This window comes from Heterocephalus glaber, unplaced genomic scaffold (genome assembly GCF_053883595.1).
Source record: "Heterocephalus glaber isolate CG9 unplaced genomic scaffold, H.glaber_assembly_v1.0 deba00001543, whole genome shotgun sequence".
Lineage (NCBI taxonomy): Eukaryota > Metazoa > Chordata > Mammalia > Rodentia > Bathyergidae > Heterocephalus > Heterocephalus glaber.
The window spans coordinates 4,081,487-4,631,290 of record NW_028258336.1 but is presented as its reverse complement, the minus strand read 5'-3'; the positions used below and the strand labels follow the sequence as shown (position 1 = coordinate 4,631,290).

General features: G+C 35.4%; 3 protein-coding genes and 4 pseudogenes across 12 annotated transcripts; 2 read left to right on the top strand and 5 right to left on the bottom strand.

The window, feature by feature from the left end:
• Window positions 1-109,244: 109,244 nt before the first annotated feature.
• LOC101716217 (14-3-3 protein gamma pseudogene) lies at window positions 109,245-110,688 on the bottom strand (annotated as a pseudogene).
• Window positions 110,689-124,816: 14,128 nt separating this feature from the next.
• On the bottom strand, window positions 124,817-419,972 carry Adamts6 (ADAM metallopeptidase with thrombospondin type 1 motif 6). 6 transcript variants are annotated; one of them, XM_087189555.1, is made up of 26 exons: window positions 419,359-419,972; window positions 418,521-418,568; window positions 412,139-412,509; window positions 409,362-409,726; window positions 398,488-398,656; window positions 393,029-393,243; window positions 392,272-392,355; window positions 391,610-391,755; window positions 291,410-291,453; window positions 287,044-287,149; window positions 266,057-266,203; window positions 257,408-257,549; window positions 233,808-233,915; window positions 224,336-224,481; window positions 222,102-222,165; window positions 205,512-205,614; window positions 188,660-188,793; window positions 186,742-186,865; window positions 185,923-186,003; window positions 175,883-176,046; window positions 175,325-175,463; window positions 160,969-161,098; window positions 152,774-152,978; window positions 143,580-143,756; window positions 140,136-140,292; window positions 124,817-127,942 (listed from the first exon to the last, which is right to left on the bottom strand). In XM_087189555.1, exons 3-26 carry the CDS (start codon window positions 412,233-412,235, stop codon window positions 127,833-127,835), a joined length of 3,357 nt encoding a protein of 1,118 aa, XP_087045681.1. In that variant the 5' UTR covers window positions 412,236-412,509; window positions 418,521-418,568; window positions 419,359-419,972; the 3' UTR covers window positions 124,817-127,832. The 6 variants fall into 6 exon arrangements, 4 of the variants coding, with proteins under 4 accessions (XP_087045681.1, XP_087045682.1, XP_087045683.1 ...); XM_087189556.1 differs by lacking the exon at window positions 419,359-419,972 and adding an exon at window positions 418,708-419,332; XM_087189557.1 differs by lacking the exon at window positions 233,808-233,915.
• On the top strand, window positions 224,831-224,991 carry LOC147824433 (U2 spliceosomal RNA; annotated as a pseudogene).
• Window positions 305,891-343,526, bottom strand: LOC106010921 (cytochrome c oxidase subunit 6A1, mitochondrial pseudogene; annotated as a pseudogene). The gene is made up of 2 exons (XR_015442365.1): window positions 343,514-343,526; window positions 305,891-308,980 (listed from the first exon to the last, which is right to left on the bottom strand). The product of XR_015442365.1 is annotated as a cytochrome c oxidase subunit 6A1, mitochondrial pseudogene (transcript).
• On the bottom strand, window positions 337,652-345,185 carry LOC147824432 (ribosomal oxygenase 2 pseudogene; annotated as a pseudogene). Its single transcript, XR_015442348.1, has one exon. The product of XR_015442348.1 is annotated as a ribosomal oxygenase 2 pseudogene (transcript).
• A 52,713-nt stretch (window positions 419,973-472,685) lies between the features above and the next one.
• On the bottom strand, window positions 472,686-527,429 carry Cenpk (centromere protein K). Its single transcript, XM_004862874.3, has 10 exons — window positions 527,351-527,429; window positions 522,944-523,076; window positions 520,865-520,921; window positions 516,194-516,266; window positions 507,344-507,390; window positions 481,638-481,720; window positions 481,452-481,550; window positions 480,985-481,111; window positions 477,459-477,512; window positions 472,686-473,530 (listed from the first exon to the last, which is right to left on the bottom strand). Exons 2-10 carry the CDS (start codon window positions 523,052-523,054, stop codon window positions 473,372-473,374), a joined length of 810 nt encoding a protein of 269 aa, XP_004862931.1. The 5' UTR covers window positions 523,055-523,076; window positions 527,351-527,429; the 3' UTR covers window positions 472,686-473,371.
• Window positions 527,430-527,534: 105 nt separating this feature from the next.
• Window positions 527,535-548,626, top strand: Ppwd1 (peptidylprolyl isomerase domain and WD repeat containing 1). 3 transcript variants are annotated; one of them, XM_021243003.2, is made up of 12 exons: window positions 527,596-527,759; window positions 529,061-529,175; window positions 530,714-530,816; window positions 532,789-532,889; window positions 533,033-533,153; window positions 535,165-535,612; window positions 538,021-538,211; window positions 541,468-541,657; window positions 544,274-544,455; window positions 545,943-546,024; window positions 547,143-547,325; window positions 548,342-548,626. In XM_021243003.2, exons 2-12 carry the CDS (start codon window positions 529,112-529,114, stop codon window positions 548,483-548,485), a joined length of 1,809 nt encoding a protein of 602 aa, XP_021098662.1. In that variant the 5' UTR covers window positions 527,596-527,759; window positions 529,061-529,111; the 3' UTR covers window positions 548,486-548,626. The 3 variants fall into 3 exon arrangements, with proteins under 3 accessions (XP_004862930.2, XP_021098662.1, XP_087045674.1); XM_004862873.4 differs by lacking the exon at window positions 529,061-529,175 and having other exon boundaries at window positions 527,535-527,759; XM_087189548.1 differs by lacking the exon at window positions 529,061-529,175 and having other exon boundaries at window positions 527,677-527,812.
• Window positions 548,627-549,804: the final 1,178 nt, after the last annotated feature.

The following is a 549,804-nucleotide window of genomic DNA, read 5'->3' as shown; positions in this document are numbered from 1 at the left end:
AGAACAAAATTATCTATTAGATATTGTATGAAATTTGCTCTTAGTAAAGTCTTTAGAAATGTCACAGGAACATGTTTGGGCCAAATGAATTGTAAACAAAAAATAAGTAACATTCAAAAGCTATTTTAAAATTTTGTCTAAATTTCACTCCAATTTTATATTTAGGCTCATTTTTCTTTTATGCACCTACTCTAAGGATGTTATCCTGAGACAGTAAGTCTGTGACAGTACTGGAGGTCCTAGAGATCTAAGAGAAAAGCAACTTCTGATAATTTTTGTTCTCATTTTGTGACAAGACATTTCTTTCACTTTGATGAAGCTGTTGGCAAGGAGAACATTAAAGCTAATCCTCCACTTTTCCTTTCTCAGTAAGTAATTGAAGTAAATGCAAATCTCTAGAAGTTTTAATGGTGTAATATCAAAATGCACATTGTCATATGCCTTCAGCTCTCTGTATCCTTTGAGGCCACACAGTCAGTAATACATTCGCTGCATCTAAAAATGGGGACACCACAGAACAAGGTCATTCAAAAGTGTGAGGAGATGAGTGGTTTGCTGCTGTTGTTTTTAGAACACATTCAAGTAAGCTATAGTGGGTGTCCGTCTCAAACTGTCACTACCAAGTTTCTTGATAAGATCTGATGTGTGAGGTACATAAACCTGTTGTCTTGTGTCAGTGTGGCCAGTATGGAAAAGGTTAGATAAATGCAGAATATTGCCCAAACATGCCAGTTAATCTTGGTGATAACAAGAAAGAAAATGGAGGTGTGAAGTGAGTTACCATTGAGGGTGGTATCAGCATAAGCAATTTGTATGTTCAGGGTGTAGAGAGGTTAAGAGGGGTTACATTCTTCAACACTCATTCACAAAACAAGAGCAGGTCCACTCTCTCTAGGGCTGTGACTCTCTCCCAGTAACTCCGAACAGTTGATCAAATGGCACCGTCTCTGCTTACTAGAAAGCAGAATGTTTTTCTATCCCTTGTGCATTTTATCTCCTCTCCTCTTTTGGCTCTTAGTGAAGAGATATGAGAAAGGAACCATATTGTAGAGAAGTCCTTTCTAACGAGGGCATGATAGTATTGAATTCCAAGAGAAGTAGTAAAACATGAGATCTTACCAGGATAGGGGAGAGAAGTCTTGTTTGTAGAAAGAATATCCATTAATTCTCAAAAATTCCTCTTGGCAAAGCCATAGATGACTGTCTGTCACAGGTACCAAGGGTTTCATTGATCCCTATGGAGAGGTGTTTTCAGTGATAGGCTTGTAACCAGCTCCCCTCTCCCCAGTAAAAAGAAAGATAAGCCCTGATTTGCAGCACCCCATGGTGTAAGTACCCTCACCATGGCTGATTTCAAGGGTGCTCCCATATACAACTAGTTCTTTTTCCCATTGGTTTTATTGCTGGGTAAAGTGTTGTATTGTAACTTGCATCAGCACAAAAGAACTCACACAAAGGGTTTAACCGTTTGCCAAGATCCCAATCTTTGTGCATATGTTGTATGATTACTTCAAAATTTGGTCAAGTCCTCATTTCTAACAATATCTATACCCTATGTTTTTACAAGTAGTTTATATCTTTAAATCCTCTGTTAAAGAAGTTTTTCAAAACTACTTGCCTCACATTTATTTTTCCCCTGCATGTTTTAGTTTGGTTTTTTTTTGTTCCAATTAATCATATGTCCAATTCAAAAAGCAGCCAAACTTTACAGAAAAAAGTGTAAAAAATATGAGTTTCTTTGAATTATTTCCTATAAATGATAATATACAAATTATTATTTAACTTAAAAATATTATTTTGGATTAAGGATAGGAAATCCTACCTGGGGAGAAAAGACTATCTTCTAGTGAATGCAGATGGAAGTCTGGTCACTCTTCCACATCTGCTGGGGATTTTTCCCTCCAGATTAGGTCATGGTATTAATTCATGTTACTTGATCAGCAAAAACATGATCTGGAGGCTTTCTTCACAGCACCAGTCAAAAAGAAGGTGTTCTTGATCTTTTAGGAAATTATTATTTTCTCATCTTGTGATGCCAAAAGTGTAGTCATGCTAAACTTCTGGCACTTTTTAAATAATCAGCAGAGTTTTAAAATTAGGAAAATCTTAATTTTCTCACTTTTTAGTGAAAGATTTAGTATGCTATTGAAATACTTTAATAACAATGTATTTGAAATGAAGAATTCCATGTATAGAAAATAAATAACTCCTTTAAATTATGCTCTCTAATTAATGCTCAAGAATTATAATAAACTTACAATTTCTGGGTTCCCTTCTCTTTTTTATGTGATACAAACAAATTGCCTTTTAATTTGCAGTTTGGGGAAATATTTGCTAAGGGTAGGAGGAATATGAACATTTTATCTCTCTTCTAAACCTTGTAATAATACTGTGTTATTGCTGTAAATAATCTGATAAGAACAGGTACTCTAGATCAACCGAAGAATTCAACAAATGATTTTTTTTTTTTGGTACCGGGGATCGAACTCACAACCTTGCATTTTCAAGGCAGGCATGGTGCCACTGAGCTAAATCCCCACCCCCAAATGATTTTTTAATTGATTTAGGAAAGTGATACATGACATCATGTGAGTCTAATGTCCATTTCAAACCCAGCATGTCCAAAATTGAACCCATACCTATTCCTTCTGACCCTGGCTCTGCCAGACCTGCTTCACTGGCCCTTTTCCATCTGTTATTGGCAAAGACATCTTTCTAGTGGCTCAGGCCAAATAGCTTGGATTCTGTCTTTACCTTATACACCCAGTCTATTATATTCTGCTGGCCCTATCTGCAAAATGATCCAGAAATTCACTATTATTTACCCCTTCCTACTGCTACTGCCCTAGTCAAAGGGACCATCAACTTTCATGTGAACTACTAGAACAGTACTATAACTAGTCTCCCTACCTGCATCCTTGTTTCCCTATAAATTATTAAATTATTATCATCATAAGTATCAATGAAACTTTTTTCAAGGAAGGCAGCATTAGAGATTAAACCCAGGGATGCTCTACCATGGAGTTATGTGTACATCCCCAGGCCCTTTTATTTTGTTTTGAGATAGTCTTGCTAAATTGCCTAGGCTACCCCTCAAAATTTCAGCCCTGTTGCCTCAGCCTCCTGAGTAGCTGGGATTAAAGGTGGGTACCACCACACTCTATTTCAATGAAACCTTTTTTAAAAGTCACATAGTTATACTTCTCTGATTAAAATCCACAGAATTCAGAATGAAAGTCCAAGTCCTTATAGCAGTGTACAATTCACAAAGCAACCAAACCTTACAGAAAAAACTCCAACCCCAACCCCATCCTGTGCCCCTCCATTTCTGTCTTCCTCTCTTGGTACCCTTCCATCTCTTACGCTGCAACAACCACACTCTTTTCTCTGCTAATCAAATAAGCTGTGTGGAGTCCACCTCAGGGCCTTCGCACCTTCTCCTCTATCTGCAGGAGTCTTTCCCAAGACACACACAAGGTCATCTCCCTCAGCTCCTTCAATTCTTGCTCAAATGACACCTTCTCAGTGAGGCCCACAATGGTCACTCCCCTCCCCACACATTAAATCTCTCAATCTGTGTTCACTTGTATTCAATAGTGCTATTAACACCTAAGCATTTTATCTTACTATTTCTTAAGAAACATCCTATGAACTTGGTGCTGTTGTTATCCATTTACAGATGAAGAAACAGCCTTAGAAAAGTTATTTGTTGTGTATATCCATCTCTCACCCTAGAATGCACTCCATAAAACTGAGCATTTTTGTCAGTTTTGTTCACTATTTGCCAGTGCCCAGAACCATACTTAACAAATAGTAAACACTAAATATTCGTGAACTAATGAAGAAATCAGTACATTTCAAAAAGAAAAAACACCGTAGGGATTCAACGTGGTGTTATTACATATTTTATAATTTAATGTCACCTTTACTTCATAAAGATAGGATATGTTTACACTAAAGTGAAGAAAGAATACAACCTCAGTTCAAGGACACCTCTACCACCTGAGTAAATGTAGCCTTAGAAAACCCTCACTACATTGTCACCTCCTCATTTTAACATAAAACACTTTGTCACAGATGGGTTAAGATGTACAGAGCAGTCTAGAAGAACCACTAGCCTGCAAAAAAACGCATTTCCACCCATATTACTTCGTTGAGTACCTGCTCTATAGAAAGCAATATTTAATTTCTGAGGTTAGAAAGAATGGAGGGCAGCAGATAAAGTAAGAAAGGTCACATGGTAAGCACAGTTTTAAGGCTTCAAACTTGCAACTGATTGAACGACCAAATGGCAGAACCTCTGATTATGTTTCCTCCTCTTTCAGATGGAAGCAGTAACAGCTGCCTTACCTTCCTAGCAAGGTGCTGTTGCAATGAAAAGATCAGACATGAAAACCAAGCTTCCCTAGAGTAAAGCCCTATACCGTTAAGTGCTAGCTTTTAATGACACCTATTTCATGATAGGCACGCTTCAAAACACTTCCTTAACTCACTTAATCCTTATAAACAATGCTATAAAGTAGGCTGTATTTTTATCACTCTCTTACAAATGAAGAAAATTGAGGCTTACAGGAGTTAAATAATTTGTCCAGGTCACACAGTAAGTAGAGGAGCTGGAATATAACACAAGACTAACTCCAGGGCTTCCGCCCTTGATCACTAGGCTACAAAGACTTACACTACACGGACCAATATGGTAGATCTTCTATTTACCTAGAGGAGTGATGATTTAATAGTGTAGAGGACAAGGACAATGCCCAAAGTAAAAATACGAAATGATTTCTGATATTTTTAAGTATGTAAAAATTAAGTGAATACCAGAATGGACCAAGAAATGAGGTTCATGGGATTAATCTAGAACTGCTTCATGGCAGAGGGAATTTTGACCATAATTTGAAAAGAAAGGAGAACATGGCATTGAGACAAGACACATTCCAGGTGAAGAGAAGGTTGCACAGACAAGCTATTAAGACAAATGTAGGAGACAGCAATGTGTCTACATAATGCCAAAACATCTGGTCAGTTCAGCTTTTAAAAAAAAAAAAGAAGAAGAAGAAAACAACTTCCATCAATGTAGTGAATTTCTTCAGTCAATCCAGATGTTTGGCATCTTGTAGACAAAACATCCAGATGATTAACTGAAGATTTGACAGAGTTGACTGGATTAAGCAGATGTTATAGCATTGTATAGACATAGTGTCAGGACGTTTGCTTGGCTGGAGTGAGGTCCAGCTGTAAAGGAGATAGATGGTGTGGGCTGTGAGAGGAGACTTTGGAGCAGAGGACCTGGAGCTTGGATTAGATGAAATTGGGAGCTGCTGGAAGAGGGGTGTGATGGAAATGATGCTTCAGGAAGAGGATTCCATGTAAAGAGGGAGAAAAAAATAGTGAAAGGAAAAATTGTAGACAGGAAAGAGGATATTAGGAAAGTGCAGGTGTGTATGAGGTAATTAGAGCCAGACCAGGATCAGGCTTGGGAAGGCAACAGGAAGAAGTTGATCTGAAAAACATTACCAAAAGAGAACAGGAAGTCATGATGGGCTAGACAAGGGAGTAAAATTGCACACCACCCCAAAGTTGGAAACTTTGAGGCCTGGGAAAGCAGCTGTGGGCAGCCTCACCATAGTAGCAAACCAAGAAGGAATCCCCAAGGGACTCCCCCAAAGCCTCCTGTGCAGAGGCCATGGCCAGGCCTCCTGATAAGGGAAACATGGAGCCCACAAACATAACCCTCATCTTCCAATTCCATAATTATTTTAGCACTACCCAAATTGATTTCCTTTTAAATCAAATTTCATGAAAAGACTAAGAATGCTAGATTCAGATTATCATGTAGACACTACTTCAGTGAAAAATCTAAAAAGAATATTTTAATGCCATTTGATTTTGCACAGAATATAATATAAACTAATATGCATGGGGTAAAAGTAATTTAGATGAAGGGAGACTGAGAAATTGCACAGTACCTACACTATTTGTAGGAGTAGCATCAGAAAAGCCTATTTATAGGTAGAAATTAAAGGCTGAATCCAAGCATTTATGATGTTTTTTAAAGTACTAATTTATAAAATATTGGAATGTACAAGTCTTGGTTTAGATATTCACTTTTTGAAAATTTCAAATATTGCATTGATGAGAATCAAGTTTATCTTTAGAAATAGCCACAAATTTCAATTTATTAGGATTCAAACTATTATGGTTGTTTGGATCTTAAATGTCCTGAAAAGACAGCTGAATTAACCACCAGCCTGTGACACGATTGTGATGGAACCTTTAGGAGGTGGGGCCTAGTGAAAGAAAGTTAGATCATTGGGACCAGGCCCCTTGAAGGGGATATTGGGACCCCAGCCCCTTTCCTTCCTGGATGCTATGCGATGAGCAGCTTTCTGTGCCACATGTCATACTTTGCTGTCACAGGCCCAGAGCGCTGTGGCCAAGCGACCATAGCTTGAAATCTCTGAAACTATAAGCCAAAATAAACCTTTGCTCCCTTTAAGTTGATTTATCTCAGGTATTTGTCACAGTGAGGGAAAGCTGATTAACATAAAGAGTGTGTTCCATTAATTTTTTTATTCTAAAAAAATTCTAAATATTCATGCAATTTATGGTTTTACAAATTTGAAGTTTCAAATGTTTTTATTTAAAAATAACTATTATCAAACACACACACATACAGAAATTAAAACCATTCAAAGAAGAACAACGCAAGGGGGAAAAAACTGCAATAATATTCAAATACAGTAGAACTCAACCAAAACAAAACTGAAAAGCTCTTAAACATTTTTCCATATAACTTAAAAAAACATCTCAAGTACCAACAAGGCACCAGAGGATGTGATTTGTTTCAGAAAGATCCCCAAAACCAACATTGAACAAATAGTGATCTGGAAAAAAAACTCCAGTTAGCTAGCATACTCCACATAAGCCAAACTTCTCCCCAATTATTTCTTTACTCAACTACTCTCCAACTATTTCTTTACTCATTTCAACAGATTAAAAAACACTCCCATAGAGGTTAATCTCTCTGTTCATAGTTTGGTGTGGAATGAGAATCCCTCTTTTTCTCCCTCCCTCGCGCCCTCTCTTGCTCATTCTCCCCACCCCTTCTTTCCTCCCTCCCCACCACCACCTCCACTCACCAGAAGAACACAGAATGTGAGATTAGAAATATATTAATATGCTTCAGGATCACCCTAGAAGAGATAAAGGTCTCAGGAATAGTTTCAAAATCAGTTTCCCAGCCTGAAAAATGACAGGTCTACTGGTTGGGGGAAAACAGTCCAGAAATCTGTTGATTTTGTTTTTTAATTAATTCCTCCAATTAGTTCTGGTGCCTTTTTTTCTGAAGATCAGTACCAAAAAGACATAGTTCTAAACATAAAACTTAAAAAAATGAAAAAAATCTAAGGGACACAAGATTCTAAAATGGCAAAATAGACTTAATTTTTTTCTTACCCAAATGTCACATTCCCTTCAGTACTACTTTATGAAATAATCTCCTACATAAATTCACTGTGTTTTTTGATATGCAAAATTTTTCACAGAGATGGCAAAAAGTCAAAAACACCTATGCAATCAAACAAAAACCAAGAAGATAAGTGGGATAGTTTGTTCTCAAATCCCAGCACTGCCTCCTATATCCCTTCCTGAGCACAGTGATTACCTAATGGGCCAATATAATTAATGATGTTGTTAAGTCTTTCTAAAGCTCCAAGGCTAAGCAAAGTCACTCATTTATCAGATACAAAATATTAAGAAGCAGTTCATTAGGGCTGGGGATTTAGCTCAGTGGCACTGCATCGGCCTCACAAGCACAAGGTCCTGAGTTTGATCCCCGGTACCAAAAATTAAAAAAAGCAGTTCACTGAAACAATGTGTGATTTACCTGGGTGCTTGAATACACCTTTCTCATAGTCATTATTTTATAAGAAATAACTCAAAGTTAGTAGATACCAAAATAGTTATCTAAAAAGCCAATTAATGGAATGCCCTCAATTAAAACATCAAGATTACAGTGTTTGTGTACTACAAATGACCTCTTAGTTCTCTCCCCACCCCCCACAGCACAATCTATACATATGAGAAAGATTAGTGGATTTTTTTTCCTTTTTTTTTTCTGGTACTATGCTTTCATTTGCCTTAAACTCAACTCATTTTTATAAAGTTCTTTCATCCCAAGGACACAGGAAAGAAAATAAGAAATTAGGAGAATTTTTATCAGAAGCCATTTATTACCTAAAGTATCACACTTGAAAGTCAAATTTGTATTTAACTTGCTTTGAATGGTGCTTTTGAAACACATCAAAGATTTCATACCCCAGCCAAATTGTTTAGACTTGAGCAGTAATTCTTTCTCCTTTATCCATTCTCTAGCCACCTTCAAATCTCATACAGCAAATGATGTCATGCCCTAGTAGCAAAGAGTTAGGGCAAGATAAGATTGCAGAAGAAAACCCTGGGAATTTTCAGAACATAAAGTACCTGTGTTCAGATACAGGTTAAAACAGACAGAAAGATTCATTTCCATTGATCTCCCACATAAAAATATTAACTAACCTTCAACACTTCATCTGAACCACACTATTGATAAGAGTAAGAAAAAAATAGAATATTCTTTTCAGGGTACTTTACCAATTCTACTGCATCAAGGTGATTTATTGCATGAATGGCTTTTGATTACTGTACTTTTTCCCCTTGGGGCCATGGCTAGGTCATAGAAAAGGGTTTCCACCACACTCCACTTCCATGTGTCAGAAATTATGATAATATACTGATTCTGTTTGTGCAAGACCCTTTACTGAATCCACAGGAAAATTTATCAATACAAGTATCAGATCTATGTCACTGACGTTGTGAAGCACGTCCTCTTAGAGGGGGGTGCCCTTGTGCAATGCTCCACTGCAGAGCTCGTCCTTCCTTCCCCTTCACATCAGCCTTCAGCATCCCCTAGAGGCCTACTAGAACTCTGTGAACGCTGCTCTCTAAAAGATCACTCATGATCTTCCTACCAAATCCAAGTCTTCATTTTTAGAATTCTCTCCTCCCTCTCTTAATCCTGACTCCTTTCCCTACCAGCAATTTCTGCCCTGACCCTGTTTTCTGTGGCCTGTGTTGTCAGATTATATAGTTCTGGGGAACCTGGTTGGTCCTCCCTGAGGTAAAATGACCCTGGGAGCCAAGGTCTTTAACAGGTAGGAGCTGTAGATGCTGCCTACACCATGAGACTCAGTCTGTGCCACTTCACTGTGGGCCACCACAGACATTCCAAACACTTGTTTTCTTCTAAAACACACAGGCACAGACCTCCAGATTTAGCAGCAAGAATCTGTAATTTGGGCCATATGATGTCCAACTCACCTGCAGAGGCCTATAGTTTGTTCATGAAAAAAACCTTCAATGCAATCACTGCCCAAGACCACTACCTTCTGCCCCAACCTTCTAAAGCACTCTGGAGAAGACTTGTTCTTCACCATGCCTGAAACTCAATGGCCACTCAGTAAAATGAGGAAGAAAAACATTCCTCCCAGCACCGTGGGTTGTATCAGTAATAAATGTGTCTCATCCATAGAGGCGCCCCATGACCTTCCAGGCTGGGGAATCATCATGTTCCTGGATGACCTTCTGATATGGCCTGTCTCTAGGCCCTTGGGGAACCCTCTCTGGGTACATAATGTGGGAATGTACTTAGTGCCTCCTCTCCAGAGAAAATCTCCTCTACGTAACAAAGGTTAGTAATGACCTAGGATGGAACACTAAACTCTCACTCCTTAAACATTCAAAACATTCAATATATATATCCTGAGGCCTACTGCTTAATAACAGGGCTTTCTTTTTTATCTCTTGACAATCTTATCAAGAACCAGCTAAGAAGAGGCAGCTGTTTTAGAATCTGTGGTGGCCTGGTCTCTTTGCTTTTCATTCTGCATTTTCTTTACTGTTGATGAGTAAAAGCTTATCCCACTATAGGAGGAGAAATGCTTTGTTTTGCTTTATTACAAGTGGATTTTTCCAGTCTCCTTATGCACTAGAAATAAAGTAACTATTAACCTAAAAATGTTAAAGCACCTTCAAGAAACAAGCAATTTTCCCCTTGTGGGCCTATATAATTGGGGGTAGATTTGGCATTCACATAGTATCCTAAAATTACCTAGAGCTAGATAATAGCACTGGTGGTCACTGACCTGACTTGATTAAACCTTAAGGAAACTGCTTCTAAGGCAGGAATTAGATGCTCCAGAATTTGCTAGAACTTGATCGACAAAAAAATAAAATAAAATTTCAAATACTTTACTTGCTTGAAGGACTTCCATGAGTAGAAAGAATTTCATCTTTCAGAGTGAATATTCACTAGTTTGCTTTTCCAGCCAGGAGTCTGGAAGAGGCCAGCAAGCAGTGTAGTCATTTGGTAATGTCCTTCCCTCCGCCAAGATGGATTAATGCTGGGAGATCTTACAACTGGTGAGTAATGGGTACTGCTTGCAGATCCTCCAAGATCCCCAAGGTGTGATTATTTTCATACGTAGATTTCTGTCATCATCCTCCAAAGGGTGCTTTGTCATTTCCTTTACTCTTCCTTCACTGGACTCTCAAATCTGAATACATGGACAAAGTTTCCAAGTATTGCCAATCTCTTTAAACCAAATTAGTGAGCACTTTAGAGACACTGCTAAAATGGGAAGATTATATTAACAAAATTAGGCTGGTTTCTTTTAAATGATTCTGGAGAGATATGAATAGTTAGTTATTAAAATGTGATCTTAGTAAACGTCTTCTAAGTTTACTATCTTGGTTTATGATTTCCCTACCTAATCCTCAGAGTGATGTTAAGATGTCATAGACTTATTAAGATCTCAGACTACAAACTGCCAATTTGAAACAACAACCCCAAATATGTAAGCTGTGAGTTTTAAAACTGATTCCTCTTTGCATTTTTTCACAGTATTGTCATTCATTCCCTGAGCTGTTGTCACTCCCACCACACCAACTCTTCAGTTTGTATTTGGCTCCCTTTTGGGACTAAACAGGCCTGTGAAATGAGATGCCCAATACCAAAAGAGCTCACACTCCAGAGTCAAGCAGCTCAAAGTTCAAGTTCTGTCTCTGCCACCAACTAGCCAGAAATCCTTAGAGGATTTACCTGAACTCTTTAAGCTTTGGCTGCCTCACCTGTAAACCAGATGTTATGGCTTAGATCTAAAATATACCCCCAAAGCCTGTGTTTATAAGGTGATTGAATCATGGGAGCACTATACTCATCAGTAACTAAATGTAGTGTTAGGAGGTAGGGCCTGGTTGGAGGTGGGGCACTGGGAGTGTAACCTGAAAGGATTGTATTCTTGCCCCTGGTTCCTCCCTTGTCTCTCTGCTTCCTGGTTGTCATGTGTTGAGCACCTTTTCCTCTACCATATCCTTCTGTCATCTCGTTTCTGCCCTAGACCAAGATGACCATGAACTAAAACAATGAGACAAAATAAACCTCTTCTCCTTTAAGCTATGGGTGTTGAGTATTTTGTCCCAACAATAAGAAAAGTAACTAAGACACTGAACATATATAGTTTGCTTCAAAAAATGTTGTGAGGATTAAAGGAGCTAATACTTTTAAAGCATTTAGCATGGTACTCAATAAATGCTAACCATAATAGGATTTGTTTTAGTAACAATTATACTGATTGTTTCCCCCTTCCGTCAAAGCTTAGAATGCCTGTTTAATGCTGAGTCCTAGACTCCTCTAAAATTACCTTACTGTTCCTCACTGTGGGCCAAGCTGGGAACCAAGTAGGTAAATGCTCAGCAGCGTTGCACAATGGCACAGGATTCTCCTGTTACTATCCATCCCTAGTTCTCTGATCGGAGCCCAAAACCTTCCTGTGTGCTATCAGGTACCCACTAAGCCTTTTCCTCCTGATCTCTCAGGAGATTAGGAGCTTCTGTCCTCTATTCAAGTCCCTTCAGCTCTGAGTCCCAAATCTTAAGGTTACCTTCTACAGCAAACACAGAATTTTGGAAAGCTGGGCCAGATGTTTCTCTAGAACCTGGGGTGCTCTTATCAACAGCTCTACTGCTTGCCCCTGATGTGAATAGCCAAGGCCATAAACTGACTTGCTGCCTTGGCTGGTGTCAGAATCACCCAAAACACAGGTGTGTGCCCTACTCCCAACCCTTGCACTCAGTAGTTTTAAAAGCTTCCCAAGTGATTCTGCTATTGACTCCCAGTTGAAAAGCTCTGATTTGAGCAGCTACCAAATATCCCTATCTTTTTCTCCCATGTCTTAGAACTGGATTATCTTTCCTGAACTATATAAACCTGTTGCTATCTCTCCTAAACCTAGTTAGCTGCTACTGCTGCTAGTTACCATACACTCCCAACAGGTCATAGGGAATCAAGTTGCTGAGTATGGTTTAGGAACCCCTCAACCTACACATCTAGCCCCTGAGCCCAAGAGAGAGGAAGGACATCATGTTTGAGCCAAAGAAATACAATCAAGCAAGGACAGGGGTTTTAGAATAAGCAACAGCTAATTTGGAGCGATGGGTGAGTTCAAAAGATTTAAAGGCCTGAGGCTTGACAATGATCAAAAGGAAATAAAAGCCCCTGCTCCCTGCCAAGGCAATCTAACACGCTAGAGTACTAGTAACATAATGAGACCCTTGTTTTGTAAGAGAAAGGAAAAAGGAAAGAAAATAGTAAGAGTATGAGAAGACAGGATGTTGAGAAGACACGATGTGATTAAAACAAGCAAGAGGGCGGGTAAGAGGGACAAGTTCTGCCCACCTGCACTGAAATTCCCTCCCAGGCTCCAGGTACTTTCCTACCTCCTGCCCACTGTATCACCGACCTCTATGGTTCACTGTTAACTTCTGCCTAATCAACTAGGCAACCAGGCTGGAGGGTTGGGGGTGCACAGATCTGTAATCTCAGAACTCTGGGAGACTGAGACAGGAAGATTGCAAGTCTGAGGCCAGCCGGGGCAACTTGGCAACTTAGAAAGACCCTGTCTCAAGATAAAAAAGGACTGGGGATGTTGCTCCACATGAATCCCCAGGGCTGAAAAAGAAACAAACAAAAACCCACCAGGCAACCAACATGCAATTCATAGAGAATGAATTCCAATCTGACCAGGATGCCAAGTTAGTCAGAATCTGCCCTCACTCAGTCTGCTCTCTCCTGGCCTCTCCTCCTGAGCAAGACCCTGGGCTTTCCACTTCAAATGCTGCAAAACGTCTTCCTATTTACTTAGCCTAAAAAGAGTGCTTAGTCTCATCAAGAGCTCTTATTAGAAGGTTCTGCCAGGGCGCTCAGGAGCGCAACTCTGGGTATCTTTACATGTCTTAAAGCCCTGTCCACCCCACCCCCTTCATACAATAACTTTCTTTTCTCCTGAAGGACACAGTGTTTAGGCAAATTCCCTCTCAGGACTTTCTGCAAGGAAAGAGTGACCACATCAAACGCTCATAATCCCTTCCAGGGCCCTCCCGAGGATTAGCAACCCTGTTCCTCCACGCCTTCTGTCGTGGCGAGGGCCAGTGAGGACCTGGACCACCAGCTCGGCTATGGAAGCCCCATATCCTTCAGCAGCAGGCTAGGAAAGCCTCACGCTTGTTCCCCACAGCCACAGATTGCAGTGTTCTGACAAGGAGATGAAATCATTAAATCAGTGTCAATAAGGAATAAACTCAGGAGTAACACGTGACCGTGGTGCATCTCTCTTCACAACACGCGGCTGTAAAACCCTACACAGGTGTATAAACCCTGGCCGCTCCCTCGAAGTATCGTCCAACGAACTGTCCAGGATCTAATTTACCCATTTTGGCTCTGGTACTGGCAGAGTCCTGAGCCGAACAGCTGTCCCCCACCGCGGTGCTAGCCATCTTCCAGGATAGAGCCAGTTGGTGTGGTGCGACAAGGAGCCCCCTCGGGGAGGCGGGGAGGACGCGGCCCAACAGGCAGCACGGCCCACTGCACAGCGGTGCAGGCCGAGGGGCCCGAGGGCAGGCTCTTCTGGGGCTGTCTCACCCCACCCGGTTTTTCTTCGGGGGTTAGTCCAGACATCATAATTAATCAGTACTTTGTGGGATTCTTAATGTGTCGTCATCTCTGCTCAGAGATAAAACAGGCTCCTCTTGAGCGTTCCTGCCAGCCCGGCAGCCTGGGTCAGGGAAGCCTGCTCAGTACCTCGCCCCGCCCACCCGGGGTCCCTGAGTGGCCCCCTGCCCCCAAGCACCTCCATTTATTGCTATTGCCAACCAGGTAAATGCGAAAGCTCGCGGGTTCTGGCTTTTTTTCTTTTCATATTTATAAAAGTAGGACATGCCCTTTTAAAATGTGGAAGATTAGGGCTGGGGATGTAGCTCAGTGATAGAGTCCGTGCTTAGCATGTGCAGAGCCCTGGGTTCAATCATAGCATCACACATGTGCGTGCACACGCACACACACAGTATGAAATTATACACCCCAGACACATCCGCTAGTTTGGATGTATTTCTTTCCAGTCTTTCCTCCTCTTTCTTTAGAGCAGATTTTCAGGTTTTAATATTGCTTTATTAAATAATAAATTGTAATATTGTGATCATTTTGTAAGTTTTCTCACTTTCTTATTTTGTTTAGTAGAAACATTTTATGTATTTTTATCAAACATTGTTTTAAAGCTCATAATGTCTTAATGATATACTATCAATTACTTAAATCTTATTTCCTTTTATGGGCATCTCCCATGTTTCCAGTTTGTAATAGGACACAAGTAGTGGGGAAAACTATCCTCCTTCACCCTTTCCCACCTTGGCCAGATTGACTTGTTGTTTTAGTATTCAAGCCAGGCAAAGATTTTGATCCCATATATGTTAATTACCAAATTAAAAAATTCAGATGAGATTTCTGTGCCTGTGAGTTAAGGCTCCAGCCAAAGTGAAAATGAACAACTTTGCAGTGGGGACAGAGACTTGCTGCACAAAGGAGAAAGAGGGGTCCGGAGGGTCCTAAGTGGACAACGCCTCTGAAAGATAATTGGCCGGTGACTTCTGTAAGGTTGAGGACATTCAAGGTTAGGCCTGTTAGCTGGAAGCTCCACTGTATTATTTGGGAAAAGTGTCCTTGTCTCTCTTATTAAAAGATCAAAAAACATAAAATAGGCAAAAGAACTGGCCCTAAGTGAACAAAAAGTAGCATTACTCGGCCCAGTTTTGACCTTCTCTAGAGTCCCTATCCCTACTCCATAAAAGTGCTATACTGTTTCTGTAAGAGTCCAGATATCTAGGATAAGCCACGGCCAGGAGCCATGCAAATCTCCTCTGAACTCTTGCATAAGCTTCATTTTCTTTATCTCCTGCAAACCACCTTGACTGGAAATTATGGTATGGAAGGGGATGGTGGCCAAAAGGCCAGTGTTTGAAGAATCAATTCAGCCTGCCCTGGCTTGTGTCCAGAAGATCTAACACACTGTATTGTTGGTTAGTCTGGTTAGTAAAGAACACCCAACCCTCCTTCTTGTATTAATACCAAAGTTCTGCAGGTCCCTCCTGTGCTCAGAGTTGCATCTGTTTCCAAGCTAGTAGCAAGAGCCCAGTGTTGGCATCTACCTCTTTGGTCTGGGGTAAATTTTCCTTTATGAGAGAAAGTGTGAAACAAACTCTATCTCCAGCTGAGCCAGCTTTCTCAGTGCTGAATAGATCTGTAAGGAAAGCTAGTCTTACAATCTGGCCACACTCTCTGTCTTGATTTAAATTTATGTGATTGACAAAGCAGGGAATTTTCTGTAGGTGGCGTGTATTTGACAAAATAGCTGTTAATTCTTAAGCCATTTGAGAATTGGCAGTGAAATGGTGCTCTAATTTCAGAAGAGAAAGACAGGCCCTGGTGTTTCTTTTTTCTAAGTGCCTGCAGGCTTTCTTGTCCCTTTCTGGTAACCATGCCCTCTACTGTGCAGCTGTCCCACTCCTCCTAATCTACTTGACTCACCTCTGTGGCCTCCACCTAAAAGGTTGATCACTGTGTTCCCACGGGGGGAGGTTTGCTGTAAGATTAAAGGAGACCCAGCATTCTGGGTGGAGCACTTTAAACCTGGTTGCCAGAAACAAACCCACCAGCTCTCAGATCTCCAACTCCACTTAGTTTTCTTGGTCCTTAGGAATTCTCATTGCTCCCTTTTTCAAAGGATGCTTGGCTTCTTCCTGGCTACCCAGCTCATACAGGAGTAGGGGAAAGCAGCTCCACTCTCATCCTGTCCAGCAAGGTCCATCATGTCCAGGCCTGGCCTCTCAGCACCCCTGCACTGAGTCACAACATTCTCCAGGAACTTGTTGATCTTGCAGTGTTGTCCTGTTAAAAGATCAACCGCTTTTTGAATTCTTTCCACTCTCATCCCAGTTATTTGTGATAGCCTCTTAGAAGCTTAAAAATAACATTTACTTCCTCAGTGGTTTTGTATATTTCCATTTGGCAAACTTTATTTTGTTCCATGTGTTTCTAAGGGAACAGAGACAAAAATGGTTTAAGTGCTACTTCCTACACTGGTCTGACTGATGGTGTCAGAACTGGAATCATCCTTCAGTCCAAGTGGGTACACCCAACCGCAAGCTTAGCCTTAATGCAGAAACTATATAGACTACAAAGACAATGGACATTGTTTGGTTGTTGGAAAATCTACTGCATTGTACTTCCTTTAATCAAGCAACAATTTTTTTAATTGATTCAAGCCACTTTGCATGGAAATAAATAAAACAATGTAAAGTGGTTCACGTTATGAGTATGACCATGACACTGTGTTCCATTATTAAAATAAAAGTGAGGGCACTATAAGAAGTCAAGATAGTAGTTACTGGAAGGGATGCATGGGGTGGGGTGGAGTGTTTCTGGGATGCAAGAAATGTCCTATTTGAAGAACTGAGTGATAGTTATGTGAGTTTGCTCACTTTGTGAAGATTCACTGAGCTCTGTGTTTATAATTATATTTTTCTTATATATGTCTTACTTCAATAATAAATTTAAATAAGGGATAATGATAAATAATAATAAATTAATTAAGGGATTTTGTTAAGGTGGGCACCTAAGGCAGCAGATGTAATTATTCTTTCATGGAACAAACTGTTTTAGTGTCCATTTGGTTCTTAGTTGAAAGGGTAGACTTTGTACGTATTACAGAAGTAAATAAGTTAGGGCCCCACCACCTTTCTTCAAGGAGTTCATAATTTATAGGCAGCTACAATATAAGTGAAAAATGCCCAGAATTTATACCAATATCAGATTCATAGTTGTGGTGAATGCACCACAATAATGTAAGATGTAAACAATAGGGAAAACCAGCTAAAAGATATGTGGGAATTTTCTATGCAATCTTTGCAGCTCTTCTGTAAATCTAACTTTATTCTAAATTTTTTTTTTTTTCAAAAATACTCAATGTCATGAGAAGGACTATGTGGGAGAGATTATTTTTGGACCAAAGGAATCGGAAGTGACTTCATAGAAGAAAAGATGTCTGAATAGGGTCTTAAAGGAAAATGAGATCATAACAAAGGGAGTGGAAAGGAAGGTTTCTAGACAGGGGAAGCAAGCTGTGAGAAACTGTGGTGTGCCTAACAGTCCAGTGAGGAGATCTCTCAGGCTCAGGCTAGTGAATTCTGAATGTAGTGATGTGGACTACAACTGGAAAAGCAGAAACCCTAAAAGAAAATTGAGGAGACACAAATTTTATTTTATTTATTTTATTTTGTGGTTCCAGGGATCAAGCCCAGGGCTTTACCTTATACATCCTAGACAAATGTTTTACCACTGAGCTACACCCCCAGTCCAAATTCAAAAGCTAGCTAACATCCAAGTTAGTTTTGACTTGCTATTGAAATATAATATTTTACAATGAGAGATAAATATGTTGATTTGAAAACAGAAACTGATAGAGTTAAATCAACTCCTTACATTTGTGTATGTCTCCCACAGAGCTAAAAGAATTAAATCATAACATTTATGGGTACCCACTGTGTGCTTGGTATTTTGAGGCTATTCTCTTATTTAATCATCCTAAGATCCTTATGAAGCAACTGCTCTTATTTTATTTTACATATAGAAAATTGAGTACTTGTTTGTTTCCAACAAATACAAAAGTCATAAATATAAAAAATAGATACAGCCACCTGAGATCTTCTTTGTTTCCAACAAACACAAAGTCATAAATGTCAAAAATAAATATAGCACTTAATGCCAGAATGTGTTTCAGTGGTTGAAATGGAACTCTGAGTTGGAAATACATTTACATTTATATTTAATTTAAATTTATTTTTTAACTGAAAAGAAAATCATCTGGGACTAATTTAAGTTCTTCAAGTCATATTGGTCTTGATAAGCCCATTTATCAAGTGTGTTTTATGGAATAATTCAGACAAGCATGTTTGGCAATGTGTAATTATCACAAAGAGTACCAAAAACTGATAAAAGTTTGGCCTACACAGACTAGATGGAGTACAGGAGAACTCTTTCCCAGTTTGGTTTGTGGAGTCAAAGGCAACACAATTATATTACATGGATTATGGGCCAGACTTACCAGCTCTGAGGTGTGAATGTTTCCCAATCGATCCAAAGAAAATGAAAAGGATGTAACCTTCTTGTCTTGAAGTTTCTAGAAGAATTGTGATTTGTCTTCAAAGTCAAATTACTAAGTATTAGAGAGTAGATGGTTCAACAATTAATAATATCATTTTCTTTTCCCTACTAAACACTTGAATAAGACATGTGAGAAATTTAAAATAGGTTTTATTTTGACATTTAGTATCTTCCTAACCATGTAGAAGTGCAAGTTCATCAAAGATCCTCAGATTTCACTGAGAATTTTCTTTGCTTAGTTTTTTCTAAGATTTCCCTTCTCTACAATAAACCATAAAATAATCTCCCTCTCTTTATATTTGTTGAAAGAGAAGTAAATTCTTGAAAGAAAATTTTGTTTTCTTTTAATTTCCAACAAACTATGTCCTACACCTGACAGTCACAAGGTAGGAAGGCAGCTGAGTTAACAAAGAAGCATTTTGTTCTTGATCTTGCCATTCAGTAACACAGGGTGTGATGAAAACTGGAACAAATAAGGAAATCACAGAGGTGCCAGAACATTACATTTAAAAAATGGAATTATTTGAGTCAATCTGGAATGTCTGGTTCTTTTGGTTTAGGCCTCATGGGTAGCATTGTGCTTCAAAAACAACTTAAATTGGCTACTAGGATTCCAGAAGGGTAACATAATCTTGTACCTTTGTGGAGAGATGCTTATCTTCATCTACTGGTAGCAGAAAGAGACTGGATTCTTCCACCTTTTCATGTTTAAAAATGACAATTATTCAAATAAGTCCCAAACCTGAATGGAATTTGGAAATATGAGTGGGTGGAGATACTTCCTCCACTCTTTTTTGGATTGTGCTGGGTTTTATTTGAAATAAATGCCCTACCATGAGTCAGTATCCTCTAAAGCTACAGAAACATGGAGCCTGAGGAAGGTTTATCCTCCTTACTTCCCCTATGTGATTTGGCAGTTAGGAGAAAAAGTCCCAGAGGTTAGTAAGCCTGAATACAGCACTCAGATTCCCTGAGGAGCCTGAGACACTTTGAGTCCCAGGAGCTAGCAGAAGTTCATCAACTCTTCTGGAAGATGCAGCCTGGAACCCCGTGACCTCTGCCTCTTGAAGCTGTCCTGTTACCTCTGTAAAGGCCTTCACTAAGGGCCATGAACACTGGGTATGTCTCACCACCCTCTTGTCACCAACACACAAAATTGTAGGGGTGTGTCTGGCTGTGATAAAGGGTTGGGGAAAACCAAAGAGAATTACAGCATATGATGGAAGAAATTGTAAACTGTACCATCTAACAAGGTGAAAAAATCCCCACCAAGTTTAGGACACATCACTGAACTCCTAACCATGTTGACTTCTCCCATAGGTGAATGAATTCCTACACACCTTCCAAACTCAGTGACCTCATCCTTTGGGGATTGGTCTAATTCCAACATTAGTCTTCTTCTGGGCATAGTACATATCTTCATGCCTGGCCCGTTTGACCTAAAATGTTCTAATGGCTTTGGAAAGACAATCTATGGTGTCCCCCAGGAGTCTGGGGTCCAGCTCCTTTGGAGGCTTTACCTTCAGTACATGTTATGGACACACCTCCAAAGACTACTTGGAAGGTGCATGTTCTCTCTCTCTCTCTGTCTCTCTCTGTCTCTCTCTCTCTCTCTCTCTCTCTCTCTCTCTCTCTCTCTCTCTCTCTCTCTCTCTGTTTCTTTCTCCTGTGTTTCTTAGACTTCAACATGCGCACAGATCCCTGGAGAAAGGTCCAAACTCTGCACTTCAGACCAGCTCTCAGGTGATGCCACCATGCTGCTGGTCCACAGCCCACATTCTGAGGTGCAAGACCTCATCTACAATCCACATTCAACTTTATTCAATCATCCCAAAATATCTTTTATGGTTCTTATTCCTTCCCCACTCAGTATCCAGGTGGGAATCATCGTGCATTACATTTGGCTGTCACATGTCTTTAGGCAAAGGATGTGAACTTTTTATTGGCTGCTCTCTTAGTCACACAAAGATCCAGTGAAAGTGTTGAGATTCCCCCTTGCCAGACACAGTCTTCCCCCCCCCCATTAAATATTTGGACAAAAGCCACCCTCTTCACAGGCAAAGCAAGAGAGGGAGAGAGAGGAGAACAATGTCATGTCCAGTTCTGAAAGGAACCATCTGGAGATGATACTGTAAGGTGCTGAGAGGGTAACAAGGAAAGGCTGTACTATGGGTTTTTAAAATGCAAATCACATGCATTTACCACCAAGGATATAATGTCTATCTCACAATAGCAGCACAACATTCAAAAATAACTTCAGACAAGTTTTGCTACTCTTGTTCCCAGACTTAAAGAAATTATACCTTCTCTTCAGAGAAATTAGAAACCAACGCTACATAGAAGCATGCATGGTGCATATCTACTAAGTGTATACATTTCATTTCCTACTTTCTAGAGTTTAGAATTTAGATCATTTGAATCCCTTCTATAATAGCCTCCTAAGGATGGACAGGGACAGTAAATGTCCAAATCCCATTACTCTGTCCAGTGTGGGCTCTGCATTCCTCTTGCTTGCTTGATATACTTAAAATTCCTAAGCCTACTGCCTCTTCACAATGGCTTCCATTAAATACAGACATACTGGACTTCTAGGAAGATGGTGGAGCGGTGAACAGCAGAGAAATAGCCTCTCTGAGATTTGGTGTCCAGATGCTAGAATATGACAATGTGAAGAAATAAGAGGGAAGGAAATGGGTCCCCAGGCCCCAGAAAGGATCTAAAGGAAGAATTAAAACCCGTGGGGAGATCAAAGAGATCTCAATGCAGAAGGAGGTATCAAGCAGTGCTTTCTCCCTGAGCCCTGACTCACTGTGTGGGAGGGGCGGCTCAAACCTTTAGACACATGATGACTACTGGTGCCCCAGAGGCCTCCACAGAGAAACGCACCAGTGGAACAGAGCAGTGGATGCAGTGGACTGCACTGGCTGGTGAGTTATTTGGGTTTGGATGCCCCCCAAGAAGGCAGTTGTCTTGGAGTTAACCATCTTGGAGAGGAGCCAACTGAGATTCCTCCATCTAGCGGCTCCCAGTGTCAGGGTGAGGCAGAATCAAGTTCAATTCAGCAGGTCTAGGAGCTAAGTTCAAGCCTAAAGGGAGCCAAGTTCAAGCCAACACGAGGCACAAAAGGTACTGCAGGCTGAACAAATCAGGTTCCACTCTCACAGCCAGCAACCAGTCTGAGCTTCATTAGAACTAAAAGTGTAGGCTTGCGGCTATTATCCATTCCTCTTCCATAACTTTATGGCTGGTTTTCTGGGATTAATCAACACAGATCTGGGCTCTGTATGCCCACTCTGTCTCAGTGACAGTAGAGACACACCTTGAAGTGGACACTTTTTCTTCTTTTTTTTTTCGCTTTTTTTTCATGATAGTTCTTGTTTTTCTATGAATATGAGCATTGTTTCTAGTTTTGTTGTTGTTGTTGTTGTTCTGTTCTGTTTTTTTGTTTTATTTCTCCTTTTCTCTTTCCCTCTTGTCTTCTTCACTGGTTTCCCAAAGTTCTAGTAATCTTCCTCTGTCCTTCAGCCTTGCTTCTAATCTCTTCATCTTTTTCTATTTCTCTATTTGTTTCTCCCTAACCCTTTTAAATTTTCTACCTGGAGGGTAAAATTGCTATATCAAAGGCATATTTACTGTATAAAATTTTCTAGTTTGTTTTAGATTTTATAAAACAAACACAAATATAGTTCATAGAGTTAAAAGTAGAAAATTAATATCTACCACAATTTGTTATTTTCTAGGCTGTTTGATGCTATTGTTATTGCTGATTGTACTACTTTAGCCAAGGTACATAATTGTTCTAATCAGTTGTTCTTCCTGGTATACAAAGACTGATATTAGATAAGGGTCATAACCCTTATGATAGGCCAGTGCCAAAAAACCAGAGACTAGGCCAAATAGGCAACAACTTCTCATCACCAATAAATTGAACAGGTAAGCTCTTTCAGCAGACTCAAAACTCAAAAACCAGCTACAACTGGAAGACATCTCTGAGAAGTAGTCATTCCTTAATGGTTCTCAATAGTAACAATAAAGCTACCTGCCATAAGCAATTTACAAGCATAAACCCAAGAATTAAACTTGAAAAAAAAAGAAAATGAGAAGACACAGAAACAAGATGCAACCCCAGACTTTCAGCTCACCAAAGGAAAACCCGGGTCACAATGAAAGCAACCTACCTGGACTCTCTGAAGTGGTACCAGCGGAAATAACAAGGAGATGAATTGGGCTGTAGAAAAAAATCAAATGAGAAATAAGTTCTCAGATAACTACAGAGCTGGTGACTATAAAGAAAGACATGGTTAGTGACTCTAGAGCAGATAGAGAAGAAAAAATAGAGTAGCTAAGGAAAATGATGGAAACTATGAATGTCCAACATAGGGAAGAAATGGAATCCATGAAACATATTCAAACAGATATCCAGGAAATTAAAAAATCCATTGAAAATATACACAGCTGAATGAGCCAATATCAGAATGTCAGAATATCAGACACAATATCAGACATAGAAGACAGGATTGCAGTTAGCAATCATGAAAGATTTCTTAAAAGTAGCAAGGGACCACAAAAAAATCAATCCAACAGCTGCTAAATGATGCAAAGAAGAATAACATAAGATTGATTGGAGTCAATGAAAAATCAGGAAATAGTGCAAATGACATAAAAAAATATGTTCACAGAAGTATTGGCAGAAAACTTCCCACTCATGGAAAAAGAATTTGACATAGTGATAATTGAGGCATATGGAACCCCAAATGGCCATGAGCAAAAATAAATCTACACCAGGGCATATAGCAGTCAAGATTCCGGAAATTCAACACAAGAACAGAATAGTAAAAGCTGTTAGAGAAAAATAAACAAATCACCTATAAAGGAAAGCTCATCAGAATCACAGCAGATTTCTCAACACAAACCTTCAAGTCAAAGACAGCTTGGAGTGAACTATTTCAAGCCCAAAAAGAAAACTACCTCCAGCCCAGATTGATGTACCCCACAAAACTATCTTTCAAAATTGATGGAGAAATAAGACACTTCTATGACAAAGAACATCTGAAGAAATTTGTGACCACCAAACCACCATCCAAAATATTCTGAAGGACATTCTAGAAAGAGATAATGAGAACTACAACTCCGTGAACCCCAACAGAATAAATTCACCAGGCAAGACAAGTAATTAAACAGGGGATGTGGGGGAACCAACAACAGGAAAATCACATGACAAGGATAAGTCAATACATATCAGTTATAGCCATCAGTGTAAATGGTCACAATTCATCAGTCAAAAGAAACAGACTGGTGGAATGGATCAAGAAGCAAGACCAAACAATATGCTGCATACAATAAACACATTTCATTCAAAAAGAAATTCATAGACTGAAAGTAAAAGGATAAAAATCAATACTCCATGTGACAGGAACCTGGAAAAAAGCAAGGGTACCTATTCTATTTTGAGACAAAGTGGATTTCAAGACAAGACTGATTAAGAAAGACAAAGGAAAAAAAAAAAGAAAGACAAAGAAGATCACTACATCTTTGTAAAGGGAACAATCCAAGAGAGGGCTGAGAAATAAGAATCATAAATATATATGCAGCAAATACCAGCACACACAACTATATAAAACAAATATTAACAGACATGAAAAATAAATTAAGAACTAATACAATAGTGACACCCTACTGTCACAAACAGATAGATCAACTAGACCAAAAAAGCAACAAATAAATACCAGAACTGAACCAAACTTTTGAACAAATGGACTTAGAAGATGTCTACAGCGTGTTCCACTCCACAAAATCAGAGTACACATTTTTCTCAGCTGCACACAGAATGTTCTCCAAAATAGACCACCTACTAGCTCATAGAACATACTTAAGTAAATGAAAAGGAATTGAAATTATCCCATGCATATTATCAGACCATAATGCAATGAAATTGGAAATCAACGGCAAAAGAATCCACAAAAAACTTCATAACCACACAGAAATTAAATAACACCCTCCTAAACAAAAAATGGGTCACAGATGAAATTAAAGAAGAGATTAGACAATTTCTACAATTAAATAATAATGCCAATACATTATACTGGTTGGAATTTATGGGACACAATGAAAGCAGTCCTATGAGGGAAATTTATAGCAGTCAATTCCCATACCAGAAAGAATCCACTCAAAACAAAGTAATGTTAAACCTCAAACTTCTAGAAAAGGAAGGGCAAGTCAAACCCAAAGCTTGTATGAAGGAGACAATTGTAATGATCAGAGGAGAAATTAATGCAATTGAGACTAGGAAAACAATACAAAGAGATAGATTCAACCAAAAAAGAGAACTACAGGCTAATCTCCCTAATGAATATAGACTCAATAATCCTTAATAAGATATTGGCAAACAGAATGCAGCAAATTATCAAGAAGATTATACACCCTGACCAAGTAGGATTTATCCCAGGGATACCCAGATGGTTCAACATATATGCAAATCAACAAAGGTAATACACCATATTCACAGAGCCAAGGACAAAAACTATATAATCATCTCAATAGATGAAGAAAAGGTGTTTGGCAAATTCCAACACCCATTCATGATAAAAAAAAAAAAACCCCACAGAAAATTGGATACTCCTTATCTATATCTAATAAAAGCTATCTATGACAAACCAACAGCCAACATCATACTAAATGGACAAAAAAATGAAAGCTTTCACTCTAAAATCAGGAACAAGACAAGGATGTCCATTATCACCACTCTTGTTCGATATAGTTCTGGAAACATTAATTAAGCAATGAGAAAAGAGAAAGAAATAAAAGGAATAAGGATAGGACAGGAAGAAATTAAATTTATTTGCAGATGACATGATACTCTACAAAGAAGATCCCAAAAAGTCTACCAGAAGACTTCTAGATTTAATAACCAAATTCAGTAGTGTGGCTGGATACAAAGTCAACACTCAAAAATAAATAGCATTCCTGTACACAAATAACACTCACTGAGAGAGAAATTTGTGAAATAACGCCTTTCACAATAGCATCCCCAAAAATGAAATACATAGGAATCAATCTAACGAAGGAAGTAAAAGACCTCTACATTGATAAATGCAGTACTCTGAAAAAGGTGAGTGAAGAGGATATCAGAAAATGGAAAGATATCCCTTGTTCTTGGGTAAGAAGAACCAAATAGTGAAAATGGCTATACTTTCAAAATTATTATACAGATTTAATGCAATCCCAATCAAAATACCAATAGCTTATCTCACAGAATCAGAGAAAACAATCCTAAAATTCATATGGAACTGGAAGAGACCTAAAATAGCAAAAGCAATTCTGGGCAATAAAGGTAAGGCAGGGGACATTACAACCTCTGACTTGAAATTATAGTACAAAACTACTGTGATGAAAACAGCATGTTACTGGAAAAAAATAAAACAAAACAAAAGAGACCTGAGGATCAATGGAACAGATTAGAAGGTGCAGGAGCAATTCCAAACATACTCAGCCACCTCATCTTTGACAAAGGAGCCAAACACCTTTACTGGAAGAAAGAGCCTCTTTAATAAATGGAGCTAGAAAAACTGGCTTTCTACATGCAGAAGATTAAAACTAAACTCATATTTTTCACTATGCACTAAACTAAAACTGAAATGGATCAGAGATCTAAATATTAAAACAGAAACTCTAAATCTGCTGGAAGATAGAGTAGATAGAACTCTTGACACTGGTGTAGGCAAAGACTTTATGAAGAAAACCCCTACTGCACAGGAAATATCACAAAGAATCAACAACTGTGATCTCATCTTATTAAAAAGCTTTTTCACACCAAGAGAAACCACCAACAGAGTGAAGAGACAACTTACAATGTGAAAGAAAATTTTTGCCAGCTGGTCCTCAGGCAAAGGACTAATATATAAAGAACTCAAAAAAATCTGACACCCTAAATTTAAAAACTCAATTCAAAAATGGGCCTCTGAAATGAATAGATACTTCTCATATTAAGAAGAAGAACTAGCAAACAAATATATGAAAAAATGTTCAACATCCCTGGTAATTTGAGAGATGCAAATTAAAACAACATTGAGATTCCATCTACAATGCCTGTTATCATGAAATTAACCAAAACCAAATGCTGGCAGGGCTGTGGACAAAAAGGAACCCTTCTCCACTGTTGGTGAGAGTGTAGATTGGTGCAACCACTGTGGAAATCAGTGTGGAGATTCCTCAAAAAACTGAAACTAGACTTTCCATTTGATCCAGCTATTTCCCTACTTGGTAGCATCCCAAAAGAATTAAAAGCATCATAACACAATGATATATGCACACCCATCTTTATAGCAGCACAGTTTGTAATAGCTAAAACTTGGAAACAGCCCAAATGCCCATCAACTGATGAATGGATAAAGAAGATATGATTTTTCTGTACAATGGAGTACTACTCAGCCATAAAGAAGGATGATCTTGCCTGGGGATTTAGCTCAGCGGTGCTGCCACCTGCCTCGCAAGTGCAAGGTCCCGAGTTTGATCCTTGGTACCAAAAAAAAGAAAGAAAAAAAGATGATCTTGAGGCATTTCTAGCTAAATGATTGCATCATGAGCCCTTACTCAAGTGAAATAAATCAGAACACATGTTTAAATACCCCATTTTTCCTCTGGTGTGAGAACCAAAAGTATAAATAAATAAGGACCAGAATGTATAATAGATATTGGAAACTGAGAAGAAAATGTTCAGATGGGAAGGGGAACAAGGGAGGAGGGAGGGAGGAAGGAAGAGACAAGAAAAACAGAGAATAGAAGGAAAAATGGAAGCAAAGCTTCCATAAATAAGGAGGGGAAGAAGAGTTGAAGAGGGGAAGAGAATGGGAAAAACAGAAGAAGAAAGATCTATCATGTACAAGTACAAATTCCCTATGATGAATGTTATCATTATGAATATCTAAAATGTATCAATAAAAAAATTTTTAAAGACAGACATTACTTAGAAGAGAGGGTGTTAGACTGGGCCCCTGATCAGCAGTCTAGTGAACTCACCTGAAGAGTTGGGATATTATTACTTTTCAAGCTGATAGAAAAATATTTATGTGACCTAAGAATTTACCAGATGGCAGTGGAGAGGCAGAGAAACCCAGAGGACAGGAAGTACAGCAGGTCATTGGGCACCTAGAGGAACAATGAGCATCTCAAGGTAGGAGGCAGCATCAAAGGGCCTGAGACGCTCCCCATTCACCTGCCTTACATTTTGTTCTTTTTTTTTTCCCTTACATTTTGTTCTAAAGTAGATCACACAGGCAGCAGAAGAGCTACTTCATAAGATGCAAAAGAATCTAAAATTAGAAGATATTAGGTCTGGGGTCCCACGTCCAACCCCAATATGATAATCCACCTACAACATTTTCACAGGAGTATTTTAGTCTCTTATTAAGCATTTCCTACATGAGGTCCACAGCATGCCTACATTCTCATGGAACACATAATACTAACAGCAAGGGGTCATTGACTGCTTTCAACACATGTGCCATCCTAGGGCTTTACACACATTCAAACAGTTTATTTTCATAACACTCCTAAGGGGGCAGTTCTGTTACAATTCCCATTTTACAGTGGAAGACACTGAGGCAATGAAAGATTTAGTAATTTTCCCAAGAGTTACTTATGTCTGGTTTGAACCTAAGAAGTAGGGCTCCAACAACACTGAGCCTAACCATCTCTCTAAACTGCTTCCTAAGGAGACACAAAACAATCACTGCGTTATAGAAGTTTAAATTCTAAAATATGTAGCATACATTTACTATCTGCTCACTCTACATTTTTAAAAATTTATAATACATTGCAATGTATTCATCTTTTAAATTTCTTGTCTTGGTTTTCTGCTTTTCCTGTTTTCTTTGCTGTACTTATTGTGGGCTCAGCACAGACCTCCTGGGGAAAGATTTGTGCCAGAGAGGAAAGATAAAGATTCCATCCATAACTCACCCTGGACAGGGGGCTTCTCCAAGGCTGCAGGTGGGATTTAAGGGGGTAGGGTGTGGAAGGGAGGGAGACAGCTTTTTGGATGGGAGCTGACAAGTTTGTTGGGACATATAGGCAAACACAAAAAGTTAGGTTATCTACGCGATCTATGAACATATGAAGGTAGCACCCTTGAGGGTCACCTTGCCACCTTCTTTTTACCACTGACCCCCACCACCACCACCATGACCGTCGAATTTTGCCTTCTCTGGAGGCTGTAAGTTAAGATCTTCTTGCCTCTTGGTTGCACTGTTATCAGCCTCTCTTTTCATTCTCACCTCCTTTCTCCCATCTCAGAGGAAAAGTTGTCTCTCCCTTGGAGGTGAATCCTTCACCCCATACTTTAAATTCCATCCATCTTCTCCCTTTGCTTCTGTGTGTCCATTGGCTCCTTCCTCTCAGTATAGGTTTATACTGAAGTCTCTCTTCCTGAAAACTAAAAATTTCCCTCAGTAGTGCCTCACTGTAGCAATTTTCTCTCCAGTCTTCTCAAAGACATCTCTGAACCTATTCTTTCCATTCCTCACCTCCCATTTCTTCCTCAAGCCTGGCCTCCATGTTCACCACCACTGAAACTGCCTCACTGAGATCACCAAAAATCTCTCAACAGCCATCTCTGAGGTCCTTTTTATACAGCCTTCCTGCAACACTTGCCTGTTCTAGCACCTCTTCCTTACATCCTTTTCTCTTTTGGTTTCCAACCCATGGCTCTCTCCTGCTTCTTCTCCTACTTAGCTAATCTATCCTTTAATAAAATTATCTCTACTTCTTGGTATTGCCTCACTTCTGTCTTCCTCTTTCCTCGTGTTAATCTGCATGTTTTCTTTGAGAAATATCACTTATTCCCACAGAGCTATGAACTATACCCTTAGACACTGCTATCCACCTATTTCATTGTCCCTCATTGGAGAGGTGCACTCACTGACTCCACATTTTTGCTTTCAACTCATGCTTGAGCCTGCTCTGGTCAGTCTGTCAACCCTAACATCCCACTTAAATCATGCTTCTCAAGGTCTCACCGGTAACTTCGATGCTACCAAATCCAATGCTCAGTTCTTAGACCTTTCTTCACTCAAATTTTCAGCAGTTAAAATTATTGATTACTCCTTCCATCTTAAAACAACTCTTTCTTACTTGATGCTTGAGATATGACAGCCTCCTGATTTTCCTCTTACTGAATGATAGAAGCTCCTCATCTCTAAATTCTATTCATCGGCATGGCCAAAAGTCTCAATCCTAAATCCTCTTCTCTGCCATATTCACTCTTTGGTACCTCATCCAGTCCTGTGGCTCTAAATACTGTCTCTGAGAGGATCAAACCAGCCCAACCTTTTAATTTTCATTCTAATTCCTCCTCAGAGAGGAATTGCCTTGGAAACCTTTTCTAAAATAGCTATTCCAACCCCACCTCCTTCTATTACTCTTTATCTCTCTATTCTGCTCTATTTTCTTTATAATGCTTATTATTTGCAAGATCATATTTTATATTTACTTGTTTACTTATTTTTTATTTATTACACTATAAAGTTTATGAGAACAGAGATCTTATCTAATTCACAGTTATTTCCTCAGTGTCTGACACATTATAAATGCTCAATTAATATTACTTTAATAAATAAATATATTCTGACAAGTCCTAAATCTTATCAAGATTTATATTTCTTTCTTTGGCCAACGTGTCTATGGCCAACAAGAAAAATCAAACTCAGCATGTTGAAAACTGAACTCATTATTACTTCTGTTCTCTTCCCCTAGCTGCCCTTTCCCCATAACTCCCAAGTTTAATTTACAGCACTATTATTCATGAAGGTACCCAAGATAGAGAACTGGATGTAATTCTAAATTTTACTCTCTTCCTTACTCTCAATCTGTCATTAAATATTATCACTTCTACTTGTATCACCAGATTGTTCTTATTTGCAAACAGCAAAAGCCACTTTAACTACTTTAGGCAAAAAAAAAAAAAAGTATTAAATTATTGGATAACACACAGTAGCTTTTTCCCCTAGGAGATCCTGTGGGCCTGAGCTGGGTGGTTTTTACAAAGAAGCAAATCACCCTCTCAAGCTGTTCAGTGGCACCGTTGCTACCATAGACTGCCTGTCAACTCTGGGATGAAAATATCTGTGAGGACTGCTATTTCTCGAAGCTCAGTGTTCCACTACTGTCCTTTCCAGAATGGATTCACGTGATATCTCCTACTTCGTATCCCTCTCTTTCAAATCAAGGTCCTTGTAGCAGCAGATGGCCAGGCCCAGGGCAAATGCTTGAACCCATCTGCAAGGAAGGCTGAGAAAGGAGTTTCAGGCTTCTTCCTTGAGAAAAATGACCCATGAGTTGGGAAATTCCCCAATATTAGAAAGGTGTTCAAGAAATGCCTTGGCATTCACAAAGCATCCTGGATGTCAACTGACCGATCTTCTGCTTCCTGAGTCTACTTCCCCACCACTGACTCAGTACTAGTGTTCAGTTTGTGGTATTGACTAATGTGGAGACCACCTCTTAACTGGTTCTCCTTCCTTTTTGCTCCCTTCCACACTAAGGCTAGAGAAATATCTCTGAAATTTTACTATGTCGCTCTTATTTGCCCCATATTATTTAAAAACGAAAAGATCTGCATTGCCAGTACAGCAAGTATCTAGATTGTGAGCTCCTTGCAAACAGACACCATTGGCTTATTTATTTATTTATTTATTTATTTATTTTGGTACCGGAGATCAAACTCAGGGCCTTGTACTTGGGAGGCAGGTGGCAGAACCACTGAGCTAAATCCCTGGCCCTTATTTTTGTATCCTTAACATGGTGTCTACCTCATAACAGATGCAATACATTTTTGTTGGATGAACAGTAATGATGCTGCTGCTACAGGTGGAAGTTCCCACCATTTATGGAACCCTTACTACATGTTATGCATTTTTATACTATATATGTATATGTGGCTAAATATACACATATAAAAATGTGTGTTTATACAGTCATCTCTTGATACCTTCAAAGAATCAGTTCAGGAACTCCTTACAGATACCAAATTTCACAAATGCTCAAAGTTACTTAATGTATGTAATGATTGCAAAATAGGAATGATTATATTTCATTTATAGTTGGAGAAAATAAATGTTAATGGAGATATATAACTTAATAAAGATATATTAACTTTCCCAGTGTCACATGACTGGGTTGGTCACATGACCAACTGAGATGAGATTGAACCAGTAGATATCTGACTCCAAGCATATATCCTATAGCTCTTTGTAAACAAATGAACCAGTATGTGAAAGAAAAAAAACCCAAAATCTGAAGTTTCCCATTATACAGTGGTACCTTGGTTCACAAACTTAATTTGTTTTATGATTTTGGGGAAGATGGCCATATTTGTGTTTGTGTAGAGAAGATGGTTGTGGTTGTGTTTGTCACTCAATGTGGAGTTTGTGAATGGAAGCAAAATTTTTCTGAATGGTTTTTTTTTTTGAGAACTAAACTGTGAACAAAAGCATTTGTGAACTGAGGTATTACTGTATCCTACAGTTAGACATATTCGCTCTCTAGTCAATACTTCCTTTATTTTTTAAATCACTTTCTTATTTTGTTTTGTTTAAGATACTGCTATTTCTTTTCCTGCCTTAGAAGATAGTAAGCTCCTTGAGGGCAGGGAGTTGTTATTTTTTTCATTTTTGTGCTGCCCATTTGTATTCATTTCCTAGAGTTGCCAAAATAAAGAACTAAAAACTAGATGTCTTAAACAGAAAAACATTTTCTTACAGTTCTGGAGGCTGAAAGTCTGAGCTTAATGTGTGGGCAGGGGCATGTCACTTTGAAGGCACTGAGGAAACATCTGCTCCAGCCTCTTAGTTCTTGTGGATTGCTATAACAAAATACCATAGACTGGGTGGCTTATAAACAATAATTTATGTGTCACGGTTCTAGAGGCTGAAAAGTCCAAGACCAGGAAGTGGGCAGATTCAGTGTCTGGTGGCCCCCTTTCTGGTATACATATGGCCATCTTCTGGCTGTATCTACAGAATCTAGGGAGCTCATCGGGGTCTTTTATAAGGACATTAATCTCATTCACGATGGCTCTACTCTCATGAGCTGACCATACCCCAAAGTCTCACCTTCTTGTACCCTGTTATTGGGGGTCAGGATTTCATTATAGGAATTTTGGGAGGACACAGACATTCAGTCCATAGCAACATCTCTCCTATCTTCTGGAAGTTCTTCAACTTGTAGCAGCATAACTCTGGTCTTTAGCTGGCGTTCTTCCTGTGTGCATGTCTCTATGTGCAAAATTCCTTTTTTCAAAAGAACACCACTCATATTGGATTAGGGTCCATCTTAATGAACCCATCTTGACTGTTTGCAAAGATTCTATTGCAGAATAAGGTCACATCCTCATGGTTGAGGGGCTAAAACTTGAACAACTGTTGGCAGTGGGAACACAATTCAACCCATAGTACCATGTGTCTCATGAAGTGCCTTGCACTGACTAATCCGATGCTCCACTAAAGTTTATTCAAAGACCTTGAAGGCAACCAGTAAGACTTGGCCTTCAGCCAGTGTGTTGGAGATCCTTGGGCGGGAGTGAGGTGGATAAGCATTGTCTGCTAGTCACATCACTCCCTGATGAATCTTTGCAGGGCTGGTGGGTAGAGAGGCACCCACCTCTACCAACAAATAGGTCATCTTCTCTTGAACAGTCAGCATTGTAACTATGGGTACCTACCAAGGGTATGTTGTCCTGGGGCTCGTTGGTATGTAAGAAGAAAAGGGATTTGGGCTGACTACTTTTATGGCAGTGGTGTCAGGCCAACAGGCTATAAACATGCCATCCTCTGGAATGCATTTTCTTGCTACACTTGGCAGATTTCTGAAGGCCTGGGTGAGCTCCAGCCAAAGTCTAAGTCCCTGCATCCCTGTGAGGGTTCAGAAGAATATGAACCCCTCTCCACACACCCCCATGTGTCCTCCTGTCCCCTCAGTACCAGTCTCATGCAGGAGTTCTTTTTATTCTGTTTAGGATTTAGCTCATATCTTATTGAGATCATTTTAGATACCGGGTACTTTATGTGCTTTGTGTCATTCAATCTTTGCCACAACAACTTGAAACTGAGTTTTCATGTATTTGAGGATAATATCATATATAAAATTGAATAAAATTTATTTGTAGGGTCTCAGAAATAATAATGAAATGTGTGGCCACCACCCCAGTTAAAAAACTGAACGTTAGGTAGAGGCTTCTGTGTGCCTCTCTCCAATTATATCATGCTCTCCTCCCTGCAAGAGAAACAGCATGTGAAGCTAATATTAATCATCCCCTGCTCCTCTTTATAGTTTGCCAAGAATGTATGCAACTCCTAGAATGTAATACTGAGTTTGGCCAATTTTTGCTCTTTATATAAATAGAATCACAATATCTATAGTCTGAGTAGTTTATTTTAAAAAATCATTATTATGGTTTTTGAGATTCATACATATCATAGTGGTTCATTTTTTTCCCACTGTGTAATTATCCCTTTGTATAAATATTTGTATAAACAAATTTATAAAAATTTATTCTACTCTTTGTGAACATTTGAAATGTTACCAATCAGAGCTGTTGTTTTTTGTGACAGAGTCTTGCTATGTAGTACAGAGTAGTCTTGAATTCACTATGTAGCCCAAGCTGGCCTCAGATTCTTAGTGACCCTCCTACCTCAGCCTCCTGAGTGCTGCTGGGATTACAGGAGTGTGCCACCATGCCTGGCACACTCAATACAATCAGAGACTGTATGTACAATGCTGCTAGTGTCTTCTACATGTCTTACATACATCTACACTTAGAGGAATAATGGATGAATTTAAGATATGCCATAATAACTTTACTTGGTAATGCTAGTGTTTTTACAAATGCTTATATCAAATTACATTCCTGCTGAAAGTAGATTTAGGGTTTCATTGCTTCATATCCTTGTCAACATTTGGACTTATCAAAATTAAAATTTTTTCCTATCCAGTTTGAATGAAATTATAATTTTAGTACATATTCCCTAACTATTAAAAGAAATGAGCACTAATAAGGTTAAATTCATCTCTCATGATTTTTCCCTGATTTTTCCCATTTTGCTATTGAATGTGTACCTTTTTCTTACAGATTTGTAGGAATTTTTAATTTACTCTAGATGTTGGTTTTTTAATGTTTATGTGTTGAAGTTTTGTGTTTATCTTTATGACTTCTCTTTTCATTCTATATATAGTGTCTTTTGATGAATAGATACTCAACAGAAGTAAAGTTTTCGATTTTTCTTCTGTGATTTATATGTTTGTAGCTTGCTTAGCAAAATTCTTATTTTCCATTAGGGTACAATAAAAATATTCACCTGCACAGGTGTGGTAGTAGACACCTATAATCCCAGAACTCAGGAGGCTGAGAACAAAGGATCACAAGTCGAGATCTTTTCTTGAAAAAGAAAAATTTCTTCTAATTTATCCTCTAATAAAAGTTTTCATATCTTTATCTTCATGTTTAAGTCTTTATTCCACTTGGTCTTGATGTTTGTGTATCGTATAAAGAGGGATTTAACTTTAGGTTTTTCCATATGGATAACTAATTGTCCCAACATCATTTATTTTTTTCCATGTTGATCTATACTGGCTATTTTGACTTAATTAGTTTCAACACGTACTTTGGAAACACTGCTTAGGACCCTCTAGTCTTGGTCTGATTATCTGTTCTGACACCCATATCACAATAATTTAATCCTTGTAGTTCTATTATGTTTTGATATCTTGGAGGGTAAGTCTCCCAGCTTCTCTTCCACCAGAGAGCATTGGCTATTCTGGGCCCCTGCTCTTTCATAAAAACTTTATAATTAATTTGTCAAGTTCCAGGAAAAATCTCCAAAAGAATATTCACTAAAATTCTACTGAATCTTTATATGTATCTATATTTAGATAATTAAATCATCCTATTGAAAAACTGCTATATAGCCCCATTTACTGAGATCCACTTTAATCTCTTTCAATAAACTTTAATAATTTTCTCCACAAAGTACTTCCACATTTTATGGTTAGACTTGTCCCTAAATACATTTTGGTGTTTCCATAAATGGCTTTTTTTAAAATACTTTTTTTATTGAATACTAATAATACATTGAATATGATTGTTCATATACTGTGATTGCGTCCCATTTTGTGCAAAATTCACTCATTAATTCTCAATCTTTAGATTATTCATATTTTCAAAGCTTTTTGTCTTAATTTAAAATTTCAAGCCCTGAGTATACAAACTATGTTTTTTATTTTTCTTCCTAATGTTTGTTTCTAATCATGTCTTACTACATTGTCTAAGGTTTTCAGTAAAATGTTGAGTGGGTCTCCTTTTTCTTTTTCTGGCTCTTAAATAGAATGATTTCAATTTTTCCTTATAAATTATGCTTATAGGAGAATTTTTAGATACTATTTTTCCTATTAGGCAAGTGTCTTTCTGATCTTTTTTCATAAATAGATGTTAAATTTTATCAAATGCTTTTTCTTGGTCACTTGAGCTTACTAGCTCTGCTGGTTCTTGTTTTGTTTTATATTTTTATTTTTCACGTTCAGAGAAAGATTTTTTAAATATCAATCAGCTTTTGAAATTATTATAGAAATATTCAGACTTTCTACTTCTTGAGTCAGCTTTTGTAAATTATATTCTTCTGGGCTTCATTTCATCTACGTTTTCAAATTTATTGCTAAAAAGTTGTTCGTAGTGTCTTTTTTATCTGTTAAGTATTTCATAATTTTCGTTTTCATACATTGGAGTTATGCCACTACTGGTCCTCTGAAGGTAATCTGTCTTTTCTTTTTGATTGTTGTTTTTAATAACAGTTTTATTAAAGAGATATAATTAAGATACTATAGATTTCCTTTTTTAAGGTACAAAATTCAGTGTTTTTTAGTATATTCAGAGTTATACAACCATGACCACTATCTTTTAGAACATTTTATCTCCCCCTGATAACCTCTTACTTTCTGTGTCTGTGGGTTTGTCTGTTCTAGACATCTCATATTAATTGAATCACATGATATATATGGCCTTTTGTGACTAGCTTCTTTCCCTGAAACATGTTTTCAGGGTTCATCCATGTTGTAGCATCTCTTCTTATGGTTGAGTAATATTCTGCATTGTGTAGCTACAACATATTTGTTAATTCATTGATTGATGGACATTTATCTCATTCCTATTTCTTGTCTATTATGAATATTAATCTACAAGCTTTATTTTATTTATATTATTATTATTATTATGCAGTTTTACTACCATATATTTATATGTGGAATTTTTTCCTAATTTTTTATGGGTGCCAGTTCATTTCCTGGATCTTAAAATTATAAAATTCAGTTATTATTTCTTCAAATATGATTTCCTTTCTGCTCTCTTATTTTTCAGGCCTGGGTATTGAACTCAGGGCCTCAATGTGGCAGGCAAGCATTCTACTACTGAACTACATGTCCAGCCCTAATTATTCACTTCTCTTTTCATCTTCCTTCCCCTTTCCTTTCTGGGTCTTCCTCTCTCTGCTTCCAGGCCACCATGAGGTAAGCAGCTTTCTTCTGCCACATCCTTCATCCCCAAAACACTGGAGCCAGCTGAACATGGAATAAAACCTCTGAAACTGAGTTAAAATAAGCTCTTCCTTCTTTAAGTTGTATATTATGTAAGGTAGTCCCAGCAACAGAAAGGTGACCAATACACCTCACCTAGGCAAAAACCTCAGGACGAAAATCACCTTAGTGTTCAATTACCTTAGAGTCCCCTGTTTCACTTTGGGGATTTGAAGAGTCTAATTTGAAGACAGTTCGACAATGTGCTTAAAACAAAAAGCCACACTTTTTTTTTTTCCTCTTTCTTCATTTCAGGCACTTCGATTGAAAGAATCATTCTGTGTATCTAAATTTGTTTTACCACTAGAAACTGAAACCTAGATTGTCTTTCCTAGATAAATAAAATGAGGTTTATGTAGTAAAGTTACACCCAAGTACAAAAGCCAGCGAGTAACGTTGACAACCTGGAAGAAGCACAGGTACCTCACCTGTCACACAGCACTCTGGCCAGTGAACAGAGCTTTGATTTAAAGCTACAGACTCCCAAGCAAAAGGTCCCAAAAAGGATTCTGGATCTCTTGGAAAGTGGAAGTTAATCCTATAAACGGCTACTTCCCTTTGTGATTCCCCACCATGTCACCTGCCCTTTAAAATACTGTCTTTAACTCACAGATCTATCATTCTGTATGTTACATATGTTAGAAAAGGGAATTTCTTGGAGTCAGCCAAGGTCAGAATTTTTACCTAAAGCCAATTTTTACCCTCTATTATCTCATTTAACTTGTGTTTGTGAAATACTATGCTATTCCCTGGGGCATTCATTGAAAATGAGACCCAGTATTTGCCTCCACAGAGCTTACAGCTGGTGGATGAGACAGAGCAAAGCAGACTTTGGATAGGGAGAATAGTTGTCACAAAGGGATAATCACTAGTTTCAGTGGCAGCACGAAGGAGTCAAGAGGCCAGGGAGTGTGTCTTGATAGAGGTGACATCTGAAACTTGAGGACAAAGGGATTGGCCCAGCAGAGAGAGAAGGAGGCTGGAGTGTTCCATACACAGAAATCACCTGCTGAATGGCCCAGGATTTGAAGTGAGGAGTGGTGAGAGATCCAGCTGGAAGGTGGGCAAAGGCAGACAGGGAAGGGGCGTGTCAGTTGCCTTAAGAAGTTTAGACTCTGTCTGGAGGTTAATAGAGAGCTGTAGCTCCCTACAGAACACTCATTTAGAAAAATTGCTCCGACTACATTATAAGGTATGAATTACAGGAGGAAATGAGATAATGGTGGCCTGTGGGGACCAAGAAGAATTTATGAGGTAAAGCTTTGAAGCCACACTGCTTGGGTTCCAATCTTGCTCCATCGCTTTTCAGCTGTGTGACTTCAGGCAAATTAATGTCTTTGCCTCAATTTCCTCATTGGTATACCATGATAGACCTTACAGAGTTGCTGTGAAGTTCAAATCAGTTAGCATGAGTAGTACTTTTCACTTGTTTATATTAAGCCTAGCATATAAGTGCCCATCTTATTATTCAAATAGATAGGGTTTAGGAGATGATGGAATAAAGGTGGTAAGGATAAGCAGAGTTCAAGGTGGTTGATGGAGGTCGAATGAAGGAGCCCAGGTGGAGGCACAGGTTAATTCAGTCTAAGGCGCCTATGTAGAAATGCTTAGTCTACAGTCAGATGTCTTTCCTTTCTTTTCTTTTCTTTTTTTGGTACCGGGCATCAAACTTGGGACCCTGTGCTTGTGAGGCAGGTGGCAGAAGCACTGAGCTAAATCCCCAGCCATTCTTTTCTTGTTCACCATGTAGTTCTGAAGAATAGGACCTTAAGAGCTAGGGAACAATGATAGTACCACTCAGTCCAAGCCTTTGAGGAGTAAGCATTCGACAGAAGAATATGGAAGGCCCATGGAGGGCTCCTACCCAAACTCAGATGTGCAGGGAAAGGATGGCCTAGAGGGGAGAGAACTGAGCTGAGCTATGAAGGAAAGTGGGAGCTGCTCAAATGATAGGGAACAGCGGGAGGAATAAAGCTATTCAAACAGCAAGAGAACAGTAAGTTTGGAACAACCACTGAGGAGAAGCAGTGTAGATGAAACTAGGAACAGGCAATGGGCTGATCTTATCAATGGAATTCAAACTACTCTCTCTTCACACCTACAATCTGAAGTTTATTTTTCTTTCTTTCCTCATTTACGTTTTCTGGGAAAAGCTGACTATTTAAAATGTCTCTAATACACAAAATAGCCTTTCCCCATTGCTTGTATTTAGTGAAAATCATTCATGGTGGATCTGTTTCATCCATGTGGTAGATTGTTGTACATCTTCTGTGGGCCTAGACTCCTCTGTAATTCAGCATCAAAGAGTTTTGCTCCAGGGACTGGGGCTGAGGCCTGGCTACCTTTCTCCCGGTGGGCCACCCAGGGAAGATGACAGAGATTGACAGTAACAAAGAAGCTTCTCTGATGCTCTTCACATGTCAAGTCCATGGCACAGAGCCAGCAAGCACCCAGACCTAGCTCACTTGTCAAAGCACCTGTCTCTTTCAACATGATTCATTCTTTCTGCCTTTGAGGCTTCCTAAAGCCACCCAAAATTTGAGCCAGAAATGTAGCTGCAGGCCAGCACTGACAGAACATCCTCATGTCTTTTCCAACATGAGGAGAGCAGGTGTGCTAGTCCTGACTCTTCCGGCCCTCCCCAGCAATCCTCACAGCTCTCAGTCACTGTAAGCTCCTGCCATGCGCTCTCAGGCAGCCTTGCCAAATCCAGGATCTGCTGCTGAGTCCCAGTCCCCAGGGAAGTCGTGAACCCTTGCAGCTGGGGTGTGTGCATGGACTGGTCTTTCAGGGGTGAGGTCAGTGACTTTCACATGTGCAACTACCATCCCCTCAAGGGGGTGCTTCCAGATTGGTGAGGCACAGGTGGAGTGGGAGGCTCCATGAGAAGCTAGACTTGGATTCAAATTTTGGCCTAGACACGCACTAGTTGTGTGACCTCAAACAAAGTAAGCCTTCATTTCCTCACCCCTAAAATCCCTGGTAAAAACGAGGATGAGAACGGCTACTTTGAAGAATTGTTGAAAGGACTAGAAACAATTATATAAAGAGCCTAGCATGAGGTAAGCACTTAGAAATTGAGGGCCACAGTTAATAACAGCATTTTGCAGGATTTGAACCTTAGGGTAATGGACTGCATGATTTCAGAGCTTCCCACGGCAGTATATAGACATGCAGTTTCCTGCCATGCCAGGCAATGAGATAGTTTAGTGGAGGGAGATGATTATACCCTGGACTCCAGAGAATCAGACTCTCTGATTCTTGGCCTGTTCCCCATAGGACAATGAGGTTAAAGGTTATATCTCTTCAATGATTTACCCCTTCTCTGGGGAAGACACAGACTCCCTACTTCAGTGAACCCTTCTGTCTTCTTTATGAGCCTCTTGTACAATTTCCCCAAAGCTAATATATAATATATAATTTAGTATTTAATAGTCAATTTATATTTAATAGATAATATAAAGCTAAAATTTAATATATAATCAGCATTTCCCAGTTACTATCTCCAACAGCCTCTGGAACTTTGATGTGGAATCTGTAATACTCCCTCCCCTACTCAGAGTTGGATGTGAAGGGGTGGGGGCAGGGAGTGCTGTCCCCTTTTCCCCTCACTCCCAGTAGGTTCCAGGCATTTCCTCACACACTGCAAGTTGGTATCTCAAACCAGCTGTAATCTTTGTTCTGGAATCATTCCAGACAGGGAGGGCTAGATATATACACAACTTACCTTTTAGGCTTATGAGCTTAAAATTGCCTTTACAAATGTGGCTGAACTTTAGGAGAAAACACGACACTGCAAGGCTCCTCAAGGATAATCCTTTGGGATTTGAGCCGTCTTCCCAGCCAGACGTTACAATATGCTAACACCCTTGTGAGTCATGAACTAACTCATGGTCAATTCTGTTTGGAGAACAGGATGAATAATTGAAAGTAACTGGGTGTTTGCTTGAATCTGGGCCTAAGCCAGTATTTATTCTGTTTTCTTGTCTCTGTTTGCCTAAAACAAACATGTCTGTTTTCCTATCTTCTTCTGCATACGCTGCCTAATCCTTCACTGACTCTTAGAGGAAAATCCAAAGTCTAACCCCATGCAGGGTGGCCTTGCCTACTTCTCTAGAATCTCTGTCTGGAAGACTGGACATAAGGGTAGCCACATCCTTGGGAGTACATGCCTAAAAGCCATAAATTTAATTTTATTTAACTCTCATGGAATAATTTTAGACTTAAAGACAAGTTACAAAAATAAAACAGAATATTCCTCCATTTCTTTAAACAAGATTTTCTTAATGCTAATTATTTTAAATTATCACAGCACAATGATCAAAATCAGGAAAACAATATCTGTATAAGATTATTAACTAAACTATAGTTTATTTGAATTTTAACAGTTTTCCCACTAATATCTTTTTTCTGATCCAGGATTCAATTTGAGTTTCTAAACTGTATTTAGTTGTTATGTCTTTCTAGTATCCTTTAATCTGTGATAGTTTCTCAATCATTATCTGCCAGAGACCCCTGTAGTTAGGTTCCAGTCCCCACCTGCCCAGTATATGATACAGGTCTGAGGGAAAAAATACACTAAGAGACAGAACTAGAAGAGAAAGCAGGGTGCCAGGACGACCAATGCTGGTGCAACTGACAAAGGTACTGGCCAGTCCCAGGCACTAACTTTTATTGGGAATCAATTAGCTTAAAGGTGAGCTACAAGTGTATCTATGGAAATCAATGTAAACAAGGCTCATTAAGGACAAGACAAAGCATTCTTGAATTAGGAACAGAATAGACAAAATATGTGGTTGTAATTAGAACACTGTGCTTCTAGTTAGAAGGTTTTAGTTGTGGGGACAAAATTTAGGTGCGAGTTACCCTGATCTTGGCATATAGGCTTTGGTCAGACTCACTTCTCAAAAGAAGCAAATTGTGGGGTTAACTCTTCACAGCCTGCTTTGGGCATAATCAATATTACGGTCCTCTGAATCTCCCCCTTCCTTGTTTGGAAATGGCAGCTGTATCAGGTCTGGTGATCTTTGAAGGTCCCAGGCCTGTAGAGGGTAAGGGGAATCACTGAGATGCAGCCTTTGCAATTATCTTTTATAACACTGGCTCTTGAAGAGTACTAGTTAGTTATTTTGTAGAATGTCCCTCAGTTTGGATTTATCTGATATTTTTTCATGGTTAGATTGACATTAAGCATTTGAGGGGCAAAATACCACATAAATGATGTTGTACCCTTTTCAAGATGTCATATCACAGGGTAATTATTTTCATTATGTCTTATTCTTGGTGATGTTGACTTTGACTAAAATTTCTTTTATCTTAGCTTCTTCAACATTTATTCTCTTCTATAAGTATCCTCATTATGTTGATGAATTTATGCATTCCTATAGTTTTGAGTATCTTTTATCTATTTCTCAAATACATTTAAATTAATGTTTTTATTCTGGATTGTTCCTTTGAATTTTAGTTCATGTGTCCAACAGCCTACTCTATTGTTTTACTTGGAATATAATAAAGATCTCAAACCTAACATTCAAAATCAAGCTCCTGAACTTTGAAAAGTCATCTGCAACTCAGTAAATGGCAATTCATCTTACTAGTCACTTCAATCCAAAATCTTGGTGTCATCTTTTTTCCTTTCTCACAATATCCAGTCTATTAGAAATGCTGTCAATTCCATGTTAAAAATGCAAACAGAATCTAACAACTTCTCAACACCTTCAAACCCTACCTGAATTATTATTGTGTCACCCAACTGGTCTCCTTGATTTTGCTCTTGTCCCCCTATAATCTTTTCTGTGTTTAGCATCTATGGTAATCTTTCAAGATTGTATATTTCCTCTGCTTAAAATCTTCCAATAGTTTCCCACAGTGCTCAATCCAAAGCTAAAACCCCTTCCCAATGAACCTATATGATCTAATCTGCTTCCCTCTCCAATAATACTTCTGTAATTTTATCCTGTACTACTGGTTGAGTATCCCTTATCTGAAATGCTTAGGAACACAAATGATTTGAATTTCTTACTTTTTTTTTGGATTTGGGAATATATATATATATAAGAGAGAGAGAGAGAGAGAGAGAGAGAGAGAGAAAGAGAGAGAGTGAGAGAGAAATATCTTGGTGATGAGACTCAAATCTAAACACAGAATTCATTTATATTTCATATACAACTTATAAATATACGCCAAAGGTAATTTTATACAGTATTCTTATTTCATCTGGATTTGGGCTGAAAACCATCACATGAATCAGCTGCGAAATTTTCTACTTGTGCCATCATGTCTGTGTTCAAAAAAGCTTTGGATTGTAGAGCATTTTGGATTTCAGATTTTCAGATTAGAGATGCCTTGTATTCTTCCCATTCATCTATTCCTTGAAATAACTAAATATCCTCCAGTTTCAAGTCCTTTGCTCAGGATCTCTCCCCAAAAGTTACTCTTCCTTTTCTCTATTGCCCCATCCAGTAAATATACATACAATCCGTTGTAATCAGAACCTCTCCATAATTCTTGACAATTCCATCTCCTTTGTTCCTTATCTCCAATACACCCTCAAATTCTGTGGGTTTTCTCCCAGCTAAACAATGCTCAAACCTGTCCACTTCCTGATCTTCACTGCTAAAACTTGGACTTGCCATGATGTCTCCTACATCATCTCTTTGGCCACTGCCAACCAGTTTTCCCCACTGCTATCCAAATGGTCTTTTTAAAAATAAACATCTGATCAAATTGTAGTCCTGCTTAAAAATAGCTTCATGACCCACTTCTGGTGGTGGGATATGGATCATAATTATTAACATGGCCTACATAGCCCTCCCAGTATGGCCCTTGTTCTCTCTTCTCCATTCCTCAGATGGTGCCATATTTCTCCAGTGCCATATTTCTGCCAGAGCCTGCCATTTCTTCTGTTTGGAAAACACTCCACCCACCCCATCCTGTCCCTGCAGCCCACACCTCGTTTGTCTTGTTAAGACCTCCACTTTCTTCACATTGGAGCCCAAGGATCACTTCCTCTGTAAAGCCTCTCCTCATGTTTTCATCTCAGTGAAGTACCTTTGCTTTGTACTCCTAAACTCAGGCTTCTTGCCTACAGAATGCTTGAACTGACTTAAAATTGTATGTCTAGTGGTACTGTTATTTGGCAAATATCTGTCTCCCCTAACGATTATACATTTATTGTAGCAGGAAGTAAAATGCTTGACACATACTTGGCATTCAATAAATATTTGTTGAATGAATGGATAAATAGGATGATGAAAATAAAATCATGTTTTTGAAAGACAAATATGGCAAATTGATTAATGGAAGAGAAAGTGGGAAGGAAGAATATCTGAATAATTAGGAGACTGGTAGAGCAACACAGGACAGGAAAGAGGTAATGAAACCTGAAATTAGGGGGTTGAATGAGGGAGTGGAAAGTAACTGTCTTTTGGGGGGACTGTATTGTGCTACTGATATACCAGGTCAACCACAAACAGCCCGGTAATACCCAAGACTCTGTGCTCTGTGCCAATTTCTCATCCCAAATGTGAGTGGGGAAATCAACAAACTCTTGGCCTGGTTAGTAGTCTCAACACTGAAGGAAGTTCTGTGGCCAGAACAAAGGCACTTTCTAGGACATCTTGTCTCTTAGAAAGACAAAGTCATTTGAACAACAAAGAACAGCACTGTTTTGCCATCCTGTGGACCCCGGCTCTTTATAAATAAGCTGGTCTCTATGTTTTTAACAGGCTCTGATGTATTTGATTACATTTTCAATTCAGATTGTTCCATTACTACAAGAAGCAACTTCATTATGAGGAGGGCCCAGAGCCCAGACTGTACTCGCTCCCTGTCATATAATTTAGCCTCAGTCATACCTCAGACAATATTTATACAAGGTCACTTCTTCAGACCATGTCTAGCCTTCCCAAATGACAATATTATTTATGCCAAATGCTTCTCCTCAGGGATGGAAAACTGCCAACTCTGGTTTAATAGGCTATACGGACAGGCTAGAAAAACATCATTTGTAGCACACACAGTTTATGTATTTAGTATATAACTTGGAGACAGGATCATTGGAAACAGGGCCGAAAACTGGGCCCAGGAAAAAAAAAAGCCACAAAAGCACTAAGGTTTGGATCTTTCCTCCCTGGTATTGGTTTTGGAAGCTCTACATTTGGCCAGAATTATGAATGCACAAGAGAGAGCTGCCTCAGACTTTAGTGGCTACCTGAATAACCAGAATAGGGGGAAACCTGCAAAAGGAAATTTAACTTGAGTATGCATGCCCAGCAGCCATCCCCCTGTGGTTGCAAATTAATGTGACCAACCAATGGAACAGGCAGCCTGGGGGCCTTTAGTAACAAAGAACAGTCTAACTCATTGATGTTAATTTACCAAATTATTCACATCCTACAATCTGGAATAGAAATCAGTCGCCAAAAAAATGTCTCCTCTATACCCCAGTCAAAACACCTATAAAAATCTAGATACCAGGAGGCAAAGTCTGGAACATAAACTACTTCATCATGTTGCCAGTGAGTTATTAAAGCACAGAATGATGGAGCTGCCAGGGGCATCTGGGCTGCCCTTTCTTCCAAACTCCATTCTTGGTGGTATCTTTAATAAGGCATTTGGTTAAAATACATTGGTGACAACTCCTTTCTCTTAAAATCTAGTCAAGGATACAAATCATACATTCCACTTAATCCTTTATGGACCACTAGGACTTTAAAATATCTCTCCAATACAGAATTAACACACTTTAGAATGTTGAGCTTTCAAATACAGTATGACCTTGCATGACTGTTGGTAAATACCACTAATAACCTATCTGTTACTGTCCTTTAAATAGATTGTTTACAATTTCCACACAAGAATATTTCATCTAATACAAATTTTAGAAAACAAAAACATCAGATTGCAAAATGCTTTCAAACATTCAAAATTATTCCTTTGTGTTGATAGATCTAGACTGGTTCTTCTTAAAATGTATTTTTAGGGCCGGGGATTTAGCTCAGTGCCACCATGCCTGCCTCACAAATGCAAGGTCCTAAGTTTGAGCCCGAGTACTAGAAAAAAAAAAAGTATTTTTAAGGCTTTTCTACTCTATTGTTTTCAAGATCTCTCTCCAGAGGAATTGCTACTTATTGGCCTATGTTTAATGGTACTTAATATTATTATCATTATTTATTTATAATAATAACATTAACCCTTTATAGTGAACATAGTCTCTGGTCAGTTCTTATATCCAGAATTTAATTGAAATTTGTACAAAAACACCACAAAATTATTTATTATTGGAAATAATTTACACCAACAGATGACTGATTAAGCAAATTATCCATATGATGAAACTTATAACCACACAACCATGTTATAGAAAAATATCTAACCCATTGGAAAAGTTCACAGCACACTACAAGTGAAAAAGATGGCAAAACAATGTATACAGAATGTGTGTCTAGATGAAAAGACATCAAAATATTAACTTCTGCAGGACAGTCTTCCCAGAATGATGCAGACAGGCTTCAATATGTGGGTGAGGAATTGATACTGATGAAATTCATTTACATCTGCAGGTAGGTGTACTTAGGAATATTTTGACATTGAGAAATTTTGCACTTGTATTGTAGAAGTAATTTGCTTCCCAAATGAGGAAGGGGTAGCATGGGCATGTTTTGCTGCTTCTAATCCAATGTGGCTTGGATAAGACCTGTGTAAGACTCCATCTGAATCTCTTTCCTGAAGTCCAGGACCAAGAAACCTGACTTAACATCTCAGGCAGAAAGATCCCTCTGTTCTTAACAGCAAAACATTGCCATATGCTACCTAATCATTAGTATATTGTAAATAAAACTTGTATAAACAGGAAAATGAAATGGGAGCTCCCATAAGCAAAAAAAAAGTCAGAATAATAGACCTGCTTTATCAACTCTCTGGCAAGCAGATATACTCCAGTATTTATTAAAACAGGAGCATTTTCATGGCAGAATTATAGGAAAGAGAAAATGAATAAAGCTTTTTGCTGAAGACTGTCTCTGTGTGCACTGGAGGAAATGAGTCTGCTGGACTTTTTCACTTTGGGCATCCTATGGGTTTGCCAAGACTCGGTGTTTTTGATGCAGAAATCATTCTTTTCTTATTCTTACCATTGCTCTTTGGGTAGCACCTGAATGGAAGAGACAGGTAAAGCAATCAGGATAACTAAACTCTATAGTCAAGAGCACTGAGACCAAGGCTATACCACTGGGACAATCCCACATTTCAGGGAGAGGAAGAAAGAAGTCAACAAAAAGGAATCATCCAAGAAGTAAACATATGAATGAGGTGTTTTGTTTGTTTATTTATTTGTTTGTCTGTCTGTTTTTGTACCAAACTATATAACTATCACTGGCTTTAAGGTGAAGATCTTAGTAAAAAAATGTGGTTTGAAGACCACATGGTTTTGTTTTGTGTGATGCTAATGGATCTCTGCTTAGGGTGAAAATAATCCATATGTACTAGACAAAACAAAGCAAAATTATGCTTAAATATTTCCAAGAAGTCAACTATTTCCTTGTCTTTAAAAAATTCTTAAAAAGAAAAAGCTTTTCAAAGAGATAAGTAGATAATTACAGGCATAAAAAAGAGGTCTAACATGTTGAATATATAGAAAAATATGTACAAATGGGTCCACTATGAAAGGGTTCTACTGGCTTTATAGACCAAAGATCCTCAGGCTTAAAAGTCACACTGACATTGTTTGAACATGGTATTAAAAGATGGGAGTTAATGTGAGTTCTCTTTTGTTTCCTAGGCCTAAGTGCTCTCTGGCTCACTCTGCACTGAAATACCCGAAGGATCACTCACTCAGCAGCAATGCTGGAAACATCCTCTGGGACTGGAGGATTGAAAACTGTTACCTCAGTGACTCCTGAGGCTGGGTTAGGACTAGAGCAATTGTGCAGTCAATTTGGCCCATCTTGAGGACTTTGACTCTCAAATGTGAGAGAGTGTTCAGACTAAACTAGAGGTTATTTTACAAGGACCATCAAAATCCTCACTTGCATGTGTGAGATTCTTGTGGGAAGGCTGGTTTTTTGAATCAAGCTGGTTGAGTCAGATGACAAGTAGAGTCTGCTAGTGTGAATGTGAACAGCATCAGGCTAGCTCTCAGCCCTTCCCAGTCAGCATTTCCCTTCTCTGGCCCAAATCATTGGACAATTGTTTGGGTTTCAGCACAAATGATTCCAACCCATACCATTACCTAAGTAGAGGCAGGTGGCCTCCTAGCTGACAGGAAGATGGTGATGTCAAGTTTTCTTAGGACATATGATTAGCAGCAGCCATCACCATCATAGTGACACTCACTGAGCCTTTACATTGTGCTAAGTGCTATGTACATCATCTCCTTAGATCCTTACAATCACTCTATGAATTTCAGTATTACTATTATTTCTATTTTTTAAAGGAGAAAACTCAGTTTTGATGAATTCATCCTGTGTCACACAGATAGAAAATAATGCATTTGAAAGCAAATACTTCACATTTCCATATCTATGCTGTTTAGGGGGTTTTGGGGGGGGGGAGGGGGGCTAGCTTCAATCAGGTCCAAAACTAAAGGACTGTGTAAGTTGGATGAAATCATAAAGGTTTATTAGAAATCAGTTACCTGTGTTATTTTTTGTCTTAGACTGGAGTTGTGTGAGTCACTGGAAGCCCTACCACTTCTGAATGGTGCCATATTCTTACAAAATCTGGGCCTCATGGCAGAGGTCCTACCCCATCCATTTATTTCTCAGTAGCATCCTTTATTTGATTTCAGCTGCTCTGGAATTCAGACCTCTGGTCTCTGTTCTCTCTGTGTCTCTGTTTCTGTCTCTCTCTGTGTCTCTGTCTCTGTGTTTCTGTCTCTGTCTTTCTCTTTGTGCCCCACCCCCACCCCACCCCCGTCTCTATCCCTTCCCTTAGGGGAAAGGAAAGCAAACTATAAACAAACTCCTAACTTGGTGCTGTGGAGGCAAGTGCCAGGGTGTGGCTGCTACACATCCCACTCCCTAAACTTCTTTGCAGTTTAGGGAGAAAAATGGGCCAACTCTTCTTCAGCCCAGGAGATGCTTCTGAGTCAACAGAACACACTTGGTCTTAGAGGTGTGTGACATAGGTCCTGCTGTCCCTTCCAAGGAAGAATGAAACACAGTAGTTACAAATTTCCCAGCTCTCCATCCCTCCAGACTGTCTTGCACATATGGAGGGGGGAGTGTCCTGCACTCATCACCTGGACAGCAGTCTGGCAACCACTGGTTAAAGTGGTTTATAACATCTGGATAAAGGCCAGATGTGGCCTTTCCCTGAAATACTTGATTAAAAGTTTTACACTCTGCATCTTGTAATAACTGACATATGCAGAGAGTTTCTGTTGTCTAGACCCAGGGTGCAGCAGCAGGGTCATTCTAAAGACAATAGCAACAACGCTTTCTAGGCTGTCCACAGCATGGAACACTATGCAGCTGAGGCTGAGATCCTACTGGGCCTTGGAATCAGACAGCTCTGCTTTCAAGCTCTGACTCCATGGATTGCAAGCAGAGATTTCAATGACATTTATCCTCTTGACGCCTCAGACTTCCCCTCTGTAGGATAGGGTTGAATCTATAAACACAATTCACTATTATACTTATCACAAGACTGTTAGAAAAATACATAAGACTAGAAGTTCTATTTCACTCTTTAAGTAGAATAGAATAATAACATTTTTATAATGTGTCGCTTTCAGGAAGAGATCAATTTTCTATCAAGTAAAAAAAATGAATTTTCAGGCCAGGGATTTAGCTCAGTGGTGCCAGTGCCTGCTTGGCAAGTGCAAGGTCCTAAGTTCAATCCCAGGTACTGAAAAGAAAAGAAAATGAATTTTATCTTATAAATAAAGTCAGACCAATCCTAAGGACTCCCTAGACTAAAATCCTAAGGTCCCTCACATCTTCTGGACAGTGACATCTTGATGTCCCAGGGAAGAGGGAGGTCTGCCAGGCCTAATGCTGACTCTCCAAATCCACGAATGGGTCAGACAAAATGATTTTCACTTAATAGGTGCAGGGAGGTTCAGTGGCATTTTAAGTTAGTTCAAACAAGTAAACTAATTTTATTCTCTCTACAACATTTCCCCCCTTTATTTTGAAAAGCATTATTAATGTACTTTATGTATAATGTATGAAACATCTGCAATACTTCAGGGCAGGGATGACCACTTTACTTACACTATTCCCAGGTAATCTTTACAACCTGCCTGTGAAGCAAGCATTGTCATATCCCCATCTTTTAGGGTGAGGAAATTGTATCTCACAGTTAAATAGCTTACAACAAATCTCAAAGCCAACCAAAGACAAATCCAGAATTTGAACTCATCAATCTACTTCCAAAGGCATAACGAGTAGCTTTCAAGCTACAATTTCACCTTAGAATGCAGTATACAAAAAACAGGTGAAAATGAGTTTTCTGATCATCACCTGAAATCACTATGAAAGTTGCACCTGTGGCCCCCCCTTGTTTACTGTGACTGCAGTCAGGGCTCTGTCCATTGTACTTCACAGTCTCTAGCACACCTCGTCTTTTGCTCTTGATGCTGCACAGGTGTTCAGTACAATAGCCCTTTTCTCCCCATCTGCTTCCCCTTGCATGGTGGGGCCCCAGCCCGTCACGGGCGGCTGCTTCCCACATGTGCTTGCAGCCCCATTGATGAGAAATGGCAGAAGCAGGTATTAAAGGTGGAGGTTCTGGCTTATTGCTCTGGATGTATTAAAAACCATTCCCAGATTCCACATAAAGAGTTTTACACACACAGCACATATGATACAAGAGAGACAGAGAAGCAGACGTGAGGATAACCACAGTGAGACATGTAACCACAACAGAAGTCTGGGGAGACAGGCACAAGGAAAGCTACTTTCAGAGGCTGGTTGATGGATCATCTCTTCAGCAGACAGACAGACAGCTAGAGGTACTTATTTTTATTAAAAAATTTGACAGAAAGAACTCCAGACATCCAGCCCTGTTCTCTTCTAATTCTCGTATCCAGATCTGACTCAGCTCTGTCTGCTTTCCTTTGCAGGAGAGTGAGTTATTCCATGCGCTCTTGCTAATTATCCACAACCCGCTCCTTTCTTTTCTCACAGGTCGTTTAAACGTCTACTTGTCTGGGTTAGAACTTGGGTGGATGTTGAATTCCCTTCTGTATGTATTCCCAGTGATGGATTTCTCATACCTGGGGTATTGTTTGGGAAAATTCTTTCAATTTAAAGCTCCTTGAGATGGCAATCCAAAGAATTTTTTTACTAGGCTCTTGAAGAAGGTACTTGCCATTTATTGAGTATCTAGCAAATGCAAAATAATTTCCATAAGCTCTCTCCTTTAACCCTACAAATGAGCATATGAGCAGGTAAAATAGAATCCCCTTGTCGAAGGATGCCCAGTGGACCCCTGAAACTGCGGGCAACACAAGACCATATAAATAATGTTTTTCCTACACATGCAAAGCTATGATAAAGTTTAATTTACAAGTTAGGTACAGTAAGAGAGTAACAATAACATAAAACATAACAGTTGTAACAGTATGCTCTTATAAAAGTAATTGAAAACTTATGAGTTGTATATTTCTGGAATTTTCCATTTAATACTTTTTGACCACAGGTAACTAAAATTGAAAGCAAAACCTGGAATAAAGGGGGACAACAATATTTATTCCACTCCACAGATCACTAGCACAGAGGAAATACACAATAAATGGAAGAGAAGGTAAAACCAGATGGCAGTCTGGTTTCTTCAACCTCCACAAGCCACAGTGGTATGGTAAAAGGAGCTGCTCCAGATCTGGGGATGGAGATTCTTGTCCTGCCAGTGCTACTGAGGAGCTCTGGGATCTGGGCAAGACCATTTACCTCTGTGTACTTCTATTGATATAGATAGAAAGACGATAGACAGACAGACAGAGAGAACTAGTCCATGAAGTTATTTTGGGTTTCCTCATGACAGAGTAGTCTCAGGATTGTCTGATTTCTATATAAAGCCCCTTCTTCCTATAACTTTCTATGACTATTGCCTATTTTATACCTAGTTATCATTAATAGTAAGTTAGACTCTCCAGGAATAAATTCCTAGCACACAACTAGTCTGTCAGTATTGAATAGATGTCCATTACCGCCCAGCTCTGGAGAATAGCACATTCAAGCTACCTTGGGACAGCAGATTAAAGTGGCCACTTTACCCTTTCCAGAGTAGTTCAGCATGCTGTATCATTGAAAGATAGTTGAACCAGAAGTTCAAACCTCATTACATAATTACAGATGAGGGTGTTTTATTACTTTAGATCTGATAGATTTCCTTTCAGAAATGAAATATCTGATGTTTCAGTTATCTATTGCTACATAACATATCACATCTAAAATACAGTGATTTAAAAGTTAATATTGACTTTCATGGTTCTGGGAGATTAAGGGTTCAACTGGGTGGTTCTCTTTCAAGGAACTTCATATAATTGCAGTTCAATGGAGACAGAGGCAGGAGTTTTTTGTTTGTTTTTCAGTGCTGGAGATAAAACCCAAGGCTTCATACATGCTAGGCAAGCATTCTGTCACTATGCTATATCTTCAGCCCTGAGAACCTCAGAAGGTTCCTTTATTCACATGTCTGTCACATGGGCTGGGAAAACTTATTGGTCATACTTTGATCAATGTGGCTTCTTCATGTAGCTACCTTGGGCTTCCTCATTGTATGGTGGTCTCAGAACAGTCTGACTTTTTTGTATTATGGCTGGATTTCTCCAGAATGAACATTACAAGAGAGCCATGAAAAGGTTGTAAGCTTTCTTACTACCTAAATTCATTTCTGCTTTACTCTGTTGGTCATGGCATTCACAGGCCAGCCCAGACTCAGAGAAGTAGAGGCATATATTTTACTCTTCAATGGGAGAATGACTTGGATATACAAGAAGGGAAGGAAATAATAGTGGCCATCTTCAAGGCAAGTTACTCTATTTGGCCCATCTCAGAGCAAAGTGAACTATAGGCAAAGAACAGCTAGTCTGTCTCTGTCTCTGTCTCATCTCTCTCTCTCTCTCTCTCTCTCTCACACACACACACACACATTCACACACAAACAGGTCCAAATTGTGTTCACTACAGGTCCAAATGTTGACTACCTAAACATAAAGCAAGACTTACAGGTTGAATCTCATAAACAATAGTAGGTAACAGAAAGGACTTATTCATTTGTCTGTGAGATTAAGTCTTGTCATTGATAGGCAAAAAGAGAGCAAATTAATCGAGGGAAAAGCTCTTCAGAAGAAATTGCAAAGGTTTGTTAAAGACCTAATCGAGTCTATCAGAAGGTATTTGATATTCCAGTAATCTTAAAACAGATCAAGATGTCCATTTGTGATCATTCTGGAATAAAGGCAAAACCAATAGGAGGAAGTTTCTAGACTCCATTCCAGATGGCCAAGCAGATAAACACAGGCCTGATGCATGTCAGTTTTGATGGGCAAGCTTAAGAACGCTGAGAAACAAACTGAGGATCTGGACAGTATCACTATCAGGAAAGCATATCATAACCTCAGAATGTGACATAGTCCCAAGAAAAACAGCAAGTGAGAGGCCAGCTAAAAATCTGGAGATGCTGAAGGAGAAAACCAAAGTCTCAGTAACATGTTTGATCCCCATGAAGATGGCATGAGCACAGGAATTACAGATCCCTAGAGGGCTGAGATTATCTGTAAAAGAAAAAAGCTGTAGCTCTTTGGGGGGGAAAGTGACTTAGGGAACCATCAAGGAAGCAGCACGGTGACCCTTTGGGCTGTGGATGCCAGTGCAAAGCTAGAATTACTGTGGCTTGGAAGGTGAATCTAAAGCCCCTGAAAGAAGCATTTCTTTCTCTTCATGACTCAGAGAAAGTCAGGAATGAATTCTCAAGATGTGAAATTTAAGGAGCGTTCTGGCCTGTATCTGGAATATTTAGGAGTTGTCAGCCTTGCAATCTGATGGGCACTGCAAGAGTCTATGGGGCAGAGAGATGGAACAGAAAGTTATTTTCCTCTCTGGCTCAGCCTCCAGATTGGAATCCATGGTTTATTCTTTAAAATATAGAAATATTAAAGGCAAAAGACCCCAACAGGTTAATCATAATCCACTAGCGAACAGAGGACACTAAGTCAACTAGTTCTCCAGTTACAACATTCAGCCATATCCACCCCTTTGGCTCTTATACTACCCTCCTGAAATGCTAGTGAGCATAAAAATTTGCAAGTCCTTTGAACTCATAATCCCACTTCTGGATATTGAATACAACTAAACCATTTGGAAGTAGGGAAAATATATGTACATGAAGATGTTGGCAGCAGCATTATTTATAAATGGATTGATTTCAGTGCTTCTCAAACTTTGATATGTATAGAGAGCTTATTCAAAGGTAGATTTGGTGGATCTAAGGTAGGGCTTGTGACTGAGTTTGTGACAAAGTCGCAGATGATAGCCATGCTGCTGATCTAAAGGCCACACTTTAAGTAGCAAGAATTTACTTTATCTGCAGCTTAAAAATAAAACAAAAACAAACACTAGTAAAACATGACCAAATAAATGGTAGAAATAGCATCTCCTTGGAACAGTAGTGAGATATTAAAATGATTCTGAAGACTTGCAACATGAAAAAAGTGTATCTGACAACCCCTTTGCTACCAAAACTATCTCAATCATTTGATAAATTCTACAGTCATGTTAGATATAGGCCACATCATGAAACTTGGATTCTTCCGGTTACTCCAAACACTTGCAAGTCTGAGCCGAAATGCCTGGAGGGCCATGCAGGGGTGTGGAGAGCTGCTCTAGTACATACATTTTTTTTTTAAAGGTCATGTAGATTATGGTAGAAGGCCTCAACTGTGTATGCACAGAAAACACCTGACAAAATCATGAAGCTAGAAATACTTAAAAGGAAATCAGGTAAATCTTTGCTGTACTTTAAAAAACTCACTCTCTTTAGGTCGCTCTTTCTGACCTTTTTGTCCTTATTGTATACTCTTTATCAGTCAGCTTTGTGTTGCTGGGACAAAATGCCTGACACACACAACTTAAAAGAGGAAAGGCTTATTTTGGCTCATGGTTTCAGAATTTCTGTCCATGGTTGCTGGCTCCAAGGCAGAAATATCATGGCAGACGGGAAGAGCTGTTCACCTCACAGCAGGGGGTCATAAAGAGGAAGGAGCCAGAGAGGAAGGACCTAGTGACCAGATATAGTACCCAAGGTTATGACCCCATGACCCACCCAGATACACCAATCTAATCTAATCTAACCTAATCTAGGGATCTCTCAAGCCAATCAAGTTGACAATCAAGACTGTCACACATTCTATGAATATCCTGTCTTTAGATAATGCATTTTTCTCCTGCTGCTGCCAATTACTGTCTAAATCAGTTGGATGGATGGATGTATTTTCACAGTGCTGGCTACCAAACTCCAGACCTCACACACGCTAGGCAAACCATACGTGACTGAGTCACAACTTCACCTTCAGCCCTGAGAAATGAGTTTTTGTTTTGTTCTTGTTGTTGTTTTTTGGTACTGGGGATTGAACTCGGGACCTTGCACTTGTGAGGCAGGTGACGGAACCACTGAGCTAAATTCCCAGCCATCCTCCCTGAGAAATGAGTTTTAAGAGGAAAAAAACTATTATTTCAGAGAAAAACTTTAAAATAAAAATTAAATTAACCAAAAACAAACCAAATTTGTTTATAAGAATTCCTAGGCCACTATTCTAATTCCTTTATTGACTTAGAATTTTATTTATTAAAAATAGTTTGAAAATTGTGACCCATCAACAGCAACTTGTTTTATTTTATTAAAGTTGAATTGAACTTTCAGTATTTTTGTGTTTGTTTGTTGTTCTGTGACATAAATTATATATCTAGACAGATAGATGTTTATACACACACCATGGTATGAAACACGTCTTAATTCTGCCGTGTATATTGTACTAAGTCCACGTCTGCTGCTATTTAGGTAGAGGGGGACCCAGAGAATGAGGGAGTCTTTGTTTCTTTGTTACCCTCATGTATATTCCATTTCACCTGAACAGAGCTAAGCTTATACCCCAAAGAACAAATGATAATAAGTGGATGATAACAGGAGATTCTAATCTGAGAATAGCTGTTGAGTACAGATGTAAATTCTGATTAATTGTACTTTTAGAAACAAAATATAGAGGCCCTTGGGATGGATATTGGACTTCACTTTTTGGGTCACTTTAAATAATAGTGAAAGAAAGACAGGGAATAGAGACAGAGAAAGAGACAAAAGCAATAATTTGCCATTTCAATGAAACAAAAAAAGGAAAAGGCACTAGCCAGGCTGAAAAGCAACACCTTCTGAAAGAATACAAGATGAAAAACTAAGTGAAATGAATTGTGAATAAACTCAAGGAAAAGCTTTAAAAAAATGTTTAGTGGACAAAGTGTTACTGAAGAAAGGAAATCTTACCTTGTGAGACCTAATTTGAAACAAGAAGATAAAAATCCTTTATACAATCACCAAACAAAAGCAAGGAAATATAAATTTTCATATTCCACAGAGAGCCTGGAAGGGAAGTCAGTGAGACAATGCTAAGTGCACAGTTGAGAGAATAAATCATTTCTTTACCTCACTCTATACAAAAAGATAACAGACCAGGAATGAGATGCATTTTCCAACAAAAGGGTAGAGAATTGCTGGAATGCTTTTCCCTTAACCACAAAAAGCAATCAGAACACCCAATTCAAAAGGACAGGATTCTCACAGAGAGGTACCTGAAGAAAGAAACATGGGTGAGGTCCTTGAGGATAGAGGAGAAGGGAATGGTCCTCTCTGGCATCATACAGAATGTGGAATCGCTAATGAAGGAAGGGAAAGTGAGGGCATTAGAATTTGCTGGAGTAGCCACTCTTGAGGAAAGATTCTGGGGTTTTCTGGGAACATAATCCTTGGGCAAAGTTGGATCACTGGGGCAGAGACCATGAGTTTCTCTGTTGTGAGAAACCACAGTTGTGAGAAACTAGTTAAGATTGCTTAAAATAATCAAATTTACTTAGAAACATTTACCAACATGTCTCCATGTTACTTAAAACAATACACACACACACACATGCACACACACCACAAGTTGCTGGATTCCAAAAGTAGAGGTTCAGTCTGGCATGATATTGAAGCCAAACATTTTATCTTTACCAAAAAGCATATAATGCTCATTTTTCATGATAAAACACAAGACTAAGAAAGAGTATAGCACATTTATAGAGTATTTGTTTTTTAAATAGTTGGAAAAATAGGTAAACAAAGCATGAAACATCAATAACCATTATAGATTAATTTTCCAGGATCAGAGTTAGAGACAAGGCAAAAGCAATCACATGGGTGATGTAATTGGAAAGGGGCAGTTTCATAGTTGCATTTTAGAACCAGTGGTAATTCTTTCACCTGCAAAAATGAACTCTGATAATACTAGTTTTTCTCTGGATTTGTTTTTTTTTAAACGTCTGTTGAAATCTGTTTTCAAATACTCAGAAAGAAAGGCCTAAGCTTCTCTAAGAAGCAGTTTTGAAAACAACTAGAAGCTTGGAAATTAATTTTTTGTACAAAGTTGGGTTTCAAAAATATAAAGGAGGGAAGTTTTTCTTCTTGTTTCTTTAAATGAATATCTTTTCCTGACAAGTCATTTTCTGGCTAGAAAGAAACCAGAATGGAGTTTTTACAGGGCATGGGAAATCTTGCTGACATCTTGATCTCCATCCCCCTTTCTGATTTAGAAATTTCCAACTTGGAAAGAAAAGATGCAGAAATTGTAGGTACAGGCAAATAAAATTTACATCTTCCCTGGTGGAATACAGGTTTCTCTCATAGTTCGGAAGTAGTTTAGACCCTTTTATGTCATGAAAAGATCATCTCTCTGATAGGAGGCAAATAGATAGTTGGAGGCTTTGATATGTATGAGCAGCAGACATAAAGGAGATTATTGATAGTTTCCTGTTCTTTGAAGCGCTGTGTGCAAATAGACTTTCCCATAAATCAAAATAAGAAAAAAACAAGGTTGGTAAAATCTTGGTTAAAAAGGGACTGATGTTTAGGAAAGCAATTTGCACTAGGTGATTATATTTCTTTAAGAATTTTGTTAGATTGTGAGAACATTCATCTTATAAAAACTTTTTTTCTTTCTCTCTTTCTCTCTTTTGTCTTGATGGTATCATTATTGCCAAACGAATAGTCCTTAATTTTTCTTCATGGCCAACAGAAACCAAAGTTAATTATATAAATTCGTAATTATGTTATGAATGATGTTGCCCAATAAATAGTTCAGTTCTGTCTGGTCAGCTGTAAATTTCTTCAAGCAACATGTTTTGTCTTGTGTGTTTAGCCCTACACTCCAATATATTTAGCTATTTCATTAATCATTAAAACTTTTTGAAACAAGAATAAAAAATACCATACTATTGCAAGAATTTTGGTAAGAAAAGAGACATTTAAAGGGTAGTTTCCATGTTTTTGCTAATCAATAGTTATTTTGTCATGGAAAGTCTCTGTGAAACCAAGAAACCTTGTTACAACTCAGAAATTTGTTGGATTATCTGAGGTCACTATGCTTTCAGTTTGTAGTGAATTTCTTCATTGAAAGCTATTAGGAATGAAAAATCCATTCTAGAAAATAAACCAAATGGTTTGTATGTTTAAAAGAATTAATTTGAAGGTACTGATTTCTTCTGGAACAAATCACACTGACTTTTCAATTGCTAGGTTATTTTAGGTGAACCTGAGGGTCGTCCGTATCTAATAGCAGGGAAGAAGCTGCCCCTGGGCCAGGCTTCCATTCATTATTCCCCAAAGCATTCCAATCAATCAGAGCAGGATCTATGCTGGTCACACAAGGGTTAGCCAATTACCCCCTTTCTCTTCTTCATCTGGTTTGTTCTTCCTTTGTTCTTTTCTTACTTTTTTCAAAATGAGAAACAATGGCATATAAGTTGATAAGCAGGTATAAATAAAATTACCTTCCAGTTTTAATTAAAACTGCTTTCAAGGGTATAGGAAAACTTTAAATTGTAAAATGGTAAAAGGTCGTTAAGATAACTCCTTAGCAGTTAAATATATAAATATGCAAATTAAACCCTCTTAATTAGGATAATTAATTCAACCTGGTTGAAACTAAAGTTTATTATCTTATGATTTAGAAATTATTTTCTAGGGAAGTAAACCATTGCTGTCAAAACGATATTTTTACCCACTCAACAGGATACATCTAACAAGAAGCCTTAGCATCCAGGATGTATCTCAGTGGAGCTGTGCCTGTCTGGCAAGTGAAAGGTCCTGAGTTCAATTCCTGGTATCAAAAAAAAGAAGCCTTGGGCCGGGGGGATTTAGCTCAGTGGTTCTGCCGTGTGCCTCACAACTCAAGGTCTTGAGTTCGATCCCCGGTACCAAAAAAAAAGTAGCCTTGGCAATATTTTATTAGCAGCTAATTGAATCAGATTTTTTTTGTTGTTTTTTATTATGAATGTAAGATATACCTATAACTTTAAAACAGATTTATCTGTGTGTGTGGTGCCAGAGGCCACACCCACAGACTGCACATGCTCTCCCTCTCAACCAACACCCCCAGTCCCTAAACCAGATTCTGAAACATTAATTCAGAAGGTCTTAGCTTTTGAGACTGTTCCATTTTAATGAAGTTTTACTATAGGCTGTTCTATTGGGAACAGGGACTCTTAATAGGAGGCGACTAACATTTTGTATAGCAATATTATATCATCATGGAAGTCATTTTTCAGATCATCTTACCTTTAAAATATAATATTCAGGAACAAAAAATGAATAAAACATCTCTGGATAGTTAAAAACAAATGTTAAAAAGCATCAAACCAACAGTGCAAAGACACAACCAACAGAATGGGAAAGAGTTTTTGCCATCTACACTTTGGGCAGTGGACTAATATCTAGGATATATAAAGAACTCAAAAAATTAGACCTCCACCAATAAAAGACCCAAACAAAAAATAGGCAACTAAAATGAATAGACACTTCTCAGAAGAAATACAAATGACCCAAAATACATGAAAAAAATGTTCAACATCACTGGCCATTAGAGAAATGCAAATTAAAACAATACTGAGATTTCATCTTACTCCAGAAAGAATAGCCATCATCAAGAAATCAAATAATAACAGATTCTGGTGAGGCTATGATAAAAAAAGGAACCCTGCTACATTGTTGGTGGGAATGTAAACTAGTACAAGCATTATGGAAATCAGTATGGAGATTCCTCAAAAAACTAAGACTAGAAATTCCATTTGATCTAGCTATGCCTCTTCTAGGTATCTTCCTGAAAGAGTTAAAGACATATTATAGTGACACATGCATACAATGTTCATAAAAGCACAATTCATAATAGCCAAATCTTGGAAGCAGCTTAAATATCTATCAACAGATGAATGGATATAACATGTGGTATTTAGACACAATGGAATACTACTCTGCTATAAAGAAGGATGAGTTCCAATCCATTTGTAAGAAAATAGATGTACCTTGAAAGCAGAATGCTAAGTGAAATAAATCAGACACATAAGCTTAAATACTACCAGTTTTTCCATATAAGGAAATCAAACTATAAATAAAGAGCAAAATAAAGTAAAGGTGATATTCTTATAAAATGGAGTACTACTCTGCCACAAAGAAGATAAATTTGATTCATTTTTATGAAAATGGATATACCTTGAGACCAGAAGTTAAGTGAAATAAATCAGACACACAAGCCTAAATACTGCATGGTTTCTTTCATTTGAGAAGTGCAAAGAGCAATAAATTAAAGAACAAAATAAAAATGATAATAGAAAACAGGGAGACAGGTCTTTTACAAAAGGGAAAGGGACCAAGAAATGGAGGGAGGGGGACAGAGAGAGGCAGGGAAGGAAATTACAAAAAAAGAATTAAGATGTGTTATGTACATGTTTATGCATTGAAAACATGTACTAATAAAAAAAGAAATGAGAAAAAAGAATTGAATCTCATTTATTAACTCACAAGGAAATCTCTTAGATGCTTAACTCACAGTCTACTCATTTTAATTTTGTACATATTTATAACAAATTTGCATATGTTTTTCTGCCCTTCTGTACTGAATTAAACACAAGACGATGTTAAAAGCAGATTCACTGACAACTGCCAAAAGGAACAAGTGATAGTCTTTAGATTAAAAGGCATAGGAAAAGAAACTGTAAAAGCTGGATATTGTCTCAAAAAATCTAAGTCTGAGCCCATTTAATATAGGGACACATGGTTCAACATATGTCACCAATAACCGACAAAATGAAAAAATTTCAGCATGGTGCTGGGACTGACAGTTCTTACCACGGCCCCTGAATCATCAAGAGAAGATATAACCAATTAAGACAAAGAAGATGCATTATATTTCAGTATTATTCTATCTAAAGTTATTAACATAATCTTTAAAGCTGAAAAGAAAGGATCATAGTGCCTGGAAAATGTACTTATATTAAACATTGTGTTCCTAGGAGAGGCCAGAAAAATGAGGCCACTTTGCGACTGTCAAAATCAGAATAATTTAGAGACCAGCTGAGCAATGACCTCTTCACTGTAGAATAATTCCTCTGCTTTCAGTTTTCTGTTGGGAGCAGACAAGAAGCAGGGTAGATACCCAAGTGGAGCCAGTCAGACCATCAGCTATTTCACAGCATTCCCTGCCATGTGCTGGAAGAGGCCCTGGCTTCAAAGTAAAACCTGTTTGACCTTTGATTCTGCAGGCTACTAATTAGATACCATTGAATCAAGTACTCTGAGTGTCAATTGTCTGTCTGTAAATAGGGATAATGATACTCAACCCCAGTGAGCTGCTCAAGTATACAGTGCCAGATTTCTACACTGAGCTTAGTCACACACAGTTCCTGTCTGTCGTTTTGCTCTTAGTGAGCATCTCCAGAGGAGTTACACAGGAGTACAGTGGAGGAAGGACAGACGGAAGTTAGCTTTTGCTAGCTGGTATTAAGGAATAGATTCAAATACAGTTGAAAGATGAATGAATGCCTTTGCCTCCCTACCATCCTTGTAGCATTCCAGAATACATTTCTTTGTGTGCATGAGGTGGGGCTCCTTTTCCTTTCCAAGAAAGACTTCAAATGAAAATAATGTCAATGGGTGGAAAATCTAGGAGATCTTTGGCAGTGCAATCACCATATTCCCAAGATGTTTTGGGAATGATCGTGAGCCTTTCAATACCAAACATATTCCCCTAATAGCATATATTGATTGTTTTGTTTCCTGCATTCATTCATCAATTATTCAACCAATATTTGCTATGCGCCTCTCATGCTCTCAGCACTGTACCAAACACTGAGTATTCAAATGGGTAGTCTCAGGCCTATTACAGCCTTGTTGACCAACAATTTCCCCACAGCTGTGCTGTGCAGTGTAGCCTGGGGTTCAGCAGCATTAGCATCACATGGACACTGTCTAGAAATTCAGGCCCTCAGGCCTTGCTTAGGCCTAACAAACCAGAATCCCCATTTTGCTAAGAGCACTTGATTGTTGGTGTGTACTTTATTATCCAAAAAGCACTGCTTTGTTCTGTTTCAGCTGCTGGGCTATGAGATGTACTTGGCACATGTTGGGACACATTGAAAATCCTTAGCTTATTCATTTTGATATCATGTGAATTAAGAAAGGCTGTACAGTCAGAGTGACCTGTATTTATTTGCTAGGGCTGCCATAACAAAGTGCCACAAACAATAGGCATTTACTGCCTCACATTCTGGAGGATAAAAATCTGAAATGCAAGTGTTAACAGGGTTGCTTCCTTCTGAAGACTGTGAAGAAGAATCAGTTCCATGATTCTCTCCTAGATTCTGATTCAACCATTCAATCATTCCTTGGCTTGTGGATGGCTGTTTTCTCCATATATCTTCACTTTGTCTTCTCTCTATGTATATTTATCTGGGTCCAAATTTCTGGTTATGGCCCACCCTAATGATTTCATTTTTAATTTGATCACCTGCAAATACCCTATTTCCAAATAAAATTACATTCCCAAGTACTGTGAGCTAGGACTTCGATACCTTTGGGGAGATACAATTCAACATTTGGCCCCAAATTGGAAGATGACTAGCTCTTAGTGAAGCAAACTGAGGAAAAGGCAAACTGAAAGTACTTCAATTGATAGGACTGGCACCAGTAAGCACCTGGATGAAGCAATCTACATAAGGAACCTCACCCCTCTCAGTAACCACGGTTGAAGAGTAGGCACAAACTGGAGCTCAGGTAAGGAAGCACACAGATCTACTACAGAAGGTGACAGAACTCAAAATGGCAGTGTTGAGCTTTTATTCTGTAAACCATGGGGAGTCAAAAGCATAGTTCCACCCTTTGGTGACATGGCCAGGTTTCCAGCTCCTAGAGCATAGGCTAGACCACGTTTGATTTGGGAATGGAGTCATCACAATAAGCCCACTGCTCTGTTCCACTGGGACATAGTGAAGGCCTGAGCCAGGGCACCATCAAAGAGGATGAAGAAGCACTAGGGGAATGACAGTCAGAGGGAGATGGAGACAGAGACCAACACCAGAGCTTATTTGACTCCTAGGTTTTTACTTAGTCTGTGGATATGGGGGATGCCCAGCATCAGGGCTCAATGATTGCTCTCCCCACAGCATCCTTAAGACTTGTGTTCCTTTAAAAAGAGAATGTTAGGGCTGGGAATTTAGCTCAGTGGCACCACGCCACCGGCCTTGCAAATGCAAGGTCCTGAGTTTGATCCCCAGTACCGAAGAAAAAGACAGAGAGGGAGGGAGAGAGAGAGAATATGTTTGGCTAGTCTTGGTAGCACACACCTATAATCCCACCTCCTTGGGAGCCTGAGGCAGGAGGATCACAAATTCCAGGCCAGCCTGGGCAAGACCCTGTCTCAAAATAAAATTTTAAAAAGAGGAAGGGGCTGAGGATATAGCTCAGTGATTGAGTACTCCTGGGTTTAATCCCGAGAGAGAGAGAGAGAGAGAGAGAGAGAGAGAGAGAGAGTCAGCCCAAAGAGAAAACAAAGGATGCTCTCCTTTTTCATTATCCTCCCCAACATCTCCATAAAATCAGCCTAGGAACATTAGCAGATGGAAGATACTCATTCAGCAATGTTCAGACAAAGCTGTAGCCAGAGAAACATTCATGACTCTCCTGGGATTCAGATCAAAGAACAAAGAGGAAGAACCTGAATTGAATGGCAGTCTCTATCTAACTAGAAACTTTAGAAATTAATTTAGAATCTTATCTTCCCAAAACCTTGGAGGTGGGCCAGCTCTTACAGAAAGGTATTGGAAGAAAAACACTAAAGTATCAAATGGCTCAAAAGATCTGATAAACATGTGTGCTTGCTGAAAGGCAGGCTGTGTTCAAAGTCCTATGATAGACTAGCAAGTTAAAGGGAATCATTCTAATCCATGTTCAGTCTACATTTTTGTAATCCCTACTTCTCCACCCCATTACCTAATGAACACAATGGAGAAAATATCCTTGGATGTAAGAGGGCCTACCTGAAAGTGGTGCAGGAAACCCTAAAATTGCATATAGTTTTTATAGAGTTCCTTAAGTCAAACTCACCCCCTGGGTCCACTGACAATGGAAATGGACTTCGAGGTTGGTGTGGCAGCTAGAAAGGAGAAACTTCTCATCATTGCATCTTCAGAGCTTAAAATTTTTTCTGGAAAATGTCCTATGGTCATTTAGGTTTTATGAACCACATACAATCTCTGTCCCATATCCTTTGCTCTGAGATTTTTTAAAGCATCACTGTAACAACCCTTTAAAATTACTTTTAGTTTGTGTGCCATACAAAAAGAGGCCAAGGCCCAAGTTAGCAATCCTCTGGAGTGAAGCAGGCCATGATGCCATAGACAACAGAGAAGGAATCTGTTTTGCTTAATCATTCAAAGAGATTGAGGTTTTCTTCACACTTGCTCCCACTACAGAACCTGATTAATTGGACGTTTTCTGTTAGCTGACTTGTTTGAGAACTCTCCAAGAAATCAGGAGAGAGGCCTATGTGCCCTCCTCCCATGAACATACCCTGAGGTCTCAGCCATAAGTGATTGATGTGCAGGAAGCAAATGGCCTCTTGTCTTCCACTTACTGCAATAAAGCTATCAGCACTATTAAGAAACAGGATCCCCACTGAGAAGCAGAAGCGATGGGCCTGCCTCTAGGATGGTATGACTTTGCCTTCCCCAGACAGTGAAGGGTTGTACTTCCAATTAGCTCCAACCCTCACAGCATTCTGTATAGCAACTCTTCGGGGAGTTGTCTGGCCAGTTCACACATGTCAGGTGTTACATTAGAAACAAACATCATAGTATCAGTACAACAGGTCTGGTGTTTGCTTCTGACTCCTAGACACAGTTTCCATGGAATTGCAGCATGTACCCCAACAATGCCCAGTCTGCTCAAAGTACAGACTCTTTTAGGATTGTCTGATCTAAAGCAGGGTGGAAAAAAGGGACTAATCTAAGAAAGTAGAATTTTTTTAAACAAGAAACAAAAACCCCAATATTGGTAGATCTCAATTCCAAACTAAAGTCTTTATTCCAACACCATAAAATACAGATACAACTATACACTTGGCACAACGGATTAGACTGCAGCACATATGCAAAGACATGCATCTATGCAAAGATGTGTATCTGTGACCCCAGATGGTAGTAATATTTTATTTTTTAGAAGCATTACCAAAGCAGTTGATTGGCATGTGCATAAAGATAGCCATGTATTTGCCTAGTAACTTATAAAAGAAACAAACTCCCAGTTTGTACTCTGTGTACTCTTGGTGCTGGGAGAAAAGAGCAAAAAATGCTTGGGCCACTATATCACAATTTTCTCTTTCCTTCTCCCCTTCCAATTCTTATCACACAGGCTATTGTCAGTTTATAATAGGCATCCTCCCAAAACCCAGAAAGAAAAAGGTGTATTTTTACTTGCATATGAATTTTTTTGTCACGTGAGACTAGAAGAGCGCCATCCTCTTCATGGCAGATGAGGTTGTCCCTGGCTATATACATGGGTATTTTCCTGTGCACCTTGGACTCCCCACAAAGACAGCTCACATTGTCTTATCCAGAAGGGTATCAGGTGGAAAATGAAAGCTCAGTTTTCAGTTATTGTAGTGCTGGCTTGCTTTATGTCCAGAGTATTCTATTCAAATAGGGCATTAGTAGAACTTAATATAATTTGAACATTCCTCACTAGAATTTCTATATTATCAATGGTTACATCAATAATGCAACTTGAGACTTAAACATATTCATTTGCTACTATTGAACTGCCCAAGTTGAAAACTACCTACAAAGAAATGAAACTGACCAATATGTTAAGCATATACAATCATACAATTAAGTAAAAGTAAATTTCCCTTTAAATTATACTCACTTTAATAATTGAAAACATTGTATTGCACATACAGGATTTTACAAGTCATAATATTTTAACTTATGTTTCTTGGTGTATTCTTCTATCTGTACTATCTCCATCTAAAATGCCACAATCCAGTGTTTCACAATGCTAAGACAAGATAGACTGTGAGTTATAATGCTAGAGTCTGCCATGCACAGCTGCCTTCTTACAACTACAGCCCACTGTCAAAATAAATGAACAGCATCTTTTCGTGGGACTTTCTGTCAGAAACGCTCTTGTCTCATGTCTGCAAATTTGATTGGTAACAGAAGCAATCCAAGTAAAAATATGTGTTGCCTACATCCTGCTTAATGGCTGTCTGTGTCATTTTTATTTCAGAGCCAGCTTTTCATAGCAACCATTGAATATGCAAAATTAATTTAAAGATGTCAGAGTTAATTAACTCCAGCTCCATTTGATAGACAATCTTGGTAAATAATCAGGATTTTTAACTCCTCTAGATTTGAATTTGAGAGGCTGACAATTTTTATCCCATGGAGTTAGGAGTTTTGAATAAAATATAAATAGATGAGTGCAAGTCAGATTTACTTGCCAGAAGATAGAACACAGATTGACAAAGAGGCTTAAATACCAACAGGCTTCTGAGTTTAGAAGTATTTTCATTTTTAATGACCAGGAGTAATTTTTCATTTAAATTCAGAGATAACCAGGCTTTCCTTCTATAGGGAGGCAATAATAAAGCTTAGACCTTGAGCAGGGTTTTCAGACCTCCTAGCTTTTTTCTTGCTTTTTCTAAATTTTCTTCTATACATGTCTTTAAGAACTACCACTTTATTGTTCTCACAGTGATCATGCAGTTGGTTGGATATTTTAATTTTTTTCATGTTACACTCAGTGTCCTGAAGATTCTTCAGGGATGTATTAGTCAATTTTTTGTTGCTAGGACAAAATACCTGACACCCACAACTTAAAGGAGGAGAACTTTATTTTGGGTCACGGTTTCAGTGGGTTTAGTCCATGGTCAGCAGGCTCCATGTACAGGAAGTATAGAAGAAGGGCATGTTGGAAGGGCTAGGGCAGAAAAAAGCTGCTCACATCATGGCAGCCGGGAAGCAAAAAGAAAAAGATGAACTAGGAACAAAAGTAACCCTTCCAGGTCATGACTCCAGTGACCCACCTCTTCCAACAAGGCTCTATGTACCTCCAAATACATAAAACTTTTTGGGGGACATTCTATAACTAAACTATAAAATCCTGCCCCTGGCTGCTGAAAAGCTCATGTTCTTCTCAAAATGTAGAATGCATTTACTCCTTCTCTAGGAGTCACTAAAGTCTGAACAGTTACAGTATTGCTGAAAAGTCCAAACCCAAAGTCACTTCTGAGACTCAAAGCCAACTCTCAGCTGTGAGCCCCTGTGAAAATCCAAAAGAAAGCTAAACATTTCCAACATACAATGACACAGGGCAAACATTCCCATTCCAAAAGTGAGGAATAAGGGAAAAGATAGACATTGGATCAAAGCAGACCAAAATCCAGCAGAACAAACATTAAGCCCTATAGTTCCATATCCAGCACCTGGCACCTATTTTGGTGAAATTTGAGCTCCAAAGACAGCTCCAAAGTCAGCTTTACCCCTATAGCCTTGCTGGTTGTAGCCCACATGATCTCTCTCGGGCTAACTCAGCTCACTAACAACAGTTTTCCTCAGATGACTTTCCATATTTCTGGCACCTCCAACTTCCTGGGGTCTCCAGTGAACTTTTAGCTTAACTCTTGCAGCTTCACACACTGCTCACTCTTCCAGGCCTTCTTCTGAAATCTGGGTGGAAGCTTCCATGACCCTAAAACTCTTGCATCCTGCATGCCTGAAAAACCAGCACTACATGGATGATGCTAAGGCCTACTGCCAGCTTTAAAAGTATCTGGGCCCCCTTAGACCATGCCTGCAGTGAACTCTGAGTGCTTGGATGCCTGAGCATGATAAAATGAATCCCTGGCAACCAATTATCTAGCAGGGTGCTCTGAAACTTTTTTCAAAACAAAGTTTTTCAAAGGAATTTACCTTTAAACTTTTGCACCCTTGAGCTTGTGAAGGATAGGGTCTGGCCAGTTCCTAGATGCCTTAATGCTTCTTTTTTATTGTCCTTTTACAAAGTACTTGGCTTCTTTTTAATACTGATCTTTTCAGCAGCCACCCATTCCATGGTCCTGTCTTTGCAGGCACTTCCATTCTGGTGAAACTGTAAACTTTTCACATCTGCTTTTGGACCTAATTCTCACTGTACATCTGGCTAAAAGCAGCCAGCAGTACCCACACCCCATCTTGAACAGTGGGCTGCCTTGAAATTTCCTCCACCAGATTAATTTGTCCACCATCTTTAAGTTCAACTTCCCACAAAATCCAAGAACATCAACAAAATGTAGACAAGTTCATTGCCAGAATATATGGCTCTAGTCAAGTTTCCAGTAGAGTCCACATTTCCATCTGAAACATCTTGACCCTGGGCTTTGGCCTCATTCCTTTCAGCATCCTGGCTTTTTGAGCTCTGACCAGACTCTCTCATCAATCTATTTACAGCATTCTAAGGATTCTCTAGCCTGCATCTCCAAATCTCTCCAAATTCCTCCCCCAAACCAGTTTCAGACATCTAAGAGATATGATTAGGTACACTCACAACAACAATCTCATTCCTGGTACCAAAATCTGAATCAGTCACTTTCCTGTAGATATGATAAACTACCCAACATCTGCAACATAAAGGAGGAGAGGTTTATTTTGGTTCACAGTTTCAGTGAGTTTAAACCATGGTTGGTTGGCTCCTTGGCAAAAACAGTATGGCAAAAGGGCCTGGTGGAAGAAAGCTGTTAGAGTGGCCAGGAAAAAGAGAAAAAAAAGAGAAAAGCCAGAAACAAGAATATACTCTTCCAGGTCATGCTCCCAGTGATCCTCCTCTTTCAACCAAGCTCCAGCCCCAAACACATGAGACTCTTGGGGGATATTCTATATCTAAAAATTAACGGTGGTACGGCATTTTGCCAAAAACCAATTTTCTCCCTAGTCTTCCCTAAGCTACTGACTTCACAACTGCATATGAACCATTCCCCAAACAATACATCCTTGTTGTCACAAAAATATCCACCTCATATTTCACACCTGGCACTGGAGGCTCAACATTCAGAAGTTATAAAAACCAGGCAGACAGGTTCTAATCTCTGGGCCAATAATGGGTTCCAGTGGATTTTTATTTCTCTAGAGCTTAAATGTTCAAGTTGCCGTTCTTCCTCTGGCCACAGGCCACTTGGCACTTTGTTGTGCATTTGCACCTCCACAAAAGCCTGGGCAAGAAAAGTAGATGAAGTTAGAATCAGATCTGTGAATTTCGTTCCTTCTTAGATATTGCCTGGTGAAGGACTTGGCCATGAAGAATGCCAACATGTCAAAATCATTTTAAAATATAAATTATCTATAGATTACAGACATTGAGGTTGGTGACTAGGTAAAATTCCTTTATACTTTTTGGAAATGAGCAACTTAGTCTTACATCCTAGAAGGAATGTCAGAGAGTCAGCATCCAAAGAAAAGGACTCAAGAGCCAGAATATAAATGAAACTGAACATTGTGTTACTGAATCTGGAAAAGGAAAAACTCAATGCTGACATTTTCTTGATGTGTAATATGAAAGAGTCATATAGGATGATAGCTACAGTCCTTTTTAGCTTTCTACAGTTTTATAGATAAATGTAAGATTTGAGTATTATTATTATTTGGTATAGACTGATACAAGGAAAGACATTAAACATCAAAAGAAAGACTATTTTGCTTTTCTTCTTCCTCCAGGAAACTGTTTTTGTGATTGTCAAATATATTTTGTCACTGTGAATCAACCAACATCTCTCTCATGTGAGCACCTATTATGTACTAGGCATTGTTTTAAGAGCCCATGATACAAAGATAAATAAGACCCAGTCTCCACCATCTAGGAGCCTAGAATATGGTGAGAGTGACAAATGTGAAAAATATTCCAACACAGCATTATGGTCCCCTGCTAGAGATGATACATGAAGTGCTATGAAGTTGTTGCAGAAATAAAGATTGAAGTTTGCCTTATTCCTTAATCAACCTCACGTGGGCATCCACAATATTTTGGACATGAAAAAGGCTCTATACTAAAAGAATTGGGAATTATTGTTTCAAGTAATACCAATTAATTACTTTTCCCCCATTGTGGTACTAGGGCTTGAATTCAGGGCTTCAAATATACTAGGCAAGTACTCTACCACTGAGCTACACCCCTACCCCTAGGTATATGTTTTAAAATAAGGATGTAAGATGATCAGATTGGCATTTTAGGATGTTCACTCTTTTAGGATGTTGCTGGATAGATTTGAGGGTCATAAAAGGAAAAGCAAAGACATTAATGAGAAAGCTGATCAAGGTGAACACTGTTTGGGACATCTAATGGTGAAATGGAGAAAAAGGAGAGAATCAACTCAGAAGAAATGTAGAAAATAGAAATAAAAGGAATTATGGACAAATTTGATATGGAAAAGAGAGAAGGAGGCAGTAAGGGATCACTCTCAGGTTTCAATTCAGGATTCTAAATTCTGGGAAATTAGAATGGAAATAGGGGATATGGGAAATAGGATTGTTGGAGAAGATAAAGAATTTGATTTGAGATATATTCACTTGGGGATACCTGAGGGACAGACAAGTGGAGTTTTTGGTAGGAAAAGGGAAATGTGAGTTGGAATCCTAAGGAAAGAGGCAGAAGCCACAAATGAAGGTTGGAAACTACTAGAATAATTAGGAGGAAAAACTGAAAACTCAAGAGTGAATGGCATTACTCAAAGAAAGCTTTTGATTGTAAGAAAGGGGTTCAGAAATGAATGTTAAAAAGTTGAAACACCAAATTTTAGGAATGGGCAGAAGAGAACTGCCAAAGTTCACAGAGCCTCAAGAGTGTGGCAGACAATAATGGCATAAAAAACTCGGGAAAAAATGGAAAAAGGTTAAGTATTGCAGTGACAAAGAAATACAAAACAGGGCAATGGACTCTGGCCACCAAAAAGCCAGTGGTGATCCGGGGTAAGTACATTTTAGGAAAATAATGGACAGAGAACCTAGTGCACAACAGATGACTGAGGAATGAATTGAGAAGGGAAGAAATGGAGGCTAAGAGGGCAGGGAAAGAAAAGAGAAAAAGAGGACACCAACAGATTGAGGAATAGCCATACAAGGTGAATTAACTCAGGACTGGGGAGACTTGAGCTTAAAAGGTTGGGCCAAGGAGAAGCAGCCATGGGAAAAAGAGAAGGGTCAGATCAGGTTGTTCCTGGTCAAGTTACCCCTCAGCCCTGTCACCCAGACACGCTGCTGGTCCTTCTCCAGGCTGGCCAACAAGGTTCCCCATCTCTGCACCACCGTTCCTGTGACTCAATCAGCTAGAAATTACTTCACCTGCTTTCTTGTCTGAAGACATTCATTCTAAATCAAGAGACTCTCCTTGAGTAAAGGTTTTGGGGAGAGGCAGCCAAGAGCTTCTAAAAATAAATTATCACCTTATTAGTTCCTCAGCACATGTGAAATCATAAAAGTTTAGAGCTGAAATAGCTGTGCAAGCAATTTGCCTCAGAAGGTCTTCCAGAACTGCACACTTGCCTTGCTATGGTATCTTCGTTCTATTGCTCAGGCCATTCCCCCAGCTCTCACCTCAGCCCTGCATTGCTTTTGGAACATGCTCTTAATGGGCGTGTTTGGGGAGGACAGTCCTATCAGTGTATTTTCATGCAAAGACCACATGTCTTTGTACTCTTACGTGAGAGAGAAATAAATGTCTCTTTTATAAGTTGTACATTTTTCTCAATTTCATACATTAAATAAAATCCTAATTAATTCATTTAAAAAATGACCAGGGATAAAGCTCAGTGTGAATGCCCCGAGTTCAATCCCCAGTACCATAAAAATGAAGAAAGAAGAGGAAGAGGAAGAAGAGATTTATCACAGAACAAAAACTGTGCTGCTGTCTAATTTTCTGCTATTCTACTAATTGATATTTAAGAAATGTTTGTATGTTTATAGAATGATAAGGAGGAATTTCATTTTCAACTGAATTGTCATTTATGAATGACAGTAACAAAAGGACATTCTATGGTGTGCTGATAGGTTTGACACCTTTCACTCATTTATTTATTCTTATTTAGAAATAGCTATAGTTATACATTAAGATTGGCATTTGAAAATAATTGCCCAAAAGCATATATCAGCTGCCTGATATCACAAAATTGAGAACTTAAAAATGGGAGCTATTGTCATATTAAAGGGCCAAAACAACTGAGAACCAAAAGAACCAGGAACAACAAAATTAAGATTAAATGAGTTGGGCCAGGGATTTAGCTCAATGGTTTCGTCGCCTGCTGTGCAAGCACAAGGACCAAGTTTGAACTTGGTATCAAAAAAAAAAGATTAAATGAGTTGGGAAGATAATTATAAAACTATATCAAAGTAAAATTGAGAGCTTAAAAATTGAGGCTTGGAGTTTGTTTGTTCGTTCAGTTGTTTTGTTTTTTTTGAGACAGAATCTCACTATGTAGTTCCAGCTGGCCTTGAACTCACTATGTAGCCCAGGCTGAATGCTGGAATGATAGATGTGCACCACCACACCCAGCTTGAGTAATGATTTCTTAGACAAATGCAGACACCAAAATCAAGGGTGACAATATTAATTTCAGGTAGAGTTAAAATATAAAAATTCCAGCCCAGGGATTTAGCTCAGTGGTTCCACTGCCTGCTTCACAAGCACAAAGACCCGAGTTTGATCTCCAGTACCAATGAATAAATAAATAAATAATAAAAATTACAAAGAGCAAAAAGAATCATATTCCTTTTTATAAGTATCAACAATCATGAACTCTTATGTACTAAATTATACAACAATGAAATATGTAAGATAAAAACTATAAGGAGAAATCAATATGCATATAGCAGTAGTGCTTTTTAAAATAATTACTGGGGTTTGGGGATGTAGTTCAGTGGTACAGTGCTTTTCTAACATGTGTGAGGCCCCAGGTTTAAGCCCCAGCACCTAAATACATAGAAGGATTGTTAGATAGATAGATGGATAAAGTAAACATGAGGCAAATGATTACGGGATTAAATAATTGTACTTAAAATGAAATCGTTTTTTAAATCTAGGGGAAAATATAGATAAAATTTTAACTTATCCAGGGCAGGTACATCTAAAAATAATAGAAAAACAATAAATGGAAAGAATGATAATCCCAGCACTTAGGAAGCTGAGACATGAAGAATGCTGAGAGTTTGAGGTCAGCCTGCGCTACATAGTGAGTTCAAGGCCAGCCTGAACTACGTAGTGAGACCCTCTCAAAAAAAAACAACAACAACATATTTGCTTATATAACTTTAAAATATGAAATTGTAAAAAATAAAATTAAAAGGGAAACAATATATTTGAAAAAGTTACAACAACTAGGACAAATGACTAACCATATAAATTTCCCTTTTAAATAAATATCAGATAAATCACCACTCCCAGTGCAGAGGACAAGGCTTCTGGGCCGTCCTACCACAGCTCCCAGCACAGAGGAGGTGAGCCATGTGGGGTCCAACAACAACTCTCCCCCTCCCCCTTCCCACACCCCCCTCCCCCAGCAAAATGAGAAGACACATAAACAAGCCTCAAAACTAGACTACCAGATCACCTACAGCAACCTCAAAGGGAAATGAGATGGAACACTCTGATACTCAACCTCCTGGACTCCCTGAACTGGCAATGAAAGAGGATCTGGAAAAAATGAAATCAGAAATGATTTCTCAGACAACAGCAGAGATTGTGTGCATAGTAAAACACATGATTAATAAATCTACAGTAGACACAGATAAAAAAATAGAGGAGCTGAGGAACATGATGGAATCCCAACATAGAAAGCAAAAGGAATCCATAAAAAAGTTATAAACAGATTTCCAGGAGATCAAAAACTCCATTGACAGTTTACACAGCAGAATGAGCCAATGGGAGGACAGAATTTCAGATATAGAAGATAAGATTGCAATTAGTGACCAGAAAAAGAAAAATTGATTCAAAATAGTAAGGGACCGTGAGAAATCAAATCAGCAGCTGCTAGACAATGCAAAGAAGAATAACATAAGACTGATCAGAGTCAATGAAGAAACAGGACAGAGTGCAGATGACATAAAAAACTATTCATAGAAGTAATGGCAACAAACTTCCCAAGCAGGGGAAAAGAACTTGACATAAAGATAAGTGAGGCATATAGGACTCCAACTAACCTTGATCCCAAAAAAACTGTACATAGGCATATAATAGTTAAGATTCCAGAAATTGAACAGAAGAACAAAATTCTACAAGCAGTGAGAGAAAAGAAATAAATCACATACAAAAGAAAGCCTATTAGAATCACAGCAGACTTCTCAATGCAAACCTACAAGACAAGAAGAGCTTGGAGTGACATATTCCAAGCCCTAAAGGGGAAGAGGAAGTGGGAGGGTTAGGGGAAAGGAGAGGAGAGAATGGAATTAATATGAGAAAATGAAAAAAATCAAACAAAGTCTTTGTAAATAGGGAGGGGTGGAGTGGTTGAAGGGAGGGCAGAGGAAGTGGAAAAAAATAAGAACCAAAAGAGATTATGTAAAGGTGCAAATTTCCAATGATGAATGTCATTATATTGTATACCTAAAATATACCAATAAGATTAAGTTTTTACAACATAAATAAAAAAATAAATATCAGATATAGTAATATGTTGGTGCTTTCCAATTGAGCTTTCTGCTATGATGGCAATGTTCTGAATGTGCACTGTTAATATAGTAGCCGCTATTCACAAGGGCACTTAGAATGCTGTTGGTGCTAGGACTGAATGCTAATATTTTAGGTACATTGGTTAAATAAATTTTATTATGAAGGTTTTTATTACCAATATAAACATTTATTTCACCTGTTTCTTTTTATCTGTTTAATGTGGCCATGAGAAAATTTAAAATGACACATGCGGTTTTCATTGGGCCTCTATTGGACAGAGCTGTTCTAGAAGAATGGTCAAGAAAACAAAGGGAAAATTCACAGGAGAAGAAGTACAAATGGCCAATAAGCTACGACAAAAAAGGCTCTGCTTCACTTGTAATCCAAAAAATACAAATTAAAACAAGATACAATTTTTTCTATCAAATTTACAAAGTTTTTTTTAAAAAAAACCTTCATTATTGGCAAGGGTTCTTTAAAATGAGCACTTGCATGCACTGCTGGGGGGAGTATAAATTGATTCAACCTTTCTGGAAAGCTATTTGGCAATATGAATCAAGAGACTTAAAAACACTTATACTCTTGACTTGGTGTTTCTGTTTCTAGGAATTCAGCCTAAAGAAATAATTTTTTTAAATGCAGTTAAAGTTTTGTGTATAAGGGTATTCATCACAGTGCTATTTCTAATAGTGAAAGATTGGAAACAGTCTCAATAGCCAATAATAGAGAAATGGTTAAATATCAGCCTTAAATCTTGTTAAATAATTTCTACTGATGAAGAAAATGTTCACAATGAGTGAAAAAAGCAAAGCTTATTATACAGGATAACCATAAAGAATAAGTAACATATTATGAATGCATAAACACTATTTCATAAAGTTGGGGCCAAATTTCATGCTTTAGGACACTTGTCATAGTTAGAATCAAAATTGAGTAATGCAAGAAAGATTATAAGCAATTGTCTCTGGGTATTAGATTATTTTATTTTCATCTTTGTACTTTCATGGGGTTTTTTTTATTACTTTTAAAATCAGAAAGTGACTCTTATGAAAGTACGTAATACCATATCAATTCCCACCCTCTCAGTTAGGTTTTAAGGCCCTCTATAAACTTGGTCCCTTTACCCTTCCAAATGTATCCCCCATGACTGGCATTAGTCATGTCACAGCTCCCTCTGTGAGACGTCTGTGTTCAGCACATTCCCCCTAATGCGTCTGACTTCCCACCAAGAGCACCAGGCAGTATTCCGAGACCCTGCACAGATACTCATTTATCCAGCCCTACAGTCCTGAAAGGTGAGTATTGTAACCTGCACTTTAAATGGGAGGAAGCTGTTTTCCCTCTAAATTACAATTTTCTCCCCCTTCTCCAGTACAAATGTTTTTTGTCCCAGCTCTGCCACTGACTTGCAAGGTGACCTCGGCCAACTTACTATGCTTTTCTAAACCTGAGTTTCCTCATGTATGAAATAAGGGAAACAACATTACAGAGATCATAGAGCTGGTGGGAAGATAAAACAGAAATGATTTACTCATTCTGTTCAGCTCAGTGCTTCACCTACTTTTTATTATCACCATCAGCTCAAGTTTCTCCTAGCCTTCCAAGTCTCTCCACTTCCACCCAGGTGCCCTTGGTGACAGTTCTTTTGTTGTAATGTACTTGATTGTTTTGCATGTGTAAGCTTCAAGTCCTCAGCTGCATAAGAAGTTCCAACACACAGCCCTGTCCTCCTCCATCTCCCACCACATGGAACACCATGGAATGTCTCACAGTCTGGATGCAATAAATTATTTAATTGTTTGAATAGACAGTAACATTGTTTCTTATGCCAACTCCTGGGCACACTTTTTCATAAATTCTCTTGCAGAGGGACCAGCCCTCTGCACAAGCCCAGGTGGACTTGATGGGGCTTTCTCAAACATGTTCTTACTAAAGACTAAGGAGAGGCCCATTCACTTTATTCCAGCAAACCTGAACAGCCTGCATGTTGCCATGGATAAATAGCCACGCTGCATTCATTAGCAGGGCTCCTGAGAAGTACCAATTCTCTAGCTAAGTGCTTCCCTTGCCTTCTCATCCTGCCCTAAACACATACATCACACCAATGACATACAGTATCTCAGTAGGAAAACTCAGGCTACTTCTTCAAAAAAGCCAAACCACCCTTGGAGCGCTGTAGGGTCACATCTACCTCCCACAACATGCCACTCACAGGACTCACTCCCAGGCAGTCACAGTCTAAGACCAGAACAATGAGCCAGACATACTGTAAGGTTAACCATTCAAGAAAAAAAAAATCATCTTTTCTTGGTATACAACATTGCTAAAGCTGTAATGATAAGGGGAATTTGGTGAACTGAAAAGGAGTTACCTTAAGGATAATAAAAAAAATTAATCCCCCAGAATATGTTATCTTCAAATATTTTCTGAGCAGCTGCTTTTTGCCACCACAGTTTGAGATGCCAGGTACATAGTGCTTTACTGTTGCTAACTCCTGCAACAACCTTTTCCTGTTCTCACCATCTTGACCCTCATCCCTCCCCATCAGGTCTCAGAATCCCTTGACAGCTTGGCAAAGAGTTATGTGGACATAGCAGGTAATCAACAAATATCGAAGGGATAATTGGAAGGGAATCCAATACATTAGTTTCCTCAAAACTTAACTAAGCACATGAGACAGAGTGAAAAATAGTCACTGGCCCTGGGAAGCAGGATTCTCCAAAGCTACGGTCACCTAGACGTGGGGCAGAAATCCTCACCGGCAGAATAAGCAGCAGATCTGAGTAGATTGAAACTAGGCCTTCCTGAGGGTGTCCTCAGGTCCTGGAGATCTTCAGACCTCCCAGGAAAGCAACCTGTTTCCTCAGCACTTCTGGTTTCTAGTCACAGTGCTATGGGGAGATGTAAACTGTTTCCTAAGTCTTTCATGGGGGCGGCTGAAGGACCAGTGACCACCAGGAGACAGTGTGACATAAATCCACTGTCTGAGAGGCCTTCCACTCAGCCTGAATGAAAGGCCAGCTCCATGATGCCCACAGTAATCCCATCAGTAGGAAGGATTTACGTATAAGAAGAATGTGCAACAGTAATCCCCACACTTGCACTATTCCATGAGACTCTTCCTTACTAGGCAGTAGGCACCAGTCAGGCACCATAAGCCTAGCATTATCAAGAAATAATTCAGAAATGCAAACTGAAAGAATTCTACTACAAATGGTATTTATTACTTCAAAAGAGAGAATTGTTTTCCCTTTTATGGTATCTGAGATATCCATTTTTTGAAAATGTTTCCTCAGCACATTACAGATTACTTCAGAGCTGGGAAATGCTCCTTGCTAGGAAGAGGGCTGAGTGCTCCGAGGTTTGGTCCTGAGTCCTCTTCAAAATATTGTTTATTTGGGCAACTACATTCTTCTGTCAGTAAGGCTTGGGGAGTTTACTATTAATCCCAAATGTAAACCTCACTTAGAGTTGCTGTTTACAAAAAGCAATTACTATTTAACTCTTACATTCAAAGCCCATCTTGTAAATTCCTCAGATAAAGGAGACCACAGATCTTAGTAGTAATGCTGCCTCATGTTGGAAACTCCAATTGCTGGCTCAGGCGACCTTTAATTACTTCACCCTTGCTCTCTCCACCTAGGGAAACGACTCAGAAAATCCCTGAGGACTTGGCCTGCTGCTGAACATGTACGAATTTTGAGAGGGGACAAAGGGCAGGCAGGAAATTGTGCCTAGTGGTGCTGCCATGAAAGCCCTTTCCTTTTTAAGAGGGTTTCCTGTTTTAAACGTTTGCTGTCTGGACAGAAATTGGATTGAAAAACTCAGAAATACTGGATTAGTGTTGCTAGATTTAGCAAAACAAACAAAAAATACTGTGCAGACCGTGTGTGGTGGTGCACATCTGTAATCCCAGCATTGCAAAGCTGAGGCAGGAGGATCCTGAGTTCCAGCCCTACCTGGGGAATTTAAATAAAAACGCCTGGGCTTCAAAGGCCCTGGATTCAAGCCCCAGTTAAAAAAAGAAAAAAAGACAATAAAAAAAGAAAAACAAGCAAACAAACAAAACCCCACAATTGTATAGGATATGTTTATAATGAAAATCAGGTGTTGTTTATCTGATAGACAATTTAAACTGAGTGTGCTGTATTCCCTCTGGCAGCCCTATCCTGAAAGGATAGCCCGGATTTGGAAGAATCAGTGACTGCCCAAAACGGAGGCTCTCAAAATCCCAAAGATTAGCTCTCCAACTTCATTTCAGGGACAACCTCAGGTGCTCAGAGCAGCGGGGTCGCACCAGCCGGGCCTGCCCCCAAGGAGCCCTGCCACCTGCACTGAGAGAGCAGGTCCTGCTTCCTCTTCCTACAGCTCTCTCCTTTCCGCCTCCTTCCTCTCCTCCACCTCAAGAGACCAACACAAGACAAATCTCTTCGCGTCTGAGGGCGGATGTGAGGGGCTTGAAGAAGGACTGGGTGGGGCACTGGGTCCCGACCCCGCGGGGTACAGTGCCACTCCTCTCTGAGCTGTCCCTTGTCCAGCCGTCCACCCGCTCACAGAAAGAGCTTAGAATCAAAAGCACTTTCTGTCAGCAGCGGCGCAGGCCCCCGCCCTGGAAAGGCCTGGGTCGGCCGGCCGAGGTCCGCCCCGGCCCCAAGCTCGGTCGTGTCCTGTCCGGCTTTATGTTCGCGCGCCCAGACTTCCCTCTCCTCGCCGGGCGGGCAGTTTCCGCCGCAGACCAGGCCGGCCCTACCTGCCACCCCACTGACTGCTGCTCTTCCCCTGGCAACCGGGACATCCATCTCGGGTTTTATTTCCTCCCCAGACACCGAGGAAGCCTCAGGTGGGTTTCCATGTCAACCTTCAGTGAAATCCAAACATTTGGCTTTCTCAAAGGGAGTTTAACCTCTGCCACCACATCCTTAGAGTGGCAGGGATTTCTTCTTCAAAGCTTGAAAAAAAAAAAAAAAAAAAAGGATTGGCTCTTTCAAAAGACACAGGCTTCTGGGGGATTCTATTCAGAGGGTGATAGCACATTTTGAAAGAGGATATTTATAAATTGTTTGGTTTTGCGTTCATCCTCACAAAGCTGGATAGTAATGGTTGAGAGCTATGAAAACACTTGGGTAAGGAGAGGGACTAGAAGAGAGATAAAAAGAATAATTGGAAACAGAGAAGCAACCTCTGAGTTGCACCTTCTTTAACACTGTCAAGGCCAACAGGCCAGAGAGCTCAGGGCAGGCTGCCGTGTGCTCTGATTCTGGGCACTTGGCTGCCTCTTCCCTTCCAAGGCTGACTTCTGCAAACTTCGCTGCGATTTTCCACAGATTCTCGGCCTGGTCCTGGGCCACCTTTCCCAGTGAGAGACCTCCTGGGATGGGAGCTTGGGAGAGAACACATGGTGCACACAGATTCCAAGCTTTGGGAGAGGCCACCCGGAAACTGGGAGATAACCTGTTGAGATAAGGGATTTACTGAGGCCCGCCCGGATGCTCTGTGGGGAGGGGAGAGCAGTGGGGTGCAGCTCCACATGTCCAGCCGTGGGACGATGAAACTGGGAGGTAATATATGAGTCTAGTGAGCCCACAAGGGGAATACTATGTTCCTCATCGCCTCCCAAGAAAGATGCACATAATGAGCTGGCTGCCATTCAGAGAAGAGCAATTAAGATGATTAAGGGGCCAGAGGGAGTGACTTAGGGGGAGAGATTAAAAGAATTAAACATGTATACCTTGGCTGAGCTCAAAGCAGAGGGAATGTGGGAACTCTGTGAGCATCCTCAGAATATAAACATGAGAAGTGGAATCGTTTCACGTGGTCCCTGAGGGAGGTAACTGGAAGTAATAGGATGGAAGAAAAGAAAACAACTACCTGTTGGAGAAAGCTTCTGAACAATACCAGACACCAGAAGTGTTAGAGTCACACCTAATTTTTTTTAAACAAAGTCAACAAAGAGAGACAACATGATAGGAGAGAAGCTTGCCTAACAGAGTGGTCTCACAGGGATACTTCGAAGGAAAAAATAAATAACAGCACAATTTCTTTTGGGGAGCTGCAAAACTGATGAAGCCTCCCTAGTCACTGAAGTTTATTGTCAGTTGTCTTATTCTGACATTCAAGGATTCCATCTGTCCTGAGTTTACCCTCCAAAGATAATCTCTCACCAATTCCTAACATAAGCATATCTCCCAAAGATTCCTGGTATAATTCCTCCTTTGTGTACGAAATCCTCCAACCAGTAATTCCTTCCACCAACCCTACTATCCAACTATCCAATCTTACTCATTTTTAAGGATCTTTTAAATTTTACCAAATTCTTAAGGGTTTGTTTAAATCCTGTTTCCTCTGGCTACCACAATCTGTAAAGCTCCATCTCTCTTCTTCCCTCCTAGAACTCATTTTGATACCTATCATACATAGTGTTCTCATTGGTAGCTGGTGTGTTTTGTTCTGTTTCATTGAGATTGTGAGTTTCTTAGAGACTAGGAGGTATATCCCCCACCTTCCCCCTTTGCTACCAGCATTTTCATCTTCCTAAATCAGATCTCCCATCTATTGTGAAGAATTCACACAGCAATAGGATTGTCTCTTGCTTTACCTCTCCCCTGATTCTTAGGTTTCTCTCTCCCTTTTGATGCTAATGCTGCCTAGAGTTCCACCTCAGATACTCTTTTCATTTTTTTTTTTAATTTTTAAATTTTATTTTATTGGTACATTTTAGGTGTACAATGTAATGACATTCATCATTGGAAATTTGCACCTTTACATACTCTCTTGGTTCTTATTTTTTCCCCATTCCGCTGCCCTCCCTTCAACCTCTCCATCCCTCCCTATTTAAAAAGATTTTGTTTCCATTTTTTATTTTCTCATATTAATTCCATTCCCTTTTTTCCTTTCCACTACCCCTCTCACTTTCCTTCCGCTTTGCCCCTTTTCTTCCTAGTTCACATTATCTGTTAAACCATTTAGTCCTCATTTACACTTTCAGTCTCACACTAGAGAAGCTATTTTGTATTTACACATGTGTGTCCTGTTTATTTCACTTAAGAGTATGGCCTCAATGTGCATCCATTTTGCAATAAATGTCTCTAATTTCTCACTTTTGATGGTTGAGTAGTACTCCATTCTATAAAAAAACCACATTGTCTTTATTCAGTCTCCAGTTGATGAGCATTTGGGTTGTTTCCAAGTTTTAGCTATCATGAATTGTGCTGCTATGAACATGGGTGCACATATATCACTGTGGTATGATTCTTTTAATTCCTTTGGGAAGATACCCAGCAGGAGAACAGCTGGGTCAAATGGGACTTCCAGTCCTAGTTCTTTGAGGTATCTCCATGCTGATTTCCAAAGTGGTTGCACTAGTCTACACTCCCACCAGCAGTGGAACAGTGTTCCTCTTTCCCCACAGCCCTGCCAGCATTTGTTATTGGTTGATTTCATGATAACAGCCATTCTTTCTGGAGTGAGGTGGAAAATTGTTTTCATTTGCATCTCTTGAATGACCAGTGAGGTTGAACATTTTTTCATATGCTTATTTGCTATTTCTATTTCTTTGTCTGAGAAATGTCTGTTCATTTCAGATGCCCATTTTTGGATTGGGTCTCTAAATTTGGAAGGTCTGATTTTTTTAAGTTCTTTATAGATTTCAGATAGTAGGCCTTTGTCTGAGGGACCGTTGGTGAAAATTTTTCCCACATTGTGGGTTGTCTCTTCACACTGCTGGTGGTTTCTCTTGCTGTGCAGGAGCTTTTTAGTAAGAAGAGATCCCACTTGTTGATTGTTTGTGCTAGTTCATGGGCAACTGGAGTTTTGTTCATACAATCTTTTCCTACACCAATGTCTTCAAGAGTTCTACCTAACCTCTGTTCCAGGTGATTCAGCATTTCTATTTTAATATTTAGATCCTTAATCCATTTCAATTTTAGTTTAGTGCATGATGAGAGACATAGGTCTAGTTTTAATCTTTGGCAAGTTGAAACCTGATTTTTTCAGCACCATTTATTAAAGAGGCTATCTTTCCTCCAGGTTTTGAGGGTGTTTGGCTCCTTTGTCAAAGATGAGATGGCTGAGTGTGTCTGGCATTGTTTCTGCATCTTCTAATCTGTTCCACTGGTCCTCAAGTCTGTTTCTTTGCCAGTACCATGCTGTTTTGATCACAGTAGCTTTGTAGTATAGTTTCAAGTTGGGGATTGTGATACCCCCTGCCATGTCTCTGTTACCTAGAATTGCTTTTGCTATTCTGGGTCTCTTCTTGTTCCAAATGAATTTTTGGATTGTTTTCTCAAGGTCCATGAAGTATGCTGCTGGGATTTCAATTGGGATTAAATTGAATCTATATAGCAGTTTTGGAAGTATGGCCATTGTTGATCCTTCCTATGTTGATCCTTCCTACCCAGGAGCAGGGGATGTCTGTCCATTTTCTGATATCATCTTCAATCTCTCTTTTCAGAGTGCTATAGTTTTCAGAGAAGAAGTCTTTGGTTTCTTTTCTTATGTTGATTTCTGAGTATTTCAGTTTTTTGAATACTATTGTGAAAGGAATTGTTTGCCCTATTTCTCTCTCAGTGAGTCTGTCATTGGTGTAGAGGAAAGCTATTGATTTTTGTGTGTTGACCTTGTAACCAGGTACTTGACTGAATTTGGTTATTAAGTCTAGAAGACTTTTGGTGGAGTTCTTGGGGTCTTCTATATAGAATATAATGTCATCTGCAAATAATGACAATTTGACTTCTTCATTTCCTATCTTTATTCCTTTTATTTCTTTCTCTTGTCTAATTGCTGTGGCTAATGTTTCCAAAACTATATTGAATAGGAGTGGTGATAGTGGACATCCTTATCTTGTTCCTGATTTTAGTGTGAAGGATTTCAGTTTTTGACCATTTAGTATGATATTGGCTGTTGGTTTTTCATAGATAGCTTTTATCAGATTGAAGTAGAGATTGTCCATTCCAATTTTTTGTAGGGTTTTTATCATAAATGCATGTTGGATTTTGTCAAGTGCTTTTTCTGCATCTATTGAGATGATCATATGATATTTTTCCCCTGGCTCTATTGATATAGTGTATTACATTGATTGATTTGCATATGTTGAACCATCCCTGCATCCCTGGGATGAATCCCACTTGATCAGGGTGTATGATCTTCTTGACGATCTTCTGCATTTTATTTGCCAGTATCTTAGTAAGGATTTTTGCATCTATGTTCATGAGTGAGATTGACCTATAGTTCTGTTTTTCGGTTGGATCTTTCTCTGCTTTGGGGATCAAGGTGATGCTTCCTTCCAGGAATGATTTTGGGAATATTGCTTCCCTCTCAATTTCACTGAAAAGTTTAAACAGTAGTGAGAGTAGTTCTTCTCTAAATGTCTTGTAGAATTCAGCAGTGAAGCCATCAGGACCCAGGTTTTTCTTAGTTGGTAAGTTTTTAATTACATTTTCAATCTCATTGATTGATACTGGGTTTTTTACAATTTTTACATCATCTTCATTCAACTTTGGTAATTCACACTTATCTAGGAATCTGTCCATTTCTTCTGCATTTTCCATCTTATTGGCATATAGGTTCTTGAAGTAGGTATTGATGATGCTCTGGATTTCTGCTGGGCCTCTTGTAATTTCACCCTTTCATTCCTAATTGCATGTATTTGAGCCTTTTCTTTCCTCTTCCTGATAAAGTTGGCTAAGGGTTTGTAGATTTTGTTTATTTTTTATTTTTTTGGTACTGGGGATCAAACTCAGGTCCTTGCACTTGCAAAGCAGGTGGCAAAACCACTGAGCTAAATCCCCAGCCTGATTTTGTTTATTCTTTCAAAGAACCAACTCTTGGCTTCATTGATTTTTTTGTAGTGTTCTCTTAGTCTCCATTGCAATGATTTGTGCCCTGATCTTTATAATTTCCTCCCCTGTATGAGCTTTGTGTTTGTCCTGCTCTTCTTTTTCTAGAAGCCTGAGGTTTAGCATCACGTTGTTAATTGAGCTACTCTGTTTTCCTAATATGAGTGTTCACTGCTGTGAATTTCCCTGGTAAGACTGCTTTCATCATGTTCTATAGAGTCCAATATGTTGTATTAGCATTGTCATTTAATTGTAGGAACTGTTTGCTTTCTTCTTTAATTTCTTCTGTGACCCATTGGTCATTCATAAGTGTGTAGTTCAATTTCCATGTGTTTATGAAATTCTTGTGCTTTCTTTTGCTATTGATCTCCAATTTCATCACACTATGGTCTGATAATATACAGGGCATAACTTCAATTCCTTTGCATTTACTTAAACATGTTCTCTGAACGAGTATATGGTCTATTTTGATGATCGACCCATGTGCAGCTGAAAAGAATGTGCATTCTGATTTTGTGGGGTGGAACACTCTGTAAACATCTGTTAAGTTCATTTGTCCAGAGTTTGATTGTGTTCTAGTATTTCATTACTTATTTTTTGTCTAGTTGATCTATCTATTTGTGACACTGGGGTATTGAAGTCCCCCACTACTAGTGTATTAGTGCATATATGACTTCTCATGTCTGTTAGTATTTGTTTTATATAGTTGGGTGCACTAGTGTTTGGTGCATATATATTAATGATTGTCATCTCTTCCTGTTGGATTGTTCCCTTTACAAGGATGTAGTGTCCTTCTTTGTTTCTCTTAATTAGTGTTGGTTTGAAATCCACTTGATCTACAAAGAGGATAGCTACTCCTGCTTATTTTCAGGTTCCTGTTGCATGGAATATTGTTTTCCACCCTTTAACTTTCAATCTATGAGTTTCTTTTTGAATTAAGTGTGTTTCTTGTATGCAGCATATTGTAAAATTTTGCTTCTTGATCCATTCTGCTAGTCTATTTATTTTGATTGGTGAATTGAGGCCATTAACATTGATGGCTATAACTGATATGTATTGACTCATCCTTGTCGTGACATTTTGTTTTTGTTTTTTCCTCCCCCTTTGCTTTTAATTTCTTGCTGGGCCCAGTGGATTCATTCTGCTAGGCTTCCAGGGGTTGTGATCCTCATTGTCTTTTCCTAAGATATTGTTTAAAATTTTTTGGAGTGCTGATTTGGTATTCATGAACTTCCTAAGGTGCTCTTTGCCATTAAAGTATCTAATTTCTCCATCAATTTTGAAAGATAGTTTTGTAGAGTACGTCAATCTGGGTTGGAGGCTGTTTTCCTTTAGAGCTTGGAATATGTCACTCCAAGCTCTTCTTGCCTTGTAGGTTTGCACTGAGAAATCTGCTGTGATTCTAATAGGCTTTCTTTTGTATGTGATTTATTTCTTTTCTCTAACTGCTTGTAGAATTTTGTTCTTCTGTTCAATTTCTGGAATCTTAACTATTATATGCCTATGTGTAGATTATTTTTCATCAAGGCTATTTGGAGTCCTATATGCCTCACTTATCTGTATATTTATTTCTGTTCCCCTGCTTGGGAAGTTTTCTGCCACTACTGTGAACAGTTTTTTTATGCCATCTGCACTCTATCCTGTTTCTTCATTGACTCTGATCAGTCTTATGTTATTCTTCTTTGCATTGTCTAGCAGCTGCTAGATTGATTTCTCATGGTCCCTTACTATTTTGAAGCAATTTTTCTTTTTCTGGTCACTAATTGCAATCTTATCTTCTATATTTGAAATTCTGTCCTCATGTTGGCTCATTCTGCTGCATAGACTTTCAGTGGAGATTTTAATCTCCTGGAAATCTGTTTGCATCTGTTTTATGGATTCCATTTGTTTCCTATGTTGTGATTCCATCATGTTCCTCAGCTCCTCTATTTTTTAATCTGTGCCTACTGTAGATTTATTAATCATGTGTTGTACTGTGGGCATAATCTCTGCTGTTGTCTGAGAAATCATTTCTGATTTCATTTTTTCCAGATCCTCTTTCAATGCCAGTTCAGGGAGTCCAGGTTTTTGAGTATTAGATTGTTCCATCTTGTTCTCTTTGGAGTTGCCTTAGGTGATCTAGAAGTCTGGTTTTGAGTCTTATTTATGTGTCTTCTCATTTCATCACATGCAGCCTGCTGTGCCTTTGTTGAGGTGACTTTTTGCTTACCCAGCGGTCTTCAATTCTCAGCAAGCCACCAAGCAGCCTTTACTCTGCTCCTCATCAGTACACCAATTCCTGAGTTCAGAGAGGTGGCCTCCTGGATCCCTAAGCTGACCTGTTGTGTGGGCAGGCTTCTAGCTTGGGCCTTTGCACACTTGGGTTGGTATCTAGGTGTGCCTCTCACTGGGGTCCCTATGTAGTTGTTGTCTGGGAGGACATTTGGCTGGGGATTGTGCACCACAGTTCCTGTTGTCTGCACAGGCTTCTGGCTAGGATCTCCATGCACTTATCAATGGTATCTGGGCAGGCCTCTGGCTGAAGCTTGTGTGCCTATGCAGCTCTTTCTTGGGCAGGCCATTGGCTTGGACCTCCTTCCATGGTTCTGGACAAGAAAACTATTCATCTTATCAAGATTTACTTGTTTTTCTCATTAAGTATTCATTTGATTGCTGAAAACTTTTGATTCATTTCCAGAGTCCCAATAAAATTACTTCTGATAGCTTTTACTGGGCATTGGATCCAGAGTCTCACACATGTTAAGCAAGCTCTCTACCACTGAACTATATCTCCTGCCCTTTTTAAAAAATTTACTTTGAGAACTCAAAAAAATTAGACCTCCAAATTTAAAGACCTAGTCCAAAAATGGGCATCTGAAATGAATAAACACATCTCAGATGAAGAAGTAGAAATGGAAAATAAATGTATGAAAAAATGTTCATCATCACTGGTCATTTGAGAGAAGCAAATTAAAACAATGCTAAGATTCCATCTCATTCAATAAAGAATGGATATTATCAAGAAATCAGCCAATAACAAATGCTGGGCAGGCTGCAGGTAAAAGGAACCATTCTCCATTTTTGGTGGGAGTGTGGACTGGTGCAACCACTGTGGAAATCAATGTGGTCCTCAAAAAACTAAAACTAGAGTTTTCCATTTGACCCAGCTATTCCCCTTCTTGATATCTTTCCAAATGAATTAAAAGCATCACACCACACACATATATGTACACCTATGTTCATAGTGGCACAGTTCATAATAACTAAATCTTGGAAACAACCCAAATGCCCATCAACTGACCAATGGATAAAGAAGATGTGGTTTTTTCTTATGTAATGGAGTACTACTTTGCCATAAAGAAGGGTAAGCTTGAGACATTTTTAGCTCAGTGGATGCACCGTGAGACCATACTTTTAAGTGAAATAAATTGAACATACATGTTTAAATACCACATTGTTTCTGTGGTGTGAGAAATTGAACATGGAAACAAGGGCTAAAATGTATAATAGATATTGGGAAACAGAAAGACAATGTTCAAATGAGAAGGGGAATGTGAGAATGAACAGGAGAAAAGAAGAGACAAGAAACAAAAGCGAAAATAGAAGGAAAAATGGAAATAAAGCTTTTGTAAATAAGAAGGGGATAAGGGGTTGAAGGGAGAGGGAAATGGGAAAAAAAGAAGAAGCAAGATATACCATGTACATGTACAAATTTCCTACAACAAATATTATCATTACGTATATCCTAAATGTACTAATAAACATTTTACTTTAAAAAAAAAGTGACCTTTGCTTCAACTTGAATTTGAAGCCTGGAACAGCAGACAGTTAAGAGTGTCTCAAAGATAATCTGATCAAAATAATTCTGGCATCTGCCTAGAGCACAGGGACTCTCTTGGCTGGCATCTCTCCTCCACTCTAAGGGATATAGAAGCAACCTCAGCTGTGAGCTCTGACAATTTAAGAACTAGATATAGTCAGAAAAAAATTTGAAACTTATTTTCACTGTCTGAGATACAGGGTAGGAGACAAAAGGATTTAGAGACAGATTTTTCTTTAAATCTTTTCATCTATTTTATGATTCTGACTATGCAAGATAAACAAATGACTTTGCCAATGGTGTCAAGAAATAGTTCAGTTTCCTGGACTGTGAACCAGAAAACAAGCGACAAAATGATCCCATAAAAAGTCCTGCAAGGATGTATTTGGCAGAAGACTCACCAAAGAAATCAAGAGGAGGTTATAAATCAATTTTAAAAGCAAATCATTTAAATAACAGCTAATTCTTATGCTGAACAGTGCGCACTAACAACAGCATTTTAAATGTATTCACTTGTTTAATTCTTACAACAACCTTATGAAGTAGGTATTTCTATAATTCTCATTTTATAGATGAGGAAATGGAAGCATAGAAAGTACTTGTTCAAGAAAACAAGGCTCTTGAGTGGAAGAGTCTGGATGAAAAGTGAAGTTTTAAAAAACCAAATAAAAAAATTATAAAAGTATACCCAATGGGAAATCCTATGGTTCCCTATGAAGAAGCATACTGAAGAATGTACCCAAAAACTTTTGTTGAAAAGAAAATTTTAAAAGGCTGAGAAACAACATTTGGCTTTATATTAGTGTGCCAATGAACTGAGGGTGGAGACAAACATATCAAACCAATAAAATAATCAAAAAATTTAGAAACATAAGCTTACATAAGAATTACCTCAAAAGTGTGATAGACATATATAAAGAAACTGCATACTCTAATGAATTAAGATAATTTAATAGAGAAGCATCAAATAGCACTAGGGATTGGGGGAAAACATTTAAGTCAAGAAGGTATGGAAACTCATAAAATTGAAGGCAGAACCAAGGCAAAGAACATCTGGATCAAAAATAAAAAGAATTCCAAAATGTAAGTGACAATGTTACAGGAGCATATTGCAGACAGCCTGGCCAGACTGAGCATATGAGAAATATTTTATTTTTTAATAATATTTTCTTAATACAGATTATTAAACTGATGCAATAGCAATGAAATGTTTTAAGCTTGAAGACATATGTTAGAAGTGTTATTCAACTAAAAGCAGAATATTTGGTGAAACTTTGGCCTTTCTTTACTTACAATTTAATCTCTCAAAAGAATAAGTAAACAACAGGGAAGCTGCTATTCTGGACTTAATTTTGGTCAAGAAGGATTTGGTTGGTGATGGGGAAATAAATGACAAAAACCTTCAGAAAAAGTCATAAATCATCTGTGAAATCATAATGTGGGACATAGTTAAGTGTTTCTTTTAGACTTTAGGAAAACAGATTTTAGTTAATTACTGATTTCTAGTTTTATTGGAATGTGGTGAAAGGATGGAATAAGTATTATATCAATTATTTGGTGTTTGTTGAGATTTATTTTGGGGTTCAGTTTTAAATATTCTTTTTGTCCAGACAATGTACATTTCTATCGTTTGCATACAGAATTTAATATATATTCATTGAATTAGGTTAATGAATTGTATAGTTAAAATATTCTTTATCTAAATAGTTTTTAGTCTTTTTGATCTTACTAGTTTCTGAATAATGAGTTAATACCTTACCAATTTCTTGTATGTTTTGCATATATGGAATGCTATTAGATGTGTAGATTCAGGATTATTATATTCTCCTAGAAAATAATGAATAATACCATAAATAAAAATTTTATATTTCCACTGAGTAAATTATATTATCATTAAGTCAATAGTTTTTTAATATTTACTGAAGTTGAGCAAATTGTCCATATTACTATAGTTTATATTATGGTTTTATTCAGGTAATATATTTTTTCAGGTATAATTATTACTATATTACCTTTATTTCATGTTCAATTTGCCTGTTATATTTTTTTCCATTCCTTTACTTTCAAACTTTCTGTATACCTATGAGTTCCTCAATCACTTGAAAGATCAAATAGCTGGGATTTGTTTTTATAACCTAATCTGAGAATTGCTGTGTTTTAATGAGTAAATTTAATCTACTTAGTCTTACTGGGATTACCAATATATTTTAATTTATTCCAACCATCCAATTCTGTTTTATCTCTGCTGCCTCTTTTCCTTTGTGACCTCTCTTTTCCTTCTTATTTTTGGATTGATCCAGATTTGTTTTGTTGTAAATTTTCACATTCATTGGAAGTTTTAATCCTTTCACTATGCTTTTAGTGCTTGCCTTTAATTTTTTTTTTTTTTTGGTACTAGGGATCAAACTCAGGACCTTGTGCTTGTGAGGTAAGTGGTGGCACCACTAAGCTAATTCCCCAGCCCACCTTTAAATTTTTTAAAACAACATTATTGAGACTTGTCAGTTTCTACAAAAACATCTACTGGAATTTTGATTGAGATTTTGTAGAATTTAAAGATTAATTTTGAGGGAATTGACAACAACAATATTGAGTCTACAGATTTATGTACATAATATATCCCAATATATTTAGATATTTAATTTCTCTCAGCAGTGTTTTATGTTTTCATTAAGCAGGTTGTATACATATTGTGTTAAATTGGTCCCTAAGTATTCTATTTTTGATGTTATTATAAAAGCTATATTTTGCAATTCTAATTTCCAATTTTATTAAATATAGAAATACAATTTTTGTATATAGATCTTATAACAGGAAACTGTAATGAATGTATATATTTATTTTATTAATTATTTTGCTGATTTTCTAAGTAGGTAAGCATGTCATCTACAAATAGCTTTGCTTTTTCCTTTCCAAACCATATGATCTATTTTTCTTGCTTTATTACAGAGGTTTCTTCTCTTAGTCTATGAAGAGTAAGATCAGAAAAAATGGACATTGTTGTCTGACTGACATTAGGGAGAAAGCATTCTGGTTTTCACCACTAAATATAATATTAACTTTAAGGTTTTTTCTATTCAGGTTTTATCAGGTTTAGAAAGTTCCCGATTATTCTTTGTTTACCAAGAGTTTTTTTATATGGATGGATGTCAATTTTTGTCAGATGCTTTTTCTGTATGTAGCTATTGAAATGATCTTATCTTTGTTTTAGTTTAATACAATGAATTATATATTTTGATTTTCAAATATTAAACCAATCTTGCAATTTTGGGGTACATTTCACTTGGCCATGGTGTTTCCTCCATTTTATATATAGCTATCTTGTGTAAGTTCTATTGGCTACAGTTTTTTCTTTATTTTTTTTGGTTTCTGTGTTCAGGAGGGATACTGATCTTTAGTTTTCTTATCTACTAATGTGTTTGTGTGGTTTGGTATCATAAAATAAATTGAGAAATGTTATGTTAAATTCTTACATTTCTTAATTTACTGAAACAGCTCTTGAAATTTGAACATTATTTTGCATGATTAATATCCTTTGTTCCCATATGGTCATTAGAACCATGACCTTCACCTGAAAATCCACTGTGCTACACTCCACTGATTGCCCACATATGAACTTTTAATTACTGCTTTATATTATGCCAAATTATGGTTATTGTACTTTGTACCATATTTCTTTATCTAGTACGTGGAGTCTAGCCCATGAAAGTTCAGTCTTGTTTCCTAAAGTTACATCAGATTTCAGGAAGGTCAGAAAAAAATACTGTGTATAGCTTCAAAAGCCTGAAGGTATCTTAAAAATTTAATAGGTAATTACACAATCTGGATATTGACTCCTACGGAGGGTGACAAGGAAGAAATTGTCCTAGCTGTTGGGAGTGCTGTCAGTGGACAGGCTTCAGTTGTGAGGCTCTTCAAAGATACCCTCAACTGTAGAGAAGGTCTTACACTTCTTGAATGTCTACATCCAAGGATGATTGAGGAAGGCCATAAAGCCTGGCCATCCCTGCCCACCATTGGAGAATTATCATGGGTGATTTCAGTTCAGAGCTCCTTGTGGATGTGGCTACCGTCATGCCTGCATTATAGCTCATCTCCTTTTGCCAAATCTTGCTGGGACCATTCCCAATAGCATACTGTAGTAAATATCATGCTTGATAAACTGTCTTGGTTCTTTTCAATACAGACAAATTGAGAGGTCTGGAAACACAGATGATATGGGTTTTGGAGGTGGATCACTTATGGCCTAGCTGGTGGTGAGTGGAACAGAATAGCATAAGGCATAATAAGGTAGAAGCCCAATTGTTAAAATCTTTATTTGTGAATTGGGATATTATACCTGAGAAGAGAATATAGAGGCCAAAGCAGTCTTTGGAGGTGTGTATGGCAAATAGTAACTCCAAGGCCAATGAAATCATATGACTGCTGCTAAATTCCATAGGCACTAGGAAAAGATAATAAAAGTCTGAGAGCAAATAACATGCAACTGAAAGAGAAGTGTGAAACAAAGAGCCTCCCATGTGTTACCCAGTGGTTCTCAGCTTTAGCAGAGTGTTAGAGACAGCAGAGGGCCAAGGCTTAATCTGTGAAGTTGCCCAAATCCAAAGAAGGCTGAGCCTCCATCCGTGTGGCAAATACGTTATGCCGAAATGCAGACCCTAACTAGGAAAGAATGGGACCCTGATACAATGGCTAGGAACAATAGGATTGATGGCCCTGAAAAATCACGGAACCACAGATTCCTTGGAGCCATCTGAACTCTCCGAAATGGCCCATTCCTCTGTATCCCATTATGTAGCATCCTTTCCTTTCTTGAAAATAACAAAGAGGGCTTTTACTGACAAGATCACATGTTCTTCCTTCAGGAGCTCAATGCCTTTCCTTTCTACCTGGTATATAAAATAACAATAGGGAACCTGCTGGTCCTAACAGGGAGGAAAGGTCTATACCTCTAAGGAACTACAAGGCTGAGCCAGCACACACCAGCAGGAGCATGTAGGATGTACATGATCTGAATTATAAAGGTCTTTGATTGAGAAGACTAGAATATAAGATTAGGTAAAGAAGAGTTCATTGATTTGAATATGGGAGAGTTTACTGGTTGGATAAAAGTATTTATTGATTAAATACAGAGTTTAATGCCTTAGCAAGGACACTAGGAGAGGAAATAAATTCACTACTAGAATGGCTTGTGGAAGCATGGAAAGAGTGATGGTGATTTGAAGTGAGATTGTGGTGTCAGAATTGCTATATCAGATGGTAAAGGAGGGATTATTAGACTCTAGGAGATGGGCATGCTGAATGGAGTAGATATACTGTGTAAGGCTGGAAAACCTATCAAATTATTGTGTTTTGAGGGACGGTCCAGAAAATTCATCATTGTTATGGTCTGAATATATGTGTCCTCCAAAATTCGTATGTTGAAATCTTAACTCCTAAGATGATGGTATTAGTGGGGAGGGCCTTTTGGAGGTGATTAAGTCATAAAAGTGAAACTTTCATGAATGATATCAATGCTTTTATAAAAAAGGTGTGAGGAGTTTGTTCAGCCTCTTGTCCATATGAGGCTACAGTGAAAAGATTGCCACCTGGGAAGTAGGCCTTCACCAAACACAGAATCTGCCAGAGCTTTGATGTTGGACTTTACAGCCTCCAGAATTGTGAGAAATAAATTCTGTTGTTTATAAGCTACCCAGTTTATGGTATTTTATTAGAACTGCCCAAAAATTCTAAGGCAATGATACATTAAAGCCAATACTATCACTGTAATGAGAAGGGCTCCAGTATCACTGAGATTCAAAAGTGGTTAGTCTATGTCCCAGCCTGAGGGTAGAAGAGGTCAGTCAAGAACTAGATGAACTGATAGCATTGAGCATGTGATATCATTGAAACAATATAGTTGAGTTGGTGGCATGTAATTCTCAGAAGCCACAAAATAATTGTGGATGAAAGTAATGCAATGAGATAATATTGAATAGTAGTCAAGAGGGTCTTACTCTCAAAGAGTTATGGAGATAGCTATAGAACATGGATATATTAGTCAGGATCCCCAGAGAAGCAGAACCAGGAGGATGGGTGTAAATATATAGACAGAGTAAAAGAGATATTGTAAGGGATCTGTTCACATGTTTATGGAATCTTGGTAAGTCAAGAATCTGCAGGATAGGCCAGTGGGCTGGGGACCCAGTGAAGAGTTGCAATTTGAATCCAAAGACAGTCTTATAGTAGAATTCTTTCCTTGTCTGGAGAAGTCAGTTTTAAAACGCCTTTAATTGATGGAATGAGGCCCATCTACATTATGGAGGGCAATCTGCTTTACTAAATATCCTCTGATTTCAGTGTTAATCTCATCAAAATATAGCACACCTTCACAGAAACAACCATAATGTTTGACCAAATATCTGAGCACTGTGGCCCACCCAGGTTGGCACATAAAATTAATCTTCACAATAAGGCAAAATGGAGGTGGAATCAACAAGATAGTGCTCTGTTTATACTATTAGAACCAACAGTGGATGATAAGAAGCCTGAAAAAAGTTATCATCCCAATGAAAAGCTATGATGAGGTCCCATTTGACCCAGCTATTCCCCTGCTGGGCATCTCCCCAAAAGAATTAAAAGAATCATACCACAGTGATATATGCACTCCCATGTTTATAGCAGCACAGTTTGTAATAGCTAAAACTTGGAAACAGCCCAATTGCCCATCAACTGGAGACTGGATAAAGAAGATGTAGTTTTTTAATAAAATGGAGTACTACTCAGTCATAAAAATGAGTAATTAGAGATATTTATAGCTAAATGGATGCACATTGAGGCCATACTCTAAAGTGAAATAAATAGGACACACATGCATAAATACTGAATAATATCTCTAGTGTGAGAAACTGAAAGTGTAAATGAGGTTCAAAATGTATAATAGATAACATGAAATAGGAAGAAAAAGTCCAAAGGGGAAGAAGAGGGAGAAGTGGGAGGGGTAGAGGAAAGGAAAGAAGGGAAAATGGGCTGGGGATTTAGCTCAGTGGTTCCTCTGCCTGCCCTGAAAGCACAAGGTCCCGAGTTCAATCTCCGGTATTAAAAAAAGAAAAAAAAGGAAAGAAGGGAAATGTATAACTATGAGAAAAGGAAAAAATGGAAACGAAGTCTTTGTAAATAGGGAGGGGTGGGGGGGTTGATGGGAGGGCAGAGGAATGGGAAAAAAATAAGAACCAAGATATATTATGTAAAGGTATAGAGCCAGGGATTTAGCTCAATAGCACTGAGCCTGCCTCACAAGTACAAGGTCCTAAGTTTGATCCCCTGTACCAAATATAAAGATACAAATTCCCAATGATGAATGTCATCATACTGTATACCTAAAATATACCAATAAACTTAAAGAATTTTTTAAAAAAGAAAAGCTATGATGATCTCACCCAGTTTCCACATCTGAGCCAGTTTTCAGTTCTAGAATCTTTAAAATAAAGGAGGGTAGGAGGATCATGCAACACCTTGGCAAATGTACATGTAATGATTCTGCAAATATTTCCTCAAAGGGACCTACTAACATTCAATTGGGTGACTGCACACTAGGGAAAGGGCAATGCTTAAAATTTTGAGAACTGTTAGACACAAGGTCTGAGCTGACATTGCCAACAGGGTTTCAAAACATCACCATGGCCCTATATTAGTATAGGAGTACATAGGTGTCAATTTGTGCTGTTATAACAAAATATCATAACTGGGTAGTTTATAAACAACAGAAATTTATTTTTTACAGTTCTGGATGCTGAGAACTCCCAAGATTACAGATATGGTGTCTGGTGGGGACCCACGTTAATATTCATAATGTTTCCTCTTTGGTGGGTTCTCAGATGGCAGAGAAACAGAAAATGTTCCCCCAAACCTCTTTTATAAAGGTACTAATCCCATTTGTGACCTAATCACCTCCCAAAGCCCCCACTGGTCATATCACCTACTGAAGCACCTAACCAGGTTCCTTTTGGAATTCAGTTTCAACATGTGTATTTTGGGACCACACAATCATTCAGACCATAGCAGTAGAGGAAATAATAAATGGAATGTGGGCCAAGCTCCAGCTCACAGTGGGCCCACAGGGTCCAAGGACATTTGATCCATCCCTGAATGTATAATTAGGGAAGATATATTTAGTAGTTGGCACATAATCACATTAGTCTATGGGATAAGGGATATTATTACGGGGAAGGCAAAATAACAATCTTTGAAATTATCCTCTAAATAGTGAATCAAAGGCAATATTGAATCCTAAGAGAATACAAGAAATTGCCTTAGGTTTAAGGTTATAACCATCATACTTTCACTTGATTTTCCATTCTGGCTCTTGCAGAAATCAGACTCATTCTGGAAGAAACAGAAAGCTATTATAAACTCGGTGTAGTAGTAGGTCTCAATTACAGCCACCAAGAAAGATGTGGTAAGCTTGTCAGAGCAGATTAACATAGTATTGAGTATATAGTATTTAACTGATGATTTGAAAGATATATTATTTTATATCCCTATTTAAAAAGAAGATTGGAGGGGCCAGGGATTTAGCTTAGTGGCGCTGCACCTGCCACGAAAGTGCAAGGTCCCAAGTTCAATCTCCGATACCGCAAAAATTAATTCATTAATTAAAATTTTAAAATAAAAAAGAGGATTGGAAATAATTTACATTCACATAGAATAAATTATAGAATGAGGACCGGGGATGTAGCTCAGTGGCACCGCGCTTGCCTTGCAAGCACAAGGTCCTGAGTTTGATCCCTGGTACCGGGAAAAAAAAATAGCAGAATCACAGTGTTTCCCCAGGGCTGTATCATAATATAGTCTAAGAAATTAGTACTCTCTGGACATCCTGCCTAACATCATATGAATCTATGATATCATGATCATGTATATGCGAGATATTTATGAAGGCTGATCTTAATGCCACTGCTTCTGCTGAATGTCCAGCCTGCTAGCAACAGAGATCAATATTCAGTCATTGATATGGGTCCATCCCTCACAAGACCAGTGATTCACTTAGTAGACTACATTGAGTTTCTTTCACTTTAGAAGGGCTAATGAGGGGCTGGGGATTTAGCTCAGTGGTTCCACTGTCTGCTTTGCAAGAGCAAGGTCCCGAGTTTGATCCCCAGTACCAAAAAAAAAAAGTACACTAGAAGAGCTAATGATTCATTTTGAAAGGGATATACACATAGCCTGGCTATGGCTTTGCATTTTCTGTCCATGCAGCCTTCCTCAGTCCTATCTATGATCTTTTGGGGCTCTGTTGACATGAGATCTACATAACATCACATTAGACCAGCAGCCCTCACTATAGCAAAGAAGATACTACTGAAGCTCCTACGCTGATAAAACATTAGAACAGTCTACTGAATACAGAGTTGGAGCCCTGGCTGGACATCATCCTCCACTGGGCTACTCCAGGTTTCACCCCTTGACTTTAAGACCTTTGTATTTTTCCTCTTGGGGCAAAGATACATATAAAGGACTTTGATCAACGTGAATATGGACAATCTCCTCAATCCATGGACCTGAAGCTATCTCCAGGTAGTTAGCATCAGAACTGAACTGAATTAAAGAACACTCAGCTGGTGTCCACTGCTGCAGAATTGCTTGCTTAGTGGATGGGAGAAACATACAGACATTTGTTGTTGAAAATGTGTTGTAAGTAGATAGTAGAAGAAATTGACATTGAGTTTGTTTTCGCACAATATCTTCAAAGTTATCCACATTAGTTCTGTGTGATTCTTGAATGAGACAAATAGATCTTCTACATCTGTTTACCTAAACTGTGGATAATAATATTGAATAAGATATTGACAGTACAGAATCTTTCCAGCATGCCACTGGGAATCTCCTTCAATTGGACCCTCTCTGCGCCATAGAACACCTGGAATATTGTGCTCAGTTCCAGGGACCACATTTTAAAGACACTGAACCATTTGAGAGTCCATTTGGTGGTTGGGAGACATGAAAGACCTGGATACTATACCAGGTAGATAAAGCTTCAAGAAAAGGGACTAAAACATAGAGCATATAGGATTAAGGGGCAACATGGTGGCTATCCTCAAATATTTGAAGGGACTCAGATAAAAAATATAATGACCTGTATTTTTCTCCAAACAATAGAATAGGAACAGTATCACTTGATTATGGATTTTAATGGGGTATAGGAAATGCTGGCCCCAAATATTTCCCCATAGCATACTGAATTTTTTAAGCTGAAGGATATCGAGAAAACTGCAGAAGTAGAAAAGTCTGAACTTCCCCTGCCTCCTCTCTTAAGACTTATATGTGACAGGTGTCCTGCCCAATATATGGAGGGAAGAAAGGCTATACAGAAAAGCCAAGAAGAATCTGAACTAACATGCAGTGCTAAATCCCACCCCCAGCTTATTACCATTAGATGATACCCTTTTTGTTCAATCATACTGATGCATGACTGTTCATTCTTTATCAATCTCAGAATGAAAATACAATTTCCCTGGGTCTTTGGGTCTTCATTTCCTTAGGCTCCTATTTTTTTTTTGTATTAAATTATTTTATTGGTACATTGTAGGTATACAACACAATTACATTTCTCATTGGGAATTGTACCTTTATATAATGCATCTTGGTTCTTATTTTTTCCCCATTCCTAGCCCTCCCTTCATGCCCTCCACCCTTCCCTATTTACAAAGACTTTATTTCCATTTTTTCCATTTCTCATCAGTTTTTCCTCTCCCTTCTTTCCTTTCCCCTGCCCCTCCCACTACCCTTACCCCTTTGGACCTTGTCTTCCTATTTGACATTGTCGATTATTCATTCTAATCATTGGTACATTTTAGGAATACAATATAATGACATTCATGATTGGAAATTTGCACCTTTACATAGTCTCTCTTGGTTCTTATTTTTCACCCTTGCCCAGCCCTCCCTTCAAGGACCCTTGCCCAGTCCTCCCTATTTACAAAGATTTTGTTCCTATTTTTCCATTTTCTCATATTAATCCCATTCCCTTCTATCCTTTCCCTTAGCCTTCCCACTTCCTTCCCCTTTGCCCCTTTTCTTCCTATTTCACATTACCTATTATACATTTAGTCCTTATTTACACTTTCAGTTTCTCACACCAGAGAAACTATTTGGTATTTACACGTGTGTCCTATTTATTTCACTTGAGTATTTAGGCTCCTATTGATATAGGAAAATATAATCCCCGACTTGTTAGATGTCAAATGTGCAGAGTTCATGGTCCCAAAACATCAAGGTATGAAGTTGTAAACCAGAGAAAGAAGTTAGGAGAGTTTTATTGGAAATAAGGAGAGAAGAATAGCTCTTAGATTTCTAGGAGACCTGAGTGAGGGGCCACTGAGGCCCTATGTCAAGGGTAATTTAAACAGTCAAGCCACATGTGGGTACAATGTGAGTCAAATTACAATCAACCTATAGGTTTACAAGTATAGCTACTTAGCTAATATTGATCCAATAGAGAAAATGAGTCATGTAGCAGGGCTACATGGGAAAAACAAGGCCATTTTGGGGAAGGGATGGGTCCAGATACGCTGGCTGACTGATGTCTATTGGACTTATTGAATCTGGTGGTGCTAATTATAGTATAATTTTAAGTTACTGTTTATCCCAAGGGAGGCATGTAGGCCTGGTCATTGCATCTTCATCTTGAGGCCTGGCCTTCTTCCAATATGCCTCCAACCACAATTCTGAAGTCTATTTTTTCGTGCTGACTTCCTTGAGGGCCCAGTCCCTCTCTCACTGTATTATTAATTTCTACCTAATTTACCTGCCAATAATACTGTGTATTATAAAACTTTGGTTAAATAAATTTCTTATGCTTTTCTCTTGTTAATCTGTCTTTTGTTATTGAGGTATATCAATGTAAAATAATGACTGCTTTACAGGAAAGAAGAAAATGGTTTCTTCTGAGCCAGATATGAGTGTTCATGGCCTAGGAACATGGATTCAAGTTACTCTGAATATGTTCCATGGTGGAAGAGCTTATGTGATTTTCATAGTGATGGAACAAGAGAAAGTCATAAATCAAACACATACAGTTTACATTAGTGGGGAGCATCAGGAAGGTGGGTGACAGCAAAGCAGGGAAGTCTTTTCTGCAGGCTTCAGATGTTGTCTTAAAGCCTGCTTAGTTTTAGAGTGGATGGGGGGCCAGCAGTGTGCTAAGCTTAGTGGTACATCCCTAAAAGTTTATCTATTAGCCAGGAGAATGTTAGGTCAGATACAAAAGTTAAGGTAAATGGCTATTAAAGGACCTAAGATAACCCAATATAATTTTGGCTTTTGACTTACAACATTCTGCCTCTCCGTGATCACGATGTTGTACTCAGCCAAGGTCAAGCAATCTTTAATACAGATGTGCTTTTTCAGAGAACTTCAGTTCACCAGTGTCGGCCATGAAACTTGCAATGGCTAAGAAAAATACTACTTTTTCTTTCCTAAAACTTCCCCAAAAAACAACCCTGCCACAGACTCATCACGTTGAGTGACTGGTATTGTTGAAGGGCCTCCTAGGAAGGCATAATCTAAGACTGGTATGTTGGCTTTGACGCTCTCTACAGACTCTTTCAACTCATATTATACGGCCTCATTCTATCAAACTGTGCTCTTTAATCTTTCATTTCAGACTCAGACGTGAATGATGATGATAAATTTGTAGCCTCTCCATTTCTATCCTCCACTCCCCAAACAGGTAGCTACACTTAAATAGAATTAAGGACATGACAAAGAGGTAATACGCTAGTTCGTGGTGTGAAGCATTTTCAGCCATGGTTGTAGTGAAGGCAGGAAGGGCTGGGGGTCCGTTCTGCCGCCTGAATTCCTCTGGGCACTGCAGCTCTTCTCCCCTGTGAGGCTCAGCTCACTTTGCTCTCCTGGCACAAGGAAAATTCTGCAAGAATAATGTATTTGTTGTTAAATCCGCTCTTCCCGAAGGCCTGTCATTGCTTCCCAGGAAACATCTTTACATCACAAAAGCATCAGTCTCCTTTTAAAAGGAATGAATGAACCAAAATGTCAAAGCTTTCATTTCCTGGAATCAAAAGCCACTCTCACAGTCATAAAAGACACACCAGAGTAACCGAGTATACATGAAAGAGAGAGGAAGTACCTAGTAAAGCTTACATGATAAAAGCGACTTTGGCTGAAGGATAGGCCTGTCTGGATACAAAATTGGCATTTCAGAGCCATATAATTTATGTAAACGGTAGTCGGTTGGATATTTTACCTTGGTCATATGCATAGCTTAAAAAAATCCAAAATCCCTTGAGATCCTCCCTGAGGACAACTTCCTGAGGGATGATTTATCAAGGGACATGAAGTCGCCTGTTTAGATGGTGGACATTTTAGATCTAGTAATGATGACCATTCTCTGAGCACCCCTGAGTCTGGGCTGGGTAACCCTCCCTCGGGCTCCGCGGCTGCCGCCGGGTGAACCATTGCCGGGACTGCTGCCTGCGCAGGCGCAGTGGCGCGGCCTCCAGCTGGACTGGGAATGATTAGCGGTGGTGCAGAAGCTCTTCCCCCTTCCCGCCTCGCTGGCGCGGCGCTCCTTTGGAAACAGCCGGTGTGTGCTCCTGGCGCGGCGTGTGCTGTTGTCCTAGACGTCTGGGGAGTCTGGCGGGCAGTTAACAGCAGTGCTTCAGAACAAACGGGTGGTTTCTTGGGAAAGGGAGACAGAGGTAGGGGGTTGTCTGTACTTAGATTCAGGGGTGGGGGTGAAGTGAAAGGGTTGGGAAAGAATTAGGAAAAATAAAAATGGATTCTAAGCAACAAGAGAGCCCAGTGGGTGTCCAGGCCCTCTTTTTGGCTTGGAGTCACTGCAGGGAGGTTAAGGACCTCACAGGCCTTCAGCGGACCCATTCAGGGTCAGCTTCATTGTGGTCCACTGGGACCATCGTGATAGTCTAAAAACCAGTTGGAAAGTAAAGATTGCCATCAAGAAAAGGCCCTGGGTAGCATAAGGAGCAGTGTCATCCACAAAGCGCTCAACTGGAGGGCTTACCATGGGTTTCAAATGCACAGGTACACACACAGGTCAGACAGGAAAGAGACAGGAGCCGGTGTACTGAGCCTGGAAAGTACTTGCAAAATGATCATGGACATTTCTTTTTTCTTTCATTTTTATTAGAGGTGAGGAGTGCTGGGGATTGACCCCAGGCCTGCTTTTCCCTTCCTAAGCACATGCTCTAGTACTGAGCTGCACTCAGACCCCTCTCATAGATATTTCTATTTTGATATATTATTGTAGTTTTTGTTTTACTTAAATTTTAAGGTCTTTCTTGATAATTCCATGCTTTTACCACTAGTTACTCAAACCACTTTTCTGCTTGGAAATTAAGGGATTCTGTTTATCAGTGCTGAGTCTGTAGCTCAGTGGTAGAGCACTTTGCCTAGAATGAGTTGAGGCCCTAGGTTCCATCCTTAGCATCGAGAGAGAGAGAGAGAGAGAGAGAGAGAGAGAGAGAGAGAGAGAAATTCTGTTTATTAACTCCTTACTTCAGTTCAATGACTGTTTCTCACTACCAGAGGGCTTTAGCAGTGCAGTTTCCAGTTAGTATCTGAAAGAAAGAAATAAAGGAAAGAAAAAAGAAAAAGAAAACAGGAGAGAGAATAATTTGAGAGTAACCTGATCTTCTCAGAAATGGCTAAAATCTAAGAAACTTAAGTCCCTAAAGACATGCAGGGCAACTCATATTCACTTACTGACTTTACTGTTAGCAACTTACTTTTAAATGCCTTACTTTTAAGTGCCCGCTTTTAATTGATACACAGCAATCCCTTGCATTATGAAGGATGGCTCACTCCAGAACCCAGACATCCCCTGGGTATCTAATTCCCTCCACAAACACGAAGGTGTGACAGTCGATCAGAGGAGTCCATCATCCCAGTCATATTCCTTCTTCTGTGTTCAATGCAACATTGTTTTGTACTTATAAGGAATTGTTACACTAATCATCTTTTTGCCAAATTGGCCATAATATAATCCACCTACTCCTAACCAACTACAGAAGAAAAATTAAACAAACGTTTTGCTGTTGTCATCCTTTTTTTCTTAGAGGTTGAGCTTCTGAAGCCAGGAGGTCACTTGGATTATGTATACAACTTGGTAATTGCATTCCTAGATTCTACAAAATACCACGGAGCTTGCTGGAGTCCAAAATAGCTGTTGCAAACAATGACAATTACTGCCCAGACATTTTCAAACACAGCAGGTTACTGGCTGAGGCTGTGATGGAAACCCTAAAAAATATATAAATATTTTGAAATGCTCTATAAATCAAATTGATGCCCCAGACTCATAGTGGGTTGTCCTGGAGCAGCTGAAGTCATTTGGAGGCTGAGAGGCTTTGTGGAAGGGTGCTGGAAAACTTTTGAACTTGTTAATATTAAACCCAAATGTCCTAATTAAATTATTTTTAAATTTTCTCTCTCTTCAGGAATAGAGATCACAATTCTGTTTGATCACCCTTACCCTACAAAGGCCCTTACACTAAAGAAAAATAATATTACTAACCCTCAAATTCCCCTCTGCTTTCCCGTGTTCAACAATTCCAACATCAGACAAATGCTATTGGGTGGCAAGTGGGACAACTGTTTATGAAGGGAGATGTGAGGTGCTGCCTGTGGCCATCTGTCAGGCCTTGAGGATGACCAGTTGGGGTTAAGAAACAACAATATTGGCTGCAAAAGGGGCCAAAGCCACAAGAAATCTCACCGAATGCTTTCTCAGTGTCTGCTACCCTTGGCCAGCCTGTGGCGATCTGCCTTGCATTTCATCTTGTTTCCATATCTCTCCCTTTTATTATCTTATATTTTTATTATCTTATATTTGAGCTTTATTGAGTATATTCCTTTATTAATCACTTGTATGGAAAAAAGCATTCATGGAGAATTTTCTTCTATTCCCTGAATTTTGTTTTTCTCAGTCTTGATTGATTTTCCCCCTCTTCTAGGGATCAAATCCAAGGCTTCACGAATGCTAGGCAAGCACTCCACCCCTGAGCTACATCACCAGCCCTGGGTTCTTTTATCTGCCTTCTCATGCTATATTCTGCTTTATTTAGGCTTTCTCCTGTGGTGTGCATAATTTTCATGTTATTATTTTCATCTTGCTGATCCTTCAGCTGATATTCAGCTGTGTGTATCACAGTATACATGCATATATGTGAACTTGTTCTCATCTCATCAAAGACTTATCTTTTTGAAATTACAGATCCAGTAGGACTGGTGTTCTATTTTCTATAATAAAGTAAGGGTTGTAGCTGGGAAACTAGTTGTGTAAAGCCTTAGTTGAAGGACCTGGGCTGTGATATCCTTTGAAGATTTTTAAAAATGTTTGTATAAAGGTTTACTCCTGTAGCAGATGTCTTGGGGCTGTGGTTGTTGGTGCATTTGTCATGGAATTAGGAATTCTTCAGCTTCTGCTAAGATGAGTCTCCTGACTTGCTCCATCTAAGTGTCTCCACTAATATGACCATAATAGCTGATTCTAGAGATTCATCAAATGATCTTCTGTAGTAATGATTCTTTGGGGCAAGGTTGGGAGACATTCAAAGTCTTGCCAGAATCTTCAGTATATTTGCTTGAAGTAGAGTAAATATTGGAATCCAGAAAACATTCTCTGGGCATAGCAGCATACACTAGATTACTGATCTTGTCACTAGTTGGCAATCATCTGACACTAGCAATGATTCACCTACAGTAATATCCAAAGATGCAGCACATTTGTGAGGCTTCAGGAATGGAGTATGAGGTGGAAAGCCAGGGCCCTACATGTGACTAAAATGGTAGAAAGGACCAATTCGAGATCTACCACAAACCAGGGCAATGGCAGAGTAGCCCCAGGAGAGCTTACATTTGACACACAGGATGTCATTTGAGCCTCACATCAACATGGGAAGGTAAGTATGAACTCCATTTAATTGCTTCTCGGCCTTTGGCTAAGATCAAGTGTGAACTCCACTTAACCCCAAGGGAACTGATACTAGAGATACACAGACAGATGGCAGAGGCAGGGGTAGGAAACAGCTCTCTGTCTCCTCCTCCAGTGTTCTTTCCATGTGGTATCACCTTTTGCTCTCTGGTTGACCTGTGCTAAGAGAAGTCATCTCAAACTTTGGCTGCATGTGCTTCTGAGGGGACTGCAGCTAAGTTTCTGAAGTTTTTTTTTTTATTATTAAATATTTATTGGTACATTTGAGGTGTACAATACATTTACATTTATCATGGGGTGCTTGTACCTGAACATGATGTATCTTAGTTCTTATTTTTTGCCCCATTACCTGTGCGCCCTTCACCCCCTCCACCCTTTCCTATTTACATAGACTTTATTTCCATTTTTTTTCTTTCTCATAATTTTTCCTTTCCCTTCTTCCCTTTCCCCTTGCCCTCCCGCCACCCCTACACCTTTGGACCTTTTCTTATTTCCAAGTATCAATTATTCATTTTCATCATTTTCATCCTTATTTATACTTTCAGTTTCTCACACTATAGAAACTATTTGGTATTTACACATGTGTGTCCTATTTATTTCATTTAAGAGTATGGCCTCAATGTGCATCCATTTAGCTATAAATGTCTGTAGTTTCTCATTCTTTATGGCTAAGTAGTACTCCATTTTATTAAAAAAACCACATCTTCTTTATCCAGTTTCCAGTTGATGGGCACTTGGGCTGTTTCCAAGCTTTAGCTATTACAAACTGTGCCGCTACAAACATAGGTGCACATATATCGCTGTGGTATGATTCTTTTAATTCTTTGGGGAAGATACCCAGTAGGGGAATACCTGGGTCAAATGGGACCTGTAGTCCTAGTTCTTTAAGGTATCTCCATGCTGATTTCCACAGTGGTTGCACCAATCCGCATTCCCACCAACAATGGAGAAGGGTTCCTTTCTCTCAACATCCCCGCCAGCATTTGTTATTGGTTGATTTCTTGATAGCAGGCATTCTTTGTGGGGTGAGGTGGAATCTCAGTGTTGTTTTCATCTGCATCTCTCGAATGACCAGTGATGTTGAACATTTTTTCATATATTTATTTTTTGCTTTTGTTTCTTTGTCTGAGAAATATCTGTTCATTTCAGATGCCCATTTTTGAATTGGGTCTTTGAATTTAGGGTGTCTGATTTTTTTCAATTCTTTATATTCTCGATAGTAGACCTTTGTCTAAAGTACAGCTGCTAAAAATTTCTTCCCACATTGTAGGTTGTCTCTTAGCTCAGTTGGTAGTTTCTCTTGCAGTGTAGAAGCTTTTTAATATGATGAGATCCCAGTTGTTGATTCTTTGCGCTAGCTCCCGTGCTACTGAAGATTTGTTCATAAAGTCTTTTCCTATGCCAGTGTCATCAAGAGTTCTACCTAACTTATCTTCCAGCAAGTTTAGTGTTTCTGACTTAATATTTAGATATTTAATCCACTTCCATCTTAGTTTAGTGCATGGTGATAGGTATGGGTCTAGTTTTAATCTTTGGCAGGTTGAAATCCAGTTTTTCCAACACCATTTATTAAATAGGCTATCTTTCCTCCAATGAGGGTAGTTGGCTCCTTTGTCAAAGATGAGGTGGCTGAGTATGTCTGGAGCTGTTTCTGCATCTCCTAATCTATTCCACTGATCTTCAGGTCTGTTTCTTCGCCAGTACCATGCTGTTTTTAATCACAGTAGCTTTGTAGTATAGTTTCAAGTTGGGGATTGTGATACCCCCAGCCATGTCTCTGTTGCCTAGAATTGCTATTGCTATTCTAGGTTTCTTCTGCTTCCAAATGAATTTTTGGATTGTTTTCACTAGTTCTGTGAAATATATTGTTGGAATTTCAATTGGCATTGCATTAAATCTATATAGTAGTTTTGGAAGCATGGCCATTTTCACTATATTGGTTCTTCCTATCCAGGAACAAGGGATATCTTTCCATTTTCTTATATCCTCTTTGATCTCTTTCTTCAGAGTGGTGTAGTTTTCAGTGTAGAGGTCTTTTGCTTCCTTTGTTAGGTTGATTCCTAGATATTTCATTTTTTTTAGATGCTATTATAAAAGGAATTATTTCCTGAATTTCTCTCTCAATGGGTCTGCTATTTGCATATAAGAAGGCTATTGTTTTTTGAGTGTTGACCTTGTATCCAGTTACTCTACTGAATCTGTCAATTAGGTCTAGAAGATTTTTGACCAAGTTTTTTGAGTCTTCTATGTAAAGTATCATATCATTAGCAAATAATGACAGTTTAACTTCTTTTCTTATCTTTATTCCTTTTATTTCTTTCTCTTTTCTAATTGCTATGGCTAAGGTTTCCAGAACAATATTGAACAGGAGTGGTGATAGTGGGCATCCTTGTCTTGTTCCTGATTTTAGCATGAAAGTTTTCAGCTTTTGACCATTTAGTATGATGTTGGCTGTTGGTTTTTCATAGATAGCCTTAATCAGGTTGAGTTAAAGACCTTCTATTCCAATTTTCTGTAGCGTTTTTATCATGAATGGGTATTGGATTTTGTCAAATGCCTTTTCTGCATCTATTGAGATGATCATATGGTTTTTGTCCTTGACTCTGTTAATATAGTGTATTACATCTATTGATTTATGGATGTTGAACCATCCTTGCATCCCTGGGAGAAATCTGACTTGGTCAGGGTGTATAATCTTCTTGATGACATTCTTATTCTGCTACCAGTATCCTGTTGAGGATTTTTGCATCTACGTTCATTAGGGAGATTGGTCTGTAGTTCTCTTTTTGGGTTGGGTCTTTCCCTGGTTTTGGAATAAAAGTAACACTTGCTTCCAGGAATGAATTTGGAAGCCTTGCTTCCCTTTCAATTTCCTTGGTGAGTTTAAAGAGTAATGGCTATAGTTCTTCTTTAAATGTCTTGTAGAATTCCACAGTGAAACCATCAGAATCTGGGCTTTTCTTTGTTGGTAAATTTTTTATTACATTTTCAATTTCACTCATTGTTATTGGGGTGTTTAGAATTTCTATATCTTCTTCATTTAACTTTGGCAATTCATGTGTATCTAGGAATTTGACCATTTCTTTGGTGTTTTCCATTTTATTAGAGTACAGGTTCTCAAAGTAGGTATTGATGATCCTCTGGATTTCTGCTGGATCTGTTGTGGCTTCACCTTTTTCATTCTTAATTGCATGGATTTGAGCCTTTTCTTTCCTTTTTTTTGATAAGGTTGGCTAAAGGTAAAGAGCAAAACCCACCTGGATACAGCTGAGTAAGGATGGAAAGCCAAAATAACTAGCAAAGGAAAACTCACAATCAATGGCTTCATGTCACATATGGCTGTAATGTAGAAATACTGTAAACTGCAATTTAGTGTTAATACTGTCACTAATCAGACTTCAAAAAACTGGCCAGGCCTAAACCACAAGGGTGAATACACCTTATGCTTCATGTCTGCCTGTTGGGATTTAAACTATGCCGTGTCTGGTAGAGTACACCCTGAAAGAAATGCACAGCTAAAACAGTGGAGAGAGAAGAGGACCCAAAACTTAAAACAGGAGCATATGTACGTAAAAATCCTTACTGGAACCACAGAACTCACTGAATGAGAGCCATTCCATTTACGTCTTTTCATCTTAAATGCCTATCATCTAGCAATAAGTTAAATTAAAGACAAAGCTCCACTTGCATTAACCTATAGAAGAGTCCACATGCCCATGTGAGGCTGCTACTCCAATACTAGCACAGCTAGCCTGACTTTCCACTAGTGGTATTTTGGCAAAAATGTCAAAGAGGCGATCAACGACAGGACAGGTCGTGTGTTTCTCCTTGGGAAGGTCAGCCCTCCCTTTCCCTCCCCCACCCGACCCCAACTCATGGGAAAAAAATAAAGACTGCAGTAGTAGCATCAGCGTGCTCTGCCAGTCCACCTGGGGGCCTTAATTGTTGTCTTCTCCACCCTCGTCGTCTTGCTGATCACTTGTCCAGAGTGTTAGGTTGTCGCGGGGGAGCTGCATGATGAGAGTGGAGTCCTTGTAGGAGTCCTTGTTCAGAGTGTCGAGCTCGGCGATGGCATCATCGAGGGGGGTCTCGGCCAAGTGGCATGTTTGCTCCGGGTCATTCTGGATCTCAGAGTAGAAAACAGAGTAGTTAAGAGCCAGACCCAGTCGGATGGGGTGGGTAGGGTGCATGTGCTCCTTGCTGATCTCATGGGCTTCGCTATAGGCCTTTTCAGATGACTCCAAGACAGTAGCCCTCTTCTCTCCAGTGGCCACTTCGGCCAGGTAGCGGTAATAGTCCCCCTTCATCTTCAGGTAGAACACTTTGCTCTCATACTGGGTATCCCTCCAATTCCTGGTCAGTAGTTATCCAGCAGGCTCAGCACATCTTGACACACTGCCTCCAGCTACTTTTCGATTTTTTCACGGTAAGCACGAACCATCTCTATCTTTTCGTTGCCATCTGCCGACCTCTTCTGCTCAATGCTGCTGATGACCCTCCAGGAAGAACGGCGAGCCCCAACCACATTCCTATAGGCCACAGACAGGAGGTTTCTTTCTTCTTTGGAGAGTTGCTCATTCAGCTCTGTCACGTTCTTCATGGCCGCGGCCATGTCATCATAGCGCTCCGCCTGCTCGGCCAGCTGGGCTTTCTGCACCAGTTGCTCGCGGTCCACCATCTTCGCGGACTGGGTTGGGCCGGAGGAAGACCTGGATGGCCTGGTACGGCTTAAGGAGAGAGGCTACAGCGCAGCTCGGAGCCCGTGTGCAGGAGGGACAGACCCACTAAGCGAGGGCTGAGGAGGAGGTGGCACGAGCTGCGACCACGTTTTTGAAGTTTTGAGTTTGGAATACAATGCTGTTTAGTATTCCAAGGAACAAATGTAAACAACTGTGATCAGACCATGACAGCTCATCCCCCTGGAGACCTGTACCCATCAACAACAATCTTGTCATCTTGAACAGCTGGTCTACCACATTCAACATGCCATGTCTCTAAGGACTGGCAACTCCTCCTGGTTTTGGATTTTATCTTTTTTTAGTGACTTCTAGTGAAATTTTTAAAAAATGGAATATCTTACTTCTATGATTAAACTGGTGGATCTCTCTCTCTCTCTCCCACTACCCCTTTCTTTTTTTCTTTCTTTTTTTTTTTTTTTTTTTTTGGATGAACTCCTTGGCAGCCAGGGCTGTGAAGAAGCCATTTAATTTTCTGGTTATTTTAAGTCAGTCTAGGCATTTCAAGCTGTCCCACATTTGTTGAAAGGAGGCAATAGATGGCCGGTGGCATTTAAAGGGAGTTTTGACCCTTATGATAATTTTCAGAGATGGGGCTGAGCTGAGCCTGCTGAGTTGTTATTTGCCAACTGTGTTAGCCAATGCCTCAGAAAGCAAATGGGGCACTGAGAGGCAAGTCTTTCCCCCCTGGCCAGGCTCTGCCTGTGGGGGTGACACAGCAGGGACAGAAGAGATGTCTGGTGTCCATCTGCTTCCCTCCAGCAGAGGACACTGATGAGGAACAGCAGCATTCACCTCCTGTTCGGCTGCTTTCCTGCCCCTTTTTGGAAGGTCTCCATTTCATAGCTCCCATTGTTTGTTAACTTGAATTCAAAGCCAAAACTGCACTGGGCCTGAGAATTTTTTGGATGTTTGGTGGGTGACACTTGTATCAGAAGAGTGCTGTGAAAGAGGCAAGAGGTCTGAAAAATGCCTCCCTTAGCTGGGAGGCAGGAAACCCAATTCTGGGGCTATTTGCGCCATATGACCATGGAAAAGCTGACGCACATCTCTAACTCAACCTTTTCACCTCAGGAGTGGGGATGATCCTGTTAAAGCTTTGGAGGCTACAGGGCAGGTTCAGGAACTGTGTCCTAAAGCACCTGGACCAGTAGTACAAAAAGCTCCCTGCTCATCAACCAGCCTAATTATTTAGCATTTTTTTCAACTTCTCAACCAGGAGAGACATGAGGTACTGGCTGAAGTCCATTTCTTTCTTCTTTGACTGAGTGCCTGGATTATTTTGAGTCAGTTTGTCCTCTCCTCACAGCAGTCTGCAGGCTCATCAAATAATATTTATTGACCAGCCTGTGTACAGGGCAGACCACTGGCTGTGCACAAACTGTTCTGTGTTCAGTATGGTAACTAGAAATTATCAATCAAGAAAATAACTTGAAATCATCATTATTGCAGGCTATTATCTGTCTGACAAATGTGTGTGTCCAGGCCTGTGCCACAGGTCTCTCCGTAAATCTCTAGTTCATTCCCTCAGTCTGCTCCACAGCCCATGGAAGGAGCCTGTACTTTGTGAGCAGCAACAACTTGCATGACTGCACTTATTTTGGTCAGACACTGAGGGAACAGGGGAGAATTTCTGTAGAGTAACTCCACTAGAGAAGGCTCTGTCCCAGAATTAGAAACTTACATAACTCCAATGAGGAGAGTTGAAAACTTCTGAGTAGTGGAATAGGAAAGAAAACCAAAAACAAGGGAAGGTATATTTATATGGCGTAAAGACAAAAGTTTAAGGATCAGTGAAGGAATCTGGCGGCCACCCTCCTGATCAGAGACCCTTGTAAGCCTCCCCCTCCCAGCACAACTGCACCTGGGGGCTCCTTACACTATCAGCCCTGTTACTGATTGTAGTCACTTACTCCCTGCACTTTCCCAAGCCTCGTCCTTGGGCAACCATTACTGCCTGTGCTCTCTCAATCCTTGCTCCTGGCAGGCAGCCACACCTCCTTTCACCGAACCCTCTCTTCCCTGTGACCCTATAAAAAAAATCCTAGCCTGTAAGAGAGTTGCTGGTCTGATCTCTAGGGCCAGAGTGGTCCCTCTCAGATTTGTTCTGAAATAAAACTGTCCTGTTGAGCTCATACTGTTGTTTCTTCTTTTCTTTTTTTCCTAGTTATAGTGAAAAATGTTTCTTCCACTCCAGGTTTGGAGCCCCTAATCTTTTCCCCTTATTCTCCAGAAAGAGCTCCAGGGATTTCCTATAGCTCGTGAATGTGACTTCTTCATTTCTACTAATCAGTTTGGAAGATTTCCCAGCAGAATTCCAGAATAGTCATCCTCAACTAGGACCTGCTCACCAGATTGGAAAGCCAGGCAATGTGGTAAGAAAAAAACACTGTCCAGGGCAGTGCTTTCAAGGAAGAATTCCCTCTACTTCGGGAAGAGGGGAAGAGGATTACAGAGAGAAGAGAAGGCAGGAAAAGAGGATTACTTTGTTGCTAAGTGGAATAGAAGCATTTAAAGGACATAATGTTATCATTTTTGCTGTTGTCATTTTTGATGTAACTGTGCCTTCCAGTGCAACAAAATGAGCAACCAAAATGTAAATCTTTCAAACAGCACTTATTCAAGACAAGCTGATCTCATGAGGAGTGAGAAAAGGAAAGGCCCAACCACCAATGGCCAAGAGCTAGAGTATGTCATATATGCTCTCATTCCATTGGCTAAACACAGTAAGTCATAGGCCAGGCCCAAGGTTAATGGAGCAGAAAGTAGAGCTTCCTTAGTAAGGGCCAGTGCAAGTCACAGGGCAATGGATAAAGCCCATGAAGGGAGGAAGCAGCTGCAAGGACAGTATATTCCACCACTGCCCTGTAGCATGACCCTCTTATGTAGCTAGAAAGTCCCCTGCCTGCCTGTAGTCTGGAGATGTTCTCCCCAAATCTGCAGAATGCTTTAGAGAATGGCAAGACTTTAGCACCTTTCTCTCTCTCTTTCTCTACTCTTTCCTCCTTCCTTCCTTCTTTCCTTCCTTGGAGGTATTATATATATATATATATATATAAAATAATTTATCATTTTAACCATTTTAAAGCATACATTTCAGTAGCATTAAGTATATTGGCATCGTATAACCATCAACACCATCTATCTCAAAAACTTTTTTATCTCCTAAAACTGAAATGCTATACTCTTTAACCACTCACTCCCCTTTCCTCCTTCCCTTCTCCTCTGTTCCTGGCAACCACCATTCTTCTGTCTCTATTAATTCAACTGCTCTAAAGAGTTCATATAAGTGGAATCATGCACTGTGTGTCCTTTGTGTCTGGTTTATTTCACTTAGTATGATGTCTTAAATGTTTATCCATGTTGTAACATGTGTCAGAAGCTTTTTCCTTTTAATAGTTAAATAGTATTCACCACGTTCTGTTTATCCCCTCATCTGGTGATGGACGCTTAGGTTGATTCCACTTGTAGACTACAGTGAATATGAGAATACAAAAATCTCTTTGAGTTGCTTCTTGTAGATATAGACCCATATGTGAGATTACTGGAGCATATCATAATTCTGTTTATAGAATTCTATATTTAATTTTTTGAGGAAATGCTGTATTGTTTTCTGTAGATCATAGTCTTTCTTGTCTCTGAATTGTAGTAGGCAGGGACTTCTCTTGATGATTTTTCTTCATTTTAGTCAAGGCCACCTAATCAGTCCTTTGACTTGCTTCTTCCTGTGTTACAAAGATTGAGAAATTTTAGGATTTCTCAACACCATTATGTTGAGGGAAGAGAGTTTCTAACACTATTTATTTCATTCTGTCATCCTGGAAGACTCTTCAGTTTTTCCTTAAAGTAGTAATTTACCCTCTATACAATTTCAATCATGGCAGGTGTCATCACAGAGAAGATCCCTAGAGGCTAAAATTTTAAAAAATCATTTATGGGTTATGACATTGTCCATAGTTCTTCAAGATAGTAAAAAGTTCCCTGTAACAATAACAATTCTTACGAAGCAGGAAAAAAAATTCTTACTAAGAGACATTAGGATTTCCTTTATTTAGTGAAAAAGGGCCAATTCTATGGGTTTGAATACCTTTGCTTTCATGAATAATTAAAAAAGATAATTAATAAAGATGAGCAATTGCTAATATACAATTCAAGGTGAATGATGGTGATTAAGGGAAAAAAATGTAACTCCCAACCTGCTAGATGTTAGATGTGCTGAGTTCGTGTTCCCCAAAATCAAAGAATGAATTCTAAGGAACAATAGCCATTAAGAGTAGGATAAATTTATTGAGAGAGATAGATGACTCAAAAGTGAGCTTCTTAGAGAAAGTTTTATACAGCAAAATTTTGAGATGGATATAAAATCACCAGGTGGGTACAACGTGGGTCAAAACTATGATCAATAAGATTACAAGTATAACAACTTAAGTAATATTGATCCAGTGGGGAAGCAGGTCATGTAGCGAGTGTACATGGAAAGAGCAAAGATCCTTTTTAGGAAGGGATGCATCAGGAGGTCCTGGTCACCCACCTGGGCGACTGACGTCTCTTAGACTTTATTGGACTGGGTGATACCAATTATACTATAATCTCTAATTTACTGCTTATCCCTCAGGGAAGCATGTAGGCCCAGTCATCTTTATCTTGAGGCCTGGCCTGTAATAGAGGCATCTCCAGCCACAGTTGTAATGTGTTCTCATCCTCTGCACTGACTCCCTTGAGGGCCCAGCCCTGTCTGACTGCTTATAATATCTCTACCTAATTTAGCTGTCTATAATAATGAGAGATTATTCAAGCTTCTCTCAATAGAGACATGATATCTTTTGGCCAGATTTCTTCAAGCTCCCTTATATCACAAGGAGACTTTGATTGTTATTTACCCAAATCTCTACTCTAAACTTGGGTGGAACTACACAGCACATTTCATAGACTATGAAGTTATGCTCTGCAGCTACTTCAGGGCTCACATGGGAAGCTCCAATCAATTTGTTCCTGTATTCTGGGTTCCAGACTCAGCAACAGATGAGGCTTTCTGAGACTCATATGGTCTCTTAGTCCTTGCTAAGAGCCATTCGTAGTCCCTTGTAACAGAAGCAGCTTCCGGGTCAAAAGCACAAATATAGTGGATTGACTCAGCCTCCCTTGTGCTAGGACCCAGGTTACCATGCCCCAGCAGTAAATTTTCTGGCGGCTCCTGAAAATACTGTCTCCTTGGTAGAAAGTTACACTCCAGCAGAAACAGCCTCTCTTCTTTGCCAGCCACTATCTTTATGGCGTGTGTCTCTAGTGCTGCTGCTTCCAGATGAAGGGAGCTATGGACACGTGAAGACAGATGGAAGGGGAACACCTGGGGCCTGTGGAACCTCAGGCTTCTCTAGAAAACTACTGTTTAAATTATCTGTTCTCGTTTCTGTACTCCCACCTAAAAGCCTCCTTATTTTTAAAAAATCTCCGTATTTGAAAAAGGCATTGAATGGAAAAATAAAGGTAATGTAGTAACTTCTACTAAAGATAATTTAGTGTTGAAAAAAACTAAAAATAGAAATTCTATTCGATCCAGCTCTTCCCCTTCTGGGCACCTTCTCAAAAGAGTTAAAGACAGGACACTACAATGATACCTACATTCCCATGTTTATAGCAGCACAGCTCATAATAGCTAAATCTTGGAAGTTGCTTATATGTCTGACAGATGAGTGGGTGAAGAAAATGTGGTATTTATAAACAGAACAGTACTTACTACTCTGCCATAAAGAAGGATAAACTTGAATCATTTATAGGAAAAATGGATGCACCTTGAGACCATAATGTTAAGTGAAATAAATCATACACAAGCTTAAATATTGTATTGTTTCTCTTATATGAGAAATTCAAAGTATAAATAACTTGAAGAGGAAAATAAAGATAGATAATAGGAAACAAGGAGATAGATCTTTTGCACATAAGAGGGAACTAGGAGATGGAGGGAGAAGGAAGGGAGGGAGGGGAAGTAGAATTATGATGTGTTATGTACATGTACCAATATCCCCACAATGAATGTAATCACTATGTACTGCAAACAAGTACTAATCAAAAAAACTTTAAAAATTAAAAAAAAAAGTGTACTTTCTTGTGGGTGACTTTTATGGTAATGATAAGTAAAAGATCATTTTTAAAATGCCCTTATTGGCAAAGTACCTTGGCAACCAATCAGTCTCCCAAGTATTTTTGAAGTTTTACTGATCCATGAAATCTGAAAGTCTAGGAACCACTGCTCTAACTTGAGAAAAACTCACCCTTGCACTAGGGTTCAGAATTAGTTTGAGGTCAATCACTCACTTTTCTGGCCACCTTTTTAAAATTAGAGACTTTTACCCCTGACTCTTGTCCTTCATTTGGTTTCTCTCTCTGTAAGAAGAAAAAGAAAAGAATAATTCACTGTTCTTTAAACTTTGAAAAAGATAACAATACACCACTGTTCTCTTTGTCTCCCCCCCCCCTCCACTTTTCATGGGCATGAACTCTTTCTCCCCATGTACTTATCACTTATATTCCCCAATTACCCACACTTTCCTTATTCATTTTATTGCTCTGTCACTCTCTAACGGCCCTCACAACTCAACTACTTGAAAGCTGTTTGCAGATGTGATATTTATTTATTCTTTTATTTTTGTGGTTGTGGAGATCAAATTCAGGACCTTGTACATGCTAGACAAGCACTCCACCACTGAGCCATATCGCTAGCCCTCAGATATAACCTTTAATTACACATTTTATTCCACATTGAGCCTGGAAATAATAAATTATTAATGACCAAAGGTCACAGCTGAACATTTTGCCATGGGATTGGGGCTGAAGGGGAAGTTTGAGAGAAGTTTCAGTAACCAGGTTAGTGGCCCATGCTAACTGTAATGCAAAACAGGGCTGAAGTCATCTACATGAGCCAGGTGACTGCACCAAAGCACTGCTGCTATGTGCAGCTAAGGGGCAAAGCAGCCTTGATCCAGAAGGGGCAAAGAGGGATGATTTGTTTTCTCAACGAGTTACTTATTTTTGTAGCATTCTTCTGACCCCAACAAGCAGAAGATGTTGCTGGAGGTCTGGCTTCCTAAGCGTGATTTGCAACAAAGACGCATGACATGCTTGTAAATCATGATCCTCTGTGGTCCTGTGAGGCTCACACTTGCCAATGGCAAGGCTCTTCACTACTCAGTCTCAATTTTCTCTTCCGTAAAAATCAATAATAATGATGGTAAGATAATCAACAAAAGGCATCTACTAATCTGGCTGGAACAGAGAACATAACAGGTACTCATTAGGTGGTATGTACACTTGCCAATCCATTCTCCCTGTGGTGACAGTAGTCTCAAGAAGAGCAAAACTCAATTTTATAATGAAAATATGAATGTCTTGTTAATAGTAGTGGAGGTTTTTTGGAGCCTTGATCTTTCAGGGATACATTCCAAAGTACTGAATAATACATAATGTCTGCTTAAATTACCCAGCGTAGAGGAAAATGAATAGAAACAAGGTTGATCAATTGTTGATAATAGTGGGAACTGGGTACAGAAAGAGAAGTTATTGAACTATTCTCTACTTTTGCATATATTTGAAAATTTACAAAATAAATAAAAACAAAAGTAAACAAATAAAAGTTGGCCACTTCTTTCTAAAGGACACTAATTTAAATATTTTTAATACTTTAGAAACACTTTTTCTTTTCTTTTTTTTTTGTACCGGGGCTTGAACTCAGGACCTTGCACTTATGAGGCAGGCACAGCACCACTGAGCTAAATTCCTGACCCAACAGTTCATCTTTTAAAGCATCCTTCACCCTTATAGGGATATTACTTAAATAAAATACAAAATTTCTCACTTTTTTCATCATTAGAATTCTCTGAAGGGACCTCATCTGTTTGTCTTGTTAGGCCTTTTTATCTAATCACTTATCAGCAATTGAGTTATGGTAGATAGAAAAGATCAATCTGGCTAGAATATTCTGAGAGAAGAAAATTTAAATATTTAAAGTGAAATTTTCTTCTTTATGTAGACCAACAATTCCAACAGTGTCTACAGCTATAGCCTGCACTGCTAACTTTGGGAAAGAGGAATTCCTGGCCACCCACGGGGTCTTTATAAAGTCATTGAGAGAGATACTGTAAATTTAAAATGATGTGGTTATTTCAAGAGGAAAAAGATATTAAAATTGTGGATTTTAAGCTAAGTTATTGCAAAACTGTTGAGAAATAAAATAATGTGCATCTTGATGTATATCTGCTTTATTAAAAACCTGTAATGAAAATTCAAACTTCAAAGTTAGAAGTATAAGGGAGAACTTACGTTCTTCAAGAGATTTACTCTTGGAATTTCTTTCAATATTGGCATTCTACCTCATAGGTTTAAGTATTTGTTTATATATCATTAACAGCTTCCTGGAAAACTCCCTGGAGGAAATCAAGCCAAGGCAAGAGACACTCACTGTTAGAGAATTAGTGGGTATACTCTGCCTGTTAAGGATCAGTCAGCGGAAGGCTTATTTTGGAATTATTATGTAAGTAAATGGGACATCATTCAAGCTAGAGAAGTGGAACATATGCACGGTTGTGTGAATTGAAGTAGATATGGATGACACCATCTCCCTGACCCTGTGGTGAGCAAGCTGAGCTCTGAATCTTGAGCACTTAGCAGAGGCTTCATTAATGTTGGTGGCAGAACTTGTTTAGGGCCTCTGGAAGGCAAATGTTTCCTCTTGAGACTGGAGAAGATGAAGTTGAAATTAGCTGTTTGCCAAATTCCCAAGTGTGGGGAATTGATTTGGCTTTCTGAGTTTAAGGGTTACTCAATCCTCAGAGATGTCAGAAATCTTTCTTCACACCCACAGATAACATACCATTTAGGTGGTTCAGGTTCCTTCTAGTCTTAGAGTTAAAAATGGCAAATATTTAGGAAAATATTGCATTATATGCATTTTATGTCAAATTATGAAACAATGTCAATCACTTTTAGGCTAAAACATGGGCGTTTTTATATCCAAATGAGTGAAACCTTTCAAAGTAGGCACTCAAAGCATAGTTTCTACACTTGATCTTACCCAAAAGTCTGAGAAGCGATTACTCAAATCATAGTTGAGGGCCAGAGATTTAGCTCAGTGGTTCCACTGCCTGCCTCACAAGCACAAGGTCCTGAGTTTGATTCCTGCTATCAAAAAAAAAAAACAAAATAAGAAAACAAAACAAGCAAAGCATAGTTGAAACTCTTTTTTTTGGCATCAATTTATACAACCCATAGGCAATTTGGGGACTAAAATTATATGCAAATTACTCAACCAAATTTGGTTTTCAGTGAGTGGCTTTTTCAAAAAAATAAATCTATCCTACTTTGAGAGTCTAAAGAAGCAACTTTAAAACTGTTTTGTTTGTTTTTTTTGTACCAGGGATCGAACTCGGGTCTTGGCGCTTGCGTAGCAGGTCTGGAAACCACTGAGCTAAATCCCCGGCCCTAAAACTGTTTTGAATGATGATTTTAGTCTTAGAATGAGTACAGAGTGATCTCTTGGCTTCCATAGAAGGGGCCAACATTCATTTGTATAGTTAAATTCTAACATGTTGACTTTAAAAGCCAGGCATAGAGGATAGTTTGTACAAATAATTTCTGCCATAGAGATTAAATATGGGATTAAGACAATGGGTCCCACCACTTCCCTCCAGTGGGAGCTTCCCACATTCAGGGGACTGGATGCCAAGCACATCAGGTAATAACATTTTCCTGGCCCAGTCTGCATTAGTAAGGTCCTCAAATTCAAATGGAGCACTAGGTTATTATCTTCTTTCATAATTTCAACATATGGTTTCTTTATCTTCAAAATAAAATATTTAATATATCAACTTTATTTCTCTTGTAAAGTTTAAATTTGTGAAGCAAATTATTTATTGCTGTGAATTTGGCTGTGACACATTTTTTGTAACCATTTTCATTCAGCTTATATTATATTTTATCCACTTCTGGGGAGTTTTTTTCAGTATTTCCAATAATGTTCTTGTATGCCATTATTATCTGGGCACCCAAGATGGTCTCCAAGATAACACCTTTTTAAAGTTGGGATATCATTCTCTTTGCCTTCATATTAATTATAGATACATAGCAACAGAAAATGATTTTTATTCTAACAATAATACACATGTCACAAGGAATGAATATATTCATTGACATCAAATTAATTTGAATGATTTTTAAAAGTACCAAAATTGATATAGAAGAAAGGGGAAGAGCATAGTCTGCATTTTGATTTTCTTTGGGCCACACATTAGGTTTATGAGGGTATTTAATACCCTGAGTGTATTTACACTTGGCTTTCCTTCTCCTAAACCCTCTGAGTGACCTGGCTCAGAGAAAAGTTAGGACAGAGGAGCAGAGGCATGCATTTTGCCAGGCTAAGTCAGGCCAATGCAGCTGCTGGCTGGGCACTAGAGTGGGTGGCCACCTGTGGCTCTCAGAACAGCTGTTTGGTAGAGGGCCAGCGAAAGCCCCATTGTGGGGTGGAGGCAGGAGGCCAGTTGGGAGGCTAATACATTCTGGCATGGACTGAAAGAACACCTGGTTCCACTCTATGGACCCACCACAGAAGGTCAGAGAATGTGTTTGCTGGCAGCAACCTGATGGCCCCAGTTTTCAAGTCCCAGTGGTCCTGTTCTGACTGAAACAGAGAGAAACCCACCTTTCTTCCTCAAACTTACCCAGATGCTAACCTGGGAATCATTCTATTACAGCTATGCTGAAATACACTGCTAGGCCATTTGGAGTGTGTGTGTGTGTGTGTGCGTGTGTGTGTGTAAATGGTATGGGACTATAAGGCAGGGATGGGCTCTAGGATTTACAGTGAGGCAGTTCAGGGCCCAAAGTTGTAAGTGTTTGACTGCTGATCGCCATCACAGACATCTTTCACCCTAGACTGGCTCTGACTTCCTTTCTTCCTCTTCCCACGAACTCTAACTATATGCTTAAAAACCACTTTGGGTCTTCACTTGTAATTTTGTCATCAGACACTGGAATTTCCACACAGAACATCATTATTTCCCACCCTTCCCTGACCCCTGAGGTCCTTCTCAAGGCCTCAAGCCCATTGTTTCCCAGGAAAATGAACCTCATTTCTTTTGGCCTGGTGAGTTAGTTTTTCTCTGACAGAGGAACATCCTTCCCAACTGTTATCGCTTATCTCTATATATCCTCCAAAGCCTCCAGCTCTCATAGGTGAGGCCTTTGGGAGTGACTGGATCATGGATGTGTGATGCTGAATCAGTTCACTGTTGGCTGAGCATAGTTCTGGGTGTGGGTGATGGAATTACTTGAAAAGGAAGATCCACCCTGAGTGTGGGTGGCACCAACCAATAGGCTTGCAGCCTTGATGAAATAAAAAGGAAAAGAATAAAGTCTTGTTGCTTCCTGTCTGCCACACCATGAACTTTTTCTCCTCTGCCATGCCCATCCACCATGCTACTTTGCCTTGGAACATGCAGACTATGGACTGAAACCTCTACAAACTGTGAGCTAAAATAAACCTTTCATCCTTTAACTTGTGTGTGTTGGACATTTTGTCCCAACAATGAGAAAGTAACTAAGACACCAACTTCTTGACCCAGGTGCAGACCAGGCAGTTCTTCCTGTGTGCTAAAAAGGTGACACTCCTCTCACTGGTTCTATGACCCTTGGCAACTGACCAAATCACTGTGAACCCCAGTTTTGACATTCATAAATGAGAACTGATAATATTATTAGTTTTGTTGCAACTAATTTAATGTGAGCATATGTGAAGCACCTAGCACAGGATCCCAATGCTGTAGGCACACAACAAACATTAGTTTGTATGAAGGATTAATCATGGCTGAGTCTACTCTCCAGATACAGAGGCCCACAACTGGCCTGAAGGAGCTCTGGACTGCGACTCCTACTTGTCACCTTTGCTTGGAATTTCAGGGACCCTTTCTCTCAATTACTGTTCTGCCTGCAGGAATTCCAGAGTAAGTACAGCACTGTGAACTCATAAGGTCACCTGCTATGTACAACTGCCCTTTCTGGTGGCATAGACCAGGCCCCTCCCAGAATCACCTAGTGTTACCTGAGGAAGGCATGCTGACTTCTAGGAAGCCCAGAGTTGGTGGGATTACTTGTCCTCTTGCTGTGAAACCACTCCTATCAGTTAAAGTGTCTAAATCCAAAACATCTTGATTGATTTTCATAAGTTTTAAAGTCCCCGCAATGAAACCTGACTGGTCAAGTGTGATGTTCTGTGCCCTGAAGTGAATGAGAATATTCAGGCTCATTTGGGCTCATGTCCCTGGACCTAGGGACAATAGGTAGTATTGGGCCCTTGTGTAACTACAGTGTTATTCTGTTGAAGACAAGACTTGTCTTGGAAATTAGCCTCATTACCTATGTAGTTCCAGGCTTTCAGTAGGCTATAGAGAGCCATCAACCAAAAGACAATAGGCATAATGCTGCTTTCTTTAAAGCGGAGCCAGTTCTTAAGCCACAGTTCCATTTCTGGCCTCAGATACTGTGTATGGATGAAATATGGGACAAGAATGCTCAAAATAACCCTCTGAAAAAAATGGGATGAGAGAAAAGACCACCTTTCTTTCAAATTGGAGCTTGAGGCTTTGAAGTCTGAGGTAGAAAACTGTTGTCAACAGCTATTCTTTTAAAAACACATGTTAATTTATTCTACACATTCTGATGATATGAATGAGATAGAATTGCAAACACAGCTTATCCATCCCTTTTCATCCAGTGATTGATTTTTTTATCTTTCTTGTGATCATTTATTTAGAATTTTCCAATTCTTGTGGACTAAGACTTTTTTTTTTTTTTACAGTGAATTACACTTTTTCCTTCTTTTAAAAGTAACAATTTTTTCCCCATTCACATATTTTTCTTGTCAAGGTCCATTCATTTCCCCCTAATTTACTTGGAAAAACACTTGGCCTTTTGGAGCAAAAGGGCTTAAGAATGGACTATTGTTTCCAGAAGAACACCAGAATCGCCATGGAGAGCAGATTGTTCTTGGAATCAGTACCTTAAGTAGTAGTGTCCTTTAGATATTTCAAAGGGGGAAAAAAGCATTTAATTGGAAGCTTGAAAGAAACTGTAGATTATAAAACTCTAATTTGATAAATCTAAGCTAAAGCAAGCCTTGCCAGTATTCCTGCCTTTCCTACCTCTGGGAGATCTAACCTTTGCAAATGCAGTGGGAGATTAAAATGGGTGGCACTCATGATCTTCTCATTCACTAAGTATTCATAATATTTCAGCCTCTTCTGGTTCCTAGGATGATCTGGGGAAAATACTCTCCCTCAACTGTCTAATCATCTCATTTAGCCTAACCTGATTTATTTTAGAGAGAGAGAGAAACAGGGCATGTGGGTGATGTGAGTGGGTGGACTAGTGTCACCATGCTTCAATGTTCTATATCTTCCTGTGCACCCGATGAAGTTGTCATTATGAAAGTACTCAAATAGCTAAGCATGCAGGGGGATCACCTTCACATTGAAAGGTTTTTCTTATTGACCTTTGTATATTATGTTATTCAGCTCAGCCAAGCCTGAGTTATTTATTCTCTTCTGCCTAACAGGAAATATCAGAAGGTGGAAAAATTGGTCCATCATGTTTCTATGTTCTCCATTGAATCTGCTGAGAAAAATCCTTGGAATCATCATTCAGCACTTTTTCCTCAATTGAAATACCTTGTATGTTCTGTAATACTAAGAATTTACACAAATGGCAAAAGAAAGCCCAAAAGAGTTGTGTGTGCACCCAGTGACTGCAGTTGTATGGTAGTGGTCAATCTGGATATCCTTTCTAGCTTCAGAATGACTGATTAATGGGTGGCTGGCTGTTCTGATGTAGCCCACAAGAAACCCCGAGGCCCTTGCATTTAGATAGGACTAAAGTATGCTCATATATTTGGTGCAGTTCCTGAGAAGGGTAGTAAAGATATCCAAATCATTTCAATCCTGGATACTGTCTGGATAATTTAGATAATGTAGAAGTGGTATCCCAAAAAGTATTCCTTGTACTGCAAGTTTAACCAAGCTTTTCAGTAAATACACAACTTCCATCTGAATAATTCTTACAAGCTGAATTTTTATTTTTACTAAATTATGTTAAAAAGAAATCTGTGCCTGGTGTGGAATTTCACTCCATCAAGTGTTACAATGACTTTCATTTTCATCACAAGCAGGAGAATGAAAGGAGGACAAGTGTTAGGAAACATGGCAATAAATTAGAATATAATTTACAAAAGCAAAAGCAGTAACAGTGTACCACATTAATACTGAGTATAAAATAATAAGCAACAACTAATCACAATAATACAAAGGTAATTTTGTTCTGTATTATTAAGGATACCTACATGACATTCACTCAAATAAAAAATGTTCCTAATGAAATGAACGGTTAGAAAGCCCTATGTATCTCCAGGGGTTTGATCATTTGGGTGTATTTACCTTTTCTTTTTTGGTAGTTCTGACCTATATATCAGTGGCAGACCCTGTTCCCAGCTGCAAGATACCATTTTCCTTGGGGTTTCCTAAGTGTCAGATAGCTCACTACTTTTTCAGTGCCTGCCACAGTGGTCTAGACTCCACTGACAATTCTGTTGTTACTTAGGAACAAAGCTTCATGTAGCCATGTGAGTAGCTACATAGCAATAGCAGTATTGTAACATGCTGTGGAACATAGTTTTTAACCTGCTGAGGTTTAAATTCAGGATCTACCTGAAAATGTTTAATCCTGTTATATTCTGTGCTTCTTTCCCTCCTGAAAGGTGATCCAATGGCTTTCCAGGAAGCAAGCTGCCCTCAGTGCTGTTGCACGTCTCAGAGGCAAGCCTCTTCTAGCACCAGTTGAGGTACTGCAGTGCCCAGGGGTATGGTCATTGCAATGGTATTTTCCAGGTGAGGTAAAATAGAGCCTTTAGTCAGTAATGTAAGAGATCTTTTTGAAATAGAAACATGAATTGATATTTGTGCTGTTGAAAGATACAGGTAGCATAGAAACCACCCAGTTTTTGTTTATTTCACCAGGGCACAGTAGCACCAAGTTACCTTTTTAAAAAAAAAAAAAAAAAAGAACAAAGGAATTCCTTGTCAGGGCCATGCTGCTCATGGCTATTTTCCTTCAATGAAAAGCCAAAGTGGCACTTGATCATCTATGGGCAGAATAGGTGTGGACTTGGCAATATCTCTTGTGTCATCAATAGGACTCTCTAGCAAACTCAGGGATGAGAAAGGTGGGACTTAGAGAAGCTGGTAATGAATTAAGGATGGTCATGACTGAGTATGCAGAAAACCCTGTGCCAACTGTCCATAACAAACTCAGAAGTTTAGGTTCTCTCTTCCTTTCAGAAAAAAAAAATCAATAACCTAAGATCATGGTATTTGTGACATACAGATGTGTAGTTTCAGAGCACAGTGATGGATATAAGTGAAACATGCCCTTTAACTGCAAATATTATCTTTACAAAATAGCCATTTAGAGTTTTAGGTTCTGGTGTACCCATGGTGTACACACATGTACAATATAGGAGGAGTATTGGACACAAGGCATATTCATTGAGAACCTGCTACAAGCTATAAGTGTTCAAGTAAAAAATATTAATATTAATAAGTACTCTCTTGAAAAAAATCTAGCTGTTGAGTCTTCTGATGAACAGAGTGTGAGATTTGAAGATATAAGCTAGTCACTTTAATTTAGGTGGATGCTATTCTAGAGTTTGACTTGCCTCAGACATGGTTTCACATTTAATCTCCATTTAGAGTATCCATAAAAATACAAACTAATTGGTTAAGTGACTATTAAAATTATGTTTTATGATCTCTAGTCTTTGTGAGTTTTTCTTCTTTGGTTGTTATCCCTTGTCTACTTTAAAACTCATAGAAATAACACATTTATGTGCAAGCACACTCATCTATCCATATATTCAAAAGCATCAGTGTGCACACATACACACACATACACACACATACTTGCTGTCATATAAATAAGTGCCCTTCTACCATATCACAGAAGGGACATCTAGAACCCATTGTAATTGTCAGCAAATTGCAAAAGGGTCTGCCTTGTTGTTCCGAGCCAGTCTATCTTTTGCATGGCATCAACTCAGTAAGCTCAACATGCGTGCAACAATCTAACAGGGCAGAAACTGTTCTGTGGCTGGTGAGGATGTAAAACACAACTGAGTTAGTGTAACTCAAATAAGAAGAAGGCATTCTGTGTGATAGCAAAGAGCCTGGTACTTTAGTCTTTACCATATCCCAGGTCTGGCTTCTGCATGAAATTGAAATGTTTTTCTCTTAAAGTTTTAATGGAAATCTCAGCTTCACTTGCACAATGGCAAGTTGGCCACAGTCTTTCAGCATTGAATTTATAGTCTTGCACAGCTGCAGTAACTGATGCACTGCTTTAAACTAAGTCCCTCATTGTTCAGTTTAATATAGTTTTATATATGGCTCACAGCAGTGTTCAGAACAGGGGGATTATTCCTAAGGCAATTAAGTGGAATGAAGAAAAATAATACAAACTTTCATTACTTTTAATTTAAAATTGCTCTTAAATTACAGTTCAAAGCCCAGTTTATAATTTAAATTGTGGTGCTGTTTAGTGAGATAAAGTATAGTAAATATTTTTAAGCTATGACTTAAGAATTCTGAATCTTCTTTACTTCTATAGTTGACCAAGTCATAACAGCTACATTTTAAACAGTTTTAAATACAAATTGATTCAGTGTCATTGCTAAGTCCATAATAAAAATTATCTTAATGGTCCAAGGAGGTAAACAGGCTATTGGATTTACTCGAAAGAACACAAACGTTCCACAGTAAGCAAGTCTCCTTGTGTTGTTTGGATCTCTCCAATCTGGCATTCTCTCCTAATACCGTGTCCAGCACTTTGGATCAATTAATCCCACTTCACAGAAGTTAAAATAATATTGAAATCCTGTCAGCTAGGGCTGACCAGTGGTTACGTTTTCCACAGGGTAATGCTTTTGCAAGGACATCAATCCTCTTCCTCTGGGTGGCTCTCATTGATGGACGCATTTCCATGATGAAATGACAAGGTTCTCTCTCTGGCTTTCCATGGGTCAGTGTCCTTGGCAGGTTTTACAACACATCTGTCTGAAGTATGCTCGACTGCAGAACTTGAACTTCAGCACCAGTGGGCAATAAGCCACTTTGTTCACATCTTTGCACTCTAAAGGATGGGGCAGAAAATGGAAAATAATTAAATACACAAACAAGTACATAAACAATCCAATGCACCTGGATAGCTAGCAATCCCCTTCAGGCCAATCTACTTTGGCTTTCACATCCTTGTGGTTTTTGTTTTTGTGTTTAAGTATACTCTGTCCGGTACAGCCTACCAGAAACATTCTTTTGACATATTTTAACGTGATAATTTTCAAAAATGTTTGCAAGGCTTTTCTTCCAGACTTTTATAAGTATGGTGCATGCCTACTGTGTCTTGAAAGAATTACCATTTGTTGGGATAAGTGATCGCTTTAGACAGCTTGGAAACATGAGTCATTTTTCTTACAGTGCTTTTATTGCTTCTTTCTCAAGGGTTATTTTATTCAACAGTGCAAGGTTATCCAAAATCAAACATGAGTGGCATTATTTGATATCAAAGTACATACATCTCAAGAGAATCTGTACCTGGGAGATGTGAGGGTGGGCCTGGGTGAATTCAAAGCATTGTTGACAGTGGCCTGGATTCAGCAACTACACTAGACAAAGAGGAAAGCTTTAAAGGGTTGGCCTCAAATGGCAGCAGTCTGTGGGTTATGGAAACATGTAGAAATGTCTTTTTTTAATTTTGAAGTGAGACATGGCCTCCTTTTTTCCTATGTGTATTTTCTCTTCAGTCCTAGACTTGCCACAGTTGTAGTCTACAGTTCTTGCAGCCAGAAGGTGAATAAATTATTCTTTTCCCATCTCCCCTTGGAGGTCAGGTGCAGAGGTGGGATTGAGGGGCTGGTATAGAGAAAGGGACATAGGCCTTTGATTATTAGCAGCCCTCCATATCCATTGCCACCAATATAATCTCATTGTTTATAGTGATATTCTCTGGGATTCTGGTCCCTTTTATCTGGGAATTTTAAAATATCATGTTAATCTAGTAATTAAATTTTTATATGTCTTCTGGAATTAAATGTCCACCCTCATTTTTCCAGGTAGCTATAATGAAATATACTGAGTAAATTGTTTAAGTTAATTAGGAATCAGGCAAGGTACTGGGTAAAATACAGGGTGACAGAACAGTTTTTGTTGGTTTCCTTGTTTTTCCTGACTCCAGAAACCCACTAAAATTCAGAGAGATCTAATACCTGGTACACGAGCCATAGGATAAAGATGGAAAATTAAATGCAAAGAAATGGGGAAGTTTCTAGTTATTATCGAAAAGCATGGTAACAATCTTACTGATCTCATTTTTAAGATTCTTTCAGTGGAAATCCTCAAATTTGAAATGGAAACCCTCAAATCCCCTAAAAACATGAGCTCTACCAGGGTATGGTGGCACAAGCCTGTAATTCCAGCACTTGAGAGGCTGAGGCTAGAGGATCACCATGGCCAGCCTGGGCTACATAGTGAGTTCAAGGCCAGCCTGTACTAGATAGCGAGGCCCCCGTCTCAAAAAACCAAACCAAAAACAAACAAACGAAACAACATAAGTGCTGCCACCATCAAACTCCCTTACTCAAGATTTGATTTACAAAGAGAATAATAGTGCTCACTTCAGCAGCACATATACAAAGAGAATAATATTTAGAAATTTGAATGAAGTTTTCATACTATATTCTTAGTAAATTTAAGTTTTGGCTGAAAGAAGGTAGGAGGAACACAAAAAACTTATTTAAAATTGTACTTAAAAATAAATCAGATGATATTTGGTGGATCATGTGTAAATTTGCAGGGAAAAGATTTTCACAAATTTTAAATTGGAGATCACTGGGAATTGGGTTGTTTGTTTTCCTCTCTAAATAGTCATGACCAATAAAAGTAACCAAAAAAGTTTTGACTCACAAAATTTTTGTGGAAAAATATCTGTTACTATCACTGTTACCAAGAGGAATATATTGTCCAGGTAAAACATTTACTAAAATAATGAAGAAAGCTGAGTGCACCTCTACTGACATAATGTCACCCACTTAACAGGGTAACCACTCTCATACTCTGCAACAAGACATAGCACAACTACTTAAAATATAAAATAAACTTTAGCTTTGAATTTTTTTGACAAAATATAAAAGCAATTTAGTTGATAAACAGAGGAGAATTGTTATTTTAATAGCACAAGGATATACAATTAGGAGCCAGATATAATCCTAGTTTTACCATTTACTAAACTTTATGACTAAACAAATCATGTAATCTCTCCAAGCCTAGGTTTTTTCAACTTTGGAGTAATTGGACTACCCACTGTCACATGTAACATGTGTTAACTACATGAACATCCTTATGTACAACAACTAGAGCAGAGTCTGGTGCCTATAAAGTGTTGGGTAACTATAAGATACTGCATTGCTACTGTTAGTAGTTATTAGTGTCTCTTACTGCTTGACGATAGGAAGGAAGCAAGGAGTTGTATGGTAAACTTCTCAATAAGGATGCAAAATTCAGATTGCTACTGAGAAAACATTGCCTAAAGACAGGAGACAGTTTGAAAACAGCTCTAAAACAGTTTGTAGACAAAACAAAGATGAGTATTTCCAGGGTCGCAATTTTATTCCAAGAGTCCTTACTCCATTTTTAGAAGAGTTGATGGAATAGAAAATTCTGAGTTGAATGAAATATGAACAAATTCAGATTTTTCTTCTAGATTTTAGACTTTGGGATTTGATTAAATAATACATAACAAATAGAATATTTATAAATTTGTTCTTCCTCCACCTACCCATCTACCCATCTACTACAAATGTAAGCCATGGGGCATTTGCTCCTTAGCCAGGTGCTGGAAATAAAACTCTCCTCTGTGTGCAAAGGCCCACAGCACAGCCCTCTGTTCAGGAGCATTACTGTATCCAGCCTCAGGGTGAGCTCAGGGATAACCCAGAATGTCTCTCCCTGAGCTTGCCAGGGAAAAACTTAACCTTTGTTAAGTTAGCTACCAACTAATTGAGTTGGGAGTAGGAAGTCACTGGGTCCTGGGATCAAGTTCAGGGAGGTAGGGGTTCATGATGAGCACCTCTTAAATTGCTCTTGATAGCAGCACAACATAGTAGTTAATAGCCAGGAAGTCTGGAGTCAGGTGGGTGTGGAGTGAATTTTGGCCCTACCTCTATAACATTTTTCCTTTCCCAAGTTATAACACAACTCTAAATCTCAGATCCTTCATCTCTAAAATGAAGACTATGATAAGACCTGCTCATATAAGGATGTTGTGAGGCTTACATGAGCATAGTGTAAAGCACATGCCATGGCACCTGGCTCAGAGTAAGCATTCAGTTTGTTCTCTCATTATTGACACAAAAACATCTGTCTCTGAAAACAACCATATATTATTTCTCTGAGATCCCTATGGAAATGAATATAGGCTTTTGGAAGGGTTACACATTTGCACAGAAGCAAATGAACAGAATGCTATAAAACAGAGAGCAGGAGGAAGAAGTGAGGAAAGACCTGGGAAGATCCAGAGACTGCCAAAGCTCAGAAAGTAGGTCTCTATGAGACATTAATATGGAACTGTTTAAGCTGTACAAGGACATTTAGCTTTAAAGGAGTATGGGAACTCCTGAAAAGGAGGACTGTATGGAAAATTTAGTTCCTACTTCTTGGTTTTTGCCTTCTAGGAACTATGTTGACTAGAAGAATTGATTCATTGCAATATTGGGATTGATGAGAATCTATTCATCAAAGGTCAACTATGAGTTGTCTTTTATTCTTTCTGTCTTTTAAGTCCACAAGTGCTCAATTTGATAATAACAGCATTAAATATTATAATTTATCAAGCACTTCCTTTGTGTCAGGCTCAACTTTAGGTGGTTTTATATATTTTTATATTAATCATTTTAAGTATATAATATGTCAACTTTACACAGACAACAAAACTTAAACTAAAACATGGTTATGAAATTCATGCTGAGTCATACAGCCGCTAGTTGGTTTAAGGACTGGGATAGGACAGGGCCACTGCAGAGCCACTCTGATTTCAGCATTCTTGGCATCTAGATATAAAATGTTTCTGCCTGTGCCTGTGCATTCTTGGCTGGCACTACTGATAAGGCAATTTTTGGGACATCATAGTCAGCTCTTCTTTGTTTTTTTGAGAGTTTGCTTTGCCTCCATAGGGAAAGGGGAAAAGTGTTTTTAAAAAAGCAAAGAAGGGAAGGAATAAATATGAGAAAAGGAAAAAACGGAAACAAAGTCTTTGTAAATAGGGAGGGGTGGAGGGGTGGAGGAAGGTCAGGGGGATGGGGAAAAAATAAGAACCAAGATATATCATGTAAAGGTACAAGTTCCCAGTGATGAATATCATTATACTGTATACCTAAAATATACCAATAAAATTAATGAATAAAAAAAAGGAATATTCTAGGTCACAGACACTTAGAGTAGCCTGAATTATCTATTCCTACTTTTCTTCACTGTATCTTCCTGTTCAAATTTTGTAAAATTACATGAATGAGGGCTGGGGGTTTAGCTCAGTGGTTCTATCACCTGGCTCAAAAGCTCAAGGTCCCAAGTTCGATCCTGGTACCCCCCACCCCAGCCAAAAAAAAACCCATTACATAAGTGAAAAGGGATTTTAGATACACCAAGAAGTTTTAAAGACCCATTATTATAGAAAGTTAAATGCAATTCCCAAAATATAGTTACCACTTTTAAATTATATTGGTGCATTCAACTTACTGCCACTTTTACCTTAGCGAGGACTCATTTGTTGCATTGTTGGATTTAACTCATTGACAGGGCTGATGCAGTTGAGAAGCCAAAACTATAAAATTTATCCCTTCATTGGTTGGCCTCATCCTCAAAATTCATTAAGATTATGAAACTGTTGGGCCAGGGATTTAGCTTAATAGTGCTGTTCCCACCTGTCTGCCTTGCAAGCAAAAGGTCCTGAGTTTGATCCCTGGTACCAAAAAAACCCAATATAGCCTACTTTTTGATTTAAAAAATTCTGAAAAAGTTGTACATAAAACATTTTCCTATCAAAATCAGACAATAACAGAAATGTCCTGTTTTAATTTCTGAATGATCTTCAGTTGGCACTAATTTCTAGATAATATAGAGAAGACATTGATATTAAAAATTTCTCTATACTCAAGTAATACAAATAAATAATACTAGAAGATCTACTAAAAGAAATTCTTTAAGAAGTTTTTTGGTAGTATCTTCTGTAGTTGTAGTTTGAAGTTTTGGTCTTTACTATCATATTCTCTTCAGGCAGTTGCACTTATATCTACCCAGGGCTTGTGCATGCTAAGCACTCCCTCTACCACTGAGCTATGCCCCTTGCCCTTCTACTGCTTTTTACAAAGAAATTTATTTATTTATTTATTTATTTATTTATTTGTTACCTGGGATCAAACTCGGGTCCTTGCGCTTGCGAGGCAGGCAGCAGAACCACTGAGCTAAATCCCCGGCCCCTTTACTGCTTTTTAAATAGCGAATCTGAGCTAGCAAGACACAGATTTTGAGATGAAAGTGTCTGACTTTTCTCTTCTACTGTTGTCATATACTAGCTAAGTATTTTTCTGGAAAGAAAATGACAAGACATTTTTTTTCCTCATCAAGATTTTGGGGGGCCGGGGATTTAGCTCAGTAGTTCTGCTGCCTGCCTCGAAAGCGCAAAGTCCCGAGTTGATCCCCGCTACCAAAATAGATATTGGAAAGTTAAGAGTTCCACATTATATGGTTTTTAGGAAACATTTGGGATCTAACTAGTCTCTTCCCTTTTTAAATTTCACTCCATCTCTGAAAAAATCACACTTCACCCAAGGACACAGGCTTCTGGTAGGACTAATGATTTTTGGAGTATTCCCAAATTCTTATCAGGGAGACATGAGAACACATCAGGACTTAAAAATAATTCCTGCCAGGGATTTAGCTCAGTGGCACTGTGCCTGGCTTGCAAGCGCAAGGTCCTGAGTTCGATCTTCAGTACCAAAAAAAAAAAAAGTAGTTCCTATACCCTGTGATGTGAACTAAATCCATCATTAGAACCTTAAGTAACTTGCCACACCTGCTAAACTGGTTCTCATGGGTAATCTAGGTTTCAGCAGAGTTGAATGATAAAAATTAGACAACCTGTTTCATAGGCAACACATGAATCTACTTATCATTGCTGTTTCAATGAATCTTTCCCCAGGTGCTTTTCATTAATCTTTCAAAATGCTGACCTAAAAGACATGCTTTCAAAATACACTGAACAGAGAGGCTTATGAATTTAGGATGCAATTTGATTCAGAATCATTGTGACTTTGAAGGCTTGATTTGATCCAAAAAGTACAAGACTAACACTTCAAATGGAGTTTTCAATGTTTACTTCATCAAATGTTGCAAAGTTTGCCTACTTGTTTCATTAGTGTAAATTGGGATACTCAGGGACAGATCCTTCCATGACCAGGCTGGCCCCTTCTATATCCTTTTCTGTAAAACACATACCCTCTGTTTGTAGGCTTTTTGTGAGATACAGAAGAACATAGTAAGTGGGGTTATGAATTAAGCTCCCAAGTGTATCTTTTAGATTAAAAAAGTACAAACAGCTGTGCTTCTGACAAACTGCCCATGGAAATGGAGAGTCTGGTGAGAAATGTGAAGGCCAAGTCTGTGCATGTGCATGTGTGGTGCAGGAGCTGGGGTGGGGGATGTGTACTCCCTGTGTTCTTGATAGTATTGTACTTGAGCCCTTAACATTTTACATATTTAAGCTAGGGAAGGATGAAATTTTGGGGGACCTTATTCTTTACAATGCAAAGGACTTCTTTTTGTCTTTGAAACAAGGTGATATCAGATTCTGATTTATTTTACCATGGACTAAACCATCCCTTTCTCTCTTTGCTTTCTGTTTTTCTCCAGTATAATGATGTGTTATGCCACCCATGCTCGATCTCAAGGTGGTTTAATCCCAACCTAAATCCAGGTTCCCTCCAACCCAGACAGCCAGGAATGTGAACCTGAATCCTAAATGGATTATAAGCTCTTTGAAGTGCCAAAGGAAAAAAACCTAGCTTCACCTCCTTGAAATCAAAGTCTTCAAATTACCTTTATTATTCCTTTCACTAATTTTCATACATCAGATTCCACATTAAAACCTGAATTCAGTGGCTACTTTGTTTAAAGGATCTTGGTATGAGATTTTGGAGCTGCCTAGGCTTTCCCAGCCATTTGCTTGAGGGAGACTGAAACTCACCAAGGCCACCATTAGACATCCCAGGCTGGTAAACCAATGTACACTAATCACACCTTTCCTGAGTTGGTTACCACCTCATGGCACACTGTGAATTACTACCTGTCAGCAATAAATACCAGATGACAGAGTGCCTGTGCTATCGAGAAGCTGAAAGGACTTACAAGGAAACTTGAAACTGCACAAATGATGAATGAAATGGAATTTTGGACAGAATTTTGGGGAGCCTGAGCATGCTACTCCCAGCTGCCATATGTACTTTAAAAATTATTCTTAGTATTTGAAATACATTTATATCCAGTTTGTCTGTAATTTACTTTCAGCAGCAATGTAGTGTTACCCTCATCAGTGGAAGTCTGTCAAGTGCAGTCACATGAAATTTGAGGTAAAATAAAAAATAAATGGAGAAAGAGTGAAGAAATGAGAAGTTTAAATATCCAAGAATAGTATCAGAAAAAGATTCAGAAGTAGAACATCAAAAAATTCAAATAATGCCAAGCATGGTGACGCATGCCTGTAATCCCAGCATTCCAGAGGCTGAGGCAGGAGGATCACCTCGAGCTGGAGGCCAGCTGGGCTACATAGTAAGTTCAAAGCCAGCTTAGAATATACAAAGAGACCTTGTCTCAAAAGAAATTAAAATAGTGAGAGGGAAATAATGTCTATAATTTGTTAATCTTTCACTGAGGGTTTTCTGAAACAAATTAAAGCAGATATTGAACACAGTGAATTATATCTGCCTATTTCCTATTTTCTATTTCCTTCTCACTGGTTTTTTTTTTTTTTTTTTTTGAGACAGGTATCACTGTATATTCTAAGCTGGACTTGAACTTACTATGTAGTCCAAGATGGCCTCTGACTCCCAAGTGCTGGGATTACAGGTGTGTGGCACTATTTTTATTTTTTGATAACTGTATTTTTTTTTGGTACCAGAGACACTCTACTTTTTTTTTGATACTCTATTTCTAAATCCTTTTCTGTTACTATCCTTGGATATCTTAACTTTCCATTTCTTCACTCTCCATTTATTGTATTTTTATTTTAAATTTTACTCAAATTTCATTATGACTACACACATTTGCCCTATATTCTGCATCCCAGTGCCCCACATTCCAGTGCTCCCTTGGTAAACTGTAAGCCTTCCAGGGCCCAGCTCTGGTTCCTTGTTGATGGTGCTGTTATTTGCATTATGACCTGTATACTTTCTCATGGTAGCTTCTTGCTATCTCTGTTAAAATACTGCTCATGTTGTGAAAATTACTTGTTTACATGTTGCCACTTCTACTCAGTGGTGCTCCCTTTGAAGCCAGGGACATTGTTGTATTCCCTTCATAGTTTCAGTGCCTGACACATAGTAAATATGTTTGCTAAGTAAATGAATTAATGGTTGGATGCATGGAGCACGTTATTTAAAAGCCATCACTTTGAGGAATGGATATATCTGTAAAAAAAACAAGTTTAATAAACTGTTAATGGTAGAATCTAAATGGTGGATATTCACTGTAAAATTCTTTCAACTTTGCTGTATGTTTGAAACTTTTTTCATAACAAAATATTTAGTGTGTGTGTGGGAGGAGGAGACCAATTACCTAAATCTTGGTAATTAAAACACTGCTTAAGATTTTACCTTTGGCTCATTTCATCCATAGAGACCCAACAAAAAGTTGTATTTGAGATCCTGAGAGATCTTCCATAACTCTACCATGTCTTGAGGTAGAGCTAAACTGGCCTTTCAGCCGAATCCTAATGACAGTCAAAGGAGCCTGATTTTGTTGGGAAATTAGGGGTCCTCATCTGTTCTCTTTCATTAACCAGAAACTGCTCTTTCCTCAACTACTAGACTTTCCCTTACTAGGAGGCATTTCCTTCTCTCTCTGATATGATTCCTCACAAGCCTTATCAAACTACTCACATTATTTTTAAGCAAGAGCTTCTTCTCTTTTGAGATGGATGTTATCTGTCCATTCTATTTCTCTATGGATGATAGCTTATAGTATACTGAGTTTTTCCAACTATACATTATGGCTAGCTCACAGGCCACACAGTTTATGAGACCTGACTTGATCCAAAAGTTTAAATCATTGACGCTTCATTTGAGCCTTCCTTAGCAATTTTTTTTTTTGGTACCGGAGATCGAACTCAGGTCCTTGCACTTGCACAGCAGGTGATGAAACCACTGAGCTAAAGCCCCAGCTCCTCCTTAGCATTTTTGTAAACTGTTCCACATAATACTTCCTGTCTTCCTTTATAAAATTTTAAAAAATTAAACATTCATTTAAGTATTTACCTTGAAACACTATAAATTTATAAATGTATTTGAATTGTCCCTAAGAAATAGTAGAGGCTGGCCACAGAAAGTATTCAATAATTACCTGCTAATTAAAATGAACAAATAGTTTTTATGTATTTAAATAGAATCCACATATACTATTGGGAAGTTGAAGAAAACACAAAAAAGTTATGACAGAAACACTGTTGGTACTTAAATCTAACTTTATGAGAGAAAGAGATCCTCTTGCTTTAGGTAATAATGATGTAACATTAGTCATACTTCACAGGATTAATAATTTTCTAAAAATTTCTTCCTTTACTGAGAAGTTTGAAAATATTATCTTAACTGCTTACTTCAGATGAGTATTAATAAAAAATGATTAGTTGGGCAGATGAAATGGTCATTTGGTGTTCTCCAAATAATTCAAGAAATCTCAGGTCAATACTTACAATTTTAAGAGAATTTCTTTAAGGCAGAAACAAGTATTTTTTGTGAGTGATATTAGGCAAACTGAAAATAGTATTGTAAGTTCAACTGCAGAGCTTATATACAATAATTATTTACTACAGAGAAAAATTTTTTTTTTGGTACCAGGGATCGAACTCAGGACCTTGTGCTTGCAAGGCAGGCGCGGTGCCACTGAGCTAAATCCCCGGCTGAAACTTTTAAATAAATCACTAAAATTGCCTGAAACAAAGCTATAAACATAACTTCAAAATATATATAGTTGTGGGCATGCCAAAAGCCAGTTATGTCAGCGATGACTAAGGCTTAATCTATTGAAGTAGGCTGATGAGCATGCCAGAAGTATCTCCATTTAAAAACTAGAATATTTTCACATCAAAATATCCTCTTTACAACTTCTTATCCTTCCCTTCCTCCCTTCCTTTTTTGTGCTGGAGACCAAACTAAGAACCTTGTATATGTTAGGCAAGTGTTCTATCATTCAGTTATAGCCCAGGCCCAAAGTATCCTAAAGAGTGAATTAAGAATAGCATATAACAAAAAGAATAGCATGTGAACATAGTGGAAATTGACATGCCTTGGGCTCCACCAAATCTACGTTCAAATCTTGATTCTACTACTTCCTAGTCTAGTAATTTGAAGAAGTCACTATCCCTCTTAGTGTCTCATCTTCCTCGTCAGTAATAACAACTCTCAGAAGATTGTTATCAAGATTATATGTTACATACACACAGTAAATAAGATTTGTTTTCTACAGCCTCATGGAAGAGAGCTATTTTTATTTAGATCATTTAAAAGCTATATGGGCTGGGGATTTAGCTCAGTGGTTTCACTGCCTGCTGTGCAAGTGCAAGGACCCGAGTTCGATCCCCCCGGTACCAAAGAAAAAAAAGCTGTAACTTTTCTGAGAAAACTATTTCTGTCTGTCATGAATTCTGAGCCCTTCTCAAGAGAGGAAAAGCTGTATTTCTAGTGTGTCCCTTATCATAGGGACAAAAAAAAGATTTTGCAAATTAAAGTTGTGAATTTGAATTAATGTAGGATGAAGTGATACTGTTTAAAAGGGTAAATAACATGTACAAAAAGTGTATTATGTTGAGAGACTAGATACAAAAAAACAGAACTTTTGCAAAAATACAAAATCTTGCAACCTGTCATACAAGATGACTGCTTTTCCTAAAACAAAATTGCAGCGAAACTAAGATCGTGAATATAATTTTAAAAACATCCTTCAAACTGGATGGATCTGACCAAAAGGAACAGATCTCTTTTGATAAGGTTTATAAGCACATTGTTTTCAATTGGATTATATTAACAAATTATTTGACTATGTACTCATGACAGTTTTTTTTTAAAGCAGGGCCCTACAGCAGAGTTTTTTTTACATAATGTAAATTTATGACTTCAGATGTTGTGTATGTATTTGATTGTGACTCTCTCTCTCACTCTCTCTCATATATATATTGGTACTGGGGATTGAACTCAGGACCTTTTGTTTGCAAGGCAGGCAGCAGAACCACTAAGCTAAGTCCCCAGCCTATGGCTCTGAACTTCTTGACTGTACAATATTTGTTGACATAGTCCAGATAATTTCTTTCATAATGTTTTGAATGAATGGCTACTTGAATAAAATACTTTTATTTGAGCTCGATCTCCGGTACCAAAAACAAAACAAAAAAACCCTTTTATTTAAATAAAAGATAAAATATAGGATATTGACATCTGCCATTAGTAAAAGGATTTATTTCCATGAATATAAGAAGAATATTTCAGAGGGAAAATTCCTTTGTCCTTCTTTATAAACAGCTACATAATTATTTTTTCACTTTTCTACAATGAGAAAATCATCATTTAAAACAGTCTTAAAATTTATGATTTCATTATATGCATAACAAATATGAATTGAATCTTCATGATGGTAAGAGAATCACTGTCATATCCAAAAAGAAACAAAAGTTTTCACTTATAAGAATGGCCCATTTAGAAATCACCTGTAGTGTTCTAATATGTCAAACATGGAATAGTAAATGGGAATTGACCTTACAGATTATCCACTCTAACTCCTCATTTTATAGACAGGTAAATTTGGCTCTAGAGAAGTTAACTGACAAGGGCATACAGTTAGAGAAATAGGAAAAAACTTAGGTTTCCTGATTACCATCAGTATATAGACAGACTTTTACAAATGGGCTATACAAACCACACCCTTCCTATGGGCTTATGGCGCTTTTCAAACCCTGGGTAATAGTAGAGGTGATTCCTAGGAGACCACAGGGCAGTTTTCCATGGGAAACTCACCTTCGGTGTTGGAGATGGGGAAGCTGTCACATTTGCTTTCACACTGCTGCATTGACAGTGGCCGAACAGTTTCTGGACATTCACTGGATGTCTGTCCAGTATAGGAGAGACACTGTACAGTTCTCATTTGCTGGCCAAGGCCACACTGAGCAGAACACTAAATTCAAAGACAAAGAGAAACAAAGTACTGATCTTAGCAGTTCTCAGAGGTTAAAAAAAATTACTGTGTAATATTTCAAATACCATATATATCAACTTATTTGGGGCTAGTACTGGGGATTGAACGCAGGGTCTTTGCACTGAGCTACATTGGCAGCCCTTTACTTTTTATTTTGAGACAGGATCTCACTAAGTTGCCCTGGCTGGGACTGAATTTGTAATCCTCCTGCCTCAGGCTCTCAGAGTGCTGGAATTACAGATATTTATCACCAAGCCCAACCACATTCATTAGCTTTAAAGCCCATATGTGGTTCATCTTTGAGAGGTGTACGACTATGTCATTCTACTATAGAATTGGTTCCAAAACTCAAGGATCATATTATTACCCTAGAAAATAGAGGCAATATAGTTAGAAGACTGTAATAATCAGAGATTTCATGGGCTATTACTCCAACAATTCCAAGCAAGGCTGGTGAATTCTAATAGGTAGGCAATGAGAAAATGCCTGGGATGAAATAGAATAATCAGAGATCTGTGTTTATTGTAGATGTGCAGGTAAATAAACTGATGGATTATTGGAGTACTCTCTATCTCATCAAAATGTTAGTTTAGTATAATAACTGACTGTTTTGGGCTTGCTCTTGGTGTCAGTTTAAAATAAACCTGAACAAATAAAAAAAAAAAAAAGCTTAAATAAATATTGTAAGTAGTCTAAGGTACTGTCAGGAACTCAGTCCTGAGAAGTGGTCTGGTGTTAGCCAGTTAGCATGTTTCCCATTCCTTTTTCATCTACTTAGTCATTACTAGTCATTCAGGGCTGAATTTTTCTGAGTGGCTTAGTTTTAGCTAAGATTTAGCAGTGCAGACTGAAGAATGGAGCGGGGTCTGTTTTTTGGGGCCTGCCACCTAGAAAACCAGAAATCCTACGAGATTTGGAATGAGGAGCCTACTGGCGCAAAGATAAGAATGGTATGTTTACAAGGTAAACAAAGTGAAGCCCTGTTGGATTGTCTACAAAACTCTCAAAGTACCACAGGATTTGCAAAAATATTCATATAGACACTTTTAAAAATGAATGCACTATTAAAAGTATACTAAAACATCTTTGAAGATGTATTTTCATTGTTTCTTTTTTTTTAATTTTAGGAGACTGGATTGAAAAGGAAGATGGGAAAAAACAGATTTAACATTTAAAAGAATAATCTCAAACTGACAATAGATATTTGGTGAAATTACAAACATACAAAAACTTTCAACTGATCTTTATATAATAGTGCATTGCAACAAGGAATATATAAGGAAGGAAATATCTAGCTGGTTTAAAATAAAAATCATAAGCACATGACTGTACAGATTCTCCCCCCCCCCTTGATGCCAGGGATCGAACTCAGGACTTTGTGCTTGCGAGGCAGGCACAGCTCTGCTGAGCTAAATCTCTGGCCCTTGTACAGACTCTCCCTCCTTTCCTTTCTTTTTTTTTTGGGGGGGGGGGTGGATACCAGGGATTGAACACAGGACCTTGACAGATTCTTTAATAGTACAATATCAATTGTGTATTGTGAAGTTCTGACACTTCTATAGGAAAAAAATTTTGATACTTAATGGCATGTAATTCTTAGAGAGGTCTGAGATCAGAGGAATGAGGAGCCTTCCACTGCAAAGACAGGGATGGTGTATTTACAAGGTAAGCAAAGTGAAGATTTTTAGGTTTATAACATTTTACAGGATTATCAGGTATATTCCATTTGAACATTTTGTAAATCAGGCTAAATATCTATAGCACAGATACAAAATTTTAACTATTTTATAATCATACTTCTCCTCATAGAGCCCAGAGCACAAAAAAAAATCATACTGGCACAGTTATATGCTATTTTGATTTATCTGGGCCACAGATATTAGAAAATGACTAGCTACAAGGCCAATTATGAAACCACAGGATAAGAGCACTCACTGCCTATAAAGTTACTTTCTGCAGTATTAATTTTTAATGTAATTTAATAGTCTTCTTTTTTAACATTTAGAAGAACAATAAATTTTCCTCCTATCCAAGTATACTAACTTGGCTTTTTATTAAATACTCTTTAAAAATTGATGGATATTTACTGTGTACAACTTGACATTGTGAAGTATATCTATCTATCTATCTATTGAAATGACTAAATCTAGCTAATTAATGTAGGCATTACCTCACATAGTTAACATATTTTTGTGATGAGAACCAACTTGTTTTTATAGGGATCAAAGTAGCCTACAGCAAAATAACACAAAGTAAAAGTATGTGAGAAAGAAGAAAGAAAAAATAGGAATTGGAACCTAAAATGGAAATGAGTCTAATATAAAAATACATACCAAATGCCTTATACACTTGATTCTAAATTTACAGTAACCATTGGAGAAAAATCATGTTGATTAAGTGGATAAATAATGGATAAATCATATTAAGTAAGTATTAATAATATTTCTAAGACTGTCAATCACATTACCAAACTAATCAAATTCACAAAAACTTTTCTGTGAGATTATCACAGAGGATAGAATTGAGGATTATCTGTTTTGCAAATGGAAAAATTGAGACACTGATGTTAACTGATTTGTTCTTTAGTTGAGACAGCTAGAATTAGAATCTAAATTTTTGATGGCTTGTTGAAGTCTCCAGCCATCTCATTTTATCTCTCTTAATTTTAAATTAAAATAGTAGAGTCAATAAACCAGGTGTGGTGGTGCACACCTGTAATCCCAGCACTCAGGAGGCTGAGGCAAGAGGATTTCTGGGAGTTTAAGGCCAGCCATCGATACATAGTGAGTTCAAGGCCAGCCTGAACTACATAGCAATACCCTGTGTCAAAGACTCTTCCCCCCAAAAAAGTAGGTAAAAGAGGATTTTATATATATATATATATATATATATATATATATATATATATATATATGCATGGGAGAAATATGGCTAAATGTGTATGTGCCCACATATGGCTGCTGTGATTCTGTACTGTTTCTCAATCAATTCTCATACTTAGATTTCTTGAAAAATTTTTTATTAGTCTATGCTTGTAATACATCATAAAATACATTCACTGTGGAGAACTGGTACATATGCATACCACATCTTAATCCTTTTAACTTCTCTTCCTCTCTCCACAAAGTCTACCTCCCTCTTTCCTGTTAGATTTCTATGTGTTAATGGTTACTCATCTCTCACATCCTCACAATGACCAAATTAGGAACCTCAGATTTGTAACTGAAAGTGCAGCTTCAGGAAGAACCTACAGTCTAATGTCTCACCTGGCCCCAGTCTCCTGTCACCCAGCGAGGAGGTGGGCAGCGCCCCAAGCTGCAGCGGATGCGGACAGGAGGTTTGTTCTCCTCTGGACATTGTGCAGATGGAAATGTTTTAGAAAGGTCACTGCTCTTGCACAGAACAATCCGATGCTTGTATCCTGGACCACATTTTGGAGTACACTGGAAATAAAGCAAATACTAATAAATAACAACAGTTAAAGCCAGAAAAACTGGAGGAAAATCTTTCTTGAAGTAAATATGCATATGTATAGTATATACATGCACACTAAATTCTAGGAAAAATCTTTCAGACATGAAATGCCTTAAAAATTTTTAAGCAGAAGTAATTTTTAGTTTTATCTTTTCCCTAAGGTCTTTAAAAGCTAAATCCAATGTTTCTTTTTCTTGGCTAACTTATTTTCTTCTTTTATTAGGGATAGGTTTATACCTCTATTCATCCCAATCTTTGGCCTCATTCAGCTGTCATAAGATTCTGCTAAGTTCTGTAATGTGGAATCCTTGGTTTCCTACTTGTTGGGTGTACTCTTCTAAAAAAGAATTTTTATGTTATTAGTAGACCACAGGAACTTGTCTGTGTGATACAAGTTTTAAGTGGAGATCAACTATTGTTATTGTGCAGAAGTTAAAGATATATGGTCACAGGTGAAGGTTTATTGGATAGAAAATCACTAGACTTCTTTCTTTATCCTTCAGTTACAAATAATAAATCTGACTATTTTTTACAATTGGGTGTATCTGTTCTTCATACTTAGGAAAAGATGCTATGTCACAAATTCTATTATTTATCTCATCTCTAGGCATTTCTATAAGTCACCTATTTGACATGGTGCTGAAGTCCTCTAGCATTGTCCTCCACATGTCAGGACCCTTTCTTAAAATCTGTACTTTCTCTTAGTCAGGTGAGGGCCTTACCCACAACATTTAGAAGCACTGAATCTGAAACTTCCATTCAAAACACACTTCCTGATCTACTGATGACCACACCAGATTTGAGGGAAGTAGAAATGAATGAGATAATTTAACCCCATGGAGCTCAGAGTCTTATTTAGGAGACAGAAATACAGGTTAATGTTAAGTACCATAAGGGTGGATGTAGAACAGAAATTCTTGTGGGCCTAATCACCAACGACCAGTTTTATAGTTATTTATTTATACACCTTCTCATGTCTACCATACTATATGCTCCTGAAAAGTATTTGGCTTCTGATTCATCTTTACACATACACACACACACACACACACACACACACACACACCTTACCCCTGGGATACAGCTGTGCTAAGTACTATAACTTATAGAGTCCTTTAAAAACTCCTGTGAGATGCCAATTATTATTTTTTAAATGAGGAAAAAAACTTAGAATAATAAGTAGAAATTTGAACAGATACTAAATGGTGAAACTATTCTAATGCTAATTCTCACAAGTGTTTCTTGAATGTTAGGCCCTATACTATGTAGTTTGCGTATATTGTCTAATTTAATCTTCATAATCCTACTAATTTATACTTTCAAGAAACAAAGTCATGCAATAATTTCTTTATAATGAATAAAGAGCTCTGATCCAAGACTTTTGAGTTTGCCCAATGGGTGTCTAGTCCTCTTGACTTCACATCAAATCTACTACATCAGCTAAGCCTGATGTTAAGAGGATTTCTGCCACTCTCTTAATGCTAATATTATCAGAGTAAGAAGAACCGTGCCACCTTACCTTCCAACAGTTCACAAAATACCAAGAAATACCTCATTAAATATGGGTTTTTGGGAATTATTATAGATGAGGAAAGCTTAAGTGACTTTATGAAGGATAAACAGTAAATGTAAAGCCAGAACTAAATCTTAGGCCTTCTGACTCATTCTTTAGGACCTATTCATTATTTGTTCATCTCTTATTATTTTATTCACAGGCTGTTTTTCATTCCAGCAGGAACAAATTCATAACAATACATAATAAATCTTAATTAATTGATTATTATAAAATAAATGGAGATGAAATGTGAGAGGATAGAAGGCCCCTTTGTATTTTAAGGAGATAGGAAGAATTAGTTTTTATATTCTGAGGCTACAATTAATGTCTAACTTGGGAGTTTACCTTAAAAAATGCACTGGTGCCATTTCCTTGCCCTTGTCACATTTTTTAATTATGTGTAGTATATTAAAGGCTGAGGCACATTTATTTTGCCTATCATAATATCTTTTTCCAGTAGAAATAAGCTTTGACTATTATGTTAAGAATGTAGTAATATCTAGCAATCTTTTCAAAAAGCTTATGGCAAGTGCTGCTTACAATTAAGGGAGACAGACAATGCAGACAAACAATTCATCCATCTGTCTTAGGACACCCAGGAAACCAAAGCACAAACTAAACACACAAGATTGACAACGAGAAGAAATACACAGGTACTAATTAAGCCCTTTGATTGTAATAACATAATCTTCATTGAAACCCCATGAAGACTATTTTCATGCCTATTTCACCGGTGATGCAACTGAAGCACCCAGAAGCACAGATAGATCCAAATGGAAGATTCCTACCTGAGTAAAGCTTGTTCCTACAGAACAATATGCAGTCATAAGCAAAGGTAATTATACAATGACTTCTGCTTAGGCAAGAAATAATTTTATAAAATCACACTCAAACACTACTAAATAAGCCAAGGACAATCCTGTCCTATAGCAGTAGAAGTAGACAATCAACTGGATTCTCAAAATAGGGAAAGCCAGAAAACTACAGTAGCTCCTCCTTTATCTGTGCTTTTGCTCTCTGTGATTTTTGTGCTCTGAAAATATTAAATGGAAAATTCCAGAAGTAAACAATTCATGAGTTTTAAATTGCATGCCATTCTGTGTCATGTGATAAAATCCTGCATAGTCCCACCTGGGGCATGAATCATCCCTTTGTCCAGCATATCTACACTGTATACACTACACCCCTAACCCCAGTCACTTAGTAGCTATCTTGGTTATCAGATGTCTCCCTAACACAATGCTTGTGTTTAACTAACCTTTATTTTACTTCATACTGGCCCCAAAGTACAAAAGTAGTAATGCTGGCAATTCAAATATGCTAAAGAGAAGCTATAAAGCACTCCCTTTAATTGAAAAGGTGAAAGTTTTCAACTTAAGGACAGAAAAAAATCATATGCTGGGGCTATTAAGATCTATGGTAAGAATGAATCCTTTGACCAAATCTTCTACTTGTGAAACTGAAGAAGGAAAAAGAAATTTATGACAGTTTTGCTCTTGCAGCTCAAATGCAAAAATTATGGTCACAGTGTGTGTTAAGTGCTTAGTTAAGATGCAAAAGGCATTAAATTTATGGGTAAAAGACATGAGCAGAAAACAAGTTTCAACTGATTACAAAGGCACTGAGCCATATGAAGACTTCAGCAAGAGATCCTCTGAAATGAAGGACACCACATCATTTACTGCATGTAAAGGATGGTTACACAGATTTAGGAATAGGTTTGGACTGAAAAATATAAAATTTATTGGAGTGGCTGCATCTGCACTGAAGAAGCTGCTGCCACATATCTAGCAGAGTTGAAGAAGCTGATTAGGGAGAAAAGAAAGTCTTTCAAGCAAGTCTTCAATTGTGACAAAACTTGGCTCTCCTGGAAGAAGATGCCCAATAGAATTGATATTCCTAAAAGTGCAAAGGAGGCAGCAGGGCATAAACATAGGGAAGAACAAAATAACTCTGGTACCATGTAGCAATGCTGCAAGTCATATTATAAAGGCAGGATATATTCTGCATCCAGAACAAAGAACCCATGTGCTTGCAAGAACAAAAGCAAAAATAGTATTTTGAGAGAGAAGACAACATTCACAAACTTTATTTATTTATTTTTGCACTGCTGGGGATCAAACCCATGACTTGAATGCTAGGCAAACACTGTTCCACTGAGCTATATTCTGAGCCCACACATAATTTTAATTATGTATATTGTTATAATTGTTCAATTTTATTATTGTTGTTAATCTCTTCCCGTGCTTAATTTGTAAATTAAACTTTATCACTGGTATGAATGTGCAGGAAAAGACATAGTATATATAGGGTTCAATACTATCCATGGTTTCAGGCATTCAATGGGGGTTACAGTGGATAAGTAAGGGACTGCTGTACATTTCTGCCATATTCTTTTTACTCAATGATTATACCAGACTTGAGCCCTACAGATCTAGCTACAGATATTACACGTCTTTAGCTGTGCTCTCAACTCTGGTCTGTGCAAATATTATACTTCTTAAGAATGACTATAAAGCTACATGAAACTGCTTCTAAAAAATAGTAAAGGCACAAGACTGCCACTTCTAACAGATTAATTCTAAGTAGAACTCTATCCAGCAAATCCTTCTGACTTTACATCATAGATGTTCAGGCAGAGCATCCTTAGTTTGTTTTACTTTTACTTTTTCCTTCTGCTTTCTTTAGCCTATATTTATTGCCTCTTGTTAGACAGCTAATAAATGGGCTTGTTCATCTGAAAATTTCAGTTTTATTTAGCTATATAAAAAAATAAGAAACTCTAGAAAAGCAAGATATAGTCACGGCTATATATATATGATTAATAGGTATTCTCCAGAGATAATCCCTGGTCCATATACAAGTAAAGAGCATGTTTTTACACATTTTTAAAATAGGAAATAGAATCCATTAGTAATCAGTAGAAATTTAAATACTTAGCTCAGTAGTAAAAAGCTTTTTTGTTGAAGAATAATTATAAACATCAAAATCTATCACATTCTTTCTCATAAACCATTAAGTAGTGGGGTGGGAGATATTATTTCAGTAGACAATTCATTCTTTAATAAAAATTATTTCTATTTCTCCTTATTACTGGTAAATATCTATTCTTTACTCTTTTATTCATATAATGAGAATCTTACAATTATTTAAAATATGATCAGAGCATGTTTTTCTTTTCATCTCAGTGGGATATAGGAGTCCATTTTTATAAGACAGATTTATGTTTTAGCTTAATATTCTATGGTTAGGAAAACAAAAAAAAAACATATTTTGCAGAAAAACATTTTAAATCGCACCAGGGAAAACAATTTGGTGCTCACTTGTAAAGAATAGAAATACAGGTAGTAAGATTTGGGGGGCTGGGTGTAGTGGTGCCTCTCTTTAATCCCAGCACTCTGGGAAACTGACATAGGAGGATTGCAAGCTTCAGCCCAGCCTGTGAAATTTAGTGAAACCCTGCCTCAAAATAAAAAAGGGCTGGGCACTGTAACTCAGTGTGAAGGCTGTGGGTTCAATCTCCAGATCCACACAAAAGGAAAAGAAAGTTAGATCTAGTTCTCACTGCAGAAGTGGATTTAATTTACTTAGCCACAGGACCTAAATAGAATGTAAGAGTATGCAGGTGATGTAATAAATGTCTTCTCAAACAAGACACAGACCCTTATAGGGAAGTCCTTGCCTGCCCTTCCTACCTCCAGTCCTTCTTAAGTAATGATACCTAAATGTAAGTCTCATAGTCAGTTGAGTATGATGCTAATAATGCATTCATTTAAGAGAAATATAAGAAACAGACCTTTTTCAGTGGGTACTCTGTGGGAGTCAAAGAAACCATTCTAATACATCAAAAAAATAGGTTAGGACTCCTGGAACTCATCCACAGTATGCAACAATGCTTTCAAGACCTACTTGCCAGGTGAGGGGGAAAAAACCACCCTAAAGTCCAACATAGCATGGATGATCCCAAGATCAATGATAGATTATAGAAAATGGGAAAGCTGTGACTTCATGAATTTCATGGAAGGCTTCTGATGAATCACTTCCCACCACAGTAATTTGGCTTTTTCCCCTTCTGCCATAAGCATTGGGTGAGTTTAACTGACCGGGAAAATGGTTACTGGCTTTACAACAATGGAAATTAAGAGTAGCCCACAAAGAAAAGGAAAGGTCAAAAGGTAAATTCCTCCTTCTGCAGCATATTTTCACCAACTGAACCTCACCCTGTGATTAGCAGCTGAGTTGAGACAGCTGAGTTAGAAATGAGGCGAGAGCAGAAAAAGGAGGGAAATTTTCATGGGTGTGTCAAAAGAAAATTGTGTAAAATATTTGCAAAACGTTAAGTGAAAGGGATTGAGCACTACCTGCTCTTCTGCTGGGACCTGGTCTTTTCATCAGGGGAAGGTGTTCCAGTCCTCTGGGAAGAACAGGCTCTTTGTTTTCGCTTTGTTCTCCATAGTTACTCAGACATTTATTTCATTTAATACTACTTATTCTTATTTATTTTTAACCCATGCAGATGAGGTGGGCTGCCTGGTAAAGTAAGGAAGTAGAAGTCTGAGAATATAGCCTACCCTTTACAAAATAAATAGGAAAGACTATATTGGGCAAAATTCATTGCTTTGCTCTTGGCCAAAAATTGGTGGAGTAAAGATGGTGTTCAAGTAAACAGTAATGGCAGCACTTTTTAACCTATGCTTACCACCTGGCCTCCCAGTAGTTTTCCAGGGTCATCTGTGGAGAGATAATAGTAGCTACCAAAGCTATCTGAGATGTTAGTCCCAACATGTGTCTCCACCTTCCCAGCACCACTTCTTTCCCCTAAGCTTTCTTTCCCCTAACCTCAGAAAGGTGATTAAAAGTGCCCTCAGATTTTTTGTATTTCTTCAGGCAGCCTCCATGAGTGTCTACGAGCCTCTTATAGGTATTTGAATATGTTACCTTAAAGACTGGATACATAAGGACTTTAGATAAAAATTCTAGGGCCGGGAATTTAGCTCAGTGGTTTCGCCGCCTCCTACGCAAGCGCAAAGACCCGAGTTCAATCCCCCGTACCAAAAAGAAAAAAAAAAAATTCTGGAGCAGGGCAAATGCCTATAATCTCAGCTTCTCAGGAGTTTTGAGGCAGAAGGATCACAAGTTTGAGATCAGCTTGGGAAACTTAGTGAGACCTTGTTTTAAAAAAAAAAAAAGGCCCAGAGATACAGCTCAGTGGTTTCTGGGTTCAATCCCCAGTGAAAAAAATCTAAGAGCAGGTAAGTACAATCTATGTGATATTGAATTCCTAGAAAAAAAAAAAAAAACCACAACAACTTTAAAATGGCATTTGGAATGGTAGCATATCAGTAAGATATATAAGTTATTTCTCAAGATGATTATATTTTGTTGTCTATTTTAAGCAAAAATACAATGATACAGAAAAGTGTAGGTCAGGAGACCAATGTGAAATGAGTATGTATATAAGGAAGTTTTGGTATTTTAGTGGTTAACAAAAATTTCTTCTACTTTCTGCTTACAGAGGATGATATGGCATAGAGTTCTATAATCAAGCCTTCCTGTTATCTATTACTTTTACACAATCTCACTTCTACTTCTTCTCAAGCACTTTTCTCTCACCTTGCATATTCTTACAATCTTTGTGTTTCTGTTCAGTTCTTTCTCTTAGGAATACCTTCCCCAGCTTTACTATTCTCTTCAAATTCTGTTACTATACAACATTCAGTTCAACTCCCATTAACTAAAAAGATTTCTGATCTCATTTCAAGCTACCTTGACTTCTCAGCTCTGAATTTTTACATTAGTTATACATTTACACATCACAGTCCATTATTTATTAAACAATGTCATATTATTCTCTAGTTGTTTCGTGAGTATTTCTTGCTTTCTCAAGTCTGAAAATTCCTTTATATTCTCCATAGTGCCTATCCCAGTAAGCACTCAATATACTTACTGGCTTGACCTGAAATCATACAACTGTTACAGGCAATCATAAATGTGTCATTATAATCAAAATTTATGGATTTCTATAAGAGTCCTGGGCACTAATAAACATAATGCTGCAGAATGTCTATTTTTTTTCTCAGTGGATTTCATCTTTCAAATGAATTTAGAAGTTAAAGCCCTGATTGTTAGGAAATGAAATCTATACTGTTTTCTATAACCATGGCCTAGATAGTACCAATGTCTTTATATTTTATTGAAACTACAAATGAAAATTAGGTAGGCAGAATATAATTACTGAAGCTGGAGTATGGCCAGGAGAGTTGAGAGAACACGCCCAATTCCTGCCAAAGATTCTGTTGATAACCACAACCAGACAGAATCTCCACTTCCATGTAGCATCTTAAACATAGTCCCTCCTTTAGCCTTATTCCTTCAGCAAAATAAGGCCACTCTAGCAGTAAGATTTACAGGAGGAATACTTACCTCTAGATTTTCTTAAAGAACAATATTTAATTTTCTTTTTGTTTTGTGTTTGACCAACTTATGAGGTCTACAGGAAATACCCAAAGCAAGTACTACAGTGTTTCTAGCAGGATGTATTAGAATAGAGTCTGAAATGCATCCTATTTTGCTGACTTAAAATAATTATCTCTAGCCAGGTATATATTTTTAAATGCTAACCAACTTTATAGAAGGAGTCTGCTCTTCTTTGGGAAATGTGGAGAATGATATAGTGTGTGTATGTATATGTCTCATGCATACTGAGGAGTCAAAAATTACCTCTTACTCCGCTCTCCACAAGATTATTTCTCTGAGTCCCTTAGGATTATATTAGGCTACTTTGTACACATGTATGTCCCCAAAATCTACACATTAATCATGTAAGTCAGGATCATTGTAAATTCCGAATTTGACTTTTTGGTATGTTATATCCCTCAGCTCCATGTCTTTTCTTTAGGTGCAAAGAGAAACAATTAAAATAAATAAATAAAGATCTTCCACAAGTTATAATGAATTTATAAAAATTCATACTTAAAAGTTATGTATTAGGCTATTACTTGAAATAAAAGATGCAAAAAGATTGTGCCTTCCAATTAAGATCCTAAAAATGTCACTCTAGGTCTTCAATAGTTTCGGGGTAAGAAAAGTTCTTGACTCTCCTTTTGACCACATATCACTAATTCTGAGCTTGTGATGCTCAATAATAAGAAGATGAAAAATCTAATTGGAGTACCTGTTATAGTATTATTTCAAATTCACTTTAGACTATGTTTAATCAAATTGATGACTAGATTCTCACTCACTTTTCTGACTCAAAAACCCCTTACTTCCAAAGAGGTAGCAATAAAATACAACATAACCAAATTCACTATTATGCAGTTCTTACTTGTTAAGCGCTAAGATGCTCACATGCTCAGGTGTCCTTAATATTAAATGCTTTGGTATTGATAATTAAGACATCTCAAAACCTACAGCCTCAGATTTCCTTACTTCAGACCAGTCCAAAGCCACCCACTGAGGTGGACATGACTGGTTGTTGCAGGGCTCTTTTTCGATAGGTCGGTGTGTTAAACAACCATTGTAGTCCAGTGTTTCCTCCTCAGAAGGTCCAATTTTCCTGATGCAGAGCACTGCCCTTGTGCGCATCCCACCATCACAAGTCTTGCTGCACTCCAACCAATCCCCAATGAACCACCTGCAGTAGGAAATGGAAGATTCAGAAAAGCATTTCTTCAGTGCATCCAGAGATCTGCAGCTCAGTGAGAGCATTTACATGAATGGACTACATTCTTTTCCTAGAAAAGATGACAGTTCAATGTTGGTTGATAGAACCAATGGAAAATGGAAGAGCTGCTAAAGAAACAGTTCAGTTAGTATGTTGCCTTCTAAAGTTCAGTACATGGGCTTTGGAGAAGGCAGAACCTATTCTCAAATAGCAATGCACTCTTTTTTTTATTAATTTGTAAAGTAAGGATAACAGATATTTCATGGGATTGTCATGAGGATTAAATAATATATTTAAATTTTCCAGTGTGTGCTGGTACAAGTTTATCAACTGGCTCTCCAGTTGGGAGAAGGAAGTTCTGACTTGTGCATTTGCCAAGTTTTGTAGTGTGAATACCTCATTATGACCACTTTCAAGCTACAAATTTGACATACTGAATATGAACAAGAGAAGACATGCTAATCCTAGAATCCCACAAACAAGTACTGGCTGGCTTTCACACACCTCTGAATGTCACACATGGCAAACAAGAAACTATAAATATTATTATTATTTGAGGCTGATTTTGCCATAATTGAGAATTATACACTAAAATCATCCTAAAGGAGCTGAAGATTTGTTTTCTAATTTCCAGAAATGAACTATTTTGAGGGCAGTAGGCCTTTCTAGTCTTTACAGGGACACAGAAGGCCCAAGCATCTATAGTGAGAACATGTGAGTCTTAATACACCTTCAGCAAATGTAGAACCCTAACCCAGCTCTATGAAGACAGAAATTCCTTGTTTTGACCCCTTCCTCCTTAAATGAGCTTCTATACAGATGTGGGAAGAAACTCAAATGTCTTAAAATGAATACATTTCAAATTTATAGGCATACCACTCGTTTTCCTTGCAATCATCAATGAACTTTCATATACACATAATTTTGGGGGGGGTTGGTAATACTTCTGCAGGACTTACTTTCAATGGAAGCAGAAATTGGTGCAATGGGTGTGAAAATGATCCAACTCAGGCCGATGAGAATTCTACTTTAGAAATTTTATATCTTAACTGGAGCAAAGGGTGCTTTTCCTTTTTGGTCACAAAGCTGTACAAGGACATGAGTCTAGAGTTTTTGGTGGCCATGACTGCTCTCAAGTAGAATTAGCTGATGTGAACGAATGCAGAAAAGCTAGAGAGTTCTGAGAGTGTTTGAGTCACTGATTCTAACAATTCTTCACACTAGGTCTACCCTTACTTATACTTCCCTTGTCTTTGTTACATAAAGTTTATGTATAGAAGCTAGCTCAAGTTGAAATTTCATTATTTGCAACCACAGTCTTGGCTGATATATGACTGTATTTAGTTTAATAAATATTGCTGAGTCCCTGCTCTGTTTCAGGCATTGTGCTTTGTTTTATAGAAGAAAACAACATCATGAGAAAACATCCTCCAACATCATGAGAAAAGCAGGGATGGGACCATGATTCAATCCCCCATCAATTGTTATTTAAACCAAATTTCATTTTTAAACATTGCTGAATAAGAACTGTAAGTCACAAGATATTTTCTTCAATCCATGATTACAAGTCATGCAACAATAATCAATGAACATGTTTATGCTCTCAGGCAGGAGACTATCCAGAGAAAAGAACATGAAAAGCTTATGAACAAATTCCTCACTATCTCCATGAGCATAGCTTTACTATGCCAGTTTTGTATATGGAATGTAATAACTTAGTGAGGTCAGATTACTAGTTTCCTGAATTTGAGCCTGCGTTTAACTAACAAAGCCACAATGACCTTTATTTGTTATTTTTTTATATTACCATTATTTACAGAGGAAAATCACCATTTAGAAATATCATGGTCAGTTTTTAAAATTCAAAATATTTTTTGTCAAAATCTAAAGATGTTCAATCTAAAATTTATTTAAAGAATGATCATTTAATCCTGAATTTCAAAAATCTGACACAAACATTTTTTTTCTATTAAGGCATTTTCCAAAGGATATTTAAAATGATTTTCATATTGCTTCCTTTTTGTTTTCCCCTGATGAACATGATCCCAAGTTGTTAGTACCATTTTTGGTAAGGAGGAAAATGTGTACTGAGACTAATACTTGCATGCTGGCCATAGCGAAACTCTGATTCAATTTGCAACAGTGATTTCATCACCAAGATTAGAGAATAAAACAGAAATGTGTACAAGTCAGCCACAAAAAGCTCAGTCATTCCACCTCCGGTCATGATTTCATTAGGTCTCAGAATGTATGAGGGATGGAGGCCTTCAAATTAAACACAGGTGCTCGGAGTTAACAGCAGTGATTCAGAAGGTGTTGCTGTTATTTGGAGCACAGGGTCAGGCCACCTCTGTCTTTTTCTTCTTTGTCTCTTCTTTTATTGCCAATCATCTCTCCTCAGAAGCTTAGCCTAGATACATCACTGTACCCTTCACCTTGGAATATATGAAAGTAAGAATATTAATCATTTTCCTAATTTCCTTTCTGACTTTAATTTTAGGTTTCACCTTCAGCCCACCTTGTATCTTTCTTGTGTATCACATTATCCCTTCCCATGTCTCTCTGAAGTATTAAATTTCACCCCACTTTTACGATTTTATCATTACATCTGCTTGTCTCTGTCTTTGTATTATCCTGTATAGTTAAAACATACTGTTCCCTTCATCTTCCTTCTCCACTTATTTGACCCTGTGATGCAGTCTCCCTAGTAGTATGTCTTTTTGTTTTCTTCTCTTTTAAACACAATGGTAAACGTATAAGCACATTCTCTATGGGAATGTCAATGGCTAGATCTTTACAGCTTGAACAATCCTAGGACTGTATGTATGTATGTATGTATGTTTGTTTGTATTTTTCTGAGCTCTTTCCAACATTCAGTGATCAGACTGTCTTCATCCTCAAAAGTGCCTTCAAATCCATTAGATGCTAATAATTACATTCATGTATGTCAAAAATAAGACTGACTTGCCAAAGCCTGTAAAATCTCTGCATTCTCAGTCTCTTACGATACTAACAATAATAATACCTGGAGGAGGGAATATGAGAGACACTATACAAAATTTTTTCCAATGTTGATTATTACTGCTTTGCAATTTAAAGGAAATGGCAGAATATATAAAATTAAATTGATATTAAATATTCAGATTAAGAGAGAGGAGTGGAGAGGGAGAGAGAAATGGGAAAAGAAACAGAGAGGGAGGGGGAGAGAGGGGGGAGAGAGTGACAGAGAAAGAGAGAGAGAGAATATATATGAATGCTAGAGTGATAGAGTGCAAAGACAGATGGGGAGGGGACTGATTTCCCAGTCTTTGTTCTAGAGTTAAGGATCTAATCATCAACCCTTTTAATAAACACAACATAGCAAAAAAATTTTTAAATTTTAGAATTTGGCAATAACATCTTTAATCAATGAGAGATTCAATTATACAACCTATTGTCTACTTACAAATTTACTAAAATTTGCCTAGGTTTTTTTTTTTTTTTTTTGTACCAGGGGTCAAACTTGGGACCTTGCCCTTGTGAGGCACATGGCAGAACCACTGAGCTAAATCCCCAGACCTTGCCTAGGTTTTAAAATACTTTTTAGACAGATTTTCAAAACAAAAAGATGGTAAATAAGAAATTCTTTATTCCTCAGCAAACTGGAAAGTGAAACTAATATTGAGCAGAATTCTCTATGTCCTAAATATTCTACAGACAACATTTTCCTAAATTAAAAAAAAAAATCAATGGCCATATTGGTTTTACTGCTCTGACTTTCACAAATTTACAAACCTCAATATCATACAGGAATAATATTTAGTATTTTAAGATTCTTCACATTAAGCCATATGTAGAAATATTGTTGCTATTAAAACAGCATGGTAAAAACTCAACTGTTAGTCTTTGTCTTTGGATTCTAACTCAGCATTGCCTCCTTTTCTTATTGAGGTGACACAAGATACTATCAGTCATATCCTTTAATAGCAACTCCTCCCTTTCTTTTTTTCTAATCATTTTAATCCTGTGCCATGGCTTCCATTATTTTCACTCATAGTCAATTCACCACCTTCACTACTATACTCTTCCTTATTAAAAAAAATGCTGTGTGACACACTAATTTTTTCTAGTTAGACCTCTGTTGGCCCTTCAAAGTGTTCCAAATAAACACTGCTATTTTATTTCTGCCAATACTCCTTTTGTGTCATTTTCTTTATACAGTGACATAGCTAAGTGTGTTCTGTTTATCCATACTCTACTTACAACTGCTTTCAATATAACTAAAGACATTTGAAACATTTCATTATTTGAAAAGATACTTTCTGATTTAAAAAACTTTAAATTTTACTATTGATACTGGGAAAACAATACTTGAAAATATAAATTCCTTCCTCAAGTCAGGCAAATATATTTCAGATACATTAAAGTTTACATTAAAATAAAAGTAATTTTGAAAGCACAATCTCGGAGTGGGTGAAATCTTCTAAACACTATACCAATGAAAGAAACAGAAGTTTTATAGTTTTCCTAAATAATTTTTTAAAAATTTACCAGTAAAAATAAATCAAAACATCATAAATAATATGGAAGACATGACAAACTAGGAAAAGTATTTGGAACATAAATAAAGATATGATTAATACACATTGAGTTGATAAGAACAAATAATAAAATGAATACTTCCATAGAAAAATGGGACAGACCATGAAGAGGAAAAAGAAGTAGTATAAATGGCTACTGAACGTAATTTTTAAATGTTCAATCCCATCGACAATCTAAGAAACACAAAAACACAATCACATATCAGGTTTTTTAACCCATATAATAAATAAGACAAACTAGTAATATCAGTGTTGTTCAGTTCAAGGAAATGGCATTCTTATACACTGTTAGTGGGAATATATATCTTCATCCAATCTTTTTAGAGAACACTTTGACAATATGTCTTAATGAGTAATGTACATCCATTTGAGCCAGAAATTCTATTCCTATTTATTTAGCATAAGGACATAATTATGGAGACCAAAGTTTTAGTGGCAAAAGTTGGTGCTGTGTTATCACAGGAGCTCAAAAGTTAGTATATAGTCAAAATTGCACAACAGTGAAAAACCAGTTTAAATAAACAGTGACATACTACTAAATGCTGTCAAAGATATGTCCAAAATATATTGAGAAATGACTACATGACTAAATTATCTTAAGTGTTACACCATTTTGTTACATACAGATGCCTATGTATACATAGGAAAAAAGACCGAAAATACATGAAAATATTAACTAGCATTATAGGTGTTTTTTCTTCTTTTAGTTTATGTGCCTATCACATCATTATCTGAAAAAAAAACCTGCTACACAGTCAGTCTTACTGAATTATAGTAGTCTTTCTATGATTTTTAATCCATTTTATATAATGTGTACTGGGAATCTTATTACATATGACAATCATTCTAAAGAATTATGATTTCCTCTTTCATAGCATGAATTCAAATGAATAAAGAAGAAACTGAAAAGGAACTTTAAAATGAACTTTAACTTTAATGAGTAATAGTTTAAATATGTACCTTAGATATTTTCAAAAAAGAAAACTGTCAGACTAAATTTTTCTATTTTTGCATATCCTGTCTATCTTTCTCTTTTGAATTCCATTGTCCCACTTCTAAACTTAAATAAGTAATTTCAATTCAGACGTATAAGAGGTAACAAATGAGGAAACTTAATTTTAATCATGTATGTTAATATCTCGATTATTCTGAAATCATTAAACAACTCTAATATAATACTTAAACATACAATGTATGGGATAGAATGACCAATGAGTGAAATCTCTGAGAACACTGGACTTTTAAGTATGTAAACTTAAAAAACTTGGACCAAAATTAAACAGGTTTAACCAGTTCCATTCAGATACCTTACATGGCTGAGTAAATGCCAAACATGATACTTAAAATCTATAGTATAAAGGAATTAACTTGATAAGTTGAGACTCACAATTACATGAAACACACAGAAGTTATTGGAAAAAATGGAATGAACAAAATTAGCCTACAGATTTTGACCATCACTTTGTTTTACCCAGGTTTTAGTTTTATCTTGAGATAAATTTATAAACATAACTGGCAGAAAAAAAGAAAACAAAGAAAAAGAACTTGTTTCTTGATACATATGATAGGTCATATTTCCATATTTTCTTATGTTTGGATTTTAAGGAATTAGTTACATGGTGATCATATTTCAAAAAGAATAGGTATAAACATACAAAACCTTAAAATAAAAATGTTTTCCACTCTAGGTACTTCATATTCCTTACTTGGTAGCTACTACTCTAAATCTTTTCAAAAGACTAGTAGATTCAAATGTTCAGGCAGATACTGACTTCAGATAATATAAATTCATAAAACGTTACTGCTTTGGAACAAATATTAAGAAATATATCTTGTTTTAACCATATGAGGGACCTGGATATTATATCCAGTGTTAAGTCTCAGGTTTTTGTGACTCCAATATGATCATTTTCAGAAGGGGATTGCTTCATTATAAAGTTCTTTACAATTCTAAAGAGTTTAGGACATATAAATTCATTTGCTTACTTTTCTTTTCCTTATCAATTTCATGTTGGGAACATTAGGTGACCAAAGAGTTAATATTTAATCTGATTTCTCAAATAAGAATGACATTTAGAGATCAATGTTATCATGATCAAATTAGCCTCCTTGCCTATTTTCACACAATTATTGCCTTTTGTTCAATCACATAATTATTGGCTTTTGTTCAATCTTTCTATTCCCACAGATTATAAAGTGTGGCTCACTGACAGCATGTCTCATTTTATTTTATTTTTTTCTTAAATTCTTTTATTGGTACATTTTAGGTATATAATTCGTTTACATTTATCATTGGGTGCTTGTACCTGTACATGATGTATCTTGGTTCTTATTTTTTCCCCATTACCTGTGCACTCTTCACCCCTCCACCCTTCCCTATTTACATACTTTGTTTCCATTTTTTTTTTCTTTTCTCATAATTTTTCCTTTCCATTCTTTCCTTTCCCCATCTCCTCCCATCACCCTACCCCTTTGGACCTTTTCCTATTTCAAAGTATCTATCATTCGTTTTTAATCCTTTTAGTCCTTATTTACACTCTCAGTTTCTCACACTAGAGAAACTATTTGGTATTTACACGTGTGTCTTATTTATTTCACTTAAGAGTATGGCCTCAATATGCATCCATTTAGCTATAAATGACTCTAGTTTCTCATTCTTTATGGCTGAGTAGTACTCCATTTTATAAAAGAACCACATCTTCTTTATCCAGTTTCCAGTTGATGGGCACTTGGGCTGTTTAGGTCTCATTTTAAAGTCATCATAAAAGTGGCTTTCCTAGGCCAGGGATTTAGTGGTGCCATGACTACCTCGCAAGTGCAAGGTCCTAAATTCAATCCCCGGTACTGGGGGAAAATAAAAAGATGGCTCTCCTATGCCTTCCTTTACAGTGAGTTGTAATTGCTATATTAATCAACAGAGATTGAAGTAGCCCTGTATGTCTGTGCCCAAAACTCACAAGACCAGATGCCTTCTAACAGTGGAACTTAATTTAAAACACCATTATTTTATATATCATTAAGAAAGGGGGGAAATGCCAATTATTGTTGTAACACCATCAGTTACAAAATGAATCTATATTCAAAATGTTAAAATATTAAAAGATGAGTTTGCCTTACAGTTGATGAACTATAATTTCCAGCACTGTGCCAGGACCAAATTTATTGAAGTTCTTTCTTTAAAGAAGTCAATAACTGAAACCTATAGATGAATAGGAATCTTTGCTTAGTGAAAAACCATCAAAATTCTACCACCTATGATGGTTTCTCTTTTTCTTCAGTCTAATTCATTTGTATCACATGAATATGTTTCTAAATATGAATACATAATGGATTTTCTAGGTACATCAAGAAAATAATTCTCATTTCTCTCTCTTACTTACTCGGGGGGGCAGGGCTCAGTATTGCAGGCTCTTTGATTTTCAGGTGGTTTACTGTCAGGATCACAATAACTGTTCTTGACAATGGAGTTGTCATCCAACCTTTTACAGACCACCTCCTGTCTCTGGACACCTTGAAAAAAGGAAAACAACATTCAATGAAGAGTAGTTTACCTTCCAATAAATTAGGTGTGCATAGCTTTCCTCTGTGGGAATCAACCTCACTGGATCGCTGATGACTTATCTGTTCCAGAAACACTCGACTGCTTCTCTAAAAAGGAGAGAAGTCCTGGTCGTTATATTGAAATTTTAGTCAAAATTATTGTTCTCATATTTAGAAATATAACAGTTTTCAAGTCCAGAAAAGAAACCATGGATAGCATTAGTATTCTCATTTATATATTCATCTTTGTTCTTTCCTTAAAAATCAAAAATAAATCTTAAATTTCCTAAAACATCATCAGAAAATATTTATTAATATACATTTCAATGCAGAACAATGGCTGTATATTTATTTAAAAATAAAACACTAGGGACCAATTTGCTTTTTGATATTTTGTAGAACAAACCCCATTAAATTTAGTTTTTGTTAGGCTATATCACATCCATTTTGCATTTGTTTCTTCCTCTTACAGATGTGTATTTTCAAAAGCCCATGTAGTTTAAAATTTGAAGATTGTAGTGGACCCCTTTTGTACTGTAACCAACTAGTCTGTTTCTCTTAACAGTGTTGGATACCTACTGATACCATTATCAAAGAGACACACGGTTTGTTCAAAAATTGAGCTACAAAACAGTTATCTCATTCTTAAAAAATTAATCTAAGTGACCTGTTTACCACAACTAAAAATATTCTCATTAGAAAATTCTAAATGTTTGTAAACACTTTTATTTGTAAACATCATTTTCTCTTTCATGTGAAGGAATTAAAAGAAGCAAAAACAGGTATATCAAGATATTGAAGGGAAGCAAACCAAACTATAAGATAATGTTTAGTATTTCAAACTATATAGAGGTTTCTCCTGAAAAAGGAAAGAAAAGCATAAACCAAGCTGTCCCCACAATCACAAACCCCATTCCTATTAACAGGCAAGCTAAATTTCCCAGGAAGAGTTGTAAAAATAGCATTAACAGTATCCAGGAAATCACAGTTTCTCATTTAGCTAATCCCACACAATCTTTCAGGTTTTTTTTTTTCAGTTGTTTAAAGTAATAGTACACTTAAAAAAAAAGTTTGATCACAAATTAGAGAAATCCATGTTAAATAGGTTCATTGGTGAAAGAAACTGTCACCTAAAGAGCTAAACATCAAATGCTCCCTTCAAGGACCCTTACGAATCACAGGAAATTTCCCCCATGGGAGTACTTCCGTTGGCATGTTATACACCTTTAATTAAGCCCTTTGAATTTAAAGATTGTCAAGCTCATGAGACTTAGATCTGGTAGCCTCCATGACAGTGGCAACTCAAGTAGGCATTCTTATTGCTTGCACTGACTTAAGGCTTCCACTTTCAGCAACAAAATTTTAGGTTTTCCTAAATTATGGGTCTAAAACATAGCCAGTTTACTGGCAAGATATTTTAAACTATTGTATTATATTCATTCCCTCTCAGTCCCTAGAATAGGCCAAACAGCTCAGTTTATGCGATGACAACAATTTGGAATTTTTAAACTATTAAACTTTAGATTTTTGAGGGAAAAATGATTCACATCAGACATAGCTGTAATCTATCCACAGATGTTCCATGATATTCATTAGATTACCTCCCTGTTGTGTCATTCAGTGGGCAGATAACTCAATCCATGTGGTCCACCTAGACAAATACCTCTACCATTAGTCTTAGTATTCAACTACCGACTGCAACAGTGGCTCAGATTATCCATCCATTCTGGTTCAATATATTGCTTAAATCAGTCAATTCATTCAAATGTGACTATACTTAAAAAAGGAATGATGGAGTTTAATACAATATCTTGGCTGTTTTTCAGAAAAGAATATACATTTTCAACTCTACAAAATGGAACTGATGCTTTGTTTCATTGGCAGAATTAACTCAGTTTCTACAGTTAAGATAAATTCGACTTTCCTTAAATTAACTCTATAAATGTTGAGTTATTTTATATTTGTTCAAAAATAGCCTTCAATTTAAAGCAGAGTGTTTGTGATTTGAATCACGATGAGATATTAGTAGAGATAATTAGCAGAGATTTTCATTTCAACAAAATTCTAACCATGGATTTTTTTAAACAGGGTCTCACAATGTGTGTAGTTCAGGCTGGCCTTGAACTCACTATGTAGCCCAGGATGGCCTCGAACTTGTAGTGATCTTTAAGCCTCAACCTTCCGAATCCTGGGATTACAAGCATGAGCCAACATGCCCAGCTCCATGTATGTATTTTGAAAAAACTTTCTATATAACATTTATTCTTAAAAACTTCAAAAATATGCAAAACTATAAGGAACAAAATAAAATTATTCATAGTCCCATAGCTTAATTCTTTATATTAGTATATTGCTATTTGGTGAGATACAGTGGTTGGTTTAAAATTACATGCATATACAAATTGTCAGATTAATGTGGTTCACAGGTCATTCACTCATTCATTCATTCAACAGATAATAGTTACTAAATGCAAACACTTCTTATAAGATACTGGACTAAGTGCTAAGAATAAATTGATAAATTTTGGCTAGGGCTTCTTTAACTCTAGGAATTAACAATATTTCTGAGTATATATCAGCTTCATAATTTTTGAGTGATTTTCTTCTGAAGCAAAAATTAAAGTCCTTAAAGAGAGCTAAAGTTGTTCTATATTTTAGGGAGATGCAATTTTCCTTGTATTCATATTTTATTAATTTTCTTCAAAAATGTCATATTAGATAGTGTGGTATTTCACACTCAAGAATTGCTAAACCAGTAATCTATTCCAAATTTTCCTACAACATTCTACTATTTTCCTGTAATAGCATACAAATCTCCTTCCAACTTTTACTCCCACAAATGGCAGGTTTACAGATTTTTTCCTGCTTTGATTTTAAGTCAGTAACAACAGGATAACTCTGTAAACCAGTGCACCTAAATGGATAAATTTTTTTAAATATACTTTTGAATTAAGGCAAGCACCGTTTTTAATTTTTGAAAGTCAAAAATATAGATTAAATGAAAATATTTTATGTCAACAAGAGAAATGGAATTTGGAATCTTTTTATATTGATCAAGTCTCTTGTACATAGCTTCTTTTAAAATAGTCTGTAAAACATTGCTAAGTTGATTTTAAACTGTCAGGAATAATTACATTCGGTTACATAAAACCACTATGCTTCCAAATTTAAAGATTTAATAGTTTATAAGCTCCCCCCAATTCTCATGATCAGTTAGTATATATCTAATCAAAAACAAAATTCTAGTGGCTCAGTGTTCATATGTCCTGGAGATAGACAGATGTCTTGCAGAATTTAATTGGCCAAATTTAAAACTGCTTTACTTACATTTTATTCTGAAACACTTAAAGTTACTGACACACAAACTTTATACCTGCTGCTTTTAATTTAATCCTTCTCCTATGCTTTCAAAAAGTGATTTCACATTATGAAAATTAACACTCAAATATTGCTAATACTTTAAGTCCTCTAAAAGATGAATACTTGTTTATTCCTTTAATTTGTGTAATTTTACTTTTTGATATTAGAGAATCAAGTATGATGGTATGATAGTTCTTAACATAGAAATGTAATTCTTGGGCTAAGACTGTAGCTCAGTGGTAGTGTGCTTGCCTATTATATGGAAGACCCTAGGATTTGCCTTACCACAGCATCCAAAGTAGCTAGCAATGAAGACAACACTATATAACCACAGTATACACAGCATATGACCAACAGTATTAATTTAATCTAAATCTTAGTTCAGATAGCATCCAAAGAGCAATAAGTGCCAGGAAAAAAACATGTCTCTCTTCTCCGCCATACACTTCTGGAATCTGGCTGTTGTGCTGTGTAATTGTTGGCCAGACACAAGCATTGCAGGGCAGAGCAAAACCCATCTGTCTTGGATCTAGCAGCTGGCATCCAGGTACCAATCAACTCTATCCATATGGTTTACTTATTCTGAAAAGTCTGCTGGTAGTTTTTGTCTTTCTCTTATCTGTCTTTCCAGTGTCTTCCTTTCTGTCCTAAACAAAAGTAGATGTCTTGAGGAAACAGGATGATCAAAGGGCAAATTTTGATCTAAAAATCTTGTATTTTTCTAGAGCAACATACAATGGGTTTACTTGAAATCACACTATGTCTAGAAAGAATCCCTACTACTCATTAGGTATTAATAGTAATCTCTTCGTGAAAAGTATATCTATCTATCTATCTATCTATCTATCTATCTATCTATCTATCTCTTATATAAAAGAAACCATGAAATATTTAAGCTTGTGTGTCTGACTTACTCCACTTAAAATTATGTTCTCAAATTGCACCCATTTTCCCATGAATGCCTCAAGTTTATCTTTCTTTATGGCAGAGTAGCACTCCATTGTGTTTAAATGCCACATTTTCTTTATCCATTCATCTGTGGATGGACATATTATAGCTATTATAAATTGTGCTCTATAAACATGGGTATGCATGTATGTAAGAGTCTTTTTTATCTATACTGAGTAATATTTGGGCCATTTTTTTAGAGACCACAATACACAGTATACTATTATTATTCTCTAATTATTTTTTATGAAACTTTATTTTTTCATAAAAGTAAGAATAATGCTTTTCATATTTTCTTTATTAAGATCTACTTGTATTACATTAAAATAAAAAGTATCTAACTTCTAATTCATTGAGTTCCTACTATATGTAAGGCATGATTTTCATTACCATAAACAGGAAATAAGACAATCTTGATCTCAATGAGATTATATTAGTATAGGAGCAGGGAGCTAAGGAAAGTATAATTATATTATAATTTATTATAATTATATTACGTGAGGGAAGGTAGCTTATCTCATAAAATATTGCATTTTCAGTGTGATATTTTTAGTGTTACTGCCTTGCCATTTTGTTATATTGCTGATTTCTCTTTCCTTGATCCTCACTGATCTTAAGAACTCTTTTCATAGCCAGATCACCATGATGTCATTCTCCGTCACTTCACCTTGTTCTCATTTTTTCCTCACTCTAACTTCTACCATGGTTAGTTACTTCTTTTTGAGTTCTAGTCAGATAAATGATCTAAGGCAAATTTTCATTCTCCTTTGTAAAGTGATATAATCAAATTAGACAATTTCTAGTGTTTCTGATTCAAAATTCTATAAATGTTGTCTCTGGAGTTCAATTTTTTTTTTTTTTTTTTTTTTACCTTTTCTTTCTCTTCTGTGTCTGCTATCTCCCTTTACTCTATAGTCTAGAAAACAGGCATCTTTCTATTTGGTTTTGAAATCTTTTTCAGAGCCTTAGGTCTTATCAGTTCTTTTGACCTGTCATACGGGTTAGTCATGTCAAGAGGCCAAATACTAACTAGGAATAGGAATTTTTTGAATGGCAAGTTTCTTAATATAAAGAATTAATCCACCTTACTAAAAAAAAATCCACATGGTCATCAGTAAGAGTTTATTTGTTTCAAGCATATAGTTTATTTCTGGTATTCATTTAAAATATTAAAAGAATAATGTTGAGAATATAAGGCCTTGAACTTCTTCCCTACACTGTGTGATATATTTATTACCTATAGAGAACATTTTATTTTAATCATATGTGAAATCCCTTCAGGGAACCAAAGAATAAATATTTCAGATTTCAGTGAAAGGAAGGATAAATCATAAACAAGCTGTTTAACTTTTAAGCTCTCAAACTTTGGTTTTAGCTTTACCCATTTTTTTCAGTGGGTGAATATGCATCCAAACTCAGTGGAAGAATAATATCACTATAGCAAAAGAAATGATCAAAGAAGAAGAAAACCATTATTAGGGAGAATGTTTTGAGTTAGTAGAGATTTCTAGTCTCCAAATATAAATCTTTTTTTTTTTTTTGGTACCGGGGATCGAACTCTGAACCTTGTGCCTGCGAGGCAGGCGGTGGAACCACTGAGCTAAATCTCTGGCCCTCAAATATAAATCTTAACATTAGAGAAAACCCAAGCCACGATAAGCAGAGGTAAACCATAAAAATTGCAAACATTGCAAAACTAACATTTTACATGTAGGACTTTTTTTATACTGTATTGGAAATACTACACAAGAGAACTCAAAGAATTTTTTAAAAACATAGATTATGTAGGAATGGAAATAGCTATAATGGATAAATAAATGAATAAACATATAAGCTTCCAGAAATGTGATCCAGCCACAACCATGAATAAACGCCTAGAGGAGTTACTCCTCTCTCAAGGGACATGCTATATGAGAATTTATAAAAACCAGGTAAAGTTGACTACAAAAGACCCAAAGATTACAGAAGCTGTGATGTTCATAGGTACCTACTATGATGTCTGGGACAATTAGTCACACATGTTGAAGGACATTTTTCTTTCTCAATAGTGAAAATGAACTAAAAGAAGGGAATGGTGGGCAAGAGTGAATAGGGAAATGTCATGGCCAATGCAGTGATAGACCACTGACTAGTCTTCTAAATTTCTTATTTTTCAAAAAGTAAGGAGAAAATTAGGGCATAATGAACAAAGCTGTATGTAAATCTTTATTCTTTCTAACCTCAAGACACTTTTTTTCCCCAGGTTTCTAAAAAATTATTAAAAACATCCCAGTGATCTGTTTTATGTCTAAGTTTGGATATATAGAAATAAAACATAAAAGGACTCTCATAGTTTCAAACAATAGTATATTGTGCAGCCTCACACCAAAAATACCTTTCTTGGGCAATTTTTCTTAACTAATTCAGTAACTATATTATTTTGTTTCTTTTGTTTTTGTTTTTGTTTTTTTTTGAGTAACTGTATCTTTTAAAAAAGAAAATAAATGGCAGTGGGTAACATGCTGTTTTCTTTTTTTCAAACTAAAATTTCCATCTGAAACTTTTTGATAGTGACTTCTAAGTCAAAGATAAATTTAGTTTTAAAAAAATATTTTATAATTCAGTCTTTTTTATATCTTTCACAAAATTTTAATCAAATCTATTTGGAAATTCAAAAAATGTTTTTGATTTCATTTTCCTCTGTCTGCTCCAGATGGGGCTACTCTGCTTTGACTTCCTATGAAAGTGAACAGCGTATGTGTCCTTTATAAGCTGCTATACAAGTGCCAGTCATTATTTTTGTTATTATGTCTGTAAAAGTCAAGTCTCAAAACTCTTACTTGTTTCAAGTCTATTCTGTTGCCTCACCAAATAATGTGAATTGATCTGTTAATGATATTAAATATGTTAGGCAGACATTTTAGAATTGGCAAAGAAATTAAAGGGATATTTGTGAAATGTAAAGAATTTGCTTCTGCCTTATCTGGTTCTATAAGAGCTGTTTTCTTTATCAGGTGCTTAGTACTAGCTTAAAGATTGCACTATACTTTTTCTAACAATTACTTTAAAATTTTTAAAAATTTACTATTTTAGAATAGCCTTCCTATTCCTTTAAATATATATTATGCTTGTATAATTCTTGAAAACAATAAATATTTCCATAGGAACAATGTAGGAATAACCAACTTTTAAGAGGCTAATCTGCATGACAGATTTATGAAAATAATTTTAAATTATGTTTTTAATAAATAGAATAGTACAGACTATTCCATAAACCTGTTAGTCACATAGAAAATAAGTTTATCAGAAGCTCTTTAAATATGTCCTTCTTTCTCTCCTTCCTTCTTTACATTTTTGGCTTTCTCACCCATTGAACTTTTACTAAACTAACAGAGAAAGAGGAAGGAAACATATTGAGGAGGACTACATCAGAAGGAATACTTAATACGGATATGAAGGAGAAACTGACATATTACTCAAAACCTGTAGTTCTTTATCTGGAAGTACAAGTTTCCATTTTTAAATTCTGATTATCACCAGGGTCCTGAATAGTGAGATTACGTGCATTTTTCCCTCTAATGAAATGAAATTCAACATCTATTGTAAAGGCTTGATGTGACATTTTGCTAATCTTAAAGACATTAATGTTACACTAAGCTAGGGGTTCTCAAACTTTTTTGGTTCATGGCACCCTTAGTATTGCAGTAATATTTTTACAGAACCTCATAAACACAAAAAAGTCTAAGAGTTTTGTTTATTAAAACATTAGGTCCAAATAACTTGATTGTAAACATGTGTATAATGTACAGTTATTGTCATTGTGCTTTTCTTAAAAAGGTACAATATTCTGCAGCACCCCTGTGAGCCCATAGTAGTGCTACTGGGCATCTTGGTGCCTTTTGAAACTATGCCCCTAAACCAGGAAAATCCAAAATAGTAATTGGAAGCTACTTAAAAAACATCTTAAAAATCTCAAAGAGTAGAAACCAACTCCAATACATACAAGGATCCAGATGACTCAGGTAAAGATGTATACAGTAAAATAACACAGCTAGAAAGAAGAAATATATAGAATAACCTCAAAGTTTATGTGCTGTCCCCCCCCATCCCCCATCTCTCCCAAACACAGACACACAAATTAGGCACTTAAAATTACATTCAGGGAAGAAAATAAATAAAAGAAGCATTAAATACATTAGAAAAAGTTAAGAGACTACCTAAGTATACAAGAAAAAGTAATAGTAGCATTTTAAATCGTCAATGACAATTAATCACAAATACTTCTCAATGACCAAATAGTATACAAAAAATAAACTGAAAAGCCCAAAACTATGCTCTTGAATATTCAAATAAAATAGAAAGAGTCTTAAACAATACACTAGTCTCTTCTTCCTCTTTAAGCTTAGCTTTAACTTATCCTTTTGCCACTGAGCTGTAAAGCAAAGTTTAGCAGAAATACCTCTATTTATCAGAAATCTAACCAAATTCATTTTTGGTATATGGTTTTTTTTCTAGTTCTACACAAAGAAAGAGAAAGGAAACCCTAGAAAAACAAACTGTATAAAGTAGCACGAGTGTCTACTGAGAAAGGACAAAGGTCTATTTTCCTACCCCAGATACCCAGATCCTAAGTCTCATTAACCTCTGCATTCAACTAGTAGCTAATTTATAAGAGTGTGTTAGTGATGCCCCCAGAGATATCTGCATCTGAATATTAATTCTTTGAAGATTAAAACTTTCAATCTATTTCAAAGGCAATACTTTTCAACCATGGTAATCCCAGCACTACAGAACACTTAGACAAGAGTCTAAGTAATGAGTTTGAGGCCAGCCTAAGCTGGATAGTGAGTTCAAGGCCAGTTTAAACTACATAGTGAGACCCTGTCTCAAAACAATGAAATAAATAAATAAATATTACCAGGGATCTTTTCAAAATCTGATATCCAAACCATGCCCATAACCAATTAAATAAAATGGGGTAGGGGAGTTGGGGTATGTAATCCAAGTATCAGAACAGTTCAAAGTTCATCTGGTGTTTCCAATGTGCACCAAAGTTAAGAACCATTGCTCTCGGGACAGTATTTTTTAAAAAAATTTCAAACTAGTGGAGGAGATATTTTTGAATGGAAAATATAGCATGTTTCTCTACAGAAGTTGCTAACTGGTGAAATGATCATGGTAATAGACCATTTTTATTATTAGAGAAATTCCATATTAAAAATAGAGGTTCAATTACTAGGTCTTGATTTCAACAAATTACTTCACTTAAATTCCACATATAAAATAGGAATTATAAAAACAATGCCTATCTTATTTGGGTGTTGAAAATTATCAAAGAAAACAGGGCATCAGAAAATGTTTTATAAAATATGAAACTCTTAATTTGTTATTATATAGCTGTGTAGTACAATCACCTGTTATTAAAAAAGAGTAGTTTTAGTGGTAATGTGGATTACAACTTCAATGTAGGCTATCACCCAAAAAACTAGTTACTTCACTTTAATAACCATTTACTTGAGGATATCTAAGTGTCTGGCCTAGAGTCTTTGGAAGTATAGTTCTTGAATAAGCAGCACCAGCATTACCTGGAAACTTGTTCTGAAAATAATAAAGTTTTAATTCACTGGGCTTGAGTTTTCTCATGAAGGAAGTCACAGTTGTATCTTAAAAAATCACATTTCTCTTGAAGACAATACTCTATAGTATCTCAGTGTTCCCAATCAAGATAAGGAAGTGTTTCATCACTGACTCAGAGAAAAGACCATTATGTGGACTGAATCACACCGGATGTTTCCTGCATATTAAATTTGTCACTGGGTCTGCTAAGCAACAGAAAAATAGTCTCAAAACTTCTTATCTTAAAAGACCTCCTATGAGAAAGCATGCCCTCATCCCTCCATCCCACCCCCACCTTTTTTTTTTCACTTGGAAATAAAAGTTTCTCTCAGTTTACTTGGAGATAAAAGTTTCAGGCTGGCCTCAAACTTGTGAAATTCCTGTCTCAGCCTCCTAAGTATATGGGATTACAGGTGTGTGCCACCATACCTGGCTTTTTATTAAAAAATTATAATTATTAATCCAGGTGTAGTGGTGCATGCCCGAATCCCAGCACTCTGGGGTTAAGGTAGGAGGATCACAAGTTTCAGCTCAGCACAACTAAGAGAGCCCCTGTTCCCAATGATAAATGTAAATGTATTGTATACCTAAAATGTACCAATAAAACAATTTAAGAGAAAAAAAAAGAAAAGCCAAAAGCTAGAGATGTAGCTCAGTGAGAAGGTCATGATTTCAAGATACACATTTATTAATTGTACACAATAATGAGATTGAGATTCTTTGTTCATAGCCATCCTCCTTATTACCTTCTCTTTTTTCCCTCTTTTTTAAGATATTAGGGATTGAACCCTGGGCCTTTGCACCTAGACTTTCTTAGTTTTTATTTTAAGACAGGGTTTTCCTAAGTTATCCAGGCAGGACTCAAATTTGCTATCATCCTGCCTCAGTCTCCCACCATGCTGGAATCACAGGCATGTGCCACCACACCAGGTTCCTATTACCCTCTCTTATTTCTTCTCCCTCTTCTCCATGGTATCCTTCCCTAATAGTCCCCTTTCTCCTGAGAAAGTGAAGATTACTGACCCCCAACTCAAAGTTCAAAGGTCAGTAAAACATATGCAGGGATAATAATAGGTAAGAACACTTGCACGATCTTGTGAGACTGCAATGAAAGTTCTTTGAGATTTCTAACTTTCTTTTTTTCCATTTTAAGAATTTTTGAGAACCTCAAGATACCCAGACATCTCTGGGGAGACAAAAGTGGAGTATCACAATTAAGAATTGACCTCAGTGTTCATCCTTTGTTTCTGAGTGAAAAATAGATAGAAATAATTCTTTTGAAAGGTTTCTTAACTGTAGATGGAATTTATCTACTATTGCCAAGTAGATGATTCTGGCTATCTTTGATCAAGGTTCCTGATCCCTAAGGGGCTTTACTTATTTCCCTCCAATGTACGCTTCCTGTATTTAAAGAACTTAATATCAAAACTAAGGGTGTATACAGAAAGAATCACTTCAATAATTGATATCTGTATTTTATATCCTAGTACATTCTATACCCTGCCCTACTCCCAGAGTTTCTACTTATTCAAAGTATAGAAAACAAAAGTCAGAACTTGGTTTTACTTACTCATGCTAATTAAAATTACACTGTTTCTCCTTAGCAATTGCTCTGCCCTATCTCATAAAAATATTAGCAATTCTAAATTCTCATGTCCTATATTGGAAAGAACGGGTACACACATTACTCACTCATTCACTGTCTATATAAACACCTAATGAGCACCTACTATGTTCCAGATATTGTTCTAGGTGCAAAATGAGTCTATAAAGATGCACAGATTCCAGTAGTCAGGCTACAGACTCTGTCTAGAATACTAAATATTAGTTTCTCTGAAAGCCAAGACCAGTGGAACACAAACTTAAGAGAGAATCAGAAACATCTGTAGAGCTTGTTAAAACATAGTCTGCTTGGCCCCAATCTGAGAGCATTTCTAACAATTCCCTAACTGATATTTATGCCGCTGGTCCAGGGACCATACTTTGAGAACCACTTACCAAGGCAAATGACAGCTTTTCACATTATGCCTACCAACTTTCAAGCAAGGTACTTCCTTTCCCCCAAAAGGCAATAGCTTTGTGAATATTCATAATCACTCATAACCAAACAGATATGGGTTCCCAGAATCACTTCAAATATCTAAGATCAGTAGCTCCACAATCAAAGAAAGATGTATAATAAAGAAGAGAAAAATCTCTGTCTAGGGGCTTTTCTCCTGTCCTGCTTTTCCTTTGTTTTATTTCTATCACAGAAAATCATTTCTATTTCTTAATACAAGTGTAATGGAAAAGAGTAACTCATTTAAGCTTTTCATACTTTTGTGCTTCAATAAGTTCATAGTTTTTCTTCCAAATTAAGTTCTCATGGCCTACCCCTCTTTCATTTTTGTTGGACTACCTCCTCTCTGAACAAATAGAATCATAGGGTTGAAGGAATATTGAGAATTCATTTAATCCCTCCTTGGCCTCAGACAAGACTATGTCTAAACCATCCCCAAATATAGCAATTTCAGCAAAAGGAAAATAGGCACTAAGAATTTCCCATTCAACATGCTGTCACATACTTGAAGATACTAACATGTTTCCCCTCAGCCTTCTCTTCTGTAAGCTAATCAAGCTTAATTTTAGGCTTTCCTTATTAGATTTCCTAAATTTTACATTGCTTGGACTCTAATAAGTTTATCCCACTTTACCTCAAGGCCTGAATTATATATGTATTGTTCTAATTACAACTTTTTGTTGGTATGTGGAAAGGGAAAGGTTAACTTATAGTTTGACTAAAAGAAATTTAATTACAGTAAAGAAAGATGTATGTATAAATGCCATTAAAATATAATGCAGTGGCACTCATTTGAACAATGAATTAATTGAGGATAATCAATAATGACATTATTTACAAATATGTTTTTATTTATTAAAAGAAATGGTAATGGATTATAGTTTTTTAAAGTTTATATTATAAATCACTAGCTATTTTGCACATAAATTGATGGGTTTAGAGAACTTATTAAATATGCCACAAATCATACATAATCATGTTTCATGATATTTCACATAGGACAGAACATTAATATGTTAGTATTCATTTGCTTTTTAAATGTTATATAGTATTTACTATTGAAATGGGAGTTGTAGTTAATTGATTTAATATACATGAATCTAAAAATACTGAATCTGTTATATAATAATTATTTTTCAAAATGACTTCTCCAGTTCAAACCTCAAAAATCAGAGGTGTTTAGAGATTCATTGAATGTATGACAAGACTGGATACAGTCATGTGAAGTCATTATTTCTGCACCATTTATAAAGGGAATATAATTAATACACTAAATGTTTTAATTTCATCCATTTCAGATATCATTATTTCAAACTTTATCTTTGCTTCAGGAGTGGTGAGATGCTCTAGTTCAGCCTAAGCCTTAGGGATAACTTTGTTTCCTCACTTATTGGGATCAAGATGGAGGCGAGGCATTTAGTCTCCAGAGAGAAGGAAGATGCTGCTTGCACAGCACTTCTACTCACCAGTCCATGCAGCAGCAAGGGTGTTGGCTTTGAAGGAAGCCAACTGTCCTGCTCTCCCAGCCAGAGGTAAAGAATTGCATTGGTGGCCACTAGAGGGAGGAGGATTAGGAATAGAGTAAATTGTGGGGAAAAGGCACCCATGAAAAACGCACATGGGACAACCAACACATCACCAACCACTGCCTAGCAGCTACCTCTACCTCTCTGAGGGACTACAATGGGGTCAGTACACACCATTAGTCCAGAGACCAGGCACCAGTAGTTACTGTAGCATCCCAGTATATAGCCCCTTAACTGATGGCTGGAGAAGGGAGTCTGAATAGGATTGTGGGAAACACAAACATACAACCACAAACATACTATTACACAGACATACAGTCTCATCCCCCGTTACAAGAAGTTGCATCTGAGATGTCTGATTCTTGCTCGTTTTCTTATTTAAAACTATTTATTTATTTATTTATTTTTACCAAGAATGTGTTCATGAAAAGCAAATAGCCCACCTTCAAGAAAGTCTTGGGAGAAGCACCAGCAGACACTCATTGTGCCAAGATGTATTTTATCAACAAATCTGTATAAATTACATGAGGTTGAAAACAAATGGAATATAATATAATTAAAGCAAAGTTTCTTTTGCTAAATTACCGCTTGGAGCAAACCTGCAAAAAATGTTTCCAATTAGCTTCTTCAGCAAACACAAAGCATAGCTCAAAGTATGTTTTGCTCTCCATCCTGCCCGCTGGGTGGGCTGCCTAGTGGGTGTCTTACCTCCAGCACAAGTAGCTGAGCATTCTGACCAAGGGTGATGATTCCATGTAAAGCCCACTTCATTATCGCCACTGCCAGTCCGGGTGATAGGAACATTGAACTTATACCGAATTCCCAAATTCTGTTCCTGGAGGAGAACCTGCCATTGAAAACAAATGGTGAAGGTAATTAAAATACAATGAGCTTTCCTTCAGATATTTATTACTTCTTTAGAAGAAGAATATACCATAAAGCAAATCTTACAGGAAATTTAAGACAACTTTAAACATATATACATTTATATAAAATTTTCTTCCATTTTCATGATAGTTTGAGCAAATTCTTTCATTTATCTTGGTTGGGTATAAAAATATTATTCAAGAAAGCACTGAAAAGATAAAACAGTTATATAGAAAGAGTGTTATCACTTTTACTTCATATTCTTTGACGTTGGGCAAATAATTTTACTTTTATTTTCCTTCATTTCATCCCCAGTAAAACAGAGAAATTAATTAACCCTTCTTACCTCATAAGGCAGAATTACAAACAGTAGAAATAAAATGACAAAGATACATTTACCATTACAATGAGATTTTCTGAGGTGGGACCTAGAGCTTCCAAGGATTCTGGTTCATCCGTTGGTCTCTTGTAGTGAAAAGCTGTCCCAGCAACATCAAACTTTCTAGGCCAATCAATAGTCCAGGCACCATTAATATAGTAATCATCCCCTTCAGATTTTAAAGCTGGAAAACAATCAAAATCCACCTTAAAATGTGAAGCTTCATTTACTAAATTGTAACACATTAATTATTGCCCTGAAATATATAATGAATACCCATTCTCATTTAGAGAGATGATGCATGACTATTTTCTTATATACAAATTAAAACAGTAATTTTCACGTGAATGTTAAGATGATATTACTTAAGTATTGTTTTTCACTGATAGAAAAGAATGAAAAGTTTATCTGGAAAAATAAATGTAGCACTAGCAAGAAAAATCACAACAAACAGAATACCTGGGGGTGGGGGCAGAGATGGGGAGGAGACTTTCCTTTCCAAATACCAAACAGAAATTAAATAACTATGAGGCTGGGGACAGTCTATGATACTGGCACAAAGAATGACAGAATAACTGGGGATTTAGCTCAGTGGTTTCACAGCCTGCTGCGCAAGCGCAAGGGCCCAAGTTTGATCCCCAGCACCAAAAAAGAAAAGTGAAAATGAAAAGCACAGTTTGATGGAAAATGCAATACAGTGAACTATATTACAAACAAAAAGCACTTTGGCCGGGGATTTAGCCCAGTGGTGCTGCCGCCTGCCTTGCAAGCGCAAGGTCCCAAGTTTGATCCCCCATCCCCCCCCCCAAAAAGAATGACAGAACAATGAAACCAAATAGATTTAAAGAATAAACTCAAGTACATATGAGAATTTAGTATATGGCAAAGGTAGTACCTGAAGTTAGTAAAGGAAATATAATAAGAAATAAGGCTAAGACAAAAAGATTAGCCTTTGGTGGAATTGGTGGAAGACTGCATTCTTTATGTAAAAATAAATGCCACAATTCCACTCTTAGGTAGATGAACAAAAGAATAAAAATACAAGTACTCAAATACTTGCATATACATGTTTATATTAGTACTATTCCCAATAGTGAAAAAAAGGAAACAACCCAAATATCCATCAATAGATGAATGGATGAACAAATTATGGTATATACAAGCAATGGAATATTATTCAGTCTTAAAAGGAATGAAATATTGATACATGCTATAATGTGATGAGCCTCAAAAATATGCTAAGTAGAAGAGGCTAGAAAGAAAAGGCCACATATTGTATACTTCCATTTATATGAAGTAACCAGAATGTGTAAAAATCCAGAGACAGAAAGCAGATTGGTGATTTCCAGGGTAGGAGGGATAGGAGGAACAGGGAACACCTGCATGAACAATATGGGGTTTCCTTGGGGGCTAATAAAAATGTTTTGGAATGTACTAAAATGTTACTGAATTATTCAGTTTTAATGCTTCACTTTAAATTTTTTGTAATGTGAATTTCACATAAAAAAACAAAGATTTTTTAAAAAGATAAAGAATAAACACCAGATGGATAAATATTTAGGTAAAAAATAGTTAAATTATAATATGTCAGAATAAAATATGGTAGAATTTTTTTTCTCACAACATTAGGATATGAAAAGATTTTCTAAGTATGATAAGAAACTCAGAAACTAAAAAGGGGGGAATTGGGGATGTAGTTCAGTGACAGAGCACTTGCATAACATATACAAAACCCTGGTTTTAATTCCCAACACCCCCCAAAAATCCATAAAGTAAAAGATATGCATGTATAAATTTTGAAGACCTCTACTATATATATATATATGTATACATACTATATGTATATATCTATATATATATACTATATATGTTTTTTAAAGTTAACAATATGTGGCCAAAGAAGGATGTTTAGCACTACTATACAAAAATTTCTATAATAAAGACAGCAATAAACATGTTAATTTAATGTTTTGTTAGTATGCTAGCTTACTTTAAAAAATTTAATTTATCAGATCAGGTGAACAAGCTGCAGAAAAGAAAAGAAAGCATCATAGTTTGAAGAGTTTCTGACTCTCTCTTTACCTCTGGTCCTTAAGACCATTTTCATCCCCTTTATCTCATCTGCCTGGCAAATATATTTGCATTTTCTTACCTTCAGATATGTTGTAAAGATTCATTTATTTGCCAAAAAAAATCTGAGTAACCTTTTGAGATAGGAACATATCAACCAAACTTAAGGATTATTTGGTCTTGAATTTACAATTTTTTTCAACACTGTTCCAGTGGCTTCCTGTCTCATTTAAAACATCAAAATTACTTAGGTTTTATATGAAATAGTAAAAATTAAAATAACTATCAACTGCTTTGAGATCTTCAATTTGGTCTCTCACTTTTCTTTTCTCAACTACTAAATGAAGAGATCCTAACTTTTTTTTTTAATTAAATTCTTTTATTGGTACATTGTATGTATACAACACAATTACATTTCTCATTGGGAATTGTACCTTTACATAATGCATCTTGGTTCTTATTTTTTCCCCATTCCTAGCCCTCCCTTCACGCCCTCCACCCTTCCCTATTTACAAAGACTTTATTTCCATTTTTTCCATTTCTCATCATTTTTCCTTTCCCTTCTTTCCTTTCCCCTGCCCCTCCCACTACCCCTACCCCTTTGGACCTTTTCTTCCTATTTTACATTATTGATTGTTCATTCTAATCATTGGTACATTTTAGGTATACAATATAATGACATTCATCATTGGAAAAAGAGATCCTAACTTAATTAATGGTTTCATAATGTCATTTAGGAAAGCAGCAAGCATTTACAAAGCATTCAACTGACCAAAGGAGGAAGTGGCATCATGGACAGAAAATTATTAAAGGGAAAAAGCTGATCTTATTTTAGTTTGGAGTCTTGCTGAAGTAGAAAAACAACCTAAATTATGGAGTAAAAATAAAGGAGTCTTCTTAAATAGCTTGACCATACTGGAATTCTGTCTGAAGATGCATTATAAATATACTCCTTATTTTTTTAAAAAAAAAGCTTTAAGGGATAGGTAATAATGTTTTAAAGGAAATGAGAACTCATTTGTGTCTCACTAGGACTTTCTGGAGAGATGAAAACGGTCTCAAAGGATCAAACTTCAAATTAATAAAATTTTCACTTATTTTCATTTTGAAATAACTGGTCCTGGATTTGCCCTTCCACTATAAACAAGTATAAAATATAAAATATAAAATCTATGCATCTGCTCTTAGACACTGGGCAGGACTGTGCACTATGATCTCAGCTTTGTGCCTACAGCCACTTTCTGTCAGTGTAGGGCCAGAGAACCCAAGCAGAACATAACAGTCTCACTAAATTGTGAAGGCAGAAATCAGAAATTGGCAAGGCAAAAAAAGAGAAAAAAGAAAGAGAGAGAGAGAGAGAGAGGGAGAAAGAAAGAAGGAAAGAGAAAGAAAGAAAGAAAGAAAGAAAGAAAGAAAGAAAGAAAGAAAGAAAGAAAGAAAGAAAGAAAGAAAGAAAGAGAAGGAAGGAACGAATGAAGGAAGGAAGGAAGGGAGAAAGAAAGAAATTGGCAAGGCTGAGATAGCTGGAATTTGTAAGATCAAAGAACCAGAGTGGAGAAGGATTCTATTGCTAATCAGTAAGTGCATGTAATAAAATTCCATGCAGCCAAGCAAAACCCCAAAACAAACCAAAACAGAAATGAACAAACAAACAGAATGTACTGGGAAACTGTAAGCAGAACCATTGCATTTTAATCACCAAGGCGTTCTAGACACCTAAGAAAAATCATGCCTTTGTAGTAGGACTAAGCAAGCTACAGAATAAAAGCCATTCTGGACCAAATAAAACTCAAAAGAGAGCATCAAAACAATCAAATTGATCAATAAGTTAATTAAAACTCTTTAAAGGTAGAAAACAAAATCCAGACTCAACACAGAAATACAATCTATAACATTCAATGCAAAAGAAAAACAAAAGAGGAAAATGTGACTCAAACCAGAAAGATGACTAAACAAAAGAAACGCTTGGAAATTACAAATATTAAATTAGCAAGAATAACTTTTAAACAACTATTAAAGTCCATCAAAGAACTTTAGATACATACATTTACATTAAATGGAAACATTCTATACAAAGAAAAGAAAAATACTAGATAATGGTAAATATAAAATAATTTTTCTTATGTAAAAAGAAATTTTAAGAGATAATTGACCTTTTGTTATTATTGTTGTGGATCAAACCCAGAACCTCTTAGCTACAGCTCCAGCCCAATAAACAAGTCTTTGAAACAAAAACAATGAAAATGTATTATAGGGTTATAACATATGGATAAGTAGTATAAGGTACTCAAGTATAACCCAAAGGAAGGAAAGGAGCAATGGAATTAAACTGTTCCAAGAATCTTAACATTACAAACAAGGAGTTAGCAAACTATTTCTGTACATAAAGTTTTACTGAAATGCAGTCACACCCATTCATGTCTGTGTTATCTACAGCTGCTTTCACACTACAGTAGCAGGACTGAATAGTTGTGCCAGAGAATATATGCAAACTTGAATCATTTGTCTGGTCCTTTATAGAATAAGTTTGCCAGCACCACCTTCACACACCCCACTAGAGATTGAAGTTAAAAAAAAAAGCAAAGATTGTTAGATGCAGTAAGAAATCAAGATCATACTATATGTTGGCTACAGGAAACATTTAAATACAGAAGTATCTACATGTGAGAAGTAAATGGATGAAAAAAGATTTACCATACAAACACTTAGAGGAGAGTTGTGGTGGCTAGATTAGTATTAGACAAAATAGTTGGGTCAAAGAATATTATCAGCAATAAAAGGGGACATTTGATAATGATAAAATGCCCAATATAGCAAGATGTTATAATCTTAAATGTGCATACACTTAACAAAGTTTCAAAATAAATGAAGCAAAATTATAAACTAACAGAGAAACAAATTCACAATTCTAATTAAAGACTTTGACATGATTCTTTCAGTAACTGTTTAAACAAGAAGACAGAAAATAGGTGCAGGTATAGTCAACTCAGGCAAAACTATTTAACCAATGCAATATAACTGACTAAATTCATAGAATAACAAATTCAGTATCTCAAGTACATGCGAGACCATAAAGCAAAACTTAACAAACAACAAAATCTAAAATCATACAAAGTATGTTTTCTGAGTATAATAGAATCAAAATAGAAGTCAATGACAGAAAAATATGTGAGTAACCATTATATTTTTGGAAATTAAATAATATGGTAAGATACACAGAAAATATTTTAAACAGTGATAATGAAAACAACATATCAAAATATGTACGAAATTAAAGCAGGGTTTAGAGGTAAATTTATAATGAAAACTTCCTCTTTACAGTAGAAAAATATTTCAATATCAATAACCTCAGTTTCTGACTTGAGAAGCTAGAAACATAAGAACAAATTAAACATCAAGTGAACAAAAATAGAAACCAACTGAGGAATGAAAATCAGTGTAATGGAAAATGAACAAACAATAAAGAAAATCATTTAAACCATAAGCTTGTTCTTTGAAAAGATCAATATAATTAATAAACCCCTCAATAGAATGATAAAAAAGAAGATTCCTTATTGATATGAGTAATGAGAAAAAGAAAATTGCAATAAATTCTATAGACATTAAATAATACAAATTTTACCCAGATTCTTTCAGAAAATAGAGGAAGAATGATAATACATCATAAAACATTGTTTTTGCATTCCAAGAATACTAGATGGACGTAACAAACAAAACCAATCAATGCATTTACAATACATTAACAGGGAATAGGAGAAAGAAAAAAACCCACATATCAGATCAATAAATTCAGAAAACTTCAACACCCACTCATAAGTAAAACTTTCAGAAAATTAGAAATAGAAAAAAACTTGATAAAGTGTCATTTGCCTAAATCATCTAGCTAACACCATTACATTTAGTGGTTAAAGAAAAAAGGAATCCTTTTCCCTTAAGATCAGTAACAATAAAGGATGTTTAGTCTCCTCCCTTCTATTTGACATTACAATGAAGGTCCTGAACACTATTACACAACAACAAATAAAAGTGATAAAGATTGGAAATATGGAAGTAAAATTATCTTTTCTCAAGGTTGACATGATAATCTATGCAGAAAATCCATGAATTTACAAAATAACTCTAAGAAGTAGTTGGTGTAATGAGATTTTAGAACATGAGGACAGTGTAAAAAGAAATCAATTGAACTATTATGTAATAAGAATAAAAATTGGAAAATGAAATTAAAATACCAGTGTTGTTTACAATAGTATCAAAAAGTAGTAAATAGTGATAGACTGAATAAAACATATATGTAAGACCTATACACTGAAAAGGGAACAATCATGAAAAAAAATCTAAAGAAAATAAAAATAAACACATAAGTAAGTATTTTTTTCCTAGTACTGGAAATTGAACCCAAAGGCTTCCCACTGAGCTATGCTCCCAGCCTTTTACATTTTTAAAAATTTTTTGAAGCATGGGTTCCCTAAGATCCTGAATTGCCCAGGCTAGGGCTGCAATCCTCTTTCCTTAGTCTCAGAGTGCTGGGATAACAAGCATGCACCAACCTGCCTAGCATAATTTTTTATAAACTGGAAACCTCAATACTTTAAAACTGTTATTTCTCTATAACAAATGTTACTTCTCTGCCTGATTGTTATGGCTTGTATCTAGATGTTCCCCTAAAGCTTCATGGGCTCATCAGTGGAGCTTTTCAATGGTGGCCAGATCATAATACTGGGATTAATGGGATAAATAGTGGACTAATTGGTTTAGCATAGTTCTGGATGTGGCCCTGTGTGTGAGTGGCAACAACCAATAGGCTTGTAGCCTGGATGGCATATAAAGGGACAGAAAGAAGGTAGGGTCACTGCTTCCTGTTTACCATAGACTGTTTCTCCTTTGTGATGGCCCTCTGCCATGTCTCCTTGCCTTGGAGTCAGCCAACTATCAACTGAAATCTCTACAAACTGTGAGTTAAAATAAACCCTTCCTCCTTTAACTTTGGGCATTGGGTATTTTGTCTTAGAAATGAGAAAAGTAAACAGGACACTGATCTATACATTCTATAAAGTCTCTTTTTGTAGAAATTTATAAGTGGATTCTAAAATGTATATGTAAATGTAAATGACCTAGAAAAGCAAAAAATAATTTTAAAAAGAAAAATTTGAGGGTCTTGTAAATGTTTGTGAATTTCAAAACCCACTTAAAAGCTGCATTACTCAACACAGTATAATTCTGGTTTAAGGACAGAAACAGATTAATAGGTGAGAACACAAATAGATCCATATAAATGTATCCAGTTGATCTCTAACAAAGGAGTTGAGGTAACTTAAAGGGAGAAATGGCAGTCTTTTCAATGAATGATGCTCTAACAATTGAATATCCATATGGAAATAAAAAGGAAGCTCAACCTTTACTTCATATGCTACATACAAATTAACTCAAACTGGGCCACATATTTTATGTAAAGCTAAAACTATTACTTATTTATTTTTGGTGCCGGGGATTGAACTTAGGGCCTTGTACATGCTAAGCATGTATACTACCACTAAGCCTCACTGACCCTCACATCCCTGTCCCTTAAAATTATAATCTCTTGAAGGAACTTTGAAGACAATGTTTGCAAGCTTGGAATAGGCAAAATTTCCAAGTTAGAACATGAAAGCACAAATTGTAAATGTTTAATAAACTGAATTTCTTCAAAATTAAGAAAGACATCACCTAAAAACAAATAAGCAAACAACAAACTAGGAGAAAATACATATGAAACATATATGGGACAAAGACTTGTATACAGACTATATAAAGGACTAACTCAAAAATTTAAAAATAGAGAAAATATTTTATATTCTTCATGAAAAAAGATACTGAAATGGGTATAATTAAAGAGTTATAATATTAAGTATTGATAAGGATGTAAAACAACTGAAATTTTTCTACATTACTGGTAGGAATATAAAATGATTTACCCACTTTGGAAAAAAATCAAAAATAAGTTACATAATCCCAAGGTACAATGGCACAGGGTAAACAGTCCCATTTCAAAAGTGGGAAATAGGTGGAGAGAAAAGAATTGGACCAAAGGAAGACTAAAACCCAGGACGGTAAACATTAAGTCCTGTAGTTTCATATCTGGCACTCAAGGTTTATGGTGGTGAAATGTGAGTTCCAAAAGCCTTCAGTGGCTCCACGACTATGGCCTTATAGGTTGCAACCTACAAGTGCTCTCTCATAGGGTGACAGCTTGCATCTTTCCTCAGCAGACATTCCACATTCCTGACATCTCCAACTTCCTGGGGTCTCCACTGCATCTACAGCTTCATTCCCACAGCTCCACAAAGTACCCTCTCAGGGGTTCTTTACCTGGCCTCTTGGGCCTTTCTTTGAAATTGGGGTGAAAAATCTTTCTAACTCTACAACTCTTATTTTCTGCATGCCAGTAAAACCATCACAATGTGAATGATACCAAGGTTGGCTTCCATACCAAGGTATCTGGGCCCCCTTAGACCATGGATGCAGTGGCTTCTGAGTGCCCAGGTGGCTCAATACAGTGAAATGAATCCCAAGGAATCAACTCCCTAGGAGTCCACTGAAGATCAGGCATCCCAGACACTCTCTTTTCAAATAAAAGGTCTATATTTTGCAATCTTGAGCTTGACATGGGTGGTGTCTTGTTGATTCTGAGATTCCCTTAATGCATCTTTCTTCTTCTCTCTGTAAAAAGTACTTTGTTTCTTTCCAATGGTATCAATTTCTTTAGCAATCAAACCTATTTGGCTCTAATTTTACACAAGGCTTCTTTGGAATTAAAATTTAAGTTTTTCAAAAAAAATTTTTGAGACAAGATCTTGCTTTGTAATCCAGGCTGGTCTTAAACTGACTAAGTAGCCCAGGCTTGGCTCAAACTTGCAATCATCTTCCTGCCTCTGCCTCTCAAGTGCTGGGTTTAGAGGAGTGCAGCACTATGCCTGGCAAGCTTTTTGAATTTTTATGCTTCACTTTGTGCCACTAATTCTCACTATAAATCTAGCTAAAAGCAGCCAGCAGTACTCATGCCACAGCCTGTATGTTGGGCTGCTTTGAAATTACATCTGCCAAATCAATTAATCTCAGTCTCTTGCAAAGTCTCAGGACACTGGCAACATGTAGATATATTTCCACCAGAGCATAAAACTCATGGCCTCCAGTCCAACTGCCAATGGAATCTTTGTTCCCACCTGAAGTCTCCTAAGCTTGGCCTTTAAAATGTCCACATTCCTATCAGCATTGTGGATATATATATATATATATATATATATGTAGAATTGTGGAGAAAATTGAATTTGTGAACCAATATCTATCTATCTATCTATCTATCTGAGAGTGTGTCCACCAAAAAATGTATACATACTTCAGGAAAAGAAAAACTTATATAAATATTTTAATACTAAATTTATTGAGACATCATGAAATTAATACAAGTTACCTTTGGCCTCTACAATTACAAGAGGTTCTCAAAGTGGTGGCCATTAGCTTCTAGACATTTATTACTACAGTGAACTGTTGCTTGGATAACTTTGGTCCACTGAGGTTGTCCCACAAGCATTTTCAATTTCTTCTCTAAGGGCTGGCAATGTTGTGGGTTTTCTGCAATGTATGCAACATCTTTTAGGGTCCCCCACCTGAGGGTAACACCATCTTTGAAAAAGTATCATATATTTTTCTTTTCCTGGAGTGTGTATATATTTTTTGGCTTGCTCTATCTATCTATCTATCTATCTATCTATCTATCTATCTATCTATGGTTGTTATACCTTGTAAATTAAACACTTGTAATGGATGCATTTTATTATATGTAATTTATAACTAAATAAATGATTTATTGAACAGTAAGCTATAAACTAATAACTTTCCTGCTTAGCAATTTGCATGTAGTCCTATAAAACTTGGAAAATTTTTTATTTTACCATGGAAGTATTCTGTCTCAAAACAGTATGTACTTTACTCCATAACTAGTAATACAACTTACCAATATAGTTCTTTGACATGGCAACTTCTCTGACTTCAATGTGAACAGAGCCTCTTGGTATCTGTACCACTTCCATGTATCCTGGAACACAAGTCAGTCAGTAATAAATAGCCTCACCCAGAAAATGTTTGGAAAACATTTTTTAAATAACAGTTTCTTTAACTTTTCCATTCCTTCTTTGACTTTGTACTTTATAAATTATAAAATTGGGGTAAAATACCCTTTGGGTTCATGAATACATTTTAGAGAAAAAGTATTTATTTTTCTCTAAAGTTATCTCAAGATATTTTTAAAGCTTCAACATACATATTATTGGTTTTCTTCTACTTTTCAACACATGACCCTCACATCAATGCTCTGAGGGTATTCACAATTTAAAGAAACATGGAAAGCTGGGTGGTATATGACTATACAATCCCAATACTCAGGAGGCTGAGGCAGGATCACTTTTGCCAGAAGTTCCAGGTCAGCCTGGGCAACACTGTGAGACCCTATTAGACAGACAGACGAACCAAATAAAGTCTAAAATAAAAAAATGTAGAGCTGGAGTACAGCTCAGTGGTAAGGACTTGTCCAAGATAAGCAAAACCCTGGGTTGGATCTTCAGGACTGGGAGGAAAAGAAATACGGCTAAAGTCAAATTGACAGAGAATAAAAATTTTTTAAATATCTTAATGAAGACATACAAAATACTTAAATGACTGAAAACAACTTGGAAAAAATATTGTCTACCCAAATAAACATTTTTAAGACTAAGAAAGGAAGAAAAAATCATGTGTTTTGGCTCTTCTGGAGGAAGAATTCTTTCTACACACTCACCTCCTCTTGGCAATGAATCATTGAAGAATCCCTCAATAGCATCACATGTGCTTCCATCTCCTCCACAGACTCTACATCTATCTTCCCTTGCATCAGATCCCAAAATGTTATCACAACCTACATGCTGAAATAGAGAATATTCAGGGTGTCAAAAGAGAAACTCTTGGACTATAACTAATCAAAAACACATAATTTACTTATTTCCTTGTTTTTCCAGTAAAGGAAATAAAAATGGGAAATACTGGCCCATTTACCTTCACTCTCTAGTAAGTCCAAGCTGACATTTCTCAACGCCTATATCTAAACAATTTTGATTCCCTAAGAACATACATGTATGTATATATTTCTAACCTAGCCCTCTCCTTAACTTGTATATCATGCTCTAATTCTTAAAATATTATAATTTGTTAGCAACAGGTTCTTACTTATATCCTCAATGAAGAAATTCAAGAACTAAAAAAATAACTATTGTCTTCTACAAGATATAACAAGAATTTTGACTGAGCATTATGATTTGCCCTTTGTCTCTTTTTGAATATTCAATTGTTAGTGTTAAAGATTAAGTGTGAAATCCACACCTGTGTAAGTCATTAAAAATAAATACTGGCTTCCACTAGCTGAAAAAAATTGCTATAAACAAAAAAGAGATGCAGACACGCAATTAAGTTAAAATTTTACATTTTAATTTTGCTCTTAATTATAAAATAATAGTTCTTTTAGTATATATATACTAATATAGTATATTATATATATAATTATAGTATATATATGTACTTATTTTGGTGCCTCAATTTGTACATTTGATCTTTTTTTTTTCCACTTTTCTTTTTTGGTAGCAAGAATCAAACTTAGGGCCTCACACTTGCCAGGCAGGTGCTGCGCCACTGAGCTACATCCCACCAGCCCTGTACATGTGATCTTTAGCCATTGATAGCCACATAATGTGGCTACTGATGGCCACATAATTCAGTGGCACTGTGCCTGCCTGGCAAGTGCAAGGTCCTGAGTTCGATCCCCGGTACTGGGGAAAAAAATCCAACAACCCTATATTTAGATCTTTGCTACCTGAAAAATAAAATACTGTCAAAAGATAACTTTTTCTTCAAGGAAATAAAATATTCTTGTACACACACACACACACACACACACACACACACACACACCTGAACTAGATTATCAGGTATTTTGCAGCCAAGTAAGCAGGAAAGGAACTTTTCCAAGAAATGATGAGACTACGCAAATAAACAGTGCTTGTATCTTTTCTTTTTCAGTTTGTACCACTTAATTATATGCTTCTTTCTAAAGCATAACAAAAACCAAAAAAGTTATGAGAACAGTGGTTTTTGTGGCTTTCCTCATAATATTCACATAGGTTTAAGAAAATAGTATGTATTTGCTCCTATAATGTCTAAATAATCTGACTAATTCTCTAAAGTAAATGCTTTAATAAGATAAAGAGTAACTCCATAAAGAAAACCATTATAAATACTTCAAAAAGACATAAAATAGGAAGAGCATAGCTATTTCAAGAAAAATTATGCTATGAAATATATAAATTATTCCAATGAGAACGTATAGTTGTCATGTGAATAAGACCTGAATCCTTGTTCCTCTCTTTTTTATGATTTTGTTTGTAAACAGAAGAAAGTAATAGGAATGGAAGTCCAGAATATTTTCAGAACTGGCAATGGCTATAAAACAGAAATCAAATTCTGGGACAAATCACATTTGCATGGTGAATGAGTAGAATGGGTCATTTAACTACACATAAAGTCATTCTTTACTGGAAATTGAATTTTTTCTAAAATGTGGTCCTCTTTTTAAAAAACTAAACATAGAATTGAATAGGAGCTACTATCGGAGAAAAAGACCAAGGTCTCAAAAAAATCCCATCAAAGAGAACTATAATGTGTGCAACCTTGCATTCTCCATTGATACAGATATCCAGTGAATCAGCATTGCACTGGGTCCCATCAATCACAGCAGGGGCACGTTCAGTGTAGAAATTGTAACCTTCAGCCAAGCAGTTTAATGCACAAGGTTTTACTCCACCTGAAAAAATAAAGTAGAAGAGAAAAAAATGTAGTGGTTCTCCTAATGAACAGTGGATTCTTTATGATACAAAGCCAATTTATAATTAATATAGATACCATTCTCTGATTATACACCCAGACCTGTGGTTTCCTTCTTTTTTTTTTCAAAAATTTCATATTTATTTTCACTGTTCATTTAAGTTAAAGGAAGACTGTCCTGCAATTTTAGGCTTAAAATTTTCAAGTGCTTCTCTTTATATGTGTAATATACTTTAGGTCAAAAGGAATCATGCTAGATAGAAGAAAATCATTTTTAAAAGTTAACTAAGAAAATAAAGTTTAAGGAGGCTTGACACAATAACTTCTATAGCAAGAATTTTGTTACATATTCTACTGAAGATAATATAAAAACATTAAGCTGGGACTGGATAGTTGTAAAATAAATCTAAAGGTCTATCTGTTTAAAACATATATTCCATTATCTTGGCATTACATGCAGATAAATTCTTAGGAGATTAGCACATTGAAGATAAAATTAATTATAGTAATAAATTTCAAAAATTCTTGTGAAATAAATAAAAGTTGAAACGTATTAATAATTAGATAATATCTAGTGTTATTTTGTGGATAAATGTATATAATAACTAGAGCATTTTTATTTTATCATAGAAATTTGAATTTATTAAGTTTGAAATGAAAAACAGGTAACAATAATAACAATTTAAAAACCAGAGTACAGACTATGATTTAATAGTATATTGGGAAAGTAGAAATAAATGTGGATTTATTTTAATGAAATAAGTACATTAAAAAGCTATCATATATAAATATGTAATTATTTATTAAAATTATAACAAGTATTTTCTTTAAAACTTTTCTTTCATGAAGTTTAAAACACTTCAGGCTTATTCTTGTTAGGTTGACAAAATTTCTCTTGAAATAAACAGGACTACCTCTAATAAAGTAAAACAGATAAATGAAATCACATGCTATGTCTCTGTGAAGTTCTTAAAACTAGGTTTAAAACCAGGTTTCTGCAAGATGAAGAATGTAAAAGAAAGCAGCCTGAGAGGTGCAGTCAAGGATAAATTAGCAAGAACACATCCCACTAAAGGACATCACTGCTATAGTTAAATTGACATGCAAAAAGATGTCCCAGTGTTACTACACATTGGTTTTTTTTCAAGAGAAGATGAGAGCCTAGATTCTTTTCAATGTAAATTCTTCTGGTTTTTAAATGCTAGCAAAACTGATCCCTATCCTCAGTTTACAACCTCTGGCTTGAGTCCATGTTTTCTTCTATTTTCAATCAGTTTCTATATAAATGATGATGCTAATTTTAAGATTAGGTTAATGATACATTTTCCTATACTGAACACAAAAATAATGATTTTTTATGACTATTCAATATAGTTCTTTTCTTATTTTTATTATAATACTTTGGAATTTAATGTAGCATTTTATGTGTTAGGCTTTGAAAAGAGAACCTGACTTTTGCTTACTCAATTTTAACATTAATTATGTAAGGTAATATTTCATAGGAAGGACATAAAAATCCTCTAGTTGTATTCCTTAGCTCACTATGCTATGTCATGAAAATAGGAATAAACTTTGTTTACTGGTGAAGATATAGTATGTTCAGCTTTTCTTGCTATAATGAGCTTTCAGAAGAAGTACTACTGGAGTGACATTTGGCATTCATTCTGCAGAAGCATTGATTCTAAAAACTACCCACAAATAAGAGTACCTTTGTGGGAGTCTGAGAACCCAGTGTAGAAGTTCCAGTACACCACTGGAACAAAAAATCTGAGAAAACATGCATTGAAGAGGTTTAAGAACATCTTCAATTACCTGCACCACATCTCCCTCAAAGCAGCATAGCTCAGTGAGAAGAGGGACCCTCTTCAGCCCACAATTTATCCTACAGCAAAGATTGAGGTAATAGAGAAGAGAGTGAACAGAAGGCTCTCCTAGTTATTTGGGACACTGTCCAAGAGGCCTGTTTCTTTCTTATCCCACTCAGAATACTGAGGTGTCAGGCATGGCTTAAGTGTTTAGGAAAGGCTGGGAGCAGACACAATAGGCCACAAACCCAATTAACCACTCTGTTAACTAATTCAGGAAGCCTATCCATGAGCCACTTGGGATGTTTTGCCTGTGGAATCTCTCATAAGTGGCCCATAGGCACCCCCAAAACTCTGCATGTCTACTTCTCATTCCTCAAGACCAGCAGCCTAAGCATGATCCCATGGCCAAGAAATATAAGCTTAACACCATCTGGGTCAATTTTCCAGGACTGGAAGAAAGCACACAACTTAAGCATTTTAGGACATCACCCTAAGGGAAACAAAAAGGAAACTCCCAGCATCTGTGGTGGCTTTGTGGGGTCTACAGAGGACATACAATATTAATACTTTATTCAAGAAGAAAAAAATTGTGGAGTAGGTACCCCTACAGTCAAGCTATGACAGAGCTCAGAATCCTTAGCTGAGCTATTTGGTGAAGATGTATTTCTCCAGGTGAAGCTATTTGGTGAAGATGTTATTTCTTCAAGCAAGTACTAGTGGTGGTGAACCTTTTAGAAAATGAGTGCCCAAACTGCAACCTTAAACCCACCTATTTATCTCAAACTGCCCAAACTTCAATTAAACCTGAGTACTGAGGTTTCAGTTTAGAAAAAACAACTGTTATCCGGTGCTTGGCTGCTGGAGGGACTTGGGCTCGCATGCCCGCAGAGAGGCCTCTTTGTGCTTGCTGCACCATTCATATCATATGTTTACCACCACTGTTACACACTATCTTCAAATATGATTACAGCAACATAAGACTTCAAATAACAAGAAAACATGATAACAAGCAAAGTAATAAAATAGTACTTTGGTAACCAGCACAAAAAAGATGGAGATCTACAAATGGCCTAACAAAAGAATTAAAAATAATTTGACTCAGTCATAAAGCATTAATTTAGTGTGTATGAGGCTCTGAGTTCAATCCATAGCAGCCAAAACAAACAAACAAGCAAACAAACAAACAGAATGTTTAAGAGATCTACAAGAGATCACAAATGGATAGCTCATTGAAGTCAGAAAAAGAATACATGATGAAAATAAAAAATTTAATTAAGACATAGATATAATTAGTACACACAGACAAAACATAAATTGTGGATATGAAGAATTCAATAAATAAAATGAAAAGTGCAACAGCAAGTATCAACCTAAGACTCAGTCAAGTAGAAGAAAGAATCTGTGAACTCAAAAAGAGGTCATTTGGAAGAAAAGAAAAAGAATGACAAGAAATGAAGAAAGGCTACACTTTCTTATTTCACATCATAAAAAAAAACTATGCCATTCATACTGTGAGAATATTGAAAGGAGAACAGAGAAAAAAAGAGGGAAAAATTTATTCAAAGAAATAATGGCTGAAAACTTAAAAATCTGAGAAAGATGGATATGCATATATATGAAGCTCAAAGTTCTCTAGTAAGGTTCAATCCAAAGAAGACTTCACAAAACTATATAATAATCAAACTATCAAAAATCAAAGAAAGAATTTTGCAAGCAGCAAGAAAACAAAGGTTGATTACATACAAGGGAATCCCGTGGTATACCCACAGATTTCTTTATAGAAACCTTGCAGGCCAAGAAAGCTAGATGATAGATTCAAAGCACTGACAGAAAAAAAAAAACTGCCAACCAAGGATACTTTACCTGACAAAGCTGTCCTTCAGAAATGAAGGAGAGATTAAGACTTTCCCAGACAATAAAAGCTGAGGGAGTTCATCACCACTAGACCTGCCATACAAGAAATGCTAAAGGGAGTTCTTCAAGCTGAAATGAAAGGATGCTAATTAGTAATGTAAAAATATATGAAAGTATAAAATTTGATGGTAAAGTTACATATATACTAAAAATCAGATTAGTTTTAATGCCATGGCACTATTTAAATCATGTATAATTCTGGCTAAAAGACAAAAATATTAAAATACTATTACAAAAGTTGTGATTTTTGTTAGTGAAGACACAATAAACAGTTACAAAAAGGGACATAAAACATAAGAGTAAGAGTGTAGAATTTTTGTATGTGATCGCTTTTAAGTTATTGTGAGCTTAAAATAACTGCTGTAACTAAGATATCTCACGTAAGCCTCATGGTAACTACAAGACAAAAACCTTAATAGACACACAAAAGATAAACAGAAAGAAATCAAAGCATATGAGTGCAGAAAATCATTAAGCCACAAAAAATATCAAGAGAGGGAAAAAAAGAACAAAAGAATCTACAAAACAGTAAAAAACAAATGACAAAATAGCAATAGTAAGTCCTTACCTAGCAATATTTACTAAACACATTACACTGTGCAATCAAAACAGCCAAATGGATTAAATAATGCCCAATTCTCTAATGTCATCTTATAGGTGACCCATTTCAGATTTAAGAACACAGAAAAATTGAAAGTGAAGGGATCAAAAAAGTTACTCCATGTAAAAGAAAACTAAGAGAGCAGCAGGAGCTACATTTTTATTAAACAAAACAGACTTTAAGTTAAAGACCAAAAATAAATACAGAAGGTAATTATTAAATGATAGTAATGAAAATTTATTGCAATTTAAAATTGTAAATATATGTGCACTCAATATTGGAGCAAATTATTAACAGATCTGATGGGAGAAATAGACAGCACTGTAATAGTAGGGGACTTCAATATTCCAGTTTCAACAATGGCTAGATCATGCAGACAAAAAAATCAATAAGGAAACACTGGAGTTTAACTATACTGTAGGCCAAATGGACCTAATACACATAAAGAACATTCCATCTAACAGCATCAAAAAGCATCAATTTTCTTAAGCACATCCACAACATTCTCCAGCCTACATAACACGTTAGGTCACAAAACAAGTCTTAACAAATTAAGAATATGCAGCAACTTTGCTGACCACCATAATAAGTAGGATTTACCCAGAGTTGAAAGGATAGTCCAACATATACAAATCAATATATTCACTGCACCATATTAACAAAACAAAGGACAGAACCCAAATAATTATCTTAATATATGCAGAAAAAAGTTTCTGACAAAATTTAACAACCTTTCATTATAAAAATTCTCAACAAATTAGGTATAGAAGATATGTACTTCAATACAATAAAGGGCATATATAATAATTCCAGAGCAAACATAATACACAATGGGGTAAACTGAAATACTTTTTTTCTAAGATCAAGAACAGGACAAGGATGCCTATTCTTACCACTTCTATTCAACATAGTATTGGAAGGCCTAGCCAGAGCAATTAGGCAAGTAAAAAAAATAAAAACATCCAAATTTCAAAAGTAGAAGTAAAATTGTTTGTGGTTTTCCAATCATACATATATAGAAAATCCTGAAGACTCCACCAAAAAAATGAGTACAATCATTAGACAAATTCAGTAAATACAGAATATAAAATTAACACAAAAAATTAGTAGCGTTTCTATATACTAACAATGAATTATTCAAAAAAGAAATTAATAAAATAATTCCATTTATAATAGCATAATAGTTGAGAATGAATTTAAAGAGGTGAAAAATTTTTATATTGAAAACTATAAAACATAGGTTAAAGAAATTATAGGAAACACAAATAAATGGAAAGATATAGTGTGCATTAAGATCAAGAGTCACTGTTGTCAAAATGCCTATATTCCCCCAATCTACAAATTTAAGTCAATCTCTAGCAAAAATGCAATAGAATTTTCCACAGATATTAAAGCAACAATCCTAAACTTTGCATAGAATCACAAAAGATCTTGAATAGCCACACTAATATTGAACAAGAATAAAGCTGGAGGTATCACATTTCCTGATTTTACATATACTACAAAACTGTAGTTATCAGAATGGTAATTTATGAAAATTGCCACATAGAGCATAGAACAGAGTAGAAAGCCCTGAAATAACCTCACATATATAAAATAATTAATTTTCAACAAATATGCCAAGAATATACAATGAAGAAAGGATAGTCTCTTCAATACGTAGTGTTGAGAAAATTACATATGCACATGCAAAAAAAAAATGAAAGAAAGGAAGACAAAGAAAGAAATTGGATATTTATCATACACCATGTACAAAAACAGACTCAAAATGATCTAAAAACAAACTTAAAAGCTGAAAATGAAGTGAGATCTTGGTGGCACAGAGGAAACAGCATTCCCAAACAGCTCTGAGATACAAAGTTCAATCAGTGTGGAATTACATGAGGTGGTAGAGACACTAACCACTTGAATACAACTTAAATGAGATAGCAAACAGCTGAAATACAGAAAAAGGGAAAGCTAGACTAATAAGTGAAGCCTCAACCCTAGGTTCTACTCCCAGAACAGGTCTGCAGACTGTGCCATTCTGTGAAACACATAAAATGTTTGAGGGAAGAAATTAAGGAGCAGCTGCCAATGGGCACTCACCGTGGATGCCACTGTCCATATTGCCAGTCAAGCCACATGGTTTCCCCAACAGGACATGATTCAGCCTGAGATAATAATAAGAAATTGTTTCCTTGTTTATGAGCTCTGTTCCTAGTATAGACCAAGAGGCCCAGCTATTCTGTGAAATGCACATATCCCTTTAGGGAAAGTAGATAGGGGAACAAGCCCCACATAGCTCTCATCCCAGTCACCACTGCCCTCAGTGCTAGGCCATCATAGTGAATCACCAACAAAGACTTGGTCCAGAGTCTAAGATAATAATAGGAGTCAGCCTCCTTTTTACAGTCACCATAGGAGCTTCAAAGTATACTGAAACTTTGTGGGTCATGGTGGTGCCAGAAATGGTGACTATGGACAGCAGAGTGAGATGAACCAGATGGTCCAGACTCAGCCTTTCATCTCCCTGGCACTGGGCCCTAAAGGAACAACCAGCCAGAGAGACTCTCAGTGGATTGAGTTGAGGTTAGAAGTGGTGAGTGACAGACAGGACAACCTTGGCTTGGGCTTCTGCCTACTGGCTCTGAGCCCAGGGGGAAGCAAGTACCAAAAATAGATTCAGAAACCTGAGACCCACAGGCACCAAGGATGGTGTGATGGTTAAAATTAATTTTCAACTTGATTGGCTAGGGAGCTACCTATAGGATTAGTAAAGCACAATTCTGGGTATGTCAGGTTAAGTCATTGAGACATGACTTTGGGTACTATATATGGTTCCTGGACCTCTCCTTTCTGGTGCTGTTCCCCTACTCTGCTTTCCAGCCACCATAAACTAAGTATTTTTGTTCCATTACACCCTTCTACTATGATATTTCTGCCTTGGTGACAGCTGATCTTGGACTGAATCCAATCATGCACCAAGTTAAATGTCTCCTTTAAGCTGCAGGTGTTGGGCATTGTGTCTTAGTGACAGGAAAGCTGACTAATAAAGAATATTGGTACTAATAAAGAATATTGGAAGTGGGGACATTGCTGTGATTATACCTTACCCTGTGGTTTAGAAGCCTTTGGAACTGGCTTGCAGAAGGTATTTGCAAAGTTTAGGGAATTAGGCCAGAGAAGTCCCAGAACGCTGTAAGTAGAGCAAACATGTATTCTGGCTGTAGCTCAGGGACCCAGAATGCTGATAGGAATATGGACAGTAAAAGACTCCACTTGGAGCTTCACACTATACTCTAGCAAAAATGTGTTCATATTTTGCCCATGTCCTGAGATTTTGAGGGAGACTAAGATTAAAGGCAGTGAACTAATTGATCTGGTGGAGGAAATTTCAAGGCAGCCCAGTGTTCAAGCTGTAGCATGGTTTCTGCTGACTGCTTTCAGCCAGATTTACAATAAGAATTAGAGGCAAAAAGCAGAGCATAAATATTTTTAAAACTTAAATTTTGGCAGAAGAGTAAAGTTGAAGCCAAAGCAGTATGGTTGCTAAAGATATTGGTTCCATTCAAAAGAAAGCAAGTACTTTGTACAGGGAAAAGAAAAAAGGCACCTTCAAGGTATCTTAAATCAGCAAAACCCCATCCATCACAAGCTCCAAGGGGGCAAAAATGTAAATCTTTCATTTGACAAGAGAGTTGCTGGCATCTCTGCTCAAGGAAAGCCTGCTAGGGAATTGGTTCATTTCATTTAGGTCAGCCATCAGGAACTCAGAAGCCATGACAGTCATGGTCCAAAGGGGGCCTAGCTACCATCCCCACTGGCAATAGATGTTGGCATCATCCACATGATGGGATAAAACTAAAAATCAATAACAAGAGTTACTTATGGAAACTAAACAATATTCATTTAAATACCAATGAGTCAATGAGGAAATCAAAAGAGAAATTTTAAAAAAACATCTTGACATAATGAATATGGAAACACAACACACCAAAACCTATGAAATGTGGTAAAAGCAGTACTAAGAGGGAAGTTTATAGCAATAAGCCCCTACATGACAGAAGTTGGGGGGGGGGTAGACAGAGACAAAGAGACAGAGAGACAGAGAGACAGAGATTCCAAATAACCTAACAATATGATTCAAGGAATCAGAAAAGGAAGAATAAACAAAATTAGTAGAAGGTCAGAATAGAAATAAATGAAATAAATACTAAAAAATTAAAAATTAGTTAAAGGAAGAGCCTTTTCAAAAAAAGAAACAAAATTGATAAATTTTCAGCCAGCCTAATCAAGAAAAAGAGAAGACTCAAGTTAATAATTTCAGAGACAAAAAAGGAGAATTACAAAGACTATTTACAAATTATTATGAACAACTATATACAGACAAATTTGAAAACCCAGAAGAAATGGATAGATATCTGGACATATATAACCTACCAAATATAAACTATGATGGCACAGAAAAATTGTATAGACCAATAATGAATAAAAAGATTGAACCAAAAATAAAATTATCCTAACAAAGAAAAGCCCAGGGCCAGATGATTTTACTGCTAAATTCTATAAAACATCTAAATAAGAACTAATACTAATTATCTCAAGCTATTCCAAACTAGAAAAGGAGAAAACTATCAAATTCATGCTATGAGGATAGCATTGTTCTGAAACAAAACACACACACAAACATTATTGAACAAAAAGAAAACTAAAGTCAACAAATGGAATCACATCAAATTAAAAATCTTCTGCACAGCAAAAGAAAGAGTCAACAGAATGAAAAGAAAATCCAAGAATGAAAAAAAATTTTGCTAGCTAGTCCTTAGACATGGAACTAATATTTAGAATATACAAAGAATTCAAAAACATTAGACCCCCAAAAAAGATCAATCAATAAAATGGGCAACTGAAATGAAGACACTTCTCAGAAGGAGTACAAATGCCCAATAAATACATGGGAAAATGTTCAACATCTGGCCATTAGAGAAATGCAAATTAAAACAACACTGAGATTTCATATTACTCCAGAAAGAAGGAGTATTATCAAAAAAATTAAATAATAACAAATGCTATTGAGGCTGCAGGGAAAAAGAAGCCCTTCTTCATTGTTGGTGGGAGTGCAGACTGGTGCAACCACTGTGGAAATCAATATGGAGACACCTCAAAGAACTAGGATTGGAAGTCCCATTTGACCCAGCTATCCCTCTGCTGGGTATCTTCCCAAAAGAATTAAAAGAATCATACCACAGGGATATATATTTATATGCTCACCCATGTTTATAGGCGCACAGTTTATAATAGCTAAAACTTGGAAAGAGCCCCATTCCCCATCAACTGGAGACTGGATAAAGAAGATATGGTTTTTGGTTTTTTTTAATATAAAATGAAGTACTACTCAGCCATAAAGAACGAGAAACTAGAGACATTTATAGCTAGGTGGATGCACACTGAGGCCATACTCTGGTATGAAAAGCTAAAAGTGTAAATAGGGATCAAAATGTATAATTCATATTGTGAAATAGGAAGAAAAGGTCTAAAGGAGTAGGTGAAGTGGGAGGGGTAGGGGAAAGAAAAGAAAGGAAAAGAAAAAATATGAGAAAAGGAAAAAATGGAAACAAAGTCTTTGTAAATAGGAAAGGGTGGAGGGGGTGAAGGGAGGGCAGAGGAATGGGGAAATAAATAAGAACCAAGATACATCATGTAAAGGTACAAGATCCCAATGATGAATGTAACTGTACTGTATACCTAAAATGTACCAATAAAGTTAATGGAAAAAAATAAATGAAGAGCAAAATAAAAGACAGGTAATAGAAAGTAAAGAGATCTTTAACAATGGGAAGAGGATCAATAGATGGAGGCAGAGGTGAAGGAGGGGCAGGAATGGGGATAAAAAAATAATTGAGATCTGTTAGTACATGGATATGCATATAGCAATGCCCCACAATGAATATAATCATTTTGTAATTCAAACATGTACTAATAAACGAAATGAAAACTGAAGAGAAAAAAAAATCTAATGAAGAGATAGAATAATTTTCAACTACATACTAGGAAACAAAATCTCACAACATATAAAAAGATTATACACCATGATTGAGTGGGACTTATCTCAGGGAAGCCAGAATATATATATATATAATATATATATATTATACATATTTTTATATATGTTATACATATGTATATAATATATATTTTATATATTATATATATTATACATATGTATATAATATATATATCCAGTACAATACATAAGCAGACCAAAGAACACAGATCAAAGGACAAAGATTATATGATCATTTCAATAGATACAGCAAACATTCAATAAAATTTAAAGCCCTAAAGAAAAGAGTTGAGATGTATTATGGACAAGTAGCAATAACTGCACAATAACTATAGTCATTTATGTACTGCAAACATGTACTCATAAATTTTTTTAAAATAAAAAAAATAAAATTCAAAACGTTTTCATAGGTGGGCATGGGTGGCACACACCTGTAATCCCTCAAGAGGCTGAGGCAGCAGGATTGCTGTGAATTCAGCCTGGGGTACATAATGAGTTCAAAAGCCAACCCGGATGTCATAGCAAGACTTTGCCTCAAAATAAATAAATAAATAAATAAATAAATAAATAAATAAAACCTTTCATGATTGTTAAGAGCCATTCTACATAATGTTTGAATAACAATCATTTCATAATTAAAATATGACTATAGCTGTCTAAGGCCCAATGTCACCTTGCTCGAGAGACAGCTATGTCATGCAGGAACATAACTCTGTTTTGCCTTGGGTCACAAGTTGAGGCCTTAATGGTTCCATGATAAGTGATGCTCAAGGGCAAAAGTATATCAGCTGAAGACATTCTTGTTCTTTGAGAACTGAGAATGGAGTAGTAATTAAAAAAAGAGAAAGGTTTCACCTGGAGGGAGGACACTTCTTTATTAGCCTGCTCTATCTATCTTGTCCCACCTACTACTGTAAGAATGCTCTCCTTACCACCCTCATCATCGTAAAATCCTCATCAGCATAGGATTACCCCTGCCCCCTAAGTCACCTGATACTCTCTCCAATTGTTGTATGTACCAAATGAATAATGGCTAGCTTAGGAGTCTTTGTTTTTGCCTAGTCTGAAACACTAACCTTCAGGCCCCCCATGTATTTTGAAATTGAGCAAACCTGTATTATATTTCTTTCTTTAGCCCTCGCAGTCCCCCTTTCTATGCAGTCAGAGGATTGATTGCCCTCCAATAATGACAGAAACTTTCAACAAATTAGGTATAGAAGAAATATACCTGAATACAATAAAGATTATATGTGACAAACCCACACCCATTTCCACCATAATAAACAGAGAAAAGTTAAAAGAAGTTTTTCCAGGATCTTAAAACACTTTCATCAGTCTTCCAGTCTTATTGAACATAGCATTAGAAGTGTTAGAGCAAGTAGGCAAAAGGAAGAAACAAAAGATGTTTGAAGTAGAAAGGAGAAAGAGGAAAGCTAAGTAATCCCTGTTCACAGAACACACACATAAATATATGACTCCACCAACAAAAACAGTTAAAATTGATATTTTTAAAAAATCAGTAAAATTTCAGAACACAAAATCAACACATAAAAAATAGAATTTTTATATATCAATAACATATTTGAGGAAATAAATTAAAAATGCTATCATACAAAGCCCAGAAAAATAAAATATCAAGAAATGGAGTTAACCAAGGAAGTGAAAGATCTGTACCTTGAAAAATATAAAACACTTATGAAAGAAATCGAAGAGCACACATACAAAAAAACGTGAAGACATCCTATGTTCATAGAATGAATATTGTTAAAATGTTAATATTTTCCAAAGTAATTTAGAAAGTCAGTGTAATCCCCATCAAAATACCAAGGATATTATTCTTTATAATCACAAAAATTGATATAGAACTACACAAGATCTAGAATAAACAAAGCAATCCTGAGGAAAAAGAGCAAGGAAGGAAGCATTACAATACCTGACTTCAAAACAGCCTACATAGATACAATAAGCAAAACAGTGTGATACTGCCATAAAAACAGACACATATACCCATGGAACAGAGTAGAGAATCAAGAAATATGACTATGTACTTACAGTCAACTCATTCTCAACAAAGGTGCCAAAAACACACATCAGAGAAGGGACAATCTCTTTAGTAAATGGTGCTGGGAAAACAAGATGTACATATGCAGAGGAAAGAAATTAGACCCTACCTCTCACCATATGCAAGAATCAACTTAAAAGGAGCTTTAAAAAGGACCTGAATGTGAAACCTGAAATTGAAACAGCTAAAAAAAAAAAATAGGAAAAACACTTCAGAACCCTATTAGAGGCAAAGATTTTTTTTTTATGTCTCCAAAAGCACAGGCAACAAGAACAAAATTAGACAAATGGTATTATATCAAACCAAGAAGTTTCTACACAGCAAAGGTAACAATATAAAGGAAGAGACAAACTACAGAGTGGGAGGAAATATTTGCAAGCTATCCATCTGGCAAAGGATTAATATTCAGAATATATAAGGAAACCAAAACAACAGCCAAAAGAAAAAAAAATCAGGTTAAAAAGTGTGTAAAAGACTTGCATAGACATTTCCCAAGAGAAGATATACAAATGACCAACAAGTTTATGAAAAAATGTTCTAGTGTGCTAATTACCAGGAAAATGTAAGTCAAAACCACAAGGGGACTGGGGATTTAGCTCAGTGGTTCTGCCACCTGCCTCGTAAGCGCAAGATCTCGAGTTCAATCCCCAGTACAAAAAAAAAAAAAAAAAAAAAATCCACCCTGAGATACTATCTTACTTACAGTTAGGATGGCTATTATTAAAACACAAAAAATAACAAACTCTGGTGATGACACGGAGAAAAGAAAACTCTCACACATTGTTAGTTGGAATGTAAATTAGTATAGCCACTATAGGAAAGAGCATGGAGGTTCCTCAAACAACAAGAAATAGAACTACCACACAAGCCAACAATCCTATTACTGGGTATGTACACAAAAGCAATGAAAACACTGTATCAAAAGAGACACTTGTACAACTATGTGTATTGCAACACTATTCACAAATAGTCAAGGTAGGAAATCAGTTGAGATTTCCATCAATGGGGGAATGGGTTTTTAAAATGTGATACATATACACAATAGAATATTACTTAGTCATAAAAGGATGAAATCCTGTCATTTGTGCCAACATGGATGCAACTAGAGGACACTATGCAAGTGAAATAAGCCAGGCACAGAAAGACAAATGCCACATGTTCTCATTCATTTGTGGAAAAAAAAAAAATGTGATCATCTTAAGGAAAAGTGGTCACTAGAGGCTAGGAAGAGCGGGAGGGAAGAGAGATAAAAAGAGGTTGTGTAACATACCAAAATACAGCCTGATAAGTGAAATTAATTCTAATGTTCTATAGCACATCAAGGTAACTAAAGTCTAAAACAATGTATTATAAATTTTTAAATAATTAGAGAAGGTTCTCAACACATGGAAATGGCAATATTTGAGAAGATGAAAATACTAATTACTCTGATTTGATTATTATATTTGTATACATTTATCAAATTTTTACACTGTAACCCATATAAATGTACACATTTTATGTCAATTAAACATAAAAATTAAATGAAAACTTTGTCTATAAAAAGCAAAAGATTTGAACACAGAGTATAAAAGAAATTATATAAATGATCACTACGTAAGTAAAAATATGCTCCACATAATAGCTAGACAATAAAAATTAAATCTTCCCTCTTGGAGGAAGAATAAAAACATCAAATATTGATAGGGGTGTGGAGTAAATAGAATACTCATATGCTGTTGGTGGGAGCATATACAATCATTGTGGAAAAACATCTGACAATTTCTTTTAAAACTAAAGTAACATTACTCTACTGCCTAGCAGTTTTACCCTTATTATCTACAAAAAAGAAATGAAAATAAAAGCTCACAAAAAGACCTGTTCACAGATATTTATTTATAACAGTTTATTCATGACAGCTAGTACAACTGAAAAATTGGTTACTATAATGGAATGCTACTCAGTAATAAAAAAGGAAGGAACAATTTCTACATACAACACTGTGGAGAGATCTCAAAAATACTGAGTGTAAAGAAGCCTTAGATAGGGGCCGGGGATTTAGCTCAGTGGTTCCGGCGCCTGCCTCGAAAGTGCAAGGACCCGAGTTCGATCCCCGGTACCAAAAAAAAAAGAAAAGAAGAGGAAGAAGCCTTAGATAAAAAGAATCAATATAGAGGCTGGGGATTTAGCTCAGTGGTTCCAGAGCCTGCTTTGCAAGAGCAAGGTCCCAAGTTAGATCCCCGGTACCAAAAAAAAAAAGAACCAATATAGCATGAAGTCCTGGAACACACATAACTAAACTATGATGAGGGGAAAAAAAGTCAGAATAATGGTTGCCTCTTCAAAGGAGTTGGCAGGGACAGGGTTTTTTTTTTTGTTTTTTGTTACCCGGGATCAAACTCTGAACCTTCCGCTTGCAAGGCTGGCAAAGGCACCACTGAGCTAAATCCCCGGCCCGGCAGGGACAGTTATTGACTGTAAAGAACTACTAAGAGGACTGTTAATGGACTAAATGTTGTGTCCCCTCAAAATTCACATGTTGAAATCTTAACCCTCAATGTGATGTTATAAGAAGGTGAGACCTTTCAGAATTAATTAGGCCATGACAGTGTGGTCCTTATGAATGGGATTTGTGCCCTCATATCAGGAACCTTCTATGTTTAGATTTTAAAAATGTCCCCTTAAAGTCTCACGTGTTCAGAAGTTATGCATTTGGAAGGTAATTGGATCGTGGGGCTAGGCTAATCAGTGCATTAATCCATTCAGGAGTTTGTGTATTGTTAGGAGGTGGGGCATGGTTGAAGGGGTGGCTCACTAAAAGTGTGACCTACAAGGGTGTATTCTTGTTTCTGGCTCCTCCTTTATCTCTCTGCTTCCTGGTCACCATGTGTTGAACAGCTTTCCTCTGCCATGCTCTTTCATCATGCCATTTCTGCCTTGGAGCCAGTCAACCATGGTGTGATCCTTCTGAAATGAACTGAATTCTCTGAGATCATAAGCCAAAATAAACTTCTCTTAGTTTAACTTTTGGTGCTGGGTCTTTTGTCCCACCTACTAGAAACTGACTAATACAGTGCCCAAACAGGTCTTTCCTCTCTTCCTGCCAAATGAGAATACAATGAGAAAAGGTTAATTCTACAGTCCAGGAAAGGGCCCTCATCAGAAGTCTCTGTATTTGCCAGCCACACTTGCACCCTGATCTCAAATTGCTACCCTCTAGAACTATGAGAAATAAGTTTCTGTTGTTTAAAACCCACAATTTATAATAATTGTTTATAGCAGGTTAAGCTGACAAGGACTATGATAATTTTGGAGGTGATGGTAATGTTCTTTATTTCAATAGGGCTTTACTGGTGTATGCATTTGTCAAAATTCAGGGAAAATGCACTTAAGGTTTGTGCATTTCTTTGTATGTGCTCTTACCTCAAAAGAAAAAAGTAAACAAGGTTAATAGGATGCAAACTGATATATTTAGAAGAAAGTATTAATAACTGCAATTTACTTTTAAATTATTAAAAATATGGATTAATAAATCTATAGAGAAGAACAGACATGTATAAAGTATAATAAAATGCTAATTGTAGAATATTGGTAGCAGACACACAGTTGTCATTTATATTTTTTTAAACATTGCTCTGTGTTAGATAATTTTTAAAGTAAGAGATTAGAAAAACAAAAATCAATAAATGCTTTGTACAAGCACATTTAGTTAAAAAAAATTTCAACAAAATTTAGTTTTCATTTTGGGAGTGAAAAAATCACTTACAGAACAATTAGTATTCAATACATGCTCAAATTAAAGACCAAGAATGTTTCTTAAATCAAAGAAAGAATAATCATCTGTGGCGAGATCTCTGGCCTTTGACTAAGAAAGAATTCAAAATTCTCTTTTCTCTTTTGAGTTGATTTATATCAGTATACTTTGATTTAGGGTGTTAACTGCACATATTCAATGATTATAATGTAATTTACATTTCTCCCAAGGAAGTCTCAAGCAGAACTCTCAAATATTATATGGTTTTGATGTGGATATAGCCCTTCTAGGAATTTTGTACCTTGTTAAATAGAATTGGGTTTTTAAATAATCTGATAATTTGTAATGTATAAGCTTTATCACAAGGAAACTAAAATATGAGAACTTTATAATATACAAGCACTTTCTTGCTTTAATTTGCAGACTCTAATTTTATTATGTGCAGAAATATATGTTTGTGTTTGTATGTATTTATTTATCCTCTTATATTTACAAAGCTCTCAAGGATAAATGCTCTGCCAGGTTATACATTACCTCCAGTATAGGGTTTCCAGTTATAATATTTTCCTCGGAAAGGCATATTGTCAAAATCTGCACACTGTTTCTCTCGAAAATCTCGGGCACCCAAAGGACATGGCTAAAATAAAATGAAATAAAATAAATGGTACCATTGCTGTAAAATACCAAAACTAAGAGACAAATGTCCCTAAAATTAAAATTGCCTGAACTCCATCATATCAGTTCACTGTCTCACTCTGTCTATATTTCTGGCATTTGCTTTACTGTTTTATAATTGGTATTCACATTAAAATGTTTGAATTATAATCTTAGAAAAAATAACTACACTCCCTTGTTGCTTTACTATTTTGTGCGTGCCATGTTGTTTCTCCTCTGCAATGCCTGTTTGTCATCCCTGCCTTGGAGCCAGCCAATTATGGACTGAAACCTCTAGGAACTGTAAGCTAAATAAACCCCTTCCCCTCTAACTTTGGGTGTCAGGTAAGAGTAACTAACATAGAAATTCGGTACCAGAGAAGTGAGCTCATTACTGTTACATTACCTGGACATGTGGCTCAATAGCCTTTGGAACTGACTTGTGGGAAGGGAAAGAGAAAAGATTCAGAGATTTCACCTACAGAAGCAGAGCTGAATGACTTAGACTGTTCTGTAGGGGAGATTCTGGTCAGAGCTCAGAAGTGGCTTGGGAGGTTTCTGCTGGGAAGAACTGCACTGGCTGCTGGACTGCAGATGATTTGTGTTATGGCTTGGCAGAAAGTTTGTCTGCATTTTGTTCATGTCCAGAGACTTTGCCTGAGACTGAGATTAGGGGTGGTAAACTAATTAATTTTGCAGAAGAAATTTCAAGGCAGTTGAATATTGAGGCAGTGGCATGGCTACTGTTGGGGGCTTTTAGCCAGATCTATGTTGAGAATCAAGAGCAAAGAGCCCAGTAGAATGATTTAAAATGTCTTGAGTTTGGCCAGAAAGGAAGCTCCATTAAAGCTGTGGACTGAAAAGATAGAGCAGAGGAGATCTTGACTGCTGAGAAGGAACAGAAGCATAGAAAAGATGTCCTGAGGGCATCACAAGAAGCAGCAGGACTCCATCCTTTGCACTCTCAGAGTTGTAAAGGTGAAAGATTTTGCTTTGAGAATAAAGCCCCAGAGCACCATGTTCCAGAATGGTGGCAGCCTAGGGAAGCTGTTCCTAGGGATTTAGTTCATAGGCACTGGACCCCTACAACCAAGAGAGAAGGAAGCCTGGCTACAGCTCCAGCTGACAGCAGACATTGGTATCATCCACATGGTGCTGGTTTTAGGCACATGCAGAATCCAAGAGTTGTGGGGTCAGAAGGCTTCCACCCAAATTTCAGAAAAAGGCCTGGGAGGCCAGGCTGTGTGCCCCTAAGAGGGCACTCTGTGAAGCTGTGAGTGTGAAGCCAAAGGTGCACTGGAGACCCCAGAAGTTTGGAGAAGCCAGGAGCATCAGTCATCTGAGGAAAACTGCAAGGAGGAAGCAGAGCCAGCCCAAGAGAGAAATCATGGGAGCTACAACCACCTGTAGTGCCTTAGGGGCAGATCCACCCAAGCCCTTTGGCAGTTATGGCTTGCCACAAGACTGCCTCAGATGCTGGAAGTGAAATTGTGGGATTTTATGTTTGCCCTGCTGGATTTTGGACTTGCTTTGGTCCCATTCCTTTGTATCTTCCTGTTTGTAACTTTTGGAATGGAAATGTTTATCTTGTGCTATTGAATGTTGGAACTGTTTAAATTTATTTTCTTTTGTACAGGGACTTGCAGCTAAGAGTTTGCCTTAAGTCTCAGAGGAGACTTTGGATTTGAACTTTTCAGCAATGCTTAAACTGTTAGGATTTTGGCAACTCTTAGAGATGGACTAAATGTCTTTTATATAAGGGAATGTAAATGAGTGTTTGGGTTGGGGACCAGAGGCAGAATGTTGTGGTTTGGGTCTAAATGCCCCCCGCCCCACCCCCCAAGCCTCATTCAGAGGTAGCTGAATCTGGAATGTGTCATGCTGGGATTAAGGGCATGTGATTGCTAAACCATTACACATGAGAGAGTGGTTTAGCCCCACCCTAATCCCAGTAGTCTGGATGGGATAAAAGAGGCAGAAAGATGCAGTGAAGCTGTCCCTTGTTGCTTTGCTATTTTGTGTGTTCTGTGTTGCTTCTCCTCTGCGATACCTGTTTGTCCTCCCTGCCTTGGAGCTTGTTATGGACTGAAACCTCTAGGAACTGTAAGCTAAATAAACCCCTTCCCCTCTAAAAGAAAGAAAGAAAGAAGGAAAGAAAGAAAGAAAGAAAGAAAGAAAGAAAGAAAGAAAGAAAGAAAGAAAGAGAGAGAGAGAGAAGAACTACAGTCATTTAAATAAAGCTAAGTGTTAGGCAGTTTTCATATAACTTTGCACTTGGATACATGTCACAGTCCACTTTGTAATCAGTCCATCAGGTTCTCCTTATGAACACATACAGAAACTAGACAAAGAGACCAAAACACAAAATCCTTTTTGTTAACAATATTTGAGGTTGAGGATCCATAGGTACTCCCAGATCTTTATTTTAAGGATCCAGTGGCATGTTTTTAACACAACATTCAGCACTATAAATTGTGTCTTAGACCCCTACTATCATAGCTTTTTATTGCCAAAAACTATAAATGTGGAATGAACTGGATAGAATGTTAGGCTGCAAGTATAAGCGCCTTCAAATTCAAGGAATACAGACTTTTGAAATTTACATTTTATGAAACAACATACTAAATTGGTACAAAATATTTACATATGTTGCTGGTGTGTCTGATCTTGTGGCTTGCCTGAGCCACACTGAGTGAAGAAGAATTTCTGGAGCCACATATGAAATATGCAATATAGTTAATATATGTAAGTAATAATTTTTAATATTTTTTATTATAACAGTAAAAAAATAGAGCAAGTAGTCTATGGGCCATGAGTTGGACACACCTAAGTAGAAGACAGGAAGCATGTTGACAGGGTGAAGAAATCATTATTGGCTTATAAAAATTTGGAATGCTTCTTCTAACTGAAATTTTCAAAAAGAAAAATCTTATCAATCTAGCTAGGTATAAATTCCAAATACCACAGGGTCACCTCTAAGTATTCAAAGAAATAAAAGTATAACATCTCATAGTATTTGAGCAATATGACTTAATTTGACTTATGCTTCAGAGTTCTGCCACTGTAGCACTTAAAAAACAAAATTACTGATTTTAAAAAACTGAGAGAAAACATTCCCCTTTTATATGGAGCAAAATATGTTCTTAGATAAAATTCTTAAATGTGAATAACAAGTTTGTTATAAGCATCCTCATAAATCATCTTGAGGACTCTTTCCCTATCTTCCCTTGGATCTTTACACTTGCTCTGTGGTTTTCTGAAATCAGTACAATTGTAAATGGTTACTGTCAAACATGTGCAGTAACAACAGACTACAATGTGCAAATATTTCCATGGCCATCATTACTTTCCATATACTATGGTTCAAAATTTTACTTTGTTAAGTCCAAAGCTGCCGATTTTGAAAATAGTAGCAGCAGGCCTATACTCTCTTAAGGGCCCTGAATTTTAAAGTATTTTCAGATCATTAAAAGTTATTCCCAATGCCAAACTTAATGATTCTTCTCAAATTACTCTTTTTGTTGCCTTTAATAGAAGTAAAAATAACTATTTACCATAAACTTTATGGTAGATCATGATGGAAGAATATACTTTCAAGGTCTTTTGATTCATGTTCTGTTAATCTTTGAAAGGTTGTAGATTAAAGAAATGTTTTTCTTTTCTAGATGTTTTCAGGAAATTCTACATAAGAACTAAAACTTTCAGTGGCTTTGCCATGCAGAATGATTACTTGTAAAGCAAAATCAACTTTTAAAAATACAAGCAATTTAAACTCTAAGTACAAGTTTTTACCTAATCCTTAAGCATTTGTAAAGCACCACCCACCTAAGAGTTTATCCAAGCACACCTTTCAATCTAGTTGGAGAAACAAGATGCAAGTATAAAAACTACAGAACTATTTCAGACAATATGTAGAGAGAATATGATAACATTTTACAGGTTGTCTATAGGTGTTGCATATAGGTAAAAAAAAATCAATGTGTCATGTAACTAACTCGGGAAATACTGATTGAGAAAGAAAATCTTGAGAATGTTCCAGAGTTTTCCAGGAATTGAGCTAGTTAAGAAAAGAAAAGGATTTGGGAAGAGTGGAGCATGAAGTAAAGCTAATGGAGACAGAAAGGAAAAGAGCATATGCTAAGGTTGGAAAAGGATCATCTTATTTGGAAGAGAGGTACTGTATAGAAGATAAGAAATTATATTTCACATATAAACACTCATGTAAGAAAATTCTGAGTTAACAAATTAATGCAATATGAGGGCCATTCACTAAAAGCAAACAAAAATGCTATTTTTATTATCTCCTAGTGATTCTCCTAAGTAGAAGTAAAAATTTGAATAAGAGGATATTATTAGGAAAGAAGGGAATGGAATTAATATGAGAAAATGAAACAATGGAAACAAAGTCTTTGTAATAAGGAGGGATGGAGGGGTTGATGTGAGGGACAGGGGAATGGGGAAAAAATAAGATCCAAGAGAGATTATGTAAAGGTGCAAATTTCCAATGATGAATGTCATTATATTGTATACCTAAAATGTACAAATAAAATTAATTTTAAAAAGAGGATATTATTGCTTAATGAAATTTTTGATCTACTCATTTCTTGTGATAATCGCTCCAAGGGTCAGTATGATAAAAAATTAACAATAACAACAACTATCTAATATTTACTACTTACCTACTCTGAGGCACATTGTTCAAAGGTCTATAGATGTATTATCAATTTAATTCCTCTAGACACTCTAATGAGATAGTTATAATTAATAACCTTGATTTATAATAAACTAGAATACAGAAAGGTAGCTTAATGATAATTTCAAAGTGTTAGAACACCTCCTTCATCTGAACAGAAACATTTTCTGAACACTCTCTTATACCATAATGAGAGCATAAGGTTTACTATGTAAATGAATGGTCATGTCTGTGTTCTAATAAAAATATTTTCAAAAATAGGTGACAGGACAAATTTGTCCTAGGTGGTAACAATCCCTGGTTTAGGGTATTAACATAATATCTATTATGGAGTGGTTATCATAAGAAAAGAGTAGATCAAAATTTTATAAAATATTATGTAAGTAATTCATACATTTGTCTAGTGTTTTATAGAAGAGCTGAACTCAGTTGTTAACTTTTGAGCCAATATAGAATTATACTAGTCAAGAACTATTGTTACATAATCTAATTTGCACAAGATGCCTTATAAACTTCCTCTACAACTATCCTCAAAGTAGTCAAATAATCTGTATAAACATCTACAGAAAAATATATCAAATACTTTTCAGAATACTGCAATTATTAGATCTTTCCTTATTTTCAGCCAAAACATGTCTTCTTATAACCCAATGGTTTTCCTTCTTTTTTCTGGATCCATACTGAACAGATCTAATTCCTAAACTAAAGGTATAATTCAGTTTTCTCTTAAAGGAAGGCAACAAAAAGTGACATTAAGCATCTTTCTTTCATTCAGTAAGTGTTTATAAATTGCTTAATATACATTAGATATAATCTAGGCCCTGGGGTTATTACAGTAAAAAATGAAACACAGTAGGTTCTCATAGAGCTTAGTCTACTTTGAGATGAAGAAGAATAAGCACAGTAAAGAGAATGGGAGGGAAGTTGTTTAAAATAGTATGGTCAGAGAAATTCTCCCTAAAATGACAAATAGTTTTTAAAAAATTATGGAATGACTTATGTAAACATCTGTGAAAAGTATTTTAGCAAACAGTAAATGCAAAGACCCACAAGCCATAAGTGTGTTTAGGGTGTTTTTAGAATAGTACACAGAATGAAATGGCTTAAAAGAATTATGGTAGACTTGGGGACTTTTCCCCATGTCTTTCTACTTGTAGAATACATCAATTAGTATTCTGTTCCTCCTGATTTCAATATTCTCATGAGTGAATGGCCTGATTAAGTCCTGTTGATTAAAAATTGGTGCAGGAGGAGTAATATATGCTAGTTTACAAGATTGAAAGTGATCAAAAGCAAGATAATTTCTGAAGAAAAAGTACATAAAATCAAATTTTGTTTTGTTTAGGAATAATAGAAAGTTTAAAGAACAATGCTTTTTTTATTTCAAAAAAATCTTTTAAATGTTCAGAGTAGCACAAAACATTACACTGTGGTAATGTTGAGCCACAGAGGTTACTCTTAAATAGATGAATGGGTGGTACTGTTCTTAGAAACAAGAAAAATCAAAGGCAATGTATTTTAAATAACTTAAGGATAATAAATGCTGACACCATCCAGAAACTGTAATAAAAAAAACTGTGGACTTATGAAACAGAATTTTTATGTAAAGCATGACAGGTTTTCAGTCTTATGCTACCACGAATCAAGCATCTTCCTAAAAGCACACTAGCTGGGCCCCACATAAAATCCAGAGAGAAAATCATCTTTTGGTCTCCTGAGCATTTTCAAAGAAATTTAAAACATTAATATTAACATCTTTATCATTACTCTTTTTTAGAGATCTGTGTAACACAATCCATAAACTATCTTATGGTTCCAGATATTCTGGTAGCTGAGAAGCATCTCCCTTTGACAACACTTAATATTTCTTATTGGTAGATAATTGTTAAAAAATAGAATGATTTATGAGGCAAAAAGTTGCTTATAAACTTTGCTAAAAAAAAGTTTATAAAAGTTGCTATAAAATGAAATCTCAGTTTCTGCTGACAAGCATTCCAGTGGAATTTCTGCTACTGGGGTTCTAATCCTGGTTTTGTCCCAAAGAATAGGATAACCTGGGAAGTCTTTTTAAATCCCTTTGTGCCTTTCTTTTACTTGAAAAATGCACCTCAAATGTCCTTAAAGACGAATGCATTCCCAAATGTCCTACAAATGAAGAAAATTCTATATCATGTCTTGCAGGTAAAGTGAAAAGTGGGCTGAGAAGGAAAATGCCTTTTCCCTCTTTCCTTTTTCTTCTCCAGTTCCTAAAGGAAATTGACAGACTGAGAAGATTTCCATAGCCTCAGGGAAAATTACAAAATGAGTAAAACTTCTATTTCTTTTCTCTACTTTCTTTCCACATTCTGCTTCATCTTCCTGTGTTCACATAACTTGCACTTTTGCTCCACTGTTATAGACCTTCAAAACTCCATAATTTCTTCCTCTCCAGGAAAGCAATATATTCTTCATAGGTTGTATCCCATTCGTTGAAGGCTTTTGAAACCCACCCTGTCTTTGCTTAGCAAGTCATGCATTTAAGAAGGAGGGGATGTAAAGTCACGTACTTGACAAAGAACACATTTGTTTGATCACCTAAATGAATATGCTATCAAGTTTGATACTCTAATTTTCTATGTAAGTTTTTACAATTAGTCACTTCTATAGACTGTAAATAGCCTGAATCTAAAATGTCATCTATCCATAGCATAACTGTTTCCCATACGCCTATGAAAATATTAAAAACAAATTTATACTTTGCAATTTTAAGTCTCTTTTAAGAACAAAATAAAACAAAAAGTTCTATTCTGTGCTTTAAAAGCTAGCCCTTATTTCTCAAAACATAACACACATCATAAAATTCATATTAGTCTAAGAAAGAGTACTACTACTGACCCTGCTACTTTTATCTTATAATAAGTATATTTATAAGAACTAAGTAGTTGACATATATGTGTTCTAATTATTTGGGACATGGCTTTGACACTGTTAATTAATGGATCAACTCTGTACCTTGTCATTACTTACCCTGAACCTCTCCCTGGGGGCAAGATCTGTAGCTTCAGAATGTTCTCAGCTATCTGGTTCTGCTACAGGGTAAGGTTAGACTGGAAGTAAGACAATCTCAAAGGTAACCAAACTCTTTCAGGGATGCTTACTTTGCCACACCCACCTCCCAAGGGCTCTACCTATTATAAGAGTACCAGATCAATAATCAAGCATTCTGTGCCTTTCCAGATCCCTTCCATGGTACTAAGCCCATTGCTGAGCTTTAGTTTCCTCATTTAAAGAATACTTAAAAAAATTTGTCCCTCCTCTTCATAAAAGTGATTTGAAGATGTAATGAGGTTAAATATATACATATATATATATGTTCTACTCTAGTATTATTATCAATCTGTGTATTTTTCTTACTCCATATTATTTGTGTCTTGACTTGTGTGTCACAAATAATACACACATAAGAACACAAGTCACAAATAATACAGGATAAGAAAAACAAAGACTTATTTGCTTTTAGAAAATAGCACCATGAAATTCTTTTTAGAAATGTAGGAAAGTTCTTTTAATACTCCCTAATATTTCTTATTTAGGCTTTGATATAAAATTTGGTTCATGACCTTAATACTGCCATAGTGTTACTCTGCAAAGATCAAATTTTCTAGTAAGGTATTCATTTGCATCACTAACCTTTCAATTCTGCTATCTGAAATAATTATATGTGTACACTAATTTTTACCTTAAAACATTCTGCATGATAATTTTAAGTCATTGGAATAAAAAGCCATTCAGGAAAACAAAAATGTCTAACTAGTAGTCAGTATTATTATATGTTAGTAAAGAGGTGATTCCATACAGATAATAATCAAAAGCCTATTTATGAGGAGCTTCTGACCAAACTCTTTTTTTCATAAGACTGAATACAGAATCAGAGCCTTTACTTCTCATAATGGCCCTACTAGACAATCACAGAATATTTATAAATAAAATTGTCAGAACCTAATCAACTATTTATCTCAATGTCCATACAGGAGAACTATTTCTTGAATCAGTGAATCCTCAGCATTGTAACTTCCATAAAGTTCTGTCCTCCAATTCAAGTTCCAGAATCTCATAGATTATCTCCTGGTGCCAAAATATACACTTACTGTATAGTCCCTGGTGTAATGATGAGATCAAACTTTATCCAGTTCTCTTATATGCTTTTAATATGTGCTCTTGGTTTCTCAGTAGTTTCAAGTTCAAAAAAATACTCATTTTTTTCCTGTGTATAGCTATTGTTTTTACCTTCTACATTGGTACTTTGGTTCACAAACAGAAGCAGTTGGCAAAATTTTTTGTTTGAAAACTCTGCATTGGTGACAAACATGACTGCGGCCATCTTTTGTGCACAAACACGAATGTGGTTATCTTTTCCAAAATCATGAACAAATTAAATTTGTGAACCAAAGTACCACTGTATTCTGGTCTTGAAACCATCATGTGCATGTCAAGAAAGGGTTTTTATCTCCAGTAGCTTTTGAAGATGTTCTAGTGTGACAAGGAACAAACTGCCCTTCCAATACAACTTGATACAAGCAATCAGCCTCAGTATCTAGTATCTGAATAGGTTGATTATGATGCCATTAAGAGAGACAGGCCAATTTTATAGGTGGACACCCTTTTATGACCTATTTTTAAATCTTTAATGATTAAAGATTTTGCCTTTATATTTGCCTTTAAATCTCTATAGATTTTTCTTTGAAACTAGGGTAGAAGGAATAGAAGTTAATGAGAAAACTGTCTTCTTTCTACTGGGGATCTCTGCCTACTACTCCTATACCTGTCAGGTGTCTCTGATAGCAATTAAATCAACATTAGAAAGAAAATGTAGATATCCTGTTTTTATGCTCACACCTTTTTAAGATTATTTGGCTTATGTTGGTTATAAATTTTATTTTTTATTTTACTTATTAAAAATTCTATTTCTATTTTAAGCAAAAGTTCTATTAGCCTTGTATGTTTCAATTTGATCCACCAGTATAAGGTTCCACATAGCAGGAATATCCAAGCTTCAAAATAGAAAAGTGTTCCATTATGGATATATGGTATTTCTTTTTGTTGCATCTATAAGACATTATGAATCTTAGAACTGACAGCGTTTGCTTCTTGTGTCATTTCACTAGGAAACTCAGAGGTAAATTTGTGACTCACCTTTAATAAGTAAAAGGGCCTTGTGGTACAAATTTAAGGTACTGATTCTATCACAGTTTTATATTGTTTTTCTTTTCCTCTGATTTTCTAATTTATTCCTTTTTCAGTTATGATTTAAATGACTAATATTTACTATAGTATGTAAAAATACAAGAACTAACCAATGATCCATTACTATGGCCACACAATAACAGAAATGACCAATCTATATTGCTATATTATCTGGGAAACCAACAGGCTATATGTAATATGGTTGAAATGTCCTAAAAGGAATTCAAGTAGGATCTACCAAATATATATGAATTGGGATAAAATCTAGATGCATGCAATGTGCATGCTGGGCCAAGTTAGAAAGTACAAAGCAAGCCTCAAAGATTCATGGCACTAAATTACGCCAGTTCTCTTCTTGTTTCACTGCTTAGCACTATCTCATTCTGGATACTAATTTGAAAGTTTTTTCAGGATCATATGAATTTATCCTTTGTATTATCTTTAGTTAAGTCTCAACAAATCTCTTGGATCACAAATGATCAAGTGAAGAATGCTTATAAATTGTTTTCTAGTTCTTTAACTGTCAAATTGATTCTACTTTAATAGTTATTTTAAAGTTACTTTCAGATTTTTATTGATAGGGTCATTAAGTATGATGTGTACAGTATTAAGTAATGTGAAATATGCACTAAGGAGAAGGCTGGCCTAATAAATGAAAAGTGCATTTTTCTGAATCCTTTAAAGTACAGTAACTCATATGTAACATTCTGTTATAGAAAAAGAGAACATTTAAACCATGCACGTCCAATCTTTTGGCTTGTTGGGCCACAATGGGGGTGCTGACAAACTGTCTTGGACTGCATATAAAATATATAATATAATATAAGGAACAAAATTCCCCTTTTTAATATTTTAACTTATTAAATTACTTAGTGAAATAAAAAATTCCTTTTAAAAATTCAATAAGAAAACTTACATGTCTCCTTAATAATAATAAATCCCTGTCTTCACAGACATACACACATGTGGGTGAGTTAAAATACTGTTATTAGTAATTGCTGATTTTTACACTTCAATTTGCACAAAGGCATGTGACATCTGATAAAATTCAACTACTTCCCAAAAGAATTAAAAGAATCATACCACAGCAATATATGTGCACCCATGTTTATAGCAATAGGCACAGTTAGTAATAGCTAAAGCTTAGAAACAGCTCCAGTGTCCATCAACTGGAGACTAGATAAAGAAGATGTGTTTTGTTTATAAAATGGAGTACTACTCAGCCATAAAGAACGAGAAACTAGAGTCACTTATAGCTAAATGGATGCATATTGAGGCCATATTCTAAAGTGAAATAAATAGGACACACTTGTAAATACCGAGTAGTTTCTCTAGTGTGAGAAACTGAAAGTATCAATAAGGGTTAAAATGATTAAAATGAATAATTGATAAAGTGAAATAGGAAGAAAAGGTCCAGAGGGGTAGGGGAAGTGGGAGGGAAGGGGGAAAGGAAAGAAGGGAAAGGAAAAATTATGAGAAAAGAAAAAAATGGAAACAAAGTCTATGTAAATAGGGAAGGGTAGAGGGGATGCACAGCTAATGGGGAAAAAAATAAGAACAAAGATACATCATGTACAGGTGCAAGCACCCAAAGATAAATGTAAATATATTCTATACCTAAAATGTACCAATAAAAGAATTGAAGCAAAAAAAAAAATTCAACTACTTGTGGCAGGGACAAGAGGCAGAGTTAGCACTGCATTCACCTACTCCTACACAACATTCTGTTGTTGCCTATGTAGTTTATGCTCAAGCACTGTGTAATCAAGTTATGAAAAATATCAAAAATACTGTTAAAAATAATGTTAAAAGTTTATAATATTGTGGGGCTGCATTACTAGCTGTCCAGGGCTGTATATAGCCTGCAGAGCACATCCAATTTAGACCATTATACATTTAGAAAGTCCCAAAGTTAATTTAAAGAACACAGACAGAATAGTCCTGTAATGATCCTATAGTAATTCTTTGCTAACTGGAAAATGCAGAACTCTTGCTTCTATTACTCGATCTTACCTTCAATCGACTCATACTTCATGATTTATCATTAAATTTCCTATCCTATAATATAGTCTATACATTAGATGCTCTTGGGATAGATCTGTGTGTGTGTGTGTGTGTGTGTGTGTGTGTGTGTGTGTGTGTGGTACCGGAGATCAAACTCGGGTCCTTGCACTTGCAAGGCAGGCAGTGGAACCACTGAGCTAAATCCCCAGCCTGGGATAGATTTTTTTAAAAATACAAGTTTTTGCTCTAATATGACACATACATTCCCACAGGCATATGGGAAAAATTGAGTTGGCAGACAACTCAAAGACAGAACCTTAAAAAATAGTTACAACTCTAATAAAATACTACCATAATTAAAAAATATATGGCACATTGTGTACAAAGAAATACTAGAGTAAATGGATTTTTTTTTTAAACTTGAGATAAATTAATGAAAGATTGAGGCTGCTGAGCTACAGAGACAAGAGGCCAATGTATGAGGAACAGGTAGAAACATACAATATGACAGCATGTGGTTAAACTGAGCAAAGAATGTTTGGTGAATGGTCATCACATATAGTATAATTTTTCTGTGCTGTTCAGTTGTGCTGACATAGTTTGACCTCAGCTGCTGTAGTACATAGTGGCACAAAATAATACAATCAATTATGAGCTAGCTTGTATTGCAGAAACAAGGCAACTCACTACTCAAGAGAAAGAGGAGAACTCTCCATGTAGGAAAGGAAGGTGTTTACCTTGATAGGTCTGGTACATAGTTAAGCACCAAATAAATTTCAGTGGTGGCTACCTTTACTAGTGCTACTTCTAATGATGGTAATTAAGATCTCTGAGGCAGATAATTATGGCTTACCTAGTTTCTATCCCAGGCACCCTCCCCCTACACCCCCCCTTTTGTATTGCTAAAAGAATTCTGAATATTTTGCTCAGTCATCTACTTCTCAGGAAAAGTGGTCTTAACCCCATTTTAGGGGCAAACCAATTACAATAATTCTGTTCCTTTTACTAACGATGGTTTAAGGCTGGGCAGGTGGCCTTCTGGCCAAAAAACAAAACAAAAAGCAAAAACCAAGGAAGAGAAGGAAGGGAAGGAAAGAAGGAAGGAAGCAAAGGAAGGAAGGAAGGAAGGAGGGAGGGAGGGAAGAAGGAAGGAAGGAAGGAAGGAAGGAAGGAAGGAAGGAAGGAAGGGGAAGGGGAAGGGAAGGAAAGGAAGGGAAAAAGAAAAATATGAAATAAGTCCAGTAAGAAGGATGGGAAGAGACCTGGAACAACTTTCCTTATACCTAAGAAATAGATACTGGAACAGTTTCTCTTCTCTTCCTCTGAATATTGACATGGCAGAAATATTTTGGTGTTCTAATGATCAACTCATCTTTTTGTGATTCCACACTGCAGATAACAATATATGTGGATATTTGAGTCCCTTATATAAAATAGCATAGTATTTCCATGTAACTTATGTAGATTCTCCCATACACTTTAAATCTTATTTCTAGATTACTTATAAAGTCTAATACAAGGTAAATAATTATTACATTGTATTGTTTAGGGAATATTGATGAGAAAAAATTGAATATATTCAATACAGATGCAATTTTTAAAAAATATTTTCAATACAAGTTTGGTGGGATCTGCTAGAATGAAACCCACAGAAATGGAAGGCCAACTATATTTTTTAAGTGAATTAAGATTGATTTGTTTTGATAATTTCATATGTAATATTACAATCTTCTTTATAATGATTACTTTCTATAGCATAGGTAGACTATCCTTACACCATATAATATGGTTGCCATTAGCCATATATGATATTCAAATTTAAATTAATGAAACTTTAAAATTCTGTTTTTCAGTTACACTAACTACATTTCAAGTTCTCAACAGCTAATTGAGCTAGTGGCTATGAGGCTGGACAATGCACATATGGCATATTTCCATCATAAAGAAAGTTCTATTGAAGAGTATGGCCTAGATTAGGTAGCCTGTAGAATTAAAAATTTTATATATCAGATTATATTAAAGCAGGCCCAGCTTATACAAATAATGCCCAGACAAAACCTAAGCAGCATAGAAAACAAATTTTCATATGGTAACTCAATTCCAAATTTTGAATAACTAAAGTCAAAATTTGTAAAGAAAACATCATCAATTATTTTAAAAGACAAGATAGAAATGCTAACCCAAAAATAAGTTCTACCATTTGATATTGTAATGCAGCATATGTGTAAAATGCAACATGTCTAAAATGTTTGGCTCTTTTTTCTTTTTTGGCTATTATACATTATTTGTATTATATCATACCTATATCATTAGGGCCTAAACGTGAGTCTACTCTTAAAATTATTATAACAATGGAAATATGAATTGAGAGGTGCATTTGAGTTCCTCTTACCCATCCAATACAGTAAGTATTCACTTCTGCTATTGTTGTATAAAACCTCTGTTCCTGAGACTCATGCCATCCATCCAAATCACTATCTGACTTAATAAATGAGGGCCATTCTCCCTCATTTATTAAGGAGTTTGATACTTAATTCACACTTTCAAGTTATAATATCATCCAAAATAACTCCACTATCCACTTGGAAGACTCCTAGATCTCACTAGCTATAAAGGTCTTTGAATTCCTTCAACTCCATGCACAGGCATGCATTTCTATGGCCATAATCCAGATTCATCATCATTGAGAATATTCTTATTGTCTTATCTCAAATTCAATCAGATTTCATTCTCTGATCTCAACTTCTATCTTCCTCACCCTGATTTTCCTATTATACTGTTTCTTTTATTTTTATGGCATTTTGAAGTTAAGTTCTTAATTTTCTTCATGTTATCCCTCTTTGGACTCCACTCTTCCCTAGTATAGAGGCTATGGCTCTGCACTTTATTCTCATCTGTAACCTGAAATACCTCTTGAATTGTTTAATATTCTGCTGTACTCTTGTTTTTCTCCAATCTTCTCATCTAAAACACAAATCTAAGGCTCTTTAAGTGATTTCTTAATGCCTCAAAATAAAGATCATACTTTTAAACAGATAGTCCTTACATTTAATTTTCCTTCTGTGTAAAATCTCGTCACTTTCTCCTTTTCGGCTCAATTCCCATTTGTCTTTCAGGATTCTAGCTTTCAATGGAAAAAAAATCCACAAATCCCTAATTAAGCCTCAGTGTCAATTCTATGTGCTTTTATAGTATCTCATACTTATTTCATCATATCATTTATCATACAGTGTTATGATTTTCTGCATTTAAGTGATTTTTCAGGACATTATAAGGTCCTTGAGGGCAAAAATGATCTTTCTCACTCTACAACACTCTAATATTCAATAGGCATTTAATAATTTTTTGAGTGAATTAATAATGTTGGTAACTTAAAAAAATCATTATAATTGAAGCCACATTTAATTGCTCTGAGAGATTCAAATTTAATAGACTGAAATATGAGAAATTAGAGTATATTAGAAGGCAGAAGAAAATAGAGCAGGGTAAGAAAGATTAGGACCTCCAGAGTAGTAAGGGTTGTCTATTAAAAGTCTAATCAAGTAGTAAGATATGGCCCTCAAATCCATGGAAGAAGTCTGGGCTCAAGCTTTGCGGGTCAAATGGCATACAAATGACATCAAAAGCACTGATTGGATTAAGTATAGAGAAGTCTTTTGAGAAATTCATTTCAAAAGAGAGCAAAGAAATGGAAAAATAACTGGCATGCTTTGGATTCTTATTGAAAAATACAGAAAGGAACATGTCAGAACAATCATCTATGTATTTATGAAATCACTAAGACCTAAGACTGGTAAGATTGGAAAGTATGAGAATGAGTGATAGCAGGTTAATAGTCTATCATGAAATTAAAGGAGGGAGGGAGGGTAGAAGAATGACCTGAAAGAAGTTATGGGGTACAAAGATATCTACTTCCAGGCCCAGCCTTCTTGAGCTAAGGGAAAAACAGAGCCCCCAGTTTGGAACCTACAGAAGAAACGGTAGATTCAAAGGAAAGCCAGTTTCCATTATAGCAAGAAAGTGACTAGAAGTAAAATTCAGATAAATCAGGGTATAAAATATTGCTGATGATGGATCATGAACTCCTGTGGGCACAGAAGAGCTTTAGTTGGACAAGCAAAAGAAACAGAACAGAAGAAGTGATAAAAAGTCTCACGGGACTGGATGGCAAGAGATAAGGTATGATGTGAATATGGGGGCTTCTTTCAATGTCAAACATGAAATAAAGAGTTAATAAGATCAATCCTGGTGGACTCAAGAAAGACAGTGATCATTATGAGTGTTGAGGGACTTGGCAGTTGAGGGTGTATGTGGCTCTCTTTTGATACCTGTTGGGGAAGAATATGCTTGCTCCTAGTGCTGGAGTTCCCCTCCACCCATGGAAGTGTCGATGGAGTTGAGGACAGCTCAATTTATTGTCAACCATTCAGGAAATTCATATGACCCTCATCCACATAGATGTCTGATCAAATGGTTTACAATTTTAAAAATTTCCCTGCTCTAGGGAAGAAGTAAGCTAATTTTTCATAGCAAAGTTCTGTTTTACTTACGTCTGTGTTACAGGAGCGATAGCGTTTCCTTTCCCCAAGGCAGTATTTTCCACCACCTGAAGGTCTGAAAAAACATTTTGTTTAACACCTGAATATATCTATCCACATAAAAAGTACATATATTGTTTAATGAAGGCAAATAAAATTTACTTTAATAAAATATAAAATGTGACTTTTTTATTAATTATTAAAATAATGCTGGCAATTGCTATAATTATGATTGTTGAATAAAAATACTAAGACAATTTACTATGAGTAGTCTTTAAGACTTAATTGTCATGATTCACATTCTTAAGAAACTTTCTGCGTATTTTTTAATTACCATAGCACATATTGAATTTAACACAATGAGATTTAAAAAACACTTATTTATAATGAAAAGCCATTTAAAAGCTATAACTTGACACTAGATGTTTACCAAGAAGGAATGAAATGTTTGCTTTTCATCCAGAAGTGAAGCAAAGAGAGAACACTAAATATTTTTCTAGAAATAGCTCCAGTTCAATGTAAATAATATAGAAATGAATTTCCATCTCATCTCGAATATTAATAAATTTTAAAAATTAAATCCAAAACTCAGATGGCTTTGCATTATATAAATCTTTATATTGCATCCAAATTAATGAAAAAAGCAAGATGTCAAATATTTGAGTGACATAAGTTAATCTTTAAAGTATTTAACATTGGGGAAAGGGATATGCTATTACTTGGGCATGGAATTATCAAATGGAAAAGAACTAACTTCTTTTTAAAAGAGGTTCAGGTTATTTCCTTACATATGTGAATATATTATTTATCATAGAGTTTTATACTTTGGTTTTTTTGGTTTTGGTGGGGGGTTTTTTTTTTGTACCAGGGATCGAACACAGGACCTTGTGCTTTTGAGGCAGGCACAGTGCCACTGAGCTAAATCCCCGGCTCCCTACTTTGGGTTATTAAGTTACAACAGGCTGAAGTTGAATTTAGATTAATTATTCTGCACTTGCTTAAAAAGGATCAAGTTGACTGGTATCAATGAATAATTAAAGCTATATTTTAAATATATTTCGAATGCCAGTGAATGGTGACTCTAACAAAGGAAAGGAAATTGCTCAGTTTGAACAAGATAGAGAGAAATGTGTTGATAGTACAAAAACAAATGTATTGGTCATAGTGGGGATAGCAGTAACAAAGTTTAAGAATGGGTAATAGGAACCTCTGTTTAGCAGGAAGGTAATAATTGATAGAAAGTGGGAGAATGGAAACAACTAATTTAAAGGGGAACAGTTTTGAGCTAAAGGGAAGAAAAGAGAAGAAACAAGATATCTGGAGAGAGAAACCAAAGAGGAAAGTCCTAAGTTAAAATGGGAACAAATAAAAAATAAAAATAGGTATCTTTTCTCCCAGAGTGGGAGGAAGTAGACTTGTCATAACATTATTCTGCACCAAATACAAGCTGAGAAAGAAGGCCTTCAAGTTCAGTTCTAGACAAAAATGGGCACCTGACATGCAGCAGTATAGTCTCAGGGAAGACGAGAAGAAAATACAGCTAAAGGAACAGTCCACCTGTAATTGGCATTGGAGGAAGGCTAAAGCAATAGAGCTAGCAAAGAATACTGATGGGCTGGCCTTTTGCCTGGGGGACTCTGGCTAGAGAAAAGAGTAGTGAGAGAGCCCCAATCTGACCTGCATAAAACAATCTTGGGGAGAAAAGTGGTGGCAACTTTGGAAGATGATTAATGGGGGCATGTGAATGGAAACTATTTTAACACATGGGCGATATTCTTTTCATTGTGATTTGTGATCAGAATCAAGGCATTTCAACCCTTGAAGTGCTCTCCTTGGTCCTTTTAATACTAATGTAGCAGTAATAATTTTATGTGACATGTGAAAAGACCTTAGGTTTCCTGGGAATAATGATAATGTAGCATAAACCAGACCTGCATTCATCCATAATTCAGTAGTTTTTGGAGAAGGAAATCTATCTGATTATTACTAGATTAAAAGTCTGGCTTACCAAGGGCAGATACACAATGCTTTTCTATTTTTTATTTTTATTTTTAGTAACACAGTAAGGGGAAAGGAAGAAAGCCTGTCTAACAAAGCTCTTCCACTTTCTTGTTCCTATTGCTTGCTCTGAAGACAAGCATTTGGCTCACTAGAGAAACGTTTTTACAGATAACATGTGAAACCGCAGCTTTGAATCATTTCCAACTGTGTCTTTTTGTTGGCGCTGGCTTACTTTAGCTACTTACGCTGGACTGTCACAGTGTCTTAGGGATGAGGAGACGCCTCCCCCGCAGGTCCTGCTGCACTCTCCCCATAGTGACCAGGGACCCCAGCCCCCATCTATGCTCTGGGGCCAAGTGCCAAATGGAACACAATCTCCCTGATAACACCACTGCAAGATTTCACAGAAAACACAGAATTAGCTTTTAGGCAGATAAAGCCAACAGGATAGAAATACAAAAGGGTCAGATAATGACTAATTTTAGGCATTAGCATTCTCAAAATAGATAACATGGTTCTTCAACTGTGTTTAGACATTGGTGAAGGTGCATGTGATTTGCAAATTATCTTTAGCTAGACCATAATTTATAGATCTCTAACATCTACCATGAGTTCTAAAAAACCTGATTTTGCCTTCTTTTTCTCTGTTTCTTCTCCATACTTTAATGTTTCTCATTATAGAGCAAGCTACAGGCTTCAAAGTCTCTTTAGATACTTCAGCATTTAAAAAATTTTCTTTTATCGCTTCTCGGCCTTTTGGCTAAGATCAAGTGTAAAAAATTTTCTTTATATTCATCCCACTATTATGAGATTCATGGAATGATAACGCAATATGGAAAGTTCCTCAGTAAGGAATTTTTATGATGGTAATTGCTCTTTCTGTAATAAAAAAAAACTGGTTGAGGCTACAATAGTAAAAGAATGTGTTGTGGCATTTCATCTATATGAGCACTGCAGACACAATAAAAGTAATGCCAAGACTCTAGGGACTGGGTACATACACAGACTAGCCATGTGTATGGCCTCTGCATGAGCATGTGTACTGGAATTCTGCTCAGCTTTACTCTTGGCAATAAACCACACATACTGCACCTAAGTAGAAAGCCAGGAATAATTTACTGAAACGCATAACATCGCATAATCAGCTCATAACTCTAGCATGATAAATCTTATTTGCAGAATATGGCAAAACAAAGTCTTTTTAAAAACCAAGCATTTGTAGGCTTTTTATCAAACATTGACAAGCTCAACTGATGTTATAAAAGTCTTATTTTATGAATAATTATAGGAACTATTATTAGAGTTGAGGGTCAGCAATGTTAGATATTAAATAAAAATTCAAACTTACATGAAAATACGAGATTATGACATGTGATGCTAAAATTACTGATTCATTACATTAATTCTATCACCAAGTCTGTTGATTTTTTCCTCCAAGATATATGTGGAATTCTTTCACTTTTCACTTTCTTCACTGCTACCACCCTAGAAAAACTGGCAAATGGAATAGCTTCTTACCTGGTCACTCTGCCTCTATTTTTTTCTATAATTTATTTTACATAAAACATTCAAATATAACTTTTTAAAATGTATTATCACATCTTGTCACTTTTTTTTTCATAAAAGACCTCGGTGGTTTCCTACTTTTCTAAACTCTGGCCAATAGCAGACATAGTGATGTAGCCTCTGCATCCTTCTTCAGCTTCAATCTTCTTTGCACATTGGCTTACTTTCTTTTTTTTTTTTTTTTTTGATACACAAAGTTTTTCCCTCCTTAGCACAACTGCATCTGGTGATTTAGTCCTCTAGACTGTTTTGGGTGCTCTCTTATCATTTAATACTATTTTAAGTTACTCTGTTTATCTTTTAAATTCTTTGCTTCTGCTTCTTAGAATGTAATTGCTTTGAGGCCCACATATGGCTATTTAAATTAATTAAAAGAAAAGATTCAAGTATTCAGGCCCATGAGCCACAATTCAAGGGGGCCACAGCTACATGTGGATAGTGGCTACTATGTTGGACAAAGAAGATACAGAGCATTTCCATTATCAGTGTTTTACTTGGCATGTAGTAAGCATGCAACAAACGTTTATTAAATAAATAAATACTTAGGTAAATTATGGAATTCTGCATCATGTTTTGGTTACTACATATCAGGAAAAGACTAGAGTATTAGAGGGTTAAGAAATTCAAATTCATATTTGGTTCCCTGACTATGGGTAAATAATTGGATCTCAGTGATTTGTTTTAGTAGGTGTAACAACATAAAACTTTTTTAAAAAATTTTTTTCTGGTACTGGAGATTGAACTCAGGACCTTGCACTTGCCAGGCAGGTGCGGTGCCACTGAGCTACATCCCTGGCCGGCCCCCAATTTTTTTTAATATGGGTACTGAGTAGTGATCATCTGCCTGTAAAAAGTTAAGTAAGAGGAAGTCAAAATTTGGTTGGCTGTTAAGAACACTCTGACCCCAACACTGACTGATAAATATTAAAATCAGAGGCACATGCCTATAATCCAAACACTCTGAGAGGCTGAGACAGGAGGATTATAAATTCTGGCCCAGACTATACAATTTAGGGAATTAGCAAGACCTTGACTCAAAAAAAAAGGGGGGTATGAAGAAAGACTAAATGATTGAATTTTGGACAATGAAAATTACCATGAAGAAAAAACAATCACATACCCAGAATGATGAAGAGTCAGTCAGCTAAAGCAATAATATAGTAGCCACTCTGGGAGTAGGGCTGCTGAGAGTGTATACTTGAAAGGAAAAGAATGTTCCTCCTGCCACTTTTATGACTTACCCGGTCGCTGTAGAACATCAAATATTTTTATAATGATATATCAATTACGTTAGATCTTTACCCATACAAAAGTCAGAATACTGGGCCAAATAATTTCCAGTTTTGCATTTTTGTTACTACAAGTAGCTGTGTGGAAGAATATTTATGTTTGCACCTATTTTTAAGGCAAATAACTGAGCAGTGTAGTTCTGGCCAGGAATTACTGATTTGCAATGAATGGAAACTGACACTAGAACCAGCTCAAATCATAAAATGTGCCTAGTTTTTCAAGTTGGAGACTTAGCATTACTGGCTTTGAGTAACATAAAAGCTTGATTTTACATTTATTTTATATAAACATGAGTTAGATCTAAAGCTTAAGTGGACTTCAGGATTCATGTGGCCTAAACATTTCATTTTTTCAGATGAGGAAACAAGAATCTGAAAGAGATGACTTGCCCAACATCACTTATTGGCAGAAAGGGATTATCTGTCCAAAAATACACTAAATCAGTGGGAAAAAGATCAACTGGAGACATAGGATGCCTGAAGACATTTAAGAATAATATACTGAATTATTTTTACTCCATAAAATATAAACAAAAACCACTAGAAAGATTAAAAAAACCACTCAGCTACACACCATGTGTTATTTCAGACTACCTTGAGTATACTAATAATTTGTAGAGAAATTTTTCACATTTTTCATCTTCAGGGGAAAAACGAATTATAAGCCCACAGGACATGGAACAAAATAATATTGCTCTACATGTTTCTAGGATGCTCACAAAATGTAGGGCAGTGAGAGAAATCACAGAAATAGCCATGTTTTCCTTTTACAACTTATTTTTGAGATGGGGAGTGTAGCTTAATGGTAGAGCAGGTGCCTAGGACACAGAAGGCCTTGATTCAACCCCCACACTGAAAAAAATTTAAAAATAAATAAACTTTACTCTTAAGGTAAAAGATAAATATACTGCTTAGTTTTTTTTTTAAATGTTACTCAGTTCTTGTCATTAACATCTACACAGTCATAGTATTTCATAAATGGTTTTCAAGAAGAGCTTTTACTGCATACATCCATGCTTTCATTATATCTATTCCTTAAAGTTATAACAAAATAGACAATTTTAGCAAAAAGTCAAACAACAAAGATGAAAAGATAAAATGTGCATTGTAGTACTATAAATATCAGTTATCTACAGTTCACAAGAGATTAGTTTCCAATAATGAGTTAACAGCTTAGTTAACTAGTTTACAAGATAACAACTGTTCCATGTAGGTGACTTTTATCATAAATTCTAGTTCTTATTCTAGTAATGTTTTAGGATCCAAGACAAGGCGCTTTCTTTTCTTGTATTTACCTCACTATAAAATGGGAACAAATTTTAGCTCTTGATTCCATATTGGTTTAGATTAGGACAACTTCAAAAATTAGTTACGTGCAGACATACCTTCAAAGAAGTTAAAATCTATCAAACAACGTGTTTGATTGTGATCCCTGGTAGAAGTGTATGTGTTTGTGTGTGCATGTGCGTATGTGTTTCTGATTTCTCCTTTGTATTTATACAAAAGCATCTCTTTGGAATTCCTGCTACTTTTCTCTTTTGTTAGTAAATATCTTGAACTAGTGTTATGACTTTAAAAAGAAAGTTATTTAACTTTATAAAGGACAGTATTGTATCATTTGTTTTTATCCTTTTTAACATGAGGTTGCCAAAACTGCAAAAGTTCTATATCTAGAGGGAGAGAATCTTACTTCATTTTTTAAAACTAGGAATATTAAATAGGCAAATGTAAACCAGGTTCTAATCTTTACTCGCAAAAGTTATAACAAATTAGTAATTTTTGACTGTTCCAAACTACACTTTTGTTAGTTTAGTGTAAATTAAACATAAATTTGGCCTTTCTTCGCTAATTCAGGTGTGTTTAGCCAGATTCACAAAGGTGAAAGAAATGAAACCATCACATTACAAGAATAAAATATCATATTTTTATTCTTGCTTTTCCACATTCCTTCTGAATTCAATGTTTTAAACAGTATCTAGAAAGATAGCATATGCCAATGAAACTTTAAAAGGCTTCTTAAAAAAGTGACACTATGAAATGCTAAACATTTCTTGCTACTGGATTACTAGATTTCATGATCTACATCAGGGACTGTCTTTAATCAGGGCATATTATAAATCAAACAATCTAGCTTTTGAGAGTTTGTCAGAATTCCATGTAGGAAAATTTCAAGATGAATATATACATTTTAAAATAATTTTCTTTCTTTTTAATTAGAACAATTTTAGGATGTGGTGATACATCTTGTAATAGTCAAACCTGGGTCCAATCAGCATTTGGAATGAGAGACCTCAAAGGAAATTCTAGAATTTTTAAAGAAAGTCATATAGGTGATTCAATATAGAACATTCTCACAAGTCAGAAGTGCTGAGGGTTGAAGCATAGTACTATTAAAAGTGTTATCTTTCTACTATGCGGGTGCAGGGATGCTCTAACTACCTTTAAGCCCAAATTCTAAATCAGAAATTGTCATTTCATACTACAGTATTTAAATTTTTAGAGCAATCAGAAGAGCTACTCTTTCTTCACTTCCTGTATTTACAATTAATGGTCTGATCAATACATATATTCTACCCTAAATAAGGTAAGATCTAAGGCTGAAAATGTCCTATTATATATCCTATGCTTTAGCGAGGCATATAACAATCTTATTCTAATCCAACAGTATGTTTTCCATGCAAAGATATTAGGAATCAATGTAACTTATTTGTAATCCCAAATTCTGGGCTATATCTCTAAATGAATCCTGTAGAGTCATTAAATCAATCTTTTGGCAATAAACCAAGTATTTGAAACCACCTTTGTGGTCACCAACAAGGATTATAAGGATTGGGTTTTGATTATCTTAATATCCTCCTCAGTAACAATGCCAACGCAACTACTGAAGTTTTTATAATTTAAATCTTTATTTACTATTTCATCAAATATGACATCCCTCCGATTCCTGTCCAAAGGGCTATTGCCAATGCTATATCCAAGGAAAGTTCTCTGGCTGAAAGTCATATTGATTGATTTGTAGGAGACTGACCCATGGACATAGAGTACCAGCACACTGTCTGGGCTCATCAAATTTTCTCTGGTGAATGCTACTGTCCCTGAGCACATCCATTCAGACCATATGGTTCTTATTCAGTCCTTGAATGGTTTATTCAGGCAAAAATCCAATGGCTGTAATAGCGATGTCAGACCCCCCAGGACTCACGCACAGATCAGTTTTTAATTTTTTGGCCATATTTCTTACTCCATCTGCTAAATGTGCATGGAGCAGTTCCCATACTTACATGGAACATTTGTGGAACTGCACCCTGGGCAGGGATCCCATATCTTTTGCAGCCAGAATTTGACGAGATCATCATGGATCCAATCCTCTGGATATGTCTATGCTATCACTCAAGCAATATTTCTACCCCCTCCCTTTTAAAAAAAGATTTATTCAGAAAACTCTGAGCAGCTTTGGTTTTATTCTGCTGGCTAGACAGGGTGTATGTTTTTTCTTGTTTCTTTTGATGAGAGTAGTTTTGAAATTCAAGAGTTAAGATCAGAGGTTGTGAATATTCCATTCATGTCTCTGAGATACACAAACTCTTATACTCTCTGATGCTAATTGACGCCACTTAAGACAGTCTGGCAATGAATTATCTGCCCATCATCATCTAATATCAATACTGGAAAAAATAATAATGAAAAGTAATGATGACACTCTAGTAACATACAGTAGCTTTCCTCAAAGGAAGCCCACAAAAAGCTCATGAAAATATTGTCTCATTCTATCCTCACTATATTTCTGAGAAATATGTAGAAATGTTTTCTCTTATTTTATAAATTCCATTATCTTACCAATTGTCACACTTTTACTTTAAATATACTTTTACCTCAGTGTTCTGCCCATGTTGCTTTTTTATTGTGATTCCTGAGCTAAGAAATGTTACAAGTACATAAATGAAAAATCCATTTGGCATTAAAATACATTTTTGGCACCTATCTCAGACTTAGTAACCTACTTATTTATTGTGACTATGAGAAATTGCTTTTTCCTATGCAAAATTTCTCATTGTAAGATAAAGTAAATCGGAGTCAGTATTAAGGGGCAAAGATTTCATTTTTGGAACAAGGCAGACCTAGGATGAAATAGTAGCTCTACTATTAAATTGCTCAGTAATCTTTGGCTCCTAAATCATACTTTTCTCATCTGTAAAACAGAGTTTAAACAGTACCCAACTCAGAGGATTTTTGTTAACATTAAACAGAAGAATGATTGTAAAGTACCTAGCAATATATGCCTAGCATAGTATCAGTACTTTTAAAATATTCATTAAAATTACCATCACTGTAACTGGGAATGTCAACTATTTTTAAATGGCAAATTTACAGACTAACAAAAGTTGATAAAATTAATTGGAAATTCCCCTTTAATTTTGTTGGTAGAACTTTGCATGGATATTTTGCTTCAAGTCAATATTCTAAGCTCTGATTTAATTTCCAAAAAGATATACCTCTAAATGTAAAGTCTACATTTAGCAATAGTAAACATGCTTCTCTCTTAAGGAAAAAATAACAGAAACCACCAATAATAAAAATTAATACAGTAAATAATACAGTAAATACATTTAATAAAAAATAAATTGATAAGTGTTCATCTTATGTATCTAGATTTTTTCTGTTGTTTTTCTTAAAAATGTAGATTGATTTAGTTCTCTGAGTCTTCATAAATTCAGTTTTGAGGATGCTTTGAGGGTCTTCTATATTTTTTCTTTTTTCTCTTCCATTCCAGTAATCTGCATTTATGGGGGGTTTTTTCTTATGTTCATTCATTTTAAGACTTATTAGTGCCATTCCTAAAATTAACTCCCATGTTTCTAGAAGTATGACCAAGATTTGTTTTATGGATTAAATTAGATGGTAATAGCCAATATATTGAACTTATGCTGGTATACTCTAATATTGTGAACAAAAACGACCATTTGACACAAATCTTTGCTACACTTACAAGGTCGTTAAGTAGTTTTTCATGCAGTCCAGGTTGTTCTTTGGAGGTATGTCAGGAACTAGCAATGGTCCAAAGTCAGGGTAAAGGGCAAGCAAGGAGCTCTATAAGCCACTATTACTATTTTTTTTAATGAATAGATTTAAATTCTGTAGATTTCATTTGAAGAAAGGATTTAGGGATCCAAAAGTTGACAATCATTAACCTAGATTAACAATGTGAGTCTTTAGAAATCAAATACATTTTGTGCCCATATTAATTGCTTTCTTATGTGTGTTTATTTCTAATTATGCTTAGGAATAATTATATTTCTCCTCTTTTTGCTTATCTAAATTTAAGTTTAATACCTTTAGTTTTAACATGATTTGAGAGTGTTTTCTGAGTATCCCTTAAAATTATAATTTCTAAGAAATATGTCACTTCTATCCTTTGTGCATATAGCTATAAAATATGACATTTGGGGGCCCTTCTATTTAGCAGAAATGATAAGAATTTAAATATGTTTTTACAATTTAAATGGTGAGGTTGAGCCATGTGTTCATGATTATATCTTATAAAATGCTTCTAGGAGAGCTCTGAGGTGTTTAAAAGGAATTTGTTATGCTTTTGTTTAAAAAATAAAGTAAAATAAAAAGCCATTAGGCCTAGTGAGAGTTTTATTCTAGAGAAAGAGAAACTGGGGCCCAAACACTAGATCAAAGTGTAACAGTCAATGGCAAATAAAGAAGTAGATTCTCACTGTGACTCTGCCTCCTTACAGCTGTGGTATTTCTTCTAAGTACAGACTGATACAAATTGCTATTTATTGTTGACACAAATTGTTGGTTCCAAAATAAACCTAGACTGTCCTTTCAAGAATGTGGTTCCTAATATTTGCTAATAGCTCAGTGAAAAAAGAAGGAATTTTTGGTAGTGCACGAAGATCTCTGTATTTTTATTGGCTATGTACAAAATCTAAAAAAAAAAAAATTCTTAATCCTTTTTAAATGACCCTAGCAATTCATATATTTAGCCCAATTTACCAGCATTCCCAAGCCCAGCATGGAAAAGCTATCAACATGGCACTAGGTCATAGGTCCTGAATGAAGCCATCAGCAAGGATTAATAAACTATGACAGCTGCCTAAAAGCTTTCATTCTTTTTATGTAAACATCCCTCTGCAAACTGAGATTCATTATAATCTTTGTTGAAAGTAGCACAGCTAACATGAAAGAAGTCAGAACTGAGAACAGATGACAAGTAGTAGTACTTTAAATCTAGTGCATGACAGTAAGTCCTAGAATTTACAAATGTAACAATTCCTAGAGAATTTCAGAAGTAGCATACATCTATGTTTATCTGATTGAACAATTGTTATTAATATTTTTTTTAAATATTTTTGAAAACTAGACCAAAGAAACTAAAATTATTTAGTTCTAATTTCTATGTTCAATAAACTGTATTATTATTCATCTACTATTAGTGCTTTCTTATACTGTAATTTAAAAGTGACTTTAGTTAGACTACAGTCCATTTTTGGGTCACATAATCTTTTCTAGGAATCATTCACCAGAAAAAAAACTAGGTTATATTATATGACTTAATAGGCTATATCATATGACTATAAAATTATTGGTGAGGGGTTTTTTTGGTACAAATATAGATATACGTACCAACAGAAAGGAGAAACTGACCTGGAAAATAGTTACTCAATGTAATTTACTAATAGATGCATATTTGCAGATATCAAGATATGACAATAAACCATCAGGGTAGGAATTATTATTTTATAGTACATTTTAAATTAATACACAAGATTTCCTAGTGGTTGAATATCAGCATTGGAAATTTATCAGTTTAGCCTACATGTCAAACAGCTAGTAAATCACTTGAGCTTACCCCCTTTTCAATATTCCCAGTTTGACATAGTGTCCCCTCAGCTGCTGGAATACTGTTGGTGACACAGCGGTTGCTTTTGCTGAGGCACCACAGCTCTCTACACACTTCCTAGGAAAGAAGGCAAAAGCAAGTTGATCAGGAATAAAATACACTTACAGTCATTCAGCATTACTTATAAAGAGACCCCAGGCCTCTTGTTGCTGTTGTAGCATCAGAGATAAGGATTTTGAAGGAGGTTCTTATAGAATTAAGGTTACTTATTTTACAGAATCATTTAAACATCCAGTAGACAAAGTATGTCTTAGCTTTTAATATTGATTAGGATCTTTTTACAATGATGTACAACAATTTCATTAATATAAAAGAGTAGGGAAAAGAATAACTTGGAGGATGGAAATAAATGTTTATTATACTCTAAAATACACAATAGTACAAACACCAATTTTTAATAGTGTTGCTAAATAAACTAGGCAACTAGAACTTCCTAGACCCACTACAGTATTCAAAGAAAGATAATTTTAATATAGAAGATCGGTCTATCAATCTATCTATCTACCCATTTACCTAGAGAAGGACAGAGAAAGGGGGAGAGAGATCATGGAAATGAGTAGAAAATTAATATATGAATTTGAATAAATATAAAGTATATGTTTATAATTAAAATATGATAATCTGGAGTGTAGAGATAAATTAATATATATTTACTTAATTTGCTTTTTTTTTTTTTTTGGTACCAGGGATCGAACTCAGGACGTTGCACTTACGAGGCAGGCACTAGGCCACTGAGCTACATCCCCAGCCCATACTTCCATTTGCTTTTATTCCCCAACTGTTCTTTTAGCTCTCAAAACACAATTATAAGAACTCAGACACATAAATACAACTCAGAAATAGAGCAGTAAAATATTAAAGTCACTTAAGTAAACTGATCCTACAAGTAGTAATGCCCTGCATGACACTATTGAAAATTTGAAGATATTTCTTTGGGTCCCTTTTAGGGTGCTTCTTATTGGGAGACATAATACCTATTAAGCTTTAAAATACTTTTTAAAATTTTTAAACTCCATTTGGACACCTAATAAGCAAGAAAAAAGCAAGACAGAAAAAGACCATGTACTGTGAATCATAATATAAACAAAATTTTCCTTTTATAATACAATTTATTACAAAATCTACTTTTCTTTCCAAGATTTTTTTTTTGGGGGGGGTACTGAGGATCAAACTTGGGACCTTGCACTTGTGAGGCAGGGAGCAGAACCACTGAGCTAAATCCCTGGCCCTCTAAGATTTTTAATATACTACTTCAGCTTTCTTTTTCTATGGTATATGATTTTTATTTTATTCTAAATATATTCTTTTAGTTTAATATTTTTAAAGCACTGGGAGTAGCATTTAAGGGCTTCAAACTACCATCGCATAAGTAAAGTCTACTCAACTTCAAAGAACAATGAGTTCACAAAACAGAAGCATTAGGGCCAGGAGATTCCTCAGCGCCACAGCACCTTCCTGGCAAGTGCAAGGTCCCAAGTTGGATCCCCGGTACCAAACAAAAAAAACAGACAAGCATTAATAGAATAGTATATATGAAGATTATTAATTTTTTAAATCCCTGAATAATACTTTCAATCTCTTATGTTTTTGTTTTTTTGTACCGGGGTCTAACTCAGGACCTTGTGCTTGGGAGGCAGGCATGGTGCCACTGAGCTAAATCCCCAGCCCTCTTACATCTTTATTAGGCTTAAATCTTCCTTCAGACAAATTTAAAAGGAGACAAATGTTTACTTCAGATGAAACAATGCAATGATAATTCTATTATTTAAGAGGAAAAACTCATAACTTCAATCAGGAAAACATACAATTTAGATAACTTACAAAAACTATTTCTCAAAGATCCTTGAAAAATATCTACTCACACTTAACTTTTTTCAAACCTTAATTCAAGATTCACAGTACACCCTTTTAATGTTCAGAGAATGATGTATTTTGAAAGATAAATTTCCTTATCTAACAAGAATTTGTTACCTTAGTGAGCTCCTAGGAGTTCAAATTTTGGTAGGGCATTAACTTCTCACAGGTCATTATATAAAATATGGAACTGGAAATCTATGTTGGGAAACACTCCCAAGTTGTTAACTAGTCAAGGAAAAGCCTCTGAAGAGTTTTCAAATAGCTCTTACAATTGAAATCTCAACTTGAGTAAGAAAGATTTTGATACCCAATTTAGGAAGATTTTAAAAAGATACTCCCTAGAAAGATAAAAAGCAAGAAAAAAATTCATTCATTTCATACCAAATAAGCAAGAAGTATGCATCCTGAGATTACTTAAGAACAATTTCATACTTTCAAAATACCCATCTTTCTCTAAAACTGTTGGAATCTAGAACACGAATGATATATTACATAGATGGATTAGTCTCACTCACACATAAATATTAGTTATTGAATAAACACTATGACGCAGGTCTCAAAATCTAATAAAGTTAAATGCATGCCAAAATATTTTGCCTCTTGGGAAATTTGTATAATTTCCACCATAGCAGGCAGAAGAATGGCTACCATCAAGAAATCAACCAATAACAAATGCTAGTGAGGCTGTGGCAAGAAAGGAACCCCTCTCCATTGTTGATAGGAATGTAAACTAGTACAACCACTATGGAAATCAGTATGAAGATTCCTCAAAAAGCTAAAAGTAGAAATTCCCACTTGACCAAGCTATTCCTCTTCTAGGCATCTTCCTAAAGGAGTTAAAGACATCATACCACAATGGTGTATCATACCAATGTTTATAGCAGCACAATACATAATAGCTAAATCTTGGAAACAGCCTATATGTCCATCAACAGATGAATGAATAAAAAACTGTGGTATACACAAAGGAGTAGTACTTTGCCATAAAAAGATGCACCTTGAGACCATAACGTTAAGTGAAGTAACTCAGATGCACAAGCTTGAATATGAAAAATTATATATATAGATATACATTATATATACAGATAATGAGAAAAAAAAGTATTCTAATCCAGTGCAGACAATGAATATAAAAGTGTAGCTTGACTTACTAAAATTGTCTTACATTTTTTATACGTTCTTTGGCCTATTGGTCTTGTTTTCAATTTTTATACAGTATATGAAAATTTTATAATCTCATATAAGATAAATAAATGAATCTGATGCTGGAAAAATAAAAGGGGGTGGGCCAGGGATTTAGCTCAATGGTTCCAGTGAATGCCTTGCATACACAAGGTCCAGAGTTCAATCCCTGATACCAAAAACTAAATAAATAAATAAATTAAATAAAAAGGGTGGAGGGAGGAGGGGAAAAGAAGGGAATTGAAATGTGTTATTTACAGGTACCAATCCTCTATAGTGCACATAATCATTATGTACTGAAAACATGTACTAATAAAAGTTAAAAAGAAATTTAAAAGCACACACACACATGAAGTGATGGGGTATAGTTAGTGACAGGAGATGATGACTTTTTTGATTAACCAGCAGTTTAGCTTAGAAAAGCAGTTTCTTTCACATATTTGTGACTCCTGATATAGGAAGATTTGTTAAGATTAGTACCATGACTTCTATGAATTAATACATCATTATCTGTGTGTTATTAGGCTTCCCTCTGTAATACTAACTTTCATTTTGGGAAAATTCTCTAGGGGAAATTAGAATTTAAGAAATGAGAGAGAAGTTATCAACAACCCCAATGAGGGACATTTCTGTTACAAAACAGTGAAAATTTGAAATGGAATCTTTAATTTTCATGGGATCAACTTCTTAAATAGGTGGATTGCCTGGCAATGCAAAAGTGATAGTAATTTTCACCTTCATTTAAGTATAGTTATTGAGAATCTACTCTGCACTAGCATTATGTTAATGTTATGAAAAAATAATACCATCACTTACAATTCATGAAAACTAGAAAGAAGGTAGGAAATAGTCACACATGCAGCAATGGATTGGTATTACTCTATGATAAAGTTTTTCATTTCTATGACAAAATTAGAACAATGATGTCAATATGTCAGGATTTTTTATGAAAGTAATTTTTAAAATTTTAATGAACTATAATTATTTTTGTTGTTGTTTCTTTGAGACAGGGTCTTGCTTTGTCGTTCAGGCTGGCCTTGAACTCACTATGTATCCCAGGCTCACCTTGAACTCCTGGTGCTCCTCCCTCAGCCTCCAGAGTGCTGGGATTACAGGCCTGCGCCACCATGCCCAGCGATAATTATTTTTTAAGTTTCATTCTCTCTTGATGTTACAATAGACTGAAGATTCCTAAAGTCATGGTCTGTGTGTTTATAACAGCCTTTACAGTATGTTGCTTTTTGGCAAAATTAAAAGTTAGCATTCTTACCTGGTCTGCAAATTTTTGAAGATAAGTTTTCTATGCCTACAAAAATCTAAAAGATTATAACCAATCCACTGCCCAAGACTTGTTAACAAATGTTTATTTAAATGCATCTGTGTTTACTGTGTCTTTAATGAAAACTGCTTCTTGACTACCTCACTAGTATCTTCTGAATTTCAATTTTTTCTTTTTAATATGTATCCAGGGATTATTCCGTCATCTTTCTGGAAACATTTATTTACTCTTTTTTTGAAAAATACTTTAACTTTGCTAGTCTAACCGCTGGCAACTGTAATAGTCTTTTTAGTTGCTTGCAAGAGTTTCAAGAATTTCGTCAGTGCTGTTTAATTGCTGTATCTAAGTGTTCTTTTCTTTATCTTCTTGAAACTCATGGTCTGAAGATTTGTTTTATTTTGTTTTGTTTTGTTGCTTTCTTTGATGCAGATTCATTCATCATGCCTTTTGCCTATTCTTCTTTCCTGGAACTCCTCATCAGTCTGTACTGGACCTTCTTTCACACATTATTTCTCTTATCTTGCCTTTCATATTTTTTTCTCTTGAGACATAAATTTTCAACCTCATTGTGAGTTACTTCTTTATATTGTTTATTATTTTGTGTGCAAGCTTTTCTTCAGCAAACATATTTTTTTCTTTCAATGTCCTGCACTTTCTGAGTTATAAAAGTATAGTCCACTGTATTTGCTTATATCATACATCCCAGGGTTATCACTGAACCAGTTTTCATGTTCATTTATTTGGTTAGCAGCAGGTAGACTGTATAAAATTTTGTTTTTCTCTGTGTGAAGCATAAGCCTAGAGCTCCAATTTCTTATGGGAGCCATTTTCCCCCATTAAAACATTTGCAGTTAAATCTCTCCTGGCATTTGTTCCCAGCATTTACAATCGGCTAACTTTTTTCAACCTTAAACTCTGTGGTTTATTATGGTTTCTTCTTAGCAATAAGGTCTTTGAGGGCATTTTCCTCCATTAGAGACCACTTTCATAGAAACTGAGGATTCGAGGCAGGATTCAGCTTATCAATCCAATTTTTAAAAATAGCACAGGGTATCTTCACAGCTTCTTCACCAGCCCTTATAACTTAAGCAGAAAATTCAGTGTTTTGGAAATAAAGCCATTAAGTCATGTCGTATGTCCAATAAATGATGCCCTTCTAAAGGATTTTCAATTTTTTTCTGAGAGTCTTTATATATTGCCATGGTCTTTCTCTTTCATTGTGAGGAAGCTTGCCTGATTGCTTCAAATCATTGATGTACTAGGAAAAATCATACCAAAAAACAAGACTTCTGCCTTATATTAGCATCATCCCTCGTTTGTCAATTGTTCCTATGTCTCCTCTCATTACAGAAATATGTGTTGCAGTTACATGGATTAAATGCAATTATTTTTGTTAGTGTTATTTTTATCTAGCATATTTGTTTTCATGCCTGAAAGAGTGATTGATTGTTTCTCATGTTTTTGAAACTGCAACTCTTTTTATTTCAGACTTGAGAAAGTCAAGGATTGGAAAAAAATATGCATGTCAACTTAGAATTGAAGTCAGTTTAACCAATGGGTAAAAACGAGGGGGAGAAGATGTCAGTTCAATATACAGAATATTCAAAACCTCAGAGCTGAACAATGATGATTACACTGTATCCCCACCACTCATTTCATGGCCACTTGGCAGGAATGTTGTAGGAAGGAATAAAAAAACTAATACTTTTCAGGGTGTGCTGTTAACTAATATAAAAATTATATTCAAAGTTATGTCTCACTTAATCATGGAAGTCTTCTTGAAAAGTGTGAGAAATTTCACGTTCAGAAAATTTAGTATTTGCTTCAGTTTTAATGCTATATTTGAATTAGCCCTGTCCTGGTATCAACTCTGCCTAAGATTCTGCACACAACCAAACTACTTTCTCATTTTTCTTAAGGCTTTATTTGTTGGACATGGTACAGGATTGAGTAATATCACTGACAAATTGAGGCTGATTAGTCAAGGCTTATTTGTATTCTAGTGTAATAAAATATCTCAAACATTCATAATCCTACCATTTTCTTTTATTTTAAATTATGATAATTATATACAATTGTTAACATTCATTTAATACATGAGGGTAGGCATTAACTATTATTTGAACATCTGAATGCAACATCACCACTTATATTTGGATTTTTTAAAGGCACTGTTAACACAGTGCACAAAAGTACTTCATTGTCTTTCAAGAATTAAGACATTTTTAAATATTCCTACTTATTCAAAATTTTATCAATGTCCAGGTTTCCAGTTTGTTCAATTTTGTAGATAAATGACACTATTTGCAAATTATGCTATTAATAATATAAAAATAATTCATTTATGGGATGGATTTTTATAGTAACTAATATAATTTACATGATATGAAAAAATAACTCCTCTGAACTAGAGCTCCTTTGATCACAAAAAAATTTTTGATTATTTTACAAAGACCCTTTCAATACAATAAAAGAAATCAGGTATCTTTTCTAATATTTCCATGTGTTAAAACAAACTTTCAAAACGGAAAGAGAATGCCTTTGATTTACCTAGGCAATAGTACAATTAGCAGATTATACATAGAGTGGGGTCATCATGAAAGTATGAAATCATTGTCCAATTATTATGTCATTAATTTAAGGAATATATAAAGAGAAAATAGTGTCTTTATCACTAGATGGCTTTAATTTTTTTTAACTGTAAAGACTATAAAAGAGATGTACAAATTTCCTATCTTTGGGAAACTTTAAGCCCTCTGCCTTGATTGAGTCCTTGATTGTGAATATAAAGCATTTTTTTTGTCTTTAACACCCCATCCAGTAACATCTTTCAACAGCTGTTTGCAGTAGAAGATCCTGATGGTCAAGGAAGAGAACAGAGCCTTGAGCAGGTCAGAAAGGAACATTAATGATTAGAAAAGTTACTTATCATTTGATCACACAAAGGAAAATTGAAAATCAACATACGGTGACCCTCTGGCCTGGTTCCACATGTTTTAATAGCCATCTAAAGAAAGAAGATAATGTACCCTTATTTCTGCTGTAGTTTAATCCTGTTATGTCGGTAATTTATTTGCAAGAGAAATTCAAATTAACAACAACATCAAATCTGATTTAGATATTCAGTTTAAATAATCACAATATGGAAGGGATTAAAAAATAATTAAATGTTTTTAAAAGCTGAGAAGCAAACCCAGTATAAAAACTGATCTTTAAGCATACAAATGATTCTGGACCTATGATCTTGGCACAGAATTTAGAAAAACTAAAAGTCAAATAAACTTCTTTTCACATACATGCCTAATAAATACATACTTTTGAATTTCAAAAGAAAATTGAGGTGCTAAAGTCTTTCATATCTTTTATTTTCTAAGCCCATATCAAACCACACTATAGAATATTTATACTACCTTAAAATCTTTAAGGAAAATGATTCTATAATCTCTCTCAGTACAATACTCCAATATTTAATAACCTGAAATTCTTCCTAAACAACCAATCTACAACCTTCCAGCTGTAAAAATTAAATATTCTTGTGGGTTTTTTAATATCTTAGTAGGGAAGGAGAACAATTTCTAATCAAAAAACCAAACTGTAACACATTTTCCAAAACCTGAAGATGATTTTGAAGCTGATACTTACTCTGTTTTTTAGGTTATTGAAACTCAATTTCTCTTTTTTTTTTTTTTGGTACCCCGGATCGAACTCAGGACCTTGTGCTTGTGAAGCAGGCACCAGAACCACTGAGCTAAGTCCCCAGCCATGAAACTCATTTTCTTTAAACTACCCTTGTATATACTTCTCAGCATTTCACTAACATCATCCTCTAACTCACCTTTATCTCTTTAAAAGCTGTGCAGGTAGCTATCAATATCCTAAAAAGACTAAGACTAATAAAGTCAACATACAATTATATGAATGATTCTTAAGGATAAGGCAAGAATGGCTTTTATTTTAGTTAATAGGTGATAATATAACAAAAGGCAGTAAGCACAAAAACATTAAAAACAAGAGTCCAGAGAGAGAATATCATGATCAGAGAACTTTGATATCAGGTCTTTCATCATTACCCTTGCTGTATAAAGCTGTATATGAGGGAGGCATAGTTTCATGGCATTATTATTAATGTTATTAATTAATATGGTAATAATACAATCTATATTATCTGTCACAGTTTGGATCTGAAATATCCCCCAAAGGTTCCCATATTGAAGATTGGGTTCTCAATGCAGCAATGTTCAGAGGTAGAGTTTGTAGGATATGATTGGATAATGAAGATGCACACCTCCTCAATGAATTACTCTACTGATGGGTTCTTAATTTGATGGACTATTGAGAGGAATTAGCAATTTAGAAGGTGTGACATAGTTGAAGAGAATGGGACCTTGGTAATAAGCCCTTGGGAATTATATCTTGTCTGTGGTACTGTGCCCCCATCTGCCTTCAAGTTAACAGCTTTCATCAGCCCTGCCCTTCCACCATGATGTTCTGTCTTACTACAAGCCTACAGGGATAGGGACAAGTAAACATGGACTCATATCTCTGAAAGTGTGAGCCAAAAATCTTTCCTTCTTTAAGGGTTTTTTGGATATTTTGTTTCTACGGAATGGAAAGCTAAGAAATTCATATTTTCATTTTATGCTTACCAATGTTTTGATAATAAATTGGCCTACTGAGATTTCTTAAAGTGAAAAATATGCAGATTTGACCAACTATATACCATATAGCCAATTTCTTGCTTAAAATTGATAAAACTCATTATATTTCTTGACCTCTCATTTCAAAGATTATATACTTAAAAATCTCTTATTACTTAAAGTATGGAACAAATATGGTGCCCAAACTGTCATAGATTATTCTATCATTAATGTTTAATTAAGATATGTAGGAGAAAAAAACTTTCAAATTTGATGATCTGTAAGTAAATATTGACTTTACCACAAGTACATTTCTTCTGGAAAGGTTCAAACTTAATAAGAAATAAAAGTTTTCAAAAGTAAGGCATATTTTCTTTTTATATATTCCCTTATGTGAAACACAAAACACTGGAAATTTGTAATCATAAAGTCAAAATTATGGTACCCACACACCTTTACAAATAAATTCATTTATTTCACTTCAGAGTTCTAGTTTAGAACACTTAGGTTTAAAAAGAAAGAATTTACATTTATCTACAAAAGTAAAGACATTGTTATAACATAGTACCATCATTGGTAGAGGTGCTTGAGTACTTCATGTAAGATGCATTTATGGGGAAGAGAAAAGAGAAGACAGGAAGTGAGAGGCATAGCTTAGTGGTAGAGCACTTGCCTGCAATATACCAGTCCCTTGGTTTTATTCCCAGCAGTTTCAAAAAAGGGGGTGAATGTGGAAGAGAACAAAAAATTACAAAAGCCTTTTATTTTATAATATGATTAATTCCAGATTGTAGAATTATATTGTTTCCTAACATTAAATACACCTTAGAAATTTTGCAATTTTCTGTGCATTAATAAGCTCTCCTGGTCGTGTTTGTTAAAAACATTTCAATAGTTTCTAATTGATTTTAAGGTAAAAAGTTAGAATTTTAATTAATTAATTAACATTTATTTTTTTTGGAGTTGAGATCCAACCCAAAGCCTTACACAACCTAGGAAAACACTTTACCACTAAGGTACATCCTCAATCTTAGAAACTTAAAATTTTTTTTTTTTGGTACTGGGGATTGAACTTGGGTCCTTGTGCTTGCAAGGCAGGCAGCGGAACCACTGGATTAAATCTCTGGCTACAATTCTTAATATAGACTATAAACTGAAGGCTGATTTGGCTTCTATCTGCTTCTATATCATTTAAGTGGTGTTGTTTAAAACCAAATGCCTCACTGGACTTCTCTTGGCTCTTTATACACAGCCTAAGAGTCTTCACAAAGGTTCTCGCCCCACTATCTCTTCACCAGGTAACTCTTCTTACTTATTTATTCAACAAATATTTTTAATTAATTAAGTTTATTGATTCATTGTAGGTATACACAATGATCACATTCATCATAGGAAATTTGTACCTGTACATGATACATCTTGGTTCTAATTTTTTCCCATTCCCCTTTCCTTCCTTCAACCCCTCCACCCTTTCTTATTTACAAAAGCTTTGTTTCCATTTTTTCCTTCTTTTCTCATTTTTTCTTTCCCTTTTTTCCTTTCCACCACCCCCATCCCTAGTTCCCCTTCTGCCTTGAAAATTTCCTTCCTATTTCACAATATCGATTATACATTTTGGTCATCATTTACACTTTCAGGTCCTTACACCAGAAAAGCAATATGATATTTATTCTTTTTTTTTTTTCTGGTACTTGGGATCACAATCAGCACCTTGTGCATGCCAGGTAGGTGCAGTGCCACTGAGCTACAGTATCCCTGGCCCTCACAATGTGATATTTAAACATGGGTGTCCAATTTATTTCACGTAAGAGTCTGGTCTCAAGGTGCATCCATTTAGATATAAATGTCTCACATTTATCTTTCTTTATGGCTGGCTAGTACTCCATTCTATTAAAAAAAAACATATCTTCTTTATCCATTCATCAGTTGATGGGCAGTTGGGTTGTTTCCAAGATTTAGCTATTACAAAATGTGCCTCTATAAATATGGGTGTGCATATATCACTGTGGTATGATGCTTGTAATTCAGGAAGATAGTAAGAAAGGTAATAGCTGTGTCAAATGGAACCTCTAGTTTTAGTTTTTGAGGAATGTCCACACTGATTTCCACAGTGGTTGCACCAGTCAAAATGCTACCAAAAGTGGGGAAGCATTCCTTTTTCCCCACAGCCCCTTCAGCATTTGTTATTGGTTGATTTCTTGATGGCAGCCATTCTTTCTGGAGTGAGATGAAATCTCAGTGTTGTTTTCATTTGCATCTTACAAATGAAGGTGATGTTGAACATTTTTTCATATACTTATTTGCCATTTCTACTTCTTCATCTGAAAAGTGTCTGTTAATTTTAGATGCCCATTTTGGATTGGGTCTTTAAATTTGGAGGTCTGATTTTTTTTGAGTTCTTTATATATTCTAGATAGTAGTCCTTTCTCTCAGAAACAGCTGGCAAAATTTTTTCCCACATTGTGGATTTCTTTTCACTCTGTTGGTGGTTTTTCTTGATGTGCAAAAGCTTTTTAATAAGATGAGATCCCAGTTGTTGATTCTTTGTGATAGTTCCTGTGCAAGCAAGGTTTTGTTTATAAAGTCTTTTCCTATAGCAATGTCTTCAAGAGTTTTACCTAACTTATTTTCCAGCAGATTTATTGTTTCTGTTTTAATATTTAGAACTTTGATCCATTTCAATTTTAGTTTAGTGCATGGTGAAAGATATGGGTCTAGTTTTTCTTTGGTAAGTAGAAAGCCAGTTTTACCAGCACCATTTATTAAAGAGGCTATCTTTCCTTGCATGAAGGTGTTTGCCCCCTTTGTAAAAGATAAGGTGGTTGAGTATGTCTGGAGTTGTTTCTGCATCTTCTAATCTGTTCCATTGATCCTTGTGTCTGCTTTCTTTCTTTCTCTTTCCTTCTTTCCTTCTTTCCTTCCTGCCTTTCTCTCTCTCTTTTTCTTTCACCAGTGCCATGCTGTGTTTTTTGTTTTTTGGTTTTTTTTAATCACAGTAGCTTTGTAGAATAGTTTCAAGCTGGGGACTGTGATGTCCCCTGCCTTGCCTTTGTTATCTAAAATTGCTTTCCTATTCCAGGTCTCTTCAGATTCCAAATGAATTTTAGGATTGCTTTCTCTAATTCTGTGAGATATGCTGTTGGAATTTTGATTGAGATTGCATTAAATCTGTATAACAGTTTTGGAAGAATGGCCATTTTCATTATAATTGGTTCTTCCTCCCCAAGAACAAGGAATATCTTTCCATTTTCTGAAATCTGTTTTGATCTCCTTTTTCAGAGTACTGTAGTTTTCCATGTAAAGGTCTTTTACTTTCTTTGTTAGATTCGTTCCTAGGGATTTCTTTTCTTTTTTTTTTTTTTTTTTTTTTTTTGGATGCTATTGTGAAAGATGTTATTTCCCTAATTTCACTCTCAGTGAGTTTGTTTTTTATTACAGGAATGCTATTAGTTTTTGAGGGTTGTCTTTGTATCTTGCTATGCTACTGAATTTGGTTATTAAATCTAGAAGTCTTTTGGTAAAGTTTTTGGGGTCTTCTATGTAGAGTATCATTTGATCTGCAAATAATGACAATTAAATTTCTTCATTTTCTGTCCTTATTCCTTTTAATTCTTTCTCTTGTCTAATTGCTCTGGCTAATGTTTTCAGAAGTATATTGAACAAGAGTGGTGATAGTGGTCATCCTTGTCTTGTTTTTGATTTTGGAGTGAAAGTTTTCAGCTTTTGCCCTTTTAGTATGATGTTGGCTATTGGGTTGTCACAGATGGCTTTTATCAGGTTGAGATAAAGACTATCCATTCCAATTTTCTGTAGGGCTTTTATCAGGAATGGGTGTTGCACTTTGTCAAATGCTTTTTTCTGCATCTATTGAGATGATCATATGGTTTCTGTCCTTGACTCTGTTAATATAGTGTGTTACATTTATTGATTTGCTAAATCCCACTTGATCAGTGTGTATAATCTTCTTGATGATCTGCTGCATTCTGTTTGCCAATATCTTATTGAGGAATTTTGCATCCATGTGCATTAGGGAGATAAGCCTGTAGTTTTGCTTTTGGATCTTTCTCTGGTTTTGGAATCAAGGTAATGCTTGATTCCAGGAATGAATTTGGGAGTATTGCTTCCTTTTCAATTTTATTAAAGAGTTTGAGAAGTAGTGACATTAAGTCTTCTCTAAATTTCTTGTTGAATTCAACAATGAAGTCATCAGGATCTGGGCTTTTCTTTGTTGGTAAGTTTTTTATTACATTTTCAATTTCATTGACTGATATTGGGTTGTTTAGAATCTTTGTATCTTCTTGGTTCAGCATTGGTAATTCATATGTATCCAGGAATCTGTTCATTTCTTCTGTTTTCCATCTTATTAGAATACAGGTTCTCAAATTAGGTATTGACGATCCTCTTGATTTTTGCAGGATCTAATGTGATTTTACCGTTTTTATTCCTAATTATGTGAATTTGAGCCTTTCCTCTTTTTTTGATAATGTTGGCTAAGGATTTTTCAATTTTATTTAATCTTTTAAACAACCAACTCTTTGATTCATTGATTCTTTGTGTCATTCTTTTAGTTCTATTGTATTAATTTCTGCTCTGATCTTTATAATTTCCTCTTTTGTATGAGCTTTGATTTTGACTTGCTCTTCTTTTTTTAGAAGCTTGAGGTTCAGCATCAGGTTGTTTATTTGAGCTCCCTCTGTTGTCCTAATATGGGCATTCCCTGCTATGAATTTCTCTCACAGGACTGCTTTCATAGTGTCCTACAAATTCCGGTATGCTGTATTGGCATTATCATTTAATTGTAGAAAATAATTTATTCTTTAATTTCCTCTGTGACTTACTAGTTGTTCAAGAGGGTGTTATTTAATTTCTATGTGTTTATGAAGTTCTTGTGGTTTCTTTTGCCATTGATATCTATTTTCACTGCACTATCATCTGATAATACACATCCAATAATTTTAATTCCTTTGCATTTACTTAAGCATGTTCTATGAGCTAGCATGTGGTCTATTTTGAGAACGTTCCATGTGCAGCTGAGAAGAATGTGTATTCTGATGTTGTAGGGTGGAACACTCCGTAGATATCTCTCAAGTCCATTTATTCAAAAGTTTGGTTCTTTTCTAATATTTCATTGTTGATTTTTTGTGTAGTTGATCTACTTTTAACAGTGGGGTATTGAAGTCCCCCTACTACAACTGTATTAGTGCTTAATTGATTTTTCATGTCCAGTAATATTTGTTTTATATAGTTGGATGCACCAGTATTTGGAGCATATATATTTATGATTGTCATCTCTTCCTCTTGGATTGTTCCCTTTACCAGGATATAGTGACCTTGTTTCTCTTAACTAGTCTGGGCTTGACATCCACTTTGTATGCAAATAGAATAGCTACTCCTGATTTTTTCCAGTTTCGTGTCTCATGCAGTATTGTTTTCCATCCTTTGACTTTCAGCCTATGAATTTCTTTTTGAATTAAATGTGTTTCTTGTATGCAACATATCGTTATATCGTGCTTCTTGATCCATTTTGCCAGTCTGTTTCTTTTAATTGGTGAATTGAAATCATTAACATTGATGGGTAGAACATATATGTATTGGCTTATCCTTGTCATGTTATTATCCTGTTGTTGGCTCTTCTTTTATTCCCCATTTAATTTCTTGCTTTTCTCGATGGATTCATTCTGTTGGGGTTCATGGAGTTGTAATCCTCATTATTCCTTTCTAGAATATTCTTCAGAACATTTTGGAATGCTGGTTTGGCATTCATGAAGTTCTTCAGGTGTTCTTTACCTTAGAAGTATCTTATTTCTCCATCAGTTTTTTTTTCTTGTATCAGGAATCAAATAGAGGGCCTTGTATTTGCCAGGCAAGTGGTTCACCACTGAGCTACATCCCCAGCCTTTCCATCAATTTTGAAATATAGTTTTGCTGGATACATCAATCCAGGTTGGAGGCTGTTTTCTTTAAGGGGTTGAAATACTTCACTCCAGACTCTCTTTGACTTGAGATTTTACTTTGAGAAGTCTGCTGTGATTCTGATGGGCCTTCTTTTACATGTGATTTGTTTCTTTTCTCTTTGTAACGGGAATTGAATTCAGGTCCTTGCGCTTGTGCAGCAGGCAGCAAAACCACTGAGCTAAATCTCTGGCCCACCCTAATAGCTTTTAATATTTCATTCTTGTGTTGGATTTCTGGAATCTTGACTATTATACGCCTAGGGGTAGATTTTTTTAATCATGGCTGATTTGTATTCTATATGTCTCATTTATCTGCATGACAAATTATTTTTTCCTGTTTGGGAAGTTTTCTGCAATTATTTTAGTGAACAGTTTTTTAATGTCTTTTGCACTGTCTTCTACCTTTTCATTGACTCTGATCAATCTTAACTGATTCTTCTTTGCATCATTTAGGAGCTGTTGAATTGATTTCTCATGGTCCTTTGATATTTTTAAGAAATTTTTCTTTTCATGTTTATTAACTGCAATCCTGTCTTCTCTATCTGATAGTGTGTCCTCACATTCACTATCTGTGGATACTTTCAATGGAATTTTTAATCTCTTGGATATCTGCTTGGAGGTGTTGCGTGTATTCCATTTCCTTCATATGCTGGGCATTTATGGTTTCCATCATTTTCCTATGCTCCTCTATTTTTTAATCTGCTCCAGAGTCATTAATCATGCCTTTCATTATGGGCATCATCTCTGTAGTTATTTGAGAAAGTATTTCTAATTTGATTTTTTTCTATATCCTCTTTCATCTGCTTTGTTACTTCCATTGTTACCACTTCAGGGAATCCAGGTGGATAACTTTCAGATTTTTCCACCTCATTGCCCCCTGGCTTTGCCTTTGGTGTGCTGGAAGTCTGAGTTTGAATCTTGTTTAAGTGTCTTCTCATTTCTATTTTTTGTTTGTTTGTTTGTTTTTAATTTCTAGGTTGATGCTTGCAGATTGTTTATCACGAGTATCTTTATTGCTAGTTTTTGGAACCCTTAGGAAATGACTGTTTCTCAGAGGTGTCTTCCAAGTATATCTGGTTTTTGAGTTTTCAGTCTGTTGCAAGATCCTGCCTCTTCAATTTATTGGGGATGAGAGATTGCTGGCTACTTGGCCTAGCCCCTGGTTCTTTGGCACTGGCCTATAGCATTTTTAATGACACTGACACAGTCTCAGTCTTGGTGTACCAGGAAGAACAACTAATAAGAACAATTATGTCACCTTGGCTAAAGTAGTACAATCAGTATTAATGATAGCATGAAACTCAGCTTAGAAAATGACAAACTGTAGTAACTATTGATTTGCCACCTTTAACTGTATGAACTAGATTTGTAGTTATATAATCAACTCTAAAACAAATCAGAAAAATGTTTGCAGTAAATAAGCCCTCAATATATCAAATTTATCCTCCCAGAAGAAAGTTTAAAGGAAATTGGGGGAGGCAGATAGAGAAATAGAAGGGAAAAGCTTAGAAGCAAGGCTAGAGAACAAAGGAAGATCATGCAAACTTTGGGAAAATGGTGAAGAAGACAGGAAGGAAAAAGAGACAGAAGAAATAAAAACAAGAACAGAACAAAACAACAAGAAAACTAGAAACTGTGCTCACACTTCTATAAATATATAAGAACAATCAAGATAAATAGGGAGGGATGGAGGGGTTGAAGGGAGGGCAGGGGAATAGGAAAAATATAAGAACCAAGAGAGATTATGTAAAGGTGCAAATTTCCAATAAAAAAAGAATAACAACAATCTCAAAAAGAAGAAAAAAAAGAACAAGAAAAAAACAAAACAAAAAAAGAAACAAGAAAAAAGAAATGAAAAACAAAGAAAGAAAAAAAAATGTTCACTTCAAGGCATGTCTCTGGTAGACAATGTGGCCAGCATATAGATCTGAGTTGGTTAATCCCAGCAAGCCAGTTGTAGCTTTACAACAGCATAGTGGATAATCCCAGCAAGCATGTACCTTTAGTTTCATTGAAGTTCAGGCTGATTTCTGGCTGTGAGGCTGGAGCTAGGCCTGTGGAGCCTACAATACCCCCCACCCCTGTCCCGGCCACTCACTGAGCTCCTTTACCTCCTGCAGGATTGAGCTCTGACACTGGCACTGGAGTGAGTAGATGGAGGGGGCCAGCACCTGTTCCAAGTTCTGAGTTCAGTTGGCCCCTCTCCAAGATGGCTATGAGCTGATCACCCTCTCCTGGGGTACATCCAAACCCCACCTCACGAACCACTGCAGTCTGCTGCACCCAACGCTGTGCTCCACTGGTGTGTTTTTCCATGGAGGTCTCTGGGGTCACCAGCAGTCACGGTTCAACTGCAGGTTCAAGCTGCGTCTCCCATGTAGGGATTCCAGGCTCAGGTAGGAGGTTAGGGACTCTCTTTTTGCTCTCCCCATGGGTTTCAATTCTCACCTCAGATCCTTCCTGGGTCCCAGGGACCCACCTCCCTCCCTTCCCTACTCCCCAGGTTGCTCTACTCCCATGCCTGAAAACCCACCCTTGGAGAGGCCCTCTCTCTGCTGCTCACTACTCCACCATTTTCCCAGGAGTGAGCTCCTATATGAGTCATGTATTGAGCTACTCACTCTACCAATAGCCATGAACAAGGCTCCTTTCCTCAAGGCAATTGTACTCCCATTACAATTATCAGTTCAGTTATTCAACAAATATTTACTGAATACCTACCATGAGCCAGGAAACTCTTTTAGGTGCTGGGATACAGAAGTGAATGTAACAAACAAAATGTCCACCTCCAAGGAAAATAAATTCTAATAGGGAAGGTACCTGTCTTAGTTACTCTCTCATTGTTGGGACAAAATACCCAACAACCACAAGTTAAAAGAGAAGCAGTTTGGGCTGGGGATTTAGGTCAGTGGTTCCAGCACCTGCCTTGAAAGTGCAAGGTCCTGAGTTCAATCTCCAGTACCAAAAAAAAAAAAAAGAGAGAGAGAAGGAGAAGCAGTTTATTTTGGCTCAACAATTTGTAGATGTTTCAGTCCACAGTTGGCTGGTTCCAAGGTAGGTCAGTATGGCAGAGGAAAAAACAGTTCCTGGCATAGTAGGCAGGAAGCAGAGTACGATCAAAGGTGGAGAAGGGATACCCTTCCCTGCTACGCCCACTGTCATCTACCTCTTCCCACCAGGCTTTACCTCCCAATATCAGAAGTAGCTAAAAACCTATCAGCAAACTAATCCACTGATGACTATCACACACCCATGATCCAATCACCTCCCCAAAGCCCCACCTATGAGTGCATGAGGCTTTAGGGAACATTTTAGATATAAACCATAACAGCAGCAATAAGCAGAATGAACAAAACATACAGTATATTAGAAAGTACCAGTAATAAATGTTACTGAGAAAAAGCAAGGAAAAATTATAGGAATGGTATACAGGAGTATGTGCACGTAGGTGCACAATTTTAGGTAAGGTTGTCAGTGAAGGTCTTATCTAGATCATATTTAAATAACTAACAAACAAGCAAAATGATTGTAGATTTTAATAAGTGCTGTAATGGAAATAAATAGTAGAATGTGAAGGAAAGCAACTGAGAGAAGCTTTTTATAGAGAAACAGACACAAGTCAGTCTGAAACAAAACTGCATTTGAGCAGAGTGAAGGGTGGCACTGAGTCACATGTGAACCTTGGAATATCTTAATATGCTCCCAGAAGTACAGAAGTTCCAAATTCTTCTACAGCAGTATCAGCATATGAGTGATACAAGAATTGTCACCAAACACAGAGATCCGTAGAGGAAAAGGAAACATTTTTGAATGCCCACCATGTGCTGGGTAAATGAAAGGCAGTTTGCATGCTTGTCATGCTCTTCTACTATCTGAAGTTTATGAAAACTAAGCTGCTTTTCACTGAAAAAAATGTTCTGTGACAATAAAATTTACTGATGGTCAATTTGAGGACACTGAAAGCAGTAAATGGTGAGTGGATTATTTTATCCAAAATATTCTGTTAAATAATATTCTATTCCATTGTGAAACCTTGTATTAGACAATGTGTTCCCATTTATGGTTCAGAATATATATTTACATGGCAAGTCATTGTTCAGTTCTATTTTAAAATAAGAAACAATGAGGGCCAGGGGCCCACCTGCCCCTCAAGCTGAAGGACCTGAGTTCCATCCCCAGTAACAAAATAAATAAATAAATAAAATAAGAAACAATGTACAACCTATTATTTTGCATGTATGTGCTAACTCAAGTTTATATAAAGTTACAAACTTTATATACAATAAAAATTCCCCATAGATTAAACCATATTTATTTATAAAATTTAGAAGTCTATTTTATTTATAAAATAAAATTTATCTGATTTAAATTTATCTGTAGATGTGCAACCATCTCTTGATGGCCAACATTAAATTTCTTACTAGATGTACTATCATTAAGTGTATTTGAAAACAATGTTTGGGATATCATTTAAAGTGACAGAATAAAGAAATAAAGAGCTAAATCTAGGACAGCACTGAATTAATCTGTGCTTTTTGGAAAGCAGTCAAATGATCACCCACAGCCCATCCATTATATAGGCTCATAAATAAATTCCTAAGTTTAGAATTATTATTATTACTGCAATATGCTTTCTGCTAATCTAGTTTTTATAAATTCTTTTTGAATAAGAAAGAAAACTAATAGAAAGTGGAAGAGAAATGAGACAATAGCTACTACTGGGCTTTACAAAAGTTTGTTGCTCAAAAAAGGCAAAGAAGCGCAAGGACCCGAGTTCGATCCCCGGTACCAAAAAAAAAAGGCAAAGAAACATTTCCTAGGCTATTGATATTGCTGTCTTATTTGCAATACACTTTCTTCTAGGAACCACCCAAGGGCCCTGAGAAACATACTAACATGGCTAATAGCTATTTTTGGATAATCTATTAGGGATCTAGCCTTGCATGCTGCTGCTTCATACCTGGATTCTGCCTTTAAAAAGTCCTAACTTTTTACATAGGAAAAAAGAAAATAAATTCACTCAAACACAAAACTTGGGTTTTCAGAATTTCAGAATTTATGACCCTAAAGAATAACACATTTAAATATTGTATGGTTTCTCTTATATGAAAAACTCAATACACAGACACATATAATATGGTATAAAAGACAGAGAGTAGGAAAAGAGAGAGAGAGGGAATAATCCATCATGGACAATGTATCTAAAAGTGTACCTTGACTTAGCACAAGTTTCTTACATGATTTATATGTTCTTTGCCCTATTAGTCCAGTTCTCAATCTGTATATATGATAATTAACTTTATAAGGTCTTATAAATAAATGATTCTGATGCTGGAAAAATAGAAAGGGGTCGAGGGAGAGGGGGAAGAATTAAAATTTTTTATGTACATGTACCAGTTCCCCACAACAAATGTAATCAGTATGTACTTAAATATGTACTAATAAAAGTCAAAAAAATAAAAAAAGTAAGCTATATATTCTCATTATTTAAATGTATCATATTTTTCTATTTATTTTTATGAGTTAAGCTAGTAAATATTATTTCTATAATTATGTAAAGTTAAAGGTTGAATGTATAAGACTAATTTCAAACAACAAGAATAACACTAAAAGAAAAAAGAGTAAGTTTAGAGAAAGTTGCTTGATCACCTCTCCCCAAGAGGGACTGAGACAAGAGGGAAAGTTTTGAGATTTTTAATAAGACAGTACTTGATAAAAATTAAACAAGTTTCTGAAACAATATACATATACAATCTTTTATTTTATTCACATAGTTGTTATACCTAATAGAAACAGAACTGATGGATCTAGACTTTTTTAAATCATGGAATGGGAAAATCACATTCTGTATTTTTAGTTCCCCATCTATAAAGTATCATGAGATAATTGGGATTTTTATCATTGTAGTTTGAGGTATCTCAGAAAAAGGCACTATGCAGTTACCAGAAACTATATATCATTTATTGATTATTTGATTACACAACTGTCATACTCTGTAGCCATTAAAATTTCTTCATTATTTAAGAATTTAAGAACACTTGGAAAACAATAATTATACGATATGCGAGAATAATAAAGGACAATATTATCCTGAGTAAAATAACTTAGAAAAAATTTCATGTAAATTTCCAAATATAACTAACATGGATATAAATAATCCTCTTACTAAGAGAATTCAGGCAAGATATTTTGCAACTACAGACGCAATCACTGGTAAATGAGCAATGAGCACATAATTACCAAAGTGAAAGAGATGTAAAGCTGGCCATTGATGGAGTTATAGATATTCTACAGTTGTTAAAATCTTGTCTGCCATCATCTGAACCCTTCTTGAAAATGGAATAATTTCATGATTTTTAAACACTCTCTGGAAAAAAGTTTCAGTGATCTCCTAGGTCTACAGGAATTGTGTTTCATATTTGTTTCAGCCTGCTGCACTCACAGAGCTATCTAAATCATGGGCAGTTTGTTTTTCCCTTTGGTTAGGTTATTGTTATTATTCTTTGATAGGTTATTGTTGTCTGAGTCTCTCATTTCTTTGTTGATAAGTGAAATAATCTTTATTTTAGTTTTGCTATTGGAAATTGGGTTTTAACTGAAGTATGACTTGCTTACTCAACTGGACTCTCATATTCAAAAGGCATCATTGTTTTCAAAAGTTGTATTTGAGGTTGTTTAAAACCAGAAGGATTCATCAGATAAACTCATCATCATATAGATGCTATCAACTGTGAAAATTGAATGTTTCAGGTACAAGTCCAAAAGGTAAGAGTGATAGTAAAAAATCTATTATGATTCAAGAAGCAGTATTGGTAACATACAGCCCTTTTTAAAAATAGCATTCTCATGTAGCATATGAATTTAGAAGAAATATTATTTTGCTGCAAATCAAAGTGAAAAGAATTCATGATAAAATACAATAAATTATATAGGTTTATAAGGTGCAAATGTCATCCCAATTTTATTGTCTATTACAGAAGTCTTTATAAACATAACATATAAAGTATCTAGAAGCAGAATGTGAAGAGTATATAATTTTATAGTTACTGTTTATCTCATTTCAAATCAATCTGAAGTGAATGATATATAGATCAAGTCAATTTTTAAATAAGTTTAAGAAAGAAAACTGCATCGATAGATCCTATAAAGCTAATAATTATCTCATGGAAATTTCTAGGTGGAGTTAAAACCCAATTTCCAATAGCAAAACTAAAATAAAGATTATTTCACTTATCAACAAAGAAATGAGAGACTCAGACAACAATAACCTAGCAAAGAATCTCTAGATGATTTGATCATAACCTATAAACCTGTTAATACAGTTCACCCAAAGACTATGATTAATGTCTGCCTGACCTTCTGGGGGAAAAGCAACTTTAGAATAAAAGAAACTACAACCATACACAATTAAGAATAGAAGATGGTTTATAAAGAGACCAAAAAGATCAACGTTTTTCTCAAAGCCTAAATATCAAACATACAGAATCTTAAAAATATAGAGCACAAAAGGTGTTGCCAAAGCCTAAAGAGAAATAGTATACTTGTCACCCAAGAGATTTTTTAAAAATATCACTTCCCTTTGTACTGTATGCAAAAGAATAACTGGTACACTATAATGAGTATATCATTTAGTATTGCCTACTTAAAAATTTAGCTCATTTTATTTTTATTATTTTCAAAAAGGAATTTTAAAGACTATTCATAAAAAAATAGAAAGGAAGCCTTTAAATTTCTTTATATTTTTGTTTTGTGCTATTTTGGTTTTTGAGACAGGGTCTCGCTGTATATTCCAGGCTAACCTTGAACTCACTATGTAGCCCAGGCTGGCCTAAACTCTCAGCAATCCTCCTGCCTCAGCCTCCCAAGTGCTGGGATTACAGGTGTGTGCCACCACACCCGGCTAAATTTCTTTTCAAGCCAGAAATTTGGCAAAAAATTTAACATTTTAAAGTCCTATTTTGTCATTCAACAAGATTATATGGTATTCCTTCTATAAACATAATCCTATACTAGACACTAAAATCTTTGTCTATGAATCTAAAAATAATTTTTCATACATTTTCTAATATAGACATTGTGACACTCTGAGGTAGGCACGAAGAGTAAACTATGATGCCTACATGTTTTTCCACAGCAGTTTTCTTTGTTTTACTATTTGGGCTGTCTTCTTGTTCCTGCTTGGTTGTTGTGTTGGAAGGTGGGCAGCGTTGATAAAGCAACTAGTATGACTCAGCACTAGCAAGTATGAATTAAAGGCACATAGCCAATGAAAAAATGCCCTATAGTCCATTTATAAGAGTTTGAAAAAAAAGGGATAGGGAAGGCTTTTAAAAACGATATTTCAAAAAACAAAAATAAAGTTGCCATTTTAAATTCAAGGTTTATGGAATAAGTACATTAGAAATTATTAAACGCAACCTGCATCTCTCACAAGAAATTTGAAATGTGTTTAATTTGGGATTATTCAATATTTAGAAATAGCTATTGTACAAGTGATATCAGCAACAGTACAGTATCAAAAGCCATATTAAAATTAATAATGTTACTGGAAGCAAATTATGTTCATCATAATTCTATCTCAACATGTGTTACATAAAAGAACATACATAAATGACTAAACAAAAGGATTAAGCCTCTTACCCCATATTTACATTGGCGGGATGTTGCTCCATACTGGAAACGACATTGCTCATCAGCATCATACACCTGACCTGGGGCCACAGCTGGATAAAGAAAGTCACGCTTGGGAGGCTCATTATCAAGGCAAGTACCACGGCCTGAACTGTTCAACATAAAGGATCAAAGGAAATTAGGTACTCTATGGACTATTTCTGTCACAATTATGAAACCAGGTGTTGAGCTCTTTGTGGCAATAATTCAATGCATGAAAAATAATATATATAATTAATCACAATATTTTACCAATACATAATCACATGGAAAAATAAAGTAGTTAAAAGGACACCTAAATAAGAGCTCCAAACTGTTTTTTTTTTTCAGCACCAAGACACAATGAAAGCATCCTACACAACAATCTGAAAATATCATGTTGGCCTTTAAAACACTAATTTAAATTGATTTCTGAAAGAATCAAAACAAAATTTCATATATTCTAAGCTTCATGTTTGTTTTCATTGAAAATATAGCCACATCTGGCAGTAGAATTAAAAACACAAATATGGAAATTTTTTCAAAATTGTAGTTGTAATCCTGAAAGACCTAATTTATATCCCTTCACCTTAGAACAATAAATGCTATAGTAAGACATATCCATAGGTTTTTTTAAATACTTCACTAACAAAAGGGCTGAATGACAGATGAGGCTAAGATTCAAAGTTCTCCTCTCAAGTATATTAGAAATGTTTAATCTTTCAAAAATTTCATATTTCATCTAGGGTCATCAGAATTGGAAAAGAGAATGTTCTTTCTCTATAATTTCTGCTTTGCAAAGTATGCCTGCACTCAAACATAATATTTTAATTCAGTGGAACAAATAACATAAAGATTGCCAAAAGCTAGACAGAATAGTTTAAAGAGCTTTAAACTTTCCTAAATATAATTGTTCATTTTTATTTTGTCAGTGTGCATAAAATAGGACAGATGCTTTTTTACTTTCATTTCACATGTGAGTAAGTTAGAATTTTTAAAGAATTCCTGTGCCAACATTTAAAAATTTTTTCCAACATTCCTGTCCATTGTGCCAGCACTTGTGTTTTTTTTCCAAATCTTTTCCATCCACTTTGCCAAAGGAAAATAATTTCACAAGTAGAAGTTCCTCAACTGTTATTTAGAGCAGTATAAATTTTCATTTATATAGGTAAGAAAGAACTATGCATAACAGTGAGTTTCATAGTCACTAAAAGTTTCTCATATTCTTAAAGTATAAAACAATTTATTATATAAAAATGTATATTTGCACAGCAGAAAATTAATATCTTTAAAACACTGAACCATATTATTAGTAAGGTGAGAAAGATTCAGAAGACCAAAAGGACAGAATACATCCTTCTTTACACCCTGTTCAACTATGGCCCTCTTGACTAATTTTTTTAATCAACAGAAATATCTATAGGAATATTAAATATGGTACTAATATAGATGAATTTTCTTATTGACAATTGCAATAATTTCACTCATCACTATTCAAGGTATCTAACAGAACAACCATTTTTTCACCTAGCTATCCAGTTTTCATGAAAAAAACACTTATTATTTCCTTTTTATTGTAATTTTAGAAATTGACATGTACCTCAGCATGAAATACTGTTTACACATGAATTTTTAAAAATAGAGCTTTTTATATTATGTGTAAGCTTCAGGCAGACATAATCCTACCAGTAAATTTGAAGTTATATACAATACAGTGATACCTTGGTTCACAAATGCTTTTGTTTGCAAACAATTTGGTTTACAAACACAAGCACTTGGAAAATTTTATGTTTTTGTTTGCAAACTCTGCATTGGGTAACGAACATAACCATGGCCATCTTCCCTGCACAAAAAACAAAGTTGGCCATCTTTTCCAGAATTGTGGAATGAATTAAGTTTGTGAACCAAGGTATTACTGTATTGGGGTTAATGACAAAAAGGTCGTATTTGAATAGTGTAATGGCAAAAGAAAGACCATTTTTATAAAATGAAATGTTTGCAAGATGACTAAATTAGTTTAATTCCTAAATTTTTTCTTCTGAAATATGAGTTTCATCTCCATTATAATAAAATTATAAACAGCTTTAACAAAGTAATTGAATGTGTAATAAAAACAAAATAAGAACTCTGATAAAGATAGAAAAATTAAAGATTATGTACTGAAGTTTTACTTAAACCATATCCTGTAGGTAACATATTTTATCAACAGCATAACAAAAAAGTGCAGGAGCTATTCACCTAAGTAGCAGCAGCTCAAAATTGATTAAAAATAATTATATATAATTACTTTTAGGAAAAGTAGATTAAAAACTTAAGAGGAGGACCTGTATGAAGGAGAAGGACAAATTTAAGACTAGATACACCAAGAAAAATATTGTTTCCTGATGGCAAAATTGGCATACAAAGAACCAAGAATAATTACTTCATTTAACATTCTTGTTTCAAGGTAGTAATGGTGTTCTAATCACGGTTTGTACTCTTTAAGTAATGACCATTGCACAGGCCTTTAGACAATCAAGAATGCCATGTACTGTGGGCTCCTGGGGCCAAAACTCTTCTGAGAAAGTTTATCTCAAAAGTATATTTTTGTTTCAGTTCTTGGAAGCACCTCTTGCTTTTACAATGTATCCTAACTAGCTACACAAATCTTGTTCTTCTTTTCAGGTATATTTTTACAGAAGAATAAAACTCCATATGAAATAAAATATAAAAGAAAATCATACAAATCTTTAAAAAATGAACTTGTGTTTGGGAATATCAACTAAGATATTTTGAAATGTGTTTGGCTATATTTATACAAATTAGCAAGGCTTATGAGTCAAGTGTCTTCCAGTAAAGCAAATGTGGAGATATCTGCATGGCTGATTAAAATTGTTTCTACATTCCTAACATTATATGTAATCATATTTTGTAATACAGTAAAACCTTGATTAAAATATTTGAGTAATTAGACAATTTTCATATTTTAATTCTTGAAGATCAAAAATGCTTTTTTGCATAATGTTACTAAAATTTGACTGTTTCCTTCTAATTTTTCTGCAGCTTTCAACTAGGTAAAGTCTATAGATCACAATTATTATTAACTCTTAGAAAGTAATAATTCTGGATATTTTCATACCTTCAGATTATTATCATAATGAATTACTATAGATACAAATATAGAGGATAGAGGCTATGAATCTGAAAGATGTGTATTTAACCCCAGATGTGCTTTTTCTTAGTATTTTTTTTCCAAGAAAATTTCCATTTGCTCAACTCCAATCATTTTCCTCTCACAGGTAACTCCTATTTTGACTTAATATAATAATAATTTCCCTATTTTTCTTAGCAATTTTACTTCTCAATTATTCATCTGCCTGTTTTGGACTCCATTATTTAAAAAATCATACTCTAGGTTTTCTCGTGTCACTTCAGTTTTTTGTTCAATACTGTGAATGAGATACAGCTATATTGATATATGTAGCTATAGCCCATTCATTTTTATTGTTCTTTTATAGTTCCCTAAGTTACTTATCAATTCTTCTATTAATGAATATTTGAGATATTTCCAACTTTTTGGCAAGTGCAAATTATTATGCTGACATGAATGTTTTTTGTACATGCTTCCTGGTACAAATGTTTTTCTTTTCCTAAAAAAATGTTATTATAAATTCTTGCTATGCTGAGCCTATTATTATTTGTTAATATCAAAATAATAGTAGTGATATTACACACAAATCTTTTCTTATTAACAAATTTAAATTTAGATGGTTTGTATTGGAATCATATGCAAATTTTTACACTCAAAAAATATAAACCTCACCTATTAATAAATTAGATGTAGCATATTGTTATTCCCCATCTATGAGGTGCTACATCTTAATATTAAGTACAGATAAAATTGTCTAGTGCAAAATTATACACATAAAAAGTATATCTGCAATTATTTTATTAGAGCATATATTTCACAATAACCTAATCCGAGTTAATATCTAAAGAAATATAGGTAATTATTTCATTCACACATTCTATTTTTGTTTCTAAGACAAGGGAAAAAATTATATCAGTTTAAGAATATGTGTCTTCTTTGTGAAATTCATAGTGAGTCAAAGTATATTTACATTTTCATATATCTTTGCAGTAGGGTGGAAAAGTCATATTTTATGTATTACTCTTCTAATTTAGAGTTTATTTACACAGTCCAAAGATTAAAAATATAAACATGAGCCAGAATTCAGTTTTCAACTAAAATTTACAGATTCCTACATAAAATACAGTATGTCCTCCCAGCTTTGTTTCCAGCACTCATGAGGGCATATTCCTAATTGAAATTTTAGATGTATTTTTATTAAAACAATCATACTATCAAGGACAGACCTTTAGGCTACAATACAATGGAGTCAATCTGAACAAGAAATCTTTTTACTATATAAAACTCCATACATATCTTAACAGTCCCTTAACAACAACAACAACAACAAAAAGTTAACATTTAATGCCATTTCTTATTTTTTTCACAAAGTTGTGCTAATACACATAAAGCAAACAAAAATGAAATAGGTTGACATCATCCATAGCAAGTGCAGTTCTTTACCTACTATGTTCTCATAAGCTACTTCATCAATTTTTAGGAAACTATCAATGTTTTACCTAAATGTTACAATTCAACAATACATTAGGTAAATATAAACCTAACTGTGTTATTTAAAGCCAACCCTTTCTTTCCCTCTCACTCTCTGGATGATTGGGATATTTGAACTTGAGCCTTCCAAGATATAAATACTATACTAAGTAGTTTACTCCACTTCCCATATGTAATTATCAAAGATTTATGGTTAAAGCAAGTTTCCCAAAACATATCAGATTAACAGAGGAGGAAAAACCTGTTTGGCCAAATTGTTTTTTCGATACTACGTTTAATAAAAACAAAAACAAAAGACCCCATTTATAAAAATTGTTTTCCATCTATAAAAATCATTTTCCATTTTCAAAGGTAACTGCCAGAAATATGAGTGCTTTGGTCATCTTGTTCATCTTATTTATCACTCCTCTTATAGCTACACTGTCACATTCCTTCCTAGTTCACCTTCAACAGTAACGTTGCCTCTCTTAATGCACTCAGCTTCCGTTTTAATATGAAAATAACTGTTCTGTATTTAATTTGAAATTGCAGGAAATTTTGTTATGGATCTTTGGCACTGCAAACAATTTAATAGACTTTAAGTAATGCAGGAATTGATTCACCAAGCCCCCAAAAGTTTTTAAAACAAAATAAAATTACTCTGTACTATTGGTAAGTGGTGGTGAATGTATGAAAAACTGGTCTAAATTACTGCTGGCTGCCTTCCACTGCCTGGAAAATTAGCCCATAGTCATCAATGAGTGGGGGCCATAGTTCCAGGTTCATCTTTCTCTAGTTTCTAAATAAATAAATAAATAAATAAGTCCCGCAGGCAGATAGGAAGGACACTACCTGCAAAGCCGTCGTCGGAAAACATCAGAAGCTGGCATAACACGTCCATTATAACGGAAATGGGTTCTTTATTATTTAATCAGGACGGCTTCTGGGCGATTCATGAACCACTTATTGAATCACCGAGTTTAAGAAATCTGAAAAAAAATATTGGGAGTTGGTAAACACCATCTCCTGATGATCAATAGCATCTAGTGTTTCAGAATGACACAAGAGACTTTGTGTTCTACTGGCACTTAAAGGCCACAGAATTGTTTTCTATTGAACAGAATAGTGAATCTCTATAAATCATAGAAAGCTCATTGCTAAATCCGCCATGACTTTGGCCTATACAGTCACTAAGTGGAGAAAGATATGCATTTTGTTGACTGGGCTGCAGTTCCTAAACCATCATCTTTCAAGATTTCTTCCCTTTGAGGAGAGAAGCTAAAATAAAGTGCTATGAACCTTTTTGAGTCAATTGTAAAATATAAATGTACCCTCAATCCTTGATCAAAATATCACTATATTTTACAAAATATCATGCATAGCTTTTACAGAAATTAAGTTCACTGCATTAATAAAAAAGAACAAAGAAATTCAAGAAAATTACTATGTCTTTGTACTTCAGTGAACTGACCTTTAAAAAGGGCCTTGTGTATAAAAGCTCTTTACTGCTTGGATAGATTTTTTTTTTTGTACTAAATTCCTTTATTGGTACATTGTAGGTATACAACAAAATTACATTTCTCATTGGGAATTGTACCTTTACATAATGCATCTTGGTTCTTATTTTTTCCCCATTTCCAGCCCTCCCTTCACGCCCTCCACCCTTCCCTATTTACAAAGACCTTATTTCCATTTTTTCCATTTCTCATCATTATTCCTTTCCTTTCTTTCCTTTCCCCTGCCCCTCCCACTATCCCTACCCCTTTGGACCTTTTCTTCCTATTTTACATTATCAATTATTCATTCTAATCATTGGTACATTTTAGGTATAGATTATAATCAGATTTTTTAAAGTTTATTTTTAAAGAAGAGGGAGAAGAAGCCAAATTTTCCCCATGTCTTTACCCATTTTCTTTCACATCTACCTTTTATTTATAGTTTTAACTTTGTCAGCATTCACATGAGGATGCACAAAATAAATATTTTTATGATATACAGGATAAATAATCCCCTGTCAACACAAATCATGCTTATACATAGAAAATACAAAAAAACAACAAGGATTAAATGATGCCTTTTGTATTAATTACTTTAATTAACTTAATAGAACACTTTATTAAAGCTAGTAATAATTCTGTATCTCCAACAAAACCAGTGGTGACTTCCTAAGTGTATTTTACCAGTGATTTAAGGATTGCCTTTTATTGTGTCTTTACAGCCATAATATGATTTCAAATGGACAAGATGTGGCAGGAGATTGAAACTAGTCCATATATGTATGTGTTTTTAACAGGGAAGAACACACAAAATTTATTATATGCCTAAGGCATGGAAGTATTAGCCACTGGCCTTGTACTTAGTATATAGAGATGGTATTAGCTAATGAGCTGTGTAACAATCAGTGGGACAGAAACAGGATGCAGGAGAAAAGAAAATAATATTTTTAAAAACCAAGAAAACAGTTGCCATCAAAAATATCATGTTTTATATGATCATATTATATACAGTTTGTCTTTCTGATGATAGAGATTAAAATTCCATTATAAAAACATGAGCCAAGTCAAGAGAGAAATTTCAGATCTGGCCTGACTTCTGGGGAGAGCAGATCTTTAACAGTGTTTAAAATTTAGATAAACCATCTTAGAAAATGATATTGCTAGTGTTTTGTGTAAAACCCTACCACATGATATCAAACAAATTCTCTGTGGTCTATCTATAATACTGTACTTCACCCAGTTGGCACTAGGCAAGTAAAGTGCTATCATTTTCTATTACTAAGATTAACATTTGTTGGTAAATAATCTGAAATTAATTTTCAACTACTTCAACTCTATTATTATATTAATTAATTCAAAAGTGACCATTTTGATTATTGAGTAAAGCACTGTGCTGGGTAATTTAAAATCTTATTTGAGCCCTTTTAAAATATATAATTAAAAGCTTTCAGTATATAATCTGGCTATTAGTAGATATGAAGGAAAGTTTTAGTGAATAATTTTATCCTACATAACTACCTGATTTTTAAAAAATTTACAATGCAATCATGTTAATATAAAGTTTGAACAAAGTTAATATTTAAGAATTTCCATTGTTTGCATGTACTTTACTTAGATCTTACTTTTCCTCTGAATATTTAGTCCCTCCTCTGCAAGAAAAGTATAATACAACATAGCTAAAGGTAACAGTAGAGCAATAAAGCACTGAAAACCTTTATATTATTTAAAGTAGTATTATCATTTAATGAATGTCTATTAAGTGTTTTATACAACTACAGCATTACACATAATTATGTACATAACACCTGATAATGTAAGCATTACTATTTAAGTCCATTTATAAAACAGGACATTGAAGATTAGAAAGGGTAAGTAGCATGCCCAAGGTTATATGGCCAGAAAGACCCAAATGTATCAGTTTCTAAAGTCCAATGTGGAAAGTCTATGTAGCTGAGATGTAGAAGAACATCTCCTTTCCTAAACATTCTTACAGCTGAGTTGATTTATACTCTTCATATTTAGATAAGCAGACTCTGGAACATATGTTGAAAGACTGCAGAAGTTTCCCGAACAGTAGAAAAGATGGGTTACTTAATAAAGTTTTTTCTCAAAATGTGCATTTCCTGGCTTCTTGGTTTTTGTTGTTGTTGTTTGTTACTATTAGATACTCTGGGACTCCCACATAACTGTTTTTTTCACCAACATAATGAAATATATAATCAGTGAATTAAAGTATGGGTTTTTCTCTATTAAATTATGAAAATTCTTTCTGAAATTGCTTTCCATTTGTTTAACAATTCTAATCAGTCACATCATCAGTCTCACTTGTGTCTTTGCTCTACTTCCTCTAGTTTGTTCAAGTTTTGAGAATTGAATTGAAAAATTTGTCATAAAGATGAGTTAAAGTATGTAGGGAACAACCTGAAATATAACAGGGCCCTGTAAAAGTTACTCATTGTGCAAAGTTTGAAGCACTACATATTAGGCTTTCACCAATGACTTATTTCTGGAGCAATTCGTAATTACTCTCTAGAGATTACTTACTCTAGAAAGCTGGTGATATAGTCTCGACTGCAGGCAGACCAGGAAAAAGGATTGGTATTTGAAGTAATGTGAGCTGCCATAAGTTTTGCTGCTTCATGACCTTTAGTCCCACAAGAATTTCCAATTCCATCATGGTTCATACCAAAACTGTTTTAATAAGGAAGAAACATGAAAGAAAGAAATAAGAAAAAATAAAACAAATAGGCCCCTACACATCTTTTATTTCATTTGAGCATTTATTAGCCTCATCAACATATGCCTTCCATCAAGACAGACCACATCTGCTACAGAAATGTAGGATTAATGCTAAAGACAATAAAGACTAATTCAATGATACAATACATATGTCTTTTTACATTTATCCCATATTCTCACATGCTACCTCATGTGGCTCAATCACTCCTTGAACAGAAAGGAAAATGTGGGCTGGGGATTTAGCTCAGTGGCACTGCACCTGTCTGGCAAGCACAGAATCCTGAGTTTGATCCCCGGTACAAAAAAAAAAAAGAAAGAAAAGAAAAAAGAATGTACATTAATCTTTCTTTATAAATGAGAAAAAAGATTTAGCAAACATGAACAACCTATAAAAAAAATCATATATTTGGAAGTGCTGAAATTTTTAGTGGAACCCACCTTTTAAAATGCTAGTGTTCATCCTACCTAATACACTGAATCCAAAGGAAATTGTAAAAAGATAACTATAGAAATAGTTCAAAGACAGAAGTTCTTCTTTGTTTTGTTTTTTGAGACAGGGTCTTGTTATGTAGTTCAGGCTACCTTGAACTCATAACAATTTTCCTGCCTCAGCCTCTTAAATGTTGGGATTACAGGCGTATGCTGCCACATCTGGCTCCTTTTCTTTATTAACATAAATGGAAGAGAATTGTATACATATATAATTTATGTCACTGTGTGTTTTCAAAACTCTTTTTGAAAAATTTTGATACATTTAAGGACTGTGGTTTTTCTTTGCTATGGGCTCCATTTTTCGGTTTTTCTTTGTCATTTCCCATAGCAATGCTTAATGCTATCAATGTGATATCAAAATATTTCAATGATACAAAACAATTTGAAGAGGGATATTCTCATTGTATATGGATATATTTTACCTCCTAAGTAGCCAGAAGATTAGGATAAATATTACTGAAAAAAATAAAGTTATGCTTCCATTGTGGCATTTCAATATACATACCAAGATGCCTGTTCAAGGAAATGTCACTAGAGTAAAATAGATAAGGATAGGGGCTGGGGATTTAGCTCAGTGGTTCTGCTGCCTGCCTTGCAAGCACAAGGTCCCAAGTTCAAACCCCGGTACCCCCACAAAAAAATAGATAAGAATAAGTGTGGTAGGACAGTCTGGAAAGGTAGTTGAGAACAGGTAAGTACAAGATAATTAACGAAAGTAAATATTAATGCAGTCCTTTTAGCAATGTAGAGACATTGAAGATATATAAGTAAGCAGAACTGAAGATTTCTGAGTTAGAAAATACAGGATTGATCTGTATTTTAGACAAGCCATTATAGTAATTCTATGGTTGACATACTGAAGAAGGAATGGAGTTAGAAAGAAGAGTCACAATAACATTACCAATTACAGGATGTTGGTCTGAACTAGACAAACATGTGGAATTATATTTCAGATATGTTTAGGAGGCAAAATGGATGGGTTGGTCTTCAAAAGTGCACTACAAAAAGATAAATGATGACAGATACTATGTTCGCATATGGAAAGCAAGGAGGAGGAGCTATTAACTCAGGTGGGAGGACCAAATAAGTACAATGTATGAAAAAAATGTATGAAAAGAACAAATGTATGAGAGGATCCAGAGCTCTAAAGTAAAGCACCAGAAAACCTAAGTGATTTATAATTCTTTCAACAAGTTTGCAGAAGAATATAATCAAAGTAACAACTGAAAGATGGTTAAAACCATTTTTTGCTGATAGCTCATTATGGTTATGTTTTGACAAATGAATCAAAGGGAATTCAAAGAATTGAGTGATATTTTGATAATAAATTCTTGTTATGTCTTTCTTCTTATTCATGTGAACAAATTTTCTCAAGATTCATAACAATAGAAATAAAATAAAGGAACTGAATCAATGTTGAAATTCTGCTTCCTTCTAGCCATGCAGAAATATAAATAATAATTGAAAAATACATTGAATTAAAGATATTTCTAATAAATATTTTTATTTATAAAAATGTGTAATATGTGCATGTTCTTCCAACCACTAATAATTATAATCTAATATTCAATTCAGAAGAAAATTTTTATTTTCTTTATGATCACAAGAAAATTTTCACTGTAATTTTAATTTCTATGCTTTGTTTTAGAAATATATAACTTAAAATACTTTTAGAATAAAATATCCTTTAAATCTATTAAGGTATATTAAAATATACATTAAAACAAAATTCTGCAAGGGAAAGGCACTCTACAGATACTGTGTTTAAAAAGGAAAATCTGATGTAATTTTTTAAAAAAATTTGAGTCTACCAGCCTGGTCTTGAACTTCTGGGTTCAAGAATCCTTCTGCCTCAGCCTCTTGAGTGATTGAGAGTTCATGGGTGTGCCACTGAACCCAGCTATGCTAATATTTGCAGTACTCTAGAAACATTACCTTTGCAATAATTTATACATAAATGAAAACATTGTAGAAATCCATAAAGACACAACTGGGATCTCATCATATTAAAAAGCTTTTGTTCACCAAAAGAAACCACCAATGGAGTGAAGAGACAACCTACAGTATGCACACTCATGTTTGTAACAATACAATTTGAAATAGCTAAATCTTGGGAACAGCCCAAATGCCCATCAACGATGACTGGATAAAGAAGATATGGTTTCTTTTATACAATGGAGTATGACTATGCCGTAAAGAAAGATAGGCTTGAAACATTTCTAGGTAAATGGATACATCTTGAGATCATACCCATAAGTGAAATAAATTGGAGAAACATGTATAAATATAGCATTGTTTCTCTGGTGTGAAAAACCTAAAAGGTAAATAAGAAATATATAATAGATATTGGAAAATGGGAAAAAAATAATGTTCAAATGGGAAGGGGAACAAAGGAGGGGGAGGGAGGAGAAAAGAAAGGGACAAGAAAAAAAAGAATAGAAGGAAAAAATGAAAAAGTTTTTGCAAATAAGAAGGGGCAGAAGGGTAGAAAAGAGGGAAAGGGAATGAGGAAAAAAGAAGTCAAGATAAAGTATGCATAAGTCCAATTCCCTATGATGAATGTGATCATTATGTACATCTAAAATATACCAATAAAATTAATTAATAACAAAAAAAATAGACACAGTTCAAAGGATCAGATGAAAGGAATCCAACATAGGTATCACTGTTGCATCCAAAAAAACTAAAAAAAATTTTAAAACAGTGCTAAAAGACAATGCAAAGAAAGTTCAGGAAATAAAAACTGATACAATATAATCAAAATAGAACTCTTCTGTGTCCTAGGAAAAACTGACACAAGATGATTCCACACTGACTTATGTCCTGTAAACATTCTGAATTTCAAAAATAAAATATCTTTTGGGCAATCAGGGCAAAAGAACAAATTACCTATCATGATTTCTTCATGGTGATATTTTAAAACAGCAAAACTTTTTAGATGTCTAGATATAAACTTACAGTCAAACTGGGTATAAAAGGCAGTATGAATGAGAACTCAAGAAAAAAAATTCTATTAGAATTAGAATTCCAATGCAAAAACTGCTACAAGTTAAATTTCAGTTTTGTTTTAAAATAATGCACAAGTTTGATGGCTTGCTTTGACCTTGAGTCAAAGAACAGACAAGGATCAGAGAAACAAGAGAGCTATAGGTCAATCTCTTTAATGAATATAGATGCAAAAATTCTCAACAAGATACTGGCAAGAGGAATGCAATGAATCACTGAAAAGATTATACATCATGACCAAATAGGCTTTATCCCCAGGATGCAGGGATGATTCAATTTATACAAATGAATACATGTAGTACATCACATAAACAGAAGAAAGGACAAATACTACATGATCTCAATAAATGCAGAAAAGCCCAGTGTGGTTGTAAACGCCTGTAATCCTAGCACTCAGCATGTTGAGGCAGAAGGATCACCACAAGTAGCCTGGGCTACCTAATGAGTTCAAGGCCAGCTTGAATTACATAGTGAGACTCTTGTCTCAAAACAATAAGAAAAACAAAACAAACCTAAAAAACCCACAAATCAATAGATGCAGAAAAAGCCTCTGACAAAATTAAACATCTTTCATGATGAAAACATTGAAGAAAATAGGTATAGAAGGGCCTTATCACAATCTAGTAAAAGCTATCCATAACAAAGCTACTACCAAAATCACATTAAATGGGGAGGACCTGAAAGCTTTTCTTCTAAAATCAGAAACATGACAATGATGTCCACTATCTCCATTCCTGTTGAACATAATAACACTCAAAACATTAGCAAGAGCCATTAGGCAAGAAAAAAAAATAAAAGGGATATATATAGGAAAGGGAAAAGTCAAATTATCATTACTTTCAGATGACATCATCTTCTATGTAGAAGATCCAAAAAAAAAAAAATCCACCAAAAGACTCTTAGAATTATTAACCAAGTTCAATAATTTAACAGGATATAAAATCAACAGACAAAAATTAAATTAGTATACTAATCATAAACCCCCTGACCAAGAAATTAAGATAAAATATCATTCCAATAGAACCAAGAAAAATTGAACACTTAGGAATTAAAATAACCAAGGAAGTTAAATATGTCTACAATGCAAACTAAGGTACTTTGAAAAGGAAATCAAAGAGGACATCAGAAAATGCAAAGATATTCCCTGTTCCTGGATACACAAGATCAATACAGTCAAAATGGCCATACTACCAAATCTAATGTACAGATTTAAAACAATTTCAATCAAAATACCAACAGCTATTTTCACAGAACTGGAGAAAATAATCATAAAATTCACATGGAATCAGAAGAAATCCAGCATAGCAAAAGCAATCCTGGGTACCAAGATCAAAATAGGAGACATCACAATCCTGGAGTTGAAGTTATATTACAAAACTGAATTGATGAAAACAACATGGTATGGCACAAAAGCAGACATAGGGATTAATGAAACAATAAAGAATGTAGAAACAACCTCAAACTATTTGATCTTTGACAAAGGGGCCAAAAACATATACTGGAGGAAAGACAGCTGAACTATATCTCTTACCATATACTAAAGTAAAAAAAAATCAAATAAAAAAAAATCAAAACTCAAAATACATCAAAGAACTGAATGTTAAAACAGAAACACTTAACCTGCTTGAAAATAAAATTGATAAAACTCTTGAAGTCATAGGTATAAGCAAGTACTTTCTAAACAGAACCACTATTGGACAAGAAATAAAAAATGAACAAATGGGTTATATCAAATTAAAAAGCTTCTACACAGCAAAAGAAACAACCAACAGAGTGAAAAGAACCTACACAACGAGTAAAACTTTTTCCAGCTCTTACTGAGGAAGAGGACTAATATCCAGAATACATAAAGAATTCAAAATATTAGACCCCCCCTAAATAAAAAAAACCCAATCAAAACTGGGCAACTGAAATGAATAGAAACTTTTCAGAAAAAGAAATACAAAAGACCAGTAAATACATAAAGAAATGCTGACCATCATTGGCCACTAGAGAAATACAAATTAAAACAACATTGAGATCCCATCTTACCCCAGAAAGAATGGTCATGATCAAGAAATCAAATAATAACAAATGCTGTCAAGGCTGCAGGGGAAAAGGAACCCTTCTACATTGCTGGTAGGAATATAAACTAGTACAACGACTATAAAATTAATATACACATGTCTCTAAAAACTAAAACTAGAAATTCCATTTGACCCACCTATTCCCCTTCTAGGCATCTTCACAAGAGTTAAAGACAACATATTACAATGATACATCCATGCTCATGTTTATAGCAGCACAATTTATAGCTAAATCTTGGAAGCTGCCTATATGTCCATTAACAGATGAATGGATAAAGAAAATTTTATACATACTGAGGTACTACTCTTCCATAAAGAAGGATGGACTTGAGATATTTGTACAAAAATGGATCACCTAGAGTCCATAATATTAAGTGAAATAAATCAGACACACAAGCTTAAATATCACATGGTTTCTCTTATATGAGAAACCCAAAATATAAATAAAGACTGAAATAAAATTAGATTGTAGGAAATAGGGTGATTGGTCTTGGTCAACGTGGAAGAGAATCAAGAGATAGTATTGGAAGATAGGGGAGGGAAATGGAATGAAAAAAGGGAATTAAGATGTGTTATGTACATGTACCACCTCCACACAAGGAATGGAAATATTATGTACTACAAACATGTTCTAACAGCAACAAAAAAAATACGTAGGAGGCAGATCACTTGTGATTATATTTGTATCATTTCATCCTATCAGACTATGTAACATTGTGAAAATAATATAACACACTTTGTACCACAAAGTAATAGCTTGCTCTTAATTTTAGTAGAAAATTTCAATTAATTTTATTGGCTTTTTTTTTAGATTTGTAAGAATGAGGAATTTAGACTGCAGATTCTTATTAAAATCTTAACACATGTTTTCAAATCAAAGATCTGTACAGCTGGGCCAGGGATTAGGTAGCTCAGTGGCATCACACCTGCCTGTCAAACGTAAGGTCTTGAGATCAATTCCAGGTACCAAAAAATTTTTTTAAATATCTGCATAGCTAAGGAAAATTTTTAAATACCTCAGTCAATTTTTATGTCTAGTGAAGCTTAATTTTTAAACTGAAGATAATCATATTGCTAATATAGTAACATCATTGTTTTTCTTAGATGACAATGGTACATTAGAGTCTGTCAAGCATTTGGTCAACTAATTGCTAAAACACATACTTTTGTTGAAGCAGTATATTGATCTCGGGGCTATTTCATTGAGCAACATCCCCAGCCCTTTCTTAATTTTTCATTTTCAGACAGGATTTTATTAAGTCGCTGTTACCCAGACTGGGGTCAAACTTGGGATTCTCCTGCCTCAGCCTCCCAGGATGCTGGGATTGGGCACATGCCACACCAGATAGAAAATGTACCTTTAAATTCTGCTTCTAAAGGAAAAGAAATATATGTGATCATTTATTTCTCTAAAGAAATGTAACACATATACAATTTCAACTTTATAGAATGGTTTCTTGAAGCTTTTAATATGAAAATATTTTTAAAGTAACTTTTAAAATGAAACAATTACAAATTGAGATAACTTTAAAATCTCAAAGTTTTTCTACTGTAGTAATAAAATTATAAGGGAATAAAGAAACATTCTTTCCTTAGAATTATTTTCAATTCATGACCTGTTTTTATTCATAACTGATCTTGGCTATAAATCACTTGTTGTTACAATAAATCAAAGGCAGAATTTAAAGGATACACCCAGAACCTTGTATACCCATATTTGGCAAATATTTTTAGATTTAGTAGTTAACCAATGAGATAATCATTACAATTTGTTTACATGTTTTCTAAAACAAGATTTGGGTATCAATTCTACTTTTATACTTTATTATAATTTACTAAAATAAGTGGATTCAAGGTACTAAACTTAAGGAAAACACTGTATTGATTTGATGAGGGTGGTGCCTGGAAAAACCTAGTACCTGGACCTTCCACACCTGTACAAAAAAAAATTCACACTTACAATAAGTACTTCTGAATTGAAAGTTAGGCTTCCAGAAGACAAATAAATCACTATAATATATTTATAATTCTTCAATTATGTAGCACTATATTTTACACATTTTCCATCTCATTTAATTGTGAAGATGTTCAAGACAACAGGATAAAAAGCTACTAGAGATGGGGTGGTGTGCATGTGTGGGTGTGTGCACAGACAGAGAAGGTGGCTGGAACAAGGGAACTTTGCTGTTATCATCTGCCTTACTACTGTGAGAAAAATGTTTCCGTATTGGTTCATGGAGGTTGAAGTTCTCAATTAGGATGATCTGCCTACAAATTCATTTTTTTGTTTTCCAATAAAATGAAGAGAATAACTTACTAAAGTTCTTGAAGTGACAATAATGCCATAATACTTACGTAGACTTATTTCTGTGATGTATATTCACATGTGGACACACACACACACATATACACACACACACTTTATTCTGAATTCTCAGATATTTAATGCAGTAATCACCAGAATGGTCTTATCTATTTTTTGTAATTAGTGCATAATATGGAAAAGGTGTAACTACCAAAATAGTTTAATCATTATTATTATAATAAATTATAAGTAACTTCATAGTTATAATTTTTGATGTGTGTAATATTAAATTATTATAATAACTTTTCAAGGGAATGTACTATGGTATTACTTTAGCTACTTTTGCAGCATATCTAAGTATGTGCATATTTATCTATGAAAATTTTTCTGTATACATAAAATACATATGTATATGTATGTGTGTGTACATGTATCTGTGGATAAAGAGATAGCATAACACTGACGTCATGTTAGTACCAATCAAAATGTAATATTTATTTTTAAAGAATACAATGTATCATTTTAATGAAAATAATAAGTTCTATTTTTAAAAATAAAATTTTGGAATGAATTAAAATATAAAAATTTTTATTCAATGTTAATCTTTAATAAAATGTACTTTGAAAAACAGAAATTTTGACATGGAAAGAACAATTTTAAATGAATTAAAAGGGGCCGGCGATTTAGCTCAGTGGTTTCGCTGCCTGCTGCGCAAGTGCAAGGACCCAAGTTCAATCCCCGGTACCAAAAAAAAAAAAAAATGCATTAAAAATATAGACAGATTTATAATCAGAAATGGTTCTACTATATTGGGTAAAAACTACAGTACTATATATCTTTGAAGTTTATAATCAGCTGACAGTGTAAAATGCTTTAGTCATATTACATTACTCAGAAATGTTTCCATACCAGAAAAAAATGAATTTATTTATTTTCTCCAGAGGCTATAAAATCTTAAAGGAGCTATAAGTTTCATTTTGGACTTTAAAAATGAAAATAGTCATTATTTAGAGATAGGAATGTTGGCGCACACTTGAAGTACCAGCTACTTGGGAGGCTAAGGCAGGAGGATCACCTGAGCATAGGAGTTGGAAGCCAGCCTGGGCAACATAACAAGACTCAAAAAAAAAGTTTTCATTTATGCATCATTAACAATAATTGAAAATTTCTATTAATTCACATTAAAACTATTTACCTTAGTTGCTATTCCCAAACATATCATGTATGGCTTTTAATAAAAAAAATCACAAGGCATACTGAAACATACACAAAAAAAGATAAAACAAGCATCAAAACTAGGCTAGACATGATACAGATTTGAGAATTAGCAGATAGGGAATTTGAGATAACTGTGATTAATATGCTAAGAGCTCTCATGGAAAAAGTAGAAAATATGCAAGAAAAGATGGGTAATATAAGCAAAGAGAAAATTCTAAGAATTCAAAGAAAATGTTAGATATTAGACATACTATACCAGAAATGAAGAATGGATGGTGAGTAGACTTGGATGGATTCATCAGTAGACAACACACATAGTAAACAAGAATCAGTGAAAACTATAGTTTCTATATTAACAAAACAAGTAGTATGCATAAGAATAAAGAAATATTTCTGCTTTATCATTTCCTTAATGATAGAGTTAATTCATCAAGAAGACATTAATCTTAAATGAGAATGTACTTAATTATAAAACTTTAAGAATATATAAGTACAACTGACAGAAGTAAAAGAAGAAATAGATCAATATAAACATGCATTTGGACACTTTTCTCTCAGCAATTTATTAATCAACTATAAAAAATAGCTATAAAAATACAGAAGACTTGAGCAACATTATAAATCAAATGTAACTAATTGACAATGCTAGGATATATGCTAACAATTACAGCAGAACACATTTACTAAGATATAACATATGAGAGATCATACGGCAAATTTCAATATTAAAACAATTGAAATCAGAGTATATTATCTGACCACAGTTCAAGAAGAAATCACACACACACACACACACACACACACACACACACAAGTTGTAACTGAATGAAAATGAAATCACAGCATAAAGATATATTTGGGAAACTGAGATTCTGCTAAAGTTAGGCCTATAAAGAAATTTATAGCCTTAAGTGCTGATTTCATAAAGGAGAGGTCTATAATCAATGATTTAAGCTTCTACTTTAAAAGGATAAAAGAGAACAAATTAAATCCTAAGTAAAAGTAAGAAAATAATAAAGAGTAGACCAAGTAAACAGAAAATGAACAAATAGCAAAAATATCAATGAAAAGAGCTGTATATTAATAAATTTGTTGCAGCTACATTGATCATAAAGAAATACAAATTGAAAATATCAAAAATGAAAGTGATACATCATTTATCTTACAGACACTTTAAAAAGATAAAAGCAGATTATTAATGACTGTATCCTAACAAATATGATAACTTACCTGAAATAGAATAATACTGTACTGGAAAGACTCAGAAGATTTAAGAAAACTGCAAGGTTAGATGGCTTTATTGGTACATCCCATAGAACATTTAAAGAACAAATAATGTTAACCTTATATATACAAATTCTTCCAGAAAACAGAGAGTACTTTCTAGTTCATTCTATGAGACTAATTTTATTCTGATACAAAAATTAAATAAAGATGTTAGAGAAACATATAAGCCAAACAATTTTTAAGGCAAATTGTGCTGAATATTCATATGGGAAAATCAACTCCAACCTATATCTCATATTATACTCAAAATGGATCATAGGTCTAAATATAAAAGCTGAAACCATAAAATTTCTAAAGGAAAATATAATAGAAAGTTTTCATAGTCTTGAAGTAGATGTCTGAGGACACAAAAAGCACAAACTATAAAAGAAAAATTTTAAATTAGACTGAACTGAAATTTTAAAAACATCATTTAACATGAATAACAAGTAGAAAGCAAGGAGAAAATGTTCACATTATGTATCTCTAATGAAGACTTTTATCCCAAATAAATAAGAAAAGACAATTTTTTGAAAAGCAGGTAAGATTTAAAAAGACAGCTAAAAGAAGATACAAGAATAAGCACATGAAAAGATGCTCACTTTCACTACCATCATTATCAAGAAATATATGATGAACATATTAAAATGTCAGGATACTGGTAAAATGCATAATAATGGCTAAAATGTTTTAAATGGCTTGTAATAAGAAATGTTAATGAACACTAAAGTAAGTGACCAGAACCGTCACAGACTGGTGATGAAATGCCAAGTGGTATAACTACTTCAAAAACTATAATAAAATTAAAGGAAATCCCCATACTACAAGCAGTATCCCTGAAGAGTAATGAAAGTATATATCCATACAAATACTTGTACATGGATACAGATGCTCACAGAATTTGTGTTCTTAATAGCCCCAAAATAGAAGCAGTCAAAAATGTGTTATGTGATATGAAATACTATTCAGAAAAATACGAAGTACACAACAGCAACACAGATGAATCTCAGAAACATTATATTGAGGAAAAGCAGCTAGACACACAACTGTCTAGGTCAACTTAGATGAAATAACAGAAAAAAATATATAATTTATAATGATAGAACGTAGACCCATGCTTGTCTGGGAACAGGGAAGTATGGAGGAGAATAGAGGTTAATTTAAAGAAAGCAAGAGGATTTTTTTTCAGGTAATGCAAATGTCAATGTCTTGAGCATGATGTTGGTTACAGAGCTATACACTTTTGTCAAGACTCATCAAACTGTACACAAGTGCGGGCATTTTTATTGCAGGCAAATTATACCCTGATGTTATAAAATGTATTGAAGGGAAAGCAAACTCTTCCAAAAAATAAGATATTTCTTTTTTTTTTCTTAAATTCTTTTATTGGTACATTGTAGGTATACAATACAGTTACATTTCTCATTGGGAACTTGTACCTTTACATGATGCATCTTGGTTCTTATTTTTTTCCCCATTCCTAGCCCTCCCTTCACGCCCTCCACCCTTTCCTATTTACAAAGACTTTATTTCCATTTCTTCCATTTCTCAGCATTTTTCCTTTCCCTTCTTTCCTTTCCCTGCCCCTCCCACTATCCCTACCCCTTTGGACCTTTTCTTCCTATTTTGCATTATCGATTATTCATTCTAATCATTGGTACATTTTAGGTATACAATATAATGACATTCATCATTGGAAATTTGCACCTTTACATAATCTCTCTTGGTTCTTATATTTCTTAACTAATTATAAGACTAACATTATGATACCAAAACTATAAAAGGTATTGAAGTCCCAAATAACTTAATATATGCTTATATTAGCCCTGTACTATAAAAGTGTACTGATTAGACATTTAAAGACACTTACGAACTTGGCAGCAGGAGAAGGGGAGTTCGGATGAAATATAATAGTAGTAAAAGAATCCCAACACAGGTAACCTAATTTACAATTTGCCTGAAGCCTTGTCATATTTTTTAAAAACTCATCTCCTAACCAATCTTCTATATAAAGTATATCTCTATTGTTAAGACAAAATACTGATATTTACTTCCAAAACCAAGACCAATATTTCCCTACAGCTTCAATACAAATTTTAATATTTTAAAAAATTCTCTCAAAATCAGAATTGAAGCTCACTGATTCAAATGAGTTAACCCACATCTTAAAAATTTATTATCTTATGGCTTATTCTTTTTTGTGAAAAAACTCAGATATATACAAAACTGTAGAGAGGGACATGATAAACTGTCATACATATATCAAAATTATAAAATTCAAAACAATGCTATTCTTGCTTTCTGTCTTTTTCCTTTCTTTTAAAAACAAACCTTAGACATCCTATCACTTCAATCCCACATACTTGAAAAGGCATTCCTAGAAATATGACTACTAAGACTTCTTTATAATATTGTTTTTGTACAGTTCAAAACATTACATGGCTTTCTCAATATACTGGAGGTCTGGCCTATTTGACATAATTTTCTCAACCAGTAAAACCCGTGGTAACTACACAATTAATTTCAAAAATGCTTTCAAAAAGCATTCTTTCATATAAGGTTTCTTTCAATCTCTTTTAATTATAGCCCACGTTAAAGCTACATATTTCATTTAAACAGAGCATGAATATCAAGTTTTATTTGAAAAGAAAACTAATGTTTTTTTTACAAAAGGATGGAAAGAAAAAAGCTAAGGCCTAGCCAGAGAAAAAATTATCACACAGCTATTTAAAATGCATATTGTATAACTACACACACACTGTATACTAAAACATATTCTACACAGTTATTAAAAAGGTATAAACTATTCACACAATCTCTTCTCAGTAATTCAGGATCATATATTCTTCACAGTAATAAATATATAGATATACCCATCATTTTATATCTATTCTATTATAAAAATCACAAAATATTTACTATACTTGATGTGGAAAGTGTTTGATATACTTCTTATGGCTACTACTTTGTTCCAGGAAGAAGAGCTATCACTGTATTTTAATGCTGACATGAGTTCTTCCAGAGTTAACAAGATGAGTTCCTGAAAGATAAGCACCCTTATCTGTCAAACAAATCTTCCCTGACTGACCAAATAATAATCTGATGCATTGAAAAAGAGTATATGCTAAACACACACTGTTTCACGTTTGAAAGAGGGAAAAGAGGATACCAACATAATAACCCATTGGGAAAAAAGCTTTATTTTCCCATTTGGAATGGAAGTGTTCTGACTCACAGTTTAAAGAATTTTGTGTTCCTCCACCTTTTAACACACTTTCAAACAAAAATTACCTATGAAAATTACTCTAAAGCCCATAAAACTTGAGACATATGTTTACTTCTTCACAACTCTTTCACATAATGTCCAAATTATGCATCTTTGGAAGGCTTCGATGGATGTACCCATAAGAAAAAAAGAAAGAAAAAAAGAAAAGGAGAAGGAGCAGGAGGAGGTAGAAGTGAAAAGGAAGGGGGAAGGGGGAGAAAGAAGGGGAGGGGAGCTCCAAGCACAGAGGAAGGGGCTTCTGGGCCACCATACCACCACTACCAGCACAGAGGAGGTGAGCCGCACAAGCACCAACAGCAAACACACTCTGTGCCCCACCCCCTGTCAAAAAGAGAAGACATGTAAACAAGTCTCAAAACCAGACTTCCAGATCACCTACAGCAACCCCAAAGGGAAATGAGACGGAACACTCTGATACTCAAACACCTGGATGCCCTGAATTGGCAACAAAAGAGGATTGGGAAAAAAGAAATCAGAGATAATTTTTCACAAAACAACAAAGATTGTGTCCATAGTGCAAGACATGATTAATAAATCTAGAGAGGATCTCAGGAACATGATGGAATCCCAACATAGGAAATAAATGGAATCCATAAAACAGATGCAAACAGATTTCCAGGAGATTAAAAACTCCACTGAAAGTCTACACAGCAGAATGAGCCAGTGTGAGGACAGAATTTCAGATATATTAGATAAGATTACAATTAGTGACCAGGAAAAGAAAAATTGCTTCAAAATTGTAAGAGACCATGAGAAATCAATGCAGCAGCTGCTAGACGATGCAAAGAAGAATAACATAAGACCATTTGGAGTCAATGGAGAAACAGGAGAGTGCGCAGATGACATAAAAAAACTGTTCACAGAAGTCATGGCAGAAAACTTAATAAGCAGGGGAAAAGTACCTGACATACAGATAAGTGAAGCATATAGGACTCCAACTAGCCTTCGTCAAAAAATAAACTACACATAGGCATATCATTGTTAAGATTCAAGAAACCCAACAGAAGAACAAAGTTCTACAAGCAGTGAGAGAAAAGAAACAAATCACATACAAAGTAAAGCCCATCAGAATCTCAGCAGACTTCTCAACACAAACATGCAAGGCAAGAAGAGCTTGGACTGACGTATTTCAAGCCCTAAAGGAAAACAGCCTCCAACCCAGATTGATGTACCCTGCAAAACTACCTTTCAAAATGGATGGAGAAATAAGATACTTTCCTGACAAAAAGCACCTTAGGAATTTCATGAGTACCAAACCAGCACCCCCCAAAATTTTATAAAATATCTTAGGAAAAGACACTGAGCATCACAACCCCAGGAAGTACAGCAGAATGAATCCACTAAGCATGTAAAGAAACTAAATGTAAAGGGGGAGAATCCAACAAAAAGAAAAAGGCATGACAATGATAAGTCAATACGTATCAGTTATAACCATCAATGTTAATGGTCTCAATTCACAAATCAAAAGAAATAGACTGGTAGAATAGGTCAAGAAGCAAAATCCAACAAAATGCTGCATACAAGAAACACACTTAATTCACAAAAAACTCATAGATTGAAAGTTAAAAGGGTGGAAAACAATACTCCATGGGAGGGGAACCAAAAAAAAAGCAGGAGCAGCTATCCTCTTTCCAGATCAAGTGGATTTCAAACCAACACTGATTAAGAGAGAAAAAGGACACTACATCCTTGTAAAGGGAACAATCAAACAGGAAGAGGTGACAATCATAAATATGTATGCACCAAAGGCTAGTGTGCCCAACTATATAAAACAAATACTAATGGACAAGAAAAGTCATATATGCACTAATACAATAGTAGTGGGAGACCTCAATACCCCACTATCACAAATAGATAGATCAACTACACAAAAAATAAGTAATGAAATATTAGAACTCAAACTCTTGAAGAAATGAACTTAACAGATGTTCACAGAGTCTTCCACCCCACAAAATCAGAATACACATTCTATTCAGCTCCTCACAGTTTGTTCTCCAAAATAGACCACATACTCACTCATAGAACATGTTTAAGTAAGTGCAAAGGAATTGAAGTTATCCCCTGTATATTATCAGACCATAGTGGGATGAAATTGGAGATCAATAGCAAAAGAAAACGCAAAAATTTCATAAACACATGGAAATTGAACAACACACTTCTGAATAACCAATGAATCACAGAGGAAATTAAAGAAGAAATAAGATGGTACCTTCAATTAAATGACAATGACTATACAACATATCGGAATCTATGGGACACAATGAAAGCAGTCTTACGAGGGAAATTCATAGCAGTGAATACACATATTAGGAAAACAGAGCAAGCTCAATTACACAATCTGATGCTTAACCTCAAGCTTCTAGAAAAAGAAGAGAAGGACAAAGCCAAAGCTCGTACAAGGGAGGAAATTATAAACATCAGAGGAGAAATCAATGCAATGGAGACTGAAAGAATGATACAAAAAACAGTTGGTTCATAGAAAGAGTAAATAAAATTGACAAATCCTTAGACAACCTTATCAGAAAAACGAAAGAAAAGGTCCAAAATCCATGCAATTAGGAATGAAAAGGGTGAAATTATAAAGGATCCAGCAGAAATCCAGAGGATCATCAGTACCTGCTTCCAGAACCTATATGCAAATAAGATGGAAAACACAGAAGAAATGAACAGATTTCTAGATACATATGAATTACCAAAGTTGAACCAAGAAGACCTAAAAATTCTAAACAACCCAATAACAATCAATGAAATTGAAAATGTAATTAAAAACTTACCAACTAAGAAAAGCCCGGGTCCTGATGGTTTCACCACTGAATTCTACAAGACCTCTACAGAAGAACTAGTGCCACTACTGTTTAAACTCTTCAACCAAATTGAAAGGGAAGCAATACTCCCAAATTCATTCCCACAAGCAAGCATCACCCTGATCCCCAAAGCAGAGAAAGAACCAATCAAAAAAGAGAACTATAGCCCAATCTCACTAATGAACATACATGCAAAAATCCTGAATAAGATACTGGCAAATAGAATGCAGAACATCATCAAGAAGATCATACACCCTGACCAAGAGGGATTCATCCCAGAGATGCAGAGATGGTTTAACATACTCAAATCAATCAATGTAATACACTATGTCAATAGAGCCAAGGACAAAAACCATATGATCATCTCAATACATTCAGAAAAAACATTTGACAAAATCCAACATGCATTTATGATAAAAACCCTACAAAAAATTGGTCTCTACCTCAATCTGATAAAAGCTATCTATGAAAACCCAACAGCCATATATCATACTAAATGGTCAAAAATTGAAATCCTTCACACTAAAATCAGGAACAAGACAAGGATGTTGACTATCAACACTCCTGTTCGATATAGTTGGAAACATTAGCCACAGCAATTAGGCAAGAGAAAGAAATAAAAGGAATAAAGATAGGAAATGAAGAAGTCAAATTGTCATTATTTGCAGGTGACATGATACCCTATATAGAAGACCCGAAGAACTCCATCAAAAGTCTTCTAGACTTAATAACCAAATTCAGTAGAGTAGCTGGATACAAGGTCAACACACAAAAATCAATAGCTTTCTTCTACACGAACAACAGATTTACTGAGTCAGAAATAGGGCAAACAATTCCTTTCACAATAGCATCCAAAAAACTGAAATACCTAGGCATCAACCTAACAAAAGAAATCAAAGACCTCTTCTCCGAAAACTATAGCACTCTGAAAAGAGAGATTGAAAAGGATATCAGAAAATGGAAAGACATCCCTTGCTCCTGGGTAGGAAAGATCAACATAGTGAAAATGACCATACTTCCAAAACTGCTATATAGATTCAAAGCAATCCCAATTGTAATCCTAGCAGCATACTTCAAGAACCTTGAGAAAACAATCAAAAAATTCATTTGGAACAAGAAGAGACCTAGAATAGCAAAGGTTAACAGAGATATGGCAGGGAATATCACAACCCCCAACTTGAAACTATACTACAAAGCTACTGTGATAAAAAAAAAAAAAAAGAAAAAAAAGAAAAAAGCATGGTAGTGGCAAAGAAACAGACCTGAGGATGAGTGGAACAGATTAGAATATGCTGAAAGAACTCCAGACACACTCAGCCATCTCATCTTCAATAAAGGATCCAAACACCCTCACTGGAGGAAAGAGAGTCTCTTTCATAAATGGTGCTGGAAAACTAGGGTTTGAACTTGCCAAAGATTAAAACTAGACCTGTATCTCTTACCATGCACTAAACTATAAATCTAAATGGATTAAAGATCTAAATATTAAAATAGAAACACTGAACTGGCTGGAACAGAGGTTAGGTAGAACGCTTGAACACATTGGTGTAGGAAAAGATTGTATGAACAAAACCTCAGTTGCCCGTGAACTAGCACAAACAATCAACAAATGGGATCTCTTCTTATTAAAAAGCTTCTGCACAGCAAGAGAAACCACCAGCAGTGTGAAGAGACAACCCACAATGTGGGAAAAAATCTTCACCTGCTGGTCCTCAGTCAAAGGTTTACTATCTCGAATCTATAAAGAACTTAAAAAAAATCAGACCTCCCAAATTTAAAGACTCAATCCAAAAATTGATTCAGATGAAATGAACAGACATTTCTCACACAAAGAAGTAGAAATAACAAATAAACACATGAAAAAGGGTTCAACCTCACTGGTCCTTCAAGAGATGCAAATGAAAACAACACTGAGATTCCACCTCACCCCAGAAAGAATGGCTGCTATCCTGAAATCAACCAATAACAAATGCTGGTGGGACTGTGGGGAAAGAGGAACACTGTTCCACTGCTGGTGGGAGTGCAGACTGGTGCAACCACTGTGGAAATCAGTATGGAGATACCTCAAAGAACTAGGACTGGAAGTCCCATTTGACCCAGCTATTCCCCTGCTGGCTATCTTCCCCAAAGAATTAAAAGAATCACACCCATGTTCATAGCTGCACAATTTGTAATAGCTAAAACTTGGAAGCAGCCCATCAACTGGAGACTGGATAAAGAAAATGTGGGGTTTTTAAAAATAAAATGGAGTACCACTCAGCCATAAAAAATGAGAAATTAGAGACATTTATAGCTAAATGGATGCACATTGAGGTGATACTCTTAAGTGAAATAAACAATACACACATGTGTAAATATCGAAGTTTCTCTAGTGTGAGAAACTGAAAGTGTAAATAAGGACTAAAAGGTATAATAGATAATGTGAAATAGGAAGAATAGGGACAAAAGGGAAGAGGAAGTGGGAGGGGTAGGGGAAAGGAAAGAAGGGAATGGAATTAATATGAGAAAATGAAAAAATGGAATCAAATCTTTGTAAATTGGGAGGGATGGAGGGATTGAAGGGAGGGTGGGGGAAGGGAGAGAAAAAGAAAGAGGGAGAGGGAAGAAGGAGGGAAAAAAGGAGGAGAAATGGAAGGAAAGAAGGGGAAGGGAAGGGAACAGAAGGGAAGGGAAGGGAAGGGAAAATATAGATCTACGAACTCTAAGAGATAACACAATTAAAGTCTTAATAAATGATGTAAAGAGAAACCCTCACCTGAGATATTGAAGTACCAAAAAGAATGAGACTTGAAATACACATGTAGAGATTTACTAACTTGTGATTGCATGAGATAATAATGCATTCATACATACATTATTCACCCATTGTATGTTACTTTGTATGTTACTTGTTCAAACCTTTCAATATAAATAAACCTAACAGAATCTGTTAAATGTAGTATGGTTGTGTGAGATTAGGAAAGTCATTAATGAGGCAGATTTTTTAGTGATTTGAAGATGAACTGCCTTGTTAAGCAAGCTCCCCCCCCCTTTTTGTTCCTTTGCTGTTTATTGCCATGGAAAAGAGAATACCAATATATAAAAACTTCATTACAAATACACTATTGACTTTTTCTGTGTCAAAATCAACTGAGGTTTGAAACTTGCTGGTTATTTGAACTGACACCTAAATCAATACAAATTTGTTTAAATTTTTTAAATGATACAAACAAACAATTTTACTCTAGATTTTAAAAACTGACCTGCAGATTTATCTTGAGAATTACCTCTGAGGCAAATACATAATAAACATTCATTTGTGGTTTTTCTTTCCCATCCATCTTGCCACCCCCAAAAAAGCATATTATAAAACAAATCGCACAAGTTCTTAGAAATAAGTTTCTGTTTTAGCAAAAAAATGCTTGACTATCCTTTAAAAATTATTTGCATTTTCTTGTTAGCAGATATAACTAATCTTTTGCTAAATGTTAGTAATTTCTATTTTAGGGGAAAAGGGGTTTCCTGCTTTAAAAAAAAAAACTAATCAGTTATTGTTTAGTTTTTACCTGTGTAAGAGCATTAGAATCTCATTAGAAATTGACTGATTAAAGACAGAGCATCATTCATCTTAGGAACACAAGTGTTTGAAATGAGGAAAAATATTGTCAAAATTCTCTCCCTCCACAATTATAGCCTTTTACATTTACTATTGTCTGTTGTTTAAAATAAAGGGTTTTTGTTTTTGTTTTGTCATTTGGGTACGGGGGAAAGCCATAGGATAGTTTTTCCATTAGAACACATTTATTTAAAACAAATATTAAAAACTTAAGTCCATCTAAAAAGAAGTGAGGATGATATCTCACTTCATTTGCAATAGAGTGGCGTGCAAGTACACCTGAAAATGCAAGTTACACAGCAATAGTTCCACAGACTTTATTCCTAGAAAAGGTATGCCCACTGCCATATGAAGAGTGAAAACTAAAATCACATTTTATGTTAGTGGTATCAACTACTTAAAAACATTTATATATTGTCACTTGAGGAGAAAGAAGATCATTTAAACAAGTGGACTCTATGAGGGACTGGGCGTTGGGGAGACAGCTAAAATTAAAGTAATTCAAATGTATATAAATATTTAAGTGTGGTACATTCACCACTGATGATACTAATCACTGAATCACAAAGGTTATTTAACAAGTCTCTAGTTCTTAAGATGATTTATCCCAATACCCGAAATGATAATATTCTCTTTTGAAATCAGGCAAAAAGGTAAAAAACATAATTGAATGTAGGCTTTCCACACAGTAGTTATGAGTTGCTTGAAAGACTGGAGTTCTAAAATTTATTTTGATTTTCTTAAACTCACTCACTTGTGACCAATCTCATGCGCAATGGTAAAAGCTGAACCCAAGCCAATGTCTTCATTAATGCTGCAGCTCCTTTCAGGTTCACACATTCCAGCTACAGAGGCCAAGCCTGAATAAACAGAAAGAGACACAAAGGGTCAAGCCAAGGTGTTTCAGTCTTAAAAAGCCCATACTTAAATGCCTGGATTCTTTTTAATAACCTCCATGCACAGAAGGAGCAGCTGGCAAAAGGTTAACTTTCTAGTCATTTGCAAAATCACTAGGGGGAATTTCACTTTGCCGGCTAGACATTAATATTTTTTGAACTGCAGTCAGTGCTGGAAAATGTCTAGACTAGGGGTTAGATTTATAAATTTTACTTCTGGTAACTTGGGACCACCTAGTAACTTGAGCCAGAAGAGGGAATTCAAGACAGCATTTCTATTTTAACATTCTTCAGGCTGTAGAAAGCAAAATATATCCACATTATTTTTCTAAAGAGATCTGTTTAAGTTTAGTGGGTTCATAAAAATATACAAGTAACCTTTTAGTTATCAAAAAGGGGGAATCCCAAATGGTTTTTTTAAGTGACATTTTTATAAAAACAAAATGAATGATTCAAAAGAGAAAAAGGAGAACTGAAAGATGGGAGGTTTTTGCATTTTTTAATCTTCTCAAATTGGTCCTGATTGATGCAACAATTTCTTTTACTCTTTTAATGTCATGCACACATTCAGTGTAGTTTCCCCATCTCTCATCCCCATTCAATGCATTAGAGTTTTACCAATAAAGCAAAAACTATGGTGTTAATTTGCTGATTCTAGTGAAATGTTATATTACTAGACATATTCTTCTCTTGGGAATTGTAGTATGTAAATCTTTAATATTTAATTCCAAATGAATATCATGCTCTGTTAATCAATATAGAACTTTAAAACAGTGCTTACAAAAAAGGATTTTTGTGAAAAAGAAAAAGCCACCTCTTATAAGGAAATAAATGCCAGATCATATTTATCACAAACACAGAAATAATGTTATTTAGAAGTTTGAAGAAAAGAAGGAAAAATATTTTATATGTTAGTAGTCTACTATTATCACTCAAAAATTAACAATAACCTTCTTACTAAAAGTTATTTTAATTCAATTCATGAATATTTACTAAGTGTAATAAGCAATATTCTGTGCTAGGTACAATTTCCCTCTTACACTGATTGTAAATGGGAACAATATTCAATCCATAATTTTCACAATCAAGAAAGCTCCAGAAATTGTCTTTCTCTGTATTTTCTCATATAAATATCAAGATAATAGCTATACTGGAACAGAGTTGAGGTTTGTGTAGGAATGCTAATAATTTGCTTTCCCACTATTTTATATGGGGGAAAGCCATAGGATAGTTTTTCCACTGGCACACATTTATTTAAAACAAATATTAAAAACTTAGGTCTTTCTAAAGAGACGTGAAGATCTCTCACTATATTTGTACTATTTTACTTGGGATGAGTATGAATTGGGAAGAGAAGTGATTTATGCCTCAGCGTGGTTATAAAGACTGATGACACTTTGGTGCTGCTCTTCCATTCACTTAGAGGACTTGGGACTTAAAAAAGAAGATATAAATAGAGGGACCAGTTGTGGAAAAATGAATTAATTTTTGGCTAATCAAAAATATTCAATAGATCACTTCCAATCTGCATGCACGTGTGCACACACATGCATGCACATAGAGTATCCAAAAAAAATTATACGTTATCTGTCTTTAAGCTATTGGATTCAATGTGCCCTGTCATCAAGAAAGAACAAAGTCACAGTGATAGCTATTTCCAATTTGATCCGATGTAGTTTTTTTAAAAAAGGAATTGGTAACATTCCTTAAATTTCTCAAATACATTATTCCATGAGTTAGCTTTTTGATTTTGTTGTTTCTGTGTGTTTTTTTTGTTGTTGTTGTTTTGTTTTGTTCTTTGGGTTTTTTGATATGTGCCACATTGCTGTATTTTCAACTGAGAATTTTCAATGGCTCCCTCAGATGTATTTGCAAGCACAAATTTACTTCTGATTACTGGTATAAAATTGTTAGCTCTTCTAAAAAAAATAACTACTGAAAGAATATATTTGGAAAATACTACTTGTTGAAACATAAAGGTAAATCTTAGCCAAAATGAGAGTATTTTAAACACTAATGTATTTTCACAAGCTCCCATCATTTTCTGGTTCCCTATTAAATTGAAGCTGTCAAAGTTCTTATGTGTGACTGTGTTAATAAGGGTTTGATTATTATTTAGGTCATTTAGATTTCCTTAGTTTGATGGCCACAGTTTGCACCCTTAAGCCTACTTAGCTATATTATGATTGGTCATCAGAATTAATAAGCTAGAGAATTTGCAAAATCAGCATAAAAACTAATAGGAAAGTACTAGAAAAGTAATAAAATTAAATTTAATTAAAATTAAATTATTAAAAATAACAACCTGTTTGATTCTGTACTGATAATATGTTTTCCACAGATGAAGCTCAACACATGTATATATATGCAGTTCATTCAGTTTTCACTATAAGAGATAGTACAAAAAATAATATATAATGGCTTATAATTTGAAAAATAATTTATATTGAGCTTGAAAATGCATTTACATGTACCTATTAATGTATTAATTCTAGAAATTAATACATTATTAAGGTTGAAACACATTATTTTGAAAAAACAGAAGTATGACAGGAAAATACCTCAAACCTTTGACAATAATGACAACAAAAATACGAAGGAGTAGTATTACTAACATCACAATGAAAACATTTTTCAATGTAAGTATCTTCAAAGAATATATGTATATATTCTATATATAATATATAGAGATATACACATACATATGTACTTATTTCCTCAAAATATATATACTAGAACAATACAAGTTCTAGATTATGTGTGTTATCACTTGGAGGCTTAGTGTTTACTGTTTCTAAAATGATTTAAACAATATCCGTGGAGCAAAAGGGTAGATACTACTCTAGCTTCATAGAGAAGAAAACTAAGGCACAAAGACCTTAAATAAAGTGTAAAAGGCAATGTACTGAAAGTGTCAAAGCCAGTTAGTTTCTAGTTTTGGGTTATATCCATTGGTCTTGTTAACTTAAAATGTTACAAAGAAAATCTTTTTGATGTGAATTCTCTCAACAAAGAGTGCACTCCCTGTGTTATATATTTTAACTAGCAAACTTCTCCACCATTAATACTCAGAATTGGCTAACTGAGATTTCTTCTTTAGCTATAAATCTTGAGGAAAATGGGGTAGCAGAAGCCTGGAAAAGCAGGTGAAATCTTCCAGAGAAATTCCAGCATTTGAATAAGATGTTTTTCTGAACTCTAGAAGTTGGGTAGTACTCCTCCTACAACCACTTTACTTGTATATTTCTAAAATGCGTAGGCTGGGCATAGGAATTAATTTCATAACTATTCTTATACAGATAAGAAAATCAAGACTTGTAATAGAGAAACTAGAGAAATTAATCTTTAATTGTTTAACTTCCAAGTGTGTAAAAAGTCTCTTAAAAAGTTGTCACAGGAGGGCCAGGGATGTAGTTCAGTGGCTCAGCACCTGCCTGGCAAGTGCAAGGTCCTGAGTTCGATTCCCAGTATCGCAAAAAAAACACCTGCTCCTTGAAATAACACTAGTCGTTTAGACTACTAAAAACTACCGTCCCCTACCATTTATATTTGCAGTCAACTTTCAACTAATATGAAATTGTACTCTGTAAAAAAATGTGATTTTTAAAATTCTAGAGTACTCTAAATGCATTTCAAAAGGCGAATGATATTCAGGTAAAACAATACCTGTATTCTCTCACCACCTCTGACTACACTGTTTTACAAAAATGCTTTTTATTTTTTGTTTGGGTTCTAAATATTTCCAATATCTTAAAGTATGGGAATATACTCTTTCTACAAAATTATACCAAAAGAAGTATTGTTCTTCATGCCTTTCTTTATTGCAAAATTTTCCCAGCCTAAAATTTCAAGCTGCTTGCTGTCATCATTTGCTCCGAAACTCCTTGATAGTTTTAGATAATACATTACAGAAATAGATTATATAAAATGAGTGGTAACTTTAATTTATAATTATTACTTGATCATTTTGAATCACCTAAATTCTTTATAATCATCATTCCTTTTGCCAAAGAGGAAAAGGCTAATTAAATCTACATAAACTTTTACAGAAGTAAATATTTATTTTCTAGTGCATGACATAACCACAAAGGTCAGGTTCAGTTTAATAAGTCTTAGGGGTAATTTTAGATGTACCAAAAAAGAAAATGACCAAAATAATAAAGAGTAAGTCACTGGTCCGAAAAGACAATCTGAACTACCCTCCCTTTATTCAAAAACACTTACCCAGTGTTCCACAGGGCTTATTTTTATAAGTGCAGATATCATATCTGTGGAGGAAAAACAGAGGGAGATGAAATTTATAATCTGATCAAATTTGTAAAATAATTTTTGTATAGTCAATCACATTTTTTTCTTGGACATCTGGCTGTCTGACCACAATCAATGAAATTACTAGCAGCCAGCTTGGAGTGTCAGCGTTTTCAGCACTCCGGGGAACATGGAAAGCTGCACTACACTCTCAGCCACTGGCTGCAAGCCAATAGGATACCTGCCAGTAAGAAAGAAAGGTTTAAGTGGGGTTTGCAATCAAAAGTTCCATAAAATCATCTTCCATACTGTTTTGAAGCTAGAATAGTTTGTCTGCAGATTGCTACTGCTTCTACACTTAGAAAATGGGTGGCTTTTAATTCCAATCTCTTTTTAGCCTGCTATAGTATTTTCTTATTGTAGCCTAAAACTGTATTTTATTCTGCTGAACTATAAGCATTATTTGGAATTCCTTAATTCTAACACAGATTCTTGCTTTTAAAAGACAATGTAATATAGCCCGGGGATTAAATTCATATTGCATATATTTCTTAGATGTATACAAGAAATTTAACATGGTTAAAATATAAATATGTTAAGTGATATTAGAAAAAATGAATTGCTCAATAGAAAGATTTTCCAATGTTGATCTGACTTATTCTACTACTATACTGCATTACAACACAATACAAATGATTGAGTATATACGCTAATATTGCATATTTTAAAACATATTATGTTTAGACTGCTAAGTCAAAATTGTATGTTTATTTGAATCATCATCATAATGATATCTTTGTACTTTAATTTTTAAAACAAAAAATTTAGTTTCTAAATTAAGAATAAAAATTAAATTTAGAAGACAAAGTTTTTACTTGAGTATATTTTATGCTAGAAATAAAAAGATTTTCAGATAAATAAGTAAAGTTTCACAAATAACAGGAAAACCCAAATTGTAAGAGTTCTGTTTACTGTACATAAATAATGCTTAGCCAATAGTATTAGAGTAGGTGTTAGTAGTTAATTGTATTCTTAGTCATCAGGAGACAAAAATGTAATTTCAAGAAACAAATATAACAACCAGCCATGCCACCAGTGTTACTGAACTCATTAAAATACCTGGAGATTTCCTCTGCCTATTTTTAGAATTTCAAACTCTTTATCTTGTTTATTTTCCATTTATTTTCTTTTCCTTTTGCACAGCATTCTCTTCTGGCCATTCACATATTCATCTATTCTCTTGCAATTGATAAACCATGGGAATGCATTGTTTGGAATGCTCTTGGATGTAAAATGTTGAGAGAGAGAGAGCACTGGTATAGTACCAGAAAGTATAGTGTGGGTATTAGTCAACGTGTCTTGTGAATATAGTGTGTTATGCTTATTACATTACATAGACAATACTCATTCCAGCAAAATATGGACTAAGACTTTTCACAGTTAATGTTGATATAGATGCTTAAATAGACTCTATCTCCAAACCCTCAAATTCTGTATGTAACTTTTCTAAAATTTATCTGCCTAAGAATGTACTTGTAATGCATCAGTTTTCCTTTTCCTTTTCCCATATCTTGTTATGATACATTGCCCCCAAGTGTAGAAGCCTCCAGAAAATACAGCAAAGGGATAATTGAAGAAAGAATTGATCTTAGGAAATAATACTTTAGGAATAAAACAAGAAAAATTATATGGAAGGAAGCTTATTTCATTCTGGCAAGGTTTTGTATTTTTCTGCCAATCCTTCTATTTATAAATCTATCTATATATCTATCTCACAATTAGAATTAGTGGAATGGTTCTCGTTAAAGTGTATTAAAAAGTTCATTTAATCTAAAACATGAAGTCAGACTTGTCATTGACAGAAAGTCTGACCAGACTAGGTAGTTTGGCAATGAGGAATGATTTAGAAAATTAGCTCATATGATGAACATTTTTTCATGATTAAATGAGCTAACTAAGCAGATCCAAAGTTTTGACAAAAGTCACTTAATTATATAAACAATATACATTAACTATGGTCTCAGTGGGTACTTACGATAAAAGTATTTTAGATAATAAATTTAAAATGTGCCAAGTTACACAACATATTTACAAAATCATGTAACATGTCAATAAATCAAAAAATTAAAGACCACAGACAAATAAATTTTATTTCCAGCACATAACAGTCCTTTCTCATATTATTTAGTCTTGCTACAATAATGATGGAATATTATTTCATTCTATCACATTGCACTAAATTATGTCATAAAGTAAAAAAAATCAAACAAAAATGTAAGCTAAAAAACTTCAGACTAAGATAATTCAAATTGCATTTTTTTTTAGGTTTCCCCAATCCTTGGACATATTTATAAAATTCTCTACATTATATACAGGAAAAAACATGTAACTTCCTCATAGCATTTGTATTCTATTCACACTGCATCCTCCTACATTCTGTATTCAAAGAACAAGTATGTATATGTGCTTCCAAAGCGAGCACCAGAGAACAATTATAATCTATGTATTATCTCTCATGCCAAGCACACAAGAGCAACATGTTTACATTCATTCTTTCATACATGTATTTTCTAAGTACTGATATGCCCAGGCATGCTACCTTACACTAGGGATCTAAAGATGGATAAGTAAGTTGGTTGTACTCTATTTAGGAAAAGAAACAAGTAAATAAGTTAAAATATAATATGGAAAGATTAAGTGAAATAAATTTAAATGATATAACCAATATTTGTTAGCTTTTATAATGATGATTATTATAATTATCAATTTTTTCACAAAATACTTATAGAAGGAGTGATTCTACATAACTAGGAAACAGACTCGTGTAGATCATATAATCTGAAATAGGTATAAAGACTTAGTGTACATGCACCAAGTCCCTGTGAGGAATGTGATCATTATGTACTACAAATATACATTTTTTAAAATATATGTATTTATTTAGGAGAAAGGGACAAAAAGTTGCAGGAAGGGGAAAGGAGGGGACAGGAGGGGGATTTAAAAAGGAAATGAGAAATGTTATGCACATGTACCAACTTCCCATAATGAATATAATCATAATGTACTATAAACATGTACCAATAAAAAAAGATTTAGTCACATAAAAAAAGAAAAGTGATTCCAGGTGGAAAATAAAATATTTAAAGGAACAGTCTAGAAGAGGTATGGCATATACATGGAATCATGAGACATTCAAGAGGCTGAAACATCGAACGTTTAGAATGAAATGTTAGAAAATGAGTTTGAGATGGAACATATTATCATCTTAAATGCCAGAACAGATATTTTTTTTTGTAAGCAAAAGTAACTTAGAAAATCATTTCCATACTAGGAAACTTTTTTAAAAGTATGTTTATGTGACTATATACAGAGATTGAGTTTGCAATCAGATATAGATCTTGGAGGACAATAGTAGATATTTAAGGGAGAGGTTGGAGAATAGGGAGAATATGATTTTATTTTGTACATTACTGTATAACAAACATAATCCGAAAATGTTACAGATATGCTTGACTCTAATGATCAACAGAAGAGAAATTTGATAATTAGAATAATAAATTTTTGATGAATGTTAAAAATGCATTTTTTATTGAAGAAAAAATTTAGTGGTGTACCATGTCAGTCTATTAGACAAAATATTTGAGGTACAGCCCCATTTTGCATGAACACAGAAGAATCCAGAAAGCTTTTCAGGATGTACAATTAAATAAAGCACCTATGATTTGTCCTGTTTGGAGGATCATTGTGGCTGATGACAAATATGAAAATTTAAAAAAAACAATGTCCCTAAAACTAATTTCATGTATAAACTAAGTGCATTTTTCATGCAATGTTATCAGAGCACCTAAATAACAGAGACCTGAGATGTCATCAAGCTTATAAAATAAGGTGTATGAATTATTTTGTGACTTCTTTTGTACTTAATAAGTATTTATATGTGTAATGGAATTGGATCTAAAATTTCTCTTCATCATGATTGATAACAACCTTCATACACCATGCTCTAAGTGTTTGCCTAAGCGTGTTCACTTAGGTCAATTTTCAACAATAAAAATTTAATTTCTGATTGATGGAAGGAAAACATGACAGGATAGTAAGAAAAATAATTGGGCTGGGTGGGGATTTAGCTCAATGGCACCAAGCCTGCCTCACAAGCACAAGGTCCTGATTTTGATCCTCGGTACCATAAAAAAAAAGAAGAAGAAAAATAATTGATATATGGCTTTATCCACAATAATACCTGATTCTAATAGATTAATCTTCTTTATGTTATTTTTATAATTGTTTTCCTAGAATATATATTATAGAATAGATTGTAAGCAGAAGAAAGACTTCAGCTGTAGATTACAAACCTTATACCAGCTTATCCATGAATTACATAACAGAGAATGAAGTTGTATTTATATTATGAATTGGAAATGAGAAACCGAAAAATTTATTCAAGGTAAAATTCCTCAATTATATTAAATTTCACTTTAATATAGAATTGAATACATTTTTTTCATAACTTTATCACGTATGCTCACTCAATAGTGTTCTTGAACAAAAAAAAAGTTGTTTTCATAGATGAAAAGTAATCATTTCATAAATTTTTTAAAAATTAAATTGTTTTAATTTTTATTATTTTCACATTTTAAAAAATTACTATTCTCTCATATTTTAGCTTTTTAAATTTTTGTGGTTTACTTGGTTTTATTTACCTTTTTGCTAGTACATGTTTGCCATACATAATGATCACGAGTTGGTACATGTATATAACATGTCAATTCTTTTTAATTCCCCCTGCCTTCCCTTACTTTACACTCTCCTCCATTTCTAGAACTCTTTCCTATTTGTCAAAGATCTATCTCCCTAAAAAGAAAATTTATCTCCCTGTTTCCTATTATCTATCTTTTATTTTGCTATTTAAATTATTTTTTACTTTGGGTTTCTCATAAGCAAGAAGTCATGTGATATTTAAGCTTATATGTCATTTATTTCATTTAATACTATGGTCTCAACGTGTATCCATTTTTCTACCAATGTCTCAAGGTTATCCTTCTTTATGGCACAGTTGTACTCCATCTTTATCTATTCATCTGTTAATGGACATATAGGCCACTCCAAGATTTAGCTATTATGAGTTGTGCTGATAAAAACATTGGTGTGCATATATCACTGTAATATGATGTCTTTAACTCTGGGGAAGATATCAAGGAGGGGAATAACTGGGTCAAATGAAATTTCTAGTTTCAGTTTTTTGAGGCATCTCCATACTGTTTCATAGTGGTTGTACTAGTTTACATTCCCACCAATATAGAAGAGTTCCTTTTTTCCTGCAGCATTACCAACATTTGTTATCATTTGATTTCTTGATAATAGCCATTCTTTCTGGGGTAAGATGGGATTTCAGTGTTGTTTTAATTTGTATTTCTTTAATGGCCAGAGATGTTGAACATTTTTTCATATATTTATGGTGACCATTTGTACTTCTTTTGAGAAGAGTCTATTCATTTCAGTTGCCCATTTTTGATTGGTTTGTTTATTTGAGGGGTCTTTTTTGAGTTCCATATATATTCTAGATATTATCCCACTGTCACAGAATTAGCTGGCAACTTTCTTATTCTGTAGGTTGTCTCTTCACTCTGTTGATTATTTTTGCTGCGAAGAAGCTTTTTAATTTGATATAATCCCATTTGTTGGTTCTTGAAGTTATTTCTTATAAATTGGGGATCTGATTAGAAAGTTCTTACCTGTGCCTATGTCTTTAAGAGTTTTGCTTATTTTATCTTCCAGCAGATTAAGTGTTTCTATTTTAACATTTAGATCTTTAATCCATTTTGATTTTATTTTGGTACATGGTGATACATATTAAATCTTCTACATGTTTATAGCTAATTTTTGGAACACCATATGTTAAAGAGGCTATCTTTGCTCTAGTGAATGTTTTTGACTCGTTTGTCAAGGGTGAGATGACTGAAAGTGCCTGGGTTGTTTCTACATCCTCTATTCTGTTCCACTGATCCACATATCTGTTTTGGTGCCAGAACCGTGCTGTTTTTATTACTACAATATAACTTGAAATCCAGGATCATGATTCCTCCTGCTTTGCTCTTGTTGCCCTGGATTGCTTTTGCTATTCTGGGTCTCTTCTGGTTCTTAACTTTTGGAATGTTTTCCTTAGTTTGTGAGGAATGCTGTTGATATTTTGATTGAGATTACATTCAATCTAGAAATTACATGGGTTGTTATTCCATCCATTATTATTATTTCCATTTTCCTTCTTTTTCATCTATAAATTCCTGATTCTTTCCTTTCTTAAAAATTATGTCTTTGCTATTTGTCCCATATTTCTGTAAATGTAAAGAATCTTGAGAAGTCATCTAATTCAAATTGTATTAGATTTAAATTATTGTCTCTCAAATTTTACCAAATAAGAACTAGATTATTTTAGTCCCTTAATATAACTATCAGTCTTCTCTCATCTTTCTTTTAAATATCTTTTTTACCTTTATGCCATGATAATAATTCTTAAAAACTTCACATTGCCCCCCTTCTTTCCTTCTCCTCACTACTTTGTGTATCACATTCATTTCTCACCCCATCTGCTCTTCTCTGCCATTATTATAGGTTGTCTTAATTTCCTCCACACCTGAGCAAAATCAGGAAAAATTGCAAATAAAGTAATAATAATGCAAGTGCTCTTGCTTTATTCCAGATATAACTGGTGTGCTCTTAGGAGTCATCCTGCTGCAGTATGAACTAAAGAAAGGAGAGTCTGAGGGAAAGGAGTTCGCATTGCCCACTCTCAGTATGCTTATAGAAATCAGTCACTACCAAATCTTGACTAACCTGATGTCAGAACCACCTAAATGTAACCTCAAGCTAGGCTAAGAAATAACAATGAAATACTAAGAAGTGAGAGAAAAGTTGAAATATAATTAGACAAGCTCCTCTGGACTCTTAATTTGGATAGAAAAACAGCACTGTATCTATCACTTTATCACTATAGAACTTTTTGTTTTCATTTCCTGAAAAAATAATAAAAGCTTAAGGGAAGATGGAAAAGAATTAAGAAACATGATCTCAGGGAATCTATATAAAACTTGGTCCATAAAGAAAACCAGGGTTCTACGTGTGTGTGTGTGTGTGTGTGTGTGTGTGTGTGTGTTACTGAGGAGTGAACCCAGGACCTTCCACATGCTAGCAGTGTGCTCTACAATTGAGGTATATTCCTGGCCCTAAGAGTTGTACTTTTGGATGAGTAGAAGAATGAATATGTTTTCATTCCTTTGCCTTAAATCATGAGGTTAGGCTGATTGAAAGAGATCAAACCCAGACAATTTGATTGGATATCTGTGACTATAACATTGGCATACTTTTCTGCTGTGGATACTTTCTTCTTCCTTACTCCAAACTCCTCCCACCTTGGTGCTAGGGATCAAACCCAGGGACTACTGAGGTGAACCCCAATCCCTGCTATGGATAGATTTAACTCTTAATATATTGATCTCTTTGACCAATCCATGACTCTCAGAAGTTAGGATCCATTATAAGATCTGCAAAATGTAGCACTATCTTACCATGATAAAATAACTGGATAGTTCTTAAATCCTTTCTCTAAAACTACATTCCATTCTTGTGTAAGGGAAACAATCCTTGTAAAAAGTTTTTTTCAATGATTTTTTTGAAAATGGAATGAATCAAAAACTTAACTTCAAGAATTACTGTTTAGGGCCAGGGATTTAGCTCCTTGGTTATGCCGCCTGCCTCACAAGCGCAAGGTCCCGAGTTCGATCCCCAGTACCAAAAAAAAAAAAAAAAAAAAAGAATCACTGCTTAACATTGAATCCTACCCTTCCAATCTACATGTCCTATGTACCATGTTGTGTCAGTTCTCTCCGGTGTGGTGATGATGGGATTCAGCACATGCTACCTCAATATATGGCACATTGGCATGCTGGATATTTAAAACTGGAAGAATTTGAGAATACAGCAGAAATGAGGTCACTCTGAATTTTCCCTTGTCATACTCTCCTGAAGAAAGTCATCAAAATCTAGGAAGGATTTTCAGGGTTTTTTTCAGTTATTTGCTGCTACTTTTTAATACCTAAAACATACAGTTAACTATCTAGTAACATATACTATCTAGTAAGTAGATATGTTTATTATGATAATGTAAATCACTTCATACAATAGTTATCAAATATGTTATAGTTAATTTGTCTAGAAAATATTAGGTAATTTTTGCTATTAATTCTTATAATATTTCAGAAGTTGTCCATGCTTTTGCTTATGGCATGAATTCAAGATTTACTATTAGTTGACTATTTACTATTAGTCTATAAAATACCTCTCTAGCTAGCCAATTAATAATATAAATTTTTCATGTATTATAGAAAGATGTTTCTATTGGAAAGTATAGTGATAGTTACTAAAAATGTCTTTAGTCCTTTTAAAATCATCCCCTAGACCACTGCAAAATATTGATCTAGCTGACAAGATTGAGACTTTCACATCACAATATAAAAACCTACCCAAACAGGTTAGTCACTCTTTTGCAATCATCAGTAACTTCATTTCAATAGACTGGCACATTTGTCATCTGGGCCTTTTCTGTTACTATTCCAATCCCTTTCCTTCTCCTGGTTAATAAGATAACTTTATCTTTGAATGTTTTGCCACTAAAAGATATTATCATATTTATTTACAATGAATACATTATGTTTCTATATATCCACAAAATTAGAATATTACATAATTTACATGCTGAAGTTTAGTTACCAACATACTTGGAACATCTTTGTGTATCACTGATGGCATAAACGTATCATTTTGATGCCTTTATCATATTCCACTGTATGGATATAACAAAAATTCTTTCAACAAATTCCTATTGTTGAAAACTTAAATAATTTCCAAGTTTTCACTGATAAAGTTAATTGTAATGAAAGCCATTATAAATTTGTAATTTTACTGTCATTAATATTTAAGAGATACAATAAAATACATCCTTGCCAAAAGAAAAAGGATAAAGGGAACAGAAGGAGGAGGAATAAAAGGAAGAGAAAAAGAAGAAAAAAATAAAAGAAGTAAAAACAAAACAAGTGACTACAAGAATTTTATGGTTTCTAATCACTAGGGGGTTCTACATTATATAAATGGTCTTCATATTATACCTACATGACAAATGCGGTTTAGGTACAAGGAAGAAAAGTGCTCATCATCTAATTTGCACATTTTAGTCCATGTGAGCTATATTTCTCATTGTAAATCAAGACTCACTTGGAATACTTGTTTTGTACAGATCACTTTCAAGAGTTTGATTGTGAGTATATCTAAACTAAACTTGCATGCTAAAAAAACCAAGTTTTTAAATACCCAAGGTTAAGGACCACATTCTAAGGCATTCTAAATTCATCTAGTTAATAAATGCTACTCTATGAGATACACTGTCATCTACAAGGAATAAATAGCAATAATCCTATATCCTCATATCTATACAAGCAAATGCTCTCTATGTTTTAATATTAAAACATTTATAGCACAAAATAAAAATGGTAAAATTTTTTCAGTGAAAAATGTTAATTTTTTAAAAAATCACATTAATTAGTTCCTCTTTGCATAGAAACAAATTGGCCTCTTATATGCAAAATATAATGTCCACTAATCACACTACAACTGATACCAAGGGAGTATGAGGAATCACAAGACACTACAGTCAATGAGTATATACCAACAAATTTAATGAACAAGAAAAAATGTATAACTTCCTGAAAATATAAAGTTGTCATGACTGAATTGTAAAGAAAGAAAATCTAAACCAGTAACAATTCATTGGTTAAATTAGTAAACAAAACATTCCCAACAACGAAAAGCCCAGGTCATGATCCCATCACATATGAATTCTATCAAATATCTAAAGAAGAATCAACACCAATGTGTCTCAAGCTCTTCCCCAAGCTTAAGGAAGAGGGAATACTTCCAAACTCATTAAATATATATGTACCACCATTACTATGATATCAAAGCCAGATATGAAATCCACAGTAGAAGAAAATTATAGGCCAATTTCATTGATGAAGATACTATAGATATAAAAATCCTCAACAAAATACTAGCAAACTGAAACATATTACAAGTATCAGCCTGGTGTGGTAGCACATGCCTATAATCCTGACACTAGAGAGGCTGAGGCAGGAGGATCGCCATGAGTTTGAGGTCAACCTGGGCTATCCCATGAGTTCAAGGCCAGCTTGAACTACGTATCGAGAACCTGTCTCAAAAAAAAGGACCATCACTCATGATCAACCAGGATTCATCCCATCATCCAAGACTGGTTCAACATATGCATCAACAAAAGTGATGTAACACACTGACAGGATGAAGGCCAAAACCATATGCTCATCTCAATATATGCAGAAAAAGCATTTGACATTTTTCAACAAACTTACATGGTAAAAAGTCTTAACAAAATAGGCATAGAATAAATGTACATCAATACAGTAAAGGTCATTTATGACTACTCCAGAACTAATATTACAACCAAGTTGAAGGCTTTTCCTCTAAGATCAGGAATAAGACAAGGATGCCCATATACACCACTTTTATTTAACACAGTTTTGTAAGTTGGAGCCAGAGCATTTGGGCAAGAAAAATAAATAAAAGGCATCCAAATTGGAAAGGAAGAAATAAAATTGGATATTTACATGAAAAAAAAATGAAATGAAATGGGATCTTATACCTACATACACTGTCTTAACTACCTTTCTCTTTGCTGAGACAAAATACCAGACACCCAAAGTTAAAGGAGGAAAGGTAGCTCACAGTTTGTAGAGGTTTTAATCCATAGTTGGCTGGCTCCAAGGCAGAGTACCATGTGGAAAGGGGCATGGCAGAGGAGAAACAGTTCTTTGCAAGCAGAGGACAGGAAAAACAACAATGGGCAACAGTTCATGGCAACAGTGTCCTCCTGCCCGTTTTATCTTATTCAGACTATCTAGGGTGGGTAACACACACACCCTTAATCCTAGCACTGTACCCTCAATCAATCTAGATTCAGCCACCTCTGAAAAAGCCCCACCAAAGACTGCATAAGGCTTTGGAGAGACATCTAAACACAAGCCATAACATTTACCATGCACAAAAACCAACTCATTGGATGAAAGATGTAAAAATGGCACGTGAAACTGTAAAATTCCTAGAAGAAAATATAAGTAAAATGCTCCATGGCATTGTTCTTGGCAATGGCTTTTTTGATATGACTCTCAAAGAGTCAGGCAACGGGAACAAACAGACAGGGACATTATCAAACTAAAAAGCTCTGCATATCAAAGAAAATAAGACTGTGATAAAACAACCTACAGGTTGGGAGAAAATATTTGCAAGCCATACATCTGATAAAGGGTTAATATCCAAACTATATGAGGAACTCAATAGCAAGAAAACAAATTACTAGATTAAAGAAATTGGCAAAGAAGCTGAACGAAAATTTCTCAGAAGGCACACAATGGACTACAGGCACATGGAAAAAATTTTCAACACCAGGAATCACATCATGGAAATGCAAATCAAAGTAACAAAAAAAAATCTCTCATTTGTTAGAATGACTATTATCAAAACACAAATAAATATAACAAGGTAGAATGTAGAAAGCCCTAGAACATTGTTACTGGGAACACAAATTAATATATCCATGAAATTACACTCACAGAAGTATAGTTGAATGACTATTACTAGAAGCAGGAAAAGGAGGTGAGAGAGGAATGGGGAGGTGTTGATCAAAGGGTAAAAAGTTTTTTGACAGGATATATATAATATATATAAAATTATTTTCAATTTAAAATGAAATTTTAAAAAAGAGTAAGGTTGAGGATATAGCTCAATGGTAGAGCACTTGCCAAGCATGCACAAGGCCCTGGGTTCAATCCCAAGCACCGAAAAAAAAAAACCTGGTAGTAAGAAAAGAATTATATTTAATATCAACACACAATGGAAATCCTTTATAAACAATAAAACTGATCTGTCCATTTTATGTTACTTTAATACACAGCTTATACAAATAACTTTACACACTTTAAATACATCTAAATCTTTTTCTTTTTTCTTTCTAACTTTATACTACAGCATCTTTTACTTTTACAGAACATGGTAGACCACAACAGCTCTTTGCCTTAAAATAAAGTACACAGCTTATTTTGTCTTCTTCCTCCAAAACCTCAAAACCAAAGGAGCTATTTAAATCAAAAAAGGATAAGCATAATATGCATGTAAAGTATTGCTCAATAAGGAAAAGAATTTTTCTATTATTAGTATATGGGTCTTTTAAATCTAGCCACAATAAATTAATAACCTATTAGGCATTACTTTGATAAATCAAGACAAAATTTTATTTATAGTCAGACAAACTATTCAAAATTAATTTTGAAACCCTGACTTCACTAAAAAATGCATATAAAAAGACTATGTTGAAAAACTGGCATCACTATGCTTTAAATTGTAGTATGTATACCTAATTAAAATCTGTAATAAAAATATAATTAAACTTCAACATAATTATTTCTTTTTATTGATATTTAAAAACCAACAAATAAGCAACAGCTGTTATTTGTCTTTTAAAGTGTGGTCTATTTAAAAGAAGGTTTTAAAAAGACTTAGGTCAGATTAACTACCCTTCTGATTTAATGGGACATCAATAATATATTGTCTTGTGAACAGAATTAACTTATAACTCAAATTACATTACCTTTATTAGGTCAACCAGACACATTTTGCAAAAGAAATGATCCTTAGTTCAAATTTCCAGATCAACTGTTATTTTTCTTCATTCAGAAAAACAGAATATTAAACTGTAGTATTACTTAATCAGCCACTAGAATAATAAATGCTTCAAATGCCATTTGAGCTCTATAAAAAACATCCACAGTGTTATAAAAGATGATCTATCATCATCTATTGATTTCTTTTTGTTTGGACTTCAGTGAAGATTGACAGCATCTGGCCTCCATTTTTATGAATAAACTACCTCTAAATTTTCTCTGGAATAATAAGTCCTGTTACTTAAAAAAAAATTTTTTTTAGATTTCTTTCTCAACCCTTTAATCATCTTTGTGGTCTTCCTCTGAACTTTCTCCAAATTCCCCATGTCCTTCTTTAGCAATAAAGCCCAGAACTAGACACAATGGCCTTGTAAGGTTCTGGCCAGTAGCAAGTACAATGGAAAAATAAAATTTCCTACATTTTTGATCCCTACTTATGTGATCAAGTATTGTGTTTGCATTAACCAAAAATTATATTGTAACTCATGCTAGTTTTATCTTTCTTTCCAATCTTACTGAAACATGCAGTTATTCTCTGGACTTCTTGCTATTTTCCTCTCTAAACGTAATGCTTTTTGTTTATATCCCACTATATTTCATTATTCTAGTTTCTAATCAATATTCAATTTGCTAAATCATTTTTGCATAACAATGTCATTTACCATGTTTCTTTCCAGTTCTGAATATCAGTAATTTACTGAGAATATTGGAACCTAATTGTTATATTTACAAGAGATATTTAAAGCATTTTAGAAGACTGAGTGCCAGAATTCATAGTCCTTTGAAAAATATGATTATGAAAACCTTGTTAAATTTGTTTGATCACCTTCACATTCCAGCCTAACACTGTGAGGAGCTAGAGGGCATAAGATATGAAAAACCAAAAATTTTTTTAAATTTTATAAGATATTAAAGAGCTAGGTTAAAATATTCCCAATATACTGATTACCTCCTTTTACAGAAAGGCACAGGAGGGCACAGTGAGCATGACTGCACCAACACTGGTACTTAGACACAGACCAGTGTGTCCTAGGGGTAGAGAGTGGCACATCTGGCTTCTGAGATGGAACCTTCCTTGTGGTTATGATGAAAGAAAAATTTTTAAATGCATGATATTGAGAAAGGCAAGAACATTTTTGGCACATGAGTGTGCCCAGTGCCACACTGTGGAAAAGGAAGGCAAACACAAGACTGGGTCAAATCTCTATGGTCTGTTTGGGCAGAAGACAGGTCAGGCTGTTGGATTCTCTTACACAGGTGCCAACAAGAATAAAGGCATCACTGGGCTGGGGATTTAGCTCAAGGGCACCACGCCTGCCTTGCAAGTGCAAGTTCCTGAGTTTGATCCCAGTATCAAAAAGAGAGAGAGAGAGAGAGAGAGAGAGAGAGAGAGAGAGAATAAAGGCATCACTTGGGGAGAGGATACATTGATGAAGTATTTGGAGAATCCCAAAAAAAAATCCCTGGAACAAAGCACTAAGAAGAAGGGAAAAAGGGCAGACTCTACTAATGAGAGACTTATTTATTACAAAACAGAAATGTCTCATAGATGTTTTACGTGTTCTATAATTTAACAGATCTCATACACCAAAATTCAGATCATGAATGACTAACAGAATATTTTTGTTGGACAATCTCAATTTAGTAAAATTGGCTTGTAATTAAATGAATGCTTTCTTTTTTTTTTTTTTTCAAGTTTGGATAGTAATTCCAGTTCAGTAAATACAGTACTATCACTGTTTTCCTTTTCTAAAGATATGGTTGGACTTGAAAAGTAATGTTTTACTTTTTGCAAAACTGGAGAATGTCATCTCAAAGCCTACTGGAGGTTAGTTTTATAATTAGATTTATATAACTGGCTATGTTAAAATGTTTAAATACTGGAGAAATCCTTCACTGTCTCAGAACCAAGCAAGACTCACCTATTTCAATTTGTGTTCATTAGCCTGTTAAAGGCAATGGTTAAAGACAAGGAAACAATGTCCATATGTTTGGTCTAACTTATGGCAATTTAATTAGAATTTACTGCATCTAAATGCTGCCTTTTACTTATTGAAAGGCATTTTAGTGTTGTGTATGTATAATACCAAATAAAGAATATTTAACACTTCTCACACACACAAAAAAAGAAAAAAATGAAAAGGTTGAAGAATCATAATATATTGTAACTACGTATTTAGGTTACTCTTCTCTACTAGGCTTTCCTCTGTGATTCACTGAATAAGATCTGTTTGAGTACGTTTACTGTTAAATATTCAAAACCAAATTTCATAATGGCCTTATTACTATGTGCAATTATGCCAGACAAATGCCAAGAAAATTACATTTATGTGATTCTCACTGGGTAGAAACCTACATGACTCAGTAACATGGAAGTAGAGTAGCTAGATAAAACATGGTAAGTGTTATTATCATACAGACATAAATTATATATGACACATAGTTCAAAAGTAAATGCACTTAGGAGATGGAAGAAAAGGCTCACTTCCTAATTCATGAATAAAAAACATAATCCTTGTATGCTATGATCCATCTGAAAAAACTTGTTCTAGACAATTTTTTAAAATATTTAGTGGGTGCTGGGGAAGTAGCTCAGTGGTAAAGCACTGAGGCTCTAGAATGTGGGAGGCTCTGGGTTAGATTGCCAACACTGCCAAAAACAAATCACTTGCTCTCTACAACTGCAGATTCAAAAGATATTTGTAAGTAATTAAATAAGAAAATTAGCTTGTTGCTTAAAGTAAAAATTGTAAAACCAAAAGTGCAATTAAACATGACTAAACAGGACATACAGTCAGATCTTTAATGAATGAAATTATTGTCTACAGTGAATAAAAGATCATGTCTCAAATTGACAAATGGAAAGTTTGTAGTTAAAAATTTAATTATTTAGACATATAGCACTGTTTCCCAAAGTAACAGTTTAAATAATTAACAATGGTTTTAGCTAAACTATTGGACTATGAATGGGAGAGTTTGAACCATGAAACTATTACTTATAACCATAATAAATTACTCTGATTTTAAAAATCCTGTCCTCAAGAAATGAAGGGAAGGGGGAAGGAGGGGAAGAGAAGGAACATAATAATAATGAAGATGTGTTTTGTACACTTACCAACTCCCCACGATGAACATAATCCTTATGTACTACAAACATGTACTTGTTAAAAAAAATCCTGTCCTATACAAACTTAATTAAAACACAATTCAGGACTAGATCTGTAATTTAAGAATAGTAGAGTGTGTGTTTAGCATGCAGGAGATCCTGTATGCAATCCCCAGAATACCCTCCCCCACCCAAAATAAATTTTTAAAAACACACTCCAAAAGAAATGTAGAATAGATTAGATGACACCAGTATAGATAAATTTAATATAAGATAGAATATTCAAGAATAGAGTATCGTAACTGGCCTTTTTTAACCTAAAATGTGTACAAGATGCCATGATTATATATGTAAAACTGCTTTTCTCTCATAATCATTTTGTATGCACATGTATGAAGCTTAACTTCTTTAATCTTGATTCATCTTTCAATTAAAATGTAGGATACAATTGCAGCACTCAGTTAAAGAGTATTGTATGTCAAATAGCATAATGACATATTATACTAACAAAAAATCCAATCTATTTATCCTGAGGGATGAGCCCCTAAAATTTGGGATTGCTTAACTCTCCAGTACCATATTCCTTCTCTTTTACTATGAACTGACCCCATTTCTCCAAGTATGAAGAGCTTGTTTCTCCTTGAATATTCTTCCCTAGGTCTTCATACAAATGAATGACTCTTACCCTATTGTTTTGTACCTGCATTCCATAATTAATGCCATAGTAATAACAGGTTTTTGACTAATGAATTGTATTTTAATTTATGCAGAAGGATAAAGAATGTTTCTTTCTAGAAGCGTGATATGTTTTACTTGTCTAAAAGTGACATTAAACTTAGAAAGGACCTCAGTGCCCCTTTATGATGATTCAGATCCTTTTTTACATGTGAAGAACTATAATTCTTGGGGTTATTTCATACATTTTCATCAAAACTTTGAATGTGGGTATGTATCCATAATTTTAGTTTAATATGTCAGTATAACAGAGATTATTCAAAAGTTTCTTGTTGCTTAAGTGGTATTATCTGCTACACTTAGGTTAATAGCTGGGTGTGGAAGGCGATGTGTAAACAAGAAATCTTTGGGTGTAATTCCTTTAGTACAATCATGGTTTTTTTCTTTTTTCAGAGTTTAAATTATTTATTTAAGCCATCTCTTGCCACAATCAAAGGGATGGAAGATCGATATGATGGTCATCATCTGATACAAGTAAGGAAGGTGAGCCTAAGGTCCCACACACTTTTCTGGTCTGAATGAGTAATCGTCCAAATCAGAGCTTCGGTCCCCAATGCCTAGATAATGGTCCAGGCTCTCTTCATTCATCTTCATAGCCAGTCGAAAGCAGATTCACATGAAGATTATGGAATAGGGTATGGTTACCATCTCCCCATGGAAAGGGCTTGGTCCTGATGCGGAGGTGGGGGTAGGCAATGAACTCGGGTCTCTCCTCCTCTCCGTGGTGCGACTTTAGGAAAACATTCAGCATGCTCACTCCCACCCCGGAAAGCACCACGAAATAGGTGAGGGCCTTCCACATGCTAGCTGAGCCCTCCTTGCTGTGGGCACCACTCAACATCAGCTGCCCCACCTGCGGGCAGGCCCGGCCTAGCAGCCAAGAAACCCAGGACACAGCTCTTTTTTTAGCTGTTCAGTTTTTATTGAACATGTTACAAAATGAAGTTTAGTCAAAAAGACCAAAGCCCATGTTGTCGTCAGACTCCTCAGATTCTTCTTTCTTTGCATCCACCTTTATATTGGTAGGTGTTGGCCAGAAATAGTTATTGTGAAATTATTTGAAATATATGACACTTGTACAATATGTTAATAGTAAAATTGTTTCATTTGAGCCCTATAATAACCTCCATGGTATAAGAAACAAAAGGTATTATTTCCATTCTATGATTGAATAAACAGATTTTCAGAAGTCAAATAAGTTACCCAAGACCATAAGACTAGTAAGTGATAAAAGTTGTTGAGAGTCTAACTCAGTAATTTTGAAAATAGCCCCCAGTATCTTTATTATTTGTTGAAGATGACACAACAAAAATTTTTGGAAGAGTAGAAGAAATGTGGAGTTTCTCATCTGCAACACTAAATCACTATGAAACAGTAGATAAACTTTAACTGTCACTATTCTTTAGTTTCTAATTAAATAAAATTACTGCATATTTGCCAATGACTAATATTTGAAAAAAAGCTTAAATGTCCTTATATTTGATGTTACTCACAAATTCTATATATTTACATATCAATTCATTTCTTCATTAACGGGGCTGCATTATGAATTCTAGTTCAGAACCACTTTACCCCTCACCTACCTATATAATTTCAGTTTTGCAGCAATAAAATGAGGAAAATAATAGTAACTACAGCTCCTAGGATTGCTCTGTGGATAAAATTAGATAATGAATATATAGTATACCTTTGTAACAAATATATAGCTAACAGATACTTAATATTAACATATATAGGTGATGATTAATTATTGCTTTTGTTAATATAAATTAATGTTTGTGAACTAGTTGATTAAGTTAGTTTAATTCACTAGTTAATGGGAGTTGGTCTATTTTTGTTTGTCTTGGTTTGGTTTAGTTCAGTTTTTTTGAGACAAGTTCTCACTATGTACTAGTTCAGGCTGGCCTTGAACTAACTATGTAGCCCAAGCTGTCCTTGAACTTGTGGTGGTCCTCCTGCCTCAACCTCTGGAGTGCTGGGATTACAGGTGTGCACCATCATGCCCACTTGGCACTTGATCTTTGAAATTATGTTTGATAATAACTTTTTCCTTCATTTATTCATTAGAAACTAGTCACAAATTCCAAATTCACATCAGTGAACACTTAGTTTAGGAACAATAACTCCTTTACTAAAGATTATAAAGCAATTAGCAATACCCTGATATTTGTAGGTCCTCAATTGAGCTCACATGATAGATAGATATTATATATGGTATTATAATATGACTAATGGCAAACTGTGAACTGCCTCACAATTTATTCTAAATCAGTAGAGTTGCCAACTTAAAAACCTATTAGTTATATAGTTAAGTAAAGTTTAAGGAAAAGTATTGTGGCAACCATAAAGGCATATCTGGCTCAATTTTATCCACTCGCCAATTTAAATAGTTCTCAACCTTTCTTCTAAAAACACTATTTAGTAGTCTTATGACCAAAGTAGTCAACTTAAAAAAAAATTACATAAATAAAATCTGAAATCCCTAAAGTGCTCTTGCTGTTTGTAGGTCAAAACTAGTATATCTTCTGTTTTTTCCTCTGATTTGTGACACTACATTGCTTACAAGACTAAAAAAATTTTGATCAAAACTGTGGTTGGCCCCCATTCTTGGGGCTTCATTTCAACCAAAAGGTATGAGCAATGTTATGTTCTGTCACAAAATCATCATATTAATATAAACATCAACATGGACATAAGGTGAAAAGGAATCATTGTATGAATAGTTAAAAGAAGTTATGACAATAAGATGTGAAACTTGTATAAACACAAAGCATCCAAGGTAGTAACATTTTTAGACAAAACAGGCAAGATTCAAGAGTTCAGAATGAGGCCACAAATACCAAAATAGTTGGAAAATGCTATCTTCACTTGAGGTTTAAATTTTCATTGTCAACTTATTCATTTCCTATGCTATAGAGGACATGATTCTTCAAGGAATCATTATAGAAAAAGAGCCCTTGAACTGTCACATTCATATTTGGGGACTAAACCAAGGAAAATTCTTGGTTTATCTTTTATCTCATTACATCAAATTCCACCTTTAAATTCATCTTTAGCCTCTCCTAGAACTAGGCCTAGATTTCAAAATACTGACCACTTGAGAAATAAAGCACAAAGCAAATGAGTGTAAATAAAATTGATTTATTCTACCCATGGGAAATAATAAATAAGGGAAATCAAACACTTTCTAAACCACAGACAAGAAGTCTAATCTAGAACCAAAACTATTTTAATTCTATTAACATTATAAGCCTCATTTTATTCTTGATCTTAGCCAGAAATGATGAGAAGCAATATATCAGATTCATGGTATTTAATTATTAGGGTTTGTATTAGTATTATAAGTAAGAATATGTCTTATAAGATTGATAATACAGGGCTGGGGATTTAGCTCAGTGGTTCTGGCACCTGCCTCACAAGTGCAAAGTCCTGAGTTCGATCCCTGGTATCAAAAAAAAAAATTGATAATACATACCATTCAGATATGAGATTATTTCAGAAAACAAATCCTGAAATTTATAAATTCTTTCCTGGCATTAAATTATCTATTCCAAATCCATTTATTTTTTGAATTGTTTCCTGCCATCCTTTAACTTCACTATTTAATTCCTACACTCCTAGATAAAACACAAACATACCTACTTACACAATAAAATGATGATAAGAAATCATTCATGTTCAGAGATTTCTTTTTTAACCAGGCCTTCTAATTTAACTTTTTTTTTGGAGACAGGGTCTTGCTATGTGGTCTAAACAGGTCTTAAACTCTCTAGTAATCTAGGCTGGCTTCAAACTCATGGCAATCCTCCAGCCTCATCCTCTTGATGGCTAGGATTGTAGGCATGCATAACCATGCCCAGCTAGTACATTTGGACAGATCCTTACTTGACATTTAAATGACTAAAAATCTGCACCATTTTGGATTTGTCAATATATTTCATGTATTCATCAATACATTTATTTTGAAAGACTGATAGAAAAACATAAAGAATTATTAAAATATTATATCAAGATCAACAATCACTGAAATATTCTCAGTTGCAGTATCAGGGAATAAAGAGATTTTAGATGTTTGAAAGTTAGAGTTAGGATGAATTTAGTGTAGTTACTATAGTTAATAAAAATGCATACTTGAAAGTTGCTAAGGGAGTTTATTTTGTGGTTTCCTTAAATTGCTAAGGATGTTCATTATATGAGTTTCTTACCAAAAATAGTTGTAAAGTAAATCGTGTTAATTAGTTTGACTTCATTATTACATAACATATACAAATATCAAAATATGTCATACACAGTATACATATACAGTTCTTATTTTTCAATAAAGCTGAAAGAAAAAAAAACTAATCCATGCATTGTAGTTACTTGTAAAACAAAAGACATAATAACTGTAAAAAATTAAAGGCAATATTATATTTGTAATCTGGAATTTAAAACCTTTTTCCCTATTTCATTCACACACTGAGAGTTTATCACTGAAAACACTGTGATATACCTACTTGTTTAATCCAGAAAAATAAGACACTAAATGTTTAGAGATTTCAGAAGAAAAAACATAATATGTCTTCAAAACAATTCCAAAATTATCTTATTTCCTGTAAATTGCTAAAAACAATCTTAATGCTGTATCTCTTTTATAAATTTTTTCATATTTTCTATAGCTTACCATGCTGATCTAATGTCCTTTCACTCAAAGTTTTTGGAGGTACTAATTGGATCTTCTATCATGTCTGCTCTCCTAGTGAATTATCTGGATCCTCAATAATTATTTGTAAATAAATATCACAATGGAGTTAACCTAAAAGATTAGTATGAAACTCTCTTTGGAGCAGTTAGAAGTGATTGTACAGTCCCACTCAATAGAAAAAAAAGGGGATGCTAGATGTAAACAAAAAAACTACAGAGTATAGAAAAATTTTTGGTAAGATGAAGATAGCTTAAAATAGTTTATACAAACATGAAATGAGTTTCACTTTAATTCTAAATGTGTAGTGAATTTCAACCCATCCTACTCCAAAATTCCTCAGTCAAAGATACACAATTATGCCAAATGTCTGAGTATTCCAAAAACACTCAAATAGCCACCTCTACCACCCACCTTTTAAAAAAATGTTTTAAATATATACATAAATCTGGTACTCAAAGTCCAGTACCAATACCACTTCATAGAACCAGACACCTCAGTTTCAACCTACAACTCCCAAATTGTTTCCATTTCTCCACCACTGCAACTAACAATCCTGCCAGACTACACAAAACCATCCAGTGGTTTTTGTCTGATGTGGAAAAAAATCCATGAGGGATTAGGAGGTGCCACCAAATTCAGGCCAGGATAAAAGCTACAAATTGGTGCCTTAACCCAATGCATCACCTTATTTCAATGCTCTTCCTTTTGAGTAAAAATGATATTACTAGGGTAAATTTAAAATTTATCATTTAAAAAAGTCTGCTTTAGATGAAGTAATGGTAGTATACCTGAAGGAATCATTCTGGCAGAGTTTTGAAAGAATTACTCTCTATAACATTAAAATTTTGACTGCTTAGTTGTAAAATGAGACTGTGGATGGCTGAAGAGGAAAATGAAATTATCCTGTCAGAGACTTAAATTCCGTCCTAGTATTACCAATAACTACTTATTGACAAATCAGCTCCTAGGGTCACAATTTTCCCATATTCACTCCCTTAATATTATAGCATTGCCAGGAAACAAGATGAAATATTCTACATGAACAGAAAATTACCTAAATGTAAGCAATTAACCACTTAAAATTAATAATGTAATTTCATTGTTGCTGTTTTACCCAGAGAGAATTATATCAATGACATTTTTACTCTAAAAAATTATCCAAGAATAAGTACTTCACAGACTGTTTCTTAAAAATCAAATTATAAATCTAGAAAAGTAAGCACTGCTCCAAAGTCATGTTCTGGCCTCCCATGACCTGGAGTTGAGACACCTGGAAGACAATAATTTAGTGAAGAGAAGGAAAGAGGTGAATCTCCAAGAATTGGAAGGATTTTGACGGGAAGATCAGAAACTGCCTAGAAGCTGGAGAAATGGAGCACAGCAAAGAGAAAGGAACAAGGCAGTCTAGAAGGCTTCATCCTGGCTCCTGGGGAGGGGTGCCTGCCTCCACTAATGCAGTATAAGATTGGAGGGTTGGCAGCTCCAGGGATAGACAGCAAACTGGGCCAGCAGTGCTGGCCCCAAGTGAAACCCATGGCTATTATAAACTCCAAAAACAGTGTGGTGTTTTATTTTGAAAGTGACTCTTTCTAAAAGACAGGCTGGAGTTGGGCAAAAGGTCCAGCATGGTGCCCACTATATCAGAAAGGGTTTCATTGCAAGTCATACTGGGAAAGAGTTAAATGTTTAGGACTGAGCACAGAGCAATTGCAGAGCAGCTATATGCCAGGGTTTCTGGTGTCATCCTCCCACAGGACAGCATGGAAGACAGCTATGGGAGACAGCCACAGAGTGGGAGTGGGCTAGACATCCATCTTCTAAGACATTTAAACTCAGGAGGGACACAGGGGCTCTCTCTGCCCTCCATGGTGAGAAACCACACCCAGCAGGTGTGGCTTTCAGAAATGCTGAAAGTGCTGGCATTAAATCTAATGATCTGCTTGAACTCTGGCACCCATACTTCAGGCAGAGAGCTCAGTGGTCTGCCTGCTTCCACATCTGCCAATGTGAGCAAGGACTTGAGTCAGGTTGGATGGTTAACACAGCCTGGAGTATAAGGAGACAGGGGTCTCTGGAGCAGGAAGAGGACACCACAAACCCACAGACCACAGATCTAGATGGAGAAAACTGTGACTCAGAGTGCACAGATGGATCAAAAATGGGGCTACTGGAGTGACTACAGTCGTAGGGCTCACTGCCCATGCACAGTAGTAAAGGCAGAACAAGATCCAGCATTCACACAGAAAAATGTGAGTGTGGAAACAAAATAGGACTTAGCAATGACTCACTAGCCATTCCCCATATCTGCTGGATTTTAAGACTGCACACCCAGGGAAAAAAAGACCCATTCAAAATAATAAAGGAACTTTTTTTGGACTCATTTCTTTCTTTGTTTTTTTCCCCATTGGAATTTAGAGATTTTCACTTCGTTTTTTTCCTTTTAATTATTTCTCATTTTTTTAATATTGGTCTATTTTTTCTTTTTTCTTTGTTTTCTGTTAATTTTCTTTAATTTTATAATCCTTTTACTCCTTAATAGAATCTCTTTTCTGGCTTTCTCCTCCTTCTCGTCTTTCTTTTCCAAATTTTACTACTTTCATTTCCAATTCACCACCCTCTCTATTTTTACTACTATAACTATTAAGCTTTATAATCTTTAGATATTTAGTTAATTCTTGACATTACTATTGAATTAGTTTCTATTATTAGGGAAGTTATAGTTAGTTACTGCAGATAGTAGATATTTACTATACGATATTTTGTTTGTCTTTGTGTTTAAACCATAATTATTGATCTGTTTTCAATGATTAAAGGTGTGATATTATTGGTTCTGATTGTATGTCAGTATCTAGTTTGTCTTTAAATCTATTATAGCTGCTGATATTATTGGTATTGGGAGGATAGCGTAGTTGTTGCTATTAATTGGTTTTCTCTGCATGTCAATACTGAGATTATCTTTCTCTCATACTAATACTGTGGTCCATTTCAGAAGAACTGGATACTACACTAATCACACTGCCTCAAAAAACTTCTAACACCCCCATATCTGAACCATGAGCCATTAGTGGGAAGGACATCAAAAGGCACACAGTTGAATTATTCAAAATGACAGAAGAAATAATAATAAAACAGGTCAGTAAGGAGCTCGGTGAGCTCATAGAAGATATAATTAAGTACATAATAGATTTAACAACCAAAATGATCAGAGAACATATAGAAGACACTAATAAAAAGCCAGCCTGATTAGCAAAATAATACAAAAGATGACTGACCAGAGTAGCAAAGAATTAGAGATCATGAAAAAGTACCAAACAGAAATTCAAGAGAGCCCAGCCCAGAGGAAGGGGCTTCCGGGTCACCATTCCACTGCTCCCAGCCCAGAGGTAGGGGCTTCCAGGCTGCCATTCCACCATTCCCAGCACAGAGGTACGGGCTTCTGGGCCACCACTCCACTGCTTCCAGTGCGGAGGAGGTGAGCCATGTAGGTGCCAACAGCACCCCACACACACACATTGAAATGAGAAGACACGAAAATAAGTCTCAAAATCAGGCTCCTAGATCACCTACAGCAACCCCAAAGGGAAAGGAGATGAAAGACTCTGATACTCAACCATTAGGACTCCCTGAACTGGCAACAAAAGAGGATCTGGAAAAAATGAAATCAGAAATGATTTCTCAGATAACAGCAGATATTGTGCCCATAGTGGAAGGTATGATTAATAAATTTAGAGAGGACACAGATAAAAAAAAAATAGAGGAGCTGAAGAACATGATGGAATCCCAACATAGGAAACAAATGGAATCCATAAAACAGATGCAAATTTCCAGATCAAAAGCTCCATTGAAAGTCTACACAGGAGAATGAGCCAATGTGAGGACAGAATTTCAGATATATTAGATAAGATGGCAATTAGTGACCAGGAAAAGAAAAGTTGCTTCAAAATTGTAAGAGACCATGAGAAATCAATCAAGCAGCTGCTAGATGATGCAAAGAAGAATAACATAAGACTGATTGGAGTCAACAAAGAAACAGGAGAGAGTGCAGATGACATAAAAACACTGTTCACAGAAGACATGGCAGAAAACTTCCCAAGGAGGGGAAAAGAACTTGACATACAGATAAGTGAGGCATATAGGACACCAACTAGCCTTCATCAAAACAAATCTACACATAGGCATATCATTGTTAAGATTCCAGAAACCAAACAAAAGAACAAAGTTTTACAAGCAGTTAAAGAAACAAATCACATACAAAGGAAAACCGATCAGAATCACAGCAGACTTCTCAGTGCAAACCCTCAAGGCAAGAAGAGCTTGGAGTGACGTATTTCAAGCCCTAAGGGAAAATAGCAGGGGAAAGGAAAGAAGGGAAGGGAAAAATGGTGAGAAATGGAAAAAATGGAAATAAAGTCTTTGTAAATAGAGAAGGGTGGAGGGGGTGAAGGGAGGGCTAGGAATGGGGAAAAAATAAGAACCAAGATGCATTATGTAAAGGTACAATTCCCAATGAGAAATGTAATTGTGTTGTATACCTAAAATGCACCAATAAAAGAATTTAACAACAACAAAAAAAATTAGACCTATATCTCTCGCCATGCACTAAACTAAAATCAAAATGAATTAAAGATCTAAATATTAAAATAGAAACTCTGAACCAGTTGGAACAGAGGTTAGGTAGAACTCTTGGAGACATTGGTGTAGGAAAAGATTTATGAACAAAGCCTCAGTTGCCCATGAACTAGCACAAACAATCAACAAATGGGATCTCCTCTTATTAAAAAGCTTCTGCACAGCAAGAGGAACCACCAGCAGTGTGAAGAGACAATCCACAATGTGGGAAAAAATCTTCACTTGCTGTTTCTCAGACAAAGGTCTACTACCTCGAATCTATAAAGAACTTTAAAAAATCAGACCTCCCAAATTTAAAGACCCAGTCCGAAAATGGGCATCTGAAATGAACAGACATGTCTCAGACAAAGACGTAGAAGTAGCAAATAAACATGAAAAAGTGTTCAACCTCACTGGTCATTCGAAAGATGTAAATGAAAACAATGCTAAGATTCCACCTCACTTCAGAAAGAATGGCTGCTATCCTGAAATCAACCAATAGCAAATGCTGGCGGGGCTGTGGGGAAAGAGGAATCATGCTCCACTGCTAGTGAGAGTGTCAACTGGTGCAACCATTGTGGAAATCAGTATGGAGATACCTCAAAGAACTAGGACTAAAAGTCCCATTTGACCCCAGCTGGGTATCTTCCCCAAAGAAAGGGAAAGGAAAGAAGGGAATGAAATTAATATGAGAAAATGAAAAAATGGAAACAAAGTCTTTGTAAATAGGGAGGGATGGAGGGGTTGAAGGGAGGGCAGGGGAAGGGGGAAAAATAAGAACCAAGAGAGATTACATAAAGGTGCAAATTTCCAATGATGGATGTCATTATATTGTATACCTAAAATGTACCAATAAAATAAAATTTTAAAAAAATAAAGAAAAGAAATCCAAGATAGGGCCAGGGATTTAGCTCAGTGGTTCCACCACCTGCCTTGCAAGCTCAAGGTCCCAAGTTTGATCCCCAGCACCAAAAACAAAAAAACAACAACAACAAAAAAAACAGAAATCCAAGATATTAAAAACTCTACTAAAAGTATGAGTAGCAGAAGTGACCAACATGAAGACCTAGAAGACAGGGCTAGATTTGTAAAACCTAAAACACAGGGCTATGTAGGTGACTAATATACCAGAGATACCTTAAAAACAACCAAAAAACCCCCATGAAAATAGACCCAATGGCAATTAGAAGATCCAAAGACTAATCTAAGATTAAATGGAATTAGTGTAAAATCAGAAGACAGCATAAATGACCTTAAAAACTGTTTACAAACTAATAACAATAAAGTATCCAAGTACGGGGGAAAGGTTTAACATATAGATAAGCAGAGCATATAGAACCCCAAATAGCCACCATCAGAAAATACCTTTTCCACAACATGTCATAGTCAAAATTTCTGAAGTCCAATACAAGAACAGAATCTTAAAAGCTGTTAGAGAAAAGCAACAAATCACTTACAAAGGAAAATCCGGTAGAATTACAGCAGACTTCTTAACACAAAGCTTAAAGGCCAGGAGAGCTTGGAGTGCAATATTTCAAGCCCTAGAAGAAAACAACTTCCAACCCAGACTGATATATCTGGCAAAACTATCATTCAAAAATGATAGAGAAATAAGGTAAGACAAAGAGCATACCTTAAGAAATTAATGACCACCAAACCAGCACTTCAAAAATTTTCAAGAATATCCTAGAAAGAAACATCAAAACTAACAAGGCCAAAATATCTAATGGAATGAATATATCAGACAGAGTGAGTAGTTAAAGAGAAAAAGAAAAATAGAATCAACAAGAGGAAAACAAGGCAATGATAGAAATTAATCAATACCTTTCAGTAATAATTCACAATGTGAATGGTCTCATTTCCTCAATCAAAAGATTCAGACTGGCAGAAGCCAATGGTATCCTGCATACATGAAACATATTTAATCAAAAAATACATTCATGGTCTAAAAATGAAAAGATACAAAACAATATTCCATGTGACAGGAGATTGAAAATAAGTGAGAATATTCTCAAAGTGTACTTCAAGCCAAAATTGATCAGTAGAGCCAAATAAAGTCACTATATATAAGGGAACAATTCAACAGGAAGAAGTAACAATTACAAAAATATATGCATCAAACACTGGCATGCTCAAATCCATAAAACAAACAGTACTGGTCATAAAAAAATCAGATGAATATCACCACAATTATAGTGGAAGACATTAATACCCTAATGTCAGAAATAAATCAAGTAGAAAAAAATATCAACAAAGAAATATCAGAGTTGAACAAAAGCTTTGAACAAATGGACTTAATAGATATCTTCAGAGATTTTCACCCAACAACAATAGAATACATATGAAATTCTCTCCAACATAGACTGATACTAATTGATAAAGCATGCTTAAGTAAATGCAAGAGAATGGATATTATCACATAGATATTACCAGATCATTGTGCAATGAACCTAAAAATTAACGGTAAAAGAAAACACAGAAATAATCCAAATACAAAAACATCAAATTATCAATACTTAACAAAAGAAATCAAGGAAGAATTTAGACAGTTTTTAGAATCCAATGATAATGCCAGTACAACATGGGAAACAATGAAAGCAATCCTAAGAGGGAAATTTAATTAGCTATGAACACCTACCTCACAAAAAAACCTAATAAACAGCCCAAATAAATAACCTAATAATACTCATTAAGGTCATACAGAAAAAAGAACAATCCAAATCCAAAGGTAGTACAAGGGAGGAATTATAAAGATCAGAGCAAAAATCAATGAAATTGAAGCTAAAAACAAATACCAAAAAAAAAAAAATCAATGAATTCAAGAGCTGATTCTTTGAAAGAATAAACAAAACAGAGAAACCTTTAGGCCACTATTGATGCAATGAGAAATGAAAAATTTGAAATGACAACAAACACCACTGAAATCCAGAAGATTATTAGTAACTACTTTGCAAAACTATACTCCAATAAATTGGAGAATCAAAAAAGGACAAATTTCTAGATAAACATGAATTACTAAAACTAAACCAAGAAAGTATAAAAACCAAAAAAAATCTATTTATAGGCAATGAAATTGAAGCAGGAATGAAGACCCTACCAACCAAGTAAAGGCCAGGACCTGATGAATTTACTGCTGAACTCTACAAGAACTTCAGGGAAGATCTAACACCAATATTCTTCAAACTCTTTAAGGAAATTGAAAGGGAAGGAGTACTCCCAAAGTCATTTCTGGAAGCTAGCATTACCCTGAATCCAAAACCAGATAAGGATTTAACCAAAAAAGAGAACTACAGGTGCATCTTTTTAATGAATATAGAAACAATAATCCTCAAGAAGATACTGACAAACAGAATGCAAAAAATCATCAGAAAGATCTTAAATGATGACCGAGTAGACTTCATCCCAGGAATGTAAGAATGATTCAATATATGCAAATGAATAAATGTAATCTATTACATAAACAGAATCAAGGACAAAAATTACACAAAGACTTCAATAGATGCATAGATAATGTAAATTCCACATACATTCATGATAAAGCCATGAAGAAAATAGGGGGGGAAAACAAACAAAAAAAAGAAAATCGGTATAAAAGGACCTTATTTCAACCTGAAAAAGGCATTATGACAAATTTACCACCAACATCATATTAAATGGGGAAAAGCTGAAAGCTTTCTCTCTAAAATCAGGAACAAGACAAGGATATCCATGATCACTACTCCTGTTCAATATAGTATTTAAAAATTTAGCCAGAGCAATTAGGTAAATGACAGAAATAAAAGGGATGCATATAGGAAAGGAAGATGTCAAATAATCCTTATTCACAGATGGAATGTTCCTCTACACAGAAGACCCAAAAATTCCACCAAAAGATTCCTGGAATTAATAACCAAAATCAATAAGGTAACACAATATAAAATTAACACAAAAATCAATAGTGTACTTGTACAACAATACTGAACTCAAGAAAGAAATTAGGGAAACATTAATATTCATCATAGCATCAAAATAAGTAAATACTTAGGAATGAACCAAGTTAAGAAAGTGAAAGAACTCTACAATGAAGACAACAGTACTCTCAAAAAGGAGATCAAAGAGGATATCAGAAAATAAAATAATATGCCCTGTTCCTGCATAGGCACATTCAGTACAGTCAAACTAGCTATACTTCCAAAATTGATATACAGATTCAATGCAATCCCAATCAAAATATCAATAGTCCTCACATAACTAGAGAAAACAATCCTAAACTTCCTATGGAACCAAAAGAGACCCAGAACACCAAAAGCAATTCTGAGCGACAAGAGGCATGAAGCCTCACAAACCCAGACATGAAGTTATATTACAAAAGTGGCAGTGATAAAAATGCCATAGTACAGAAATGTTGATCAATGGAACAGAATACAGGATGTAAAGCCAATGTCTTGAACAGTTCTACCTGCCTGTAGGCTGTGTGGCTGAAGGGTCCATGGAGTGAGAAATGATGGGAGATTAGGAAAAAACAGAGACAAAAGGTGGAGCCAGGTGGGGCTCTTACTCCTAATGGCAAAAAAAAGACCACCAGGGAACTGCCATGCATTTATTTATAGTGGTAGAGATAAGGGAAGTGCAGGGGGAGGTAAAAGGGGCTAGTCTGTAACTGGAGCCAGGAGAGTAGCTAAAGTCTGCAGGACATTATGCTTGATGGTTTTCTGACTAATGGGAAGGGAGGATGACAGTCCTCTTCTCCGCCAGGCCTTGCTCCACCACACCCTCTTGTCACCTGTTTGCCTCCCGCTGGGCCCTGCCTCCTCTGTGGGAGGAGGAGAGTTAGGCCTGGCCATAGTGATTCACAGCACACTGCTCCCAGCACCTAACCTATCTTTCAGCAGATTTAGCATTTCTGTTCTAATATTTAGATCTTTTATCTATTTTTATTTTAATGCATGGTAAAAGATATGGGTCTAGTTTTAATCTTTGTCAAGTTGAAGCCCAGTTTTTCTAGCATCATTTATTAAAGAGGCTATCTTTCCTCCAGTAAAGGTGTTTGGCTCCTTTGTCAAAGATAAAGTGGCTGAGTATGTTTGGAGTTGTTTCTACATCTTCTAATCTGTTCCATTGATACTCAGAGGTTTTTTGTTTGTTTGCTTTGTTTTGTTTTTTGCCAGTACCATGCTGTTTTTATCACAGTAGCTTTGTAGAATAGTTTCAAGTTTGGAATTGTGATGCCTCTTGCTTTGCCTTTGTTGCCTTAAACTGCCTTTGCTATTCTACTTCTCTTCTGGTTCCAAATGAATTTTAGGATTGTTTTCTCCAATTCCGTGAGATATGCTGTTGGAATTTTGAATGGGATTGCATTAAATCTGTATAACAGTTTTGGAAGTATGGTGAAAAACACCCAATATAACTTCTTTCTTTAAGGTAAAATAAAGACTGATACATTATAGTGCACATACAAGACTGTTCTTTGCCTCCTAATTGCTTCACTTGGGTACAGACTTTTACCATTTTAGAGATTGAAAACATTATACTTTTGTGGAATGAGTATTCTTACCTAACCAAACGCTAACATAAATTTCTGGTTCTGTTTCTGAACCACATAGTCATCAAATCTATGGATTTCAAATCCAGAGAAATATACCTTTAAGTACAAAGGGCAAAGGGCACAGAAAAATTTTTATCAATATCAAATGAAATTTTTAAAAACAATTCCTTTTGGTGCCTTTGACACAAAGTAACTGACTATACCAAAAAAGTCCCTTGTTTCAAGTTTAAACCGAGTCATTTCTTTTTTTTTTTTCTTTTGGTACCGGGGATCAAACTCAGGTCCTTGTACAGCAGGCGGTGAAACCACTGAGCTAAATCCCTGGTCCCTGAGTCACTTCTTTAGATCTCAGAAAAACTTGCTCCTAAAACTAACTTGAAGAAAATGTAATTAATCTGTCAAATTAAACCTGGGACAAAGGAATATGATACTTTTACTGTTACGTAAAGCATATTGCTCAGTGAATCCTCCATCCATTATTTTAAGTTACAGTATTTGCTAATAGTAATGGTAAAACTCATTATAAAACTATGATCTATTATTTCTTTTCTGCTCATATGTTTAAATAGCCAAAGGTAAGAATAAAGAGTGAAAAGGAAAGATTCAACATAAAAATTCTCACACAATTCATCAGTGATACATGATTACAAAAAAATGAGGAATATATGAACGAAGAATTTAGACAACAATGCCCCTGGCAGCAGGGTAAAATGATGTTTCAACTAATTCTGAGTTTTTTTAGCATTTGTAGAATTACTCTCCAAAATTCCTACATTTGAAATATAACATATGTAAGACACATTACTATTGTGTTTATTATAGTGTAGTTTCTTGCTTTCTTTTCTTTTTTTCCTTAAATTCTTTTACTGGTACATTTTGGTATACAATACATTTACATTTATCATTGGGTGCTTGTACCTGTACATGATGTATCTTGGTTCTTATTTTTTCCCCATTATCTGTGCGCCCTTTACCTCCTCCACCCTTCCCTACTTACGTAGGATTCATTTCCATATTTTTTCTTTTCTCATATTTTTCCTTTCCCTTCTTTCCTTTCCCCTTCCCCTCCCACCATCCCTACCCCTTTGGACCTTTTCTTCCTATTTCAAATTATTATAGTGTAGTTTCATCAAAATTAATGTCCCTAAAGCATCAGTCATAGATTTAAAGCTCAGCTTATGCTATATTAAATAAGTGAAGCCTAAGTTCAGTCCATTTGACTGTTCTTCTTATAGTCAATATCACCTCCGCTCCCTGTCATTGTCGGTAGTAGAGCTGTTCTTTTCTATAAATAATGTTGCTTTTAGGTGACTTTCAAGGAAAAAACAAAAGAAAATAAATTATATCAGTCAAGCCAAAAGGCAAGAAGGCATAGACAATCACCAAGACAGGCTCTCTCCTTTCTAAAACTCCCTTCCAAGAAAAAGAATGGAAGAAAAACACTTTTTTTATTTAAGTAAATTTTAATACAGATTAACTGAGTTTTCAATAGCATAAATAAGAATATCAAAGCTATTCTAAAAATAAAAACAATATGGCAGCATTCCTCACTAGTCATTTTGGTAATAAAATCTATCCAAGATAGTTTTGAGGAGGTAATAGGCTAGTTAATTAAAGTAGACTAGTTAATTTATAAGACAAAACAAGGCAATGAAGAATTAGACATTACATCAGAATGCTTCAAAATATTACAAAGGTAATCATGTAGCTGTACTAAAATGAATATTCCCATGAGCAAGTAAAATTAAAAACTTAACTCACAATTCACTGTTTTTGTTTTTATTCAGCATATAAGATGCTGTTATAAATAAATAAATGAGTTAAAAAGAATTAACATTTATAGAGATGGTGGGAGTCTCAGTTGAAATTTTCATATTAATCATAAAAACACTTTCTTTATCTTAAACTGGAAAAAGTTATTTTTAAGAGTCCAACCCTAAACACTTAATTGAGAACACATATGTGTAGATATTGCTCTCACTATGGATAATGGTCTAAAAAGTATGATCTAAAATTAAAATTTATAAGTCTCATTTTTCTACAGAGATACAACCAAGTCTGAAGAATTTATTCCTCAATTGCACTTTGCCCTTACCTGTCAGTCATCTCTGAGATCTACCTTCAATTGCACAGATAATATTGCCCAAAATTAAACCATCTCACAGGGGAACCTTGCATCAGATGACTGGTCAATGTCAGGGTACAAAGATCCAGTCTCCTTATTTGCACTTGAAACAACTCCAAAGCAACCTTCTCATGTGGTTGACTGAAATCTCTGCGATGATTACATCTTAGCCAACTTATCCTTTGGCCCAATTCTGCTTCCTTCCTTTCTCTCAGAGTTATAAATCATAAGAGTTTTTATTAACAACCTTCTGGCATATTAATGTTTGCTTCCTAGGGAGCCAATCTGTCCCTGTTGCATATAAATCAAATAGAACTACATGTATAACCAATAACACAAAACTCTATGCAGACATTGAACTCCATATTGAATATCCCTCATCTATAGTTCTTGGGACCAGAAGCAATTCAAATTTCTAATTCTCTATTTTGGAGTACATGCATATCCAAATGAGATATTCTAAGAATGAGACCCACATATAAAAACAAAATTCATTTATGCTTTATATATACCATAAACACATAACCTGAAGGTAATTTTACACAATAATTTTAGTGCATCCATCCTTTGACTATGGTCTCCTACTTTTTTCCACTTGTTCAGTCATATCAGGGCTCAAAAAGTTTTGAGTGTTAGAGTGCTTTGGATTTGGGATTTTCAGATTAGGAATGTTCAAACTACATTTCATATCCTACTATAAAGCATTCTTTTCTTAATGCAGGTTTTACTTCTGCTTTAAAAAGCTGAAAATCTTTCAAAATTGATGGAGAAATAAGATACTTTCATGATAAAGAGAACCTTGGGAACTTCATAAATACCAAACCAGCACTTCAAAAAATTTTAGACAATATCCTAGGAAAAGGCAATGAGGATCACAACCCCAGGAAGCCCAGCAGAATGAATCCATTGGGCGTGACAAATTAAATACAAAGGGGGAGATTCCACCAAAAAGAAAAAGTCATGACAAGGTTTTTAAAACTTTTAACTTCATCTCCCTAATGAGTGTTTAATTCAATCTTCTTATTGTACTGATTAGTATTTTTCTGATTCTAGTGTTGCACACCTTTCCTTGTGCTGTACTGGCTATTTATCAACTTCTTGCGTTTACTTTTTAATTGGGTTGTCTATTAATGAGCTGTAATAGTTCTTTATATATTCTGGTCATAGGTTATGTGCACTGTAAACATGGTCAGTTTAAGGACTACTTTTCATTTTAATGATGTCATTTAAAGTTCTAAATTTTGATGGAATCTCATTTGTCAGTTTTTTTCTTTTATACATCATGTCTTTTGTATACTAGGTAGTCCTTGCCTACCCTGAATTCATAAACATTTTCCCTTATAATTTCTTCTTAAAGTTTTATACTTTTAGGCTTTCATATTTAGGTTCATAGATCCTTTCAAGTTATTTTTATGTATGGAAATAAAGAGTTGATGTTAATTTTTTATATACAGACACCAGGTGTTCTAGTGCCATTTGCTGAAAACACTATCTTTTCCTCGACTCTTGAATTGAATTTATATTCTATAAAATGTTAATGTTAAATAATCTTTCAAAACTCAGTGGACCATATATGTGTGGTTCTATTTCTAGATTTTCTGTTTTATTCCAATGATCTATATGTCTTTCCTTACACCAACACTGCCTTGATTACTGTAGCTTTACAGGAAGTCATAAAATTAGGTACTAAACGTCTTTCAATACTGTTTTTTTTCTTTTTCTTTTTACTTTTCTAGATCCTTTGTACTCATACATAACTTTTAAATTTCAATATCCAATTCTTCATTTATAGCAAGTATTTATAGACCTGAATTTTTATATATACCTCGTGTTTTCTAATCCTGCTGAATTCAAATACAAGTTCTAGGGGTTCCTAGAGATTTCTTAGTATTTTCTCTGTAGATGATCATTTCATCAACATATAAAGATTTTGCTTCTACCTTGTCAATCCTATCCTAATTGTGTCATTTTATTGCCAGAATATTTTGGTTTAGGCCTATGTTTCAAAGTTTAATGGACAGATGAAGAGTAGGCATATCTGTCTTTGTTTCCCACCTTAGGGAGAAAGCATTGTATCTTCTCCATTCATATAAGGTGTTTATGGTGGAAGTATGGAGTACATGTCTTTAATCTGTTGAGAAGGTTCTGTTCTACTTCTAGTCTCCTGATAGCTTTTACCATGAACAGCTGTAGAATGTAGTCCAATATTTTTTCTTCAACTAGTGACAGGATCATATGACTTTTTCCTTTCCTCTGTTAAAACGATGACTTTTGGAGCTGGATCTTCCAATGCTGAACCAACACTGCCATCCCCATAATAAAACTACTTTCTACATACTGCCAGATCTGACTTCTAATAGTTTGTTTGGTTAAACAAATTTCTATCCATGTTCATACTTTTTTCTCCTATTATCTTTACCCAGTTTTAGGATTAGCACGATATTGATTTCCTAAAATGAGGGGAGATGTGTTCCTTTTTTTTTGCTTTAAATGTTTGATATAATTTATTGGTTAAAATGTATATGAGCCTGTTGTTCTCATATAGGTAGGTTTTCAAGCTAGGAATATACTTTCTTTAATAGGTGCTATTCAAATTTTATATTTCCTCCAGAGTTAGTTTCACTAATTTGTCTTCCAAGGTACTTCTTAGAAGTTGTCAAATTTATTTCAAAAAAGATTTTTGTAATATGCCTTCTATAGCCTTTTAAATTCTGTAAAATCTGTGGTAATGTCTCCTAGATCTTGATATTGTAATTTTTAAAATGTATAATTGATATTGTGTAATAGGAAGTAAAGGTCTAAAGGAGGAGGGGAAGTGGGAGGGGTAGGGGAAAGGAAAGAAGGGAAAAGAAAACAGATGAGAAAAGGAAAAAAACAGAAACAAAGTCTTTGCAAATAGGGAAGGGCAGAGTGGGTGAAAGGAGGGCAGAGGAAGGGGAAGAAAAATAAGAATCAAGATACTCATGTAATGGTACAAAAATCCCAATGATGTATGTAAATGTATTTTATACCTAAAATGTACCAATAAACTTAATGGAGAAAAACTTCTAAAAATAAAAAAAAAAAATTTTAAAGCTGAAAATCTACCTTCATTAAGGTTATGACACTCAAAAGATTTAGAAGGCTATATTCTGAAAGGAAAGATTTAAGGTAGAGATAATACTTAAGGTTACTTAACTGTCTTGGTCTTATTTTTTTATACTTCTCTGTAGCAAGTATGATAATCAACAATCAATTTATATTTTTATGTTTAAGAATAGAAATTCCTTTGGCTTATTCATCTTTTCACTGATAACATTTTTTATCATGATATTACTCAAAGCACACTTGCTTCTATGATGCAAATATCAGCTCAACTGGCCTAGAATGTTAGTCTTCATTGGCTTATCATTTGCTGACTCATAGAGTCTCTTGATATCCATTTCTATTCCTCCCATGCTTTCCTCTACAATAAAGATTAGAAAACTAAAATATTCAAATGAAATACTCTTGGGCAAGTAACAACTCTGAACCATGAGATATAGGCAGAAAACCCCAGAATGAATTTTCCTCTTCTGCAAGGAATGGAACAAAACATCACAAGAATGAGGGTTTTTTTTAACTTTCATTGCTTTCTGCCAGTAAAAGTGGATATAATGCCTGAAAATGTTGCTTGGATCTGAAGCAAAAAGAACAAGAATGAAAGCCACATTATAAATAAGTCATAGTAAAAATGCGAAAGAAACCAGGGGCATCAATGTTTTTGCAGAGGAACCATACATGCTCTTGGACTAGTTACTTCCAACCTTCTTGTTACAAGAGAAAAACAATGTCTTCAAATAATAGATAATTTTTCCAACTTCACTCATCACTTAATAACAAGAAGCATGTCAGTGTTCTGAGAGAAATACAGTTCTTCGAACATTAAACTATATAAGAAACTTATCACCATTTTTACATAGAGACACTGAAACTATTTTATTTGCATGTCTCCCTAAATTACATTGTGTTACAAGAGGTCAGGGACTGAATCTCGTTCACCAAGAGGAAAGAAGGGGGAGAACGGAGGGATGGGAATTGAGATATGAATAGAATGAAAAAATTGTATTTGTTGTATAATGGATCTTGGAAAGCTTTCTTTAGTCTAACAATTTAATTTTGTATAAAATAAGAGCTATCCTTAAAAAATGTATGGTATATTGGTCAGCTTTTCTGTTATGGACAAAATAATCTGACACCTGCAACTTAAAGAAGGAAAAGTTTATTTGGCTCATGATTTCAGAGGACTCAATCCATGGTTGTTTGGCTCCAATGCAGAAAAATGATGGTCCAAAGGCATGGAAGAGCAAAGCTGCATAGTTCATGGTGGCCAGGAGGCAGAGCAGAGGAACAGTGCCAGAAAGGAGGAGGACAAAGACCAAATATAGCCTTCAAGGTCATGCCACCATGACCCACCCAGAAATGTGCTTCACTAATTCCCTAAATTGCTCCTAAGCTAATCAAGGTGACAATAAGCTTAACTGCTATATACAGTTAGTATATTCTTTTGGGTGACACTTGCTAAAATATGTAATCTCTCTTCATTGGGCATATGATAGCAGAAATTATGAAACTAGGGTTGCTAAGAAATGACATGTGTACAGGTGTTCTATGTTGCTGACAAGGCAAAAATCCATTTTATATCTACTAGGGAACAATTTGTTGTGAAAATTCAAGCCCGATATGTAGTCTTTCCTAGTTGAAAAATCATTCTACTATGTGATGATAAAGTGAAGAGATTCTTATAGGAATAGTCCAAGTTCCTCTTTAAGAAGCAGTTTTATATTTGTTCAGATAAAGTTAATATCAAGTTTTCCAAATGTTGTTTAATTTGAATAGTCTAATTATATAATGAAGCAAATAATAGTTTGATATTCCTTAATTTGTTTGTTTGCCCTAACTAAATAGTCAAATATCCACTGAAGCAATAAGTTATAGGAACTTCCATTTATGTACCACTTCATCTGTTATGGCACAATAATTTTATAATCTCAATTAATGTTAAATTAAAAGGATAAAGCACTGGATAAAAAAAACTACTTTTAGGGCCACGGATTTAGCTCAGTGGCACCACTGCCTTGCAAGTGCAAATTCCTGAGTTCAATCCCTGATACTGAGAAAAAAAAAACTACTTTTGAAATTTTAAAACACATTTTAATTATACCAAAATATGTATAAACAGGATAAACTGGTATTTCATAGCCTACATATTAAAAGATTTACATAGAGCTGGCTAGATCAAAGTAAAGCATAGGCTACTAATCCTCTGGGTGAATTATTAGACTGTTATTCTAAGCTAAGCACGTTCAGTCATGTGAAGTTCTGTATTTGACCTACAAAATAACATTTTCATACAGTTCAAACTAAGAAGCATAAAAACTTCAGATGGAAAAATTGTCTTTTGCTTTTCTGTTTTCATTTTGTTGTTGTTGATGTTGTTGTTGTTGGTTGGTTGGTTGGTTGGTTGGTTGGATTTTTCACTAAGCATTTATGTCATCCTTATACTCTTAAGCATCTAAACTATTAGTCACTATTATGCTTCATTAAGAAAAAACCCCAAAATCTAAATAAAATATATGTGAACCATGAAGCCACTCAGATTTTACAGAAAACAGCTAGCACAGCAAGAGACTTTACACTTAAAATGGCCAGTCCTAGTGTCTCAGTGATTCCCGGGGCCCAGCAAAGGAACAAAGTTTCCAGGTCAGTGACACTGGATGCCTTCTACCTGCCTCTGGGAGCTGTGGGTTGACACGTATTAGGTTAGATGATCCAGCCCAGCCTGAGTCTCATGCTGGAGATTTGGGAGAGAAGGGTTTGGGAGGAGCTACCTTGGGTAATAGGATTGAAATTTAAATTCCCCACTAAATATTGCTCAGTAATAATAATTAAATATATTTTTTTAAAAGAATACACTTAAATAGGCTTATGATAATGCATACAAGTAAATATTAAAATCTTTTGACATTTAATTAAATTAACAATAAAAGAGGGATATTAGACACTATAAATCAGGTATATCATTATCAAACTATATGTGTATGAGCTACCTGGCATTTCAGCCTATATTTTTCCACACTGGCACATTTTCTTTTGCTGTGATTAATTCTAGACTAAGAGGAATTCTAGAAGGCATCTGAACCTACAAAGGTATAGAGCCACCTGTATTCCACATCTAATAACAGAACTAACCTCCTAGAAAAATAAAGACTGCTCTTTATGAATATGTTCAAGCAGAGAATTTTACATGGAAACCAAGTTCTGGAAAAAAGAACTCATATTTCAAGATCAATGTGCCACAAAGTCTGTATTTTCACATAAAAAGGAATAAAAATTTGTGACTTAGGCACATTAAGTTCTAAAATATAAACTATCCCTATGAACTTACAATAGCTTTATCTTCAAACTATGTTAAATATTTGGTAACCTAATTGACCTATCTCTAAAACTTGTGCCATGACAAAATATTAGAAATGGAGAGTCTTAAAACCAATAGATACAGGTTCACATTTCTGGAGGGTGGAAGATTGAAATCAAAGACATTCTCCTTCTGAAACCCATAGGAGAGAATCATTCCTTGCTAATCCTGGTTATTAATATTCACCAGCAGTCTTTAGCATTCCTTGATTCATACATGCATCGATCTACTCATCAATCTGTCATCTCATGACTGCCTTTCCCTTGCATGTCTCTGTATCTCTTCTCCTGTTCTTATAAACACACCAGGTATATAAGGTTAAGAGCTTAAGCTACACCAGTATGATTCACCTTAATTAATTACATTTGCAGTGATCCTATTTCTAGTAAGATCACATTCTGGGGTACTATAACTTTGACATATATTTTTGGGGTATCACAGTCTAACCCATTTAGCAAATGACAAATGGACATTTCAAATTAAATATAAGCCTATGACTTCAAATTTTTTTAAAAAATTATTTTTCCTGCAAAATTTTTCTTTCCTGTTATTATTCTCCCTGATCCCTTGGAATAATTTTTAACTTATTTTCTTATCCTTCTCTATCTTCTCCCATACCCAATAACCATTAATACCTATAAATCTTTCTTTCAAGGTAGATGTTATATCCATTCTTTCTGTCTATTCCACAGCACCAATTCAGCTGAGTCTTTTGATTCTGGCTTGTTGCCCAAGTCTCTGAATTGATGCCTGTACTTTCAAGCCCTCCCCAACCAAGCAATCCCTTCTATACTCACTGCTTTCTTTACTTTTTTCAATATGGGACATATTAAATTAAAAATTCCTGGCTCATTCTTGACCTCTCTGGTTTGGCTTATGATGGTGACATTCATCTGAAGGAACATTCATTCACTTAAAATTATAAAAAAAGCAGCCTGCAAATCTTATCACAAATATAGTTCTTCCAAATAATCTTTCTTAAACTTAAAAATGCCTTGACTTCACTCTCCACTTTAGTACAGTATCACACTATACTGCAGTCCTTGCTTATATATCATTAACTTACTTAATTTACTGCTATTTCATGTAAATTAAGCTTCTTTCTCGACATATATTATAAACTCTTAAGATAAATGAGGTTATTCCTTGTGCTTCCTTTGTATTATCAAAATAGAAAAAAGATTCAATAATGAATTTGTGCATATATTTATTAATAGCAAAATATTTTGAGATTTTGAAAAAGTAATCTCAAGAGAATGACAATATAATCATATCATCTTATTAAAAAATCAAATCCTAAGCCCAGAGGAAGGGGCTTCTGCGTCGCTATTCCACCACTCCCAGCCCAGAGGAAGGGGCTTCTGGGCCACCATTCCACCACTCCCAGCTCAGAAGAGGTGAGCCACATGGGGACCAACAGCACCACACCACCTCCCATCAAAATGAGAAGACATGTAAACAAGTCTCAAAACCAGGCTTCCAGATCACCTACAGAAACCCCAAAGGGAAATGAGATAGAACACTCTGATACTCAACAACCTGGACTCCCTAAACTGGCAATAAAATAGGATCTGGAAAAAATGAAATCAGAAATAATTTCTCAGATAACAGCAGACACTGTGCTAGTAGTGCAGGACATGATTAATAAATCTAGAGAGGAGCTCAGGAACATGATGGAATCCCAACATAGGAAACAAATGGAATCCATGAAACAGATGCAAACAGATTTCCAGATCAAAAACTCCACTGAAAGTCTACACAGGAGAATGAGCCAATGTGAGGACAGAACTTCAGATATATTAGATAAGATTTCAATTAGTGACCAGGAAAAGAAAAGTTGCTTCAAAATTGTAAGAGACCATGAGAAATCAATCAAGCAGCTGCTAGATGATGCAAAGAAGAATAACATAAGACTGATTGGAGTCAACAAAGAAACAGGAGAGAGTGCAGATGACATAAAAACACTGTTCACAGAAGACATGGCAGAAAACTTCCCAAGGAGGGAAAAGAACTTGACATACAGATAAGTGAGGCATATAGGACACCAACTAGCCTTCATCAAAACAAATCTACCCATAAGCATATCATTGTTAAAATTCCAGAAACCAAACAGAAGAACAAAATTCTATAAGGAGTTAGAGAAAAGAAACAAATCACATACAAAGGAAAACCGATCAGAATCACAGCAGACTTCTCAGTGCAAACTCTCAAGGCAAGAAGAGCTTGGAGTGACATATTCCAAGCTCTAAAGGAAAACAGCCTCTGACCCAGATTGATGTACCCTGCAAAACTATCTTTCAAAATGGGTGGAGAAATAAGATACTTTCATGACAAGAAGCACCTTAGGAACTTCATGAATACCAAATCAGCACCCCCCAAAATTGTACAAAATATCCTAGAAACAGACAATGAGGATCACAACCCCAGGAAACCCAGCAGAATGAACCCATCAGGCAGAACAAGAAATTAAATGTAAAGGGGGAGAACCCAACAAAAAGAAAAAGTCATGACAATGATAACTCAATATGTATCAGTTATAACCATCAATATTAATGGTCTCAATTCACCAATCAAAAGAAATAGACTGGCAGAATGGGTCAAGAAGCAAAATCCAACAATATGCTGCAAGAAAAACACTTAATTCAAAATGAAACTCATAGCCTGAAAGTTAAAGGGTGGAAAACAATACTCCATGTGATGGGAACCCAAAAATAAGCAGGAGTAGCTATCCTCTTTGCAGATCAAGTAGATTTCAAACCAACACTGATTAAGAGAGACAAAGAAGGACACTACATCCTTGTAAAGGGAAGAATCCAAGAGGAAGAGATGACAATCAAAAGTATCTATCCACCAAACACTAGTGCACCCAACTATATAAAACAAATACTAACGGACAAGAAAAGTCATATATGCACTAATACAATAGTAGTGGGGGACCTCAATACCCCACTATAACAAATAGGTAGATCAACTAGACAAAAAATAAGTAATGAAATACTAGAACTCAATCAAACTCTTCAACAAATGAACTTAACAGAAGTTCACAGAGTCTTGCACCCCACAAAATCAGAATACACATTCTATTCAGCTGCTCACAGTTTGTTCTCCAAAATAGACCACATACTCACTCATAGAACATGTTTAAGTAAGTGCAAAGGAATTGAAGTTATCCCCTGTATATTATCAGACCATAGTGGGATGAAATTGGAGATCAATAGCAAAAGAAACTGCAAAAATTTCATAAACACATGGAAATTGAACAACACACTACTGAATAACCAATGGATCACAGAGGAAATTAAAGAAGAAATCAGACAATTCCTTCAATTAAATGACAATGACAATACAACATATTGGAATCTATGGGACACAATAAAAGGAGACTTATGAGGGAAATTCATAGCAGTGAATACTCATATCAGGAAAACAGAGAGAGCCCAATTAAACAACCTGATGCTGAACATCAAGCTTCTAGAAAAAGAAGAGCAGGACAACCCCAAAGCTCATACAAGGGAGGAAATTATAAAGATCAGGGCAGAAATCAATGCAATGGAGACTAAGAAAACAATGCAAAAAAAAATCAATGAAGCCAAGAGTTGGTTCTTCAAAAGAATAAACAAAATTGACAAACCCTTAGCCAACCTTATCACAAAAAGGAAAGAAAAGGCCCAAATCCATGCAATTAGGAATGAAAAGGGTAAAATTACAACAGAAATCCAGAGGATCATCAATACCTACTTCCAGAACCTATATGCCAATAAGACGGAAAACACACAAGAAATGGACAGATTCCTAGATACATATGAATTACCAAAGTTGAATGAAGAAGACCTAAAAATACTAAACAACCCAATATCAATCATTGAAATTGAAAACGTAATTAAAAACTTACCAACTAAGAAAAGCCCGGGTCCTGATGGCTTCACCACTGAGTTCTACAGAGAGGAACTACTGCCACTACTCTTTAAACTCTTCAATTAAATTGAAAAGGAAGCAATATTCCCAAATACATTCCTGCAAGCAAGCATCGTCTTGATCCCCAAAGCAGAGAAAGACCCAACTGAGAAAGAGAATTATAGGCCAATCTCACTAATGAACATAGATGCAAAAATCCTGAATAAGATACTGGCAAATAGAATGCAGAAGATCATCAAGAAGATCATACACCCTGATCAAGTGGGATTCATCCCAGGGATGCAGGGATGGTTCAGCACACGCAAATCAATCAATGTAATACACTATATCAATAGAGACAAGGACAAAAACCATATGATTATCTCAATAGATGCAGAAAAAGCCATGTGACAAAAGCCAACACGCAATTATGATAAAACCCTATAAAAAATTTGAATAGACAGTCTCTACCTCAATCTAATAAAACCCATCTATGAAAAACCAAAAGCCAATATCATACTAAATGGTCAAACACTGAAATCCTTCACACTAAATCAGGAACAAGATAAGGATGTCCACTATCACCACTCTTGTTCAATATAGTTTTGGAAACATTAGCCACAGCAATTAGACAAGAGAAAGAAATAAAAAGAATAAAGATAGGAAATGAAGAAGTCAAATTGTTATTATTTGCACATGACATGTGAAATAAACATTTTCTCATATTAGCCATTTTGCTTAAAATTTTTCTTTTAGCAATTTATGACACAAAGAATTCTACTCAATGAGCTATCTGGGTACTATGATTTGAGAGTGTAGAAATTCAATTTACTAATTGAAGAAATAACCAACAAATGGAAAATAATTTTAAAATACAGGATTTTTAGAAAATAATTTTAGAATTTCAAACAACATAGCCTTAGCACAAAGTGATTTCAATTGTGATAATTCATATTTTTTAAATATTCAATTTTTATTTCTAAAATCAATCTGAGACATACATTAAATGATTTTCTCCCCTTTCTGTCTCAAAAAGGTTAATAAATTAAAATTTTTAAGTGGTCACGAAAAAGACAAATATGTTAGCCTAGTATGAAAGTTAGAAAGGTAAATATTATTACATTAAACATTCAAATCAGCTCTAAGCTTCTAAGTACTCAAAACGAAATGGAAAATATGAAGGATTACATCATTTTATGGATTATTTTTTAAATATATCCAAAAAAGCATGGTACTGGCAAAAGAACAAATCTGAGGATCAATGGAACAGACTAGAAGATGCAGAAACACCTCCAGACATAGTCAGCCACCTAATCTTTGACAAGGGGACCAAACACCTTCATTCCAAGAAAGATAGCCACTTTAATAAATGGTACTGAAAAAACTGACTTTGCACATGCCAAAGATTAAAAGTAGACCATATCTTTCACCATGCACTAACCTAAGATCAAATTGGATCAAAGATCTAAATATTAAAACAAAAACACTAAATCTGCTGGAAGAAAGAATAGGTGCAATGCTTGAGGACATAGGAGTAGGTAAAGACTTAATGAATAAAAGCTAGACTGCACGGGAAATACTACAAAGAATCAACAACCAGGACTTATCTTATTAAAAAGCTTCTGCACAGCAAGAGAAACAACCAACAGAGTGAAGAGACAACTCAAGAGTGGAAAAAATTTTTCACCAGCAATTCATCAAACAAAGGACTATTATATAGAATATATAATGAACTCAAAAAAATCAGACCCCCAAATTTAAAGACCCAGTCAAAAATGGGCATATGTAATGAAAAGATATTTCTCAGATGAAGAAGTAGAAACAGCAAATAAATGTATGAAAAAATGTTCAATGTCACTGGGCATTCATGTGATGCAAATGAAAACAATGCTGAGATTCCATCTCAATCCAGAAAGAATGGTTGTTATCGAGAAATCAACCAGTAACAAATGCTGGTGGGGCTGTGAAGAAAAAGGAACACTTCTCCACTGTTGGTGGGAGTGTACACTGGTGCAACCACTATAGAAATCAATATGGAGATTTCTCAAAAAACTAAAACTAGAGGTTCCATTTGACCAAGCTATTCCTCTTCTTGGTATTTCCTGTAAGAATTAAAAGCATCATACCACAGAGATATATGCACACCCATTTTTATAGCAGTTTGCAATAGCTAAATCTTGGAAATAGCTAAAATGCCCATCAACCAATGAATGGATAAAGATGTGATTTTTTTTATACAATGGAGTACTACTCTGTCATAAAGAAGCTTCAGACATTTATAGCTAAATAGATGCACCTTGAGACCATACTCTTAAGTGAAATAAATCAGAAACATATGTTTAAATATCGCATTTTTTCTCTGGTGTGAGAAACTGAAAGTGGAGGACTAAAATGTAATAGATATTGGGAAATGGGAAGAAAATATTCATATGGGAAAGGAAATAGGGAGGAGAGAGGGAAGGAGGAAGGAACAAGAAAAAAAGTAAAAATAGAAGGAAAAAATGAGAACAAAGCTTTTGTACATAGGGAGGGAAGGGGGCTGAAGGGGAGGAAGGAATGGGAAAAATACAAATAAATAAATAAATCTTTGAAATATACAATTTTTCCATAGAAAGTCTTCATAATGGGATGTTAAAAGTAGTGAAGAGTCCAAATATGGTAATAAATCATGATCCTTAAAAACAGATAAAATACATTCATTCCATGCCAATAGCTCCTTTAATTTATTCTAGCATCAACTCAAAAGTCTAAATTCCATCTAAATGTCATCTAAACCAAATATAAGTGAGACTCTAAGTAGGACTTATCCTGAGGCAAATTATTTTCCAGCTGTGAACCTGTGAAATCAAGAAGTTATTTATTTCCAAAATACAATGGAGGGGCAGGCATTAGAATTCAGGCTCCTGTTCCAAAAGGAAGAGATAGGAAGGGTAAAAGGGATAACTGGTCCTAAATAAGTCTAAAACACAACAAGGTAAACAAAATTAAATCTTAAGACTAGAGAATAGTCATCTTTAACTCCATTTCTCCCCAAAGGCTCCAGGTAATCTCACCTCAGTGGCTTTGCTGGACAAAGCCCACACTGCAGGTCTCATGAGACAGAGTCAAGTACCAGTGGCTTTTCCAGGCTGGAATTGAACCTACGAGGCTTTGCTGTTTTGGGGGCCTACACGATGAACCCATCTTCGGAACTCTGCTGGGTATTGCCCTAGTGGGCCCTCTCAACCTAGTCTGGCCTCCACAGCTCTACTAGGTGTTACCTAAGTGAAGACTTTGTATGGTGGACCCCCTGTAACAGTACTGTCTGATCCCAATACTTTCTGGTTCATCCTTTGAAATCTAGGTTGAGATAACCATGCTCCCACAGTTCATGTCCTCTGTTCACCGATGCAGCTGGCATTGTATGTCTGGGGCCATGATTTACCATCTGTTCTTTCTAGAAAGATTGAGTGACACCTGAGATTGCCAAGAAGTGCTGGACTAGGAAGTAGAGCCTTGAAATTGTCCTGCCTCCAAAGCACTGGTATTTGCGGACAGTGGTGGTTGAGATAGCCTCAAAGAGCAAACTGCATTCAGATTCATTCTTCTATTGTCTGGATGAATAGCATCTAGCTTTCTTCTATCCATATAATCTCCTTATCAAATGTTCATTTGGCCATCCTTGGTGTTCCCTCCCAAATATACTTTTTACATTTTTTTTCATATGGCTAAGCTGAGAATTTTCCAAATTTTTAAATTCTGTTTAGCTTTTGATTTTAAATTCCATTCTTAATTTGTTTCTTTCAATTTTTCTTTTTTTTTAGTTTTGAAAGATTTTTTTTTGTATATTCCTTTATTGGTACATTTTAGGTGTACAATATAATGACACTCATGATTGGAGATATGCACCTTTACATACCCTCTGGTTCTTATTTTTTCCCCCTTCCCCTGCCCTCCCTTCAACCCCTCCATCCCTCCCTATTTAGAAAGACTTTGTTTCTATTTTTTACATTTTCTCATATTAATTCTATTCCCTTCTTTCATTGCTCCTACCCCTCCCATTTCCCCCTCCCCTTTGCCCCTTTTTTTCCTATTTCACATTATTATACCTTTTAGTCCTTATTCACACTTTCAATTTCTAACACTAGAGAAACTATTCAGTATTTACACATGTATGTCCTGTTTATTTCACTTAACAGTATCGCATCAGTGTGCATCCATTTAGCTATAAATGTCTCCAATTTCTCATTTTTGATGGCTGAATAGTATACTCCATTTTATAAAAAACACACACACACACATTTTCTTGATCCAGTCTCCAGTTGATGGGCATTTGGGCTGTTTCCAAGTTTTAGCTATTACAAACTGTGCTGCTATGAACATGGGTGCACATACATCACTATGGTATGATTCTTCTAATTCTTTGGGGGAGATACCCAGCAGGGGAATAGCTGGGTCAAATGGGACTTCCACTCCTAGTTCTTTGAAGTATCTCCATACTGATTTCCAAGGTGCACCAGTCAACACTCCCACCAGCAGTGGAGCAGTGTTGCTCTTTCCCCACAGCCTCGCCAGCATTTGCTATTGGTTGATTTCAAGACAACAGCCATTCTTTCTGGAGTGAGGTGGAATCTCAGTGTTGATTTCATTTGCATCTCTTAAATGACCAGTGATGTTGAACGTTTTTTCATATTTTATTTGCCATGTCTACTTCTTTGTTTGAGAAATGTCTGTTCATTTCAGACATGCATTTTTGGATTGGGTCTTTAAATTTGGGAGGTCTTATTTTTTAAAATTTTTTATAGATTCCAGATAGTAGACCTTTGTCTGAGAGACCGCTGGTGAAAATTTTTTCCCACATTGTGGGATGTCTCTTCACACTGCTGGTGATTTCTCTTGCTGTGCGGAAGCTTTTTGGTAAAAAGAGATCCCACTTGTTGATTGTTTGTGCTAGTTGATGGGCATCTGAGGTTTTGTTCATAAAGTCTTTTCCTAACCCAATGTCTTCAAGAGTTGTACTTAACCTCTGTTCCAGCTGGTTCAGCGTTTCTGTCTTTATATTTAGATCTTTAATCCATTTCAATTTTGGTTTAGTGCATGGTGAGAGATACAGGTCTAGTTTTAGTCTTTGGCAAGTTGAAACCCAATTTCTCCAGCACCATTTATGAAAGAGACTATCTTTTCTCCAGCAAGGCTGTTTGGCTCCTTTGTCAAAGATGAGGTGGCTGAGTTATGTTTGGACTTGTTTCTTCATCTTCTAATCTGTTCCACTGGTCTTCAGGTCTGTTTCTTTGCCAGTACCATGCTGTTTTTATCACAGTAGCTTTGTAGTATACTTTCAAGTTGAGGTTTGTGATAACCCCTGCCATGTCTCTGTTACCTAGAATGCTTTTGCTATTCTGGGTCTCTTCTTGTTCCAAATGAATTTTTGGATTGTTTTCTCAAGGCCCATGAAGTATGCTGCTGGGATTTCAATTGGGATTGCATTGAATCTATGGAGCAGTTTTGGAAGTATAGCCATTTTCATTATGTTGAGCCTTCCTACCCAGGAGAAAGGGATGTCTTTCCATTTTCTGATATCCCTTTCAATATCTTTTTTCAAAGTGCTACAGTTTTCAGAGAAGAGGTCTTTGATTTCTTTTGTTAGGTTGATGCCTAGGTATTTTGGTTTTTTGAATACTATTGTGAAAGGAATTGTTTGCCCTATTTCTGTCTCAGTGAGTCTGTTGTTCGCGTAGAGGAAAGCTCTTGATTTTTGTGTGTTGACCTTGTATCCAGCTACTCTACTGAATTTGGTTATTAAGTCAAGAAGACTTTTGGTGGAGATCTTGGGGTCTTCTACGTAGAGTTTCATGTTATCTGCAAATAATGACAATTTGACTTCTTCATTTCCTATCATTATTCCTTTTATTTCTTTCTCTTGTCTAATTGCTGTGACTAATGTTTCCAAAACTATATTTAACAGGAGAAGTGATAGTGGACATCCTTTTATTGTTCCTGATTTGAGTGTGAAGGATTTCAGTTTTTGACCATTTAGTATGGTATTGGCTGTTGGTTTTTCATAGATGGCTTTTACAGATTGAGGTAGAGACTGTCTATTCAGATTTTTATCATACATGTGTATAGGATTTTGTCAAATGCTTTTTCTGCATCTATTGAGATGATCATATGGTTTTTGTCCCTGGTTTTATTGATATAGTGTATTACATTGATTGATTTCTATATGTTGAACCATCCCTGCATACCTGGGATGAATCCACTTGGTCAGGGTGTATGATCTTCTTGATGATCTTCTGCATTGCGTTTGCCAGTATCTTATTCAGGATTTTTGCATCTATGTTCATTAGTGAGATTGGCCTATAATTCTCTTTTTCAGTTGGGTCTTTCTCTGCTTTGGGGATCAAGGCGATGCTTGCTTGCAGGAATGAATTCGGGAATATTGCTTCCCTTTCAATTTCACTGAAGAGTTTAAAGAGTAATGGCAGTAGTTTCTCAATAAATGTCTTGTAGAATTCAGCGGTAAAACCATCAGGACCTGGGCTTTTCTTAGTTGGTAAGTTTTTAATTACGTTTTCAATTTCAGTGATTGATATTGGGTTGTTTAGAACTTTAGGTCTTCTTCATTCAACTTTGGTAATTCATATGTGTCTAGGAATCTGTCCATTTCTTGTGTGTTTTCTGTCTTATTGGCATATAGGTTCTGGAAGTAGGTATTGATGATCCTCTGGATTTCTGTTGTAATTTTACCCTTTTCATTCCTAATTGCATGGATTTGGGCCTTTTCTTTCCTTTTTGTGATAAGGTTGGCTAAGGGTTTGTCAATTTTGTTTATTCTTTTGAAGAACCAACTCTTGGCTTCATTGATTTTTTTTTGCATTGTTTTCTTAGTCTCCATTGCATTGATTTCTGCCCTGATCTTTATAATTTCCTCCCTTGTATGAGCTTTGGGGTTGTCCTGCTCTTCTTTTTCTAGAAGCTTGATGTTCAGCATCAGGTTGTTTAATTGGGCTCTCTCTGTTTTCCTGATATGAGTATTCACTGCTATGAATTTCCCTCTTAAGACTGCTTTCATTGTGTCCCATAGATTCCAATATGTTGTATTGTCATTGTCATTTATTTGAAGGAACTGTCTGATTTCTTCTTTAATTTCCTCTGTGATCCATTGGTTATTCAGTAGTGTGTTGTTCAATTTCCATGTGTTTATGAAGTTTTTGCAGTTTCTTTTGCTGTTGATATCCAATTTCATTGCACTATGGTCTGAAATTATACAGGGGATAACTTCAATTCCTTTGCACTTACCGAAATATGTTCTATGAGCGAGTATGTGGTCTATTTTGGAGACCACCACATGTGCAGCTGAAAAGAATGTGTATTCTGATTTTGTGGGGTGAAACACTCTGTAAACATCTGTTCAAGAGTTTGATTGAGTTCTAGTATTTCATTGCTTGTTTTGTGTCTAGTTGGTCCACCTATTTGTGATAGTGGGGTATTGAGGTCCCCCACTAGTACTTTATTAGTGCTTATATGATTTTTCATGTCCATTAATGTTTGTTTTATATAGTTGGGTGCACTAGTGTTTGGTAGATAGATATTTTTGATTGTCACCTCTTCCTCTTGGATTGTTCCCTTTACAAGGATATGGTGTCCTTCTTTGTCTCTCTTAATCAATGTGGGTTTGAAATCCACTTGGTCTGCAAAGAGGATAGCTACTCCTGCTTTTTTTCAGGTTCCTGTCACATGGAGTATTGTTTTCCACCCTTTAACTTTCAGTCTATGAGCTTCTTTTTGAATTAAGTGTGTTTCTTGTATGCAAAATATTGTTGGATCTTGCTTCTTGACCCATTCTGCCTGCCTATTTCTTTTGATTGGTGAGTTGAAATCATTAACATTGATAGTTATAACTAATAGTATTGAGTTATCATTGTCATGACTTTTTTTTTTTTCTGAATTCTACATGATACATTTATTGGAGTTCTGCCTTCTCTACCACACTAGATTAAATAAACTTTCAAAAGCATGGTTTGGTCACATTCTGGGACACCTAATATTTCACCTAGTATTCCACATGCCCATTAGTACAAGTATGTCTAACACACATGCTGTAAGGTTAGAGATGGTAACATTCTCTTCTTGGGTCATGTGTATGGCCAGTACTCTTACTTTGTGGGTGGACCTAAAACAACAGTACCTACCTAGCACTTCCATCTTCCCTAACTATTTGCTTAGGGAAAGACACTAAAGTACTTGCATTAAACGTTCTGTCCAGAGGGATAATACTAAGTTTTCCTTTTCCTCATCTGTAGTTAGTTTCAGACCTGTGACAGAAATAGCTGAAATGTTCCAAATTTCCTTCAGTCCATCCACATGTGAGAAAGGAAAGTGAAGTCCATGAGACTCTGTTTCCTCATTTCCCATCATATGTGTGTGTCTCCTATTCTTTAGAGAATGATAGATGTAAACCATCTTTTCTTGAGCTTCATCAGATCAATTCTCATCTGGCCCTACTGTGAGGATGATGTGGTCTCTAAATTGCAGTCTCACTATGCTGTGCAACCTCGGTAACTTTCCACCTGGTGTTGACAACTCTGTTCCATCTCCTACATAGTAAGGGGGAAGTCTGTGTATAACAAAATCCTTCTTCATGTCTGATGAAAGCAGTTCTTTAGTGCCCTCCAGTCGTTCTACAACAGTCCTCAGAGAGCTACTTAATCTTGCTGCAACAGCTGATGTTTCCACCTGCATCAGTAGCTGCTGTGGTATTCCACTCCGTAACTCCACATCTTCCTTTGCAGTATCAAACACAATCCCTGAAATGGTGTCCAAAAGGAAATCTCCCCATGAATTGTTCTGGAAAGTGCTGATGTTCACATGAGTAGAGTGGGCCAGCCCTGGAGGAGTGTCTACCTACCTGATGAATGGGCCCTCTGGGAAAGTACAATAAATCACCTGTCTTCAACGTGAACTCATGTGTCTGCACACCAAGCCGGGCCTCGTACTCTACACTGTACTCACGTGCCACTGCCACTGTGGGCAGGTAGAGCCAAGAGTGCTTCTCTCCCTCCAGATGAAGGATGAAAACCTCAACATCATCATAATGGGGCCCTGAGATCCTGCAGGGGTTATGTACACATTTGAGCTGACCAAGGAGCCAAAGTAACATTCTAGCTTCTCCTGGACCCTCCAAAGCTCAACCTTAAATCTCTGAGGTTGGTGAAACTGAATTGTTGCCCTTTTCTGATCGAAATCTTTTCACAGCTGAAAAATGTGCACTTTGCCATCTTCATTTAAAACTTTCTTCTTCCCACTGACACACCGGCAGACATTCACATCTCTTCCATAGTACAAACCCTAGCTGCATAGACTCTTCAAATCTGCTAGCGTGAAGAGAGATTGGTAATATGTGGCTAGTGTTGGGTCATCCCTCTGAATGAGGAGGGCCTTCTTCTCCCAGAATTCCTTGAAAAAAGTCTCTGTCTTGATGGCTGGGATTAAACTTTCAAAGAGACTACTGGGGCTATCAAAGTTTAAGGTGGAAGCCCCACCAAGAGCCTCCACATTCACCTGTTTACTGGGAACAGGCCCCACTTCCTTCCCATTCTCGATAGGCTTCACTTTCTTTGGCATTGTTTGGTGTTCAAGGCAAAACAAGGAGGAAATGCAAATTTATAAAGGCCAAGGCTCTGACTTTGTTGAGTTATTAGAATGGCACAAATGCTGTTTTCTTCTTTTCTCTTGTCATTATAACTCAGCTACACTGAAGATTGAGTAAGTAAAATTAACACTTGAGCCACGGCTGAGAGCAGAGTGGATGACAGCAGCCCTTTTCTTCTTGTTTGATCCTCCCCCTTTGCTTTTAATTTCTTGTTGGGCCCAGTGGATTCATTCTGCTGGGCTTCCTGGGGTTGTGATCCTCAATGTCTGTTCCTAGGCTATTGTGTAAAGTTCTTTGGAGTGCTGGTTTGGTATTCACGAAGTTCCGAAGGTGCTCTTTGTCATGAAAGTATCTTATTTCGCCATCCATTTTGAAAGATAGTTTTGCAGGGTACATCAATCTGGGTTGGAGGCTGTTTTCTTTTAGGGCTTGGAATATGTCACTCCAAGCTCTTCTTGCCTTGATGGTTTGTGTTGAGAAGTCTGCTGTGATTCTGATGGGCTTTCCTTTGTATGTGATTTGTTTCTTTTCTCTGACTGCTTGGAGAACTTTGTTCTTCTGTTGTGTTTCTGGAATCTTAACAATTATATGCCTATGTGTAGATTTTTTTTGATCGAGGCTAGCTGGAATCCTATATGCCTCACTTATCTGTATGTCAAGCTGTTTTCCCCTGCTTGGGAAGTTTTCTGCCATTATTTCTGTGAAGAGATTTTTTATGTCATCTGCACTCTCTCCTGTTTCTTCACTGAGCCCAATCAGTCTTATGTTATTCTTCTTTGCATCATCTAGCAGCTGCTGGATTGATTTCTCATGTTCCCTTATAATTTTGAAGCAATTTTTCTTTTCCTGGTCACTAATTGCAATCTTATCTACTATATCTGAAATTCTGTCCTTACATTGGCTCATTCTGCTGTGTAGACTTTCAATGGAGTTTTTCATGCCCTGGAAATCTATTTGCATCTGTTTTATGGATTCCCTTTGTTTCTTATGTTGGGATTCCATCATGTTCCTCAGCTCCTCTCTAGATTTATTAATCATGTCTTGCACTAGGGGCACAATTTCTCCTGTTATCTGAGAAATTATTTCTGATTTCATTTTTTCCAGATCCCCTTTTGTTGCCAGTTCAGTGGGTCCAGGTGGTTGAGTATCAGAGTGTTCCATCTCATTTGCCTTTGGGGTTGCTGTAGGTGATCTGGAAGTCTGGTTTTGAGACTTATTTATGTGTTTTCTCATTTCAACTGGGGCGGGGGGCTGTTAGCACCTACACGGATTACCTCCTCTGAGCTGGGTGAGGTGGGACAGGTGCCGGGAGCAGCAGTAGGGATGGTGACCCAAAAGCCCTTTCCTGTGGGCTGGGAGCAGTGGGAGGGATGGTGGCCAGGAAGCCCCTTCCTCTGGACCAGGAGCAGTGGGATGGCGGCTCAGAAGCCCCTACCTCTAGGCCGGGAGCAGTGGAAGGGATGGTGGTGCAGAAGCCCCTTCCTCTGGGCCAGGAGCAGTGGGACAGAAGCTGGCCCAAATGCCCTTTCCTCTGGGCTGGGAGCAGCGGGACTCAGTACCTTGGTCTGGTGGTCTAGTGTCCTCTGCGTCTTTGTAGTGTGGAACCAGGTGGATGCCTGTCTGCAGCAGGGTGATTCAGCGTCTTCCATGTGACTCAGGACCTCAGTAGGGCCTGCACAGACCTGCCTGTCTGCAGTGGGCTGATTCAGTGTGTTCTGTGCAGCTCAGGACCTCGGTAGGGCATGGGCAGACCTGCCTATCTGCAGTGGTCCAATCAGTCTTATGTTATTCTTCTTTGCATCATCTAGCAGCTGTTGGATTGCTTTTTCATGGTCCCTTGCAATTTTAAAACAATTTTTCTTTTCTTCTTAACTAATCACAATCTTCTTTATGTGAAATTCTGTCCCCACATTTGCTCATTCTGTTGCATAGACTTTCCATGGAGTTTTTGATCTCCTGGAAATCTGTTTGCATCTGTTTTATGGATTCTATTTGTTTCCTATGTTGGGATTCCATCATGTTCTTCAGATACTCTATTTTTTTATCTGTGTCCTCTCTAGATTTATTAATCATGTCTTGCACTATGGACACAATCTTTGCTGTTATCTGAGAAATTATTTCTGATTTCATTTTTTTCCAGAACCTCTTTTGTTGCCAGATCAGGGAGTCCAGGTGGTTAAGTATCAGATTGTTCCATCTTTTTTCCCTTTAGGGTTCCTGTAGGTGATCTGAAAATCTGTTTTTGAGGCTTGTTTACATGTCTTCTCATTTCCACGGGGGCGGGCGTTGCTGCTGGTGCCCAAGTGGCTCAACTCCTCTGCCCTAGGACCGGTGGAATTGTGGCAGGGAGCCTCCTCCTGGGCGCTGGGATTGCTCACCTCCTCTGCCCTAGGAGCAGTGGAATGGCAGCACTGGAGCCTCCTCCTGGGCACTGCTATTTCTTACATTTTGAGACACCTTTTTTATATAAAATTAGCCAATTCTGGTTCCTAATAAATATTTAAAACATCAGGATAAAAAGATGCTTGTTATTCCTGTACTATGGTATGATCTTGTCTCTGATTTCTTAGTGTTTTACAATGAAAGGAGCAAGTACAGCCAAGCAATTTTAAGAAATTAAAAATTACCAAGAGGAAGAAAGTATTATGTGAAAATCTCATAAAGTATAAGCACTTCCCAAATACAAAGCTCAATACAGTCATTACAATTTACCACTATTCATTTTGTCAGAGCTTTGGAGAAAGGACTAAGAGTTAAGATCTAGTGACTTCTACAATCAGAGAAAAAAGAAGCTGTTTGTAGCAGCTAAATTTTAATTATCAGAATTTCTCCAGCCAGATGATGAACATTTTAACAATACAAGCTGTGTAATTTAATAAGTAAACTGTATAGGAATATGAGTCCTCCATGAAGAATTATACAAATAGTTTAACTAAGCTACATCTTAAATGTTTTTTTAATTCAGTCTTCGACCATATATTATTTCATCATGCATGACAATGAAAATATCTCACTTTTTCCTTTTTTTAAAAAAAAACTCCTGTTTGCCAGGCATGGTGGCTCACACCTATAATCCCAACACTTAGAAGTTTAGCCAGAAGGATCACCACAAGTTTGAGGCCAGCCTGAGCTACACAATAAGTTCAAGTCCAGCCTGGTCTCCAAAGCAATACCCTGTCTCAGAAGAAAAAAAAACTCCTTGTTAATGTTAGGTGATAAATGTATCTATTCTATTTTTGTATAGATTTGTAATTTTATATTACAATACCTCTTCTAGATATTTAAGTTGCACTTAATTTAATTTTTTCTATAATAAATAATTTGGTAATGAATATCCTTGTACATGAACCTTTGATGATATGATTTATGTCCTTAAAAGGAATTCCTAAAAATTTTTCTGATGGATCAAAGAAAGTATATAAATGTTTAAAACTGTTGATGCACACTGACAAAATGCCTTTAAGAAATATTATGCCAATTTATACTATCAAATACCAGATACATGAGGGCCTATGACAGTGGTGGCAAACCTATGGGATGAATTCCTCAATGGGCTGTTTGAATCATTAAAAGCTTTAAATGGTTTGCCATCATTGGACTAGGACAAAATATTTTTAAAAGCATTGACTACTAACTCTTTTAATTATCATCTTAACAAGCATCAACTGTTCACTATTTGGCTGTGGTGAGTACAATGATTTTTAGGAAACCGATAATTTCCCTGGATTTGTTATGGAAAGAAGGACAACAGTGCAAGCCAGTTTATATTTTATTTATTTGGAAATTGTACAGTTCAAAATTATCTCATGTTGGCTTGAAGATTACCTCAGATTCCATCAGTAGAGAGTCATTCGTTGGTTCAAAATATGGGGCAATATTACAATACTTGGCATTCACTGATATCACCATAGGTGGTCATGTTAATAAAAACTTTAGTACTAAAAAATAAATCTTATTAGCCTGAAGGTTAGTTTGAAAGTTAGCTTTATATGTACAATTGCCCTTAAATGAAAAACTATATTCATTCAAATAATATTCAAAAATAGAGGGAGGGTGAGGTGAATTTCAGTGGTACAGCACTTGCCTAGCATGTACAAGGCCCTAGGTTCAATCTCCAGGAGGATGGGTTGAGGGGGAGAGACAGAGAATGTAGCACATAGATTACTATTCTTTCATTCTTTACTCATTAGCCTATCATAATTAGGCACTTAATATTTATATATTTATCTATTTTTGTGGTTTGGGGGCTCAAACCCAGGCCTCACATATGCTAGCAAGTGCTCTACAATTGAACTACTCCCAGCCACTATCACACTGACTAGAATTTCAGACTTTCTATACAGGTATAGTGTGCTTTTGAAATCAAAAATTTTAAATGCCTAACAGGTTGACGGTATGGTCATTGTAAACTTTAGATTCATGGTTAGGTCAAGCCAACCTGTTGTCTGAGTAATGGAACAGTACACTATATTGCATGAATATGTTTCTCACTGTCCAAATAGATAATAATTAGCAATCTAATAGAAGTGATATTTATAGTCTCAGAAGGTAGTGAAGAGCATCAATAACTCACTGATGTACATCTCATATGAATTAAATTAATGACTTATCCTGGAAATTTCCAAAGTGAGATATTTTTGTTAATTTTACAGAAAAGAAGTATAGATTACTATCTACTACCACATAACAAAAACTATTCAGAGAATTGGAATAATGAACTTAAATACTACAACATTCTCAGGCTTAAGGTATGAGACCAGGGGGAAACAAAATTATAGAATTTGTACAACAATTTTGTAAGATTGTTATATTAAATATATCACACACCCCCACATATAACATTGCTGAAACTACCATTCATCTGTAACTTACTGCACTTGAGATTTCTAATGACGTCAAAGAAATGAAATTGTAAGCCTGAAACCTCAGCCTACAACAAATTCAACTCCTAAACTTGTAGTTTAGGCAACATGTTTTAACAGAAAGAGCATGACTTTTGGTGGTAGAGAAACATGTGATTAAATCTACTTTCGCTTGCAAATTACAAAACATTTCCGAACTTCAGTCTCCACAACCTTGTAGATAAAATGGAAACATTCTATCAAATTATTAAAATTGATCTAAGGATTAGGTCTGGCAATGCAGTGTCACTAATTCTGAGAGTTCAAAAATTCTATTCAGAGGCTTTCTAATAACTGTTTCTGTAGTTTAGACTTTCGTTTTATTGATAATCTTTCTTAATGAGCATAAGTATATTCTGGTATAATATATTTTCTATATACATATATATGGAAAATTAGTATGTAAAACAAAATACTCCTGCATAGTGTCAGTGCCTACTTTGATATTTCTGTTCTGAGTGAATGTTCTCAAATAGTACTACTTGGTCATAATCTAATTAAAAACAAAGGACTACTTACATAGAAAATGCATTTGTGCCACGTGAAGGCCAAATAAAGTCACAATGTTATGTAAATGAAGGTTTCCAATAGTTTGAATAGAGAAAAGTGATGGGAGAATAGTCATCACACAGGTATACACATGCTAAGCTCAACGAAATCAGTGTGATATTCACTTTGAGAAGGCAAATTAGTTTTAGTAATCGTTTTTGCCTTCCTAGTAAGATGTAACTTTTTTATACTTTTCTTGATGCTAAATGTATAATTTACTTGGGCTTTGTAATTCCGAAAGGGCTATAACCATAAGGAATGTATATTTTGTTTTTATTTCTTCATATTTAAATAATAATTTTACTATGGTAGTATATGAGATGATTTTATTTTTCACTTAAAAACTGAGGGATTTCAGAAGATGGTGGATGGGAGGAAGCCAACACTCACAAATCACTCCAGAATATTCATCCAAAACAACAGGTAAGTGGTTCTGTAAGGAGGAGAACCATAGGAAATCATGAGACTGTATCTTGAGAGAATAGGCAACCAGAAAAAACACTGAAATATTGGTATTTAGAAAGATAAGTCAATTAACCAAAGCAACAAACTTCAGTTCCCAAAAAACAAACTAGTCAATCAAAAATGGGCAAATGAATTGAATGGATACTTCTCAAAAGAAGATATTCAAATGGCAAAAAAAGTATATAAAAAAAAATGTTCAACATCTCTAGCCATCAGAGAAATGCAAATTGACACTACCTTGAGATTCCATTGGAACCCAGTCAGAATGGCAATCATCAAGAATTTTTAAAAAAATGGGGCTGGGAATTGAGCTCAGTGGTGCCACTGTCTACCTCACAAGCACAAGGTCCTGAGTTTGATCCCCCGTACAGAAAGAAGAAAGAAAGAAAAGAAAAGAAAGAAAGAAAGAAAGAAAGAAAGAAAGAAAGAAAGAAAGAAAGAAAGAAAGAAAGAGAGAGAGAGAGAGAGAGAGAGAAAGAAAGAGAGAAAGAGAGAAAGAAAGAAAGGAAGGAAGGAAGGAAGGAAGGAAGGAAGAAAGAAAGAAAGAAAGAAAGAAAGAAAGAAAGAAAGAAAGAAAGAAAGAAAGAAAGAAAGAAAGAAAGATGAATGTTGACAAGGATGTGGAGAAAAAGGAACCTTCCTAATTACCAGTAGAAAAGTAAACTAGTACAACCACTATGGAAAACAATAACTAAAAATAAAAATAGAAATACTATTTGACCCAGCTATTTCTCTCCTGTATGTATTTCTGAAAGACATTAGTCTATAGTGATAAATAAATACTCATCTTTATAGCATCACAATTCACAATAACTGAGCTCTGAAAACAGCATAAATGCCCTTCAACAAATGAATGAACATTCAGTCATAATAAGAATGAAATCACGTCATTTGCAGGAAAATGGATAGAACTCAAAACCATCATGCTAAGCAAACTAAACCAGTCAGAGAAAGTTAAACATCATATTTCCTTTTATATGAAAAACCTGAAATATAAACAAACAAAAAAAGGGAGAAATGACAGGAAACTGAGGCAGACTCCTAGAGATGGAGAAGGGAATTGTGGGGAGGGGGCAGTAAAAGGAAAGGGAATAAAAAGATTGAAAATAATCAAAATATGTTATATATCCTTGTACTAATTCACAAAATGAACTGTTCTTATTACAAATACTCACTAATTAAAAAAAAAAAAAGACTGCCAGGAGTCATTCTACATAATTTGGGGGAAAAAAATCATTTCACAATTAAATTATGATTACAGCTGTCTGAGGCCTCAATAGTCCTGTGATGCTGTGATGCTCAAGGGCAAGATTACATCAGCTGGGGCCAGGGATTTAGCTCAGTGGTGCCACCACCTGCCTTGTAAGCGCAAGGTCCTGAGTTCAATCCCTGGTACCAAAAAAAAAAAGTATATATATATTGGGCCGGGGATTTAGTTCAGTGGTTTCACTGCCTGCTGCACAAGCACAAGGACCCGAGTTCAATCCCTGGTACCAAAAAAAAAAAAAAAGATTACATCAGCTGAAGACATCCTGAGAATGGAATGGAAAGTTTTTACCTGGGGAGGGACAAATTCCTTATCAGCTTAATTTATCCCACCTACTGTTGTAAGAATGTTTTGCTCATCTCACCATCCTAATTAATTTAAGCTCTTCATCAACCTAAGATCTTCATCAGCGTAAGATACTCATGGTCATAGGATTACCACCACTCTCCAAGTCATTTGATACTTTCCTCCAACTATTAAATCCTTGTCAACCTAGGATTACTCCATCCTCTGAGACATCTCATACTTCCTCAGATTATAAATTCCTTGTCAGTTTAGGATTACCACCACCTTCTGGGTCATCTGATTCTCACTATGAACCCCATAAATAGTGGCAAGCTCTGGGTGTCTCTGTCTTCGCTGCCCAGAGCAGCACTGATCAGGCTCAAAGCTCAGCTTTTTCTCTAGGTCTCATTTTCTGTCTTTATTCTGTAATTTGCTTTGTGTTGTGGTGGCTCACAGGAGACCAGGACCCACTGCAGGCGTGGGGAGTCCTGGTAACATCCCCTTCCCTGTTCCTTATAAGAGACTATAAATCTCTCTAAAACTGTGATACTATACACATATTGCCTAACCCAAAATAGCTCTGGCAAAATTTAGTACCCATTCCCTTCCCCATACATATTTATTATTACATAGGTATCTGGTATTTGGCTGCTCTTGAGTTTTCTTGAGTTTCAGTCATTGATAATAAATGGAAGGTCTGATGAGCATAGTTCTGATTTGTTTTCAATCTATATATAACAGAAATTAATTGATGAGTATGGTCTAGCATATTCAGTAACTTATACAGTGTTATTGGAATGACAAAATGAAGAAACCTTTCAATAGCCATTTTTGAAATTTGTGATTAGAAATATTTTCCTTTGATTTAATGAAGAGGATAGGATGTAAGGTATTCCAAAGAACTGTCAAAGCTTGAAATCATAGTTTCTTGGATGCCTAAGCAACTAGAGCCTAATAGATTACATAGTAATTCTAGCCCTCTCAAACAATACCAAAAATAGAAAGTTATTGAACAAAAACTATTTATTATAATTTACTTATATATAAGCTCTTTCCTCAAAGAACTTTTTAATCTGGTCTTTCTTCATTCTATAAACTTTTATCACTTGATTTTTCCCATTGCATGTTAAGCAGTTTTTTTCCCTTTCTTGCTGCTTAATAAGCAGTCTGACACTGGAAATCAATCAAGTGCCCTGCTATTCACAAAAACTCTCCCCCAGAGTTAGTATCCATACATGATATCTTTACCTGATCTAATCTTTATCATGATGATTTTTCAACTACAGATCTGGATACTGACCAGTCAACTTTCAGCATTATACTATGAGGAAGAACCCCATATTCTGCCCTATTTATGGATTCATCAGTTCTAGTTTTTCAATGGTTTATTATTTATTACTGTACTTTAATTTGATGTTCAAGTGGTCCAGGTTGGCCAGTGGAAATGCCTTCATTCAGGGTCCTGTGTCTCTTTTAGGTGACCTCACTTTTTTTTAAGCACTGACTAATCTACTAATGAAATCAGCCATTTCTCTGAGGAGCTGAGGTTTTCCTTTCTTTGCAAAGTTAAAATATTTTTAAATCTTTTAATTTAAAAATTATTGCAGGTCCTAAGACTTTGGAAATACTCCCTAAATGTGTACTTTTAAAATTTTTCTTCCAGGCATACTATTGTATCATAATCTTTCTATGAATGTCTCTCCAAATAAGAATATTAATACATGTGCCTGTACATACTTGCTATGGGAAATGTTTTTTACACCCATAATTTAATATTGACTTATTTAATAATTTCATCAACCTGAAAACTTACAATTTTCTAAGATATATTGGCACAAGTCATTAACTAAACAGATTTGAATAATTTGACAATCTCTCTTATATAAAGGCTCCTTATTAAAAAAAAAAAAAGAGTGTCACTAGAAATAAGAATCAATGCTTTACTGGGGCTGGGTATTTAGCTCAGTGGTTTCACCACCTGCCCCACAAGCGCAAGGACCTGAGCTCAATCCCCAGTACCAAAAAAAAAAAAAAAAGAAAGAAATCAATGCTTCACTATTTGTTAGAGCAAAACAGTACTATAAACAGAAGTTTTTGAGTTTTAATCAAAGATGGTGGCAATTTTTTTAGAAATGAGATTTCCAAACCCATATTTAAGAGCCTATCAATTGTTACATAAGTATGACTCCAAGAAACACTGAGACTTTTTATTGTACATGTCAAATAATTTTTTCCAAAATGAGGTTAATTTTAGGCATAAGAGGATATTAAAATAGTCTTATTACTTTTAGTTAGCTTTTACTTCTTCCTTGTTCATATGCAGCAGGAAAATTATGTAGTTGCACAAGAAAAGGGAGAGTAAACCATTCTATATTGTGGCCCTTGAGAAGTCACATTAGCAGGAAGGAAGCAAGAGCTATATATGAAACAAGAAGATTAATCATTATTCCTTGGCAGATTGCTTTTCCAAAGATGGTCACAATAACATGAATCCACATACAATGTGATATGACATAACAGTTCTCTCTTCAAAATATAGGATCAATGTTTCTTTTTCTTGAATCTTGGCAGGCTTGTAACATCAAATGCTATATAACTCCTATAAAGAGACTAATTCCACTTGTTTCTCTTGATAAACTGGCTTTTGGAGCTTCTATGTAGGCAGGCTGATTGCCCTGATGTCGGGATGGTGGAAGAAAACCTAAACAAACCCTAATGTGAAGAAACCACATTAAAATAGAAAGATGCCCACTCAGCTCCCAGTCCCTGACCTCTCTGGTCCTGTGGGAACCACAACCTAACTGCAACTGCATTAGAGACCTAGATAGAACTGCTCAACTGAGTACTTCCCAAATTTCTCACTGAAAGAAGTTGTGGGCAATAATAATAATGATCATTCTTTCAGGCAACTAAATTTGGGGTGATTTGTTATATAGCAATAAATGATTGAAGCATGGCATAATTGCAGACAGAGAATAGCAAATAATACCATGGATTGGATTAAAGTGTAATGTTCAGATGAATTAAAGATGTGAAATTCATATCATTCTTGCTCAAGTTTCTACAGGGCTCTGATTTTTCTTTAAATTCCATTTAATATTAATCTAACATAAAATCTAAAGCAAAAAAGCACATGACATGAAGTATATTGGTAAAGCTAACAGCAGCAGCAAGTACAGCTTGGTATTATTACATATAATAAGTTTATCACATCATAATTTATAGTGTTTTAATATACAGGATTTCATTTGATCTTATAAAACTATTCCACCAAATAGCAGGACTTTTACCAAGGCCAGTAAAAGTTACATAAATTGGTCAAGATTGAAGAGCTAGAGAAAAAAGTATTAATTTAATCAAGTAGAAGACTCAGCCCACTGACCTTACCTAGGAGTCAAGATCTAAGAATGTGCATGGAACATAAATTATATATTAAACTTTGGTGTCACTGGTTGGGTCATATGCAGTTAAGTATGCCATTCTCTAAGGAATCAGGGTTCAGGTACATATTAAATATTATGCTCCTAAGTGTTACACTGTTTTGCTTGTTAAATACCTTTCTCTGAAAATCTTGCATTTTTATGATACTCTAGATAATCACTAAAGCCTATTCCAAGGGCTACTCTCAAGAGTCCTATAATATTTCAAATGTTAAACAAAGTAGGTGCTATTTAAAGTCCTTTAAGTTTTTATTTAATGAATGCCAAGTATCTCAAATCCACAGGAGTTGTTTTTTTTTAACTCAAAGCTGCTGGATATCTTGTGAAAAGAAAAGTTAATATAGGCATTAAATGGAATTGTCATCAAGCTTCAAATATCTAACAGTGCATAGAAGAGGTCTGTTGCTATTGTTGTTCTTGGTGTACACAAGCACTGAATATTATTTATATGAAAAAGAAGCATTTTAAAAATTCTCTGCCTTGTCCTTGCCACTAACCATGCCTCCCCAACCATTGGAATAGTTCCATCTCCTTTTAACAACTTCCCATTAAACCTCATGAACCATATCCTGTACTTAATGGGCTGTTAATATTTTAAGGCTCCTGTAGTTCTCCTGTAAATCCCAGGTCCCTTTTGCAACACTGAGAAGATATACAAAAAAAAAAAATCCAAGTTGAGGATACAAAGAAACCACAAAACTTACACTGTGACAGATGAACAATAAGGTGTACTATTACAATAGAGGAAATGAGAACAGTATAGCAGGCATAGTAATTATGACAGCTGTATATCTGAAAATACTAAGTATAGTTTAGAACATGCAGACATTTCACTGGCTTTAAGCCATATAATTGTCACATTAGCCTAGCATAGGGCCACAATGCACTTGCTTAATCACTAGTATGACACTTCAGTGCTTTAAAAATAAATAAAATTGAAGTAATATGCCAAGAGAATTTAACCTAGTTATTTCACTTTAGGAAATTCATACAGGCAAAAAAAAAAATGATGACATAAACTAGGTAATTATTGCAAGAAAGCAAATTTGAACTCTAAAATGTTTGTACACCCCCACACCCCCACACACACTTTGGGGGGAAATATGTATAAACAGCCCTAATGATATCATTTCTAGTTTGTACCAGTTTTTATCCATTCATACAATCATTTTGCTAATACTTGCCAAGAATTACAATGGAATAACAGTCTTTATATAAGTAAAACATTTATATTCAGAAAAAAGAAACATTAAAACCTCACAGGACTTAAAATGTCTTGATTATGAAGTAAATGTCTTGATTGTGAGAAAGCAAGCTGCACTACTATCTGACTGAAGCAGGTATTTTCTATCTATGGCATCTAGTTTCTCCCTAGTCACTCTTCACCTAACCAATCTCATCCTTGTCATCAAGACCTCCCCTTTCCCTCTCCAATCATCAGCCTCCTATCCAGCCTCCTCTCCTCTCTCTAATTAGAGATTTCACAACAGAAAGTGCTCTGGTACCCACTGAATAACAGCTCACAAAATTCAGTCTTCAATGATGCTGCCTTTAAGAAACACTAAAATAGGGCGGGGGATTTAGCTCAGCGGTTTCGCTGCCTGCTGCGCAAGAGCAAGTACCCGAGTTCGATCCCCGGTACCAAAAAAAAAAAGAAAAGAAACACTAAAATACTTTTAAAATACTTTGGCCAATGACCCGAAATGTGTTTCTGTTAAAATAAAAAGTTCAGGGTCGGAGATTTAGCTCAGTGGTGCCTCCGCCTGCCTTGCAAGTGCAAGGTCCTGAGTTCAATCCCCCATACCAAGAAAGAAAGAAAGAAAGAAAGAAAGAAAGAAAAAAGAAAGAAAGAAAGAAAGAAAGAAAGAAAGAAAGAAACCTAAATTCTTATCCTGAAAACAACTGCACCAACTAACCCACTTTATCTGTAGGCTGATGGAGAATTTTGCCACATCTTTTATCTGTGTGCCCAGATTCATCACTTTCTGTGGTCAGCTAGATTCTGACTGCTGCCTCTGTCTGTGCCTCTAATAGGTTCAGACACCGTTTTGTTTTTGTCCTTTTTTGCACTTTGTTAGTTTTTGATTTTTAATTTTATTATGCCCTTCAATGTGTGCTTTCAGTAATCCAACTAACTTCTCATTACTAATCTCTCCCACCTACACTATAATCCAAGACTTTTTAGTAATGTTCAACAATCACTCTTTTCTTTTTCTTTTTTTTAAATCCCTGCTACTGAGGATTGAGCCCAGGGCCTCACCCATGCTAGTCAGTCATTCTACCACTGAGCTACATCTCCATTAGTCATTTTAAAATTTCATGTTAGGGCAAGTTCTGAGTAACTTGCCCAAACTGGCCTTGAACTTCTGATCTTCCTGTCTCCACCTTGCAATTAGTGAGAATTACAGACATGTACCATCAGGGTTGGCTTCTACAATCACTTTTGACAGTAACTATAATTTTGTTTTGATTTTGTTTTATTTTTAATTCCTGATTGCTTTATTCTATTTATTATTTTCTACTTTATTAGCTCTGTTAGACCTATCCAAAATGTATAATATTTTCTCTTCTCCTCCTCCTCCCTGCCTCCGCCCACCCCCACCCCATCCTTTTCCTTCTTCTTTTCTTATAGTACTGGGGATTGAACCACCCAGGTTCTTCACACTAAGCTACATCCCCAACCCTTTAAAAAATTTTTTTAGAAAAGGTGTTGCTAAATCACTGAGTTGCCCAGACTAGGCTCAAACCTCAATCTTCCCAGAGTGCTGGGATTGCAAGTGTACACTACCATGCCCAGCTTTCAAGAGAGTTCACCATTTTCCCCTATACTTGATGATCATATCCTCTTATTGCATAATTCATCTATGAGAAAACATTTGGATAATTTCTTTTTCAGAGGCCCTATATATAAATTCAAACTGAGTATTTTGATTTCACATAAGATCAAAAATACCAGTTTATTTCATAATATCTAAATATTTCAATTGTATTCTACTTGCTTGTGTTAGCATGTGAATAAAACTTCATTTTCTCTTTTCTCAGCAAAGAAATGAAAAACTGAGCAAGCTAATTTCTAAAAGCCTTTCTAATACTACATCCCTTTTAAAGCAATGTCTTTAATAATGAAGGTAGTACCTCCAAAGAAGAAAAGACTGGCAGATGAATATCCTAAACCTTTAGTAGTAGATTCATTATGAATCACACTTTTACAGGGTTTTCAGTAATGGTGTTAAGAATTTGTGTGCAGAATAAAGGGATTTTAGAGTTATCTATGTTTCACAGTGAAGTATGGGTGGTTAACTTAGAAAAATAGCTCACCTAATATAACTCCATAGCTTATAAGAACTCTTTGCTTGTTCTTTGAGGTTTCTGCCTAAGAATGTTCTCCATTCATTAAAAACTTCCAGGTTAGTTTAGAATTCTTAAAATCTTAACTTTTCTCCACTAAAAACTTCATCCTTGACTAATTTGATAAGTAATGATTACTAACACGTTTAAATTGAAAGAATACAGTATCTCTTTTTTCGTAAGATAATTCTAATCTCTTCCATCAATTCTCATAGGAACTTTATTCTCTCTTTTTTTATGGAAAAAATATTTAACAGCACCTTGCTTAACAGCTCATCTTTTAATAAAATGCAACAAAACAAAAATATGTAGTATTTCACAGCTTTCTTAAATGTATCATGTCTGTGCATTAGAACAGATTTATTATAAACAGGCATCATAAAAACATATTCCATTTTCTGTGGAAACAAAACAACTGCTTAGCATCCTGCATTTGAATGTCGTTTGGTTACTTAATGACAACTAGATCAACACTTACTTCATCTTCAATATATTCATCATTCATCTTTCCTCTTGTTTTACAAATTTTTTTGTCCTTTTTCTTTTCCTCTTTTGGTGGTGCTAGGGATCAAACCTAGGGCCTAGTACATGCTAAACAAGCTCTGAACCACTGCTCTACAACTCTAGCACTGAGAACAAGTAATTTTTACTTGAGAATGCATTGCCCATATCTTATAATATAGTCATTAAAATAACTATAATACCTAACAATTCTGGGTCTCTTACTGTAGCATTATAATAAATCTTGAAATAGGGTAGCATTAGTCCTCCAACTCTATTCTACTATTGTGTATTAACCTTATTTCCTGAATACTTGCTATAATTACTTATCAATTCAAGAAGGTTTTTAAAACTTCCTTTAAATTCCCAGGTACCAAAAAAAATTCCTTTAGATTTTCTATATAGAAGTTGGTCCGAAAGTTGTAGGTTATTGTTAAGCTGATTAAACTAATTTTCTATATAGACAATCACAGCATCGATGAAAAGTTTTATTTCTTCCTGCCCAAAAAGTATGACTTTTATATCCTTTTTTTCTTTTATTGCATTAGCAAGGACTTCTAGTACTTAAAAAAAAAAAAACAAAGTAATGAGAAGAAACATCTTGCTTTGTTCTAGATGTGAGTGGAAAAAGCTTCTCTTGTCTTACCATTATGTAGGATTATGTATAATTTATGTGTGATTTACCTATTTTGTACATGCTATTTATCAAGTTGAGGAAGTTTCCTTCTACTTTTTACTTTATCAAGAATGAGTTTTGGTGTTTTTCTAATGATATGATCATGCTAATTTTTCTTTTTTGTTGATGTGAGGAATTGTATTGACTTTTTTTGTTTGCTTGGTTTGGTTTTTTGGGGGTTTTTTTTTTTTTTTGGTACCAGGGATCAAACTCAGGTCCTTCTGCTTTCAAGGCAGGCGGCGGAACCACTAAGCTAAATCGCCGGCCCATATTGACTTTTTAATATTGTACCAGTCCTGCTTTATAAGAAGCATTCCTACTGCTTCTATTTTCTAAGACATTATAAAGAATGGGCATAATTTATTCCTTGAATGTTTGACAGAAATCACCAGTAAGACTGCTCCCAGTGTAGTGGAGGCTTTCAGGCCGCCCTACCACCTTAACCAGCATAGAGGAGGCTTCGAGGCTGCCATACCAACGCTCCCAGTGGGGAGGAGGCTTCTGGGCCACCATAGCACCTCTCCCAGTGCAGAGACTTCCAGGCCACCGTACCACCTCTGCCAGCACAGAGGAGTTTTACGGGCAACCATACCACCTTTCATAGCACGGAGGATGCTTATGGGCCACTGTATCACCGTTCCCAGTGCAGAGGAGGCTTCCAGGCCATCGTACCGCCTCGCCCAGCAAGGAGGAAGCTTCTGGGCTGCCATACCACCTCTCAAAGTGTGGAGGAAGCTTATGGGCCGCTGTATCACTGATCAGAGCACAGAGGAGGTTTCCAAGCTGCCATACCACCTCTCCTACTGCAGAGGAGGCTTCTGGGCTACCGTAGCAATGCACCCAGGGCAGAGGAGGTAAGCCACACAGGTGCCAGCAGCACACACACACCTCACCCCTCACCCCCCGGGCCCCATTCAAATGATTAGACATGTAAACAAGTCACAAAACCAGACATCCAGATCACCTACAGCAATCCCACAGGTAAATGAGATGGAACACTCTAATACTCAACCAACTGGACTCCCTGAATTGGCAACAAAGGAGGATCTGGAAAAAATGAAATCAGAAATACTTTCTCAGAAAACAGAAGAGATTGTGCTAGTAGCGCAAGACATGATTAATAAATCTAGAAAGGAGCTGAGGAAGATGATGGAATCCCAACATAGGAAACAAATGGAATCCATAAAACAGACGCAAACAGATTTCCAGTAGGTTAAAAACTCCACTGAAAGTCTATACAGCAGAATGAGCCAATGTGAGGACAGAATTTCAGATATAAAAGATAAGACTACAATTAGTGACCACGAAAAGAAAAATTGCTTTAAAATTGTAAGGGACCATGAAAAACAATCAAGCAGCTGCTAGATGATGCAAAGAAGAATAACATAAGACAGATTGGGCTCAATGAAGAAACAGGAGAGAGTGGAGATGACATAAAAAAAACTGTTCACAGAAGTGACGGCAGAAAACTTCCCAAGCAAGAGAAAAGAACTTGACACACAGATAAGTGAGACATAAAGGACTCCAACTAGGTTTCATCAAAAAAAATCTACACATAGGCATATAATTGTTAAGATTCCAGAAACACAACAGAAGAACAAAGTTCTACAAGCAGTGAGAGAAAAGAAACAAATCACATACAAAGGAAAGGCCATCAGAATCACAGTAGACTTCTCAATGCAAACCCTCAATGCAAGAAGGGCTTGGAGTGATGTATTTCAAGCCCTAAAGGAAAACAGCCTCCAACCCAGATTGATGTACCCTGCAAAATTATCTTTCAAAATTGATGGAGAAATAAGATACTTTCATGACAAAGAGCACCTTAAGAACTTCATGAATACCAAACCAGCACTCCCAAAAATTTTAGACAATACACTAGGAAAAGAAAACAACAATCACGACCCCAGGAAGCCCAGAAGAATAAATCTGTTGGGTGCAAGAAGAAATTAAATGCAAAGGGGAGAATCCAACAAAATGAAAAAGTCATGACAATAAGTCAATACGTATCAGTTATAACCATCAATGCTCATGGTCTCAATTCACCAATCAAAAGAAATAGACTGGCAGAATGGGTCAAGAAGCAAGATCAAACAATATGATGCATACAAGAAAAACACTTAATTCAAAAAGAAACTCACAGACTGAAAGTAAAAGGGTGGAAAACAATACTCCATGTGACAGGAACCCGAAAAAAAGCAGTAGCTATCATCTTTGCAGATCGAGTGGATTTCAAAGCAACACTGATTAAGAGAGACAAAGAAGGACACTACATCCTTGTAAAGGGAACAATGCAACAGGAAGAGATGACAATGATTAATATATGTGTACCAAACACTAGTGAACAAACTATATAAAACAAATACTAACTGACATGAAAAGTTATGTATGCATTAATACAATAATAGTAGGGGACCTGAATACCAAACTGTCACAAATAGATAGATCAACTAGACAAAAAATAAGTAATGAAACGCTAGAACTCAATCAAACTCTTGAACAAATGAACTTAACAGATGTTTACAGAGTGTTCCACCCCACCAAATCAGAACGCATATTCTTTTCAGCTGCACATGGGTCGTTCTCCAAAATAGACCACATATTCACTCATAGAACATGTTCAAGTAAGTGAAAAGGAATTGAAGTTATCCCCTGAATATTATCAGACCATAGTGTGATGAAACTGGAGATCAATACAAAAAGAAATTGCAAAAATTTCATAAACACATGGAAATTGAACAGCTCACTTCTGAATAACCAATGGGTCACAAAGGAAATTAAAGAAAAAATTAGACTGCTCCTTCAATTAAATGACAATGACAATACAACATATCATAATCTATGGAACACAATGAAAGCAGTCTTACAAGGGAAATTCATAGCAGTGAATACTCATATTAGGAAAACAGAGAGAGCCCAAATAAACAACCTGATGCTGAACCTCAATCTTCTAGAAAAAGAAGAGCAGGACAAACCCAGAGCTCATACAAGGGAGGAAATTATTAAGATCAGAGCAGAAATCAATGCAATGGAGACTAAGAGAATGATACAAAAAATTAATGAAACCAAGAGTTGGTTCTTCAAAAGAATCAACAAAATTGGCAAACCCTTAGCCAACCTTATCACAAAAAGGAAAGAAAAGGCCCAAATCCATGCAATTAAGAATGAAAAGGGTGAAATTACAACAGACCCAGCAAAAATCCAGAGGATCATCAATACCTACTTCCAGAACCTATACGCCAATACGATGTAAAACACAGACGAAATGGACAAATTCCTAGAAAAACATATGAATTACCAAAATTGAACAAAAAAGACCTAAAAATTCTAAACAACCCAATATCAATCAATGAAAATGAAAATGTAATTAAAAACTTAACAACTAAGAAAAACCCAGGTCCTGATGGCTTCACTGCTGAATTTTTCAAGACATTTACAGAGGAACTACTGCCACTACTGTTTAAACTCTTCAATGAAATTGAAAGGGAAGCAATACTCCCAAATACATTCCTGGAAGCAAGCATCACCCTGATTCCCAAAGCAGAGAAAGACCCAATGGAAAAAGAGAACTATAGGCCAATCTCAGTAATGAACATAGATGCAAGAATCCTTAATGAGGGCCAGGGATTTAGTTCAGTGTTTTCGCTGCCTGCTGCACAAGCGCAAGGACCTGAGTTCGATCCCCGGTACCAAAGGAAAAAAAAAAATCCTTAATAAGATACTGGCAAATAGAATGCAGAAGATCACCAAGAAGATCATACACCCTGACCAAGTGGGTTTCATCCCAGGGATTCAGGGATGGTTTAACATACACAAATCAATCAATGTAATACACTATATCAATAGAGACAAAAAAAAATGATCATCTCAATTGATGCAGAAAAAGCATTGGACAAAAACCAATAGGCATTCATGATAAAAACCCTACAAAAAATTGGAATAGACATTCTCTACTTCAATCTGATAAAACCCATCTAGGAAAAACCAAAAGCCAATATCATACTAAATGGTCAAAAAACTGAAACCCTTCCCACTAAAATCAGGAGGACGACAAGGATGTCCACTGTCACCACTCTTGTTCAGTATAGTTTTGGAAACATTAGCCATGGCAATTAGACAAGAGAAAGAAATAAAAGGAACAAATATAGGAAAGATGGAAGTTGAATTGCTATTATTTGCAGATGACATGATACTCTATATAGAAGACACCAAGAACTTCACCAAAAGTCTAGACTTAAGTCTAGACTTAATAACCAAATTCAGTAGAGTACCTGGATACAAGGTCTACACTAAAAAATCAATAGCTTTCCTCTACACGAACAACAGACTCAGTGAGACAGAAATAGGGCAAACAATTCCTTTTACAATAGTGTCCAAAAAACCGAAATACATAGGAATCAACCTAACAAATCAGAGAACCTCTTTTCTGAATATTATAGCACTATGAAAAGAGAGATTGAAGATGATATCAGAGAATGGAAAGACATCCCCTGCTCCTGGGTAGGAAGGCTCAATATAATTAAAATGGCCATACTTCCAAAACTGCTCCATAGATTCAATGCAATCCCAATTGAAATCCCAGCAGCATACTTCGTGGACCTTGAGAAAACAATCCAAAAATTCATTTGGAACAAGAAGAGACCCAGATTAGTAAAAGCAATTCAAGGTAACAGAGACATGGCAGGGGGTATCACAATCCCCAACTTGAAACTGTACTACAAAGCTACTGTGATAAAAACAGCATGGTATTGGCAAAGAAACAGACCTGAGGACCAGTGGAACAGATTAGAAGATGCAGAAACAACACCAGACACACTCAGCCAACTCATCTTTGATAAAGGAGCCAAACACCCTCACTGGAGGAAAGATAGCCTCTTTAATAAATGGTGCTGGAAAAATTGGGCTTCAACTTGCCAAAGATTAAAACTAGACCTGTATCTCTCACCATGCACTAAACTAAAATCAAAATGGATTAAAGATCTAAATATTAAAATAGAAACTCTGAACCAGTTGGAACAGAGGTTAGGTAGAACCCTTGAAGATATTGGTGTAGGAAAAGATTTTATGAACAAAACCTCAGTTGCCCGTGAACTAGCACAAACAATCAACAAGTGGGATCTCTTCTTATTAAAAGGCTCCTGCACAGCAAGAGAAATCACCAGCAGTGTGAACAGACAACCCACAATGTGGGAAAAAATCCTCACCTGCTCTTCCTCAGACAAAGGTCTACTATCTCGAATCTATAAAGAACTTAAAAAGATCAGAACTCCCAAATTTAAAGACCCAGTCTGAAAATGGGCATCTGAAATGAACAGACATTTCTCAGACAAAGAAGTAGAAATAGTAAATAAATACATGAAAAAATGTTCAACATCACTGGTCATTCGAGAGATGCAAATGAAAACAACACTGAGATTCCACTTCACTCCAGAAACAATGGCTGCTGTCATGAAATCAACCAATAACAAATGCTGGCGGGGCTGTGGGGAAAGAGGAACCCTGCTCCACTGCTGGTGGGAGTGTACACTGGTACAACCACTGTGGAAATCAGTATGGAGATACCTCAAAGAACTAGGACTGGAACTCCCACTTGACCCTGCTATTCCACTGCTGGGGATCTTCCCCAAAGAATTAAAAGAATCATACCATAGTGATATATGTGCACCCATGTTCATAGCAGCATAGTTTGTAATAGCTAAAACTTGGAAACAGCTCAAATGCCCATCAACTGGAGATTGGATAAAGAAAATGTGTTTTTTTAAAATAAAATGGAGTACTACTCAGCCATAAAAAATGAGAAATTAGAGACATTTATAGCTAAGTGGATGCACATTGAGGTGATACTCTTAAGTGAAATAAATAGGACACAGATGTGTAAATACCAAATAGTTTCTCTGGTGTGAGAAACTGAAAGTGTAAATAAGGACTAAAATGTATAATAGGTAATGTGAACTAGGAAGAAAAGGGGCAAAGGGGAAGGAAGTGGGAGGGATAGGGGAAAGGATAGAAGGGAATGGGATTAATAGGAGAAAATGGAAAAATAGCAACAAAATCTTTGTAAATAGGGAGGAATGGAGGGGTTGAAGGGAGGGCTGGGCAAGGGTGAAAAATAAGAACCAAGAGAGACTATGTAAAGGCAGAAATAGCCTGGTAGAGTAAAGCTGTTCACAACATCATAATGAGGAAGCAGAGAAAGAAGGGAAGAGTTGTGTCCTTCCAGGTCGTGCTCCCAGTAACCTGCTTCTTATGACGAAGCCCCACCTCCTAATAGCAACTCAGCTATGAAGTCATCAGTTTACTCCTCCACTGACAAGTATAGCACCTTTATGATCCAACCAACTTCCAAACACATAAGGCTTTTGAGGGCCACACCAGCTCTAAACCATAACATATATCCTTACTGATTTTCTGCCAGCTAAATCTATTATTTTCAATGCAGGACTATTGAAGTCTCTAACAGTGACTATAGATTTATTAGTTTTTCCTTAGAGTTTTACTTTTTCTGCGCCTATTTAAGTTGTTAGACACATCTATGTTAAAGGCTGTTATTCTTCTAAGAGAATTGACTCATCATTACATAATGCCCTTTTTTATCCCTGATAACTTTCATTATTTTGAATTGTGGCCTCCAGAAAATAATATAGCTAATCCTGCTTTCATCAGAGTTACAGCAGTGTATCTGCCTTCGTCTATTTACTTATAATCCATGTGTGTCTTTGTATTTAAAGTGGGTTTCTTATACAATAGGTAGTTGGGTCTGGTATTTTGGACCATTGTGACAATATTTCTATTTTCATAGGTGCTAGGTGCACTTAGGCCATTGATGTTCACAATTATTGATATAGTTAAGTGAATATCCACCATATTTGTTACTTTTTTGCTATATATTGCCCTTGGTTTTTTGTCCCTATTTTTTCTTCTTTCCATTCTTTTCCTGCTTTTGGCGATTGGAATAGAGCGTTCAGTAAAATTCCTTTTTCTCTCCATTCCTGATATATTAGTTACATAATTTATTTACTTTTTGGGGGGTTGCCCTAAGGTTTGCAATATACACTTATAACTAATCAAAGTCTACTTTCAATTAGCACTACAACACTTCATAGACAATGTAAATCCCTGATAACAAAATAATAATTTCTACCTTTCTGTGCCTTATATTATATTTGTCATCCATTTCACCTATATATGAACACATATAGAAAGAGACATCCACACATACCTATACATAAAAGCATACATAACTGCCCATCAACTGGAGATTGGATAAAGAAAATGTGGTAAAATGGAGTACTACTCAGCCATTAAAATTGAGAAATTAGAGACATTTATAGCTAAGTGGATGCACATTGAGGAGATACTCTTAAGTGAAATAAATAGGACACAGATGTGTAAATACCAAATAGTTTCTCTGGTGTGAGAAACTGAAAGTGTAAATAAGGACTAAAATGTATAATAGGTAATGTGAACTAGGAAGAAAAGGGGCAAAGGGGAAGGAAGTGGGAGGGATAGGGGAAAGGATAGAAGGGAATGGGATTAATAGGAGAAAATGGAAAAATAGCAACAAAATCTTTGTAAATAGGGAGGAATGGAGGGGTTGAAGGGAGGGCTGGGCAAGGGTGAAAAATAAGAACCAAGAGAGACTATGTAAAGGTGCAAATTTCCAATCATGAATGTCATTCTATTGTATACCTAAAATGTACCAATGATTAGAATGAATAATCGATAATGCAAAATAGGAAGAAAAGGTCCAAAGGGGTAGGGGTAGTGGGAGGGGCAGGGGAAAGGAAAGAGGGGAAAGGAAAAATGATTGAGAAATGGAAAAAATGGAAATAAAGTCTTTGTAAATAGAGAAGGGTGGTGGAGGTGAAGGGAGGGCTAGGAATGGGGAAAAATAAGAACCAAGATGCATTATGTAAAGGTACAATTCCCAATGAGAAATGTAATTGTGTTGTATACCTAAAATGTACCAATAAAAGAATTTAACAACAACAAAAAAGTAACTCCATTCAAATAATTAACCTAAAACTTCAGGATTTTCATTCTCTTCAATATACTGCTTTACTCTTCACTTTCTCTTATCTCCATTGAGCATATCGTCAAAAATCTGTTCTCTCTACCTTCTGACTATAGATTATAAAATGTGATATGTTACCATCTCCATTACCACCACACTGGTCTAAGCTCATATACTGTCTGAATGGAAATACTGAATAATTTTTAACTGATAACTCTACTTTCACCCATGTTCCTTTATAGCATATTCTACATCCAAAAGTCAAAATGATCCTGCACTGCCTTTTTCTATTGCAGTAAAGATCTTTATCATGATCCCCAAAGTCATAAATGATCCAATCCCTAAACATCTATGATATCTCCCAGACTGTTCCCCATCATTTAATTCCTGCTACACTGGTCTCTTGGTTGTACTTTGAATATGTTTAGCTTGCTCCTGACTAGAGGCCACTTTTCTTCCTGTTTCCTTTAATCAGAATGCATTCTCCCAATATACACATGGCTTAATTACTCCATCATTTCAATTTTATCCACATGGCTTAGTTACTCCATCATTTCAATTTACTCTCTAATTAAATGCCACCTTAAGAAAAGTCTTCTTAATCACCTTATGTAAAACAGCAATTCCCACAGATAAGTACTTAGTATGTCTGTCCAGAGTTCATTACCTTCATACATTTATCACTATCTCCTTTATTTTATATTTACTTATTTTGTTTTTTTACCTTTGTCTCTTACTAAAATGTAAGCTCTTCAAAAATGAATAGAAATTGTGTTTATTCAGCAAAATATTTCAGGATAGAATGTACAATACATAATGAGTGCTCAATAAAAATAAATAACTTCATTAGTATTACACATTTCCCCAATTTTAAAATACTTCTTAAGAATCTTCATACAAGTTGTCAACTATATCCAGAGTTTATATACTAAGTCCTGACCAAATCTCAATAAATCTTCACAAGGTTTTAATATTGAATATCATTAATTCATTAATGAATAAATATATCTGACTTTTTTTGGTATATGCAATGTAAGTAAGTTATTCACAGACTTGACCTCTGGGGAAGTATTAAAATCACATACTCTATGTTATGGTTTGTGTCTAGGTGTCTCCCCAAAGCCTCATGGGATCATGGGCTATTTTGGAGGTGGCTGAATCTAGAGTGTGTGATTGATTCATGGTGAGGCTAGGCCTGAGGGCACTAGGATTAAGGGCATGATTGCTACCCACCCTAGATAGTCTGAATAAGATAAAAGGGCCAGGGAGATGCTGTTAAGGTCCCTTGTTACCTTTGTTACTTTGCACATGCCATGTTGTTTCTTCTAGTCTGTGATGCCTGTTTAGCCACCCAGTTATGGACTGAAACCTCCACAAACTGTGAGCAAATGAACCCTTTCCCTTTTCACTTTGGTGTTGAGTATTTTCTCTCAGCAACAAAAAAAAAGTAACTAATACATTCTAGAAAGAAAAAATAGCATTTGTAGTTTCAGAAAATTATAAAACTGTTTGATTGAATTTTCACATTCTTTTTTAAAACACATTTGTGCTTTGAAAGAAAAGAAGAAAAAGAACATAAAGAGTGGAGAAAAAGTGAGAGCAGGCATAAAAAACAAAAGTGAGGAGACTTAGTGATAAACTTGGCCGATGTCATGAATGCTCAAGTCTCAGACCTTGAAGATAACTAAGTGCAATATAACAATGTGTTACGAAAAATAAAATCTCTTCTTATATGAAGTATTACTAGATTCAAAATCAATTATGTTGCACTCAACAATGCATAGTTACTCATAACTCATTGAGCTGAATAAATTATGGATAGAAGTTATGACTAGTAATGCTTGTTAGCTTTCCTTTTGTTATCGAGAAATAAAAACTAATGTATGTATGTATATGTACCATATGATGTTTTGATATTGTACTTATTTTAGAATAGCTCAATCAAGCTATTTCACATATACATAGGCTCATATACTTATGTTTCTATTAACGAGAATACTTAAAATCAACTCAGCAATTTTAGAGTATATAATACATTGCTTTTAACTCTAGTCACCATGATATCCAGCAGATCTCTTGAATTTATTCCTGTCCTCCAACTGAAATATCATGTCATTTGACTACCATCTCCTCAACCCTTGCCTTTCCCCCTTTGTTTGGGTAACCAATATTTTACTCTCTTTTTATAAATTTGACCTAATTCATCTCTGGGAAATCATTTGGACAATTCCCTTTACATTGTCACACTCCACCTTTAAGTAAAATCATGTGGTATTTATCTCTTTCTGTGCTTGTCTTATTTCACTTAGCATTTTGTTCTCCATGTTCATTCATGATATTATAAATTACATTTATTTCTTTCTTAAGGCTAAACCGTATGTCATTCTGTGCATATGTCACATTTTCTATATCCATTCATCTGTTGATGGACACTTAGTTTAATTTCACATGTTGCAATGAATAAGGGAATGCAGATACTCTCTTCAAACATACTGATTTTATATCCTTTGGATATATCCAGTGGTATTGCTGGATCCTATAGTAGTTTTTTTTTTCTTAATTACTGTGCTGTTTTCCACAATGGCTGTACAGCTTTTCTTTTTCTTAAAAATGTTTTGAATAAAAAGTTTCTAATTAGGTGGGAAATGTTTAAAACACAAAAGATTTTTATAAATGGGTTTAATCAAACAGAATCTTACTCTTTCATGAACATTTTTTCCAACACCAGCTGCTTCCTATATTTTGCTGCCAGTCTTTCCTATAATCTAACTTGTCCCTGTTTTTCTCAATTGGAATGAGTGACTAGGAAAGTCTGGTAGGCAAGAAAAACTACCATATAAACGTGGTGTATCTTCTTGCTGGTTCAAGTTTATTCAACCTTTATGGAAAGTTGTCATGAACTAAACTTCTAGATACCTTCTAGTTACTTTACTATGTCTTTAAGTGTGAGGAAGTAGGGAAGTAAAGATGCACTACTATGTACTTCATTAAGTCTCCTTCCAAGTCAATCAGTTCCACTAAGGTGATAAATCTTAATAATAGCTATCATTTCTTGAGTTCCCATGTGAGCCAGGAACTGTTCTAAGAAATGTGCATTAATTATTCTACCTTTATAACTACTCTTTGAGGAAAGTAGATTATTATTATAATCTCTTATATAGGTTTAAAAATTAAGCATAAAGAACTAAAATATCTTGACCAAACTCAGAAAAATGGTAGAAGCAGGAGAGCTACTTAATGTGATAAGTGTTTCATATGTGGTATATTTTGGAAGAATATACACTTCAAATAAAAACAATAAAAATATTAAATACTAAAATGTCAAAAATTTAAATTGTAATAGAAATCAAAAATTCAAATTGTAATAGAAAAACAAATGGTAATGCATTCTCATCTGTTCATAAATTTAGTCCTTGGAAGAATAGAATAGGATTATAGAGTCATACATAAGTACTTTTTAGTAAAAGCATACACACAAGCACTCATACACTGGTATATGTACACACATAGAAATACATGCACACAAGAGTATTTAATCAAATATATTTGATTTTGTATCATGAAACAATTCCCTACAAATATTTTTAAAGCAGGAATTTTATTACTCTTACCTTAACCATATGCTGTAAGGTATACACCCATCAATAATATGTTCCTATACAAATAAATTTGGGAAAGAAGGTATTTTGTATACATCTGCTTTAACAGCAAGGATATAGATGTTTCATATTGGAGATACAATGTATAATAGCCTGTTTATTAGAAAATTTTGGTCAAAAACATTGCTTATGAAAAATATTTATTTGACATCAAGTAACAACTTAGATCACAAATCAATAAATAGCTGAAAACTAATTAAAAATAACACTTATAACAAACTGAAAATTTAACTATTTGCAGCTGAAAATGTTTAATATTTAATTATAATATTCTTATTATATATATCAAAATATTCTCTGATTTATTTTACAAATATCCAGTTTTTAGCAAATCATTATAATTTGCTCTTTCATTTACTAATAAACATCTGTAACATACTTAACAAAAACCAAAGTTTACAGAACCGCATTTATTTATCTGTAGCATCAAAGGAAGAACTTGTCTTTTTGATCAATTTTTAGTCACTCAAAGTGACCTTAAAGACCTAGCAACAGGCATCAATATCTTAAAGAATCACTGGCTAAAACTATCAGCAGGCTCAGCTGGACAACTTTTTACAAGACAATAGTTTCTCTAGAGGAACTCTGTGGTAAGCCTATATATTTCTAAGTCTCTCTCCTCCTTCAAGAAAGTGAATAAATGAAAACTTGGCATGAAACTCATGCAAGAATGCAAACCTGAACATATGCTGTCAATCACAGTTTTCCCAGGCAATTTTCTTTAGTAGGGCAGTGCACTGCTCAGGTTTTTCACAACATTTTCAATAACAAGCACAGTGGGAATTTTTTTCAAGCAAACTGCATTTACTTATTCAATATTATTTATCAATTTTAAAAGGTTAATATTTAAAGTGATACAAAATATAAACAATATTACTAGTCACTCCTGACTGGCCAGTTCAATTATAATACAGTATTTCCTTCTATCTCCCCAGAATGATTTTATCTAATGTCTGCTAGTTCTAGTCCCATCAAAAACAACATTTGTAACCTGATGTCATAATGTTAAAGTCATTTCATAATAAAAGTCTGTCCTATTCTGGACTGGAGATGGAGGTCAATGGTAGAGTGCTTGCCTAACATGCATGAGGCCCTGGGTTCCATCCTCACTACCACACACACACACAAAATCCTATTCTTACACATGAAAACAATTAAATTAATAATTAATAAAGGGCCAATAACAATACATATTCTATGAAGACTGCTATTCCACTGGTATTTTAGATTAAGTTTATTCTTCTCTAACCTATTACAATTGTCTTTTGCCTCCATTAGACCACAAGTCTACCATTATAACTTAATCAGTAGATATATACTCAATGCTAATGACAGGTTTTAAAACACAGTTCTCCAAATATGGAGCCTTAGCATATTGAACATGTGAAGCTGAATAAATGTGTGAAATGGATGGTGCAAGAAGCCACCTCTTTCTCTAAAGCAAGTCATAAGACCTTGAAATGCCATACACCTCAGGAGAGGAACATCCTTATCATTGAAGATGAAGGGACAAGGCTGCTGAGAAGAATCTGAGTGAAGAGGCCTTGCTAAATTTCCCCAGTTTACTACTCTTAGCTTACAGCTCTTTGTTCAGTCACATTCTTGCACAATTTTCCTCTCTTCATATAACATAAAAAATTATCAGGCCTTTATTTCTTTCTAAATAGTCTCATGTCAGGTAAAAATTATATTAAATAAATTTGCATGCTTTTCTTCTGTTAATCTATCTTTTCCAGCTTAATTTTCAGATAGAGAAGAAGGTCATGGAAAAGGTTTTCCTCCACTGCACTAAGCCATGGAAGACAAATCAAACTATGAACTTTCGCTTTGGGGTAGGATACAAATTACATAAATAATTATAATATTAGCAGGAAAGTGAGAAAGGTATTGTAAAAAGAATACATATAAAGCCTCATGGGAGATAATATTATTCTTTTTTTCTTCAAGGTGAAGGAGATTAATCTGAATAGGACTTCTGAGCATTAGAGTTGGACTATAAAGGATAGAATTTTGTTGTGAATCAAAATGGGAGAAAACTAATTTAAGTACATTTTAAGTAAATGTAAAAGTGTGAAAATGTGCTTTGTAGGAGGATAAAAAGTGACTTTTGCCCCTACCTCACATCATATACAAAAGTTAACTCAAGATGGATAAAAGACCTAAATGTAAGAGCTACAACTGTAAGATAAATAAACTTACAAAACATAAAATTAAATCTTTAGAATATTATATTAAGCAATGATTCCTTGGACATGGTATGGTACTAAAAGCACAAACAACAAAAGATAATTGGAACCCATTGAAAGTAAAACATTTTTGTGATTTAAAAAACAATAACAAGGGGCCGGGGATTTAGCTCAGTGGTGCTGTGCCTGCCTGGCAAGCACAAGGTCCTGAGTTTGATCTCCAGCACAAAAACAAAACAAAAACCAAAAAACAAAACCAAAAAAACAGAAAAACACTAACAAGAAAAATCAAATGATAAATAGAGAGAATGGGGAAAATATTCACAAATTATATATTTGATAAGAATCTAGTATACAGAATTATGAAAAACTACTATAAATCAATAAATAATAAAAAGATAATTCAGGAAATGAGTGATCAACATGGATACTTTTCAAAAGAAGATAATCAAATGGCCAGTAAATACATATAAAGATAATCAAAGAAATTAATCATTAGGGAAAATTAAATCAAAACCAAAATGAGATATTATTCCATACCCACAAGGACACTTACAATAAAAAAGACAACGACAAGTATTGATAAGGACATGGAGAAATTGGAACTCTAATACATTGATAGTGGGAATCTAAAATGATGTAGCCACTTTGGAAAATTATTTGGAAATTCTTCAAAGAAACATAGAATTACCATAAGACTTAGCAGTTTCATTCCTAGGTACACACCCAAAAGAATCAAAACCATATGTCAACACAAAAACATACACATCAATATTAATAACAGCATTATTCATAATAGCCAAAAAAGAAAAACTATTTAAAAATCCATCAAGTGAAGAATGTACAATTAAAATGTGGTACAACTATAAAATGGGATATTATTCAGCCATGAAAGGAATAAAGTACTGATTCATGGAGTTATATTGCGGAACCTTAAAAACCTTATGCTACAGGAAACAAGCAAAGTACAAAAGTCACATAATGTATGGTTCCATTTATATAAAATGTACAGGATAAACAAATCTATAGAGAAAGAATGTAAATTAGTGATTATCTAATGGTGGAGGGAAAAGGGAATAACATCTAATGCCTACATGTCTCTTTTTCGAGGTAATGGAAGGGATCAGAGATTAAGAAGTAATTATAATCATTAATTTTAGGTGTCAAATGTCTAGATTAAGGAATACTGGTAAAGGAAAAACTGGTAAAGGATTGTTGCTGTGTGTATCTGTGAAAATGCTTCCATAGGCTGTTGGCAGATAAGTCAGTGGAATTAGGGGGAAAGAGCTGCCCTTCCTATGTGCAAGAACTCTCCAATCAGGGAGGAGCCTGGATAAAACAAAAAGGTGATTTCCTCTCTGTCCTGGTGCTGGGATGCACTCTTTTCATCCTGCCTTTGGATATCAGGATTACAGGCTATCTTACCTTTTGAACTCTAGAAATTATACCACCAGGTCTTGAAGTTCTCAGGCCTCCACCCTTGGGTTGAGAGGTACACTCTCCACTTCCCTGGTTCTGAGGCCTTTGATCTTGGCCTGGCCACTGCTGCCAAAATCCCAGTGTTTCAGCTTGCATACAGATTGTTCTGGGATTGCTAACCTTTCATAATTGCGTGAGCCAATTCCCCTAACAAATCCCTCATATATTTTCTATTGGCTCTATCTGGAGAACCTTGATGGAGTGGTGATGGTTGCATATCTTTGTGGATGCACTAAGACCACCAAATTGCACATTTTTGCAAGGTGAATTTTATACAATAATTGAATTCTATCTGAATTTTTAATAAAAAACAAGGCAGACTGGGGATGTGCCTCATATAAAAATCTGTTCTTAAGATAAAACATTTTCTTTATGTTATTGTTTTAAATGTGGGTAAAACTAATTTCAGGTCAGTATAAGAAGAAAATCAATAAGGAATAAACAAAACTAAAGCATTAATGCATTTTAATCTTTTTTGGATTGTTGCTCAATTTTAATCACAAAATACAAAGAGTAAACTACCAATATCGTTTTGCCTACAGTTTATTATATACTTTAATAGCTGCTACCTTCCTTTTTTTCTTTTTGGTTTTTTTTTGGTACTGAACTCACAACCTTGCACTTCTGAGGCAGGCATGGTGCCACTGAGCTAAGTCTCTGGCCCTAATAGCTACCACTTTTAAAAAACACACTCTAAAATCCCATTATTTGGAACTATCCTGTATTTACATATGAGAAATAATACCAACAAGAAATAAATCTACATAACTCATCTATATATCCTAATTTATTCTTTTGTATGTAACAAAAAAAAAACATCAGCATTTATAAGAAATAAGCAGAAGACCAGCAATTTTCTCATCACTAGGTTTAGCTGAAAGAAAATAAAACTAAAGAAGTCAAATTAGTTTTCCAGCTATGGTTGCTATAGTTTCTTCTTTTCTTTTTAAACCATAGCTTACTTTGATTCTCTCCCTTCATCACTACTTCTCTTTCCTTAAGTGTAACCAAGCAAGAAAATTCCACTTTGAAACACAGATAATAAAAAAAGAATAAATCACAGCTTTTCTGTCAAATTTTTTATTCCCCCACGGGATCTACTAAAGAACTCAAGAAGTTAGGCAATTAAATGGGCAGTTTTAGTTGGAAAATCAAATTTATAAAGACTAAGTGCCTCAGTCTCATTCACTTATGAATCAAATGTATTTTGTGTAAATTGAGAATTTTAAAACTAGTTTGTCATCTTGTCAATGAATGAAAAACAGGTTCATAAAGTTAACAAATATTATAAAATCTATTGATCTTACTATAAAACCTATTACTATAAAAATCAATTAATTTATTAGAATAATATATAAATGGAATGCACGTTTAGCAGTACTAAACTTTGAGGGGGTCATTTCCATTACTGCTGCATTTCAGATTAAATCTCTGAGAATACATCTTCACTAATGATTTTATCATATACAATATATTTTGAAACACAGTAATAGATCAAATAAACATTAAAGTTGCACATGTAAGGCACAAGATGGCCTATTTAGGAAAAAGAAGTACATATGTATACAAAAACTTCAAGTCAATTCTACAGGAAAAAATAGTAAGACATTTATGTCAATAAATTTATGAATTGTTTCACTAACTTTATTTACCTTGATTTCTTAGCTACACTGTTTGACAGACACTATTTCTAGGACCTAATTTTGATTATATATAAATCTAACTCCTTAGCAGTTCTTTCCCTTTTGAATTTAATTCATCTGGAGGCTTTTCTACTACAACACCCTGCTCGCTGGTTTCAACTTTCTTTCCCCTGGTGCCATACAAACATTTACTGTTTTGAATGCTACATCTATATTTTCTCCTACCTACTCTATCTCTTTTGTTGAATGTTCTATTATTACTTTCAAATCTCAAAGGCAATAACCTCAAATTTTTCACACCTGTAAGTAAAAATCAGCCTCATCCCAGAAGTTGAAACTTGATTTTTTTTTTAACTACTCCTTCTTGGTTTTCTTACAGTATAGACTTGTCTTTGTGATGTTTCTGCTGACCACACATTTTCCACTCTCAAATTCTGAAGCAGGCTTCTTTTATCATGTAACTGGCCTCTCTGTCCCTAGTCTAATTTAGCCATTTCTAGGTATATTATCCCAAAACATTATTATTTTATTATTAAGAAAAAAACCAATGTAAAACAAGACAAATTTACTAAGCTAAATCTACTTTTTATTTTACATAGGGAAATGAACACATGAATAAAGTGAAAGTGGAAATAAAGTATTAAACATTCTAATGAAATAAAATATTTTAAAAGCAAGGAAAAACGTCAAAATGGGTAGGGAGATGTGAAAAAAAAAATTAAAAAGATACTAGGTATAATTTTTTTTGGTACCGGGGATCGAATTTAGGTCCTTGCGCTGCACAGCAGGTGGTGAAACCACTGAGCTAAATCCCCGGCCCACTAGGTATAATTTTTAAAACTCAGTAAATAAATTAAATGGCAGATTAATCATAGCTGAAGATAGAATTAAGAACCTTCAAATTATGAAAGAAAAAAAAAAAAGAAGATTAAGCTGGCTAAATGAGGAAGCAAAACAGATGTCAAAAGAAACCCAGGAGAAAATACGAAGAATTAAAGGAAAGCTATATTTGCAAATCTAATGTCTGTGAAATGCCCAGCATAGATGAAAGATATGAATTCAAAGATACATAAAGGACATTATATATCAAAGAGGATAAATAGACATAAGTAAGATGATAGAAGCTTGTTAGAAAAAATTGTAGCTGCTTCCCCATTGCCATGCTGTGAGCAACTCTCCTCTGCCATGTCATCCATTCTGCCTTGGAGCCAGGGGACTATAAAACTAACCTCTACAAACTCAAAAGCAAGTTGAATATATCGGTGCAGAAGCATCATGACTTCCTGGCACATTCATCAGAAGAGTCTGACTTGTTATGAACCAAAGCACATATAAAATCGGTGGTTCTAGAAATAACCTTGATATGATGGAAAACAGCAAGGAAGAAGGAACTTGCTTTTCAGAAAAATCGAAATCTTCAGGATCACCACGATTAAAAAGGAAACCTTCAATTGTAAAAGTACATAGACTCTTATGATGAAAGACTTTTGGATGAAACTGTAAATGAAGATGCTTCTAATGAAAATTCAGAAAATGATACTATTATGCAAAGCTTGTCGAAAGAAAATAGGCATCATGGAATTGTGAGCTGCACAGCTAGCTTGGAGACAATAGGTCAATCGTTTGAGTTCTTATTTGGATGAATTGTTTTAAGTTTTTTGGTTTTTTTTTTCGGTACTGGAGATCAAACATGGGACCTTGCACTTGAGAGGCAGGTGGCAGAACCACTGAGCTAAATCCCTGGCCCTGTTTTAAGTATTACATGTGTGATGATATTAGCTAAGACTCAGATGGAATGGATAAACAATGTAAATGGTGTGCAAAAGGTGGATACTTGATTTGTTGTGACTTTGGCCATAATGCCTTTTGTAAGAAAAGCATTCTGTATAACCTGGGTCAAAAGGAGCTAAGATAAAGAATGAAAATAACCAATGGTATTGCTACTTTTGTCACCCAAAACCTTTACCGGACTTGGTCACTCCATGTAACAGCATGTTTGAAAATTTAGAACAATTGTTGCAACAATATAATAAGAAAAAAAAAGTTGAAAATGGAAAGAATGGTATGTTATGTGACCTTGCACCCAGATTTTCCTCAAAGAAAAATAGTTAAAATGGTAATGGAAAAGAAATTTTTACAGATTGTGAGTATGTGAATGGATTTAATGCACTAGGAATAGATAACAAGGGCCGGGGATTTAGCTCAGTGGTTTCGCCGCCTGTTGCGCAAGCTCAAGGACCCGAGTTCGATCCCCAGTACAAAAAAAAAAAAGGAATAGATAACAATTCCAAACCTGTTTCAATATGACATATTCTCACACTTTATAAGGCAAAAAGTGACAACAGGAATAAATTGACAAGTCCAAATCAGTGAGATGTTTCACAATAATAGAATTGAACAAAACAATTGATTAAGTTTAATTCAGTGGACATACAGAGAACACTACATACAAAATTAGTAGAATAAACATGGTTCTCAAATACTTTGAGTCAACCAAGCATGGTAGTACATGCCTATAATCCCAGTCTGGAAGGCTGAGAGGCTGAGGCAGACTGCAAGTTGAAGCCCAACCTGGACAACATATAGTGAGATCCTGTCACAAAATAAAAACTAAAAAAGGGGTGAGGATGTAGCTCAGTGTGAAGGGCTTAGATTCAATCCCCAGTACCACCAAAGGAAAAAAATATTCAGAATTGATCAAAGTAAATCTCACCAAATTTCCAAAAATCAATTTCATGTAGACCATATTCTCTTACTACAAATACGTGACAAGATAATAAAACACTCAGCCCAGGGATTTAGCTCAGTGGCACTGCACCTGCCTCGCAAGCATAAGATCCTGAGTTTGATCTCTGGTACCAAAAAAAAATTTAAAAACAAATTAAAAATACTTATTTTAAATGAGTTTAGAAATTTTAAAATTCAGTTCAAAGTACCTCAAAAAAGGAATAGCTAAAATTTAAAATAATTGAAATAGACAATAATGAAAATTCTACATATCAGAGCCTACACTGTCTTGTGGCAAATATGGTTCTATTTAGGGGAGTAGGGCAAGAAAGGCAGAATATTAATGAACTAAATATCCAACTAAAAGTGAGGCTTAAAGAGGGGAGAAAAAGAATGAGACTAAGGCACATAATAAAAGTAAGGAGGGATGTTAATAAAAGACACAATCAAGATTTTAAATAAGTAGGTTCACCAAAGTAAAAATTGTGTATTTTGAAAACAACCCATATGATAATAATAGAAAAATACCAGAAAAAGGGATCAAAATTTCAAAAATCAAACTATAAATTATCAATGTTTAAAATATAATAAAAAGGAACTATAACAACAGATGGTACGAAAATTAAAAAGATAGGGGGTGGGAGTATAGCTCAGTGGTACAGTGCTTATCCAACATGGACAAGGCCCTGTGCTAAGGCTCCAGCACTGCAGGGTCTGGCAGGGGAAATAACACTTATAAAAAAAATTTATTCCAAAAGATTTGAAAATTTAGATGAAATGGATAAATTCTTCAAAAAATATAATTTACTAAACTTAATTACCAAAATATAGAAAGCCCAAAGAACTCTGTAGCTATTGAAATTTAACCAGTACTTTAAAATCTTCTGAGGGGAAAAAAGTGAGACATATATTGTAATTACTTTTGGGGGAGTACTGGAGATTGAACCCAGGACCTTGTACATGCCACCCAAGAGCTCTACCACTAAGGTACAACTCAGCCCTTTTAAGTTTTATTTTGAGATAGGGTCTTGCTAAACTGTCCAGACAGCCTCAAATTTGTGATCCTCTTAGTAGCTGGGATTACAGATATGTGCCCTGTGTCTGGCAATATTTGTTCTTATAAGCATAAATAAATTCTGAAAGGATATACAAAGACTAATAATAACAGTAGATACCCTATGCCTGTGTTTTCTTGGTTACATTTTCTCTGTTTCCTTCCAGTCCTAAAATCACTTTAAATTTTGTGTAGAAGGTAATTTGTAGATTCATCTTCTTTTATAAGGATCCTCAGTCTTTTGTTGTTGCTGTTGTTTTGAGGTCCTGGGGACTGACCCCATAATCTTCATACTAAATTACATTCCCCAGCCCTTTTTATTCTTTTTTGTTTTGGGATAAGTCTCGCTAAATTGCTAAACTGCCGAAGGTGGACACAAACACAATCTTCATGCCTCAGCCTCCCAGACTTCCTCCATCTTTAACAGTCTTTATTGGTCTGCGACTTTAAAACTCTTTGTCTGGAGCCATTACACTCTATTCAAAAGCCAAGTTGTTGAAGCTTCTGCCTATGCGATTTTTGCTGTTACTCACATTATTTGAGTCAAGTTACATGGTAAAGTCCAAAATCAATGGAACCGCTTCAAAAATATTTTCTTATTAGTATCAGAATGTTATCAATGGCTATTCCAATGTCATGAATGTTATCTAGTGGTAAAGAGGATTATAAAAAGTTTTGACTCACATTCATACTTCCCTTATTCAGTCAAGCTTTTATTTATCCAACTATTACTGGACGCCTCCTATTTGCTAGGCTCTTCTAGGTAAAAAACTATGGTCCTTGCTTAAGAATAATTTAGTCTAAAGTGGAATAACTAATTGTTCATAGGAAAATGTGGCTATATTTAGCAATATTCAGGAAAACATTATTTTTACTACAGTTGTCAAGAATTTAATTCTTGCTTCATCCTGAAAACTACAGATTCTATATCTGTGGAGGTCAGTATACTTATGTAATCATAGTACCAAAAAATGTACACAATACATAAAAATACCACTTCAAAATACAAGCGTGTTTTTTTATGTAGCTGAGTAATGAATAGCAACATAATTAAAATAAATTTTCTCTTTTTATTTTTATCTTATTACTTCATTCCCAGTCAAGTTGGAAGCTGAACCAACCCCTATATTTATCTAGCCATTGAATCAATTCTGCATCTGGTTTAAGATGCATTTAGTCAAACCCCCAAGACAACTATTATGTTTTCCTTTCTAAATGCACTGACCTCTGAAACTAGGATGATTACACGTTGCAAATATAACTAGCTTATAAAAGTCCAAAACATAGAAAGGAGAGCTTAATCAAAGTGCAAATTTCTATTCAGTAAACAAAACCAAAATTTATAATAAAAATAAAAAGATTAAAATCCCAGCTCAAAGGCCGGGGATTTAGCTCAGTGGCACCACACCTGCCTCGCAAGCACAAGGTCCTGAGTTCAATCCCCAGTATCAAAAAAAAAAAAAAAAAGTCAGCTCAAAACAACAGTTGGAAAAAAATCCTTAATTTAAAGATGTATTTGTAGAAAAAAAAGATGTAATTTTAAAACAAAATGTATAACCAAAGTTCTAATCATACTAACTTAGCTTTTGTTTTGTTTTGCTGTCTTGGAGATTGAATCCAGTCCCCCAACCCCACTACCACTACTTTTTTAGAGACAGGGTCCCACTAAGTAACAAATTGCCCAGGCTAGGGTCAAACTTGCGGTACTCCTGCCTCAGCCTCCCAGAGTGCTGACACTGCAGGCATGTACTACCATACCTGGTTTAAGAAATCATAATCATTTATATAAAAGGAGAAAAGAAGAAATAAAGTTAGAGATTTAGCCTATTGGTAGAGGCGCTTATCTAGCTTGCAGAAGTCCCTGGGTTTGAGCCCTAATACTCCACCAATGAGAGAGACGGGGCGGGGGGTGGGGGGGGGTTGTGTGAGAAATACAACAAATAGATTCACTTCCAAAGCTCAAAAACCATTGCACAGTAGCTTCCATTGTAGTCTGCATTTCCCTGAAAAGGTTAACTAAGCATATACTGAGAAAGTGTTACTATTTTTAGTCATTTTCATTGGCATAGGTATAATCATTATTCTTCTACAACTCCTTGAAAAGTAGAAGTATGTAGATGCCAAAGAAACTCCAGGGGTACTCACCTATCCACTAAGCACCAAACTGGCTCTTCAGTTTACACGCTACACCTAAGATGAGTAGATAATATGCACTTTTTTTTTCCACCTAGGGCCCCTGTTACACAACACAGCCCCTTGGTATGTGGCAATCCTAATACTTTTCCAGACAGAATAGTTAGTGGTTTCCTAGACTAAATAAAGACAACTGCTTATGGGTACAGTTTCATTCTGGAGCAATGAAAATGTTCATACTTGATTGTGGTAGTAGTTGTACAATTCTAAGAATGTACTAAAAACCATTGAACAGTATATGTTAAACGGATGGAACGTATAGAGTATAAATTATATCTGGGTGAAACTATTATAGAAAAAAACTGGCAGAAGTAGACCTACCCTTAGCTGGGCGTACACACCTATAATCACAACACTCAGGAGGCAGGGGCAGGAAGACTGATGCAAGTTCGAGGCCAGTCTGGGATACATAGTGAGGGTGAGACTGTCTCACAAAACCAAAAAAAAAAAATAGACCTACCCTTAATTTTACTCTGAAACATGAGAAGAAAAGTATATTACAATAAGCCCCTAACTAAAGCAGGAAGTCTTTTAATCACCAAAATCTTAAAGCCCCCTCCCATTATCCCATATGGAATATAAAGTCATACTTTTCATTGATTATTGCTTCTAACTCAAACATTTCTGAAAATACATCTGTACTAGTCAACTTTCTCATCACTAGATATAACACCTGACACCCACAACTTAATTTTGTGTTTACATGATCTCTTAGAGACAAAGAGCAGAAAATGTAAGAAACCAAGACAACTAAAATTCACAGGAGTAGAAACTGCTACACAAAGAGAGTATTTGGTGATTTTTTTTATAAGGGTCCCAATGTCTATTTACCTGAATATTGACCAGCTCATACATGTGAAATAAGTATAAAAAGCCAGAAAAACAATCACCCAAGAGAAGTAGAGGTAACAATGCTGGACACATGCACAGTATTAGATAAGGAACCTATATTCACCAAGTCCAACTAGAGAATTTCATGATTCACAGGACATGGTACAGAGTTCCAAGAAAGAACTTTCCTCAGTATTGGAGAATAATTAGCCCTTGACTAAGTGAGCACTCCTCCTATTACATATAACAAATTTTAAAAGCAAGATACAAAAGAATCAGTTTCCAAAGAACTTAATTGCATTCCACAAGAAAAGCTCAAGAATATTTATAGAAATACAAAAATGTTCAGCACCCAATATTGTGGACTAACACAATGTCAAAACCTGTCAAATATCCAAAGAAGCAGGAAAATACAGTATATAATAAAGAAAATAACTTATTCAGTCAAAATCAATCCACAACCAATACAGACAGTAAAATTGGCAGACATACACTTTAAAATAGTTTTGTATATTTTAAAACCCTATAAAGAGATGTAGAAAAGAATTACATTGCTAGAAATGAAAAAACAGACATTAAATGAAAAAATAAATTAGATGAGACCAAAGACAGATTAGTCGTTGCAAGAAAAAAAAGTAAATGAATTTAAAGATACAGCAATAGAAACTATCCAAAATGAAAAACACAGTGAAGAGGAAATTTCAAGTAATAAAGCATCAGTGGGCTGTCTTCAAGCAGCCAAACATATGCCCAGTTGAAATCGCCAAAGGAAAGGAAAGGGTTTAAAACTAAAACATATTGGGAAGGGGCCTGGGATTAGCTCAGTGGTTCTGCCGCCTGCCTTGCAAACACAAGGCACAAGTTCGATCCCTGGTACCAAAACACACACAAACACACACACACACACTGTACACACACACACACACACACACACACATATTGGGAAGTAATGGCAAAAATTTCAAAATTTGATTACATCAGATCTAAGAAGTCAACAACCCCAAACATGGAGAAAAATCCAAAAATTAACTATAATTAAGTTGTTCAAATCAGCAAAGATAGAAAAGAATTAAACACCATAAACATCCAAATTAACCTAACTGATATTTATGAACAGTCCATCTAACAATAGCAGAAAGTACATTCTTCTAAAGTGCAAGTAAACATTTTAAAAAGAAAGACTATAGTCTGGGTAATAAAACAAATCCTAATAACCTGAAAAGCACTCAAGTCATACAAATTATATGCTCTAACCACAATGAAATTAAATTAGAAATAAATAATGGTGAGCTCTGGGGAAAATTTTCCAAATATTTAGAAGTAAATGCCATAACATAATTCTAAATAGCCTATGAGTCAAAAAGAAACAATCTAAATGGAAATTATAAAGTATTTTGAGCTGAATGAAAGTGGAAACAAACTATACTCAAATCTGTGGGATGTGATAAAACTATATTCAGGGAGACATTTTATAATTCTAAATACCCACATTAGAAACACCTATCATCAGAAAAGCAGAAAGGTCTTAAACCAATAACCATAGCATTCACCACAAAAGAGAAATTAAACCCAAATCAATTAAACCCAATAGGACACTGGATATAATAAAAATCACAATAAGGAGATTTAACTCAGTGGTGCCACCGCCTCCTCGCAAGCGCAAGGTCCTGAGTTCGATCTCCTGTACCAAAAAAAAAAAAAAATAAGAATCACAATAGAAATTAATGAAATGGAAAACAGAAAAGCAAAAGATAAAGTCACTGCAATTAAATTTGATCTGATCATTAAAACCTCTAGCCAGAGATTACAGGAGGGGAAAAGAGAGACAAGACAAAAAGTAACAATATCACAAAGGGAAGTGATGTTAGCATACATCCTATGTATTAATGAATTATGCCAATACAACCCACAACTTAGATGAAATAAACACACTCCTTGAAAGGCTCAAACTACCAAAGCTCACTGACAAAGATAACCTAGGTCTGTGGGGTAGCTCAGTGGTACAGCACTTCATTAGCAGCTTAGCATGCACAAAGCCCAGAATTGAATTCATGGCACAATAAATAAATAAATAAATAAATAAATAAATAAATAAAATCACAGATAACCTGAAGAGCCCTATATCTATTACATGACTTTAACTGATCATGTAGAAATCATCCCACAAAGAAAACTCCTAATCAGATGTTTCACTGGTGAATTCTATAAAACATTTAGGGAAGAAATAAAACCAACACTTCATGAAAAACTGAAAGTTGAAAATATTCCCCAATTCTGTGGAGTCAAAATTACTCTAATACCAAAACCAGACAATGATATTATAAGAACAGAAAACTACAGAACAATATCCATCATATATACAATGTAAAAAAACAAAATTTTGGTGAATCATATCTCACTATATTAAATAAATAATATATCATGATCAAATTGTGTTTATCCCAAGAAGGCAAGGTTGGTTTACTATTATAAAGCAATGAATGTAATTCACTACATTAAAAAACTAAAAAGAAGATCACCTCAAATGATGCAAGAAAAAGCATTTCACAAAATCCAATGTCCAATCTTTTTTTTTTTTTTTTGGTAGATTTTTTGAAACAGGGTCTCACTCTGTAGTGTAGGCTGGCCTTGAACTCACTATGTAGCCCAGGCTGACCTTGAACTCACAGTGATCTTTCTGCCTCAGCTTCCTGAGAACAGGAATTACACCCCTGTGCCACCATGCCTGGCCTAAACATCCATTCTTGATAAACACTTCAGCAAAGTAGGAATAGAAAGAAACTTTTTCAACTTGATTAAGGCCATCAAAAGAAAGAAAAGACTCAGTTAATATTACAGAGTGGTGAAAGAATACTTTCCCCACTAAGATCAGGAACAACACAAAAATTCCTGTTCTCTCCACTTTGAACACATTGTACTAGACATTCTAGCTAGTACAATAAAGAAAATTCATTCATAAAGAAGTAAAACTGTCTTTAATCTCAGACAATATGATTATCATTTAGACAATCCAATGGAATCCATTTTTTAAAGCTACTAAAACTATTAAATAAATTTAGCAAAGTTGTAAGGTATAAAATCAAGTCATAAAAACAATTCTTTTTAAATATACCAGTGATAACATGAAATTTTAGAAGCAGTATCATTTATAACATCAAAAATATGGCCACATTAAAAAAAAACACTGAAAACCACCAAACACTTCAGAGAGAAATTAAAGAAGATCTACATAAATGAAGAAATATATCTTCTACTTCAGCAGAAAGACTCCATACTATTAAAATGTCACTTCAATAGGTCCAGCCCACACAAGCAGAGGGGATTATATAAAGTCAAAAATACTAGGAGGTGGAGATTACTAAGAGCCATATTGGAAGTCCTCCTGTTACAGGTGTCAATATTATTAAAGTATCTCCTCATATATTTTTGTTGTTGAACAATTATATAATTCCTTTAAAAGGACTTTGTAGCCGAGTTACCTGCTTCAGTTTAAATCTTGGTTTTCTTAATTACTGTACGGCCTTGCCCATTTAATTTTCTTTTGCCTCACCTTCTTGATCCATAAAATGTAGACAGCAGCAATACTTATCTCATGCACTTTAAGGTTTAAATGATTAAGTACAGTATCTGTAAAGCATCTGGCACACAATAAGCATTTGTTTATATACATACATCAATATATCCATAAAACCAATATAAGTACTATAAGTTCTATTTCTTAAAGTTAAGTAGTTATTACAACACATTCTTCTTTAACTGCTTAAAGACTACTACTACAAGTAAAGCGCGGTATTATAGTCAAGGTGTGTACAAAAATAATTCATTAAATTACATGTACTTAGTCAACCTTAGGCACTGAGGGAAAAGTACCAACTTATTTCCATTTTTAGTTGAAGTTTCAAAAGCATACTTAATACCTAAGATGGCTATAATAGGCCTGTTCTGCTGAGTGCTAGTTTGTGCTTGTTCTCAAAGATTATGGTTGGCCCACTTTTCACTCTTAAAAAATGTTCCAGTTTACACAAGAAACCATATAATCACCCTAGTTTGTCATAATCCTAGACTGGGGTAGAAATTGAATCTAGATAAACAATTTTTAGTAACGAACCAACAAGGCAAGGACAATGGGAAAGGAAACTGAAGGAAGAGGACAGGCACTGGTAAGGGGACAAACAGGAATGACGGAACTGGAGTGGTACAGGAATAATAAATGCTTCAAAATATCCAAATATCAAAACCAATTTGTTCACAATGAATTTATATTATGTTGCCTAGAAGCCTACCACATTCTTAAAAGCTTAGTAATAGGTCATTAAATATTTAAATGGCATTTCCTCAAGGATTAAAAAAATCAGATGAACATGAAGAATGTTAATATATAATATTTAATATCCCTTTCTTCTATCTGTTCTCATAAATAATCATGAAGCCAAGATATAATCCTGCTAGATACATTTTTTAAAAATAAGAAAACTTGTTTAAATCTATACACTACAGGCCCATTTCTAGCAAGAAAGCATTTTATAGCTATTTTTAAACTCCCATCTAAAATCATTAGTTAATTTACTTTGGAAATTCTAATACCTTTATAATTCAGCAACCCTAAAGTAAACAGTCATGATCCCTTAAGCGGATAAATATGACCACTTTAAAGACCAAATTATTTGACTTAGTGTGCATTTTTTACTTCTATACTTTAAGATGTGTTTACAAGTTCTGCTCTTTTCACTAAAGAAAAATTATAAAACTATAACAATTTTTAAAATAGCCTATAAACAAAGGCATTCTTAAAAGTTAGGTATTTTGACTTTCTTAGAACTTAGGTAATAAGAATATAGTACTAACATATACCACAACATGGGTGAAACTTAAGGTTTTCTTGAGAAGCAAGCCATGAAAAGGCTCTCCACTTAATGTATGATTCTTTATGAAAGGTCCAAAACAGACAAATCTGTACAGTGTTAGGTTCAAATTTGCCTGAGGGTTGGGTAAAAGAGACCAGAATGAGAGGAATACAGAATGAGTTCCTTCGTGAGTTAGAGAATATTCTAAAATTAATCAGTGACACCCTGTGAATATACTAAAAAAAAAAAATGAATTGTAGTTCAAATCAGTGAATCATATGGTCTGTGGTTTATATCTCAATAAAACTATTACCAAAAAAAAGAATTCAGACTATAATTTGAACCCTAAATATATAAACTCTTACGTGTTAATATCTTAAAAATGGAAACACATGTTTCCAGTACTTTGTAGAAGAGAAAGCCAAGAAGTGTATGCATTAGTCTGTCATGATAATTGCTAATCATGGATGATAATGCTAGTAAACACTCTATCACCAAATTCCTATTGAATTTCAGACTATGTATGGATTTCTTGAATATCTTACCACATGATAAATTTAGAAATTGGCTTGACTTTAAACTTTTGGTAATTATTTCCTGATTTCATGCAGGAATAAAAGTAGCTTAAATAATATATCAAATTGTAGGGGTTTAGTCCTAAGTAATTGTTAATTTACAGTTTGTCAATACAAAGTTTAACGCAGTATGTGAAGTAATGCATGTTAAGCTAAAGCATAATTTAGATATTACACAGTGTATACTATATCAAAACAGCATGTTGTACACTGTAAATATATACTTTTGTCAATTTAAAAAATAAATTATAAAAATACAAAGCTTACTAAAGATAATTTGAAAGTCTTATAACAAGTTAGCTTAACTGTATATGTACATTTCTGTTTTACCTTCTTAAATTATACTATTACCATTGCAAATACAAAGTGTTAATTATTTCTTGACCCAACTGCAGTACTTTCATCTACACTAATCATATCCATATTTTTTTTACACAAAGGTCTCTAATTTAGCAAAACTCCCAGTGTATTTTTAATTCCTAAAGTATATTCAGGAACATTCCAGACCACAAGACTCTGAGGGATTGTAGAGTTAATCAGACTGATGTCAATATATATGTACATAGAACCATACTATGTTTTTATTCAGCAAATATGTCATGAACAAAAGTTTCTGTTTTATGATACCAGGTAGATAAACTCAATTAAACTGAGTATAACTGCAGAAATTAATAAACTCAGAAACTTCAACTATATGACTCAGTTAATGGAAAATTTTTCAAAGCTAAACATGTAAACATATTTCATATATAATATATACATTATATATTTTTAAACTCCCTACATACATCTTAATGTAGTCGATGAGCATACAAATGATCACACCAAAGATGAAGTATATGTTATGTACTGCCTTAAAAAAGTAACAAAGGTTATTCTTAGTCAAGACAGAATAATATTACCATTTTGCTTATTGCTAATGTTACTTTAAAATACTGAAAAGAGGTCAAAAGACACACTTACTTTAAAACTATTTAAACATAATTTTCTGACAAATCATTAAAAAAATAAAACAAAGCTGGCCCAGCTTTTCTGAAGTCTGAGACAGGATAATTGCTTGAGCCCAGGAGTGAGGCCAGTCAGCCTGGGCAATACAGCAAGACCTCATCTCAAAAGAAACAAAAAATTTTAAACATAAAGATAGAAATGATAGTATAATCAAAGACAAGATCACCAGGTTCGATTCCTACTCTTTCACCTACTAGCTGAGTAACCTCAAGAAACTTAATTAACTATTTTGAACTAATTTCCTCTTTTCTAATGAGGAAAAATAATTCTATCTACTTCACAGTGTTGTTACTAGGGAGTAAAGAATAAAAAGGATTTGAATACAATTTTGCAAAACTGGAAAGCAATATATGAACCACTAGGTTATTATAAAGTAACAATTTTTCTTAAGAAAAAAGCTAACAGTATAATAAATCTGCTTCCTTATATTAGGTATTAATTTAAATATTTTCAGTTAAGTAGATATACAGGTGAGTAAATTGTGTAACAACCAATTCCTCTTCCCTTTTAATAAATCAACACAAATTAAAACAACTTGGAAGTAAGAATGGTTAATATATGTTATAACAAAAAGTAACTTTTTTTTTCAAAGAATTTGGGACTGAACCCAGAGCTTTTGCACTGAGCTATATCCCCAGCTCTTTTTTTGTTGTTTTTTGAGACAAGGTTTCACTAAATTGCCCAAGCTGGGCTCAAATTTGTTATCCTCCTATCTCAGCCTCTCAGAGTGCTAGAATTACAGATGTGCACCACAACAGTCAGCTAAACTTTTATTTTTAAAATAAGTATTTTCTCATGCTTTGGGTATTTTGTTCAACTAACTAATCATATATGTGCTTCAAATTAAATATTATAAATATGATTTACCAACAGAAGGAAAGTTATTACTATTTTGCTCTTTCTATACTCATTACCTAACTGAGGCTTTTAGATAGAACCAAACACATGGAACAAACAAAACAATCAAAGGAAAAATACTTGCAATAAACCATACCTAGTAATAAGAACTGCATTATCGTGGTGGGCAATCCCATTTTCTGGAATGGTGTTTCCATCACTTTGGTGAGAGAGAATGGATTTCTGCCATTTACAGAAGCTATCGAGAGACTTGTCTGCATGGTGGTTTATCTCCAAGTTTGGCTGCAATACAACATGCATACCAGAAATGTTCCAAACAAATTACTAAGGTCAGTTGTTAAAACTTTTGAAGGCTACAGTGGGAGTATAATTAGAACCAGTGGTTTCTGGGAATAATCTCTCCAATTTTTATCTCTGCAATAACTGATCTATAGTTCATTTAGTTTATTATTGAACAGACATTCTTTACAGTTCCAGCTTTAACGATAATATGAACATAAGTGAGATTATCAGCATGCAAGATCAACCAAAACCAGTATTACAAAGTATGCCATGCAAATGATCATCCTTATACTGAAACATATATCTAACATACTCTTACACACATAGGAAAGAAAGCTTTAACAAGATATGAGACATATTCTTGTAAAGTATTTAAAATTTGCTTAAAACATTACATGTTTGGAATTAAGAATCACATTTAACCAGCACATAAGAGGAGAAATGAGGAAATACATTCTTTTCTAATAAGTATTTCCATTGCCTAAGAGTTTAAATTTATAACTAATTCATTCTTACCTGATCTTCTGTGAGAACAATTAAGCGGGCCACTATAATATTCACAACGTTTCCTAGGCTGGAATCACGGTAAAGTTTGGCAACCTGACCTCCAGAAAATAAGAAAAGACACAAAGTCAGACAAAAATCACAGGATGATAGTTTGATTTTTTAAACTGGTAAAACAATATTTTATGACTTTAACCTTTATGTAAATAAAAAGGTAACCTTTTATATTACGTTACATGGAACTCTACCCTCAAGATGCCTTGCAACAAATTTTTACACATATCTACATCAAGAAATATTTTCTCCTAGAGATGAATTTCATCACTGTAATTAAGAGTGAACTGTTGGGCCAGGGATGTAGCTTAGTGGCACCACACCTGCCTCACAAGTGCAAGGTCCTGAGTTCGATCCCCGGTACCAAAAAAAAAAAAGAGTGAACTGTTTCAAGTTAAATAAAACTGCTTAAACAATATTTAACAACATATTGAAAATATTATCTAAAAATTAATAATAAGGTCATCTTTAAATTTGTTTTGATGGAACTTAAACATTAACAGACCAGTACTGGAGCTGAGAATATAGCTCAGTGGTAGAGCATGAATGAGGCCCTTGATTCAATCCCAACTACCAAAAAATAAATTTTTAAAAAATTATTTACTATTTTAAAAAGATTAATTCTTATTATTTATTTCACAGTAAATATTCACAAACGTAGTACAAAACATAACAGACTGCTAAATAAAATATTGTATAGAGGGATCAAACTTACAATATTCATCACACTCAAAACGTAATGCTCAATGTCTTTGCGGCCATGGTAGCCCACCATCATTTTGTCTGCCACTACCAATGTCTCCACAAACCGTTCAGTGCTCACTGATCTCTTCTGTCTGTGGTGGATTTGTGTATCATTAATTGGTAGCAAAGAAGGAAATGCAGATGATGTGTCATTCAGCCACCAAGGTTTGTCACTTCTTGGAAGGTCTACAATAAAAACAATTCAGATAGATTCACCAATTTACCATATTTATTTACAGATTTTTCATGTGGATATGCTTCTCATAAATTCTCTAGTATATTAAGATTTTCCAAAAGGGGATGAAGAAATACAACAATCAGAAAAACTCTTAAATTTTCAAATTAATTATCTAGAAAAAAAAAATCCAACTGCTCATGAAAACAAAATAAACCTATAAAATAAATTATCTAATAAAAATTTTTTCAAATAGTTGTTTCATTTTATTCCGGTGAGTTATTATCTCATAATGCTTTTAAATTTAGAATATATACCTTAAAATTGTTTCAAAAGCAATTGGGGCATAACTTTTGAAACAGCCATAAACAGTTTTGATGGAAAACAATGATATTGCAAAAATCTAATCCTAAAATGATTCTGAATATTTATTTTAGAGTAAGATGCTTTTATTAAACTATCTGATTTAGAATCAATTCTTTTCCTTCAGAAATCTCAATTCTAAAAGGCTATGAATTAATTTTTCACATAATTTTGCAGCCTATGACTATGAACATATATATTTATACTATTCCTTTTCCAAAGTCTAAAATGAGAGTGGAAAGATGACTCCAGCACAATTTGCTTTAAATCACACTGTTTTGTGGGTTATGGCTTGTGTCTAGATGTCCCTCTAAAGCCTCATGCAGTTGTAGGTTCAACTTTTTCAAAGGCAGCTGAATCTAGAGCGTGTGATTGATTCATGGTGCAATGCCAGGCTCAAGGGCACTAGGATTAAGGGTGTGAGTGGTACCTGCCCTAAGTAGTCTGGATAAATAAAAGAGGCAGAAAGACGCTATTAAATTCCCTTGTTGCTTTAGCTGTCTTCTGCTGCCACGAATTGTTGCCCCTCTGCCATGTGCCATGCTGCCTTGGAGCCAGTCGATTATAGACTAAAACCTCTACAAACTGTGAGCTAAATAAATCTTTCCTCCTGTAACTTTGAGTGTAGAGTATTTTGTCTCAGCAATGAGAAAAATAACTAAGACAGTGTGGATCACAGTGTACCTTTCATTTTCTAGACATTTCGTCCTTCTGTACTGAGGAACATTTTTATTACATTTTTACATTTGTATTGCATACACTGCCTCATTTGTATTCATCTTCATTAAATAAACTTGAACAAGCAGATGTCCTCTACACACCTCACTTTCATATCCTTACATTAAACTGAAAATCTTTCTTACTAATACTGAAACAATTAGTGAGGGAAAATTAAATTAATATTATTACATATTTGACAATGATACTATTCTCATTCTTCTAACTTCATTAGCCTTTTCCCTTTAAAAACTGCACTGGTAGGATGGATAAATTTTAAGAAATTAGAAATGGAAATGATCATGAAAAGAATCACCTTCAAAACTAATATAAATTAAATGATTATCTTTGTTCCTAAAGGTCAATAATGGCAAAGACATTCCACTTCTTATTTCAATAGTATATTCCAAGAAAGCGAGTGTTTCCTTATGTCTTGTTGAAGACAGACTGATAAGTTGGCCTCCATGGGCCCCACTCCTTGACATTCACACTCCTCTTTGATCCTTTTCCTTTTGTGTATGGGTAGGGCCTCTGACTTGATTCTACTCAATAAATACAGCAAAGATGACAGGACAAAAGTGATTATGTGTATGTAAATACACAATTAGGTTGCATAGTACTATAGCACCTGTATATTCTAGTCTCTCCCTTCCTGACTTGGGGAAAGCTAGCATGTTGGTGAATCCATGGCAAAGAGCTGTAGCTTGCCTCTGACAACCAGAAAAAAACTAAAACCACAAAATATCTGAATGCTACCAAGAACCATGGGACCAAGGAAATATTCTGTAAGTCAAAATTCCAGATGAGAACCCAGTCCTGGCTGAGGCTAAGCAGATAACCCATCCATACAGGTCCTAACCTACAAAAGCTGTGAGATGATAAATGTATATGGTTTAAGCCACTGTGTTGGTAGTAATATTGTTGAGAAACAGACAAAATGTTTTCTGCATCAGTATATTTTCAATTTTTTCTTGGTCAGTCTTCTGTGATCATAAAACCATGCATGTATTCAAGCCATCCTTCATCTTTTCTTTCTCTGACTAGATAGCTTAAATATCCAAACATAAGATTTAATTTCCAATCTTTTGGCCATTTCTGCTTCTTTGATGCTTTCAATTCTTCTGTATTTTAAAGTATTGAAAGAAGAATTAGATATTATCAGGCACTAAACAATTAGCAATGTTATTTTTCACTTTAAAAGTATTCTAGGGGCCGGGGATTTAGCTCAGTGGTTCTGCCGCCTGCTTCTCAAATATAAGGTCCCGAGTTCGATCTCCGGTACCAAAAAAAAAAAAAAAAACCGAAACAAAAAGTATTCTGGGTAATTTCACTGCTATTATCATCATCTTTCTAATTGTCATATTTTTCAAAATTTATTGTTTTAATTGTCAGTTTGCCTGGCTATCGGAACACAAATTTTTTTAATAGTCTCTAACTTTTTATTTATGAATGCCCATCAAAGACATTATATATAATCATATATAATTATATATTTAATATTATATGTTTAGAAACATAATGAACAAAATCAATAGAGATAGCATATTCAGTTTCATTTCAAAGATTAAATTAATCCAATATGCTGGATATGATAAGTATTTATTTAATGAGTAATGAGTAAGCAAGTAGATAATGAAGATAGAGGTAATATTATCTATATCAATGGAATGAAAGGATATTGTTATTTCTAGATGCAAGAATAAAATTTTTGGGTTTTTGTCTAGGTTTTCTAAAAAGAACAGATATGACATCCTTAAGAAATGTTTAAAATTCATAATTTGAATTTAATTAGAATGGAAAAATTCTGTATCTGAATATGGCACAAATATAACCAGTGTCAAAGGATTTTTATATCCTATATTTCTACATTAATTTGACTTGCTCATAACAAACTGGTAATGTGTGTCTCTAAATTCACATCTTTCACTTGGCCTACGCTGTTAAATCAGTTTCATAATTAATTTCTTGGCCAGACATTTCATAAACTTATTAACAAAAAGTACTTTTTTTTCTCAATAATATCTAGTAATATTTCTTGGAACTCAAAGAGCTACTACATACAATATTCCCACTAATGCGAAGGCAGTGAAGTGTTTAAAAGTGTGACAAAGACAGATTTAACTAAAAATAGGATAAACTGGGAGACATGAGACCAAGCAGTTAGAAAGTCAGTACAGTAGTCTAAAAAGAAAATTAAGTCTGAACTAAATGGACTGGTGTTAGGGACAAACTCATAGAATGTACTAAACAGAGTACTACTTAGGAAATTGTATCAGTAAGCCAGGAGCAAAACAGTAAAAAAGACAAAAATCTCTCCCCAAAAGGGCAAAATTTTCTGATAGCAATAAAAGTGGGTTTGGAAATGTTCAATACCTGTTTAATCACTGAAAAATAAAGTCTGCCTGAGGTACAATAATGTAACAGGCACTTCAGAAAAGAGTAATTTGAATATGAAAAGATTATGACATGCCTTTCAAAATATGATGAAATCTTCAATTTTATTTTTTCTCTTTTCGTTTTGTGGAACTGGAGATGAACCTAGAGAGCACTAAGTTACATCTCTAGCGGTTTCCTAACTTTATTCTGACACAGTCTCAGTAAGCTGCTCACACTGGCCTCAAACTAGAAATCTACCTAGTATCTGGGATTATAGACATCTACTGCTACACCTAACATGAATCTTCAAATATTTTTTACAGAAAGTGATCTACTTTACAATCATAAAGTGAAGGATATTATATTACAGGAAAGTGTCAAAATAAACAACTAAATATTTGAATCATAGTTTTTAAAGAATTCATATATAATTGTATTTACAACCTAAATTTAATTAAATACAAGATAAAATAAACTTATTTTGATACTGTTCAGTTTTACTACTCAATCAAACTTTTTCATTGTTTAGTTAGAAATTTTATTTCATGTTTTAAGTGGATTTACTTATTTTAGTGGCCTTTTCTAGAACCAACCATTTTTGACCAACAAGGACTTTCTGTTACAAAAAGTCTAAGCGATATTTAAATCCTTATTTAAGAAGAAAACATGCAGAATAAGATGCTGTTGCACAAAGTACTCCAAAGACCACTTAAATCCTTGAGAATGAAGAAAAGTGACCCCATAATGAACACGGAGAGGAAACAAAAGGATAATTCATTCATTAATTCGCAAGGTAATCAATTGCATTTTTTATTCAATCTATTTATTGGTAAACTTTTCTTCACATTAAATTGAAATCTCCCTTAGAAACATTTTGCCACTATTTGAAGCTATTAGAACTACACAGAACAAGTTTAGAAAAAAAACTTTTAAAAATGTAATTGATCTTTAAATACCAGAAACAGTCATCTTAATAATAATGATACTAGGTACAATTTGACTGAGTAGTATGAGCTGAGATGAGCACTCAGAGGGTTAGGAAATCCGTCCAAAACTACATCAAAGCCCATAGTTTTTTCACTATGCTGTGGTATATCTACTGTACTATTCCTCTTCAGTGTTCTTAACTTTAGATTAACATTCTCCTAACTCTGTACCTCTAATCTTGTTCTTCTCTAATTCAGTTTTCACATAGCTGCCAGAGTCTGACTATGCCATTCCTTCTACTTAAATTCTTTTAACAAGGTTCCAGGTCACTTAGAATAAATACCTTAATACGGTAAGCCCTTCATATTGGCCCCTATTAACCCTTCACTTTCATTACACACAACTATTCCCCTCAACCACTATGAACCTCACTTCCATCTCTCAAACTCACATTCTAGTCCAATTATATGAACTGTAAATTTCTGAAATGTGAGTCTTCAAGTCTTATTCAAGTGTTTAGATTCCCACTATGCACTAATGTGAAAATATAACCCAACAAAACAATACAAAGTACTGTGGAACATCTATAAATAAAACTTATAAGTATTATCTGGATAAGGTAAGATTTTTTCAATCCATTCTAAGAAAAAAAAATACATTAAGTTTTACAGACTTATATTTTAAGGACTTCTCAAAAAGCCTCTAAATTGACTTATAATTATTGGTAGATGGCAAAATTTTAAGGGGGCTCTGGACGTAATTCCAATCATTCAAATTCCCATTTACTTTTATTGTTAGCCTTACTATGCTGTCCAGAAGAAAGAGAAGGCAGCAATACAAAATCATATGCTCTCCAAAAGTTGCATACTTACCTGAAACCCCACAATGAGAGTGATGATAGAGATGTCGTTGTTGAAGGGTAGACTTTTTGTAAATAACATGAGGATGGCCATTTTCATAACTAAAATGCTTGGAATCCTCTGTAGTATTATTTAAAGGTTCAATAAAATATTCTTCATCCTCTGTAGCAATAATACCATGCTAAAACAAAAAGAAACAAAGGATTTACCACAAAGAATCACTTTAATTAGCTATCATTATTACCAAGAATAAAAAACAAATTGACACCTCTCCAAAAAAAAGAGTTAAAATACACACTAATTTAAAAAGCTGGTCTATTATCTGTCCTCAGTAAAACATATAAATTTCTGTCCTTTAAAAAAGATGTTTAAATACCTCTATATACTATCCACTACATATACTGGACATATTTCTTCCAATTTTCCTAACAACTCTGAGAGGTAGCAGAGAACTCTATGTGAATTTCAAAGCTTATCTCCTTCCCAAATTGTATACAAAACTTAACTACACCATCTGTATTTAAGTATAGCTTTGTCATTAAGTTTCAGCCAATAAGAAATGGGCAGAGGGGGCCAGGGATTTAACTCAGTGGTGCCACTGTCTGCCTCACAAGTGCAAGGTCCTGAATTCGATCCCCGGTACTAAAAAAAAAAAAAAGAAAGAAAGAAAGAAATGGGCAGAGGACTGTATAACCCCTTCAGGCCAAGCCCTTGAACATCTCTCCAATGGAATTCTTCACTCTCTTTCTCTATTGCCAATTAAATGGAAAGATCTAGGGGAGGTAGAAAAAGGCAAGGCACATGGGTCCCTGAATGATCTCTTTCTTGGAAAACCAGCTGATGTAAACACTGATATAGGGGGAAATAAATTTTTATTGTGATAACAACTGACATTTTAAGGTTGATGTTACACTAATTAGTATTCCTTAATTAACATACATCCCCATTTTGCAAATGAAGTAACAGGCTCAGTGATCAAGAATGTGCCCAGTACTATATATAGGAAAGAAAAGGTGCTGAAATTCAAACAAAACTCTGCTGTTATTCACAACATGTCACACTACATCTACACATTTAGCCAAGTGCTACTCAGCTGTTTTATCCTCTCTTTAAATGCTTCTTCAGCCCAAATGCAATAGCTTCATTCTCCTCTGAGCTCCAGTAGAGGTTATCATTATCATTTACTTTCAATTAATGCCGCGGTTTTGTTCCATTTCAAATCTTGAAGTTTTTATTTATATCTAATACAACTTTTCAACTGGATCGTACTTCCCGACTAGATTATTTGCTTTCTTCAGGCGAAGGGATAGCTCTTGTATTCCCTTATATCAGTTATAGCCACAGAAAGAGTTTCTTATAGTAAAAGTTATTTGCATCAAAAAGAAGAACTTCCAAAAATAAATAAAAATCCCCCCTTTTCTAATAGTGTTCTCCTAAGAAAGGCACCTGAGAGAATTAATCCAACTAATTTACTTTGTAACACTGGATAAAACACAAACTCTGTAGATGTATTTCCTCAATTGGAAAAATGAAAGGGTTGGTCTAAATTAGCTGTTCTAAAACAGCACTCTAGGAGCCCTAAAGGCCTGCTGAAAGTGCCCTCCGGAGATTGCCCCAGACAACAAAGGGAGATCTAAATGGCTTGGATTCCTGGGCTTAGAATCAGCTGTGCTTTTTATTAATCTGTGTATTAAGTTTCCACATAACATTTCATATGAGAAAAGGGTTTTGCTGCTTCAAAAAGAAAAAAAGTTGAAAACCACTGGACCATGTAATCTCTAAGGTCCCTTTGAAATCTCAACCTCTGTGGTGCTGTCTAGAGAAATTCATGTTAAGTACTACCTGCTTGGAAAGAAAGATAAAACAAAATCAAAAGTGCTCTTACCTATAACCTACATGAAATAAGTTCAAAAAATGAAAAAAAAGCAGCCCTTAGTCACTGTATATTATTTTTACTGTTGTTTGCTTTAGATTATGGTTAATAGTCTTTATATTACACGTAAATACTGACAAGGGTAACAGCATGCCATTAACAGACTACAATACCTGAGCATTAAATGTTTTACCAGGTAGCTTAATACTGTAATGAAAACAGCATGCAGTTCTTGCAGAAAATGTACAAGTTTTAATAAAAATTTTGCTAGGGGGAAGTGTAGAAAGTGAAATCTAGGATACTGTCTAGAAAGGACAGGGCACTAAAGTCTCCCTAGTCTCTGGCAATAGGAAGTTGTAAAGTCCTGGACAAGAAACAAAGGTTATTGGTGGAAAATGGAGTCAAGGCCGGGTAAGTAAAATCTGTAAATTATAGAAGGACTTTGAAAGGGCAATCAAGAGATTTTATGCGTTAGATATTCTGTAAAATGTTTATACACATTATCTTAATCTTAATACCTCTTTGAAGTAAGTACTGTGATCAGCTCCACTTTGCAGATGAGAAACTCAGGTAGAACAAAATTAAATAAAAAATTCATTTGACTGACTTTGGAGCCTGGGCTCTTAACCAATATAGTACAATTCTCTTATCCTCTAAGGGCTGTTTCTGGCTTTATTTATTCATTCCACAAATACATTTTGGCTGGCTATCATGGGAATAATATTGTGCTAAGTGGTATTAATATAGCAGTACACCAAACAAAGCTTCAGCTCTATCATAATACTTACTATTCTAATAAAAGTAGTGAAAAAAAGTAATTAGTTAATTAGATAAATTATTTGTTAGGTAGCAATAAATATTAAGAATGAAAAAATGCACAGTAAGAGGAAGTAAGAACTATACAATTTATTTAGGATAGTTGGGGACATTCCCTCCAATAAGGGGATTTTTGAATAGAAGCCAGCATAAAGCAAGTCAAATAGATATTGTAGGAAACAGCAGACTGCAGAAACAGCAAACGCAAAGAGAATGAGGTAGGAGGACACTTGCAGTATTTGAGAAATAGCAAGAAGCTACACTGACTGACTAGAGGGTGAGAAAGAGAATTACAGGATTAGACAAGGGCTAGAGGCCAGATGATGGAAGACTGAGCTAAGCTGAAGTCTCAGATATTTGTACATGACTTTTTTCAGCAGCAACCCTCAGCTTTACACCATTTATCAGGCTTATCAGGAAGGATTTTGTAATGCCCCCACTCATATCAGTTCATATCAGTTCCTATGAGAAGTCTGAGTTGCATGTCCTGGATCCTCTTCCCTGTATGGATATGGATAATGTTTTCTGATCCCACTGCCTACTCCTCCTCTCAAACCCAAAACCAATCATCAACAACATTTCCTGTACTCTCAGCCTCATCTGTGACTATTCACTTCATCTTGTTCTAACAAAAACTTGAATATCTCTAAATGACAGTTTTTCTTTATAGACCTCTGAAATCATGGACACTTTCTCTTATACATGCCTCTTATTAGACTTGAAGATAGGGTTCTTACAATTTATTGCCATATCCATGCAATTCTCTCTTGCTCCTCAAGCAAAATACCGGCTTAAAATTTCTTATCTCCTTCTAATCTTATCTCCTTCTAGTTGCAGTTTTCTACTGGCCCCAAGCTACTCCATTAGTTTCTTAAATATTGTAGCTGCTGGATCACTGTCACTCTCTGCAATAAATCAAATAATTGTTGATTTCAATATCCTCTTATATCACAGGCTCTTAAAACATTTTATGGGTGCACCTGTGCTCTGATTCCCTTTGGGTATCTAGATGTGATACCCATGGATCCCTTCTCAAAATAATATTTTAAATGCAGAAAAAAATATGAAATTATAAATAAAATTAAATAGCAAAATACATACATATACTTTTTGTAACACGTTAACATCTTCAGTGGCTCTGATAACTGCAATAATTTCACAACAGTGATGAATAAAAATAATTTGAAAAGCATGCAAAAACTTGGGGGATAAAGTCATGGGTACTGATATTACTATATTGATTACCTATATTTTATAATTGAAAGAAATTTTAAAGTTTAGTTAAGTATTAGTAAAAATATTATCTATCTTTTATTTTGCTCTTTAATTTATACTTTGGATTTCTCATATAAGAGAAACCATGTGATACTTAACCTGTGTGCCTGACTTACTTTGCTTAGAATTATGGTCTCCAGGAGCATGATAGGAAATGGAGATAGACTTTGTGGAGATGGAAAGGGAATGTGGCAAGACAGGAGAGAAGAGAGGGGAAGAGGAAGAAATAGAATCAAGATGCGATTGTATATGTACCAATTCTCCACAATAAATGTATGTGTTAGGTATTGCAAACATATACTAATAATAAAATAAATACAGAAAAAAGAATTAGAGGACAAAAAAAGAATTAAGATGTGTTATGTACAAATTCTGCATGATCAATGTGAGCATTATGTACTGCAAACATGTACTTAAAAAAATAAGGATTTGTTTGGGCTGGGGATTTAGCTCAGTGGTCCCATCACCTGCTTCGCAAATACAAGGTCCCAAGTTCAATTCCCAGTACCAAAAAAAAAAGTTTTATTTATTCCAATTCATGATCCCCCTAAATTTTATCCATGGACACATATTAAGAACTACTAATGTAGATAATCTCTCAATCTCTCCTCTCCCATTTCCTTGACCTCCTCTCCTTCAAATATCTTGTCTTTCACCTTACCTTAGACATTCATGCCCATGGTTAAATTCTAGACTTTAGCATTATGAATATTTGCAACATTCCATAATCTTTATTTCAAGTATTCCACTCTTCTTTCTAGCACCATCCTTCCAACATCTCAACTCCAAGAAACAGTCTTTTATTTCCATCTAGACATTCAATCAATTGATCAGCTTTTTTCAGTCTTTCACCCACCTCATATCCTCGCTTCCCTTCCAAATCAGCTTCAATTCCACTTTGAATTCTCTAGCCCCTTTCTCACCTTACTAAATTCAGTTCATTTGGCCAACCACAAGCCTGATTAAAATAAATTTTGCTGCGTAGACCTGCACCTTTGCAATTGGACTTAGCCAGAGAAAAACACCAACAAGCTAATGGGTTCACGTTAAATTCATAATCATTAATTTCAACTGTGCCCTAACTAATATTCCATGGTATTATCTAGTTCATCCAGTATTCTACTCTCTTAGATAAACAAGGCATGCTTTTTCATGTCTTCTTTTTAAAATTTTTATTAGTACATGTTTGCAGTACATAATGCTTATGTTCCATATGTGGAGTTGGCACATGGACATAACACATATTAATTCCTTTTTTCATCCCCTTTCCCTCCCTTTCCTCTCTTCCCTCCATCTCTTCTTAATTCTCTAAAATCCCATCCTTCCAATTTCCCTTCCAATATACCACACTGCACTATCTCCTACAAACTCCCACAAACACAAGCCCCTACATACCTGTAACTCATGTCTATAAAATCTATTTTTTCCTGCTATTATGGACAAACTATCTATTCTCCTAGCTAATTATTCTACTTACATAGATGATTCCATCCCTTTTTACCCATCATTGACTTCACTCCATCAGTTTTTCTTTTCTTTACATAATTATTCCCATCTTTATCAAAACAAAGCAAAACAAAACTTTCCCTGACCTCGCTTGGGCCGGCAATTACTGACCATTTTTCCAGCATCCTTGAAATTACTGTCTATATATTTTTTTCTCACTCCCTCTTAAATCTATTCCAATCAGGTCTTTGCCTCCATACTAACACCACCATAACTTAACCAAAAGTGCTTTTGTCAAGGTCTCAAATAACCTCCTCACTGAAAATTTCAATGGTCAGTTTTCAATCTTACTCTTGTTTGGACTCAGCAGCAGCATTTTCCATTTGAAATACTTTTTATGTTGGCTTCCAAAACATTTGCCTGATTTTCTTTCTACTTTCTTAATGCTATGTTCTTTGCTGTTTCTTCCACTTCTCTCTGACTTCCCTGAACTCTTGGAATGCCCAAAGGCTCAGCTCTTAGATCACTTCTCTATTCTACCCATGCACCTCCCTAAGCAATCTCACATCTTCAAGCTTTAAATGTCATCTATATATTGTTGACTACAAAATTTACAACCTTTTAATTCATATCTCTTCTTCAAACTCTTGACTGGCATATCCAATGTCCTATACAGCATCTCTAGTTTAATGTGTCTAACTGAATTCACATTAAACACTGCCAACTTACTCCTCCACTAGCTTCTCAATCTTAAGTCAATGCCCAAGCCTTTCCATCTCAGTTGATAATTGTTTTTCCAGTTTCTCATGGCTCAAACTTGAAATCATCATACATCTTGTCATGTGTCTTCTAAAATCTTGTATTACTCCCAGTTTCCTTCATGACCTCACTTTGATTACTCTCCCTGTGCTTCACTTAGCTATAGCCATTGGGGCCTCTTTGCTTTTCCTCACTCAGATCAAACCTTTGTAGTTACAGATTGCAACCTGGAAATCTTATGCCTTAAATGCCAACATTTCCTGTCTCATTTCCCTTAGGTCTTTGCCCAATATTTTGTTCCACCTTACCACTTATCACTATCTAACATATTATGATTTCTATTCATTTACCTTATTTATATCTCCACCACTAGAATTCAAGGTAAATAATTTTAGGGATCTGGGTTTTATTCACTGTTGTACTCCTACTACCTAAAACAGTGTCTATTATATGGTAGGTAATTATAAGTATTCAATGAATGAGTGAATGAAGAATGAATTATTTAAAAAAGGAAAGAAATGCAACTTTGGACATAACTAAATGAACAGAAAGTTTAAAGGGTCAGTGGGCTTTTATAACTACCTATATATAATTATCTTCAGAGGAATTGAACAAAATCATTTTTCATGAGATAAGAACAGAAGGTAAGGGAAAAGAAAGATCTTTTGAGAATTAGAAATATGAGAGCTGAAACTGTTAAATCAATTGAAGGAAAAGAAGGCAAAACTGAAAAATTCTCACAGAACTTATAACAAAAAAGAAAAAGATAGAAAAAGAGAGAGACATACAGATGAGCAGAAAGCCAATTCTAGAAAGAAAGAAAGGGAGGAAGAAAGAGAGAAAAGTATTAAGGAAATAATTTTTTAATTCTCTTAGGCTGAATACCAAACAAAGAGATAGAAAGAAGATCCATATCTAGCCACATTATAAAATTACTGAAACTGGAAAGATAAAGAGAGGAATATGTAAATTTTTGTCAATAAAAAAGTAAACAATTAAAAATGTTTAAAAAAAGGATAAAAGTCAAACTAACACCAGACTTCTACCTTTCACCTCAGATAAATCAATGCTAAGTTTTTACACCTTTAAATATTTTCCTTTGTTTAAAAATATAAAACCATATATAAATTTACTTATTTATTTATTTATTTGCTCTATTGGGAATTAAACCCAGGGCCTTGCACATGGAAGGCAAGCACTCTATCACTGAGCTACATCCCCAATCACCCCCCACCTTTTTAAAAGTTTTATTAGAAACAAAGCCTCATTAAGTTGCCCAGGCTGCCCGTGAACTTGAAATCTTCTAGCCTCCACCTCCCAAGAAGCTGAGATTACAGGTACGTGCCACCACACCTGGCAATATAGATAAATTTGATGACCCATATATTTCCTCCCCTTCCCAATTCTAGCACCCATGGTTGTTAAAGAAAATTATTTATAACCTAGAATTCCACATTCAGTTAATTATTAACCAAACATAAGGTCAACATAGTCACTTTCAAATAGGCAAAGACTCGGAAATTTTACTTCCTAGGCATCTGTTCTCAGGTAATTATTTTAAGATGTTCTCCAAAAGAAACCAGAATATAAACTCAAAAAGAAGAAGATGTAGAACTAACTTAGGAAATAAGAAATCTAAAATGAGAGATGTGCTGTGGCTTAATAACTTAATTAACCAGTATACTCCAGTGCCTCCGATACAAATGAGATATATCTCAAGAAATAGATATAAGAACTAAGGAACAACACACTACTGGTTACCTTATTTAAAAAAAAAACAAAATTCTTTTTTTTCCTCAATAAGGAAAAATAGAATTACAAACTCCAAAAAAACAAAATCTGGATTAGAAAACTATTGTCCAGACATAAAGCAAACTAAAATTGGCATTATTTGGAACAACCAGTAGAATGTAATATTAGGAACTTTGTCCTTTGAGTGGTGCAAGGGTTGTAACACTGAAACGATGAGTAAAAAAAAAAAAAATGATTAGAAAATACTAATAATCTCTGCAATGAAAACTATTTTATACAGAACATTTAAAAACAAAATTAATTAAAAGCAGTCGACATTGAAAAGTGGAGTTTTTAAAAAATGTGTTTATGTATTCTAACAAAAAAAGATAACATCATACAAAATAAGAATAAAAAGGAAGTTTACTAAAACTGATAGATAAAAGAGTAACGCAAAACAAGGTATTTACATAGTCTCAACATATCTGCTCATAAATTCCCAATTAATCGTCAAGGGAAAAATAACATTAGTGAACAAACCTGGCAAGTCATACCTTAACCAAGTAATCAGAATTAACTAACATGGACCTTGCAATTTCAATAAGAAGCAAAACAAAAAGGTGTTAACAAATGGGAAAGAAAACAAGAGTCGGAAAGTGTTAGTGAGGATGAAGAACATGTTGATGACAGTGTGTCATCATCTTGTAAAGGTCCACTTGCAACTTTGACTCATCAGACTATATCTGTCACAATTTCATAGTTACCTACCTTGACTCTCAAGTTACTCATTTCTAGAATTGTTTCTAAATTCAAAGCTATATGTCCCGAATACTACTAGACATATTTATTTCTTCAAATTCCTTACATTTACTGTATCAAAGGCCTTCTCTTCATCTTCTTCTCTAATCCAGTATTCTTCTAATCCTTCTTTTCAGCTAATAGTATTCACATACATTCATCCAAAAGAGAACGTCTAGCCATCTTCAATTACTTTCTCTTTCACCCCACACCTCATTTGATTCTATCTCCATTTTTTAAATATTATTAAATGCTTACTGTGTATTATCTCTCTTACTGTATTCCAGGGAATAAAAGACTAATAGGATACAAATCCTCTAAATTTTCTCACCAAAAAGTGGTTCAGATTCATTCTATCTTTTCCATTCCCAGTGCCACAGTCTGAATAGGCCTTATTATCATTTATATGTTCTAATTCATATTTAAATAACCAATCACCCCTCTTCCCTCAAATTCCACAATGAAATCAGTTTTGTTTTATTTTTTCTGAATCTCAAATTTGCTTATTTCATCACGCTGTTAAGACTAGCAATGGCATATTAAGGTTAATGCCAAATATAAAGAAAGAAAAAGTATTTGCCTATGAAAATTTCTGATATTTAATAGAAAGTATCATTTCAACATGAGAAATCTTAAGATACATTTATTTATTCAAAAAAATAAATCTTTAGTATATAAATTCCTAATACTGTTCATAGGGAAACAAAAAAGCAAAAAACGTATTCAATATACATACAGGAATTAAATTCAAATCTTAAAATCTAAGTAATTCTATGGGCTCATTTTACTTTACAGTTACAGAAAATGGACAATCTGAGCAAATTGTTATATATATATACTGAAATCCTTCTCCATTGTATAGTTGTTGATAATTCCTTCAAATTGAAAACTTATTTTTAACTCAATTCTAATTATTTTGTTTCAATATAAAGCATGCAGAAGAATATAAGAATATGTATGCTTTAATATAAGTATACATAAGAATATGTATGATATGACAAGGAAGATAAACAGTTTCTGTGTTAGACATAAAAATGTTCGTGCTCTTTTACACAGATGAAGCTTTAATGGGATACCTACATTACCTTGAACAGGGTAAAAATAGAAGAGGAAACAGAGAAATATGCTTTGATTTGCAATCATTACTATGTGTAACTCTGAACTGTCTATTTAGCACTAGAATAGAATGCTTTCAAATGCCCGGCAAAAACTCTGTACTCTAGAACTCATTTTAGAAGTGAAATAAGATTATCATCAATCTTCACATAAATGTTGGAAAAACATTTCATAGTCAGTATTTCATATAAAAGATTTGGCTTCAGGCAACCTTAGTAGTACATGCCTGTAATCCCAGCTACCCATGAGGCTAAAGCAGGAGGGTCTCGAGTTTGAGGCCAGCCTGGGCAATTTAGCAAGATCATGATTCAAATGAAAAGAACTGGGGATGTATCTCTGTGCTAATAAAGCACTTCTCTAGCATGTATAAGGCCCTAGACTCAATCCCCAACACTAGAAATAGGAAAAAAAGATTTGCTTCAAGAACTTATAATCATGGGGCAGGGGATTTAGCTCAGTGGCACCACGTCTGCCTTGCAAGTGCAAGTTCCTGAGCTCAATCCCCGGTACCAAAAAAAAAAAAGAAGAAGAACTTGTAATCAAAATAGGTCTTAAGTGGGCCGGGAATTTAGCTCAGTGGTTTTGCCGCCTGGTGCGCAAGGGCAAGGACCCAAATTCAATCCCTGGTTCCAAAAAAAGTTTAATATTAGCCTATGTTACCTACCAAAGAAGATACTATAGAGAACAACCTAACTGAGGCAATGGGAGTTGTAGTTTCCTGTCATAATATATACATATTATGTGTATACAAACATACACTGAAACTCTTTACCAATGACTGGATTTTGTTTATGCATTTTTAAAACATCCTATTAGAACAGAAAAATGTAAGTCTAAAATGAAACCTGACGTTTCATTCGTTCCTCTACTATTAATTCTTTTAAAAGCCAATCTTTGAAAATTCAATATGAACATTTAAAGGATGATCAAAGCCAAAGGCAGCAGAAATAACAATTTTAGACTATTACCTTTCTACTTAAACCACCAATATGTATCTTTTAATCTGAGGAAAGACATTTTTATTGTGAATTTGTTTTCTCATCAGAAATTTAAAATTATAACATCTACTTACCAACCCAACACAGTTGCTTAAAGCCACTTTGGTTGTACTACGTTGATCTTGCAAGTATCCTGTGTAATGACAGTTGTCTAAAAAGTCATGTTTCCACTCGGGTCCATCTTTCCCCCAATATTCTACCGTAAAATGTTTTGTCACAAAATTTGTATTGAGAGTCAAGTTTAGGTGAAAGTGCTTGCCATAGGCTGAAAGTTTAAAAAATAACTTAGACACTGCCTGCTGTGGATCGACAGGGTCCATACTCCGTCTTCTCCTTGAATGTTTATCATTTTTCACAGTAAAGCTGAGAAAAGCTCCATTTTGATCAACCCTTATTGGAATAGTTAGCTGGTAGTGTTCAAGATAAGTCAGGAATTCCTCTTTGTAATCACAAGGCAGAGAATCCAGAAAAAAAGCACATGGAAGAAAAGAAAATTTAGCAGAACAGAGAAGTAGCAACATAAACAATGATGTCAAATATGTTAAAACTATGCATCATTAAATGTGAGAGATGGACCAAAAAATTTATATTAAACAAAACTGAAAGAGTAAAAGTTTAAAAACTAAAGATTAAGTCCCAATTATTCCATTCTTCAAAACAATATTCTTTTTAAATTGCTTGTGAAAGACTGGTTTTCTTTTATAAATTCCACTTTAAAAACATAGATTCTAGAAGCAAAATTCCATAAGAAGTATGAAAATTTTATGTGGAAATAAAAAACCAATAATAAGTATATATATGTAAAAAAAAGAGTTTAGCTCACATAAATTCTATTTTTTAAAGTTATCCAAAAAAGAATTTATATAAAATCTCCACAGCTATCTAGAAATCATTTTTAAAAACCAAAATCATCAGTGTTAATGTAAAATGCTACAGCCAATTTCAAGAGCAGCCTAACAGTTCCTCAAAATGTGGAACATGAAAGTACCATATGATCCAGGAATTCTACTCCTAATTATATATGCACAAGAAATGAAAATACATATCCACATTAAAAACTGTATGTAAATGTTCATACCAGCATTATTCACAACAACCAAAGAGGAAATAACTGGGCTGGGGATTTAGCTCAGTGGTTTCGCTGCCTGCTGCATAAGTGCAAGGACCAGAGTTCGATCCCCGGTACCAAAAAAAAAAAAAGCAAAGAGGAAATAACTCAATTTTCTATCAATTGATAAACAAATAAGCAGAGTGTGTACTGCCACACAATGGAACACCATTCTACAATAAAAAGGAAAATTGTACTGATAAATGCTATGACACATGAATGAAACTTCACAATAACTGACTTCATAATCAAAGCTCAGTTTCTAACATTATAAAAACACTGTGCTTATTAAGAGAAGCCAAACACAAAAGACCTCATATTAAGTGATTCTATTTATATTAAATATCCAGAAAAGGCAAATCTCTAGAAATTTCTATTCAGAAGTTCAGAGATTTAGAGGTTGCCTATGGGTTGGGCTGAAGGGTGGCTTGGAAGGAATTTGAGATGTGCTGTTAATGAGTATAGATTTTCTTTTTGGACAGATGAAAATATTCTAAAATGTGTAGTGATAACTCTGAACATATAAAAATATCAAGTTGTACACTTTAAATGGATGATTTGTATGGTGTGTGTATTATACCTCAGTAAAACTGTTTAGTATTCAATAGAATACTAAAAATTTGGAGAACTATTAAACATATTTTCCTCATTCAGATATACTAAATATCACCATTTTAGCCATACCTTTCTTTAGTTAGGTTTACAACTTAAAAAACCCAAAAGTCTACCCAATGCATCACTGTCTATATATTGGGTTTAACTAAGAAATATAAACCCCCATGAAACCACAACCGAATAGAAATAAATTGAAACATAGTATTTATAAATAGAAATAAATTGAAACATAGTATTTATTTCACTTTTTGTAGATAAAGAGTCCATACTAAATTCCATGGTTTTGTTGATTACTTTCAGAGCCACTCTTTACACATGGACTTCTAGAAATATATAAAATCTATAGCAGTTTTAGGGCCAGAGATTTAGCTCAATGGCACCACACCCACCTTGCAAGCGCAAGGTACTGAGTTTGATCCCTAGTACCTAAAAAAAAAATCTACAACAGTCTTGAAAATCTGGCTCATTGGCACCAAAAAATTGTTAGTATGCATTCATGGAAAGAAAATCAAAACGTATGCCTTCAATAATTCTATAAACAATAAATTAGTCCGTGAAAAACAAAATATTGACTCCTGGGATTTTGTTAAGATAATTTCTATCATATAAAGTTCAATTTCATAGATTAAAATTAATAAGTTTTAAAATTAGAAAAATTGACTATAATTCTCACTCTTTTACCCAGATTTTAGTCCTTAGGTCAGAATTCTCAAGTTTGGAAAAGTACTTTTTATGAAAAGTCCCATATTAAAGGCCCATAACACTGTATCAGAACTTACCTGGTTTCTTCTTCTCTTGCATCATAAACCTTTGGATTATTTTTTAAAATGACCTTGTTCATAAATCCTAGCAATGAATGAGTCTATTAAAGTTTAGCATTCAGAAGAAGAAACTTGGGGTCTATGATTTTCCAAGAAAAACCAATCAACTCCAAAATCCTCTAGACATTAAACAGACTCTTAGAGCCCTTAATATTTATTAAACCAGAACTTGAAATGACACAGTAGGCTTCAGTTCCTAATACAACATATCCCAAAAGAAGTATTCACCCAAACTAAACATTCAGAATCTTTTCTTATCTAACTATTAACAACATTTTTTGTGAAGTTTCAAAAGCAGGAATCCTACCTTGAGAACTGTATGAAAGTCTGTGGTCACTAAGAAATTCCGATGAAGCCATGATAAGGCCCAAAATCCAGGTCAACGTCTTCCACAAAATTTCCATAATTTAGAAAAATGGATGATTTTTTTGGAGGGCTACCTATGTGCTAAAGAGTTAATACTATACCAAAATCGAAGCATAACAGTTTTATTTCTTTATAACTTCTTGTAAATTAGATATTACATGTTCCACTGTTTAACATAAGGCACTTTTTTCCAACATCTCATACTTTCTTCTATATGTGGATTCATTTTCCCAACTCAAAATGAAAAAAATAATGACGACAAAAATTTTCATATTAGGCTGATTAGTTACTAAAATATGGCCATTTTTTAACCTAGAAAAACAAACCAAAAAAAAATTTAAGTTAACTGAACAATATCCTAAATGGACAGATCTACTATTTATTACTCAACATTTGCCAAAGGACATAATTACAAAATAACTTAATGTAGTTAAATTAGACTAATATAGTTCTGTATAGTCTAAAATAAATATTTGCAAGAGTAAACACATAATTAGAGACCTAAATGGTTAGCAAGATAATATGACAGCTACTTAATAATAAAAGAAGGAATATGAAGAAGAAACATAAATCTTTTTTAAAGAAAAAACTTTGAACAGAGATGGAGAAAGGGGGAGGAAGGGAAAGGAAAAGGGATGTAAAAAGAATTAAGATGTGTACATGTATGTGCATCAACTCCCCATGATAAATGCAATTATGTACTACAAATATTTACTAATAAAAATAAAAATTTTAAAAATAAGGAACTTTGAAAATAACAGAACAATACAGTGAACTAACTTCCTTTAAATAAATTAAAAATAAACTGGCTTCATAATCTAAATTCATTATTTGTACAACACATTCCTTAATGTGCTCTTTAAGGTTATTTACATCCAGAGATTGCTGTGCTACTTTATGAAGCACCTATCATTTTTCTGACAAAGCAGATCTACGTACAGTGGCATTTATCAGCTGTCTGTGAAAATGCCAATGGTATTAAAACTAAACTTCTGAAAAGTTGAAACATATTAACTGTAACACTTAACTCTTATAAGGCAACTCAAATAAGGTAACTCCAACTCTAGAAATTTTTAAACTTCATTCAGGTATCACAACAGATTTGAAGTTCTATGTAATACACTTTACTTTCAGCCAAAAACCTCACTCAGAACCCATGCTTTTACTTTTTATTCAGAATACTAGCATACTTAGCTGCCTGATTTTTCACAGCATATTAGAAGAAGGAAAATAACCACAACAACAAAACTTACTAAAGAAAAACAAAGATTTTTTAAAAGGCCAAAAACTAAAAAGTAGTTTTAGATCTCCAAAGTATTACGCCTTGAGGTAAAGGCAAACCATTCTTATACTTTTCCTATTGTGTGTATAAGTGTGTTATACCTCAATATCTAATTTTCATAATATTGTGCATCAATCCGGGAAAAAACCTCAGATTACTTTTAAAAAGATAAATTATTATTAACACAGGGAAGTATGCAAAATATATTAGAAAGATTTTCATCTCAGGTACTTAATATATGGGATTATCATTCAGTAAACATTTACTACATATTTTTCGGTTAAAAATAGATGAAGGGGGCCAGGGATTTAGCTCAGCGGTGCCGCTGCCTGCCTCGTAACTGCAAGGTCCTGAGTTCGATCCCCGGTACCAAAAAAACAAAAAACAAAACAAAAAATAGATGAATAAATGAATAAATAAATGAGTAGTGGTTAAAACAAAATCACCTTAGGTATATCAGAGACTATTTGTAATTACTTCATTTCCTATGGTGCTTGAAATATTGGTTATTACAACATATAAAACAACCACAACCATTTAAAATTCCTTACAACTATCACTACAAATTATTAAACTACTAAATCTTAGAAAATTAACTCATTCATACAATGTTTAAAAGATGATGATAAAACAACATCAGAATACAGAAGGGATTAAAGAAAAGATAAGACACAATCCTTCTCCTTGAGGAGCTCATATCTAAGTAAGAAAAAAATTCAAAGCAGACTAGTATATGCCATAGAAGTTACAAAGGAGAGCAGAAGAGAGAGATGACTTCTAGTTCAAAGAAGGATAAATCAAAGAAACTTGTGAAAATATACCATTTGAGGTTGGTCTTGGAAAGGAATGAAATTACACAAATCAAATTGCTGCTGCAGATAGTCATTATAAATAGAACAAACACATTCCAAAAAGTCTAGATGGCAAGGAAAAAATGGGAAATAGTGTTAGTAATAATAGAAATAGTAACTTTGGTTCTTATGCAGAAGACTAACAGGTAAAAACTGGTAAAGTAATTTAAGAACAGTCATCAAAAATAAAGGATTTAAAATGTATTATTTCCTTTAATCTTCGCTCACAACAATTTTGTCAGTAGATACTATTGGCCCTATGGCAGGTCAAACCAATGGTTTCAATGATTCTAGCCTTGATATTTACACGCTTTTGTAATCTCCTCCCCTTGAAAAATTTACTCCTAACCAAAAGAATACCTCATTGTTGAGAGATAATTAGATTACAAAAGATTCTGACTTCCATCTTGTTAGCAGACTCTCGTTGGTTGGCTTACATGAAGCAAACTGCTAATGGTGGCCCACAAGGAAGGAACTGAGCGCAGCCTCTAACTATCACTGTCAAGGAATTGAGACCTATAGTCCAATAGCATGCAAGAAACCCATGAGCTTAGAAGCAGATTGTTCCCCAATCAAGTCAGCTGCAGACACCAGTCCTTGCCAACACTTTGACTTGCAACTTCATCAAAAACCCTGAGACAGAGGACATAGGTAAGCTGTGCCTGAACACGTGACAAAAAGGAACTGTGAAATAATGAACATATGTTGTTTTAAGTCCCTTAGTTTGTGGCAATTTGTTACATGCAGCAATTGATAACTGACATAGTAACCAATTTACAGTATAGATAAAAAAGAGTGTCAAAGGAGAGTCCAGATTTACATACTGAGCCTATCTGCTTCTAAAGTCTAAATTTTTTGTATAATATCACACTTCCAGTTTGAGGTACTATAACTTAAACATTCAATAGTAGTTGAATACAACTAATGTTATATAAACTATTCATGAATAGTATTGATAGTTAATAGGAATAGTTTTAGCAACTTTACCTACAGCAGTTGTTTCACCTCAAAATTACTTTTACAGATTTAGGCAAGGCAACAGACACTATATATCTCAGGTAAAAATCTATAAAAAGATTAAGTCACTCTATTATTCAATAACAGTAATAAAAAGACCAAGTTATTTTGGTTTGCAATTTATTTACATACAGTCTGCATATGCCAAACCTAATTATAAGATATTAAAGTATAATTGTCGCTTCATGAATAACATTCATTTCTATTGTTTAATTTTTTTAAGTACTAGAATGTTTTGAATAATGTCTAACTTTAAATGGTTCTTTTATATACTTTAAATTGAATTCTTCCTTTAAAGAGGAATATATAATTAACATAGATTAGTTTATTTTCTAGTAGCGGTGATATATTTGTGCTGAATCATTCATCTTTTTTCTTCTATTTTCCCGGGCATTGAAACAAATGACAAACTTACTATATAATTTGCTAGGTTTAAGAAACTATTTTTTCACATTCAATATCCTAGTCTTTGTAACCATCACTGTTACCCTTACTAACACTGTACTGTAAACACCCAAGTTAACTAAGCCAATAGTATTAGGAGAAAAAGGAAACATGTAACTCTTTGGCCAGAAGTAGACTAACATGATTTAAGGATTTGCAGTAAAAAGGGCATTGGTGCATAGTAGAAAGAACAGAAGTGCTGAAATTAAACAGAGTTCAAGTCTTGGTTCCATCACTAGCTACAGTATCCAGCACATGGTTATTCAATAAATTTTTCTCCTTCCTCTTTATCTCCCTCACTCCTCCCTTTCTTTCAAGTCTCTGATGCTCAGGGAATTAACTTAACACTATAGATTGGTGCTTAGTTGGATAGAGCTCAACTAAAATTACAACTACCATACCTAACCACTCATAGTCATCTGCACAATAAGTGAACAGGTTAACTTACTTTCTGACACATGCTGGGGAGGTTAATCTAGACATTAAACAAATATATAGTTCCAACGTTAAGATGAACAGTAAAATACTGGACAACTGTCCAGAAATCATAATTTATTAACCTTTTAAGTTAACCCTTTAAATTGCAGAGCAAAAGTATTATTAGGTCGTGCAAAGCACAAATGCTTTGAGTACTGGATTTGAGTCCTGAACCTCCACAGATCTGTTCTGTCATCTATAAATTTATGACACTGCTATCTACCTTACAAAGACTTGTTGAGATAATAAATTAAATTACACCTGATATAATGTGTGTGCATATTTCCCTTTAATGAATAAATAAATGTTAGCCTCCTCCCCTCATTATATAGCATAACTTTTTGAAAACCTTTCTTCAAAAATTGTTTCAAGTTCCCCCTTCCCTCAAAAAATGTGAGATAGTTGGATATAATGATAGGATCAACCAAGTAGGTTATATTGACTTTTAAACCAAATAGTAAAGAACTTAGATCACGCACTGCTTGCACTGATAATTATTTTAATTTTGAAAACAGAATCAAAACTTCCATTTGACTTTGATTTCACATATGCCTTTTTTCATAACACAAATGCTACAACCAGTAAAGTTAAAAAAATCATTTACCTGCTTCCACTAGGTTCACTACCTAAGTAGAAATAAGATCAGACATTTGCACTACAGTGATTCCCTCAGTAGTTTGCCCTAGGTGAAGGGTATTACTTGACTTTTTCCTCTATCATCTTTACTTCCCATTCAAGGAGTCTGCGAGTAGCCAAGGTAATAATTTCCCCTCATGAACTATTATTATGAAGTTGGAGAACATGTATAATATCCTTCTCAACTTCTTTGATCCATCTTAACTCTGATCATTTATTTTAAAGCTGATTTGGTCCCCATAAAAAAAGCAACAATACCATGCATCCTTCAGATATTTAATTTTTATATGTGAAAATTAATTTATTTCATTTTCCATTTATTCTCTCGACTAATAGTTGTCACCTACTGTATGCTAAGGACATTACTATGTTCTAAGTATAAAGATTTTCAGAACATTCATAAACTTCATGAAATTGGTCTCTAAGATATAATTAAACATTTAAATCACCCAAAATTTATCTATTAACAAAAGCACATGAGCAAAGAGCAAAAATACAAACCAAAATTTACCAATATCAAGTTCTACACTGCGTATAGTCACAAATATTTCTCCTAAATAACTAGGTAAATATGTGTCATTTTTCATTATGCTTTTATTCCTGAAAAACAGAAAGCCTTTTTTCTCTTGAAAGTAGCTCAAAATGTTAATAATCAACCTTGTCCTTTGATAAAAAAGAGCTATCCACATTTTCCCTTTTCTTTCTCACCCCCACATTCCAAATATGCTATTAATTCTTCTTAATGTGTTAATTCTTAATTCTGTCACCAGCATCACAAGCAGACCAAGATTTGGCCCATAGGCCACCAGTAATTACCTAGTGGTTGCTAAGGAAATAAAGAGAAAGTGGTAAGAATAGACAACAGTAAGAATTAATCTTACAGGTATTAGTCCAGCCATGAGAAGTATTTACAATATTTCAGATCTTGAGGTTAGAAGATTTTCCTTTTGAGAATCACAAAAATATTAATATAACTACACATGTTTCATGTACTACCATTTGTGACAAATGAATGAATTTGATTTGTTTAATATTAACTTATCTGCTTCTATATGCCATTCTTCAAAAACCAAAGCACCAACGATAACATTTAAGTACTAAATTAATATAAACCATACTGCAGGTGAAACAGAAAAACAATTATCTCCAAAATTAATTTTCTTAATTTCCTTTACACCAGTTTAAATTACATTTATTTTCCTCTCGTGGATTATAAGGACAGCCATTACCACATCTAAAAGTTTCAGTCTCAATCAGCATAAGTTAAAAATAAATAAATAAAAAGAAAGAAATTAGTGAAAAAAATCTGAACATAAAAGAATATGTTGAAAATCACAGTCAGTGCCTTTTTTAAAGTTCCAGGCAATGATTCAGTTTCCCTTTTCCTCCCCCTGCTCTGCACACCCTCACCCCCACCCTCTTCTACTTCATCCAGACAGAGGGTAACAGTCTGAGCTGCCCTGGTTGAGTTGATCCTAAAGTTAACATTCAGCAGCCCATTTCCAGACAGCAGCGCTAAATCTATTTGGATAAAACGCGTGTGACCCAGACAGTTGGCATTTGGCCCAAACGCATTGCACCGGCAGCTCAAATAAAAACAAGAGTAAGAAACTCACTCTCTTGTTTCCTCTCAGTGCGCCTTCTCACTCTTGCTCTCTTTGCCTCTAGTACAACAAGGGAAGAAATTATCAAAAACAGAAATTGTAACACACATTATCAGTATTTCCAATACTCCCTCCAGCACTCTTACTTTCCCTCCCCAATCCCTGAACTTTGGTCCCATACACATATATACAGACATACCCTGATAAACAAGGCTCCGGAGGGTTATGAGTCTAGCACATCCCAAGTGGCCAAAAGTAAATCAAAAACATACGTTTCCATCTCTTTGATTAGCCTATTAAGAGCTTAACATATCCTAACACTGGGCTACAGCTAGCACATTATTGTATCCTCTGAGTCCAGCATAAAATATGCACTTGTCTGAATACTTAAGACACTGACATAAAACTATAAAATGCAGGAGACTTCTCTTTAAGAAACCTGGAAATCAATTTAAAACATACGTATCATTATTACTTTCTCCATTACTATTTGGAGATTAATTAAAAGACTATAATCATCAATATCAAATCCATCTCATAAAATACGTATGTTCACATAATTAAACATATTTTTGCATCTTAAAATACTTGCAAGTCCCAGAGTTTTACAAACCCCGACTAGTTAGAGTTAAAAAGATGTCTATCTGTAAAATGAGTTCAGTCAAACTCACTCCTTGCCATAAAACACACACATACAGAGAGAGAGAGAGAGAGAGAGAGAGAGAGAGAGAGAGAGAGAGGGAGAGGGAGGAGAGGAGAGAGTTTTCTAAGCGTTATTCGGAAGACAAGCAAAGCACAAGTTTTTTCAAAAAAAAAAAGGTTTCATTGAATATTGTGAAGTCTTCCTTACCGTTTTCATCTTCAAATTCTGATTAAAAGTAAGTTTCAAACAATAGAGATTGCACTGGACGGCTCACGTACTCCCTTCTCTTCTCTAATTTTTTATTAGTATTAGTATTAGTATTAGTATTAGTATTAGTATTATTTTGCCCCCCTTTGCAAAGCCACACCAGCCAGTTATTCTGCAGCCAGAATAAAACCATATAGTCTGGCTAACTCGGGCTTTAGAAAACGGACTTTCTGATTTGGCAGAAAAAGAGATGCCTTCAATACATCCAGGCTACCAACCTGAGATGTGCCTTTGCAAACACCCTTTCTCTCTCCCCACCCCCCAAAAAAAAGAAAGGAAAAAAGAAAGAAAGGAAGGGGGGAAAACTTATTGGGGGTGGAAGTGGTGCCCTCTCTTCCAGGACAGCTTCGTGCCTTTGCTATGCAAATAACATGTGCAGAGCATCAAAAGGTATCAGGAGAAAAGAAGACAAGAGGAGCAGGAAGGGCAGCAAAGATTTGTTGAAGTAGCCCTAGATCTCACTACCGGCCCCCAGCCAACTTGAATTGCAGAAGAAAATTTGGCAGCTTTTCCTCAGAGGCAGAGCACACTGACGTCAGTCTGCAGATGTGCCTGGGCTGCGTCGGGTGCGCATGTGTCCTGGGTCGTCACGTGGAGGGGGAGGGGAGATAGAGGTACAATCGGGGTAACCAACTACCAGCCATTCAGAAGGGCTTAGACAATGTCAACTTTTCCACCCTGTGAATGAGAGAAATTCTGGCCCCGCTAACCTCTCCCCCCAAAACCACTCCGCCTCTTTTCTTCCTCCTCATCCTCTCTCTCTAACCTCTTTTCGAAATTCTAGCCTGGTTTGTTATTAGTGTTTCTTGGAAAAAGGAAAGCGGAGGGAGAGGATGAGCGATTTTGGATGGACTAATGTCACTGCTAATATCTTCAGTCCCATCCTTTGTGTATTTTTGAAATTCATACAATAAATAAAAGTTGTACATGAACACTGCCTCTGGGTAAACTTACAGCAAACTTAGATCGGTAGAGCAGGCAAATTTCAAGACTTGGTAGTTAGCTACTTGTGTACAAAACGCCTCTGTGTCTTACAAAGACTTCAACAAGTCAGATTATCACCAAAAAAAAAAAAAAAAAAGGAAAGTAAACTAAGACCTGCACGTTTTCCATCTGACTATCAACTTCAGGTTATGTGGGGCTTGACGTGGGGGGGGGGGAGAGTTTGCATTATTTCCAGATGAGGGTGAGACTGGATGGTGTTTTAAAGTGCAACCGGAGAAAGCTACAAGTGTATTTTTTAAGTCAGTACATTGAATGAAACTTCACTGCCTGCCCAAAGGAAAATAAATCTGCAAACAGATCCACACATACAGCCCATAAGAAAGGTGGGGGGGGGGGGGGGAAACAGGAACCCTGCTATGATCTCAAGATAAACAAACAAACCCTCAAAACTGGTTCTTCAGCCTTTCCAATCTCACCCTCCCCCATCTACCCTCAAACACACCAGCCGCCAGTCCAGCCTTTAAGGATAAAATACCACTGCACTGTTGCACTTTCACTTTCATTTGCTGGGAGAAAGGCACTGGCATTAAACCGTGAAGAAAATGCCCAATATGTTTTTCATGTCCTAAGCAAGCAAACAAAGTCTGGCACACAAATCGGAAACAGGAAAAATGTGAAAATAGTTTAGGACAAATGTTGCCTTTCATCAGTGTAATCTGCTGCATCATTTATCCGTCTCTGCCTCAGAGTGTAGGTTAGGGAGCTGTTTAAGAGTTTCCGAGGTTGGGGGGAGGGGGAAATTGACGCTTTGAAATTCCAGTCCTTAGTTAACGCCAAGTCAATTTCCTATAGACAGAACCAAAATGGAGAATTGGACCAGAGGGCAGAGGATAGGGAATAGGACCTTTCTAAATACCAGCTCTTAAATTTCTAGCTTCTGCTAACAATATTGCCCATTTGAATTTTTTTCTCCCTTCCTACGCCGGAGGTGGTAGGTGTAATTCTTCTGGTGAATCCATGAATAGTTGGCAAAAAGAAGGCATGAATCAGACCAAGAACGTCCAAAAATAGTTACTTCAATGTTTCTTCGAGGATTGGAAGGGCAAGGCATCACTCCACAGAATGAATAGTCCTCATCTTGACCCTGATCAGTATTATCTGGCTAAATGCCATTTTAAACGTAGTAATATGTGGTTGGTATTAACAGTATTAAATAAAGATGACTCGTGTGTGTGTGTGTGTGTGTGTTTAAAATACATGAGATGGCTAACCCTGATAGCAATCATTGTAAACACCAAAAATAAGGGTGGGCAGAGAGCTGTTTTTGCATAAAATCACAGTTTAAATAGACATTAACGGTAATCTTCCTTAATTTGTGCAGAAAGCACAGGAAAAAAAAGATAACGTGTCAGCCATAATCATTTTATTAGCTATCTGAAAAATTTTTACTCTTAATTAAGATACACTGCCCTAGGAAGTACCCACATTGTAAAGGAGCCTATTCAGCCAGAAGCGGACTTTGGCTAATTACGTATTCAAAGAGTGCCATCCTGTGTCTAAACAGAGTAAGGAAAAATTTACAACAGATTCCTTGTCTCCTCCAACTGAGTTAAGAAATCTAAGGGTGAAAAATCACTAATGTGAGAAATGGTGAAGTGCAGTTTAACTTTATATATGTGTATATGTGTGTGAACATTTTAATTGTATTACAGAAGATTTCAAATATATATAAAAGTAGCAAAGTAGTAAAATAAACCTCAATGTAGCCATCATCTAGTCATAGCAAGTGTCAAGGCATGACCAACTTTGTTTATCCCCATTATTCATTGCATCCCATTGTATTATTCTGAAACCAATACTAGATATCATTCCATTGCATCTATTAAGTATTTCCCTGAATTTTTTTTGGTTTGGTTTTTTTAAGTGATTAAGTTTATTGGTACATTTTACATATACATAATGATTACAGTCATCATAGGAAATTTGTACCTGTACATGATATATCTTGATTCTTATTTTTTTCCCATTCTCCCACCTTCCCATCAACCCCTTAATTTCTAAAATATAAGGACTAAAAAAGTCTCAGTACTAGAGCATTATTGCTCTTTAAAACAATTCCACAAAATCTAATATTAGTACTCAGATTTCCCAACACAAATAGAAAGTATTTTCTCTTTTTATTAGAATCAAGATCCACATGCTGCATTGTATATTTTAAGTAAACTTTTGATTAAACTAGAATAATCTTACACAAAAGTGGATACATATAATAATCATAAGTATTCAGTCTAAGGACAGTTCACAAAGTGGACCTGCCAGTGTGCCCCTACCCTCTTTAGTCTCTCTTAAATTTTCATTTTACATTTATTTATTTATTTATTTATTTATTTATTTATTTATTTATTTTGATTGACTAATAAAAATTTTATGTATTTATGGTGTGCAACATGATGTTTTGATATATGTATACATGTTGGAATGGCTAAATCCAAAGAACAAGGGAAGAGAAACTAACATATACAACACCTCACAAATTATTTTGTGTGTGTGTATTTAGAACACTAAAATTCGCTTCACTTAGCAATTTTCAAGTATGCAATATATTGTTGTTAATTATAATAACCATGATGTACAACAGAGCTCTTGAACTCATTTCTTTTAACTGAAAGTTCATACCCTTTTACCAACATTGCCTCCAGTATCCCCACATATCTCAAATATTTTTTAATCTATTGGTTTCCTCTCATGTTTTCATTTTCATCCTATATGATGGTTTGTTTTGGTTTGTTTCTGACAAGGTCTTGCTAGGTAGTTCAGGCTGCCCTTGAACTCACTATGTAGCCTACGCTGGCTTCAAACTTGTGGCATTCATCCTGCCCCAGCCTCCTGAGTACTGGGATTATAGGGAGGCACCCACCACACCGGTTTTTTTCACCCTATGTTACTATCTTCCCATCTTACTATATTCAGCACTTCTATTAACATGGAAATATTTTAGTAGTATAATTACACATTATTTCTTAATTTAAAATATATGAAACAATTATAAATTAAACTCTGAATGAATTTTAGTTTAGTACAAATTTTTTAACATTTTACAGGTGTTCACCAGTAATCCCAGCTACTCTGGAAACAGACAGGAGAATTAAGTTTGAGACCAGTCCAAGCAACTTAATAAGACACTGTCTCAATATAAAAATTTTTGGGCCGGGGATTTAGCTCAGTGGTTTCGCCGCTTGCCACACAAGCGCAAGGATCCAAGTTTGATCCCCAGCACCAAAAAAAAAAAAAAAAAAAAAATTAAAGAAGAATGTAGCTCAATGGTAGAGCATTTATCTAGCATGCATGAGAACCTGTGTTCAACTTCCAGTACTGAAAAAAGGGAAGAAATATATGTCTATATTTCAAATTATAAAACAGAAGTAAAGGCTGAAAAGTTGAGAACCTTAAAATAGGAACTAAGGAAATTTTAGAGGTAACAGAGACCCTTTGATTTTTTAATACTTTAACACGTAAGTTAAATTTAAAATTTTAAGTTATACACCAAGGCAGTTCTCAAGATTAGATTGCTTGTATTTTCAAAAAAATGAGATAAAAAATTCTGATATTATGATTGCTTGAAGTTATTAAATTGAAGGAAGTAGCTCTCTCTAAAGATAGTGAATCACTAATACTACTTCTGAGATATTAAAACCAGATTCAACACACTAAAAGCAAAATTCATACAGTTTTTACTCAATACAACACATTCTTTCAACTAGCTAAGAGTTCAATTTGGTATAGTGAGAAAAATATTTTCTAATCTTTTAGAAGACTATTGTAGGACTTCTTAAATAAGTGCAAAGTCTCAAAGCATAAATGAAAAGATTGGGTTTTTTTACTTTATTAAATGAAATTTAAGAAACCATTAAAAGATGAAACTAAAAACCAGACATTAGAAAATAAATGTGCAACACATATAATTGAAACACAATAAACATTTACAATACTAAAGAATTCTCACAAATCTGTAAGAGAAAAGCCAAAGAATTAGTAAATAGCACAAATAGACAGGAGAAAACAAGGTAATGTCCAAAAAATCAATAATAAAATGTTTTGGGCCAGGGATTTAACTTAGTGGTTTCGCCACCTGCTGGGCAAGCTCAAGGACCCGAGTTCGATCCCTGGTACCAAAAAACAAACAAACAAATAATAAATTGTTTTATCTTATTAGCAATCATAGAAATGTAGATGTTCATATTTCGTAAGTCAAAATGTTAAAATTTCATAATGTCATGGATGGGAGACTATTTGGAAAAATAGACATTTTACAAAATCTCGGGGGTACAGGTACATGGAGTGTGGTTTGCAGAGGATTGAACCAGGGACTGTGTGCATGTGTGCATGTGTGCATGCTAAGCAAGAGCTTTATCATTGTATCTATATACCCAGCCCTCTTTTTTTTGTTTGTTTGGTTGGTTTTTTTGTATCAGGGATTGAGCTAGGAACCTTGCACTTGAGAGACAGATGGCAGAACCACTGAGCTAAATCCCTGCCCCCCTCGTATACTTTTGATGAAAGTACAAAGTAAGTGCAAACACCAGAAAGAAGAACTTGGGGAAGAAGATATGCATAGATTTTAATACAGAAGGGCCATTTTTACTTATATAATCTTAGGGAATTCTCAAATGAGAAATTCCCATTAATAATTATGTCAGGGCCTGGGATATAGCTCAGTGGTTCCGCCGCCTGCTGCGCAAGCACAAGGACCCGAGTTCGATTCCCGGTACCAAAAAATAATAATAATAATTATGTCCGTATTATTTGTAGCAGTGAAGTAACTAAAAAACAAACCTAAATGATTATCAATAGAGAAATAAACAAATCATAGTGTATTCCTCTATGGAATATTATAGATGGTTAAATAGATGGATTAAATCTACATGTAACAACAGGAATAAATTATATAATACTGAATCATAACATTTCAATAGGATATATTATAAAACAAATTGGAATTAGATGTATATGATATGATACACATATATTTTAATAGCATACCAAACATAGGTCTCAAACTTTAAAATATATGTACGGGAGGAAATATAGACTATCTTGAAGATCTTAGTTACCTGGATAGAAAAAAAAGTACAGGAGGATTAAGCCAGAGCTCAAACTGGATATTGACAAAATATGTAAAATTTTGTGTAAAAAACAAGACAATCTGAACTAATATTATAAATGGTGACATCTGTTTACTCAGGGTGTTGGATGTACATCAATATATATTTGATTATTCTCTGTATTACTGAAATAATTTAAAATTTAGAAAGGGGGCTGGGAAAGATCACTATTATTTGTTACCTGTAAGTTTCAGAATTTTATACTTTAAATGTGCAGTTAGCAATGGAATTATATCTTATGGATGAGGAAGACTAATTGAAATTCATATATTAGAGTAAGCTTATGATTTTAGCCTTTCTACCAAAATATTTTATTGCTGATAGTTGTTAAAAAATAGTTTCAATTTAAACTCTTTCCTTCGTTATTTTTTTTATTAGGGTATGATATCAACAATAGGAATAATAACAAAAAACTAAAAAAAAATAAGTGAGTATAAAAAGAATCAAGATATCTTATGTACATGTACCAACTCCCCACAGAGAATGTAATCATTACATACTACAAACATGTACTAATAAAAATAAAAATTAAAAAACAGAAGAGTGGTCATAGTCACTGGTTTATATCTATACTACACAAATAATATCTAATACTCAAAAAGCAAGAAGAAAAAATGGAGTCAAAGCATATCCCTCAGCTAACACCAAAGACCTCAATATGCTAATAACAACAACCTATTGTTTAACATTGGGGCTGTAAGAAGTATAAAAATATAAAGCAAGGACCCTTTTCTAAATAAATTAAGAGACAAATTGGAAAACAAAATTAAAAGTCCAATACTGGCAAACAATGCAGCAAATCATCAAAATTATACATGATGACTAAGTACAGTTCATCCTAGGGATGCAGGGATGGTTCAACGTGTGAAAAACAATAATACACCATATTAGCAGAGCCAAAGACAAAAACCATATGATTATCTCCATAGATGCAGAAAAAGCATTTGACAAATTCCAACACCCATTCATGATAAAAACAATACAGAAAATTGGAATAGATGATCTTTATCTCAATTTGATAAACGCCATCCATGACAAACCAACAACCCACACCACACTAAATGGACTAAAACTGAAATCACTAAAATCAGGAATAAAGCAAGGATGTCCACTATCACCACTCCTATTTGATATAGTTCTGCAAACATTAGCCCGAGGAATTAGACTAGAGAAAAGAAATAAAAGCCATAAGAAGAGGAAAGGAAGAAGAAATCCCCATACTACCAAGCTACTGTGATAAAAGTAGCATGGTGCTGGCAAAAAATAGATCCAAGGATAAATGGAACAGATTAGAAGATGCAGAAACAACTCCAAACATACTCAGCCACCTTATCTTTGACCAAAGAGGCAAAAACCTTCACTGGAAGAAAGATAGCCTCTTTAATAAATAGTGCTGGAAAAACTGGCTTTCCACATACTGGAGACTAAAACTAGACCCATATCTTTCACCATGCACTAAACTCAAATTAAATTGGATCAAAGATCTAAATATTAAAACAGAAACACTAAATCTGCCGGAAGATAGAATAGGTAAAACTATTGAAGACATAAAAACTTTCTGAACAAAACCTGATTGCACAAAGAAAATATCACAAAGAATCAACAACTGGGACCTTATCTTATTAAAAAGCTTTTGCCCAGCAAAGAAACCACTAGCAGAGTGAAGAGACCACCACAGTGTGGGAAAAAATTTTAGCCAGCTGTTCCTCAGAAAAAGGACTAATATATAAAGAACTCAAAACAATCAGACCCCTCAAATTTTAAGACCCAATCCAAAAATGGGCATCTGAAATGAATAGACACTTCTAGGATGAAGTAGAAATGGCAAATAAATATATGAAAAAAATGTTCACCATCACTGGTCATTCAAGAGGTGCAAATTAAAGCAACACTCAGATTTCTTTTCACTCTAGAAAGAATGGCTATTACCAGGAAATCAACCAACAACAAATGCTGGTGGGGCTGTGGGGAAAAAGCAACAAAAAGGAACCCTTTTCCACTGTTGGTGGGAGTGTAGACGGGTGCAACCACTGTGGAAATCAGTGTGGAGAGTCCTCAAAAAACTAAAACTAGAGGTTCCATTTACTCAGCTGTTCTCCTTGGTATCTTCCTGAAAGAATTAAAAGCATCATACCACAGCGATATATGCACACCCATGTTTATAGCGGCTCAGTTTGGAATAGCTAAATCTTGGAAACAGCCTAAATATCCATTACTAGATGATTGGATAAAGAAGATGTGTAGTTTTTTTATATACAGTGGAGTACTACTCTCCCATACAGAAGGATAAACTAGAGACATTTCCAGGTAAATGGATGCACTTTCAGACCATACTCTTAAGTAAAATAAATCAGACACACATATTTAAATACTGCATTGTTTCTCTTGTGTGAAAAACCAAAAGGGTAAATAAGAACCAAAATGTATAACTGATATTGGGAAATAGGAAGAAAATGTTCAAATGGGAAGGGGAACAGGGTCAGGGTGGGGAAGGAAGGGATGAGAAAAAAAAGAGAATAGAAGGAAAAAATGGAAACAAAGCTTTTGTAAATAAGGAGGAAAGGAGGGGTTGAAGGGAGGCGAGGGGAATCAGAAAAAAAGAACAAGAAAGATATATCATGTATAAGTAGAAATTCCATATGATGAATGTTATTACGTATATCTAAAATGTACCAATAAAAATTTAAAAATTTTTTAAATTAAAAAAAAACAAGTTACAACATTAAGCAGCATTGTTAGAAGTGCTATGGAATTCAAAAATAGAGAGTTAATGAAACTTAAATAGTGATTTTTCTGACTATACTGCCAAATCTTGTAGTCAATTTTGTGGTTCTTACTTGAACTCCCCACATCATTAAATTCAGTTGGTCACTCCCTACTTCTAAAATACTGTACATTATTCCTTTGGGTTCTCTGACACTGTACTAGTTTTTCTCCACCTCAATAGTCCCTCCTTGTCTGTCAGTCAATGCCCAGGTTTCATTCCTGAAACTCATTGCTATAGTTAGAATCTGAAATATCCTCCAAAGGCCCATGTGTTAAAGGTTTGGTCAGCAACCTTGAGGGCTGTTGAAGGCAGTAACCCTTTTGGAGGTAGTGTCCAGTGGAAGAAAGTTACATCACAAAAGGTGTGCCATCAAAGGGGATTTGGGGACTCTGGCCTTTTCCTTCTCTCTTTGCTTCCCAGCTGCCATGAGGTGAGCAGTTTATTCCACCACATGCTCCCCACCATGAAGCTCTGCTTTCCCACAGGATAAAAAGCAATGAAAGGCTGGGGATTTAGCTCAGTGGTTCCGCCGCCTGCCTCACAAGTGCAAGGTCCCAAGTTCAATCCCCAGTACCATAAAACAAAACAAAAACAAAACAAAACAAAAAAAGCCAACCATGGATCAAAAACCCAGCCAACCATGGATCAAAACCTCTGAAGCTAAGTCAAAATAAATCTTTCCTCATGTAAGTGAATTTATTTCAGATATTTTGTCACAGTGATGGAATTATGAATATCACATTTACATATTCTCTTCACTATCTACTGATTTTTCTTTAATATATCTTTTTCCATGACTTTAAAGGCCGTCTATATACCATGACTTTTGTTTCTAAATGTCTGCTTTTATAGGCAAGATAAACTTAGTGTGACCTCAACCTGTTCTTTTTCTGTTTTTTCCATTTAGTAAATGGTATACCAATTCACCAAGTTCCTCATTCCAAAATCCTGCCATCTTTTATTCATTGCCCACATAATCCCTATTAATTTTATCCCCAAACATGAGTTGACTATATTCATTTATCTGTTTTTCTCTTTCTCCACATTCATATCACCCTAATCTAAGTTTCATGGCAGGTTAACTCTATTTTCTGATATTGGAAGAGCTTCCCAACTGGTCCTTTGTTCCCACACTTAAACCTCTACACTAGATCCCCTTCTTAGAGCTTCCTATTCCATTTGTAATAAAATTCACCATTCTTTTCATGGTGTAAAGTCACTACATGACCTGGATACTACCACCTTCCTGATCTGCCTAGTAAGCTTAGCTTCCTTCAAGTACATTGGCCTATTGGTTGTTGTTCCTGAAATATGCCAAGTTTCTCTCCAGTGATGTTCCTCCCAACAATCATTGACATGGCTGATATTTCAAAACAAATAGATCATAATTTAAGTGTTCACTCATTCAGAAGCCTTTCAAGATAATCTAAGGCAAAAGTATTAGTATATTCAGTAGTTATCGCTCCATATTTGCTGAATAACAGGTCCCCCATTTTACTAACAAATTTAGTAAAATACATAAAGAATATGGGCCCCTTTATGATTCCAAGAAATGAACGACGATTTGCTAATTTCATTCCCCTTTGGCTGTGACTGATGTAGAAATGGCTATACACCCAGTTTTCAGCAAGGGAGAAGTATGGGAAACTATCATGAAGTTTCTGTGATGTTATAATTCTGGAAAGAAAAAGAATAGAATGAAAAAAGGAACTCCTGCTTTTTTCCAATATTTGCCATTGTCATGATATAAAGAAATGCTTGGAGTTCCTGCAGCCATTTGCTACAGTGAAGGGAAATCTAGGAAAATCAAGAAAAGCTACTCAGAGCCTTGACATTCTCAAGCCATTGAACCAAGTAAGGAAGTGATGTGGAAAAAAGAAACTGTTACTTAAAATTCCATTTAGTCTGATATTTTATTACTTGCTACAGAAGAAATTCTATAGATCAAACAAACTATTCAACCAGGAATTCATCTACATATCATTCCACTCCAGATTCTAATAGAAATTATAACCATGGGGTATTTTCCTTAACATACTAATTTTCAGATAATCTTCATACTATATTATATATTATAATAGAACTTAATATAAAAATAAAACGCTATATGAAGAGATAAATCTATAAGATCCAAAACATTACCAAGGGCTGTGGATACAGCTTAGTGCTATAGCACTTGCCTAGCATATGCAAGGCCCTGGGTTTGATCCCCAGCATCACAAAAACAAAAAACAAAAACAAAAAACAAAAAAAAAACACCACAACAACAAATACACCAAGTAAAAAATACAATTACAAGAAATCTAGATAAAGGACTTATCAAATATAGATGTTAAAATAACCAAGTTTAATACATTCAATACCTCCCAAATTTCAAGACCCAACCCAAAAATGGGCATCTGAAATGAACAGACATTTCTCAGACAAAGAAGTAAAAGCAGCAAATAAATATATGGAAAAATGTTCAACATCACTGGTCTTTTGAGAGATGCAGATGAAAACAACACAGATTCCACTTCACTCCAGAAAGAATGGCTGCTATCATGAAATCAACCAATAACAAGTGCTGGTGGGTTGTGGGGAGAAAGGAACCCTTCTCCATTGTTGGTGGGAGTGCAGACTGGTGCAACCACTGTGGAAATCAATATAGAGATACCTCAAACAACTAGGATTGGAAGTCCTATTTGACCTAGCTATTCCTCTACTGGGTATCTTCCCAAAAGAACTAAAAGAATCATGCCACAGTGATATATATGCACACCCATGTTTATTGCAGCACAGTTTGTAATAGCTAAAACTTGGAAACAGCACAATTGCCCATCAACTTGAGACTGGATAAAGAAGATGTGGGGTTTTTTAATAAAATGGAGTACTACTCAGCCATAAAGAATGAGAAACTAGAGACATTTATAGTTAGGTGGATGCACATTGAGGCCATACTCTTAAGAGAAATAAATAGGACACACAGGTGTAAATACTGAATGGTTTCTCTGGTATGAAAAACTAAAAGTGTTAATAAGAATCAAAATGTATAATTGATATTGTGAAATAGGAAGAAAGTGTTTAAAGGAATAGGGGAAGTCGCAGGGGAAGGGGAAAAGAAAGAAGGGAAAAGAAAAAAATATGAGAAAAGGAAAAATATGGAAACAAAGTCTTTGTAAATAGGGAAAGGTGGAGGGGGTGAAGGGAGGGCAGAGAAATGGGGAAAAAATAAGAACCAAGATACATCATGTAAAGGTACAAGATCCCAATGATGAATGTAACTGTATTGTATACCTAAAATGTACCAATAAACTAAATGGAATAAAAAAAGAAAAGAACATGAGGACATAAAAAAGTAAAGAAAAAAGTTGCTATAGACATTTTAATTCAGAAAATGTAATCTTTTTGTTGTTGTTGTTGTTGTTGTTGTTGTTGTTGTTTTGGTACCAGAGATCGAACTCAGGTCCTTGCACTTGCAAGCCAGGCGGCAGAAACACTGAGCTAAATCCCTGGCAAGAAAATGTAATCTTTAAAGACAAAAAGTATTAATATAATGATAGATACTTGATATTAACTAAGGATTCAATTTTCCAGCAAAGTATAACAAGTCTACATTTTTGTGAACATAAAAACATAGTCTAAAATTTTATAAATCAGAATTAACAGCATTAATGGTAGAAACAATTAAATCCAAAATCATACTAGGAGATATGACACAATTCTTTCAGAAACTGATAGAACAAGCCAACAGAGTTGACAGATCTCTAATATTCAAGCAATGTAATTAGAAAACTAATTACAATACAAGATTACAAAACAAAAATATAGAACAAAAAAATGATAGAGATCAGTAGCAAGATTCAGTCTCTCCAGAACCTGGACTCAAGACCCTGGAACACAATAATTTGCTGAAGAGAAAAAAAGTAGACCCTTAGGAATTGACATAGAGCAGGTAGGAAAACAAGAAGCTACAGAGAAGACGGAGAAACAGAGCACAATGGAGAAAAAAGAATGAAGCCGTATGGAAAGCTGACCCAAGCTCCCATGGAGAGGTACCTGTCTCCAATCACATATGTTAAGCCCAGAGAGGGTTGGAAGGCACAGGGAGAAACAATGGATGGGGTTGAAGTGCTAGCTCTGAGAAAAGTCCATGGCTACTGTAAACTGCAAAAACAGCATGGGGGTTTACTCTGAAAGTGATTCCTTCCACAAGGCAGGCTAGAGTTGGAGAAAAAATTCAGTGCAACACCCATCATACTTGAGAGTATTTAATCAGGAGCCATGTGGGAAGGGGTTATTTGTTTAAGCCTGAGCTACAGAACAACTATACTTAAAAGTTCCTAGTGTAAACTTACCACAATGATTGGGTAGGAGACAGTCACAATAGATAGTCATAGAGAGAGTGTGGGCTTAAAGTAGCCCCCCCCCGCAAGAAGTTTAAGTTCAGGCTGGGAAGGACATAGGGGTTCTGCCTTTTGCAGTGAGAAGCCAGGCCAGCTGTATGCAGGTTTCAAAGGGGGCTGCTCTGAAACTACTAGCATTAAGTCCAGCATTCTGCTTCAACCCCCACCCCACTGTCTACGTCTAACATTGAACACACTCGTCTGTCTGCTTTCCCAATCTACTTTGGGGGACTTGGCTGAAGAGTGAATGGTTAAACTGTAAGGCAAAAGCGCACAGGCATTGTGAGGAGTGAATAATTAAACTGGGGGGGCACAAGCATGCAGGCTCTGTGAGGTGTGAGTGGTTAAACAAAAAGAAGTTTAGATTAGTGAGACATACTGTGCTTGGCCTTTTCCCTGACAAACTGCCCAGCCTTGAGACAGTTCCTTGCCCAAAATGTGTTTTTTTCTTTTACATTGATATTCTAAATAAAAGCCAAAGAGTTCTTAGCTGCAGTGCTACTCCTGGGAGTCTCCCTAACACTAGGTGCTCTTTGTTGAAACAGCCCCTCTAACCTTCTTGGTGTTCCAGTCAGGTCTCATTACCGAGTAAGGTTTTCATTCTCCATGCCACCATAGTTGCACACTGTGACAATCTATGAACATAAGGAGGATATAGCTCAGCTTGGATGGTTGCCACAACCTACAGTGTACTGACCTCTGATGTAGAGGGCCCTCTGGAGCACCAAGGGCACCTCCTAAACTCACAGGCCATAAGCTAGACAGAGAAAGCCATGACTTGGGGAGCAAAGAGGAACAAAAACTGGAGCTGCACAGTAAATACAGGCCTACAGTGGAACTCACTGACCAACCATGCCCAGTGGAAAAGGCAGAACAGGATCCAGCCTTCATATGCAAAATGTGACTGTAGAAACAAAATAAGTCTTAGTAGTGACTCATTATCCTTCCCCCATATCTGGTGGATTCCAATACTGTAGACCCTGGAAATAAACCATTCAGTCAATAACACAGGATTTTTTTGGACTTTATTTTTACCATTATTCATTGTTTTGGGGGAAGACTTGGGAGGTTCTTTCTTCTCTTTTCTTTCTTTTTTCCTCTTTTATTTGCTTTTCTTCTTTTTTCATTGTTTTTCTTTATTTTGTTCCACTTTTCTTCTTTTTCTTGTTCTTTTATGTTACTTAGAATTCTATTTCTTTTACTTCTTAAATGGGATCCTTTATCTTCTCTCCTCATTTCTTTATTTTTCAAATTTTACTTCTTTCATTCTCACATTCCCCAGCCATTCCATTTCTACTAGTATTACTGTTAAGCTTTATTAATTTTTAGATAGTTATCTCTGCTTTTATTGTTGAATTCTCTATTGTTAATGGTAGTATAGTTGTCGCATGTAATAAATATTTACTGTATGTCAACATTTAGTTTATCTTTGTGTCTAAATTATATTTATAGATCACTTTTCAATGGTTAAGGTGGTAAGTAGAAATTGAGGAGTGGGGTGATCCAAGGGTCTCACTATGTAGTTCAGACTAGCCTTGAACTCACTACATACCCCAGGCTGGCTTTGAACGTGCAGCAATCCTCCTGTCTCAGCTTCCCCAAGTGCTAAGATTACAGGTGCACACCATCACACCCAGTAAGTAGAAACTTCTATTGATTTTTATGGCATGTCAATCTCTAGCCTATCCTTGACTATATTACTGTTAATGATTTTGTTGCTATTTCCAGGGTGACATAGTTATTGATATTAATTGGTTTTTACTGTAAGTCAATATCTGGTTTGCCTTTGTGTCATCAACAAGACTCCAGTTCATTTCTATAGAATTAGGCACTCCACCAATTTCACAGCACCCTCCCCTCTCAAATAAATGAAGGTTTATTTGGATTTTGAGATAGAGGAAAAGGCCTCTATTTAGCCACATCCAGAGGGCACCACTGAATTACAGACACTCACTAATAGTTCTCCAAAATAGCAACAATTGACCTGCAAACTACTGCATTTGTATGTACACACACACACACACTAAAAACACAGACAGACAAGGCAACATAATGCCATCAAAAACTTCCAATGCCACACAATTAATCCATGAGGCATCAAGGGGTGGAAATCAAAAACCAAACAACCGAATTGTATGAAATTATAAAAGAAACCAAAAAGAAAAAGCAGGTCAATAAGGGGCTTGGCCAAAGATGATATAACTAAACAGATAATAGGCGTACAAAAAAAAGTAAACAGTGATTTTACAGAAGATACTAATAAAAAGCTAACTGAACTAAACAAACCAATATAAAACATGATTAACCGGTGTGGCAAAGAATTAGATTCCATAAAACAGTACAAAACAGAAATTCAGGAGATCAAGAATTTTATTAAAAGTGTGGGCAGCAGAAGTGAATAAAGTAAAGACAGAGTGTTAGAACTACAAAATAGAGACAATGAAGATGACCATTTACTCAGAGATACTTTCAAAACAGTAAGAGAACATGAAAGATGAGTCCAATAGCTGCTACATGACACAAAGAAGACTAATCTAAGATTAATTGGAATTAGTGAAAAGTCAGAAGACAGCCCAAATGGCATTTAAAAATTTGGTTTAGAGAAATAATAGCAGAAAACTTTCCAAATATGGGGAAAGAACATAAAATATAGATAATGAAGGCATAGAGAACCCCAAAATGCCATGTTCACAAAAGAATTTCTCCATAGCATGTCATAGTCAAAAGCCCAGAAGTTCCACAAAAGGACAGAATTTTAAAAGCTGTTAGAAAAAAGCAACTAATCCTTAAAAGGTAAACCCATTAGAAATATACCACACTTCTCAACACAAACCTTAAAGGCCAGGAGAGCTTAAAGTGAAGTGTTTCAAGCCTTAAAAGAAAAGAAATTCAAAGCCAGACTGATATATCCTGCAAAACTTTCTTTCAAAAAGGATGGAGAAATAAGGCATTTCCAAGACAAAGAGCACAGTCAGATATTCATGACCATAAAACCAGTGTTCCAAAAAATTCTCTAGGATATCCTAGAAAGAGATAATGAAGCCAACAATGTCAAAATATCTAATGGAATGTGTACATAAGGCAGGGTGAGCAGTAAGCAGAAGGAGGGGAGAAGGTATGAACAACAGAAAAATAATGCAATGACAGGAATACGTCTATGCTTTTCAGTATTAACTCTAAATATAAATAGTCTCATCTCCCAATTAAAAGAAACAGATTGGCAGGTTGGATTTTTCAAAAAACCGACAGTATGCTGTATACAAGAAACACATTTAATCCAGACACTCATAGACTAAAAATGAAAGGATGGAAAACAATATTCCATGCCACAGGGGCCCCAAAAAAGCAGGTGTAGTCATCTTATTTTCAAAGATGTGCTTTTTTGCACATTTCAAACGTGCTAGGGCTGGGGATTTAGCTCAGTGGCACTGCACCCGCCTCCCAAGCACAAGGTCCTGAGTTCATTCCCCAGTACCAAAAACACAAAAACAAAATTAAAAAAGTGCTATTTTTAAAGTGTGCTTCAAAACAAAACTGATTACCAGAAGCAAAGAAGGCCACTATGTATTAGTTAAGGGAACAATTCAACAGAAAAAGATAACAATTATAAATATATATGCACCAAACATTGGCACACCCAATTTCATAAAACAAACAGAACTGGACATAAAATATCAGATAAATATCACAAGTATAATGTGGGACCTCAATACCCTACTATCACAAATTTACAGATCAACTAAACAAAAAATCAACAAGGAAATACCAGAGTTTAACCACACCCTTGAGCAAATACTTAAGAGTTTATTTCCACCCCCAAAAGGCAGAATATACATTCTCTTCAGCAGCACATGGAACTTTTTCCATATTAAACCACATACTAACCTAGAAAGCATGCTGAAGTAAGTAGAAAAGAATCTAAATTATCCCATGCATATTGTCAAATCACAGTGCAATGAAACTAGGAGTCAATGGCAAAACAAAACCACAGAAATTATGCAAACATATGGAAATTTAACACTAGTACTACATACCAGAACCTATGGAACACAAAGAAAGCAGTCCTAAGAGGGAAGTTTATACCTGTGAATGCCCACATTAGAAAAACAGAGAAAGCCCAAATAAATAACAAATGATACACATTAAGATCCTAGAAAAATAGGAAGAATCTAAATCCAAAGCTAGTACAAGAAGAAAATTATAAAGATTATAGTAGAAATTAATAAAATTGAGACCAAAGAAAAAATACCAAGAATCAGTGAATCCAAGAGCTTTATCTTTGGGAGAAAAAAACAGACAACTCCTTAGACAATCTAATCAAAATAATGAAAGAAAAGACACAAATCAATGCAATTAGAAATGAAAAGGGTAAAGTCTCCCAGACACTGCTGAAATCCAGATAATTAGTAACTATTTGAAAACCTGTACTCCCAATTAATTGGAAAATCCAGAAGAAATGGATACATGCCTAGATACATATGAATTAACAGAACTAAATCAAGATGATATAAAAAGGCCAAACAAATCCAATAAGAGCAAATGAAATTGAAGCAGTGGGGGAAAAAAAAACCCCTACCAACTAAGAAAATCCCAGAGCCTTATAGATTCATCACCAAATTCTATAAGAAATTCAGGGAACTGCCACCTGCCTCGCAAGCATAAGGTCCCAAGTTCAATCCCCGGTACCAAAAAAAAACAAAAAAAATTACAACAAGGCTTAAAAAAGAAAAGAAAAGAAATTCAAGGAAGATCTAATGCCAATACTCCTCTAACTCTTTAATAAAAATGAAAGGAGGGGCCGGGGATTTAGCTCAACGGTTCTACTGCCTGCCTCACAAGCCAAAGGACCCAAGTTAGATCCCCGGTACCAAAAAAAAAAAAAGAAAGAAAAATTACTCCAAAAACCAATCCTGAAAGTTAGTATTACTGATTTCAAAAGTAGACAAGGTCACAACTAAAACAAAATTGCAGCCTAGTCTTTTTAATGAACATAGGTACAAAAATCCTGAATAAGATTCTGGCAAATAGAATGCAACAAATCATCAAAAAGATCATACATTATGACCAAATAGGCCTCATCCTAGTGAAGAAATAATGGTTCAATGCATGCAAATAAATAAATGTAAACCATTCCATAGACAGATGCAAGGACATAGACCACATAATCATTTCAACAGACATAGAAAAATACTTTGACAAAATTCAACATCCATTTATGACCCTGAAAAAAGTAGGTAATGAAGAACCTTATCTCAATCTGATAAAAGCCTAATGGCAAAGTTACTGCCAGCACCATATTAAATGTAGAAAAGCCGGAAGTTTTCCTTCTATAATCAGGAACTAAAAAAGGGTGTCTAGACGCGGAAGACGCCGAATCATCCCACTGCAGACAGGCAGCCACCTGATTCCACACTACAAAGACACAGAGGACACCAGACCACCAGACCAAGGTACTGAGTCCCACTGTTCCTGGCCCAGGGGTAGGGGCTTCTGAGCCGTTGTCCCACTGCTCCTGGTCCAGAGGAAGGGGCTTCCCAGTCACCATCCCTCCCGCTGCTCTCAGCCCAGAGGAAAGGGCTTTGGGGCCACCTTCTGTCCCGCTGCTCCTGGCCCAGAGGAAGGGGCTTCCGGGCCACCATCCCTCCCACCCCTCCCGGCCCAGAGGGAGGGGCTTCTGAGCTACCATCCCACTGCTCCTGGTCCAGAGGAAGGGGTTTCCCGGCCACCATCCCTCCCGCTGCTCCCAGCCCACAGGAAAGGGCTTTGGGGTCACCAGCCCTAGCGCTGCTCCCGCCACCTGTCCCACCTCACCCAGCTCAGAGGAGGTAATCCGTGCAGGTGCTAACAGCCCCCCGCCCCAGTCGAAATGAGAAAACACGTAAGTAAGTATCAAAACCAGACTTCCAGATCACCTACAGCAACCCCAAAGGGAAATGAGATGGAACCCTCTGATACTCAACCACCTGGACCCACTGAACTGGCAACAAAAGGGGATCTGGAAAAAATGAAACCAGAAATAATTTCTCAGATAACAGGAGAAACTGTGCCCCTAGTGCAAGACATGATTAATAAATCTAGAGAGGAGCTAAGGAACATGATGGAATCCCAACATAAGAAACAAAGGGAATCCATAAAACAGATGCGAATAGATTTCCAGGACATGAAAAACTCCACTGAAGGTCTACACAGCAGAATGAGCCAGTGTGAGGACAGAATTTCAGATATAGAAGATAAGATTGCAATTATTGACCAGGAAAAGAAAAATTGCTTCAAAATTATAAGGGAACATGAGAAATCAATCCAGCAGCTGCTAGATGATGCAAAAAAGAATAACATAAGACTGATTGGAGTCAATGAAGAAACAGGAGAGAGTGCAGATGACATAAAAAATCTCTTCACAGAAATAATGGCAGAAAACTTCCCAAGCAGGGGAAAAGAGCTTGACATACAGATAAGTGAGGCATATAGGACTCCAGCTAGACTTGATTAAAAAAAAATCTACACATAGGCATGTAATTGTTAAGATTCCAGAAACACAACAGAAGAACAAAGTTCTCCAAGCAGTCAGAGAAAAGAAAGAAATCACATGCAAAGGAAAGCCCACCAGAATCACAGCAGACTTCTCAACACAAACCATCAAGGCAAGAAGAGCTTGGAGTGACATATTCCAAGCCCTAAAAGAAAACAGCCTCCAACCCAGATTGATGTACCCTGCAAAACTATCTTTCAAAATGGATGGCGAAATAAGATACTTTCATGACAAAGAGCACCTTAGGAACTTTGTGAATACCAAACCAGCACTCCAAAGAATTTTACACAATAGACTAGGAACAGACATTGAGGATCACAACCCCAGGAAGCAAAGCAGAATGAACCCATCTGGCATGACAAGAAATTAAATGTAAAGGGGGAGAACCCAACAAAAAGAAAAAGTCATGGCAATGAAAAAAGGGTGTCTAATACAGTACTCAAAACATTAGCCAGAGCAATCAAATACGAGGAAAAACAATAAAAGGGATATGTACAGGAAAGAACAAAGTCAACTTGTCATTATTTGTAGAAGACAGGATATAGAAGATCCAAAAAATTCAACCAAATGACTAGTAAAATGAATAACCAAATTAAGCAATGTAACAAGGTACAAATGTAAACTGTGTGAAACTAATTTGTGAAATTTGTTGAGACCTACAGGTTTAGCAAGTGGTGAACTTTCATAAATGTTCAAATGAGCTTTAAAATTTTATTCTTTCATTATTAGCCACAGGGTTCTTATTAGCTATACATTTGATCACAGTTATAAATTGATTTTTAATTCTGTATCCATAGAAAATTTTGTTTCCTTAAGTAATTATTGAAAGTAGTGGTTAAAAATCTCCTATCCTGAGGGTAGGCTTGCAATTTTTGTTTATAATTTCATGATTTAAAAATTTTACTTTACTTTCAAAAAGGTTAGAATTAGTGTAATATTCTGGTAAATTAGATCTTTTCTTATTACATCATGATCTTCTTAGTATATGTGCTACTGAAGCGAGCACAACATCATGATCTTCTTTATCTTTAGTAATCCAATTTTCCTCTTTCAAGTTTATTTTATTCTACATTAACATCTACATAATCTTTCTTTTGATTACAAGTTGCCTAGTGTACCTTTTCTAGCCTTTTAATTTCAAACTTCCTTGTTATCTAATGCTTAGTGTGCCCTTTTAAGTAGCATATCAAAGTTCATTTTAATTTTAAGTTCTATTTTTATTTAAAATGTTATGATATTTATAATTAACATATTTGGGTTTATTTCTATCAAAGTTTTTGGTTATCTGTCCTTTTTCTAACTTATTTCAGTCTTTTGCCTTTACTGTTTCCTTTGATTAAAGGATCTTGGTCCCTTCAAAATTTCACCAATGGTCAAATTGAGCAACTTAGCAAACTAGTTAGACCCTGTTTCAAAATATAAAGTAAAAAATCACCTGAGGATATAACTCAGTGTGAAAGCACTGGATTCAATCCCAAGTACAGAGAGAATGGCAGGGGGGGATTTTTCTTCACTTTAAATTTTCAGTTTGCTTATGATGTGTTTTAGTGTAGATTTCTTTTTATTTATCCTATGCAGAGCTGGGGCTCACTCAGTTTCAGAATATCCAGGTTTATGAATTCTACCAAATTTGGGGAATTTTTGGCCATTATTTCAAGTCCCACACTATTCTCCTATACAAAACTTTTGGGTTGGATTTAGTGCATATTAGACAGATTAACAGGTTTTGTATTTATGTAGCTGGACATGCATATAATATACTTGGATAATTTTTGCCCCATTACTTCCTTTGTCCTCTCTCTCTCCCCATAATACACCTCTTTTTCTCTAATAGACTCCCTTCTATTTTCATGTCATGTAATCTCTCTCTCTCTCTTTCAGACTCCAAATATAAGAAAAAACACGCAGGGCCGGGGATTTAGCTCAGTGGTTCCAGCCCCTGCCTCACAAGCGCCAATATCCCGAGTTTGATCCCCGGTACCAAAAAGAAAAAAGAAAAAAAGAAAAAACATGCAATATTTGACTTTCTGAGTCTGGCTTATTTCACTAAACATGACGATCTTTAATTCCATCCATTTTCCTGCAAATGGTGTGATTTCATTCTTCTTTATGAATAATATTCCACTTTTTTTTTTTTTTTTTTTGGAGACAGGGTTTCACTATGTTGTTTAGGTTGGCCTTGAAGTCACTATATAGCCCAGGCTGGCCTCAAACTTGCAGCAGTTCTCCTGATCAGCCTCCCAAGTGCTAGGATTATAGGGGCGCACTACCATACCCAGAAGTTCCCCTGTGTATATTTAACACATATTCTTTATCTACTCATCTATTGATGGGCACTTAGACTTTCCCCAAAACTTAGCTATTGTAAATTGCAACAAAATAAATATAGGTATACAGGCATCTCCATAGTATGCTGACTTTAAGCCATCTAGGAATATACTGAGGAGTGATAAAGCTGAATCAAACAGTGGGTCTATTTTAACTTTTTGGAGGAATATCCGTGTTGATTTCCATTGTGGCTATACTAATTTACATTCCCATCAACAGTGTAGAAGAATTATTTTGCCCACACCCTTCCCAATATTTATTGGGGTTTTTTGTATTCTTGATAGCTATTAATGACTTGTGTAGGGTAGAATATCAATGTAGTTTTTATTTTAATTTCCCCAATGGGTAGAGGTGTTGAATTTTTTTTCATATATTTATAGGCCATTTGTACTTCTTTTCATTAGTGTCTGTTCAATTCATTTGCCTAATTATTGATTAAAGTGTGTGTGTGTCCATGCGTACGTGTGTATGTATGTGTGTATTGAATTCTTATTTTCTAGATATTAATCCTCTATTGGAAGACTAGCTAGCAAAAACTTTCTCCTATTCTGTTGGTTGTCTTTTCACTCTGTTGTTTTTCTTTGCTGTACGGAAGTTTTTGAATTTGTTGTAATTCCACTAGTTGATTCTTGCTATTTTTCCTGAGCTACTGGCGTCCTGTTCAGGAAGTCTGCCTGTGCTTATAACTTCAAGTGTTTCTTCTATGTTTTCTTCTACCAGTTTCAAATTTTCAGGTCTTATACCTAGGTCTTTGATCAATGTTGAAATTTTTTAACACAGTGAAAAATAGGAATCTAGTTTCAATCTTTTTCATATGGATATCCACTTTTCTCAGCACTATTTGTGCTGAAAACGCCAATAGACTGTAGGTTTTTGGCTCTTTTGTGTAGCTGTATAGGTTTGTTTCTTTGTCCTCTATTCTATTTGTTGCTCTCTGGGTGTCTATTTTTATGCCAATATCCTGTTGTTTTTGTTACTATTGAAGTCAGTTATTTAGATAATTCCAGCATTATGCTTTTTATTCAGAACTTCAGTAGCTATACTGGGTCATTTGTGTTTCCATATGAATTCTAGGATTGTTTCTTCTGTGACAATGTCAATGGAATTTTGATGAGAATTTCATAGAGTCTCAAGATTACTTTTGGTAATATGGCTCTTCTAACAATTTTTTTTTTTGTACTAGGGATTGAACTCGGGACCTTGCACTTGCAAGGCAGGCGGTGGCACCACCGATCTAAATCCTCAGCCCCTCTTCTAACAATTTTAATTGCATCAATCCATGAACATGGGAGGTCTTTCCCTCTTTGAGTGACTTCAATCTCTTCCTTCTGTGAGGGCAAGGCCGAGCCCCCCCGCCCCGCCCTTGCCCTGGAGACACCTGGAGAGGGGTCCATTTAGTCCATATAGTCCTTTGTGAGTGAGTTAATTAATTCCCCAATAAAAACAAGATGCAGAGATAGTCATCAGCATCAAAGCAGCATCACAACCTGAGAGTTGGAAATGCACCTCCAGAGCTCAAGAGCTGCGTGTCTTTATTCCTTCAGCAAAACTGCTATATAGCAAAAACAGCTACTAAAAGGTTACAGTGTTCTGTAGTTCACAACAATTATAGTCTTATCAGCTTACTGAGGCATGATGAGACTAAACACCTACCGCATGACCTTGTCCATGCTGCACATGTGTGGTTGAGTATGTTAAGTCATGCTTAGATAACTGTGGCCTGTTATGTGCATGTCCCTGAGAGCAGACTTGTGACCTTAATTGTCCTCAGACACCCACGTGTTGAGTACAGGCAAAAGTGGTACCCCACACTTCAATGTTCTGTAATTTTTATTTAGAGGTTTCTTACCTCCTTAGATATGCTTAATCTTAGGTATTTGTAAGCTACTGGAAATGGAATTGTTTGCTTGATTTCATTCTCAGCAAACTCATTATTGGAATACAAAGTTATTGATTTTTTTTTTTTGTATTGGGAATCAAACTCTGGACCTTGCACTTGCAAGGCAGGTGGCAGAACCACTGAGCTAAATCCCCAGCCCTCTTTTATTTTAATTTTTGTGTGTGTGTGTGTGGTACTGCGGATTGAACTCAGGGCCTTGCACTTGTGAGGCAGGTGAGGTGCCACTGAGCTAAATCCCTGGCCCAGTATGTTTTTTTATCCATTCTTCTCTTGATGGCCATTTGGCTACTTCTATGATTGTGATAGCTATTGTGAGTTTTGCTCCTATAAACATTGTTATGCATGCATTATTGTAGCAGGATGATATTAGCTCTTCTGGGAAGATACCCAGAAAAGGTATAAGAGGTATAGCTGGGTCAAATGGAATTTTTATTTTTAGTTTTTTGAGAAATTTCCATACTGACTACCAAAGTGGTTATAACATTTACATTCCAAGCAACAAGTCATGAGCATTTGTTGCTCTTTTAGTTCTTGATAATGGGCATTCTTATTGCAGTAAGATGGATCTTAGTGTTGTTTTGACTTGCACTTCTTTAATGGCTACAGATAGTGAACATTCTTTCATGTATTTGTTGGCCATTTGTGTTTCTTCTTCAGTGAAGTGTCTATTCACTACAATTGCACATTTTTGGCTAGGTCTTTTATTTTTTGATGGACTAATATTTTTAGACTAATATTTTTACATGTTCTAGATATTAATCCTGTGACTGAGGTCTCTTCATTCTGTTGTTTTCCTTGTGCAGAAAGTTTATTTATTATAATCTCATTTCTTGATCTTGTTATTATTTCTTGTGCAACTACAGTTCTTTCTAGTCAAGAAATTTGCCTATGCCTATGTTTTCAAGAGTTTTGTCAATTTTTTCTTCCATAAGATTCAGTGTTTCTGAGATATATATATAGATATAGATATAGATAATATATAGATATATTTATATAGATATATCTAGATCTAGATATATCTAGATATATCTATATATATATGATGTTTTGATTTTCCTTGAGTACAAGGTGAAAAATATGGATCAAGATTCATTATTCTGCATGTAAATAATCAATTTTCCCACCAGCACCATTTTTCTCCACAATATGTTATTGGTTCCAGCTGGTTGAAGATGCTTGGAATTGTTTTCTGCACTCTATTTGGGTAAAGCTTTGTCTTGTTTTTTTATCCTTTCAAAGAAACAACTCTTCAATTCATCAATTCTTTTTATTTTTTGAGCCTCAAATTCATTGATTTCAACTCTGATCATTATAATTTCCTTCCTTATATCAGTTTTGGATTTCTACCAGTTCTGGTTTCTCTGGGACCTTGAGATGCATCATTGGGTTATTTGTTTGGGATTATTCTGTTTTTCTAATGTGGATACTCACAGTCATGAACTTTCATTTTATTACTGCTTTCATTGTGTTACATAGATTCTGGTATATCATACAGCCATTATCATTTGATCTAGGAATATTTTATTTCTTCCTTGATTTCTTCTGTAACCCATTGATTATTCTAGAGGACATTATTTAATCTCTATGTGTTTGCATAATTTTTGTCGTTTCTTTTGCCATTGATCTCTAGTTTCATTGTACTATGATCTGATAATATGCATGAGATTACTTTTATTCTTTTATATTTATTTAAGCATGTCTTCTGGCCTAGTATATGATCTATTTTGGAGAACATTCTGTGTCCTGCTGAGAAGAATGTGTATTCTGTTGTTATTGGATGGAATGTTTTAGATATTTATCAAGTCCATTTGTTCAAGGTGTGGTTCAACGTTGGTATTTGTTGATTTTTTTTGGTCGAGTTCAACAGTCTATTTGTGATAGTGGGATATTAAATTCAACCCTATGATGGTGTGGATGTTTATCTAGTCTTTTATGACTAGTAGTATTTGTTTTACAAAGTTGAGTGAACTGATATTCAGTGCATATGCATTTATAATGGTTATTTCTTGCTGTTAAATTGTTCCCTCCAACAGTATACAGTCACCTTCTTTGTCTCTTTTGATCAGTTTTGACTTGAAGTACACTTTGTCTGAAAATAAGTTACTCCTGCTTGCTTTCCAGTTTTTGTGCACAAACTACCATTTTTAATCCTTTGAGTCTTAGTCTGAGCCTCTTTGTGGACTAGGTATGTCCCTTGTATGCAATAAAAAGTTAAATTTGATTTTTTTCATCTGATCTTCCAGTCTGTGTCTTTTGATTGGAGAAATGAGATGATTTACATTGTGTTATTATGGAAAGGTACTGAGTGACTTCTCTCATTGTGTTTTCTGTTGCTGATTTCTTTATTTTTACCTCTTGCTTAACTGCACACCTGCTTTAGGTATTCATTCTCTTAGGCTCTTTGATGTTGCTGGTCTCACTGTCTCTCTCTAGGATATTGTTGAGTACAGTGGTACCTCAGTGCATAAACATAATTTGTTCCATGATTCTGGGGGAAGATGGGTGTAGTTGTGTTCATCATCTAATGCAGAGTTTGCAAATGGAAAATGCAACATTTTTCTGAATGCTTCTGTTTGTGAACTGAATTGTTCATGAACAGAAGTGTTCATGAATGAAGGCATTACTGTATTTTTTTGTGTACTGGTATGGTGGTCACGAATTTCTTAAGGTGATTTTAGTCATAGAAAGTACATATTTCTCCATTAATTTTGAAAAATAATTTTGCAGAATATGTCAATCTGTGTTGTTTAAAATTAAAACCCTCTTAGGATTTGAAAAACTTTGCTGTAACTCTCCTGGCCTTTAAGGTATGTGTAGGCTTACCTTTATATGTGATTTGTTCCTCTTCTTTGAGAGCTTTTAAAATATGTCCTTGTGTTGGACTTCAGGGATTTTTGACTATGATGTGTCATAGAAATGTTCTTTTTTAGATCATGGCTTTTTGGGATTCTACATGCCTTGTTTACCTGTATGTTGAATTCTTTCACTATACTTGGAAATTTTTCTACTAGAAGATTTCTATAAATACATTTTATGTTATCTTCTAATTTTTCTTTAACTATGATTATTCTTAGGTTAGTTCTCCTTGAGTCATCTAGCAGGTGTTGGATCAATTTTCTATAATCTCCTGTTTGTTTGTTTGGTTTTTGGTACCGGGGATCGAATTCTGGACCTTGTCCTTGCGAGGCAGGCGGCAGAACCACTGATCTCTTGTTGTTTTTAGGTATCTCTGAGTAAATGGCTTCCTCCATCAACCTTATCATCTAGTTATAACCCTATCTTCTCACAATGATCATTTCTGCTGCCAATCCTTTCACTCAATTTTTATATTCTGGATTTTTCTTGACATTTTCATGCACTATAATTCTTTACTGAACTGTTTATTCTTATCTTGTATCATTCTTGGCAAATTCACTCAGACTTTTATTGATGTCTTCTTTAAGTTCACTGACCATTTTATCAATTGAGTCTTATCTGTTTAAATTCATCATCTTTGAGCTTGCTGAGCACCTTATTGACCTGGTTTTTGGTTTCTTCTTTCATTCCTTCATATATTTTACCCGTTTGGTTTTTTACTTCCTCCCCAACAATGACTAGTGGATCACCTTTGGAGGAATTAAGAATTTTTGGAAGCATTTTGTTGCCACATTTTTTCATGTATCTATTGATTTTGTATGCTGAGGGTTGAGGATCAATTAGAGTTTAAAAACTGTTGGTAGTATGGAGATCTCTTCAGTGTCTTCTTCCCAGTGATCTTATCTTGGTTTTGATTGTGCTTTTGATATTTCTATATTTCTTCAACCTACTCAGCTTAATAGGATCAGACTTGATTGCTATATTACAAGGATAGAATGGTTATATCAGAATCAACAGATCCAAACCACACATTCACTATGTACATTAAAACTTGCTTTAAAATTTTTGCCCTTTTTGTAATGACTCATAAAGACTTTAATACACTACTAATGAGAGATAGGCTGGTATATGATGGATGCGGGGAGGAAAAGGGAATAGAAGAGGGAAAGGGGTAGATCAGGAAGAAAGAAATAAATGAAAACAAGAGAGAAGAATGAAATTTGTTGATATTTTAAAAAATGAAATGGAAGGCTGGAGAGGTTTGAAAGAATATTTGTGGGTGCAGGAGAAGGAATGCAGAGGGAAGGAAATGTAATTGGAGACTGAGAGAAGCTGTGAGAAAGGTTGGAACTTGTTAATATGTTGAACAGTTAACTTGTATTTGAATCCTCTATATGTAATTTTCTTGACTTTACAGGAACTATTTAGATTAAAGCACTAATTAATTTTTATTCTTTTCACATATATATAGACACTTCCTCATATATAAGCTATATAAGGAAAGGAAAAGAGGGAAGGTACAAGAAAAAGAAAGAAAAAAAGCAACAGCAAAAAAGAAAAAAGAAAAAAATACAGCTGTAATAATACAAAATTAAAATATCATCACTATCCTATTGATATTGCAGTCTAAATTCAACCAACCAGTGAGCTCTTCACCTCATGTTAACAAGTGCAGAAGAAGCTTTGACTTGTGTGTGTGATGGGGGTTGGGGGATGTCGAGAGGAATTTTTGCATCTGGCTTTCCCAGACCTCCACCCTAGAGCATCACTGTGGCCCCAGAGGGCTTCTTCCCATGCTTCTCAGTCTGTGGCCCACTTCTGCAAGTCTCCAAGCTGGTCCCCTTCTATAATTTGTTTAATTGCCTGCCTGAGAGCAAGGAAGCTTAGGAATCTGGATTGGCCACTGAGCCACAAGCAATACACTGCTAACTTTCAGTTTCACCTCTGTAGGTATGGCTAACTGCAGACCTGTCTTTGTCTGGTGATTAGGCTCCCCAGTTAAGTTGAAGGGGGTAGGATGCAATGTGGTTGGCTTAGCAGTGTTCTGCTGACTTCTTCAAGGGCACTCTGAATCTCCATCTTTGCTCCCTTCTCTGTACAACAAACCCTGAATCTGCCTCTATCATCTTCCTCTACACAGCTCCTAATAAGCACACTGTATGAGACACTTTCTGGCTAAGATGCCACTCTCCAGCTCTCAGCTCACTGTGTTTCCCTCTTTGCTTTCCACAAAGCATCAGTCTCTACCCTGCAAACCCAGTGGTCCCTTAAAGTCCACTGTGCTCCACAACTCCCAGCTGGGGGTGGTGAATGTTCCTGTGCAGGCACCAAATAGTGTTAGAGATCAGAATATCCCACAGACACAGCACTCCAGGTGTTTGGGGGAAGAATGGTTAAGTGTCTATTTTGAGGCTGCTCCAATTACTGTTCTCCCACAGTAGCAAAAGTTCCTGAGCTATGATATTCCCAGTCCTCAAATCCAGTCACTAATCAGGTTCATGTACTTGTTTTCAACTTTCCAAAAGGCCCACCAGTGCTTTCTCAGACAGTCCTCACCTGCTTTCATTTTTTTGGGAATCCTGGTCTGCAAATAATTTGTTCACAAGGTTTCTTTTCCTGGTGGGGATGGTGGGCAGGTTAGCAGACTATTCTAGCAGCATGGTCACCATTGGCTTCCTTCCTCAGGTCATTACTCTTCCAAGATGGCATGTACACCAAACATGGGGAAGTAGAGGTGCCACAATCTAGGGACAGTTTAGCTTCCCTTTTGAATACTCCTTTCTATAACTGGATTTAGTTTGGGTGGGATGATAGTTTATTGTGGTGTTATCTTAAATAAGAAATGCCTAGCAGATTAATTTAGCACAGTTCTGGATGTATGTGGATGATTGATTACTGAAGCAGGAAGACCCACTCTCGATGTGGGTAGCACCAATAAATAGGCTTTTGGACTGAATGGAATGAAAAAGGAAAAGAAAAAGAAAGTCTCTGTTCTGTTCCTTATCAGAAGTTTCAGCGTTCACTACTGCCTTTGGACAACCATCTCAAGGTTTCTATTGCTGAATCTTTAGCCTTCCAGCACAGACTCCTTAGTATTTGATTGCAGATCTTATGGTTTCCCAATATAGACTCACACAGGAGAATGCAGTGAGCCCCAGGCCTTCAACTTTTGACAGGATCCTTCAGACTTCCAGCTCTTAGCCCTTTTGCATTCTTTCATTGTGTGTAAATGCCACATTTTCTTTATCCATTTATCTGTTAATGGACATATAGGCTGATTCCAAGATTTAGATATTATGAATTGTGCTGCTATAAATATGGATGTGCGTGTATCATTGTAATATGATGTCTTTTAACTTTTGTGAAGATATATGGAAGAGGACTAACTAGGTCAAATGGAATTTCTAGTTTTAGTTTTTTGAGATATCTGTATATTAATTTTCATAGTGGTTGTACTAGTTTACATTCCCACCAACAATGTAGAAGTGTTCCTTTTTCCCTGCAGCCTTGCCAGCATTTATTATTTGATTTCCTGATCATGGCCATTCTTTCTGGGGTAAGATGGGATCACAGTGTTGTTTTAATTTCCATTTCTCTAATGAATGGCCAGTGATATTGAGCATTTCTTTATGTATTTACTGGTCTTTTGTACTTCTTTTTCTGAGAAGTTTATATTCATTTCAGTTGTCCATTTTTGATTAGGTTTTTCATTTGAGGAAGGCTTAATTTTTTTAGTTCTTTGTAAATTCTACATATTAGCCCTCTGAGGAATAGCTGGAAAAAATTTTACTCATTCTGTAGGTGTTCTTTTCACTCTGTTAGTTGTTTCTTTTGCTGTGCAGAAGCTTTTTAATTTGATATAACCTCATTTGTTCATTTTTTATTTCTTGTGCAACAGAACCTGTTTAGAAAGTCCTTGCCCACATTTATGACTTCAAAAGTTTTACCAATTTTATTTTCTAGCAAGTTTAGTGTTTCTTTTTTAGCATTCAAGTCTTTGACCCATTTTTGTTTTAGTTTAGTACATGGTGAGAGATATAGTTTGGCTATTTTTCCTCCAGTATATATTTCTGGGCCCTTTGTCAAAGATCAAATAGTTGAGTAACTGATATTTGTCCTTGCTTCTGCTTATGTGAGGTACTACGTGTATTCATTTGCATAAATTGAATCAACCTTGCATCCCAGGAATGAAGCTTACCAGGTCATGATGTATGATCTTTCTGATGATTCAATACATTCCTTTTGCCAGTATCTGTTTGAGAATTTCTGCTGCTATATTCATTAAAGAGATTGACCTAAGCTGGGGATTTAGCTCAATGGTTCCTGAGCCTGCCTCACAAGCACAAGGTCCCGAGTTCGACCCCCAGTACCAAAAAAAAAGAAGGCAGATTGACCTATAGCTCTCTTGTTTGATTGATCTTTGCCTGTTCTTTGACTCAAGGTAATGTCAGCAACCCATCAAACTTATGCATTATTTTAAAACTGAAATTTAACTTGTAGCAGTTTTTGTAAGAATAGCTTATGAAAATTTTTTTCTTGAGTTAAGTTTCTTGAAACTTTTTTGGGGGGGGTACCAGAGATCAAATTCAGGACCTTGCACTTTTGAGGCAGATGGCAGAACCACTGAGCTAAATTCCCGGCCCTCAAACTTCTTTTTATACCCATTTTGACTGTTTATACTCAGACATTACTATAAGTTTTGCTGTTGTTAAATATCACCATGAAGAAATATGAGGCCATTTTGTTTTATCATGTAGTTAATTTGTTCTTTTCTACTGTTGGGCCAAAAGATACTTTATTTTTGTTATTCAGTGTATTTATGGGTCATAGGTCAGTGCAGATTCATCCTGTGTCAGTTTTTCCTAGGACATAGCAATTTTTATTATATTGTAACCTTTTGTTTCCTTTAACTTTTTTTGCATTGTCCTTTGACACTGTTTTAAAAAATTGATTTTACTTCTGTTTTTTGGATACAACTGTAATACCTATTTTGGATCTCTTTCATTTAATCCTTTGAACTATGTCCGTGTATTTTTTTATTAATTAATTTTCTTGGTACATTTTTGAAATAATGATAACATTCATCATAGAGAATTTGTACCTGTAATATATATATCTCATGTATATATATATCACATGTATATATATCACACACATATCACATATATATCACATATATATCACATACATATCATATATATATATATATATCTTTTTTTTGGTACTGGGGATTGAACTAAGGACCTTTCATTTGCAAGGCAGGCACAGTGTATATATATACTTCTTGATTCTTCTTTTATCCCCATTCCCCTCCTCTCCCATCAAACTTTCTCCCCCCACTTATTTACAAGTTTTATTTCTATTTTTCCTTGTATTTTTTTTTCTTTTTCCTTCTGGGTTAGTTACTTCTTCTCACTACAGAGACAAAATACCCAACATTCAAAGTAAAAGGGGAAAGGGTTTATTTAGTTCACAGATTGTAGAGATTTCAGTTCATAATTGGCTGGATCCAAGTCAGAGTGGCCCATAGCACAGGGGCAACAGTTCATGGTGGTGGAAGACAGCAAAAGCAACAAGACCTTAACAACCTTATCATTGTTAACAGAACTTATTATAACCTTAATATTAACAGACCTTATCTTTCTGCCCACTTTTATATTATTCAGACTACTTCAGATGGGTACCACTCACACCCTTAATCCTAGTGCCCTTGGGCATAGCCCTACCATGACTCAATCACACAATATAGATTGACCCAGCTCTGAAAAAGCATCATGCTTTGGGGGAACATCTAAACACAAGTCATAACACATTCCTTCCTTTCCCCCTCCCCCTCTTTTGTTCTCTTCCCCATTTGAACATTTTCTTCCGGTTTCCCAGTATCTATTCTACATTTTAAACCTTTTTCACCATTTCAGTTTCTCACACAAGAGAAACAATGCAATATTCCATCATGTATCTCCATTTCTCTTAAAATTATGGTCCCAAAGTGCATCCATTTACCTAGAAATGTGTCAAGTTTAACCTTCTTTATGGGAGAGTGGTATTCCATTCTATACTAAAAATAAAAATATACACACACATCTTCATTATCTAATCATCTGTTAATGGGTTTCTGGGCTGTTTCCAAGATTTAGCTATTACAAACTGTGCCACTGTAAACATCAGTGTGCATATATAGCTGTGGTATGATACTTTTAATTCTATTTATTTAAATTTAATTTTATTGGTACATTTTAGGTATACAATAAAATTACATTCACCATTGGGCTCTTATACTTTTACATAATCACTCTTGGTTCTTATTTTTTCCCCATTCCCCTGCCCTCTCTTCAGCCCCTCCATCCCTCCCTATTTACAAAGACTTTGTTTCCATTTTTTCATTTTCTCATATTATTTCCATTCCCTTCTTTCCTTTCCCCGGCCCCTCCTACTAGTTTCTCATATTAGAGAAACTATTTGGTATTTACACGTGTGTCCTACTTATTTCACTTAAGAGTATGACCTCAATGTGTATCCACTAAGCTATAAATATCTCTAATTTCTCATTTTTTATGGCTGAGTAGTACTCCATTTTATTTTTAAAAACCCCACGTTTTCTTTGTCCAGTCTCCAGTTGATGGGCATTTGGGCTGGTTTTAGCTATTTCAAACTGTGTTGCTATGAACATGGGCTCACATATATCACTGTGCTATGATTCTTTTAATTCTTTGGGGAAGATACCCAGCAGGGGAATAACTGGGTCAAATGGGACTTGCAGTCCTAGTTCTTTGAGGTATCTCCATACTGATTTCCACAGTGGTTGCACCAGTCGACACATCCAACAGCAGTGGAGCAGGGTTCCTCTTTCCCCACAGCTCTGCCAGCATTTGCTACTGATTGATTTCATGATAGCAGCCATTCTTTCTGGGGTGAAGTAGAATCTCAGCCTTCTTTTTATCTGCATCTCTCGAATGACGAGTGATGTTGAACACTTTTTCATAAGTTTATTTGCTATTTCTACTTCTTTGTCTGAGAAATGTCTGTTCATTTCAGATTGCCATTATTGGATTGGGTATTTAAATTTGAGAGGTCTGTTTTTTTAAGTTCTTTATAGATTCGAGATAGTAGACTGTTCTGAGGAACAGGTGAAATTTTTTTCCACATTATAGGTTGTCTCTTCACTCTGTTGGTGGTTTCTCTTGCTGTGCAGAAGATTTTTACTAAGACGAGATCCCACTAGTTGATTGTTTGTGCTAGTTCAGGGACAACTGAGGTTTTGTTCATAAAGTCTTTTCCTACACCAATGTCTTCAAGAGTTCTACCTAACCTCTCTTCCAGTCAGTTTAGCGTTTCTGTTTTAATATTTAGATCTTTAATCCATTTCGATTTTAGTTTAGTGCATGGTGAGAGATACAGATCTAGTTCTAATCTTTGGCAAGTTGAAACCCAATTTTTCCAACACCATATATTAAAGAGGCTGTCTTTCCTCCAGTGAGAGTGTTTGGCTTCTTTGCCAAACATGAGGTGACTGAGTATGTCTGGAGTTCTTTCTGCATCTTCTAATCTGTTCCACTGACCCTTGGGTCTGTTTCTATGCCAGTACCATGCTGGTAAATTTGTAGTATTGTTTCAAGTTGAGGATGGTGATACCCCCTACCTTGACTTTATTGCCTCGAATTGCTTTTGCTATTCTAGGTCTCTTGTTGTTCCAAATGAATTTTTGGATTGTTTTCTCAAGGTCTGTGAAAGATGTTGCTGGGATTTCAATAGGGATTGCATTGAATCTATCTAGCAGTTTTGGAAGTATGGACATTTTCACTATGTTGATTCTTCCTACCCAGAAGCAGGGGATGTCCTTCCATTTTCTGATATCATATTCAATCTCTCTTTTCAGACTATTATAGTTTTCAGAGAAGAGGTCTTTGATTTCTTTTGTAAGGTTAATTCTTAGGTATTTCAGTTTTTTGGATTCTATTATAAAAGAAATTCTTCGCCCTATATCCCTCTCAATGAGTCTGTTGTTTGTGTAGAGGAAAGCTATTGATTTTTGCGTGTTGGCCTTGAACCCAGCAACTTTACTGAATTTCATTAAGTCTAGAAGAGTTTTGGTGGAGTTCTTGGGGTCTTCTATATAGAGTATCATGTCATCTGCTAATAATGACAGTTTGACTTCTCCTTTTCCTCTCTTTATTCCTTTTATTTCCTTCTCTTGTCTAATGGCTATGGCTAATGTTTCCAAGACTATATTGAACAGGAGTGGTGATAGTGGATATCCTTGTCTTGTTCCTGATTTTAGTGTGAAGGATTTCAGTTTTTGACCATTTAGTATGATACTGGCTGCTGGTTTTTCATAGATGGTTTTTATCAGATTGAGATAGAGACCATCTAGTCCACGTTTTTGAAGGGTTTTTATCATAAATGTGTGTTGGATTTTGTCAAATGATTTTTCTGCATCTATTGTGATGATCATATGGTTTTTGTCCTTGGCTCTATTGATATAGTGAATTACATTGATTGATTTGTGTATGTTGAACCATCCCTGCATCCCTGGAATGAATCCCACTTGGTCAGGGTGTATGATCTTCTTGATGATCTTCTGCATTCTATTTGCCAGTATCTTATTAAGGATTTTTGCATCTATGTTCATTAGTGAGATTGGCCTGTAGTTCTCTTTTTCGGTTGGGTGTTTCTCTGCTTTGGGGATCAAGGTGATGCTTGCTTGCAGGAATGAATTCAGGAGTATTGCTTCCCTTTCAGTTTCATTGAAGAGTTTAACCAGTAGTAGCAGTAGTTCCCCTCTAAATGTCTTCTAGAATTCAGTGGTGAAGCCATCAGGACTGGGCTTTTCTTAGTTGGTAAGTTTTTAATTAAATTTTTAATTTCACTGTTTGGTATTAGGTTGTTTAGAATTTTTAGGTGTTCTTCATTCAACTTTGGTAATTGATACTTACCTAGGAATCTGTCCATTTCTTCTGTGTTTTCCAACTTATTGGTGTATAGGTTCTTGAAGTACATAATGATGATCCTCTGGATTCTGCTAGGTCCATTGTAATTTCATCCTTTTCATTCCTAATTGCATGGATTTGGGACTTTTCTTTCCTTTTTTTTGATAAGGTTGGCTAAGGGTTTCTCAATTTTGTTCATTCTTTCGAAGAAGCAACTCTTGCCTTCATTGATTTTTTTGTATTATTCTCTTAGTATCCACTGCATTGATTTCTGCTCTGATCTTTATAATTTCCTCCCTTGTATGAGCTTTGGGTTTGTCCTGTGCTTTTGCTAAAGGCTTGAGGCTCAGCATCAGGCTGTTTAATTGGGCTCTCTCTGTTTTCCTAATACAAGCATTCACTGCTATGAATTTCCCTCGTAAGACTGCTTTCATTATGTCCCATAGATTCAAATATGTTGTACTGTCATTGTCATTTAATTGAAGGAACTGCCTGATTTCTTCAATATCCTCTGTGACCCATTGGTTATTCAGAAGTGTGTTGTTCACTTTACATGTGTTTATGAAATTCGTGTGGTTTCTTTTTGTATTGATCTCCAATTTCATTGCACTATGGTCTGATAATATACAAGGGATAACTTCAATTCCTTTGCACTTGCTTAAATATATTCTATGAGTGAGTATGTGGTCTATTTTGGAGAACAACCTGTGAGCAGCTGAAAAGAATGTGTATTCTGCTTTTGTGGAGTGGGGCACTCTATAAACATGTTAAGTTCATTTGTTCAAGAGTTTGATTGAGTTCTAGTATTTCATTGCTTATTTTTTGTCTAGTTATCTATGTATTTGTGACAGTGGGGTACTAAAGTCCCCCACTACTACTGTATTAGTGCTTATATGATTGTTCATGTCCCTTAGTATTTGTTTTGTATAGTGGGGTGCACTAGTGTTTGGTGCATAGATATTTATGTTTGTCATTTCTTCCTCTTGGATTGTTCCCTTTACAAGGATGTAGTGTCCTTCTTTGTCTCTCAGTCAGTGTTGGTTTGAAATCCACTTAATCTGCAAAGAGGATAGCTACTGCTTTTTTTCGGATTCCTGTCGCATGGAGTATTGTTTTCCACCCTTTAATTTCAGTCTGTGAGTTTCTTTTTGAATTTTTCTTGTATGCATCATATTGTTGGACTTTGCTTCTTGACCCATTCTGCCAGTCTATTTCTTTTGATTGTTGAATTGAGAACATCAACATTCATAGTTATAACTGATACATATTTACTCATCATTGTTGTGACTTTTTCTTTTTGTTGGATTCTCCCCCTTTGCATTTAATCTCTTGTCATGCCCAACAGATTCATTCTGCTGGGCTTCCTGGCATTGTGATCCTCATTGTCTTTTCCTAGGATATTGTCTAAAATTTTTTGGAGTGCTGGTTTTGTATTCATGAAGTTCCTAAGGTGCTCTTTGTCATGAAAGTATTTCATTTCTCTATCAATTTTGAAAGAGTTTTGCAGGGTACATCAATCTGGATTGGAGGCTGTTTTCCTTTAGGGCTTCAAATACGTCACTTCAAGTTCTTCTTGCCTAGAGGGTTTGCATTGAGAAGTCTGCTGTGATTCTGATGGGCTTTTCTTTGTATGTGTTTTGTTTCCTTTCTCTCACTGCTTGTAGAATTTTGTTCTTCTGTTGGATTTCTGGAATCCTAACTATTATATGCCTATGTGTAGATTTTTTTTGATTAAGTCTAGCTGGAGTCCTATATGCCTCACTTATCTGTATGTTTTCTTTTCCCCTGCTTGGGAAGTTTTCTGCCATCACTTCTGTGAACATTTTTTTTATGTCATCTGCACTCTTTCCTTGTAGGGAACAGGGAAAGGGGACATTAACAGAACCTCTGCAGTAAGTCCTAGTCTCCTGCGAGCCATGGCACTACACGGAGAATTATAGGAAAGGTAGAAAAATGAGACTGAGAAGAAGCTAAGCTTTGGGTCTGATCAGTGCTGCTCTGGGCGGCAAAGACGAAAGCCCCAGCTCACCACACCTTTTATTCAGTAGATTGGGAGAAACAAATGTAACAAATGACTTGCAAAGAGTTCAGTACCTCTGGGTAAACAAGATGTAACAATCCAAGAACAATGAGGAACTAAGTAGATGTTTGTTCCTCCCAGGATGTTTTCAGCTGGTATAATCTTGTCTTGGAGGATCACGGCATCACCGGATCATTGAAGTCTCAGTTGTGACCGGAGGCCAAACTGGAGTTATGTCTCAGAATTCCATAGCTGGGCTGTAGGCAGGAGAACTAGGCTAACTGAATGATTTTACCCTAAAATTATGTAGCATTGCTCCCAACATTTCCTGTTTCTTCATTGACTCCAATCAGTTTTATGTTATTCTTCTCTGCATCATCTAGCAGCTCCTGGATTGATTTCTCACGGTCCCTTACAATTTTGAAGTCATTTTTCTTTTCCTGGTCACTAATTGCAATCTTATCTTCTATATCTGAAATTCTGTCCTCATATTGGCTCATTCTGCTGCGTAGACTTTCAATGGAGTTTTTAATCTCTTGGAAATCTGTTTGCATCTGTTTTATGGATTCCATTTGTTTCCTATGTTGGGATTCCATCATGTTCCTCAGCTCCTCTATTTTTTTTATCTGTGTCCTCTCTAGGTTTATTAATCATGTCTTGCACTACTAGCACAATCTCTGCTGTTATCTGAGAAATTATTTCTGATTTCATTTTTTGCAGGTCCTCTTTTGTTGTGATTTCAGGTAGTCCAGGTGATTGACTATCAGATTGTTCCATCTTGTTTCCCTTTCGCATTGCTGTAGCTGATCTAGAAATCTGGTTTTGAGACTTGTTTACATGTCTTCTCATTTCCACAGGGTGGAGGGTATAATGTGTGCTGATGGCACACACGAGGCTCAACTCCTTTGAGCTGGGAGTGGTGGTAGCGCGGCCTGGAAGCCTCCTTCTCTGCACTGGGAGCACTGCTATAGTGGCACAGAAGTCTCATCTTTTGTGCTAGGAGTGGTGCTATAGCGGCCCACAAGCCTCCTCCTCTGCAGATGCTTTTAATTCCTTCAGGAAGATACCAAGGAGAATAGCTGGGTCAAACGGCACCTCTAGTTTTACTTTTTTGAAGAATCTCCACACTGATTTCCAGTGTTTGCACCAGTCTACACTCCCACCAACAGGGGAGAAGTGTTCCTTTTCCCCACAGCCCCACCAGCATTTGTTATTGGTTGATTTCCTGATAATAGCCATCCTTTCTGGAGAAGAAATATGAGTGTTGCTTTAATTTGCACCTCTCAAATGACCAGCAATGACGGGCATTTTTTCATATATTTATTTGCCATTGCTACTGTGAGACCTAACTCTCCATTTTAAAATTCGACTCCATCTTGGAATAAGACAGTAAAGTGGCCTTGACATAAATTTCACTTCACTGAAGTCAACTATTCCTCTAGTCTCCTTTGTGCCCATAAACTAATGATAAAATGTCCTTGCTGTGAGACAACAGATAAAAAAAGGACACAGCTCCTAACTCGATCCTCTGTCTGCCCAGAAAACAGACGCTCCCGGGCCCATTATCTATAGAACATTCTGTCAATGTGCTGATTGTTCCTTTTTCCCATAAAATCTACATGTAGCCACCCCTCAACCCCCCCCCCGCCCCGATGTACACCCCATACTTGCTAAATATCAACCAATCATGTAACAGCTAAATGGAAAATCCCCAAACCTTGCTGTAGCCACAATAAAAACCCTGCTGATTTGAAATTCTGGGCTCTCAATCCTGATCCACTGTGTCAGTGACGGTTGAGTGCCCCTGCTCGAGCTTGAATAAACGACCCTCGTGTGTTTACATCGGAATCGGCTCCTTGGTGGTCTTTGGGGACTTTGTGATCTGGGCACAATACTACTTCATCCTAGAAGTGTCTTATCATTTCAGATGCCCATTTTTGGACTGATTCTTTAAATTTGAGGGGTCTAATTGTTTTGAGTTCTTTATCTATTAGTCCTTTTTCTGAGAAACAGCTGGCTAAAATTTTATCCCACATTGTGTGTTGTCTCTTCACTCTGCTAGTCATTTCTTTTGCTGGACAAAAGCTTTTTATTTATTTTTTATTTTTTTGTTAAATTCTTTTATTGGTACATTGTAGGTATACAACACAATTACATTTCTCATTGGGAACTGTACCTTTACATAATGCATCTTGGTTCTTATTTTTTCCCCATTCCTAGCCCTCCCTTCACACCCTCCACCCTTCCCTATTTACAAAGACTTTATTTCCATTTTTTCCATTTCTCAGCATTTTTCCTTTCCCTTCTTTCCTTTCCCCTGCCCCTCCCACTACCCCTACCCCTTTGGACCTTTTCTTCCTATTTTGCATTATCAATTATTCATTCTAATCATTGGTACATTTTAGGTATACAATATAATGACATTCATCATTGGAAATTTGCAACTTTACATAATCTCTCTTGGTTCTTATTTTTCACCCTTGCCCAGCCCTCCCTTCAACCCCTCCATTCCTCCCTAATTACAAAGATTTTGTTCCTATTTTTCCATTTTCTCATATTAATCCCATTCCCTTCTATCCTTTCCCCTATCCCTCCCACTTCCTTCCCCTTTGCCCCTTTTCTTCCTATTTCACATTACCTATTATACATTTTAGTCCTTATTTACACTTTCAGTTTCTCACACCAGAGAAACTATTTGGTATTTATACATGTGTGTCCTATTTATTTCACTTAAGAGTATCGCCTCAGTGTGCATCCACTTAGCTATAAATGTCTCTAATTTCTCATTTTTTATGGCTGAGTAGTACTCCATTTTATTTTTTAAAAAACACATTTTCTTTATCCAGTCTCCAGTTGATGGGCATTTGGGCTGTTTCCAAGTTTTAGCTATTACAAACTGTGCTGCTATGAACACGGGCGCACATATATCATTTTGGTATGATTCTTTTAATTCTTTGGGGAAGATCCCCAGCAGTGGAATAGCAGGGTCAAATGGGACTTCCAGTCCTAGTTCTTTGAGGTATCTCCATACTGATTTCCACAGTGGTTGCACCAGTCTACACTCCCACCAGCAGTGGAGCAGGGTTCCTCTTTCCCCACAGCCCCACCAGCATTTGTTATTGGTTGATTTCATGATAGCAGCCATTCTTTCTGGAGTGAAGTGGAATGTCAGCGTTGTTTTCATTTGCATCTCTCGAATGACCAGTGATGTTGAACATTTTTTCATGTATTTATTTGCTATTTCTACTTCTTTGTCTGAGAAATGTCTGTTCATTTCAGATGCACATTTTCAGATTGGGTCTTGACATTTGGGAGGTCTGATCTTTTTAAGTTCTTTATAGATTTGAGATAGCAGACCTTTGGACAAAAACTTTTTAATAAGATGAGGTCCCAGTTGTTGATTCTTTGTGATATTTTCTTTGTGTAATCAGGGTTTTGTTCATAAAGTCTTTGCCTACATCAGTGTGTTCAATAGATCTACCTAGTCTATCTCCCAGCAGATTTACTCTTTCTGTTTCAGTATTTAAATCTTTCAATTTTACTTTAGTGCATAGTGAGTCATATGAGTGTAAGTTCTATCTTCAATATGTGGAAAGCCAGTATTTCCGGCAACATTTATTAAAGATGCTCTTTTTCTAGTGAAGGTGTTTGCCTCCTTTATCAAAGATAAGGTGGCTCTGTTTGGAGTTGTTTCTGTATCCTCTATTTTGTTCCATTAATCATTGGGTCTGTTTGTCTGCAAGTACCATCCTGTTTTTATCACGGTACCTTTTTTATATTATTTCAAGTTGAGGGTCCTCATGTTCCCTGCCTAGCCTTTGTTGCCCAGAATTGCATCTGCTATTTTAGGTTTATTCTGGTTCCAAATAAATTTTAGAACTGTTGTCACTAGCTCTGTGAGGTATGGTATTGATATTTTGATCAAGATTACATTAAATTTGCATAATAATTTTGGAAATGTGACCATTTTCACTATATTGGTTCGTCCTATCTAAGAACAAGTGATATCTTTTGATTTTCACGATCTTCTTTTTCACAGTACTGTAGTTTTCAAGGTAAAGTTCTTTTACTTCCTTCATTAGGTTGATTCCTTAGTATTTCATTTTTGGAGAACGCTACTGTGACAAATGTGGTTACCCTAATTTCTCTCTCAGTGAGTTTTTTATTTGTACACAGGTATACTACTGATTTTGGAGTGTTGACTTTGTATCCTGCTAAGCTACTAAATTTGGTTATTAAATCTAGGAGTCTTTTGGTGGAGTTTTGGGGGTCTTTATATAGAGTAACCTGTGATCTGCAAATAATGATAATTTAACTTCTTCCCTTGCTATTCTTATTGCTTTTATTTCTTTCTCTAATTAATTGCTCTGGCTAATATTTGCAGAACTATATTGACTACAAGTGGTGATAGTGGGGATCCTTGTCTTATTTCTGATTTTATAGTGAGTTTTCAGTTTTTGACCATGCTGTTGGCTGTTGGTTTGTTATACATGCCTTTTATCAGACTGAGGTAAAGACCTTCTATTCCAATTTTCTGGAGTGTTTTTATCATGAATGGGTGTTGGAGTTTGTCAAATACTTTTTCTGAGTCTATTGAGATGATCGTGTGTTTTTTGTCCTTGGTTCTGTTAATATGGTGTATTACAGTTATTGATTTGCATTTGTTGAACCATCCTTTCATCTCTGGAATGAATCATATTAGGTCATCTTCTTAATGATTTGCTCCATTTTGTTTGTCAGTATCTCATTGAGGATTTTTACATCTATGTTCATAAAGAAGATTGGCCTGTAGTTCTCTTTTTAATTGGATCCTTCTCTTGTTCTAGTATATGATAATGCTTGTTTCCAGGAATAAGTTTGGGATTACTGCTTTTCTTTCAATTTCATTAAGGAGTTTGAGTAGTGGCATGAGATCTTTCAATTTCTTATAGAGTTCAGCAATGAATCCTTCAGAACATGGTCTTTTCTTTGTACATAGCTTTAAAATTATGTCTTCAACATCAGTGTAGGAAAAGATTTTATGAACAAAACCTCAGTTGCCCGTGAACTAGCACAATCAACAAATGGGATGTCTTCTTATTAAAAGGCTTCTGCACAGCAAGAGAAACCACCAGCAGTGTGAAGAGACAACCCACAATGTGGGAAAAAATCTTCACCTGCTCTTCCTCAGACAAAGGTCTACTATCTCGAATCTATAAAGAACTTAAAAAGATCAGACCTCCCAAATTTAAAGACCCAATCCAAAAATGGGCATCTGAAATGAACAGACATTTCTCACAAAAAGAAGTAGAAATAGCAAATAAATACATGAAAAAATGTTCAACATCACTGGTCATTCAAGAGATGCAAATGAGAACAACGCTGACATTCCATTTCACTCCAGAAAGAATGGCTGCTATCATGAAATCAACCAATAACAAATGCTGGCGGGGCTGTGGGGAAAGAGGAACCCTGCTCCACTGCTGGTGGGAGTGCAGACTGGTGCAACCACTGTGGAAATCAGTATGGAGATACCTCAAAGAACTAGGACTGGAAGTCTCATTTGACCCCACTATTCCACTGCTGGGGATCTTCCCCAAAGAATTAAAAGAATCATACCAAAATGATATATGTGCGCCCATGTTCATAGCAGCACAGTTTGTGATAGCTAAAACTTGGAAACAGCCCAAATGCCCATCAACTGGAGATTGGATAAAGAAAATGTGTGTGTGTGTGTTTTTTTAATAAAATGGAGTACTACTCAGCCATCAAAAATGAGAAATTAGAGACATTTATAGCTAAGTGGATGCACATTGAGGTGATACCCTTAAGTGAAATAAATAGGACACAGATGTGTAAATATCAAATAGTTTCTCTGGTGTGAGAAACTGAAAGTGTAAATAAGGACTAAATGTATAATAGGTAATGTGAAATAGGAAGAAAAGGGGCAAAGGGGAAGGAAGTGGGAGGGCTAGGGGAAAGGATAGAAAGGAATGGGATTAATATGAGAAAATGGAAAAATAGGAACAAAATCTTTGTAAATAGGGAGGAATGGAGGGGTTGAAGGGAGGGATGGGCAAGGGTGAAAAATAAGAACCAAGAGAGACTATGTAAAGGTGCAAATTTCCAATGATGAATGTCATTATATTGTATACCTAAAATGTACCAATGATTAGAATGAATAATTGATAATGCAAAATAGGAAGAAAAGGTCCAAAGGGGTAGGGGTAGTGGGAGGGCCAGGGGAAAGGAAAGAAGGGAAAGGAAAAAATGATGAGAAATGGAAAAAATGGAAATAAAGTCTTTGTAAATAGGGAAGGGTGGAGGGCGTGAAGGGAGAGCTAGGAATGGGGAAAAAGTAAGAACCAAGATGCATTATGTAAAGGTACAATTCCCAATGAGAAATGTAATTGTGTTGTATACCTACAATGTACCAATAAAAGAATTTAATACAAAAAATAAAAAAATAAAAATAAATAAAATAGCTCAACCAAAAAAAATTGTCTTCAATGTCATTGACTGATATTGGGTTATTTAGAATTTTTATATCTTCTTGATTAATCTTTGGTAATTCATATGTATCAAGGACTCTGTCCATTTCTTCTGCATTTTCCACCTTATTAGAGTACAGGTTCTCGAAATAGGTGTTGATCCAGATTTCTGCAGGAGCCATTGTGATTTCACCCTTTTCATTCCTAATTGCATGGATTTGAGGCTTTTCTTTCCTTTTTTTTTTTTTTGATAAGGCTGGCTAAGAGTTTGTCTAATCTTTCAAAGAAACAACTGTTCAATTCATTGATTCTTTGCATTTTTTTCTTAGTCTCAATTGCATTAATTTCTGTTCTGATCTTTATCATTTCCTCCCTCATACATGCTTTGGGTTTCACTTCCTCTTCTTTTTGTAGAAGCCTGAAGTTTAGCATTACATTATTTATTTGAACTTGTACTGTTTTTCTGATGTGAGTATTCACTGCTACAAATCTGCCTCATAGGACTACTTTCATTGTGTCTCATACATTCTGGTATGTTGTATTGGCATTATTAATTGTAGAAACTGTCTAATTTGTTTTTTAATTTCATCTGTGACCCATTGGTTGTTCAGGAGGGTGTATTTAGCTTCCATCTGTTTATGTAGTTTTTGTAGTTTCTTTTCCCTTTGATTTCCAATTTCATTACACTATGATCTGATAATGTGTCATTTAATTTCAATTCCTTTGCATTTACGTAGCATGAATTAGTATATGGTATATTTTGGAGAATGTCCCATATGCAGCTGAGAAGAACGTGTATTTTGTTGTTGTTAGGCAGAACACGGCAGATATCTACTAAGTCCATTTGTTCACAGGTTTGGTTCAGCTCTGATATTTCTGGATTTTTTGTTTTGTTTGGTCTAGTTGATCTATTTGTGACAGATGGGTATTAAGGTCCCCCATTACAATTGTATAACTGGTTATTTGATTTTTCGTGTCCGTTAATGTTTGTTTTATATAGTTGGGTGTGCTGATGCTTGGTGCATATATATTTATAATTGTTGCCTCTTCCTTTTGGATTGCTCCTCTAACTAGTATGTATGACCTTTTTTTCTTCTGATCAATTTTGGCTTGAAATCCACTTTGTTTGAAATTAAGATAGCTACTCCTTTTTTCCGAGTTCTTGTTGCATAGAATATTGTTTTCTATCCTTTGAGTTTTAATCTGTGAGTTTCTTTTAAAATTAAATGTGTTTCTTCTATGCTGTATATCATTAGGTATTGTTTCTTGATCCATTCTGCCAATTTGTATCTTTTGATTGGTACATTGAGACCATTCACATTGGGAATTATTATTGAGAAGTATTGACTTATTCTTGTTATTGCATTATTTTCCTGCTGCTTTTTCTTTCCTGTTATTTAGCTCCTCATCTCACCAGGAGAATTCATTATTTTTGATGTCTTGCTATTGTTCACGACACTGTCTCTTTCTAGAATATCCTTAAGAATTGTTTGTAATCCTAGTTTGGTGGTTGTGAATTTCTTGAAGTGCTCCTTCTCATAGAAATATTTTATTTCTGTCAATTTTGAAGGATAGTTTTGCACGGTACATAAATCAGAGTTGGACATTGTCTTTAAGGCTTGAAACACTTCACTCCAATCCCTCCTAGTATTTAAGGTTTTTGTTGGGAAATCTAATGTAATTCTAATGGGTTCACCTTTATATGTAACTTGCTGCTTCCAAGAGTTTTGAAGATTTTGTCCATGTGATGAACTTCTGCTACTTGAGTACAATGTGGCACAGAGAGGTTCTCATTTAGTTTGTGGCTATTTGGAGTCCTATATGTCTCAGTTATCTGTACATTTATTTCTTTCCCTAGATTTGTGACATTTTCTGCCATTATTTCCGTGAACAGGGTTTTTTTATGTAATTTGGTTGTCTTCTGATTTTTCGCTTATTCCAATTATTTTTAGAGTAGTCTTTGTGTCATCTAGCACCTGTTGAAACCATTTTTTCAGGTTCTCTTATTGCTTTCAATTTGTCTTTGAAGGCATCAGTGTCTTCTACTTCTGAAATTCTGTCCTCATACTGGTTGGTTCTGCTGCCCATACTTTCAATATAATTTTTAGTCTCCTGGATTTCTGATTGAAATGTTTTTATGGACTCTTAATTCTTTGCTAAACTGTTCATTCATATTTTGTATTATTCTGTTTAGCTTACTAGTGTCTTCTGAAAGCTCCTGGAACATTTTGGTTATTATTTGCATTATCTATTGATATCTTGTGATCCCACTGAGTACTTATTTGATCTGTTTTCTCTCCTTCTCCGTTACACTTTTGAGTAATTCAGGTGTGTGGCTTATGTTATTTTGCCCCTTTTAGCCCCCTGGATTGGCTTTGGGGCAGTTGGAGTTTTAGGAGGCATTTTATTGCCTTGTCTTCTCATGTCTCTTTTGGGTGTTTGTCTGTACTGTTTTGTTCTGTGTTGAGGTTTGTGGATACTTACAGTGCTAAAGGTTTTGTTACTAGTATTCAGTGATGTATTTTGCGGATAATTATAGTCCTATCCTCAGCCCCAAGTTCAGGCCACCTTTGTTAATTTGAGGAGGATACAGCATAATTAGCCCCACAACCAAGTTCTCTGGGGATGTAGTCTACTATTGTTAATGTTAAATGTAATCTGAATGTTGGCTTACAGAGAAATAGCAACAATGTTGCAATCCTGGCAATATCAAGAAAATCAGCTACAGTAGTATTGTCCAATAAAAATTTAAGATTAACATACCATCAGAACAAATTATGTACCACCCTCAACCCTAGAGAAGAAATCCACAATTATGGCATAAACATTAAGACAACCTAGGTGTAGACTTACAGCTATTATGTACTAAATGCAACAGCTGTATCTGCAGTGATGGTAGAAAACAATTCAACAGTAACTTTATGAACTATCACAAGATTAATAAAGCTTGATGGTTATAGTAGTAAAGACAGAGTTTGGGAATGGGGAATTCAAAATGAAAAAGTTGAAACCTGAAACTATATATGACAAGGAGAGAGAAGTGATACAAATGATCCTATTAAGGAGAAGAAGGATGTTTATAAAATTAGATAAAGGTAACAGAAAAAAATGAAAAGAAATACAAGATGAAAACCAAAAAGATTGTATGAGTAAAAATAACAGAGGAAAATCAAATAGGAAAAATAGCAAAAAATAAAGGAAAAAAAGATGTAAGAAAGAGATAAGCAAGAAAGAGAAATTCCGCAAACCTCAATAAACTAGTGAAGAAGCCTTGGAAAGAAAAACAACAAAAAAGATATAAACAAAACAAAAACAATGTACATCCTCACACACACAAAAGAAATCTCTGTGATTTGGAATACATAGTTTTCTTCCAGGATCTACAATTTCAGGGCAGTATCCCTAACCCTAACCCTAACCCTAATCCTAACCCTCACTCTAAGATGTGTCCCTGCTCATACTGGTAGATAAAGAAGGCCGTCAGACTCCATATCTGTGCTAGATGCAGGCACGGGGTGGAGGGATAGGAGGGGGACAATAAGATTAAGCCAAGTGTGCCAATGCCACAACTTTCAAATTCAGAACAATTCACACTGAGCCTGGCCTCTGACCATGGAGGCAAGTCCTGTGTCCTTTAGCTCAAATTCCTCAGGTGGTCTCTTTTCATCCTCACTTCAGCTCACTGACTACAGCTGTCTCCCATGGCTGTCTCTCTCCCAGTCACTGTGATAATATAACACTGGGAGCCCTGAAGTGAAGCCATCCTGTGGCTGATCTGAGTCCCTGGTTCAAACAATCAACACATCCTGGAATGGTGTCTGACCAACACTCTCTGCAGGAATATGGCAGGCCTTTAGACTGGGATCACTCAGCAGCTGTTACTTCTTGAAGGATTCACATGGGAGCAGAATCTTGCACTCTCTCTGCAGCTCACAGCACCCGCTGGTCCAGTCAACCACCATGTTCTCCCTGAAGCCTTCTGTAATCTCTATCTTTCAATTTTGTCTCTGTAGCTTTGGTCTCCCTTTCACAAAAGACACAAGTCTGGAGCTTGGAAGAAAGTATAGATTGTTGCTTCCCTTCTTGCATTGTGTTCTGTCTCCAGTTTCTCTGAAAGTTTTAATTTTCTGTCAGACCCTTCATAGTTTCTGGGGATCTACTTTTTTTTCTTTCTTTCTTACCCAAGTTTTTATTTTTCAGATGACACTGGGAGAGTTCAGGGTGGTATGGCCGTAGATAAGTAGTTATTTTCCAGTGTCTGGATCCACAATCTCACAGGCTAAGTTGTTTTTGCTTACCACTCTGTCATTTCTCTGGTAGTCTTATCAATCTTGTTTATCTTTTCAAAGCACCAAATCTTTGTTTCATTCTTTAGTCTCTATTTCATTAATTTCAGATGATATTTCTTTACTTTTATTGGTTTGCATTTGGTTTATTATTTTTTAATGCCTTGGTTATATCTCTCATATTTTAAAAAATGAAGGCACTTATAGCTATATACCTCCCACTCAGACCTGTCTTTGGTTTATTCCATACATTCTAAAATGTTGTTTCCATTTTCATATTTTCATTTGATTTCCTTTTTAGACTTGGATAACACAATGTTTAGATCTTTTGTTATGGTTCCACAGGTCTGTGAAGTCCAGAGGTAGGAAAAAAGTTTCCCCTATCTTCTGGGCAGTGTTGGAATTTCAGATTCTTCAAATGGCCTCCACTAAGAATCATCCTGGCTGGGTAAAAAAATGGGTGACTTATTACTGATCCTGAAGTTGTTTCCATTAGTGTTGAAGGCAAGAGTGGGAGATGTCCCCACCATCGGATATTATCGAAAGTTTTGACTTTCCATTCAGTGCTATCTAATGAAGGGGAGGGCTGCATTACAAATGGGTGGGAATTTAAGTTCAAAACCACCGCATGGCTTTCTTACTGCTGACAGTGATGAAAGTCTTGACTCACTACTGAGTCCTCCTTTATAATCTCAGGAACAGGATCAACTTATAAATCAGACCAGGGTAGTTGAGGTTTACTACTTGGCCTTTTCAGATATAGGTGAAGGTAAGGTAGTGTTTTCTTTCATGGTCATCCATTAGGGTAGAATAGCAATAGTCTAAACTTTTTGTCTTTTGACATTGGCTCTTTTCTTATGCTAGTGATAGAGCAAACCTTTTTTATACTTTTGTCTTCTCTAATTGGTATTTTCGGGACAGGAATGTAGCTCAGTGGCACATTGTCTGCCTGGCAAGCACGAGTCCATGTGTGCGATTCCCAGTTTAAAAAAAAAAAAAAAAAAAGGGAAAGGAAACATTATGAGAAAAGAAAAAAAATGGAAACAAAGTCTATGTAAATAGGGAAGGGTGGAAGGGGTGAAGGGCACACAGGTAATGGGGAAAAAAATAAGAGCCAAGACACATCATTTTCAGGTACAAGTACCCAATGATAAATGTAAATGTATTGTACACCTAAAATGTACCAATAAAAGAATTTAAGGAGAAAAAAAAATGGGCTAGTGATTTAGCTCAGTGGTGCCAGCTCCCTGCCTCGCAAGCGCAAGGTCCCAAGTTCAATCCCCAGTACCAAAAACAAAAACCAAAACAAACAAAAAAGAAAGTAGTTAATTGGTATTTTCAGCGTTGTATCCTGCTTCAACACCCAGTGTATGCATATATGGCAAAAAGTAAAGTGCTGTGTCATTTTAGGGTACCAAGTTCCCTAGTCAGTCTACCTTTTGCCCTCCACTACTCGATTTTTTCCCTAACATGTGTTTTACATTACAAGATGTCTAGTTGCAGTTAGCAGGAGAAATAGGGGGAAATATATTCACTCGACCTTAGACTGAAACTAGAAGTTATTTCTCTCTTTTATTTTTAACTTTCAAGATTCTTCTGTCTCATTTTACTAAAATAATTAAGCAGGATGAATATCTCTTATTTATTGATTTTTATAGTGCTCTTTATATATTATATTATATTTTGGGATTTTTTTTCTTTTTTTGAGACAGCATCTTGCTATGCAGGTTCTGGCTGGCCTTGGGATCACTATGTAGCCCAGGGTGCCCTCAAACATGCAGAGATCCTCCTACCTTACCCTCCTGAGTGCTGGGATTAGAGGTGTGCACCACCACATCCAGCGATCTTTATGTATTTTAGATTTGCATTCTGTGTTGGATATAGGTACTGTAAGTACTAACTCTTGCCTATAGATAGGTGTGTTCCTTTTTAATAAACAGAATTCCCAAATTTAACATTCTATTTTGGCCCTTTTTAACATTCAAAGGTCTTTGTATTCTAAGAGAAACATGCCTATTTGATAAGCTTTTCAAAATCAAAAAAAGGAAAAACGGTTGCCAAGCAAAATCTTTATCCTGCTGTCATTAGAAGTATTAATTATCATGTTCCATGGTAAAAACAACAACAACAACAACAACAATAAATATACCAGACCCAAAGATGAGCCGAAGGTAAGGGGGGAAATCCTGTCTCATCTTTAAAAACACCTGAGTATTTTCTATAGGTTAATGTCCTATCAAACACTGATGTTGGACAATATAGCACATTTGTTCATTTATTTTTGTGGAAGTTACTTTTCCACTATGAACAAGCTTATTTAACCTTCTGGAGATTTTTCTTTTAAAAATAGTTGTATTGTTAAAATAAATAGCCAGATGTTCAGAAGTACCATATACCTGCAACACCTTTTCAAGAAACATTTTAATGTCTTTTGCATTTTCCCTTTCATAACTGATATTAAATAAATTTGTGCTTATGATTGTTTCTTTAACCTCTATTATTTTGTGGATTAACTTTTCTTTTTATAGAAATATGCTCATTAACTGTTCTTTTAAAGAATGTATATTTGTGAGAAAGATTTTTTAGTTTTTACATGTCAGAAAATATATTTTGTTCTCAACAAAAAACAAAAATTTCACTGATATGTGTATATGAAACTAATTAAATGTCTACTAGAAAATCATACCTTTGGCATACTTGCTGTAGTTAGATTTTAGTTCCAAAAGATTTTTGGTCAATTCCTGGTAATTTGTTTTATTGCTTTCACAAGAATTTAAGCATGACATTGACTAGGAATGGTGTGGGGGGGCATCTTTACCTTGCTCTTGATCTTAGAGGGAAAGCATCTAGTTTCCCACTATTAAGTATGTAAGTTTAGAAAGACCTGTTAGACTAATATTTATTGACAGTTTGGGTTCTTTTTTTGGGGGGGGTACCAGGGATCAAACTCAGGAACTTGCTCTTGCTAGGCAGGTACAGCACCACTGAGCTACATCTCTAGCCCTGACAGTTTTGGTTCTTTAAAATTTTAATACAAATGGGTGTTGGATTTGACAAACGGCATTTCTGTATTTTTTTTTTAAAGACAGGTTCTTGCTTCATAGCCCAAGACAGTCTTCAGCTCTCTATATAGCATAACACTCAAAATCCTGATCGTTCTGTCTCAGCCTCCCCAGTACTGAAATTACACCACCACACTCAGCTCTGCTTCAGTCTTACTATGTCGATTACTTAACTATTTGCAGCTTTTCAAAGCTAGAATAAATGCTGTTTCACCAACAATTTTTTTGTTGTACTAGGATTAGATCGCTAATATTGTTTAGAGGATTTCTGCATCTATGGTCATGAGAGAAATTGGTCTGTAGCTGTCCTTTCTCATATGTTAACATCTAATTTGTCACTGTTTGTTTTGTGGTGCTGGGGATCAACATACAACTGAAGTACTCTATGAAGGAATTTTACATGTAATCTCCTAAAGGGTCATATTCTCTAAAATGTAAAATTTATTTGTATTTTCTATAGAGGTACATGACACGCTTGAAATATTACTTACTTTTTAAAAGGTGAAGTAATTAAGGTAAGAAGTTTGGATGATGTTATTATAGCTTATGTTTGGATGTCCCTCAAAGCCTCATGTGGTCCTAGGTGGGGCTTGTTCAGGGGTGGCTGAATCTAGAGTGTGATGCTGGGATTAAGGGTATGTGATTACTAAATCAGTACACTGATTGGTTTGGCACGGCCCTAATCCCGGTAGTTTGAACAAGATAAAATGGCCAGAAAGATGCTGTTAATGTTCCTTGTTGGGCCCAGGGTTTAGCTTAGTGGTTCCGCCGCCTGCCTCACAAGCTCAAAGTCCTGATCCCTGGTACAAAAAAAAAGTCCTTTGTTGCTTTTGCTACCAGGTGAGCACCAAGAACTACTTCTCTTCTATGATGTCCCTCTGCCATGTGACACTATGCCTTGGAGCAAGTTGATTATGGACTGAAACCTCTAGAAACTGTGAGCTTATAAACCCTTCCCCCTTTAACTTTGGGTGTTGGGCATTTTGTCTCAGCAACAGGAGAAAAGTAACTGATAGGCCCCCTGAGCAAGACCTCCACCCAACTGAGAGAAAAAAACCCAACAGACGCATTGCCTGCAAGAATGGTGATGACAGGAAGCCAGCTACTGCCTCGCTCATTCACACCTGCAAGTATACCGAGCCTCCGAAAAACCGAAAGGCACCCGCTGTACCTGCCATTGCCCTGCTACCTTCAACCCATCCTGTTCACCAGCTTCAAGCCTATCACCCAAGAGACCCCAAAATTTTCCACCCTCCAAGCTAACTACTTAAACTCCAAGCTCCCCTACTTAAACTCTCCTATATAAACTGCAAACACCCTCCTTCCTATGCCAATGGCCTTTTCGCCCTTGGCCCATCTGCACCCAGATGGCAATAAACTCATTGCATGTTGCTTAGATTTTGCCTGCCTCAGTGGTTTCACTTGTGCTCCTTTCAGTAATTAACACAGATGATATGTAGTAGAAAGCATTTTCAAGTATGAAAGCATGAACAAATTTCTCATAGAAAACTAATGGTACTAAATAGGCTTAGAATACTCTCATTTAGCTTGTATATAATCCTGAATGAGTCCTATCCACTTGTAAAAAAGTCTTCTCTATTTATAAAAAATATGCAACATCATCAAAAGCTAGAAATTCTTAGAATTTTATTTACAATTTACAAAATGTCACAAACAGTATTTTGCTGGTAATAATTAGAGTCAAGAATGGATTAATATAAAATGTCACTTGACATATAATACATATTAAAATATAGCTTTAATCCCAGCTTCATCAATTAGTTTTATAATTCCAATTTTTAAACAAATATAGAAACAAAGTAATACACATGAGATTTTGCTAAATATTTTTAATTTAAGCCACTTTCTACATTGGATATTACTTCAACTTTAAAACCATTTACAAATTAAATAATCTTTCCATTATAATTCCAAAATATAAAGGTATTATGCATCAAATGGAACACGAGGCATAAAAGATATTTTTATAAATTTTTTAAAAATTATATTAAATGTATTGTAAGTTAACAAAAGAATTTTTAAGACTATTGGATGAGACAAAGTACATCAAATGTTTTATAAATCTAGAATATTTTTACTTACACTATTGCCCATACAGTTTAAAACACCAAAGAATTGAATGAATCAGAAAAGACCACTTTAAAAATGAATAGATGGCAGTATGTGTCATCTAAGGATAAAAGAAAGATGGACTATTGCTTTGATTTGCAAATAATAATCCTTATTCAAATAGTCCTAAATTTCCATTATCTTTGGATGACAAGATTCTTTATTGTCTGAAAAGAAACCATCTTTTTACTGATGGAAGGCTTCTAATCTTATTCGGGTTGGATCTTCTGGATGTCTCAAGGCAATTCCATTACGCAGCAGCAGCTCAATATAAGGTGGCCAAAAAGAATCACTAATTTTGACATATGGATCATGTGGAACATCAAATAATCTATTTATAAGAATCTAGGAAAGAATATCATTGAAAATACATTTTATGTGGAGGAAAGTCTACCTGCAGCTTTAATAAAACAACCATGAATGGAACTAGCAAGAATGTTGACTTCTTTACTCATTAAACAACTATTCGTAATTTTTATATACTGTATTAAATTAAATTCTATAATTTTTAAAAGACTACAGATATTAGAAAATGGAAAGTTTTAAAATGAATTTCTGTATCTTAACATTTGAAAATTTTTTCCCCAAACTAGCTAAGAAGCATTTACAAGTCTTCCTTCTCTTGTGATTAATAATTTCTTCAAAATAAAGACAAGAATCTTACAAAGTAAAATTCATAGCTAGACTTGATGGTGCAAGCCTGTAATCCCACTATTCTGGAAGGCTAAGGGAGGAATATATCAAGTCTTACAACTCAGATGTACTCTATCTCAAAATTTGAAAAAAGGGGCTGAAGGTGTAGCTCAGTGTAAAGGCCCTGGGTTCAATATCCAGTATTGCCTCCTACAAAGGTGAAATTCACAGTGGTAGAACTGTTGTGAACATGTGGGAGGCCCTGGGTTCAATCCCCAGCATCAATCAATCAACAAAATACTGTACACACAAAGTTCAAAAGGAAGTTAGCAAGGGTATCATAATACTGGTGGGAGCCATGCATGGTGGCACACAAAGCAACTCAGGAGGCTGGGTGCATAGGTAATGGGGAAAAAATAAGAACTAAGATACATCATATTCAGGTACAAACACCCAATGATAAATGGAAATGTACTGTATACCTAAAATGTACCAATTAATATATAAATTTTTAAAAAGAAAAAAGTAAAATCAAAAAATTCAATACCAACCCAGACAACACAGCAAGACTCTGCCTCAAAACAAAATTCTTTTAAAAAGGCTGAAGAATACATTAAAGTGTTCTTTATTTTTTCTGTAAAATACTGATGTGTGTAATAAAAATAAAAGATTAATTAGGGGAAAAAAAAGGGTGAGGGCATAGCTCAATGGTAGAGCACTTGCATTATGTGCAATTCAATCCTCAGTGCCACCAAAAAAAAAAGAGAAAAGAAAACTTGGGGATTCAGAAGGGGCTCATCAGTTCCACCCAAAAAAGACTCCTATTCTTGATAAAATATCAGAATAATCTTTTTTTGGGGGGGGGGGTACCAGGCATCGAACTCAGGACCTTGTGCTTGTGAGGCAGGCAGCGCAACCACTGAGCTAAATCCCCAGCCCAGAATAATCAATTTTATTGCCATCATTTCCTTCAACTTCATTTCTTTATCAAGGATGTTGAGAGATTATAGCCAAAAATTGAGACATTTTGATGATTTGTATTTATAGGTTACTATTTCCCAAAATGCATTCCATGAAACCGGTCTTGCTAATTTATGTTCTTAGTCTGATAAACTGGGTTTTGTCGTCATATGAAAGGCAGACACAGATTGCTAATGAGATCACTTGTCTTTTGCAAATCCACTGGCATTGGCAAAATTTTTTCAAGAAGCAAGTATTTACAGTTCTTTGAATACTAATATATTTATAAAACAGTGAAAATGCTACATGTAGATATATTTTGACTCATCATCCACTTCCCAATACTTTCACAAATTATAATACCAGTACTCAGTAGGATTAAGGGATTTCACAAGTAAACAAAATTAGCAAAATTAGACACTACTTCTCAATTGCCATGCCAAAGCTTTAACTGAAAGATGCTATTATTTTACGGAATATGGAAAAATTTATACAATTTTTCTTAATTAATTTATACAAATATCAAGTGGTACAAAAGTGCATAAAATTAACCTGTCAAGCTCTAATTTCAATTATATTTCATAGTATCAGTATTTCAATTCTTGAAAAAAAAAATTAAAGCTAGCCTTAATTATACCTATTCAAGCCCCTACATTGGAAAGGGAGAAAAGCTTATGGCCTCATTTTCTAGGTATTATGGCAAAGAATTAAATATATTCCTATTTTAAAGCACTTGCTTATTTTAATATAATTTAAAAACCTTCTGAGCTGGGCGGTATAACTTAAGTAAGTTATAGAGCACTTACCTAGAATTTGTGAGGTCCTGGGTTCAATCCCTAGCACTACACTATGAATTGTTAAATGCTAAAATTTATATTTAAAATGAGTATTTTTCACTGAATTGAAGATTAAATATTGATTACTTTTACCACTGATAATATAAGCCTGTGAGACACATTTAGTTTTTTAAGTTTTATATTGTCTCCCATCATACATCTGAATATTTCACACATATATTCCAGTTAATACTTTTTGATAACTGTCACGTGAAGTGATAATTTTTATTGAAAAAGTTAAGACATCCATGAAAACAATAGTCATAGTTTCATTATAAATTGGAGTAGCTAGAACTATGTTAAATATTCTAATCACAAATCTAATAAATATTTGCATTTAGCCTTTCAAAGTAATAATATTCAGAATTAAGAAAGATATCCTGAGGCACCAATTTAGTTGGACAGAAACATAGACTTTTACACCCAATTCATTAAATTACAATGAAACATTTAGTCCTTATTTACACTTTCAGTTTCTCACACCAGAGAAACTATTCAGTATTTACACGTGTGTCCTATTTATTTCACTTAAGAGTATCGCCTCAGTGTGCATCCACTTAGCTATAAATGTCTCTAATTTCTCATTTTTTATGGCTGAGTTGTACTAAATGTATAATAGGTAATGTGAAATAGGAAGAAAAGGGGCAAAGGGGAAGGAAGTGGGAGGGCTAGGGGAAAGGATAGAAGGGAATGGGATTAATATGAGAAAATGGAAAAATAGGAACAAAATCTTTGTAAATAGGGAGGAATGGACGGGTTGAAGGGAGGGCTGGGCAAGGGTGAAAAATAAGAACCAAGAGAGACTATGTAAAGGTGCAAATTTCCAATGATGAATGTCATTATATTGTATACCTAAAATGTACCAATGATTAGAATGAAGAATCGATAATGCAAAATAGGAAGAAAAGGTCCAAAGAGGTAGGGGTAGTGGGAGGGCCAGGGGAAAGGAAAGAAGGGAAAGGAAAAAATGATGAGAAATGGAAAAAATGGAAATAAAGTCTTTGTAAATAGGGAAGGGTGGGCTAGGAATGGGGAAAAAATAAGAACCAAGATGCATTATGTAAAGGTACAGTTCCCAATGAGAAATGTAATTGTGTTGTATACCTACAATGTACCAATAAAAGAATTTAATACAAAAAAAAAATTACAATGAAACACATTTTCTGAAAACACTCTTCTAAACTTAATAACATTAGGGAAAAGGCACACTAATTGATAAATGCCCTGCTCTTCACAGACTATTTTCCTCTGTGTCCAATTTGGCATATATTCTCATATCAAGATTTTCTAAAGTATATGTTTAATAATTTAGTGGAAGGTCAAAAACATTTTTTTAAAAGGTCAAAGTTATTTATAAAACAAATAAAATGTCAAACAGAAAAGTTCAGAATTGTTCAGTCATTACATTTTGATAAAGGAGAATAACGTTAAGGAAAACTGCACAAATTTCTACAACATTGTGGAAAGGTTCTTTATACTCATTTGCATATGTTATAGTAGAGAGCTAGCTAAAATACTAACAATATAACACAGGATTTTATTATGTAAATAAGTAACAAACATTTTTTAAGTCTGTAATTGTAATAAACCTTGAGAACATGATTAAGGGTTGGACTTCAATTTTATGCTTTTAAAAAATGACAATATTGTTCCCAATACTACACAGAAGACAAAAAGTAATTTTGTAGTAAAAACAAATTTTTATAACTATATTAAAGATTGATATGAAACAAGAATTAGAGTACTATTTTTTCTTTGATAAGCCTGACTATAATTGTTCACAAGTGATTAAGAGACAGCTTAAAATTAAAAAAGAAAAAACAAAAACTACATAAAGCCCTTACCTCTAACACTTCATGCAGTGTTATCAGCTGTTTAGTTGCTTCTTGAATGTTTTTCTTTGAGAGAAATGTGAAGAACAATTAACATTTCAATTTTGCCTATGGCAGAGTATTGAAATGTATTGCAAGATTTTTAAAATTATTTCTTAGTTGCAATGGTACAAGGTGACTAAAATGAAACACATTATTAGGTGATTTTTAAAAACTTCTGAAAGTAAATAACCTAATTGTACATAAGTCAGGCTCATAAAAATGCAGTTCAGATGACTTCTAAGACAAAGAAAACTTTTATAACTATTATAAAATTCATACTATCCATAAACATATAATGAGTAAATAATATAAATATATATATGGCATACAAAATAAACTCTAATGTTTGGGGTCCCCAGTAAAAATTCCCCAAGTACATGACATTCCAGACTATATAATTTCAGAAGAAACATACTTCCCTGGGAGCTTGTTCATCTTTCCACAGCTCTCGACAGTTCCTAATATTAACTACACTCACTCTTTTTTTTTCATAGGATTACAGAAAAAAAAAATCTCATTCAAATTTTATGCAAGTGTTTTGCAAATATTTGAGACAACTAACATAAAGCCCAAGTTGTCTCTTCTCCATGTTAATTGCCAGTAGTTTCTTCAATTATTTTCACATGGCAGAGATTCCCATAATTGGGGATGTTCTCTAAATGTATTATAGTTTGTTTGATCCAGTCTCCCATAATGATTTAGGTGCAATGCAACCATCACAGAAAATAAATTCTTTCTTAATTATAGATGCTGGAATACTTTTTATTAAGATTAAAATCGTGACTGTATGTGGAAATAGGGCCTTAGCAAGGTAACTAAGGTTAAATGAGGTCTCAAGGGTGGGATCCTAATCCAAAATGACTAATTTCTCTCTAAGAGGAAGAGACATTAAAGAATTGCCCCCTTCTCCTCTTTCAACACAGAGAAAAGACCAATCAAAAAACACAGTGAGAAAATGTCATCTACAGGTCATGAAGAAAGGCACTGCCAAGAATTACTTTTGACAGTACTTTGATACTGGGCTTGTAGCATCCAGACTAAAAAAATTAAAACTTAATTTCTCACTTAAGCCAGAGTGTGGTATTTGTTATAGCAGCCTATTAACATATATAGTATTATGGCTGGCCAGAAAAAGAAACAGAGAGAGAGAGAACACTATCATTTTATAACCTGCACCACTAATTCTTACATGCCATTTCCAAAAACATGAGGTTATCAAATATTACTCAGTGGCTTCTGGTAATCATTGATTCCTTTTCAGGATGCCTCAAACTTCTGATGCTATTAGTGAAGAAGTATAATACATTTAAAAAATAAAGTTGAAAAAAAATGGAGACACTGATGTCAGAAAATAAATCAGTGAATTGCTCCAAGTTAAGATCATTAAGAGCCAACGAATTGTGGAGTTTACAAAGTGATCACAAGAATTGTTGTCAATAATTTCCTCAATAAATAAAAATATGAATAGTAATGAGATATAGTTCATAACAAATATAATGCTTACAGATAATTTGAAAGAGAAATTTTTTTTTTTTTTTGGTACTGGGGATTGAACTTGGGACCTTGCGCTTGCAAGGCAGGCACTGGAACCACTGAGCTAAATCCCCAGCTGAAAGAGAAAATTTTTGAAAAACTGTTCAGAAAAAATACTTTTTCTCTTTTTCCTAGTATTCTCACATTCACTCAATAAACAGGAACTCATCCATGGGGCATAGCCTCAGCAGTAGAGCACATGCTTAGCATAACCAAGTCCCTGAGTTCAATACCCAGTGCCAGGAAAAAAAAAAAAAAAAGAAAAGAAAAAGAACTCAGAAGGTACTATAAAAGATATGCAAATAGTAGAAATACAATGACATTAGACAGAACGGGTTTCTAGGCAGAGTGTATAGGCACAAAAAAGTGAGAGGCCATTAACTACATACTTGCTGGAGCTACAGTGATATGGTTGAACAGATTCATGTCAAAGATGAATAAATGGATAATAAGACTGAACAGATAAAGTCCAAAGTACGAGTGCATTTTTCTAAGAAGTTTATAGACTTCATCCTAAAGAGAACCCAAAATTTTATTCTAAAAAATTGACTAAACTATATTTTAGCTCATTCTAGTGCCAATTTCAGTTATTTTTTTTTTTGGTACTGGAGATCGAACTCAGGACCTTGCACTTGTGAGGCAGGCGGCGGAACGACTGAGCTAAATCCCCAGCCATTAATTTCAATATTTTTATTTATTTATATTATATGTAGTATTAAAAAAAAAAAGAAGGTGGTTGTTCATGATCTTTTATCACCAAATAGTTGGCTTGCATTTTTGGAAGATTCATCATACCATAACTACTATTCAAACAGTCAATAACCTAGATCATTGGTAGTAAATCTATGGCACACCTGCTGGAGTGGGCTGAATTTTTTGTTTGTTTGTTTGTTTGTTTTTGGTACCAGGGATCGAACTTGGGTCCTTGCGTTTGCAAGACAGGTGGCAGAACCACTGAGCTAAATCCCTGGCCCCTGCAGTGGGCTGTTTGTATCACTGAAAGCTCTAAAAGTTTGCCATCACTGAACTAGATTAACAGATTCAACACTCTTCTGAATTAAAAAGACACATACTGTGACAGGTGAGCTTAAATGTCAAGTTGATTGGCTTGGGAGCTGCCTAAGGAATCACACTTCTAGGTGTGTCTGAGTGGATCATGAAAGCATGACGTTGGGGAGTCTATATCCAGCCAGTTCCATGTGCCTTTCTCTAGCACTGTTCCCCTGCTCTTCTTTGCTGCCATGAGTCAGGCAGTTTTGCTCCCACATGCCCATGCATCATGACGTTTCTGCCTTGAAGCCAGCCAACTATGGGGTGAAATTACCTGCAACTTTGAGCCAAATTAAATCTCTGCTTCTTTAAGTTGTGGATGTTAGGTATGGTGGGTGTTTCACCAACATCAACCAGAAAGCTAACTAATCCACATACATTCATTATGGAAAATGGTAAAAAACCAAACAACACAACAATAACAAAAATTCACACACAGGACATAAAGTACTATTCTATTTTTTGGTACAAATAAGATTCAATTTATAAAATTTGGTCATCTACATTTTACCTATCTCACAATATATTTCATTAATTCCTGTGATGGTGTTCAATACACTACTTTAAAGCTGTGATTTTTACAATCATATGAACATAATATTAAAAATATTTAACAAACTCTATTTTATTGACCAATCGGGTAGCTTTTGATTTTTCAGTAAATATAATGTGACACTGGCACATTTCTGCACATGTATCTGCATGTGTATGTTTAAACTACTGTATATAAGAAAATCTGTCATTGGACCTTCGTAAAAAAATCTCCAATACAATTATATATGTGAATACCTGTTCTACAACTTATCTTTTTGGCCCAGGGATTTAGCTCAGTGATTTTTCCACCTGCTGCGCAAGCACAAGGACCCGAGTTCGAACCCCAGTAGCAAAAAAAACAAAATAAAATAAAACGTACCTTTTTTTTCTTGAGAGTTCCATTAGGCAGAGGAAAATGGTCTTCTAGAAATTCACCCAAGGTAATCAAAAGTTTCTCTTTAAATTCTTTTATATAAAGAATTTTAGTTTTGAGTTCATTAAAGATTCTAATAGATAAAAAAAAATTGAGAGAAATATTTAACAGAGGAAATGCATACACACACATACCTGGTTAATCATAAGGCTGATCAAAAACTTTGTTAAAACTTCATTTGCTCCAACCAAATAACTAGCTTGTGAAAGTAATATTCTCCATAAATCATGCCGAGAAACTAATGGTAAAACCAAGTCAAGACATTCATAAAAAGTCATTGTAACAAATGGTTGGTAAAACTCAGGGCAAGACTAATGATTCCTAGTATAATTTGCCTTCTTTTTATCTGTATTTCATGTAACATTAAAAAAAAAAAACTTTTCCCTATTCTAATAATAAAGAACATAAATTACCTGGATTCAGAAAATGTTACGACTTGCTTTTTCAATTCACTGTATATTACATTAAGAGATTTCATTATTTCTTGCTGTTCATCCAACCACTGCTGCTCCCTTTAGAAAAACAGAATAAAGTAAACCTTTCAATGCCAATTCAATGTCAATGATTATGATATAGATATAATTATGATATAAATGTACCTTTCCAATTCTTCTTTTAAATTTTCATTCTTTGACTGAATAGTAGATAGTACCATTTCAAGATCATGACTCAATTTTTGGAACTAGAAAAAACAATTCAAATTAATTGCTGATTTTTTAATAATATAGTTTTGTCTCTGAATGATGATGAAACTTACTCATTATTCCAGGACACTGAAACTCAAAAGCCAATAGTAAAAATGCCTAGCAGAAAGTATTTGAGGAGGTAAATATGCAGCAGATGCCAAGTTTTTAGTAACATTCCACTGTTAAATACAGAAATATAATACTAAGGGGCTGGGGATTTAGCTCAGTGATGCCGACGCCTGCCTTGAAAGCACAAGGTCCTGAGTTCAATCCCCAATACCAAAAAACAAACAAACAAATAAACAAACAAATAAATAAATAAAATAATGAGTGTTGAGCAATGTATTTTAATTTCAAACTGAAACGTAAATTAATGGTGTGTTTTCAGAAATTGGATAACATCAAAGAACAGAGCTGCCACCAGCGTAGAAGAGGAGAACCTTCTGGGCAGCCGTACCACTGCCCCCAGCTCTGAGGAGCAGAGCTGCCCCCAGCGCAGAGGAGGTGAACCTTCCAGGCAACCATACCACTGCCCCCAGCACCAAGGAGCAGAGCTGCCCCCAGCACAGAGGAGAACATTCCAGGCTGCTGTACCACGGTCCACAGCATCAAGGAGGTAAGCCCCACAGACACCAGCAGCACAATCCCTCCCTCTATTGAACTGAGAAGACATGTAAACAAGTCTCAAAACCAACTTCCAGATCACCTAAAGCAACACCAAAGGGAAACGAGATGGAACAATCTGATATGCAACCACCTGAACTTCCTGACCTGGCAACAAAAGAGGACCTAGAAAAAATGAAATCAGAAATAATTTCTCAGATAACAGCAGAGATTGTGCCCACAGTGCAAGACATAATTAATAAATCTAGAGAGGACACAGATAAAAAAAATAGAGGAGCTGAGGAACATGATGGAATCCCAACATAGGAAACAAATGGAATCCATAAAACAGATGCAAACAGATTTCCAGGAGATTAGAAACTCCACTGAAAGTCTACACAGCAGAATGAGCCAAAGTGAGGAGAGAATTTCACATATAAAAGATAAGATTGTAATTTTTGACAAGGAAAAGAAAAATTTCTTTAAAATAGTAAGGGACCACGAGAAATCAAGCCAGCAGCGGCTAGATAATGCAAAGAAGAATAACATAAAACTGATCAAAATCAATGAAGAAACAGAAAAGAGTGCAAACAACATAAAAAAACTGTTCACAGAAGTGATGGCAGAAAATTTCCCAAGCAGGGGAAAAGAACTTGACATACAGATAAGTGAGGCATGTAGGACTCCAACTAGCCATGATCAAAAAAAATCTACACATAGGCATATCATTGTTAAGATTCCAGAAAGCCAACAGAAGAACAAAATTCTACAAGCAGTGAGAGAAAAGAAACAAAACACATACAAAGGAAAGCCCATCAGAATCACAGCAGACTTCTCAACACAAACCATCAAGGCAAGAAGAGCTTGGAGTGACATATTCCAAGCCCTAAAAGAAAACAGCCTCCAACCCAGATTGATGTACCCTGCAAAACTATCTTTCAAAATGGATGGAGAAATGAGAAACTTTCATGACAAAGAGCACCATAGGAACATCATGAATACCAAAGAAGCACACCCCAAAATTTTAGACAATATCCTAGGAAAAGACAACGAGGATCACAACCCCAGGAAGCCCAGCAGAATGAATCCACTGGGTATGACAAGAAATTAAATGCAAAGGGGGAGAATCCAACAAAAAGAAAAAGTTATGACAATGATAAGTCAATACGTATCAGTTATAACCATGAATGTTGATGGTCTCAATTCAACAATCAAAAGAAATAGACTGGCAGAATGGGTCAAGAAGCAAAATCCAACAATATGATGCATACAAGAAACACACTTAATTCAAAAAGAAACTCACAGACTGAAAGTTAAAGGGTGGAAAACAATACTCCATGCGACAGGAACCCGAAAAAAAGCAGTAGCTATCCTCTTTGAAGATTAAGTGGATTTCAAACCAACACTGATTAAGAGAGACAAAGAAGGACACTACATCCTTGTAAAGGGAACAATCCAAGAGGAGGAGATGATAAAAATAAACACATAAGCACCAACCACTAGTGCACCCAACTATATAAAACAAATACTAACGGCCATGAAAAATCAAATAAGCACTAATACAATAGTAGTAGGGGACCTCAATATCCCACTGTCACAAATAGATGGATCAACTAGACAAAAAATAAGCAACGAAATACCTAGACCTCAATCAAACTCTTGAACAAACGAACTTAACAGATGTTTAGAGTGTTCCACCTCACAAAATCAGAATACACATTCTTTTCAGCTGCACATGGGGCGTTCTCCAAAATAGACCACATACTCCCTCACAGAACATATTTAAGTAAGTGCAAAGGAACTGACGTCATCCCTTGTATATTATGAGACCATAGTGCGATGAAATTGGAGATCAATACAAAAAGAAACCACCTGAATTTCATAAACACATGGAAATTGAACAACACACTTCTGAATAACCAATGGGTCACAAAGGAAATTAAAGAAGATATCAGACAATTCCTTCAATTAGATGACAATACAACATATCGGAATCTATAGGATACAATGAAAGCAGTCTTACAAGGGAAATTCATAGCAGTGAGTACACATATTAGGAAAACAGAGAGAGACCAATTAAACAATCTGATGCTGAACCTCAAGCTTCTAGAAAAAGAAGAGCAGTACAAATCCAAAGCTCATACGAGGGAGGAAATTATAAAGATCACAGCAGAAATCAATGCAATGGAGACTAAGAGAACAATACAAAAAAATCAAGCCAAGAGTTGGTTCTTCAAAAGAATAAAGAAAACAAACCTTTAGCCAACCTTATCAGAAAAAGGAAAGGCCCAAATCCATGCAATTAGGAATGAAAAGGGTGAAATTACAACAGAAATCCAGAAGATCATCAATACCTACTTCCAGAACCTATACGCCAATAATATGGAAAACACAGAAGAAATGGACAGATTCCTAGATACATATGAATTACCAAAGTTGAATGAAGAAGACCTAAAAATTCTAAACAACCCAATATCAACCAAAGAAATTGAAAACATAATTAAAAACTTGCCAAGAAAAGCCCGTGTCCTGATGGCTTCACCACTGAATTCTAGAAGACATTTAGAAAGGAACTACTGGCACTACTCTTTAAACTCTTCAATGAAATTGAAAGGGAAGCAATACTCCCAAATTCATTCCTACAAGCAAGCATCACCTTGATCCCCGAAGCAGAGAAAGACCCAACTGAAAAAGAGACCTATAGGCCAATCTCACTAATGAACACAGATGCAAAAATCCTTAATAAGATACTGGCAAATAGAATGCAGAAGATCATCAAGAAGATCATACACCCTGACCAAGTGGGATTCATTCCAGGGATGCAGGGATGGTTCAACATACGAAAATCAATCAATGTAATACACTATATCAATAGAGCTAAGGACAAAAACCATATAATCATCTCAATAGATGCAGAAAAAGCCATGTGACAAAATCCAACATGCATTTATGATAAAAACTCTACAAAAAATTGGAATAGATGGTCTCTATCTCAATCTGATAAAAGCTATCTATGAAAAACCTGCAGCCAGTATCATACTAAATGGTCAAAAAATGAAATCCTACACACTAAAATCAGGAACAAGGCAAGGATATCCACTATCACCACTCCTATTCAATATAGTTTTGGAAACATTAGCCTCGGCAATTAGACAACAGAAAGAAATAAAAGGAATACAGATTGGAAACGAAGAAGTCAAACTGTCATTACTTGCAGATGACATGATACTCTATATAGAAGACCCCAAAAGCTCCACCAAATGTCTTCTAGACTGAATAACCAAATTCAGTAGAGTAGCTGGATACAAGGTCAACACACAAAAATCAATAGCATCCAAAAACCTGAAATACCTAGGCATCAACTTAAGAAATCAAAGACATCTTTTCTGAAAACTATAGCACTCTGAAAAGAGAGATTGAAGATGATATCAGAAAATGGAAAGAGATCCCTTGCTCCTAGGTAGGAAGAATAAACATAGTGAAAATGGCCATACTTCCAAAACTGCTATATAGATTCAATGCAATCTCAATTGAAATCCCACCAGCATACTTCACAGACCTTGAGAAAACAATACAAAAATTCATTTGGAACAGGAAGAGACCTAGAGTAGCGAAAGCAATTCTAGGCAACAGAGACATGGCAGGGGGTATCAGAACGTCCAACTTGAAACTATACTACAATGATAAAAACAGCATGATACTGGCAGAGAAACAGACCTGAGGACCAGTGGAACAGATTAGAAGATGCAGAAACAACGCCAGACACACTCAGCCACCTCATCTTTGACAAAGGAGCCAAACACCCTTACTGGAGGAAAGATAGCCTCTTTAATAAATGGTGCTGGAAAAATTGGGTTTCAACTTGCCAAAGATTAATACTAGACCTATATCTCTCACTATGCACTCAACCAAAATCAAAATGGATTAAAGATCTAAATATTAAAACAGAAACACTAAACCAGCTGGAAGAGAGGTTAGGTGGAACTCTTGAAGACATTGGTGTAGGAAAAGATTTTATGAACAAAACCTCAGTTGACCGCGAACTAGCACGAACAATTAACAAGTGGGAACTCTTCTTATTAAAAAACTTCTGCACTTTAAGAGAAACCATCAACAGTGTGAAGAGACAACCCATAATGTGGGAAAAAATTTTCACCTGCTGTTCCTCAGACAAAGGTCTACTATCTCGAATGTATAAAGAACTTATAAAAATCAGACCTCCCAAATTTAAAGACCCAATCCGAAACTGGGCATCTGATGAACAGACATTTCTCAAGTAGAAATAGCAAATAAACATATGAAAAAATGTTCAACATCACTGGTCATTCTAGAGATGTAGATGAAAACAACGCTGAAATTCCACCTCACCCCAGAAAGAATGGCTGCTATCATGAAATCAACCAATAACAAATGCTGTCAGGGCTAGGGGGAAAAAGATACACTGCTCCACTGCTGATGGGAGTGTTCCGTCGTGCAACCACTCTAGAAATCAGTATGGAGATACCTCAAAGAACTAGGACTGAAAGTCCCATTTGACCCAGCTATTCCCCTGCTGGGTATCTTCCCCAAAGAATTAAAAGAATTGGGGCCGGGGATTTAGCTCAGCGGTTTCACTGCCTGCTGCGCAAGCGCAAGGACCCGAGTTCGATCTCCAGTACCAAAAAAAAAAAAAAAAAACGAATTATACCACAGTGATACATGTGTACTCATCTTCACAGCAGCACAATTTGTAATAGCTAAAACTTGGAAGCAGCCCACTTGCCCATCAACTCATGACTGGATAAAGAAAATGTGAGTTTTAAAATATAAAATGGAGTACTACTCAGCCATAAAAAATGAGAAGTTATACATTTTTATAGCTAAAATGGATGCATACTGAGGTGATACTCTTAAGTGAAATAAATAGGACACACGTGTAAATACTGAATAGTTTCTCCAGTGTGAGAAACTCAAAGTGTAATAAGGACTGAAAGGTATAATAGATAATGTGAAACAGGAAGAAAAGGGGCAAAGGGGAAGAAGTAGTAGGAGTTGGAGAAAGGAACGAAGGTAATGGAATTAATATGAGAAAATGAAAAAATGGAAACAAAGTCTTTGTAAATAGGAAGGGATGGAGGGGTTGAAGGGAGGGCAGGGGAATGGGGAAAAAATAAGAACCAAGAGAGTTTATGTAAAGGAGCTAATTTCCAATGACGAATGTCATTATACTGTATACCTAAAATGTATCAATAAAATTAATAACAAAAATAAATTGGATAGATCTCATCACTTCTCTAGGCAGGGCATACAAACATAGACATAAATAAATATCATTCATTTTGTATGTAGTCAATCAATCATTCGGTCAATATTTTTTGGTCAGTTTTGGTTACCAGGCATTGTTGAAGGAGGCAAGGATGCAAAGGTAAAGAAAACTGAAGCAAGTTCAGAAAACCACACAATAGAAATCTTCCGCCAATGCTAAATGCCATTAATAAAAAAAAATCAAACTAAGAGTAAAAGCAAGAGGATCAAGAAATAGTTATTATAAATAATCTGGTGCAGACATGAGCTCTATAATCAGCTAGTATTTCAGTAGCAGACAAAGAAGACAAAAGATAAATTAAATTACAATCTAAGAAAAGAATATCCCAGATAGAAAAATGTAAGTACAAAGGCCCTGAGGCAGGCAATGTGCTTGAGACATGTGTGGAACAAGAAGGAAGATTGCGGTTAACCTGAATTAAAATAAACTCTGGAATTTATCTAGTATCTTTTTATTTGTAGAACTTATTAACTAATGTGCCCCTGTCTTGATCTCAAGAATTTCCACTACCTTTTTCTAAATTGAAATCAATGGGAAGTTTTGTAAGCCCCAAAATAACTCAGGAAACAAGTTATTTTGGCTTAGCAACCCCCCTAGGAAATGGGGGTCATTAAACCAAAGTGACAATTAACTTAGCTTTTAAAATATACAATTAAATTTTTTTAAAAAGAGGAAAAGCAAAAAAAAAAGGAAAAGCAGAGAAGTAGGAGAAATAAAAAGATAAACTACAAAAATAGGTTTCAACGAAACCATACTAATATTAAATATGGTCTAAAAATGGCTAATAATGAAATCAGAGATAACAGAAAAGTAGAAAACTGTAATTTAGATGGATATAAAAAAAATTTCTAAATAATCTATAAGTCAAAGACAACCAACAGGAAAATAAAATTATTATAACTTCAATCATAAGTTATTATGGTTAAAAAGAAAAACATCAAAATTTCTGTAGCATAGAATTAGTATTTATATCACTAAAAGCCTGTATTAAAAAGCAAAGAAAGCTCTCAAATTAATGTTTTCACTTTCTACCATAAACTCAAAAAGACCAAATAAAACCTGTAGTATGATGAAGAAATAAAACAAAGAAATGGGGGTGAGGGGAATCAATGAAACCAAAGTTGAGAAAGTCAATGAAATTTGCCAAATTATAGGGGAAGTGTTAGAAGACAGCAATTACCAACATCAAGGAGAAGTGACACCAGTGCCAATAAAAATGATAATGGGGGAATGTTATGAACAATTTTATGCCAATGTATCTGACATATTAGATCAGATGGACAAATTCTTTTTTTTTTTTTGGTGCCGGGGATTGAACTCGGGTCCTTACTCTTGCGCAGCAGGCAGCAAAACCACTGAGCTAAATCCCTGGCCTTGGACAAATTCTTTGAAGGGCATTAACTACCGAAGCTTATTCAGAGACAAATACAAAACCATACTAACAATAAAGAAATTGGATTTACAGTTAAAATTTTTCCCAAATGAACAATTTTACTTATCATGGTGTTTTTATTAAGTTTATGAGGAAACTCCAGGCCCAGATAGCTTTACCTATGAGTTCAAACAAATGCTTAAAAAAAAAGATATCGACTATGTACCAGTTTTTTTGAAGAGGACAGAATACTTTGCAATTCATTCTATGAGGTTGGTATTAACCTTACATCAAAACCTAATGAAGGGCTGGTGATTTAGCTCAGTGGTTCCAGTGCCTCCCTCACAAGAGCAAGGGCCTGAGTTTGATCCCCTGTACCAAAAAAAACCCTAATGAACATATCACAAGAACAACAAAAAAAACCCATATATGCAAAAATCTTTAGAAAATTTCAGCAAATTAAATCAAGAAATAAATGAAAAGGATTAATGTATTACAGCAAAGTGGAGCATATCATAATAATGCATAGTTAAGCAGTTGAAATCAATTTTAAAAGTCAGTCATTGTAATTCACAAGAACAGACTAAGAAAAAACAATCACCTCAATAAATTCCGAAGAAAAAGTGACAAAATTCAATATTAGTCCATGACTTTAAAATATACCTCATAAACTATAATAATAGGAATCTATTCAATCTAATTAAAGGCATCTATGAAAATGTTACTACAAACATAATGATGAAAGAGCAAATCCTTTCTGATAAGATCACAAAGAAGGCAAACATGCTCATTTTTACCAACTATACTCAATATTATTCTGATATAGGTCTAGGTCAGTGAAATATGCTAAGAAAGATATAAAAACCACCCAGAATGGAAAAGGTAAGTAAAACTGTCTTTGATCTCAGATGACATGACTTTATAGAGAATACTGTAGAACTATTTAAAATGCTACTAGAACAAGGGTTCCACAAACTCACTGGATACAAGACCAAAATACAAGCTGTGATTGAAAAATACACTGTTAAATATTTTTAAAATTTATTATAATAAAACACACATTGCCATTAATCCCCCCTAAACATATTTTCCCTTGCTTCAAACACATTTACATTATAGTTCGTGCCATGTTCTATGTTCTGAAGCAGTTCTGGAAGTACTCTTTTGTGTCTTTACAAGATGTGCTAAAAAGCACAGTGAATGACATTGCCCAGTCAAATCCAACAGAAAGGCAGGCTTGTAAAATCATGTCAGGGTGTCCTCATCCACCTTATTTAATGAATCTGAATAAGTCACAGTGTGACTTCTGGCTCTCCCCAAAAATCAAAATGACTATGAAAGGTAAAAGTTTTAAATTGATTCAGGACATCAAAGCAGTTATGATCATGCAACTAAAGACATTCATAAAAGAACACTTCCAGAACTGCTTCAGAAAGTGGCAAAAACTATGTGATATGTGAGTACAAAATGAGGAGGAATATTTTGAGGTGGATTATTGGCAACGTCTCTTTTATTATAATAAATTTCACAGAAATTTAAACATATTTTTCAATTATACCTCATAGGAATATTAATTATATTTATATTTACTACCAATAAAAATTGAAAAATAGTAAGTTAGTTACTATTGTTGATCTCTTATAACAAATAATATATAGATTAAACTTTAACATCAGGTATGTACTCTATGTATAGAAAAAATACATAGTTCAGTATTATCTATGATTTCAGGTATCCACTGTTGGTTTTGGAACAAAGCCACATGTGGATAAGGGAGGAGGTGCACTAAAGTCCATTTTCAAGAGAGGAACAAAAGAAATTCAAAGGAGAAAAGACAGTTTTTTCAACAATTAGTGGTGGGAGAATTTACATCTATGTGGAAAAAAAATGACCCTTTATCAATAATTTACAAACATTTTCTCAAATGGGTTATATACCTAATTTGAAACCTAAAACTTTAAAACTTCTAAAAGAAAACATATAAGATAATCTTTGTGACTCTAAGGTTGACAAGTACTTCTTAGATTTGAGCACAAATCTTAAAAGAAAACTTAATAAATGGAGTTAAGACAGTGTTAAGAAAAAGAAAGGTTTAACTCAGCAGGCCTAGGTTTTCAAAACCTTGTACATTATCAAGAGACTATTCTTGGTCAGATTCTGGAAGATGAAGTGAGTTCTTAGATTATCTTGCTTGATAAGAGTATTTGTGTATAACCAAGGCCTTGAGTCACATAGAACAAGTCTGAATAGATGGTTTATGCTGTGATTTCTGGTGAATATTTTTGCTGGGGCGGGGGGGACTAGAGTCACACAGGTACTGCATGCATATGTGACTGATGCCCATTAAAAATCCTGGGCAGCCCTTTGTTCCACAGGGGAGACTGCCTGTGACTTTGTCCCTGTCGCGGGGTCCTCTGCACAGGCCCAGTGCACTGTGGGAAGCCCCAGAGACCCCTCACTGGAAATGGAGTCAGTGACCTTTAAGGATGTGGCTGTGAACTTCACCAGGAAGTGATCCTTCCCAGAAGGATCTCTACAGAGCTGTGATGCAGGAAACCTTCAGGAACCTGGTCTCTGTAGAAGTTAGATTATGGAGAGTGAATGAATATAAAGAGGAAGGTAGTCAGTGTGGAAAAATCTTCAGACCTCGATATCTTCTGTCTCCAGATCAGACTTCAAATAAGAAAACTGAACTACATGCATGTGGAAGCCATGTGTGTAAGGAAGTCCTTATTGGCAATTAATCCCAAAATATACCCCTCAGACTCCACAGAGCACACAAACCATATGAGAATCAGAAACATATAGAGAAGTCATGTAAATACAAGCTACACAAAGAACTAGTCACTCTTCCCTAGAGCTTTTAGAAGCTTGAAAGCACATACACTGGAGAGAAACCACATGAATGTAAGCAATGTGAGAAACCCTTCAGATAGTCCAGTTGGCTAAAAACATATGAAAAAGTTCACACTGGAGAGAAACCCTGTGTATGTAAGCAATGTGGGAAACCCTTTAGTCACTCCCATTCTCTTCATGTACATGAAAAAAAAACTCACACTGATGAGAAACTCGTATCAGTGTAAGCAGTCTGAGAAAGCATTCTCTTGTTACACTTCCCTTTATCTCCACAGAATTCACACAGGAGAAAAATCTTATGAATGTAAAGAATGTAGGAAGGCCTACAGGTTCTCAAGTGTTCTTCCTGTATATAAAAAAATTCACACTGGTGAGAAGCCCTATGTGTACAAAGAATGTGTAAAAACATTTGCATGTTGCACTTCCCTTAAAGTGCATGGAAGAATTCACACTGGAGAGAAACCTTACCAATGTAAAGAATGTGGGAAGGCCTTCAGGTCCTCAAGTGCTCTTCAGGTATATGAAAGAACTCACACTGGTAAGAAAACCCAGTGTGCAGGGAATGTGAAAAAACATTCACATGGAGTGCTTCCCTTCAACTGCATGGAAGAAATCATACTGGAGTAAAACCATATGAATGTAAGGAATGTAAGAACCTTCAGAACCTCCAGTAGCTTTCAGAAACATAAAAGGACTCACAGTACAGGGAAACACTATGAATGTAAACAATGTGGGAAAGCCTTCAGATGTCCCATGTACCTTTAAGTACATGAAAGAATTCATACTGGAGAGTAACCTTATGTATTTCACTACTGTGGGAAAACATTTACTCCAGGTGCTTTATATTCCACAAACAAATTCACACTGGAGACAGTCATTATAAATGCAAGCAATGTGAGAAAGCCTTCTGATGTTTCAGTCATCTTCACAGACATGAAATGGCTCACTAGAGTGAAACCCCATGTATATAAGCACAGAGGCAAAGCCTTCATTATTCCCATACCCTTCAAATACATGAAAGAGTTCACATTGTAGAGAAGCCACATAAAGCTATTCATATGCTCCAATTAGGTTAAGTACACATTGGAGAGACCTTATCTATAAGCAGTGTTGTAGTGTTCAATTTTCCTAGCACTCTTCAAATAAATGAAGGGATTCATACTAGAAACAAACCTTACATGTGTGAGCAATGTGGAAAAACTTTCATTTGTTCCTCTAAGTATTGAAGACAGGAATTCACACTACTGAGAAAGCTTATGTATGTAATAAGGAAAAACCTTCAGATGTTCCAGTTTCCTTCAAAAAAAATATTCGAGTGGCAAAACCTTATGTACGTAAAGAAAAGCCTTAATTCATTCTACTTCTCTTTGAATACATGCAACTTATGTCCAGTACAAGAAAAGAAACACTAAATATGAATGGCACTAAAACACTACACATAAAATACTAAAAATGAATGGCAAAGCCTTCATTATCATATCACGTGTCTAAAATGCATGAGAATGCATAGTGCAAGGATTGGGATCCTATTGTAGGTTATGGGAAACCCATTCATCTTGGTTTTATTCACAGGTATAATGAACAGAGTATGTAGAAAAACCCCTTAAATACAATACTTGTATAAAAGACTTCAGTTGAGCCACATGAAAGAATTAACACTGGATAAAATCCTCTAAATGTCAAAAGTATAAGTTGACAGTTACAACAAATACTTTCAAAGACCAGGGAAATTTCATCATTCCATAAAATTGTACAAATGTAAGTAATACAGTATGAAAACACTGATGCAAAGTAATTTGGATGAAATGCACCACAAGATACCCCATATGAAGGAAATGTAAAAGACATACATTGTCCTTGTCAGGGGCTCATTTTTACTAAGTATTGTTTAAGCAATAGTACATGAGGTTTGTGTGGATTTTTTTTTAGCAGTGTATTGAGGATTGAAGCCAGGGTGTTTCTACCACTCAGCTACATCTGCAATCATATATAGCATTTAATATACCTTTATATTAATATACATTGATTAAAAAAATAATCCTGGGCAACAAGACTTGGCTGAGCTTCGTAGTTGACTACACATTACACAAGTTGTCACATCCAATTGTAGAGAGAATTAGCAGATCCATGTAACTGCACTGGGAAATTTCTTGGAAACTTACTCAAATGCCTTTGTCCTTTAATCATTTTAATCTGCATCCTCTCACTTTAATAAACTGTAACTAAGAGTTTAAGAGTTCTTCTGAGTTCTGTGGGGTTAACCTGCAAATTGAGAAAAACCCTAACCCAACTGGTATCACAAGTGAAACTTTGCTTTTAATCCCGCTGCTACCTGAAACATATTGAAAATATTGAGAAAAGAAGCATGAGGTGGGTAGGATGAAGGACAATGATGCCTAAGGGTTACCAATAATATCAGACAACAATTGTACTTCGATTAGTTGTTAAGGATAGAAGACGACAATGAAATTTAGCAATGATAAAACCAACTCCCACATAGTTAGATCACAGAATACATAAAGAGATGCTAAATATATAATCCTTTCATTTTTTTCGACACAATAGTTAAAATGAAAGTAGTATGGGTCAGAGGCTGGCACTGTACCAAATTTGGATTTTAGCCAAAAGAACACAAAAGACTCAAAATAGTAAAAGCAACCCTGAGCAAAAAAAGTAAGCCTGGAGGCAATACAATACCCAATTTCAAATTATACTACAAAGCCATAGTAACAAAATAGCATGATACTGGTACAAATATAGGCACGTAGAAAAATGGAAAAGAACAAAAGACACAAAAACGCATGCAACTACAACCATCTGATGTTTGACAAAGGAGTCAAAAACATACATTGGAGAGGGCTGGGGATTTAGCTCAGTGGCACCACACCTGAGTTCGATCCCTGGTACCAAAAAAACCCAAAAACATACATTGGAGAAAAGACAGGCTCTTTAACAAATGGTGCTGGGAAAATTGGATATCCATATGTACAAAGCTGAAACTAGATCTCTATCCCTCACCCTGTACAAAAATCAATTCAAAATGGATCAAAGACTTAGGTATAGGACCTAGAACTTTGAAACTGCTATAGGAGACATTGAAGGTGAGCTGCTCCCAGTGCACAACAGGAGGTTTCCGGGCCACTGTACCATCTGTGCCAGAACACAGGGGGTGAGCTGTGCAGGCATCAGCAGCAGCCCTCCCCCACCCCCATCGAAATGAGAAGACACGTAAACAAGTCTCAAAACCACATTTCCAGATCACCTACAGCAACCCCAAAGGGAAACGAGATAGAACACTCTGATACTCAACCACTTGGACTCCCTGAACTGGCAACAAAAGAGAACCTGGAAAAAATGAAATCAGAAATAATTTCTCAGATAACACCAGAGATTGTGCTAGTAGTGCAAGACATGATTAATAAATCTAGAGAGGAGCTCAGGAACACGATGGAATCCCAACATAGGAAACAAATGGAATCCATAAAACAGATGCAAACAGATTTCCAGGAGATCAAAAACTTCATTGAAAGTCTATGCAGCAGAATGAGCCAATGTGAAGACAGAATTTCACATATAGAAGACTGCAATTAGTTAACAGGAAAAGAAAAATTGTTTTAAAATTGTAAGGGACCACGGGAAATCAATCTAGCAGCTGCTAGACAATGCAAAGAAGAATAACAAAAGACTGATTGGAGTCAATGAAGAAACAGGAAAGAGTGCAGATGACATAAAAAAAACTGTTCACAGAAGTCATGGCAGAAAAGTTCCCAAACAGGGGAAAAGAACTTGACATACAGATAAGTGAGGCATATAGGACTCCAAAAAGCGTTGATCAAAAAAAATCTACACATAGGCATATCATTGTTAAGATTCCAGAAACTCAACAGAAGAACAAAGTTCTACAAGCAGTTTGAGAAAAGAAACAAATCACATACAAAGCCCATCAGAATCACAGCAGACTTCTCAATGCAAACCCTCAAGGCAAGAAGAGCTTGGAGTAATGTATTTCAAGCCCTAAAAGAAAACAGCCTCCAACCCAGATTGATGTACCCTACAAAATTATCTTTCAAAATTGATGGGGAAATAAGATACTTTCATGACAAAGAGCACCTTAGGAACTTCATGAATACAAAACCAGCACAGCCAAAAAATTTTAGACAATATCCTAGGAAAAGTCAACAAGGATCACAACCCCAGGAAGCCAAGCAGAATGAATCTGTCAGGCACGACAAGAACTTAAATACAAAGGGGGAGAATCCAACAAACAGAAAATGTCATGACAATGATAAGTCAATATGTATGAGTTATAACCATCAATGTTAATGGTCTCAATTCACCAATCAAAAGAAATAGACTGGCACAATGGGTCAAGAAGATCCAACAACATGCTGCCTACAAGAAACACATTTAATTCAAAAAGAAACTCATAGTCTGAAAGTTAGAGGGTGGAAAACAATACTCCATGTGACAGGAACCGCCCCCGCCCCCCCCCCCCGCCGAAAAAAAAGCAGGAGTAGCTATCCTCTTTGCAGATCAAGTGGATTTAAAATGAAAATCTGAAACACTCTGGTCCCAAGAATTTCAGATAAGGGATACTCAACTTGTATGTACAAATCTATTGTGAACATGTGTTTTCATTCCTCTCAAGTAAAAACTTAAGAACAGGACTGTTGGTTCTTAACAGTAATACAAGAAATTTCTATATTGTTTTCCAAAATGGTTTTATCATTTTACATTCACATTAGCAGTATTAGAAAGTTCTAACTGGTTCACACCTAAGCTGATATTTGTTCTTTTAAAACTTTTAACTTCATCTCCCTAATGAGCATATAATTCAATCTTGTTATTCTACTGATTAGTATTTTTCTGATTCTAGTGTTGCAGACCTTTCCTTGTACTGTACTGGCTATTATCATCATCTTGTGTCTACTTTTTAAATTGGGCTGTCTATTAATAAGCAGTAAGAGTTCTTTATATATTCTGGTCACAGGTTATATGCATTATAAATATGGTCTGTTTAAGGACTACTTTTCATTTTCTTAACAATGTCATTTAAAGTTCTAAATTTTGATGAAATCTCATTTATCAATTTTTTTCTTTTATACATCATGTTTTTTATATCCTAGGAAATTCTTGCCCACCCTAAATTCATGAACATTTTCCCTTATAATTTCTTCTTAAAGTTTTATAGTTTTAGTCTTTCATATTTAGGTTCATAGATCCTTTCAAGTTATTTTTATGTATGGAAATAAAGGGTTGAGGTTAATTTTTTATATATGGATACCAGGAGTTCTAGTGCCATTTGCTGAAAACACTATCTTCTCCACGGCTCTTGAATTGAGTTTATATTCTATAAAATGTTAATGTTAAATAATCTTTCAAAACTCAGTGGACCATATATGTGTGGTTCTATTTCTAGATTCTCTGTTTTATTCCAATGATCTATATGTCTTTCCTTACACCAACACTGCCTTGATTACTGTAGCTTTAGAGGAAGTCTTAAAATTAGGTACTAAATGTCTTCCAACACAGTTTTTTTTTTCTTTTTCTTTTTACTTTTCTAGATCCTTTGTACTCCTACATAACTTTTAAATTTCAATATCCAATTCTTCATTTATAGCAAGTATACATGGACCTGAATTTTTATACATACCTTGTGTTTTTCAATCCTGCTAAATTCAAATACAAATTCTAGGGGCTCCTCGAGATTTCTTAGTATTTTCTCTGTAGATGATCATTTAATTTACATATAAAGATTTTACTTCTACCCTGCCAATCCTATGCTGTTTATTTTTATTGCCAGACTATTTTAGTTTAGGCCTAGGTTTCAAAGTTTAATGGACAGATGAAGAGTAGGCACATCTGCCCTTGTTCCTCACCTTAGGGAGAAAGCATTGTATCTTCTTCATTCATATAAGGCGTTTTTGCTGGAAGTATGGAGTACATGTCCTTGATCTGCTGAGAAGGTTCTGTTTTACTTCTAGTCTCCTGATAGCTTTAACCATGAACCAGCTGTAGAATTTAGTCCAATACTTTTTCTCCAACTACTGATAGGATCATATGGCTTTTTCCCTTCCTCTGTTAAAATGATGACTTTTGGGGGTGGATCTTCCAATGCTGAACCAACACTGCCATCCCTATAATAAAACCACTTTCTACATACTGCCAAAAAAAAAAAAAAAAGAAAGAAACTGCTATAAGAAAACATAGGGGAAACACCTGAAACTTTAGGCACAGACAAAAAACTTCCTGAATATAAGCACAGAATTAATAACAAGAATCAAAAAATGGGACCATCAAATTTAAGCTTCTGCATAGCAGGAGAAACAACCAATAGAGTGGAAAGAGCCTATAAATGAGAAAAAAAAAATTTTGCCAGTTACCTTCCAAGAGGATTATTATCTGGAATATAAAAAGAACTCATACAGGGCTGGGGATTTAGCTCAGTGGTTTTGCCGCCTGCTGCAAAGCGCAAGGACCCGAGTTCAATCCCTGGTACCAAAAAAAAGAAAGAAGTCATACAACACCAGCGAAAAAATCAAGTAGCCCAAATATTAAATAAGCAAATGATAACAGGCACTTTTCAAAATAAGAAGTACAAATGGCTAATAAGCATATGAGACAAACTTCAATACCTTTAGCCATTAAGGAAATGCAAATCAAAAATACACTGAGATTCTATCTTACCCCAGTCAAAATGGCTATCATCAAGAATATAAAAATAAATATTGGTGAAGATGTGAGGAAAAAGAAACACTGCTACATTGCTGGTAAAAATGCAAATTAGTACAGGCATTACAGAAATCAGTATGGATGTTCCTTAAAAAATAGAACTACCAGGGCTGGGGATTTAGCTCAGTGGTTCCGCTGCCTGCCTTGCAAGCGTAAGGACCCAAGTTTGGGTCCCGGTACCAAAAAAAAAAAAAATACACTACCACAGGACCCAGCTATGGAACTTCTTAATATGTACCCAAAGGAATTAAAGACAGCTTACTACATAGGGTTATCTGCAGACTCATTATCTTAGTTACTTTCCTCATTGCTGGGACAAAACACCTGACACCTGCAACTTAAAAGAGAGGTTTACTTTGCTACACTTGATCTTAGCCAAAAGGCCGAGAAGCAATAGGAGAGGTTTATTTTGGTTTCTGTTTTTAATCCATAGTTGGCTGGCTCCAACACAGGAAGGCATGGTGGAAGACATTGGGCAGGGGAAAGCTGCTCATGAGAGGCCAGGAAGTAAAGAGTAAAGGCAGGAATGGGGGAAAGAGACCCTCCCAATCCAGGAAGGCATGTTGGAAGACCCTGGCCAGAGGAAAGCTGCTTATGATGACACCAGGAAGCAGAGAGCAAAGGAAGGAAAGGGGTGGGAGATTCTCCCAGTGACCAGCCTCTCATGATCAGGCCCCATCTCCTAACAGCACATTTACCTGTGGTTTTCCAAAAATCAATTACCTTTCAAAAGCCCTGCCTATGAGTGCATGAGATTGTAGGGGGCATTTAGATATAAACCGTAACACCTATGTTTATCGCAGCACATTTCACAATAGCCAAAACAAAGAACCAGCCTAGACTCCCAACAACAAATGAATGGATAAAGAAAATGTGATATATATATATATATAAATATATTCTTGATCCATAAAGAACAAAATTATGTCATTTGCAGAAAAATGGATGGAACTGGAGATCATTATGCTAAGCAAAATTAGCCATATTCAGAAAAACAAGTTTCGCATGTTTTCTCTAATAGGTGAGATTGAAAAAGATGTCATAAAAGTGAGAGATCATTATTAGACAAAAGAAAGAAAATAAAGCAGAGTGGGGTATAAGAGTGAATATTGGGGGATGGAAGCGATTATATTATTAGTTACATCACTAAGAGATCATACTGTTAACATGAGTTTACTGAGGTAACAGGTGTCTACTATGCTCTGGTAAGTGAAACAGCTGGTTACAAAACAAATTTGTACCAATTTTTTATTTTTAAAAAAGTATTTATGTTTAAAGATACCGAGAAATCATCATTTACCTATCCTATCTCACTGCCCCGAAAACTGAGAACACCTATGCCCTAAAGTTTCTGCTGCCCCATGGTCACTTTGGATTCTAGGAGAGCCTTAGATGAATGAGATTGCCCCACAAGTCACAGAGATTCCACTCATGAAAACCAAATTGTCCCTCAACATGAAGAGTCAACCTCAGCTATGAAACCGGAGCTGAAGACAATGATCAACCAGATGCCAACCCCTATAAGCATCCTATAAAACTGGTCCCTTTGCTTCACTAATGGGCCAGTCTGATCCTCTTCCTCAGAGTGCACCTCCTCCAGCTATGACTCAAGCTGGAGTTATTATTTTTTCTTAGCTTTTAATTAAAGCTTTGCCTGTCATTTCAGGTTTAATTTCCATTACTACTAAAGCAAGGACCCACATTATCTGGTGACAGTACTATGAAATATATATATATATATATATATATATATATTTCTTGGCATACAATTCCTAAAATCTTTAGAATTTTTAAAGTACCTTTTTATATACTAATGAGCTGACTGATAGCAAGGCAGAATGTGAGCAGCTTCAAGGGAGCTACAGGATAGTTGAACACATGGGAGGTCCCAGGAGGATGGCACACTCAGAGAGGGCATAGAAGCTCCATCTGACTTTATCAGAATGGCCTTTTCTGTGCATATTTCTACCAGCATTCTATTCAGGATTACACAGGCACTCTCTTAAGAAAACTGAGGGATTCTTTCTAGCCTTCCTCTTTTGAGTCACCAAAAAAAATTGCCTTAAAAGGTCTATTCTTGGCTTTTTCTAGCAGGCACTTCGAAATTCTTCACCCTTCCCCATTACCCAGTTCCAAAAAAGCTTCCACATTTTTCAATATTTGTTATAGCACCACCCTCAATTCTCTGTATCAACTTTCTGTCATAGTCCTTTAGGGTTGCTATAACAAAGTAGTACAATAGATGGGCAGCTTATAAAAAATAATACAAGATTAAAGTGCCAGCAGATTTGATGACTGACAAAGGACGTCTTACTCATAAACAGCACTTTCTTGCTCTGTTCTCACACGATGGAGGGGAAGAATGCTGATGTCTTCAGTCACTCAAAAGGGCATTTGTTCCATTTATGAGGGATCCATCCTTACAATCTAATCATCTCCCAAAGGTTATACCTCTGAATACCATCACGCACAGGAATAAATATCGGCATGAATATAGGGAGGACACAAACATTTAGTCCATAGCAGGAGAGATGTATGCTTGTGGCCATTTAGCTATGTATAACCATTTTTTATTATGAAGACAGGTTAATCAACTAAGAACTAGAAACAAGAAGGCCTATATACTAACAACTAACATAAGCAGTAGTTCTGATTTAAAAATTGACTGCAAAGTTCAAATCTTTAGAAATATTCAGTTCAAAAAAAATAATTAAATAAAAAATTAAAATGTAACATAAGACGCCAAATCACCCTGCTGCAGACAGGCAGGTCTGCCCATGCCCAACCGAGGTCCTGAGTCGCACAGAACACACCGAATCAGCCCGCTGCACACAGGAAGGTCTGTGCGCGATATATCAAGATCGTGAGTAGCGCGGAAGACACCGAATCACCCCGCTGCAGACAGGCAGCCACCTGGTTCCACACTACAAAGACGCAGAGGACACCAGACCACCAGACCAAGGTACTGAGTCCCGCTGTTCCAGGCCCAGAGGTAGGGGCTTCTGAGCCATCGTCCCATTGCTCCTGGTCCTGAGGAAGGGGCTTCCCGGCCACCATCACTTCCGCTGTTCCAAGCCCACAGGAAAGGGCTTTGGGGTCACCATCCCTGCTGCTGCTCCCGGCCCCTGGGCAACCTCACCCAGCTCAGAGGAGGTAATCTGTGCAGGCGCTAACAGCCCCCCGCCCCAGTTGAAATGAGAAAACATGTAAATAAGTCTCAAAACCAGACTTCCAGATCACCCACAGCAACCCCAAAGGCAAATGAGATGGAACACTCTGATACTCAACCACCTGGAACCACTGAACTGGCAACAAAAGGGGATCTGGAAAAAATGAAATCAGAAATAATTTCTCAGATAACAGGAGAAATTGTGCCCCTAGTGCAAGACACGATTAATAAATCTAGAGAGGAGCTCAGGAACATGATGGAATCCCAACATAGGAAACAAAGGGAATCCATAAAACAGATGCAAATAGATTTCCAGGACATGAAAAACTCCACTGAAAGTCTACACAGCAGAATGAGCCAATGTGAGGACAGAATTTCAGATATAGAAGGTAAGATTGCAATTAGTGAACAGGAAAAGAAAAATTGCTTCAAAATTATAAGGGAACATGAGAAATCAATCCAGCAGCTGCTAGATGATGCAAAGAAGAATAACATAAGACTGATTGGAGTCAATGAAGAAACAGGAGAGAGTGCAGATGACATAAAAAAAATCTCTTCACAGAAATAATGGCAGAAAACTTCCCAAGCAGGGGAAAAGAGCTTGACATACAGATAAGTGAGGCATATAGGACTCCAAATAGCCTTGATCAAAAAAAAATCTACACATGGGCATATAATTGTTAAGATTCCAGAAACACAACAGAAGAACAAAGTTCTCCAAGCAGTCAGAGAAAAGAAACAAATCACATACAAAGGAAAGCCCACCAGAATCACAGCAGACTTCTCAACACAAACCATCAAGGCAAGAAGAGCTTGGAGTGACATATTCCAAGTCCTAAAAGAAAACAGCCTCCAACCCAGATTGATGTACCCTGCAAAACTATCTTTCAAAATGGATGGAGAAATAAGATACTTTCATGACAAAGAGCACCTTAGGAACTTCGTGAATACCAAACCAGCACTCCAAAGAATTTTACACAATAGACTAGGAACAGACATTGAGGATCACAACCCCAGGAAGCAAAGCAGAATGAACCCATCTGGGATGACAAGAAATTAAATGTAAAGGGGGAGCACCCGACAAAAAGAAAAAGTCATGGCAATGACAAGTCAATACGTTTCAGTTATAACCATCAACATTAATGGTCTCAATTCACCAATCAAAAGAAATAGACTGGCAGAATGGGTCAAGAAGCAAAATCCAACAATATGCTGCATACAAGAAACACACTTAATTCAAAAGGAGACTCACAGACTGAAAGTTAAAGGGTGGAAAACAATACTCCATGTGACGGGAACCTGAAAAAAAGCAGGAGTAGCTATCATCTTTGCAGATCAAGTAGACTTCAAACCAACACTGATTAAGAGAGATGGAGAAGGACACTACATCCTTGTAAAGGGAACAATCCAAGAGGAAGAGATGACAATCATAAATATCTATGCACCAAACACTAGTGCACCCAACTATATAAAACAAATACTAATGGACATGAAAAGTCATATATGCACTAATACAATTGTAGAGGGGGACCTCAACAACCCACTGTCACAAATAGATAGACCAACTAGACTAAAAATGAGTAATGAAATACTAGAATTCAATCGAACTCTTCAACAAATGAACTTAACAGATGTTTACAGAGTCTTCCACCCCACAAAATCAGAATACACATTCTTCTCAGCTACACATGGGTCATTCTCAAAAATAGACCACATACTCACACATAGAACATGTTTAAGCAAGTGCAGAGGAATTGAAGTTATCCCCTGTACATTATCAGACCATAGTGCGATGAAATTGGAGATCCATAGCAAAAGAAACTCAAAAAATTTCATAAACACGTGGAAATTGAACAACACACTTCTGAATAACCAATGGGTCACAGAGGAAATTAAAGAAGAAATCAGACAGTTCCTTCAATTAAATGACAATGACAGTACAACATATCAGAATCTATGGGACACGATGAAAGCAGTCTTATGAGGGAAATTCATAGCAGTGAATATGCATATTAGGAAAACAGAATGAGCCCAATTAAACAACTTGATGCTGAACCTCAAGCTTATAGAAAAATAAGAGCAGGACAATCCCAAAGCTCATACAAGGGAGGAAATTATATAGATTAGAGGAGAAATCAATGCAATGGAGACTAAGAGAATGATACAAAAAATCAATGAAGCCAAGAGTTGGTTCTTCGAAAGAATCAACAAAATTGACAAACCTTGTCAGAAAAAGGAAAGAAAAGGCCCAAATCCATGCAATTAGGAATGAAAAGGGTGAAATGACAACAGACCCAGCAGAAATCCAGAGGATCATCAATACCTACTTCAAGAACCTATACGCCAATAAGATGGACAACACAGAAGAAATGGACAGATTCCTAGACACATATGAATTACCAAAGTTGAACGAAGAAGACCTAAAAATTCTGAACAACCCAATATCAACCAATGAACTTGAAAATGTAATTAAAAACTTATCAACTAAGAAAAGCCCAGGCCCTGATGGCTTCACTGCTGAATTCTATGAGACATTTAGAGAAGAACTGCTGCCACTACTGTTTAAATTCTTCAGCGAAATTGAAAGGGAAGCAATACTCCCAAATTCATTCTTGGAAGCAAGCATCACCTTGATCCACAAAGCAGAGAAAGACCCAACTGAAAAAGAGAACTATAGGCCAATCTCACTAATGAACATAGATGCAAAAATCCTTAATAAGATACTGGCAAACAGAATGCAGAAGATCATCAAGAAGATCATACACCCTGATCAAGTGGGATTCATCCCAGGGATACAGGGAGGGTTCAATATACAAAAATCAATCAATGTAATATACTATATCAACACACCCAAGGACAAAAACCATATGATTATCTCCATAGACGCAGAAAAAGCATTTGACAAAATCCAACATGCATTTATGATAAAAACCCTACAAAAAATTGGAATAGATGGTCTCTACCTCAAACTGATAGAAGCCATCTATGAATCATACTAAATGGTCAAAAACTGAAATCCTTCACACTCAAATCAGGAACAAGACAAGGATGTCCACTATCACCACTCTTGTTCAATATAGTTCTGGAAACATTAGCCATGGCAATTAGACAAGAGAAAGAAATAAAAGGAATAAAGATAGGAAATGAAGAAGTCAAATTGTCATTATTTGCAGATGACACGATACTCTATACAGAAGACCCCAAGAACTCCACGAAAAGTCTTCTAGACTTAATAACCAAATTCCGTCAAGAAGCTGGTTACAAGATTAACACACAAAAATCAATAGCTTTCCTCTACACCAATGACAGACTCACTGAGAGAGAAATAGGGCAAATAATTCCTTTCACAATAGCATCCAAAAAACTGAAATACCTAGGAATCATCCTAACCAAAGAAATCAAAGACCTCTTCTCTGAAAACTATGGCACTCTGAAAAGAGAGATTGAAGATGATATCAGAAAATGGACAGACATCCCCTGCTCCTGGGTAGGAAGGATTAATATAGTGAAAGTGGCCATACTTCCAAAACTGCTATATAGATTTAATGCAATTCCAATTGAGATCCCAGCAGCATACTTCATGGACCTGGAGAAAACAATCCAAAAATTCATTTGGAACAAGAAGAGACTCATAATAGCAAAAGCAATTCTAGGTAACAGAGACATGGCAGGGGGTATCACAGTCCCCAACCTGCAACTATACTACAAAGCTACTGTGATAAAAACAGCATGGTATTGGCAAAGAAACAGACTTGAGGACCAGTGGAACAGATTAGAAGATGCAGAAACAACACCAAACACACTCAGCCATCTCATCTTCGATAAAGGAGCCAAACAGCCTCACTGGAGGAAAGATAGCCTCTTTAATAAATGGTGCTGGAAAAATTGGGCTTCACCTTGCCAAAGATTAAAACTAGACCTATATCTCTCACCATGCACTAAATTAAAATCAAAATGGATTAAAGATCTAAATATTAAAATAGAAACACTGAACCAGTTGGAACAGAGGTTAGGGAGAACCCTTGAAGACATCAGTGTAGGAAAAGATTTTATGAACAAAACCTCAGTTGCCCGTGAACTAGCACAAACAATCAACACATGGTATCTCTTCTTATTAAAAGGCTTCTGCACAGCAAGAGAAACCACCAGCAGTGTGAAGAGACAACTCACAATGTGGGAAAAAATCTTCACCTGCTCTTCCTCAGACAAAGGTCTACTATCTCGAATCTATAAAGAACTTAAAAAGATCAGACCTCCCAAATTTAAAGACCCAATCTGAAAATGGGCATCTGAAATGAACAGACATTTCTCACAAAAAGAAGTAGAAATAGCAAATAAATACATGAAAAAATGTTCAACATCACTGGTCATTCGAGAGATGCAAATGAAAACAATGCTGAGATTGCACTTCACTCCAGAAAGAATGGCTGCTATCATGAAATCAACCAATAACAAATGCTGGTGGGGCTGTGGGGAAAGAGGAACCCTGCTCCACTGCTGGTGGGAGTGTAGACTGGTGCAACCACTGTGGAAATCAGTATGGAGATACCTCAAAGAACTAGGACTGGAAGTCCCATTTGACCCTGCTATTCCACTGCTGGGGATCTTCCCCAAAGAATTAAAAGAATCATACCACAGTGATATATGTGCACCCATGTTCATAGCAGCACAGTTTGTGATAGCTAAAACTTGGAAACAGCCCAAATGCCCATCAACTGGAGACTGGATAAAGAAAATGTGGGTTTTTTTAATAAAATGGAGTACTACTCAGCCATCAAAAATGAGAAATTAGAGACATTTATAGCTAAGTGGATGCACATTGAGGCGATATTCTTAAGTGAAATAAATAGGACACACATGTGTAAATAGTGAACAGTTTCTCTGGTGTGAGAAACTGAAAGTGTAAATAAGGACTAAATGTATAATAGGTAATGTGAAATAGGAAGAAAAGGGGCAAAGGGGAAGGAAGTGGGAGGGCTAGGGGAAAGGATAGAAGGGAATGGGATTAATAGGAGAAAAAGGAAAAATAGGAACAAAATCTTTGTAAATCGGGAGGAATGGAGGGGTTGAAGGGAGGGCTGGGCAAGGGTGAAAAATAAGAACCAAGAGAGACTATGTAAAGGTGCAAATTTCCAATGATGAATGTCATTATATTGTATACCTAAAATGTACCAATGATTAGAAGGAATAATTGATAATGTAAAATAGGAAGAAAAGGTCCAAAGGGGTAGGGGTAGTGGGAGGGGCAGGGGAAAGGAAAGAAGGGAAAGGAAAAATGCTGAGAAATGGAAAAAATGGAAATAAAGTCTTTGTAAATAGGGAAGGGTGGAGGGCGTGAAGGGAGGGTTAGGAATGGGGAAAAAATAAGAACCAAGATGCATTATGTAAAGGTATAATTCCCAATGAGAAATGTAATTGTGTTGTATACCTACAATGTACCAATAAAAGAATTTAATCCAAAAAATAAAAAAAAAAACATAACAAGTTCAGAATGGTTTTATCTTACTGCTTATGTGAAAACTAATTTAAAACAGATTTAGATATAAATTATTTGAGGTTATTAAAATTGACAAATGACTTACCTCTTCTTTCCCTAATGTTATCAGAACATCTTCAGTCAGAGGAGTTACTAAAAAAACAAAACATAACAAAATTATACATACTTAGTTAATTCACAGTAATTTAATTTTATAGTTTTCTAAGGTAATCCTTTCCATCTCCATTTATATATTACAGAACTTCTGTTGAAACATATATTCTTTTAAGATTTTTCTCTTTCCAGTTGTGGGGATTGAACCCAGGACCTTGGCAATGAGATACATTCCTAGGCATTTTTACTTTTCATTTTGAGATAGGATCTTCTATCTCCATGCTCAGCTCAAACTTGCAATCCTCCTATCTCAGCATCCCAGAGTGCTGGCATTACAAGCAATTTTATTTAATTTCTTTGTACATATAATCAACTTTATATATTTTAAAATAAATTTTACCATATTTGTGTATTTTGTTTTTAGAGTATTTTTGCTTTTCAAGCCCTAAAAACCAACCTTAATAATCTAGTGTTCCTTAAATATTTTTCTCTATACTCACATGATCCTATGCATACACATATACATAGTATACATAAGCAATGATAGATATACATAAGGTATAACATTTTTATCATTGCTGGTTTTAGAAGAGTCCATCATACATTATCCCTATCATGTTTTCATGCAATAAAGCTACCATGGAAACCCCATCTATTCGTCTTGTATAGGTCTAATTCATCATCTTAATAAATGCATAACATTTCACAGTGAGAACATATTATGTTGATTGTCCTACTTACTAAACATTAACTTTGCACTTAGTTTTTAGCTACAAGAAACAAGAACTCTGTATATGTACAGTAAATCAAATGTATTGATTTGTTCATTTCTATTTAACATATTCCCAGAAACAGAATGCCACAGAAAGAAGTATGTATTTTGAATTTTAGAACAGAATGCCAGATTCCTTTCCCAAAACATATCTATGGACAATGAATTAAAAACAGCAAAAGATATAAATTTTTTATAGGTTTTACCGGTCAATTGAGTAGAAATAAACATTGACCTTTGTATAGAAAAATAAATGTTTAATCCTTACACAAGAAGTTTACTTTCATAATCAAGTGCTATTTGAAATTTCTCAAATAATATGCTGCTAAAAGATTTCAAAAGTATCTGCTATCTGAGAGCCTTCTAACAAGAAAAGACTTTTCTATATGTGCTTCATAGGCCTATGTTAGAATTGGTTGTAGGGAGCCCTAGGATGGCTACTGCTATGAAATGAATAAGTATCATCCAAAGGTCCATGCGTTAAAAGATTGTTTGCCAGCCTGCAACACTATTGGGAGATGGTGGGAATTTTTAGGAAGTTGGGCCTAGTGGAAGAAGGCAGGTCACTGGGTACATGCCCTTGAAGATCATATTAGGACTCCAGTCCCTTCCTGCCTTCCTCTTTGCCTCCTGACTACCATAAAGAAAGCAGTTTCCCCTCAACATCTGGTCCTACCATGACATTAGCCTTGCCCCAGGCCCAAAAGTAATGGGGCCAACAGAGCACTGACTGACTCCTAAAACTGTGAGCTAAAACAGACCTTTCCTTTTTATAAGTTGTTTATCACAGGTATTTTGTCACAGTGACAGAAAACATGCAGCTACTAAATCATTTCAACAAATGCAATTGAAAAAAACTTTTAAAATGTAACATTTTGAAAAAAATCTCCCTTTTTGCCAGTATGGCTAAGAGTAGCATTTCAACATTCATTCAAACAACTATTTCAACAAACACAATAAAACAGATATTAAGAATATAAAAATTTTTTAAAGCCCTTCCAACATGGCAGCCAGGTTAGCGTCAGGCCAACAAAGTAGCCTATTCATTCATTGGTAGCTGTTAAGGGATGACGAGAACAAGAAAAATAATACTTAAAATTTCTGATATACAGCATCAAAAAGGTTAGAATACTTAAGAATAAATAAATCTACTCAAATGTGGTGTCACACACCTATAATCTCAACATTATGGAAGGCTGAGGCAGGAGAATACAAGACCCACCTGTGCAACTTAGCAAGACCCTGTCTCTAATACATATTTTAAAAAGGGGCTGGGGATGCAGTTTAGTGGTATTATGACCCCAGGTTTGATCTTCAGTACCTAAATAAATAAATAAAGTTAACATAAGAGGTAAATGACGTGTATGCTGAAAATTACAAAATGTTACTGAAAGAAATTAAAGACAAATAAATGAAAAGGCATTCCACGTTCATGACTAGAAGATTAACTTAAGATTCCACAATAATCAAAAAGATACAAAGATTCAATGCAATCTCCAACAAAATATCATGATTTTTTTTTCACAGAAATAGAAAAATCCATCCTAAAATTTATACAGTATCTCAAGGGATCCCAAACACCCAAAACAGTCATGAAAAAGAACAATGTGAAAGGCCCAACACCTTCAAATTTCAAATTTACTACACAAAGTTACAGTTAACAAAACACATTAGTACCAGAATGCAAATAAGAACTATAGATTAAAGGAATAGAATGATGAATCTATTCTCATAGAAATGTCCAAACAATTTTTGACAAGAGTGCTAAGAAAATTCAATAAGGAACAGATGGTGTTCTCAACAAAAGGTATTTGGGAAAATTGGATATATACATGGAAAGGTATTAAGTTGAATCCTTTCCTTAAGATTATGCCAAAAAAATTAACTCAAAATTGAACAAAGACCAAAATGCATCAAGCTAAATCTATGAAATTCTCAGAAAAAAACATGAAGTTTTATGACACTGGATTTAGCAATAATTTCTTGGATAGTTACCAAAACCATAGGCAATCAAAAATAAATTGGACTCTATCAAAATTTAAAACTGTTGAGCATCTAAAGGCACAATCAACAGAGTAAAAAGGCATCCTACAGAATGAAATATTTATAAATCAGGTATCTTACAAAGGGTTACTATCCAGAATATTTAAAGAACTCATACAAATTAATAAAGAGAAGGGAAAACATGAATAAACATTTCTTCAAAGAAAATACACAACTGGCCACCAATAAATAAAGATGTTCAAAATTATTTAGCATTACAGAAATGAAAATCAAAACCACAAGATATGACCAATTACAATAATTTCTTAATCTGTGTGCTATAACAAAATACCTTAGACTTAGTAATTTATAAGTAACAGAAATTCATAGTCAGATGTAGTAGCACATGCCTGTAAACCCAGCACACTGGGAGGCTGAGGCAGGAGGACTGCAAGTTCAACCTTACCCTGGGCAACTCAGCAACTCGGCAAGACCCAGTCTCAAAATAAAAACTTTAAAAAAGTTTAGGGATGTGATTTACTGCAAAGGCCCTGAGTTCAATCCCCAGTACCACCATCAATATTAATAATAATAATAATAATAATAATAATAAATCTAGAAATTCATAACTTAGTTCTGGAGTCTAGAAAGTCTGAGAATAAGGCACCAGCATGTCTGACAAGGGCTTGTTTTCTGTCTCCAAGATGTCACATCCTTGCTGTGACCTCACATGGCACAAGATAGAAAGGAAAAAGGGAGTAAAATGCTCACATCAACCTATTTTATAAAGTCATTAATCACCTCGTAATGCCCCTCCTCTTAATACTATCTCATTAATGATTAGTTTTAACAAATAAGCTTGAGGGACACATTTAGAAAATATGGATGGCTATTGCCAAAAACCAGAAAATAACAAATATCAGCAAGGATGTAGACAAATTAAAAAATTATGCACTGTTGGTAGGATTGTAATATGGTACAACCACACCACCATGCAAAACTATGGTAGTTCCTCAAAAAATTGAAAATAGGCAAGGACCCGAGTTCGATCCCTGGTACCAAAAAAAAAAACAAAAAAATGAAAATAGCCAAGTGTCATGGCACATGCCTATAATCCCAGCTACTTGGGAGCCTGATGAAGGAAGATCACAAGTTTGAAGCCAGCTTAAGCAACTTATTGGCATCATGCTCAAAAGAGCTAGGGATGTAGCTCAGTAGTAAGACCATTTGCCTGTATGCACAAAGCCCTGGATTCAATTCCTAGTACTCCCCCAACACAAAAAAATTAAATAGACTATATCACGACCTACCAAGTTCACTTCTGAGTATCAATCTAAATGAATTCCATGGACATGGAAAAGATATTGGTACACATATATTCACATCAGCATCATTCACAATAACCAAGAGGTGAAAGCAACAAAGTATCCACTGATACTTAATAAAATGCAACATATACATATAATAGAATACTATTCATCCTTAAAAATGAAGGAAATTCTGATACTTGATATAATTTGGATGAAACATTTTAGGACATTAATGCTAAGTGAAATAAGCCAGTCACAAAAAACGCAAATACTCTATTCCACTTATATGAGGCATGTAAAGTAGTTAAGCTCATAGAAACAAAGTAGAATGGTGATCGCCAGAGGCTGCAAGGAGCAGAAAAAGGAGGTGTGGTTAATTGGTATAGATTTCAGATTTGCAAGATAAAAGCATTCTAAAGGTTGGTGGTACCAAAAATTGAATTTACTTAACACTACTAAACTACACACTTAAAAATGATTATGAGAATAAATTTTATGTATATCCTGGCACAATTAAAAATTTTAAAAATAACTGAACAGAACTTCAGAGATGTCCATCTCTATAACAAATGATACTACTAAAATTTCAGGAGAGAAAAAAAGTAATGGAGGAAGCTGAAAAAAAAAATGTGTACAAATAATAACTGAAGATTTCTCAAATTTTGCCAAAGGCATAAATTCACATACTCAAGAATCTGAGTGAATTTCAGACAGAATATATCCAAAGAAATCCACGCCAAGATATATTATAATTTATGTTCTAAAAATTGAAGAGAAAAAAAATCTTGAAAGCAGCCAGAAAAAACAATACTTTTCCTATGAGGGGAAAACCAGTAGGACAGTATATCTTTCATTACTAACCAAAGAGGCAGAAAAAAGTATATTTTTCAAGTGCTAAAGAAGATAATGCTGAATTGTATATTCAGTGAAACTATCCTTTAGGGAATGAAAATGAAATCAAAACATTATCAGTGACAGAAATATTGAGAGAATTTGTCAGTAGTAGACCAAACATAAAAAGAATGGCTGAAGGAAGTTCTTACAGAAACAATAAAAGAAGGAACTTCAGAATGTCAGGAAGGAAGAACAAACAAGAACAAAAATATGGTCCAAAGCAACCATGACTCTAACAATCACAAGGAAATACTGGTAACAACTTGACGGAATCTGGGAAGTAGATTCAAACTTCTCAGTAAAGTCTTCAATTAGAATCTACTATTGTAACCTTGAGATCATTAAAGAGAGGCCCCAGCTATGCTGTGTCCAGTTGCCTGACACACATAATCTATAAGATTATGTAAATACCAACTTATAGCAACCATGAGATAATCAATCTATGTTCTTTTAAGTCATCCTAAAAAAAAGTCCAAAACAAGATTAGAAATTTTTGATGTGGAAGCTGGTCTTTAAGGATACTGAGGTTCATTATATTACCCTCTTATCTCTAAGACTGACAATTGTTACAATAAAAAAAAAACTTGTGGACAAGAGATAAGAAGTCCTATTACAATACAGCACACTGGAGATGAAGGAATGAAGTAAACCTGAGGGTTCATTATTTAGCACTATTCAAAAAATTCGAAAAAGGAAGATTCTAGGATAACTTAAATTTATAGTTGATCAAACAAATACTATTCAATGGGTAGGGAACAAATATCAGTTAATGAATCTATGGCATCTGTAGAATATTTTGGAAAAAAATGTCTAGAAGAGACAAAGATATCTGAGTCTGATGTTGCAGAGAAGTCTGATTTGAATGAATGTATAGATTTGGAAGTTCTTATGGGCTGAATTGTGTGTTCTCTAAACCCAAATTCATATGTTAAAAGCCTAACCACCAGTACCTTAGAATATGATTGTATTTGGAATTAGGTAAAGAAGTAATTAACAAGGCATGGTAGTAAAGGCCAGTAATCTCAGCACTCTGGGAGGCTGAGGCAAGAGGATCCTACTTTTAAGCCCAGCAAGAGTAATTTAGGAAGACAATGTCTAAAAAAAAAAAAAACAAACCCAAAAAAGGCAGCTGCAGATGTAACTCAGTACAAAGGCCATAGGTTCAACCTCCAATACCACAAAAAGACAATGAATAAAGAGGTAATTATGTTAAAATGAGGACACTAGGCTGGGCCACATTTTGGAAGAAGATGTTAAGAAACAGAGGCACAGAGGAAAGACAATAAGAAGACACAGGAGGAAGATGGCTCCTATGATTTAGATGAGTGTCCCCCAAACACTCCCCATGTGTTTAAAGGTTAGTCTCCAATATGCCATTACTATGAGGTCCTGGGGCTCTTTAGGAAGTGGGTTCTTGTGACAGATCCTTAGGTGAGTGGGAGTATGCCAAATGACCCCAATGAAGGGAACTATCTCTTCTGTTTTCTCTGTGGCTCATAATATGAGTAGTTTGCTGCACCACATATTCCCCAGCATTACCATCCAGTAACCCTACCAGAGGCAAAAGAATAGGTCCACCCAATCTTAGACTGGAACTTCTACAACCATCAGATTAAAAAGCTTTTTTGTTATAATTATCTCAGGTAATGTAATGGCCATCTACGATCCAAGAAGTGTCCACAGGAGAAATCAATCTTAGCCAGGTATAGTTGTGCATGCCTGTAATTTTAGCTACTCAGAGGGCTGAGGAGGAAAGATTGCAAGTTTGAGGCCAGCCTGGGCAACTAGATGAGATATTATCTCAAAATAAAATAAAAAAGGTTTGGGCCAGTGGTTCCGGTGCCTGCCTTGCAAGCGCAAGGTCCCAAGTTCAATCCCTGGTACCTGAAAAATAAAATAAAATTAAAAAGGGCTGAGGATTTACTTCAGTGATGAGTATCTGCCTAGCATGCACAAGACTAGATTCGACCCCCAGTTCCAAAAATAGTTTAAGAAACAAAAAAAGAAAAGAAAGAAACTTGTTGACATCTTGATCTTAAACATCTCCTGAATTGTGAGAAAATGTCTGTTGTTTAAGCCATACAGTTAATGGTACTTTAAGCCCTAGTAAACTGATACAGAAGTCATTATTAAAGATATAAGACCCAAAAGCAGAAGCAGAAAATATAGTGCTGTGTAGCATATAGGATAGGAAGTGAATAAAGCTTAGCACAGTCCTCAGAAGAACACAAACATTTTAACAGCTGAAGATGTGCAAACTTTGAGATTCTCAAGTATACTGCTGAGAAGGCAATAAGATATATAGTTTAAGACAATTTTTTTTAAAGTCACAATTGCATACGACTATATACAGTCCACCAAAAAGAATGTATACTCACCTATATACAGAAAAACCTATATAAGGTGTACAGTCACCTGATTCAACACCTACGGCTTTTATCTGTGGGGGACCCTAATAGATGTATATTGCAGAAAACCCATTACACTGTCAGCCCTTAGAGAAGAAATTAAAACTGCACATGCAGCAATCTCAATGGACACTTTGACCCAGGTTACCCAAGCAGCAATTCACCATACTAATAAATGTCTGGAAGCTAATGGCCACCACTTTGAGCACCTCTTGTTAATTGTAGAGGCCAAAAATAACTTGTATTAATCTCATATCTCAATAAATTTAGTATTAAAATATTTATACAAGTTTTTCTTTTACTAAAGCATGTATACATTTTTTGAGGGGTGGACTCTGCATCTATCAGAAAAGTTTAAAGACAAACAGGTAGTAATTAAGATATGGAGCAATGATGAATATTAGCATGAACAGAGTAATTAAAGAACGTGGATGATGGCAGGCATGGTGGCACATGCCTGTAATTCTAGCTCTCGAAAGGCTAATGCAGGAAGATCACCACAAGTTCAAGGCCAGCCTGGACTACACAGTGAGTTCAAGGCCACCCTGAAATATAAAGCAAGACCCTGTCTCAAAAAAAAGCAAAAAAACCCTCACAAATAAAGAATGTAGATGAAACTGTCTAAGAATAAAATGAGAAAAAAAAGATATCTTAGGACTACTTTTTGGGAAATGCCAATAATTTCAGTACAGAATCCTACAAAGGAGCCTAAGGATGGAAGTGCAGGAAATTACAAGGAAGCAGAGGGAAAGAAGAAAGACATATGGAAAAAAAGATAGTGTAATCCTATATGAAAACCAGATACAAATATATGTGAGAATCTTAGACTTTCATAATTTAAAAAAAAATTGCTGGGCATGGTGGCACACACCTGTAATCCCAGCACTGAAGAGGCTGAGGCAGGAGGACTGCCATGAGTTTGAGGTCAGCCTAGGCTACATAGTGAGTTCAAGGCCATTCTGAACTACATAGCGAGACCCTGTCTCAAAAAACAATAAATAAACTAACAAACAACTTAGGTATTACAACTTTAAATTTTAAAGCCATTTTCTCTTTCTCAACTAAAAGCAAAAAATATATCTGGCTCCAGCTGGACAAGTCAAGAGATAATATAAAAATTATACAGCCCCTATGTAAATAAGCATCTAAAATAAAATAACTTTTCCATTAGGAAAGTTACACTCATAAACAATTTAGTTTCTACTGAATAAAAGGCAATGACTATGAACATAAAATGATAACTAATAAGTATCTATAATAAAGATTATTATAATTTAGGTAAGACAGATGTGTTCATTTAGAATAATAACAAAATAACATGTTAAAAAAAAGAAAAATAGAATGTCTTCCTAGTATCCATGGAATTAAGGTAATTTCAAGAAGGTCAAATGGATCTTGTAATTCTTCTTGTGATAATTAAATTAATTTGCCAATAATTTATTCATCAAAATAGAGCCCCCAAATAAGAATCTTACTTTCAGGTGTTTCTTTGTGCCATTGACTGAGTTCAGCTGTCAAACACTTCACTTGCATAATTAATAACGATAGCTACAAAAAAAGAGAGAGAGAGATTCAAAGACTTTTGTTGACAATTATTTACTGCTATTCACAGATGAAAATGCAGATCACCTTCATTCTTTTATAATAGTCCCTAACACAAATGGCTAACAAGACAGGGCATGGTAGTGTATGCCCGGAGTGCTATAGCAGGAGGATTACAAGTTCAAGCACAGCCTGGGCAGCTTAGCAACTTAGTGAGAACCTGTCTCAAAACAGAAAATAAAAAGCTTGGAGGATGTGGCTCAGTGCAAAGGCCTTGGGTTCAATCTCCAGAACTGTCAAAAAAAAGCTACCAAAATAGCACCACTAAACTATAAAAAGTTAACACTATGAGCAGAATTCTGTTTTAAGCTGTGCTAATTGTAACTCATAAATTGTTTTACACTAGTAATACAAAATAAGGAGGATAAATTCTGCTTCACCAAACTAAAAGAAGCTAAGTACATTATTTCACAAATATATCATAAAAAACAAGATCTTATTGCTTGCCGACATTTTTAGGTAAACTAGTTTTAAATAAATGTCCTTTCAGAAAAACTGTAAATGTTTTGAGTAGCTAAAAACAAAACTAAAAACACATATGGACAATTAATGATAAAATGACTAGTTCCACAAGTCACACATAAAAACCAGTTTGACTACACAACTTTATAGTTTGTCATCTGTATATCCCTTAGCCAAAAATAAACTAGGGTGAGTGTGTTTTTGGTAAAAGATGAAGCAAATCATACCAATTTTGATAATTATAAATTATGTGAAAATCCATTGACTGATTTGACTGTAGATTGAAGTCTGTGTATGCTTTAAAGTAAATTTCAGAGACCCTTTAATCTACTTATACTCTTATTGGTATCCAAACAGATTATAAAATTCACATTTCAAAAATGCAGTTTTACTGTAGTATAAATATTACAAAGGCACAAAGTACTATCTTTTGTAACCCACAGTAGCTCAAAAGCCATGCTCTGTATCATAAAATTACATATTAAAATATATCAGAGAAAGAACAAAACTAAACAAAAACTAGTCTCTTTGAAAGTGTCATATAATTATATAAAAACGTATTTACAGATATCTAAAATCTTTACTAAAAAAGAATTGAACATTTTTTTCCAGATAAACAACAATGTGAAAAAGCTTTGTAAATTATAAAGTGATTTATAAATGTTACTATGAAGAAAGTGATTTATAAATGTTACTATGAAGAAATAACAAATTTTTAAAAAGTGGTATTTAAATTAGGTAAAACTATCAAGGTAAGAAATCCATATCATTTTTGCTCATATTAGGTTAAAACATGTGAAATTCCTGATATTTTTAACCCATAAAAAAAGAGTAATCTCATAGTTTAACCTCACGAAGCACAGATCTTAACTTGCCAAAGCCCAGCAAGAGAAATATCCAAATTACTTTTCATCTTCCTATAAAATTAAGAGAATCAAGAAAAGGAAGGAGGAGGAAGGAAGAGTGGAAGGATATGGAAGGGGGGAATTAAGATGTGTTGTGTACATCTACCAACTCTCCACAAGGTATGTAATCATTATGTACTGTGAACATTAGTAATAAAAAAATAAAAATAGATAAAAAATAAACCATGGAAGCCAAAAAAAATTTAAATAATCCTTTCTAAAAATAACAATAACAGGGGCCAGGGATTTAGCTCAGTGGTTTTGCCGCCTGCCTTGTAAGCGCAAGGTCCCGAGTTCAATCCCCGGTACAAAAAAAATAAAAAAAGATAAAAATAACAATAACAAGCTGGGCATGGTGGTGCATGCCTGTAATCCCAGTACTTGGGAGGCTGAGGCAGGAGGACTGCCACAAATTCTATGTCAGCCTGGGCTCCACAGTGAGTTCAAAGCAAGCTTGGACATTATAGCAAGACCTTGTCTCAAAAAACAAAACCAAACAAGAAACAATAGTATTTCTAAAGTAACTTGAGTACAAATATTTGAAAAATCTTGTCTTAGTTAAAATATTTAACTTTTATTTTAGAAAACAGATTGAGTCAGAAAGAGAAAGGTATACAGAGAAAGGTTAACAAAACAGGCCTGAACCTCCTACTTTAAAAAAGGCCTTTTTACAAGACAGGCAGGTATCTACGAGCTTGAAGGATTTAAAGATGGTTCCCACCAACCAGAGTGGCTCATATGCTTAAACTGTGTGTGCAAAGAATACATCTGCTTTCCATCTGATAGTCTAATATTTTAGTACCGGTTATGTAGAAGATGACTATGTGACCAGCTCACATAGAAAACTTTGGGTACTGAGTCTCTAATGAGGTTCCTTGCTAGACAACATTTCACACACATCACAACTCAATGGAAGAACTACAGGAGATCCTTTGTGACCCTATTGGGAGAGAACTATAAGTTTGTGCCTAGTTTCCTGTGGACTTTTGAACTGTATCATTTATCAACTATATTTCTCTATTATCCTACAAATGTATCCCTTATTCCAAATGTTGCTTCTTTCCATTCTCAAAAAGCAATCTTGGGAAAATTCTAATCTAACCATGTCATTCTCCATGTACTTTTGCCCTTTATCAATTTTACACTGTTTCCTTTTTCTGTAACAGATCTTAGTCACTGTAATAGAGGACAGTATATATTAAGTCCTAGGAGTCCTAAAAGAATCACCCAACTTGTAAGTGGTCAGTCTTCACAGCTCATAACACAACAGGAAAACAGATACTGTGAATTCTTTGAATATTACTATTATGGACTCTCAGGACCCTTCACTTTTACATACATAAGCACTCCCCTCAAAGCCAGTGTTTAGCTCACTATATGAAAATCATTCGGTAAATCTGTAGGCCTAATCCCTAATGATTTTAATTTCGTAGGTCTTAATTTCTACAATGGAGGAATCACATTCCTCAAGAAAAATGGTCATTTACTTATCATATAGTGTTTTTACAAATGCAATACTCAGGACAGCTGTGTATTTATTTATAGATTAATTCATTATCACTAATTTTTAGATATATTAGAATAAACAATTCCAAAATTGAAAATTAGATTTTACCTTTACCTGTCTTCTGTATTTTTGAGTAGAATTATAATCATAGACTTTAATTTTTCATATTGTTATAACTAATTAAGTTATTATTTGTTATGATACTGAATTTGGAAAGCAGGATCACATTCAAATTAGTTCTTTTGCCTTCTGATATTCCTCCATGAGTTTTTAGGAACATTAACTGGAATCATCTGTCCTTAAATTTTATCACTAAATGTTTTCAACTTTTGGGGATGTGGGCAGTACTGAGGATTGAACTCAGAGCCTGAACTATATTCCCGGACTTTTTTTTTGGTACCGGGGATCGAATTTGGGTCCTTGCGCTTGTGCAGCAGGTGGCGAAACCAGTGAGCTAAATTCCCAGCACCTATTCCCAGGCTTTTAAAAAAATATTTTGAGACAGTCTCCTAAAGTCACTAAATTGCCTAGGATGGACTTGAATTTGCAATCCTAGCAATCCTCATGCTTCAGACTCCCAGAGTGCTGGGATTACAGGTGTGTGCTACCATACTCAGCTTATTTTTAACTTGTTATATGATAAAATACATCTATCTTTTTAAAATAATATCTAATTTATGTTATTAGTAAAGAAATTTTCCCTTATCCCTAGCTTGCACAAATATTTGCCTAGCTTTTCTTACAAGGTATTTTAGATAATCCATTAGGAGTTTATGTTGTATATAACGAAAAATAGAGGTCCAATTTTATTTTGTTCCACATGGGTACCTATTTGTATCAGTATCACTTACCGACTAATTCCTTTTTTCTCATGAATTTTAACTATCATATTTGTCATATTTTAAATTTTAAATCTGATACACTCATCTATTCCTAAACAAATTCCATTACTTTGTGGGGGTTTTTTTTGTGTTTTTTTTTTGGTACCGAGGATCGACCTCGGTCCTTGAGCTTGCGCAGCAGGCGGCGAAACCACTGAGCTAAATCCCTGGCCCTATTACTCTGATTATTTTAATGGATATCTTAAATATTTTTCTAAAACTTAGAGTAAAATCAACTAAGGTTCCATACAAATAGTAAAATATCTGGTTATTATACCTAATACAAAGTACAACTCTTTTTTTATTACATTAATTTTTAACAAGGTATTATAATAACAACCCTAGCAATTCACTCAACAAGCAATTCATTCAATTGTTAGATGCATTTATGGCTGTTAAAAGACAAATCTACAGAAAATGCTTTCTTATTTATAATAGCTTGTTCTATTTTTTTATTCATTCATTCATTCATTCATTCATTCATTTGTTTTTGAGATGAGCTCTTGCTATTCTAGCCAGGCTAGCCTAGAATTCTTGATCCTTCTGTCTCAGAGTTCTGAGTAGCTGAGATTTCAAGCACACACCACCACACTTGCTCGGAAAAAGTATGTAGAACACTTCTTCGAACTTTTAAATTACAAAGCTCACAAGTTTTCCAAATGATTGATGATACAGATATTAACAAACCTATTCTACTTGGAATAAATACAAATAGGTATACCTCTTTTCCAAAATACAATGAACTTCATTTACCTATTTTTAGTAAAAAAAAAAAAAAAAGATTCATACCTGAGCATTTGAATTACTGAGTGTCTCAGCTCCAATAAGCGATAATTTATTCTGACACTTGATTTAAAAGGAAAAGAAAAAGTCAGATACTATAAACCACAGATAATTCCTTTCCCACCCCCTTTTGTACCAGTCTAATGTAATACTCCTCAAAAATAACATACAAATATCTGATATGCGAGTTTGTTTAAAGCCTCATTTTAGGCAAGAGAATCAGGAAGGCAGCCAAACAGGTCCGAAAGTGAATATATCAAAAGGGAGAAACTAAAATGGTAGAAAAAGAATAAAACTAATAGGGTAAATTATAAACTATATAATAAGAAAAAAACGGGAGGTAAGAGAATAAAAAAGAACAGAAAAATAAAACAGGTAAGAAGTTAGTTAAGATTATAAGAAAATAAAGCCTTCAAGAGATATTGTTTTATGTCATAAAAAAATCAAAAGCTATTAACAATGATTATATCTGAGAGGTAAAAGAGTAACAAATTTTATTGGTACTTTTTTCTTGTTGTAATATTTTTCTATAGGAAAATTTTAGTAATTTTTCAACCCAATTTCTATACCAACAAACACAAGATTATAAAAATTATGTATTAAACATATTAAAAATGTAAAATACCAAGGATTTATGTTAAAAATGATTCAAAAAAGACTCCACTAATCTGTCTTGCTCTGAAACCTCTCTGGAAAGAAAAGGATACTAAAAATTTCTGTGGCCCATACCACACAGTATATTATTTTGGGTAGAAACAATTTTTACCAAAATACTGTTGTGTACCAAAAGTTGTTACAGCTCACGGAAACAGAAAATGTACACACATTTCAAACTCATTGTGTTTACACTCATAATTATGTATTTGTTCCGCTTCTATATATTTTAGGGAATAAACCCACCAACCACCCGAAAAAGCCTAAACCATGAACTTGAACTATTCGTTTTAATTATCTCTTTTTACATTAATGAACTTCTACATCCTTTTGGTCTTATTTCCTTAGTGTCTCTTCTAACTCATTCTTCTACTTGCCAGTATTTAGGCCTTCATTACTTCTAAACAGGACTACTGCTAGAATCTTCTAACGTTCTTTGTACCTTTAGTCTCACTATATTCCATTCTCTTCAAATCCACAAGAGTTAATTTTCCTATATATCTGATCAGGTCACTTCTGTGTTTATAATCCTTCAATAGCTTCCCACAGTACATATTCACTAAAATCCTTCATGGTTTTACTACAGTCTCATTCACAAGTCTCTGCTCCGAATTTATATTACCCATAATATTTTACTTAGAATTCTCTAAACTCTCCAAACTTTATAGATTTTGACCTTCCAGCTTTGTATACCTCCTCTATTTTTTTTTTTTTTTGGTGGTGGGGGGGGTGGACCCAGGGCACTCTATCACTGTGCTACATCCCCAGCCCTTTTTATTTTTATTTTGAGACAAGATCTCACTAAGTTGCTCAGACTGTCCTCGAAATTTCTTTTCTTTTCTTTTTTTGGGGGGTACTAGGGATCAAATTTAGGACCCTTACAAGGCAGGCGTGGTGCCACTGAGATAAATCCTGGCCCTTGAAATTTCAATTCCACTACTTCAGTCTCCCAAGTAGCTGGCATTACAAGCATGTAACACCACATCTGGCTAACTCTATTTACACAGCTAACTTCTTATTTATTATTTAGAAATGAAATAAATTATTATTTCTTTCTTTTCTTATAGAAAGCTATCTTTGACTTCATCAGCCTAGGTTAAGCATTCTTCCTCAGTGTAGTTTTTGTATAATACTTCTAATACCATAATACATATAATATGTATGCCTATTGCTTGCCTAAGATGATCTCTTTGAGAGTAGGAACTGCTATAATTTTTTCTTTCTACAGCTTATCTAGTATAAAGTTTCTTGAATGCACACCTGTATGTGCACACTTTTTATATCTAAAAAGTACATAAATATTCATTTTATAAAATAATAAATTTTGGCAACTAGCCTAATTATTTCTTCACCTAAGTCTAATTATTATTAAACTTGATTTAAATCTTATATTAATTAACTGATACATCACTTTTATGTCTTGGTACTTACCTCTTCCATGTCTTTCCACATTTCTTCACATGCTTTAATAAGTTCTTCTTCAATATCTGTAACAACTTCCATATCTGTAGTACTACCTGGATCTAATCCTTGCTGATTCATGTGCTTTGTGATTTTTCTCAGCCTTAAAAGAAAAACTAAAGTTAGAAAAAAATGTTTATTCACTCAACAAGCATTTGTTCCACACTTGTTACCTGCCAGATACTCATCTAGATGATAAAGGTGTAGCAGTGACCAAAATAGACAAAAATCTTTTTTACTGACAGGAAAGCACTAATATACTATTCTTTGAGGGAACAGTACAGCCATTATGCAAAATACTATGAATATTCCTAAGAAAAAACCCAGAAGTATCATATGATTCAGCAATTCCATCACTGGCTAGATGTCCAAAGGAAAGGAAATAAATACGTGGAAGAGATTATCTGCACTTTCATATTTACTGCAGCACAATTCACAATAGCCAAGATAAAGAATCAACCTAGGCATCCACTAGCAGATGAATGAATAAAGAACATGTGATATAATACAGTGAAATATTATGCAGACACAAAAAATAAAACCCTGTCATTTGCAGCAACATAGACAAGCCTAAAAAATTTAAATAAGGCAAAGAAAGACAAATACCATATATTCTCATATATATGTGGAAGCTAAAATAGTTGATGTCATAAAGTAGAGAACAGCATAGTGGCTACTGGGGGTTGGGAAGGTTAAGAAGGGAATGAGAAAGGATGCTCAATGGGAACATGGATGTAGTTGGATAGGGCAAATACTTTCTGACGTTCTATGGCACAGCAGGATAACTACAGTTGAACAGAAGCATTTATTTCAAAATACCTAATAGAGAAGATTTTGAACATTTCCAACACAAAGATATGAGAAACGTTCAAGGTGACAGATATGCCAATTCCCAGATGTGATATTTGTACATGGTCAATATGTATTGGAATGTCATACTGTATCCCATAAGTATGTACAATTATATGTCAATTAAAAATTTTAAAAAGAAAAAGAAAATCATCATTTAAATTAGTGGAGAAATAAAGCTATTATGAACTAAAAAAAAAATTCCTACATGGAGCTTATTCCAGTGAAAGAAAAGAGTAAGTGAAAAAGTTATTTAAGTATGTTATACTTACTATACATATGAAAGGATATATTTTTTAAAAGGATATAGCATATAGAAGCATTTGTAAGTGGCATAAATAAAAGAAAGGAATGGGCCAGGAATTTAGCTCAGTGGTTCCTCCGCCTGCCTCGAAAGCGCAAGATCCCCAGTTCGATCCCTGGTACCAAAAAAAGAAAAGAAAAGAAAGGGAAGAAACATAGGGAATACTAGGCTGGTGAGAGAGTGGCTTGGGATAAATGTACCTGAGGTTCATCCATTTTAATAGGAGGGTCAATCAGACCACAAATGCAGGTAAGTAATTATATGTGTTGGTAGGAGCTTGTGGAAATTGTTTAGATTATTTCTCCTTGGTCAATGAAATGATAACTAAGGTAATCAGCTATGAATGAGGATGGTAAGAAAGTAATGGATATTTAAGAGCAAAGGAAAATAAATGTATAAAACATTTATTGGAAGGGTCATATATAAGGATATTAAAATGACTTAAGCATTGACAGTGTATTGCAAAAGATATGAGTGATCCAGGAGCTAAAAATATACAAGGAATGAGGAAAAGTGACACAATCTTGCTGGATGACTGCTGCAATGAGTGGCAGGTGGTACAATATGGCATTATGAGTTTCAAAATGGGCAATTTTAAGGAAGCAGACCAAGCAATAAAGAACAAGGAAGACTTTAATCCCACAACATCCTATGCAAAACAGAATAAACACTTCCAAAAGTATTTTTATTTATATGGAACTTTTTATTTTTGGTACCGGGGATTGAACTCGGGTCCTTGAGCTTGCACAGCAGGCGGCGAAACCACTGAGCTAAATCCCCGGCCCAATTTACACGGAACTTTTAAGTTTAAATTGCTGAATCAGTAACATCAACAGAGAAGTTCTAAAATAAATCTAAATTGATGGAAATATAGATCATATTCATATATTGGAAAACTCAATACCGTAAAGATGTTAATTCTCCAAGATGATCTACTGAATCTTAATTGAAATTCTAAAAGTTTCTGTGGCACTTGACTAGCAAATTTCAGAACTTATATAGAAGTGCAAAGAGCCAAAAACAGCCAAAATCCTCATGAAAAATAAGGTGGAAAATTTACTCTATCAGGTATTAAATATAAATAACTATACTAATTATGACTACTATATAACTATACTAGTTAAGTGTGCAACTGGCATATGAATAGGAAAATTGAACAACAAAACACAATACAAAGGCTTTGTTGACTTTCTAGACTCATATGTATATCTACACCTAACATATAAAGAGCTGCATCAGTGTTAGCTATTAAAATCTGAATGTCAGAAGGCCGTAATAGCTTTATGAAAAATGTTTATGCTAAATCTTACCTGTTATATTTTCTATTTTTAATATCTTAACTCAGAAATTAAGAGCAAATTGATCTTTCCCTACTTTGTAGAATACTAATCACTAAAAAACATTATTAGCACACAAAAATAATGTTTGTATAGATATTCAAATTAGAGGACTTGGCAATTCAACATAGCATTACAATACAAATAAATAAGAACATTTACTCATGGGATTGCTATTTTCACATCAAGAAGATACAAGAAGTCATTTGTCTGCAACTTTGAAGACAGCCTTCACCAAAACCAGAAAATGCCAGTATGCTAATCTCACATTCAGCCTTCAGAACTTTGATAAATTTCTGTTGTGTATTTTAAAACACACTCACAGATACATTTTAAGGGCTTGACTTTATCTTTTTCCCACATTTTGTATCCCTAAGTCTGCTTTTCTAGAAAGGGAACAAGTCTGTTTTTTAAGGTCCCCAGTTAGGATTACAATACCTAATCATTTATTGAAAAAATCACTATATTTAGGGATAATACTATGCTATACCAACTTAAAGAAACTCAAACTATTAATTTGGAGAAAACTAATGTAAAAATAAATGTATAAAGTATTCAGTTGGAATTCTGAGATGCATTCATTTACTCAACAAAATGTTCTTAATGTGTGCCACTGGTTAGACATTATCATTATAGATGTGTAGGTGAAAAAAGTCTTTTCGTGTAGCATACATTCTCATGAAGGAGCGATAATATTAACAAATTAACAGCTAAATACAGGATATGATCTCAGGTTGTTAGAAGTGCTGTAAAATGGTAAATTATACAACACAGAATGCATGAGCTTTCAGAATTCAAGACGGTGTTTGAGAAACGTACCTGGAAGAATAGATTAGTATATAATAATGCTTTGAAAATGTTAACCAGCTCCCCACCGTTACTATTTCATGGTGAATGTTTGAGAAATGTACCTAGAAGAATAGATTAATATACAATAATGCTAACCAGCTCCCCTCCACTATCATTTACTATCTTCATCCTCGTTATTATGAGAAGCTTTTGGAAAGGTAAAAGCCAGGTGCTGTGGAGATGCTTTGAAGGCACAAAAACATAAGATGGGAGGCAAGAATGGGAAAGTCAAATTTGTGAGACATAAAAGGAAGTAGTCTGATTAGAGCAGAAGGCAATGAAGAAATGCGATTTGCTAGGTAAGATGGGTCAAATAATAGGAGCTTTTGACATTTCAAAAAACAACAAAACCGTTTTAAACGCCTACTATCGGAAGCTCCTGTAGAGAAGTCTACGCTTGGTATCTACTTCAAAGCAAAAGTAATTTATTGGCTTGGAATAGGCTAAGCTTTTGAAAGAAGCGTTAAAATTGCTTTAACTTTTAAAAACGGAGGTCCTATTTAACAGATCTGTAAAAAGGTTAAAATGGTAAATTTCATGCAATTTTTGTTATGGTAAAGAGCGATAGCTTCGATGTGGAAGGCGGAGGCAGACAGACACTGATGTCCCTAAGGCTGCCAACAGACGACAGCCTAGCCCAGGGTGAAGGGGTGAATGCTCCTGCCTCGAGCCACTGCAGGTTTCTGGAGATGGCTGGTTCTCCACCCCACACCCCCGGCGCCGCAAACAGTAACAAGTACTCGCCATTTTCCTCAGCGTGTGAGAAAACAAATGTAAGCGTCATGAGGGGGGCGCGGGTCGCAAGTTAAAGAATTTCTTCCAACCCCAAACCCACGTCTTTCTTCTGGAACTCGCGGGGTTCTGGAGCTGACGTCGCGCAGCAGGCAGAGAAAACTGGACTTAAGACCCTGCTGGACATCGGGTATCTAGTTCTTCAGAGATAAGGATCCCATCTTTGGGGCTGGAGCTCCAAATCCCTTAAACTGCCAGTCCCGGAGGCAAATTTAAATTAAGGCCTTTCCCCGGCCCAACTCTTACCGTCACGGAGACACAGGCTCCAAAGCCTACAGGTCGCCTCAGCGTCGCGTACTTTGATCCAAGTCCAGACTTTGTGCGCGCGCTGCTTGCTGATTGGATCTGCTCCTGCCCATTCTAGCCAATCCCGAAACTCGCTCGGCCTCTGACGACACGCTGCGCCGCTGCTTTGGAATTGGTAGCAGAGCTGTGCGTCGCATCTTTTCTGACGGTTCAGAGAACATGGCCGTGGAAAGTGGCAGCGAGTCCCGGACTAGGGGAAGGCGTCGCCGGGACGCAGAAGAACCCGAAAAAACGGAACTCAGCGAGAGAGACCCGGCTGTGGCAATGGCCCAAGAAAACGATGAGGAGAATGAAGAGCGCTGGGTTGGGCCTTTACCTGTGGAGGCAACACTGGCCAAGAAGAGGAGAGGTAGCTGCAGCGATAGAACAATGGCGAATTGGAATGCTGCGTCGAAGTGGGAGGTTTGAGTTCGTGCAGAACCGAAAGTGGGGTGGTGTGTGATTATGGGGTGTTGTGCTCAGAACAGGTTGTCATCTCATTTCTGGCAGCTTGAATGTCCACCTAGAATGGTGATGTCTATTGAAGTGTCTTTTTGCTAATAAATAACAATGTTGATCATTGATTCGTTGTAATTAATGCTAAAGCTAACATGCTTGGTGCCTTTCATTTAATCCCCATAGCAGCCACATGAGGTTGAAATTTCTTATTCCGTTTATCAAATGTGGGAAAGAGTACCGGTTCTCTCTAAATCTTTAGTTTAGAAGTGGTGTTATTGGGGCACAAGAGAAAGGCAGAGCCTATTTAAAATTATAAAGCAAAGGAATTTCAACCCCGAATGTTCTTGTAATGAATTTTCAGAAAGAATTTAGGGAAAGTTATTCAAGTTTCCTGGTCACAGTTTTTTCTTTTCCATCCAAAACCTAAGGTCTATGGTTTTCAAACCATACTCTTAAAATACCATGGACTGGAACATTTTGCCACTAATGTGAAATGATAAAAAAAAAAAAAAAAAGATGTGGAAAGGGATAGATAAATTTTTCTTGTTTTTCAAGTTTTCCTGTGAAGTAATTTCCTTAAACGTTTAAGACAATTAAAATGTATTTCTAAGCTCATGTTTTAATCACTCTTCTCTACATAAACCACATAAGCGATTTTTTTTAATTTTCATTTTTTATTTTTATTTTTTGGTACCGGGGATCGAACTCAGGACCTTGCACTTGCAAGGCAGGCGCAGCGCCACTGAGCTACCCCTTAGGTGATTTTTTTAAACAAACAAATCTTAACTTTCCTACATGGCGTGTAAGGCCTTCCTGATATGATCTGTCTTTACCTCCCCGGTATATCTCCCATTTCCTTTCCCAACCCTGTATTTTGCGCTTCACCCATACTTAAGTACGTGAGAACCGGCCATGTACTTTTTCTTCTCTGGGTGCTGGCCCCAAATATCACAGTATGTATGATACACCTGAAATAATTTCTCTCCCTTCAGTGGATTAAATTGTTTAACCTCTAGCACTTAGCTGTTACCTCCTCTGGGAAAATTTGACTGGGTTTAAGGGTCATTGGTCATAACTCTGAGATGTTTTTCACATTGTTTACAAGAAGCCTTTAAATTTTGAAGAAGCCACTTTTTTAAACATTGTATATTGAATTCCTTAAAATGCATTTTTTTTCTTACTGGCTGTTCCTTCTTTTAAATGTTTCCATAGCAATATTTTCCTTCTTGACACTTGCTACAGATTGCAACTGAATATTTACTCATGAGGCTACAAGGATTGTGCCTGTTTTGCTCCAGTGCTTGGTACCATGCTTTGCATATAGCAGGTGCTCCATAAATATATTATGTGAATGAATATTATAATACGTTGTTTTAAAATTATTTATAGTATTTGAATATATTTCACATCTTCTCTTTTAATGAAAGAAATGTGGGTAAATGAAAAAACCCACAAACTATTGAAATGCCGATATTAATTTTAGGAAATAAGTATCTTATAAACTTAGTATAACTGAGACAATGAAATTATTAGATATGAAAATCTTTACCATTAATAAGATGTTTACTTTTTAACCCAGCCAATAGTGTACCGTATTGTTTGAAGAAACAATCAAAACTAAAAAAACGTGTAAGAAATGTTAAAAAAAAAATCATTGAAATTTTCTCTAAAAGGACAGGTGTTTAATAACATTAGCTTTCTAGAAATGGATCCATCCCCTTTGATGTATTCTTTGGAAATTAAGACTTTTGTATATACATTTTAACATTAATACCTACAGGTATACTTTTGTGTATAAAAGCCTCAAGGTATACAATCCAGGATTAATATGCAGAGATCACAGTTTCCTAGGCTCTTTCTTGCTTTCTACTCCTAGAGCATAGTCTTCATCTTCATTGTCCTGACTTATTAATAGAATTGTAGCAGTCATATTCCAATTCCAAGATACAGAATTGAAGAAGGGAAAGGGGGCATACTTTTCAAGGAAACTTTCTATCACAAAACACACTATACCTATATTATATTATTATATTTGTCACTAAAGGGGAAAGTGAGACAGGACATCTTTAACTGGATGTCAACAAGCCCACATAAAAGTGGAGAATCTTGTTACTAATGTAAAAGTAGTTTACTAAATATAACAAGTTCAAATGTGCTATACTACAGTCAAGAAAAACAATAACTCATGTTTAATTTAGCAACTTTATATAGGCATGTTTGGCTATTATTGGATTATTTGGTACATATATGAGCTCATATATTAAATCACAATTTCCTGAAATTACTGTTTACCACTCTTACAAGTGTTTTGTTCCTGGAAAAAAATCTGAGAATCAAATGAATATTCTCTAGGATTTTCTCAGCTCTAAAAAATCTAAGCATTTTATTGTCTTTATGTGTTCCAAATCGGCATCAATGATTTAAAAGAGGATCAGTGCCTTAAAAATGAACTGACACATCTTGGCCACAGACTTTTTTATAAATTAGTGCTAGTAACTGGGATTTACATGGTTAGGAAAGTGGTTGTTATAGTTCTAAGAAGCATTTTACAGTGTTCCTTTTTTTTTTTTTAATGGAACCTTCATAGTAAACCAGACCCATTCAGTTGATTGGCACAGTTGGGACAGTTAAACCTCTGTATAATCCCTGGGAACCTGTCATAACTGACTAAAAAAATGGTGCCATTCGGGATTGTGAAATAAAGTTAAAACTGACATTATAGACACTGAATTTTTTTCCCTTACATATGAATTTGGGGAAATTAAAATCTAGAAGAAAATACAAAAAATTTAGAAAATTGTAAAGAAAATACAAAATAATATTCAGTTCATTCATTAAAAATATTTTTTTACTTTTCCCCCTCAGTTCTAGAGTTTGAAAGAGTGTATCTTGATAATCTCCCCAGTGCATCCATGTATGAGCGCAGTTACATGCACAGAGATGTTATCACCCATGTGGTATGTACCAAGTAAGTCTTATCACGTCTTTATTTTTTTCTCGGGAATTTATTTTTTTTACAGCGTCAGTTTTGAGGTAGATTTATACAAGTGATTTTAGCGTTATATAGCTTTGTTTTAATTGCATAAGTTTTAATAGTTTGTTAAAGCCCCACATGTTCTTTCCTATGTCATTTTAAGAAATGTGTTCACTAAGACAGAAACCCAGAGTATGTATACACATTTTTTCTTAGAAAGTGTAGATTAGAGGGATGAAGCAGGTACTGTATGAGCTTCCCTGACGAGAGAGCATTTTACTAAAGACAGGCATAATTAATAGCTGGACTCTTTGGCATTAAGAAAATATTAGGAAGGAAGACATCCTAAAACTATCCAAGGACCTTCAAAATGGATGGACGGGGAATTTGGAGGAATAGTGATATTCTACTGTAAATCTGTCTCATAGTATATCTAGGTACTGCTCTAAGGCTTTTGCATAAACTGTCTCAAAGAACGGTCTTATGGGGCAGTATATAATCTTCATTTTTATTGATGAGGAAACAGATTTAGAGAGGTAATGGCAGAGGAGGCTGAAAAAAAATTAAAGGCTGAATCTCAGAGGAATTCCCATACAGGGAATTTGTATGTATCTTGAACCTGTGAGCAGGATTTTTTTTTTTTTTTAAAGAATCACTCTGGCTGTGAATTGGAAGAGGGCAAGAATAGGTTTAGGGAGAATAAATAGCAAGGAGTCTAGTATAAACATCTGGATGAGATACTGCGTGGCTTAGATGATAGCAGTGAGTATGGAAAGTAGAAACTTTGTGTTTTGCATCACACTTTATCACTTATGGATTACTTTTTAATTAATCTCTTAAAACAAGTTGCAGTTTAGATATGACTGTACATGTACTCATATTTCATGTATAAAACAATTCAAACTAAATATAAGCACTTATATTAATCCCAACTTGTCAGTGTATAAAATAGCTAATGGATACTAGTACTGTTACCACTCTTTCAGGTCTGTTTTATTTTTAAACCCAAGGCTGTGGAGTGTAACAAAAAGATTATAGGTTTAATGGTTAGATAAATATGAAAGCCACTCACTAGCTATGAACCTAGAACAAGCAAATATAATATTTTAAATTATTTTATGATTTGTAAAATACTGATAAAAATACCCATCTAATAGAGTTGTTATAAAGGTTCATTGAGGTGATATGTACAAACTACTTGTCATATACTTGGTTTCAGTAAATAGTTTCTATTTTTCTTATAGGCAAAACTGTTCTGCTTAAAATCTTTTTGACTTTTAAATAACCAAAATATCTTGGATAGAATAGGAAACAAATTTGTTGACTTTTGCTGTATATGAAAGTAGTTTATCAGCTTCTGAAGAATAGTACATTTTCTAATGGAAAGATTACTTACAGGACAATTTTAGCAATAAGAAATCCTAGTCTAGTGATTCCTAGAGAGATTTATTTATTTTATTGTTTATGTGTGTAGAGCTGGGGATTGGACCCAGGGCTTTCACACTGAGCTAAAATCTCTAGCCCTTTTTATTCTTTTTCAGACAAGAGTCTCACTAAGTTACCCAGGCTGGGCTCCATCTTGCAGTACCCTGCCTCAAGCTCTCAGAGTGCTGGAATTACATGCATGTACCACCACACCCAGCTTTATTTTTAATGTCAAATCCTAATTTTGTTCTGATCTAGCTTCTGGGATTCTATCTATGCACATCCAGTGGTCACACATGTGGTAAACATGTATACATGTACAGCATATATACATACATGTATTTAATCATATTATTGAAATAAAGATTGTCAGTGAGTGAAAGATTCATAGATCTGTTTTAGAAATTAACTTTTAGGGGCCAGGGATTTAGCTCAGTGTTTCTGCCGCCTGCCCCAAAAGTGCAAGAATCCGAGTTCAATCCCTGGTACCAAAAAAAACAAAAAGAGAGATAAATTAACTTTTAAAATCTTGTATATGTAGGACAGACTTTATTATTACTGCCAGTCATGATGGACATGTTAAGTTCTGGAAAAAGATAGAAGAAGGAATTGAATTTGTCAAACATTTTCGTAGTCACCTGGGTAAGAATTTCATCCTTTTGTTTTTTATAGATATTTTAAACTGTACTGATCAGTTTCTTTTAAAAATACTGTGATTTTTTTCTTTGAATTATGCTCTTTTATTGGTATTTACTGGAATGTTTTAATTTTATTTATTCAAATAGGGGTTATTGAGAGCATTGCTGTTAGTTCTGAGGGAGCATTGTTCTGTTCTGTGGGTGATGATAAAGCAATGAAGGTGTTTGACGTAGTGAACTTTGACATGATCAATATGCTGAAGCTTGGGTGAGTCTTTTTAAATATATTTTTTAACTTAGTAAAATAATTTTTAAACTAAACTTCACCATTTCATAAGTCATTTCTTAACAGTATATTAGCACCCCATTTTAAAAAATGTGCTTGGCAGAAATTAGGCTGAATCCTTGTGATGTAGTTTGGAGGCTTCTGCTCTGGTTTTTGTCACTAATCAGAAATTTCCAAATAGCATTATAACAAACATTCATTATATCTAACTAATACTAAGTATATTAATAAGGACCCATCATATCTAATTACTTGTATTTAGAATCAACTTCCTTCTCATACTGTACTTATATTAATAATATGGAATTGTGTTCTTAAAAGATTTAGGCATTTTTTGGAATTTGTGAGTGGATTTTAAAATTAGAGTGTATTGATATCCAAACTATGTGGTTAGATAGGACAGTAATAAGGCTTATACTTTAAGCATATCTTTTTAAAATTAACACACTAAATTAATACATCTCTAAATGAATATCATTGAAAGTCATAACACTGTCAGAAAGTTTTCAGATTTGCTTTATTTTACCTGAATCGCATAACAAAATACTGCAGACTGTGACTTTACAGAAATTTTTTTCTCAAAGTTCTGGAGGCTGGAAATCCAAGATCAAGGTTTCAGCAAGGTTTTCTGATGAGGATTTTCTTCCTGATTTCTGTGTCTTCATGTGATTAAGGGAGGGAGAAATGGGAGGGGGACATCTTTTGTGTGTGTATATAGTGTGTGTAGTGTGTGTGGGGCGTTGCTAGGGATTGAACCCACGGCATTTGCCTTATAAAGCCATAGGCCTAGCAGATTAGAGCTTCACCTTTATGACTTCATTTAACCTTAATTATGCCTGACAAAACCCATCTCCAAAAAGTACTTATTTGGCTTGCATGATGTTCGTAATGCAAAAAATTCCAAGTTTTGGAATTTCTTTCAAGATCAGTTTTATTTTATAAGCCACTTAAGGGAACTAGTCTAATTTAGGAACTTTTTTTTTTTAATCGCAAATAGTTACCTTTACCTCGCTTGATCATCTCTTACTGTTTCCTCAGACATTTCATATTTTTAAATATTAAGTCCATTCACAAATATTAAACTTTAGCCTTTGAGAATATTTAAAATACAGTGGTACTTTTGTTACTGAACCAAATTCTTTCCATGATTCTGGTTGCAAACCAAATTGGATGAGAACCGAATCAATTTCCCCATAAGATCAACACTGAACCTAATTTGATTTAGTTGTCATCTAATTTGGTTTGCAACCAGAATCATGGAAAGAGTTAAGTTCATGAACTTAGGTACCACTGTAATATATTTTAGACATTGATAAAAATTCTAAATGAGGAATTCTAAACTGCTGTTGAGCATTAACACCTTGGTTGGTATCATAGTGGAACTTCTCAAGAGTGACTTCTTTGTAGAAGTTAGCATTCATTTGAATGTGTATGTTTGGTATAAGATTAAATCTGTCCCAGTTCTTTCAGACTTTCTTCATCAGGCAGCATGTCCAAGGCTTACAGTTTTTATATCAAGATTGGTTAATAAGAGTGTGACAGAAAAATGTTTTTCTTTTGAGCAAGGTCGTAACTAAAATATCTTAACTTTGAAGAATGGTTTTATAAAGTATGATATTATATGCTAACCTATTTAAAAGTCAGTTATGTGTAGACTATTTTACAGATACCCCAAAGACATTACCCCAGAATACCTAAAGGCTCAGGTTTGATTAGGTTTCCTTATCTACCCAAGAAAAATAAATGGGCTGCTATATATAGTTCTCTTCTTATGTTTGGTAGATCCTCAGAAATTATTATCATTATACTGATGTCAAAATTTAGTAATTATTCTTAGCACTTCTTCCCCATTCTGTATCTCTTACTTTTGAGCAAAAAAATCCAAAACTTTCTAAATTATTGGCCAGGACATTGATTCAGTAATGATCTGGAAAAGGGTGCCTGCTTTCTGTATTGACCTTTTTTTTTTACCCCTCCTAATTCACTGTTTTAGCTATTTTCCAGGACAGTGTGAATGGATTTATTGCCCAGGAGATGCCATATCTTCAGTTGCTGCTTCTGAGAAGAGTACAGGAAAAATTTTCATTTATGATGGTCGAGGAGATAACCAACCACTTCATATTTTTGATAAACTCCATATATCACCTCTTACACAGATACGACTGAACCCAGTTTACAAAGCAGTGGTGTCTTCTGACAAATCTGGAATGATTGAGTACTGGACTGGGCCTCCTCACGAATATAAATTCCCCAAAAATGTAAACTGGGAATATAAAACTGATACAGATTTATATGAATTTGCCAAATGTAAAGCTTATCCAACCAGCATATGCTTTTCACCTGATGGGAAGAAAATAGCTACTATTGGTTCTGATAGAAAAGTTAGAATTTTCAGGTTTTTAACTGGAAAACTCATGAGAGTATTTGATGAATCATTAAGTGTAAGTGCAATTTAAATTTAATCAGATTTACTTTTCTAAAAAATGTCTATTTTGTGCTATTTTTTGAAAGATAGTTTTTCTGGATTGATTTATTTATTTTAGTACATTAAAGATACTATTCAGCTGTCTTCTATCTTGTATTGTTACTCTTCAGAACATTTTTGCCCAGGGTCATTAAGTGGTATTTTCAAGGCCAGTTAATTTTTCTAGGCAGGAAGGATGGGACTGGGATGTTTATGTTCTTTTTGTTTTTTCCAGTTTTATCTGAAAGCTCCTCCTCTTAAGATCCTCAAAATTCATTTTAGACTCCTTTCTCTTCTCACTTTATTCACTTTTGTCCACTTGACCAACTTGTAGCTATTCCAAGATTCCTTAAGAAAAGAAATATTTAGAAGCTGGGTGTGGTGGCAAACACCTGTAATCCCACCACTCAGAAGGCTGAGGCAGGAGAATTGTCAAGAGTTTGAGGCAAGCCTGGGCTACACAGTGAGTTAAAGTCCAGCCTGGACTACATAGGGAGACCTTATCTCAAAAAATGAAATTAAAAAAAATTCAGAATCTATTCTGAGTTGCGCATTTCGCTCTATTCCTTATCAGCATTTACTAAACTCATAGGTCTAGCTGACAAAAGATTAAGAATAAAGCTGTGACCAAAGCTGAGAGTTTAGCAAAAGAGGCAAATTATCAGTTAAACTCGTTACTTATAATGTTATTGATTAGCAAAGACCAGAATCTTGTAGTTCCACATTGGAGAAAGGGGCAACTTTGGGCCAGGGATTTAGCTCAGTGGTTTTGCCGCCTGCTGCCCAAGCACAAGGACCCAAGTTCAATCCCCGGTACCAAAAAAAGGGGGGGGGGGGCAACTTTTATCAAGTCCTAGTTTGACAAAAATATTGAATTTAATGGTATGAAGTTTTATCTTTTAGTATTTATTACCTGAAATGTTCAGGGGACACTGCATATAGCCATGCATTTGTTTATTACAGAGGCCCTGCTATAAAGGCTAAAATACTGTAAAAGATTCTGATCACCTGCTTATCAGGTTGGATAAACATTTATGAAATACTTATACATGGGCACATAGCTATCTGTAGACTTTACATCGTAAAAACCAAGTCTTTTTTTCAGCAGAAATGATTATGAGTCCCTCACTAGAAAGTAGTTCAACATTTTAGGCAATTCCTGGCACACAAGTGAGCAATGAAGTTTAGTATATAATTAGGCTTTTTCCAAGACTGGAGACAAGAAAGCCTAACAAGGTTTTTAGGTTTTTTTTTCTTGGACTCGAGCCTTATACCGTAACGTACACAGTTCGTTTTGATTTTTGGAGTTTTGCATGTTGTCCTGATACCTACATTAGAAGAGATTAAAGAGTTAATACAAGTGTGAAAACAAAGAAGGAAATAGTATATAACTGGCTTATTTTTATCTGCAACGAAGAGCTACTTTTGAATTAACTTTGATGTCCTGAATGTCTAAAAAACTGAGTGTAAGATCATAATACCTTTTGGAAGCCTTTGGAGTACAAATACCAAGTAATTGAGGTGTGGCTTACATTTTGAAAATGTGGCTTAAATATCGAAAAGTCAGTCAGGTTTCCAGACTATAGAGGACAGTCATACTCATTTTTCTTAAATCACATTTACCCAGTAGTAATCCGATATAAATATCCTATGTCAGAATAATTTAAAACATTTTATGAAAGATCATGAATTTGTTATAAAGAAGAGTTCATTCAACAGAAATTGAGTATTACATGTCAGACTCAAGATCCTTGCACATTAAAATGAATTTCACCTGTTTTTATTAACATAGCTACTGGAACATTTAAAATTACTTATGTGGCTTGGCAATATATTTCATTGGAAAGAGCTAGTTTGAGATTTAAAAGGCAGCAGATGTATCATTTCTGTAGAATAAACACTACATTAACCAAATGTTATGTATTTAATTAGAAAAAAGTTATGAATTTTAGTGTAAATGGTGTGAAGGCTCAAACCCAGGGCCTCACATCCTACGCACTGGCTCTACCACTAAGCTACATCCCCAAATCTAAAATACTACTTTTTATGGTTAAATTTACTAATGTCTTTTTAATTAGTTTATAGGGTTTAGAATCAAGATACATACACAAACTTTTTTTTTGCTTAAATTCTTTTATTGGTACATTTTAGGTATACAATACTTTTACATTTATCATTGAGTGCTTGTACCTGAAGATGATGTATCTTGGTTCTTATTTTTTCCCCATTACCTGTGCGCCCTTCACCCCTCCACCCTTCCCTATTTACATAATGTTAATGGCTCTTAATATGTATTCTGCTTCTGATAATTGATTCTCATTGCCTCTATTATATGTGTATATGCATGTATGTAGCATTTTTGTTAATAAATGGTTTATTTCCTAGATGTTTACTGAACTGCAACAGATGAGGCAACAGCTACCAGACATGGAATTTGGCCGACGGATGGCTGTAGAACGTGAGTTGGAGAAGGTGGATGCTGTAAGATTAATTAATATAGTTTTTGATGAAACAGGACACTTCGTTCTATATGGAACAATGCTGGGCATTAAAGTCATAAATGTAGAGACAAACCGGTAAGCTTAATAAGAGGTATATTTTATTAAAAATGCAATTATATGGCACCACTTCCTCTATCAAGGAAACAATGAGTTTTGTTTGACCCATAACAAGTAAAAGGATCCCAAATGTCTAAACTTAAATGTTTTGACTGGATTTTTCTGTGGTCTCTCAGTTATTTATAATCTATGTAAAAATTTCCTGTCGTGTTTGTAAAAGAAATGGAAAGATGATATGCACAGTTTCATTTTTTAACAAGTTTCAGTGTCTTGTTTACTGATTTAAATTAGCCTATTTCATGTTAAATGCTGCCAAATACTTTAACCACAAAATTCAGCATTACATCCTGCTAGACATAAAAATCAGAAGTTAAAATGCCTTTTCAAACAGTCCATTTTGGTCTCAGAACAAAATATAATCAGACATTATCACTGAATGTAAAGAACTTACAGAATATTTTAAGGGAAAAAAGCCTTGTGCTATACATTACCACATATAAACATCCTTGTATTGTAATTCTTGGCACTCTAAAACCTTGAACAGCTTGCAAAAAGATTAAAATAATAGGACTAGTTGAAAGTATATAGTTAACCCTTGATGTCCATGGGGAATTGGTTCCAGAAACCCTTGTAGATACCAAACTCGAAGAATACCTGAAGTGCCTCATGAAATAGTGAGATATTTGGATATAACCTATGCATATCTTTTCATAGGAATACTTTAAATATCTCTAGATTACTTATAAAACTTAATACAATTTAAATAGTAGTTGTACTATATTATTAAAGGAATAAGTATATGTGTTCAGTACAGTCACTTTTTTTTCCAAATATTTTTGGTCTTAGGTTGTTTGAACTCATGGAAGCATGACTCAAAGGTACAGAGGCTGAATGTACAAAATGAATGGTTTTTTAATAGACTTATCTTTGTAGGATAATTTTAGGTTCACAGCAAAGTTGAAAAGAAGTAGAGTTTTCTCATATACACTCTGCCCACACACATGCACAGCCTCCCCTATTTACATCTCCCAACAGAGTGGTACATTTGTTACAGTTGATAAACCTACATTGGCACATCATTACCCAGAGTCCATAGTTTGCATTGAGTTGCCTTTTTTAAATTAGTATATGCTTGCAATATGTAAAAAACATACTTGTCAAAAAAAAAGAGAGAGAGAGAAAAAGAGCAAGGGCCGGGGATTTAGCTCACTGATGCTGTTGCCTGCGTAAGGTCCTGAGTTCGATCCCCAGTACCAAAAAAAAAAATTAGAAAAACACACTTGTAATGGGGAATTGGTACATATACATACCACATCTTGACCCTTTTAACTTCGCCATCTCCTCTTCTTCCTCTCACCTCCCCTAATCTTCAAATCCAATCCCCTTCCCATCTCCACAAAGTCTGTCTCTCTGTTTCATGTCATCTTTTATTATGCTTTTTAGATTACTTATACTTTGGGTGCTTATATTAGAGAAACTATGCAATATTCAACCATATTAGGGTTCAAACTTAATGTTAACACATTCTGTGTGTTTGGACAAAAGTATAATGACATATATCCACTATTATAGTATCAAACAGAATAGTTTCACTGCCCTAAAAGTCCTGTGTGCTTAAACTGTTCATCTCTCAGTATCCTTTAACCCCTGGCAAATACTAGTCTTTATTCTCTCCAGTTTTGCCTTTTCCAGAATGTCATAGTTGAAATCATATAGTATGCACCCTTTTCAAGTCAGCTTCTTTCAGTTAGTAATATACATTTGAAGTTTTTCCATGGCTTTCTATATTTTGACAGTTCATTTCTTTTTAGCACTGAGTAATATTCCATTGTATGCACCACAGTTTATCTATCTACTGAAGGACATCTTGTTTACTTCTGAGATCTTGCATTTATAAATAAAACTGCTATAAACATCCATGTACAGGTTAAACATACATGTACAGGTTTTAGTGTGGACATTTAAGTTTTCAGCTCCTCCCTGAAATCACTAACTACCACCCAGCCTGCTGTCCATAGCTGGTGTCTTGTCCATAAGCTAGATGCAGGGTGGGTTTAAGAGCTATGTCCATCTCAAAAGAGCTGGGTGATAGTCCCCATTTTTCCTCAAGACCCTCAGACAGGCCCATGGGTGGCACTGAGCTCTCATTCACACTAGGCCTGAGATGGCACTAAATATTCCTCTTCCAGGTCGTCCACTGCCAGTCAAGGTCAGGCCTCAGTATATTTGTACACAGTCTGTAGGGTAGAAATTGGCTCGAAATTGAGAATTTCTTTCTTCTTGGACCTGTTTCTCCAGCTCGTTGCATTAAACTAGCTCAGAAGGCACAGGAGCAAACTCAGATGTCCAACTTGAACACCAAAGATTTCTCCTCTTAATCTCTCAGCTCCCAGAAAAGCCATCTTCTTCCTGAACTGTGGACAGGAAAGCCTTTCTATCTGGATGACTCTGCTTGACATTTTCTGTTCTCTAAGCTTTCCTATGCACATGACTTTTATTGTTGTTTAAGTCTTAGTGGTTAGGAATTACTAGAAACTTAGATGGGTCTGCAGACTTCTGAACAGGTAAGTTTGAATATGGATGCAGAATAATGAAACAACTATTATTAGTAACTGGGAAAAAATATAAAACTCCTTTGGATAAATATCAAGAAGCTGAATTGCCAGATTATAGTAACAGTATATTTAGTTGCATAAGAAACCAACAGATTTGATCTTCCAAAATGGCTGTACCTTTTTACATTCTTACTAGCAGTGAATGAGAATTCCTTTTGCTGAATATACTCATCAACATTTGGTATTGTTAGTGTTCCCAAGTTGAGCTGCTCTAATGTGTGGTAGTATTTTTATTTATTTATTTTAATTTTTTTGGTACCGGGGATGAAACTTGGGACCTTGCACTTGTGAGGCAGGCGGCAGAACCACTGAGCTAAATCCCCAGCCCTGTGGTAGTATTTTTAGTTCACATATCCCTGATAACATGATGTGGAACATCTTTTCATGTTTATGAGTTCCCTGTATATGTTAGATAAATGTCTTTTTACCAGATGTCTTTTGGAAATATTTTCTTCTAGCCTATATCTTTTCATTGTCTTGTATTTTTACCTGAAAATTATAGCTGTCATCCAATTTAAAATACATTTTGGGGGGTAAAGGGACATGCTAATTTCTATAAAGATAATGAACAGTTGATTCTTAGCTTTCATCTGTAAAGCTGCCATGATTAGAGTTAATTCTGGTAATTTTATTATATAAAACAAAGTTATATTTTCCAGGTGTGTGCGGATCTTAGGCAAGCAAGAAAATATTAGAGTGATGCAACTGGCTCTGTTTCAAGGAATAGCCAAAAAGCATCGTGCTGCAACTACTATTGAGATGAAAGCTTCTGAAAATCCTGTTCTTCAGAATATTCAAGCTGACCCAACAGTAGTCTGTACATCTTTCAAAAAGAACAGATTTTATATGGTATGTGGAAGTGCTTAGGAAATAGACCTTAATTTTTTTTTCCAGTTTGACTGAATTTTATTTTCTTGGTTTGTGCCTTTAACTGAAGAGAATATTGGCAGTCATAAACTTTCCAAACAACTGGCATACCATTTTATAACATTAATATTCTAGAACTTTTAAGTAGAAGTTGATTTAAGTATTTTTGTACTGTTTCCTATCATGTTTTGAAATTTTTGCAACCTGGTTTCTGCAGCTGTTCATTCTAAGGTCATAGGAAGTTAGTAGTTATAGTCCTAATTGTATCAAAAATAGTTTTCACTGTGAGGTTTTAAAATATCTTTTTAGTTTTTTTGTTTTCAGCTTTTGAACATAAGTTATGTCTCTTGAACTTGCATGCCTTCTCTTGATACAGTTCTATTTTACCTCTTGAGTTCACTGAGGAATACTTTTGGAGAGGGGGAGTGCACTCCATTGGTAGAGTACTTGCCTAGCATGCACAAGGCCTTGGGGTTTGATCCTTAGCACTGCCAAAAAAGAAGGTAGTAAGTCTGGGTTCATAGTCAAATTCCTAAGATACCTATGAGTAGCATTATCCTAATTGTTCATCCAAGGAGAAAAAAATACATAGTATAAAGACCTCTACCTTTGTTATCTATCCTACACACTGAAGTCATAGAACTTTCCAAGACCCACCGGTCACTGTTGTTTCTCTCAAAACCTTTACTGACTCCCCTTACTTATGCATAGCTCTCCTTACTTATGTAGCTTTATCTTTTTTCACTTTTAGTTCATTTACTATGCACATCATAACTTATTCCATTCACAGGTTTTTTTTTTGGTACCAGGATTGAACTCGGGACCTTGCACTTGCAAGCCAGGTGCCAGAACTACTGAGCTAAATCCCCAGCCCCATTCACAGTAGTTTTTAAACTCTGAGCCTTTGAATGTGCTACTCCTGCCAGTCACAAACTTCTCCACATTTCCTACTCTTCAGCTCTTCTTGCTCTGAGCATCAACTTGAGTTATATATACCTGCTTATATTTCTTCCTGTGCTTCCCCATCATATTGTTTCACATTCTTTGTGAAAATCAATGACTTTTTTGTTTCTCCTCCAGAAAATGTAAAATCCATAATGATAGTGCACTGTCTTCTTCACTAGCAAGTTCACAAAGTTTATTAAATTGACTGACCCATTATAGTATACATATTTATCTTATGAGTATACATATTGTGATTAGTTGTGATGCTGTTAATGTTACCTGCATTTGATAAAAGTACAAAATAGCAGTTTCTCTACTCCAACCAGGCTTTCAACCTAAAATATGTAGATTGAAATGACAATTTTGCTTAAAACTTTGTTATACCTAAAAATTATTAATATATGTTAAATAATGTATCTTTTTAACCTACAATTTACCTATAATTTATAATGATGTAAAAATTACCAGAGTTCTAAAAACGTGATAATTTTCCATCCGTTTTATTAAAAATTTTAACAAGTTATATTTTCTTTGTTTTGTAGAGTAATTCTTGACTGAAGTATACATATTTAAAGCTTCAAATAAATAAAAAATAAAAATCAGTATTATACAGCTAACATTATTACAGATTTTCTTTCAGTCTTATTGCCCATATCCTTAAGCAAAAATGATTTACATATATATGAATTTTGTATCCTTTAAATCCATCATGAAATAAAAATAGAATTTTGTAAGTCCATTTGAGAGCTAAATCTAGCTAACTTTAAAAATTTATATAAATACATAGTATAACAGTCAACTTATTCCCTTAGAAACTAGAGAATAAGGAGCGAGCATCCTAAGTTGGTTCTTTCTTTACTTGGAATCAATCCAAGTCAATCAAGGAATGACAGCAGGCAAAATAGGAACTGGTATACTAGTTTTACCTTCCTAGTTGACATAAACTCAGTTGACAGAGTAGAACTGGCTTACAAAAGATTTCTACTTACGAAGAGTCAAGTAAAATGAAAGCTTTGAGAAGTCCAGAATTTTAACAAATGAAAGACTTTTTTCAGTTCTCCTTGAACCCTAAGGATTTTGAGATTTCTGCAACCTCAGTTTGTTTTCCTCCAAGCTTCAGAATTTACTATATCAGGTGGTATTCTAGAAACAAAAGTTATGGTCTATTATTGATCCCTCTTCATGAATGGTCATCCTACCTAGCAATGGATTCCATTCATTAAATGGTCAATATGTATTAGGCACTGTTCTCTAAGTACTTTATAACTATCCATGTAATGTGCACAATTACTACATTCATTGAGAAGTAAGCAATAGTGAAATGTAAGCAACAGGTAGCACACTAAGACATACTAGAAGGCAGAAGACTTGCCTGAAATAAGTTACCTAAAAGTTATCTTACTACCTTGTTAAATGTTTCCAAGGAGATTAAATCTCATTTGAAATCATACATATGCAATATATTACATGGATTATTTCATGTTAGCTAATAATTTAATAGCCTTACATGTCTTATGGGAAGTGATCCCTGAGATAAAGATTTATTCTGATGTGAATTAACTTTTTGAACTACATTAGAAATTTTCTTATTCATAAATTTTTATCAGATGAAAATTTTAATTTACTCAGTCACTTTTTATTTACCTTCTTGAGTTTACCAGACGAGAACCAGAAGATACAAAAAGTGCAGATTCTGACCGAGATGTTTTTAATGAGAAACCTTCTAAAGAAGAAGTCATGGCAGCTACTCAAGCTGAAGGACCTAAGCGAGTTTCGGATAGTGCCATTATCCACACAAGCATGGGAGACATTCACATCAAACTTTTTCCCGTTGAGTATGTGGTATTTTGTTGTTGAACAAAAATGCCACTGTAAATGTGTATATTTGAAACTGTATAACTTAAGAATTTATTTGACTTAAAGAATTTTGAAGAACTGAAATGTTAGAACATCTGTTCCTTACATTTCTGTAATTGTTCAACTAAACAGTGGGAAGAATTTTATACATATATTTACAGGTTTATTATGAGGACAAAATATACTGACTATGAAAGTGCTGAATGGGGGAGAACTATCCCTAGCTGCAAAAACAAGTACGGGGGCTAAATATAAACTAAAATTCTACAAATGTACATCATGGTTACTATTAACTGAACATATGAACTCTAGGTTTTATGGCGTATTATAACTGGTTTTCTTTTCACAGCAAATCCTTATGGAAATAATTGCTTTTCCTTCTTTAGTCCTAGTAGCAATATGCTTTAAAAATAAAATCTCAACAAAAATTATAAGGGCTCTAGTTTTTAAAAAGTTGAAGAGTACTCAGGATAGTTTAAAAGTTTGTAAAATAAACATATAGTAGCAAATAGAGTATCTCTGGACATTCTTGACCTATAAGGTGATCTCTTATACATTTACTTTTGAATATTTTATTATACCCTATCTTGGTACTGAACAAAGAACGAGACAGTTCTAGGTGCCTGAATAATCTCTTTTTGATTGTTTGGCACCCATGTAACCTTGAACCTGTTTCATGAGTACCTGCTGCAAGATTTTTTTTGATTCTTCCTTCTATTCCAAGCTCTCAGAACTATTTTGCAATGTACCATATAAAATCCTTTCATGAAATTAGTTAATATTGAGAAAACTTCATGTTCTTAGTGTATGGCTCTTATTTAAAGTTGTTCAAATTTGAGAGATACTGTTTCTGTAAGCCCTTGGTCAAGAATGAGTCACTGGGGCCAGGGATTTAGCTCAGTGGTTTCGCCGCCTGCTGCGTAAGCTCAAGAACCCGAGTTTGATCCCCGGTACCAAAAGAAAAAAAAAAGAGTGAGTCACTGTACCATAACATTGTTTTCATAAGAATATTACCTTTCCTAGAAGCTTAACCCAATATTATACATGGTAAATTAACTTAAGATATATATCTAATGGTGCTATGGTTGCATTTTGTTAAGCTGTGAAATGACCTTGAAATATACTGTCAAACTCATTAATAAGCAATCATGATCTAAAGTTACTGTATAAACAGTGAGAATATACTACTGCTTACATGCCCTTTCAACTAGTTTGTTCTGCAAATAGAGGGTAATATTTTTTTTTTTTTACGGTACTGGGAATCGAACTCAAGACCTTGCGCTTGCCTGGCACGCACAGAGCTGCTGAGCTACATCCCTGGCAAAATAGAGGAGATTATTTAAAAAGATTTACCTTCTGAAATATTCAGGAGACATTGGGAACATTATTAGGAATTGGAACTACAAAGAAAACTGTTTTAAGGTGCTCTAAATGAGTTTCATATTTTTAATATGTGTCTTACTAGGTGCCCTAAGACAGTGGAGAACTTCTGTGTTCACAGTAGAAATGGTTATTATAATGGGCATACTTTTCACCGTATAATCAAGGTAAGTTATGTAAATTTCATGCTGTTTAACAAACAGTAAGTTACTAGACAAGGAATTTAAGCCTAAAGAATCCTCTTATACTTACTAGTTTATTCGAAGGAAAATGGAAAGTAGATTACAGAGGCAAAAAGAAAAAAAAGATAGATAGTCATGCATATCTAGAATAAAGGACAGAAGCAGCAACATGATTATCTTTTTAGAAACACTAAAGCAACATTTTGTCAGCAGCTAAAGCAGAGGGTAAGAAAATGAGTAAAGGGTCATGCTGAGATAAAACCCAGTAGTAAAGACAACCAGTTCCTGGTACCTAGGCAAGATCTAGATCTAGAGGATAAGATTTTAAACCATGGAAGAGTCACAATGCCATCTGACCTGTGAGACCATTTTTATACCTAGGAGGACAGTAAGATCAACCTCCAACTTCTGAACATCCAGTGGATAGAGCAGTGACAGAGTTCTTACATACTGGCAGCTCAGAGATGGTAGGAAGAGCTGGGTATGGTGGTGCACACCTGTAATCTCATCTCTCAGGAGGCTGAAAGAGGACTGCTGTAAATTGAAGCACAGCCTGAACTACATAGCGAGACTATCTCCAAAAGCAAACAACAGAAAAAGTAAACGGCAGAAAGAAAAATCAACTAGTTGTCAGAGTTTTGAAGGAATTAGTGAAACAACTCCAGAAAGTCTATAGTATTTGAAGTGAGAGAAGGATGATGAGGGCACTTGTATAAAACATAAAATATTATAAAATCCTAACACACTTATTAACTATTTTCTTTATATTATTAGGAAAGTAGTGCATGCCTATAGACCTTTATATTTAGTTCAGGCTGGCCTCAAACTTGTGGCAGTCCTGCTACCTCAGCCTTCTGATTAGTGAGATTACAGGTGTGTGCCACTATAACTAGCCCAAACATTTGTATTCTTGTTTTAGTCACTGAATGAAAAGACATCATCCAATTTAACTTACTAAGAGTAATCTAACCACTTTATAGAGATACTTAAGGATGCTCAAGGATTTTACCAAATACAAAGCAGTCCTGGCAGAAATAAAACATCCAAGACCTACATATAAACTTTTGAAAAGTGTAACATGTTTTTGTATATTTTCTGTTAAGGGCTTCATGATTCAGACAGGAGATCCGACAGGTACTGGTATGGGAGGAGAAAGTATATGGGGAGGAGAATTTGAAGATGAATTTCATTCAACATTAAGACATGACAGACCATACACCCTCAGCATGGCCAATGCTGGATCAAATACTAATGGATCACAGTTTTTCATAACAGTAGTACCAACGGTAAGTGCACTGTTTATAAACCATAGATTCAAAGGTCATGATCCAAGAGAATGAAACCAGTGGACAAAAGAACTGCATTATTCTCTATCCTCTGCATACTTGCCAAGATATAAAAATGAAAATAATTTAGAGAAAAGTTGATAAAATATAACTAGTAATAACTAGCTAAAATATAACTAGGTAACATACAACTAGTTATGTCATCTAGATCTGTTGTTACACAGTTCCACAAAATTATAAGTGCTGAGACCAAGCAATGAAGAATGGAAAAATATTTATAGCTGCTATTATACTCATGGTAGTTATAATATCACTATATTCAGTTTTCAGTAACATATGAGGAAACAAATGGCAAGCCATGATTAACTTGCCAAAGGTCAAGTAAGTAGTAAAGCCACCAATTAAACTATCAATTACTACCTAATATCAATTACAGTACATGCTAAAACTACTATTTTTTTTGGTACCAGGGATCGAACTCAGGACCTTGCGTTTGCGAGGCAGGTGGCAGAACCACTGAGCTAAATCCCTGGCCCTAAAACTGCCTCTTAATTGTTCAGGGAAGATTCCTACAGAAAACTTCAAAAGCCACAGCCATAATTTTTTAAATCCACACAAAGTAACTTACCTTTAGCAAACATCTACCTCCCTTTGGTCTGAACAATATAGATTTAATTGAACTTGATCCTCTGTACATTGGGTTCTTTAGTTATCTTACTAAACATGGGTTGAAAATATTCAGAAAGAAAATTGCATCTATGGATTTAATACTGCAAGAGGAATGAAGGATACCAATACTCCCTGGATACTAAAGAGTAACATAGGCATGTATGTCTTTTTCATATAAATAGGGAATAACTTTTAAAAGCTGCTGTTTTTATTCAGAAATTATTGTACTTCCCTTTAAATACATAATAAAAAGAACCAAGAATTTAAGTTTTCTTTAATTGCTCACCCAAAAGGGTGATTTAAGAAATCCATATTTACCAACATTTTCCTTTTGTCCTCCAACACAGCCTTGGCTTGATAATAAGCACACAGTATTTGGAAGAGTGACCAAAGGAATGGAAGTTGTGCAGAGGATCTCCAACGTCAAAGTCAATCCCAAAACAGATAAACCTTATGAGGATGTCAGCATTATAAATATCACTGTCAAGTAAAATGTTTCACTGTATTTGCAAATAAATGTACATTTATTGAACACAAGATTCTTTTACTTTACAAAGCTTAAAACTTGAATATATAAATCATGTTTTAAAAGATGCAATACTATATTTTTCTCATTAAAGTCTGTTTTTGTAAAAAGTGCCTTTTTCTTGGAGTATTTCTAATCCTAAGACATAGTGAAATGTAGCAAATAGCATTCCTTACAGGTAATTTCTTAGAATTCTCCAAAATATTAAGTTATTAAATATTGGGGGTGGTACATATTTGTTCCTTAACTTTCGAAAACATGCCAGATGGTCTGCCCTTAGGTTTAGAGAAGGGCAGATCCCTCTAAGAGGAAAAAAACAAAAGGTTTTTATATATACTATTTTATAAGGTTTTTGTTTCATACCAAATATTTTTGTCTTTTGATCACTGTAGTAGTGGTAAACCTTCAAGAAGAAGGCTCTGTTGTTCAAAAGTGTTACACTCCATAGTATTCTGAAATGTTTATAAACAATAACCAGAAGTGATTACTTTAGTAGTTTAAACGCAGGTCTATTATTTCTGTATCTTCTAATGTAACTAAAAAAATCTATGACTTCAAAGTCATTGATTTCACCACTACCCTTATAAGTTACTTTGTAACTATTAAGAACTAGTATTTCTGCGGGGAATGATGGTGTGCACCTGTAATCCCAGTACTCAAGAGGCTGAGGCAGGAAGGTCACTGCAAGTTCAAGACCAGTGTGAACTATGAAGCGAGACCCTGTCTCAAAAAACCAAAAAATCCAATTTCGTACTTGTTAATCCTTTTCATTTCTTACTCTTTTAGGGAAATGTACTCATATTTTCTTTCCTGTTAGCACTTTGCAAACTGAAAACCAGTACAGTTATATAAAAAGGTCATCAATATTTATAAGTTACAGCTGACTTTTTCAAGCCCCCCCCCTTTAAAAAATCTAAACCCAGAGCCTTGCATATGCCAAGCATGTGCACTACTAATGAGCTACACTCCCAACACTTCAAGCCAGTTTTTTTAAGTGATCTTTTTTTTTTTCTTTTTTGGTACTGGGGTCAAACTCAGGGCCTTGCGCTTGCCAGGCAGGTGCCATGCCATTGAGCAACCGGCCTCTAAAAGTGGTCATTTAAAATGCCATGTTCTTTAAACTTTAAAAAGCAGGGCCCAGGATTTAGCTCAGTGGTTCCGCTGTCTGCCTGGCTAGCACAAGGTCCCAAGTTCAATCCCTGGTACCAAAAAAAAAAAAATTTATAAAGCAGTAAGAGCTAAAAAGCTTCACACTGCTCACTACAAGGTTTAGCTCTCCCTTCA

Bases quoted from the DNA above. Each gene is read 5' to 3' on its own strand.
- Ppwd1 (XM_004862873.4), top strand. From the start codon at position 527,570: ATGGCCGTGGAAAGTGGCAGCGAGTCCCGGACTAGGGGAAGGCGTCGC. The intron at 527,760-530,713 runs GTAGCTGCAGCG...TTTCCCCCTCAG, and splicing joins ACTGGCCAAGAAGAGGAGAG to TTCTAGAGTTTGAAAGAGTG. The intron at 538,212-541,467 runs GTAAGCTTAATA...TATATTTTCCAG, and splicing joins ATAAATGTAGAGACAAACCG to GTGTGTGCGGATCTTAGGCA.
- Adamts6 (XM_087189555.1), bottom strand. From the start codon at position 412,235: ATGGAAATTTTGTGGAAGACGTTGACCTGGATTTTGGGCCTTATCATG. The intron at 391,756-392,271 runs GTAAGAATGAAT...GTTGTATTGCAG, and splicing joins TTGTTCTCACAGAAGATCAG to CCAAACTTGGAGATAAACCA. The intron at 266,204-287,043 runs GTGAGTGAGTTT...TTATTAAAACAG, and splicing joins GCGCATGAGATTGGTCACAA to TTTTGGTATGAACCATGATG.
- Cenpk (XM_004862874.3), bottom strand. From the start codon at position 523,054: ATGAATCAGCAAGGATTAGATCCAGGTAGTACTACAGATATGGAAGTT. The intron at 481,551-481,637 runs GTACATTTATAT...GTTTTTCTAAAG, and splicing joins TTAAAAGAAGAATTGGAAAG to GGAGCAGCAGTGGTTGGATG. The intron at 473,531-477,458 runs GTAAGGGCTTTA...ATTCTTTCCTAG, and splicing joins CACTGCATGAAGTGTTAGAG to ATTCTTATAAATAGATTATT.